The 494,212-nt window shown below is 46.4% G+C and overlaps 1 protein-coding gene across 1 annotated transcript; it reads left to right on the top strand.

Annotated features, from left to right (window-relative positions):
• Window positions 1–7,660: 7,660 nt before the first annotated feature.
• ASCC2 (activating signal cointegrator 1 complex subunit 2) lies at window positions 7,661–435,483 on the top strand. Its single transcript, XM_078667208.1, has 18 exons — window positions 7,661–8,015; window positions 28,242–28,400; window positions 29,593–29,763; window positions 57,337–57,466; window positions 58,462–58,529; window positions 91,189–91,299; window positions 91,668–91,780; window positions 159,580–159,654; window positions 229,289–229,396; window positions 238,217–238,285; window positions 239,009–239,082; window positions 267,591–267,772; window positions 269,074–269,291; window positions 314,362–314,481; window positions 335,347–335,568; window positions 385,936–386,044; window positions 386,809–386,888; window positions 434,270–435,483. Exons 1-18 carry the CDS (start codon window positions 7,935–7,937, stop codon window positions 434,439–434,441), a joined length of 2,262 nt encoding a protein of 753 aa, XP_078523334.1. The 5' UTR covers window positions 7,661–7,934; the 3' UTR covers window positions 434,442–435,483.
• The last annotated feature ends 58,729 nt before the right edge of the window (window positions 435,484–494,212 follow it).

The following is a 494,212-nucleotide window of genomic DNA, read 5'->3' as shown; positions in this document are numbered from 1 at the left end:
TATCTCAGCAAAGACCCCACACTCCATTAAGTTCCCTGAGAGGCGGAATCCTACCTCCAGCTCTCTCACATAAAGAACTACATTACAGTGATGCACATTAAATTAATGTGCATCACTGTAATGTTTAAGAAAGGCGGGCTCCCGCCACCAGAGCACTGTGCACGGCGGAGGCGATTTTGGTTTAAGGGTACAGGAGGTGCGAAATGTACACAAATAAAGATACAGGCTAACAGTAGCAGGATTGTTAGCTAAAGTGTGGGAGCAGCTAAGAGAGAAGCCTTGAAGAGGGGGTGTGTGGTACTGGCATAAGGAAAAGGCGAGACTGGCAGACATAAGAAAACACCTGTATGGGGCAAAAATGTCAGTGGACACGGCAAAGTTTTAGAGGCCAAGAGCCGCCCACATCTCTGTGACCTTTGTGTGAAATACCCTGCGCACAGCACTCAATGAATCACAGTGCTCTCTGCCTGCCGGATTCTGCGGCCTTTTATTTAAGTCAAATTCAACTTGATTTGTTTAACCCACGGAAAAATGCATTACTTTACAAAATGTTTTCCTTTACATCAAGCATCAATAATCTTGCGAGGCAGTATTTGTTGAAAGAGCTTTCCATTTATTTTAAGTGTGATCACTTTCTCCTTGCCCCCAAATGCGAACTCCGCCATAAAAGCAGACAAAAGAAAGGTAAATGTCTCTGAAGTAAACTCCATGTTTTCACTCACGAAGGACTCAAGCGCTGCACTGGTTCCATTGTTCCAGTGCAACAGCAGCAGCTGGCTTGCACTTTTACCCCGACCGAGTTAGCTCCTTCAGGCCTTGAATGTTTTTAATGGCAGCAGACGCTTGGTCTCCCGTGTGCCGCGCCTTCCACAGCCCAGCCATTTCCTTACCTCTTGGGAGATCTCCTACGTCTGCAGCAGTGGCACAGATAGTGTGCAAAGAAAAGCCAGGTTAGAAGTACATTCCACTACCCTGAAGTGTGGATGATGGTTCGATGTAGGATTGCCCGCTCTCCGTTTCACTGGAGCGATGCAGGGTGAGAGGTAGCCCACTGCATCACCTCTTTTGAACAATGCCCGCCTCTTTCAATGGCCGACACGTCTGGAGAGTTTCCCGCCTTCGAAACCAAAGATGAGATAGACCAGAAGTGTGGAGGTGTGAAGCCAGTACACCCTCTTTTAAAAAAAACATAATCACATATAACGATGTTCACCAATCCATCTCCCTTCGTCTCTTCATTTCACTCGGCACAGCAGCTCTTCATCTTTGTCTCTCCTCGTCCTCGCCAGTCTGGCTACAACCCGCTTCCGGGACTCGAGGGCAACTTCCGTTTGAAAAACGCGAAATAGAAAAGGGCCACAGTAAACCCCAGAGTAATGTTTAGCTCGGCTTTCTTACCAGGGTACCCCTAGAATAGATAGTGCCATCATGTCCGTTGCACAAGAGCACTGAACACACCATTTTTAATAATACAAAAATATGAATGTGTACTAATGTAACTGGTGCTCATGTAAAGAGCTCCAATACCTTCGGGCCAAGTTCATGCTATATAAATCTGCAAATAAAAAAAATTCTATCCAGAATTAAACATACTCTTTTTTTGGCTTGTAAACTTGTGTTTAACTGTTAACGTTTATTAAATGTTGTCTGAAAAATAGTGTCAGAACCACTAAAATGTCAAACCGTGCTGCCAGAAAACAACAAGCACTGGCAAAACCAACAGGTTTTGCCTACAAGAGAACTATTGGCATTATTTTAAGCCATCTGGTATAGCAGCGAGGCTAGAAGTAAAAAATAAAGCACCATGACAGACTTGTCATGGTGCTTTATTTTAGGTCTCGCCTACGTAGCACGCATGTGCTACTTAGGAAAAAGACCTGTAGCAATCTATTGCCTTTTTCAGGCTAAATGTGCACGTGTTCCATTGCCTTCAATGGCAGTGTGTGCACGTGTGGCGATTCCCTTGCGGGAACGAGCGCCACCATATGGTAGCAATTATCGCTCCCGCAAGGGAATGGCGCAGGCCCCCCTGCTGCTGCGCGCTCAAAGCCGGTTTCATATAATATGCCTTTACATCTGAATAATATATCCCGACAGTCGGGTAATAGCTGCCAATTTTCCAGCCCTCTAGTAAAAAAGCAAGAAATTATCAACTGATTTGACCTTATTGCAAATAATAGACACCTAAAGCCGAAGATTCTGAGCCTCGCTTGAAGCTCGGTTTCAAGAGAAACATTTCTGAGGTGGACGGCAAGGCGAATTATGTTCACCACTGAAGAGCTGCATATTACTCCAAACACGATTTTTCTGTTGGAAGGACTGTCAGCAACATAGGGTGCAAACAGACACATGAGGTTGGTGGGAGGGGCAGGCCACACCATATCAGCAATAAATTAAATAATATGAGCTTTTGTAATTCGGTGCACATGTAAAACGCTCAATATCCATTGGTCTTATTTTGCATTTTATAAATGCAACATTGAAGAGATTGGGGTGTAGGGCTGGTGGGAGGGGGCATGAGCACCAGGGCAAAAAGCAAAGACATGGCAAGTAAAAAGAAAAAAAATGTCTCTATCAGCCCAGCTGGCTACTGGTAGATGCAATGTAGTTGCTGTTGCTGGGTTGACAACTTTGCAGTATATGTTATCACGTGTAGCACACACTCTGGTTTGTGATACACATCTTGGTGTTTGAAAAGGATGAGATACAATGGGTTTATGCATCTGCTGCAGAGATATCTAAGCCAACTGCAGGAAATTCCAGCAGGGCCAGCTTGGCGTTTCACCCTTCTGATGTCAATGAAATGAGTTGTAGAGAGTTGAGTCATATATTAACACCAGTCACTTAAGATGCCACCAAGGATGTGGCTGCTCTGATATTATATCAGGGCAGAGAAAACTGTCTGATACATTTTAAATAGGAACAGATTTTGTTATATTGCATTCAAGGGCCATACAAGCCAACAGACCTGATTCAGACGGGAGACCCCAGACTTTTGAAGCAAAAATCACTTTATTTCGCCTGCCTCTCCCTTAAAAATTGCCCCTGATTCAAAGTATGTCAATGGGGAAAATGCATTCCCTGACTACTTTTGAAATATTCCACTTTCCAGCTGTAAAACGTTGGCAAGTGTGAAACTCCTTCCCCAGACATTCAGTTGAGGTCAATAATATTTTGTACAAATATTTGTACCTCTTTATTACCTGTTTAATATCTGCATACAGCAATGAGCATTTGAAGCTTTACTAGCTAGCTTTTCCAGTGTGCTTGCCATGGTATTGCATGCACCAAGTCTGCTGTGTGTTTTTAGGTTCCCTTTGAGCAAGAAACATTTTTATTGCAATCTCAATTCGTGCATGTTAGAAATGCTGGTCTCTAGTTGGCAGAGCAATCCTCCGTGTCCAAGTAGGGACTCTTCCTTCTAGTTAGGTGTGACTGGTTGGGGTCACCATGCAGGAATCTACAAGAAAAGGGCGACTGGTGGTCTGCTGTACCTCTTTCTACACCTCTTTTCCCCTTTCAGCAGGAAGAATGGATGCCCGAGAACAAAACTTTATTGCACTACACAGATGACGAACAGATGAGCGGCTCCCTTAACTGGGGATTCGTACCTGACGAGACTCCTCCCCATGACGATGTCAGCACGTCCAGGCGTTATGGTCGGAGACTCCCGGGGAATCAGGGTGCACCGACACCGGAGGAGAGAAGGAGCCGAGAGTGAGAGAGTTTAGAGTGACCAGAGGAACGGAAGGAATCATCGGAGAAGAATGAGGAGCAGGTCCCGCTGCAGCCCGAACGGAGCCAGGAGGCCAACGTTACCACGAGCCACCGTGCCACGCTCCAGGAGGAGCGTGGCTAGAACAGGTACGGGACAAGTTCTCAGGGTGGGTGGGCAGGAGAGAGCATAAACCCATCTAGCGAGAATCCTCCGATCCCCACTAACCTTAAAACCCAATCGTTCACCTGCACGAGCACCACTTCACTACCCCTATTTTTGTTTGGAGTGGTGTGTCACTAAGTGCACAAGTCTGGTGTTTTTCCCTCACTCCCCGGTCCCTTACATATGGGCTACAAGTAGGACAAGGATCCTGACACGTGTTTTCAACTCTCTTGTTTTACGCTGCATACTCCTCCACCTGAGGAGACATCCGACCCGCGGACACCAGAGGTTAGGAGTCCCAGTAGCCAAGCCATACCGACTTCCAATGGTACCAGAAACTACCACCAAGACGGATCCCACCGTATTTGCGGACCAGAGACCAACAAGTAGACACAAGCGTGTCTTAGGAAAAATAAAACCTTATCTACCCCGATCAGGTCTGCGCTCAGTTCTTGCAACCCCGCCATATTAGGGTAAGGGGATTACACTTCTAAAATAACCCCTACTCACCCCCTTGGTAGCTTGGCACGAGCAGTCAGGCTTATCTCAGAGGCAGTGTGTGAAGCATTTGCACATGACACGCAGTGATACAGTGAAAATACTGTAAAAGGGCACCACACCAGTTTCATAAAACTAGCCAATATTTATCTGTGTAAAACAAGACCAAAACGATTAAAGTCCAACATACAGTTATCAAGACATGAATAATTCAAACAAAGACTTTAAACACAGTTCCTTGAAGTCGATAGCTCCATCCGGGACTACCACAGCATTGTGAGCAAAGAAATCCAAGAGTACAGGCCGACCGCGAGATCACGGGCCAGCTACGGTGTCAGGAAGACCCGCCAACCATAGCTTGGAAATGCAGGGACCCGTGGACCTTGTGATGAGCTCCGAAGAGCTGTGTCGGCAGGCGTCGGTTCCACAGGTCTGTGCAGAAAGTTGTCGGGCCCTTGAAGTCACTCACGTTGCAAATCAAACTCTATGAGGTTGAAGTCAGGAGAGCCGGGATTGGAAGGCGTCATGCTCTGGTGTGAAGTGGAGCGGTGAGGCTTGCGGTGCCCTCGGGTTGTGGTGCAGGCAGCAGCTGGGTGATGGCATTCAGCTGCATCACTGAGACTAGTACTGCAATGCTCGTTGTGCTGCTGGCAGATCATGCTGCAAACAGCGGTGTTGTTGAAGAAGTGCTGTCGTCAGTAGATGATCTGGAGTCAATGGTGCCAACATCAGTGGACCAAGGCTGCAATGTGGGATGGGGCAGTGCATTGTGTAACTTATGAGCGGTGTCCCCAGGCCACAGTGAAGACAGCGGCATCAATGTCAGGGATACTAGGGTGGTGATGCTGGGCGGTACGAAGTGCGGTGCCCTCAGGTCACAATACAAGCAGCAGCTCGGTGGCGGAGGGCGGCGTAATCAGTGAGACCAGAGTTCTGGTGAAAAGCGGGAAGGTGCTCTAGATGGTGCCAACAGGTCACGGGGCCGGCAGCAGCGTCGTTGACGGCATCGGGTTGATCATTCTGTCCTCCCTGGTCCATCTTCACTACAGGAGGTGGCGACAGTATTGTGCAGAGCAGACACAGCCTATTCAGGTACTAGTGAAAACTCCTCCCATCACTCTAAAAGTCTATTCAGCCAGTCTATGAGTCACTCAGGAAAGGCAGGACACACCTCACCCCCCCCTGGTGTCTGTCTAGAGTGAATGCACATCCCCAGATCCTGTCACTCCAAAACCAGATGGTGAATACACAAACAGGCAGAGACACACAGGATGGTTAAACAAGAAAGTACCCACTTTCTAAATGTGGAATTTTCAACCACAATTAAAAAGCCACCTACACTAAAAGGTGTGTTATCAAATTCTAAGTTCAGAGAGCCTAAGCTCTACATCTCTATCTGTTCCCAATGGAAAGTTACACTTGTATACATGTTGAAAGGCAGCTCCCATGTTAGCCTACAAGAGAGCTAGTCCTTGCAATAGTGAAAATTAAATTGGCAGTATTTCGCTACCAGGCCATGTAAAACACACCAGCACATGTCCTACCTTTCACATACACTGCACCCTGCCCTTGGGGGTACCTTGGGCCAACCTTAGGGGTACCTTACATATAGTAAGATGGAGGGTTGGGGCCTGGCAAGAGGGTGCACTTGCCAGGTGGACATGGCAGTAAAAACTGTGCACAGACTCTGAAGTGGCAGGTCAGAGACACCTTTGAAAGGCTACTTGTGTGGATGGCACAACCAGTGCTGCAGGCCCACTTGTAGCATTTTATATCAAGGCCCTGGCCACACACAGTGTACTTTACTAGGGACTTACAAGTAAATCAAATATGTTAATCATGGAAAATCAATCATAACACAATTTTGCAGTAGAAAAACTTGTACTTTAGCACTGAATAGCAATGAAAAAGTGCGCAGAGACACCTAACCAGCAAAAACGAAGTCCAGCATTCCATCAAAACAGGAGTTCAGAAAGCAAAAGACTGGGGAAACACGCCAAAAGATGCCAGGTCTAGGAATGTAGCAGCTGGTGGATGATGCTGCAAAGCATTTTCTGCTTTAATTAGCTCACAGCAAGTGAAAAATACTTTATAATGTAAGGAAAATAGGAATTTCAAGATATACACACAGCCAAATAATCCAGATTTACTAACTTTTATTACTGTTAAGTACGCCTGCAGTCACACATTTTTTTTTCTGCTCTGGTCTACCTACATCTAATAAAAACCTAAAAATATCACACATTTTTCTGAAGCACATTCTTTGCTTATTTGGATGTTACAGGCAACTCATGTAGGAGCTAAACAGTTTTCACTGTTCGGTAATCAGCCAAAAGGCTCAGCATTGCTGATAAAAATGCAACCAAAAGAGAGAACAGAACATGCAATTTTGTTAATCTCTCAGAAGTAATCAGATAGTCATTTTTAAATCATCTTGAAGTAATCAGGAACAATCTCAGCCTAAGAAGTAATCCTAAACTAAGTTTCAAATCATCCTCAGTTATCAGGAAGATTCTTATCTTGTGAAGTAATCAAATGGTCATTTTCTAGTCATCCTGAAATCATCAGGCTCAAGTTTCTAAACTTTGCTGATGACTTCAAGAGCTTGATGATGTCTGATGACGTGGAAATGACTTCTATAGTAGTTTGATGATCATCCAATGAAGCTGGGATGGCTTCTAAAGTAATCCTGTTTGACCTGGGCAGAGAGCAGTTTGACCTGTTTGCACCAGGCCGCGCTATGGCCAGAGCTACCAAAGGTTTGTGAATAAAAAGACCCTGCGGCTGAGCGTCGCAGGGATTAAACAGCACACCTAGGTACTGCGATCACCCACATGATCCTTGCAAAACTATGGCGACATGCAGGCCCCGACGAGCCCCTCTCGCAGTTAGACCTCACATGCCTTCCCCTCAGCTTACCGCCTCCTGCCCGCCTCTCCTGTCCTCTCGCTGGGCTTCTGAAGGGATGAAAGTCCGGTGCTGGTCCATGCAGTCGCCACAATCACTGGTAGTACTTGTAACGCTGCCGCTGCAGTTTCAAATTCAGAGGACTTAGTGCGTATGCATGAAATGACACGCATGCGCACGAAAAAAGGCAGAGCTCAACTGGTAATGGTGTTAACGCTGCCGCGGGAGCTTCAAATTGAATGAAAAATGACTTAGTACGCATGCGTGAAATGACGCATGCGCACTAAAACGGCAGCACACGGGGAAGATCAAAAATACCTAGATTTAGAAAAGGAGCGTTCTGCGCATGCGGTACGCATGCGCACAAACGAGGGGGGAGATCAGCCAGATGGGAAGATTGAAACTACGGTACACCGGAAGTGGTAAAATCTACGAACATATGAAATGTACTACGAGCAGATGTAATCTCTTAAAAAATCGGTGCTAATACTATACATTTAGCTGAATTTGCGGACGGGATGTGGACATAGCTGACAGGTGGTTAGTTATCTTGATGGTCTCCCTAAATACAATTCAATCTTTTGATTTTTGGTGCTGCGCATATATTCTTTTTATTTTAGGTTCTTCCTGACCGGAGTGAGAGTGCATAATGCCACCACAGCCTTTAGATGAACTTCAGGTCCAAGAAAAGGATCTAGCCACAGGGAAGCTGCGCAGTTTGCCTGCTCTGGTGAGATATGATTTTCAGTTTCATTTCAGACAATAACTGTTGTACATGTTCCTTATTGTATAATAAAGTTCAGTGTTTTGTTAGGTTTGCTTTCACCCCACTACCAACCACACTTGCTGGTGAATTGTGATGTCACTTAGAACCTTGCCATTGTATATAGTACACGTCATCATGGTACGTTTGTGTCATTCTCTTGCCATTTTCTCACCTGGCAGCCACGCTCCTTGCTGGTTGCCTGTGGGCCTCTATTTTAAATAAATATAAAATTATTTATAACTTAGTCTCTTTGACCTTTTTGAACTGATACTTCAATAACTTATTGTCTTTATACTGACTTCTCTGTCTGGACCAAACTGCCTAGACTTCCACAAAAGTATCTATTTTTTTTACTCGTAGTTCTACGTTTTCTTAGACTTTCAGTCCCATATTTTCATAATTTAATAGCTCTAATGTTTGTGGGATACTCGCCTGTGGCCCAGTCTCAGTGCTCACGACTTCACTTCTGAGCGATCGTGAAGTCCTCGCCTTCATCTAATGTGCAGTAGAATGGTCGCTCATTTCTTTACCCGACTCTGTGCTGATAGGGAATACGGCATGCCCTGTCCTAGGTGTGGCACATCTGCTGTGTTGGACTGAGTGTGGGCTAATGGTGTAAGATTCGGTTTTGGGATCGACATTATACCGGCAAGCTATGGGCTCGCTGTGACACTTTTTGTGCTAATTTTGTTGTGGGGCACCCTCTTAAATGAGATTGTGTTGTCGTCAATTAAAATCTGTATTCAGTTGAATATATGACTGTAACAATACAAAATTAAAAACTCATGTAAAAATCCCAACAGGTCAGTGTCATAAATGTTCAGTTAGCAACATATCACTGATCTAGCAAACACAATAAATAAATCATGAGGCATATTTTCCCCTTAAATTCAGCGCCTGAATGGTAAAATTCAAAACTTCATAACAAATTATTGGAGAGTCAAGGCGTTATACAACCAATATATCCTCTTGTTGTATTTTAAAACTTGTTCCACCTAGAATGGGGCGTAAAAACCGAGATCTGAAAGCTGAATGCAAAGTGCAAAATTGCATAACGTGCTTGGTTGACGGGCTAGATACTCCATCACAAGGACAACTTGGAAATAGAGCAAACCAGGACCCAGTAAAAGGAAAAGCTAATAAAGAATGAATTGTGTTGGCTCTAAGCCGTGATAAATAAAATCTATATTCTGGTGACTTTATCCACGGTAAGTAGGGCTCAATGCTATTACAAATTGAGAGTAGTATACACAATTGCACTGTGGCCATACCAAGAGCTTTTATAAATCTTAACTTTTGTTTGTGGTCAAAGTAAGTTTCCTTTACCAGGACCTTGATGTGAGGGCTAATCTTATCTGTATCCTCAAAACGACTGCTCATTCCTAGGTTTCTGAGAGTAGTTTTTACATAGTTAATCCAAGAAATAGCTAGCAGGTTCCTTTGTTTCAAACAATTCGAAATTGGAACTCTGCTCTTGTGGACCAGATTTTGACCCATGGCAAAATGGGCGCCAAGCCCACCATGTCTAATATGAAACCTAACCCCAATTCACGATGGAAAATAACACTCAATGTGGATCTGGATAGTCCTAAAAGCCTATTTCAAAATCTATTTTCTACTATCTGAAGAGACTTTACAGATATGTGTCCCCACACACCAGCTCCTTGTGTGCCTGCAGAGAGACATTTGCTTTTATATATCATGGTCCATTCTTTAGGGGGCTTATCTCCCAAGTTCTTTGCGAATCTGAAGAGTGTTTCACACACTGCCTCCATCGATTGGGACTTCTGAGTAATTAATTGATCCCAGCTCAAATTGGCTTTAAATAAACTATCCAAGTAACTAAAGTTCATTGTTTTCATTATTGGTGTTTCTCTAATGCTAAACATTTTTGAACGAGTTCTCTTTGGGCCACAAGTTAAAATATAAGATTTATTATTACTCTTTAGCTTCTCTTGCATAAGACTATAACATCCATCTAAAAGTGTGTGCAATCCATTTACAGTACGAGCACAGCAATGTCTGCGTACCACAGTACGGGGACTGAATGCAAGCCAATTTTGGGGAAGTCAAGAGTCCTAGTACTTTAAAAAATAATAAAGAGTGTTAATATAAAATAGAAAAGGGGCCATGAAACAGACCTGTCTAACCCGCGGGTGATTTGGATAGGGGTCATCTGGCCTCCGAACTGGGAATATCGCACTCCCATGTTGGTATATTGATGGAGACCCTTGAAGACATTCAGTAAAGAAGGGTCGACATTTGCATGCCCCATAATGTCCCAGAGTTTGTCTCTGTCCACTAAGTCAAAGTCACAGAAGAGGTCTATGAAAACCATATGTATGGCACCTCTCCTGGCTTTCACATATTTACCCAAGATCAGAAAAATATTGAATACTTCCTAGGTGGTGGCCAAGCCTGGGTGAAACCCATATTGCACTTCTGTGAAAAAAGATTTTTCTTTCGCCCAGGATTCCAATTTCCCTAGAATCACCCTGTTAAACATTGTCATGGACGAATCGAGCAACAAAATAGGCTGGTAATTTGAGGGGACATTTTTGTCACCTTAGTTATGTTTGGGGACTGTAACTGACTCTCCGAGATTCCCCCCCGCAATTATTAAGGTCTTAAAATCATTTGTGATCAGAGTGGCCCAGAATTCTAGGTTTAGTTTAAAAATCTCTTCTGGAACACCATCTGGGCCCAATGCCTTTCCCGTCATGGAACGCAAGATAGCTGTTTGCACTCCTCCATCCCTTGAAATAGTTTTGCTAAATTCTACTAGGGCCATAGACATGGCAACAGTCTCAGGTAACAATATTGGCGTTATTTCGAAAATTTCGGAGTTAAATACTTTTGCGAAATGGGAAACCCATTTATGCTCCATTATATGTCAGTCTATCCCTGAGGGAGTTTTTTGGGTGAAAAAGGGCATGTTCCCAATTTCCCAAAAGGCCCTATTATCTTTCAGAGAAGCAGCATGTTCCAAGTCATCCCAAGCATTAACTCTTAATTCATCCTTTCTTTTTTCACTAGTTTCTTTGTAATTTTTTCGAGCTACTCTCAACGCCACTAGTTCTCGTGGGATTCATTTACTTAAATTTTTTTAAGACTTCATACGTGTTTCTGCATTCTGGATTAAACCATGCACTGGCAGGACGAGCCGTCCGAAGACTATTGATCAGTAAAATATCAGATAGATTTGCAAATCTTAGTAAAGTTGTCACTTATACTAACTGGGTTACAATTTTGTCTAAGACTATTTAGAATCTCTGCATGATTCCCGCTAATACTACATTTGGTTATGTTAAAATCACCTGCTTATAAAATAAAAACACTGTTGGGCTCTTTATCCATTAAATCAGAAAGAATGAGCTCCAAGTCCTCAACGACACCCACTGGTTGAATCACATGACAATTATAATCCAAGTGTATTAAAATTGTTAGGCTCATTAGGGTAAGATATCTTCAGTAGTTGATAATAGGGATTAGAAAACAATTCCTTGACTTGCGCATTCCCTACTGCAGTTGATACTAGGACTAAGAGATTGTGCTGTCTACATGGTGGGCAGGGGTTGGTGGCTCTTGTTGTGAGCTAATGTGTGGCATTGTCTGCTAGATGACGTTTATTTATTTATTTATTTAAAGTTTCATATAGTGCGAACAGGATCCTTACAGATATCAGAGCGCTTCACAAAGACAGGGAAGGGGCAGTAGGAGTCAACAGAGATAATGGGAACAGTATAATAGTCAATAACATGGTAATAACATGGATAATAAAAACATACAGAAAACCAATCCATATACAATCAGGTAAGGGAGTAATATAGGACAGCACAAGTCATTGATCCCACTACAGAGGTGAACAGGAGGATCAGTAAACCAACGTGTATCATATCTTGGTCGGTAGTAAGAGAGTAGCGTAGTGGTGCCCCCAACAAGTAGAGTATAGTGCCAGGGGATATTGAGCAGTGATACAAGCAATGCAGAGTCTCTGAACCAACATCTATAACGATCAGGAGATCTTGGCCAGAAGGATGGTTTTCACCTCTTTCTTGAAGAGTGCAGTGGAAGAGATCAGCCTGGTTTCAGGAGGGAGCGCATTCCAGATCCTGGGTGCCATTCCTGAGAAGGAGCGCTTGTAGGTTTTCACTTTCCGGAATCTACTGGGTTTCAGGAGTAGATTTTTTGTGCTCCTATTGGATCTCGAACCTCCTGATATAGACAGCTTTTGAGCGAGGTAGTTGGGTGCCTTGTGGTGCACGGCCGCGTGTGTCATAACTGCAATTTTTAGCTGTATTCTGGCTTCAAAAGTCAGCCATTTTAGAGACTTTAAGTCTGGGGATATGTGCGAATGCTTTCTAGAGCCAGTAATGAGTCTCGCGGCAGCGTTTAGGGAGGCTCTTAAGGGTGCCGTTGTGGATAGCGGGAGGCCGCTGAGGGCCACAATTCCGTAGTCTATTCGAGGGATGACTAAAGCTTGTACAGCAGTTTGAAAGTCTTTGGCCGGGAGGAAGGGTTTAATTTTCCTCACCGTGTTAATTTGGAAATTAGCTGCTTTTGTGGCTTTGCTGACGTGCTGCTGCATGTTGAGCTTGGCGTCGAGTGTGATGCCTAGGGATTTCGCCGAGTCTACGATGGTTGGTTGGACATTGAGTGCTGTTAGGTTGTTGAGCCAGGTTTGGGTGGTGGAGATTTTCGCCAGGGGTGAGATGAGTAGGAACTCAGTTTTCAGAGCATTTAGTTTGAGGTGATTATCGGCCAGCCAAGATTGGGTGTTAATAAGCGTGGAATTCAGATGTTTGATATCTTCCGGGGATTGTAACTTTAGATAGAGTTGTGTGTCATCGGCGTACATATGGAATTGAACATTGGATGCTTGAAGCAAGGTGGCGAGCGGTTCCATACGAGGTTGAACAGTGTAGGGGAGAGGGTGGATCCTTGTGGAACACCTAGATCTGCAGGCACAGGTGTAGATAGCACATTGTCGATCTTGAACCTCTGAGACCGGTTGTGAAGGAAGGACGAAAACCACTTGAGAACAGTTCCCGATAGCCCCATTCTAGTACTTAGCAGCTCCAGCAAGTTCACATGTTTGACCGTGTCAAATGCTGACGAGAGGTCAAGAAGGATGAGGAGGCAGGACTCATTGCGATCCAGAATTTGGAGGGCGTCATCAATTATGTGTGTCATAGCTGTTTCCGTGCTATGTTTCGCTCTGAAGCCTGATTGATGAGGGTTGAGGAGGTCATATTGATCAATGTGTTTTGTTAGTTGGAGTTGGACACATTTCTCCAGCAGTTTGGCCAGGGTGGGGATATTGGTGATGGGCCGATAGTTGTTTAGGTCAGACGGATCAGCTGTAGGTTTCTTGAGTATAGACGTGACTTGCCCCACCTTAAGGGAGTCTGGAATGTGGCCTTGTTGCAGAGAGCTGTTGATGATCTTGGTCCAGAGAGGGAGGAGCAAGGGGATAAAGTCTTTTACAGCATTAGCAGGTAGAGGGTCTATGAGGTGATTAGAGGGCTTCAAGGTGCAGAGCAGTTTGTGTATTGCTTCTTCCGAATAGGTATCGAAGTACTGCCAGGATGCCTTGTTTTTAGGTTGAGTGTCTGCCATTCTGGTGTGGTTGGGGTATCGGCTTACATCCATGATGAGGTCATTTCTTATGTTGTCAGTCTTTAGTTTAAAGAAAGCAGAGAAGGCTTCACAGTGTGGGGTGTCATTTGTTGTGCTGTTTGATTGTGTGGGTTGTGCCTTTGTTTGGGTCTTGATTAGCTCGAACAGCTTTCTTGGCCTGTTCTTCGTTTGGTCCAACTGGCGGCTGAAGAAGTCCGACTTTGTGCGCTTTATTTTCCTAAAGTAGGCATTTCTCTTGTTCTTAAGCTTTTTGAGATGCAGTGCTGAAGGGTCCGATCTCCAGGTGCGCTCTGCCATTCGCATATTACGCCTTTCGTCATTGAGTCTGTCATCATACCAGGGGTTAGAAATTTTGGTGGAGACTCTCTTCAGTTGCAGAGGGGCGACTTCATTGACTATTGTATTCATAGAGTCAAGGTAGTGGTCAGTCAGTGATTGAACATCTGAGGCACCTGAAGGGGGAAGGAGGAGGTTGCCGATGTGGGGAGGTAGGGTGGAGGGGTTAAGATTCTTCAAATCCCTTTTCCATGTTTTGGATTTGATTGGTTGAGTAGGGTTAGGTTTAACTTTTTCGTTGATAAAGAAGGTGATAATGTGGTGATCTGACCAATCGCAGGGTAGAATCGCCTCCAGTTGAATAGCGTTCTCTTTGGCAATGATGAGATCGAGTATCGCGCCTTTGTCGTGTGTTGGTTTATCGCATAATTGGGTGAGGTCAAGCGCATTGAGGAAAGTTTTGAGACTATTCACCACGGTGTCTTTCTGATCGTTCCAGTGGAGATTGAAGTCACCCAGGTAGACTTGAGTGGTCTGCCGACCGGCATTGGAAGTGATCAGGTCCATGAATTGTTGGGTGAATATGAGATTGTCACCAGGCGGGTGATAGATGAGATGTAAAGCACAGACTTGTTTGCCCTCACTGGTGATGTCGAGGCAGAGGAGTTCACAGGAGGAAAGGGAGGGGGAGGTGACTTGAGTAACGGAGAGGTTGCTCCTAAAAATGCATGCAATTCCCCCGCCCGTCTTGCCAGGAGACCTGTCCAGCCTAATGATGTGATAATTGGGGGGGACTAGTATGTCCATAATCGGGGTAGAGGCTTCAGTGAGCCACGTTTCCGTTAGAATGGCTAGGTCCAGCTCCCTATCTGAGACGAGATCCGCGATGTCGGAGGAATGTCTCTGGGCCGATCTGCAGTTTAGTAGGATGCATTTGAGTTTGGGAGAGAGAAGGGTGGTCGAGCTTTCTAGTGTGAGGGGAACTTTTCTGAGGTTGTTAGGGACGGAGCCTCTGTTGTTGAGTGTTGGGAGCCTCAGAGGGTTTGTAAGAATTGTGGGTATGGGGATGTGTGAGTTCGAAAAGTCTTTTACCGGACCTGGGCCATAAGAGCGTAGGAGAGAGCATAGGTCGCGGTCCGACAAGGGGTTGAGAACACGACGGGGGCGGTGGGAATTATTGCGAACGGGGATAGTAGGCCATTGCTGGTGTCGTCGGGGGCGAGGGTATGTAGGGAGGGTGCGTCGTTTGTAGGGTAATGGGATGGTGGGAGGTAGACTGGGCTGTGAGGAGAGAAGGTCTTTGATTGCGTGGACGTCTTTTTTGATTTGTAAGATTTCCTCTTTGACTTGTTGGAGGGTGGATAAAGTCAGGTCAGGAGGGTCATTGGGGAAGGTGTTGGTGGAGAGAGCCGTTGGTGAGTGGTGGAGTAGTGAGCTGGAGAGCAGGCAGGGTATCGGGGGGGGGGGGGTATACTAGCGTTGTTGAGGGGTTCCGCTAATGAGTGGGATGGTATTCAAGGTGTGGACGTATTTGTGGGCAAGGGGGTGTGGGTGATGAAGGTGAGGCAGGGGGTGGGTGGGAAGCATAGGTAGTGACTTCAGTGGGAGACGGTGCTGGTGAGTAGAAGAGTGAGTGAAGGCTGAAGACAGTGGGGGAGACAGGAGGGTAGTGAGGGCTGAGAGTAGGAGGTGGGAGAGAGGGGGATGCTAAGGTAAGGGAGGAGGTATGTTCTGTATCTTTTGTTGGGAGGGAGATAGAGTTGTGAGTGGGAGTGGGGAGGGAGCAGGGAAGGGAGAGGTGTCTGCCGTGGGGGGGATGGGTGGATAAACTCCGAGTGATGGTGTGTGCAGATGTAGGCGTGTTGTGGGTGGGAGTTGTTGTGTCAGGTGTGAGAGACTCGTGGGTGGGAGTGGAGAGGGAGATGGGGAGGGAGAGGTGTCTGTCGTGGGGGGGATGGAAGGGGGGGTGGATAAACTTTGGGTGGTGGCTTGTTCAGATGGTGGTGTGTTGTGGGTGGGGGATGTTCTGTCCGGGGTGAGAGGGATGGAGGGGGTATGGGTGGGGATAAGAAGGGTCATGTTAGAGGGGCTGCTAGTATGTGCGGTGGAGATATTTGTGACTGTCCTTGGGGAGTGGGGGGCGTTAACAGCAGGTGGGCCATTTACTGGGGTGCTGGGGGTAGAAGTGTAGTAGGTGGTGGCTGCGACGTCAGGGGTGATAGTGCTAGCGGAGTTCTGGGTGGGGGTCCGCAGCTTGGAGAGGTGCTCTTTGAACTTGGGGAACAGGTTGTCTAGTAATTCCAGGTTCTTGTCCGTGGATTGGATTAGGACAATCCCGTTATTGTAGATAGTAATGGTAGACCTGCCAGGGAAGAGGTGGGAAGGTGTGATGGTGAGAATTAGGCCATGAGTTGTTTTCCTGGTGGTGGAGACTGTGAGTAGGGATAGGAAAGTTTTTCTCCATTGGGCTCTGCGTGAGGTGTGGAAGATGATATCAGTATTCAGGGCTCCATTGCCCGATGAGAAGTAAGTGTCGGCAAAGGGTGTTTCAGGGTGCGACCTCAAGAAGTTGTGTTTAAAACGTTTAGTGGCATTTTTGGAGAGAGGAGTGGAGGGGTAGTTAATTCTAAAAGTGTGCTTGCCGTTGAGCTCCATTTTAGAGAGGTTGTGGTGTTAGGTGTAGGAAATGGGACGACAGTACAAACTGTCAGCCGCTAGTTACAGGGCCAAGGAAGACACTAGTGAGTGATCAGAGATATAAGAGGTAGAAGTCAGTGTGATCCCCGAACAAACAGTGCGTAGGTGCATCTTACCAAATGTATCCTATATACGAGGTAGCAGTCAGCTTACACCGGGTAACCAACTATGAGAGGTAGGACCGATTAGGTGGAGGCCAAGTTACATATTAGAATGTACGAGGTGACAGCAGTGTAGTCTAGGCGTAGAAAGTGGCTGGGTGCAGCTTACATGACAAAGCGAGTTGAATGAGGTAGTAATAATCAGTGCAATATCGTGATGTAGCTTACATTGAAAAACCAACAAATAAAGAAATGCGGTAGCGGACAGTGAATGATGGGGATAGAGGTGAGATATGTCAGCTTGCCGCATATAAAATACAGGCTAAAATAGGGCTAAACTACTAATGAGTTACTGAATCCCATAAATGTGCATGCAGTTCCATAAATGTGCATATAAAAAACAGGCTAAAATAGGGCTAAACTACTAATGAGTTACTGAATCCCATAAATGTGCAAACAAATTGCAGCAATAACAAATATAACACTAGAATATACGATAGCAATGTGATAGCAATGCATACAATGTGGGAAGCCAGTAATAATAAAATAAAATAAAAAATAAAAATAGAAACTGCAGTAAAAGGCAATGACTAGTCCATGATGGCCGCTGAGTAGAGAGAGAGGTCAGTCTAAAATGGCCGCCAGATAGGGGGTCTGGAGACGCTAGTCCTTTTTTTGTTGTTATTGCTTGAGAGCAAGGAAGAGAGGTTCCAGGTTCCGTTTGAGCAAGCCCAGCTCCTAGCTAGATATGAGGTAGCGATCGTTGCATCACATGTGAAGGAAAGGTGACATGTGTACCAGTTACGGAGAAAGTGCCAAATACGATTAGAGATAGCCTAAGGAGTCCAGTTCTTAGTACATATGGTGCAAAAAAATGACTAGTCCAAGATGGTCGCCGAGGAGCCAATTCTAATATGGCCGATCAGAGAGGGGAGATGGAGACATTAGTCCTCTGTCTGTTGTTATTACTTAGGGAACAGGGGAGATGCATTCCCTTTTCTGTTTGAGCAATCCCCGCCCCCAACTTGCTGAGCGAGAGTCTTATCTCTATTCCTGGAGGGCTTGTGTGGAGGAGTTAAGTTAAGGAGCCTCGTGGGTAGCAGCAGTACCAGGGGGGATTTATAGCTACAGTTTTATGGCCCCAGCCATTTTGAACAATGGATGTTGTTTAAAAAGGACGTCGTTTGAACAATGGATGTTGTTTAAAAAGGACGTCGTTTAAGAATGAGGGCCATCGAGTGGAGTGAGGGGGAAATAAATACCTTGTGAATATACTGCTCACACAGCATGTTGAGTTTGCCAGCAGAGTCCTTCCTGTCCTTGGGTACAGGCTCCCCGGCTGCCAGCATGCCCTCGCGTGCACCCCCTAACCGCACGCAAGATCATGGGGGGGGGGGCACGCAACCAGTGTCTGCTGTAACAGGAGAGCACGGGGGTCCCGCACCGCCAGGCGTCTTATACTGCTGATTGTTGCCAGGCGTCTCAATGGTGGCTCACACCGGGTGTCTCACGGTGCCTGCTCCCGATGCTGCCCTTGCGGCCCTGCACCCGCGCCTCTGATCCGCGCAGCGCCTGATGCCAGGCGTCTCAGGGAGGCTCACCCCGGGTGTCTCACGGTGCTTGCTCCCGCTGCTCCTTTTGCAGCCCTGCAACCGCGCCTCTGATCCGCGCAGCGCCCGAAGGTCCGGATCTCCGTCTCAGGTCCCGAGGGGAAACGTGGCAACTCAGTGAAGCGGGGCAGGCTCTAGCCGCGGTTGTCCAGGCTTGTGCGAGTCCCCCAGCAGCTCCACAGGCTCCAGCCAGCTCCGACCCTCCGCACCGACCCGCCGAGCAATTCTCCGTCCCCGAGCACCAGCCTCCCAGTCCCGGCGAGGTGATGGGGGTGTCTAACACGTTGTGTGTAACTTTTGGAGGCTGCCTTAGGTGTAACTATCTTGCTAGCAGGGCACACGTTGGGCGTGTTTGAGGCGTATAGAGTCCCCCCCACCCCCATTTTTAGAAAGGGGCTCCGTTCTCTTAGCCCGATGCTGAGAGGCGTCAAAGTGTACCCCAGTACTGCAGCTGTTTGCATTTGCAAACTTTGGCTGCCTGTAACCAGGTCTCAGGTTGTTTATAAACCTCCATCTCACTGGCAGCTTCACTTTCATCTGTGAGAGTGGCACAGTAAAGTTTATCTTTTAATATCTTATCTGAGGAACAGACAACTTGACAAAATGAATCCTTCTATTGCGTAATGAATTGCAAATGTAAAACACTTTTTTAGTGCTTTAAAGCTGAATGAATAAATAACACCAGCAGGAAAGAAATATGCATTAGCAGCAAGTTTAATGTTTGAAAAAATACACCCAGCACCTTTTTTTACTCACTTTAACAGTTGAAACATGCACTTTCCTAGTTCCATGTAGATGTTAAAAAATGGTGTCACTTTCAGCTATTTCCAAGCTTACTTATATTTGATGTGTGGAAAAATACATATGTTGTATAAAATGTAAAACACCAAAAAATATTCTGTTTACATTCACTTCAGATTATTTTATCGTTTTTGTATAATAGGCCATTGACCTTTTAAGTGAGAATTTATTGTAAGGGCATGACATTACTTCTCATGACGTCACTTTCTACGACATCATTGTTGTTTGTATCTGATAATTTGTGTCCCTACTATTTCCTTGGAACTTGTACCCTGCTTGCTAGTTACTTTTGTGTGTGACTCTCTGATAGCTTTCATTTTGTAGGGCCATTCTGCAGTCTACCATTGTGCTGCTCGAAGTCGTTTGCACTGAGGTTCACCTGCTCTTGAATACTCCTGTTCCCTGGACTTTGTTTGGCTGTTTGGGGCAATAATCACCGGCGCTGCTACGGGGTGGGACTGCGAGTCCCAGGAGTGCAAGCGGCGTTCCTGGAGCCGCGCCTGGGACTCTTCCCACTCCACCCCGCCTCCCGCCCCCAGGTGTTTAAAACCACGACTCACGGCCCCCGCTCCTCGGGTGCCGCTGGAAGTCGTTTGCACAGAGGTTCACCTGCTCTTGGATGCTCCTGTTCCCTGGACTTTGTTTGGCTGTTTGGGGCAATAATCACTGGCGCTGCTACGGGGTGGGACTGCGAGTCCCAGGAGTGCAAGCGGCGTTCCTGGAGCCGCGCCTGGGACTCTTCCCACTCCACCCCGCCTCCCGCCCCCAGGTGTTTAAAACCACGACTCGCGGCCCCCGCTCTGCGGGGGCCGCTCGAAGTCGTTTGCACAGAGGTTCACCTGCTCTTGGATACTCCTGTTCCCTGGACTTTGTTTGGCTGTTTGGAGCAATAATCACCGGTGCTGCTACGGGGTGGGACTGCGAGTCCCAGGAGTGCAAGCGGCGTTCCTGGAGCTGCGCCTGGGACTCTTCCCACTCCACCCCGCCTCCCGCCCCCAGGTGTTTAAAACCACGACTCGCGGCCCCCGCTCCGCGGGTCCCGCTCGAAGTCGTTTGCACAGAGGTTCACCTGCTCTTGGATACTCCTGTTCCCTGGACTTTGTTTGGCTGTTTGGGGCAATAATCACCGGCGCTGCTACGGGGTGGGACTGCGAGTCCCAGGAGTGCAAGCGGCGTTCCTGGAGCCGCGCCTGGGACTCTTCCCACTCCATCCCGCCTCCCGCCCCCAGGTGTTTAAAACCACGACTCGCGGCCCCCGCTCCGCGGGTGCAGCTCGAAGTCGTTTGCACAGAGGTTCAGCTGCTCTTGGATACTCCTGTTCCCTGGACTTTGTTTGGCTGTTTTGGGCAATAATCACCGGCGCTGCTACGGGGTGGGACTGCGAGTCCCAGGAGTGCAAGCGGCGTTCCTGGAGCCGCGCCTGGGACTCTTCCCACTCCACCCCGCCTCCCGCCCCCAGGTGTTTAAAACCACGACTCGCGGGCCCCGCTCCGCGGGAGCCGCTCGAAGTCGTTTGCACAGAGGTTCACCTGCTCTTGGATACTCCTGTTCCCTGGACTTTGTTTGGCTGTTTGGGGCAATAATCACCGGCGCTGCTACGGGGTGGGACTGCGAGTCCCAGGAGTGCAAGCGGCGTTCCTGGAGCCGCGCCTGGGACTCTTCCCACTCCACCCCGCCTCCCGCCCCCAGGTGTTTAAAACCACGACTCGCGGCCCCCGCTCCGCGGGTGCTGCTCGAAGTCGTTTGCACAGAGGTTCACCTGCTCTTGGATACTCCTGTTCCCTGGACTTTGTTTGGCTGTTTGGAGCAATAATCACCGGCGCTGCTACGGGGTGGGACTGCGAGTCCCAGGAGTGCAAGCGGCGTTCCTGGAGCCGCGCCTGGGACTCTTCCCACTCCACCCCGCCTCCCGCCCCCAGGTGTTTAAAACCACGACTCGCGGCCCCCGCTCCGCGGGAGCCGCTCGAAGTCGTTTGCACATAGGTTCACCTGCTCTTGGATACTCCTGTTCCCTGGACTTTGTTTGGCTGTTTGGGGCAATAATCACCGGTGCTGCTACGGGGTGGGACTGCGAGTCCCAGGAGTGCAAGCGGCGTACCTGGAGCCGCGCCTGGGACTCTTCCCACTCCACCCCGCCTCCCGCCCCCAGGTGTTTAAAACCACGACTCGCGGCCCTCGCTCCGCGGGCACGCTCGAAGTCGTTTGTACAGAGGTTCACCTGCTCTTGGATACTCTTGTTCCCTGGACTTTGTTTGGCTGTTTGGGGCAATAATCACCGGCGCTGCTACGGGGTGGGACTGCGAGTCCCAGGAGTGCAAGCGGCGTTCCTGGAGCCGCGCCTGGGACTCTTCCCACTCCACCCCGCCTCCCGCCCCCAGGTGTTTAAAACAACGACTCGCGGCCCCCGCTCCGCGGGAGCCGCTCGAAGTCGTTTGCACAGAGGTTCACCTGCTCTTGGATACTCCTGTTCCCTGGACTTTGTTTGGCTGTTTGGGGCAATAATCACCGGCGCTGCTACGGGGTGGGACTGCGAGTCCCAGGAGTGCAAGGGGCATTCCTGGAGCCGCGCCTGGGACTCTTCCCACTCCACCCCGCCTCCCGCCCCCAGGTGTTTAAAACCACGACTCGCGGCCCCCGTTCCGCGGGTGCCGCTCGAAGTCGTTTGCACAGAGGTACACCTGCTCTTGGATACTCCTGTTCCCTGGACTTTGTTTGGCTGTTTGGGGCAGTAATCCCCGGCGCTGCTACGGGGTGGGACTGCGAGTCCCAGGAGTGCAAGCGGCGTTCCTGGAGCCGCGCCTACGACTCTTCCCACTCCACCCCGCCTCCCGCCCCCAGGTGTTTAAAACCACGACTCGCGGCCCCCGCTCCGTGGGTGCCGCTCGAAGTCGTTTGCACAGACGTTCACCTGCTCTTGGATACTCCTGTTCCCTGGACTTTGTTTGGGGCAATAATCACCGGCACTGCTACGGGGTGGGACTGCGAGTCCCAGGAGTGCAAGCGGCGTTCCTGGAGCCGCGCCTGGGACTCTTCCCACTCCAACCCGCCCCCACGTGTTTAAAACCACGACTCGCGGCCCCCGCTCTGCGGGTGCCGCTCGAAGTCGTTTGCACAGAGGTTCACCTGCTCTTGGATACTCCTGTTCCCTGGACTTTGTTTGGCTGTTTGGGGCAATAATCACCGGCGCTGCTACGGGGTGGGACTGCGAGTCCCAGGAGTACAAGCGGCGTTCCTGGAGCCGCGCCTGGGACTCTTCCCACTCCACCCCGCCTCCCGCCCTCAGGGTGCCACGCCCACTTTACCAGCAATATCAGCGAGCCGCGTGACGCGTATCGCGGGACGCGCGTGGGCGAAGACCGGGCAAAGAGCGGGCTGTTTGAGGCCGTTAGAGACCGGTGGAGACTGGACTGGGCCACACCCTTTGGCTCCAACTCTGCTGTTTAGCCCCATTGGCCGTTGAGCCCGCTGTAGACAAAGCACCATGTCAACTCGTGAGTACAGAAGTAGGGCAGCCAAGGGCAAGCTGAAAAATGGGACATTAGACGACTTCATCACTCGGACCAATATTGCTATAGATATGGAGATTAACAAAATGCAGCACAGGGTCTCCACTGAACTAGATGCAGCGAGGAGGATATCCCAGGAGTTGGCCATGACTAAAAAATCCTCCCTAGGGCATTTTGCCTTTGTCAAAACACCTGATCGTCCAACTGGTCCAATTTCTACTTTGATTGTGACACAGGCAGATATCCACCAGTCACTATTTTCTACGCCACCCACATCCGAGGCGGGCCCCCACACGAATCCCCCGCCACCTCAAGTCTGTCACTGGGCGGGGTGATTGGGTCTGATGTAGCGGGTAATGGGGTCCCTTTGGAGACGGCACTAACTGCTAAACCTATGGGAATGATTGGGGGGAATTGTCACAACCCCCAAAAGGGTCCAAATCACAAAAGAAAGCGTAATAACATTTCTGCCTACTCAAGGAAAAAGGCCAAGGTAGCAAAGGCCCAGTTACCCACTCAGGCATTGCCCCAGGTATCTCACGAACCCCCTCAAAAGAGAAATATCTGCCCTTCTGAATCAGGAATAGAATCCAGCTCCGCAAAACTGGTGGGTAAACATGATTACGATAATCTCGTAATAGAAAGCGAGAATGTCGGGGTCCCACTCTGTACTGTAAAAGGGAAGGATGTGGAATTCCTAACAATTGTGTGGGAAACACTTAAAAAACTTTTAACCCCCCTTGAAGCTAGACTCTCGCGAATTGAAACCCAGTTGCTTGAGACTGAAAAAACCATCCTAAACCTAGCTACCCTTAGTATACCTGATAATAAACCAACTTGTCGACCGGCCATTACTAACACCCCACCACCACCTGCTGCCACATCACTACCTGCTGTTATTCCATCTGAAGTCCCGGAGGCTAAACCCATCCCAAAACCTCGGCACAAGGGCATCACAGGTATTTCTGCTAACAGGGTAGCGGCGACCACAAACCAGCCGGCGGTTCATCCTGCATCAGCTCCGACAGTCCCGGTTATTCCGAGGGCCACAGATCATAACATCTACCAATCCACCACACAGAGAGCTAATCTTAACACAAATCGTTACAGGGGTTATGTTGGTCTTCCCCCTGATGTAAGACCATATGTAGTTGTGCTAACAGGGGTACCGGAATTGTCATATCATCAGCAGGAAGACTTTGGATCACTAAAAAACAAAGTAATCCACTGGCTTAATGTCAACAGGCCAACACCCAATCACCTGAGAAGTAAAATTCTCATGGTGCGTCGGGTCCCTTGGATAGGCACCTCGTACAAGCCCATTACAGGCGATTGTGTAATTGTTTCATTTGAAAATCCCAACACTGCACACTTTATTCACTCCTGGAATAACAACAGTGCAAATTCGCCCATAGCATCCAGACCCCTAACTTATTTCTACCCGCCACGCTCACATTCTAACACAGGAAGGAATTGGAGCTGGAACACGGAGAGAAAAGGTGTGCAGGGTGGGCTACCCAATTATTGCCCAGAGATAAATGGTGGGTGGACAGGGGCACCTACTTACAACAGATTTGGGTGCCTCGAGGAAGTGGATTGACTTTCACACATGTCTACTGACACACCGCCATTGGCAGACTTAGCCTGCAGCTTCGCCCATTCCTTGGGTCGATCCGCTTCTCCACCAATTCAACTCCAATTTGGAGATTGTAATCAAATTACAGGTGAGACTAGGCACAAAGATGGGGTTGCTGCTGAATACTCTGCATGCACCACAATAACTACAATAACCGAGTCAACTAACGTTAAAATCATTCACGTAGACAAAGTTAAAGTAGATCAAAGTAATAAGGATAATCTCCTTTCTGAGGTGTCGCCTAAAATAAGCCCAATGGCAACGGAAGGACCGTCCTTCTATCACCAAGGCCAGACCAGGACAAGCAGGTGTACTTTGGTACCTAAGGACACTGATAAGTTAGTGATTCCCGGCTTAGTTTCCATACTCTCCTGGAACGTCGCCGGGTTGGCCAATAAATTAGATTCTCCTGAGTGGGCGGAATTAATTGAAGGATATGACATATGCCTGTTTCAAGAAACATGGGCCAGGGAAAAACAGTCCCATACAGGATATGCTTCCTTCGAAATTCTGGCAAAATGGTGCGGGAAGGGACGACCATCTGGGGGCCTTTTGATCTGGGTGGGTACCCATCTTGGATGTAGGGCAACATCTCTCGAAACCAACTCAGCGGACTTTCAGTGCGTTGTCTTGGAGTGGGCATCTGGTGCAAGTGTAGCATTGATTAATGTATATTCAAGAGCGGTAGGGATAGCAGGCACCTCGGGAACAATTGAGGATTTAGCGCTGTTCATCGATTCCGCCACTCTATGTCCCTCACTTATAGTTGCCGGAGACTTCAATACCCAGTATGAGCCCCTCCCGGATCATCTAGCGGGTGTAACAAGTGAAGAGGATGATCTTTGGGAGATCCCCACCTTGGCGGGCCCCCCTGTAAAGTCTTGGTCACCTCTCGTCACTCAAATAATATCTCTTACGCTCAGCCACTCGTTGAGGGCTTGTAATGGCCGAATTAAAGGAGATATTCCACCAAAATACACCTTCAATAGACCAGGTTATGAGTCACGAATAGACTACATCCTGGTCGCAGTGAAGGATTGGGCTAAAGTGAGGGACTTTGGATATTCGCTAGGACCGATAGTGACCACAATATACTTTCACTGAGATTTGCGGTCCAGGGATTGTCCACGGGTATCGTAGAAGAAAATTTAGCACCCCCAGCCAGCCTAGTCGTAACTAGTAATAGACGCAGAATTAAATGGTTAAAACTCCTAGAGAACCCCATTAACATTCAAAGGTTGTACGCGGCAGTGCTTCCTGCCCTAGAAAAGGTTGAGGTTCTCATCCCTCAGCTACCTATTGCTACCGAGCCCCCTGCTCTAGAAAAAGCTGAGGCACCTACCACTCTGCTAGCTACTCCTGCCGAGTTCACTGTGCTTGGGGTTATCCATTCTGAGCTATGCTCCAACCTGGTAGAAATGCTGAACCCGGTGGTCAGTTCGAAGAAGCCTAAGAAGAAAAGAGCCTCGTGGTTCAATGCTTCTTGTAGGAGAACAAAGGCCGCCCTATTGGAGTCCCTTAAAATACGGGAAACTCCCAGCAAGATCAGGGTAAAGCGGTTAGCCTATAAGTCCATCATACGCAACGCTAAAATAGAGTGGGACGAGGAAAACTGGTCCGAAATGACAGCTGCCCTCACACTGCGAGATGGCCGAAAATGTTGGCAAATCGTTAAGCACGGTTCAGCTGAACCTCTAGCGGCAGTTGAAGCAAATATAGCATCCGCTGTCTGGGAGGACCACTTTAAAACCCTCTATAGACCACATAATCCGGACCAATTGGTGACGCCATCAGAACCCATAATGGACCAACTCACTGAAAGTGCAGCTCCCATGGATGGATTTACTCTAGAAGAAGTCACCATGGCGATTATGGGTCTGGCTGGTGAAAAGGCGCCAGGCCTAGACAGGCTTCCAGGTGACCTATACAAACACGAAGTTAAAATCTGGGCCCCGTATCTTAGGGTGCTGTTCAATGCGATTCTGAACGGAATGACGATCCCCCTAACTTGGCTGGGGGCAGAGATAGTCCCTATCTTTAAGAAGGGTTCTCCTCTGCTCCCAGTCAACTATAGGCCAATAAGCCTGATAGACGTTTCACAAAAGCTATTCGCCAGGTTATTGTTGGATCGTTTGTTGGATTGGATGACGGAATATGATATTCTGAGTCCCCTCCAAGCGGGCTTTAGAAAGAAGGTCTCAACTATAGATCAGGTCTTTCGGCTTGCCCTCATTTTCTGGAAAACGGTGCAGTTGGAGGGTGGCAGCCTCTATACTGTATTCGTGGACCTGAGGGCAGCCTTCGACCTGGTCCCCCGCAAAAAGCTTTGGGAGGTGCTGGCCAAACTGGGGGTCCCTAAGGGCTTGTTGAAGATGATTATCCGTCTCCACACTGCTAATTTTGCACAAGTGAGGTGTGGCAAGGAGGGAGCCTTGTCTAATAGGTTCCCCGTTGACAGGGGGGTAAGGCAGGGTTGGGTGCTTGCACAGACCCTGTTCTGCCTCTATGTCAACGGGGTTATCTCTCATCTGAATGGGGTGGTCAACTCTGATGCTCCCAAGCTGGCGGGCTCCAGAGTGCCGGCGATCATGTTCGCCGACGACACCCTGCTGCTCTCAAAGTCGGCGATGGGTATCCAGCGTGTTCTTGATGGCTTCGTGGATTTTTGTGGGGAACACGGCCTAGAAATTAACACCTTAGAGAAAGCACTCCTCAAACTGATTCAGTATTCGGGTGGTACCATGAAGCTCTTGGGTAAAAACAAGTCATCTATCCGACCCGTTGGTCCACCTATACAGATCTATAGGGCACAGGCAAGGGGGGCTGCCATGTACGGGTGTGAGCTCTGGAGCCATGTAGCCTCTCAGGACCTGCTGAAAGAGGAGAACAAGTTCATCCGTAGGGTTGTAGCACTTCCTCCCAGCACGCCTCTTGTCCCTTTAAGGTTAGATCTAGGGATGCGACCCCTCGATGAAGAATTGGCTTTTCGACCCCTGGCTTACTGGCGTAGGCTGTGGTCAACTCCCGAATTGATCAGCTATAGGCAGGGACTCCAGGAGGTGCTCGCTATGCCTAATGCAGGGAAAATCAAATGGCTGAAATTTATCAAAACTGAGCTGGAGGGTTTGGGCCTTCTGAAGTTGTGGTCTGACCCTCTAACCACCTGCCCACTATTTCCCAAAAAGACATTGGCAAAGGTATACCACGATAGCAAATTAATGGCACTCTACCATCGCCAAAATCATGGGACATTAACGGAGTCATTTCTACGCACCAAGGATACCTATAGCTTTGAGCCAGTTCTAGACAATTTATATCTTCCCTTACTCAGGAAACTTTATTTGCAGTGGAGGCACGGGTCCCTCCCACTTCGAGTACTTACAAGTAAGTGGAGTGAACAAGCAGTCAGCGTATGCCCAGCTTGTAGAGTGGCTAATGAGTCTGAGCTCCATATAATCTTCTTTTGCCCACTCTATCATGAGATTCGAAAGAAATGGATCGTCCCTCTATGCAGAAATTTGGGATTTGGAGAGTGTTTGGCCGCCTACAGAGTTCTCAAAACAGATCTGTCGGACCACATTGTTTTCGCAGTGGCTAAATATCTAGATGCAATGTGGTCTTTGAGGAGAAAACGCCTAAAGGCTGGTCAGTGATTCTAATGAACAAAAATGTGACATCTGTACTGAAACTTCTTTTTTTAACGGACTTGGATGATCCTGTAAAGTATAAGCATTATTTTTTAATTGTTTTATGAAATGTTATAATGTCTTTTATGGTGAAAATTCACCGAAATAAAGATTTATGATGATGGTTCATTTTGTGTACATTCTACAGGCCGACTTTGTGTTGGGGGTTTTATAAGCTGTCTTTGTATGAGACTTTCTTTGTGGTGTGCGCTTTTAATTTCTGCTTTGTTTGCATAGCACCCAAGCAGGAAGACAGATCGTTTCTTTGTTCTGTATAGACCGCCACCTAAGACCAACCTTCCTGCATTGGTCGAGGAGTTTTTGGAGAGGGCCCATTTCATTGCTCAGGATCTGGACTGGCTTCTCACTTTGCCTCATGACAAGTTCTGGTGCCAGGTAATGTGTTTGTTCATTTTACTTTGTCTTTTCACTAGATGTGGGTGTATCCACTGAAAGCTCAAGCCAGGTTCCTGGCTCAGACTCAACTCAGTATCCTCTTGGAACCTGGAGCCCAAAATGTGCTGAGCCCTGCTGTGTCCTCTTCTTGCCGAGCAGGTGACCATCTGCACCAGCACTGGTGGGGACCAGCTTTGAATGATACTAGCCCCTCGTCTTATTTTCACAGCCTCCTTTTCTTTCCTCTCTTCCAGTTCAATAGAATGTTTAACAGCAATCTTTGGAAAGAATAGCTATAGAAAAGACAATTGTCATAGTGAATGCAATAAATCCCATCCCTGTTTCTGAAGATGCACAAAGATAAATAATATGTAGGCTTGTCATTCAATGTTGCCTAAATAATTAACTATCACCGACATTGGACAGGACTTCAACATGAGTAGATTTCATTGCAAAATATCACAGTTATAATCAATAGAGGGAGCAGTAAATACTGTGATTTAGGAAAACTAACTTTCCGATTAGACAGAAGTACAATGAGTGCTTTTTCTGTTGCCCTGTTCAAATTGCTCAAAGATGGATTCAGTTGAGTTTGTCTTTCCCCTTGAACATAGTTTTTATGTTTCGTTGAGCCTTTTCCCTATAGCCCTTTATTTTGGATTAGTCTGTTGAACAGGCAGACCATGTTATCCTGTTAGCAACTGCATCAAGCCACAAAATAGATCATTGTTAACTTATCTTTACGCCTTCAGGGAAGATAACCTGTAATCCACCTCTTGAATGCCCTTGAAGCCAATGGCAAACCCTGCTGAAATTTTTGAGAGCACTCACAAGTATTTTGGTATTTATGCTATCTGTGACCAATGACGTTTTCATGACAAATGCACTCTAAGAAATCAGTTTGTAGAGTTCCTTACTGTTCCGATCCATTATGTATTTTCCTCTCTTCAAACCATATTTTCCCTGTCTCACTCTTTTTGCCTTTCCCATCTTTCCTCTTCGGTTCTCATCTCACTCCTTTAGCATACCTGCTTACTCTATCTTTTTACCTTTCTTCCATTTTTGCTTTGCCATTTCAGCTCTATTTTCCATCAATTTTTTCTTTTCGCTCTTTTTTCTCTCCCCATTTTACTATTAAGAGCATCTTTAACCTGTCTTACTTATTTTTCTTTTTTACTTTATTCTTTCACAGGTGATCTTTGACGAGACGCTTCAGAAGTGCTTAGACTCCTATGTGAGTTTAGCACCACGGAGGTTCGATGAGCTGGTGGACACCCCTACATCTGTGCTGCAAATGCAGGAATGCCTACAGCGTAGTGTGTTCCTTGTCTTCCTAAGGATGTCCACCCATAAGGAGTCCAGGGTCAGTATCCGAGCAAGTTTAGAAGTTCACCTAATTCAATTGAAGAAAGAAGAGCTCACTTAGGGATGAGGGGGCCACCAAAGGGCAGAGGAGTGGTTGATCCAGGAAGGATAATGGGTCAGTGGTGGCGGGGGGAGGTAGGTAGGGGGTTGCCAATGAGTCGACCGAGGCAGGGGGCCGATAAACTGCGCATGGAGGTGGAGCGAATGTGGATAATGGAGGAAGGACAGATCTGTAGAGTGGCTAACCTGGGGTTAAGCAAATATGGGTGCTGTAGTGTAGGTTGATTTCCCAAGAAGGGAGAGTCACATAACATTAGGGAGGGGGTGATGCTTTCCCATGTCCCAATGTTACTTCTTGAGGGATATTCCCTGGTGCAGCAGGCTAAACAGTCTCAAGGGGATCCTTCAAAGGATTTGCAGTGACTGGTTGGGTTGAGGTGTCTATATTCAGGCTTTGCAAATGTTATTTAATTGCTACAGCCTCCTCTAAATGGAAACCTTTGTTGAATGATTGTAAAATGTACAGAACGTCACAAAGTAAATTCTTAATTGTACTTAACAAAACATGTAGTCCTTGACCAGTGAATTAAAGTAAAACAAAAAATAGCAACCTGCAACCCTTGTGGTGTTAAACTTCAGTTTATAATATCAATAAAATAAGCTGAATACAGAGTGACATTTGACTTGATATAAGCTGAATAATGTCTGAAATAAAATCAAAAATCTTTTTCTTTCCATATGACCAGGTAAAGGATTATAATTCTAACCTGTTTTGGGGAGATTCTTGCAGCCCGAACCAACCTATATATCTTACACAATCTTTCTTGTGAAATGCAATCATGATTTTCTTGAATGCTAAAGTTTTTTTTTTTTTTACATGGTCTCTGCAAGTATTCCTTACCAATATTCAAGATGTATTCTCCAAATGCATTTTAATGCATCTTATCAAACTTGTTCCAATCAGAATGAAATTCCTGAAAGCAGTTCTGCAACCCACTGGTGGCAGCTCCTGTGTTCGCCTTGCCCCACCTCTTCTCTCAACTTCTGCAGACTCTCAGTGCCATCCCTGTTGGACTGGGTAAAATTGCAGATCTACACGCCACTGTCCATGCTCAAACAACCCCCCTTACCCAAACTCAAGAGGTTCTCATGCAGGTATAGTGAGTGTTGGGGGTGGGGTGGGAGTATCTGGAGCGGGGACAGTTGTGCTTCCTGTTAATGCTCCAGGATGCCTGGATAGCAGTGATGAATGGGGGGCAAAGCCCTCACGAGAGAACTTGGTTTCAGTTCTTACTATTACAAAGCTGCAGCAGTGGGGGCATATAATCGTAGAAGTGTCTCCTTACAGATGTGGTCAGTACAAAAAAGGCAACAATGTTACATAGTGCTACCACAAACTACACCCCTGCTATAATGAGGTGTAAGTCAACTACAAAAGCAAGGAGTTAAAGTCTGGAGCATACAAAAAGACAGTAATTTGCAGTTTTTTAAGGAAAAAAGAGACTTATTTATTTTCAGTATTTGTGTATTGGTTTCTCACAATATTACCTTCATTCTTAGTGTTTGAGTATATGACAAAAGACATAAATCATAATTATTCGATTTTGATGTTGATTTATATGACATAATTAACTGGAAGAGGTATTTTCATTTTCTTAAGATGGAAACAGTACAGCCATTGTGCTTTGTCTAAAACGACTTCCCCATGGCCATTATGGTGTGGCACTAATGATGGTTACCACATGTATCAGTAGTTACCAATCTGTGTGCCACAGCACCCCAGTGCGCCGTCAAAATTAGTCCGGGACATCGTAGCAACACAGCCTGTAAGACTGGAGCTCGAGTATAATTAACAGGACGTTCTGTTATACTCTAGCTCCGGTCCTACAGGCTTTGCTGCTACGAAGACACTCCTTATCAAGGGCGCTTATTTGTACTCTTGAAAATTTAAGCCTCTAATTGTAGTCCCTCATCACGTTGGACTAATAGAATAATACATCACATCAATGAGTTATTGACTTTGTTGACTTACTTCTACATTATCTTTGTGCTTCCTTACCAGTTGTTATATCATCTTTTTGGCAACCATCGTTGGTGCTTCACCAAAACAGCACTGAGGAAAACACTTGTTGACTTTGCTGTTTCCATCTTAAAAAATTACCTCTCCGTGTTAATTACATCATATATATCAACATTGAAATCGAATAATTGTGATTAATCTCTTCTGTTATATACTCGAGCAATATGAATTAATGTGATATTATAAGAAACCAATGCATTTCCTAATACTGAAAATAGTGGTCTTTTTTTTCCTTACAGAACTGCAAATTAGTTTATTTTTTGTGTGCTCCAGACTTTCATAATCTGTTGCTTTCAATTCTATCAACCACATAAAACCAGACAGTAGCAGTTGCGGTCAGAGAAACCCTTTTGGACCTAGATGTAGATGTCTTAGTGGCATATAGGTCCTTAAAGGTGCAGCACTTCTCAATTGGTTACTTTTAGTGTTAGTTCAATTGGGTTACCCCTCAAGTCTCTTCCAGGTCAGGGAAGGGATCCTAGAACCTCTCAAAACCCTAATGGGGCATTTAAGCAGCCGAGGGCTCACCACAGATACTTGCATAACTGTTCTCTCTGTGGTACTTTGCAATGCAATGATTAGTGATATTTTCATGCATAGTCTTCTCTGTTATGTTATATTAGGTGGATTTGTAAAGTGCATGGCTGCCCCAGCAACAAGGCTTCCCAGGGCTGACGGACCAGAGACCAGGGGGGTGGAGCTAGATGGAAGCAAACAGCCAGGTTTTGATCTGTTTCCTGAAAACCCAGTGGTCAGGTGTGCATCGGGCAGCCAAAAGGATGGAATTCCATAGTGCGGGGCCTGATATTTAAAAGACCGACCCCCGGCTCTAGATCAGCGGATCCGTGGGATGCACAGCAGATGTTAATCAGTGGGGCGCAATGTACGCAGAGGCGTATAAAGGGAGCAGAGTCCCTGCAAGATTTGGGGACCTTGGCCACGTACAATCTTATGTGTGGTGCAGAGGATTTAGAACTTAACTCTCTGTTGAATTGGCAGCCACTGTAAGCGACGAAGGAGATTCGAGGTATGACATTTCTTAGGGAGGGTAAACAGAGTGCGAGCAGCTGCATTCTGTACCCGTTGGAGTCTTGCAGTGACTGTTTTATTTACGCCAAGTAGAAGGCAGTTGGCCTAACGGCTAGGGCGCTCGACCTCGGACCTGGGGATCTGGGTTCGAGTCTCGGTAACGACGCCAAAAAAAAACTCCTGTGATTCTGGGCAAATCACTTAATCTCCCCATGCCTAAAATGAAAGTAACTGGAAACGTAAAATGTAACGTAACTGGAAAAATATGTAAAGCGCTCTGATACCTGATTCGGTTCGGGTCTAGTTCGCGCTATATAAAACTCTGCAAAAAAAAAAAAAAAAAAAAAAGGCTCTGTCTCTGGAATGGTCCTCCATCAGGCACTGTAAATTGGGTTCTTCTTTTAGAAGAAGTATACAGCAGGAACACCTCCAGCACCCCTCTGTTGACATCAAAGCAGGGTCCTAATATAAGGTAGATCCTCAATCCTGCCAGCAGAAAGTCGCAGACTTCTCAGATGATTTACTGATCTTATTGGAATGCTGCCTATCTAGGACAGTAGCACTGGAACTGGGATGGTTCGCTATCACCCTTCCGGGTGTAGAAGTCCTGGAAAACTGACTAGGGGGTTTCAGTCCATTTATTCCATATTTGAAGACAAGGTTTGTGCATTTCCCTGGCACTGTTCATGGACTGGTTTGAGGAGGTTCTGCCCCTTTGTGTATTCATCTTCAGCCACAGTTTGTCATTAGGTGACAGGAGAAAGGAGGGTTGAAGCTGGGAATACTTTACTGAGAGGCCTAAAACATGGTCAGATTGTGGATAGAAGCTTTTGCTCTTTACTCATCAGCCTCTTGACAGCATCAACTCCGGGTAACAAAAGAGCAGGTCAGGGTCAAAGACCTTATATAGAGTTAGACAGACAAGATGGATGTCCAGTCTGCAATATTACACATATGGCGAATTAGACACCCACCGTGTTTTTGGCCAAGTACTATTGTACGTCAAATTGTATTTAAGGCTGTTCTACTTTGACCCTGATCTGGCTCAATGGATTAGGTATTTTTTTATTATGTTTTTTATATTGTATTGAGAAAACGATAACCAGCAAAAAAATATGCCAGACATGCAATAACGCAGAAAGGCTGCTTTTCTTGTCAGCCATCATTTGTGCAGTGAGACCCCTTGTGTGTTCGTACCTAGAAGTGGGAATTAGTTGCTAAAAATTCCATTAGCAGTTTCTTTAAATGAACAATATTTTTTTCTGAAGACAATGCTTCAGACTTTATATTTATTTACACAAAGCATACAGAAAAATATTTGTAGGATTCCTGTATTTCAAACATGATCTACAGCAGAAGAACTCTTTTTTGCTGCACCAATGGACAACTACGCTAACCGGCTGAAATATTGTTGACACTGCAGACCTAAGAAATCCAGTTAAAAACCTTGTAAACAACTGGAAGATAGCAACATTGAGAATATTTGAAACAATATCCTACAGAGAAGTGAGCAATACAAACACAGAAAAATATGTGCAAGACCCAAAAAAAAGAAATCTACATAAAATAGTTTTTCTGCTAGTCCTAAAAAAAGAAATTTGGTATTACTGGCCTTTTCATAAAGGTGAATATATTTACTACTACTCTTGAATATGTCTACATTTTTTTGCTATTCACCATTTCTAATTGTAGATTTACACCTATATGTAGACTTCCATGTCTTCACCCCCACAAATTGGAGTCTGAATCCTCCTATAAAATGATTTGACTGTAAAGTAACTATTTGGGACTTTGCCAAAGTAGTTGCCAGCGAGCTTCCTGAGATGAAGTATAGGTAAAAGAATTAAAGTTTATTATTCATTATTTAATATATTTCCATATATAAATTCATTTAAAATATTTATTTTGAACCTAGACCGAATACAATAAATAATACAGCACAGTAACCCATCCAAATAAATGGGTTAAATAATTAACCTAAATATATTAATTTATAAATAATCCTTTTAAAACAGTAAGTAGTAAATGTGGTTAAAATAGTTTTCAGTTGAATTATTTTACATTTTTAAGTTCGTTTTAAACGTTTTCATTTAGTTTATTATGAACTTTGAAATGATAAATAGTTATATAATGTGTGTATATATGTGTGCATTATATATAATGTGCATTTGTAACCTAGAAAGGTGTCCATGACTAAAGTGTCGCAATTTAAAATCTAACGTGTAAATAGGCATGTTTTCATAGGCTTCCAAAGGCCAGATCACCACTGATGAAGCAAAGAGATGAAGGCAGACTGCCCCATGTGTGGATGGCTTCTGCTGGAAAAGCACAGCCACCTGCTCAAGTCTTTTTAAACTTTGGGACAGCTAGCAGATTGGCATTAGAAGAGTGCAGTAGTCGCTGAGGGTGAGTAATGAGCAAACTTTGCTGTAAAACAGCAGGCCTGTTTGATGGAGAGCTCTGTGAACAATACACAGAAATGTAAACGTGGTTCTCCTAGGCAGATAAAGCCAATTAGGAGAATTCAAAGCTGTTCTTGCAGAAACGTGGTGAGAGAGGGCAGGAGCCAACTTTGCTTCTGCCGCTTGAATACGACAGAGACGTCTCAGTAAGTAATTTGGAATAGAAATAAGAAGTTGCAGTAGTCTAATCTGCTGAGAATGACGGCTTGCACCACAAGTCGACGAGTGACTGGGAAGTGAGGGTAGGATCTTGTGTAAGACCCTCATTAAAGGGAAACAAGAAAATAAGAGATTATTTATGTGACAACTAAGAAAGATTGCTATCCGTGTATACTCCCAGATTTTGAACAGTCTTTCATAGAAGGAGTAGAGTTATCCTCTTGAGATAAAAAACATAACTCTAGTGCATGTGAAGGTCTGCATATCAAGCAACACTGGACTTCTGTTTTATCAGTTTAATTTGAAATATCTTGCATACAGTGTTGGAAAGCCTCAAGTGGAGATGACCTACAATAATCTAATGTTAAAGAGAGCTGAGTATCATCAGCATAGTTCATGAATTTAATGCCATGGAATCTAATCTAATCAAAAGAGCCAATGGTCTGAAGTAGACCTCAAACAATGTTAGACTATAAGAAGATCCCTGTGGTACACCTTGACTAGCAGTCATAAACTTGGAGTAGTCAGGTGGGAGGTCAACACTTTGAACTCTATCCGCTAGATAGGATTTACACCAGTTCACATCTTCGGCTCTGACACCCACCTCAGCTAGCTTGGTGGTTAAGATGTTGTGGTTGTCAGTGTCAAAGGCAACAGAAAGGTCATGTAAGACTAGAGCACAAGCTGGCCCTTGATATCAGTGGTACAGCACTGCTATCCAGGCTGATCTGATTCCATGTACTGGGTGGAAGCCTGATTGAACTGGGTCCAGCAAAACAATGGACATATGAAATTCAGAAAGCAGATTGTTGACATATTTTTCGGACATCTTTCCAGGTAAAGGTAGGAGGGAGATTGGTCAGAAGTTGCTCAAAATAGAAGGATCAGCACTAGATTTTTTTCAAAGGAAGGTTACCATGGCCTTTTCCATTTAAGGGGTGTGTAACCTGTGTCTTGCGACTAGAAATTTCCTATTAAGGGGAGCGGAGACAGACTGACTATACCCTCCAGACTCTGGGACATACAGGATCCAGTGTTGAGCCGGAAGTGATACAATTGGCAATGTTTAATAATGTCTTGTCTGACATTTCTCCAATATTATCCAGAATTGGAGAAGTTGTATTGATGGCTGGTGGGTGGATTTAACACCTGAAGAATATGTATCTGGCTTGTATGAAACATTCTTTTTTTTTTTTTTTTTTTAATACATTTTATTGCAGATACACAAGGAGCCAATGGTGCAGTCAGTCTGTAGTGACAAGAAGGTCTCACAGTTGGGGTCACTCACTGTCAGGAAGGAATACACAGCCATTTAGCCCACATCCCTGGGGTTGGGCGGCGAGTATGAGTAATACAATATATCCAGTATAGAGTACCCCCCGTGGACATAAATAGGCAATCCAAGTTTCTGCTTTTTTAATTTTAGAACGTAGCCTAAGCCCTCCACCCACCCCTCTCCCCCCCCGTGGGTAAAGGAACACACGAGTCAAGTTCGTACAAGGTGTACACATCCGACAAATAGACAGATGCTTCAGTCACTTCTTCTTGCTCTCCCCTCTACCCCAAACCCTCCCGGGGCAATCAAGCATTCTAGGTCAGCCGTACCCTATGGGGCCCGGCTCCTTATGGGATCAGCATCATTAGTTGTTATCACAGGTAAAAAAAACCCTTATGATCCCGGGGTTACATCCCACCAACCCTCCTGCTAGGGTCGTTCCTACAGCCCCCCGTCTAGCCCATGGTAGTGCCTCCACTTTGACCATACTCTATGGAACTTCTTCGGGCAGCCCCTCGCCTTATACGTTACCCTTTCCGCTGCCATATATAAGTCCAGACCCCTTCTCCACTCCTCCAGGTCTGGGGGATCCGGCGCTCCCAGTGTTTAGCTATATCACGTTTGGCGACCACCAATGCAAGGACCAGGAAAATAATTAGTGGGCGACTCAGATCCACCTCATTCGTCATGCCAAGCAGTGCCAGCTTGGGGTCCCGGGGTATCGAGGCCTCGAGGACCTCTTCCAATTCCCTAAAAATCTGGGTCCAGTATCTCTGTATTATTTCACAGGACCATACCGTGTGGAAAAAGTCTCCCACCCCTTGGAGGCATCGTAGGCATCGTGGCTCATCTATCTTCCCCATCCTGCATAGACGCACTCTATCAAAGTATGTTCTATGGAGAAAGTTAAATTGAATAAGTCGTAGTCTAGCTTTTATTGCCACCTCCCGGGGGTGCATCAGTACAATCTCCCAATCCAGGTCCTCCATCTCCCCTACCTCTGCTTCCCAGGTGAGTCTAAGTTTGGTTAGGTCGCCCAATATATGGTTAGTTAATGTTTTGTACGTTAAGGACACTGCCTGTCCCACCATTTGTTCCTGTAGGAGCCTCCCTTCCAGTGGTGCGTATTCGGGGATGTCAGTAAGCGTGATGTTTTGGGCTACCCACGCATGCCGTAATTGTGTGTATTTAAAATGTTGTGTTTTATTGAGTCCGAACTCCGACTGAAGGGCTTGAAACGATTTCAACTCTCCATTGGCTATGATGTCTCCTATTGTGGATATCCCTATGTCGTCCCATCTATGGAATCCGCGTAGTTTGTGTAGCTCATGCAACCATTGGCAGTGCCACAACGGTGTTTGCCGCGTGGGCTTCTTTTCCCAGCCCATGCGACGCGTGGTTCTCACCCATGCCCCGAGCGTTATAGAAGTGGCGGGGAGAAGGGGTGCCCACTGACGGTCCCATAGAGATATCTTAAAATGTTAGTGGGCGCCAGCTTAGTTCTTTTCAACGCGTAAGTTGGGTGATCTGCCAGCGCATGGAGCCAGTCATTGATTGGGGTCAAATGCTCCGCCCAATAATAGGCCTCCAAATTGGGGAGCGAGAGTCCCCCACTGTATTGGTGCCTCTGAAGCGTGGTCAGGGCCACCCTAGCTTGTTTCCCTAGCCAAAGGAAGGACCTCAGATCCCCATGTATCCTTTTGAAGACCGCCGCTGGTATTAGGTAATATTCATTTTGCAGGGCGTATAGGAACTTCGGTAGTATAATCATTTTGTACATGGCCGCCCTACCCAGTAGTGTCAGTGGGAGTTGTCTCCAGCGGTCCATATCTGTTACTGCATTAGAGATGATCCGTTCCAAATTCCTTTGGAACGAAAGATTTGCATCCGCCGTTATGTAAATCCCAAGATATTGGAAGCCCTCAGTTGTCGTCAGTAGGTTCTCCGGTAGTCTCCCCCATTGGTCGCGTCCCCCCGGATCGTAGAGTATGGATTTGTGCCAATTGATTTTGTGGCCTGCCATCCCTCCGTACCTTTCTAGTTCTCTAAAGAGCTCCGGGACCGTGGTAGTTGGTTTGGTGATGTAAAGCAGTACATCGTCCGCATAAAGCGAGATCTTTTCCATGTTTAAAGCCGCATCCTCACTAGTGAAGCCATAGATGTCGTTGTTTTGTCGGATTCTAGCCGCGAGCACCTCTATGGCGAGCATAAAGAGGAGGGGGGACAGGGGGCAGCCCTGTCTAGTGCCTCTCTGTATGTGGAACTCTCGAGAGAGCCTCTTGTTTACCCTCACTCTGGCCCTGGGGTCAGTGTAGAGTAACCGCACCCATTTAATGAATTTAGGCCCAAAACCAAATCTGTGGAGTGCCGCAAATAAGAATGGCCAGTGGACCGCGTCGAACGCCTTCTCCGCATCTAGGGAGAGGATCCAGTGTGGGTCGTCTCTCCCCGCCACCTCTTGGAGCCAGTTGTGGGCTCTCCTGAGATTGAACTTCGTAGCCCTGTCCGGCAAGAAGCCCGATTGGACTAGATGCACAAGGTCCGTTATGACCGACCTTAAGCGGGTTGCCAAGATGGTTGCCAGCACTTTCACTTCCGTATTGAGTAGGGAGATCGGCCTATAGGAGGCGCAGGTTTCCCTTGGCTTTCCCTCCTTATAGATTGGAACGATCGTGGCCATTGTGAGATCTGGTGGAAGCCCACCTTCCTCACAAGCGTCGTCGAAAAGGCCCTTAAGATGACAGGTCAGTAGGTCCGTCGTGCGTTTAAAAAGTTCTGGTGGGAAACCATTTGGCCCAGGGGTTTTGCCCGGCCGAAGCCTGGCAATGGCCGCCGTGATGTCGTCCGATGTTATGTCCGCCTCCAGAGCCTCCAGGGCTTCCGGGGGTACGGTCGGTAGGTTGGTATTTTCCAAGTATTGGAGGGCCGTTTCAGGGGTAGCTAGGTCCCGGGCTGCATAGAAATCCTCGTAATGGGTGGCGAACGCATCCGCTATCTCCGCGTCTGTGTTTACCAACCTTCCATCGGTCGTAGCGATGCTATCAATCCACCGCACCGCTCGTTCCCTTTTGCTGAGCCATGCCAATAGTTTCCCTGACTTGTCTCCTACGTCATACAATCTGTGCAGGGTGGCCAAGGATTGGGTCCTGGCCTCGTTAGTCACTAATTCCCTGTATCGTTTCTGGGCATCAAGTAACCGTCTCAGGGAGTCGGTAGACTTGTGGGTTGTATAGGCTTCCTCCCATCTCAGCACAGCTATTTCCAGGGCCGCTACCTCCGCCTGGAGTTTCCGCCTTTCCTCCCCTAGTCTGGACCTAATTCGGTCTCGTAGGACCGGTTTCAGGGCTTCCCATAGTGTGACCTTCGAGTCCACTGATCCCTCATTTTCTGCAAAGTATACCTTGATGTCAGCTCTTACACCTTTCAGTATTGCCGTGTTCTGGAGATCCCACGCCGCGAGGCGCCAGGACCCCGTGTCCTTACCACCGTCTCGGCCCACTCTCACGTATAACGGTGAGTGGTCCGATATTCCTCTGGCCTTATAGTCAGCGACATCCCCCAGATTCAGATACTGTCGGGACATGAAGACATAGTCTAGGCGCGAGAACGTCCGGTGAGCCCCGGAATAGTAGGAGTAGGTGTGAAGTGTCGGGTGGAGCCATCTCCACACGTCGGTCAAGCCTATGGTGGTCATCTGGTCGCACAGCGCAGTCCTATGTCCCCCTCCAGCCTTGACTCCCGATCTATCTAGGTGTGTATCCATGACGTCGTTAAAGTCTCCACCCACCACCTGCATGGTGTCCGCTGTGTCCAAGAGTATGTTTGCGAGAGCGGTGTACGTGCGTGTTTGCAGTTTGGGAGGTGCGTATACCGAGACCAAGGTATATGTGCGTCTATTCCAGGTGCCCTGTACTGCCGCGTATGTACCCTGGGGGTCTATCCATGTGTGGGTGACGGTAAAGGGTGGGGATTTTTTAACCACAACTGCTACTCCCCTGGAGTCGGATGTATATCCGGCATGCGCCAGTACCCTGTAACGGCCCCTGGCAATGAAGGCACATTGAGTGCCCTTGAGGTGCGTTTCCTGTAGGAAAACAATGTCCGGGTCAGTTCTTTTTATATAGTTATGCACTAGGCCCCTCTTAACCTTGGAGCCCAATCCATTAACGTTCCATGTCAGATCTGTAACCCCCTGTCCTCCTCCCTAGGTGTATGCATAGTATCCGCCATCAGAAAACGTTAAGGTTGTAGAAGACCCAATCCCTCTCGACGGAAGTGATGTAGAGGTGCAATTCGTGTGACTGACCCTTCGCTCGTGTTTCAGCTGCTGCCAACTCTTCCCACCCACTCCCCTGCCCCCACAAACTAGGAAACCCCTTCCCCCTCCCCCTCCCCACCTCCCTCCCCTTCCAGATGTGCCCCAAGACGGGACATGGCTTTCCGTAGGAGTAGGCCTGTCGCCCACCCACCAAACCCTCCCTTTCAAACACTCAAACACACCACAAAAGTGGAAAACAAAACATAAGGGGGTGCCAACTTGCGTGCGTCCCTGCAACCGGCTGCCAATCCAGTCCCATGGAACCGTCAGGTAGCAGAGGGTCAATCCACATCTCTACACAATGAGTTGCACAGTTTGCCCCACCTCCGGGCACACATCCGTTTATGATTTAGAGTCCGGAATCTCAGATTCTTGTGCGCTGTGTTGTCCTGACAAGTCCAGTTCCAGCACACGGATCTCTTGTACCAGCGGGTGATCAGAATGTCTCTCTTACTCTTCCTCTTCTCCTCCCGAAGTGCGACTATCTAGAGCCTCCTCATCCTCGCCCTCCGAGCGGGCTGTGGCGTGCAGTACCGCGAATCTCGACCCTGATGCAATCGCTCCTCCTGGTGAGGCCGAGCGCCCCCTTCGTGCCATGCCTGCGTCCTGACCTCTGTACGGTGTCACTGGGGTCCGCCTCTTGGATCTTCTAGATTTCAGTCTCTGGGCCTTAGGAATTTCCCAGTGGGTGGCGTTTCTCACGGATCTGTCTAGCAGATCCCGTTTGGCGATCTCTCTGCTGTTGAGGATCGGTCGCTCCTCCAGCCATTGCCAAGCGTCCTCTGGGTGCGTGAAGAAGAGAGTCTGTCCATTAAAGAGCACCTTAAGTTTCGCCGGGAACAGTAGCATGTAGGTGATTTTCAGGTCTCTTAGTTCCGCCTTCACCGCGTCGAAGGATCGCCTCTGCTTCTGCACCTCCTGGCTATAGTCCGGGAAAATCATGATGTGTGTATTTTCAAACCGGATCTCTCCCAACTTCCTCGCCTCTCTCAATATCAAGTCCCTGTCGGCAAAGTTCAAGAAGCGTGCAATGATAGGACGTGGTCTCGCCCCTGTCGGTGGTTTGGCAAGGAGGGCTCTATGTGCCCTCTCTATAATGAAACAGGGCGAAAATTGCGCCTCCGGGAATGTATCCATCAGCCATGTTTTCAGAAAGGCCACCATGTCAGACTTCTCGCTTCCTCCCCTAAAGCCTACAAAGCGCAGGTTGTTGCGACGGGCCCTGTTTTCGGCGTCATCCACTTTCCAGAGGAGTTGGCGATGCGAGGCCTGGAGTTCCGCCATGTCCCTTTGCAAGGTTGTGATAGAGGCTTCCGCCTCCCCCATCCGTGTCTCCGCGTTGGTAACCCTGTCCGATAGATTCAGAAAATCCTGTCGCAGGAGCGTCACTTCCGATCCCACCTCGCCAATCTTGGTCTCCAATGCCGCCCTGGACTCCTGTATGTCGGTTCGCAACGCCCGGGTGGCCTCCATAAGTAAGTCGGTGTCAGAGCGTTGGCCAGGGGTCGCCGGGAGTCCATTCACCATCTGGCGCGGTGCCGCGAAGTTGTCCATCGGGCCTTGCTTGGGCCCTTTCGGTAGTGTCTCTCTCTTCCCCATGATGAATGGCAGTGGCCCAGCCCGTCCTTTTCCCAGGTGAAGGTAGGATATGGTCAGAAGTTGCTCCCAGGCTTCTCAGGCTGGCGGAGGCTTAGATCCCCTCAGGAGTAGTTCTCAAATCCTCGACCGCATGGGCCTTCGGGGTTCGCCTCCCCACTCTCACTTCTCCTCCCAATCTGTACCGGGGGGCCTCGGCGTGTCACTGCACTCCGCCAGCCAAGGGCGTCTAGGGGCCCTCTGCGCCACACAACAGGTGTAGGTCAGCCCTGTCGCCCCCCAGGGCAGTCCGGTCGGCACTAGGGCCACAAGTACCTCGCCTTTGCAGAGTATTTGGTCGTTTACCCCCTAATGCCCTTGTGCCGAATTTCGCGACCCCCGCAGCTTTCTCTGCCTCCGTAGCACGGGGGTATGCCCGTCTGAATGCCCCTTAGTTTGTGAGGGTCCCGGGGCCCCGATGGCCTCTCTCACCTTGTCCAGGTGAGCGTCGTGCCCGTGCACTCACCCTGCCGCTCCACAGGGTGTCAGACCTCGGTAGGGCTCGTCCGCATTCCGCTGTCCCGGGAGCCGGGCCTTAAGGCAGTGGGCGGGGCCAGTCCTCAGTTCCCCGAGTATTCCCGCCGGCAATGAAGGGGCGGCTCCCAACGAGTCCTTCAGATGTCCGCCGCCCCTATCAATTGGGGCGTACAATTCCCGGTGCCTGTAGATTCGGGGGCCGGATCGCGGGTCTCAGGGCCTCCAGCTGTCCCACACTAGGTCAGGCGCCATCTTGGTGTAGGCATTGCGGCGACTGCTCTCTGCCGGGAATGCGAGGCGCCAGTCCAGGGGGGGGGGATAAGGCTTGCAGTATCGCCGCCTACCTTCCGCAGGTCCGAGCCGCGGGGCCAAGCTCCCGCTGTCACTCCGCTCGGCTCGCTCGCGCTCTGGCGGCCGCCATCTTGGTGCAGTCCGTCTCGCGAGCGGACTATTTCGGGAAGATTTCTCCGTTCCGGGCGCAGTATGGTGCACGTCTCTTGCCCTCAGTCGATGCAGGTCCTCTGCGGCTTCCCCGCCTCTGTTTTGGGGACAGTATATTTCGATATGGTGTCGGATCTTGAGGCAGCTCGGAGGGAGCTCCGTCTTAGCACGTCCTAACCGGCCATGCTGTTGGCCACGCCCCCCTGTATGAAACATTCTTAAGAGGTCATAGTGTTGACTGGGAGTTTAGTGACAGTTAGGTTGTCACTTAGCACTTGTGAGTGAGGAATGGTTTGCAGGATACAGGAAAGGTTGATAAGTGTTCTTGCAATGGCAAAAAAAAAATCATAATCATGTTGGGGCATCTAAAATTCCTTCATCAAAACATTCTGCTTTAATTACCCTGACAAGGTTCAGTTCAGTTCAGAAGTTCTTTATTCGGTGATTAAAAAACACAATAAAAGCACATATATACAGACAGTTAAAATACAAATAAATCATTATCAGAACCCTAACGGCAATTACATACTGAATTTAAAAGAAGCTAACAACAACAATTCATTATAATAACATTCAGGCCTGTACTCTGGTCACCCTTAAGCGCACCGCAACTTTAATAAAATTCATAATGCAACATAATGTCATGGGGTCCGTCGCCTTTTGCAAAAAAATTAAAGCGGCTTTGGCATGTATCAGTTTGGCTTGTTTTAAAATTCCTAACAGAAATCCGCGCCTAGGCATTGAATAAAAAGAACACAAGAGTACAAAATGAAGGGTGTCCTGCGGAGATCTATTGTCGCAGCCGCAGGCACCCTTCTGCTCAATTAAAAGTGTAAAACCTGGTGGATCAGCCATTAAATATGGTAAAAGATTGAGCCTAAAAGGAGACATTAAAAACCTATCCTGGGCGTTATACATAAGATAGAGGTACGGCTCCATTCCCTCCGTACTTTTGTCAAGGGTATGGGCACTCACGGTACCTTTGGACCCTTCAACCTCTGTTCTATGTGTGATTCTCTGGGCCAAGAAGGATCTCTTTATAGTCAACTTATCTTGAGATACAATTGCTGCGGGGTTAGTGAAAAGGTCCTTATAACCAAGGCTTTCCAAACTAGTCTTTACATAACTAAGCCATTTTTGTCCCTGCCCAGGCAATCACCAAGGATTTGCCTGCTCAAAGTCGCCTCGGGGTTTGTCCAGATTTTTAAACAGGCCAAGATGGGTCTAAACTTAACCAAGTCTTCAAGATATGGCCTCCCTGGTTCTCTATGGGCTATTACAGCTGGGGTACTCTGGGGGATTTTTAGGATTGATCGTAAAAATTTATTTTCCTCCCTTTGTAATGATTGATATTCGCAAAGCCCCATACTTCAGCCCCATACATAGCCTTGGAACAACAAATAGAGCTGTACAAATTCATTACTTGGGAGACCATCGACCAACCCTCCGCCCATAACTTGCAATGGCGCCAATCGAGGATACCAATTTACAACAACGTTCCTCCACCAGAGGATTACATTTTAAAAAGCCATCAAATAGTACGCCAAGATAGGAGAAGAACTGTACCCTTTCTAGTGTATGGCTTCCTATCTTATAAGAAAAACTAGTACACGGTTTATTACCCGCCAGCATTACATATGATTTGCCCAGATTTATTGACAAATCCAAAGTTTCCATAAACGTAACAAATGGAATTTTATGGAAATTTAAAATCTGTAGACTCTTTGGGGTACGTGCAAGAAGGACCGCGTCATCCGCGTACAAGAGTACCGAGATGCAGCGGGATCCTACTCTTGGGCAGTCTGTTTTTAGGTTAATCGGAAACTGCTCTAAATTATTAATATACAGTGAGAATAAAAAAGGGGCAAGAAAACAACCTTGCCTCACCCCGCTAGTACATGGGAAAGATTCTGTCGACCACCCATCCGTGTTATAACGTACCCTAGCAGTAGTATCCCTATGTAGCTCCCTCAAGATGTTGATCAGGCCCAGGTCGATCCCCAAGTTGGTCATAATAGCCCAAAGCTTATCTCTATTCACATGGTCAAAGGCAGCTGCCAAATCCGTAAACCCCAGATAAATGGCTTCATTGCTGGCTTTGATGTATTTTGCAACCACCATATAGAGGTTCAGGCATTGGTCACTTGTAGACCTCCCTGTCCTAAAACCGTACTGAATGTCCGAGATGGTGTTATTATCCTCGGTCCATTCAGTAAGGCGGTTAAGGATTACCCGACCCAATATCTCAGCTGACACATCTATCAGTGAGATCGGTCAATAACAGTGGGGATTGTCCCTGTTGCCCTTTTTAAAGATAGGGACAATTATGGCCGTAGACCAAGAGCGGGGCAAACCATACCTAGTGGCAGCATTTTTTACTTTTGTCAGTATTGGGGCCCAAAGCTGAACTTTACTCAAAAACAGGTCAGGCGGTGTCCCATCGGGGCCTGGGGCTTTGTTTTTTGTCAATCCCTCGATTCCCACAATGATTTCGTTTAGGGTAAAGACTACTACCTGTCCCTGCTGGGCAACCCCCCCGTCCTCTAGGGCAATTTCTGTTCTGTAATTGTACAGGCCCTTAAAATGTGTAAGCCACTGGTCTGGCAAAATATTTGTCCCGATCTCAGGGGCATTACTATCCTGGAAACATGGTCTATTGATTATTCTCCAGAATTCAGTAAAGTCCCTTCTTTCTGCGGCCTCCCTTAAGTCTGCCCATGCTTCCCCCTGGAGAGCTACTTTCCTCCTCTTGATCTCCCTATTGTATGTATATCTGCACTGAGCTACCTTTTGTTTGTTCCTTGGCCTATTTTTAAGACTACATTTAAGATCCCTTAGAGCCTGTGAGCAATCCCTGTCAAACCATCTTGGGTGATTTTTTTTCCTTATCGGCGCAGTTGATTTTAGTAGCCCCTTTACCAGACTAGTTATCTGCCTAAATGCATTAAGTAACGGTGGCCCTTCTATTCCGACCTGACCCTTTCTTGCACATAGTTCCTCCCAAATGAAATGGCGCCTACCGACTGGCATGCACCTTCCTCGGTTTGTTGGATGTAATCCTCTTTGGTTTTCAATAGACCTCGATCATTCCTGGACTTTCCATTCTCTGGAAAAGGTGCCCTAAACCAAACTTTTGCTTCGCAGAAATTGTATGGAAAACACTATTATCCTAGCGAACTGTTATTGAGTATATGTATTTGTACATCAATGATTCCTGTTTTTTTTTACCATCTAATTTTCTTTATCATGTACAAAGGAAGGGAACGGGAAAATACAAACTTATCCTGTAAAGAAATACTGTTTTATTCTGCAATCTCATATACAACCAGCAATAAAAGATATTAAAAAAAAAAAGTTACGGTGGCCCTACTACTGTAGGGTTTAGGCCTTCATCAATGGGAATTTTCCCCATATCCATTAGGGATTTATAAAAAGTTTCCACATCTATTTTTGACCACCTAAGCCGTCTACCCTGGTCCGTTACCCTCTGGATGGTGCCGCCAAGCTGTCCCAACCTGAGCCGAACCAGATAAAAAAGCTCCAGTACCAGGGGGTTATGGTCACTAAATGGGCTCCACTCAATCCCCACAGAGGTAATCCAATTTTTAAAAAATCTAGATACTAAAATATAATCAATAAATGACGAGCACCCTCTCCCCTTAAAAGTCGGAGGGAGGGTACCGTCCTTCTCGAGGTTCATCATGTTGACTGTGTGCACCAGGTCATGAGTGTGTAAAAAATTACTAAAGTCCAATCCTTCTTGGGTGTGCTCAAAGTGGGGGCCATTCTGCACTGGGCAATGTGACCATTCAACGTCGATGGGAAACCAGGAAGGGCATAGATGGCAGTTGAGGTCACCCATGACTAAGATGGCTGGGGCCGGTGCCCCCTTCATAGCTGCGGTCTCTTGGCTCAATCTGTAATCCAATTCCCGAAGGCATGGGTAATTTTCTCCAATAGCCCCCGTATTATAAACATTGAACAGGATCAGCCATAGCCCTTTGCCCCCAAACCACAGAGCCTGTAGATTCTGTGAACGCCAGGCCGTGCTGGACCATGTGCCTTGAAGGTTTAGATCTACATATATAGACAATGCTCCCATGGCTCTACCTGATCTCGATTTCTGGGCGGGGACAAAAAAACATTTGTACCCTGGCATATGAAAGAGGCTATTATCTACCACCCAGGTCTCCTGAAAACAAATTATCTGGTACTGCTTTATATATTGCCGCCACTCACAGTTATTAAATGTACGCGCCAATCCAGCTATATTCCAGGAGATAATTCTTAATCCTTCCTCTGCTTTATGTGCTCCAGCTGTACCAAAGGTGATAAAATTTACATTCGGGAACCCTTCTGTGGTTTCTATAAGCCCTAAGTCCGTCCCTCTACCCAGTAATGTTTGATCATTACCATTTTCCTTTAACTCCCTTATATCTGGGACACCTCTCCCATTATATATAGTTAAATGTGCTGGGGTCTTGACTGGGCTCTCCCCCCCTAGATTTTACCAGTATGTCAGCCTCATCTATAGGCCAAGGAGCTAAAGGGACATTATTTTGTGGAGCTTCCATTCCTGCCTCTTGTGGATCAACAAAATTGATTTTCCCATCTTCTCTTCTTTGCGGCAGTTCTGCAGGAGACGGGGAACTAATTAGTCAGTCATTCTCCTCTAGCGACGCCAAAGGACTAAACCTGTTTCTCCAGCTTGCTAATCCCAGAATCCTCGCCCCAGGCCCACCACCAAAGTAACCTTGGGCCCTGTGTAAATTAGGTCCCTCCATAAATCTCCCAATCTGATGAGGTGTGTCAAGAGGTGCTGGGTGTCTGCGGTAAAAGTATCCTAGTGGCAGGGTTTTTATGCAACTAGCATGAATATCTATCCCACTTGTGATGATATGTTCCACTACTCTCTTGTCCCTAAAATTGACAATTATGCAGTTGCCTGCAATGTCTTTGCGTCTAGTACCTAACCAATTTACCCTTCTAACATACAATATTTCCCCATTTTCATTGCCTGTCAAAGGTTTATTCTGGTTCAGCCAGTGTGTGATCTTGTTTCGGAGTTCCGAGTGTGTCTCGTTCTGCTCACCCTTCATTTCAGGTGCCCCTGCCAGAACTACTACGTAGGGGCACGCTTCTGGTGGTAAATTAATAGTGGGCAGGGCATTAATATTTGATCTAGTGGTCACACAGTCAGACTGGTTTATTGATTGTTCCTTGGAGGTTAAGGGCTGAATTATTGGTTGTGCTAGTGTGGGTTGATCAGATGGGCCCTGTCCTGTCTCTGATGCCCTCACACTTGAGATCGTAATTCTATCCTGCTGCACTGGGTAGCCAGGTAATTTGGGGATCTGTATCCCTGCGGGTTGCCCATCATTCGACCCACTGGGTTGCTTGACCATCTGTGGGACTGGGGGAATGTCAGGGGTATTTATAGTGTTGTTTGAAACCTCTGATGTACCCAATATCCTGCCTCTGTTTTTTACCTCACTCAGGATTTTATCTAGCCTACTAGCCAGTGGCTTTATCTGGCTTACTATAAATGACTCCAGATGAGTTTGTATATCTAGCACTATTTGAGCCATCCATGTTGGCGGGACTGGCGCCTGAGACACCTTCTCCGCCCTCCCCTCCCCTAGTATACTTCGTGTCCCGTTTTGGGGGTTACTAGCTCTACTTTTCTTCTCTCTCGACTTTTTTAAACAGGCTCTTCGTTTCCTATTCGTTAAGGATAGATTACTAGAGATCGATACCCCCTTATCAGCCCCGATGTCCGGCTGCGCACAGGGAAGATCTTGTTCCAAAATTTCTATCGAGCACGAAGGTGAAATAAACATGGCCTCGCTTACTAACCCCTGTGTTAAGACGGGTGGCTCCATTAATGGTGTTAGAGACAAACGTCTCTCAGTACGCTCGATTTCACTTGATACTACCCCAATCGCTTTTTGTAACATGCGATCAATTGCCGTTGGCTGTAAGAGGGGGGGTGAGAGTGTACTTTTATCTAAAGGATGCACCTCTTGCAAAAAGGGTGAGTTAGGCTTTGCTCTAGTCGAGCGTATTTTAACCTTACTGGCCATACTACCAACACAGAAAAGGATCAAAATACCTCAGGTGTCTTATCACAGTTTTACACCCACCTTACACCCCTAGGTCCTACTACTCACCCCTGGGGAACATACTAGTTTACACACATATTTTGGACAGTAGCCCCCCTCTAGGGTCCTAACCTCAAATCACCAAGCAACTTGCGTTTTATAGTCCCAAAGTCGTGGTTCGCGCATCCGATCCTCTGTTCCCTTTCCACGTTCAATGTCAGTTTCGCACCCCCAGTTGGGCAACACAGCCACGAGGGGTGGCCTGGCCCGGCCTCCTTCGGCCCCTGATGGCCACAGATGGCCCGCCCTTTGCCCGGGCTTAGGCCGGCGTCGCCCGCGCGCGTGGTCCCACGACGCTCTAGGGGCTTATCTCCTTTAAGCGCCTCCGGGCGCAAAAGTGGGCGGTATTACCGCGATGCGACCTGGGAGCTGTAGTCCCGTCCCGAGATTTTGGCCCAAGGGTGATACCAGCTGGTTTCATTGTATTCTGGATGAAATGGTATAGAAGAATTCTTCATTCATAATCTGGAAAATGGTAAGGAGATTATCTGTCCAGACCAAAGGAAGTGTTCTTTCCACTTAATCATTTGCATAACATAGAATAACCAATAATAAGTTGAATGTCAAACTAATTTATCGTTATTTTAAGACACTGCCTCTACATATACCTATGTATGCGGAGATCTCTGACACTTTGGCAGAGATTTCTGCACAGAAAAGATGAGCGGTGTAGATATCCACTTGTAGGTTTGTGAATAGCAGTTTGTTGTATGTGAGTACTACTGTATGTACTACAAAATGCAGTTGGTGAATAGGCCCCTACTATTCAGCTCCTACTGTCCATGTCTTTCATGCACCTGAACAGATCAAAAGTTATTAATTAGCCTAGGGTAAGTCCTGCAATGCTATCTAAAAAAACTATGATCTTGGTTTTACAAAAAGCTCATTAAAGTGTAGACCACTGTTTGGTAAAGACCTTAGTTGATATATATGTGCTTTATGGTGAGATAGAACAGACCAGGTGCCAAATTAATTGAGGAGGTCAAGGATAGAATCAGAAGTCCTTATTTCTATGTTGAGCTACCATGAGCAAAGAACCAGTATAATGGTCTTCCTGTTAAACTTTGCACTGCTAATCTAATATGTTAAAAATAGTTAATATAGTAGGCAGCAGGATTTATTGTGAATAGTCGGCTGCAGAACAATTGGGACTATTGATGCAATTAGTTATACAGTTGGATGCAGAAAAGGCTTTCAACTACAGAAGTTTGTCAGTCATTAAACCCATGGTAAGTTTTTCAGTTAAAATGTTGACTTCAAAATAACCTCCTCTTAAAGTTCTGCTCTACCATCGTGTGATAGTGGGATTCTTTGTTACTTCTTAAATTCTCTTGCAGTTAAACAGAAAATGAGGTTTGAGTGAAGTTCCCCCACTGGTAGTTGGCAAACTGGAACAGTTTCCTAGTTTATAGGAATTGATGCAAAATCCAGTCTCTTCCTGCAATAGAATAAGAAGAAAGACACCTTACTTAATGTATTTGGAAATGTAGGAAGCTGGCTCTGTATGTGATATATCAAAATTAGATATATCGTGCAAAGAGTGTTTAGGTTCCCTTATAAGTGAACAGAGGCTTGCTATGACAAACCCACTGTGCTCTTCTTGGAGATAGTGTGGTAGAGCAGCCTTAGGTTTATCACAGAGGAGCGCATGACATCTGAAAATACACACAATAGTTAATAAGTGAGACGCACGACTCAAGAAGGAGATACACATCAATTTATAAAAATAACCAGTATCTTTATATAGGCTTTGGCACCAGAAACAATTTGTTCAGGTAAGTACTTTTTTTTAAATAGAAATATTATAGAGTTTAAAAGGTGCAATTTCTGGAAGTGGCAATGCTATACTATACAGACCCCCCAGGTTATAGCGGCATGGATTAGCAAATTTAGCGGCACAAAAATGGAAATTTAGCGGCACAAATATGGAAATTTAGCGGCAATTTTATTTGGCCATTTTTCCTACAACAAACACAGATATCTTCGTTTTTTTAGTTATTTAACAACATGAAGCTATGCATATTTGTCTTATTTATAATGTAGACACTTTGTTTGGCCTAGACACAACTGTAGCTAATAAGACTCCTGTTTAAATAAAAAAACAATCGTAATAGAAATAAATACATATATACCCAAAGAGTGACTTTCAGGCCGTCTCCATCTATTGATCTTTTCAAATGTCAATCACGTTTTTCCCCCGCCCACCTATAGAATTTGGCCTGAGACACTGCCCTTTTAACCATTGCCTAACTGCATTAACAGTGACGGCATTTTGCTCCAGCACATGTCTATATCTGCCTAGAAAGTAGTCCGCATAGCAGAAGAGCCGCCACTGTAATTGGTATCAGTTACTGCAACAGCTTTTGTTTCATGACTTGTGGGAAGGCATTTCATCATCTATACTGGAAAAATGTTTTATGATATCACTACTGTTTGGGGTTCATCATTTTAGACTGATGTAATCTGCTTGCTCTCTGATCTTTTAAGAGCTAAATGAGAAGAAGAGTTGTTGTATGAGCCAACATGATTTGGCTAGCACTGCTGCATTTTGCCCATGGTTGTTAAAGGTGAGAGAAAACACAATATTTTGTAAAGTAACCAACATCTTTGAAGACTTTCAAAATAGTGAGCCAGAGCGGGTGTGTTTGCGTTTTTGCCTGTGTGTATGTAAAAATTCTGCGTTAATTGTGAGACATCTCACCATACCCACAAAATTCCATGGTTGCCACATTCACAATATGTGCCCTTCTACTTGATATTGTGGATAATTGACTCTGCGTTGCCACAGGCGTCACTGTCTTTCTATCACAAGCAAAACCATTCAAGTGTGTCTAATCGTATTCAGTTTGCCCTCCCTCTTCGTCTGTAACCAATCATAATAAACACACAAACAACTTTCACTACTCACTACAAAACAAGCTCTTGATCGGGGACCAAGCACAACCACGCTCTAACTAATGTTGGGTCAACGCTAACTACTGTTGGGTCAACGGGTGCCTTACTAAGCCTTTAGACCCTCAGTCAAAGACAACCTGTCCTGCTTATCAAACTTCTGCGTACTGCCTTAAATCTGCTTTGCTGTCTTTACTTTAGAGTGTGACGTGAACACCCAATATTTAGACTGGCTTGGTTATCCCTATTTCCTACATTTCCCCTTTTTAAGATGCTTGCCTCTTGCCTTCTTTCTCTCACGTCTTCTCTGCTTCGGGTCTGTTGTTGGATGGATTGAATGCAGCGGGCCGTGTTTATTGGCGGGGGAAAGGAAAGCTCTGGGGTCTCAGGTTAAAGGGAGCAAGTCAGAGGACCTGTAAACGGTGACAACAATTTTAAACCACTTTAAATTATGGTGACAAGCTCAGGGGGTGCACTGATTTTAAATATTTTATGTTGTGTATTAAAGGCTAGGGATGGAGGCACACTGGGCATGTCTGGATTTCGCGGGCACTTTTGCAAAAATCGCAGGATTTTTACAAAAGTGCAGCGATTTCGCGGGCACTTGTAAAAATCGCTGCATTTTTACAAAAGTGTCGATTTCGCTGCAAACCGCGAAATCCTGGAGGGTCTGACTATAGAAGGAAAGGTCAATGTGGCATTCGGTTATATTGCAATGATGTATGGGACCCTTGTTCAGGAATTACGGTGACGGGTGGGCAAGAGTCAAGGCAGCACACGCAGTACACCACCAGTGGCACAAGGACGGCCGGGTGCAGAGTTGCAAAACCGCATTGGCTGCCCAATGTTATTCTATGGAGAACGGTCTCAGTAAAAAGAGGCTGCAGACTTTGACTGGGAGGCAAGTCGAGCTGAACCAACAGAGGGGCTCGGGTCTCATGATGCTCGGGGACATAGTGACACTGTTGGTCCTCTTCTCCAAAGCCCAGGGGTGACTGGTTAAGAGGTGTCTGTCCATAGGCATCAGGTTTTTCCTTCCTGGAGCAGTCATGGTAGAGGGGGCTGGGGTGCAGAGGCTGCAGGTGACGTTGGGAAGTCTCAAACAAGAAGCCCTATTCAGCCTGCATGTTGTGGATCTCAGACTCCGTAACTTAAGGGGCCAAACCTCCTATTGGCTCACCAAGCGGCCAGGTCAGGCCAATGCTGCGTTTACAGGTCCGGACATGCCTTCAAACATACAAACAACACTGTGCACAGAGTACAACACATAAAGAAAATATGTGTGAGAGCAAGGAAAGTACCTCACGGACGTGACCCCCGAGGGGGTTCCCGGTCTATGAATGGCCGGTCTACCCACTTCTCATCATCGGTTACTTTCCTTGCAAGGAGGATGAAAAAGTGCAAGAAGATGTGCACCAAACAGAAAAGAGAGACAGAAAGGGAGTGTACAGATACACTACCTAGTAGGATAGAGACAAGTGTTCAGAAAAGATTTCACAAGTACCTACACCCAACACCAACAAAACATAAAATATAAAATAGTGAGGTTTGGCTGGCTGAATCAATTTTATTCTGATGCTGCCAAACTGCACTGTTTAAAATAAGGTTAGATTGATACCATTCGATGTTGTAATTGGACCAACATGTTTCATTGCCTTGTCATTGGCAATTTCATCAGGGCAAATGGTTGGGTCTCTTATTCTTAATCCTCCATTTGGAAACCTTATGCTCGCAAATACTAGGTATACCGTCGAGCATCAAGCGGACGGCGTGTCAAAGGATCACGGGTCCGTCTTGGAGACTCCTCAATGTGAGTCACCGCAGCCGAGTCCCTCCGGCGCTTCCGACGTCTCACCGGAGGGACTCGGCTGCGGTGACTCACATTGAGGAGTCTCCAAGACGGACCCGTGATCCTTTGACACGCTGTCCGCTTGATGCTTGACGGTATACCTAGTATTTGCGAGCATAAGGTTTCCAAATGGAGGATTAAGAATAAGAGACCCAACCATTTGCCCTGATGAAATTGCCAATGACAAGGCAATGAAACATGTTGGTCCAATTACAACATCGAATGGTATCAATCTAACCTTATTTTAAACAGTGCAGTTTGGCAGCACCAGAATAAAATTGATTCAGCCAGCCAAACCTCACTATTTTATATTTTATGTTTTGTTGGTGTTGGGTGTAGGTACTTGTGAAATCTTTTCTGAACACTTGTCTCTATCCTACTAGGTAGTGTATCTGTACACTCCCTTTCTGTCTCTCTTTTCTGTTTGGTGCACATCTTCTTGCACTTTTTCATCCTCCTTGCAAGGAAAGTAACCGATGATGAGAAGTGGGTAGACCGGCCATTCATAGACCGGGAACCCCCTCGGGTGTCACGTCCGTGAGGTACTTTCCTTGCTCTCACACATATTTTCTTTATGTGTTGTACTCTGTGCACAGTGTTGTTTGTATGTTTGAAGGCATGTCCGGACCTGTAAACGCAGCATTGGCCTGACCTGGCCGCTTGGTGAGCCAATAGGAGGTTTGGCCCCTTAAGTTACGGAGTCTGAGATCCACAACATGCAGGCTGAATAGGGCTTCTTGTTTGAGATTCGTTGAGTGGGGGACTGCCCTAGAATAGCCTTCTTTTCCCTCGTATCCCTTTTTGATTGATTGACGTTGGGAAGTCCACAAGAGATGTCACTACACTGGACTCGGTCTCTGCAGGGCTGGGGGACCATGCTGACGCCGTTGTCCCACTTCAACTCAGTCTTGGAGTGATGGGTGCAGTGGTGTCTGCAGTCACTGAGTCCTTCCAGGAAGCTTTGGATGCCTGCAGGATGCAGGGAAACTGGTCTGCTGCTTCTTGGGAGGTCTTGGTTCCTGAGTGAAGTTCTGACAGGTATCCCAGGCTTTGGGAGCTCAACAGCTGCAGGACAGTCTACTTTTGGTGAAATAGGTGAAGGCAGCAGCCAGGCCGGCAGGGTTGGTCCCAAGTCATTTGCTGGATCTTCTGTTCTTGCAGGATGCAAATCTTCACCTCCTTATTCGTCTTTCAGGTTGGGAGGATCTCCTTTCTTGGTGCCAGGAGCTCCCCTAAATAATGAATTTATGGGTGTTAATGGAGTAGGGTAGTAGCCAATGGGCTACTTACCCCTGGGGTCACTATGCCCCCTATACGACCACTCCCTGTGGGAAGTGGGCATAACCCTGTATCAGAATTCCTAAGTGTGCCAACACAAAGATGGCCACTTCTGAAAAGCCGTATCCACATCAGGTTAGGCCACCTTAGGGAAGGTATTAGCCTGGGGGTGGGGACGCCTACCGGACTAGATACATTTACGCCTGTCCAGGTGCCAAAGGGCTCTGGACAAAGGAGTGTCGGCCTCCTCTCCTGTTAGGAGGGGGAGGCAGATTCGCATTTCAAAGGCAGGAGCTTCTTAGACGCTAGCGGACCTCGGAGTGCTAATCAGTAGGTAATCCTGAGGGAGCTTGTGTGAACACCCTTTTCCCGTGCAGGCTTTGTTTCTGACCTGAGAGCAATGCCCTCATCTTAGCAGGCCAGAAATCTGTCTTGTGTGACAGACTGGCACCAGTTAGCCAACACACCAGAGGCAGGTAGGTTTTAAGGGGGCACCTCTGACTGCATGTATTCGCTGATCCACCACTGGAATCAGGTGGGTTTGTGAATATGAGATGTTTGATCCCAAACATCCCTATTTACAGTGAAGCCATCATGTAGCTGGTGAACTCGTTTTTACCAGCACCTGTTCTAAAATGGCTTCCCTGTTCACTGGCTCTGGCAGTAGAGGAACTGACCAGCACAGGGGTATTTCTGCTCATGCAGGTATGCCCTCACATGTAATATTAGGCACCCTGCCTTAGGGCTGTACGGCCTGTTGTAGGGGGTGACTCACAAATACTCTATGCAGTGTTCGGAGACTTGGCACACAGGTATGTGTGCCAGGTGGTGTTTCCACTTTTGTTTGCACCAAAACATGCAGCCCGCGTTGCAGCCCTGCATGAGTTTGGTGAGATGTCCCTTAGGCGAGCACAATTCGTGCTCCGCCCTTGATGGACCTTCTTTAGTACATCAGGCCTTAGGGACATATATAGTTAGATACATACATATAGGGGGCTAAAGGTATTGCCAACTGGGGGAACAATTGTACATTTTGAGGGAAAGAACACAAGTACTGGGGACCTGGTTAGTAGGAACCCAGTACACCTCAGTCAAAACTGCATCAAATACCAGGCAGAAAGTGCATGGGGGGTGGAAAGGGCTAGCTGGCAGTGCAATAGAAAAACCCAGTTTCCTACAGAAAGAAAACAAATTCAGCAGCATTAGGAATTCCCATAGTATGCTACTTGGAGCTCTTTCATGCCTTCCTAATTAGTACCCAAGGTAACAACAAAAATACTTGCATCAGTTTTGTCAGGGTAAAAACATAATCCAGTTTTTTCAAGACCTTATTGATCTTTTCAGGAGACTGATGATTGTCCGGCATTGGATCTTGTATGACCACATTTAACCTAAATAGCTAAATAATCTCAATATGTGTGGTGCTTTTTGTTTTGTTTTGGACATACATGTTTAGAGAGAAAGTTTATAATAAAATTATGCTTTCTGATCTTATGTTTCTGTTATCCATTTAGGATCATTTCATCACACCTGCAGTGTTTGGAGAAATTGTGTACAATAATTTCCTATTCGACATTCCGAAGATTCTGGATCTCTGCGTCCTTTTCGGGAAGGGAAACTCTTCACTTGTCAGCAAAATGATTGGTTAGAAGATATCTTATATTGATACTCTCCACACTCGTGTATATATTGCCCTGATTCCTCTTTCTCTTTGTATTCTTGCTCACTCTTTGTCTCCACTGTTAGTTGTCCTTTTTTGACTTTGTCTCCCAAATCTGCCATTGACTCTATTCTGCCTGTTTACCTTACATTGCTTCTTTCTTCATTTTTGCTTTTTCTACGACTTCAGTCATTCCTTATTTAACCTGCATCTTTAATCTACTTTCTCTGTTCCTTTGTTTGAGTCTATATATCTGCCTCTAGCTGACCCCCCCATTAAAGATACGTTTAAAAGTATTCCATCTCTTTAACTCTTCTCTTTTTTTTATCAGCTTTCACTCTCTTGGCTAATGTGTAACTTCTCTTTATATTTCTATCTTTATTCTGTGTTATTTTACCATCTCCCTCTTCAGTTTCTCTATTAGTCCCCATCTTCTCATATCTCTGCCAATGTTTCCCCTCAGCCTTTCACTCTACTCATCTCTCAACGTTTACATTCTCTCTCTCTCTCTCTCTCTCTCTCTCTCTCTCTCTCTCTCTCTCTCTCTCTCTCTCTCTCTCTCTCTCTCTCTCTCTCTCTCTCTCTCTCTCGCCTTATGTGCTTTGCTTCCAGCTTATTTGCACTCTCACTACCTCTGTCTTCTATTTGTCCCCTCAGTGCTCTTTGTCACCCTGCGTCACTGACTCCTATACACTTCCTGTTTTCAGTTCCTTGCTCTTCATCTCTACTCTTTCTTCTTTTTTTATCTTGTGCGTTTCACTTTTTCCCCCCTCCTTCTCATTTTCCCTCTGTCTTGTGCATTCTTCTCAATGTTGCCTTTTTCACTCTAGTTCCCTTTCCTACTCTAGGACCTGACTACCCACCATCTTTTTTTGTATTTTTTTCCTGGCCTTGCCTATCTCTGCCAACCACATGTCTTTCCTTCTGTTATTGTGAGATCTTTCTGTATTTGTCAGAAAATAATTTTAATTTTCTTTAGAAAATACTTTCAAGCAGCAACCTAGCTACTACAGTGATCTGGAGGAGACCGTGCCAACCATCCTGCAGGTATAGGGAACTAGTGGGAGTTTGTGATTGGGGGAGAGGGGCAGTCACTATTTTATGGTTACATAATAGATTTCTTCTATTCTGCATGTACTGGAAGCTCTCTCAGTCCATAACGTATTGGGAGACATTTATGATTTTTGTAGGAAATGCACAGAGTACTCCAGTCCTACAGGGTTAGGAGGCAGAGCATAGTCACAGTTCTTTTGGTTCATACTGAATGCTTACAACCCGCTGGTGCATATTGTTGCTCATTTTCTTCCAATTATTAAGAGGGCACTAAGCATCATCCAAGCTGTAAAGAATTCAGCCTGCATTTTAGCCAGTTGGATTGATGCAATGTTCCTTTACTTTTCTTTCCTTCACCCTCCTTATTCTGGAATTGAGAGACTCCGCTTTTTTTTCTCTATCATAGCTGACCCCAAGCAGTTGGTTCACAGATGACAGCTTTGGCAAAATTCACTGTGTTCACTTATTTGCCATTAAGTTCAAACACGAAATTATGCTTTTATGCCTGAAGTTGGCTGTCTACAGCCCCTAATGTATCCAACACAAGACCTTCCAAAGATACCCTGATAGGGAAATCACGCCCAGGACTCAGCTATGACAGAATATAGTTGACTATAGTCATTGTGTTTTATGCTCCACAGTCACTCTTATCTCAAATGCCCACTTAAATAATTGTTCAAAATCAAGTAAACTACTGTTGCCACATGTTAAGTCTTTATTTTCTCAGTTCTTTATTAAACTTGCAGTTGTCAGAAAAAATAAAGTAAAACACCAGCTCATTTTGTTCCGGTAGGAATGTTGTCAAGGCTAATCTTCATTTTATTAGTAATAATTCTCTCAAAGTGCAGAACAAGTGCAAATGTCCAGAGGATTCCTCATTTTGATCTACCTTTATAGGTGAATAAGGCTCAATGGCATATTCTATGTAAGTGGTTTATGTACCTCACCAACAACAATACGTGCTGCAAAATAGAAGCGGGGTTTCTAACAATGTATGAACATAGCTACCTAAACAATACACAGCCTAGCATGCCTATCATATATACATTACCCAAGATTCAAAATGCATGGTTGATCCACCAGTAAGACCTATAATATCAGGGAGTGGCTCCATTTTGGAACTATTATGTAAGTATGTGGATATATTCCTCAAGCCCAGGGCTAATCTTATTTTTTTTTTTAAACAAATGTTATTTGTCTGAACACACAAAGAATGCATAGCCCCGACATCCGGAGTCTGCTGCACACATTAATTACTCAAGAGTAGCATCATCAGACTTTTACGAAAGACCCAAACACCCCCCCAACTCCCCCCTCCCAATGCGCCACTGCCAATGCACAGTTTACTAAAGAATATCTCAACCAAGAGTATGCTAAGCCCACAGATCCACATCCCACGCAACACCAAACATCCATCTCTCAGATTGTCGGGAAGACAAACCTCTCAGGTGGGGGGTCCAAGTCCAGCCCCCGGTAGTCGGCCCATCGCTTCCAAATCTTAAAATGCTTACTGGGGCACCCCCTAGCTATGAATACAGGTTGCTCAAGTCCCATACAAAAGTCCACGCCGTTCCTCCAGGCGGCCAACGGCGGGGCACTGGGCGCCTTCCACGCTTTAGCAATGTCTCGTTTGGCCAGCATCAGGCCCAGGAATAACAAGTGGCGCTTATATCTATTGCCCCCAATCCCCTCCATGACATGCAGCAGAGTCAATTTCAGGTCACGTGGTAGCTCCCAAGCTAATACCTCTGACTGGGCATCTAAACACCCCATCCCAGAATCTATGTAGTACTGTGCACTCCCAGACAGTATGTAAGAGTGTGCCCACTTCTGACCCGCACCTGAGACATTCCGGGGAATCAACCATGCCTGCCCTCCATAGGCGCTCTCGTGTGAAATAAGTGCGCTGTAAATACTTGAGTTGTATCAGTCGCAGGCGCGTGGATATTGCTGCCTCTCTAGGACTCGCCAGGGCCTTCGCCCAATCTTCTTCCTCTAGGTTCCCCACATCCCCCTCCCACGCAGACTTGAGTCTTTGCAAGTCAGATGAACAGTGGTGGACCAGCGTCCGGTATATGCGGGAGATCTTCTTATCCGGCAATTTTCCTATAAAGAGCTTGGCTTCTAACGGACTAAACTCGGGGAGTTGCTCAAGGTCCGCCAAGTGTGGAGTCAGTGCATGGCGAAATTGGAGGTATTTAAAGAACTGGGACTCATCCTGCAGGTTCTGAAAGGACTTCAGGGAGCAGCCCGACATCACATCTCCCAAGGTGGAGATACCTATCGCATCCCATCCCCGGAATCCCTGCAGCGCCGCCAGATAGGGCAGGCGACCATTGTGCCACAGAGGGGTCTCTTGAGTAAGCACATTCCACCATCCCAGTCTGCGCAATGTTTGCCTCCAGATATGAAATACTACCTGCGTGGCAGAGGGAAGGGTCCGCCGAAGCGATGCTGAATACAACAGTGTATGAATGGTCACTGAGCCCATAAAATATCGCTCAACTGCATAGGCCGGGTCGCCCCTATCGCCATACCACCATTCATTCAAGACCAATAAGTGCGCCGTTTGATAATACGAGAGCACATCCGATGTGGCTAACCCCCGTATAGGTGGACAGGAAGCACGTCCGCAGCGCGACATGAGCAATCCCCCCTCCCATAAAAACCCACCCAGTACCGAGTTCACTTGTTGGAACCAGCGTGGCGGAATCCGATACGGGTGATTCTGCAATTGATACACTAGGCGAGGGAGCGCCAACATTTTAAAAATAGCTGACCTACCATAGATAGACAAGGGCATACGGGACCACACCTTCAGGTCTTCACGCTTGCGATCCCAAACCGGGGTGAGGTTGTGATCCCGGGAGACAGCCGCCTCCTCCGACAGAAACCCCCCCACCAAAGTATTTCACCCCTCCCGTCGCCAACTGAAGGCCCGATGCCCATTCTCTCACCCGCCGCTGTCCACCGAGAATCCACAGCGTGGACTTACCCGGATTCATGTACAAACCAGAGGATTCACCAGAAATCTGCAAGATACGCAACAGCCGCGGCACAGACCGATTCAGATCAGTGAGGAAAAACAAAACCTCATCTGTGTGTAGCGCTATTTTGTCAGCCGGACCCGAGGACCACCGAAAGCCTTTGAGTTGGGCATCAATGCGCATCCACGCCGCTAAGGGCTCCATAGCGAGCGCGAACAAGTAGGGGGAGAGGGGACAGCCCTGACGCATCCCCCGCCGGACCGAGAAGGACCTGGAGACCGCACCCCCAACGTGCACCGACGCCATAAGGTCCGTGTATAGCAGCCGTATATAAGCCAAGAAGCGTGGGCCCAGATTAAGGCGACTTAACAAAGCGAACAAATACGTCCAGCTTCAGGGAATCAAAAGCCCGATCCATATCCGCCAAAAACAAGGCTGCCAGCTCCTCCAAACTCCTCCAGGCGGAGATTGCGATATGAGCATGCCTAATATTGTGCCGAGTCGCCCTCTGGGGCATAAAGCCCGCCTGGTCCGGATGCACCAGATCCGTAATATGAGGCTTAAGTCTATTAGCCAGAGCCTTAGCCAGAACCTTGGCCTCTGTATTGAGCAACAAGATCGGGCGGTAGGACGCATGACACCCCGGGGGCCTTCCCGGCTTCAGAAAGACCACCACCTCTTCATTTCACCAGTCCGGAGGGAGCACACCACTCTCACGCGCCTCCTCAATCACCGGACGAAGACGCTGACCCATCTGCACGAAGAACCGCCGAATAAATTCACTGGGGACGCCGTTGGGGCCCGGTGCCTTACCGGGATTCAGCTCACCCAGGGCCGTGCCCAATTCTTTGTCAGTCAGGCGCCTATCCAGGATGTCCCGCACCTCATCCGTAACCGATCGCGGGGGAAGATCATCTATAAATCACTGGACCACATCAGCCGTCAAGCATTCCCGAGGCGCATATAACCCCTCAAAATACGCAGCAAAGCTCTCCGCAATCGCTGGGGGCTCAAGTATGGGCACACCCGCCGGATCCAAGTTCTGGGGCAAGGGCTGGGCATGGAGCGTGCCCTGACACAGACGATGCAACATCTTGCAGGATTTGTCCCCCCCATTGGTACACCTGGCTACGAGTCGCCAGCCAAGCCTGCCGTGCCTCCTCCATCAACACCGCGGTATATTGCTGCTGGGCCAAAACTAACTGTCGCCTGGCCGCCCTCCCGCCCGCCTCCCGACTCCTGCGTTCCAGCGCTTCCAGGTCTGCCTCGCGCTGTACCAAATCTCTCCGCCGCTCCCTACGCACCGCCGCGCACCAGGAGATATCCACCCCCGTAACGTGGGCTTTAAGGCTTCCCAGAGGGTGGCCGGGGAGTCAACAGAATCCACATTAGAAGTCAGATAGTGATAAATCTCTCTGGTCATATGCTCCCTGTAATCCTCCTGCAGCAGGTGCCACCCCGACAGGCGCCACCGAAACTGCTGCCTGGTCATGCCCACGCCGAACGTGAGAGCTACTGGCGAGTGGTCAGACCGGGCTCTCGGCAGAAGCTCCGCCGATAGTACTCTATGGGCCAATCCCCTAGGGACAAATATATATAATCCAACCTAGAAAAGGAGTCGTGAGATAAGTGAATTCCCTACGCGCACCATTTTTGTACCTCCAGGTATCTACCCAGTCAAGCCCCGTGGCCATGGCATGTAACTTAGTCGTGGGTCCCCCCACCCCCATTCCTTCATCAACCGCCCCTCTCCGCCACCTATCGCTATCCATATCCATTACATCATTCCAGTCCCCCCCAATCATCGAGAGGGTATCCGGCATAGCGCACCAAAGGGACATGATCTTCTCCACTAACGGCCACTGCAGCGGCAGCGGGGCATATGCACTGCCAAAGGTCACCCTGTCTCCCCCGATCCTACCCTGTGCAAACACGTACCTGCCCTGTATGTCAGACCAAAGTTTATCATGTATATATGGGATCCTACGGTGTATAAGGATAGCGACCCCCCCTTGTGAACCCCGAGTGGTAAACCCGGGTAAACCCAAAACGTTGTAAGCAAAGCGCCTTTGTGCCCAGTGGGTGAGTCTCTTGAAGTAATAAGACATCTGCCCCGGCCCTTTTGGCATAGCTAAGAGCCGCCCCCCGTTTCACCTTGTCTAACACTCCCCGCACATTCCAACTCAATATGCGCTGTGATCCCGGGGCTACCCGCCCTCCCTTGTCAGCAGTGGACATGTGGAAATAGTATTGTGTAAACTGCAGGTGTCCCCGCGGCTCAGCATGCTAACAACATGGCAATTAGAAAGCAGCGAAACATGCGCAAACCAGCCCTCCCACCCCAATCTCAAACACCAACCCCCCCGCCACCCCCCACCCCGCACCTCCCAAACAAGGAAGCACCTGTCGCGGTCGGATTGCAGCTCAGTCCCCAACAGGGGAACAAGAACCACCCCCTCCAATGGATCCCCCCATAACAACCCATAACTAAAGGGATGTGCACTCCCTCCCACCCACACCTGTTGGGTCAGAGTTCCAGCCCTAGGAGATCGCGCACCCAAGCATCAGCAATTACCACACATTCAGTCCGAAATAGTAGTCCAAGTTGTCATTCGGCTACTCGTTGCTGCTCCAGCGCCGGCTCATCCGGAAGGGATGTGGAGCCCGAGCGCGATCCACGTCCAGACCTCGACCTCCTACGGCGTCGCTGCTGACTTCGGAGACCTTCACGGACCCGACCGCTCGAGGATGAATTGGACTCTCCGCTCTGTGCCATGTTGACTCGGATTTTCACTGTCTCATCTGTCCATTTGAACACCTCCTCCGGGGAGTCAAAGAACAGTGTACGCGACTTATAGATAACCCGCAGTCGTGCTGGGTAGAGCAAGGCATACTGTAGTTTAAGACCACGAAGACGGGCCTTGGCCGCAAGGAAGGATTGACTCTGCTGCTGCACCAACCTAGTGTAATCCGGGAAGATCAGGATAGTAGCATTGCTATGCGTGAGAGAGGCCTTCATCCTCGCCTGTCGCAGAATAGTGTCCCGATCAGAGTAGTTCATAAAGTTCGCAATTATCGGCCTCAGACGTTCTCCGACCGGGGGCTTCTGCATCAGGGCCTGGTGGGCCCGCTCCACCACGAAGCAGCGGGACAGGGCGTCCGGCGGAAGCCAGCTCTCCAGCCACTGGACCAAGAAGCGCTCCACGTTATCTCCCTCACAGCCCTCTGGAAATCCTACAAAGCGCAGGTTGTTCCGCCTCGCCCGTCCTTCCGTGTCCTCGACCCGCATGGCCAAGCCCTTCTGTATCTTTTCCATGGCTGCGACCTTCTTTTTAAGCACGGACACATCGTCTTCCACTTCTGATATACGGGTCTCCGTACCTCAAATCCTGGCGGAGCAATGTCACATCCGCTCCCACAGCCCCAATCTTGGCGTCTAACATGTCTCTGGACTGGGTGATGGCTGCCAACAACGCCGCATTATCCGGCGCCGGAGTCTGTGAGCCCACAACACCCGCTGCCTGGCCCGCCTCCGTAAACTTGTCGAGGGTCCCCTGTTTGGTGCGGCCACCTCCTGCAAGGTCCCAAGTCATTGTGGCAGCGGCCGATGATCCCCGCAGTACACCTCTCTCCACCTATGTCCGTCTCCACCGGCTTGCCAGAGGCCCACGAGGGCAGCCAGTAATACAGAGATCCCGCCTCTATGAGCCACTGGTCACTTGGGCACAGTCCACAGAAGCACCAGCGCAGCCCCCCGGCCACCACAGCGCCGGACCAGCAGAGAGGGTTATGGGCAACCGCGCCGGGGCCCCGGGCCAGGAGATCGAAGCGGCTGTCCCAGCGTGCCCCGGTTTCTGCCCCACCGCACGAGCTTCAAGTTGCAGCAGTTCCACACCGGGGCCCGACCTGGCCCCCGAGTCCCACCGCCTGAGGAAGGAGCCCAGAACCAGGGGAATCGACACGGGGGGGAGGGAGGGCCAAATCACCCCACTGCACACCACCAGCCTGCCTCGCCCACCACTGTCTGTAGGTGAGTGCCGATCGCGCCTGGTAGCCTCCACAGCACTGCCGCTGTCCCAGAAGCGTGGCCCAAGCACAGCTCCAAGCTGTGATCGCTGTTCGATAAATAATGGCACCCTAGGCCCCTTCCTCGATGCAGGTCCCCCTGCAATCCATATCACGCCTCAAAATGGCGTCGGCCTTGGAGCGGCGCTCCCCCAAGATCCACGGGAGCCGCCGCGTCCAGTGCACCTCCCTCGCCGTGTCACCGTGCCGCTGCAGAGTCAGGATCACAGGCGCTCTCAGTTCCGTCCGCGCCAGAGTGAGCAGCGCTCCGCCTGCCGCCACCTGTCAGCCCCCGCAGTCTGTGCCAGTATGGTGTCGCCCGCCGAGGCCTCGGTTGCAGTCTCCGTGGGACGCGCAGGCCGCTCTGTGTCGCCCGGGCTCCACACGTCCCCGGCAGCCCAGAAAGTCTCCGCCGCTACCACCGGACAGTTCACCCGGTGCCAGCGATCCCACAGGCGAGAGCAGCGCCCTCACTGATGCCTAGGGCAAGGATATCTCCCAAGGATATGTGGTGGCTGGTCGGAGCTCTCGCTCTACACGACCGCCATCATTGCTGGCTAAGCCACGCCCCTCGGCTAATCTTAATTTTATTAGTGAAAATTCTCTCAAAGTGCAGATCAAATGCAAATGTCCGGATGATTTGTCCTTTTGATCCACCTTTGTTGTGGAATAAGGCTCAGTTGCATATTCTATGTAAGTGGTTTATGTACCACACCAACAATACGTGCTGCAAAATAGAAGATGTTTTTCTGACTATGCATGAACATAGCTACCTAAGCAATACACAGCCTAGGATGCCTACCATATATACATTACTCAAAAAACACATGGTCAATCCACCAGGCTGACCTATAATAGGGCGTGGCTCCATTTTGGAACCACTATGTAAGTATATGGATATATTCCTCTAGCCTAGGGCAGAATGTACTGCTTCTTACCTAAGGGACACGATGGAAACCATCAAACTGGTAGATAATTTGGCATCCAATTGCAAAGAACAGCTGCTGGTGACCATGGACATATCGTCACTGTATACCAGTATTCCACAAAGGGATGCATTGGATGTAATTAGAGGAGTCTTGGATGAAAGACCTAGACGCTTCCAAGTCCCGATAGAGTTCATAATTAATCTCCTAGAAATTGCCATGACTAAGAACTTTTTCTTTTTCCAGGGCGAGTATTCAGTTTAGACCAAAGGGGTAGCAATGGGAGCAGGATTCGCACCAGATTTGGCCATTTTGTATATGGATAACTATGAGCACTGTCACCTATTCAGTGATCAGATTCCATACGGAAGCAATGTTAATCTTTGCAGACGCTACATCGATGATGTACTTATGGTTTGGTCTGGGAGCGAGCAAGATTTGCTCACATTTCGTGATTGGCTTAACAAAATATCAAGTGACAATCAATTCTCCCTTGAGTAAAGTAACAGCAAGATCATTTTTTAAGGCATTACGATTAAGGAGGATGGGGGCAGGTTGTATGCCTCCCTTCGCAGAAAAGAGAGTGAAAGGAATATGCTTTTATGCTACTCAAGTCACCACCCTAGGAACCTTAGGGATAATCTACCGTTCGGCCAATTGCTCAAGTTTCGGAGGAACTGTACCAAGAAACAAGATTTTTTCAATGAATCAGACTGCCTCGTCTTTAGACTAGCGGCGAGGGGGTACCCGTAGAGTCTACTTAAGAGAGCTTGTAAATTCACTTGGTTTTGCCACAAGGAATTTCTTTTGGAACAAAAAACAAAAATCCAATCAGGAACGCATGATTTGTGTTACTACATTCTGCACAAGGAGCAATGAGGTGAGGAAGATTATCAACCATCATTGGCATCTTGTGGCCGAGGATGTTGGCATCCCCAACCCACCCATGCACCCTTCAAAAAGGGTAAAAGCATAAGGGACCATGTGGTCAAATCCCTGCTCCCTACATCTCTCTTTCTACCCTATGACCTATACCACCTGTCAAGGGCGATTTCAAGTGTGAGAGATGCAAAGTGTGCTCCATGACCAAAGAAATTAAGAGTTTCACACACAATGACTACACTCATACCCTCAGGGACCACACCAATTGCAACACCATGGGAGTTGTATACACCATAACATGCCCTTGTGAGTTTATGTACATTGGACAAACCACACAACGGTCAAAACACGCATACTACAGCATTGTAGTTGAAAAAGATGCAAGGTCCAGGGGGCACTCCTGGTTGAACACTTTTCCACATTTGGATACTCAGTGGATAGTCTGAAATGGTGGGTTGTAGAGAAAGTCAGTCTCAATCCTAGGGGTGGGAATTTTGCCAAAATCCTGAACTTAAGGGAATGTAAGTGGATCCATATTTTTGACACTACAACAAGGGTTTGAATGAGCACGAAGAAATTGCACGCCAAGTTGCCACCTTGAACGATGGTTGACATCCCACCTTGTTAACTCATGACTTTGTACAGTTTTATGTATTTCCTCAGATAGAATGATGAGACCACAACAGTTAGTGATTTTTCATATTGTATGTACCGTCCCTTACATGGCACTTGTATATACATGTATAATACACTCAACTTTACTCATATGATATTTGTTGTAAATATTGTACCATTGCTAATATCATCTGTTTTTGTTTTGTGATATTTGAAAAAAACTGTACCTATACACACTACTTAATGTACTATTGTAAATTATTGTCTATCTTGGGTTTTGTGACAAGTTCGTTATGATACATGTTGCATAATTGCATGTCTTGACGGACTGTGTAGAAACACATTTCGTTTGGTTAATTTGTCTTCATATAATATGCTAATCAGCATGATCTAACCAACCTTTATGAAAAAACAAGGTATTTTCGCGTGTATCACACCTATGTAGAAGGTAGTCTTCCTTCCATTAATATTGCACTGATTGGCATTAAATCGGCTACAGTCATGACTGCCTATGGCTGCCGCTCCCTCGGTTGGAGTACGTCGATTACTTGCTGGCAAAGCGCGCACGTTACGATCACTTAACCGTGGGTCTCATGGCGCCCATTCCCCCCGAGCCACCTCACGGACAGTAGCTTCCGCTTACTGCCGCCCGGCCACTTACCAAGGAAATAGCATGTCTGGATTTCTGTAAGCAGAATACTGGGCGTTTGCTCCGCAGCCTGCACATTGTGCACATATTGAATCTTTTTACGCTTTCTACGTATTCATTTAGATAACCTTTGCGATTGGTTTGCTTTTTTACATGACTTGGGCTGAATGCGAAGTGAATATTCAGTACTCACTTCCTTTGGAACTGTTCAGTGAGCAACCCAGTTCCGCTTGAATGCAGTGATGAGTCTATAGTATTTGGACCTCTACCTTAAGAATCCAATTTTTTGTTTTGGTGGCTTTTAATATTTTATACATTTATGATTACAGACTATCCACTCTTCTGATCTGATCCAGACTCATCATACAGACTACCCACTTGCTGGGAGTTGTGGACTGACCCGGCTGCCTTTTTAGGCACCCACCACGGTCAGTGACCACACATTCAGTTTATGTTGTTTCCATGATATTTCACGCACCAAGGAGACCGGTTCTAATTTTATTCCATTCTATCTAGGTTGTCTCTTTAGTTTCCATTGTCCTGATTAAGACCCGCATGCGGGGTCTAAATTCACCTTCATCACTTAAGTGGGGTTGAAACGTCGACACCCCTCATTCTGTGGCCTATACTTGTCCCTCCCGCAATTGGATGATGCAGTCTAAAAACAACAGCATCATTCTGCAAAATGGACATGGGAGATTATAATACAATTGTGTTGTAAACAGGCCTAAAAACACTGGTTTACTTTTCTTAGTATCATTGCAAGCAGTGCTGCCTGTGTAAAATTATGATATCATGATCTCCAACTGTTTCTTTTCTGACTTACCTGGCACATAAGCACGTTTCTTGGACTTCTCATTTTGACAACTGTCTATTGTCATATGTTTCATTGATTATGCCATTTCTCTAACAAATATATAAAGAAGATTTTGTCTCTTAAAGTCAGTTGTTCTGTCTCCCTCTGGTGTATGTTTGAAGAGTATTTTACTCTCTTGTTTAAGCAATTATGAGAAAACCTTTTTGGTGACTCAGTGAATTCATTTCAAGAGTCTTTTTGCCTCTATAGTGTCCAAAAGAGGTACCTCAGGATCAATTGTTGTTTTTACTGCAAAATGATGATTAGCCTTGAAAAAGATCTTACCAAAGCAAAATGCATTGACTGGGCATTGGAAGTGCTATCCCTATTAGATGATCTTAATCGGTTGTTGTGGGAAAACCGGTGTCTGAATAATTTGGGAAAGGAATGGAGACATGGTATTCGGTTAACCTGTGCAGGATTATTGTAATGTATGTCTTTCAATCGTGGTACCCTATGTGCATATTGTTTCATTTTGCCTGCATTGCTGTTCCTTCTTATTGGAGTACAACATATTTATAATTGCTGACTACATGGTATGAAAGAAGCCAATGGTTTTTATGGATGTGAATGCTTGAATGTTGAGGTCTTGGTACTTCACCTTTCACCTTTGCCCAAATGTGATGTGTTTTATTTGGAAGAAAACCCTGGTACTGAAAAAAGGATTCCCATCTCAAGGGTGGTTACAAGGACGAATTCAAGTGAACACTCTGAGAAGCTGGGTTTTTGTTGCAGAAACCCCCCACTACTGATGCACTTATGACTTGATGTGCCCTGGATCCCTGCCACTCAGGTTCCCAGGGCCTGTGTTCTTTCCTGTAAAACTGTACCCAAACCCAATTGGCATCTCTGGCCACAGGTCAGCCCCTGGTAAATGTTAGCCCAGGTACCCTGGGCAGTGTGACCAGGGAATACCTCTAAGGGCTGCTGCACTTATTGTGCCACCCTTAGAGGCCCTGTACCTTTACACACACACACTGCCATTGCAGGCTGTGTGTTTTGGTGCAAAACAAAGTGAAGAGTCAACATGGCACCCATCCCTGTGTGCCCTGCCTACAACCCACTGTCCTGGTATAGATCAGTCATCCCTCTAGCTGGGTGTCCTATACCAGTGGTGAGGGTACAGGTGCATGAGCTCTTTACCCCTACAGTGTGTAAGTCCAATCTTAGACATTGTAAGTGCAGTACTGCCATTAAGAGTATATGGCGCTGGGAGTTTGTCATTACGAATTCAACAGCACCATAATGGCTACACTGAAAACTGAGAAGTTTGGTATTAAACCTCTCAGCACATTAAACATGTACTGATGCCAGTGTGGGATATAATGAAAAATGCACTCAGAGGGCATCTTAGAGATGCCCCAAAAAAACGACCAGCCTCTGGAGGGTTCCCTGACTGGTACACACCAGCCTGCCACCACAAGACATGTTTCTGGACCCCTAGGGTGGGAGCCTTCCCCCCCCCCCCTAACCCCAGAAACAAAGCCTTTCCTGGGCAGAGGTGTTCACAACTCCCCCAAGTCAGGAGGAGCCATCTGTGGCAGGGGAGCTTCAAAGGCCTGGAAGCCTTTGTAATTCATCCCCCCCCCCAGTCTCTCCTGCTGTCAGGAGCAGGCCCCCTTCCTGTCTCCCCGCCTATTCGGCGGGAAGACAGGTGGGAAAAATTAGCCTGCCCAGAAGGTGTGCCCACCTCTACGAACCCCATCCCTCAGGTGGGGGAGGCGAGGTGAAGCCCACTGTTCAGTGCACGCCATCTTGCAGATGGCAGGCACCCCCCAAACAGGATTAGGGATTGTGCTCACTCCCCCACGTGGGGTGAGCACACCAAGGGTGTAGTCATCCAAAGGATCAGTAGCCCATTGGCTACTGACCTTGGGACCCCTAAACGCCCCTAAATAGAGTATTTAAGGGGCAGCCCTGACCCAAGAACTCAGATTCCCGCAATCTAAGAAGAAAAAAGGACGAAAGAAGACGCCCAGCAGAGGAGACTGCAGAGAACAACTGACCTGGCCCCAGCCCTACCGGCTCGTCTGCAGTTTCCAGAGATCCTGCACAAACAATAGTCTTGTCCTGCAGCCAGCGACCTCCAGAACCCCTGGGAGGACTGACTGCCTTCAACAAAGACCGGATCTCCTGTGAACAGTAGCTCTGTTCAGAAGAAACACCAAAGAAACAAACCCGACGCCTGGAACTACCACTGCACCCATCGCCTACTGCCCGCGTTCGAGTGGCCCACCGGTCCCAGCGAGGTCCCCCAGTGCTCCAGAGTCCAAGTCCACCGTGGGTTGACCCCTCCAAGACTCCCCCTCCCCACGTCGCCTACAGCCTCTGCACTGCAGGTGCACCTACGTACCCAAGCCATCCAACTTACCTGCCCAGCCGTTGGTTCCTCCCAGAAGTCTTCCTGGACTGAACCTGCAGCAAAAAACCAAAACTGAAAATCCCCATTGAAAACAACAGGGTATCCGAATCCAAAACAGCACACTGCACCCAGCCGCCCCTGCGGGTGCACTTTGTGTGCTAAACCGGATCCCCGTTTGCCCTGAGCCTAACACCAGAAGCTTGGCTCCCACAACTTTGTGGCCTGCTCACCAGCAGCCACCAACCGGAAGCCCCCTATCCCTCATTGGATAACACTGGGCTTCAGCACTCTGCACCTGGCCACCCTAGTGTCGCTGAGGGTGTAACAAAAGTGCATCCTTGACCCTGGGGTTTACCCCTACTCCCACTACCAAATCCTTGCCTTAAAACCGATAACACTATTTTCCTCCATAGGATAACATTGACTGTTTTTCTTGGAAAAATTTCCAAGTGTGGAGTTTGAAAACCTAAAGAAATTCTTTCAAATTTTACTGTTTAACAAAAACGCTTTTACTTATCTATTTACAGGAAATGTCCCAGTGTAGTATCCAGGTATACTACACTGAGTAAGAAAAGTAATCTAAAAAGTAACTTACCTGGTATTTTACTGAAAAGCCTATTCAAGTCTATGTATTTACAAAGCATTGCATTTCTCTGAAACAATACTGTCAGTCAAAACCATATGCATATACCATTCAATCCATACTGTATTTCAGTTTTATATGTACTGCAAAGTACTTATCACTTTCCTGTGCCAGGCTTGCTTGGTTCTAGGAAATAAAATAACTAAAAGAATATTTTTATACAAAAACAATTGGTCTGAAGTTCAGTCTTTGAGTATGTGAATTGCTTTACAAATGCTTAACACTGTCCTCTGATAAATCCTTACTGCCCGACCACACTACCACAAATAGAGAGTGAGGTGCTATCCAACTTTACCTCTGCCTACCTTTGGGGTCCACTGGACTCTGTGCACACTAGACCTCACTTTGCTATAGTATATACAGAGCCAGCTTCCTACAGACACCCACTTGAATGATCAACTGGGAGAGACGTGTACATTTCCCCCTTCCGCACCTCTTCCTGGTTCCTTCTCACACACCAAAACACAACCTTACTTCATAATATGTTTGTAATGGCCAGCATTTAGTGAAGCATGTTACCGAATCTGTTGCACCGTGCTTTGCTAAGTCATTTAAACCTCTTTGTATTGGAGTGTGAAGTCATGTTCAGAAGCTGTAGCGTCTTTTTTTATCAGCTTGTCTCAGAATTGGGCTGGTTTCAGTTCTACATTTCTATAACAGAGGACCTTAACTTTCTGTTGTAATTTTTTCCTACTTGTGTAAACAAACAGTGTAAATGTGGGATGCTCTTAAAAGGGAACAAAGACAAAATATTGTTTGCAAATGATTCTTATTTCTGTCAGATTAACCTGAGCTGTAATCCATGTTTTGGCGCTTCTTCCAATTTAATTGTATGATTTTTCACACATTACTTTGTCTCCCGGTGTTTTGAAAATGGTAATACATGTATTGTTAATGTGTATACTGCAGATCAGAAATGTTAAAATCATAGGACAGATGTATTCAACACTGGGTGTAAAATATTGGGCGCGATTTGCGGCTAGTATTTTTGTGACCAGTGCTGTATTTTGCAAAACCCACCTGAGCGCTAATAGGTAGGTTCGCAAAATTCCAGATTAGAGTGGGGAGAAGTTTAGTCTACCTCATGAATAATAATGAGGTTGGGTGCGGTTCACTGCGATTTATAGCCATCACTAGGATGGTGGCCTGCTGGGTGCAGCAGTCCACCATGTCTGTCATTGCTTTTTAATAAAGCAAACTTTTTAAAAATGCAGCCAGTTTTCAGAAACGGGTTTCCGTTTAAAAAGAGGTTTTTTTTGTTCAAGTGAAGTTGGTTGACAGATTACCACCTCACCCTGGGGGCTGGTAAAATATTCATGTTTTCCAAACCTATTGGGTTGCAAAATATTGGTACATATGATAACAATTCAGTATTTGGAAGGCACACCTACAACATGCCTCTTCCAGATACTGAATAGGCATCCATTTCTGTACGCGTTTAGCTGTTCCGAAAAACGTTTACAAATTGCTAAATACGATTAGTACATAGCTTTGACGGGATTTAGGGTTTGCAAATCCTCAGATTTTCCAAGTTGGAAGACTTGCAAGCCCTAAAACACTTCATACACTTGGCCCCAAATGTTGTGCCAATGACTCCTAGTCATATTTTCCCACACCACTCCCAGTGACATCTTAGTTTCTGTAATTTGATTTTAGCACAACACATTATTCTACAAACATGTTTGTGGTCCTGAAATAAAAATGTTCTCTGTAAGGTGCTACTGCTGATTGCAGCTATACAGGCCGTGTATCACATACATAAAACAAAGAAATAAGAAAAGAAAAAACTTCATCAGCTTCTTTGTTAATTTGGCTGTCCCAAGTTATGTGACTGACCTGCTTTCAACCTTTTAAACATGACATTATATCAAAATTAAAAGGAAGTGCGGTGTGCAGCTTTGTTACAGTTCTAAAGGTGTAAACAAAATGGTTATATTTCCTTTTGCTGTTGACCACAAGAAAATTCTGTTTTTAGGTCTCGCGCTGCTTGCTGGGCAAGACATAATGTGGAGAAGGGGTTTCAGAAGGGGACTCGAAGCCCCGCCCCTCATTTTCATTGGCTTGCGTCACTGGCCAACCATTGGAAATGGGGTATTTTGGTTGCCGCCTTTTCGGCCGGCCCATCCAGACTGGCTTGTCTGCTTTGCGGCTGTCGCAAAGCAATTTCTTATCTTTAGTAGGGGGCCATCTGTTTTCACTCAGCCGCTTGTTCATATTTGCATCGTGCTTTCACTTAAAATGAAAGTAAAAGCGCGATGCAAATATAAACAAGCGGCTAAGTGAAAACAGATGGCGAGCGCTTGTTTTAATACTTAGAAAGAGGTGCTCTGGTACCTGGCAGAAAAGGAACCAATGCCCAGGGGACTCGCATTGCAGTTTAGCCGTGGACCTCTCAAAGCCGTCGAACAGGCCTGGTGTTTGAGCGATACCACATATGTGGTAGTAATGTAACATATTTAGTATGTGTGTCTACTACAAGTCCCCTTGAGAAGCTTCCGTCCAAGAACGCAAAAGGAGCGGGTTACGAAAGATCTATTTTTATGAAGATATTTGACTGGGTGTTGCTGCCACACAAATGAGTCTGTATTTCCCCATAAATAACTACTGTCCAAGGACACAAAGTATGAAACAATGGGGGAGTGTGATCGTTAGACGCACCTCTATTGTGTGAGCTGCACGCGTGCTCTGAGAGCGGACAGTGCTGGTGCGTCCGGGATGAACAGGCCACGTGATCGCAACAAAGGACACAGCACACACCCGCCTCTCCAGGATACCTGAGAACGCAGGCGGAGACATTATACACTGTCAGTACACTACCTGAGGAGTGTTCGGTTCCTATTTGCTTATCCTAAAAGTGACAACATGAGCATCAGCTTCAAAGTAACAGTGGAAAAAAACGGCCCAAACAGTCTCATTGTTTAGTTTCAGAAAAGGATAGCAGTCCTCCTAAATGTAAATAGCTGCTGGCGATCTTGTTGTCTGAGGTAGCAGTCCTTGTGGCGGTAGGGAATGGTGGGGAGCTTTGGGATGCAGGACGGAGGAGGGCGGGCTCGCGCGGTGCCACGTGACTACGCTCCAGACTCATAAACAACTGTCACATGGTGCCCCCAGGCCTGCAGAGACACTGTTTGCGAAAACAGCATCCCCCTCAGAAGCACCCTCTCTTCTGGTCACCAAGCGAGGCAGCCGTCATCCGGAGATGCAGCCAGGGCCATTAATTGTGCTCCCCGGTGCCCTCCCTGCCCAGACTTCTCGTGTTTTCTCCCAGACATGTGCTTCTCTCTCTCTCTCAAACCATGCACTGTCGGGCAGGGGACGGCTTATCTGCTTGGATATGGGCAAGCCGAGCCCTATTCACAGCTGCTTTTCTTGCTTGTAGTAATATCTTGTGTGCACTCGCCGCCCTTTTCTTGTTTACTGCAGTTTACGAAGAGCTGGAGTGTGTACACAGAAAAGCTTTTTAGGTCTCGCCTGACAATGCGCTTGCGCATTGCTGGCGAGAATTATAGTAAGTGGAAAAGAAAAGTCTACCAAAACGGCTGCGGATCCCATACAGTTCATGTGAGATAGGCTCGTGCACGCCAGCCAAATCACACACCACCATTTGTCTGTGCCTCACTTCAGACTTCAAAGGCTGCCGCTCCCCCGCCCCCCCTACACATCGTGCACCACCATTTGTCTGTGCCTAGGCATTAGACTTCAAAGGCTGCAGCTCCCCTGCCCCCTCCCTCTCCCTCCCCCCCCCCCCGCCACAGCAATGCCAAGAGCTTGTTTCATATTGTGTGCGTGTTCCGCATTTTGGTCTCTGATCTCTGTCTTTTGCAGGACACGCGCCGCTTACATCACGTTCTAAAACTGCGCTGTCTTCCCTTCCACCTTGTCCCCAACCCCCTTTCTAGTTTATCCTTCACCCTTTTACATGTATCTCCCCGTGGGGTGCCCTCCCTCCACCACCAGTTTGTCATTCATTGTAATATTTCTAGCAGCCAGTGTATTAAGGTAACCATGTTGTTCCTGCTTACATTTGACATGCTTTACTTAATCTTGTTGTTTTAATTGATGCTTTTTGCAGCTGCACACTGCCATGTCAGCCCACAGCAGGAGGCGTGCGCCCTGTTTTCTTTATTAAACACGGTCCCCCGCAATTTTTTTTATTACAACTCTCATGCTTGGCTGCCCTTCTCATCTCAGCTCTGACCCCAAAGCTGGTCGTCCGCAACAAGGACTCAGGCCCTGCCCGCCCTCTTCCCTATCCTGTGTCATCTCTCCGGATCACCAGGGGCTGCATTAGGCTACAGCCCACCCCCACTCACTCCAACTCCACCCTCCAACTCCACCCTCCAACTCCACCCTCCAACTCCACCCTCAAACTCCACACTCCAACTCCAACTCCACCCTCCAACTCCACCCTCCATCACTCAAGGGCACCACCACATCACTCGGGGACACCACCACATCACTCGGGTACACCACCACATCACTCGGGTACACCACCACATCACTCGGGTACACCACCACATCACTCAGGGAAACCACCACATCACTCGGGGAAACCACCACATCACTCGGGGAAACCACCACATCACTCGGGGAAACCACCACATCACTCGGGGTCACCACCACATCACTCGGGGATACCACCACATCACTCAAGAACACCACCACATCACTCGAGGAACACCACCACATCACTCGAGGAACACCACCACATCACTCGAGGAACACCACCACATCACTCAGGGGCACCCCCACATCACTCAGGGGCACCCCCACATCACTCAGGGGCACCCCCACATCACTCAGGGGCACCACCGCATCACTCAGGGGCACCACCACATCACTCAGGGGCACCACCACATCACTCAGGGGCACCACCACATCACTCAGGGGCACCACCACATCACTCAGCACAACCACATCATCCCTCAGCACCAGAGGCGCAACCAAAGTCAAATTTTTTTGGGGGGGGCTAAGAAAAAATGTCAGGGGGGCTGAACTTCAAGCAAAAGCTCCACTCTGGAGCTGCAGGGGCTCTAAGCAGGGGGCGGGACATCAAAGCCTCCTTAGCAAGCAAAAGGTCTTTAAAAGACCTGTGAAGTGCTCGGGTGCGGCTGTGTGTGTGCCCAGGAGCTGTCTCATTCCGGGCTGCCACACGCGACGGGGGGGGGGGGGCTGAAGCCCTTTCAGTCCAATGGGTGTTGCGCGCCCTCTCAGCACCACAACAGCACTGTCCTTGCTTGCTACCAACAAGCATTGCCATAGCCAATAGGACTCACATTAGGAAAGTGTAAGCTATTGGCTTTGTGAATAACAATGGTATTAATTTATATATTTTCCAAGCCAACACATATTTAAAAAATGTGTCATTTACAATACCATTCGCTGGGTATTATCTGCCAGCACTGTCTCCCAGATCCCTTTTTGTGTGCCCTAATATGTGTACTAAATGAAGTCTTAATTACATCACTTTTGAATGATAAAACAATGTTAGTCAGGCAGAAGAAGTAAATATCTGTTTCAGCCGCGCCTTTACTCTTTACTGCGCTACTTATTTTGCAAAGAAAGTACATAAAAGCCGGCATAAGGAGCAGTGAGCATAGTACCCCAAAGGGAAAGACAGGGAGGGCACATGGGCTGGCACACGCTACCTACACCAAGGGGCAAAACGTACGGAAACAAAGGGCCAAAAGCCAAACCCCCCCCCCCCCCGGTAATGGCAGACTCACCCTCTTCCTACTTCACAGCATAAGATACCCACCCCAGCATGCCCATATCTCACTCAGAGTAGCCCCTCACTCGAAACATAAAAGCACCAGCGAGGCTGTGGACTTTGAGGTGGTGTCAGCACAGAAGCATGTTGCAGGCAGACCTCGCAAACACTCGCATGCAGGCCGTCGAGTGCGGGACAGACTGTAGAGATATATCCCCCACCCCCACCCCCCCCAATACACACAGAAACTCAGGCCAACTGGAGACACACACAAAGACTCGGGTCCTCACCCAGTCACTGCATAGGTCTGCTGCGACACAAACATCAGACTTAGGTACACCTACATTCCAGCTACACTTACAGCACAGCCAGTGGTGCAGACACAGGCATACTAACATTCACATTTCACATGCATTCGCACACATAAACACACTCACACCCGCAAGCATGCATACAACAAACATTTAACAGTATTTTTTTTTACTTACCTTAGCTTCCAGATAGGGTCTTATTCTAGCTAATATGCTCCATTTTATATAACACTAACAGTGAACAATATTATTCACTGTTTGCAAAATTAAACAAGCATTTTCAATGCAATAGGTCTCCCATTTGCAATATTTTAAGCTATTTGTAAGAACTGGAGTCTCCCATTCCCCTGCGGTAGCTTGGCGCGAGTGGGAAGGCACCCAAAGGTAAGGTGTAAAGCAGAAGTGCAGCGCACACACTCACTGAGACACGGAAGTACTCGCAATAAAATGACACCACACCAGATAGAGGTTTAAAACAAGATTCTTTATCTCGACTCTCTTCGTTGCATGTAGGTAACTCACTGTTAGATTCTAGACATTAAACATCAGGCAAATAACTCAGTCAGTACCTCGCTATATGTATGGGCAAGCTAGGCAATAACATTCCTTTAAAAATCAGGCAACATTTCTGAAAATACCCTGCTACTATTTAGGGCAGGCTAGGCAACAACATTTGTCCTAAGCAGGTTCAGTATAGCAACATTTCATAGGACACTTCAATGTAATACATCTCTTAGGCATGAGGATCATTAAAACGTGTAAACCCCTACTTAAATGGCACATCCAAAAACAGGAACACAGTTCCCTGCTACAGGGCAGGTTGTAAAGAACTCTCCCCTAGCCAGGGGTCACTTTAGGCCCAGAACAGTCAACCACTAGGGCTAACGCCAAGTTCAGGGGGCCTTAGTGGGCAGCTGCCTTTCATCCCTTTACCACTTCGGGCCCAGTACTAGTTTATTCTGCCCAGCTGCGCGGCACAAAAGTGAGCAGCTGCCACGTCTTTGGGTGCATTCCTGCACTTCCAGAGTCCCGGGAGAGGGACTACCACGTACCACGTATTGGGGGAAGTATTTGATCCACAGAGTCACGGAGGGGACTCCAACGTGCCCAGAACGGACTATTTTACGTCACCGCCCCAACGAACAGTTGGTAGTGGCAACGTGGGGCACATTTGTTTGCATAGCAAGGAGGGCACTACAAGGGAAGAGGTCTACTGAGGGCCCCACTGATAATGTCTTTAAGCCCCTACTGATGTCTAATGTTTGGCCCCTCAGGTTTGCACGGCGGATGTGCGGTTTAGGCCCTAAGGATGCTCAATGTGATGCATACAGTGTTGTTTAGGTGCCCCATGTTCACGCATTTATGCCAGGGAGGGTTGTATACAACCACAATAATGACCTAGATCTAGGGCAATTAATTTATCGTCAGACTTGGGTATCTCATGTCACAAACATTTATAACAACCACCCCCTTCTTTAGGTACAGGGTTGGGGATACACCAATCAATAGCCCATCTTAAAAAGCCCGTCTCCTTATACACAACAGTACAACAACCCACACCAACACGTGATGAAAAAATGTGAGCAAACACGATAGCACCTCACGGGCGCACCACCAATGGGACCCCTAGTAGGTACTCACCAGGACGGCCCTATTATCATCATTGGTGCTATCGTGTCAAAGGAATGGTGTCCAAACAAAAGTAACTGTGTTAACAGTGATGGGTGCAGTGGGAACAATACAGACCACACGAATGGTGAAGTCACACAACATATAACATATAACGTAAAAACGCACACAGCATGAACAGACAACTTTACATATATTTTTTACGCCTCATGGCTCGAGGGATGAGATAAAGCCGGCGAAACTCCGCATTTCGTGACAAATCACGGAAGGAGGTACCACGTAAACTCACGAATGGAGTTCACTGGATCCTGTTTTTAAACACCTCTCGGCCGGTAGGAGAGATATCTGCTGATAGAGGTACCTGCAACCCTGGTGTCCAAAGCAGTGGCGTAAAAAATATATGCCCTGAAGAAATTGCCTGCAAAGTATTTAGGCAATGAAACATGTTGGCAAGTAGAAAGTGGCTCTATAGGGAGTAGCCACATTCACTTTTTTAATGTTTGCAAACAGCATATAAGAACAAGAATAAAGTTGTCTGTTCATGCTGTGTGCGTTTATACGTTATATGTTATATGTTGTGTGACTTCACCATTCGTGTTGTCTGTATTGTTCCCACTGCACCCATCACTGTTAACACAGTTACTTTTGTTTGGACACCATTCCTTTGACACGATAGCACCAATGATGAGAATAGGGCCGTCCTGGTGAGTACCTACCAGGGGTCCCATTGGTGGTGCGCCCGTGAGGTGCTATCGTGTTTGCTCACATTTTTTCATCACGTGTTGGTGTGGGTTGTTGTACTGTTGTGTATAAGGAGACGGGCTTTTTAAGATGGGCTATTGACTGGTGTATCCCCAACCCTGTACCTAAAGAAGGGGGTGGTTATTATAAATGTTTGTGACATGAGATACCCAAGTCTGACGATAAATTAATTGCCCTAGATCTAGGTCATTATTGTGGTTGTAACTTACTGAGTGGAGGGCGACCTAGGTCTGTATTTCCCTTTCAGCTCCAGTTTTGGTTTGCAGGGAGGGTTGTATGCCTAATGTGATGCCTCATGGTTTAGCATATTGAGATGCCTCATGTCATGTGAGTATGCCCAATGCTAATGTGCATGTTTAAGGTGCTAGTGCCCTAATGATGCCTAACGGTATCGCCCTGATGTTCTAGGGTTATGCCTATTGCTAATACTATTCACTCTAATGTGGCTATGCCTCATATGCATTGCACTTATATAATGTGATTTAGGCCTGGAGGCCCATAGGAATGAATGGCAATTACCGAATCGGTAAATACCGATTCGGTAAAATGGGGGACACATTCAAGGGTGCCAGGGTGTCACTTTGACACCCTGTTGCACCCCTAAATTGTGCTTCTGTGCACATGTGGCAGACATACATGCCCTAAGGGCATGTATGTCTGCCACATGGCACAGTTAAAAATGCACAGATTAGCATTTTCAAAGGTATTCGTTATTTACCACCAACTTATAGTTGGTGGTAAATAACGAATCCTAAAATGGGAAAATCACTCATTTAAGTGCTCCCTACATTTCAGATTCGGTAATTTACTGATTCCTTAAATTACCGATTGGGTAAATTACCGAATCTGAAATCAATCAATCAATCAATCAGGCAGATTTATAAAGCACGCTACTCACCCGCTAGGGTCTCAAGGCGCTGGGGGAGAGGGATCCGCTACTGCTCGAATAGCCAGGTCTTGAGTTGTTTCCTGAAGGAGAGATGGTCCTGGGTCAGCCGTAGTTGGGTGGGGAGGGAGTTCCATGCCTTGGCCGCCAGGTAGGAGAAGGATCTACCTCCGGCGGTGGCTCTGCGAATTCGTGGGATGGTGGCGAGGGCGAGGCTGGTCGAGCGGAGCTGGCGGGTGGGCGTGTAGAATGTGAGGCGGTTGTTGAGGTACTTGGGGCCCATGTCGTGGAGAGCCTTTTGTGCGTGGGTGAGGAGTCTGAACGTGATCCTCTTGTTGACGGGGAGCCAGTGCAGGTCTCAGGTGGGCAGAGATGTGGCCGCGGCGGGGGATGTCCAGGATGAGTCGTGCGGAGGCGTTCTGTATGCGCTGGAGTCTTTTCTGTAGTTCCAGCATAGAGGGTGTTCCCGTAGTCCAGTCCGCTGGCGACGAGGGCCTGGGTGACCGTCTTCCTGGTTTCGGTGGGGATCCACCGGAAGATCTTTCGGAGCATGCGCAGGGTGTTGAAACAGGATGACGACACGGCTTTGACTTGCTTGGTCATCGCGACGGAGGAGTCCAGGATGAAACCCAGGTTGCGTGCGTGGTCCGTTGGCTTGGGGGCGGTGCCCAGGACAGGGGGCCACCAGGAGTCGTCCCAGGCGGAGGGGGATGATCAGAGGATGAGGACTTCCGTCTTGTCCGAGTTCAGTTTCAGGCGGCTGGTCTTCATCCATTCTGCGACGTCTTTCATTCCTTCCTGGAGGCATGCTCTGGCGGTGGCGGGGTCGTTGGTGAGGGAGAGGATCAGCTGGGTGTCGTCAGCGTAGGAAATTATGTTTAGGTTGTGTTGGCGAGCGATGGCTGCGAGGGGGCTCATGTAGACGTTGAAGAGGGTGGGGCTGAGCGAGGATCCTTGAGGTACTCCGCAGATGACTTCGGTGGCCTCCAAACGGAACGGGGGGAGGCGGACTGTTGGAAAACGAGGCAGCATCTGTGAGGCATGCACAAATAACATGACACATTTGTCCTTCACTGGGAACCAAACACCCTAAGGCAGCGCCTGACTCTCAGAGGGTAGCGTTGCAGAGCAGTCCGAGGCTTACACAAGGGAGGTGGTGTGGGCTATTAAACGCCATTTGCAGGTGTGCAAAAATAACACTCAATAATTGATTGTCCAGTCTGTACTTTGCTTTATAAAAGTAAGAGTACATTTATTAAACACACACACCACTCAATACTATACACCAATTTACAAATATACATAAGCTGTTGGAATTACTTTGTGACATTGCATAACATCGCCACCCCTCCCGCAGGGGGGGTGGGGTCTAGTACCACCACTCCCATGTATGCACATCATCTTACCCCCAATGCAATTAGTTGAACCTATCCTGGAGCGGGGGCCCTGCGCACTGGCACCATCCCAGTGGCGTCCCCCTCCCATTACCTCAACAAGCATTAAACAGGGATACACCTGCCTTGGTGACACATGACCCTGACCAAGCATCTCCTACTGACCCTAAAGTATACACCTCTACATCTTAAGGGCTAACAGTCTGGGGTCTTCACCTAAGCGCAGCAGCAAGACTACATGTTTACGCACACTTTAGAATGACAGTACTCCGCACATTTGGATATCATTAAAAATGCATTGCAATTACAGCCCCTAAAGGCATCACAGATGATCACAGGATTAAGTTGTAAATACCGTCAGACACCCTAGCAGGAGTGTCTAGCCACTTAAATCCACTTTGCTTGTGACATCACCTTACACCAGTACTTCACATTGAACATCAGTCCCTCTAAAAGAAATAACCATTAATAAATGCATTTCAGTGCAATTGCGCCATTTCACCTCCAGGAGATGCCCTTCTCGAGACATCTCCAACTCAGCCCTTCAATCTTTGATGCACTTCTCAATGAACCCCCAGCTGTAGAACAAAAGTTCCAGCCTAGGAGGTGATGCAATCTTCGCTGAGAGTTGAGGGGTTATTCTTTTTAAATCCTCAAGAAACATAGGGTGGGACTTAGCTTTGTGCTGGGGGCGAGACGGCGCTGCTCCAGCAGCTCCCCCCAGCACCTTTTCACACTCAAGGATGACCCCTCTCCTCTGGGGGCCACCAAAACGCCAAAAACTATCCATTCCTCATGCCTTGCAAGGCATCATGGGGCGCCTCAAGCTCCTGCCGCTTTCTGGGGCCTCGGTGGGGGGCCCGGGTAAGGGTATGCGACGCGGGGAGCCCACACCCGGCCGCTCCGCGCTTTGGTCGGGGGCCCGGTCCCACCCGGGCCCCTGGCTCCTCCTTCCTTGTCCGGGGCCCCGGTCTCACCTTGGACCCCCGCAGGCTCTCCACGTTGGAGGGCAGTCCCCGGGACCTGACCCACCCCGGGGGCCTTTTCTGGACCGGCGGCGGAGTCTCACGCTCTTCGCCATCAGGGGGCCACAAGTCAAAGGTCGCTCAACTTCTGGGGCCATATCTCAGCCCCTGGAGGTCCAATCTGCCCCATTTTCGTGTCTTCTTGCTCCTGGCTGCGCCCCCCAGCCACTGGGAGCACTCTCCTTCACCCTCCGGGGTCTCCAAGAGGGTGCATTCTGCAGGGAGCGGTCTGCACTGGCTCCCTGCGCCAGCCTTTCGCCTGGCTCTCCTCCTGCGCCTCTCTTCTCCCTGTGCAGAGGCCTCTTCTTCTGCGCACCGGTCCTGGGCTCTTCTTCTGGCGCTGTTAGGGGCCTGGGGGACAGTCAGGGGTATCCTCCTTCCAACTGCCCATTGCACCAGGCTCCAGCACCTTTCGCTCCGCAGACCACACCCCAGTGAGAGCTTCTCTTCCTGTGCAAGTACTTTTTAAAAGTTGAGTAGAGGGCTGGCAGAAAGCCTCTGTGGGTCCTATCAAACAGCAACACATCACTTCCCTGCCCCTGCTCCCTCCTTCTTGTCCAGCCTCTTGGTTTGTTAAAAATGGAGTCGTCCAGTGTCTCTGGCCACATGGCCTCTGAAACCCAACTCTTTCCTTCTTGATGCAGCCTGGTGCCTGGCACCCAGTGACACCTGCTAATGGATGAGCCTGTAGCCCCACCCATCTTCTTCTTTGTGGAGAGGAGGCCCTAGCTTGTGGAAGAAAGGTTATCAATCCATCCAGCTGAGGTCAACCCTCAGCCTGGGTCTGGTCATGGCTGGCTCAGAGAAATATGACAGTTCTGTATGACCCAAAAGCAGTACAAATATGACTCTGGACTCTGCAGAATACTTATTTTCACCTACTCTACAATGGACTTTAGTGCATGTCTGGAATCTGTAGGCCTTGTGGAAGTCATTTTAGCCATGGGCCCCACATCCCCATAGGGGAATAATGAAGTGAAAACACAGTAAAACGCACTGACTTTCCCTGGCATGTTCCTTCCCAGGGTATAAAGCCTATTCCATGTCACCACCCAATTCTGCATAAGTCCTGCCACACCATTCATCCTGTAGCTGCTCCTGGACTGCGCACGCTAAGAATCTCCCCTGCGCAGCTCCTACACGTGTGCACACGCATGTACACCCGTGTCTGCATGTAACCAGCACGGAGTCCCATACTCCAGCTGCTGCGCAGCAGCCTAGTCAAGCCAGGCGGACACCAGTAAAATCTCCATGCAGTCTCCTTCATTATGAGTTCACTGTGGATGAGTCCCAGATTATGAGGCTCCTCCACAGTAAAAGCTCCATAATTAGGTGCTCAAAAAGCGAAAAATCCGGGCGGCCCTAGTGTCAGAACCACCTTCTAACACGGACTCTCTGGGTTCTACCGGAGAGGAATGAGATGATCCACTTCAGGGCCTTCCCTTGGATGCCGGTGTTGCTGAGGCGCTGTATTAGTGTACGGTGGCATACTGTGTTGAATGCTGCTGAGAGATCCAGGAGGATGAGGGCAGCTGTTTCCCCATTGTCAAGCAGGGATCTGATGTCGTCGGTAGCTGCGATGAGGGCGGTCTCGGTGCTGTGGTTAGCTCGGAAGCCGGACTATGAGGGGTCGAGGGATCCGTTTGTCTCGAGGAAGGCGGCGAGTTGCTTGTTGACGGTCTTCTCGATGACTTTGGCAGGAAATGGGAGGAGCGAGATGGGGTGGAAGTTCTTGAGATCCGTGGGGTCCGCGGTGGGTTTCTTCAGGAGAGCGCTGAGCTCGGCGTGTTTCCAGCTCTCCGGGTAGGTCGCGGTTGCGAAGGAGATGTTGATGATGTCCCGGAGTTTGGGTGCGATGATGGAGTCGGCCTTGTTGAAGACGTGATGAGGGCAGGGGTCGGTTGAGGAGCCAGAGTGGATGGTGTTCATCATGCGGGTGGTGTCTTCGGTGCTGGTCGGGGTCCAGGTGCAGAGGGTGGTGGTGGGGGGCGCTGGTTCGGTGGTTGGGAGCGTGGTCTGTGCGCCAAAGCTGTTGTGAATGTCGGCGATCTTGCGGTGGAAGAACGAGGCGAGTGAGTCGCAGAGGTCTTGCGAGGGTGTGATGTCGTTGTTGCAGGCGCTGGGGTTGGAGAGCTCTTTAACGATGCTGAAGAGTTCCTTGCTGTTGTGGGTGTTGTTGTCCAGTCGTTCTTTGAATGTAGTCCTTTTGGTGGTGCGGATCAGCTGGTGATGTTTGCGGGTGGCATCCTCGAGGGCTGTCATGTTTTCTGTTGTTTGGTCGTGGCGCCAGAGTTTCTCGAGGGTGCGGCAGTTTTTCTTGGAGTTTTTGAGGTCGTTGGTGAACCACAAGGCTTTCTTGCTGCTGGGTCTGCTGGGGGGGGGGTTCTTCAGTGGTGCCAGGTCATCGGCGCAGTTGGTGAGCCACTGTGTGAGGTTGCAGGCCGCTTCGTTGGGGTCCGTTGTGTTGGTGGGAGGGTTCTGGTTGAGGGAGGTGGTGAGCTGGTCCGCGGTGATTTTGCTCCAGCTTATGCGGGGAACCTGTTGCGGGTGGTGCTGGGTCGTGGTTCTCCTGAAGTTGAAGTGGACGCAGCTGTGGTCTGTCCGGTGTAGTCCGGTGGAGTGGCTGAAGGAGATGTGCTTGCTGGAGTAGAAGACTGGGTCAAGCGTGTGGCCGGCGTAGTGGGTGGGGGTGTTCACCAGTTGCTTGAGTCCGAGGTTGGCGAGGTTGTCCAGAAGGGCGGCGGTGTTGCTGTCATTGTTGTTCTCCAGGTGGAAGTGGAGGTCCCCTAGGAGGATGTAGTTGGAGGAGGTTAGGGCGTGCTGGCTGACGAAGTCTGCGATGGCTTCGCTGAATTGTGTGCGTGGTCCCGGGGGTCTGTAGATGAGAGTACCCCTGAGGGTGGTCTTGGAGTCGGTGTGTATCTGGAAGTGAAGGTGCTCGGCGGCGGTGAGGGTGTCGTCAGAGTTGGTCGTGATTCGGATGGTGTTTTTTGTGGACGATGGCGATGCCTCCTCCTGTCTGGTTAACGCGGTCCCTCCAGGTGATCTTGTATCCATCCGGGATGGCTATGGCGATGTCGGGGGCTGAGGAGGCGTTCATCCAGGTTTCCGTGAGGAAGGCGACGTCTGGTGATGTTGTGTCGAGGAGGTTCCAGAGTTCGATGGCGTGTCTGTGGACGGAGCGGGTGTTGAGCAGGATGCACTTGAGGTGATTGTTGCTGGTGCCTGGCCTTGCGGGTGTGGTGCAGGTCTGGAGGCAGGTGAATTTGCAGACTTGGCAGGTGAAGGGTCCGTGGGTGCGTTTCGGGGTGGCTTGGTAGCAGGCGGGGTTCCGGCCGGGTTTGAGTGCGTTGAGGGTGGCGGCGTCGTAAGTCCGTCGTGTGGGCTGGCATCGTCGGGGGCCAGGGGTCCGGTGCTGGGCGCGGTCCAGGCGCGGAGGGGCGTAGACGAGCTTGCCTTTGGCTGCGCGTACGAGTGGACTCCGCCATAAGAGGCGAAGTGGGAGGGAGGAGCAGCTGGGAGGCGGGAGCGGGGTGGCGAAAGGGAAGGGAAAAAAGGGGCAGGGCCGCAGCGGAGCAGCGGCAGGGAGCGGGGGAGGTGAAACGAGCGGGAAAAACGGTCCTGAGGGCGGCGAAAAATACACAGCAGAAACCAGGGGCGGCAGCAGGGCACAAGTACAGAGTCAGTCACGAAATATGCACAACAAATACAGTGATTGGCAGAGAAACAGGGGCAACAACAGGGCACAAGTACCCAATCAGTCGCAAACAGTAAAACAAAAATACAGGAAAGGAAACACCTTGAGAGCAGGGGCAGCGGCGAACTCGCAGTGGCAGCGGGGGAGACCGGGCGCACTCAGGGGGAGCCGCGCGGTGCGAGGAGCGATCGGCCCCGGGGACAGGGTCAGGTCACAGCTCTCGGCCGCGCGGACAGCTCTCTAAATAGCCAGTGGGAGGGAGGAGCAGCTGGTAGGCGGGAGCGGGGTGGCGAAAGGGAGGGGTACAGATGGAAAAAAAGGGGCGGGCCGCAGGGGAGCAGCGGCAGGGAGCGGGGGGGTGAAACGAGCGGGAAAAATGGTCCTGAGGGCGGCGGAAAATACACAGCAGAAACCAGGGGCGGCAGCAGGGCACAAGTACAGAGTCAGTCACGAAATATGCACAACAAATACAGTGATTGGCAGAGAAACAGGGGCAACAACAGGGCACAAGTACACAATCAGTCGCAAAAAGTAAAAACAAAAATACAGGAAAGGAAACACCTCGAGAGCAGGGGCAGCGGCGAACTCGCAGTGGCAGCGGGGGAGACCGGGCGCACTCAGGGGGAGCCGCGAGGAGCGATCGGCCCTAGGGACAGGTCAGGTCATCCCAAATGCCCAATACCGGTCGGTAACGGTATTGGGCCACCTACATCTGGCCCTTAGTGTCTTGTTTAGAATATTGCAAGAAAGCAGTATCTGTAATAAACTGAACTGAGCATTTACAAAGGAAGCATAGGAGCAACTAGGAGATTGTACGACAAAGCGGCATACCAGCGGATTGGCTAGCTTGTGTGCAGCAGGTGGAAGGGCACCATGAACGATTGTGCCCAACGGAACTCTGTGGAAGCTTTGGGGTTCGAAACATTGAATCAAATGAAACATTACCACAGGCAGACGCAGTGCATGCCAGCCCAACTTAGGGCGAACAAGGCGATACAAAAGGGGATGATGGACGGAGCGTTTGAGCAAATCAAACACTCACCCCCAGTCAACTGATCTGGGTTAAATCCATCACTATTCTTTAGCTCACTCTGCCACCCCAGTTCAGACATGGCCGTATGCAAATCAGTCTGACCCTGTGCCTCATGGGAACAGTCGAGCCCGAACTGCCAAGCCATGTCTTCCCTGGACCGGAAACAAGCATTCTGGGACCGGCTTCGGATTCATAATCCTCATCAGCCAGGCTATCTTGAATCCAGTGGTAAAGTGAGCAAGGGACTCACGTCTGAGCATACCCTGCCAACTTAGGGCTAACAAGGCGATACAAAAGGGGATGATGGACGGAGCGTTTGAGCAAATCAAACACTCACCCCCAGTCAACTGATCTGGGTTAACTCGTCACACGTTTCACCTCACCCGTGATGTGACAGAGGACTTAGCAGACGATACCACTGACGTCACTGATAGCATGGTTTAGTTTTGGGAAACAGTACTACGGCCTTACGTAAATGCACAGTCCCGGCTTGCTGATAATCAATCATGAAACACGCTAGTGGTTCCAAGTTTCAAGGTACATGCAGTGAAAAGTAAAACCACGGATGAAACGCGCTTTGCAGCTGGAAACTTAAATGCTAGGAGAGGCCATGATTTGGCTGGAGTGCCCCGAGCTGCTGAATTCTATGGGTCACCTTGCTAGAAACACAATCAATGGCTGAGCCCGAAGAGCCTAGGTGCAGAAGCTCACCCCTGTGAAGGCTGCTGTGGAGCAGGCTTTGTTCTGAGATATGACTAACGCTGCAGACATCATTGCATGCTGGTGTCTCTCAGTATCCTCCTCTCACACCCGCGAGAAGCTCTTGGTCTATATGGGCATGTGGTTTAGAAGCTAGAGCTGTGGATGCTGCAATCGAGTAGCTATGTTCGAATCCCGGCGTCGCCAGCAGCATCTAGTGGTTCCACGCGAATTGCTTAATTACCTCGCATTTAAAAGAAACCTCAGGGGAGCTGACTTTGTTGTTAAAGACTACAATGCCCTCAGGCCAAGGTTGCACAGTAATAATTTGGAAAACACAGATGCACACTGGCGTGGCAAACAAAAGCATGAACGGCAGCAACAGGCTAGTGGTGTCGGGACGGGAAGCGAGCCGAAGCAAAACAAAGTAGTGCGCCAAAGGTACATACGTGGCGAAAAGTGAACTAATCCATGTAACTGGGTCAGTCGCGTGGTTGAAAACAAGCAGCGAAAAGGCGGGACAAAGACAACAGATCGACCATAGAACAGGAAGATTTTACGAGGGGCACCATAAGAAGCGAATTATAAGAGCTGGACGTAGCTAAAGTCCACAGAGAGACTATACCATGCCTCGCATGTATGTGTTGTAAAAAGTATACTTGTCCCCAAAAATGCATTTGATGCATGCTGTGAGTTGCTTGTGTTCCCTTTCAGAGGCCAACCGGCTTGGAACTTGGTCAAGACCGTTCCAATTGAAGCACGATCTAGACTAATTTGCATATGGCTGGTCTCTTTCTGACGTCGTATGATGGGTGTCCAATGGTTGACAGGAACGCCGCCTGAGGATTGCTAGTGGCTTGGGCATTTTGCAAGCATTCTACCCTTCGCCTTTATGGTATAAGCATATCATACCTCGCAGAGGCCAGGTTTTTTTGTTTTGCGTTGTGGGACTTGTATTCCGGCTTCTTTACGGGCTAAACAGTACTACCAATTTGTAAATGCAAAGCCAAAATTCTGGACCAGAAAAGCTGCTCACGCATGGACCTGGGCACGTGGAGAGTTCTGCTAAAAACTTCAGTACAATAGAGACTAAAATCACTAACTTGCACTCTTCACCTGAGCAATTCTCTCCTTTGTATTGTATATTCATTGTCCTCCCCCAGAGTTGATGCTTCATGCATACAGGAATAAAGTTTTCCCCAGAATTTCATGCTGCTACTGCTGCACTTTCAATACTCTTTATTTTTACAATTTTTCTTGCATCTTTTGTTGCATATTTTGTAACATTGTAAGACATCAATGTGTTACAGTGACATCAGTGGCTATACTAGAGTTGCTTCTTAGTTTCACAAATACATCGTTTATCTGGGGTTTACTGCTCCTTCTCTGCTTTTGTTTAACATCCCCCCCACACATGCCCACACCCAATTTATCTCTGTTTCCATCAATTAATCAAATGCGTGCATGCCTTTGGAGCCTTTAAAGGAAACCATGACAAGCGTTCTTTATCTTTTATTTGTAGGTATTTAACAACATTCTTGGTGAATGTGGTTTGCGGGACGACAGAGCATCACCTGAGCCGCAGAGACTGGCAGAGAAAATCCGAGTTACACCATCTGAAATGCCTTTGCAGGTTATTACAAGTATTTATATTTGTTCTTTAGCTATACAATCCTAATGTACTACAAAACAAAGCTGCTTTATAAAAAAAGAAAACGCTGTTACTGCTTCAATTTCTTCAACAGTTATTTCAATTATATGTCCGTAGTAAATTTTCCCTGTGAACAAGTAAGCATTTTGTAGCATAGAAAACGGACACATTTCTGCTTCTCTTTTCACCTCCTCAGTTTCTTTTTAAGAAAGGCAAGCTAAAATGGCAAATGTATTGCATTTGAACTCCCAATGCCCATGGTGGTGTGTCTCATTAAGATTTAGAGATTAAGTCTTCCTCTGACACTCACTTTTGTCTGTATTTCTGCCGCTGAATGTTTCTCCTGTTAGGAGCTGAAAGATGTTGTTCAGTACATGTGTGATACCTGCACTACACTCTGGGCATTCCTTGATATCTTCCCTTCATCCAGCCAGACGTTCCAGAAACACGACTTCCTTCTCAGGTACACTGAATGTTCAGGAAATCTTTTAAAAGACCAGATGTATTTTTAAGTTCACTGCACATTCCCTGAATTGGTATAAATGCAACTATGTGCACTCCGTATTGTCCACATACTCAACTATAGGACTTCCTCTCCAGGTACAAACTGTGTTTTATTCTAGTTTATTTTTATGGATTAACACATTATTAAGATAAAATCTAAACATAATTTAGATATCTGGCATTTGTATTTCAAATGGCGTATTCGTAAACCTCCACCCCATTTGTTTGACCTTTGCCTACATGTGTAGGACAGATTTCAGTTAGGTGAAATAAATTAGGTCGATATGAGATTAAAAGTTTCAGAATGTGGCTGGGCGACCTCTATCTTTGTGCTGTGCCTAGTGGCATCCATCCTTCTTGCTACTCTGGTTCCTGTCTTTTCAGCCTCAAACATTTGAGCCCTAATTGACCTGTTTGACGTGAGTGCCCAGATACCAATGTCGAGGGTAAAATAGGATTAGGACGTCCTTGTTATAGAAGGTGTTCCTTTGATGCTGGGGTTTTTCCTCTAAACTTTGAGAGATGTGATTTGGAATGCTTGATCCTTTTCAAGCAATGCTTTTTTTCTTACATGTTTGGGTATGAAGCATTTTCTTAGCATCCTGTTTCACTGCTTACGGGGTTGTATCTATCCCAGGTATTTTAATATAACACTACTGTTCCAACACCATACTGTTGCACACCAATCGGGTAGCCATGATACTATTTATATATTCCCATAACATATATATCTTTTTATTGTGTTTTCAGAAAGCAATAACGTATTACAACACAAATGGTAGTTTTCAGGGCAGTACACATCTGGTCCGATCAGAAAGGAATAATCAAAACAAACCATCAGAGACGTTTAAAAAATGACATCACATCAAATACAAGCTCTTTGCATCCTCTCAATCCCCATTAATTTCAAATCATGAAGTGGTGGTGGTAGTTTTGTCCACAGACACATGACCTAAAATGAATGTTATGTTAGAGCTATTACTTTTGATATACATGCATTTTTTACTCATATGAAGTAATGTAGTTAAATTGACAAATTACATCTGTTTTAGCATCTTCTGGTGTCAAGCTCTAAATGAAGCAGATTTAAATCACTTACGTGGTAATGCTTTGTGACTGCAACAGTGTAAAAGACTGTCTGATAAGGTGTATGGAACAAAGTGCAGAAGAACAATAAGTGTTGTAGTATTTGGTCTGGAACCTTCTGCCGTAGAGAAATAAGGAATTGCGACCTGCAGGACCTCCAAGTCTGGCAAGAACTTGCATTCTTAGTCACATAGAACAATATTGTCACCAGCCACCAGGTGTTGTTTGTAAAATTACGCTGTATCATCTTAACCCATATGTGCTTTAAGACTGTTTTAGTGTCGTAACGCCGCACTGGATGGTCCTAGAATTCTTAGAATAGTTTGTTTTGTTGTTAATCATTTATCTGTATTCTAAATAAAGATTGTTTCTTTTAAGCAATATATCTTTTAAGATGTACTACAGTACTATTATTTAAGGAAAAAAATGGTTCACCAGGAAATTATTTTGAGCCAATGCAGTTAGATAAATCACACCAACTCCCATATACCTAACTTTGTATTGTTGATGGCTTTTGTTCACTGAAATATAAACACAAAAACAATAATGATGTAGTTCTTGTGAGGTGAACACAGAAACAAATGTGATACCCAGTGCAATATGTGTATATTAAAAAAAGAATAGGCATGTGCATATTAGTGACTAGGAAAAGGACTACCCATAAAAAATAGAGCTAGTCACAACTGACAAGAACAGAAACTAAATGGAACAGTTCAGAGAGGCACTAAATTCAAATAAAGAAATAATATTGACAGGTTAGAGCAAAGTTGATGTCCCCATTTTTGTATGATGTCTGGACTTTTAAGGATTGAATGAGCACGGGATAGTAAACATTTTATTTTTAAAGTCTTAAATAAAGTTCCTTTCTACCGAAATGATGCTCACCAAATCAAATGAGGCTTGAGTTGTTACTAATGAAAATGGCAGGCAGACTAACTGCTTCATTTATTAAATGTTGCTATCACCTTTAGAGTGCACCTCGGTAGAGCCTGGTGTGAACTAAACTAATGACAGTCACTGAGCATGTGCCTAGTTGGACTGTGTCCAAAAATGAATTGTGGCAATTGGTATTATCTGGTATTGGAGGATACTATTTTATGTGCATGTTCCAAAAATGGAACTTAGTTAGCTTTCCATCTGCCGTTCTGCAACTGTGTTTTATTTACAAGTTCCTGACATAAGAACATATTGGAGGAACGCTACTTCTCAGATATGTTGCCGTTGTATCTTTGGTGTAAAATCAAAATCTATATTACATCTAATTTTTATTTATCCGACTTTTAAAACAGAATGGTAAAAACACTTTTCTCTGGATTTGGGTGTGATATCTACTAATTAGGCAATTCCGTTTTGTGTGACAGGCACCAAGTGGCAGAACAACTACATTTGTAGATAATCTAATCCAAAAGTTGAAAGATAATATGGCTGGGCATCATCATCCTCTGTCATTTCCTAAACCAGAAATCTGTTGTAGAATAATCGAGGTAAAGGCAATGACATTATCAAATTAATCTATGATTTTTGCCAGCGCTTGACTGATAAGGTTTTTCTAAAATCTTATAACACAGGTAAGATCCTCAGATTTCTAATGTCCTTTAGGTAGATGGTTCTGTAAGATATGGAACTGATTTTTTTCATAAGGGAGCTTAGGGATTGTATTGCAAGCTACTGCAATGTTTGGCAAAAGAGAGAGACAACGTACTGTTTTTATGGTGGATGTGATTTTGCTCTGTTTTACTGTAATTATTTTAAATCATTTACAATAAATGCTTTGATGACAATGGACAGAGGGATAAATCTGATATTAATTTGCAGTTATTAATCTGTAAACGCTTAATATATTCACTGTAAGATGTACAAATGCAAATAGGTAGATTTCAGGATGGATAGTCCAGTGTATTTAGAAATATGTCCCAAATAGTAGTTGGTGTTTCACTGTAGTTCCCATACTTCTGTGAGCTAATGAATATGGGCCAGATGTACTAATATCTGGTCGCACAATACTTGCCGCAAATGGCAACCATTATTTTTGTCATTAGTAAAGTGTTAGGAATTGACCCATGTACTAATAGGTCAATTATTAGAAATCTGAATCGTAGTGACTCGTATTCTGACCTATCTCATGAATATTAATGAGGCAGGTCTCGAACTGCGACTCACTACGATGGGAGGAAATCACAGAGGTGGTGGCCTGTTGGGGTCAGCATGCCATGTCTGTGGTTGTTTTTAGGTCGAAGCCTGCCAGATAGCACAGCTATCTGGTTTGCTAAAGACCACTTGGAGACATTATGAACGCTTCTCTAGGAATGCATTCTACCCGTTGCTTACCATAGGCTTTGTGGTTTGTAACTCACATTTTCTGGCTTTCTATTTGCTGGGTTTATTTGTTTTAGGCTGTCCCGGGTGAGCCTTTTCACTCCAACGCCCTGTGCATTCTTCCATGAATAGTCCTTTTCATAAACAGACCTTTAAATTCTTGTTCTTATCTTGTCACATTTGCTGTAGCTTCAAAGACAGAGGTCAGATGTCAAGCTTCGCCCCCCAAGGTAGTTTGGTGTTTTCTTTTTCTTTCTTTGACCTCAAACTGAAAGGATTTTTGTGATAAAGTTGCCTGATACTGTGGTTAAAAAAAGAGGTTTCGAGGCAAGTGTACCGTAGTTACCCATGCTGTGCATAAGTCCTCCATCTAGTGTTGGACTCAGAGGATTACAAGTTGGGGATTCTCCCTTGTGCCGACGGCTAGCCTTTAGCTGTTTAATGTAATCACTCCGAAAGTAAGCACTGGCTGAGAAAGCTGCACGTCCTAGTAAATGGTGCGGCGGGTTTTGTGTTCACAGCATGACGAGTGCCGTGAAGTGGTCTCGTGGTGTCACGTTGGCATTATGCAAAATACACACACACACTCTAAGGGGATTGGGCTGAGTAGCAACACCACCTTTTGAGAGGACATGTCACAAAGCCAGTCTTGCAGGCACATTCGGCCCTTTCAGTGAGTGCAGCACTGCTCCACGTACACCCTTTATTCTATGTTTTCTGGAGTAGGAGACGTGTGCGATTTCCGTAACTTATTAGTATTTGTCACATACTTTCTCCTGAAAAAATGTGCCTGAATACTGGGGTTAATGTGAAATTGGGCAGGAAGCTGTCCAAACTGATGCCATTCAAATCACCCTGCCCTCTGAGCCCGCGCACTGCCCCTCCGCACTTGTGCTCAAGACTCTACAAGATACTTGCTTGTTTTCCTTCTTCTGTTTCTTTAGATCTGACACTCCTTATTTCTCTTTGCTGACTCGTTAAGTGCGAGAGCTCAGAGGCCTGGCGGTCATAACGGAAACAGCAAGGTCTTTAATGTTTGCACCGTCAGGGACTTTACAATACTGCAACCCTTCTAAAGTGGGAGTGCTCCCTTCCTTCTATGTTACCAGCTCTATAACTTTCAGTGACATGGTTGAGAGTTCTGCCTTTAAAGAAACGTGAATCCTATTGCGTGGGGGAAAATAGTACCAGCAGAAACATTTGTTTCTTCAGTCTCGCCTACAGACAGCTTTCAAGTTTTTACAGTCTCTCGCCTACAGTCAATGTATAGGGGTTCGTTTGCGAATTACCTATTTTCAACCAGGCTCACAACTAGACCCAAGTTAGGAGTTGGATGGGGCCGGGAAGGTATTGTATGGAAAGCTAAGATTTTGAATGGGTGTGGGTAGCCATCTTCAAACCTTGAGTTATAATTACTCGTGAGAACTCTCCTGTCAGTATGAAATGTTGTGTTTTCATACTCTGGGCTAATATAGCTGGCAGGAAGATGATCTGTTTCTGTGACAGTCCGTGGCAAATGGGGTCGCCTAAACAGAGATGGCTAGGTTGAATAGAGTTTACAATATCTTCCACAAGATATCTGTGCTAACTCCCACTACCCCAGATATTTAGGACAATTGCTGGGCTGCTTAGGCATACTTCGTTAGTTAAATTCTGTTCATACTATATTTAACACCATACAGCACCTTTAAATTGCTGAATAGAATACCAGTAAATAATTTAACTCACTTGCTGTTATGGGGAAGATGTTTTGTGGACATATCTTATTTAACATTCAATAGGTTTTAGCTCTCCTCAAATATTCTTGATTTTGATGTGATTAGGCACTTGAAAAGCCTGAACTCATCCAAGTTTAGATAGATGTTTGCTGCAAACAACACAACGCAAATAAACCAAGCACAAAGTGTCAGTATAGTGCCCTTAAAGAAAATACTGATGCCCAAACTTGAAAATGAACCAAGCACACTGGTAGCTGGCGAATATTAAATATTACCACAATGTGGCAATACCTGTTGGCAGGTCGTGAAAAATAACTTATTTACAACTCAAGCTTTCGAAATTTATACCCGTTTTAATTATGCCATGACAAGTGTGTTTAATCATCATTCTTTTTTTTTTTTTTTTTAAATAAATTTTTATTGTTGCATTGGAATGATCACAGAGTGAACGAATCTGCACACGGCAGAGCGTCAACATTCCGCTCTGGCCGTCAATTACGCAACTTTTCTGATGTCGTGAGACATAGTACTCCTCAATAGCACTCATGCTTTCGAACCATTAACATAAAAAGAAACAAAAACCATATACATCTGGTAAACAGCAGGCCTCTACCCCCTCCCTCCCATCACCCACCTCCTGGTCTCCTCTGTCCCCGCTCAAGTGGTCCCACAGTACCCTGAATGGGAACCGGGCAGTAAAGTACATATTTACAAACTTGGCATCCCTGTGTTCAGTCTATCTCGAACAGGGTCCCAGAGGCCTCGCGGCACAACATCTCATTCTAGTCCGTGGTAGTGTCTCCATTTAGCCCACACCCTCCGAAACTTTTTGGGACATCCCCTGGCTTTGTAGGTCACCCTCTCTGCCGCCATGTACAGGTCTAATCCTCGTCTCCATTCCTCTAAGTCTGGTTTCTCAGGCGCCCCCCAGCGCCGTGCAATGTCTAGTTTTGCCACTACTAGCGCTAACACCAGAAAGATACACAGGGGACGGGGTAGGTCTACTTCCGTTATCGCGCCCAGCAACGCCAATCTAGGGTCTCGTGGAATGTCCGCCCCCAGCACCTCCCCCAGTTCCAGGAGCACATCCCCCCCAGTATTCCTGAATGACTGCACAGCCCCAGATTATGTGGTAAAAATCTGCGTTCTGGTGGTGACATCTGAGGCGTGTTGTGTCCGGTATTCTGCCCATCCTAAAAAGTCTCACCCTGTCAAAGTATGATCTGTGTAATACCTTAAATTGAATAAGGCGTAGCCTCGACTTGACGGCCACCTCCCGTGGGTGCATGAGGGCAAGCTCCCAGTCCAGATCCTCCATGGTACCCACGTCTGCCACCCATTTGACCCGTAAGCACTGCAGATCCCCTAGCATGTTGTTAGTCAGAGTTTTATATGTGAGGGATACCGCCCCCCTCCCCATCTGCTCCTGGAGCAGTCTACCCTCGAGTGGCGCATATTCTGGAAGGTCTGAGAGTGTAATGTGTTGTGCCCTCCATGCGTGTTGCAGTTGGACGTATTTGTAGAATTGGGTGTTGAATAGGCCAAATTCGTCTTGGAGTGCCTGAAAGGTTTTTAGGTTCCCCCTCGCTATCACGTCCCCCACTGTGGAGATTCCGATGTCGTCCTATCGTCTGAAGCCTTTCAGCTTATGGAACTCTCCCAGCCATTTGCAGCACCACAGTGGCGTCTGTCTAGTGGGCCTTTTGTCCCACCCCATTCTTTTTGACGCTCTATACCAAGCCGTTATGTTGCAGGGTTTCTGTACTCACACAGAACTGTGCACAGAGGAGTGGAACCTCGGCAAATTAGGGTGTCCCAAAACTTACCTTAGCAACCAACTCACCCCTTACCGAGCTAGCTACAGTGTCTCATTGGACATATCAAACACCCAATGTTTAGACAAACCAGAACATGAACTTACAGTACCTCAGGGTACGTGGGACTCATGAACACTCTTTCGTTATATTATCATTACAAACCAGAACATGGAGTAAAGAAGACACATGTGCATTTGAAATGTTTATTTACTAATGCCGTCTTCTCAGGCGCAGTATCTTTGATAATACAAGTATACTTATTATCAGTAGCAAAATTATCAGCATAGTTACTAAGACATAAAAAGCGAATGGTGACAGCATGTTAACATGCTGTAATGAATAAGAGTTAACAACACTTATATCTCACCCTCCCTAACACATATATTATATTATTATCTAAGAAGGTCTCTTTGGGTTGTTTTAGGGCGGGCCCATACCTTAGTGTCCTAGCATGAAGGAATCACATCAGCATACACCAGCTCTCTCTGCATGTGCACCGCATCAAGTGTGTTAACAATTCTCGTGCAAAGCAATATCAATCCCGCCTCAAGCCCAAGTTGGCAAAGGCTGCACTTGTGTTATGACTATGAAGGCGTGGAGATCAGACCTCATAACAATTCCATATCGTGTTGCTCCTGAAACTTCAGCACTCTCCGTGCAGACATGTTTTATTAAACAAAGCAGATATCAGAGCAATAACATATTATTCTCACATTCACCACGGCAAACTACTAGGTTGAAAGCTAAGTCAACAAATGAGGGTCGTGTGCAGAAGTTGCAAGAAAGGAAAAATGGCGTTTAAATCTCAAACGTACCTATGCTAACTTAACACGATATAGGGATATATAGGAGTTATACAACACCCCCCCATGATCCGAGAACGGACTAAATAAGGTAACAGAAGTGCCATCACATGAGAGCAGAATCCATTTATAAACGAGCATGGATATAAAAATTAATGCTAAAAAAAAATAGCCCACAAATATACTGTGGCTCAAGCCAATAGGCAAGCAAAAAATAAAATGTCTTGACCAAAAGTCAATAAAATCAAGGAAATGCTATCAATCAGCATGTCAATTTGAGGCAGTGTCTATGATAAGACCGTATACGAAAAGTAAGCTGCAACAGCCTCCAGGAGGAAGTCACTGTCCTCATCAGAAAACAGTTCAGCCATCCAATTTAAAAGATGAAAGGAACATACGTGATCCTCCAGTACCGGATCCTCTATAACCATCAGAGGACAGCTCGGTGGGTTCTCAAGAAAACTTAGTTCCAAGAAATTTTGCGCTGCCGACAACACATCCCAGGGACCCATTAGTCCATGTGCCACCGCCAAGGCCATAACCCTTTCGTCAGAACAAACCAACTCGTGAGCAATGATAGGACTCATCAGTTGATCAAAATCGACGTCAGAAGATGCTGGTCCGCAGAGACACAAATCAATGGCCCAAAGGAAATCACAGGTCAGACAGCGAAATACAGGCTGGACACAGGTGAAATAGGAGAACCGAAAAGATAATCCAAACGCCGTGCTTAGAGTCGCTAACGGCAGTGTGCCATAGTAATCAAGCATGCGGTTGCGAAACCGCGTCAGTAGTAGCTGTGCGTGGTCTTGCACAGGAAGGGCATCCATATTTAAAAAGGCAGAAAACCACCAATGCGCCAGCCGCTAATGCAAGCAAAAACGGGAACCCTCCAAACAAGGATGAAAAAATAGAATGGAAGAAAGCAGGGATGACTCCAAAAATCTTTTCAAAGGAAGTCACGAGACCACCGCTAACAACTTTAAAAAAATGTGCTAGGCCCGTTGTGGAGGATGCGTTAAAGATTGAACGGACCATGGCTCCGAAATGCAAGGGCAAATCAGTGTTTAAAAGAGCCTGAACCTCCGTGCGGGTGTTAGCAATGTGAAGCACGAAAGTTTCACGGGCCGAGCTCAAGGCCACCTCTTTCTGGGACAATAGAGCTCTTATTCTAGCCATGCCGCTGAATTCTGCTCCCAAGGTCGGTATCTGTGGCCAAATGGAAGACTCCCTATGTTCACGTGTGGGAGGATAAAGAACATTTCTGCAGCAAATAACTCGCTCACTAACCGTTACTATGAAAGCTATACCTTTAATTAAACCACAGCAGTTTTCATTATTGAGCATTAAATAACTACCATTCTCTAACAATTTAAACGTGGGGATGATAGCAGGAACTGGCGTGCCCTGTAAAACGCAAGCCATATTCGGTCGGTCCTTGTTACATGAACCGTGTAACTGTATGTGTCTGCACATTAAAGAATGATCTGGCGTCTCAGTACACTCATCCCCTGTTAGATAAACCTCTTGTTCATCCTTGAAACATCTGTATGTGTATGGGAGTGACCAGACCTCATGAAGAAAACCGCTACCTAAGGGTTCAAAACGACCTATTGGCACATATTTCATACAATTTGAAAACTTATATAAAGCAAAAGGCAGCGTTATTAAACCGTGGATAAGCCACGTAGCAGCAGTGGTCTCTGCCACAGAAAAAGGTAAAGATTCCAATCTTTCAATATGGAGCATAGAAAAGGAAGCATCACGCATTGAAAGCAAGCGTTGTTTGTCTGTCAAATTAAACGGTGCAAATAAAGAGGAAACGTTCATGTATCCCCAGGGAACTTTACCCATTTTTAGAGTCTGTAGTGTCCATGCAAACTGCATGATTGAACGTAATTGATTTTGACCATGGTATAATAAAGACACTTCATCATGCACAATATCAACAACAGACGACACAATATTATCTAATGTGTAAATTCTAGAGGAAAGCACGTTAATGCTATTGTCAACCACTGCAAGCACTTTCTCAAGATTTGCCTGATCAATAGCCCTAAGGCGTGAAGCAGCCTCAATTTGTGAGAGTTTCCAAATTTCATTGTAAACACCATATAACCAGCGTTTCGACCTGCCACTAGCTGGGCCCTTAATGAAATCATTCAAATCCACGTCTGCATTCAGTTTGGAAAGGTGATACTTAACCGCAGGTAAAGTTGAATGTTTCAGCCAAGCTTGACACAACTTGCCCACAGAGTAAGAGGTGACAGTATGACTCAAATCAAAACGGGGATCAGATCTAACAGTCTTAAAACCGTCAGTTATGTTTAAAAATCTCTTTTGGCAAGAATCAGCACTACGGTGCCAAAGCAGCCAACCCTTGGGATTCATACTGGAAATGTTAAAGGAGGAATTCAGAAGTAGAATCTGTATATCTCTAATGGACAATTGAGTAAAATTACTCCAATTCTCATATTCCTCCAACTCCGGGAAAGACGGGGTGTTTAACCTTTTAGATGTAGCCAATCCAAAGCACGTGGTCTGGGAAATGGTTTCATTTAAAAACCACATATGATTTGGGATGAGACATGCACGGTGCAAAGCCTCAGTGCCTTGTACCTGCCAGGCCCTTGAGCCCCAAACTGATTTAAGGTCTATGGTATCCTTCCATAACTCATACCCTCCAGTAACTAATTGATCCAGGAAGGCCTTTGAATATAACAATTTTGTATTTGTAAGTCGAACCTTGGACAGTGGCTGTTTGCGAAATTTAAAATAAAAGGACTCGGGATTGGACTGATTAAAGTCAGTGAAATAAGTATACTTTTTAAGAAACGTTTCTGAACTCCCTTGTGTTGGTGCTGGGCAATGTTCCCACTGAGTAAAATTAACCGCATCCCTTCGGGAAGATGTCTTGTGTAAGAAGTGATTGCCATAATGTTGGTAACAGAACAATTCACCATAATTAGCAGATTCTAAATATAAATCCTCAGCATCAAAAGCAGCATAATATTTCAAATCAGAAAACAAACTTTCCACAGCATTAACATCCCAATCATCAGAACGAATGTTTTGTTTCACCACATCCCCCATATTAACTCTTAGTACATTAGGGACATTAACGACTTCCGTTGGACCATGAATCTGAAAACGAACTGCATCCCACGCGATTCCATCCAGAACAGGCCACGCTGTGATGTTAACCAAAGTCAAGTCTCTTTTTAATCTGTGTGTAGAATGTGAAGAGGAAAGTGGGGCCAAAGTTCCATTCAAATGAGTAATGCAAGTTCTCTCCTCGACATAGTGTCCATTCATAATCCGAAAAAAATAAAACACAAAACCAATTGACATAAAAAGGTAAACTGAAAAAAGGACCAGCCAAATGTATATCCAAGGTGGTATCAAAAAATGTTTTTTAAACAGGCTAGCATATAATGCAATTTTAGAGGGTTTTTTCGAGGCAAGGGAAGCAGAGTCAAATGAAAATCTGGATTCCGTTGCTAAACGAGCTTGCAGGTCAGGCATGGACAAATCAGTGGGGTATGTATAGTCTGTCTCATCAAGGTTAGTTCCTGGTAAATTATTCAATAATGGACTGGAAACAGCAGGTAATTCGATGGCCAACTCAGGTTCATTATTAGAATCAGTGGGCATAATTGAATTTCTCACAATGGAAGGACAGGAAACAGCCGGTGTCATGCTAAGAAGAATCGGCCACTCTGTGTATCTTGACATTGTCAATAGAAATAAACCTGTTTTCCTTACGACCTGGAAGTGGTGGTAAAATGACTGTTCTTGTGCCCTTCACTCCAAGCACTGGGACCGGAGCTCGATAGGAGGGACCAAACTCTTTCTTGTTGTCGATCTTCTCTCGAACCAGTTCTCCAACTTGGGGTAGCCAGCCAACTACCGGGATCTGCAACGCATCATCCGATGTGGAGGGCAAATGTTCCTTTGCAAGAGTGTCTCTCGTCTTTTGTAGATTCTGTAAAACATTGCAATGTTCATCTGCGTCAAAGGAAGTGGCGCGAACCACCGAGTCTAGACCGTCAAGGTCAGGGACGAACATCTTGATGCCAAAGAGCATTTCGTATGGGGTCCGCCCACCCAGAGACCTTCTAGGGAGATTATTAAGAGCACGCTGCACGCCATAGAGGTGAGCCAGCCAATTTCTGCCAGTGCCTATAACTCGGGCTGTCAAAGATTGCTTTAAATCACGGTTCATTCGTTCAACTACACTATTACCCTCGGGTCTGTAGGGTGACGAAAACTTGACTTGGACCCCCATCGAAGTCATGGCATCCTTATACGCCTTAGAGGCGAAAGCCGGACCCTGATCCGAATGGAAGGTACCACAGGCAAAAATCCCTATAAAGATACGCAAATCTCTGATGACAGTCCGGGAATCAGCGCTGCGATGTGGCCATAACCACACAAAGCGTGTGCATGAGTCAACTGCTACTAAGATGTATTTATACGCAGTATCAGATGAAAATGGACCGCAGTGATCTAAATAAACACAGCCTAGTGGTTTATTAGAAATGTACAACTGAGTCTGAGGCGGACGCGTAGCAGTTGAAGGTTTAATCTGCTGGCATATGTCACAAAGAAGGACATAATCACGCGTCTGTTTGTACAGTCCCCGCCACCAGAAACGTTGTTGTAGTTGCGTTACAGTGGCTGAGACGCCCGCATGCGCAGACGCCACACCTTCATGAGCCGCTGTAATCAAGTCTGTTCTGCGATCCGAGTTGGGAATCAGCCGTTCCCCAACATCAGGAATTGTCACAAAAGGAACCTTTTCGGGACTTAAGTGGTATTTATACTTCGAAGGGAATCCCGAAGGATGTTTACTTCCCTTCTCAGAGGCAGCAATCGCTGCCAAGATGTCGCTATCAATCTTGGTTTTAGACCTAGTAACTGCTGCAACTAAGTATGTAGATACTGCTGATTTCGCTGCTTCATCAGCAAGCGAGTTGCCAACAGCGTGAACTCCCCCGCGCTGATGACCGAGAGTATGAATCACATAAACGAGTGGCAACATAGCCTTAAGCTCTGCCACTCGAACCCAGATCATTTTATGTTTTATTGTGCTACCCTTGGAATCATGAAAATCATTTTGAATCCAAAAGAACAAGTTTTCATTGTAAGACTGGACACAGTAGTAAGAATCACTTACAATTAGAGTAGTAACACTTGGATCTGCGTACTCCAAAGCTAGTAAGAGAGCACGAAGCTCTGCCAATTGTGCAGTGCAATCGCCCAGGGGCAACGTGTGTACCTCCCTGGAAATGAACTCATCATTCAACATAGCACCGACCACAATGGCGCAAGCGGAAACGTAGGCATGTTTAGAGCCATGCGCAACCTGCGCCGACCCATCAGTGTAAATGATGCAATGGAAGTCCTCCAAAGGTCGCATCGCCAGAGGAGCAGGGTGAACGAATTCATACTGCAAGAACTCCTGCGACCGTAAGGAAGCGTCAAAAATAAACATGACATCCGAGGATGACAATGACGCAGCCCACTGAATCCACCGAGGGTGCAAAGCTTTTGAATTTGGTACACTGGCTTTCGTGACTGCCTCCAAATGAGGACAGGGTGTTACCACTAGCATGCGTTTCCCCTGTGACAGAGCTCGTTCCTTCAGAATAGCCATCTGTACAGCAGTTAAAACCTTTTCTATGGTGGGAAACCGCATCTCAGCCGAGGTGTACAAGTGTGACTTGTAAGCAATAGGTACTGTGTCACCTTCATTAAAAGTGAGGTAAGTGAAACCCACCGTCCCAGGAATTATTCTTATGACCAGGTTGGTGTGGTTATCACGAGTCAGTAAATATTTAGAAGCGAGCAGATCAGCCTGCAAGGATTGCAAAATGGCTGAATGCTCAGGCAGCCAGCATGATTTTGAGAAAGTTGGTTGTATCAAAGCATACAAAGGCTTGATACGCTGGGCATATTCCGGAATGTAAGTTCTGCCGAAATTCAAAAAGCCCAGTAAGGATTGTAATTTTTTCAGAGTTGTTGGTGCGCGCAATTGTGCGCACTTCTCCAAGAAGTGAGGAGCCAAACCTCTACCTTCATTGTTGAGCTCATAGCCCAAAAACAACACTGTGTGTTCAGCAATGTGCGATTTTGCAAAGTTGAATTTGTAACCCATGTCTGCGAAGTTGCAAACAAGAGAATTTACACGACACAGATGCTCCCAAATATCGTCGTCTGTGAGATATATGTCATCCACATACGAAAAAGCATCAGGGTCGAGTGCCTCCAGAATAGAGACAATTCGAGCGGTAAATACACCAGGACTATTCTTGTAGCCCATTGGAAGACGCCGGAATTGCTTTTGGACTCCAGCGCTTGTAAAACTGGTCCATTGGGAGCTAAAGCTGTCCAATCTGTGGGCATAAAAACCATTGGATATGTCAAGCGTTGTCTTGAAACGCTTACGCACGAGACTATCCACTAGGGCAGAGCCGTGGGTATTCTGTACTGCACAGTTACGGCAATGCGAGTTTAAATGCCGGTAATCCAAAACCAAACGATATGATCCGTCAGGTTTATTCACAGTAAAAAGGGGATTATTCATCGGTGACACACACGTTTCAATAACTCCCTGATATTCCAATTGTTCAAGGATTTCCGCGACGGAAGATTTTGCTTCACGCCGAATGGGATATTGAGGTTGAGGCTGCGGCTGAGACCGCAACGGTATTTCGTGGCAAGGCGACAATTTATCCCAACCACATTGGTTACGGTACAGAGCCGGCGCGAGAGCCCGAGCCCACTCTTCTGCAAAATGCTGCGCATGCTCTTTCGAGACAGTGTTCGCGAAACTGGGTAGGATTACCTCCTCCCCTCGCGGCGCCGCGAGCACAAAAGGTGGGGGCCAGTCAGCCTCCGAAAGTAAAATATCATATGTAGAAGACAGATTCTCCCAAAATACACCTTTAACGGTACGCTGTATGTCACCTTCAATTAACAGGACAATTTCATATAGTCTTTCAGGGGGAGCAAGTCTCGTATCCGCTGTTTCTATCACAACGTAGACTTCAGTCGCTGTCACCCTCAGTAGTGGACGCAGCGCCTCTCTGACTATGGTTATCTCCGCCGCGCTGTCCAGCAAGGTCAGAGCCCACGTCAGATTCCGAAGCCGCGTTCTCACTATCTGTGGCATATCGATGCGCTGTTAAGGCTGCGACTTTCTTTTTCGCAAACTGCGGACGCCGAGGCGTAGAATCCTCCTGCTTCACTGCGCCATCCGTCTGGCGGGACTGACCACGTCCTTGTTGGCCACCACGTCCACGTCCACCCCCTCCTCCTCCACCGGTTTTCTGGGCCGATGTGTCCTGAAAGGAACGAGGAGAGCGTTGATCAGAACCCTGAAAACGATCAGGTGATTTAATCATCGCGCGGTCGCGCAAATCATAAACTTTTTCGGATGGCGCAGGAGCTTGTATTGCAGGAAAAGAACCCTGAGTCTGCATTGTCTGCTTCCCCTGTGTCTGTTTTTTAGGCCAATTTTGTTTCTTGGACTTTGGCTGGGCATCTGTCACTGCAGATTGCCCCTGTGGTTGTTTTTTCTCCTTCACTGGAAAATATTTCAGACCTCTACTTGTGCGGCCAATCGTTTTATAAGCGGCCACCACAATCTTTGCTAACTGGCGGGGTTTGTCGGCATCGGGCAGAGCAGCCAAAGCATTCGACACCTGAAAGTTAACTGCATCTCCTTTAACATTGGAGAGAATGAGATCACTTACAATCTCAAAAGAACCACACAGGCGCATACCCAATTCAACCGCTGCCTCTGGACCGTGATCATTCTGAACACGTCGAACGATTTCAGGCAGGGCAGTCATAGACGGGGTGCCGAAGCACCTTGTATAAACTGCCGCAAATGTTTTTCCCCAGCTGTCACAGTCAGCAAGCTCAGGAGTAATATCCTTCGGGAGAGTAATCGTCAACATTCTATGTTTATCAGCAGGAGTAGAATTCGGAAAAACCGCCTCCAGTTGATCAAACTTCTCCGCTAGCCAGAACGGGAAGTCATCGTTGTCAACAGGACGCGCACCAAAAACCGAATTTACCATCACTGGATTGAGACGCATTCCGCCTCGTTCCATGGGAGCGGCCGCACCCCCCTGGGGACCACCAGGAAGATGTCGACCGATGTATTGCACTAAAGCACGAATCACGGAAATGGAAACTACATGAAGCCTGCGAATATCTGCCAGGGTACAAGCCCCGTGATTCGGGTGCGGGGTAAAGCCACCCAAAGCAGGCCAATTCGTACCTGGAATCGAGAGTGGACCTAACCTCGCACGGGACAAAGAGTGGGGGAGGGCGCCATCAAACCAAACTCGATGCTGCCAATGATCAATAGGTATTTCCAATGCCCTGTATGGCGTATATTCAGCCGGGACATCCGAGGCGGTGTAGGAGTGGAACAAACCAGAATTAGCGTCCACAGCCGGAAACGTAACCCAAGAGTAAAACAACTCGTAAGGAAACGCCGGATCTGCACTTACCACGAAAATCACAGCCATCCCATCTACTGGGACCTGGTACGTCTGAAGATGGTTGCGTACCGCTACGCGACTATGCTGCGCAATAGCCACCGCTGCCGCCATTACAGAATTGGAAACAAGAAAACACAAAGAATACTTTGTAGCACAACTGGGTAGTAATTCAAAGAAACCGTTTAAGTAAGAATCAAGCTTGAATAAAGACCTATTTCAAAAAATAGGTAGGTTTCACCAACACCCCGTTTTCCGGAAACGGATGTGAAGGGGTTAAGGCATGAATGATAAACTACTCGAGTGTCATGATATAAGACCACCGAAACCGTTGGGCGCCATGTTGCAGGGTTTCTGTACTCACACAGAACTGTGCACAGAGGAGTGGAACCTCGGCAAATTAGGGTGTCCCAAAACTTACCTTAGCAACCAACTCACCCCTTACCGAGCTAGCTACAGTGTCTCATTGGACATATCAAACACCCAATGTTTAGACAAACCAGAACATGAACTTACAGTACCTCAGGGTACGTGGGACTCATGAACACTCTTTCGTTATATTATCATTACAAACCAGAACATGGAGTAAAGAAGACACATGTGCATTTGAAATGTTTATTTACTAATGCCGTCTTCTCAGGCGCAGTATCTTTGATAATACAAGTATACTTATTATCAGTAGCAAAATTATCAGCATAGTTACTAAGACATAAAAAGCGAATGGTGACAGCATGTTAACATGCTGTAATGAATAAGAGTTAACAACACTTATATCTCACCCTCCCTAACACATATATTATATTATTATCTAAGAAGGTCTCTTTGGGTTGTTTTAGGGCGGGCCCATACCTTAGTGTCCTAGCATGAAGGAATCACATCAGCATACACCAGCTCTCTCTGCATGTGCACCGCATCAAGTGTGTTAACAATTCTCGTGCAAAGCAATATCAATCCCGCCTCAAGCCCAAGTTGGCAAAGGCTGCACTTGTGTTATGACTATGAAGGCGTGGAGATCAGACCTCATAACAATTCCATATCGTGTTGCTCCTGAAACTTCAGCACTCTCCGTGCAGACATGTTTTATTAAACAAAGCAGATATCAGAGCAATAACATATTATTCTCACATTCACCACGGCAAACTACTAGGTTGAAAGCTAAGTCAACAAATGAGGGTCGTGTGCAGAAGTTGCAAGAAAGGAAAAATGGCGTTTAAATCTCAAACGTACCTATGCTAACTTAACACGATATAGGGATATATAGGAGTTATACAACAGTTAAGGTAATCCTGGTGGCCGGGAGGAAGTGTCGTCCCATCTTTTCCCCATAGAGATAGTGTAATATGGACTTACTTGACCATTTAGACCTCTCCAAGGCGTACGTGGGGTGGTCAGCTGCAGCATGTAGCCACTCGTTGATCGGGGAGAGATGTTCCGCCCAGTAGTACGCCTCGAGATTGGGGAGTGAAATCCCCCCACTATACTGATGTCGCTGTAGGGTGGACAGCGCCACCCTCGGCTGCTTCCCCAGCCACAGGAAGGCACGCAGGTCAGCGTGGATTTTATTCATGGTCTTATTCGGCAAAGGATAGTAATCGTTCTGGAGTGCATACAGAAACTTAGGGAGGAGGACCATTTTATATAGGGCCGCACGGCCCAGTATGGTGAGCGGGAGCTGTCTCCATCTATCCATCTCCGTGGTTGCTTCCTGCATTACTCGGGCTAGGTTAGCCGCGAAGGAAAGCTCCCTGTCCAATGTTATAAAGACTCCTAGATATTTGAAGCCTTCTGTAGTGTGTATCAATAGCTCTGGCAGGCAGGCTCCCCGTTCCTTGCCCTGTGGATCGTAAAGGATCGACTTGTGCCAATTGATCGTGTGGCCCGCTCGAGCCCCAAAGTCGTCGAGCTCCCTAAACAGCGCTGGGATAGTTGTGTCCGGGTCAGTTACGAACAGCAGTACGTCGTCGGCATATAGGGAAATTTTTTCCTGCGTGGCGGCAGAGTCACCCCAGGTAAAGCCTCTGATCGCCTGATTCCGCCTGATCCTTATCGCTAAAATCTCGATGGTGAGGGTGAACAGGAGGGGGGACAGCGGGCAGCCCTGTCGCGTGCCACGTCCGATGGGGAATTCGCGGGATAACCTCCCATTAACCCGCACCCTCGCTCTCGGGTCCGAGTATAAGAGTCGAACCCATTGCAGGTATTTAGGTCCAAACCCGAACCGTCTGAGGGTCTCCATCAGGAAGTGCCAGTGGACCGCGTCGAATGCCTTCTCCGCGTCCAGAGAGAGGAACCAGTGGGGTTCACTTCTCCCAGAGACCTCTTGCAGCCAGTTGTGGGTGCGACGGAGATTAAGCTTGGTCGCCCTGTCAGGGAGAAAGCCGGATTGGTCCATATGTACAAGCTCCGTGATGACCTGTCTCAGGCGCCGAGCCAGGACTGTGGCCAGAATTTTCGTCTCTATATTTAACAGAGAGATTGGGCGGTAGGAGGAGCAGTCATCCCTAGGTTTCCCCTCTTTGTAAATAGGTACAATGATGGCCAGTTCCAGGTCGGGAGGGAGACTCCCCGTCTGGAGTGATTCAGTAAAGAGTGCCCTCATGTGCCGCTGCAATAAGTCAGCCGTTCGCTTAAAAAATTCCGCCGGGAAGCCATTGGGACCCGGCGTTTTCCCCGGCTTCAGGGCCGCCATGGCCTCCGAGAGCTCCTCCAGCGTTAAGTCCGCCTCTAGGGCCACACTAGCGTCGGTGGACAGAGTAGGCACCTCCGTGTCACCCAAGTAGTAGTGGGCGTCCTCACCGTCACCCAGTTCCCTCGCCCTATAAAAGTCCTCATAGTAGGTCGCGAAAGCCTCCGCTATGTCACCATCCGTGTTCGCCCTCCTGCCCCCCTCGCACCTGATCTGATCCACCCATCTCGAGGCCCGTTCCTTCCTGCCCAGCCAAGCTGAAAGTTTACCGGATTTGTCGCCGCTATCATATAGCCTATGTAGTGTCGCCAATGCCTGGGTGCGTGCCTCATCTGTGGCCAGTTCCCGATAGTGTCTCTGTGTGTCTAGCAGTTTTCTAAGGCGGGCCTCCTCTTTCTGCTGGAGGTAGTGTGCTTCTAAGGTTAGGACACTCGCCGCGGCGTTCTCTATCTCGGCCTGCTGCGCCCGCCTGGCTTCTCCCAGCCTACTCTGGATGCGGTCCCGGAGGACCGGTTTCATCGCCTCCCAGAGGGTGACTCCGGAGTTCACTGATCCCTCATTTTCAGCCAGGTATACCCGTATGTCCGCCCGCACGCCCCTAAGTATTTCCGGCTTTTGGATGTCCCACGCCGTTAGTCTCCACTGCGCCCGCCTGACTCCCGTCGCCCGCCCCAGGTGTACATATAACGGGGAGTGGTCAGAAAGTCCTCTCGCCTTGTACTCCGCCAGGTCGTCCACCGCGACCTCCTGCCGGGATACAAAGACATAGTCTAGCCTGGAGAAGACCTTATGTGCCCCGAGTAAAAAGAATATGTTTCTTGTGTGGGATGCAGCCATCTCCAGACGTCCGTGAGGCCCATGGTATTCATGAGGCGTGCTAGGGCAGTTGTGTGTTCCCCTGAGCGTGTCGACCCGGACCTATCTTGTTCGATGCACATCACATCGTTAAAATCCCCTCCCACCACTTGTGTTGTGTCCGCCGTATCTAGCAGGATGGCAGTGACTGCCTTAAGTGTGCGTGGTTGTAACTTGGGGGGGGCGTACACCGACAGAATTGTGTATCTCCGTCTCCTCCACAGCCCCTGATCTCCCACATACGTGCCCTGTGGATCCAACCAGGTGCGTGTAACTGTGAAGGGCAGCGCTTTGTGTACAAGAATCGCAACTCCCCTGGAGTCCGTAGTATAGCCTGCATGTGCTAGAACAGTGTATCTCCCTCTCGCTAGGAAAGCGCAGTGATTCCCTCTTAAGTGAGTTTCCTGGAGGAGGACAATGTCAGGCGCCAGTCTCTTGAGGTAGGCGGTAACCAGACCTCTCTTAATTTTGGACCCCAGGCCGTTCACATTCCATGTGAGAACAGTGACCCCTGTATCAGTCCTGCGTGGATTATCTAGTGGGCTTGCCATATCTCTACATAGCGTCTCCCCCGTGCGGGAGCTCGGCGTGGGACAGACCCCCGGTGTGGGCTGGTATAGCTCTGCTGTTGTGTGACGAACTTCCCCCCCCCCCCTTCCCTGCCCCCTCAACAACCCCAATATGGGGAAACTTGGAAATCAAACCCCATCCCGCACCCCCCTCCCCACCTCCCTCCCCATCCAGTTGCATCCCATTCCGGGACTTAACTATCCACGGGAGAAGGCCTGTCGCCCTCCCACACATCCCCCCCTCAGTAAACAACAACCAGTGCTAAAAACACAGAGAACAGTAGTGGGGGTGTGCCAACTTGCTTGCTCCGTATCGCCGAGCCGCCATCTTTTCCCGATCTCAGTTCACCCTTGTTCACGATTGCGAGTCTTGTGTGTCCACTTGTCCCTCTTGACCTGTAGAGTCTTGCTCCAGTTGCCGGATTTCTGTGGCCAGAGGGTGCAACGAATCACTCCTTGCATCTTCCTCCTCTCCTCCGGATGCGCGGCCTTCCGACTCCTCCATATCTTCGTCTTCAGAGCGGATTCCATTTCTCAGACTGCTGAATCTCGAGCCTGGCACGGAGTCAGTGCCCGGCGAGGCCGACCTGCCTCGTCTCCTGTCCTGCTGATTGCGTGTCCTGTATGGAGTCGCCGGCGTCTTCTTCTGCGACTTCCGTATACGTCTTTGCTGGGGCTTCTGCCTCTCCCACAACGGTCGTTCTCGTAGTGACTGAGCAAGTGCCTCTCTGCCTGCAGCCTCCCTACTATTCAGGATGGGGCGCTCCTCGAGCCACTGCCATGCGTCATCCGGGTGCGCAAAAAAGATGGATTTGCCCTGATACATGACCTTGAGCTTGGCCGGGAAGAGGAGCATATACTGGATGCTGAGGGACCTCAGCTTCGCCTTTACGGTGTCAAAGGAGCGGCGCTGCTTCGAGACTTCCTGACTGTAGTCCGGGAAAATCATTATGGTCGCATTTTCAAAGCGGATCTCTCCCATATTCCTGGCTTCTCGTAGGATCAAATCTCGGTCAGCAAAGTTCAGGAAGCGCGCTATGACCGGTCTCGGTCTCGCTCCCTCCGGTGGTTTGGCCAGGAGCGCCCTGTGCGCCCTCTCTATGATAAAGCACGGGGAGAACCGCGCCGTCGGGAAGGTCTTTTTGAGCCAGTCGAGGAGGAAGGCGGACATGCTCCTGTCTTCAATCCCTTCTCTAAAGCCCACAAAGCGTAGGTTGTTCCGCCTCGACCTATTTTCGGCATCGTCCACCTTCCACAGAAGTTGACGGTGGGAGGCCCGGAGCTCTGCCATGTCCTTCTTAAGTGTGGAGATCGATCCCTCATTGTCTGTCAGTCTCGACTCGGCCACTGTGACTCTTTCGGTCAAGTTACGAAAGTCCTGTCGCAACAGCGTCACCTCGGACCCTACCTCCCCAATTTTCGTTTCCAGGGCCGCTCGTGAAGCTTGGATGTCCGTTCTAGATGCCTGTATGGCCGCCAGCAGCATGTCAGTATCATTTCGTGCGCCAGACTGCATGGGCTGTTGTTCCACCAGAGGTCTCGGAGCAGCGAAATTGTCCATCGGGCCCTGCCTCGTGGCCTTGGGGAGCGCATCCTTCTTGCCCATGATTGCGTTGCCCAGAGACCGGGAGCTCCCGGGGCAGATCCTCTTCCTCTGTGTGTTCGCGGGGCTCGGCCGTGTATTGGGGAGAGGGGCAGAGCAGACTATCTCCCCGTCCACTCAAGTCCCTTAGATGGTCTCCAAGCGTGGTTCCGAGAGTCTCTGGGCCAGGGCCCGGTACCAGGCGCCGTCCTGGGTGGGGGGGTCGTGGGGTATACCTCCACTCGTGCCTCGCGGGGGGCTCCCCCGATGGTCCCACCTCCACCGGCCCGAGTCTCAGGGTGCAGGCACAGGCGGCGGAGCGTCGTGGGTGCAAGGTTCGAGTCGTCAGCCCGCCCCTCCCGCTTCAGTGCGGGCTGCAGGGTTACTCGCACGGCAGGGCCGGGTCTTCTCACTACCGGCAGGCCCCGGCAGTCTGCTACGGTCCAACCTCCGTGCCTCGGGCCCCTCTAGAGCGCGGCCGCCTAGTTGGTGAGAGGCAGACCCCCGCTCCTGTTACCGGGCTGGTTCGGATCTCGCCCCTTCAATGCCGGTACCACTGTCTATTTCGCCTCAGGGGCAGGGCCCCGGTCATAGACCCTCTCCGCAGCGGGGGGTCCCACCGTCGCCGCACTCTGGGCAGGGGGATCCGGGGGGGGTATTGATCCACTCGCGCCTCGTGGGGGCCGCCCCCGAGAGTCTTACCTCCCCAGGCCCGTATCTTCAGGCGCAGGCGCCGGCAGCTGTAGGCGGAGGGCCCGCAGTGTGGGTCGCAGGGCGTCCAGGACAGTAGGGCCGGGCTCCCTCTCACTCGGCGGACCTCCGTGAACCTCCGCAGCGCAATCTCCGTCCCCCGGTGTTCCTCTAATGTGCAGCCGCCATATTGGTTAAGTCCGGCGCCGCCTCAGAGGCCGGCCCTCGCTCCCGGTGCCGGGCAGGTTTGGAGCACACCACCCAGCCGCAGGCACCACCGCCACCTCTCTCCTGGGACCGGGTCCGGTCACTGTCTCTCTCCGGCAGCGGCAGCAGTGCGGGACCTCGCCTTCACCGGACTCCAGCCCCGGCGCCGGCCGCCATCTTGGGAAAGGCGGGCGGCGATCTTCTCTGTCCAGCTCCCACTGTCCGGCGGAGACGGTATGCTACCGTCCGCCCGGCGGCCAATCACCTCGCAGGGCCTCCGTGAGCTGTCAACATCGGCAGGCGGAATCGCCGGCTCCCGAGGCGCGCCGTACTCCCCGGGTGCCTAGGCCGCCATGATGGTCGCCGATACTCAGCGGGGCCGCCGTTTCACACGGGGCCCAGGCGGGATCAACTGCGGTTCCACGCCGAAGCAGCCCGTAACAGGTACCCGGGCGACAGCTCCTTGCTTCGGTGGCGTTTCTGGGACTCGGGGGAATAAGTATTGCCGGATATTTAGTGGGCTCGGCCGGAGCTCTGTGCAGGCACGTCTAGTCTGCCATGCTGCTGGCCACGCCCTCTTTAATCATCATTCTTGAGCAAGGCAAACAAATCATGCAGTAAGGCTCCTTTCGGGGAATGATATGTAGTGGCATATCAAAGTCCTTGCATACGTAATGAATATGCATAAAACTTGCTTTTAACAGGAGAGTTGGGACTAAATAAGAAACACAAGTGAGTATGTGTTTCAATGCCAGTTAGATACCTCAGTGAGTTAACATGCTCGCTGCTGAGATCTGTGTGAAGTTTGTTATTGACAGGCTCATATACTCAAAGTAGCTCGATGGATTTCTGCATGTACTGCACAGATGTGTGCAGTTTATAGGTCACACGTTCTAATTTCAGCAAGATTGTTTTATGGTTTAGTTTGCCAGCTCCAGAAATCTGTGAGTAACTTTCATATCACAGATCATTCATGACAATATTGATCCAGCCTTTCATCCTCTTGATGTTGATAAAACAAAGATAACTGATTACTGACTTTTTTCCTGCTCAATTGTGCTAAAACAGGGGTGCCCATCAAATGTGAAGGAGGATTGAACCCATGCCAGATTTCAGATTAAACGCTAACTATGTATTAGAGCTCCAATAGGTTTATTGTATTTTATGTGCCTATCCTGAAAGTCTGGCATGTATCTACCCCCCTGAACCTTTGATATACCTAATCTAATACAAGTCCAGATGGGGAATTCAATTACTGCATTTCATGTCTGAATTTACATAGAACAGAAACACAAAAGAATATAAACAAGCATTGGCATAGCCAATAGGTCTCGCCTTTGGGACCTTATAAGTATTTAATTATGCAGCACAATATCCTTAGTGCAACATCAACTGTTACATGGCTAAACACATAAGGTCCCAAAGGCGAGACCTATTGGCTATGCCAATGCTTGTTGTTCGAAGATGTTTCTCGAGTCACAAGGTTGTGTGACGACTCCTGTTGATGATACTGTGCATGGGCATCAACTTCATTGCCAGGTAGTTTTTTTCCGTCCACGTGCTCGGATGAAATCTCACGCTCCGGTTCAAGACTTTCGGGCTCCCTAGATCCTTCAATCAATGGTATTGTCTCAATCGCGTAGTTAGCCTTGTGTTCCCAGCAAATACCCTTTCTGCACATTGGGACTTCGATTCGCTTTCTTGGCCTACGGGCTGCGCCTGGCTGGGCCTCTTTAACTTTGGCAGACTTATTGAAAAATGAGCTGCCAATGGAACGCACTCCGTTCTGTTTCTGTCTGAAGTGTCGCTCCAAATACCCCCACACCGAACAACATTACTTTTGTAACCTATGCCTCTCGCCCGATCATCGAGAGGAAACCTGTGAGGTCTGCAAATCATTTGGAATCAAAAAGTGCCCGGCGCTGGGAAATGCAGCGCAGACAAGCATAGAACTCACTGGACATTTTCGGTCAACAAGAGGAGGAAGAAGAAGAGGCATCAACAGCACAAGAGGAATCATTATCCATACATGATTCTGGTTTAGACATGGAACAAGATGTATTCACCTTCCAACCGACACAGAAGCATCGGACCATGAGTACATTTACCTCCTAGCCAAAGGCCAAAAAATCATCTCTGACAATAAAACCTGCTTACGGACCGCCACTGCAAAAAAACTATGGCGCCCACAGACATACAGACTCGAAAACCCTGTCCTAATGCTCAGCACCGAAAATTCGGCCTACAGCAGAGGCTTTCACCTTCTTGAAGTCTGAGTCCATAAATCACCGAACATCCACTTTGGCTCTGAAAGACAAGAACCACGGTACTTTGGAACCGAGCACACTGGCACCGAAACTGAAACATTATTCTGCTGCGAAATGTTACACCTTTGGATCGAAAACTGCACCCTAACCGGTCCTTGATGTTATGCAGGAATGGCTCGATCGAGGCAGAAGACCTTGCAAATTCAGCCCGAAACAAAAAATATTATTCTTCAGTCGGCAAAGCCTCAATCCTCCAAAAGACAATTGACTTTTCAAGTGGTTACAGGCATTCCTATACCGCCTCTCAAGAAAAAAAAAGAAGGTTGTTGCTACAAGCCCTGTGCACATTTGCATACCTACCTCACCAAATCCACCAACACCACCCCCAGCATCCACTACACCACCTTATTCACCACAAGAATCGGATACAGGTAACATGTCCCCTCACTCATCCATAGATAAGGATGATAGCGTTCCACAAGACAAACAGCCTGTGGATGCTTGGGATTCCTATGACATAGAACCAAAGGGGAATACAGACCCTGACCTCTATCCATCACGCCCATCACCACCTCATGGGGCCTCTGCCTATCAAGATCTAATAGCCAGAGCAGTGGCTTTTCATCAAGTACCTTTACATAAGGACCCAATAGAGGATGACATCCTTTTTGAAACACTCTAATGCTCAAAGGGGGGTCACAAAATGTGCCACTCCTCAAAGGAATGCTACGTCATGCCGAAGGTATTTTTAAGGCTCATGTCAAAGCTAGAATAATACCACCACGCATTGACAAACAATATAAGGCTGTACCCTCTGATCCCATATACATTAGAGTTCAGTTAAAACCCTGACTCCCTAGTAGTGTATAATGCATGAAAAAGGGCTAACTCCCAAATGACGGTGGGCGCACCTCCCCCAGAAAAGGAGTCTAAACTTATTGATGCTTCCCAAAAACGCATAACGGCACGATCTGCTAATCATTGGTGTATCGCGGTTTGCCTTTTCCACTTCAAGAGTTGTTTTGCAAGGGAAAGGAGGCCTTCTGGGTCTTTGGTACTACATTTTACTCTTTTCTCGTTATTGGTTAATTCTAAGCAGAGTGTATTTGCTGGGGGCAATTTGCGTGTTAATGGCTCTTCTACCGTGATTTCCTGGGATAGATGATCACTGAAATCCACACTCCCAATACAGTAAACTTTTACTTCTGAGAACATGCAGCGAGAGCAAAAGGTATAATCAATTGTAGTCCTTGGTATTGCGTTGTTAAATGTTGCTGTCTGTGGGTGATCTCCGAGAAATCTACCATTTAATGCACGGGAGCCCAGTTGTTCAAGGAATGCCAGTAGATTTTTTGAGGTTTTTGTTGGTATACCCTCGGTGTTGTTGTCTTAAGGTATTTCCTCCCACGCGAATGGATCCTCTTCTGAATAAATATCATCTGCTCTTTTACTAAGCATGTTTAGATTGAAATCCCCTGTGATTATCCAACTATTAGCTTTCTCTTCTGTTATTATTTTCACTAGTTCATCCTTCAATTGTTGACTCCCTCGGATTTTATCACGTGGGTGCAAATATAAGTTTACGAGTATTATGAACTCTTTGTTTATTTTCCCCTGTGGTGTGATTCAAATTACTTGCATTGCGTTGGGTGGGGATAAGTTATATGGCAGTGATTCTGCTGCATAGATGCTACTTAAGGAACTGTATGTCGCTAGGCCTCCCTTATTGAGGCCAAATTTGGAGGTTCTTATTGCCGGTAGATAGAGCAAGTTGAAACCGTGCAGTGCAGTTGGTACTCCGCTCCATGTTTATTGGAGCGATATGATGTGGAATTTTTGCAGATAAGTTTGTAGTTCCGGATCCGAGGTCTTATCTCCCAGGCCATTGATGTTCCAGGAACAGATTTTCAAGGAATTCTTGCATGAGGATGCATTGAGTTTGGAGTGTCACTGTCTTTCAGGTTTGTTGTATATTGTCCTCAAAACCCTGCTCCACTCTAGTGTGGCCTTGCTTCTAGCAGAGTGAGCCCTTTGGTCATTATGTTCTCCATTTTCCCTGTGCTCAGTGCTATTGCTGCGTGCCCCTCGCAGTACTGAGAATAATCCGTGGGCTAAGTTGTCCAGAGCTAGGGTGTTCTTCTTGGCTCTTTGAATCGGCCAATAAGGGGTCAGGATACCTTGGTTTTGCAAGTGGCCGAAGGTTGATGCCCCATGCGTTGAATCTAGTTTGTTCCTTTAGGACTCTCTCGGCTAAGTCTGGTGTAGCCCAGACTGTTTTCGTTGACTCTGTTCCAGGTCGATCAGGTGATTCTTTGAACTCAACTGACTCCAGGTCGGTGGTTTTTATATTCTTTAGGCTATCGATTGACATTTGTAGTCGCAGTATGTTGCCCCTGTTAAGTATATCGACCCATCCTTTTGATATATACTCCGGGTAAAACCTGATTGTTGTTGTTGCGCTTGAGAGCACTGTTTGTGCTCCTGATCCCACTTCAGGATCTCCAGCTGAACCCTGCTGCGCCTGCCAGCCCAGACCAGCCACACCAGGAGGCCTTCCAATTTCCAAAAGATGGCCGGTGAGAGCATGCAAAAAGAGTTCTGCACCACATATAAGCATCGTGGTAATAGAATCATTTTTCTTAATGCCACACAGCCCATATCCAACACCGGTAGAGTCTTCCAAAATTCTATGGATTGTGTAAGGTCTATCAGCACACAACCCATGTTCAGGTCATAATGAGTATTATCATTGTGAGTAACCTGGATTACTGAGTATCTAAAATTGCTAGACTCCCTAGGAAGATCCAGCACCATAAGGGCATGTACCGGGCATGAGGCCAATGAAGCCAAGGGAAACTTGCCACTCTTTTTTGATGATTTACACAAAGACCTGATACCCCTCCAAAACCAGCCAAAAAGTTGTAATAAACACAGGACTGCGCAAATCGGGTCTGGTATAAAGTAATGTGTCATCGGCATACATAGACACTATATGTATTGTGTCGCCCACCCGTATCCACTTATCACTGAGGTTATCCCGCAGGTAACTCACCAGGGGCTCCATGGCCAGGGTGAAGAGGAGCGGCAACAGCGGGCAATCCTGACTGGTGCCTCACCCAATAGCAAATGCCTTCGAGACCACCTGTTCCGTCAGCTCACTCATGCCCTTGGTGCCTTGTTATACAAGCGTACCCATGCCATATACCGCAGAACAAACCTCATGCACCTCCCAGAGGTAATTCCAGGATAAGGTATCAAAAGCCTTCTCTAGATCTAAGGCGACCACTGCTGCGTCTCTGATGGCATGTATAACATGTGAAAGCCTCCTATGGTTCAGATGTGTTACCCTGCCTGGCATAAAACCACACTGATCAGTGTGCACCAATCACGAGACCACCTGCCTTTGGCACATAGCCAGGAACCTTCGCCATCAGCATTTATCATAGAAAGAAGTCTGTAAGACCCTGGGTCGTTCAGGTCTTAATCTGGCTTCAACAGCATGATTATAAGGGCTTCCCTCAGATGGTCTGGTGGGATTCCCACCAACACTGGTCTTTGGAATGTTAACAAAAGTTTGTGCAAGAGGCCTGCTGAGTACATCTGATAAAACTCCATCGGAAGGCCAACCTGACCAGGAGACTCCCGAGCCCTACCTCTACCCCCTCCCCCTTGACATATACTGGATAGCAACCTTTTTTTTAATTTTTTTTCAGCTGAGTATCTTCCTCCAAGTCCTTCCCGTCAGATGCGCACAAGTGTGGGATAGCAATATCTCTATAAGAACTCGGCTGAATCCAGTGTCCCGTCCTGTGTGGGTACTCTGTAAATCTCAGCCAAATAATCTCTCAGTACCAGGCTAATAGCGGATTGGCCCACCACCACCCGCCCATCTGTCATTGTCAAGGAAGGTATCACAGGCAGGCCCTCTCTCGCTGCACAACCAGGCCAACATGCGACCCATACAGACTCCCTCTCTGTCTAGTCGATGTCTATATACACGCAACACATTGCGGTCCAGTCTATCCCACATTTCTTCCACTTGTCTATGAATGGCCGCAAGGGCCCCCAAATTATTCTCCCCTCAATACCCTCAGTAGCTGAGCAACCTGGGCCTCCCCCGCCCGCAACTTCTCCTCGATCTGCCTCTTTGTCCCATAAAGTTTACCCAGGCATTCCCCATGGATCACCACTTTACCCTTGTCCTCCGTAGTGTTCCAATTAACATTGAAAAAACCTTGTAAAACCTGCTGCATGTCGACTTGAAACTCATGGTCTCCCAATGACTCTAGGCGTTGCCGCCACAGCTGAATCAGCGGGCGGTGTCTACTCACATCACATTCCAAAAGTAAGTGGTCAGAAAGAAACCAAACCTGATAGTGCGCACCTCCGACATTAAACACCCTCCCCATGGTAACAAGAAGCTGATACAGTTTACTATGGACATGATATGTGGGGGAGTGATGAGGGAACTCTGTTCCTGCTGGATATAGGTATTTCCAAATGTCCCTACACTGTAATTTGTGCATACTCAGCAAGGCCAGTCGACATAGCGGGCTTCGTGCCCTCACGCTGCGGATTTCAATCCAAGACACCATCCAGAACATAATTAAAATCACCCCTCCAAACAATAGGCATATCCACTTAAGGAAGGAGTTCAGTCTTCAGAGTCAGAAAAAAGTCTGCCGTCTACGTTTGGGGCATAGACATTTAGGAGGCACCATTCTCCCCTATCCAGCCTACCATGCTCCAATAGATATTTCCCTTCTATATTAGCCAAATGACCCATGTGTTGGAACTGGCAACTAGGTACCACCCTTATTGAGACCTCCCCAAGGGTATTGAGAATAGGTTGAGGAATATAATCGGCCCCTCAATATTTTCTCAGGATTCTACTCTTCCCCTTCAGTTAAAAATTCTCCTGCAACATGATTGTTTAGATTCCCATACGTCTCGTATATGAGTGTGTTTTGTAGCGTTTTATAAAGGTACCCAGACCTCTCACATTCCGCGTCAGGAGTCGAGTTGCATCTTCCATTGAGTACATGCATCTTGATTACACCTGTCCCATCCCCCCGCGTCCCAGCTTCAGTATTCACCATCCCATGTATAACAGGCCCCTTTACATTGTAACACCTCCCCAGGTAAACACAAACATCATCAACTTGTACCTCCCTAATCGGGCCAAACCAAACAGGCCCATCAAGCAAAAACACATTTTTAAATCTGGATCACGTGTCCCATCCACCCTATAGTCTGTCGTATCACCCAAGGACAAAAACCTGAGCCCAGGTCCGCATCTGCTGTCCCTGACTCCAGGTGCCACTATGGTGTCCCTACCCTGCGGAACTTGGACTGTCATACAGTCCTTCACTCGTCTCTCCACTCACACCATTCACAAAACGGAGAAGAAGGGAGAACCGCTAGGATCTAAGATATGTTGCGCTCCTCCTGTTTCTGAAAACCCTCCCAGGCGTCCAAGCCCCAGTGACTGCTGCCTTTCCGGAGCATTCAGTGCACCACAGGACACACAAATCAAAGAAGCTTCATGTAACACTGACACTTCGCATCTCATAAAGCCCATTGCCTTATTGAGTAAGTAAATTGTCCTTAGAGTTTCTCTTGTTGGAAGCCCAGCGCCTCTTCGGTGCAAGGTCATGACAATTCAGCATCAGTGGGCTGTGAGTCCACTAGCTGCTGCATACTGGTGCCTGTTTGTGCTCCAGTCTCCTCTGCGCAAGGTCCAAGGTACCATCCCTTTGGACCACCACTCGTGCGACCTAGACTCAGAGCATCACCTCCGTCTGCTGCACCTCCTGATTTTTGCTGGTGTTCTCTGGGTGCCCCCCGCTTCTCCCGGCAGTTCGCCTTGTCTTCCCGATGTAACCCAGCCATCTGCAGCCTTCATGGACAACTCTCAATTTAGTTGGTATCACAGGATTATACTGCAGTCTCATAGCCCGCAGCTTCTGCTTGACCCCAGTGAAGGATTGTCTTTCCTGAGGCACAGCTCTGTTGTAGACAGGAAATATATGGATGATGTGATTTTTGAAGGAGGGATCTCCACCTCCACGGACTCCCTTCACTATAGCGTCCTGCTCTCTCTAATTAGTATCTTGGCTATGATGGCCCCAGGGGTGGCCCAGCGTGGAGGAGAGGGCGTGGGTGTCTCCAGCGATCTCTGGGCGCTTTCCACAACAAAAATTGAGGACAATCCAATATCTTGGACCTGGTCACAGATCAACTTTTTTAGGAACAATTCAGGAATAGATCCCTCCACCTTCTCGGGAAACCCCATGAAGCGCAGACTGCACCTATGGTTTCTACCTTCTGTATCTTTGGCGCGCAGTTCCAACCTTCGTGTTTGGGCTTCTAGAGTCAACACAGTGTCTTTTATTGTTTTCATCTCTGCCTGCAGTGCAGGAACATTGTGTTGAGTTTCAGTAGAGTGTTCTTTCCGGACATCTGTACGAAGAAGATTCATATTGTGTTCCATCACATCAACTTTACTTTATGTCGCTGCCCTGGGAGTCTTGATGGCCGCCAGTATCTAGGGGCCAGTGGGACCTTGAGGGGTCTTTAAAGCATCAGCATCTATCCCCGAGGGGCCTCTGCTGCACCAGTGGTCGTACTGATCCATTGTGGTCTACTGGAATGCACGCTGTTTCTTATCGCAAACCATCTTATGTCCACAAAGGCAATGTTATCCCAGCAAACAGGCACCGGAAGAATGGAAGACACTCAGCAGCTCACATAAAGTTTATAAAAGTACCACAGACACTATGCACTTGTCTAGCTCAATGAAGATAGCATCACGTCGTCAGCATCTAGTCCATGCCCATCAAGGCCAATTTCAAGAGAGGACAGACCACTGGAGATAAGGATTCACCCGCCGTAAGGCCAGCACCCCAGCCCAGGCAGCAAACAGATGGTCCCGTAGCACCCGGCCTGTGGTAGCTTCAACCACCAGGGTTATGGGATAGGTCCAACATCTAGAAGGCCTTAAATACTGTCCCCAGGCATCCTTCTGCTGTACCTCCAGTAGCCCTGTAATCGTAGGCCAGACTGGGGTATGAGGTGGGGGATAAGGTGAGGGCGTTAGGGAGATAACACCACATTCTCACTTGTCTCGCCACCCTCAAGAGGCAGGGCCCGCAGCTCAACATGCGGGAGATTTGCCCCCAGCTCCTCCACTGTTCCTCTCAGACTACACTCTGCGTCTGCACCACAGCCTCCTGACTCGATGGGACAGAAGCACCACAGCTTCTCCTTTGCTTCAGGGTGTGGGGCCACCCTGCAATGGCCAAAGCATCAGGTCAGTCGCAACAATCTTCCCCAGTGTCCATCCACTCCAGTGGGCACGTCTCAGAGAGGGAGAGTATATTAATTGATATTATTAAAGCCCTGATCGGGCGTACCGCCAATAGCTACCTCGCCCCTGGATCACAGCCTAACCAGCCAGGCCAGCGATGCAGTCCCCCAGGCAGATCAGTCCAGACCTCGCCAGGTAACAGCCTCTGGAGACTCCCAGGTTAGTCACAATACTTCTGTGGCGGGCCACCTGTGTCTCTGCACTGGCGGCCTAGAGTCTTGCAGCTCCACCACCATCTCGCCGGGCCTCCGCGCAGGGTGCAGCACTCCACTCAAGGCCAACGCGAGGCAAGTCCAGTCCCTCTTGTCAACTGTAGGATCTCATGGAGCCAATCCACTCCGTCATCACCCTCGGGGTCCCAGGATCAGGCCCTGCGGCTCCAGGCACTGTGCTCTGCCACTGCAACAGACTTCTGTCACTTCAGGGAGCCATCTGGGCAGCTCAGATCAGCCAAATCTCGCAAGCCCAGCAGCTTCCCGCTGGGACACTGTGGTAGGGCACCACTCCGCTCAGGTCAACACTGAAAGAGCTACTGGGGTCCCTTGTACCCTGAGCAAGCCCCACATCTCAAGGCGCCACTGTCTCCATCGCCTCCTCACTTGTTGTGTTTGACAGAAGGCAGCCCCTAGGGACCAACGGGAGCAATCAACTGTGTCTGGGCTTCAGAGATTGCAACACTTGCCATTGAGGCCCGCTAATCCGCCTGAGATTTGAGGATTATTTAGGATTCTTTATTAATGGTCCAGGAGCACTAGCTCAGTGCCTCTGATTGGTCGTCTAGTTGGCCACGCCCCCATGCATGGATATTCTTAAATATGCTCGTAGCCCTACCACAAGACAATGTTATGCTACCAAATTGAAACTATTTGTTCTATACTATCAGCAACAAAAAGTCAACCCTCTAAATGCACAAATACAAAAATTATTTCTTATTTGTTGCATTTGCAAACCACAGGTTTAACCTATTCTTCAATAAGCTTACACCTGGCTGCCATTGCAGCTTACTTGCAGAATATACAATATTTATCTTTCTTTAAAATACCTTTTATTAAAGCTGATATGGAAGGACTTAAAGGAATAATTCCCCCAAGACTTCCACCTGCACCAGCATGGAACTTAAACCTTGTATAAACAAGGCTTATGGGGCTTCCATTTGAGCCACTACTCTCTTACCAACTACAATATTTTCTTTGGAAATTTGCCTTTTGAATCACTGTCACTTCACTTACACCGGTTAGTGAGAGTCAGACACTAATCTTGGAAGAACCATTCTTCCAGCTTCATAGAGGCAAAGTAGTACCCAGAACAAATCCAAAGTTCTTTCCTAAAGTAATTTCACCCTTTCATATTAATCAGTCTATAGAATTACCTGTCTTCTTTCCGCAACCTGACTCTGTTGCGGAAAGGGATCTACATACCTTAAATGTCAAAAGAGCTTTAACGTATTATATTGACAGAACTAAAACATTTAGAAAGACTAAGCAATTATTGATTGTTTTTTCTCCTCCTCACATTGGAAATGCTATTTCAAAAACTAGAATTTCAAGATGGATAGTAAAATGCATCCAAACTTGTTATGCTAAAAGACTTCAAACTGTTCCCCCTAAAGCTGTGGATGTATTAGCACGTGAGCACTCCAGTGATGGCTAAGCATTACTAAGAACTCTTTTTTCAAACAACTGCAACCCCTACGGGTTAACCACCGCTTAGCGAGAGGGACTACTTTACACTCTATGCACAGCATATGTATCTTCGGCACACATGCCTCAAAAGGAATGTTATTTACCCTGTAAGCATCTGTTTGTGGAATGTAGTGCTGTAGATTGACATGCCCCCTCCTTCCTCCCCAGCAATCTATGTAGGTTGCAGTTAACATACTTTAAGTTACATTACTCCCATGGTCCCCATTGGTACATACTACAACTCCGGTTCTCACCCACCTGTGGCGAAACAATCTGGCATTGGAGTTGATGCCCCTGCGCAGTATCACCAACAGGAGGAGTAACATAACCTTGTGACTCGAAACTTCTTTGAACAAAAACAACTTGTAATCATTCAAGCCAAACGTCAGACGGCAGACTTATGCACAAAGCGATACAAAAGGGGATGATGGACGGAGCGTTTGAGCAAATCAAACACTCACCCCTAGTCAACTGATCTGGGTTTAGTCCATCACCATTCTTTAGCCCACTCAGCCACCCCAGTTCAGACATGGCTGCATGCAAATCAGTCTGACCCTGTGCCTCATGGGAACAGTGCAGCCCGAACTGCCAGGCCATGTCTTCCCTGGACCGGAAACAAGCATCCTGGGACCGGTTTCGGATTCATAATCCTCATCAGCCAGGCTATCTTGAATCCAGTGGCCAAGTGAGCAAGGGACTCACGTCTGAGCATACCCTGCCACACTTAGGGCGAACAAAGCGAAACAAAGTCCATCATCCCCTCAGAGTTGACCCTTGAAAACCTACCAATCCTAGTGTGGTCACAAACTAGCTTTAGGCAGCCTGTCACCGACACACATGTTTCTGGGCCCTTGGGTTAAGAGCCCCCTCTCTCTGGGACCAGAAACAAAGCACATCCTGGGCAGAGGTGTCACACCTGCTCCTCAGGATGGGCACAGTGTTCGAGAGGGAAGTGTCAAAGGCCTGCTGCCTTTGTAATGCAACTCCCAACCTCTCCTGCTAACAGCAGATGGCAGCCCTCGGTTCACACCCCCACTTTGGGCAGGAAAACCAGAGGGAAAACTAGGAAGAATACGAGGTGTGTCCACCTCTGCCAACTTCCCCATAAGGTGAAATGAGGCGAGGGGAAGTACACCTTTTATCCCTGCCAACTTGAATATGGGGGCACTTCTTGTATCAGGGCTAGTACTATGCCTCCTCACACAGAAGGATGGCATATTTGAGGGTGTAGACGCCCCAGGTAAGGTGCCTATTAGCCCTGTGACTCCTTAAAACACCCGTAAATATAGTATTTAGGTGGCTCCCCCACACCCTGAAACTAGTTACTGCCGACCTAAGAAGAAGGGCGAAGAAGACGCCGTGCAGAGAAGACTTTCGAATCCCACTGACTTGGCCCCAGCCATATCTGCCTGTCTGCAGCTTCAAAGTCCCTGAAAAAACCACAATGCCTGTCCTGCAGCCAGCGAACTTCGCAACCCCTTTGAGGGCTGCCTTGCTTTGAATAAGACCAGAACTCTAGAGGGCATTGGCTCTGTCCACAAAAAGCCCGAAACCAAGGATTCTAGTACCCTCCGGAACCGATATCCTTGACCATTCTGCAGCCAATGCCTCTGGCCTGTGTTGATTGGTCCACTGATCCAGAAAAGGTTCTCCAGCAATCCTGAGTCCAAGTCCAGTGTTGGCTGACTCTTCCTGGACTCCATGACGACGCCAGCCTGCAGTGTGAATCCAAAGGTTCCCGGCGACAGGCTCCAGTAAGAGAAACCCGACATTAAATGACACCCCTGCACCTGAAGCCCCTGATCCTTGAGGAGCTCGACAGACCGTGTTCCTGCAACCTACAGCATCCCACCTTACGGGAACAATACACTGCAACGGGTCAGAGCTATACTAGACCAGCACAAAATTTCACTATTAGTGTAGCCTATCTTTTTCTCTATTATTCTATTCCTTGTGCGAATGAGTCTGGGATGTGACCCATATACACCCCCTAGTAGTGATTAAAAAAAAAATCACTTGAAAACATGAAAGAAAATGACCCGCACCAAGGTACATACGTATTTGATATATATCAATGTAGCCAACTACACAATACTCAGAGATACAGTCCAATGTAACTATAAGAAGCTTCCCAAAGATAAACAATTCTCAAAGTCTTGATTGAAGGTTTACTTTCTTTATTGATCATCAATTCATTAAAAGAATACAGATTTGCCTGTCGCCAACGCGTTTCGTCACACCTGTGACTACTTGATTTGTAATATTCTGGTCAATGGTCACATCAACTTTCATAAAGTATCTGCACTGCCGGTATCTTGTATTATTCTCAGATTGTTAGGGTTCTTGAAAAAGCTTCAGTACGGCTCCCTCAGGGTATGTCCCTCCTACATCAAGTAACCTCTAACCGTGATGCCATCCAGTCGTGAACATTCAGGCATCCATTATCGCTCGTTCCTGCTCCAAAGTCCGGTCCTGTCGCGTTGGCGACAGGCAAATCTGTATTCTTTTAATGAATTGATGATCAATAAAGAAAGTAAACCTTCAATCAAGACTTTGAGAATTGTTTATCTTTGGGAAGCTTCTTATAGTTACATTGGACTGTATCTCTGAGTATTGTGTAGTTGGCTACATTGATATATATCAAATACGTATGTACCTTGGTGCGGGTCATTTTCTTTCAAGCATCCCAACTTACCTCTGCTATTGCTGGTGTTCCTTGTGAAGCCTTCGGTTCGACACCTACAGCCTGTTTTCAAATCCAAGATTCTCCATTTACATGCATTGGGTGCCCGACATCGTGTTTGAAGCCTGCACCCAGCTGCCCCTGTGCCGCTGATGGTGTATGTTTGGTGCTGACTTGTGGCCCTCTATGCTTGCCTAAAACTCACAAGCTTGAGCCCTGCAGCTGCTTTACTTATGTGCAAGCATTTTGTGTTCAAGCACCCCCAGTTTTCATTGGGTAACATTGGGCCTGAACTTCAACTTTGACCTCTGCACCTGGCTGCCCCTTTGCTGCTTGTCAGGCAGTGTTTGTGCTGACCTGAACCTTGCCCTCTGCTGACCCTGTAACCAGAAGACTGGATTTGTAAGTTGCCTATTTACCTGTAAAACGGCATTATTGTTTTCCTCAATAGGTTAACATTGAAAAGACTGAAAATTGCGCTGTCCACTTTTGAAACTGAAAACAATATATATTTAAAATCTTACTTGCCTTTTTGCGAAGATCTTGATCTTCAAATAAATCTTGAGCAAAGCTTATTTTTATAAAATTGGTGTAGAGCTCCTTTTTGAGTAGTGTATCATTTATTGGTCATTGTGTGCACAACAAATTTCTTACATGGATATGAGATAGTTTCCCAAGTTGCTCCTCCCTATCTAAGTGATAAAAGGCGTTTTTTTTCATGGCACATCAAGGAATGTAGATACGGCTGTCTGACAGCATACTGCACTTAGAGGTAGCAGAATAGCATGAAAGTGCTTGCGTCCTTGTGGGAACAGAAGGCTTGCTGTGGAATGAATGTGTTATTCACTAAAATGTCTCCCATAGTGGATACTTGTACTGCATTTCTAATGGCATAAATAGAATTAGAGTACCAAAATGCAAAGAGGAAGCTTTGATTTCTTCTCACACATGAAACTCTGAAATTTGGGAGCTCACAGTTTGATACATGCAAGGCCCTTCACTTGACCTTGCTTAGTCAGTTTGCCCGCTTCCCTCACTCCACACCCACTCACTGCATCAGTATGAGTCTGAACTTTATAAACCTTAAAGTTAATTAAGATTAAAAAAAACTCACTCCTCCGCTTGCTGCACAATTGTGACCTATCTCTCATGCTTACATGAGCATGCATGGGTGGACTTTGGGTGTGGGTGTATGTTACTGACACAACATAGACTATTGTTCATCCATAATTAGCTTTTCAAGTCACCCTTAGTATCAGGGATTGCTTAGAAGCCTATTTCATCTGTTGTAGTGCATGGTAAGGTGGTTCTCTAATCAGCTTAATCTCCTCTCCAAGCGACGCTGTTGGTGTCTGAAGTGCATTGTGCAGCTCTCTAGTCTCCATAGCTCCACACAGGTATGGACATAGGTTTACTGTCACATTACCAGTCCGAATGGTGCCAGCTGACAGAAAGGAGATAGCCTTTGTTTCTCTCCCAAAGATGTATGCACAGAGTAAGTGCGGGAGACATCCCAGTGATATGACGCAGTCCTTGTAAGTATTGGAAATTACTTCTCCTCTATCTGTGGTCACCCCGCTGCAGCAACACTGATAGGGTCGCCGTCTCAAATGTAGCAAATATTTTAGCAGAACTCCTGCACATTGCCAGCGTCTGCATTTAAGTTCTGAAGTGCTCCGATTTGCCTGATTTAAAATGTTCAGTGCAGCTACTCATTTGTGGTAGTCTAGGATGCTTGTTGATAAGTACGCATACCAACTTCATCCTATTGTCTGTGTACAGGTACACAGGCTTCGAGGTAGCCCTCCCCCTCTGTTAGGAATTAAGATTTACATTAACAGGGTATACTTCTGGCTCCTTCATAAAGGTCATTCTTACCATCTAAAACTTAACTGGCATGCAAGCATAAGCTATGAAATCTGACAGAGCAGTATTTCATTTGTCACATATTTGTGGAGGGATCAGACACTCTCTGCAAACTCAGTAGTCATGGATTGAGACCAGTGTTCCAGAAAAGTAACTTAAGAAAATACGTTAGCCTGGCATATGATGTCCACTATTCTAGTGGGCACCTTGCACCAGTCTAATCGACCCTTATTGATGGTGGTTGTAAAGTCAACGTTATAGACAAGCTATCCTAGTGGTAGCATGGACCTGCAGTCATAGGCTAAAACTTCAGAGAGCATGTGAAGCAACATGTTTTACCAATTATAATCCCTTGAATACCAAATGAAAGGACACCACACAAGGTATATATCAAATATATATGTATTTATTCTAAACACAACCCCTCTGCACTCTTTATGAGGTCAGAGGTAAAAGTACATCACAAGTTACTCAATTAGCATACGATAAGTTGCACAAATACAGTAATGCCCTAGGGGCCTCACAAACCATATACTAAAGAAGTGGTATAAGAACCACGTGAGAATTAGACAGCAGGCCTAGGGCCTGTAGAATCGCTGGGGCTACACTAAACAGCCAAAGGTTAGGAAGTAGGAGGCCCACGGGAGACGCGTGCAGTGTCTAAACACAGTCGCGAGTTACCATTGACTTATAATGGGAAACGAAGAAGTTACAAAGTTACTGTTTAAGGACACTTCCGGATAGACTACGATAAAACCCCTGTAGACTAGGAGACTTAGAGAGTCAAGACCCACGGGAGCACCGGAGTACTCGTGATACCTCATCCAGGGAAGCCGGGTGCATAGGTGCCTTTTGGTGTCCGGTTTCGTCGTCATTTTCTATGGAGATCTGCAAAGAAGGGTGGATTCAAGGGTGGATCAGTGATGTGGAGAACCTGAAAACAGAGGGGACAGAGTCTGGGTCACTAGCCAGGGACCAGGAAGGAACCAGGCGATGTCGCATGCTTGTAGGTGAAGAAGGTGAACTTGTGTCTTGAGCCACGAGGTCCAGGAGGCATCGACGATGACCAGGCGCTGGATTCGAGCTGCCCACGAAGGAGTCTAGTTGACTGCGGTGTCGGTATCCGGATTGGACCCAAAAAGCCTTGGCAACCGCAACCCACGCAGGATGTCGAGATTGGCTCTGTTGCAGACCAGCAAGGTCTGTGGCGCTTCTCCTTTGAAGGGAAGCTGGAGCAAGCCTGGAGCAACCAGGAAAGCAGTTTAGTTCAAAAGAAAAGTCTTCAGGGGGCTCACTAGCCAACGGGCAAGGAACCGGGAAGACGCGCCGAGCTGAAATGCAAGAGCGGGCCCCACGCGGCACTCGTGGAGTGTGGAGGGCTGAGCTTCGGTGCAAATGGCGCTCGGGTCTGGGGCTTCTCGTACCCCAATGCACAACTGCGAGGGTACCTCTGTAGTCGAGCTGTTAGGAAAATGCAGGATGTCCAGGGTGTCTGGTCCCACGTCTCTCGTGTCCGCCTTGGGTCTCAGCTTTGCTGTGGATGTGGGTCGGAGTAAGAGAAGTCTGAGAGTCCAGTTCCTGTGTCGCTGAGTCTTCGGGTTCCGGCGGGAGCGTCGACAAAGCAGACCGGCAAGTTACTGGTGGTGCCTGTTTGCACAGGGTGGTCACTCCTTGACCACAAGGGAGATGTCTTCCGTCTTCTAGTCAGAATAGAATATCGAAGGTCCAAGAGTTCTGTATCAAAGTTTCTTTCCAGGATAATCTAAAGTCCTGGGGACACAGCTCCTATACTTATACTAAGGTAAGGGGCTGGATTACCTGCCTAGGTCCCTCCTATGGGTGGACCTGAGAAGGGGGTGGTTACACCCCTTTACATTTGTCCAGTTTCGCACCAGAGCTGGGGCTGGAGTGCCCCAGCAACTGGTTTGAACCGGGCTATGCATGGAGCACCTTGTGTGCCCCAGGCGGTGTCTAGATGCATTCGCTGAATGCAGCCCTCCCTGCCCCAATACACATAACCCCTGCCTGGGGAGGTGCTGGCACCTCCCTGGACAGGAAACCTATTGTTCAGGCCGCCCTTGCTGGAGTTTCACCCAGCACCAGGTGGTCAGACTCGTGTCTGTGGCAGCAGCATCCATTGTGTGTGCTGAGGCTCTGTTTAACTTTAACCGGGTAAAGCAGTAACATACATGTCTTTTCCCTCTAGAAGGGTGGAATGCTACCCCCGCCGCCAGAATTGGCGGGGGTAAGTATTTCAAAGTGTTTGACACCTTACACGACATGTTTTGATAAAGCCAAACCAAAGTTAGCATTAACCACGAGGATTATAATGCACTTAAGAGTATATGGTATGGCTATATCATAGAGCAGCTATAAGGAGATGGTTCCGAAAGCTGCAAAGGGGCTCAGCTCACGCTAGGGCACCCTCTCACATAAAACCAAGCACTCTGCCTCCAGGATTGTCGAGGCCTACCCTAGGAGTGGCTTATAGGTGTATATGCAGTGCTTTAAATGGGCCGGTACTCACCGGTACTGAGTACCGGCACTTCCGATTTTTTTGGCCCACAGTACCGGCACTTCTCTACAGCCAGGAAGAGTACCGGTACCGTGATCCACAGCAGGCGCACCTTAGGTTTCTCCTCCAGGGCAGATTTTGCTCTGCTTCCGAGGAGCATCATTACCAGCTACAGGTAAATGTTGTTCTTTCCTGTGGTCCTTATCACTGGGCGGCAGCATCATGGTTCGTTTGTGATCGCTGTTTTCAGGATCCGTTTTGTGTGCAGTCGGGTGATAGATTAGAAATGCTGTGGAGGTCACCACGACTTGTTGGACTTGATAATTAGTAATTAGAGTGTGAGTTTTTAGTTGTAGGAGGTTTGTTTACATTTTAATGCAATATATGTGCGTGTGTTTTGACGTGCTGCAACTTGTACAGAAGTCATTAGGTACGATCATGTATTGCTCTTTACCCCGCCCCTAGCCCCGCCCACTTGCCACGCCTCTATTCTAATGAGTACCTGCACTTATTTTTTCCCATTTAAAGCACTGTGTATATGTGTCTATAGGTAAAGGTAGATATAGGTATATTGTATCTAAGTAAGGGGTGATTACACCACCCTACCCAAGCTGAGTGATCAGCCTGTGGTGTCAGTTTGGAGGGCCAGCCATGGGTGGCATAATACATGCTGCAGCCCCTGGTAGGCCTTGGATGCACCTATGCCCTGGGTACCTATGATACACTATACAGGGGCTCACAGAGGTGACCCAGTGCCCAATCTGGTATGTACCTAAAGTACATGGTATCAATTTAGTGAGAGAACAGCTGGGCTGTGGGTCTGATTAGCAGGCCCACAGCCACATTAAAGTCGAAAAAACAGAGAATCACAGCAAAAAGTGGGGGTGGCCATAGGAAGCAGACCCTACTATCCTACACTTGTGTCCATGATTTAGGCCTACTCTCTTCCACAGTCCACTTAAAACATGGCCATTGATCACTACCTTTCGGAGTATAGTATTTGGTATAATATTGCTGCTCGCAAACTCCACTGCTTCTGCTGTTTGGGCTGCCATTGGTCTCTGCTGCTGGGGTGGGACTCAGTCCCCCAGCGCTCCTTGGGGAAAGAGAATGGTCCAGGAGAGGCTGCCTCTCAAAAGCATCAGAGCAGTCCCACGGTGCAGGATGTGCCCAGGCGAAGACCGGGCAAAGACAGGGCCTGTCTTCGTCCGTCATCGGCTTGAAGAGCCCGGGCCGTGCCCCCTTTCTTTCCTGTTTGCACCGTTCATCTGGCGGATGTAACTTTGAAGATCAATTACTTTATTTCCCTTGTTTAGCTGGTCCTTCCTTTTATTTTAACCCCCTACTCCTCTCAAATATGTCAAACATAAAGCTGGAGATTCAGTGAAAAGCGAAATCCATGCAAAGAAACCCAGACCCGAGCATTCTCTAACCGATTCTAAACGTTAGCTGACATAGACAAGCTAATTGTAGAGGTGGAGATGCTTTTGAGTACAGGTGACACTAAAGGGAAGGACAAACCACCAAAAGTACCCAACATGTTTAAAAGAACTTGAATTCTTCATCTCCCATACGAGCATACCAAGACTCTTGCGACAAGCGCAGTAATTTTGGATTATTCGGAGGCTATAGATCTTACTCCACGCAGTCCTAGAGAAATCCATCGTCCTGAATTGATTAATACGGCTCCATGTCCCCTAAATCCTCCAATTACTATTGTCCCAAATGTACCTTGTCATAATGTTTCGACCCATTACAAACTATTGGCCTGGCTGAAGAAATGCACACACATATTGATCCATCACACAAAGGGAGTCTAGTTCAGTGAACCAAATGAGCACACAAAGATCATGTGGGAATAACCAGTATTTAAATACTGGATTGTAAATTGGACCATCTCAAAAGTTTATTATCCTCCCTATCTGCTCAGGTTACTAGCCTTCTATCGAAGACTTTTTGTTGTTGTCGGGATCATGTGTGTAACAAAGGTACTCACAAGTCCGATTTGAAAGACCAACAAGGCCCTAGTACAAACCCCACAACAAGTGGGGAAAACATCTTGGATCCAAGTTCAGCTAACACGAGAAATGCAAATAAAGCAAATCCATAATAGCTGATGAGCCTGAAAGCCTACTCAAAAGCCTCTAATTTAAATCCACCTGTGGGATTTCACAGATTCCATACCCATGGTAGGCCAAATTGTCTCTAAATACGAAGTTGCCGCCCACTGATATTCCCTTGGAGCAGAGGAACAGCTCTGATGGAACACCTGGTACCCACTGGGCAACACAGGAGCACCCATTTCCTTTCCACCAATGACGTCACCATTCGAAAAATCATTCAAACACGCCGCAAGAGACCTCAGAAATCAATACTAGAAGGTCGAATTACATGGTCCAGGTTCCTAAATTGAAACCAGAGTCCTTCGACTCATTGGCTTAGTGCAGAGCGAAATTGTCCATCTGTGGTTAGATCGGATATTGTGCATGCAAAAAGGTGCTCATCCAACACATCTTCTCATGACTATATTCAAGTTGTACTGTATTCAAATTATTTGGTTGGAAATCTTATAAACTTTGAATTGCGTACTTTTCACCTTTATCTGGGGGCAAACTGTTGGGACTAAGGCTGAAAGGGCTTCCTCTATCTACTGACTCACCTGGAGAGCCTACTAGGCTCCCGTCCATTCCCGCCTCACAGGGTATTATCACCTCCTTGCTGTAGGAAAGTTGGTTTCTGTTGCAGAAACCCACACCTCCCCCCAAACTTTTAGCCATATTTCTGATGCACATTAAATTGATGTGCCCTGGGTCCCTGCCAATCAGGTTCCCAGGGCCTGTGTTCTTTCCCAAAACTGTACCATTGTACCCTCAATTTGCACCTCTCTGGCTACATGTAAGTCCCTTGTACAAGTTACCACGGGTACCAAGGGCACTGTGACCAGGGGAGGCCTTTAAGGGCTGCAGCACATATTGTGCCACTGTTGTAGGTCCTGTACCTTAACACACACACACTGCCATTGCAGACTCCGCTCTAGCTGGGTGCACTATATCACTGGTGAGGGTACAATTGCATGAGCACTGTACCCCTACAGTGTCCAAGTCCATTCTTAGTGCAGTAAAGCCATAAAGAGTATATGATCTGGGTGTTGGTCATTACGAACTCCGCAGCTCCATAATGGCTTTACTGAAGCCTGGCAAGTTTGGTAGCAAGTTTCTCAGTATAATAAACCCACACTGATGCCAGTCTGGGGATGAAAATACCATGCACTCAGAAGGCATCTTTGAGACACCGACTGAAAATCGACCAGCCTCTGGTGAGTTCCTTGACTGGTAAACACCAGCCTGCCACCATGAGACATGTTTCTAGACCCCTGGGGGGTAGCATATGCTCCCTGGGCCCACAAACAAAGCCTTTCCTGGGCGGAGGTGGTCTCACCTCCCCCAGGTCAGTAATAGCCATCTGTGGCAGGGGAGCTTCAAAGGCCTTGCCGCCTTTGTAATGCGACCCCCAGCCTCTCTTGCTATCAGGAGCAGGGTCCCTTTCTGTCTCCCCTCCTTTTCCTCAGGAAGACAGGCGGAACAAAATTAGAGCAGCCCAGAAGGTGTGTCCACCTCTGCCAACCCCACCCCTCAGGTGGGGGAGGCGCAGATTGCGCAGATGGTAGGCCTTCTCCAATCCGGATTAGGGATTGTGACCACTTACCCACGTGGGGTGAGCACACCGAGGATGTCGTCACCCTAATGTCAGTAGCCTACTGGCTACTGACATCGAGACCCCTTAAACGCCCCCCTAAAAACTGTATTTAGGGGGCAGCCCTGAATCAAGAAAGCAGATTCCCGCCATCTACGAAGAAGCTTGAAAGAATATGCCTAACACAGGAGACTACAGAAAAGAACTGACTTGGCCACAGCACTACCGACCCATCTGCAGTTTCCAGAGATCCTGTGCCAAAAGTCGCCTTGTCCTGCAGCCAGTGACCTCCAGAACCCTTGGGAGAACTGACTGCCTTCCACAAAGATCAGATCTCCTGTGAAGGGCAGCTCTGTTCAAAAGAATGTCCAATGCAAGACTCTGAGACTGCTGAAGACAAAGAAACCTGATGCTTGGAACCACCACTGCACCCATCGCCTATGGCCCGAATCTGAGTGGCCCACTCGTCCCAGCGAGGTCCCCCAGCGCCGAGTCCGCCGTGGGTTGACCCCTCCAGGACTCTCCGACGTCACCTGCAGCCTCTGAACAGTGGCCGGTAAGGTGAAATTCCGACCTCAAAAGGCACCCCTGCTTCTGGCCGCCCTGCGCCCTGGAGAAGAGGACCTGAGGTGCACCTACATCTCAAGCCCTCAAAATTACCTGCCCAGCTGTTGGTTCCTCCTGGAAGACTTCCTGGACTGAACCTGCAGCCAAAACCCAAAACTCCCTTTGAAAACAACAGGGTACCTGACCCCAAATCAGCACTCTGCATCAGACCGCCCCTGTTCCGCTGTGGGCGCACCTTGTGTTCTAATTCGGATCCCCCTTTGCCCTGAGTTAAACCCTCGGAGCTTTGCTCCCACACCCAAGTGGCATGCCCATGAGCAGCCACAAACCAGAGACTCCCTATCCCCCATTGAATAACATTGGGCCTCAGCACTCTACATCTGGCCAACCTTATGTCGCTGAGGGTGTTCTTTGAGTGCATCCTTGACCCTGGGGGAACCCTGGCTCTAACCCCAGACACCCAACTCCCACAACCAAGTACTTAACTTTAAACCGATAACTTAATTTCCTCCCCTAGGATTGCATTAACTTCTTTTCTGTGGAAAAAAGTGTGGAGGTGGAAATTGTATGGAAACCTAAGAAACTGTGTGTTTTCAGAAACTGACTTACTTACCTTTTATCTAGGAAAAGTCCCAGTGTGACATCTAGGCATATCACAACGAGTAGAAAAAGTAATCTGTAATGTTATTTAAAAAGTAATTGCGTAGTAACTGAAAAGTAATTTGAGCTGTTTCTGAATATTTGTCCTACCTGTATTTACATTCATCTATATTATCAAAAAAGTACTATTTTCAGGTTTCAGGTTTCAAGTCTTTATTTCGATTTTTAGCAAATCATAAAAGACACATTAAAATACAGATGAAATATGACAAAATCAAATAAATTTAAACAAAAACAGCAAAGAAACTGTCCAAAAGATTTAGAAAAAATAAGCAACAATCAAAACACACAAGGGGACATTTAAAACCAAAGAGTAAAAAAGAATTAAATGTCAAGTAATGAAAAGCCTGAATGGTTTATAAGACAATAAAATATGTTAAGAAGAAACATTACTGTTCATATTCGTTATCAGTGGGCCCTTTTCTTAACCAGTTTACAGGAAATTCAAATGGGAAAATCTAATTGAAATCCCAGATCGATAAACTAATACATTATCAAATCAAATTATCAAAGATTATGAGCCATATTTAGTTGGCCTGAGCAGCATGACATGTTTTATTTCTTATTTTTCAGCCTTAGGAGCCAAGCCCAGCCCAGATATTTTGCCAGGCTTACGACAAAAAGTTCGGAGGTATTGGTCCTAAGCACCCAAATTGCTTCCATACTATTTTCACTTACCTGCACAAAGTCGGGCTTGGTTCTAAAAATAAAATAGAACAAAGAAATATTTTTATACAAAGCACTTGGTCAGAGTTCAGCCTTTGAGCATGCGAATCATTTTTTGCCTGAGTGTGTATAGTAAATGCTTAACACTACCCTCTTATAAAGCTTTACTGCTCGCCCACACTACCACAAATAAAGAGTGAGGTATATCTACTTTGACCTCTGTAAGCCTTTGGGGATCCAGTGGACTCTGTGCACACTATACCTTACTTTTGTATAGTATATACAGAGCTAGCTTCCTACACTTTCCCCTTCCTACATCGAACTTGGATGAAATTGATTGCCTAAGTAGAAAACCTCAACTAGTTTCCTGTATTCCCACAGTGAATGCAATCTGTGTTGTAACCAATGTAAAAGTGCTTAACCACTTGGCTGCTAAGGGGTTTTCCCCTCCTGTGCTGGAGATTTATGTTTCCCATTATACATGACGAGTTGACCTTGTCATGAGCACAGATCCAGTGTGCCTCATGACGCGTTCACCTTGTCATTAGCATGCAAGTGGTTAACAATGCTAAATCCCATCTAACTGTGATCAGTAGTTGCCAGAGTCCGATTCAGACAACACAGATAGTTATGTGACAAATATTTGTACCAGAGAAAATGCACTTGTCCAGTTATCTATGGATAATATGGGCGACAGCCAAGAAGATGTGAGGCATACGTTTGTTCCGAATAAGATGACGATAGGAACCACAGCGCATATATAGTTGAGCCACCCTGTCCATATTACCAGTCAGGACTTAACTCCAATAGTTAATATTATAATTATATATATTTATATATATTTTTTATATATATTTTTTTATATAATATAATTATAATAATAATAATCAATGCCTGTTACCACGTATTCATTTATTATCTTGGAATGTGCCTGGATTAGGGCCAAAGCTTACCTATCCAGATTGGGTGTCGTATATTGAGGTGCATGACATGTGCATGCTCCAAGAAACATGGTCTACCGGGAGAGCGGTCACAGATGGATTTACTACTTTCAGTGTAGAAGGAAAGCCAGCAGAGCGTTTTGGGAGAGCTATTGGGGCCTTTTAATCGTTGATAGAAGTTGCTGTTTTAGTTCACTTATACCCCTGAAAGTAGACTGTCCTTATCTAATGGGGATTATTTTGATTCTTGATACAGGACTTTGCTTGGCATTTATAAATCTTTGTGGAAGACAGAGTGAGAGATAAATCTTCTACTTTATCTATTTTGGAGAATGTTTTAGACACTCTACAGTCAGACACAAAAATGATAGTTGAAGAGGATTTTAACACTTCATATGAACCCTACCAATACATAAATGAGATTATTCGAGAGGGAGATGAAAACTGGGGTATCCCGTCGCTGACAGGGCTACCAAGGAAACATTTCTCTACCGCTGCACCTAAATTTTATTTGTAAATTTTTTTTTATTTATTGATTTTTAAAAGAGTGGTACTTTACAGTATAAAGACAAGAACATTTTGGTGCTGCGTAATCGAACCAATATATAGCGGGAGCATGTCGCATACACAATTATGCAAACGATGTATATGGTGAGGACAGCGGTGACAAAATAGACCTATATAGAAATCGACCAACTTTGTATATATATATACCATACAGCGTGACTCAACTCATAGCTAGATTGTGTGTAAACTCCATTCAGAATACATTAGTACATATACTTATGATCACTTTCACCATTCATTATTGTGTAATAGTCTCCAGTTGACCCTGTTTTGCGCGTTACATTCTGAAGCTCACACTGGAATGACCGCATCTCCGCCCTCCCCAGTATGAGCAGAGTTAACATGTGTCCGAGCCCATTCGATAAACGGCTCCCATATCTCCCTAGGCTGGCATGTCGGTGGCATGAGCTCCCAGTATGTCGCTAGTTGTGTTTGGCCCTATGTTGCTTCCCTTAGCCATTCTTTGACGGTGGGCGGCCTTCTTTTCCCCCAAACAATTGCTATTTGTCGCCTAGCAAATAACAAAAGCACAACATGCAATTTACGTTTTTAAATGTGTGTTTTTGATGTATCCTAATATGCCCACCAGAGGGGAAGGGGAAACCTTGAGGTCTAGGATTTGGTTGATTCAAAAATTCGAGACCAATATACAGGGTAGGACATTCCCAAGCCATGTGGAGAAACGACCCGGCATCCGCACCACACCGCCAACAACAGTCGTTTTCGCGTAACCCCATCCTGTGCAGGCCAATAGGCGTTCTATAATACCGGTGTAAAAATTTAAAATGGATTAGTCTGAGCTTACAGTTAGGTGAGAGATCAGTCATCTGTGCACAACAGTATGTCCATTCATCGTCTGTCAAAGGGATAGGCAACTCCATGTCCCATTTGGCACGAGCATACACAGTCACTCCAGGCGCATCTGATTGCATATGTGTGTATAGGCTATTGATCAATTTGCTTGGGGACGGAGTGGTCAATACGTTTTCCAGGGCATTCAGGGTAGGCAGTTGAGATGGAAAATCTGTATGTAACTGTCGGCAGACCGCTCAAAGTTTTTTTTTTTTTAAACCTTTATTGTACAAAGAGTGCTCACAAATACGGGCCTACAACCCAACGGGCTGGCCACCACATAGCAAAAGCCTAATTAGCAATACAAACGTGTCCACAGGATATGACAAAAAGAACCCAGGAGACATATCAAAAGCCATAGAGCAATCAGCAGGGACAGGATACATGAAGGTTGATTTTCTTTTATGGGAACGGGGAGTACAGGATCATGACGGGCAGTGAGTTAAGCAACAAGGGAGGGGCCGTGGTGAGCCGCGATTCGGCGATCATAGAAATTACAGGATAAATCCAACACAAACCAAACATATCGATAAATACAATCCCAACTGAGGTACCACAAGGAGAGGATATGGCGTTCGCCGGCCAGCGCCCACCCACCACAGCAACAACCCGACCCAACAAACATGAGTAAAAATGATCCCATCGTAGAAAGCAATACGGTACACACCCCAATAAAAGGAAGGAAATCCCCCACGAAAGAGGGAGGGGAAGGAAGAAAAAGGAAACAGGAAGGGACTCCTCCCCAACCACGCGCCCCCCGGCGACAAAACAGGAAAACATAAACCGGCACACGGCATCCATTAAAGATCGATGACGGAATACGTAGTGAGCCATAATCACTATACTACCGGAAGGTCAATGCATCAGAAACACCCCAGGGGGACACATGACGAGAAGGAGTCCCGAAAAAGAGAATACACAGGAGCCATAGAACAAAAAAGGGAGAAAATAGGGGGGGAAAAGACCCCCCAAAGTGACAGACCCCCCCACCCACCCCTCAAGCCCACCCTGCACCCCTGCAGAAGGCTATGGCCTACCCCCCAGCAGCGTGCCTGTCGCCCTAATTAGAACCCGAAATATAGAAGAGCAAAGGCAAGACGGAAACAGAAGACAAAAAAGAGGGAGGGGAAGGGAAAAGGGAGAAAACACACGGGAGAGGGCCTAGGAACAGAATTGTCTGCACCCACCCACCCGCCTGCGAAAAAGGCAGAGCCCTCGGGAAGTCAAAAAATATCAGGATACACTCCAGGAGCACCGTAAAATCACACATAATCATACCGTTACATGCCGATCATCCAACCAGTACAAGACTACCGCACACAGAGGCAAGTTTGTATCAGCCCTGTCCTTGTTTGTCCAAAGTCGTGACCGTCCGATTCACTAAGAACCAGACCGCGAAGAACAGAAGGCAAAGAGCAGGGAGATCAGACGACAGTCCAGATAAGACACGTGGAGTAAAACCCGGAAGATCCAGGAAAGTCATAGAACATCGCACACAATGCAGGCACAATTTCAGGGACAGTTCGAGAAAGGCCGACCCAGCTGGGTTGGCACAGGAGCCATGGCCGGTCAGCCGAGGCGAAAAAAGGCAGGAAGAGTCATCGAGTCCAGTCCAGACGGGATCCGGCTCCCGGACCAGCGGCAGAGGAGACAGCACAGGACGATGAAGGGCAACGGAACTCCGCACCCCAACAGACGCGGCAGTCGCCGGGCCCATGTTTCCTAGGATAGGGCCAGCCGCACCCTGCAACAGTGAAGCCGCACCCAGTTTCGGGGGCCCGAACGGCCCGAAGAGAGGATCCACCTCCAGGGTGACGACGGGTGCGGCCAATGAAGCTCGCCAGGAGTGTAGGGCATCCAGGATATCCTTAAGTGTAGGAAAACCTTTACAGTATCCGGCACCCGGGTCATGCGGCGGGCCTCCAGCGCTCGTCCAGGCCCGGCTGAGACATTCAGGGTCGGCCGCCATCTTGGAAGCCCGGCGGGGCCGCGGCGGCCGTCAACCTCCGTCCGGGCAGCAGCGAGGCAAATGAAGACCAGCCGACCGGCAGCAGGGCACTCCAGGGCAGGAAGGGGGGCCACCAGAAGATGGGGAATCGCCGGCTCCCCAGTGCCGCCGGCCCCGTTCCCCGGGTCCGGGCGGAGGAAATCAAAATGGCCGGACCGGAGAACAAAGGGGGAGCAAGCCGAATGTACGGTTAGCCCCGTCAACAGGAGGCAGCGCCTCTACCCAGGGCCTCCGGCCCACCGGAGCCGGCCAGCAAGCCACAGCCGGCCTATACGCACAACGGCCTCTACGACCACGTCCACTGCGCCATCAAGGGCCGATCATCCTGCTCCGCCCCGTCCGGGCGCCGCCAAGAAGGTACAGGCCAGCCCGCTCTGGAGGCCCCGAAGCGAGCGGGAGCGCCGTACAGGATCCACGGCACCCGAGGACCACCGGAGCAAAAGGTGAGTGCCTGCAAGGCGTCTTAGCACTACAGCACAACAAAGAGGGCTTCCCGGGGCAGGATAACAGCAGGATAGACGATAAAAACAGGCAGGCGAACGGAGCCGAGCTAAAACGCGGCCATCCCGGACGCGAGCTTGGCTCCTCCCCCCCGCTCGAAGTTTATGATACAAAAATAATTCCCCAAAAGGGACTCTCTCTCCCTCAGCTGCTGTTGGATAGTCTCTGAAGTTCCCTCCCGGGTATAAGTCCACAAAAGCATTGAGTGTCATTGCCTGTGTAATCTTGCCACTTATCTCATCCCTGACATTATGTAACATAGGATTTTACGCAAGGGGATCGAGGGAGCATACAAAATAGGTAACCTCGCCCGTCTGCGCAGCCCCTCCCATTGCCCATCTGAGCGTTTCAGCAGTTTTGATCCCGTCAGTGGGCCGTTTCTGTTTCTGATATACAGCCACCCGCAGCGGAACAGGAGCAACCGCATCCTGCTCTACAGCTACATGTGGTTGAAACGGCGTCGGATGCACCCAATATTGTAAAAACTGTGCCTGTGCACACAATGCGTATAAGTTCATATCCGGTGCACCCAGCCTGCCCTGCCTGGTTGGTAGCCACAACAGTTCCCACAAAACCCTAGCCTGCCCGCCCGCCCACAACAGCGAAATCAGCAGCGATCTCAACGTCTTAAAAAAGGACTGAGTGAGTATGAGCGGCTACGATAGTTTTATCCACCTGAGGAACAATGGAACGAATCCCATCCTCTCCAGAAGTCTAAACAGGTAAGGCCATTCGAGCGAGTCGAAGGCCTTCATGGCATCTAAGAATACCACCGCGGCCTGCACATCAGGGTGTAGATAGTGCAATACTGAAAAGACCGTACAAAGGTTATGGGAGGTGGATCTGCCCGGGATAAAGCCCGACTGGTCAGGTAAAGCAATCATGGGAAGTAGAGGTTGCAGTCTGTTGGCTATCAACTTAGCCAGTATCTTAACATCTACATTTATAAGCGATAGTGGCCTATAGGAGTCTATTTCATTATCAGGTTTCCCGGGCTTTAATAATTAATAATATTAGCTTTGCGCATAGATGGAGGTAATACCCCTGTTTCATGTGCCTCCCAGAACACTGCTAACAGTGTAGGTGCAAGCTCCTCTGCATATACCTTATAAAAGGCAGTCGTCAACCCGTCCGACCCAGGGTCTTTATCTAGTGGCATGCTCCTGATCACGTCAGTTACGTCTTCAATGGTAATAGGCAGGTGCATATATAATTTTCTGTGTCGGTCATTGAACCATGCCAACGCTATGGAGTCTAAAAATGTCTGCATACCTTCTGGACAATCTGTTTGAGTAGCAGTATATATATATTAGCATAGAACGATGAAAATCTATCCAAAATAGCCGGGGATCCTCTAATTGGGGTATCAAATTCGTCGAGAATTTCAGGAACAAAGGCCGTGGAGCGCAGAGCTCTAAGCATACCGGCAAGCGTACGCCCCGGCCTATCCCCCTCTCCATATCTGCGAGCCTCTGCATATTTCCCTAAGAATTTGACCTCCCTTTCTGCTTCCTCCTCATGTTCCTACAGTTTGGTCTTCAAGTCCGCAATTAAGGCCGGTTCACTCCCACTGTGTATGCGCGTTTCTAGATCTCTGAGACTCGATGTTGCGTTGGGTGGTTCTAATTGCCTTTAGGACTCCAGCTTACCTAGATATACATTTCCCCCTGATGACCACTTTAAAGGCCTCCCACAGAGAGGCCTCTGTGTCCACAGATCCTGTGTTAAATTAAAAGTACTCCGAGATATCATTACGGATTTCCTCTTTGAATGCGTCATCTAGTAGCGCATGCGGGGAGAGTCTCCAGGTGAACGCACCACGTGTAGTGTTGGGTAGGGAGAGAGTCAGCCCAACTGGCCATATCTCTGGACATCAGCCAGTCGTCTAGCCGAGACCAGGCATGGCGATGTTCCGAGAAACACGTACCCTCCTTAGTCAAAGGATTACGCAGTCGCCGAATGTCCACCATGTCACCATCGTCCAGCAGAGCATTTAGAACTTTACTTGCCGCTGGGTGATGTGTTTGCGCTGTACCCTGTCTATCTAACCCGTCGTGGAGAATTACGTTAAAGTCCCCCCCCTCCCAAAGGGTCGTAGTACATCCCGTAGCTTTCACCTTGGCCCACACTTCCTGAAAGAATTCAGGTGCATCTACATTGGGGACGTATAATGCAACCAGTATCAACAAATTGCCACCAAGATAACCCACAAGGACAATGTATCATCCGTCTGGGTCTTTGTAAACCTCCCGCTCTTGCCAGTCGAGGACCCGCCGCATCAGAACCGCCACCCCCTTGGAATAGTTGGAGTATACTGAGGTATATGATGAACCCCATCTATTATGTCGAAGTTTCACAGATGTCAGGAAGCGGAGATGGGTCTCTTTCAACATGCATAGATCAATATTGTGTTGTGCAAGTTATGTATGTACCATACAGGTTCTTCTGCTGTCGTTAAGTCCGCTTATGTTCCAGGTCAGACAATTAATTTTAATCTCGAGCATGTCGAGGCGTCTCCACAAGTCTCAGCACATGTCCTCACAAGAATTGCAAATGTCAACTTGTCCCGTACATCAGTGGTTCCCAAACTTTTGACTCCTGAGGACCCCCACTGAATCACTACTGGAAGCCGGGGACCCCCAAGCAATTTGTACAATTTAAATTTATTTTTAAAAACGCCTTTTGAAGCAGAGGCAATTTCAAGAGGGAGACAGCCTGAATTGGGTCTATTGGCATGGACATGTATGCATACAGCAGTGTATTATTTAGTGGTACCCAAGGGCTTGTGGAAAGTGAGCAATCAGACAGCAGCACGAAAATCCTACTGCTGATCCGGGCTGCATCTATTTTTACCTGCTTGCCAAGTAACGGTAACCTATACACATGTGCCTTTCAACGTTTTATTGCTTTTATTGTATTGCCTGTATTTTCATTGTTGTGTCTGTGACTGCTGTTGTCTGTCTTCCCCCGCTGCCTGTACGTGGTCCGTGCCCCTTTTTCTTCCCTCTGTTCCCCTCGCTGTCCCCGTGCTCTCTCTGCCTGGTCATTCCTTCTGTAAATGTAAAATGTAAATTGATACTTGTATAGCGCACTACTCACCCGCAAGGGTCTCAAGGCGCTTGTACGCTGAATACCGCTGTGGAACCCATCCTGGCTTTCCCTGTGAGGTGTCCACTCCTGGGCAACCCCAAGGTGGAGGCCAGGCATCCTTAGCGTTGTGGGGGCCGTTGTGGAGATTAAGCAAGCTATTGCCCAGAGTTGCAGAGTGGGACTCCATGATTGGAATAGGCACTGAGGCGAGAATTATCAGGTCCGTGGAATTTTTTGAGCCCAAGACCCGCCAAGGCGGGGAATTGAACCCTGGTCCCGGGCTAGACCTCTGCATCAGGGTCTGCCGCTCTAACCATTGAGCCACACTTCTCCACCACTCGCTGCCCCGTGTCTCTGCCCGGTTTTCCCTTCTGTTCCCCTCGCTGCCCCCGTGCCTCTCTGCCCGTTCTGCCTTCTGTTATTAGCTGCCCCTATACCTCTGTATTTTGCCTCTGTGCCATTCGTTTTTTGTGCCCGTATGCCCTCTGTACCACTTGTTTTTTCCCTCGTTTTTGTGCCCCTTTTGCCTTCTGTTCCACTCGTTTTTCCCTCGTTTTTTGTGCCTTTCTGCCCTCTGTTCCACTCATTTTTTGTGCCTTTCTGCCCTCTGTTCCACTTGTTTTCCCCACGTTTTCTGTGCCCTTCTGCCCTCTGTTCCACTCGTTTTATTTGTGTCACAGCTCTTGTGTGCTGTGAGGATGCATGGGCGTTTAATTTTTCACTACCACAGGCACTCGAGTCCTGCGGACCCCCTGGGAATGTCTCACGGACCCCTTGGGGTCCGCGGACCACAGAACGCTGCCATACATCATTCCGTCCACAGCATAGCCACACACCGACAACCCAATACAAAACGTTCCTCAATCCCACCCTCCCACCCACATTAACCCCCCAATTAGGTCGAAGTATATCCCCACCCGAACAACAAAACAAAAAAGATACATCTGGGAAACTTCCCATGGGGACTTGTGAGTACCGAACGTCACCCCCTACCGAAGTGGGGTGGCCAAGAAACTGCAGGGATAAGAACTTACATGTTCCATGAAAAGGACAGACCCAAGCAGCATATAGTCCTCCCGCCTCCCCTTGCTGTTACGATCATGTACCGTTCATCCTTAGATAAATTGGCAATGCACCAATAACATTCTCAAAAACGTAACATCAGAAGCTTTCAGATAAACAAGTGTTACATTCGGCTATCCACAGCCGACGATGGCAATGCAATGCTATATGTTTATCAGAGTTAATATCCGTTCAGAGTCTCTTCCCCACCATCAAACAACACAGAAATAAAATTCCCAAGATCATACAAAGGCAGGTAGAGCATAGTAATTGAGTTATCATAGCTTATACATCAGTCATTATCACTTAGCTGAATGTCAGTAGCATCGCCAGAGCGAGGGCCAGATTTCTTCTGCTTGCCTCCTACATGTTTGGCAAATTTCAAAGCGGACTTGGCGTCCGTAAAAAAAATGAGCAGACCCATCATAGGACACTTTAAGTTTGGCCCGGTAGAGCAAGGAATAAGGAATTTGAGTCTGCAATAGGATCCGTTTCGTTGCCAAAAATTCCCTCCAGGCCGCCTGAAGCGCCGGAGTGAAGTCCGGATAGAGGGCAATTTGATTTCCTTGGTCCGTCGTGTTCCCCTTGATGCGGGCTTGACGCAGCACCACATCACGATCCTGATAGTTTAAAATCCTAGCCAGATTAGGACGTGGCGGAGCCGTAACCGGTGGTTGAGCTCCCAAGGCACGATGTGCTCTTTCTACAGTGAACATAGGTGATAGGTGCTCCACATACAGGTCTCTCAGAAGGTCAGCAACATAACTTTCCATCTTAGTATTCACCGTGGTCTCCGGTATCCCCGTGATGCGTAGGTTGGTGCGGCGTGACCTCGCCTCCAAATCTTCGTTCTTCGCTCGGATCCCCCCCTAGGAGCCTATCCATTTGCAACAGCTGGTCTTTGGTCTTGACTTGGAAGTCGTGAAAGTTGGATTGCTTATTTTCGAGAACATCCAATCTGTGTTCATGAACCCCAACCTGGGTCTTCAGACTCCATCTGATGTGTCAGTGTGTCTAGTTTTGAGTCAATAGTGTGCAAGCTTGAGCGCATTTCTAGCATTAGGGTGCGCATATCCTCACCATGATCGTCTTGTTGCCCCTCTGCCGCGCCTCCAGAAGCAGAGTCTGCGTCTGATTCCAGTTGCCTAGTCGACCGCCTTTGCTCGAAGCTGATCTTGGGCTACTTGGCACCCTGTTTCCCCATGATGGTGCAGCATCTTAGATATCCTCGGGCCTCGGCGTATGCCAGCACTTTTCCCCTGTAGTTGTCGCGATTAGAGTGTCCACCAGGGTGGTGTCTTCTGACGTTCACCGGAATCAGCTCACTCAGCCCCTTACAATGCGGGCATGCCACCTCTTGCACTCCCTGCCAGTCCTTCTCCAGGGCCCCGCAAATAGACTGTACACACCAGTTTAGTGATCCACCATCTGCCCACGGGTTAGATAAACAGCCACCAATGTTCTATCAACCGCCCTGTCAGCTTGGTGCTCAATGCCACTCAGTCTCAGCCTAACGAAGCAGGAATATTCAAGCCTGATGTCACCTTTTATTGATTGGAAACTTCGATGTAGTCTCTGGGCCTCTCAGAATCACCCTCTGATAAAATGGCGGCCGGGCAGCTTCCAGCGTCCTTTTCCTTTATGCCCACCTCAGCTGTCAATGCATAATTCGTATTCTGCCCCCGGGCCCCCTCACACGCGCTGCATCTGTTCTTTGCGAGCAGCCTCCACAGCCTACCCTCTCTCTGCATCGGGATATCGCCGCGGTATTCTAAAAGGGCGGCCGCCACCGTGAGGCTCCCGTGCAGTCTCGCCCTCCGCAACACGGGGGCCTTCCCTCACCTTGTATGCGGCGGCGGCAGCTCTCATCAGCCACAGCAGACCTCCGGGCCGAGTATTCTGCAAGTCCGCTTAAGTATAGCGCAGGTTAGCGCAGGCCCGAGCTGCAGCTGCGGCCCCTGGTGGTTGGATCGGCTGCGACCCAGGACCACAGCAGAGCATCCCGCGTCGCGCTCTCTACTTCGCGGGCCACTGAGGGGATCGTAACTGCTGCCAGAGCTAAAATATAAATAAAAAAATCGGAAAGTGAAAGTGCGCAGTGCGCGCGTTGTGCCTCATGACTGGACTGCCTGAAACGCAGCCAGCAAAACAGACGCCGTGCGCGTGCATATCCCCTGTCCGGGCTGGCACAGCAAAAAGGAGACAGGGCGGGAACAAACATGCCTCCCTTCAAATTAAAAGCACAGATTTTTCACGCGTGCCAATCGGAAACATGGGTGGAGCTTCCACCCCGCTTCCAAAGCTAAATCCACGACAATAGATTTCGCAAGCGAGCAGCGCATGCGCTGCGTCGCTATGCGAAACCTAACAAGCGAGCAGACCAAGCGCTGCGTCGCTAGGCGAGACCTAAAAAGGGTGACTGAAGCAAAACCCCTCAAATTATAGGCTGATCAGTCTAATTGACAAACCGTTAGATTGGGTGAACTCTAATAGAATTATGTCCCCTCTCCAACCTGGCTTTAGTGCAAAGGTATATACAATCAACCAGATTTTTAGATTCTTTATTTTACACTGGAAATAAGTTTTATTGCAACACCAGAAACTCTGTGCGGCATTTGTAGATTTAAGAGCCGCGATTGATCTCATCCCACGCTCAAATTTATAGCGTATTTTGTTAAACATGGGGGCTCCAGGTAACCTTGTTCAGCTTATAAGCAAACTTCATGAGAACAACTACGCACAAGTTTGTTGGGGCCCTAATGGAGAGTGTAACACATCCATATTGAACGTGATGTGCGGCAAAAGTGCGTTCTTGCACCAACATTGTTCTCTCTATACATGAACGATGTTGTGGATGTTTAAGGAAATTGCAAAAACAATTCCCCCGTCTTGAACAACAGGAAGGTACCCATTCTCCTATTTACCAACGACTCCCTCCTTATTTCTAAGACGCCTATGGGACTTCAACTTCTCGTTGACATATTCTTAGGTTTTTGCAGGTCCGATGGCTTGGAACTAAATGTAAACATGACCAAATACATGGTGCTGGGCAAGTGCACGAGAAAGGGTAGATAGTTTTGACTATCTAGGTGTCAGATTCATGGAGAACTTTAAGTGGTCAGGACAACTAAACAAGAGCATTCCTGTAATCGAGAATAGATCAAATGCTATCATTAGGCTCCATAGGCAATCAGCACCATGCGTAGTCTCGCCAGTCCAGGAGATTTATCGTGCCAAGGCGCCGCACTCTATGGCGCTGAGATATGGGGTTGTGCTAACGTTCATTCTTCATCTATAGCTGTAAACAACTTTGCTAGGAAACTGGTCTTTGTTCCAACCAGCTCACCCATTATCCCATTTTATGTTGATCTGGTATTAAAATGAATTGCAAACTTGGCTGTATTATAATTACTAGTATATTGAGTCCGCCTCTGAATTACACCGAAGTTAGGAGACTATAAGGATTCTCTTACAGATCTATTAAAGTCTCAGGTGCCAGGACCCTTACTTGGGTAAAAGTTTTCCATATCTGGATGGGGAAGCTGGGATTACAGAGGATCCGGGCAGAGCTTACTGCAGTTTGAAAAACAGACCTCAGTGTATTGAAATCATGCTATTGGGCTTACATCAATCAAGATTGCATAAAAAATTGCTGAAATGGTTCCCTGACCAATATGTTCTTAGATTCTAAGCAGTCACCGTTTTTTTTTTTTAACAATTCTTAGACCTAGTATCATCTCCCTTAGCCAAGAGTGTCTGTATTCGCTTTCTCCTCTGGATCCTCCTATTAAGATTGTTTACTCCTAAATGGCGCCATGAACAATATTCTTCCATTTGCCCAGTGTGCGGCCTGAGTGACAGAATGAGACACACATAATGTTTGTAGTCCAGAGTACCAAATTCCCATCGCAAATGGATCTGCCCATTGTGCCGAGATATGGGAACAAGTAGATATCTTGTGGCTTTTAGGATTTTACAAAGCAACACTTATCCCAAAATTGTATTTACAGTGAGTACGTTTTTACTAGCAATTTGGTACAAAACAAGCATCATTTTAAAAGCTACTACACCATTTGTCCATTTTTCCAGTCACTTTTTAACTTCCATATATTTCACACACTTCATTTTAATCTTATAAATTGTTAGAATTGTATGAGGAAATTGTCCCTGTAATCACTGCTATTTGCACATGATTGCTGCCTGTAATTTGCACTTATCCCATTAGTGGGTAATTTGTAATTGATAAAGCTCGTATTGTCTGGTTATGTTGATGTCCTAAATTCATCTTGGATGCTGCTACTGATGTACTATGCTTTTTTGAAACCAGAGCTTGCGTTTCGCACAGACCATACTATACACTAGGATAGAATTACAGTGTTGCAGATTTCACGCTATTTTAGGGCTGCGATGAGTATGAATTGATGTTTGCTGATTTTAAGCACTATTTGAGTATTATTAGATTTTTGTGTGTGTGTATACTTTGATGGTTTGTGACAGCTGAATAAAGTATTATTATTACTATTACTACTGTAGCATTGAATGTTTTAGTCATAGTGGGAATCTAATTATAAATCCTTAATCCCTTCAATGCGCCACATTTTACAGCTAGTCAACATGGTAATAACTCGCAGTATAGCACTGACAATTCATTGGATAAGCTTCTTTTATTGTCTGGTCAGTAATAAGTTTAGCTTCTTGAAGGAAATGTCTGGGATAAGTATCCGTACATGCTGTAAGCCTAGAGAGCCTAGGTGCCAAGATCATTTTGCCATGGTTATTCTACACAATATAAACATGGGGATCCTTGGCCAGAAAGCTACTGATTTATCCATAAAAGGAGATGATTGGTGCCTGTTCTTCAATTGTGACAGAATTCTAATTTTTATTAATAATGCCAGGGGCTCCAAAGTCTGGGCAAAAATCAGAGATGGTCGAGGGTACCCTGGTCTGGTTCCTCTATCTGTTACCCAACTATTTTATAGTGATATGTTCGTTCTGATCCAGGCTCGGACATCTATACGCAAACCATACAAAGGCCAAGCTATTTTAGAACTGTCCTAACGACCCTCCTAACTCTGTTACGTTGATAGTGTTAGGATCTATGTCGCCAAATAGAATTATACCCTCATGTGAAAATATCTTCTGTATAGTTGGCACAAGTGTACACATATAACTTATTTAAGAGTATTTCAGCACTTTTTCCCCCCAAGCTCTCCTTGGTGTAAATCTACACAGGTATTGGTCTTGAATAACAGCTTGCTAAGTCATGGAAAAGAAGAGCAATTTCCTGTATTTTACTGTTTTTAAAAATAGATACAGACAAAACATTTTTTTTCTCTCTATTAATTTGCTTAAGTCCTGTAAAAACTCAAAAATAGGAGTTTTACTTATCATCATGCAGGACCACTAATTCGAACACATTTGATAATTACATCATCTTATCAGGAAAGGATTCTTGATAACATTACTCCTAAACCTGCTCCCTTTCTGTTAATATAGCATATTTTTCCAAGGTAGTGAGATTTCATGTCTAATTTTTTCTGTTCTTCTGGCTATACTGAAGCATCTTCAGAGGTTAGGTATTTTATGGTTCAAATCTCTTTATTTGTATTTTTCAAATTATGTTCGCAATAACTAGAGTGCTGCAATGCTCTGCTTATGTACCCTATTACATTAATAACAACAGCGATGAAAAAAAACTGTAGGAAAGTGCCCCTTTTTGCATGGTTGCCCCCAACTTTCCCTAATGTTGATGCACTTTGACTGAGTGTTCCCTGGGTCCATGCTAACCAGGTACCCAGGGCCTATATTCTTTCTCCAAACTGTACTGTTGCCAACCCCAATCGGGAACTCTCTGGCCACATGTAAGCCTCTTGTAAGAGGTACCCTAGTTACCAAGGGCACCGTGACCATGAAAGGCCTCCGAGGGCTGCAGCACTTATTGTGCCACCCTTAGAGGCCCTGTACCTTTACACACACACACACACACTGCCATTGCAGGCTGCGTGTTTTGGTGCAGAACAAAGTGAAGAGTCGACATGGCACACATCACGGTGTGTCATACCTACAATCCGCTACCCCGCCATAGGTAAGCCACCCCTTTAGCTGACTGCACTATACCGGTGGTGAGGGTACAAGTGCATGAGCCCTGTACCCCTACACTGTCTAAGTCAATTCTTAGACATTGTAAGTGCAGTAATGCCATAAAGAGTATATTGTCTTTGAGTTTGTCATCACGAACGCCTCAACACCATAATGGCTTTACCGAAAAGTTTGCTATCTAACTTCTCATCACATAAAACCCACACTGATGCTAGTGTGGGTTTTTGTGAAAAATGTATTCAAAGGCCATCTTAAAGATGCCCCCTGAAAAACGACGTAATTCTAGTGTCTTGGCTGAGTGGCTGCTCGCCAGCTGCCACCACAAGACCTGTTTCTCGAGCCCTGGTTCGAAAGGCTGCCACTCTCGGGGTCCTGAAACTAAGAACATCCTAATACGAGGTGCAAAGCCACCTCTCCCAGGATGGGCAAGGTCCACGAATGGGAAGCTTCAAAGGCTTGCTGCCTTTGTGAGCTACCACAGCCATTTGATGCTACCAACAACTACCCCCCCCCCACAACCCCTCACCCCCGGGTCTGACCTTTACTTTGGGTGCGAAAATGAGCGAATTGGCGGGAAAACCAATTTAGGAGGAGAGGTGTGCCCAACTTTGCCAACCCCACCACTCAGTTCCCTCTATCTTGAAGAGGAGGGGGCCCCAGCCAACCAGAGTGAAGCTTATGCCCCCCCCACTGGAGGGTGGCATAATAGGGGGTATACCCACCCTAAGGAAGGGACCCATTGGTCCCGACCTGTAACACCCCAAAATGTAGTATTATGGGGCTACCCTGAACTTTGCCTCCTCAGAGGAGAAGAAACAAGTAGAAGGACCGAAGAGCCGAGCTGAAGAAGAAGAGGAGGAAACCAACTAACTTGGTCCCAGTCCTACCGGCCTGTCCCAACCTCTACTGAGTATAGCGAAATCCTGATGTGTCCTACAGCCCCCAAGAACCCAGAGGGCCTGCACTGCCTTCCCAAACCAGACATTTTCTCCCCTGAGCACCGGATTTGCTAACCCACAGACTCTGGCTCCAGCCAAATCCGCGAGTCTACACCTGATGCCCATGCCCCGGTTTGAGTGACACAACACCACAAGGAGGGCTCCCCAGCTAGCCTGACCTGGGATCTGGTGATCTTTGACCTACCTCAAGTCTCCAACTGACACTGGCAGCTCCTTTCTGGAGGATCCCCCGACCAGAGTCGGTAAGAAAAACCAGACGCCAAAAGACACACATGCACCCGAGGTCCTACGGCCTTGGGTGGCCCAACCAACGGTGTCCCGGCATCCCAAAACATCCCAACTTACCTCTCCAACCGGTGGTCGCCTCCAGAAGATCTTCGTCCCTGAGCCTGCAGTCTTCGTTGCAACCGGAAAATCCCTATTGGAAACAAAGGGCATCCAACGCCAAAACAGCACCCGACCACCCCTGCGCCGCTGTGGGTGCACCTTGTGTGCTAAATCGGATCACCCTTTGCCCTGAGTCTAAGTCCAGGAGCTTTGCTCCCACAACCTTGTAGCTAGCCCGTGAGGAGCCACCAACCGGAGGCCCCCTGTCCCCCATTGGATAAGATCGGGCCTCAGCACCCAGCCGCCCTGTTGCCGCTGAGGGTGCTTTGAGAGTGCATCCTCGACCCCGGGGGAACCCTAGTTCTAACCCTAGAAAACCAACTCCCAAACCTTAGTAAATACCGTTAAGATGATAACATTGTTTACTCCCATTCAATTGCATTGAGCTGTTTTCTTGTGAAAATTGTTCTTAAGTGTGGAGTGATGTGTATGAAACTGTAAGAAACTGCAAATATACAAATACTGACTTCCCTTTTCTCTAGGAAACGTCCCAGTGTGATATCTAGGCATATCACACTGAGTAGAAAAAGTAACTTCGAAAGTAATCTGAAAAGTAACTTAAATTAATCTGTAAGTAACTGAAAAGTAATTTAAACTGCTTTACAAACCAATTACTTACCTATAACCAATACAGCTGTATTCATCTGCATTTAAATGGTATTTAACCTAATTATTCCTGCAAAGTGCTATTATCCTTACCTGTACCAGGCCTGGCTTGCTTCTAGAAAATAAAATACAAACCAAATAATATTTAGGTGTAAACAAATTGGTCTGAGTTCAGTCTTTGTGTGTGTTACACCATTGCTTGCCTGGGTGTGTACAATAAATGATTAACACTACCCTCTGATAAAGCCTTACTGCTCGCCCACACTACCACAAATAGAGAGTAAGGTATTATCTGCTTTAGCCTCTACCTACTTTCGGGAATCTACTGGACTCTGTGCACACCTATACCTTACTTTGGTATAGTATATGCAGAGCCAAAGGCCTAAAAAAACCCTACCTCAACAAGAACCCTTCCCACCCACCCCTCAGAACACATTGCTCAGAGATATGATCGACATGACACTACAAGCCTCTTCAGGAGTCTATTTAACTGGTATCTGATGGTGGGTGGGGGGATGGAGCAGGGATATATCGGATGAAGCAAGCGCAGGTATTTGGGACAGGTAAGCTCCTGGAATTCAGTCGAAAGAAGGCAATGAACGGGCGCCAGAGCTTCCCATATAAGGCACTCTGTGCATTAAGAGAGTGGGTAATCTTTTCCATCCCCAATATGTGCCAGAGGCGGCGGAGCCACCCCTTGGGTGTTGGGGTGCGTCCAGTACCCTAGTGTATTTCTGGAATGCTGCTCCCGGAGCCAACCTTATCTGCCTTCCCCAACAACATTTTAATGGGAAAGTGAGTCTAGTAGGCAGCCCCAGAATTGTGAAAGCTGGGAATCTGTTAAGTTGCGTGATTATGGTCCAGTACTCAGCTATTTTAAGGCAATCCCATAGCAAGTGTAGCAGCGTTCCGAGGGCGCTGCATCCCCTCCAGCAGTCAGTGCTCCGCACTGGATTTCCTTTGTGTAGGTGTACTGGTGTGAGGTATCAGTAGGTGGCTATCTTTGTGGCAGTTTCAATGCTGACTATGTTGCGTGCTGTATGTTGTGCTGCTCTATGATAACACCTCCCCCCAGGCAGCAACTAGAAAGAGAAATGTTTTGTCTTTTGATTTTGCCATGTAAGAAGTAAGAGACTGGCCCTCCTGCTACAACTGAACAAGGAGGGTCCAACCAATGCTGTTTGAAAAAGGCAATCTATTTTCTAGTGATGTAGCTAGCTACCCCTGGAATACTGTGACGTGAACTTCATTATTAAATAGCAAAACACTTTGGTTGCTTTAGCTGTGCGAAGAGGGGAAATACAGTAATATCTTGCGCTAAACTTTCTTTTTAGAATATAAACTTATCATATGGGCAGATTACATTTCTTGTCATTTTAGTGAGATTCATTACATTAACATGGGATATGTCTACAAAAATTGCAGACCACATACCCAAGGAAGAAAAAAAGAAATAAGATTTAATGGAAGAAAAAAAAGTTCATTGTGTGTCCTGTATTGTAGCGTGTTATTTGATAAAAATCATTGCCAAAAGGTGGAAGGGTAACACAAACCTACTCTGCTCAAGCAGGGCACACCAAATATTAATGCTATTGACCTCCAATTTACTGAACCATGAAACACTCTTGTGCTGCGGCCTAATGTCTGTTTCTTCCACCCTCGGAATCGTGCCATTGACTAACCACACAAATGAAACTTCTGGTTCTGTATTCCCATCTTCCATATTGAGTGATTTCATGCGACAAACATTTTTATTGGTGTCTGCTCATGTCTGATACTGACTTAGCAGGTTCTGTCAATCTGACAGGAAAGCAGTATTTGGGCTCTCTGGTAGGAACTCGGAGCAGAGGTACTATATTCCAGTAAACAAGTGGTTGAAATTGTAATTCACATACAATTCATTTTGACTTAATGCAATCACGTAACTGCAGCTCCGAAGTGTGATGCATGTTTTGAGGGATTGTGACTTCACTGGACTGTTAGACTTTTAAACTATGTAGAACCAGTTCTATTCTTTACCCACCCCCAATGACCTAAATGATGAGAAGTAAATCAGTCACCCAGCCTCAAGGGCAGGAGAGAGCAGATGTGAACCTGTTGGTGAGGAATGAGCGAAGCTTTTTGGATAAACCTGAGGTAAAGAGCCATGGTATTGATGAAGGGGAAGGTGTTGCCACTGATTTCGAAGACAGTAGCAGCAGAAATAAATGGGGAAGAATGGTAAAAAGTATAGGTTGGTAGCAGTAACTGACACGTTACTATGCCAGCCCTTCTCTACCATGTATCCAACACCTCTGCACTGGGAAACAAAGCAAATAGCCCTGAACATGCCTATGACCAGCCAAAGCTGGTCATAGGTGTTGTTTACTCGAGGAAGGAAAGATATTGTTCGAAAAGAGTCACCATGTTTTGTAAGGAATGAGAGATTTTCCATGACACAAGACCAGTCAATTTAGTACCCTTCTGGTTGCAGGAATCAGACAAGACTTGAGTGTCTATAAAAGCAACTTCTTCGATGCAGGTTCTAAATATTTACAGTAAAAGGGAACACCTCTTCCAAGAGCTGCTAGTCCTCTGCTCAGCCTATAACCAACTGATAGTCCACTAACAGAACAAGTCACAATAGCAACCTATTGCAGAATTAAAAGGGTCTTTGGAGAGCCAGGTGTTGCAGGTCTTTGAGTTAGAGGAGTGAAACTGTATACACTCACCTGTTGAGAATATGAGATGGATGTGAAGCCTGTTCTCTTTTTCCAGGCCCTGTAGAAGAGCTAAGAAAATACTAACATTAGCCATGTTATCTTGTTATCTGTTCATTGGTTGTTAAGTTCTTTGACTTGTCTGGGATCTTAGATTAGCAGCCCCATGACTCATAGTTGTCACTAAGCCCCTGAACTGCGCCATTGTGTTTTATTGTTAGATATTTAGAGCTTGGAAGTGCACTGCACCATAGTCCATAAGGAATCACTATAAATGATTACTGAACTCCTTTAGGTCAATACAACTCGGTTTTCATCAAGTAATTAGCATCTCACTCTCATGAGACCATTGGGACAGTTGAGAGACATAATGTTTTTGAAATCTCCAATGCTATATTGCATCAATATATTTCTTGCATATTTTAGGCCTCTAGGTAAAACTATTTATTTGTGGTTGATAAGGCTGTGCAGACTCACAGCTGTTAGGAATAATTAGTTTACAAACAACAGTGGTCCCTACATGTGGACAAGATAACATACAAAAATCATTAATCATACACCTGATAAGTAGTATGTCTTTTGTCCAGCCGGACAAGAACATTTATTTTAAATGTTCTGGTTGATAAAGTGAATTTTAAGAACCAAAAAAGATAACAAGTGGCCACAGCCGTGACCCACAACATCAAGACAAAACAACAAAGAAATGGCCAAAAGGGCAAAGCGAAAATCTGTCTGTATACTTGTGGTCAGTGCTACAGACTTAATCTCTTAAACATAACCATACCATTGCATCAAATAATATAGCATTATCATATTGCATATGATAATGGTTCTTAAAATTCACTTTATCAACCAGAACATTTAAAATAAATGTTCTTGTCCGGCTGGACAAAAGACATACTACTTATCAGGTGTATGATTAATGATTTTTGTATGTTATCTTGTCCACATGTAGGGACCACTGTTTTTTGTAAATTGATACTGCCCAAGGTCCCTATGGCATACCTTTCGGGTTCCCTTGTCTTTGTGAAAACACACGTTAGGAATAATTAGAGCAGCTCTGTTTCAGGCCTAGCTCATTCTTTTTTATGGCTGGATGTTATCACCCTTCATTTTATGGCTGGATGTTATCACCCTTCATTTTACAATCATTCCTTATCTCTTTATTTAGGTTGGCATCATTTTATGAGCTGGTGGTCCCTGAGCTAGAATCTGCTGTTAAGAAGGGGAAGTTCGAGGACAGAAGGTAGGTATGCACAGACGTGTTAAGCTACTAGTAGCTGAGCTTCCTAAAATGTTTGAGGCATACATGTGTCGGTGCATAATGACTAGAGAATAATTTTAAACTCTAATGATTGGACTGTCTAAGCTGTATTTACATAATGTCCGCAAGGAGATAGTCTGGTTAAAGGAGAGAGGGGTGCAAAATACCATTAGAATTTTCTGTGTAGCAGAATTGATTAAGGGGGAAGGGTGGGGGGGACGTTGTATTAAGGATTTGAAGTTTGCCACTTGTGTGATTTGTTGAATAGGTGTACAAGTTGCTATTCTTAATTGGAAAGAGGAGGTGGCTTGTGGGAAGGTTGGAGGCATGAACTTCCCCGTAAAAATCATACATATCATTTTCAGTATCCTATTTTTAGGTCTCTCCTAGACAGCGCTTGTGCTGTCTCTTCAAGATGTTGTATTTTGGACATAGGCTTTAAAAAAACGGCCGTCTTTTTCATTGGTTCCTTTTGCTGTCGTTCCTAAATGTCTGCTTTTTATTGGTTAATATGCTTAGTAGTCCCTCCTTTTCTACTTTTGTAACTTCCCATGAGGACTGCCCCTGTTACATGTCCTTTTACTCTTTATGTTATTTATTAGTTTCTGAGCACTCTTTATTTTTTTTGCCTTTGTGCTTCTTTAATCTCAGGAACTGCATGCATGCCCACGCTTGCTCCCTCTCCTCGGCTGCAGCTGACTCCTCCACCAACCCCTTTGCTCCCTCTCTTCGGCTGCAGCTGCCTACTTCTCCCTCCTACTTTTGAAATTTGCGTCCTGGCGCCCTGGTCCCTGTATTCCTTTAGCCGCTGCCACCTGGTTCTGACGATTCCAGCTTTCCTGCTATGAAATCAGTAATTAAGTGCAAGTTTGCTTTTCGTACATATGCATGTGGAATTCGCTTTTAATTGCCTGGCATGAGAGGTGTGCGAGGGAGAGAGGGGCAGTTTTTCCAACACATTCTGGCTGACCTCGGCGGGCTGCTCGCCCTCGGTGCCCTGCTCTCTTCAGAAAACTCAAAAAGACTTCAGGAAGCTTGTCCCGTTTCCCACGCCCACCGGCCTCCTACCACCGCTCTAATTAATGGCAGCGGCTCGCCTTACACGGCTCCAGATGAAAGCGGCTCCATTCAGGGGCCTTTCGGGCACCGTTTGACATGCAAAGGAGCACACCGTTTACCACGTAAGCTTTAATTTCTGAACTTTTTACATTTGCCCATGTAAATAATGGCTGGGTAATCACTAATTAAGTGTGCGTACGCAGCGCTTGCGGAGTGGTAAACAGTAATTATGTGCACGTAGGAAACGTATGCGCTTGCCGACTTAGTTTTTTTTGCCTGGGCAGCAGACAGCAGGCATGGGAGGCATGCGGGGGTACAGCTCCCCCCAGCTCCCCCACTCCCAACTCCCCCCTCACTGCAAATAATCCAGTAGCGCAACACTCCTCTGGTGAAAACCCACACATCGCCTTGTGGGAGGGCGGTTCGGATATACAGACGCAGAGGCTGAATATATTTTGCAAGGGTGGTAGTTTTATTATCAGGATAGGCCCTCTTAGGTCTCACTATTGGATTAGTCTGTCTTTTTCCTGTTGAGGGATCTTCTGCCTGGGTTGTGGTGCTTGTACGTGTGGACTCTTCTCCTTCTTCTTCTGAGCTGGTGCTCAATGGGGTCTGCCTGGGGTATTCCGCCGTGGTTGGTTCCTCCCAAAGGCTCATAAAAGGGAGAAAAAGGTGGGCCGTCAGTGATAAGGTCACTTGCTCTAGGTAGGGTTTATTCTACCTGTTACCTCACCGGTGCAGCCCTAGCTCAGGCTTTCTCTCTCACAACCACCAAAGGCTTGTTTAACAGCTGTGTCACGAGTTTGGGTTAAACCGACTTTCGTGAGACCTATATACTGTGCTTTTTAAAAGGAAATGAAATGAAGAAGGAAAATCGGGTAGGCAAAATAGGTGAAGGGAGGGAAACGTTTATGAAAAGGAGGTGCAAGGATAGGGGCCCATAGGTGAGGGAACGTGCAGTGGAAACGTTGTCACAAAATATCTATGCCCGTGATTACGACCCGTAACCTTTCTCCCTCCTGTTTCCCTCTAACCCCCTCCCTCCTCCCACGTTCTCGCCCTTGATTTCCCCTGAGCTCTGACACTCACCGGCCTCGCCGCAACTCTCCTGAGTTGCGGCCGCTCCACAGCCTCCTCCGGGGGACACCACCACTCCTCGCTCCAGCAGTCTTCTGAGTCCTCCGGTTCAATCCCGTCTCCGTTTCGGGCTGTCTTCAGCTCGACGTTGCTCTTCTTCTCATCTCTCCTTCCCGCTTGTTCCTCCGCTCGACTCCCGACTCCACCTCCGGTCCAAGACACTCCTTCCTGGGCCAACTCCCTTTTCACTGGTGTTAGAGCACTATTTCCGGGGTCAGCTCCGCCTTCGTTCGTCCTCTCGCTTTGTGTTGGGAAGATACAAGAGGTAGGTGTGGCCTGCTGGGGTGACGTATGTTTGTTGTGGTTCCTTGGATTACGAGTCGGAACAGCGCTAGGGGCTGGCTCTCCTTTGACCCTTTGTGAGTACTGGGCGCCAAACCGGGCTTCCGGACCCACCCCCTTACACGCCTACTCCCCGACTAGTACTTGACCAAAGCTCTACCCTATCCTTCCCTTGGATTGCTACAATATGTTTATTATTTGTCACCAAATGCTGTCCGGCCCAGTACACTCCAGTTTATGTTAATAGGAGGTAAACCCCCCAGACGCAGCTACAAAGAGAAGCAGAAAGTTGCAGAAATGTGGCCCTCGCCAACCCCCCCCCCCCCTGTGCTGCCCTTCTTGCGGATGCTCTTACCCTTCCTTAGCCACCTTTAAGGTCTCACGCAATAAACCATGTGTTAATTTAGCACTATTTCCTTGTTTGGCGTACAAATATACCGGCAGGCATTCTTTTGTAAGTGCTTCCAGCTTGAAACTAAAGCAACACAGCATTTAAGTATTCTCTAGCAAAATTCTTCCACACCTGCTACCGGATGAACTTTGATACAGGGGCCAATGCTGTTCTCAATAAGCGCTGCTGCTGGACCCCTGCTCTCCTCCTTTCTCTCCCTCCCACTCTCTCCTCCCCTTTCCCTCTTAAGAACCCATAAAATGCAGCAGTTTACTTTGTCTACCATATTATTTCTCGGGGACCAATGGTCACTTACGAACTCCTAGATAAAGGCACATTTCATGTCTGCGAGGGAGGGTAAAGACTAAAAAAGTATACATTAAACCCACTGTGTGCACCATAATTAAAGCAACTAACTGATCACTGAGCACTCGCCCAGCCCCTCTAAACACACTACTAGTGCCGTGGCTTACAAGTCAATATGCATTCCTGCTCTGCAGGCTGCATGTCATGAGGGTCGTCCTGGCGTGCATACTAGACAAAAAAATGCATTCGATAGCAGGGAGGGGGTAAATGCAAGGGGGACCAGTTTATTAACTGCATGGTTATGTTTGTTTAAAGTTGAATACAATCTACACAGTGACCCATCTTTGCAGGCAAGACACATCGGGCGACAGCCAGAGGGCGGGGGTGGGGGAGGGCAAAGGGAATGGTAACTCAGGCACCAAGCACCTGACCACATTGAAAGTCCTGACATGCCACACTGGAGCGGCTGTACAATCTAGGGGACTGTGCCAATAAGCTCATCGCGTGGCTAGAAAAGCGAGACAAAGAGCTTAACTGGGTGGCAGAGATTAGTGTGATGGATGGCACAAGGCGTGGGTCCGGAGCAGACATAGCAGAGGTGTTTGCATCCTACTACGAGACACTCTTATCAGTCAGCAACCACTGGATCAGAGGACAATAGTGGAGAACTGCTTTGAGAGCTTTCCATGCCGACTCTTTCAAGAGAAGACAGAGACGACCTGGATAGAGATCTGACAAAGGAAGAAGTAGAGGGGCAATTCGGAACTTACCATCCGGGAAGGGGGATGGGCCGAATGGGCTACCCGGAGAACTCTTTAAATGCGTATCATCTGGGGTGGCACAACCGATGCTTGCTATGTTCCAAGCCACACTCTAGGAGGGATATCTGCCTGAGGTCCTGCGGTTGGCCACGATAGTGGTCATCCTAAAAAAGGGCAAGCCCAAGGACCAATGTTACTCCTATGAGTCTATTTTCCTCCTCAACTTTGAAACTAAAGTATTGGCGAAGGTGTTAGCAAATCAACTCATCCCTATCATTTCCACCATAATACACCCAGACCAGTCGGGATTTATACCCCATAGAATCACCAGACTTAATCTTAGACGACTATATGGGGTAATGCATGCTACAGCGGCGCACCCAGATAAACCTGTCGCTCTAATGTCACTGGATGCCTGAATGGCTTTCAATAGCATTGAATGGCTCCATCTAAACGCGGTGTTGCTCAGGGTGGGCCTGGGACCGAGCTTTTGCGCAATGGTCCACATCCTGTATCAGAACTCGAAAGCCTGAGTACGGGTAAACGGGTCCACCTCACTGGGGCATGCAACAGGGGTGCCCACTATCCCCAATCGTATTTGCGCTAGCACTGAAACCACTAGCGGCGTGGGTCCGAGGAGACCCCCTAATATGGGGCATAGACATCGGAGGGGGATGGGAAGACCGTATCTCGCTGTATGCAGACGATATGCTACTCTACCAGAGTAAACCTAAACACACGTTCCACAGTCTCATAAACCTACTCCGACTTTTCGGCACCTACTCTGGATATCCGATAAACTGGGACAAATCTCTCATTTTTACTCTTGCGGGCAAACTCCCACCACTCACGACGGACTGTGCGGCCCTGACGATATATGGCAGATTTAAATACCTAGGCATGTGGATTACAAGGACATTCAAGGAATTCCTAAACCTAAATATACACTCCCAGCTGGTAAGGCTGCGAGAGGATATAACGCACTGGCGGCACCTATGGGCAGAGCAGTGCTATTCAAGATGATTGCCTTACCGTGACTACTCTATGCTCTGCAGAATACCCCCTACAGTATCCAAGACACCTTTTTCAGGACCATCGAGGTGGAACAACGCAATCTTCTTTGGGAGGGCGGCAAATCATGCATAGCACTGTGCTGACTACAGCGCAGGGGTGTATGAGGGTTGACTGGCAGTCCCAGACATCTGAAGAATTTACTACCTAGCGGCCCAGCTGGTCAACGTCAATGGCTGGGTCTTTGCACCCAGACGAGTCAGCATATAGGGTCGGCCGATATGTGATGGAAACAGAGGGTACCTAGCCTCCCTTTACCGCAGGCAACAGGATAGGCCCCTACCAGCCCACACGCATGATGTAGCATGAGCATGGCGTGTAGCTAATAAGCTGCTAGGATGAGATTCAAGACTTACTCAACACACACTACTCTGGGAGAGAGACATACTGGGTGATGTGGGGCGCCTGATGGGCTTCCGTAGATGAAGCCTAATCGGCTTGGACACCCTCTGGAATGTGTGGCGGTGGGAGACTGCTCACTTTCGAAGAACTCCATACTGAATACCAAATGGCCGACATAAAACGATTTCGCTACTTACAACTGAGACACGCCCTGCGCCGCTACATACCAGATGGGGAAACCCTAGCTGACCATTCCCCCTTAGAGGACCGATTGTTGCTCAACCCAATGATAGACAAAGCAACATTACTCACCTATCGGAAGATAATGAACAACCTTCCCGACCCCTTAGGCCCATTGAGAGTAGCTTGGGAATCAGACCTGGGATTACTGGAAGACGACGACTGGCAGGAAGCAATCCAAAGCCCCAGAGAGGTCACCATACTGGCAAGATTTAGATTGATCCAACTTAGACTCCTACACAGATCATATACTCCTCGAACGCTCCGTCACAAACTGGGCTGGTTGGACTTGGATCATTGCCTCAGAGGGTGTGGTGGGACAGGCACCTTCTTTCACAATATTTGGGAATGCCTCGAAATCCAAGACTAATGGACTAGAGTGATGTCTGAGGTGCTGGACATACACATACCCCTGGACACGCACTAGGCATTACGGGTGAGAAAGGGTGGCCCTCAGACACAAAAACCTAACTAACACTAGCCTCAGTGGTAGCGAAGCGCAACATAGCAAGGTTGTGGGGGGCACGGGAACCAGCAAAGCTCTCTAGTTGGAAACAAGACCTGGATTGGTGCTGTCTAGCAGAGAAAGCTATATACCAAAGTAGAGGGTGCCACGAAATATGAGGCAAAATAGGGTGTCCATGGAAAAGTATAGATCCTAGATGGATAACGACCCGATTCCGGGGGAGAAAGAGAGTACAGTCCCACAACAAACAGTTGCCGGGCTCACAGACCTTTCCCAATGTATGCAATAATATACCCTTCCTCTGGGACAAGCCAAATGTACCAATTTTCAGTTTCATTGTAACGATGAGCTGTTTGTTTAATGAAAATAACTTTTAAAAAATGCATCATCTTTATACCGCTAGGAAATTATTTGTTAGGTTTCCTTAACAGATAGGCTAGATAATAACTTTCTTCAAAATTTCTGACAAGTTAGTGTAGTGGTTCTCTGGTAGAAAACAGTTGAATTGAATTTTCTTTTATTGCTTAAGCTACTGCTGGGATATATTTAAAAAATAAAATTACCACAAATAAGTAACTTTGTCATTTGCATTCCCAATAGCTCATACTTTCCCTAATGCAAGACCGATATCCTTTTTTTTCTAAGTTGTTTTTATTAGCTTTTTTGTCAGTTTACACGAAAAAGAAAAATACATACAACATCCAGGCAATGACAATGTTGCGTGGGCCAAGCCCAGCTGTGGCCTTTGCGGACTGCCTTTTCCTCCGTTTCACATGTTGCCCCTCTTTGGCATTGCCTAGCACTAATACAACACCTGCAAACTTCGTCAGGGTCCATACATATCCCTTTCACTTAGTTCCCATAGATCCCCGCATGCATACACCCTTAAATGTGCAGCAGTATGTTACTTATGCTTCCAATTCCTTAGGTTCGTTCATCACTTGTCCTTGATCTGCAGTGTGGTATCATAGTTTTGCTGATGTCTACTCTCTGTGTTCTCACAGCCAGTGTTGTCAATCAAACCTGAGTACTTTTTCTCCCATCAAGTATTTATCATTCATTTATCCCATCTAGGGTGTCATTGCAGGAGTGGAGCCATACCTTCTAATCTTATGTTTCCTGCCTTGGTTTCCTTCTAAAGGGTCCTCTCAATCCTAATTTCCTCCTCTTTAAGGAGGCCTAGTCCCAGTGGAACAGTAAGCTCCTGGACCATTGCCACCCATGTTTTCAAATCGTCCTGCAACTTATCAGCTTACCTAACCCTTCTCATATGGGATTCTTCTGCCGCTGACCATTCTGACATGTCCCGTTCTCAAGCTGCCATGGCCGGTGATCTGTGGCTCAACCAGTGGATCGCTTTGCGCCATTTTGCCAATATCATGCCAAGATTAGAGAACTTTGTACGCATGCGCTTTTTTCCCCGTCTAGGGTGTGAAGTTGAGTAGATATGTTTTTATAGTTGGTGTAGAACTGATCTTTACATATCGTCCTATCTTTTGTGCGATCACCTCCCAACAAATATTTATAACCAGGCAATGCCAGTTCATGTGTTTGTATCCTTTGCTTGGCATCTGCCCATTGTACAGATGTAGGAGTAAGTTTTATGCAATTTAGCCGGCATGAGGTAAGTCATGTGCACATAGTTATACTGAACCAGTTTAGAGTGCGCATTAGTAAATACTAGTGGTACTTCCCCACATACCTGTTTTCATTTCTTGTCAGTGAGATTGCCATCAACATAAGTGTGCCCTTTCTCATACGCCCGTAAGGGTGCAGTTGGCCTATTAGATCCTAGCGCTTTATATAGATTTGAGAACAAGCTTCTGCACCGGGGAAGGAGCAGAAGCATAGCCAGCATTTGCAAGAGGGGTGGAGCATCCGGGAAAGCGGTCCAAATGCCCATAGCCATATGAGCCAGCCATGCAAATTGGAGTAATTGTCCTGAACCAACTCCGAAGGACATTTGCGTGTCCCCAAAAGTGATGAACTGATCATTAAGATATAAGTCTGCAAGTGTTAGGCATCCTCCTATTTTCCACTTCTCCAATAACATTGTTTTAGTTATGTTGGCAAACGCCTGGATGCTCTAGATGGCCAGCTCCGGTGCCTTCAGGGGCATTCTCAATACTTTCTTTATTACCCTTTCCCATTTGGAGCACGCATGGCAGGTGTTGTGGGATGCCCCTTCCCATCATCAGCAATTCTGACTGTATTTCCCCATTGTAAGTGCTCCCTAGAAGCATTTTGTTTGAGGGATGTGTGGCTGTAGATAATTTGCACTTCCAACTTGTGCATTTGGCATCTGGAAAAGCCTTTCTGTTAGAGAGCATTGTGTAAAATAAAACCCCAAGCCTTATTCTAAGAGAGTCCTTGCATTTTGTAAAATAAAACCCTTTTCCAAAGGTGTTGTTTGTTTTGTGTTATGTCTTCTGCTTCGCCTTGTGGATTTGGGCTATCACGTGGAAGATTCTGTATTATCTGATAGGCGCAAGCAAGGCATCTGAAAATTACAATCATTACAGTCCCAAATGTCATGGGGACGGGCTTGTGTTGGCATTAGTTCCCAGACACTCTCCAGCTGAGTCTTACATTGAGTGACACTTAAGATCCATCCCTTCGTTGTTGGCGGGGGAACCGCCCTCCATTGGAGATCCACCTGACGCTTAGCCATGAGTAACAGCGTGGCCGTTAATTTCCTCTTCTTCGGTGGAACATCAGTAATAGCGCCCAGCAGCACCACTAGTGGCGTGTAGGGCAGCTCCTGACCAATTATGTTGTGTATGTGGTGCAGTGTGTGCAGCCAGAAGTTGGGTACAGGTCGATACTGCCACGCTATGTGTAAGAATGTTGCCTGCTTGGCTCCACATCTCCAGCAGCGATCGTCGGGCTGCAATCCCATGTGATGCAGCTGCACCAGGATTCGATATGAGCGGTGAATGTACTTGAAGTGAATCAGTCTAAGGCGATAGTTAGGGGATAGCATTTCCAACTGACCGCAGATCAGCTTCCACTGGTCGTCTTTGACATCCGTCCCCATGTCTGCCAATCACGCCACGTGGGCCCCTGGGGTAATGATTGGGGAGTCGCGTTCTGGTTCTACTCTTTATTTCATCGGTTTCGACCAAGAATGTGCTGCTAATGCAACGGACACTATTTTGCTTCTGCCCCAGCTGCCACGCGAAGTGCCCCAGAACCGACCTCCATCATGTTTGCAACTTTTGTCCGTCTCCTTATCTTCAGGAAGAGAACTATGAGGCCTGTCGATCCTTCTGATTGCAAATGACTTTGCAGGACCGTCTGGCGCATTGCAGAGAGATGCAGCAAAAGGACTTAGAAGTAACATCCATCATCTTTGGGCTTTAAGATGCTTCAAGATGTCTAGGAGGAAGAACTGCATGAGGTCTCTGCGGCCTAGGAAGAGGCCTTTTCCATCCACGACTCCGGCTCCGACCTGGAGTCTGGTCTACAGATCCAGGATCTTCCTCCGGGTCAGCATACCGTGAGTACCTATGCCTGAGTTCAACAAGCCAAGAGACCCTCTGTTCTGAATGAATATGCGGCTCCCGGACCATCACTGCCAAAAGGCCATGATAGGCACCGATTATCTGCTACAGATGTCTTGCCCTCTGGCTCGTCACCGAACGTAAAGCTGAAACCAGTACTTTCCACACAGAGCCATCCTGCCTCTCTACCAACCCGACCATCTGGTTCTTCAGCTCCAAGCACTTCAGCACTAAAATTCAAACATCTTTCAGCACCGAAATCTACTACATCGGCATAGAAGTGGTCAACGGAACCAATCCTCCAAGCCATACAGGAGCAGCTTGACCCAAAGCATAAAAAACTGCATATACAGCCTCTGACTAGCCGTCTTTTTACTAAAGCTGTGCAGCTGGCACCCCAACCATATACGGGCCAGCTCTCCTTTGAAGAGGCTATAGATCTACAAATACCTACTAAGAAGAAGAAGGACATAGCAACCAGTCTTCTGCATCCTCCTCCTCCTGCTTTTCCAACACCTCAGCCACCTCCTCCACACCTTTCTCCACCACCACCTTCACCACAGCATCCACATACTGATCTAGGGAACATTACGCCACAGGTGTCTCCAGTCTCCTACTGAGTATCATGGGGAGGGTAGATGATTCTAATCCACAGCCCACAGATACATGGGATGATTACGATATTGATCCCCCAGGTGACACTGACCCAGATCTCTACCCGGCCAAGCCATCACCCCCTGATGATACTTCATCTTATCAAGACCTCATTGCTATGGTGGCAGCATTCACAAAGATCTTATTGAGGGCAGTTTTTTTAAAAACACTGTCCAGCACTGTACCTTCTTAAGCTAAAGTGCATGCAACGCCTCTCAGATGAGATTTTTAAGGACAAAACAGGGTCAACAAAAACTTTAAATCAACACCCTCGGATCCTGTCTACATCAAGGATCGGCTTCCCCAGATCCCCTGCCTATTAAAGGGCCAACTCACAAACCTAAGAGGACACTCCTCCACCTGATATAGAGTCCAAGCTTATTGACGCTTAAGGGAAGAGGGTGGCATCGCAATCACTGGTGGATCGCCGACACTCCCGTTTTATTGGCAAGATACATCATGGCACATTGAGACGAGATGGAGGAGCTCCTCCAACACCTCCCTGAGGAGTACAAAAAAAGTGGACACAAAATTGTAAATTAAGGAAAATGAATATCAAATAATTCCATCAGGTATGTCCTAGACTCAGCAGGCACAGCCGCCAGGGGCATCAATACAAGTGTATTGTTGCATAGGCATGCTTGGCTTCGTATATCTGTCTTTAAGCCTGAGTTACAGCAAACACTGTTAATTGTGCCATTTGCAGAGGAGTATCTGTTTGTCCTCAAGTGGACCAATCATTAGAAAAAAATGAAAAAGGACACAGTTAGCTAACTAAATGGGTCCACTACAGACCCCTTCTTCTCATGGCTCCTGCCAGTGTCCCTCCTACAAACATGGTGCCAGAACTGCACCGTTTAATGCCTCTACCTTCTTGTACAGGCAGCAACATGGGACCTCCCCTTCAAGGGGATACTACAGAGGTATATATTTGAAGAAATAATTCCAAGTTTCATGGTAGGAGTGCCTCAGCACTCACTGCTTCCTCCAGCTCAAAGCAGTGGCCCTATTCTCATTCCACCCGACCATGTTAATACATGTTGAGGGCAGACTACAATATTTCTTTCCCACTTGGAAACATATACCATCACATCATTGGGTGTTGGCCACTTTCCAACATGGTTATTGTCTGGAGCTCATCACCATTCCTTCAAACATTCTCAGAGACACAATCTCCCCATAGAACATCAAAATCTGTTCAAACTAGAAGTAAAGGCTCTGTTGCCTAAAGGAGTCATAGAACCCATTCCTCTTCAACATCAAGGTTCGAGAGTGTACTCCCTATACTTTCCAATCCCCCAAAAAGATGAATGACTACGCCCCATCTTAGATCTCAGGCCCTCAAATCATTACATATTATCAGAACACCTCCACCTGGTCACTCTTCAGGACATGATCCCAGTCTCCTTTGAAGGCGAATTTGTCAGCACTAGACTTAAAGAACGCTTTTTTCCACATCCCAATCCATCCAGCTCATCGTAAGTACCTCAGGCTCTTTATAGTTGGAAGGCATTACCAGTTCAAAGTGATCACATTCGAAGGTACTACCACACCCCGTGTGTTCACCAAATGCCTAGCAGTAGTAGTAGCACATCTGCGCAGACAGAACATTCATGTTCGAGGCATGTGGCTGCTGAATTCCTATCTTGTGCATAGATCGCCGCCTAGTGTTGGGTCCGGATGATTGCACATTGTTGTCCTGGAAGAGTCTTCGAAGTATCACGAGATAGGTGGCTCCTCCCCCGGACTACAGTGCCCATGGGTATACTCTCCATCCTCAGATTGTTTTTTTCCGCCATTGGGTTCGGATGTACTTTTCTTTACTCAAGTTCGGAAACTTTTCTACAAGGCCAAAAGGCCTTCGGGGTCGTCGGTATTGTTATTTCGATCGGTGCCGAGTTCTTGTTCCAGTTCTTTTCGAGCAGGACGTCAAAGAGAGCCGCGTGGCCTTTTCGACACCAGAGGCCCGATCGTCGATGGAACGGAGCCCGTTCAAACGAGGCCCCCTTTGTAACTCAAAATACCCGCACATCGATGTGCACCCGGTGTGCAACAAGTGCTTATCACCCGACCACAATGAGGACAACTGTCTAGCTTGTGCTCGATTCCGGTCAAAGAAGACGCTTAGGCTCCGACGTGCAGCGAGACAAACAATAACGAAGCCAGCGCCCAACCCGGTGAATATCTTCGATGAAGACGACGATGAGGTCGTCGAGACTGAGGATCCAGACCAGCCGTCGGATCCGGGTTCAGGGCACGACTCCAACTATTATGAAGACGACGAAGAACACGTCGATGAGGAAAACGTTGATGAGGTAAGGAACGACGCGTCCCCCATTGGAGCCGTCGATGACGACTGGAGCGATGAACCAGGCCCAGCAGTGGGTACTGGGCCCGAAAAAGACACTATAAACTTCCAAAGGCTCCGGTCGAGGCATCGCCAAAAGGCCTTAGCCAAGATCATGACAAACATTCTATAGCCCCGCGTCTCGGCCCGGCTAAGAATATATCACACGAGCCATCGGTCGCACTGCTAAAAGCGAAACCGAAAGCCACCGAGTCAAAAACGAAACCGAAACTGCTCAAAACAGTCTTCGGATCGAAGAGTTCGAACACGTCGGAGTCAACGAAGAAAACAAGTGTCGACGACCCTGCGGGGTCGAACATAAAGGGTGTTGAGCCGAAGATTGGTGTGCTAAAGTCCATTGCTAAAGCCAAGCACGTCGAACCGACGAGGTCGACGTCGACCGTCAGCGACACAAACAAGGGACTACAGGCTCGGAAGGTTCTCGATCCGAAGCACCGAGTCGACAGACCACAGCTCGTCAAAGCCCTCGAGCCAAAACACAAAGGCGCTGTGAGAAGTTGGCCTGATATATAATGTTCACTATTCTAGTGAGCACTTTGTATCAGTCCAAACAACCCTTATTGATGATTGGTTGTAAGTCAACCTTATAGACCAGCTATCCTAGTAGCATGGATACGAGCAGTCTAAGGCTAAGACTCTAGAGGGCGTGTTAAGCCAGCTGTTTTACCATCACATTACCCCTTGAACACCAAGTGAAAGGACACCACACAAGTTGTTATGAAAATAAATGTATATTTATTTCTAACAAGTCTACCCTGAACTCTTTATGAGTCAGGGAGCTAAGCACAATACAAAACTCTTAAGAAAATACTTTAAGTCGCACAATTTACACAAATGCCCGAGGGGCACGAAAAACCATATATTACAAAAGTGGAATGCGAATTACTAGCAGGTAAGTAACTATTCTCATAGACTTTAGAAACGCTAGTCCTACAATGCTAAACACTTAGATTAGTTGCAGGAGGCCTGTGGACGTCGTGTGCAGAGTGGGAACTCTCACGCGTAAGGCGGGAAAAAGTCTATGGAAGCTAGTAAAGACAAAGTTACTGTTCTCGGGCGAACCCGACTAGGTGGGTCGAAAACGGGAGTGGATCCGAACACTTAGGGTGTTGGACTATGCTGGAGCACCGGAGTACTCAGGTTACCTAGCCCAGGGGCTGCGGCTGCATAGGGTTGAAGTTGCGTCGGAAACCCACGTTGAAGATCCAGGAGCCTGAAGAAAGAGTTGCTGGCAGGCGACCAGTGAAGAAAGTTCGTGGTGATCCAAGCCTGGATCAGGGAAGAAGAAAACCTGAAAGCAGAGGGGACCAAGTTCTGAATCACTAGCCAGTGATTAAGTGGGCACCAGGATGGCACCGGGCGAAGTCACCGCAGTCAGGTGAGTGGGCGCTGCTGGGCTCTGCAGTCTCTCGGACCAGGAGGCGTTGTCGGCGACCAGGATGGAGGTGCGAGCTGTCCCACGAAGGTTCTTGCTGTCGACGTCGCTGGACCCAGGATTGGGGCAGCAAGTCTTGGCAAATGCAAGGCCCACGCGGTGGACCTAAAATGGCGTCTTGAGTGGACCAGGAGGGTCCAGGGTACTCCTCTTTTGGAGGGGAGCACGAGCTAGTCTGGAGCAACCAGACCAGCAGTGTTAGTTGTCGTGGAGCGTCGTGAGGGGGCCACTAGCCAACGGGCAAGCGGCCTGGACAACGCGGTGAGCAGCAAAAAGCAGAAGGGCCCCACGCCGATCTCGTGGATGCAGGGGGGCTGGACTTCGGTGCTGGAGCTGCTCAGGGTCGGGGCTTCTCTTACCCCAAGGCACTCAGTCGAGGGTCACTCAGGCGTCGTGCTGGACAAGCGTCGTGCAGTTCTGAAGATGGCCGGTCCCTCGAGGTCTCGTCACACCCACGGATCACAGCTGGGCTGATGATGTAGGTTGAGGTCAGAGGTGCCAGGGAAGCCGGTTCTCGTCGTGCTGGAGCAGTCTTGATCCGAAGGAGAGACTGGCAACAAACCGCAATGCTTGGTTGGTGCCTGCTGCTGCAGGGTGACTACTCCTTAGTCACAAGGGAGAAATCTTGAGAAGAGTCTTGAGTTCCTTTCGTGGAAAGTTGGTTCAGGATTCAAAGATGATCTGATTTGGAAGGGGGCCAGTTCCTACCTTTATCCTGCAAAAAGGGGCTGGCACGCGACTAAGTCCTGCCCTATGGGTGGGACTAGGAGGGGGGTGGTTACACCCCTCTCCTTTGGCGGGCTTTCCCCAGGCCAGGGGCTGGAGTGCCCCTGGAACTGGTTTCAGCCGGCCTATGCACAGTGAGCACCGGGGTGCCACTTGCAGTCACCTTCCTCTAAAGCCCTGCCTACCTAGGATACACAAAATCCTGTCTGGGACGGTGCTGGCACCACCCCTGACAGGAAACCCTTTGTCCTTGCCTCCTGCTCTGGGAGGACTCCCAGCAGCAGGAGGGCAGACTGGTGTCTCGGTGGCAGCATCCATTTTGTGGAGCTAAGGCTATGTCTGACTTTAACCGGGGTTACAGGTTACATACATGTCGTGTCCCTCTAGAAGGGTGGAATGCTAACCCCGTCGCCAGAATTGGCGAGGGGTTAGTATTCCAATTCGTATGACACCTTACTCGACATGTTTTGATAAAGCGATACCAGAGTTGGCATATAACCGCGAGGATTATAATGCACTTAAGAGTATATGGTATGCGATATCATGGAAACGGCTAAGGGATGGATCCCGAAAGCCGCAGACAGGCCCAGCTCATGCCAGAGCACCATCTCACACGATTCCAAGCACTCTGCCTTCAGGATTGTTAAGGCCTGCCATAGGAGTGACTGATAGGAGATCTGTGTGTCCATTTAGGTTTAGATATAGGGATACTATATCTAAAGCAAAGGGTGAGTACACCACCTTGCCCCCAGCTGTCAAGCAGCCAGTTGTGTCTGTTTGGTTAGTCAGTCCAGGGGTGGCATAATACATGCTGCAGCCCCTGGGAGACTTCTGGGTACACCTCAGCCCTGGGTACAGGGACTTGGAAAGGGCCCAGTGCCAATTCAGTACCTGGGTACAATTTGGAATAGAGAGAACAGCTAGGCTGTGGGTCTGATTAGCAGGCCCACAGCCAGGGAAAGTCGTAAACCAGTGAAGCAAAAAGCAAAAATCTGGGTGATCATAGGATTGCAGACCCTACTCTCCTACATGACCCCCCCCCCAAACTTTGGGACAATAAACTAACCTTGACCAGGTGAGTCTTCTTGCTCTAAGTGGAAATACCTGGAGAGCCCATCAGCATTGCCATGATCAGTACCAGGTCTGTGCTCCACTGTAAAATCCATCCCCTGTAGGGAAATGGACCACCTAAGTAGTTTGGGGTTTTCACCCTTCATCTGACTTAGCCATAAGAGGGGCTTATGGTCGGTCTGAACTGTGAAGTGAGTTCCAAACAAGTAGGACCTCAACTTCTTCAGGGCCCATACCACAGCAAAGGCCTCCCTCTCAATAGCTGACCAATTTTTCTCTCTGGGGGTCAGCCTTCTGCTAATGAAAGCAATTGGCTGGTCGTTGCCATCAAAATTCAGCTGAGATAGAACAGCTCCCACACCCAACTCAGAAGCATCTGTTTGGACAATGAATGGTTTGGAGAAGTCTGGACTCTTAAGGATAGGTGCTGTGCACATGGCCTGCTTTAGGTCATCGAATGCTTTCTGACAGCTTTCTGTCCACTGAACTTTCTTTGGCATCTTCTTGCTTGTCAGGTCATTAAGGGGGGTCACTATGGACCCATAATTTCTGACAAACTTCCTATAGTACCCAGTCAGGCCCAAGAAAGCTCGAACCTGAGTCTGGGTGATTGGAGGAGCCCAGTCCTTGATGGCCTGTATCTTACTCTCCAAGGGTTGAACCTGGCCTCCACCTACAAGGTGGCCCAGGTATACAACCTGTGTCTGCCCTATCTGGCACTTAGTGGCCTTGATAGTGAGGCCTGCCTTTTGCAGGGCCTCTAACACTTTCCTCAGGTGGACCAGGTGATCCTCCCAGGTGGAGCTAAAGACAGCAATATCGTCCAGATATGCTGCACAGAAGTCATCCATCCCAGTGAGAACTTGATTCACCAACCTTTGGAAGGTGGCAGGGGCATTCTTCAACCCAAAGGGCATTACCACAAACTGATAATGACCACCAGGGGTAGAAAATGCTGTCTTGGGCCTGGCTTCCTCAGCTAACCTGATTTGCCAATACCCAGCTGTCAGGTCAAATGTGCTTAAGTAGTTGGCAGAAGCCAATCTATCTATAAGTTCATCTGCCCTTGGTATTGGGTGGGCATCAGTCTTAGTGTCTGCATTGAGGCCTCTGTAGTCTACGCAAAACCTCATCTCTCTCTTACCACCCTGGGTGTGAGGCTTTGGCACTAGAACTACTGGGCTAGCCCAAGGGCTATCTGAGGGCTCAATGACTCCCAACTCCAACATTTTCTGCACTTCTGTTTTGATGCAGTCTCTGACATGATCAGGCTGCCTGTAGATTTTACTCTTGACAGGCAGACTGTCTCCAGTGTCCACTTCATGGGTACACCAATCAGTTTGACTGGGTGTCAGAGAGAACATATGCCTGAAGGATTGCAGAACTTGCCTGCAATCCTGTTGCTGATGTTCAGAGAGGCTGCCACAAAAGACAACACCATCTACTGATCCATCATCAGGATTCTGAGTGAGCAGGTCTGGGAGAGGGTCACTCTCTTCCTCCTGTCCCTCATCTGTGGCCATGAGCAAGCTCATGTCCTTCCTGTCGACATATGCCTTGAGCCTGTTCACATGGAGCACCCTGAGGGGGCTCCTGGGGGTTCCAAGGTCCACCAGATAGGTGACCTCTCCCTTTTGCTCAATGATGGTGTGGGGCCCAGACCATTTGTCTTTGAGGGCTGCTGGGGCCACTGGCTCCAGTACCCACACCTTCTGTCCAGGCTGGTATACAGTCAGGACAGCCTTTTGGTCATGCCAAGCTTTTTGGAGTTCTTGGCTGGCCTCTAGGTTTTTAGATGCCTTCTCCATGTATTCAGCCATCCTGGAGCGGAGACCAAGTACATAGTCCACTATGTTGGTTGCAGGCTTTTTGAGAGGTCTCTCCCATCCTTCCTTCACCAAACACAGGGGTCCCCTTACAGGATGCCCATACAGAAGTTCAAAAGGGCTGTAGCCAACCCCCTTCTGTGGGACCTCTCTGTAAGCAAACAAGAGGCAGGGGATCAGGACATCCCATCTTCTCCTAAGAGTTTCAGGTAGTCCATGAATCATCCCTTTGAGGGTCCTGTTGAATCTCTCAACAAGCCCATTGCATTGTGGGTGATAGGGTGTGGTGAACTTGTAGTTCACACCACACTCCTTCCACATTGCAGTCAGATATCCTGACATGAAGTTTGCACCTCTGTCAGAAACAACCTCCTTAGGGAAGCCCACTCTGGAGAACACTCCAACTAGGGCCCTTGCCACTACAGGTGCTGTAGTGGTCCTAAGTGGAATAGCTTCAGGATACCTGGTGGCATGGTCCACCACCACCAGTATAAACTTGTGCCCTGATGCTGTCTGGGGTTCCATTGGACCAACAATGTCAATCCCCACTCTTTCAAAGGGAACCCCCACCACAGGTAGTGGTATGAGGGGGGCCTTTGTTGTGCCACCTGACTTACCACTGGCTTGGCAAGTGACACAGGAGCGACAAAACTCCTTGGTATTCTCATTCATGTGGGGCCAGTGAAAGTGTGAGACAAGCCTGTCCCAAGTCTTTGTCTGACCTAAGTGACCTGCAAGGGGAATCTCATGGGCCAAGGTGAGAAGGAAACCTCTCAGAGACAAGGGGATGACCAGCCTCCTGGTTGCACCAGGCTTGGGGTATCTTGACTCAGAGTACAGGAGTCCATCTTCCCAGTATACCCTGTGGGCACCTGTGGCATTCCCTGCAGCCTCAGCAGCAGCCTGCTGTCTGAGGGGTTCAAGGGAAGGGCAGTCTAACTGTGCCTTCCCCAGGTCTTCTCTGGAGGGTCCCCCTGAGCCCAGAAACTCAACTTGATCAAGTTCAAGCTCTTTAGACTCAGTTTCCCTCAGCTCTCTCAGATCAGCCTCCTCAGAGACTTGATCCTCAACCTGGGGCAAGGGGGAAGGCAAAGCCTTACCCTTACTGCTCTTCTTCTTGGAAGGTGTCTGGTCCTTTCTTCCAGGATCCAGCACCTGTTCAGTGGGGCATTTTCTGGCCTGTGACCTAGTCACAGCAAGCACATGTGCTGGCAAGCCTAACATTTCCATGTGAGTCCTCTGCTCCACTTCTGACCATAGGGATGACTCCAAATCATTGCCCAACAAACAATCCACTGGGAGGTCTGAACTAACCACAACTTTCTTTTGCCCACTTACCCCTCCCCAGGAGAAAGCAACAATCGCCATACTATGACTGGTAGTGACGTTGCTGGCATTGGTCACCAGGAAATCTGTACCTGGCATGATCTGTCCAGGGTCCACAAAGTTAGGTGTCACCATGGTGACACTGGCACAAGTGTCCCTATAGGCCTGAGCCATTTTGCCATTTATTAAAGGTGTCTGCCTGTATTTGCCCAAAGTATTGGGACTTACATCAGGGGACATATCCATATCCCCTGTACAGACAAGGACAGCCTGAGTGAGTGTGCCAACTAAGTTGTCAGACTCCTCAGTTCCCAAGGTTAACCCAACTAATCCCTTGGGAGGTGCACTACCACTACTGACTGTACTAGGGGGTGCAGTTGCCTTAGGGGCTGTAGTGGTAGAGGTTTGCCCTCCTCTTTTGGTGCACTCACTAAACCAGTGAGACTTACTTTTACAGTACTGGCACCACCTTTTTGACTGGCCTTCTTGAGTCTTCTTTTTCTGCTGTGAAGTCTGACCCCCACCCTCTTTGGTTTGTTGGGGACCTGTTGAAGACTTCTGGTCATTTTGTTCATTCTTAGTGTTACCCTTCTGTTCTGCTTTCTTCTGACCACCCTGGTTCTGGTTCTGGTTCTGCTTGATCCTTGTTCTGACCCATTTGTCTGCCTTCTTTCCCAATTCTTGGGGAGAGGTCAGATCTGAATCAACAAGGTGCTGGTGCAACAACTGGTTCTGACAGTTATTTAAAATGTGTTCTCTCATCATCAGATTATACAATCCTGTGTAATCAGTAACCTTGCTACCCAGCAACCAGCCCTCCAAAGCCTTAGTGGCACTATCCACAAAGTCAGACCAGTCCTGAGACTGAGTTTTCTGGGTGTCTCTGAACAGCAACCTGTACTGCTCAGTGGTTAAACCAAACCCATCAACCAGTGTATTCTTCAGGACCTGGTAATCATTAGCATCCTCCACTCTTGTAGTGAGGAGCTTGTCTCTACCTTTACCATCAAAGGAGAGCCACAGTATAGCTGCCCACTGACTCTGGGGAATGCCCTGCACAGTGCAGGCCCTCTCCAGAGCAGCCATCCATTTCTGGATGTCATCTCCTTGCTTAAAGGGGGGCACTATTTTTGTCAGGTGTTTAGTATCTAAACCCTTCTCTCTATCTCTTGGGAGATTTCTGCCACCAGTGGGAGCTAGCCCACTCATCTGCTGCTCTCTAGCAAAGGCAAGCTTTTCTTTGGCCAGGGCAAGTTCTTCCCTTTCAATCCTCAGAGTAGCCTGTCTCATCCTAGCTTCATGCTCCCTTCTCTGAGGGGAAGTCAATCTCCTCTGGGGAGAGTTCCTTCTCCTCTGAGAAGAGGCATTAGAGTGCAGAGATCTATTGGAGTCCCTAGAAAGAGATCTATCTCTCCTAACTCCAAGGTTAGGCCTACTTAGGGTCAGTACTGGGGGTCCCCCAGATCCTAGCCCAAGTAAGTCTATGTTGGCCCTAGTTAGCCTTCTGACTACCTCAAGACCTTTGTCTGCCTCATCCCCAGAGGGTTCCTCAGGCTCCTCCTCCTCAGCTGAATTTACAGTGTTGTGGAGGTCTGGATCACCAAGGTGCCCTTCTAAGGCTGGCATATTCCCATCTCCCTGAGATGCTTTCCTAGCATCATAGGTCTCTAAGAGATCCAACAGAAAGGGAGTGGTGGGGTTAGCCCCCTGTTTCAGTTTCCTGGAGGTACACAAGTGTCTCAACTCCTGGAAATTGAGAGCTGCATATCTTGAGCTGACCTGTGGAGGGTCAATCACCACAAGAGGGGTCCCTGAGGACTCTCCCTGGGTAGACATGCTTTTCTAGTGAGGTGTAAGTGGTGCACTTACCTACACTATATGTTTACCTACTGATCCCTTGCTAGAGTTGTAGTTTAGGGTGTGCTAGGCCCTAGGAGCTACAACAGCTGGTTCAGTAGAACTCAGAGTATTCTAAGCTAAGTTATATGTACCTTTAGTACTTATGTGATCTTTCACAAGATATTCATAGGATATGTGTGGTAAAACAAACAGCAAGCTCAAATCCCAACCGCTGCTCACCAATGTGAGAAGTTGGCCTGATATATAATGTTCACTATTCTAGTGAGCACTTTGTATCAGTCCAAACAACCCTTATTGATGATTGGTTGTAAGTCAACCTTATAGACCAGCTATCCTAGTAGCATGGATACGAGCAGTCTAAGGCTAAGACTCTAGAGGGCGTGTTAAGCCAGCTGTTTTACCATCACATTACCCCTTGAACACCAAGTGAAAGGACACCACACAAGTTGTTATGAAAATAAATGTATATTTATTTCTAACAAGTCTACCCTGAACTCTTTATGAGTCAGGGAGCTAAGCACAATACAAAACTCTTAAGAAAATACTTTAAGTCGCACAATTTACACAAATGCCCGAGGGGCACGAAAAACCATATATTACAAAAGTGGAATGCGAATTACTAGCAGGTAAGTAACTATTCTCATAGACTTTAGAAACGCTAGTCCTACAATGCTAAACACTTAGATTAGTTGCAGGAGGCCTGTGGACGTCGTGTGCAGAGTGGGAACTCTCACGCGTAAGGCGGGAAAAAGTCTATGGAAGCTAGTAAAGACAAAGTTACTGTTCTCGGGCGAACCCGACTAGGTGGGTCGAAAACGGGGTGGATCCGAACACTTAGGGTGTTGGACTATGCTGGAGCACCGGAGTACTCAGGTTACCTAGCCCAGGGGCTGCGGCTGCATAGGGTTGAAGTTGCGTCGGAAACCCACGTTGAAGATCCAGGAGCCTGAAGAAAGAGTTGCTGGCAGGCGGCCAGTGAAGAAAGTTCGTGGTGATCCAAGCCTGGATCAGGGAAGAAGAAAACCTGAAAGCAGAGGGGACCAAGTTCTGAATCACTAGCCAGTGATTAAGTGGGCACCAGGATGGCACCGGGCGAAGTCACCGCAGTCAGGTGAGTGGGCGCTGCTGGGCTCTGCAGTCTCTCGGACCAGGAGGCGTTGTCGGCGACCAGGATGGAGGTGCGAGCTGTCCCACGAAGGTTCTTGCTGTCGACGTCGCTGGACCCAGGATTGGGGCAACAAGTCTTGGCAAATGCAAGGCCCACGCGGTAGACCTAAAATGGCGTCTTGAGTGGACCAGGAGGGTCCAGGGTACTCCTCTTTTGGAGAGGAGCACGAGCTAGTCTGGAGCAACCAGACCAGCAGTGTTAGTTGTCGTGGAGCGTCGTGAGGGGGCCACTAGCCAACGGGCAAGCGGCCTGGACAACGCGGTGAGCAGCAAAAAGCAGAAGGGCCCCACGCCGATCTCGTGGATGCAGGGGGGCTGGACTTCGGTGCTGGAGCTGCTCAGGGTCGGGGCTTCCCTTACCCCAAGGCACTCAGTCGAGGGTCACTCAGGCGTCGTGCTGGACAAGCGTCGTGCAGTTCTGAAGATGGCCGGTCCCGCGAGGTCTCGTCACACCCACGGATCACAGCTGGGCTGATGATGTAGGTTGAGGTCAGAGGTGCCAGGGAAGCCGGTTCTCGTCGTGCTGGAGCAGTCTTGATCCGAAGGAGAGACTGACAACAAACCGCGATGCTTGGTTGGTGCCTGCTGCTGCAGGGTGACTACTCCTTAGTCACAAGGGAGAAATCTTGAGAAGAGTCTTGAGTTCCTTTCGTGGAAAGTTGGTTCAGGATTCAAAGATGATCTGATTTGGAAGGGGGCCAGTTCCTACCTTTATCCTGCAAAAAGGGGCTGGCACGCGACTAAGTCCTGCCCTATGGGTGGGACTAGGAGGGGGGTGGTTACACCCCTCTCCTTTGGCGGGCTTTCCCCAGGCCAGGGGCTGGAGTGCCCCTGGAACTGGTTTCAGCCGGCCTATGCACAGTGAGCACTGGGGTGCCACTTGCAGTCACCTTCCTCTAAAGCCCTGCCTACCTAGGATACACAAAATCCTGTCTGGGACGGTGCTGGCACCGCCCCTGACAGGAAACCCTTTGTCCTTGCCTCCTGCTCTGGGAGGACTCCCAGCAGCAGGAGGGCAGACTGGTGTCTCGGTGGCAGCATCCATTTTGTGGAGCTAAGGCTATGTCTGACTTTAACCGGGGTTACAGGTTACATACATGTCGTGTCCCTCTAGAAGGGTGGAATGCTAACCCCGTCGCCAGAATTGGCGAGGGGTTAGTATTCCAATTCGTATGACACCTTACTCGACATGTTTTGATAAAGCGATACCAGAGTTGGCATATAACCGCGAGGATTATAATGCACTTAAGAGTATATGGTATGCGATATCATGGAAACGGCTAAGGGATGGATCCCGAAAGCCGCAGACAGGCCCAGCTCATGCCAGAGCACCATCTCACACGATTCCAAGCACTCTGCCTTCAGGATTGTTAAGGCCTGCCATAGGAGTGACTGATAGGAGATCTGTGTGTCCATTTAGGTTTAGATATAGGGATACTATATCTAAAGCAAAGGGTGAGTACACCACCTTGCCCCCAGCTGTCAAGCAGCCAGTTGTGTCTGTTTGGTTAGTCAGTCCAGGGGTGGCATAATACATGCTGCAGCCCCTGGGAGACTTCTGGGTACACCTCAGCCCTGGGTACAGGGACTTGGAAAGGGCCCAGTGCCAATTCAGTACCTGGGTACAATTTGGAATAGAGAGAACAGCTAGGCTGTGGGTCTGATTAGCAGGCCCACAGCCAGGGAAAGTCGTAAACCAGTGAAGCAAAAAGCAAAAATCTGGGTGATCATAGGATTGCAGACCCTACTCTCCTACAGGCGCCTCGAAGGAGCACGTCGAATCGAGGCAAAAGAGCGCACCTCCGACGCCACAAGCACCGAAGTCTACGCAAGGCCAGAGGCAAAACGACGGGGCGAAGTTGGTCGGTCCTATATCGACGCCGGCACCGAAAAAGGTCAGTCTGTCTAAAGACGCTGTGCCACCGATAAAATTCGGGCTGCCCCCAACTGCACGCCCTAAGGCGATCGATCCGAAAACAGGGGTCGAAACACCCAAAACGGTGTCACTTGGAAAAAGGAGTCATCCTCTGGAAGAGGACGTTCTGTACCAGGAGCCCTCCTATGATAATCAGTCGAAGCTACTTATCGACTCCGAAACCGGCAGACTTACTTTTGCCTCATGCCTACAAGGAGGGAGCAGAAACACTGATACAAGAAGGGAAACTAATATCCAACGCATCCATTAAATGTGCGCTGGACGGAGCAGACACCGCAGCCAGGGCCATCAACACAAGTGTCATGCTCAGAAGGCACGCTTGGTTGCGCATCTCTGGGTTAAAACCTGAGATTCAAACAACATTATTAAATCAGCCTGTGAACCCTGATTTTTTATTTGGTCCTGATGTGGACACAATCTTAGAGAAGATTAAAAAAGACACTGAGACAGCCAAATCTATGGGTGCCTTGCAGTCACAACAATTCAGAGGAGGCTCCTTTCGTCGCTCCAATAACAGAGGAGCAACTAGAAGCCAGGCTTCCCAGCAGACTCAATACAATAAAGGGAGCACGCAAACCACCTATAATAAAACTAGCAGAGGTGGATACCGTGGCAACAGCAGTAAAGGCAGAGGACGAGGGAATAACAACACCAGATCCTCCGCAAATAATAAACAGTGACGCCTGGTCACTGCCCCCGGACCATGTTTCACCGGTTGGGGGCAGGTTACAACAGTTCCTGCCAGTCTGGGAAAGCATTACCACAGACAGGTGGGTGAGACAACTTATTCAGTACGGCTATTGTCTAGAGCTAACCACCACTCCACCCAACATACCCCCAAGACACCGTCCTATGTCCGCAGAGCACATACACTTATTGCAGCAAGAAGTCATCAGCAAGCTGCAAAGAGGGGCCATAGAACTCGTCCCTATTGTGGAAAAGTAAATTTTGCCATGTTCTGTGTCCCTACGCCTCATCCATCATATGTTATGTGTGCATGACCAATATGCATATGTTATTCCCCATGTCTGATTAATGACGCAATTACAGTTGTGTCCACCTCTGGTATGTCAGCTCCCAGTCCTCGTGAATACTACGAATATCAGGCCTATGTAAAGTTACGTTGCCACGTTTCTCAGTGTGCACGTTATTCCATTATAAAGTCCCCGTTTCCAGGCCTCAACAGGGCCCGGACATCAGATTCAGCTCCTGTCTCCTGAAAGCCTCGCTGAGGAGCGATACAGCCCCCACCTGTATCCTCGACCTTTCACTTACTTCCTGCCTCGCAGTGCCCAGTGCAGCTTGGCTCTGCCTCTGAGTCTGCCAAAAGTATGTTATAGTTCCAGTTATCAGTTCAGTCCTCCTTCCCTGCATTCCTAAGCTACTGAACTGCATCAATAGTTTCCGTCATTGTCTAGCCTTCTCGTCTCCACGTTAGAGAAATACTGTATTAATGGTCATTTAATATTCTTCATCACGCACTACATGTAGAATAATGCATGGTCCAGTCTTAGAATCAAGTTAGCTTTTCCCCTCATGACTTCTAGTTTATATCAACATGTTCCCTAAACATCAGATACTAGATAGGGTTTAGGTACGTGTCGCTCCGACCCTCCAGACTCTAGTCTCTGCTCCTAGCACAGAGTTCGTAGCCCCCAGTTTCTCCTAGTAACACGTCATTGCCAGTTTTCGCGCACCATTAGGTTAGAGGTCCCGGCTCCTTAGGTAGCCCCCTCCTATGTTTCCGCCCCATTCATGACATATTCTGTTACGTTTGCACCACATGTCTATGTATACGCCCAGTTACACCTCTTTTCACTGTTATCTTTCGCGACTGCTACGCGTCACGCCTTCTGCTCCACCCACTGCTACGCCTACTGCAATGTAATACTATGTGTTTGCGTTATGTATATAAGTCAATGTATTGTTATTAAAAGTTAGCTCGCTCATCCCAGACCTAGCCCCAGCAGCTGCTGGGCCTCTTTTCCCCTGCTGGGCCCCAGTTGTCCTGCTGGGCCCTGTCACCTCTGTTCTATGCAGGTTGTCCTGATCCTGTCCTTATGCTGTAATAAACCTGCAGAAACTCCTACTACCTCGAATCTTGACTCTTATTTTATTGAGCTATCTGTTATTCATTCATTCATTCAAAAATAGATCCGGTATTATTTATTTATATACCACATAATGGCGCCCGAACAGGTACTTGCCCTTTCCCCACGCGTCGGTGAAGCCACGCCGACCCCCTGACCCTCTGCAGTCGTGACGGAACTATACCGTGCACTGGCAGATATTTCTGCTCCAAGTATCCCTCAGGCCCACGGAGGAGACGGAGGAGGCGGTCCAGCATCCAAACGAGACGGTGGAGGAACGCGGCGAGTCCCGACCAGAGCCCAAGCCGAGAGTCCAAGGTCCGAGGTATCCGGAGGCCCACCTGTAACTGAAGTCCGAAGTTCGTCGTCCGTCGTCCAGTCCAGTCCGAGGCCTTCCGTTCCGTGCTGCCCGGTGAGTACCATTGCTGGGGTAGTATCTAGACAGGACCAATCTAAATTGACTCCTGGTCCGTGGGTTGGTGGTGCCCAGACTCACAAACGAAGTGTTCACCTAGGTGGATACGGGTCTTGATGCGTCCCTTTATGGGACCGGTATGTTCCGTACTGTTACAACAGTGCATCCAGTAACTCTAGTCTGTTCCGTTCTCGAGAAAATCTGTTCTATTTCTGTTCTCAGTATTCCAGGTAATATTCTGTTCGAACTGTTATTTATAATGTTCTTCATGTATTTTACTGTTGTGGTATGAGTGCGATGTGATTTCGTGTTTTTATTGTGTATTGTATTGTGTCCAGATTACAGTTCAGTCATGCCTATATTTTCCAAGTTACGTCAGTTAAAAACTAGAAAGGGTCTGTTAGAGGAAGCGGTTCCTGTCCCGCCTAGGGACAGTCCAGGTCACTTTATGTATCAGAAACATGGCATAAGCGCCATATTGTATCTAGATTTATGGGTAGAGTATACCAAACAGTTAGAAGAAAAGTATAGATGGCCCGTATCGGGTACATGGGATGCCGAATGTATCATGCGAGTAGAAGAAGCATTATGGAAAAAGAAAGCCAGACAGTCACAGAAAGATGCCATCGAGTTATGGCGTAAAGAAGCGCATAGAAGAACGGAAAAGGAAGTCAGAAAGTCAGAGTTAAGTAGAGAATCCCAAGAACGAGCCCAAGAAAGAGAATTAATCGAGATAGGTGAACAAGTCAAAGCCGAACAGTCAGACAGACGGAGGCATGCCCTCATTAAGGGTATGTATCCTCTTCTTGCCGAGGGCTTGCCAAAAGCGACCCCAGAGGCATCCAGTAATTTCCCGCCACCATTAGTTCCGACCAAGCTACGTCACAAACCGACCGCAGCTGATATTTTTATTTCGTCCTATTTGGACGACACAGTCCCCGAATATGCAAATCCTGTTCGCGCTCCGCCAGTCCCTATAAATCAGGCACTTCCCGCTCCTCCAGACACCGGAGTACCTGTTACGGTACCCCCGGTCCAGCCTACAGTTCCATTTCCCACTCTGCCAGGACGTAGAGCCTCAGTAGACGACTCCAGTCTAGGGGCCGCAGGAGGAGCTACTCCTCAAACCCCGCCGCCACACAAGCGTTTATCAGCACTCGAATTACATGCTCAAGCATCACAGCGTACTCCTAAAAGTAATAAGTCTGTCACAGAAATCAGACAAGCCCTTAACGAATGTGTCTATGATCCAGTCCCAGGCGAGTATAATATGGTTTTATATTCCTTACGTGTAAGGAGAGTGACCGAGTATCTAGTCACCTTACCGAATATGAAAGAAGATCTAGACAGAATATATCGTTTCATCCGTACAGGGGATGATCCAGAAAGTATTGGCGAGATTATGTCTCAAAGGAAAGCCGAGATTCAGCTCATGATATTAAAGTTCCTGATCAATTGTCTAATAAGAGAACAAGATTACCCGTCTAAAGATCCCGCCGAAATGAGAATCCTGACAAAGTGGAGTGATAATATAGCCGAGGGTAAGCACAAGACCGTCGGTGCCATGGAGAGTATGTACAAGAAAATTCGTAAAGAAATAATAAGGTTACACGACCAGCGTAAAGCAGCACAAGTAAGCGAGAAAGAAAGTATCTCTGATCCTGAAGAGGAAGACGAGAATTCCGCCAGAATAGCGTATGTAGGAAAATCTAGATTTCCAGATCGCCATTTACGCCTAGAACACAAGTCTATTTTTCATCATTCAGCACCAGAACAAGGTTCTCTAGAACAAGTATTCCAAGCTACCGATCATATCCTGAAATCACGAATCGGTTATAGTGGGTTAAGTACCATGCATGAACAAGAACTAGCCCGATCAGCAGTCCGATGGATTACTGATTCTACCACTTTTCCAGACGAAATAGTGGCACAAATGTTTCTGAAACTGCCCCCAGCCGAGCAACGACTGGTGGGTATGTATATGATTCAGCACCTCATTACTCTGTATGAGGGTCAACACTCTGATCCAGGTCCGTTACATGATGTTCTGAACGAGTTACTCCAGTACAAATGGAGAGGTCTAGGTACCGATTTAATTAGTGTAATTCTAGAACAGCGCCACAAATATAGAACGTTCTTGAACCCGCATTTTGTTCATGTCTCACCTCCAGAAAATAAATCATTTTACATAGACAGACAGAATCCGTTACGAGAAGTCCACCCAGTCAGAGGGACGGGTGGCGAAATGCAACGAGTGTTCGTATACACTCCAATATCAAAGATGGAACTTCTTGAAATGAAGAAATTAATTCCCTGTCATGACAAAGATCCAGCAGGGTTCCATAGAGAATTAAAAGACATGCTCCGTATGGGAGAATACACTTACCCAGACATCATTAAAATGTTAAAGGTCCTGTTACCCGCAGGGGTGTATGAAAAGTTAAAGGAAAAGGAATGGGAGGTGGGAGAGAAAAAGATCGATTGGGCAGCTCTAGAAGCTGAAGACAAGGCACGAGTACCAGGTACCTGTCTTGGAGATAAATGTAAAGAATTACCAGAATTACTGATTCAAGTTTTACCCAGATTATTGACAACGAGAAAAGAAGACTGGGATGCAATCTCAGCCTGTAAACAGAAACAAGACGAAGATATTAGTGATTTTTATTCTAGATTTGAAAAATGTTTCAGTATTAATAGTGGTCTCAAGACAAGTAGTGAGTCATACCCTCACCTTTTCGTTACTAAATTAGTCGAGAATTCAAGTCCACAAATTAAAAACCGAGTTCTGAAAGTCGAAAGCACCTGGCAAGCAAACACCCCGTCCCAGATGCTCCAGATGCTCCAGTATCACCAGAATAGAATCAGGGAAGAGCAAGAACACGAGAGAAAACGTATGAAAGATACGAAAATGAAAGTGCTAGTTGCACAATCTGTTCCTCAAGACAGTCAGAAGAGGGGTCCGAATCAAGCCAGTCATCCTGCAGCTCCCGTTAAAGGGAACTGCAATTATTGTAAACAGCCAGGTCATTTTATAAACGAGTGTGCAGTTCTGAAACATAACATAGCTACTGGTAAGACTAAAGAAAGACCACGTCCGCTTAGACAAGAACAAGTTTCACAGATTCCTCAGCCACAGAATGCACAACAGACAGTTACAGTACCGCAGCCTATTGCTGCAACACAGCACGTTACATCGCAGATGTACCAGTATGCACAGACAGAGTATCCAGAGTACCAGCCATATTCATGAAACAGCCTAGAGAGGGAGGTAGGCTTGCCTCTCATCGAGATACCTGTAGATCAAGAAGGTCCCTATGTTCACAGTCAAGTATTAGGGAAAGACAGAAAGTTTTTGATCGATACAGGGGCAAGTAGGACCACAATTAGTCATGCCGAAGTTCCAGGGGCTCCGCTCTCAGGCTCAAGAAATGTTTCCCTTGGATTTTCAGGAAAACCAATAGTTAATGAGATATCAAAGCCAGTCACTCTAGAAGTAGGTCCATTGTCCCGTACTACTGATCTGTTACTTACTAAGTCATGTCCAGAAAATCTATTAGGCATTAAGACACTGAAAGAATTAGGTGCAGTTATTTGCTGTTCCCCAGAGGGAATACGATTGTTCCTACGTGACTTTAAGGGTCACTATGTATTACGAGATTTTGATTCAAGATTGTCTAATGTTCCACAGCACTTATGGGCGCAAGGTCCAACTGATGTAGGTTATATGCAAATCACACCCCATCGTGTGACTCTCAAGCCAGGTGTAGTGTTACCCCGAATCAGACAGTACAGATTGCCACCTGAGGCTGTAGCAGCCTTATCCAAAATTATTGACGAGCTCATGGCTCAAGGAGTAGTTGTAGAAACTGACTCCAATGTATGCAATTCTCCGATCATTCCAGTCATGAAACGTACTGATCCAAATGCACCCCCAGTATATCGATTAGTGATTGATTTACGAGAGCTTAATAAATGTATTATTCCTCAGTACCCAGTTGTCCCAGATATCTCTTCCCTGTTAACAGCCATTGATTCCGAAGCCATTTTTTTTACTGTCATTGACCTCAAGAATGCATTTTTCAGTGTTCCAATTCATCCAGACAGCCAGTTTCTTTTCGGATTTTGTTTAAATGGAAGGAGCTATATGTTCACACGCGCTCCTCAAGGTTTCACAGAAAGTCCTAGTATTTACAGTCAAGCACTTAAGAGACAACTAGACAACATTCACATGCCAACTGACACTGCCCTGCTCCAGTATGTCGATGATCTACTGATCACAGCCCGTTCTGAACGTGCTTGCGAGCGAGCATCCCTTACAGTTCTGTATTTTCTAGCCGAGATGGGGCACAAGGTGTCACCTTCGAAGCTTCAATTCTGTGTTCAGCAAGTGGTATACTTAGGACACTTGCTGTCCAAGAGGGGTAGGCAGTTGACACCCGACCGTATCCAGTTAATAGCGAGTCTTCCCCAGCCCAGAACCCAGAAGGAGGTACGTGCCTTTATCGGCCTTACTTCTTATTGTAGACAATGGATTCCCCAGTATGCATTTCTAGCCAAGCCACTGATACAGTTAACGACACAGGAGGCAGCCGTATCGACTGTCCTCCCTTGGACATCTGAACATACACTTAGTTTCAATGAGTTAAAGAAAGCCCTATGTCAAGCTCCAGTTCTAGCTATACCGAACTACAGTAAGCCTTTTACACTTTTTGTTACTGAACGCGAAGGTACAGCATTATCTGTTCTCACACAAGATCAAGCAGGACAATACAAGCCCTGTGCTTATTTTTCGAGCACACTAGATCCAGTCGCCCAGGCGTTGCCTGCGTGCCTCAAGTCAGTTGCAGCTACAGCACTAGCTATCAGACAAAGTGATTCCATAGTTTTAGGGCACTCCCTGACAGTACAAGTTCCACATTCAGTAGAAGTTCTTTTAAACCGAACACAAACACAGCACTTGACAATTGCACGTTTAACAGGTTATGAATTGACACTGTTCCAGCCACACATAGAAATCAGACGCTGCAACGTCCTGAATCCTGCTACACTGTTACCATCAGTTAGTTCAAATCCTGACCCACATGACTGTGTGGAAGTAGTTAACATTACGACAAAGCCAAGACAAGACCTGACAGACATTCCGTTACCAGATCCCGACCTGACACTTTATGTGGATGGTTCATGTATGAGAACTAGTACAGGAGAACTAGTCGCCGCGTATGCAGTAACTACTGACACCGAAGTTATTGAGACACACCGTATTGACACCCTGTCCGCTCAAGCAGCAGAGCTAGTTGCTCTGACACAAGCCTGTATACATGCCAAGAACTTGAAAGTTAATGTTTACACAGATTCACGTTACGCATTCGGAGTTGTACACGACTTCGGAGTGCTCTGGCAGGAGAGAGGTTTTATGACTTCTCATGGAACCAAGATTCAGCATGGTCTCCTTATTCAAGCCCTGTTAGATGCCATACATTTACCGACATCTATTGCCATCATGAAATGCAAAGCACATACGAAAGTTACTGACATTATTTCCCAAGGTAATGATCTAGCAGACCGCACAGCCAAGCTTACAGCACAGACTCCAGACATTCCAGTTAACATGACACATACTCCAGATCCGATTACATGCATGACAGTTAAGGACCCTACACAAGATGTCATAGATATCCAGTTACATGCTACTCCCGATGAAATCAAGAAATGGTCTGAACAAGGAGGGGTCCAGACAGATCAAGGATGGTTAACGAAGGGTAGAGCCACATGGTTTCTCCCCGATTCTATGGTTCAAGTCATTATCAATACCGCACATAGTCCAGCACATTTAGGAGAAAAAGCTATGTTAGACAGTATCCAGAATATTTGGTTCAATAAGCATTTACGAGCTGCAGCCAAACAGAAAGTCCGTACCTGTATGATATGTTGTCAGTTTAATCCAGGTAAAAGTGTCCCGGTGGAACAAGGTGGTTTCCAGCCCCCTGACCACCCTTTTGAGGTCCTCCAGATGGATTATATTCAGATGGAGCGATGTCGAGGTTTCAAGTATGTCCTTGTAGTTGTATGCGCTTTGTCCAGGTGGACAGAAGCATATCCAGTCCCAGATTACACAGCCGCGACCACTGCCAAGCAGTTGGTTCGTGAATTCTTCCCTAGATATGGACTCCCTAGAGTCGTATATTCTGATAACGGTCAGCCATTCTCATCCGAACTCATGAAGCACGTTTCCCTGTTGTTAGGGTACCAGTGGAAGTTCCATTGTGTACGCCATCCTGAAGCAGCTGGTCTAGTTGAGAGACATAATCAGACCCTGAAAATCCGTATTGCCAAAGTTTGTAAAGAAAAAGGTGTGGACTGGCTAGTAGCTCTGCCAGTCGCTTTGTTTTATATGCGCATGGTCGCACATTCCAGATCAGGTCTGTCCCCGTATGAGGTCGTATTCGGCCGCCCCCCTAATATGTGGGGTACTCCTAGACCCCGAAGTATTACCGATGTTTCATGTAATATGCTGACAGATTACCTAGCTTCCTTGATGTCTGCCCTCAACTCATGTCGTTCACAGGTTGCCGCCGCATTTCCAGACAATACCGAGGTGGCACCGCACGAGATCGTTCCAGGCTCCTTGGTGATGATCAGAAATTTTGACAGATCAAGTCCGCTGGAACCACGTTGGAAGGAGCCACGTCAGGTCCTCTTGACCACCCGTACTGCCGTCAAGTTGGAAGGCAGAAAAGGATGGGTCCATCTTTCTCATATTAAACTTTTCAATGGATTGAAACCCGTTTCTAAAAACATTTCCCAGGATTCCCAGGATTTTAAAAACTGTCAAAACATTGTTTTAAAGGACTGTCCCGCAAAAGACATTATTACAACCCCTCCCTTGTTAGAGAAAACTCCGCAACAGGAGTATAAGTTAAAGCTCAGGTCTAGTAAAATAAGTCAGTCAGTTTGATTGTATAAGTCCTCCCCTAGGTGAAACGGTTAGACTGTTTCTGACATGTATAAAATAGACCCCCATAGTGAGAGAGTCAGTCGAAGTTCAATTCAATGTATCGTTTTTCTGAGTTTCGTATTATTCATCAGCATAATGATTTCCTGCACCAGCTATGCGTTCTATCTGTATTTTCCAGTTCCTCATGTAAATATGTCTGCTAATACTACAGTAGAGCACACGTTTAGTGATCTGCCTCCTCACGAATATTCATACCGCCTCGCTATGCGCAACAACACATTTATCCGTATGTTACATTATTCACACCAGACCAGCAATGCCACTAATTGTTGGGTGTGTGGTCGACTCCCCCCTTTCCAGACACCGAAGGGAGTTCTGCCACTGTTTCCTTATCCATTCTCACATAATGGTTCGTGTGGAGCATGGTCCACGTTAACGTCATCCTCAACAGATATGTCTTTTCTTAACAGTACATGTTTTCCAGACAAGCAAGGTCTTCCCCACAGAACAGGTTTAGATCTAGAAAATGAAGTTTATAATTTAGGTAATTATTCGTCGAATTTCATGGTCCTGAATGTTCAGTCTGATACTACTCCAGACTTACCTGCTATTTCAGTATTACCTGTCAAAGGCGAATTATGTGTCCGTAGTTATGGTTCCATACATGTAGGACATAGTGAATGTACTACTGTTATCAAGTATAGTGACAGTGGGAAATCTATTTTTAAAGCTTCACGTCATTCTTATTTTATTTGTGGTCAGACCGCATATGTCCGTCTGCCCCTCGATTGGGAGGGAACCTGTTACATTGCCTTCCTACTGCCACCTGTTTTCCTAGCCCCATCTGATTATCACAGAAACACACATCTAGTACACATTAGACATAGAAGGGAGTCCCCAATTGTCGATTATACTGAAACTACTCTAGAACAGTATACAGATTTCAATAAAGGTTTCTTCTTCTTTGTAGGACCTGTCCAGAATAGTAAACTGATCCGTAGGTTGACAAGAACCCTTGAAGCTGTAGTAAATGAGACTGCCTCTGCTCTAGGTAACCTAACCGAAGAACAATCTGCTATGAGATTTGTCGTTTTGCAAAATCGTCTCGTCCTTGACGTCATACTGGCCGATAGGGGCGGGGCCTGTAGAGTCATCGGATCTAGTTGCTGCATTTTCATTCCAAATAACGCGCCGTCTGTTTATTCAGCTATAACCAGACTTCATAAAATCGCCCATCTGTTACACCAAGACCCAGGCACCTGGACATGGTCCGGTTGGTTCTGGAATATAATTTCCGCATGGGGATGGAAAGTCCTGTCCTTTCTAAGTATAGCAGTAGCGATCATATTTAGCTGCTGCCTCTGTATACAATGTGGCCCTGCGATTTGCAGCATGTGTGCTACCTCTTGTATTCCTAGTCTTAAGCCCCGTTCTAAATCCCGTTCCAAGACAATTCGAGACGAGCAAATGGTACTGTATGAAATGATAGACGGTATCATGAATATTGATGTTTCCTGATGGAAACGTAGTGACAAGGAGGGAATGTGGAAAAGTAAATTTTGCCATGTTCTGTGTCCCTACGCCTCATCCATCATATGTTATGTGTGCATGACCAATATGCATATGTTATTCCCCATGTCTGATTAATGACGCAATTACAGTTGTGTCCACCTCTGGTATGTCAGCTCCCAGTCCTCGTGAATACTACGAATATCAGGCCTATGTAAAGTTACGTTGCCACGTTTCTCAGTGTGCACGTTATTCCATTATAAAGTCCCCGTTTCCAGGCCTCAACAGGGCCCGGACATCAGATTCAGCTCCTGTCTCCTGAAAGCCTCGCTGAGGAGCGATACAGCCCCCACCTGTATCCTCGACCTTTCACTTACTTCCTGCCTCGCAGTGCCCAGTGCAGCTTGGCTCTGCCTCTGAGTCTGCCAAAAGTATGTTATAGTTCCAGTTATCAGTTCAGTCCTCCTTCCCTGCATTCCTAAGCTACTGAACTGCATCAATAGTTTCCGTCATTGTCTAGCCTTCTCGTCTCCACGTTAGAGAAATACTGTATTAATGGTCATTTAATATTCTTCATCACGCACTACATGTAGAATAATGCATGGTCCAGTCTTAGAATCAAGTTAGCTTTTCCCCTCATGACTTCTAGTTTATATCAACATGTTCCCTAAACATCAGATACTAGATAGGGTTTAGGTACGTGTCGCTCCGACCCTCCAGACTCTAGTCTCTGCTCCTAGCACAGAGTTCGTAGCCCCCAGTTTCTCCTAGTAACACGTCATTGCCAGTTTTCGCGCACCATTAGGTTAGAGGTCCCGGCTCCTTAGGTAGCCCCCTCCTATGTTTCCGCCCCATTCATGACATATTCTGTTACGTTTGCACCACATGTCTATGTATACGCCCAGTTACACCTCTTTTCACTGTTATCTTTCGCGACTGCTACGCGTCACGCCTTCTGCTCCACCCACTGCTACGCCTACTGCAATGTAATACTATGTGTTTGCGTTATGTATATAAGTCAATGTATTGTTATTAAAAGTTAGCTCGCTCATCCCAGACCTAGCCCCAGCAGCTGCTGGGCCTCTTTTCCCCTGCTGGGCCCCAGTTGTCCTGCTGGGCCCTGTCACCTCTGTTCTATGCAGGTTGTCCTGATCCTGTCCTTATGCTGTAATAAACCTGCAGAAACTCCTACTACCTCGAATCTTGACTCTTATTTTATTGAGCTATCTGTTATTCATTCATTCATTCAAAAATAGATCCGGTATTATTTATTTATATACCACACTATACAGCAACAGGGTACAGGGGTGTACTCGCTGTAATTCTTAATCCCCAAAAAGGACGGGTCTCTCAGGCCAGTACTGGACCTCAGGCCCCTAAACCAATACATCTTGTCAGAACACTTTCACATGCTCACTTTACAGCAAGTTCTACCATTACTCAGTCAGGGAGACTTCCTCGCAACACTAGACCTAAAGGATGCGTATTTCCACATACCAATACATCCATCACACAGGAAGTATCTCAGGTTTACCATCCAAAATCAGCACTACCAGTTCAAAGTACTGACTTTCGGGGTGACAGGAGCCCCCAGGGTGTTTACCAAGTGCCTAGCGACAGTGGCGGCGCACCTACGAAGAAACCATATTCACGTCTACCCCTATCTGGACGACTGGCTCATCCAAGCAAAGTCAGCCCAGCAATGTGCCAGCCACATGTCCCGCACTATTCACCTCCTACACAGCCTCGGATTCTCATTAAACTACCCAAAGTCTCATCTTCAGCCCGCCCACGTACAACAGTACCTGGGGGCAACAATAGACACTCTGGCGGCAAAGGCGCAGCCAAACTCAGCAAAAATCAACAGCATTCTTCTACTGATTCAGAAATTCAGACCCCAACACTCGCTCACTGCAAGGGTGTTTATGCAGTTGATAGGCATGATGGCCTCCTGCATCTTCATAGTCCCTCACGCGAGACTACACATGCGTCCGCTTCAGGAGTGCTTAGCAAGGCAGTGGAACCAGGCTCAAGGACAATTAACAGACCTAGTGTTGGTGACCGGTCGCGCATACAGCTCTCTGCATTGGTGGAACCCACAAAACCTTTGCAGGGGACGACCGTTCCAAGAGCCTGTACCACAAATAGTGCTGACAACGGACGCATCTCTCCTAGGATGGGTAGCGCATGTCCTCCATTACATAGTGCAGGGACTATGGACGTACAGTGAGCAGCGCCCACCTCAGCCTCGGCACTCCGCAGGTCTTTGCTGTGCCTCAGGGGGTGATCTCAGTCGGGTCAGCGTGTTGCTTCGCCTATCCCCGATGCAGTCTCGAGCCGCAGATTTAAGCCCAATCCCGCCAGAGCCGCAGTCGGCAACGCTCCAAATCCACCCCCCGGCTCACTTTCGGCACATAGGCCGATGTTGCAGTTCACGGTGCTGTGCTTCACTGCTAGTGTCTACAGGCTCAGCACTTGGACCAATCGTGCATCGGAGGTGTTGGGACCCTCTGCTTATTCCTTCTTGCTTACAGCGGCCAGAGTAATGACAGGATTTTGCGGGTTTGGTGCCACCGGTCACAGAGCTCACTGAGGCTGCGGCCATTTTCGTTGGCTGCTAGCCACGCACCCCCACTTCTGTCTTTTAACAGAATTTAGATTTTTGTTCCCAATCAATCAAGACTGCAACTATAGCCCAGGCCCATACAAATCAGAACATGCCTGCATGTCCCTATATGAACACTTCATGTATGTGACTTTTCTAGTGGCGATTACATCACTTCGAAGAGTTAGTGAGCTGCAAGCCCTAACTATTCAGGAGCCATTCATACAAATTCACGCAAATAGGGTAGTACTGCGAACAAACCCTAAATTTATGCCAAAGGTGGTATCCCAGTTTCACATCAATCAAGCTATAGAACTGCCAGTATTCTTCCCAAATCCAGAATCCGTGGCAGAAAGGGCTCTACATACCCTAGACGTTAAAAGAGCTCTCCTGTACTATTTAGACAGAACAAAACTTTTCAGAAAGACTAAGCAACTGTTTGTTGTCTTTTCACCACAGCACAAAGGCAACCCCATTTCCAAATCAGGTATAGCCAGATGGATTGTTAAGCGCATGCAAATTTGTTATCAAAAAGCTAAACGCACACTAACAGTTCCCCCAAGAGCGCATTCAACACGCAAGTTAGGGGCATCCATGGCTTTCCTAGGAAACATTCCTCTAGAAGACATATGTAAGGCAGCCACATGGACTACCATACATACATTTACCAAACACTACTGCGTAGATGTACACTCCAAACAGCAGGCAGCTGTAGGGCAGGCTGTACTTAAAGCTCTTTTTCAGACTGCTGCAGCTGGCAGGGGCAACCGCCGCTAGGGGGAGACTGCTATACATTCTATGCACAAGATATATATTCAGCAGCCCACATGCCTCGAGCGGAATATGCTACTTACCAGTATGCATCTGTTCTTGGCATGTAGGGCTGCTGATATTCATATCGCCCTCCCACCTCCCCGGTGCCTGTCACAGCTGTAGCACTCAGAATTAATCTCTAGCATGGACATCACTTACTGTATCATACTCCATCCCTGCCACAATGGCAAAAAACAATCTAAGGATGGAGAGGATACCCATGCGCACTGTAGTCCGGGGGAGGAGCCACCTATCTCGTGATACTTCGAAGACTCTTCCCGGACAACAATGTGCAATCATCCGGACCCAACACTAGGCAGCGATGTATGCACAAGATATGAATATCAGCCGCCCTACATGCCAAGAACAGATGCATACTGGTAAGTAGCATATTCCGTCTTCACATATCTGGACGACTGGCTTATCAAAACCAGTACACTTCTCATGTGTTAACAACACACTCAGACTTCTCTGCATTAACTGGGGTTTAGTATCCACATACAAAAATCACACCTTGAACTTTTACAGATTTAGCAGTATTTAGGGAACCATGCTCAACAGACAGTTGGGTATGACATAAGCAAATGCAACCAGGATTCAAAACGTACAAACGCTACTACAGCAGTTTCAACCCAATCAACACGTAATATTACCTTCAACTTTTACAAATTTAGCAGTATTTAGGGAACCATGCTCAACAGACAGTTGGGTTTGGCATAACCAAATGCAACCAGGATTCAAAACATACAAACGCTATTACAGCAGTTTCAACCCAATCAACACATAAAAATCAAAACAGTTATGCGACTCTTGGGCATGATGGCATCTTGCATCGCAATAGTACCACATTCTCAACTGTATATGCGCCGGCTCCAGGAATGTTTGTTGCGCAAATTGTGGCAATCACAGGGTCAGCTACAAGATCTAGTTTTGGTGGACAGCAATACTCATCGCTCTCTCCAGTGATCGAACATACAAAGCCTATCAAAGGGGCGGCCATTTCTCGTCCCTGTTCCCTAGATCATTCTCACTTTCTCACGGAGGACGCATCCCTTACAGGATGGGGTGCTTAACTACAGAATCTCATGGTTCAGGGTCTCTGGGATAGCAAACACCAAGGTCTCCACATCAACTGCCCTGAGCTTCAAGCTGTTCACCTTAAACTGAAAGCATTTCCAACTCACCTGGCAGGCAAGGTTGGCTTGGTCTGGATGGACAACATGACAGCCATGTACTATTTACAAAACCTGGGGGGGTACACACTCTCTCCAGTCATTATGCCTCAGACGATTTGGGATTGGGCCATACGTCACAACATCCACCTGCTAGTGGAACACCTCCCGAGGAGGGACAACCACTTTACCGTCCTCTTCAGCAGGATGCAGCAACAAGTCCACAAGTGGGAACTCTACCCCCAAAGTCCTCCTCCCATACTTTCACAAGGGGGGTTTCCACAGAGATATCTGTTTGCAACTGCAGACAACTCAAAATGCCCAGACTTCCACTCCAGGTTCCCACATCCACTATCCAACAACAATGCTCAATGGATGAACGGGTCAGGAATATCTGTCTCTGCTTTTCCTCCTCTTCCTCATCTTCCATTTGTGGTTCGGAAGCTCAGGCAAATGTCTCTCACCCTCGTTCTAGTACCTCCCATTTGGGCTGGCCAGCTATGGTTTACCGCTCTTCTCAAACTCACTGTAGTTCCCCACGAGAAGCTAACCCCAACCCAGACTTTCTCACTTAGAACCATGGACAAATCAGACATCCAAACCCAAAAGAGCTCAACCTTGCGATTTGGCTCCGGAGGTCATAGAATTCGGTTACCTCAAAATCCCACCTGAATGTATGTCCATTCTTAAAGAAGCTTGTAGGACTACACAGCGAAGTGGAAAAGATTTGCCTTCAACTGTTGCAGTTAAAAAATTAATCCATTTGATGCAAGTGTGCAAAACATTGTTTGCTACCTTCTTCATTTGCAGACCTCTGGTCTGGCTTACACTTCAATATGCCTACATTCATCTGCAATTGCTGCCTATCTGCAAAACAGGCAACACTTATCTTTGTTCAAGGTATCAGCTATTAAGTCATTTTTGGAAGGCCTTATAAGAGTTATACCACCTACAGTTCCACCTGCACCCGAATGGAATATCAATATTGTCCTTACAGACTTATGGATCCACCATTTGAACCACTGCAGATCTGTCCCCTCTAATTCTTATCTTGGAAGGTTGCTTTTTGGTGGCCATTACCTCACTTAGGTGTGTCATTGAGCTCCAGGCTTTAACCTTGGAAGAACCTTTCTTCCAACTACATTGGGATAGGGTGGTCCGTAGAACCAACCCAAAATTCTTTCCAAAAGTGGTTTCATCTTTCCACCTCAGTCAGTCAGTTTAATAAAAAATGTTTTCCCACATCCCGATTCAGTTGCGGAAAGAGCTCTTCATACGCTTGATGTCAAAAGAGTTTTAATGTGCTATATTGACAGAACTAAACAGTTCCATAAGACTAAACAACTCTTTGTTGCTTATTCGCCCTCTTACAAAGGAAATTACAAATCTAAGTCGGGTATTTCTAGATAGATAAGTAAATGCATTCAGACCGGTTATGCTAATGCTAGAAGGACTTTTCCTACAACACTAGGGCACACTCTACTCATAAGGTAAGGGCTTCCATAACTTTCTTGGGCAATATCCCAGAAGCTGACATTTGCAAAACAGCTACATGGTCTACATAACGCATTTTCACCAAACATTATTATGTTGATGTCTTAGCACGACAACAAGCCAATATAGGTCAGGCAGTGCAACTTACTCTCTTTCAAACAACTGCAACACCCATAAGTTAGCCACCAATTTTGGAGAGGGACTGATTACAGTCTATGCAAAGAGTGTGGATCTACAACCACACATGCCGCAAACAGAGTATGTTACTTACCCTAGAAGCATCTGTTCATGGCATGTAGTGCTCTAGATTCACATGCACCTATCCTCCTCCCTGGACACCTCTGGCAGTTCAAGTTCCTTTACACAATGTTCTTTGCATGGACATCTCTTTACTGATACTTCACTCCATTCTCGCCCGCCTGCGGGAAAATCATTTAACAATGGAGTCGATGCCCATTTGTATTATCACCAAGAGGAGCAGTCACTTTGTCTCGTGATTCGTAAGACTTCTTTGAAGAAAAATAACTTGCACACATCCGTACCCAACATTAGATGGCGAAAGTATGCAAAGCATGTGAATCTACAGCACTACATGCCAACAACGGATGCTTACAGTGTAAGCAACATATTCCTTCCAATAATTTTCCTCGTCTAGCTAATGTACTTTATGTTGCAACTGTATTGCTATATAGTACAGTTCCATATCATGAACAAAAATAGGGGGCAATACGAGGAGACTCTTTTGGGATCCCTTCCATGCTTTGGAATAAGTACAATTTGTGCTTCACGCATGGATTCGGGAAGTACCATTTGTTCATATGCTTTGTGATAAACTAACAAACGATTTTCGGCTAGTAGGTGTATAGTGTGCTGGAAGAATTATACTGGCAGGCTGTCTCCTTCAGGAGTTTTGGCCATCTGCATGTCAGTAATGACTTTTTATAAGTTCTTCTCTGCGCAGAGGAGCATTCAGTTGGTCTCTTTCCTCCAGAGACAGCTGATGTAAAAGGATTGCGGTTAAGTAAAGTAGGGGCCAATTCGTCTCTTGGCCGTCGTATAGTGTTGTGTGTAGACTTCGCACATATGTTGAGTGATGGTTGCATTAATACCCTCTTGCGTGAGGACCACTCAGTCCATGCTATCTTGAAGTCACATTATGGGGGAATGTGTCTGTTCTCTCCTAAACAACCAATCTACTAGACTTATCCCCTTCTCTGTACAGCCTATGTTGGTGCGTCTTTGCAGTGAATTTAACTTGCCTGTCCGATGTAACCTATAATGTGTATTTGGTGTTCGCCCATAAAGGTGCATTCTGAGGAGTGGTGGGTAGTGAGTTCTTTATGTCTTTTAAATGGGTTTCCTGCACTCTAAACAACCTTTCCAGCAGTTTTTTCATCCCATATATTTTTACATGCATTCTCCCCAAACATAACCTTTATTACCTCCCACTCTGTTGCTCTCCTTTGTATGAAGTTTGAATTGGTCCCAAGTAAGACACAAAAGCGTGTCAGCCAGCCATTGTGAGAATGTTTCATCTGTTAATGCATCCTCTTGTAGGCGCCAAAGGTAAATCCTGGGCAAACCTCTATCTATAATCTAAGAGACCACAAGAGGATAGAGATCTGACCAGTAACGTGCCAAGTACGTCGATCCTTCAAATTGGTTACCATGGCTGACTTGTACCATGAAGTAATCTAATCTGCTATAGGTGTTTGTAGCTCGGGTATGACAGTACTGTTGGAGTCTTTTGTTGGGTTTTCCACAAATCAATCAACCACGACTCCTTCATCACTTCAGTTAAGCAGTTGGTCAGATTAGGTTGTGTCCCCTGTTTTGGAGGGTACCTATGTGTAAGCAGTTGGTCAGATTAGGTTGTGTCCCCAGTTTTGGAGGGATCCTATGAAGTTCTCTATGCACACAGTTGAAGTCTCCAGCCCAGAGTTGATTATTGTGTATGTATGGGGTCAATACCCGAAAGAGGGTGTGAAAGAATTCGCCGTCATCCACATTCGGGGCGTACACATAAACAATACAGATTTCCTGTGCCTTTAACTAGCCTTTGAGTATTAAATATCTCCCTTCCACATTCAATATAATATTGTGCAACTCAAATGGTATAGCGGGCGCTAGCCAAACCAGCACTCCTTGTGCGTATCTAGAATAATTTGTTCCATACACCTGCCATCTCTATTGTTTGCAGAGTTTGGTTATATCATCCCCGTAGAGGTGCGTCTCCTTTTGGAGTGCTATACTGGCCCTATAGCGTTTCATATAAGAGTAATCCCTGTGGCTTTTGGTAAACTTGATAAGACCATAGACATTCCATGTAACTATCATATACGAGCTTCTCATGACGTTTGTTTGTACAGCTCCTTGCAGATAACACACACCAATGAAACTGCTGTGATCCGGTCTCTTTATTTAATCTGCTAAGGTATGCTTCAGGGAGTTCGAGTGTACTCCACCTGACCTGTCTATCAAAACAGTATGAAAACTCCCCAATGTCCCACATCCACCCCAGAGTAGCATTTTAGAAATGTGTTGTATCCCTCTAATTCAAAGATTCAGTAGGTTAACAGAAAACAGAACAATTAACGCTACCCCTCCTCCCCCTTGGTTAGTCAATATGTGTTGCACAGTGTGGGACCCTCTGAACTCCCCTGGGCACTTCTGAACTCCCACCACCAATATTGAAGGACAGCTATGCTCCCAGGAACGTATGTCATTATATTAATAGAGTCAACACAGCAGCCCAATCTGTCCCCACCAAATACTTTGGTGGGGACACTCCTCCCAGTATTTAGACTGGGAGGAGTGTAATAAATGTATGGACTGTTCATTTAAGTCTCGAGAGTCCTTGAGGGGAGGCCCAAGTGGCTTCCAGGATAGAACCACTAACAGTTAGTTGTTTTCGAGGATCAGTCAGGCTGGTTCTTATTTATTTTACAGTTCATCCTCATGAATTAGGTCCAGATCAGCGAGAAGAAGCAGCACCTGGGTTGTTAGGACGTCCTCCTCTCTTGAGTCTCCCAGTGTCTCTCTTAGTGTTCTGCCTTTGCTGACCTTTATTCGCCCCAACCGTCTCCATGTACTCCACTTACCACGGGAGTCCTTGTCCTTCTCAGCTCTGTGATTTGTCCTCAATGGAGATTCTCTCACACTCAGCCGAGTGACCTCTCCCCTTCCTTCAGGGGATCCTGCCGTCTTCTCAATCCAGTCCCAAGCTGCATCTGGTAAAGAATCGCGCTTTCCCTGCGTTTTGAATGCGAAGTTTGTCGAGAAATTGTACACTCAATTCTCTACCTGGAGGAGACCGGCAATGGCATAGTTTGGCCACATTATACAACAAACTGGTATGTGTAACTGAATGGTGGCCCTTAACTTAGCATGTAGTAATTGGAGGCTTTTAGTACATTTTATATTTTGTTTCATTGTAGATAGATATTGATCCATTCATTAACTAATACGTCAAAATCTCCGCTCACTGGGCATGCAGGGGTTACTAGGTCCAACTGTGGGAGCTGAAGGCTATTACTCCTGATGTCTACCCCACTATGGAACCTTGAGCAACTGGGCCAAGAATCCCTTCAGCACTTTACTCTCTAGAATAGTGCAGTCCGAGCAGTCCAAGTCGCCCTTGGGGTAGGGGATGGGAGGAGTGAACACAGGCTCACAACTCAAAATGTGCTCAGCCGCATAAATGATTGTCCAGCCAAATACTAGACATTGACATGCCAAAATTACGACATTCAGAAACAACTACACAGTCCTTCTGAGGTTAGATCTCTAGTGTTTCTTAGACGGCTCCCTGTCTCACTCTCTCCTCACTCTAGTGATAGAGGTTATTCCTGATTCACAGTAGGTATCCAGGCTAAGCCATACTTATAGTCCGAGTTGCAAGAGTCCACTCTGACTCTGTTTTAAAGTCAACAGTGTTCCAGTGCTGACGGGCTACCTAGCAAGCAAATTCTCCCAGTGCGACTGGCCTGTATTCAGTCTTACCTCCCCATGCAGGATTGGAGATTCTGTAGTTCTTGAGTGTGCCCTCCGCTGTTGGCACCGTAGCGGCAGCTGCTGGTTTGGTGAGTTGCTGCCACTGGAGGTTCCTCATGGTTGCTCCTTGCAGGGTCAGTTTCTTTTTTTTTCTTGGTCGGTGGGAGGGGGAGTGGTGAGGGTGTGAAGCTCCCAATGCTGATCCCGTGTCGTGATATAAGTGCATGGGGGTTTCCCTCGGTGACCTCACTCCTCCAGCAAGTTCATGGTTCAGGTTCATGCTAGTTCTTGTGTCCCCCTCTGGCATTTGAGTTACCTGTATCTCTACTGTACACAGGCATCGACTCGATCAGCACAGCAGATGCCTGCACGGCGTCCCATCCTGGCATACGGTATTGCCGGCTCTTCACTGCGCTAGGGCTACGGCCCACCCCATGTGGCAATCATTCCTTGACAGCCCCTCATTGCATACTGTGTCGCTGACCCTTCACTGCACGTGAGCTCTGGCCCAATTGGCACAGCAATATTCATGGTTCACTTCACGGCGTCTTTTCTCTAGCATACAAGGATCATCCACTTTGTCCAGCATGTGGTCAATTACCCGATTGGTGCAGCAGTTATTTCCTCACTCGTTGCACAGGGAGTCCACTCTACAAGATTTCCCACTGAACCTCACTCCCTCCAATGCAATCCTCTTCCTGGTCTTGACAAGCAGGCAGGCACTGGTGCTTCAAGCTTCAGGGCAGATGGTCTTAGATTCCCTGGATGATGTCTCCTCATCCAGCAGGGAGACTAGCAGGGCTTGGCCCTCAGTCCTGGTCGCAGGCAGAGCTTCTCCTTGCGCAGCCCGTCTTACTGTTTGAGTGTTGACTGTTTTCCTTGACAATTTGTGGGCTCTAAGCCTCCCCTTATAGTCCATTTCCTGACACTGAATGTGATTTAGGGTCTGCGTCTTTGAAGTTTATGTTGGGTGTCTGCACCTTTTGAAGTAAACGCTCCTCTGCCCTCTCTTCCTCTGGAATGCAGTCTTTCACAGCAGGAGTGACTCCAGATCTGATAGCCCTACAACACAGGCCATGGGAGTGACTAGAATTGTCATCTGGATGCCAGCCACATTGATCTGTGCATCAAAAGATTAGCTCAAGGCTTCAGGCCTACTGTTTATAATTCCCATGTCGGCCCCTTCTCCTTCCCGAGATGTGCCCAGGCCTCTTCCTTGTGACCTCTCTCTGAATCAAAGAGCCCCCTTTGAAGTGTACTGCGGTAAACCTGGATTTCTCTACCTCCTCTATTCATGTTTCACCAGGCAGCCCTGGGTCTCCCAAAAATGGAACACATAGTCTCCATGCACTGTATCATTTATAGGCACACATACCTGCAAGATATAGTACTGTGCAGTGCATATGGATGCTCTGTACAGCACTATATCTTGCAGGTATTATACCACTGACGTGCGCAAATACACCCAACACATGCATTTAACCTGGATACACTATACAGTACTATATCCTCCATGTATTGTGCCACTCACAAGCACAGATAGGGTGAAATTCTTTATTTTTCAAGTTAATTAAAACCATAACAATTTTGAGAAAATTCAGCAATCCGTAGAGGAAAATATAATATAATATTAAAATCATCAATTGCCATTAATAGGGTTTATAGCTTTTGATAAAATCATATCAAGACGGTTTTATCAGTAATGTTATATAAATGTTAGATTTGCTAATGTCCACCAGAAAAAACATTACCCTAAATAAAACGGTATTAAACAGTGCATCAAGAATATTCCTCTCTTTGATAAAATACCATTTAAATATAACTCAAGTTAATTTTTCATATAAAAGTAAACGTTTTACCAATTTACAGTTAAGTTGCGGGTCATTTGGATCAAGACACCTATTATGGCTGATCTACAAGTGCGTATGGCCCTGGCATTAAATGGATTTTGTAACAGTAAAAGACGATTTAATTTTAAAACGGTCGGAGCACCACATAAAGTGCATAACAGTGGGCCACTATATTTCCAGAGTAGTAGATCAGCATTAGTCGATAGTGCCCCAAGACGTATTGCTAGCAGTTTCCTTTTTAAATATATAGAGTACGTTATGTTCAAGTAAGCCGCAGGTCGTAAGATCGTATAAGATTGTAGTACCATCCAGGTATGAGAGCGCTTGCTGAATTTAATTTTGTCCCCTGTTAACGAGAGTTTATTCGCTGCTTTATTTATTATTTATCGGAAGGTTGTAAATGGTAGGTTCAGATTCCATAAATCCGACACCTTCGTTAACTTTATTGATAGCTGCAAATACTTATGGTAAGCAGATCGTGGATTGTTCTTCTATGCTTCCCAGATGGCACTGTTTAGCGGGTTCTGGCAGTTTAATCAGATTTTGTACCATAGTTTTATTGTCGCATACATTCTTGCTAGATGTTGCAGTAGACCAAATTCTAGGCGAATCAACACTGGGGAGAAGTTTCTCGGTAACCCAAAAACTTTTTTATATGTCTTAATTTGCATTCTTCCAAGGACTGCTGTTTCCTTGCTGTATTGAACTTCAGTAGCGTAAGCTAGAGTCGGCAAGAGCTTCGCTTTAACAACAGCCAATAGTGGCTTAAATGACGGACCATTCAAAGTCTTCGCTATTACACAGAATGCATGTATCAATACGTTTCCTTTCTTGATTAAACCATCATTATGTGTTCTAAAATTAAATCGGCTGTCGATATTTATACCAAGATATTTATAATTTGTGACTCTCTCCAAATTCACACTGCCTAGTTTCAATTGTTGTCGTCCCTGCATGCAGTGGCTTATTGTCATGGCCTTTGTTTGCGCTACATTTATTTCTAATAAGTTGTCCCTCGCAAAATCACTCTATATGTTAATCCCTCTTTGAAGCCCTACTTTCGTTTGGCTCAACAAAAGTATATTGTCTGCAAAGGATAAGTGTGCTAGTTGTAAGGGGCCTAGGCATGGCGGATGTAAATTCACCTGGTCCAACTTAGCGGAAAGATCGGCCATAAACAAGTTAAATAGATGAGGTGCTAGAACGCAACCTTGTTTCAGGCCGTTTACTGTTTGTATTTTCTTCTTAAGTCTATAACCATCTGCCACTTTGACCTGCATCCAGGTATTTGTGTATAGCTGCATTATGGCTCGGAGGATATGTGCTTGAAGCCCCCATTGCCTTAATTTGTTACACAGTATACCACTTTGAAATCTACAAAGCATACATATAGGCTTTTCCTCCGTTGTATGATCTTGTCTACCATTGAGCCTAATGCTAGGATATTCGTAATTGTACCCGAACCCCTACGAAATTCAAACTGATTGATGGGAATTATGTTATTAATTTCCGACCAATGTACCATGTCTCTAAGAACCAGGAAGGCATCATATTTAGCTTCTGAGTCCATTAACGAGTTCAGTCTGTAATTTGCTGGTTCCTCCAAATTGCCACCTTTATACACAGGATTGATTATGGTGCCTCTCCAGCTTTCAGGTAAAATACCAGAGCTGCTTACCTCGTTGTATAAATGTGACAAAGGAGTGGCCCAAAAATCTGCGTCCAATTTAAAAATTGCCTGTGGGATGCCATTTGGTCCTGGAGCACCATCCATTCTGCCTGATGTTGTTATATTGTAAGCATCATCTTGTGTATATTGTATTAGTGGCTCTTCAGTTGTGCTGTTTTCAATTGCTTTTACATCCTGTAATTTTACCAATGTCTTACCAGTGTTATAAAGTGAATTGTTCTGTCCAGTGTGGCTATATGAAATCGGATAGATAGTGTCCCTTATTATTAGTTCTGAAGTTGCTTTGTCATCCTTCATTGGCAAATATTTGATGATGTTTATAACTTCATTTCTCTTGTTTTCCGCTTTCGCAAAAGTGTTTATCAAATCATTTACCCAAACTTGCTCTGAGACACAGGGAGCGTTGATTATCTTTTTTGGTCTCGTTAGGCAGTTGACCTGTTCCCAGAAAGCTTTGGCATTTGATTGATGCGCGTTGAAAAGCAGCTTGGACCAGAAGTTGTCTGCATCTTTCTGTCCTTTCAAAAATATATTTTTATACTGTTTTTTAAGAGATTTTATTTTTCCCCATGTACTATTGGAGACAGATTTTGCCTTTGTAGATTTTACCAGTGTTTTTCCTTGTATTCCAAGCTTTGTTCCCCATACGTTTAAGAGGCATCTGCCGCATCTTTATTGCCCAATTTCTTGTAGGAATATCATTTAGAAGATTTTGTTGGAAAATTTCCCAGTGGGCTATCAAGGACCCCTCCTTGGGATAGTGCATTGTTACCAGCCCCTTTGCTTTAACAGCTATATCAGGGAGGGTATCGTTCATCCATCTTATACGCTTTAGATTAATTGTTGATATTTCTCCTACTTACGGCAGGGCTTCCATAAGCCTTGGTGGGGCGATTAGTAGTTCGAGGCGCTGATGCGAGTGATCACTTTTGATGGTATATTTAATGGAAAAGTCCTTTACTAGTGCGAGCAGTGGCAGAGTGAGTATTGTGTAATCTCTGGTGGACCGTGCCTTCATCCCATAGTATGTAAAGTTTGGAGGGATATCACTCTGGGTCCTCCCATTAATTACTCTCATACCGAGTTGTTCTAAGTTTCTCACTAAATTCTGCCCTTGCCAGTCGCTTCGTTTAAGGTATGATGCAGCTTGTGTTTTCACTGCCCAGATTGCATTTTCTGCATTTTAGGTGACCGTCTTCCTCTGGTGTGAATATCAAGTTAGAATTGAAGTCACCTGTTATGATTATTTCCCATGAGGGGTTCTCAAACCTTTTTTCAGTTATTACATTACCTAATTTGTTGAATAGTGCCTTCTTCCTCTTGCTGCTTGGATGTGCGTGCAAGTTTATAAGGATGATGGTATTTGTAACATTGCCGTGCCCCAACCTAATACTGATCAACTGCATGTCAGATGTTGCTGCTGGCAACTGCACAGATGCAATGTTTAATGCTGTAGAGATATAAACGGCAAGGCCACCCTTTGGCCTGCCGTATCGTTGATTTCTTGTTGCCTCTATTTGATGTAAGATGTAGCCTTCTATCTGTACTGGCATGATCAGCCAGGTTTCTTGAAGGGCAATTAGATCAAAGTGTTCCCAATTATCCGGCGCCACGTTATGCTGTAGTTCTTGTTTTGCACCTGCAATACTCCACGATAGAATTTTTAATGACGGCTGAAATTCGTGTTTGCTGTCATTATCATGTCAGTCAGTTCAGCCGTTCTCTATCCGCCATTTACCACATCAACTTTTCTTTGTGTTTCTCACTCAATGCATCTCTAGTTGCCTTTTGCATTTTTTAGTACAGAATAAACTGATTTTATGCTTTGCCTATGTCTTTGATTATTAAGTGGACATAGCAGAGGAAATGGATAACATCGCTTTGCAGGTTTAGAAAGTGTTAATGCCCAGTTCTTGAACTGCTGATCTGCTTTTAAGATCAATGAGACTAATTCGGATGACTTCCAAGTCGATAGAGTTTTCTCTTTTTGGTTCATAGTTCCCTGGTTAATAAACTCAATAGAAAGAAGATTAGTTGTATTGAGGTGGCTTAGTGACGGGATAGCTGCCATTAAACTTAAGATGTTGCATCTTTTCAAACAATCCTGAGGACCTTGTGATATATATTGTGGGGTTAATATAATCTCATTGTTTACATTCTGTGTTTGCTCCTGATTTTTAGGTCTCGCCTAGCAATGCAGCGCCATGCGCTGCTCGCATAAGCGAGATCTATTATCGCCGCCTAGCTTAGCGATGTGGACAGGATAGGTGCACACGCTCTTGAAGACTGAAGACATCAGCTTGGAGGAACGCGCTCTTGGAGACATCAGCTGTGCATGCGTATGGCTCGGCTCGCAGCGTTATCACAACGCCTGCTCTCACCATACGCGTGCACATCTGTCGGCGCCCGGACATGCCATGTGCACGCTCCCGGCGTCTCTTTGAGACAGCCGATGTGCACGGGCGCGGGCAACTTCAGCATGGAGCCTGCTGCAGCTCAGCGTGGTTCCCGCTTCAATTAGCCTGCTAGGTCGTCGATCAGGGTCCGTTACACGCTCCCATGATGTACCCCACACGCGAACATTTCCGCTTACGGTGAGCACCAGCACGCATGTGCACTTTCGGTTTAGGATGTCTGTACCCCTACGCATGATGGAAGTGGCCGGACCGTGGATGTGAAAATACAAATGGCCTCAGTTGAACGCATAAGTAGGGATCAGCTAGGGTAGTTGTAGAGTGGCACGGTAGTGTTACATTACCTTCGCTGTGCACAGCGGCAGCGTTGGCTTGAAAGCTGCGGGGCTGGTCTTTCAGTTAAAAACATGCCCATCCTCTCTAGCAATCATAAACATAAAGAAAGAAGTGGTACAATGAAAAGGAGTAAAAGAAAGATTATGAATTCATAGACATAAAAGACAGACTCTCTGAGTTATTAGAGCTAGTAGGTACACAAGGTTGATGGCACGCAGGGTGGAATAAATAGTGTTCTTGTTAGATCATGTGTTTGTATTTGAGACTCTGGCAAGTTTGAGGAGTACGATATTAAACTGTGGGAAAATATTTCTACACAGAGTCATGTCTAGCTGTCTTTTCAGATTGCTTGTGCGTGACTTTACCATTGTTTGAGTGAGCTTATTATGCATGACATTCATTCCATATTTTATGCGTGAAACCGAATTTCAATTAAAACCATTCAGAAAACTCCCTGTAAAGATAAATATTAGAAATCACCCCACTTGTTATTTGAAGCACTGAAATGCTCTTAAACTGATTAAATGCTGCTCATAAATTTAAAGTAACCTGCATCTGCAGCGAGCAATAACCACCAGCCTTGCAAAACATTGCACACTGTCCACAGACTTAGCCCCTTCCACGCTCATGACGAGCTGGGCTCGTCATGAGGTAGCCTCCTCGCACGCTCATGACGAGCCCAGCTCGTCATGAAACATGGGAATGATCAAATCTCAGCACAGGAGGGGAAAATGCATAGCATCGATGTGGTTAACCAGGACAGCAGTTAATCTTTCCTTGACCCCTGATCATCTGTTCTGGTTGCATGTAAATGCTGAGTTTCAAAGTCTTTCTCAGTGCTCTTTTCACACTCATGGCAAAAAAGAACGACTGCTGCTGAGCACAGAACAACTCTCTAAATTGCGTGACAAAATGTTTTAGTGGGGGAAATGCTGGGATGACTTAATAATTTGCATTAGTCTGACCCATGATGCATGGCACTTGGCAGGGCTGTCTAAAATACTACTCCCTCATTCACTCCCACTCAGAGTGGCCAGCTCTCTTTATGTAATTGCTGACATTTTCAGTTCTGGACTTTCATTTGTCAACAGGCTGCATTCTCTGAGTCGTAGTCAGTGCTTTAAATGGACAGGTACCTGCACTTCTTTGCAGGGGTGCATGTCCAGCCTTGTGTAGCTTTAGACTTTTAGAAATGTGTTTGCCAAAGAAGCTTAGCTTCCAGGCGTACTTGAGCTGGACTTGATCCCCTTTACAGGGTCTGCAGCACTCGTAGACGCAGCACGGAAGTGATAGTCCCTTCTTTCCCCCGACATCACACCGGACTCTCGAATGACTGCAGGAGACACCTGCGTTTTGGCTGGGGGGGTGAAAATACAGAAACTGTACTAGCCGTGAGTACCTGCAAGAGCTGTCTGCTGGGAGTCTGTCGGCTGTGTACTTGGACAGGCTACGACAAGCGGAATGTCTAAGTGCCATTGCAGCGGGTGTGAGAGTCTAGAGGAATTCAGAGGGAGCCCGGTAACCTCAGCAAGAGACTGCGACCCAATAATAATACGGAGGCAGCGTGCTGCGGGCGAGCTGTGGAGCAACTATTCTAGTCAGGTGCCTGGTGTACTGAGACACTCAAGGAAATGCGGAACTGTGTGGAGGCATAGGGGGTTGAGGGCAATTATCCGAAGTTGCAGAGAAAGACACTACCAGAGGGGAGACGTGGTGTATTGTTCACCCCTGTCCTCCTAAAGGCTCATGACTGTGAGCAACTACGTGACTGACACGCCTGACACACCCTTCACTGCACTTGGCACTAAGTGTATAAGCCCGCACCACCGCATTGTCCCACATGTCCATCCCAGCCCAGCCCTGGCCTTCCACAGTGCACATGGTCCACGGCAGCAGCACTCTGCGGAAATCGTGTGTGGTACACTGAAAAGGCACCGAGTTGCAGCAGGTTGGATTGCGTGGGCACACGCCTGCATCACGTACGTACACACAGCACTAATAATCAGTCAGAGGGATACGGCTGTGGTGTGTGCAAGTACCTGTTGCTGTTCTGCTGACTGGCAGAGATGCTTAGAATCCCTGCAAAGAGCAAAGGGACACAGCTGCTACACATACTTAGCGGAGAGTGGATCTCCGTCTCACACTGCTCACTTTGACCTAATCCTCTGGTCTTACGGACAACAGCCGGAGTCATCAAGAAGAGGGGGTCCACGCTGCTTAATGGGGACAGCTGACATAAAACAGACATGGCTAGATTTCATGCTGTGTAATGGGGAAACAGCCCCCCCCTCGTTATGTATGTGTGGCTACGGTTCATGATTGGGTACTGTATGGTTGGGAGAAACCTTGGCTCAGGTAGGCCAAGCACAATGAGGCTCTTGGTGGTGTTTGATGAGGCGCTCCTTAGGGAGGAATACAGTGTTTAATTTGAGCCGGTGGTTGCAGGTGGGGCCTACCGGCACTCATTTTTAGGACCGGCACTGTACCTTGACAACATACATATACTATACTGAACTACACATAAACATATTGTCAAGACAGATGGATTTGAATTTTAGTATAGTACACCTATGCTTGTCTATATGTACACAACATTATAGTATTCTCGTAGTTGATATTTCCATCACAATATTTTTGCCAATTGAGTATTTTTATTCTATATTGTGATGAGTCCTTAAATGCTGCAATTCTGATGTGGAGATGAATGGTGCTCCACGTTCTGGGTGCTTAAAAATGGCTTGTCTGGTGTATTTATTTCTTCCTTATAATTTCAAACAGGCTCCTTGTCCTTGCTGGTTTCCAATGGGGATGAGTTTCTCGGCCAGGTTTGCTGGTGCATTGGTTGTAACTGCCCTGTAAGCATGTAACAGTAAGTTTTGAGGTTACAGTGGGCTTGAAGCATATGTCCCAGTAGTGTCACCTTCAATAGTTCTAGATGTATTCCCGGTTTTGTTGCAAGCCATGCTTGTTCACGTGGTTGGTAGCATGTTTAGTGATAGCATGACTAACATTGGAAGAATTTGGTGTTGTTTCTGAGGGTCTGAGAGTTGCTCTAAACTTGTCGCTGTGGACTCAAACTTTGATAGAGAGGGTACATTGGTTTACAGTCAATATACTTCATCCGCATGAAGCTAGCACCTCACCCAGTATTGGGTATTCTTTGGAGCATTCTCTTACAGGCAAGGGTCTTGATTTCAATGCAATAGGTCTCACATTTGCGAGAGTTTGAGCTATTGCCATTATAAATGCCAATTCCTTTTATTTATGTTTTAAAAACCAACACGTAAATAAAAGGTATTGCCATTTACAATGCAAATAGCTCTAACTCTCACAACTGCGAGACCTATTGCATTGCAAATGCTTGTTTAACTGAGTTAACGGTTGTGTGGGCAAGACCATCTTCATTGGTAGTTGTCCTGGTGATTGTTGCATCGTGGTGCTATCAGATGGATTTATTTGATGAGTAACCGTTCCTTTAGATCCCGGCTCGGTTGGGGCATGTTCTGTAATACCACTTCTCGTTGTTTTGCATAGAATTTATTGTTTTGTTTATGGATTTGGACTATGTCCAATTTATTTTTTTCTTTCATTTCTTCAGCTACTGTGGGCACTATGTTTTGATCAATTTCAGATAAGCCTGTATCCATTCTAAATCGGTTACTACATTCAGTATTCCCTGCCATTGTAGGGATCTGCTTCCTTTGATCAGGACTGGTCTTTGTTATTACTGAATTACTCTTTGTTGTGAATCTTGTAGAATTATCTGGCAATTCGCAAGCCTTTTCCTCAGTCCTGATTTCACTAACACGTTGTTCCAATTGCGGGGCATTTACCATGGTGCAATTTCGTTCTTCTGTGGGCTCCTGATTGGTTAGGTTTTGCTCCTTAGGTATTGGGGCAAATATTGGATAGAATCTATTTGCCAATTGTATCCCAATTCCTTTATATTGCTGATTTTTCCTGGCCTTCCTAGCACGTTTCTTTTGCCTTTTAAGTCTGATGAAAATGTAGGCGTTTTCCTGAGTCATCTTGTTGCTTTATCGTTTTCTCTGCTGAATCTATGTCACTGATGGCTAAGATACTTGATGTTGATGGGTGATTTGGTAATGTTAATGATTTCTGATCAATTTCACTAGGATCATTTAGTGGAGTAAATCTCTTTGGTTCCTGCTTGTTTGTTAATACATATGTTTCCTGTGGCATCGTTCTACTGACTCTCCTGCTGCGGAAATCCAGATGGCCGCAGTCAACCTATTGGTCAGTTTGTTTTCATTCAATATGCTCATTAGGATTGCTGGTACAGTACTTAATTTGTCCTCTATTGTCCCACATGCACAATGACCCTCTGTTATATTCACAGCAGGTTTGTCTTTCTGCATTATAAAGTCCATCAGCATTTCAATCTTTGACTTTATATCCGCTATATGGACTGCAATTATGTCCATTAAATTAATCTGGATATCCAATTTGTCCGACTGCATGTTGAGTGCATTGGCAGTAGTTTGCAAAGAGTTTAACAGTACTGTGTGTGTTTTTAGAAAATCTTCCATTTTTATTTTTGAAATATCCGCTTTCTAGTATTTTACTTTTGTCGTTTATGGGGTAGTTACTTCATTTTTCCTTCTAATCACTTTTGGTGGTGGTCTACTATCCAGAAGGCACGCTCTATCCTGCATGTCAGCCACATGTATTAAATGACCGTTTAATATTTGATGCTTGTGCAACAGATTGTTATCATCCCTGAATGCTTGTTCTAATAGGCTGCACATTTCAATTATTCCTTGTTTTTCCTTTTGCGTTTGATGTTTGAGTGGCTTGCAGAGGTATTTTGTGTCCGGAATTTTTATTGACGTTTCTGATACTTGGATTATATCTACATTGTTTGTCAGAAAAATACATTCAAGCCATAAATCATTTGTTTCACTTGCTTTATCCAAACTGTGGATCCCCTTTCTGCCCCTCTTTCTGAAGTTCTCTTGTTCCTTCTTTCTATAGCCCAGCAGGGCTCTGCTCTGCGCACTGTCAAAGGCTATCTTTCGGCCATCTCTGCCTTCCTTCGGCTTCCCGATCAGCCTTCTCTTTTCAAGTCCCTGGTTGTTAATCGTTTCTTGAAAGGCATAACTCATCTCTTTCCTCCTGTTCCCTTCGTTATGCCTCAGTGGGACTAGAATCTCGTTTTAACCTATTTAATGTGCGCTCCCTTTGAGCCGCTTCACAACTGTCCTTTGAGAGTCTTAACTCTCAAGACTGCATTCCTAGTGGCCATCACTTCTGCCAGAAGGGTGAGTGAGCTCCAGGCTCTTTCCTCCAAACCTCCTTTCCTGTCTGTCCATCCAGACAAGGTGGTTCGCAGGACCCGTTCATCCTTCCTCCCTAAGGTTGTTACTGCCTTTCACATCAGACAGACCATCACTTTGCCCACCTTCTTTCCGCCTCCGCATCCTTCAAAAGAGGAAGAGAGGCTCCACCGTCTGGACCCAAAATGTGCGCTTTCTTTCTATCTGGATCGCACAAAACAGTTCCGGGTGGATGACCAACTCTTTGTTGACTACGTGGGTGCCAAGAAAGGTTGGGCCGTACACAAGCGAGCCATTTCTCGATGGGTCGTTTTGTGTATTAAAGCATGCTATTCCCTGGCTAAAAAGGGGCTTCCAGTGGGGCTACACGCCCATTCCACCAGGGCGACGGCAGCCACTACTGCCTTGGGAAGAGGAGTTCCTCTACATGACATCTGTCAGGCAGCTACGTGGGCATCACTGCACACGTTTACGAAACACTACTGTCTGGACAACCAAGTCCGGAGAGGCGGCTTCTATGGCCGTTCTGTTCTCCAGGATTTTCTGGTGTGATCTTCGTTCGCAGACCCACCACCGGGGTTGGTATTGCTGGGGTATCTATTCTAAGGTAAGGAATCTATAACTAACGTGTTTCTTTCAGGTGAATAGGTAACTTACCTTTGGTAGCAATATATCTGTAAGAAACATTAGTTAGTTATAGATTCCTTACCGTACCGACTCGCCCATCCTCCCCGTTCTGCGAACTGATTTCTAGGGTTATGGATATCCTTTCAGAGCCCTAGTTTTGTGCACCAGTGGTCAGTGTGTTGCATGGCTCTGCGTTTCTGGCACGGAAAGTCGTGTACAGAACTGATGTCAGCACGTGATTGCGGCGTCTAAGTAGCTACTGCGATGTCATCCCGGCGACTACAACGCCAACGACAGACACTGAGCCGACTGACACCACCTTCCGACGCATAGAGGTACTGCTGACGAAAAAACTTTCCGGATCCAGTCTAACGCCTCTGGGTAATTTTAAGGTAAGAAATCTATAACTATCTAATGTTTCTTACAGATATATCGTTACCGAAGGTAAGTAACTTGTTCTTTAATTAAAAAAACAACATTAAAAAAAGTAGCGACTTTACAAATGCAGCGTTTTGAGTATTCTACACATAAATTTATTTAATATTTTGGTGATTTGTAACGCACCAACTGATGCAATCAGTCCCAAAGTATGACCGATCACAAAGCAGGCCCTTCAAAAACATTCTAAAATGATTTTTTTTATTATTTAGGTTACTTGTTACACTGGACCCATTTGGACAAACAACCTTCAATCCCAACTGAAAAAAAGTTTTTAATTTGTGACCTACATTTCTCTGTCATAAAACATGCGATTCATCCGTCGACAGACATTGAACGAAGAAATGTTAGCGCATAGAAACAACGACTGTTTGCATTAAAAATACCGTAAGATTCACCTTTAAGCAAGCGACACACAACAAATAGCTTTCTCAGGAGAAGGTGATATTTCTCTGAAGCACCGTATTGTGTCCACTAAATAGAGTTCTATTTCTTTCCTTTTGAAGCAATCATGGCACCCTCCCTTAAGCTTAAGATGTTTAAAGCTGAAGCGCGGGTGGCCACCTTAGTAACAAAAGTAAACAAAGAAAAGAAATGTCAGCTGCACCCATTTCTTTATTTATTCACTTTTGTTACAATGGCTGCACCCATACCTTAGCGTTAAACATCTTAACCTTGAGCGTGGGTGCCATGATTGCTTCAAAAGCAAAGAAATAAAAAATAAATTGCATTTTTTTTCTATTGCTTTACTTTTGAAGCAGTCGCAGCACGTGCGCTTTAGCTTAAGATGTTTAAAGCTAAAGAGCTGGTGCCGCCATTGTAAAAAAAAGTAAATAGAAGAAAGGCATGCTGCTGCATTCGGCGATCGTTAGTAACAAGAGAAGCGCGTGGCTGCAATTATTCCAGTTCAGGCGTGCCGTGCTGGTTAAATAAATACATTTCAGAAAACGTTGCAGTAGAGCGTATCCTGCCTGCAAAAGCAGGCAGGAGAAGGCTCTTTAAGAAAAGAGTGCTCTGAGACTGTAATTAAAACATACCGAGTAACCACACATGTAACAGGGGGTGTCCTTATGGGAGGGAACAAGAAGAGAAAAGGCGGTACTAAGGAGGGACTACTAGGCCTATTGACCAGTGAAAAGCCACCATTAGCAAATGACATTGACAGGAGCCAATTAAAAGATGGGCGGAAAGTAGACGGAGCTTTGTCTTTGTGCCTATATGCTGAATACAGCATGTCTCGAAGAGACAGCGAAATCGCTGCTTATGCAAGACCTAGAAAGAACTTGTTCACTTTTCTACTGGTCACTACACAGTATGCTGCCACCACCACGATCATGCTCTAGAAGCCTATCACCACTATGAGGGTAACGCTTTGGGCACCACTTCCGGTCGAGCAAGACTGCAATCCTTGAAATAAGCTTGTGTCATGGCACACACACATGAGCCATGTTGGCCTATGACAACAAAAATCAGTATTAGGGGTCCAGTCTCATTCGTGTAGTGGGGACACTCCAGGCAGGGGTGCACGTCCGTTACCATGCAGAGGACTTTTCCGTCCCAACACAAGTTCTTTCACATATGGAGATGGGAGAAGGACTAAACTGACAGGTTGTCCAGGAGAGGAGCAGAAACTCAGAGGTTGCTTTCCTTTAACAACACAACTCCAGACTTTAGTCCATTGTAGGCTAGCTTACTTCAACTCATTGATCCAACAAAAGCTAATGGAATGTCCATTCCCATTTCCCATCTACACCACTAGCTGTATGCAATATTTATGCATCAGATTATTTATATCAAGTCAAGTAAAGTCAAATAACACCACTTTATTCGATTAATTAAAATCATAAAAGTGGTGACAATAATTCATACATTTGTTAAAAGTACAATAAAATCAGTGTTTATCATAAATTTACATACAATTCATAAAAAGTTAAAATACAGAGGTAAAATTTAAGTAGCAAGGAAATAAGATCATATCACAGTCTCCATTGCCACTAATCTTTTGGCTTTGTTTCGAACCGCAGCCACCAGGAAGCAGGCAACCCCATAGATGACCCGGGGGCTGCCTAAAAGTTGTAAGTACATGAGTGCGGGCCTTACTTGAACAAACCCCGCCTCTCTAAGGAGTGGTACCAAAAATTGTTTCCTGATGTCGGCATAGTGATCACAGAACATGATAAAGTGCAAAAGTGTTTGGCTAGAAAAATTATCACAACTGCAGGGAGAAGATAACTCGGGTCTACCCCATACAGAAAAGTGGCCAAGGGAAAAATGGACAATGTTGAGTCTGAATCGGATTAAAAGATGTCGGTGGAAGGGAATCGTCACAATCTTTAGATATGGTTCAAGGAGTGGCGAGGTCGTCAGGGCAAAGTTTGCTCTAACAGGTGGCTTTAGCATTTCCGTCCTCTCCCGTTCTAACTCCGCTCTGCTCCAAAAATTATTCTTGGTCCACGCTAAATCATCCTTTTGCAACAAATATGGGGACGAATATAGTTCAGGACGGCCCAATTTACAAAATGAGTTTTTGATGTACACTAGCCAAGGTATTTTGTCAGCCTTGTCTAACGCCATGCAATCTTTTAAGATGGAATGGTTCAATGTAATTTCACTATTAAGCCAAATTTTTATCCAACAGGATAATGGGGCCAACTGTAAGAGATCCGTGATATATCTCAATCCTAACTCTGAGTGCAGGGAAAATACTGGAGTAGATTGGGGAACAGCTAGTAATGACCTTAAAAACTTATTTTCCATGATCTGTATTTTATCTACTGGTAAGTAACCCCAAAGTGAGGCACCATACAGTGCTATAGCCAAGCATTTGGTTTTGTAGACTGTTAATAGAGCTTCGATTGGCCTTGATCCCAGTCGTTTTGCGAAGCCCAATAAAGCTGAGGTTGATCTTGCGACGGCTATGCTTTTGGCATTTAAATGGGGGGCCCAATTACCCTTTTCATCAAAAATCACGCCTAAATAAGGGAATACCGGTACCCTGGATATATCCGCCCCATTGCAGGAAAATAGTTTTATTTTTTGGGCTTTAGGATGTTTTCCTGTCACCATGACATGGGACTTTTTACTATTAACTGGTAGGTCCAAAGACCTCATGAAGGCACCAAAGGCGTCCAGGATTCTCTGCAGCCCCAGTCCAGTGCGGGCTATAAGGACTGCGTCATCCGCATAAAGAAGGACTGGGACTGCAGAGTCTCCCACACGCGGGACATCCAGGGAGGCCCTTCTAAAAATGTGTCCAATGAGTTTATATATAGTGTAAACAAGAGGGGAGCCAGGATACACCCCTGCCTGACACCTCGCTTGGAGTTAAAATATCTGGTGCAACCCCCCTCCTTATTGACTCTAATTGTCGCCTGGAGTCCTTGATGAAGGGTCGCCAGGAAGTTAACCAAGGCAGGATCAAAACCTAGATCAAATAAAATCAGCCAAAGTTTCTGGCGATTTACCATGTCGAACGCTGAAGAGAGGTCCATAAACCCCATATAGAGCATACCTTCTTTCGCCTGGGTATATTTACTTATGAGCATCTGTAGGTTTAGACACTGTTCTAAGGTTCCTCTTTTTGCCCTAAACCCGTATTGAAGGTTTGATAGAACCCCCCTTTCCTCCAGGTAATCTTCCAGCTTGTGCAGAATGACTCTGCCCAAGATTTTAACGGCAGAGTCAATCAGGGACATGGGCCTGTAGCAAGAGGGGTCACTCCTCAGACCTTTTTTGAACACAGGTATTATAATTGATGTAGCCCAAGATTGGGGGGAACCACTGGTACTTGATGAATTGAAGACGTTGGTAAGAATCTATGCCCAGAATTTTGGAGTGTCCTATAAAGATCCGCAGGAACTCCGTCTGGGCCTGGAGCCTTGTTTTTAGATATTTCCTCTATCGCCCTTTGTACCTCGACCATCTCAAAAAGTAACGGGGGGGCTGAGGGCGATGTAATATTACCCGTAGCAATAGCGGGAAAACCCTCCTCGATGTCATAGATCTTACTAAAATGTGATACCCATAGATCATCGGGGATCACACAGTCCATGATCTTGTTCTCTTCCCTGGAGAAAAAAGGGTGATTTATAGTGGCCCAAAATTTACTGCTATCCTTTAAAGTATCTGTGGAAATGAGATTACTCCAGGCCTCGTTTATTTATATAATATTTTCTAAGTAATTCAACCAGCAGTTGCATGACCTTCTTGAACAACGATGGGTAAAACATCGATCAATGGAAAAACTCCACATTCAGTGTGAATTATAAATAGAAAGTATGGGCCTTGTCGAAACATCGTTTTCCTGTGTAATAGGAAGGAGTGCAACCAACATTAGAAATTGCTGCTATATCTTGTACTCGTATGAGGCATTCTAATAGTATCAAATGCAACTGGAGCCAGTCCATAATATCTGCTGAGGATAAACTTGTTGCTTGCGTGCCCCAATACTCAACTGGTAACCATCAAGGATATGGTGCTTATCCCGCCCTTTCAGAATTGCTCAGCCTATAGGTTCCAGAATATTACTAATCAAATGAAAGTTACAAACTGACCAGTGACTTAACAGAACATACTTTGGAATCTAATCTTTAGGTTCAAATAGTTTTTAATACTAACACCATTCAGTGTATCCTTCAATTGAAGGATCAACATTCCTATCTCTGTAGCTCTCTCAACTATAAGACATAATGAGGTGTATAAAATGTCTCATGTTTTTGCTATTGTCCAATAGAGGAGGCCTCCGGTGGTGGCATCAATGGCCTTACTCCTGGCCCAAATGGCAAGAAAGAGGCTTGGGCCGCCGGAGGTGGGGATTGGGGGTGATGGGTTTATGTGGATGGAAAGGGGGCAATGAGGCCAAATGGACCCCCCAACCACCTCAGCCCTTCTCTGGTCACAGTCGTGCTATACTGCTTCCATCCTCCTATACATCTCAAACATTATGCCCGATTTCTAAGACTAAGTGGATGAAACTAATCTAAGTTGCATATTCCAGCACCTTTCCTTCTTTTGATCTGTTTGCCTCTAGGACAGTATGAATTAATGCTTCAGCGGCTGCCAACTGTGAAACAATGCCTTCTGTTCCTCAAACACCACCTTTAATCTTGCTGGGTGCCACAGTGATGAATTAACTCCTCTGCTATTGGGTCCTTTTCTTGTTTGAGCTGCTGGTGCTGCCTTATGGTATAATTACTGTAGTCTGGAATAAGTAGGATCTTTTCACCTCCCAGTTGCAATCGCCCGTTTTTTTAAACAATCTTTATTAGGGTTTTACAGACCTCACAGGCGAGGCCAAGCGGATGTCATTCCGGGGTAAAATAGTCTACCAGCACTTCCCAAGCCCTTGCTGCCTCCAGTGTGCCAATCCTGTGTTCAGCCTCTCACAGTAGCAATCTCCCCTTGCCCACTTTTCCATTTTCCTTCTCGATGTGATTATTCTGGGCCCTCCCAGCGACTTCCAATGCCGTGTAATTTTCTCTTTAGCCAAGATATATGCCAAGTCTTAAAATGTGCTTGTGACTTTAGTTTTAGGTGTATGTCGGAACCACCCTAGAAGGCAGTGGCTCGGGGAACAGGGAAACCTTCCTCTCAATGACAGTTGTGATCGTAGTCGTGACCTCCTCCCAATAAGCGTGCAGCGAGGGGCACGTCCAGAACATGTGCAGAATATGTGCCTCTCTCTCCCTGCATCTGGAACAGGCTGCCTCAGCTATGTGAAAATACCTTCTAATCCTCTGTGGGGTAAGATGGGATCTATACAGCACATAATAATTAATTTGAAGTGTGTATTCCTGGAGATTTTTGGCATCCGTTCCAGAATAGCATCCCAATCCTTGACAGTGATAGGAATCTCCAAATCCTCCTCCCAATGTGTCTACAGGCGCTCCAGTGGACACTGTAAGTCAGTGCATATTGCTTGATATAGACAGGAGACAGTCTTAATGGTGTCTGCCGTTAGCGTCACATATTGGCAGCTCTTGAGCACAAGTGGCTTAGAAGAACCTGTGCCCCAGTGCTTCCTTAGCGCTATGGTAGGTGCTCTGTGCAAAAGAAACTGGCACTGTGCTAGGTCGAACTCTGGCCAAAACATCTCAAACGGCAGCAGCTCCGAGTCTCTAAAAAGGTCCCCCTGCCTTGTCGCCCCTGCTTCAGTCCAAGGGTAAATATCCCTCCAGCATCCACCATGTGGCAGATATTTTAGTGTGGAGAGAGTTAAGTCGGGGTAGTATGATACTTTGTTACCTGCTTTTTACTAGCATCTATTCCAACAACAAGCGACCACCTGGAACTCCTGTATATTTCTAGATGGGGATCGTCACACTCTCAGCAACATGTTGGTGAGGTCCGAGGACGTCGGCACAAGTGGGTTGGGAATTCTGGCAGGATTTCTCCTGGTCGCCAGTCATTGGACCAGCCAGTTCAGCTGGGCTGATATATAGTACGTCTCGAGTCAGGGACTGCTAATCCCTCAACTCTGTGGAGCACTGCATCGGGGCTAGGTCCACTCACCTATGGCCTGTTCCTCATATAAAGGCGGTAAATAAGAAATCTAGGTCTCAAAACATTGCTCACTGGACCCCGATCAGGAGTGTTCCTAAGAAGTAAAGGAGACGCGGCAGGGCCTCCATTTTCAGGAGAGCAACACGTCCCGCCACCGACAGTGGCAATGTTTTCCAAAAATCCGCAAAAGAGACGATTGAACAGATGTAATGTCCCACGTTGCCATCTAATAGGTTAGCGTGATTGTGGTAGTTCCTGACCCCCAGGTATGTTAGACAGCTGGGCTCCCACTGTAGGTGTTCCAATCCCTCTGGCGGGTCTCTGCTCGGTGCTGAGACCTTACTTCTTCCAAATTCACCTTTGACCCAGATAGCAGACCAAATCTCTCCAGCATGTCTTGCTCGATTCAGGTACTCCTCACCATCACAGAGGAAAACCAGTAAGTCATCCACACACAGTGCTATGTGGTGTTGGTGGCCCCCAATGCTTAAGCACTGCTAGCTAAGACCTGTTCGTGTATGTAAATGTAAATGTACAGGAATTTATATAGCGCAAATCACCAAGCGGTCTCTAAGCGCTTGCTTAGGGAACCCGTCCTGGTATTCCCCTGTGAGATAACCCCGGCAGGGTATCCACAAGGTGAAAGCCAGGCATCCCGCCGCGAGGGGCCGTTGTGGAGATTAAGCAAGCTATTGCCCAGAGTCGCAGAGTGTGAACCCATGAATTGAGTAGGCACTGGAGCGAGAATTGTCGAGTCCATGGACATTTTAGGACTCCACACCCTGCCGAGCCGGGAATTGAACCCTGGTCCCGGGCTGACCTCTGCTTCCAGGTCTGCCTCCTCTAACCAGTGAGCCACACTTCTCCACATGGCCAATGCAAAAAAGCAGGGGGGTAAGGGACAACCCTGCCATGTTCTGTGTCTTGCAGAGATGATCTTCCCTGTGCGGATGCTAGCATTTGGATTAGTGTACAACAATTTTGTCTCCTTGCTAGGAAGTTCCCTTCCAGTCCCAAATAGAACATTACCTCATAGAGATAGTGTCATTATAGGATGTCAAATGCCTTCTCTATGTCGACAGCGAACACTGCTGCGCTCACCTGATCATAGTCCCAAGGGGGAAGCTGGCTCTGTTTATACTATCCCAAAATGAGTTATTGTGTGCACAGAGTCCAGTGGAACCCCAAAGGTAGGCAGAGGTAAAATTAGATAGCACCTTACTCTCTATTTGTAGTAGTGTGGGCGAACAGTAAAGCTCTATCAGAGGGTAGTGTTAAGCATTTGTTGTACACACTCAGGCAACAAATGATGTCACACACTCAAAGACTGAACTCAGACCAATTTGTTTATATAAAAAATATTATTTTGTTATCTATATTTTCTAGAACCAAGCACGCCTGGTACAGGTAAGTGTAAATGGTACTTTTCAAGGCAGGTTGAACAATACAAGCAAGCTGAATGAAAATTTCTTTGTTACAGGTTTGTAAATCTTTTCAATGCAGTGGAAATTAGTTAGATTACTTTTGATTACTATACAGATTACTTTTTCTACTCAGTGTGATAGGCCTAGATCTCATACCGGGGTATTTCCTAGAGAAAACGTAAGTAAAGCAGTTTTTAGTTATTTGCAGTTTTTTAAGTTCTCAGACCAAACCAACTCCACAATTTTCAAGGAAAAACATTCATTGTATTCCTATGGAGAAAATATGGTTAATGGTTAACCGGTAAATACTTGGTTGTGGGAGTTGGTATTCTGGTGTTAGAACCAGGGTTCCCCCAGGGTCAAGGATGCACTTTCAAAGCACCCTCAGCGGCATTAGGGCGGCCGTGTGCAAAGTGCTGAGGCTCAATGTTATCCAGAGGGGGGTAGGGGGCCTCAGTTTGGTGGTTGCCCACGAGCAGGCCACACGGTTGTGAGAACAAAGCTCCTGGTGCTAGGCTCAGGGCAAAGGAGGTATCCGAGTTAGCACCCAAAGTACACCCACAGCGGTGGGGGGGCTGCTGGTTGTAGGGTGCTCTTTTGGTGTCGGGTGCCCTGTTGATTTCAATGGGGATTCTCTGGTTGCAACAAATACCGCAGACTCGGTACGAAGATCTTCTGGAGGTGGCCACCGGTTGAAGAGGTAAGTTGGGATGCGTGGGGATGCTGGGACACCGTCGGTTGGGCTGCCCAAGGCCGTGGGGCATCAGGCAGGGGTGTCTTTAGGCATCATGTTTTCTTAACAGCTCCAGTCGCAATTGGAGGGGGGATGGGGGGGATCCTCCAGAAAGAGTCTGCAGGTTTCGCTTGTATATTCAAGACAGGTCAGAGATCACCAGGTCTCAGCTCAGGATCACCGGGGAGACCTCCTTGTGGTGTTGGGCCACTTGAACTCTGGCCGTAGGTGTCGGATGCAGAGTGGTGCAGACTCGCGGATTTGACCAGAGCCAGAGTCTGTTGGTGGGCAAATCCGGTGCTCACTGGAAACAAAGTCTTTGACTTGGAAGGCAGGGCAGGTCCTCGGGGTTCTTGAGGTTGCTGGCTGCAGGACACACTGGGATTTCACTGGAGCAGGTTCTAGGTGGGCACAGGCTGGTAGGGCTGGAGCCAAGTTAGTGGCGTCCTCCTCTTCTTAGTTCAGCACATGTTCTTTTGTCCTTCTTCTTGTGGATTCTTGTTTGAGGAGGCAAGGTTCAGGGTTGTCCCTAAATACTAGATTTAGGGGTTTTACAGGTAGGTAAAGGTTGGGACCAATGGGTCCCTTCCTTGGGGTGGGTACACCCTCTATTATGCCACCCTCAAGTGGGAGGGGGCATATGCCTCACTCTAGTTGGCTGGGTCCACTCATCTGCAAGATGGCGGGGACTTAGAGTTGTGCTTCACCTCGCCCCCCAACCTGAGGGGTGGAGTTGGCAAAGGTGGGCACATCTCCCTTCCTCACATGGTTTTCCAGCTGATTCTCCTGCCCAAAGTGGGGGTGAGAACCGGTGGGGGCCCGTTGCTGGAAGCAGCAAAGGTATGGGGTAGCTCAAAAAGGCGGCAAGCCTTTGAAGCTTCCCCTTCGTGGACCCTGCCCATCCCAGGATGTGCATTGTTTCAGACCCCCGAGACCAGCAGGCTCTCGACCCAGGGGTCCAGAAGCATGTCTGGTGGTGGCAGCTGGCGAGCAGCCACTCAGCCTGGACACTAATGTTAGGTCGTTTTTCAGGGGGCATCTCTAAGATGCCCTCTGTGTGCATCTTTCATTAAATCCCACACTGGCATCAGTGTGGGTTTAATGTGCTGAGAAGTTTCATACCAAACTTCCCAGTTTTCAGTAAAACCATTATGATGCTGTGGAGTTTGTAATGACAAACTCCCAGCACCATATACTCTTTAATGTCATTACTGCACTTACAATGTCCCATAATTGGCTTAGACACTGTAGGGGTTCAGGGCTCATGCACCTGTACCCTCACCACTAGTATAGTGCACCCAGCTAGAGGGGTGGCTGACCCTATGCCAGGTCAGTGGGTTCTGGGCATGGCACACAGGGATGTGTGCCATGTCGACTCTTCACCTTCTGCACCAAAACACGCAGTCTGCAAAGGGTGTGTGTGTGTGTGTATGTGCCTGTCTGTCTGTCTGCCTGTCTGTCTGTCTGTAGGTACACGGCCTCTAAGGGTGGCACAATAAATGCTGCAGTCCTTAGAGGCCTTCCCTGGCCACAGTGCCCCTGGTACCTGTGGTACCTTTTACAAGGAACTAACCTGTGGCCAAAGAGGGCCAATTAGGTTTTGTTTTAAATGCAGTTTAGGGAAAGAACATAGGCCCTTGGTACCTGTTTGGCAGGAACCCAGGGCACACTTAGTCCTTTTGCAGTTCAGCTCCAGCTGATGACTGTGCTTCATTGAGCTGCTGCTGGTGTTGAGATGGAGTTGTTTGGGGAGAAGCAGCAAGTCTGACAAGGTGGGAATTAGCCGCACCCTCTGGCACAGGGCATTGTAAGCTGCTGCCCCTGTTCTCGCCAAAGCCAGGGGTTTGTAATTCATGTGAAATGTCTTCTTTGGCTGTGCAAAGATGACAGTCTTGCCCCTCGATGAGGTTACAGGGCTGTGTAGGGGATTGCTGCTGGTAGTGGTGCCAGGGCAGGGACCAGATATCCAAGAGTATGCACCCCAAGTTCCAGCGAGAGCCGGTGTAGCCTACCGGTGTTGCATTCAGATGCCGCACAGATTACCTATTTGGATTCTGGGTCCCCCTCTCCAGTCACACAGCAGTTTCACGTCCAAGATCCCCAGGAGGGGAGAGGAGGGGTGAGGTATCCTAGTGTGAGGCCTGGGCTCGATATCGCAGGCCCTGTGGCTATAAGGCTTTTGCAGGTGCGTAGCGCCTAACCAGCATCATTGGTGTCACCTCTTTGACCCACAAGCCTTAATGTCTGGTTGCCTCAGGTCCTGGTGCCCCGGGCTGGGCCTCCTCGAGGATCTTGAGCTGCCACAGCCTAGGGTATTTAAGTTGGCTGGCGGCTTTTCTCAGATCCGCTGGTCGTGGCTTCCAGCTGTGAGGTACATCTCTGCATTCCCTCTGGAAACAGGGAATGGTCTCAGCCGTGGTAGTTCAGTTCCAGAGTGTCTGGGTGTTCCGGTGTGAGGCTTGGGCTCTCCATGCAGGGAAGACCCTGAGGTCACGGCTATGGGAAGGAGTGCAGTTGCAGTGGAAGGAGCGCCTTACCACCATCATTGGAGTCACCTCATGAGCACATGAGACCTAATCTCTGGGTGCATCTGGTCCTTGTGCTCTGGTGCTGGGACTCCTAGAGCTCCTTGTGTCGCTGCCACAGCTTCGAGAATCCAAGATGGCGGGTGGTGTTTCTCTGCTCCTCCTGGCGCAGCCTCTGGCTGCGAGGTCCATCTCAGTTCCCCTCTGGGAACAAGGAAATGGTCTCCGCTGTGGCTGGACAGCCCGTGAGGTTCTGGGCTACCCCTGTCTGTAAGAAGGGTCTGATTTGGGGTGCTATAATTTTCTGGTAAAGCCGGTGGGGAGCGGAGCAGCAGGGACCACCCTGTGTCTCTTAATTCCTGGTTAGGCCACGTCCCAGCGAGCATTGAAGGTCACAGCCCCATAAGCCACTTTTTAAGCCAATTTCTTTGACGTATTATACAGCATCTGAATTTAATTCAAATTGGCATTGAGAACCAACTATGCGCTTCTTCCTAAAAGCTTGCTTTTCTCCTTGAGAACGTGTAATAAAATTAACTATTTTTATCTTTTTTTAATTTGTTGCAGTATCTCCCAGACAGGCAGCGGGGTTCTGATGTTTATGGATTCATTGAAAATTAAAATGATGGGGATTTAAGGTTATACCTTTGTAGCCCTTTGTAGCCCTTTATAATAGTATTTACCACTGTGCTCCAGACAGCATTTTAGCATTTGGAGTGTGATACTGCAAGATGTGAAGAGAACCTTTAAAGAGAGAAGTGGCTATGGTTTTGAATTTATATTGACTTCCAATTTCTTTTTCTTGCAGTTTGCAGATGGATTTATGGAGAAGGCTGTCCCATTCAAGAAGGAAGATGGTCGAAATAGCACATATTCTTATTAACCAGACCTGTCTGCAGCCCATATTAGAGAGCAGGTACAATTATGAAGCCTGACTGACTGATGTTTGCAGTTCTATTTACAAGACATGAGTACAGTCTCAACCTATGAAGGAAGGTGTCTGAGGTACCTAGAAGACCGGGACTATGGATAGTGCTCAAAGAAATGTAATCTGCATGAATTAGGCACTGCTCCTAATCTTGATCCACAGGATATGTTTCGGTCAGTATGAAGGAATGAACAAAACACTTATTGGAGCAGTTGTCGTGGCAGAGCCTTTGTATTAATGAATGGGACAATTAAGTGTCAGTCATTGCCGAATCCTTGGTTTATGCTCTAGTTCTGTATGTTGGGTGTTGATCTATATGGATTTTGGAGTCCAGAAGGGGTAATGTTGTCATTTCTGCCTCAGTAAATAAATGAAGAGGACATCATTTCAGACTTGTGCATATTTGGAGGCAGCCAGCAGTTAATGAAGTTGGGTGAATTAGATCGCAGCAGCTGTGCGTGGAACATGCAGTCTTTGCTGACTCATCAGTTTTGAATAGAGACCATAAATCTATGTCAAAGGTTCTGTTATATGCAAAGCTATCAGTTTATGAAATACATAGAGAGTAATAGGAAAGGCGTGATGCGGTCATGGTTCACTATAAGCAGGTGTGACCAGAGCAGTGCTATATTTCTTACTTTTTTTTTTCAAAACAAATTTTATTGATCGATTGCACCCAAAGTGCAGCTCCCCACAGTCAGGAGAAAACTGCAAACATATCAACAGCAGCAAATGACTGGCAATCTATACATCTTTTCGGCTTCCCTCTCCCCCACCCCCCCTACAGCCAACTCCCCCCACCCGGATCCCTCCCCAGCGCACCGCACGATATCGTCTCATCCACTAATAGTTTCGCATGTAAAACAGTGTATAAAGTTCCTCAATTTCGGCCCCCGTTCTCTATTTCCGAACAATCTTCATGCTCTGCCGGCGGTTCCAACCACAGACCCCTTTAATCCGCCCACCTCTTCCATATTTTGTAGTGTTTCCTAGGGCAGCCCCGGGCCTCAAAAATAGGACACTCCAACCACATACAAAAATCCAGCCCTTTCTTCCACACCACTTTTGGAGGTGCCCGGGTATCCTTCCAAACTTGAGCCACATCTCTATTGGCGACGGTGAGGCCCAATAATAGCAGATGTCTTTTATATATGTTACCCCCACCCCCTCTAGAACATGCAAGAGACCTAATTGTGGGGTACATGGAAGTTCCCATCCCAACACTTCAGACAAGCAGTCCCACACCCCCTTCCAAAACCTACCCAAGACACTACAGCTCCATACCGTGTGGAAAAGGGTGCCCACCTCTCGACCGCACCTCTAACAGTCAGGAGACGCAATCAGACCCGCCCGCCACAGCCTCTCCCTAGTGTAATAAGCTCTGTGAAGATATTTGAATTGGATGAGCCTCAGGCGTATTGCAATAGCTGCACCTCGGGGAGCTTCAAGGACCTCCCGCCAATCTTCCTCTTCCAATGTTCCAACATCCCTTTCCCAGGATTCCCTCAATTTGTGTAGGGAAGATGAACAATGTGCAACTAGAGTCTGGTAGATGCAGGATATTTTCTTATCCTCTAGGTCCCCCATCAATACGTTCGCCTCTAGCGGGCTAAATTCAGGCAAGGATTCGAGTCCCTCCAGACTAGGTGCAATGGCATGATGGAATTTTAAATATTTGAAGAATTGGGTTTGAGGCATGCCATATTCCTCACTAAGATCTTGAAACGATTTAAGGGCCGTGCCAGACATAACATTACCCAGTGTTGAAATTCCTATACAGTCTAAACCCCTAAAGCCCTGTAGGGACGCTAGAGCAGGGAGACGACCATTACGCCATAGGGGGGTCTTCTCCGTTAACGTACCCCACCATCCCATACGATGCAGCGCCTGCCTCCAGACCTGAAAGACCACCTGGGTGGCCTGCGGCAACCGCCTCTTCAACCGCGCCGAATACAATATGGTGTGCAGAGTATCGGTCCCCATAAGATAGCGTTCAAGAGCATACGCCGGGTCCCCCCTATCTCCATACCACCATTCATTCAGAATCAACACATGGGAGGCCTGATAGTAGGACAGGAGATCGGACGTCGCCAGCCCACCACAATAGGTTGACAAAAAGCAGGTGTGCAGCGCAACCCGTGCTGCACCCCCAGCCCAAAGAAAGTGCCCCAGCACCGAATTGACTTGCCTAAACCAATGAGGTGAAATCGGGTATGGGTGGTTCTGTAATTGATATAACAGACGTGGGAGGGCAACCATCTTAAATATCGCCGACCGGCCATAAATAGTAAAAGGCATACGGGACCATGTCTTTATCTCTGTTCGAACCCTGTCCCAGACCGGCACTAAGTTGCGTTCCCAGGAGACTATGGAGGATTCAGATGGGAATACACCTAAATACTGAAGGCCCCCCACCGCCACCTGCAACGCGGACGCCCATGACCCGATTCCCGTGCGGTCTCCCGACACCCACAGGGTGGATTTACGCGGATTCAAATACAGACCAGATGTTTCACCAAAAATTTGCATTATCTCTAAAATACGCGGTCCTGACCTATTGATATTAGTAATGAAAAACAGGACATCATCTGAGTACAGCGCATTCCTATCTGAGGGTCCGATCTCCCATTCAAAGCCTTTCAATTGTGCGTCCATGCCCACCCACAACGCCAACGGCTCCATGGCCAGAGTGAATAAATACGGCGGCAGGGGGCATCCCTGCCGAGTACCTCGTCCTATGTGGAATGTGGTAGATGTGGCCCCGGCCACCCTCACCGAAGCCGTCAGGTCTGTATATAGGAGTTTTAGGTATGACAAAAAACTGGGCCCGAGGTTAAGACGAGGCAGAAGTGCAAACAGGTAGACCCAACTCAGCGAGTCAAACGCCCTATCAATATCTGCCAACAGGAGCGCCGCCCGCTCCCCAGTACCTCTAACCGCCTCTACTGCGACATGTGCACGTCTGATGTTATGCCTTGTCGCCCTATGGGGCATAAACCCAGCCTTATCCGGATGGACCAGCTCTGTTATGTAGGGGAGGAGTCGATTCGCCAGCGCCTTGGCCAATATCTTCGCTTCAACATTTAGGAGGGAGATGGGCCGGTAAGACTCATGCCTCTCCGGAGGCCTGTCAGGCTTGTGGAACACCACCACCTCCGCATGTCTCCAGTCTGCCGGAATGCGACCCTGTTCTCCAGCCGCTTCCAACCCCGCCCTGTAATGTGCTCCCAATTGGAGGTGGAATTTCTTAAAAAATTAACTCGGGAACCCATTGGGCCCGGGTGCCTTTCCGGTATTAAGCTCCCCCAGAGCCGTGCCCAGCTCCTCAGCAGTCAGAGGGAGTTCAAGACGCTCCCTTACCTCCTCCGACACCGCACGTGGTGGTAAATCCGCAATAAACGTATCTACTACCTCTGCAGGGAGGCACTCCTGTGGAGCATACTGTGCGGCATAATATAGTGCAAAGCTGTCCGATATCTCTTTGGGGTCTGTGATTGAGGCCCCGGCCGCATCCGTGATCCCCGGTAGTGTCTGCGCTTGAAGCATATTCTGGCAAAGCCTATGGAGCATAGTGCCCGACTTATCCCCTCACTGATATATTCTGCTACGCGTCGCCAACCACACCTGCCGAGCCTCGTCCAGTAACAAAGATGCATAAGACTGCTGTGCCAATAATAGCTGCCCCACCTCCCTGCCCTCCCCAGTTTCACTGCATCGCTCGTCTAGCGTCTCAACATGTGCTGCGGCCTTCACCAACTCCTCTCTACATTTTTTCCGAGCTGCTGCACAACAGGCGATATCCACCCCGCGCAGTGTGGGCTTCAGGGCCTCCCAGAGTGTCACCACATCAGCCACCGACCCCACATTATCGTCCCAGTAGTGGGCTATGGCCTCCCCCATGTGCTTTCTATAATCCTCCTGCTGGAGATGCCACGTGAAGAGACGCCACCGGAAAGGTTCCCGCCCTTTATCCAACCAAACGTCTATCGCAACTGGAGGGTGGTCCGAAAGCCCCTGTGGTAATATAATCGCTGATTTCACTCTACCAACCGCTGCACGGCGGTGCAAACACACAGTCTTATCTAGAAAAGGACTTATGGACTGTGGAAAGATATGGTTATAATAGCTAAGGGTACCCCCAATATTAATTTCTTTTAGGTCTAGAGGAGGGGTAAAGAACGGAAAATACGTTATATGAGAACCTCTGAACTGACCTATCTAATTTCAACAAGTTGGTGTAACTCAAACCGTTTTTTTACAAGGACACAGCAAAACTATATCAATACATGCAAAAGACAATATGTAGGCTTTATTTATCATTTATTTCTCTTAGTTTGTAATTCATTTCAAAAAACCATTTTTTGGTATTTTTCAAAAAGATTTTTTACACATACAAAAACAAAAATACACATATTTTATCATTCCTATATTTTGGAAAAAGGTAATTTGACAATTGGTACACAAAACAAAATTTAAATTAATGCCCCCACCTAAACATTCCAACATAAAAGTAAAGCTAAAATAGAACAGCTTTATTCATTCATCCATCCATGTCAATCTCACCAATCATACTATTCATACATGCTGTTTCTTACATACAACGCTCAAAGAATCTTGGAAAACAGACAATCAACCGGATTTGCAAAAGCCCCCACAGGGGATATTGTTTAGATGTTATACACAAATATCAGACTCAAAATCTTTTTTTTTCATTTGCTATCCCCTTTTGGGGATCCTTCTCAGTTGGGTTTTCAGTTGTCTGTCGGTGGCCTTTTACATGTATTGATATAGTTTTGCTGTGTCCTTGTAAAAAAATTGAGTTACAACCAACTTGTTGAAATTAGATAGGTCAGGTCAGAGGTTCTCATATAACGTAAACTGTGGAGAGATATGTAAATTCCCGATCATGGGTTTGTAGGTATTGCCAAGCATCAATCCAGCCCATTCCCCTAACCATGTCGCCTAGTTTAGTGGGTGTGTCCGCTACCTGTCCCCCCTGGTCTATAGCGATCCATCCGACCATTCATGACATCATTCCAGTCACCCCCAATCACTGCGAGAGCCTCAGGAATTTCTGCCCACACCGCAAACAGCTTTTCCACTAGCGACCACTGCAGGGGGGGCGGAGTATATACACTCCCCAGCACCAGGGGCTCCTCACCAATCATCCCTTTAACAAATACGTATCGGCCTTGCGGGTCGACCCACTGCTTCGAGTGGACGTAGGACAATCGCCAATGCACCAAAATGGCCACCCCCCTGGACCCCCTAGCAAACCCAGCATGGTAAACCTGTTGGTATCCATAGCGCTGTAGGCTAAGTGTTTTGTTGCCTAGAAGATGCGTTTCTTGCAGCAGCATAACATCCGCACCTTCCCTTTTCCCCAACCGCAAAACTGCCCCTCTCTTCACCTTATCAAGCACTCCCCTCACATTCCAGCTAAGTATCCGCATGGACGCCCTAGGGATCATCGGCTTGGTTCCTTCAGCCGCCATTCAAGGGGACGCATGTCAAGAGCCCAAAAGACTGGCCTAGAGGACGTGTACACCTCAATCGTTGAGAACTCATACATATCGTGCAGATCGAACCAACCCCCCCTTCCAACTCCCACCCCCCCCAACCCCACCTCAAAACCCCCCACCCAAATACCTCAAAAAGCGCTGAAGTACCTGTCGCGGCCTGGGCAACTACTGATACCAAACGCAGGACCTGAGGCCGTCCACACCAATGGATCCCCAATGAACTACCCATTTACCCAACTCTCCCCCCCAACATGCCTTAAGTCCAGGGAAGTGGTCCGCCCTTTAACTACCCCCCCCCCTATCCCCAAGCGCCCCACATCTTCAAATTCACTGTCATTTAGTTGTCGCAATTGCCCCTCACGGCCCTGCGGCCACTCCGGCGAAGTGTACCTTACACTTACACCCACAGGGGTATATGCACAGCAATGTTCCGCCTCTCGCCGATTGAATGTTCAAGGATCTGTGAGCGGATGCTCCGGGGCCGCCGCTCCTCCGCCTGCCGCCGCTCCGCCGCCTGCCGCTGGATCTGGACCTCCAATTTCCCCTACTCCGCGAGCCCTGGGCGGTCTGTGCCTGTGAGCCGCTCAAGGAGGAGTCTGAGTCATGACCCGGAGGTGTATGTGCCCTCAGTTTCACCGTTTCATCAGTCCAACGGAACACTTCCTCTGGGGTATCATAGAAGTGGGCACAGGATTGAAACACCACCCGTAGGCGGCCCGGATAAAGTAAGGCATAGTGGAGCTTAAGATCGCGGAGGCACGCCTTGGCCGCTGTAAACGACTCCCTCTGCCGTTGGACAAGCCTGGTATAATCTGGAAATATCAGGATTCTTTGATTCTCACACATGCCCTTGCCTCTCGTAGGATGGTATCGCGATAGTGATAGTTCAACAACTTGGCTATTACAGGCCTTGGACGGGCCCCAGGTGGCGGCTTCTGTACCAGAGCCTGATGGGCCCGTTCAACAACAAAGCAGTGTGATAAGGATTCGGGAGGGAGCCAACTCTCCAGGCACTGAGTCAGGAAGCGCTCCATGTTGCCCTTCTCGCAGCCCTCCGGGAGCCCCACAAATCTGAGGTTGTTGCGCCGGGCCCGTCCTTCTGCATCTTCCACTCGAAGGGCCAGCCCCTTCTTGACACTCTCCATGTCAGACACTTTGCGTTTAAGGGTCGCCACATCATCTTCCACTCCCGAAATCCTGGTTTCAGCCTCCGTGATGCGAGCCACCGCGTTCCGCAGGTCGTGGCGCAACAACGTGACATCTGCCCCCACGGCGCCTATTTTCGCGTCCAGCATATCCCTTGACTGGGTTATTGCCACCATCAATGCCGCATTATCAGGCCCCTGGCTGTTCTGGCCCCCAGCAGCCCCGGCTCCTCCACTTGGCCCCGTATACTTATCAATGGGCCCCTGTTTCGTGGACCCACTACCACTCCCGCCTCTGGTCATTTTCTTCGGAGGCCGGGGACAACCTCCACCAGGACTAGCCACCTGTACACCCGGAATGTACCTCCAATATCACCGATGGGCACCGTGCGTCAGGACCCTCTGTGTCTCTTTGGGCCAGTCGCTATATCACTCTCCCAAAGTCCGGAAAACTGCCGCAGAGCTGCGCACTGGCCTCACTCTGCTGGAATGTCCTTCACTGGGCCTCACGCTGCCAGGCTACCGCCGTCGGCCACTATTTTGCCCAAAGCACTCACACTGCAACCGCCCTCACCGAGACCAAGCCACCCCTGCGATACCTGCTGACTTAATCCAGTGTATGGGCCATCCCCTCGGATTTCACGTGGCACCGGTCTTCAATGGTGCCACCCGTCACTGGGCCTCACCACGCAATAGCCCTTGCACCTTGGGCCAAACGCAGAATATGCTGCCACTTGGTGGGCCCAAGGGACTCCTCTGAGGGTGCTAGCCGCTCCACTGACGTGGCCCCAGGTCTCGGGTGTACAGGGGACTCACTCCAAAATCAGCTCGCCTCCGGTCCTCCGGCTACTCCTAGCAAGCCCAACCGCTGACTGTGCACATCCCGGATGCCCCCTCCGAGAGCCGACCTGCCCCCCGATCACCTGCAGCCGTCGTCCGCCGTCCGGGTGCGCCTTGTCGAGTGGCGCCAGACTTCAGCTCCCGGCTGTGCTCTGGATACTAGGCCCCGCTGCGGGAGGGCTCCGGCCCCACTCACCCGGTGTACCAGCTCCTCTCGTCAGTAGCGGCCCTCCGATAGCCGGGCCACCTCAGTCGGGGGCCTCCGCTGCACTCTTGAAACTTTTGGGCCCTCCGGCACCCACCGGCTGCACTCCGCCGCTCACCGCCGTCTCATGCGCTCCCAGGTCGGGGAGCGCCAAACCCGAGGTCCCGGCTGCACTCGCCCAGACCAGGCCTCTGTGCGTCCCTCCGTTCCTCGGCCTCAGAGCTCTACAGATGACACCGGAGCAAAGCCGCGTAGCTCGGGGCACTGCACCGTCCTCTAGGGCAGCAGGATCAGGAGGGGAGACAGGATAATCGGCGGATATGTGGCGGGCGGGACGGAGCTCTTCTAAGCTATGTCCGCCATTACGGCCCGCTAAACTATATTTCTTACTTTTGATGACTGAATGAAGGGAAGTCCATATGTGTGTGAAAGAAATGTCATGTCCTGTTCTCACATCTGTAGCTCGATGTAAGCACTTATTATAATTATTGTTATAACTGTCTCTCACGTGTATGTAAGTGTTTATATTATGCAAACCTAGACAGGAACACCTGTGTATGTGTGTATGTGTGTGTGTGTGTGAGAGAGAGAATGGAAAGGGCAGGTTTGGTTAAAATGCTGCTATTCCCTGAGCATGAACAAAAAAACTGTAGATATAAGTAGAGCAGCATTGTTGTGGGTTAGTCATATTTATGTAGGAATATAGGAGGGCATAATGCGAGTAGTGTATAAGTCAACTCTTAAGGTGGATAAGGATATGAGACTGAGGCAGTAGCGAGAATGCTTCCTAGGATGGGTTCTTGGCAGAATCTGATCATGGCTGAGGTAGTGATGTTATGAGCTACCCCTCGCCTTTGAATCAGTGGAGTGGACATTCATGGAACAGTAAGTAAGTAAGTAATTCTTTATTGCTCAGTTAATTAAAACCATTGCAAACAGCATATTTACATGTAGGTGAACTTAAAGTAAATTTTTTGTCTAGAAAAACATTACATTCATGGAACAGTATTGCTGGTGGTGAATATAAATTGAAGGTTGGTAGTATGGCATGTGTGGATGGTGCACTGACATGTTCCATGGATTTTATTTTTTTTAGTTATGATAATGTTCATCCCTTTGTAGAAGCATTTCTGGAGATCTTCACCACACTGTTGCAAGAAAGGAGGTGAGTTTACCAAAACTAACTTATCTGAAATGTGTGCAAGCAATCATTCTCTAGTTAGTGTTAAGGGACTTGTGACTGGGTCCTTAGGACTGTGTCTTACTCTGGGGTAGAGGAAGTGATGGTGGTTGATGGCACAATATGCTTTCGCCTGATGTTGGAGCCCTACTATTTGAAGGTAAATGTCTCTCTCTGGGGTCTCTTGATGAGTATGGGGCTCAAATGTTCAGTGTTGAATATTGGAATTTGGGGATAGGTGGGGGATTTCTGGGATTTACATGATATTATGTACCACTCATGCTCCTGGTGGTGGTTTTGTTCATGGATATATGATCATAGCAGGACAATTGGCTGTCTGAGCCACTTTTCGTTAGTGGATCCTTTTGGAGTGGAGATGAAAGAGGGGAAGAGAACTGTGGTTTCTATTGGTCAGTGGCCATATATGAGAGACTGCAGTGTCTGTGTGATAGAGGTGTACTTTCAGGTTGCTGAGGTGCGAAGAATTGTTGTGGGTGACCGTGGGACACCAATGTGAATGAGTGACTGTAGCATTCAAATTAAAGATCAGTTCTCCTGTGTTATGAGTGTTCTTGGTCTGTGTGAATGTGTGTTTCTGGAGTCTATCTGAATATGGGGACCTCTTAGGCTTGCGAGTTACATGGGGCCTTCGAGTGTTTGCCCATACTCTTTAGTGTCATTTAGTAATGTTCTCACTCATGTTTGTAGGTTTATTAGAGACTATGATGAGATGTTCCCTGTAGATGAAGATGTGAGTTTACTTCAGCAAGCATCGTCTACTCTGTATCCTTTCCAAATCATTTACTGAATCCTGAATGTACATGATAACAAACGTTACTCATGTAAGTTGACATTCTATAGCTCCCAAGCACACTTGGAGGTTTAAATACCTTATGTACCTGTTTTTGCTTGCGTGCTTTTCTGGTAAGGCATTGCAGGCTTTCTGGCAGTAAGTAGTCCTATACACCCCTCTTGTTGGCAGAGCTTCCAAATCAGTCGTTTTTTTTTCTTTCTTTTTTTTAGCAAGCTGTAGCATCACTCAGTAAGAGTAAAACTAACACAGAATGGCAACTAGCCACATTTGAATGAAGTAATTTTTCTTCTATCTTGTTCTTAGTTAATTGTTTCTTTTCCTATTTGTTTGTTTTTCTGATTTTGATTCTGTGTAAGATAAGACAGTGGAGTGAATTAATTCTATTCCTAACTCGATTATTGTTAAATATGTATTTGTATACAAGTCTGTGATTCATGGTGTAAACAACATGCAAATGTAGTAACTAAAAGTATCAACGCAGGACACACAACTCTAAAGTGGAGTATAAGGACTCTGCTGAGTTCCAAAAGGAGATTATGAAGAAGTGCAGAATGAAAGCATGGATGTCAAGAATGAAGGGGAAAGTATACAACTGTCTGCAGGAATTCATTTTGATAAAGAGGATTATTGGCAATCTCCTTTTCATGCTGAGGAGGGGTTCCCGAATCATTAATTTGTTTTTAGTAATTTTAGGTTAGGTATCAGCTTGCTAGCTTTCCAATGAAACTTAGAAAATGATATGGATTAGAGTGAGATAACCCTATTAAGGATAATTATCACCCTGAGTAGAACTTCTGAACTATTCTTTCTTGTCTGTAAGTAGGATAGCAGATTGTTGAAGGAGGTAGGTCAAGTTTCCCAAAGTATCTGCCATCTATGTGGTTTAAGGGGATGGTGGTCTTTGGTGATTCTGGGGTGAAGAAGTTGAATTGAGTTGCATGTTTTCAGTCTACATGACTGGATAGCTGTATGTCATTGTAGTTATATACTGATTGGCAAATGTAGCCAGGACTATGAGTAGCCTCAACAACCAGTTGATAAGTGTTTTAATAAGTGATAGAGGAGGCATTTAGACTGGTGAACTTCCTGCTTGTCAGATCAGATATTTAAATCTCCTAAAATGCAGAGATTGGGATGTTGTAAGGGGCATCAACAATCAACAGCAGTAAGGGCACAGTGAATGCTGAGCTGTGTGGTGTAAGTCAGTCAATCAAAAGAAATGTATTTATGAACGTTGGAGACTGGGAGCATTGGATGAGTATTGATTTGCGTTCTGAGGCAGTTTTGTTTTGGATAACGATAGCCATATTTTTGTGGACGATTGCTATATTGCCTTCAGACCTTTTAGTCAAACTATAAACTAATAGAAGATGCTTCGTCTAGTATAGGAGCCTCATGATCACTTGGCCAGGCTTCTAAGATGGATGGTAAGACTATCCTTGTTAATTGATTTTTTGTTTCCAGGATTTTACAAAAGTGAAAATGACTAGATATGAGAATTAAGCTGTTTGTGTATACTTAGTAAAGTAGGAGATTCAAGTGAGGAAAAGGAAGGTTGGGTTGGGTCTTTATCTTACTTAAGCAAGCTCAGTACTTTACAAGATAGTAAAGAGAGAAGTGCACTATGAATGGTGTCATCAGAGTTTAGAAGTTACATTTTGGGAGAATAAAATGAGGCAGATATTGAAGGAGAGTAATAGTGGGCTGAGAGAGGGAACAAACGAGGGCACTAGGATTAGAGGTATTTGGGAAACATGAATTTTGAGAAGCTAGCAGGGATGTCAAGGGGATTTTAGGGTTAGGTTGGTGAAAGTATGGGTGAGAGAATGAGGAAGGTTGGAGCTAGCAGAGGAAAATTAAGATTTGCATGAAAGAATGAAATCTAAGCATGATTCATGTAGAATGATGGATTGATGGAATGGGAAGATAAGGGACTTGTAGTAGATGACTGGTGCATGTGGTGGCAAATGAAGAGCAGTGGTGAGAGGGAAGTGAATGCTAAGTCAGGGAAGGAGAGTACCTAATGCACTTTAGACATTCAGAAGGTGCAGAGATAAATTATCAGTTTATTTATTTGAAAAGTTTTATATAATATGACCCGCCAGGGTATCAGATCGCTGTTCATAGAGCCAGACAAGATGAGCTGGTAAAGGTGTAAATACTGAACATGTAAGAAGTTAAACGGACAAAATGCACTAAATGAAAAGCTTGCAGCATAGTAGTTATAAAGTAACAAAAAATTGCATAGTTGAATGGTAGACCAATGCTGTAAACAAGAAATAAATATTAGTTTGGGTGGCTTTAGGTCTGTTGCAGGTAGCTAAAACACTTTGACTTGTTTTTAAATGAGGCGGTCGAAGGGTTACCTCTGATTTCGGTAGGAAAAGCATTTCATATTTGCAGTGCAAGACCGGAGAAGGCTTAGTTAGAAGTTCTCTTCTTTTTACATTTTTGTGGTTTCAACAATAGTGTGTTAGAGCTTCTTAGGGACTTGTTCATACCAGACAGTTCAAGTTTTTTTGCCAGGTAAACGGGAGGGTTATAATGAAGCGCTTTGTGCGTCAAGCAGCCTTACTTGAACCGTATCCTTGCTGCGAGATAGAGCCAATTGAGTTGAATGTGTGATGAGTCTGGCAGCAGAGCTCAGAGTAGACCTTAAAGGGGCAAGTCTAGCTTTGGGTAGCCCTGCCAGGGTCACAATTCCTTAATCTAAATGGTAGATAACTAGAGATTGGACTGCTAGCTGCGTATCATCAGGATACAGGAATGGTTTGATTTTCCTAAACGTGTTGAGTTGGTGATCGGCTCCTCTAGTTGTTGCACTGATGTGGTCCTGCATAATCAGGTGTTTGTCCAGAGTTATGGCTAATGATCTAGTGGAGTCAATAACATGTGAAGGGCAGTTGAGAGCCATTAGTTGTTTGAACCAAACTTGAATGGGGGCAGAATCATTGTGGGTGGCAATCAAGAGGAATTCAATATTGAGTGTATTTAGCATTAGGGAAGTGTGAGTTAAAACAATGTTGAGTTTTCAGCAGTGCACAGCTAACAGTTTTGATATCATCCTGTGAAAAAAAAAAATCATATACAGTCAAGTATCATTGGCATACTTGTGATAGTGTATCTTTGAGCGGTTCAGAATTTCGGTGAACGGTTCCATGAACAAGTGAAAAATCATGGTGCGAGTGCAGACCTTGAGGCACTCCAATTGAGACTGGCGAACAGTTAGAAAGGGAATGGTTGACTTTGATTCTTTGCCTTCTTTTATGTATGAATGAGGCAAATCAATTTAAAACTTGACCCGATAACCCCATCCATTTTTTAAGAAGATCAATCAAGTTGTCATGTTTGACCATGTCAAACGCAGAGGAAAGATCAAGAAGAATAAGTAGGCAAGGATCGTTCTGGTCAAGTAGTCTCAGGGTATCATCAACAATGTGTGTCAGAGCAGTTTCAGTTCTGTGTCCTGATCTGAAGCCTGATTGGAATTGGTCAAGGAGCTGTAACTGTTCGATGTGATTACAGAGATGTGTGTGTACAAATTTCTCAAGTAGTTTGGCTAAAATCATGATATTAGAAATTGGTCAGAAGTTGTTGGAATCAGATAAGTCTGCATTTGGATTCTTTGATATGGTGGTGACCTGTCCTTATCTTCAGACAATCAGGAATCAAGCCCTCCACGAGAGATTAATGTACAATCCTAGGCCAGAGCCCGAGAATGGAAGATCTAAGCTCTTTGAAGAACCTGGCGGATAGAGAATCATTGAAATGATTTGAAGGTTTTAGCGAATATAGTTTTGAGTAGGTCAGGATAGTCTGGTAGTATAAAGGTATTCCACAACACACAATTTTTGGAGCATAATCCATAGAGCCAGAAACAGGGGAGCTCTCCAATGGTAGCCATGTAGAGGTGGTGTTGTGGATCTTATCATGCATATATGATGAGATGCGTTGAAGTTCTAGGTCAGTCTTTCTTGTCTTGTCAATGAACTGTGCAGAGAACTCCTCACCGCTAGGGAGTGAGTTCTTGAGTTCAGAGTGTTGGTTAGTTGAGTGGTTAGCTTGTTGTTTGATGTTTTCAATACGTTTTTTCGGTTTGTTTTTGGCATTGTCAAGCTGTGACCTGAAGTGATCGGCTTTGGGGCTCCGGATATGTTTGTTATATGCACTTCTTGTCATCCGCAATTGCTTGAGGTTGGTTATGGAAGGAGAATTTCACCATGATCTCTCCGCCAGCCTTAGTTTGTGTTGTCTGTTGTTAACCAGCAATTGAACCAGGGTTTGGAATGTTTGTTGGGAATCATTTTCAGTTGTTTTGGAGCAATTGAGTCGAATATTTCTGTAATGGAGTGGTTGGATTTTCAGTTAGGTCATCTAGATTTCACATTTAAGGGGGCGGAGGAAGTAGGGTATTACTATTGTTGGTTATATCATTTACATTGATATTCTGCAGAACTCGAGATCATTGTTTGGTCTTATGAGGTTGCCCTTATCTACTCAGCACCCTCTCCAAGATGAGATAAGAGATTAGGTAGTGATCCGATCAGTCACAAGGTGAGATGGCATCCAATTGTACAACATTATCTACAGCTATGATTAAATTGAGGGTGTAGCCCTTGTTGTGTGTTGGTCTGTTGCTGGACTTGGTGAAGTTTTGGTCGGAGAGGAAAGCTTTGAAGGTGCAAAGTAAGGGATCATTTGCGTCCTTCCAGTGAAAGTTGAAATCCCCAAGGAAGATATGTTTAGGGTGTTGGTCAGAGTTAGAGGAAATGGTCTCCGTTATTTGTTCAATGAAATTAATATTATCACCTGGGGGGAGGTAGATCGTGTGGAGTGTGCAAACTATCTTGTCATTGTTCAAGATTTTGATGCCCAGGTGTTCACATGTGGACATAGGAGCAGTTTGCATATGTCTCAGGGTGAGAATGGAATGAAAGATGCATGCTATGCTGCCCCCAACTTTAACAGGTCTATCCAGTCTGATGATGTCATATTTGAGGGGAACTAAAATGACCGGAATTGGTGAGGAGGTGTCATTGAGCCAAGTTTCAATTGAGATTAGGAGGTCCAATTCTTGCGTAAGTATGAGGTCAGCAATATCAACTGCGTGCCTTACCACTGACCTGCAGTTAAGCATTGATTTGATGTGAGATTTAGTTACTACGGCTTCTATGTGAGATGTGGGGACAGGTAATTGTCAGGGACTGTCCGGGACTATGTCGGGAACCCAGTCAGGGACTTGGGCAAGGACTGGGAACTGGGTAGAAAACGTACACAGAAAGAGTAGTACAGCGCTGCCCAGGATGATACAAGAAGTCAGAGGAGGAAAGGCATCCAAAGGGTAAGCCTGCACGAAGTAACAAGATGACTAAAATTCCGAAAGGACAGGCACTCTTGAGGTGATTTAGCATTCAGAATAACTACACGCAGGACGAATGTGCAAGACATATATATGAAACAACATTAAAAATAAAGGTGTGTGTGGGGTAAAGCACTCAGGAGCTCCACACGGTAAGACTGACGCTCAGTAAGTTCCTCACCCACAATTGCTATTACAGATACAGACTGAAAATACCCACATATAGGATACGTATGCAAAGGCAGGGTCTGTGGATCTTATACCTATGGTGATGTTATAAATGTAACTCAAAGACAATACTCACAGTGAACAAGAAACACCACCTAGATAGTCAGCTGTACCCACGGACCCTGGTGATCAAACAGGAACAAGCAAGGCAGTTACAGCAAGGGGGTATAACTAAACACAAGCACAATAGACAAGAAGCTAGCAAGGATGAGTGCTTTACAGGAAAGGAAGGAAATCACAGGGCACACTTGTTAGAAAGCAGGTAACAAACATAGAAGGTAACAGAAGCAAGACAGCAGAATAGAAAGACAGCAAGTTAGAACTGGAACCAAGGAAATGGGAAGAAAGACACGGACTGGAAAATGATATACAGCAGGGGAGGCTACAAGGTGTACTAGAATAGTGCTGGATCAAGAGTCAAGAAAACAAAGTAGCACTGAAGGCTGTGCTGGAGCAAGACAAGAATTTAGCAAAGGCTCAGGAGTCAAGGTAGCACTGCAGGCAATGCTGATTCAGGAACAGGCAATTACTAAAGATCCAGAAGTCAAGGCAGCCAGCCACAAGTGAGCTGAATTCCTCTACCTATTCTTGGCCTGCGGGGGTTGAGACATAGCAGTGAGCAGGGGATTATAGGTACTGGAGTTTCCAGCATGAGCAGACTGGCTTCCACAAATCCCGGCATGGATAGGGAATGGATGTCAATTCCTAACTGATGTCCAAATACCTGTAAGTCAGGATATGCATACAGGGGAGTGTCTGGAGCATATTAGCATACTGGATAGCCCCACAATCGGCCCCCTCGTGGTGGGCATAAGAGCACAGGGAGTGAATCGTGACCGTAATAAAATATCCTTGTTCATAGTTCTGAGATTGACACTGGATTCTCTGAATGGATTGGAGGGAATGGTTTGAATGTTAAGGGTGATGAGTCACTACGAGAGGCATTGTAAGATAGTAGAAGGAAGTGAATGTCGGCATCCGACAGATGGTGAGTAGTTCTTTGGGTCCTAGAGTGGTGATGAAGATGTGACCGTGATTTCCAGTGCATACTCAGCGGGTTTTCCATGGATGAAGTTTTTCTCCAGTAGTGTTTAACCATTGTAGGAAGGCTGGGTTGATTAGTCTCAGAGGTCATATTGAGATTCCAATGCTTCTCCATCTTCAATAAGAAGCGGGATAGATTCTGAAGGCCATCTTTAACTAGTTGAAAACCGTGCTTGAGGTCTGCCAGCTTGTCCTCAATAGAGGGAGGGTTTAAAGTATGAGTGGATGGTCTAGGGGGAAATAGTAAATGAGATCCCTCAGAGGAGAGAGTGGCGGTAGGCAGTGTGGATTCCTCATTAGTAAGGAGGTAAGTAGTAGGGGAGGTGTCTGGAAGTTGAGGGCTAGTAGATAGTGTACCGGAGGTGGAGAGTGGAAGAGGGGTAGGAAAAGGTGTAAGATTAGTTTCATCAATAGGCCTCTTGTGTTGTAGGGCAGTTGAATCCCGTGGGTTGGGGAGCACGGTAGATGAGTGAGGCACCCATTGGGTGAAGGTGATGTAGAGGAAGGGTATTTAGTAGACCTGATGTTCCCCAAATTGTTGTTGTTCAGAGCTTTAATGGGGTGAGCATTGTGTTTCAATGTCCTGTCAGTAGAGGGAGAAGGCAAGTCCCACATGTTGGTACTCAGGCAGTCTTTAATTCTGATACAAGGCCTTGGTTCGTCAACAGTGATTTCATTGGTGGTGCAAGGTAACTGGTCATGCCAAGTCAGAGTAAGTGAGGAAGAGGTGGAGGAGGTGGTAGAGGTTGTAGATAAGGAGTGAGGTTTTAATGTAGTGGAGAGACTTTGATTTGGTGGCGTAAACGGTACAGTGTTAGCCAGTGTATTTTTAATCCTCAAGGATTTTGTCAAACTGCTCTAGATTTTTGTCTGATGCTTGTAAAAGGATGTTCGCATTGTTGTGTAGGGATATGGCGAGGTCAGCATTGAAGTCTGGTGAGGGTATTATGGTTCTTTGGAAACAGTGCGGTGTTTTCCTCATTTGTTTGGATCGGAGCACGGAGGTTAAGACTCTTCTCCATTGGGCTCTTCTGTTAGTGTAGAAGATTAGGTTGTTAACTACAACACCTTTTGAAGTGTAAAAGTAGGCCACAGAGACCAGCGTTTCAGGGTGCCCTTTTTGTAGATTGTTTGAGGTTCTTAGCAGCGTTTTTAGATAGGTTAGGGATAAACAATCTTAAATGCATTGTGACCCACCCGTATCAGCAGTTTATAGTTGGGGCTAGTGTTATTTGGAGCCATGGTGGAAATGGAAACAACGGTGTGAGATGCGTAGGATTCTAGGTTGGAAAAGGGAATTTTCAAAGGACTATTATAGGATAGCCAACTCTATTTGTGTAGAAATAAAGTTGTTGTTCAACTAGTCATAATTTCGTTCTATGTCCTGAGCTAACTGTGGGCCTGTTTCAAATGATTCAGTGATTCAATCATAGAATAGGCGTGTTAGCATGGGACTGTAAAAGGTGCAATGAAAAAGCCAGGTCTATGATTGGCAATGAATAGGCACTATTACAAGAAGGTCGCTCCTTAGGTGTACCAAAGAGAATAGTCATACTTTTCTTTTAATGCAATGACAAGTTGCAAAGAGTCCTCCTTTGCTTTCTGTGTAAGGGCTAGAAAGTCCTATGTCTATTTCAATCGAGCTGCCATCTTGTAGATGAGGTCTTCACGTCAGAGCTGGAGAGAGAGACCCCCAAATTGTAGCGTCGGCCCATGACCAATAGGATCTCCCCATCAATAGGATCTCCCCATCAACAAAGTGTGGATCACTCTGAATGTACTTTATTTCCAAAGCTCTTCCAGTATGATTGCAATGGTTGTAAGGCAGTTTCTTGAGGTTGACCACACAGATACAGGACGTAATTTACAAAAATTACAAGACAATAAAGTATCTGGACAACTTAAAACGGGCTGCAGGAAGAATTTGGCCTATCAACTGCAAGATAAAATATCTAATATAAAATATCTAGTATAGATCCCGAAAGCTTACTAGGATGGTTAATATTGCATGTACTTTGTCAGTGAAGGTTTTCCAAATATTTGCATGGAGGAGGTTTTGCTTGCAAGTTTGCAGGTGACTGTGCTACTTTGTCATATGATCAGCCAACAGAACACATTTCAATTTTCGAAGTTTGCCTAGTGGTGTGGTCAGGTATGATCTCCACTGGTGTATGATTGCTGTCTTAATATGGCCCTTCTGGTGCACCACTGAGTGTGAGGGGAATGGGTGCAGTCAGACTTAGTGAATTTAAAAGTTGTGGCATAGGTCATTATTATGTTCTCTAGACAGCATCCAAAGAAAACGACCTCTTGGAATCACTCTGGACTTTCCGCACGCTTGTGCGTGTGTTTTTTTCTGCATTATTTCAATTGGTCTTTGCGTGTGTCTTTCTGTTCAGTGAGCTCTTCTAAATGGCTCCTGCTTGCTCCACCCCAGCTCACTTCCGCGCCAGGACACTCCAGAATTTTTGTGCGAGCTACAAGCTCTTTATAACATATAACATAACATAACTTTCTAAAAAGACAGCACACAATTGGGCTGAGGCGGCTGCATGTGCTACCTTTCCCAGTAAATGTAACCGCCCACGGCCTATGGCTTGCGGTTACGAGCAGGGGCGCCATCTGTTTGGGGTCATGTCGCCATCTGTTTTTAATTTTCGCGTTCGCCGCGCTGCCGTGCTCACTCGCCTCCGCTTCTCTCGCGCGCCGTTCTTTTTCACCGACTCTCCCTTCACATGCACACGCACAGCTCTGCCAATGCTCTGTTTGCAATGAGAAACTTGTGCATTCGCTGCCATGCTAGGCCCATTGCTGTTGACTTGTAGAAGGAGGATGACAATCTTAACTTTAAGGCAAGCACCCTATTAATCTTATGTTTGACCTCGCAACCGCAGGTTCGAACCCCAGCGCGTCTGCTCAGCCTTTCATCCTACTAGAGGCCGACAAACTAATTAACATTCATTTGGTTGGAAATAAACATCTGTTACTCGGCACAAAGATGCAGCATACTCCAGCCCCGCCTTCACTTGCACACCTGGATAACTCACTTTCGCCTCCTTTCAATTCGGCTCCTGATTTTCTCTACTGTGCTCACTTTCTGATTTGGTGCTGGCATTATATAATGCAGTTTTAACTTTAAGGCAAGCACACTATTATTCTTATGTTTGACCTCACAACCGCAGGTTCGAATCCGAGCTAGTCTGCTCAGTTTTTCATCCTACTAGAGGCAGACAAACTAATTGACATTCATTTAGTTGGCAATAAACATCTGTTACTCGGCACGAAGATGCAGCATACTCTAGCCCCGCCGTAACTTGCACAAAGGGATAACTCACTTTCGCCTCCTTTCAATTCGGCTCCAGATTTTCTATACTGTGCTCGCTTTCTGATTTGGTACTGGCATTATATAAGAGGAGCCAGCTGCGGTGGCACGCTGGCTGCCATCTGTTTTGGGTCAGGTTTCATTCCCAGGCCTTGCCGCTTTCATTAGAAGGCGCATCCCCTCCACCCCACCTCCACAAGAGTAGCTTTCATTTTCTCTAAAACACAAAGGAACAAAAACGAAATCAATTACGGTGACATCTTACTTTTCAGCGGAATCGTCGGCACCGTCTAATGAGCGGGCCTTGGCAAGCAGCTGCTAATGTAGTTAAAGCTCCTTAAAGGCCACTCTTGTCTTTGGGAGGAAGGGAACGATCATCGTGGGGTTTCAGTAAATAGCTACATGGTGATGCTTAACCATTTGTGATCATGCTTCTGGTTAAACAAAACATAAGAATGTTAGCAATCAGCATTTTACGTTAACTGTTGTGGAGAAAAAACAAACATCTACAGCAGGTAGGCACAACGTAACTCTACAGAGTGCATCTTTTCGCTCCACCACCTCAGAAATCTGCAAGCACTTTTCCTTTCATTCCTTTTTAGGTTTTGACTGGCCATGCGCTTTGCGCATGTGCCAAAAAAACCTCTTGAGTTGTGTGTGTGGGTCGGGATACGCCCCCTCCTCCGATTGGCTAGCTCCATAAATGGAGGCTAGCCATTGGACGAGGGGCCTGTCCGTCAATGCCGGACCAGATTCGGGGGCGTTCCCGAGATTCTTTGGCTTTTGCCGACGTCACGCGACGTCAGCCAAAAGCCGGGAACGCCCCCGAATCTGTCCCGGCATTGAGCCGGCACCCGCCTTCCGATGCAGCATTTTCATTGTTACTATAAGCTTGTTTATTTTATACGTTTTAGCGTTGTGGACATTAAAAAGGACTGAAATGATGTACATATATGTGAATATCCGTTTTAGAGTTAGGTCCTTTGCTGGATGTGTTTTATTTCATGGGAGTGGCCATGCGCTTTGCGCATGTGCCAAAAAAACCTCTTGAGTTGTGTGTGTGGGTCGGGATATGCCCCCTCCTCCGATTGGCTAGCTCCATAAATGGAGGCTAGCCATTGGACGAGGGGCCTGTCCGTCAATGCCGGACCAGATTCGGGGGCGTTCCCGAGATTCTTTGGCTTTTGCCGACGTCACGCGACGTCAGCCAAAAGCCGGGAACGCCCCCGAATCTGTCCCGGCATTGAGCCGGCACCCGCCTTCCGATGCAGCATTTTCATTGTTACTATAAGCTTGTTTATTTTATACGTTTTAGCGTTGTGGACATTAAAAAGGACTGAAATGATGTACATATATGTGAATATCCGTTTTAGAGTTAGGTCCTTTGCTGGATGTGTTTTATTTCATGGGAGTAAAGTATACCGAATTCACGCTGGTTTCTCTTTATTTTAATGAGGCGAAAACAGACTAATTTGTGCGGTGATAAATGTCCCAGCGGCGAGCATGCTACTTTTTTTTATTTAATGACAGCCTCATTAGATGAAGTTATTTATTTAGAGCTTCCCATGTGTTACCTATTATAGGGCACCGACCCCCACTGTGAAACCACTAACTTTCCACTTTCCGACCAGAAAAGTGCACCCGGGATCACAGCATCGCCTAATTGTGCACTTCCCGCGGCAGCGAAAGGCCACGAGGCAGCAATATTGTGCTACTGAACACTGCCTGACCCGCTGGGCATTGACAAACATTGCATGCGTATTAACACGAGGAATAAAAAGGTCTGCTTACTACAGAACAAAGGGAATATTTCAAGTAGATAAACTTCCAAATAAGGTAGGAATCGTAAGCTGATAGTTAAAAAAAATGTTTATGCTGTCGCACTTTGAAACTTCCTGCTCACCTTTTAATAAAATTTCGTAACGAACATCAGGCAAACAAAGGAACAGAGAGTGGATTTTAAGGCGTGCAGATTCAGAGTCAGAGTGCAGATTCAGAGTCAGAGTGCAGATTCAGAGTCAGAGTGCAGATTCAGAGTCAGAGTGCAGATTCAGAGTCAGAGTGCAGATTCAGAGTGCGAGTGCAGAGTGCGAGTGCAGAGTGCAGAGTGCGAGTGCAGAGTGCAGACTGATAGTGCAGACTGAGAGTGCAGACTGAGAGTGCAGACTGAGAGTGCAGACTGAGAGTGCAGACTGAGAGTGCAGACTGAGAGTGCAGACTGAGAGTGCAGACTGAGAGTGCAGACTGAGAGTGCAGACTGAGAGTGCAGATTGAGAGTGCAGATTGAGAGTGCAGATTGAGAGTGCAGAGTGCAGATTGAGAGTGCAGAGTGCAGATTGAGAGTGCAGAGTGCAGATTGAGAGTGCAGATTGAGAGTGCAGATTGAGAGTGCAGATTGAGAGTGCAGATTGAGAGTGCAGATTGAGAGTGCAGATTCAGAGTGCAGATTGAGAGTGCAGAGTGCAGATTGAGAGTGCAGAGTGCAGATTGAGAGTGCAGAGTGCAGATTGAGAGTGCAGATTGAGAGTGCAGATGCGGAGTGCAGATGCAGAGTGCAGATGCAGAGTGCAGCTGCAGAGTGCAGCTGCAGAGTGCAGATGCAGAGTGCAGATGCAGAGTGCAGATGCAGAGTGCAGATTCAGAGTGCAGAGTGGAGATTCAGAGTGCAGATTCAGAGTGCAGATTGAGAGTGCAGAGTGCAAATTGAGAGTGCAGATTGAGAGTGCAGAGTGCAGATTCAGAGTGCAGAGTGGAGATTCAGAGTGCAGATTCAGAGTGTAGAGTGCAGATGCAGAGTGCAGATGCAGAGTGCAGAGTGCAGATGCAGAGTGCAGATGCAGAGTGCAGATGCAGAGTGCAGATGCAGAGTGCAGATTCAGAGTGCAGAGTGCAGATTCAGAGTGCAGAGTGCAGATTCAGAGTGCAGAGTGCAGATTGAGAGTGCAGATTGAGAGTGCAGATTGAGAGTGCAGATGCAGAGTGCAGATGCAGAGTGCAGATGCAGAGTGCAGATGCAGAGTGCAGATGCAGAGTGCAGATGCAGAGTGCAGATGCAGAGTGCAGATTCAGAGTGCAGAGTGGAGATTGAGAGTGCAGATTGAGAGTGCAGAGTGCAAATTGAGAGTGCAGATTGAGAGTGCAGAGTGCAGATTGAGAGTGCAGATTGAGAGTGCAGATTGAGAGTGCTGATTGAGAGTGCTGATTGAGAGTGCAGATTGAGAGTGCAGATTGAGAGTGGAGATTCAGAGTGCAGAGTGCAGATTCAGAGTGCAGAGTGCAGATTCAGAGTGCAGATTCAGAGTGCAGATTCAGAGTGCAGATTCAGAGTGTAGAGTGCAGATTCAGAGTGCAGATTCAGAGTGCAGATTCAGAGTGCAGATTCAGAGTGCAGATGCAGAGTGCAGATGCAGAGTGCAGATGCAGAGTGTAGAGTGCAGAGTGTAGAGTGCAGATGCAGAGTGCAGATGCAGAGTGTAGAGTGCAGATGCAGAGTGCAGATTGAGAGTGCAGATTCAGAGTGCAGATTCAGAGTGCAGAGTGCAGAGTGCAGAGTGCAGATTCAGAGTGTAGAGTGCAGATGCAGAGTGCAGAGTGCAGATGCAGAGTGCAGATGCAGAGTGCAGATGCAGAGTGCAGATGCAGAGTGCAGATGCAGAGTGCAGATGCAGAGTGCAGATGCAGAGTGCAGATTCAGAGTGCAGATTCAGAGTGCAGAGTGGAGATTCAGAGTGCAGAGTGCAGATTCAGAGTGCAGATTCAGAGTGCAGATTCAGAGTGTAGAGTGCAGATGCAGAGTGCAGATGCAGAGTGCAGATGCAGAGTGCAGAGTGCAGATTCAGAGTGCAGATTCAGAGTGCAGATTCAGAGTGCAGATTCAGAGTGTAGAGTGTAGATTCAGAGTGCAGATTGAGAGTGCAGATTGAGAGTGCAGAGTGCAGATTGAGAGTGCAGAGTGCAGATTGAGAGTGCAGAGTGCAGATTGAGAGTGCAGATTGAGAGTGCAGATTGAGAGTGCAGAGTGCAGATTGAGAGTGCAGATTGAGAGTGCAGAGTGCAGATTGAGAGTGCAGATTGAGAGTGCAGAGTGCAGATTGAGAGTGCAGATTGAGAGTGCAGATTGAGAGTGCAGATTGAGAGTGCAGATTGAGAGTGCAGATTGAGAGTGCAGATTGAGAGTGCAGATTGAGAGTGCAGATTCAGAGTGTAGAGTGTAGATTCAGAGTGCAGATTCAGAGTGCAGATTCAGAGTGCAGAGTGCAGATTGAGAGTGCAGATTGAGAGTGCAGAGTGCAGATTGAGAGTGCAGATTGAGAGTGCAGAGTGCAGATTGAGAGTGCAGATTGAGAGTGCAGAGTGCAGATTGAGAGTGCAGATTGAGAGTGCAGAGTGCAGATTGAGAGTGCTGATTGAGAGTGCAGAGTGCAGATTGAGAGTGCAGATTGAGAGTGCAGATTGAGAGTGCAGATTGAGAGTGCAGATTGAGAGTGCAGATTGAGAGCGTAGAGTGCAGATTCAGAGTGCAGATTCAGAGTGTAGAGTCAGAGTGTAGAGTGCAGATTCAGAGTGCAGATTCAGAGTGTAGAGTGCAGATTCAGAGTGCAGATTCAGAGTGCAGATTCAGAGTGCAGATTCAGAGTGCAGATTCAGAGTGCAGATTCAGAGTGCAGAGTGCAGATTCAGAGTGCAGAGTGCAGATTCAGAGTGCAGATTCAGAGTGCAGATTCAGAGTGGAGATTCAGAGTGGAGATTCAGAGTGGAGATTCAGAGTGGAGATTCAGAGTGGAGATTCAGAGTGCAGATTCAGAGTGGAGATTCAGAGTGGAGATTCAGAGTGGAGATTCAGAGTGCAGATTCAGAGTGCAGATTCAGAGTGCAGATTCAGAGTGCAGATTCAGAGTGCAGATTCAGAGTGCAGAGTGGAGATTCAGAGTGGAGATTCAGAGTGGAGATTCAGAGTGCAGATTCAGAGTGCAGATTCAGAGTGCAGATTCAGAGTGCAGATTCAGAGTGCAGATTCAGAGTGCAGAGTGGAGATTCAGAGTGGAGATTCAGAGTGGAGATTCAGAGTGCAGATTCAGAGTGCAGATTCAGAGTGCAGATTCAGAGTGCAGAGTGCAGATGCAGATGCAGAGTGCAGATGCAGAGTGCAGATGCAGAGTGCAGATGCAGAGTGCAGATGCAGAGTGCAGATGCAGAGTGCAGATGCAGAGTGCAGATGCAGAGATTCAGAGTGCAGATTCAGAGTGCAGATTCAGAGTGCAGAGTGCAGATTCAGAGTGCAGAGTGGAGATTCAGAGTGGAGATTCAGAGTGGAGATTCAGAGTGGAGATTCAGAGTGCAGATTCAGAGTGCAGATTCAGAGTGCAGATTCAGAGTGCAGATTCAGAGTGCAGATTCAGAGTGCAGATTCAGAGTGCAGATGCAGAGTGCAAGTGCAGGTGCAGAGTGCAGGTGCAGAGTGCAGATGCAGAGTGCAGATGCAGAGTGGAGATGCAGAGTGGAGATGCAGAGTGCAGATGCAGAGTGGAGATTCAGATTCAGAGTGCAGATTCAGAGTGCAGATTCAGAGTGCAGATTCAGAGTGCAGATTCAGAGTGCAGATTCAGAGTGGAGATTCAGAGTGGAGATTCAGAGTGCAGATTCAGAGTGCAGATTCAGAGTGCAGATTCAGAGTGCAGATTCAGAGTGCAGATTCAGAGTGCAGATTCAGAGTGCAGAGTGCAGATTCAGAGTGCAGATTCAGAGTGCAGATTCAGAGTGCAGATTCAGAGTGCAGATTCAGAGTGCAGATTCAGAGTGCAGATTCAGAGTGCAGAGTGCAGATTCAGAGTGCAGATTCAGAGTGCAGATTCAGAGTGCAGATTCAGAGTGCAGAGTGCAGAGTGCAGATTCAGAGTGCAGATTCAGAGTGCAGATTCAGAGTGCAGAGTGCAGATTCAGAGTGCAGATTCAGAGTGCAGATTCAGAGTGCAGATTCAAGATTCAGAGTGCAGATTCAGAGTGCAGAGTGCAGATTCAGAGTGCAGATTCAGAGTGCAGAGTGGAGATTCAGAGTGCAGATTCAGAGTGCAGAGTGGAGATTCAGAGTGCAGATTCAGAGTGCAGAGTGGAGATTCAGAGTGCAGATTCAGAGTGCAGAGTGGAGATTCAGAGTGCAGATTCAGAGTGCAGAGTGCAGATTCAGAGTGCAGATTCAGAGTGCAGAGTGGAGATTCGGAGTGCAGATTCAGAGTGCAGAGTGGAGATTCAGAGTGCAGATTCAGAGTGCAGAGTGGAGATTCAGAGTTCAGAGTGCAGATTCAAGATTCAGAGTGCAGATTCAGAGTGCAGAGTGCAGATTCAGAGTGCAAAGTGCAGATGCAGAGTGCAGATTCAGAGTGCAGATTCAAGATTCAGAGTGCAGATTCAAGATTCAGAGTGCAGATTCAGAGTGCAGAGTGCAGATTCAGAGTGCAGGGTGCAGATTCAGAGTGCAGAGTGCAGATTCAGAGTGCAGATTCAGAGTGCAGAGTGCAGATTCAGAGTGCAGAGTGCAGATTCAGAGTGCAGAGTGCAGATTCAGAGTGCAGATTCAGCCCTGTGTGTGGTGAGGAGGGCCCCTCAGTGTTTCACATGCTTCTACGGAGGTTTAGGGACCTTGTTGCTTCACTGCTGATTGGGCTCTGAGACGACCATCCTGCCTAGTTATCTGTTGTGAATGGGTATAAACAATAAACGTCCGATTATGGTGCCGGTTGGACCTATCCCCCCCTCAAGAACACAAAGAACCTACTGACATTTTCTACCTGAAATAGACCATCTAATTTGGAAAGACCACCCTGTGTCCTTCCTGATTTTATTTTCACCCAGTCACTAATCTCAAACTTATACTCCTTTCTCTCCATGCTCACATTTGTCCCCTTGCCTCCTACACCATTTCAACCTTTCAGCCATGCATGGACCAATTTAGTACCAGGTAAGCATCACACATCTATTGAAATGGGGGTCGCAGTGTGTAGGGCTTGCAGTGTGTGGGGGGGGTCGCAGTGTGTGGGGGGGCTCTGTGTGGGTGTGTGTGGAGGGCTCCGTGTGGGTGTGTGTGTGGGGGGGCTTTGTGTGGCTGTGTGTGTGGGGGGCTCTGTGTGGGGGGGGCTCTGTGTGTGTGTGTGGGGGGCTCTGTGTGTGTGTGGGGGTCTCTCTGTGGGTGTTTGTGTGTGTCATTTGCGAGAGATAAAGCTAGTTGCATTGTAAATGACAATGCCATTTATTTATGTTTTAAAAAAACACATAAATAAAAATAATGTCAAGAGCAATGCCAATAGCTCTAACTTTAACAAAGGCAAAACCATTGCATTGTAAATGCTTGTTATTTTTTGCATTATGTAGCGGAAATGAAGGTATCAAAGCACATTACATAAATACCAGTTCCATTACAGAAATCTGCCCGGTGGGTGATAATGTGCTGCATGGCTAAACACTTATAAGGTCCCAAAGGCGAGACCTATTGGCTATGCCATTGCTTGTTCAGTTAGTGATAGCTATTTTTACTAATGTTTTCAGTTTTTGACTCGAGGGCTCCCTTGCTGTTGCTCCGTTTCGGTTTCCAGCCTTGTAATACAAGTGGTGTGAATTTTCTGTGCATACATGCTTTTAGTGATACGGTGTAATAGGCTGTTTATATTAAAATGAAATAATTAACACAACCAGGAAGAACAATTATAGTGAAGAAAAGCTCCTCTGAAAATATGCAATCTTGATAATGCGAGATGGATAGCATAGTAGTATTGTATGATAACTCAAAGTTGGTGTTCTACCCCATTAGATTACAAAAGTCAAACTACATAGTTTTCTATCATTTAACTATTAATTTTGGGTCTTCATATGTTTGGGTATATGTGTGCTACATTTTGTTTTGTTATTGCCCGATTAATTGGAAAGAAGAGTTTGTAAATGAAAGGCAAAGAGTTCATAGATTCATGTGCATTAGGAATTGTTAGCATTTTAAGACCATTTCTTATGAGGGCTGGTCTAATTGATTGCACTCAAAGTAAAGAGGTCCTCCAAGTCTGTTCCTGTCGTTTGACAAATCTGCACAAAACTTCGCAAACACTGGGCACGTCAGCCTCAGATTATTTGCTTCAAATTGTGTGCTTATTGTTCAAGGTGGGGACTAATTTATTTGGGGTGGGGTGAACATAAAGTAGCATTTCTCATTTTAAGTCCCGTAGTAATTATTCCTCTCCACTACAGCAAAATATTGATGAGTGTAATTGTGCCCAGTTTAGAATAAAGATAGTACTCTTTTCAAAATAGCCCCTTTTTAGGTCTCGGCTGCACGCGCGGAAGCGCGTGTCCGCCGACAACCTATTGTTGCCGTGTCTCCTTTCCAGGAGACACTCCTGGCCGCGCGCATCGCCTTGGAGGTGATTTCAAACGCGCACGCGAACGCTCGCTGCATTCTCTCTCTCACACACACACAGAAGCGCCCATGCATGCACGCACGCACGCACGCACATACAGCCTCCCACACACACATAAACACGCGCACGCACACAGACACACGAGTGCTGCCCCCCTCGCCCGCACACCGCACCCCCCAGCCCTTTCTAACTTACCGGGGCAATCTCGGGGGACTCCGCCGCTGCAGCTCTTGCCAGCTCCTTTCACGGGGCTCCCTCTTGGTCAAGGGAGCCCCGCAACAGTCGCCTAACCTCCTGCTGGCGGACCCGGGGTTCTCCACTGCTCACAGGAGCCCCGGGCCGCGATACGCATGCCTCCTCTTCCGGTCCTGACGCGGCCCCGCCCCCGTCACAGGCGACATTGCCTGACTTCCGGTCATGTTGGAATATTCGCTTTCGCGAGGAGGTGGGCTTTGAGCAGGGGGCGCGGGTGTACAAGAGAATATGCTGTGGGCTCTTTCACTTTACTTCAGTTTAGGACTACTCGGATATTACCAGTCGGCCTTAAATGTAAAACTTGACTATATCTATTTAAATAATATTGGTGCGCAGACGACTATGGGACACTAAATAAAAACACTATGACTTCATAATCTAAAGTGAAAGCTTAATCAATGTTGTCCCTTCTGTCTCCATATTCTTGTATCCACTGTATCGAGGAACTAACATAGTTATTCAAATATGACCACCACTAGCTCTAGCCTACCGAGTTCCTCCTAGCTGTCATGGATGCCGCCATCATGAAATACCAAGCGAGCGTGACCTCTGCCCTCTTCTGACGCATTACTTAGATATACACACCGACCCTATTAAAGACCCTTACCTGTACACAAAATGGTATGTGAGGAAATGCTTGCCAAACTCAAGTGACTAGTTCAACCAAACTTTGCATTATGGTACTTGTAGTTTGGTGTGCAGGAATGCACTTTCATACATGCCAACATTTTAGAACAGCAAAGTGGGAGACTTTGAAGAAATAAATCGGGAGACCATATTTCCCCCATTGGCCTCTATGATGCATAAGCAATTTTAGGTGGGAGACAGCCAAATAAAGCAATTTTTAGCTTCACTGATCTGGAGCCTGTTGCCTGAATCGGACCTGTTTCCATTTATGCAGTTAACAAAATTTAAATAGAAAAACAAGCATGCCTTGGTCACCACCTGGTAATTTCCCCTTGAGTTTTTCATTAAATGATTTCATTTCCTTCATCAAATATTTTCCTTGCTTTCTCTGTGTGTATGCATTAATTTATTCGCCCTTTATTTCATGTGTTATTATTCTTTGCATTAAGCGCTCTTTTCTGATTGTCTAGTCGTGCCGCAGTAGCCTGCTGCAGTACAACAAATGCAATAAGTGTCAGGCAATTTAAACCCAGAGTTGAGTTTGGCTTCCCCTTGAATCATATCCCCTAACTCTCCCCGAGAAAAGATCCGCTGCTTCAGCCTGACGCTGCTGCTCGGGCGGAGTTTCATCTCTAAAAACTGCCGAACTTCAGGTTTTCGAGGGGGCTACAAGAATTGCGCAACACCGGGACTGTCTCACTTGTATGTTTTGCTCCAGCGCTGCGTGTGGTAGCGCATTAAACCCAATCCTACCGGCCATACCAATGCTTGCATGTATGCCTTCTTTCATATTATTCACGGGATGCGTTTACACAGGGAACAACAACAACTTTCACCTTGCTTGTTAGAGTATCATGTGACTGTCACTGAACTGTATAGAACGCTGGCCAGTTTCTGGTTTCGGAAGCCTTGCTGTGCGGCTGGAAGATGGCTGGGTTTCTGTGCCTCTGCATGATTTTGCCGTTGACTCTTTCTCCATTGACAGGTAACACGTTCATCCATTTTCTGTTCAGTAATGTTGAGCAATGTACAAATATTTCGTAAAGCCATGTTGCACAAGTTGGTTGGTTGTATAACCATTTTCCTCGGGTCACTGCTGGTGTTTCAAATCGTTTTCTCATTTCAGTTCACGTGTAGCTGCCAACGTTTGAGATTGCTAATGTGTGGCAGTTTCATAGTTTTGGTGTATTTATGAGTAAAATTCAACGACCAATGTGTGACACTTTCTCGCGAGTAAAATCAGGCAATAAAGTCTATGGAAACAGATAAATACCAGAAGCTACACCCAGGGCTTTAAATGGGATGACAAAATCGGGGGTTGGGGGGGTCGCTCAAAGGGGCGTGGCTTAAAAACACATAAGCTAAAAATCTGTGCTTAGCAAAGTGTGCCGCCCGACTTGTATTTTGTTGTTTCTGTTGTTGCATCCAGATATATGACGGCACAGCATCCAGGATAATATGCCTAATGCTAAACACATACGCAGGGTAATATGCTGCATGTCTAAACACTTATAACGCCCCAAAGGCGAGACCTATTGGCTATGCCAATGCTTTTTTCTATGTGATAGATTCCATCTTGGCCTGGAGTGTGTATCGTTTTGTGACTCGGTATTTCTTAATATGGCATCCCCCACATCCCCCATATACACCACCTCATCCACCACCACCACATCCGCCACCACCACATTCACCACCACCACATCCACCACCACATCCACCACATTCACCACCACATCCACCACATTCACCACCACATCCACCACCACCTCATCCACCACCATCACATCCACCACCATCACATCCCACACCCACCACATCCACATCCACCACCACCACATCCACCACCAACACCACATCCACATCCACCACCACATCCACCACCACATCCACCTCATCCACCACCACATCCACCACCACCACATCCACCACCAACACCACATCCACCACCACATCCACCACATCCACCACATCCACCTCATCCACCACCACATCCACCACCACATCCACCACCACATCCACCACCACCACCACATCCACCACCACTACATCCACATTCACCACATCTACCTCCACCACCACATCTACCACCACCACATCCACCACCACCACATCCACCACCACCACATCCACCACCACCACATCCACAACCACACCCACCACCACCACATCCACCACCACATCCACCACCACCACCACATCCACCACCAACCACCACATCAACCACAGCCACATCCACCACCACCACCACATCCACCACCACCACCACCATCTCCACCACCACATCCACCACCACCATATCCACCACCACATCCACCACATCCACATCCACCACATCCACCACCAGATCCACCACATCCATGTGTGTGTGTGTGGCTTTCTCTGTGTGTGAGTGCAAATGCAATAGGTCTCGCATTTGCGAGAGATTAAGCTATTGGCATTGTAAATGACAATACCATTTATTTATCTGTTTTCAAATCCAACACATTAATAAAAAAATTGTCATTTACAATGCCAATAGCCCTAACTTTTGCAAAGGCGAGACCGTTGCATTGTAAATGCTTGTTCTAATTTGGTATATATCTGTTCAATAGTTGTTTAGATATTTGCTTTATAAAACGTTAAAGATTACAAGACACGTGCTACTCAAGGTTGACCGTAACCTAGAAACCAGCATCAAGAACTCACAGTGGGAGATATTCTGGTCTAACCCCAAGATTAAATACAGGAGAAAAAACAGTAGACATGAATACATGAGCGGAGGGTCGCATAGTGAGCAACACTACTTCCGGCCTGAGCCCTCACTTCCGGGGGTTAGCGGTCTAGTCTTAAAGGAACCTTGGCTATATTAAGACACCTTTTCAGACGCTCTGGCTGCGGACGCGGCGATTTGGGCCGTTAGAAACGCGCTTAGCGCTCTGATCTTAACTTGTGAAAAAAGGAATTTCTGATTTTTAAACTGTGCAATTGTGCTTTGTGTACTGCTCTTAAACTTACCTGGCAAACTTGATTCCTGATTGCTCCTGACCCCGTTCCGCCGCGGCAAAGTGCCGATTGAGCGGAGGGTCGCATAGTGAGCAACACTACTTCCGGCCTGAGCCCTCACTTCTGGGGGTTAGCGGTCTATCCTCCCCCCCCCCCTTCCTGGGCTATTTAATATGGTGATCAGAAGGAAGCGCAGCGGACGAGCCAAAGGGCCAATTATAATGCCCAATCGATCATCTATTCCTCCTCTGATCTCCATAAACTACAACATGCTGGGCCTATCAACCCCAAGCCAGGTCGGCAGCCTCTAACTCGGATATCTTAGTTTAGAGGCCACTCTCCTCTGACCCTCACACGTTGCAGGTTCCTCCCTCGTCCGTTGGGATCTCCTACTCTCCCCCTAGCTCCATACCTTTGGTTTCAGTCCCTTTTGCCATTACTTATCTTAACACTCTCTCGATGGTGAAACACCAACTCGAGATCTTCCAACTTCTCGAAACCAATAATATTGATATTCTCCTCCAGTCGGAAACTTGGCTGACGGATGACTCCGCCCCTCCCCTCAGCTCTTTGGTGAACTGGTTTCTCAGTTAGTCATCAACCACGCCAGGATTATCATCATCGGCGATTTTAATTACTGGCCCTCCGACTCCCGTGAAAGTAACCTTTCGGTGGAGTTCTCGGACCTTCTTTCTGGCATGAACTTTGTCCAACATGTTCACACAGCCACTCATATTAAGGGGCACATCTTGGATCAATTGTGGACCTCTAATATTGCTATCACTCCTCCCACAATTTTCCCCTGTTCCTGGTCTGATCACTATTTTATTTCCTTTACTATTACTCATATCCCCTTTGTCCCACCGACCCCAGTCAGCAATCTTTTAGTCTGAAACTGAAAACGGGTCGACCAGGAAGAATTTCATACGCTACTGGCTATTTCTGCTCCTAACGATCAGGCCTCCATCTCTTGTCAGGTGTTTCGCCTTGACAGCTGGATAGAATCAGCCAGCGACAAGGTCGCCCCTCTGAAAAGAATTAAAACTAAACGCCCCCACGATGCTCAGTGATGGTTCACCGAGAAACTAAAAAAGGAAAAACTGGCCCTTCGGCAGGCCGAGCGCCGTTGGCGGTGCGCCTATACCCTTGAGGATAAAACCGTGTATACAACTTAATAAAACAATATAAAAACTCTATTCTTCAGACCAAAACCACATACTTATCACAAAAAATTATTAATTCATCTTCTAAATCCAAAGATATCTTTTCTATTGTCAATGAGCTCACACAACCTGACCGGGTACTTGTTAAACCTGTCCCCTCTCAGACATTGTGTGACTTACTGAATTCCTTTTTCATCAATAAAATCATTACTATCAAAAATAATATTCCTCCCCTCACTTTGTCCACTGCCTCTACCACCACTGTTACAAACTCTTCTTTATTGGATCATATTCCCCTGATCACCAAAGCTGAGTTTTTGACTGTCTTGAACAGAGTGGGATCCGGCTCTCCAAATGATTGCTGCCCCCACTTTATCCTGAAGGAAGCTTTTCTTGCCTGCCCTGATCCCCCACTCTCACTCCTTAACAATTCTCTAGCTACAGGCATTGTCCCGGACTCTTTTAAATGCGCCACAGTAGTGCCTATTCTGAAAAAGCCTAATGCTGACTCTTCGGTGTTGAGCAACTTCCGCCCCATCTCTTTGCTCCCCTACCTCAGTAAAATCTTAGAGGCTCATGTGACTAATTGTCTTAGCTCATTTATTGAGCGTTCCCAATTCTTGGACTCACAGCAAGCAGGCTTCAGGCCGGCACACTCCACTGAATCGGTCATTGTGGCTGTGAAGGACGAGCTTAGGAGGGGAGCCAATAATAACATCGCCCAGGCACTCGTGCTTCTGGACTTATCGGCGGCCTTTGATACGGTCGATCATGAACTTCTGATCGACAGTGTCAACAATGCCGGCATCCAGGGCTTGGCTCTTAAGTGGATAAGATCTTTTTTACACCATTGCTCCCAGGCGGTCCATTTATCCACCTTTTCAGCTACTCCAATGAAACTGACTTGTGGGGTGCCCCAGGGCACTGCCCTATCACCTCTCTTATTCAACCTTTACATGCAACCTTTGATTTTTTCTCTACGCAATAGCCCGGTTACTATTTTCAACTATGCTGATGACCTTCAATTGGTTTTCAATCTTGATCCTACCCCGGCATCCATCACTAATTTTCAATCTACCATGCTCTCCATTAGTGATTGGATGTGCCACAGTCATCTGAAACTTAACCCTGACAAAACAGAGCTTGTCCTAACTGGGGGGCTATCCAACCCTTGGAACCCGAGTTTCTGGCCACCATCCTGGGGCACTACTCCCTCTCCCGCGACTCAGTGAAGAGTCTTGGGGTTATCATCAGCAAAGACTTATCATTAAAACCTCAAATCAACGCTGTTACCTCCTCGTGTTTTTTCCATCTTCGAAGAATCCAGAAAATTATTTGCAGGTTCCTGACCACTGAGGCCCTCACACTTGTCATCATGGCCCTGGTTACCTCTCGCATTGACTATGCCAACGCTCTTTATGTTGGCATTCCGGCTTATCAGCTTCACAAATTACAACTGGTACAGAATCAAGCAGCCAGGTTGATTTTCCATCAACCTAAACATCAACATGTGTCCCCCTTGCTGAAGCGCCTTCACTGGCTCCCGGTGGCCAAACGCTGGATTTTCAAAGTTGGCTGTACCATCTTTAAGTCACTACTTGGTCAGGGCCCTGCATTTATTGCTTCCAGGATTCATAGGTACTTCCCTGTCCGTAACCTTCATTCGTCTTACCATAATCTTCTTTCCGTCCCTTCTTTCAAACGGAAAAAACACGGGGGCCTTAGGTTCTCATTTCTGGCACCCCGTCTATGGAACTCCTTTCCATACGAACTTAGGTCAACCTCCAGTTACACTCTCTTTAGGAAACTCCTGAAAACCTACTTGTTCTGTCAAGCCTATGAAAAACAACTGCGCACTGTCTCCCTTCATTGTTCATCTGTTTTTAGCGCCATGAAACCGCCTGGTGTCCGTGCGCTGTACAAGTAATTTTAACGTAACATAACATGGAGAAAACTAGGATTTATGTTCCCAGCTCATCTGGAAGCAGAAGGGAAGCCATACACCTTCAACAATCTGAACAAAAAACATAACCTCCCTGATATAGAATTTTACAACTTCCTAGCTATCAAAACAGCCTTAGCAAAATCAAAACTACTCAGACAGGCCCCATCCATCTTCCAGTTTATGGAAAACATAAACAAGCCAGGCACCAAGTCTCACTCATATACAAACTACTCCGACCTGTCTCAACCAAACCTAACAACAAAAAGACGGCCTACTGGGAAACCCAGATAGGTTCCAAACTTACAGAACAGGAACTACAAACACTGTGGTAATCCCCATAGAAAAATATGATTTCCCCAGTGCTAGCACAAACTAAATTCTGGCTACTCCACCAAGCGCATTGGACACCGGTACGACTAGACTCAATAGGTCTAAAGGACAACGATACCTGCTGGAACTGCGGAATAGAAAGGGGGGACCTAGAACACCTCATCTTCCGCTGCACAAAAGTCAAAAACGTCTGGAAACAAGTACTAGACTTCACAAACAGGACATTAAACTGCAGACTAAAGCAAACATTCGCCACAATTGTCACAGCACATATCTCACCAGACATTAGCACTCAAGAGGAAAGATACCTACTTTTTATTTCCTCCTCACATCTGCAACAAAAATAGTACTAACCAACTGGAAGAACACCTCCAAGGCCACGTTCAAAGGTTGGCTGAACTGGGTGATCTTCCTCAGGGGGCAGACTACACCACTCTCAGAAACACACCCGGAAGAAAGGGAGATGTGGTCGAAAATGGACAAAATTCATAGACTCCTACAAACCACCATAGACAAAGAACAACACGGGTCTACCCAACCTCAAGTTTCGGTCCTGATTTTGTCACAAACAACCGCCACCACTTTATGTTTTATGTTCTAACTAGACACCAGCCAATGGCAACAATTTGTGTTACATGTTACCTGTTAGCCAGTCTATTAGGGCAAACAAAGTCAAACCGTCAAGCCCATTACTATTGCCCTGGGCGATGATCCTCCAAAGAACGACAATTGTATGTATCTTGTACTGTATGTAATGTTTAAATACCAATAAAAATATTTATTAAAAAAAAAGTTACCTGGAAGAAATCAAAGGGGTTAATTCTTTGTATATTTGTATATTTTGACAGTTGGGTTCAAGAACAGTTTCATTTGAGAACAGATTTTGAATTGGAAAAGATCCTTTTATTCCATTTTGCATTTGGCTCTGCAATCTGACGATCACTGGTTGAAAATTCAGCTCTGGCTTCCATTGCATGATGCAGGCTAATTGAAAACCATTCGCAAACCCACGTAGTTGAAAAAATAATCTCTGGTAGGAACGAGAATCAGGCCACATTTCCAGGATAATCAAAGAATATTCCTTAGGAATGAAAGAAAACAAACAATGACAGACCAGATTTGAAAGCCAAACAACTGTTTTAAAATCTGTTCTAGACCATGCTTGAACACAATAGTGGAAATAACACAAAAAACAACTTCCTGAAAGAATTTTTCCATTAATGGGCATGAGCGCAAAGAGAATGATCAACCCCAGATATAGTAAAACACAGTGAATATTGTCAGAGATGTTTCATTAGTGTAACTGACTTAAATCTTAAAACAATCTTATTATTTAACAAGTCCACAAGCAGTCTAATTGTAGGCTTGTAAGACGTCTAACAAATGCAATGATGGCAGTGAAAAAGATCTGCTTACACATGGCCAATGTACGTCTTGTTACCCACTCAGGCAGTTGTTGTTGCCCCTACTAAGGTTTGTGTGACTAGTTAAAACTGTTGGAGACCTCTTGTAACCACATTTTAGCATAAGTCAACCATATTTCCCCGGACTGGAATTCCTTTATAAGTAGAGATTTTGATTACATGGCTTGATTTCCCTTAATAGTTTTATTGTTTTCCCATGCACCTTAGAAAGTTATAATGTTTAAGATGAATGTTGGAGTCAGGGGGCAGAGGAGATGGTTCAGTCTCTGTTCCATGAACCAGGGTCACTGTATGATGATCTGTTGCCCACTTTCCTCTATATCTGGTATACATACTGTTAAGTGCCCCCTTCAAAAGCAGTATAGTACTATGGCAGACCCCATTGGCATCCTACAAAGTTTTGTTACTAGACCTCAGCAGCATGTTTGACAACATTTGAGCTCAGCCTTTCAGTGAAGGTATGGTAGAAGATAACTCCGCACTGCTTCGTATGCACTCCCAACACTATCTTAAGATAGTCAGTCCTCAGACTTGAAGCTGGATGCTTGTCTACAGACAGGCTACCATAAGTGTTAGGGGACATAGTAAACTAACAGACCAACCTGCTAACCACACAGCATCCCTGCAGTTGCCACCACTACAACAAACTCATAACTGGATCCTAGGAAATTCAGTTAGGATTAGGAAGTCTAGTTTCAGGAAACTCATGACACCGCCTTGGTGCTAAGCTGTATGGGAAATATCGGAGATAGACTTCCTCAGGCGCTCTGGGGTAGCTGTGAGGGCATGTATGACCCTCACAGCCCTGGACTGAAAATCCCTGTGTTCTCTAAGATGGATCGTTTACCGTATTGTTTGAAAATATGCAAATGTGCTGACACAATCGTTCCTGGCCACATGCAGCAATCTCCCCTCCTTAACACAGTTCGGTGAAATCTCCAATATTTTCTGTGTTTGCCTGACCTCTGTCCATGAATCCTCGGAGAAAGATGTAAAAACCCGACCCAGCATGACTAAGGAATCATTTACCTTTGTAGGATCCCAGCAGACACTCGCTATTTCCATAGTGCGAGCTTCACTTATGGTAAAGCTTTAGGAACTGAGGCGAAGGTGACCCAATAATCAGAAGAATGAGATGTGGGATTGGTGAAAACACTTAGTTCAGGATCTTCGGATTGTCCAATTGATGTGATTGCCTACTTCAGGATAGCTGGTGTACGGTGTATGGTCAAGGCATCTTGTTTAAGATATCTCTGCCCAATGGCTGTGATTGCCTGGTTGAGGATATTTGAAGTGCATGACTGGGTCAGGATATCTGTGAGTGCAGAATGAGAGGGTCAATTTTGAGGAATGAAAAGACATCCACTGCAAATGTGTTATTCTTAACTCCATACGGCATTGATGAGACGCGAACAGCCTATATCCTGAAGGGAGTGGAAAGTGCCTGGGAGGGCGCCATCAAACACAAGAAAGCAGTTTTCAAGAGAAGTGAATTGAGGACCGCACCAGATGGCGCCGCAGCAGAACCACTCAAGAAAGTATCAGAAGTCCCCAGTTACAGTTCCCCAAATGAGGATAATGTGCGTATTCTTTGAACATGTTTTGATTCTAAGCCACATTTATTCTCCAGCCTAATCACCTTTTATTTTTACTTGGACGTAATGCAATATGTGAATAGATGACCCCTTTTAACCTCGGTTTCCCTAAATATGATCTTGCATGCCGGTTCAGTATAGTTCAGAGGGAACTGTTTTAAGGAGCAGATGGAGAGGGATCTTCAAAAGCACAAAAAGTAATTGTGCTGAGGCTGTGTCTCACAAAACGATCACATTTGCATCATAAAATGTTGAGTGGCACTCAGACTAAAAGGTCTTTTTTTTGTATAGTAGTTATAATTCCCCAAACAAATACTCATAGCATGGACATTCAACCTGAAATCCCAATTTTAATGAGCTCCAAATTCCGTGCAGGGAACATCTAGATTATGTACCAGGAAAATTGCAGAAATTAACTGTTTTAGTATCAATCATGATGTACCTGTTGGTACTGCAGATTACCTAGGATCCCTCTCCATGTAGTGGAATACTAGCAAAAGAGGTCAGTTTTTTATTCATGGTCGCCAGACAGCTAGCTTATCTTCAGAGCCCAATTGGAGCTTCTTAGTTACTTGCACTTATATTGCTACATGCTATTTTTTCTGAGCAGCATAAAATAACAGCTGCGATACAGCGTCCATTCTGAGACACTGTAATGTGCATATACTAGATTTTAACACTCTGATTTAGCCAAGCTTGGGAGAGGTGAAGCATTAAACCTTGTTTTAGTGGGATAGATAAATCAGTACGTTTTTGTCTGACAGATATATAAAACTGGCAAAATCAAAAAGTCTCAGTATTATTATAGTTGTTGCATCTTCTGAAATTCTGTCGAGCCCATTGCATTAGACAAATTGGAGGGGTGATTAAGGAGAAGGTAAAAATGCTCCATCTTCCCTGGCCAGACGGTAAGGAGATGCTTGAATCCCTTTAACCGATTTCCAATCAGGAAGCATTCTCTAAGCGTTTACATGTAAAATACTTGAATTAATGGCAACACATCTGGCTCATATAAACAAGGTTTTTGCTCTACAGAACACATTCATTTGTTTATTGGTCTTTGCAAGTTATGTGTACCTTTTTGAGCAAAGGGCTTCATATGAATTGAAAGTTATCACACAGTTCATGCACAAACAAACCAAGCCTGACTTGATTGAATAATTATGAAGCTATTCAATCATATCTTCGTGGTTTCAAGTGACTGTCTCTGTTTTAACCGTACCATGGGGCATCACATGCCTTCTTGAAATTACTTATTGCATAACCATTACCTTGTTTTTTCTTAGTGTGCCGGTGCTTCAGCAGCAAGACCCTCCTCCTTCCTTACTGGTGTGGAGCTGGACTCCCTGGTCACCCAGGTCAAAGATCTTCTACCAGATCTCGGAGAGGGCTTTGTGCTGGCCTGCCTGGAGGAGTATGACTGCAACGTGGAACAAGTGATCAACAACCTGCTGGAGGATAAGCTGTGTCCAGCTCTGCAGAAACTGGACCGTGCCATGCCGAGGTATGAGCAGAAGTAAGGCTATGTGTGGGAGGTGATGGGGGCTGAGAATAGCATTTATTGTAGACTGGAATGTAGGCAGTAAGAAACCGGCTTTATATATTGTGAGCTTCAGTGATAGCCATAAACTTTGAATGTTCCCTCTAACATGCAGGGACACTTTGAACTCTTCTTTTTATTAAGTAAAAATCATCCTCCATATCTTGATTTGGAAGTACGAAGCTGCCATTTTCCAAAACGCAGTTCCAACTTTTTGAGCAGACAAGCCAGCTTCTTCCAAGTTTTCCTCTGTGGTAATAACTACTTTTCTCCGATCCAAAAAATCAACTTGGCTGCATTGAACAAAAGGCTGTGCTGAACTGTTCAATTTGACTGTTCAAACCCTAACATTTCAGAGAGCAACATAAAGGAAACGGTCCAGTCAGGTTATAAGTGCTCATGGTTGTAAACCATGCACTGCTCCTTTAATGAGCCTACATGTTTAATTTCCCAGCATGTATTATAGTGGCAGTTTGCCTCACTTCTTTTTTCTGACTTGTGCTGAGTGGATCTCAGAACACCTCAGACATGTTTACTCTATTTTACTAAGAACGTTCTCCCCCGAATTGAGAGTAAATTGACTTCATTCACTATCTGAAGCACATTTGAAGCTTTTTTTCCTTTGTCTTCAAGGGTGACAATAAATGTCCTCATATGCCTTTACTTTTTGTGAGGTGTCCTTCCCGTGTGAGGAAGAAAGCGGCGTATAACTCACTTTCTATGTGGGTGCGTACTGCGGACCGTTCACCCTCTTCTCGTTTGACCAAAGCATGCACATTTTGTCAGACATGACAAAAGAAGAAGAGCGTGAAGGGACCATGAGGGAATTTGTCTGTGGTGAAAGTTACAAGATTGCTGAGCGAAGGTAGAGATTAAGAAACATTGCAGGTGCTTCTGCTTAGTCATTGCACTTTCCAGAAAAAGACTCCTGAAGAGGGCGATCTAGAGAGAATAGGCTTAGCCACCATCATCACTCTGAACACACTCAAAATCACATGTCTAAACTTTAAAGCATGGCTCTGCACCACCATGCTTGCTGTAGAAGGACAGCTCAGCTTCAGGAACAACGCTGAGGCCGAGTGGATATACTCTACCAAAGAAGGCCTCTCCCACAGTGCCATGCCGCTGACATCAAATAGTTCGCCATTCCCCCTCTCGAATTTGTAACACACAAGGTCAAAGCATTTGGCTTGGAGACACTATTCACATTCTTTGAAGATCAACAGTTTGACAGTATCTGATTTTTCCAGCTCTCCTTCCGATGCCTTTCCTTCTTTGCCTAACCATCTTTTTCACCATTAAAATCGGGTCCACCTACCGAAGATCCTCTGTAGGTACCACTTGCACTTTTCGATCTTTTAACAAGACCAACACTTCTGTGTCACCCATCTAGAAGAGGCCTCCGATTCCAGCACATCCACATTCTCCACTTGACCCCTTAATCTTCTCTCTCTTCGTGCAGACTTTTCTAGATTGCATAAGACGAGACCTCTACCTCTCCTTTAAGGCATAATTTGTCCCACTCATCTTACACATGGTCACTGAGAAGTTTGTCACCTACAGACAATATCTCCACATTCCATAATGTGCTCTTAAGTGGAGCGATGAAGCTCAATTTATAGTTTGAGGCCCTTCTCTCCAGTCTCTGTCATTATGAAAAAAATGTGAGAACCTCAATCTGCTCCAACGCCTTGGTTGCCTTTGGCCCCAGGCTTTGTGGAACATAAAGTAGAGAAGGTTCTCACACCAGCCAAAATGGTGACCACCCCAATACTGATAAAGGAGTAAAGAGCTTCTGATCAGGCATACTTGAACCAGCCTCTATCACAGTCTCTATGGTCAGAAAGAAACATGCATCTGCACCATAGTCCTCTGTGTCTCCCGAATGGAAGAAGAAATGTGTTGATGCAGCTGGCTGTAATGTTTGTGGGCCGCAGCACGGGTGCTCAAAACTACGTATACCAGAATGAAAGTAAATCTGTTTTTCCAGAATTCATCATCTGTAGCACAGAGTACTTTGTGTTTACTTCTTAAAAGCTCTTTTACGTCACCTCAAGAGGACCTACGAAAGAAATGTCAAGCAGGAACCTTTTTAGCTACAGTACTATTAGCACAAGCTTTACAACATCTAAATATTCTGTTGCTGAATAGTTTTACGTATTGTCACGTGATACCAGATGAACTAAGGTAGAGTGTCCTTTCTGCTAGAGTTAGATCAGCAGTTAGTGCTACTCTCCTGTAGAATGTAGCGATTTATTCATTTTTATTTGCAGTTTTAAATATTGTTCACAGCCCAGGGGTTTTGTTACACGTTTCACATGCAAGCCAACATGTTTTTTCAGCAGGAGAAACCTTTCTTATATAAACATTAGATTAAGCAGAGCGTTATCAGCCGTTTACACTTTATTGCCAGTTTACATTAATGATGGAACAGTTATAACCTCAAAACAAACACCAGCTTTTTATAAATATCCTTGTTGAGAAATAGTCAGAGATTGAGTTAGGGCTCCAGAATCAACTTTTCAAGTTCTGCACTGACCCTTGTAGTAGTTTTACAAATCAGGTATGCAACAAACTGGAACTTCGTGTCAAATGTAATTTTGGAGTGCTTCCTGAAAATCAATTAAATTGAGTCTTTGTTTCGAAGAGTTTCCAGTGCATTTCAGGTTCATGGAGTCATGACGTCATAGAGAGCTGCTGCCTCCAAGATAGTTATTAAATTAGCACGATGGCCACATGAAGATTAGCATATACATTGCCAGACACTACTCCTTAGACTCTGACCCGACAGGTGAGGGCCATGTCTCTTTGTGAAACCTGTGTAATTATATCATTATGATTTGTATATTTTATCTTGTTACTCTTGCTGACGTACAACTTGATCGTCTGTTCCTATTAATTACTATCTATAGATGGAGAAGGCGACATTTCCTTTTTCCTTGTCAACTCTTTAACATCTGCCCTTATCCCTTGAAAATTAAATGAACCAAAGGTTATCTGTTGATTCACTGCATTAAAGGACTGTGGAACAGCTAGAAAATATTCTATCCTCCTGATAAAGGCTTCTAGCTGCAGAGTCCTCATCTTTCAAATATTCCCCAGATGTCCGACAAGATTCAGAAACTTTTTTTTCTTTTTTAGCAGAACCACTGTGTGCTGGAAGGTGGCGCCATGCGGCTCTGCACTGGCTCTGTTCCGTTCCTTAAATGATGGGCAGGCCTATATAGACTCCACTCCCGTGCGCTGCAGTCAGTTACTTTCACTCTACCATTTCTCAGTGTGCAAGGGATGTCATCCCCTAAAATGACAGGTTTTAAGCCCTATAGGGACTGTCGCAAACAAATAATGTGAACATCAGGTGCGCCTGGGGTCGAGCCACGACTTCAAGGCCTGCGACGACTGCAAGTCTATGAACCTAAAGACCATCCGGGAAAACGCGAGGTGAAACTTTGACGCCAACTGTAAAAATTCTACTTGCTCAAACCATTCTAACTCCCACTCCGCGTCCAAAGTTCGTTCTCGGTCTCGTTCCTGTTCCCATGGTCAACGGAGCTGCTCCAGAGATCGGTCAACGTTGTACTCTAAGTCCTCAGCTAAGCGTTAAAAACACCAGAAATTTAAGCAGGATTAGGCACCCTTGCGCCATTTGCCTGAGCAGGCATGGGCCGATGCCTCCTTTCACGATCTCACTTCCAAAGTCTGTAGACTTCAAGCCGATCCTGCAGCTGGGTCTGGCACAATCTGAGTATGAGAAAATGCCTCTTTTGCATGGTTAGCCCCCTACTTTTTGCCTGGTTTTGATGTGGTTTCAAATGTAGTGTACAGGGTCCCTGCCAACTGGGTCCCCTGTGCCAGTGCTCCTTCCTTAAGTAAACCCCCAATTGGTACTTCTTCCCACTATAAGTCCCTGGGTAAATGGTACCCTGGGTACGTAGGGCCTGGGGCTGAATAGGGTCCCCTGGGACACCCCTCACTAGGACAATGTCTTTGCCCTTGCAGCCTGCATGCCCATGTGTGGGAGAAAACAACAAAGTCGACATGGCGCCCTTCCTGGTTGACATGCCAGCTACCACTGCCTCACAGTATAGATGTCACCCCTCTAGCAGGTCTCACCCCCTCGGGCAGGGTGCACTATTCTACAGGTCAGGGCATATCTGCAGGAGCAGACATGCACTTACAGTACTAAGCCCCATTTCCTGATATTGTAAGTGCCAGGCAAGGCATAACGAGTGCATGGGCTGGACACTTGACAACTGCACCATGATGGCTTCACTGAATACAGGAGTGTTTGGTACCAAACTACTCCTTTCAACAAATCCCCTCTGATGCCAGTGTAGGATTTATTGTCCCATGTACCCAGAGGACACCTCAGAGGTGCCCCCTGAATCCCTACCAACCCTGGTGTGATCTCTGACCGGCTATAAGCAGCCGGTCAGAGATCCTAAATGTATTATTTAAGTATCCCCCCCAGACTTGGCACTCAGATCTATGACAACCTTAGAAGAAAGAAGACACCCTGAAGCAGAAGCCAGAAGATGACAATTGCCTTGGCCCCAGCACTACTGGCCTGTCTCCTGCTTTGATGACTCTGCAACCTGTCTTGCAACAGCTACCTCTGAAACCCCTGAGAGGACTGTTGCATTCAACAAAGACTCCTATCTCCTTTGGACAGTGGACCTGTCCAAAAGAAACCGACTCCAAAGATTGGATCCAGGCGGATCCTCGTTCCCTGCCCACTCTGCACTTGACGCAGTGGCTCACCTGGGAAGTGAAGTTTCCCCAGCGATCCTGGCCTCGTGTCCAGCGTTGGCTGACCGCTCCTGACCTTCACGACGGCGCCTGCAGTGTGAATCCAGAGGCTCCCCCATGACACAACCGCTTCCAGTAAGAAGATTCTGATGTCGAAGAGCACCCCTTCACACGAAGCCCCTGGTCCTTGGTGAGCAGAACTAACAATGCCCCTTCGACCCCTACATCCCAACTTACCTCTGCTGTCATTGGTCTTCCTCTTGCAACCTCTGGTGCCACGCCTGCACCCTCTTTGTTGTCAGGAAGTTCCTCATTGAAAAGCATTGCTGTCCAAAGTCTAATTTGCACCCTGCACCTGCCCGCCCCTGTGCCACTGATGGTCTATGTCTGGTGCTGGTTTGTGCCCCCCCCTCCCACCTGGGCTTGTGCTAATCCCCCAAAGCCTGGCTCCTAAAACAGATTTACTTACCTGCCAGCAGTGTGACTTCAGGCACCCCCTGTCGCCATTGGAAAGCATTGAGTCGAACTCTGATTTTGACCTCTTCACCCTGCCACCCCTGTGCTGCTGGTAGTTCAGTTTTGGTACTTCCCTGGACCCCTATCTCCGAAGACTGAGATTGTAAGTTAAATACTTAACTGTTTGACCACAATATTGATTTCCCCATAGGATAACATTTAACTGTGTGAAAAAGTTTTTGTCAATTTTTCAAATTGAAAAGTATTTGTAATTGAAAACGTACTTACCTGATTACCTGGGTCTTAAAATGAAGTTAAACAAATAGTCGTGTGTCCATTATTGTTCACTGTTGTGCAGTAAATGTCTTACACTCCTCTGTTAGGTCTAAGGCTGCTTGCTCACACTACCACTAATACACTAATAGAGAACTTTAGGTTTTACAATGCGCCCTGCACACTTTTGGGGAACCCCTGGACTCAGTGAAATGAAATGAAAAAGAAACTTGCTAAAGCGCACTGTGGCCAAGCGGCTTCCTGGCGCTGAGGGTGGGAACCGGATTCTACAAAGCAATCAGGGAGACTAAGCGGGGAAGGCCTGGGAAAAAAGGAAAGTTTTTAAGGCTTTACGAAAAGAGAGATAAGTAGGAATAGAACGAATGGACAGTGGGAGACTGTTCCAGAACTGGGGAGCCAGAACCGAGAAGCGAGTACCACCGGTTCTGGATTTCCGGTAACGGGGTACTTGGAGAAGAAGGAGAGATGAAGAGTGAAGGGATGTGCATGGCGAAGGGATGGCGAAGGGATGTGCATGGTGCATGGTATTACCACCTAGTGGCAATATTAAATACAGAGACAGCCTCCTACATTGAGTTTCTGGGGTCTTCAGCCATGCCGCGCCAGATGCAAGAGTTCAGTTCAACCATGTGCCGACTCTATGTAACCTAACTGAATCCCTCTGGCACGCCTTAGGGCCCCAAGGAGCAGAGAGGCCTTCCTTCTGAGATACCACCAGCAGGTCCACCCTCTCCGTCAGCTGGATCTTCTGTGATTGTCTTTGGCTCTTGTTACGACCCCGCTTCCAACATCACGACCAACGCTGGCCCCGGGCAGGTTGAGGCTAATGCCGACTTCAGCACCTGAGGAGGCAGTCCCAATTGTTCTCTGCAACATAGATTCGATGTGGGTCTGACATCAACTGACGTTGGACTGTTTGCACCACTTCCCCTACTTGAATTACCCAAGGGCGACCACATTCTCTGCCTTACCTTTTTCGGTCTGATTCGAAAAATTACTGTGACCTAGGTTATGAGTTAGCTCAGCCCTACAAGGATGGCAATTGGTATGAGGAATTACAGGAGGCTAGTGGCCGTGATACTTCCCTGGAGACAGGTCTTTTTTCTACTCCGACCAGCCACTGAGGAATCTGCTTCATACACCATGGCGATGCATAGGTCGTCTGATGTTCTTCACCTCCAGCTCCCCATCTTGAAGGTTAAGACTAATGTTTTTGACTGAGGTTTCTTCAACCAGGATAGGCCTCTTTGGAGTGCCTTCCTCCTTTCAAAGAAGTGCTAGTGGATACTTTATTGGGGGCTTGGAGCCCAACCTCGCTCTGGCCCATCAGTCAATCGACAAATTGCTCGGTGCCGTCGCCCTGCTCCACGCAACTCTGCTTTTCTCGTAGGGGTATTTCCATTATAGTAATAAGCACTGAATAGTCCTGCCCACCGGTGGGGACCACCAAGCACTTCAATATATCTTCTTAAGTGTAAACTTTTCCTTTTCTTGAGGAAGGCCTGCAAAGACACTTAAGACAGAGACAGATTATGCAACCTATTTACCAAGGCTACATTGGCCAGCTTGTTCATCATGAAGATAAAAAAGGGCCAATGTAAAGTAAATAAAGACAATTTGAGATGATTTGCCAACACCATAAATCTCCCTCATAAACCCTTTTTTATGATAGAGGTGAAGGAGAGCAGGACAGAGTAGCCTCATAGGCTGTCATTATCTAGCTAAAAAAGAAACTGTACCTTTAAGAACCCAGAGATCACCAGTATCCCATCATGCTCAGCAGATTGCTAGTTGCTTCAGTTTTTTTCTGACTCATGCAGACAGGATCCTGGAGCACTGAGCTCAGCAATTTTAGACTTTTTTTGTTTAAAAAAACATTGTTTTCTTTTGGTTTCAACAACTTCATTAGTTTTTCATCTCTACCGTTGAAAGGATTGACGTCAACGTGATGTCCATTGACGTCCTCTCCATTGACGTCATGCCCTCTGACATCAAGATCTTCGTCGTTGACGTCATGAACTTCAAAGTAATGAGCATCGACGCCATGGGCTTCGTAGGCATGGGCTTAGACATCAAGAGCATCACCATTGGTGCCAAGAGTGTCGATGTCATGGGATTTGACGTCATGGGCTTTCGATACCATAGACTTTCGATGCCATTGGCTTTCAATTTTGACGCCATGGCCTTTCAACGTCATTGACCTTTGACTGTCATGGGGTTTCGACGTCATGACCTTTAAACGTCATGACATTTGAAAGTCATGACCACCGACTTCAAGGCCAGAGTTGGCGTCGAGGAATGGGTCAGTGGTGAGGCAAAACAGGATGTCCACGATGATGAGTAGACCGACTTTGAGAGGTGGTCAGCTTTGAGGAGCATGTCTCCATCTAGGTGCCGACGAGAGCTGATGTCAAGGACATTAAAAGCTCTGTTCCTCCTGACTCCTATGCCTCTACAGTCTGTTCTCAGAGCCATTCCGGTGCTAATACTGCCTGGAACCCCACCCCCCCTACACACACAAAATGAAATATTAGTACATTAGTACATAAATAAATAAAATAGGCGCCATTGCTTACGCCATCACGTCTACAGCGTTTTCACCTCCAAAGTCATGGGTCTTGATCAGATCATGCACATGATCTAGGCATCAATCATAATTCTCTTCCTCCATTTCTACCGGGATATTTATGCCAACTCTGTCTGACTCTCCAACATTTCGCTTTTCTTAGATGGACGGCATTACAGATGTCAGTCCTGTTGTCTTTAGCTTCAGTGATAGTTTGAGGAACTTTTCCTTCCAGACGGGGGTCCAACTGGCAACCAATTAAGAAGACAGATTACAGCTGTCCCCTCCTGCTTCACCTCAAATGGTGGTGCTCTCTAACCAACCTACTTCGAAGTACGCCATTTCATCAGAGGGTCCCTCTTCAAAAGATAGTCACTGATACCTCACTACTGGAATGGGGAGACCACATAGATCACCTCCAAATCCAAGGCAAGTTAGCACAAAGGGAATTGACATACATCCTCAAGCCGCACGCCGTCCATCTAGCGCTGAAGGCATATAATCCGTCCTTCTGATCCCACTCCCTGCTGCTTCAGACGGGCAATACAACAACCATGTATTACCTCAACAAGCAGGGAGGGACGAGGTCCAGGCTCTTGTCACATAAGGGCCAGACAATCTGGAAATGGCTTCTAACAAGGGACCTCCCAATCACAGCAGCTCACCTTCCAGGTGTACAAAATGCTCAGGCAGGATCTCTCTACAGACTCTTGCAAGAGAACCACGAGTGGGTCTTAATCGACGAAGTCGTCCAAAATCACCCTCCTAAGGTGGAGAACTCCTGCCATCGATCTCTTCGTCACTACGGGCAAATGAAAATACAGAAGCCTCTCCTCGAGGTACTTCACACAAAGCACACTAGAAAATGCCCTACGTGTCTACTGGTCCGGCAAATTTCTTTTCACTTTTCCGCTGATTCACCTGATCCCAACAGCCCTCATCGAATTGTCCCAATCAAGAATCAAGATGATCATCATACCTCAGGAGTGGCCACCTCAGTAGTGGTTCATGGGCTTCCTTCTCCAGTCCGGCCACATCTCAAATTAAATAGTAACTTCCCAAAACTTCCCTCCAACTATTCCACACCTGTCGGAGGAAGACTTCAAGACTTTCTTCCCATTTGGAAATCAATAACAACCGACAAAGGGGTGCTTGGAATTATCCAACATGGTTATTGCCTGGAGCTTATCTATAACCCTCCAAATATTCCTACTTGATCTCACAAAATGTCAACAGACCACCAGCACTTGCCTCTACAAGAAGTGCAATCTTTATTACTCAAAGGGGCTATAGAACGAGTCCCACCTCAGTACCAAGAGGTCAGGGGTTTATTCCCTTTACTATTTGATTCCCAAAAATGACGGCTTATTGTGACCTTTTCTACATCTCAGAGAGTCAAACAAATACATATTGTCAGATCACTTTCGCATTGTAACTCTTCAACAAGTAGTTCCCCTCTTGCAGCTGGGCGACTTTATGTCTACTCTAGATCTAAAAGACACCTACTTTTATATTCCAACTCCTCCTGCTCATCGCAAATACCTCAGGTTTGTGATAGCAGGCATCCATTACCAGTTCAAGGTACTTCCATTAGGCGTCACCATATCCCCCAGAGTGTTCACCAAATGTCTTGAAGTATTAGCTGCTCATCTCAGAAGACAATGTATACATAAATTCCCTTACCTGGACGACTGGCTTATCAAAGTAGGCACTGACCAGAACTGTATACTACACACTCAGACAACAGTACACCTACTTCATCAGTTGGGTTTCACAATAAATACACAAAACTCTCACCTGTGTCTGGCACAAGTGCACTCTTATCTGGGAGCTTCCCTCCACACTCTCAAAGCTCTAGCCACTCCCAATGTAGCCAGGATTCACAATACTTAGGCCACAATATTACAATTTCAACCCAATCAATCATTACCAGCCGAGTCTTCATGCAACTGATGAGAATAATGGCATCCTGCATTGCAATCATACCTCATGTAAGGCTTCACATGCGTCCTCTGCAAGAATGTCTGGCGCATCAGTGGAATCTATCACAGGGTCTTTTCTCGAAATAGTGTTGGTAGACAACCGCACCCATCGCTCTCTGCAGTGGTGGAACCTTCAAAACGTAGCAAAAGAGCGGCCTGTCATAGACCTGATTCCACAGACTATACTGACAGCAGATGCATTGTTAACAGGTTGGGGTGCTCATCTTCAACATTACACAGTACAAGGGCTGTGGTCAGACAATCACAAACGTATTCACATCAACTACCTGAAGCTTCTAGCAGTGTTCCTCGCACTCAAAGCTTTTCTCACCCAACTTGTAGGCAAAACTGTCTTAGTTCGCACGGGCAACATGACAGCAATGTACTACCTACAGAATCATGGAGGGACACACTTTCTCCAGCTGTCGCGCCTTGTACAAAGCATTTGGAATTGGTTGATTAACCACACAATCTATCTCCTAGCAGAAAACCTTCCAGGAGTAGACAATCAGATGGCAGACCTGCTCAGCAGACACAGGCAGCAAGTACACAAGTGGGAACTTCATCCCCAAGTTCTTCTTTCCTACTTTCAAAAATTAGGATTTCCACAGATAGATCTGTTTGCCACAGTACACAACGCAAAATGCCCAAACTTCGCATCCAGTTTCCCACACCTAGCATCCAAAGACCATGCTCTATGGACGAATTGGTCAGGGATATTTGCATTCGCTTTTCCGCCTCTCCCACTAATTCCATTGCTGGTTCTGAAGCTCAGACAAACGTCCCTCTCACTAATCTTAGTAACCCCCACATGGGCTCGTCAACCTTGGTACACCACCCTGTTAGAACTCTCGGTGGTTCCACATCAAAAGCTCCATCTCACACCCTGTCTCCTCACTCAGAGCCAAGGAGAAATCAGGCATCCAAGTACCAGAGAACTCAACCTAGCGATTTGGCTCCTGAAGTCATAGAGTTTGGTTATTTACAACTACCACCAGACTGTATGAATATTCTCATTGAGGCTATAAAGCCTACCACTAGAGCATGTTATGCAGCAAAATGGAAACGGGGTGTTGTCTATTGTAACACCAACAATATCAATCCACTTGATGCTTCTGTACAGAACATCATTTGTTATCTGTTGCATTTACAGCAGTATGGATTAGCTTACACATCCATTTGTTTATATCTAGCAGGAGTAGCTGCATACTTTCAAAATAGACAACACGTATCTCTATTCAGAGTACCAGTGATTAAAGCCTTCATGGAAGGATTAAAAAGGGTGATACCACCAAGAATTCCCCCTGCTCCATAGTGGAACTTGAACATAGTACTTACAAGGCTAATGGGTCCACCTTTTGAACCAATGCACAAATGTCAGTTACAATTCCGGTCATGGAAAGTTGCTTTCCTCAGAAAGATAACCTCACTAAGGAGAGTTGGTGAACTTCTGGCATTAGGTATACAAGAGCCTTTCTTTCAATTTCACATAGATAGAGTGGTTCTTCGTACCAATCCTAAATTTCTCCCTAAAGTAGGTTCTGCTTTTCATATCAATCAATCAGTTGAGTTACCTGTGTTCTTTCCTCAACCTAATTCTGTAGCAGAACGAGCTCTACACATACTTGAATTTAGACTTGCTATACTTAATTACATAGAAAGAACCAAAGAATTTAGGAAAACAAAGCAACGATAAGTTGCTTTTTCTCCACCCCAAGGACAATCCTATATCTAAGTCAGGTATTGCAGGATGGATTGTAAAATGAATCCAAACATGTTATGTTAAAGCAAAGAACTTTGTTAGTACCCCCTAGAGTGCATTCTATTCGCAAAATAGGGGCAACTATGGCCTTCTTTGGAAATATTCTCATAGCTGATATTTGTACGGCAGCAATATGCCCTACACTACACACATTCACCAAACACTATTGTGTAGATATGTTAGCAAGACAACAGGCAAATGTAGTCCAAGCAGTACTTAAAACACTGTTTCAAACAACTGCAACCACTACAGGTTAGCCACCGCTTTACTGCTATATAGTCTATGCAAAGCATGTGATCTACAGCTCACATGCCTCAAACAGATAATATTAGTTACCCAGAAAGCATCTGTTCTTGGCATGTAGAGCTGTAGATTCACATGCACCCACCCACCTCCCCGGTATCCTGTAGTTGTTGTAGTTCTTGATTCACATTTATACGCAAGACATCTCTATTCTACACATACTAACACCATTCTCACCCTCTGTGGGAAAACAATCTAACAATGGAGTCAATGCCCATGCGCACTATCATCGAATGGAGGAGTCACTTGCCTCGTGACTGGAAAGAGTTCTTCGAACAAAAACAACTTGCAAACATCCTGACCCAATACTAGATGGCAGGAGTATGCAAAGCATGTAAATCTACAGCTCTACATGCCAAGAACAGATGCTTACTGGGCAAGTAACATTATCCATATTGCATGCACTGGCTGTGGGCGTGGCCCACAGAGTGTGTGCCTTGTCTTGTTTTCACATTTGCCTGCACTGGCAGTTTGCATGAGTTTGGTGGTAGGTCCCTTAGGGTGGCATAATACATGCTGCAGCCCTTAGTTACCCTCTCTTTAGTACCCATGCCTTAGGTACCAAAGGTACCATTTACTAGGGAGTTACAGGGGTACTTACGGTGTTGCTGATAGAGCGCGCGAGGCCACCCGGCCAATAGTTTTCGCCGTTTCCGGCTTCAGGGCCCATATACTTTCCAAATCACCATATACATCGATCGGGTGACTTCACGAGCTCTACCAGGTTGAGTGTGTGTGTTCCCTGCTACCAATTTTCGGTGCACCCGACTTACCATCCACCGATGCGGGTGCCTAATGACCACAATGAATCAGGGAGCTAGCTGTAAAAGAAAGGCAGCAAAATACAAACCCAACCAATAACATTCAAATACTGTTTAAATGACCACGGACAACTGGAAGTTTTAAAATGTTTATCTAAAGTTCAATATTTTCTTGTATGAGGTACAATAAAACAAGGCAATCAATAACCAAGATAACGTAAAATCACATAAGCATGAAGAAATAATGACAGAGTAATCATCAAGGTACTAAATAAAATGTAGCGAGAAAATACTATGCAAGTCAGTATTATCTAGACAGGGATAGACTAAGTGTGGGTGACTATAGGAGAGCTTATAATGAATAACACGCTTCACTTAAGGTGAAGGGGCCTTTGAACAGTCTAGGCAACGAAGTTCTAGACCATATCAGGAAATGACACACTGCTATGCAAAATATAATTTCTAACAAATGAGAAGACATAGGAATAAACTTTAGGGAAAATATAAATGACTTTCAATAGTTGCAGAAAGGCATGGAAAATATCACATATGCAATGTTGAACTTTATTAAAGCAAAAGTTAGAAATTCAGAAGGTGCAAGAATTTTAAGAGGTTCAGAGCAATATTTACCTAGAAAGGTGTGGAAACCAAACCCTGGCCACGGGTCAGTTAAGGACAGGAAACCCTCAAGGAAGGATACCCCTCAAAGGACAGCAGGTGCAGAATGGACACCCAGGACAGGACAGGATACCCTCGGAAAACGAATCAGGACAGGACCCTCAGGACAGGACAGCAAACCCTCAGGACAGGACCCTCTTCAGGACAGGACCGGAACCCACAGTTCGGAAGCAACGCCTGCGCTCCACCCGCTCTGCAGCTATCGATCAAGACCCCGATTGGGTCAGCCAACTCCCAGCTAAGTGCCTTGCCAGCACTTTAAGGTTCAGTAGAACCTTAGTCTATGGTCAAATTCGGACAGAGTGCTCCGCAGCGCTCTGTATCTTCAGTCACCTATTGAGTGCGTTGGGTCAGTGACAGGTCAGCTAAACCAGACAAGTCGGACGGTTCACTAGGTGAACCCAGGGTAGATATACAGTTTGGGGACAGTGTACCACCCCCCAATGTTGCAAAGTGTCAGAATCCCTCAATTTCGATTGGTCCTAAGGTAGGGTTTGGGTAACACACCAATCACAATACACGAATTGAAGCCTTCATTAACATATTTGGGTACCGCCTAGCAGGTTTGGGGTTCCCATGAGAAGTTACACGGCAAACAGTAGCGCAACATTACAATGTATCATATAAGGAGCCACATTCGCTGTTCTTGCAGGGCAGAGGTGACTTTCTCAGGAGCATCTCGCCCATCACTGCCAACTGGCTGTGTTCCATCAGCCAAGGTCCCTCGTGCTGCCGAATGTCGCACAGGCGCAGAAGGGACCTCCAATATGGCTCTCCTCTCACTCAGACCCCCATTTCCCGCGGTACATGAAAAGTAAGCGAAAACAAATTAATACATAATAATGTCATTATGAAAACACATCACAGGGTTTGTACTTTTAAATCATCATCAAGAAATAAACTTATTGCATAAAATGTTAGCTACATTGACACGGACACAAGAGCAGTGGCACGAGCAGTACCACATGATAAGCACAGCTATGAATTACGCATGCGCATAACTTTCCCTCCACTTCTGCAGACGCGTCAGGACACGTGAGTGTGGCTGACGCATGCGCAGTAACTAAAATACAAGCGGCGACCATTTTTTTTAGGGACACGGATTAATTCATTAGAAATACACATAGGCAAGCTTCGGGAACTTTACTTAAACTAAATATAAACGTTAGTAAAACATACACGGGTTACCTTATTACACATAAACGAGGTTCTTGATTTCGGCAAGCCGCAAAATATGCGAAGCTTTGCTTCATCAATCCCCTCTTTGATGATATCTACTATCATCACAAATTATAGTGGAACCAGATGCCAACTTTCTTTCACACTTTATAAAGTTCTATTTCTTCCAGCAACCGTTCTAACTTTTCTCTTTCAGTTTTAGCAGGGTGAGAAGTCTTCACCTTTTTGTATATCTGATCATTCACTTCCTCTAATTCCATCTCATCCACACTTCGTTTCACTCCTCTTGCATTTATCTCGTGCTTTTTGGTGCGCTTGCGGTATTTACAGCATAAGAAAATGGAAAGTATAATAAGACCTATAATACCAATTGGCATCAGAATTTTGAATAATAAGCTTTTACCTATGCTAGCAAGCCAATGACCTACATTTGAGAGACCATCTACCAGTCTCTTCCAGGCACTATCAACCTCGAGTGGTTTGAGTTCCTTTGCCAAATTAGTAATGTTTTTCACATATCTTTTGATCTGCACACTTTTATCCGGAATATAAGTGCAACAATGTTGCGCCTTCAACATCCGGCAGACTCCGCCCTCTTTCGCTAATAAGGTGTCAAGAGCAAGTCGATTTTGTAAAACCATTGATCTGATCGCAACCATTTCGGTATTGACCAGCAGAAATCCATGAGCTGTTTCAGTAGACAGCACATCTACTATAGTAGACAATTTGCAAATTCTGTGAGTATTCAGAACCACTCCCACTCCAGGTATCAGTGCACTGAAAATACTACCCATAATTTCACCTATACTTTCTCTTTTACTACGCACTAAGCCATTAGTATCTTCATTGCTTCCAGCTTTTCCATTCACATGGTATATTTTCGGGAAAACAATGCCAAAGTAGCAGCTCCCATACCAGTGATCCGGCAATTTGAAATAAGCCTTGTCCCCACAAATGTAATAAATTCCAGGAAACACAGGCTCTGACCCATTTTTGAAACCCCAACCTCCAATTACCTTGTAATTATGTTCGCATTCACTGGAACCAATGAAAACATTATTATAATAGCTAGTCTTCTCGCGGTGAAGACATAGCTTGCCTTTCTTTTCAAAATCCAGCAACAGAGCAGGACCCGCTCCACCAGATGAGGTGCCTTCCATGTTTTCTGCCCACTTTGGCTTTTTCTGACTTTCGTCATTAGCCTTCTTCTGAATTTTAATTCTCCTTTTCTCTGCCATGTTCAGGAACATCTTTTCCTGCTCACGCAAAGAACAAGTCAAGTTATCTCTGTGTGCGTCTGCTATGTCAATGTTCCCTATAGTCAGAAAGTAGTCTCCCATATATCTTATGGTGTCAGTTTTGGTATGTACAGGATTCAAGTTCCCACGTATAGGAAGTTCAGAAAAAATCACGTCATTGTTAGAGTAATAATACTGTAACGGTCCCCTTTTGTAAAATAAACTAGCTAAAATGCTACAGGAAATTCCATATGTCAATGGCAGATGATGGTATGTCACGCCTTCAGCCACAGAAGTAGGTAGCTTCATGCAGACATAGCAATCTTCAATTTCCATAGTCTCTACATAGTGTATTAATAAGTTTGCGAAAACATTTAAATGTGTCCTGTTCTTCATTCCATGATAATGTAGTCCTCCCTCATCTGATGCTTCTAAGTCTCGTTTAGTTTGTCTCAATGCTCTCTCATGTCTTTCTACACTCTGTGTTGTTAGCTCCTCATTGTCAGTATTTACAACTTCAGTAGGGACAATGTTAGTATCTTTACTTACAGCAAAGGGAATGAAAATTGTTAATCCTATCCAGATAACTATCAGTACTACTACACTACATATACACACCTTGCAACACGTCTTAAAACGGCTGCAACTAGGACTACCATTCACTGTTGAATCAGACATTTTGGCTCAGAAGGAGTGTTCTCACCCCTCTTTTTGGCTTTTTACACAACTAGCTTACTTTGTGCAAATTCACGGTGGTTCGTCTTCCTCTTCCGCTGAGTACTCTGGGACAGGCTCCCCGTCGCTCACGTCAGTTATATCAAGATCTTCAAGCTCTTCCAAAACCAGTGTCCATTCAGGAGACTTGTACTTTTTGTTTTGCCTTTTTATTCGTTCACTCCTTCTTTTGGAAGAGTCTTCTTCTTGCTCTGCTATCCGAGCACTTCTTCTTGCCTCTGCACGTTTTTCTTCCACTGTTTTTATCCTAAGTCTCAATCTTTTTACAAACCTAGGCTCAAGGTTGTTTCTTTTCTTTAGTCTCTTAGTCGGTACTTGGACTTCACTTTCTTTTCTTATTCTCTTGTTCTCTTTATCTTGTGGTAATTCTTCTCCACTTTCTTCTCCTACTTCCCTTATCTGACTAGTTCCAGGGCTAGCATCAAATTCTTCTGCCTGGTTGCTAATCTGGCCTTGTTCAGGAATATTTTGTTTTTGGCTTTCGATTGTCTCTGTTTCTGTTTCTGTTTCCTGAACCCGTTCTTTTATCCCTCTCTGATCCTGTTCAAGCACTTCGATCTCTTGATTTTCTTCTGCTCGAACTATCACTCTTTTTCTAGTCTCTCCCTTATCTGCATCAGGTGTGCGCGGTGGTGTATCGAATACCTGCTCTGTCCCTGTCTGACCTTCTCCTTCCTCAGTTTTGATTTGAATCTCAAGCGGCTGAGGTTCTTCGCCTGTGCCTTGCTTTTCCTGACTAGTCCACTCTCTACCTTCACTAAGTCGTTCTCTTGTTCTGATAGGATCTTCAGTCAGATCAATCATCGGTATCCATTCTTCTGGCCATATGCTTGGCAGCTCGTCTTCAGCTACTCCTGGCTCAGTTTCCTGGACCTCTTCAGCAGGCTGGATTCTTGGCAGTTCGTAGTCAACTACTCCTGGGCCAACGTCTGCTGTTCCTGCAACCTGACTGGTGCTGGGCTGCTCGTTGTCAGTTGCTTCTGGTCTGGCTCCTTCAGGGTCCTCTGCTGGTTGCCCTTCTTCTTCAAATCCTCTGTCTGGCAATACCTTCTGGGTGTGTCCAGCGTGGATCCACTGAGGAACACCTGCGACCTTCACTGCAGTGGTTGTCACCAGGATTACTTGGCGTTTCTTTCCCCACCTTGGTGCCAGACAGCTTGATCGAGTGTGCTTCTTTATTTTGACCCAATCTCCTGGAACCAAGCTGTGGAGAGGAGTCGTTGGATTGAGGATGCCGTCGTCTCCAATCTGGCGAGAGATAGAACGCACTTGGTCACCCAATCTTCTGCAGTATTCAAGCACCAAATCATCAGTAATACTCAACAGTTTGCTTCCTGGCACCCATGCTTGTCTCATCACTCTTCCCATAATGATTTCATGGGGACTTAGGCCTGTCTTGCGGTCTGGAACACTTCTCAGTCCCATCAGGACCAGGGGCAGGGCCTTCACCCAGGTCATGCCAGTAGCATCTGTCAGCTTTGCTAGTCTGTTTTTGATAGTTCCATTTACTTGTTCCACTATTCCAGAAGCCTCTGGGTGGTATGCACAATGGAGTTTCTGCCTTATTCCAAAGGCCTTACAGAGTTCAGCCAGTATGTCATTCTGGAAATGTCCACCCTTATCTGATTCAATAATGCATGGTATTCCGAACCTAGGTATCAGTTCTTTTAGTAAACACTTCGCTACTGTCAGTGCGTCACTTTGAGGAGTAGGGTAAGCTTCTACCCATTTTGAAAATACGCAAACAATGACAAGGACATATCGTTTCCCTTCACAACGGGGCATGGTGATGAAATCAATCTGTATTTTTATAAAGGGACCCCCTGATCTCCCAATCTTGCTCAGTTCAACCATTGTCCTCTTGCCTGGGTTCATCTGTTGACATGACAGGCACCTCTGGCAGAGGGACTCTGCTACCTTCCTGAACTTTTTACTGTACCAAGTCTGTTGAAATACCAGAATCATGGCATCCCTACCAATGTGTGATCCTTCATGTATTAATCTTGCCATTGTGCCAAGCAAGTGTCGGGGTAACACAGGCATACCAGTTGGGCCCAAGATGACACCATCCACACGTCTCGGTCTACATCCATCCTCCTTCCATTTCTCTCTTTCTTGCCAAGGAGCCGACTCCTGCCACTCTCTCACCTCATCCCATGTAGGCACTTCCTCAAACACCTGAAGCTGGCAGCTGGTTCCTGGCCCCCCTCGTTTTGGATTTACAATATACCGATCTTTGGCACACCATTGAGCCACTCGATCAGCATAATCGTTTCCCAGTGATACTCTGTCCATGCTCCTTTGATGAGCGGTACATTTTACCACTGCCAGTTCTTTGGGCAACTGGATGGCCTCTAAAAGGTCATGAACAACCTTTGCATTCCGAATGGGAGTACCTGAGGAAGTCATGAATTCCCTCTGTAGCCATAATTGGCCAAAGTCATGCACAACGCCATAACAGTACTGACTGTCAGTATACACTGTTATGCGTAAGTCCTTCCCAATTTTGCAAGCCTTTATCATGGCTATCAATTCGGCTACTTGTGCAGACTTGATGTTATATAGGTAACCTGCTTGTTCAATTTTTGTGAAAGACACTACTGCATAAGCAGCACTCAAGCCTCCTAATTCATGTCTTAGACAGGAACCATCCACAAATAGTTCTTTATCATGCTCAGGCAATGGTACTTCTTTTATGTCTGGGCGTGGCTTAGTACTGAACTCTGTCAGGTCAATACAATCATGTTCATCATCATCCCCACCTTCCATTTCCAAGGGGTCGGGGAGTAAGGTGGCAGGGTTCAGAATACCGCACCTAACAATGCTTACATTTGCTGCACCCACAAGAATCCTCTCGTATTTAGTCAGCCGACTAGGGGTGAGATACTGTGTTTTAGTTCTGGTCAATAGAATTACCACTCCATGTGAAACATACACGGTCACAGGATGTCCCATGACAATGGACTCACTCTGTTCCAAACTTGCACAGGTAGCAGCTACTGCTTTCAGACAGCCTGGTAACCCAGCAGCTACTGGGTCCAGTGTGGCAGAGAAATAAGCCACAGGCCTTCTGGTCGTGCCATGTTCTTGAGTCAGGACAGACAATGCGCAATTATCGCGAGTGTCACAGAAAAGGGCAAACTCTTTGGAATAATCTGGCATTCCCAACGCAGGGGCTGTACACAGACAGTTTTTCAGTCTTGTGAAAGCCATTAGACTTTCATCGTCCCACTGTACAACATCTGGCATTCCTCTCGTGGTCATTTTTATCAAGGGCCTGGCTAAGGCTGCAAATCCCAGAATCCACTGCCTGCAGTACCCTAATACACCCAGGAACATTCTGACATCTTTTTGAGTACGGGGCAACTGCATCTTTTGAATTATTCTCACTCTTTCTGATGTGACTTTTCTGACACCCTTTTCTATTTGGTGTCCCAGATATTTTACAGATTTCGCACAGAACTGTAGTTTGTCAGGGGCTACTTTATGCCCTTTCTCACACAGATGATTTAGGAGGGCAATGGTGTCAACTACACAGTCCCTGTGACTTTTAGACGCCAGTAGAAGGTCGTCTATGTACTGCACTAACACAGAGTTCCCAGGTAAGGTCAAAGTCTCTAGACATTTTTTCAAGATCTGATTAAAGATAGAGGGGCTCTCTGTATACCCCTGAGGGACCCTGTTCCAACAATACACGTGACCCTCGAAAGCAAATGAGAAAAGAAATTTGCTGTCGGGGTGCAGGGGTATCGAAAAGAATGCATGACACAAATCAATCACAGTGAACCATTCAGCATCCCAAGGAATCTGGTACAATATCACTGCAGGGTTTGGGACAATAGGGCAGCAAGGAACCACAATTTTGTTAACCTTTCTTAGGTCCTGCACTACCCTATACTTGCCACTAGGCTTTTTGATGCCCATAATCGGTGAGTTGCATGGGCTGCTCATCACTTCCTGTATGATGTCTCCTTCTAATAATTTTTGTATTTCCAGAGTGACACCTGCTTTCACTTCAGCATTCATTCGGTAGGGCCTAGTGTTAGGATATACTGCATTGTCCTTGATGGCTATTTGTATGGGGTCCACATCTTTCATCAACCCCACATCCTTTCCAGTGAAATCCCACACCTCTGGCTTTACAGCTTCCTGTAGTTCTTGGGGCAAGTCCTGCAGGGTCAATCTTTTAATTTCTGAGTCAGGTCTAAGCAACAATAATTTATAAATGCCGTCTTCATCTGGGGTCTGTATTTCAACACCTTTTGGTGTGCAAAAGATGGTACAGTTCATTTTGCACAGCAAATCACGTCCCAGTAGATTCACTGGACTGGTGTCACAGACGACAAATCTATGCATCTGTTTAAAATTTCCAATTGAAATCTCCATTGGTTCGGTAACAGGAGTACTAATCAATTGATTAGATACACCTACTACTTGGATATTTTCTCCCGAGAGGGGTAGGTTTGGAACGTCCACTGTTCTTACAGTAGAACGGGTAGCGCCAGTGTCCAACAGGAAGGTGACATCATTTCCGTCAACCTTTCCTTCAATATATGGTCCAGACTGGTCTACCGGCAAGGAAGCGCCAAGTACGCACTCCTCGTCCTCCCCTCTCAGGCCCCGTCAGTCCTGATCGTTACAAAGGAAGGTATCATTTAGCAGATACTGCGAAGTTGCTGTATTTCTGTTCTCCCCGCTTTCCCAAACCTCTATCTCTTCATTTTCTGCCTGTCTTCCCCTGTATACCTGCTTGGGTGCTCGAGGCACCTGAACTGTTTTTACCTGGGGTTGAGTCTTTCTTGGTCTTTCTTTCTGCGTCTGTGGAGTTAAATCAGGAGTTTTCTCATTAACATCGACTAATTGGGGACACTCGTTTCGCCAGTGTCCAATTTCGCCGCACTGATGGCAGGGAAATTTTTTCATAGCCTCTTCCCTGCTAAATTTGGGCCGGGGCTTTCCTCCACCCCCTCCCCCAGGACCTTTGTTCTCAGCATTTTTAACCATGTTACTCAATTGTTTTTCCTGTTGTTCTGCGAGCTTCACCTGAGCCCACATAACCTTCTCCTTAAGGGCCTTTTTCTTTTCTGCCATCTCGTCCTCGCAGTACTTAGCGTACCGCAGGACCTCATCCATTTTCTTAGTATGCCAACAGATTTTATTGTCTTTTATCCACTGACAAATTTCAGGTCTTAAACCATTTACAAACCTGTAAATAAAGTGCGTCATATCCTTCAGGTCGATGTTATCAATGCCACTGTATGTTTTAAATACCTGCAATAACCTCTCATAGAAGGAGTGCACTGTCTCGTCCCTTTCCTGTGTTGTTCTATCTATTTTTGTCCAATCAGTTTCTTTTGCGGGCACCTTTTCTTTCAAATGCTGAATTACCTGCTCATATTTTCGCATGACATCCTTTGATGGCTCTCCAGTTTCCTTGTTTCTGGGGTACTCCTCACTCGGCCAGTCTATGTTTATTTTACACTGGGTCCATAAATCTACTGGAACCACAATGTCGAAAAACCCATCCAGGTCTTTCCACAGACATTTCTGTACCTTCACGAACCTTTCCACCTGCCTGTACCAGTCAACTGGTTTCTCTCGTAATTTTGGAAAATCGTTCGTGAAGGACACAATATCCTGCCTAGACCAGGGGACATGCACATATTTCCCCCCTGGAACTTCGCGCATGGGGCATAACTGCTCAGGTTTTTCTACCTCTCTTAAAGCAAACTCGGGAGTCACTTGTCGGGAGCGAACCTCTTCCCTCTTTTTCGCCCACCTGCTTCTCCATCTTTCCACATCTCCCCATTTCTGCAGTACCCCCATTAATTCTTTAATCTGCAACTTCTTCCCTGCCACATTCAGGTGTTCTATATCTTTGTCTGAGAAGTCTGCTCTGTACGGTTTCTGTAAGGGCTTGGATTTTGAGATATCTACCCCCATACTAACTGCTGTTTCGGTCAGTTTTTCATGGAGCACTCTGGTGTTCCTAGTAAAGCTTTTACATATGAACGACAATTCTTCCTCAGAGTAGGTATTCAATCGATCCAACCCCACATTTCCTGCCATTAATTCTTCTATTTCGACCCTCAGCTTGTAGAGGTCTAAAGGTTTTGTTTGCGGAGTCTGCTTCTCTAATTCACGACTCCAACTTTCAATTTCATCCGGAGTTACCAGAGAGACATTCCTAGTACCTGTTGCTGTCTCTAATTTAATTTCTTTTGTATTAAAAGGGTTATACCTCTGCTGTATTCCCTTTCCAGTCTGTTTGTTTGGCAATTCCAAAAACGCAACTTCAGACTCGCACTCACTGGACTGATCATCTATGATGATCGGTTCCTGTCTCGGGGTTGCCATGACTGGGGTCATAACTGGAGTAATCGGACTTCCCTGACCATTTCCGTATAACGGGACCACCGGTCCAATAGTTACTGGAATAGTCAATGCCTCAGGACTGGTATTTAACTGAGAAATTTTCTGAATTATTTCTGTTCTTTGTCTAGCTAGAGCCTCTTGCTCCTTTTCCACTAGTACCCTTCTTAAAGTTGTGTCATGTAATATCTGTGGGGTCAATGGAGGAGTAAAACTCGGGGCAGTAGGATGCGTTTCACTTGGTCCTCCCCCATAATTTGGTTTCGGGAATAAAGTTCCAGTATTAAAGGACCTGCGCTCTTCCCCATATGGAGGTTGAACAAAAGGCAGTCCTGAATTCGATGGTTTCTCTTCGCTTTCATACAAGGGTCGGGGAAAAAAGGTTTTCGTACGTGAATATTTTTCTTCCTGGCTTGCGGGCACTTTGGGATATATATCCCTTGTTTCCGTCGGTTCGGGTTTTTCAGGATAGGGCAATACTTGACCACCCCCTCCCAGTCCCAGGGACCTGTCTTCTTCCTTTTGGAAGTGGCGTCGGGGAACATCTCCTACACTGGAAGGTCGGGTTCCCTCATTGTAAGGTGGCGGACTTCTGGTACAGATGTCATCTATTAATTCATCATCTGAATCCCCCAGGGCCCCCCAATGCTTACATTTTTCAGTACTTTTCTCACCCGCTCCAATGTTATGACATGCCGGCATCATGGGAAACAAACCCTCAACAATCATGCTCTGCCTCCACTGTTTCATCCTTTTATCCCTGGACTCCTGTTTCTGCCTGGGGTACCACTTGGTCAAACCCTTGTCCATTCGGGGTCTTTCTCTTTCAAAAGCCTCAATCTCCCATTCCTCTAATGCCTCATACTGCGTTAGTCTTGGTCTGGGATGCAGTTCATTCATTCGGGTTCTTAAATTAAATAAGATCCTACCATTGAAAGTACCATCTAACGGAAAAGCCAATACTCCGTCATCTTTTGTGTACTTCACCCAATTCTCCAGCCACACACAGGTATTGTACCCTCGGTCAAACATCATGAATGAGGCGGGAGTATTGGGTGCTGGGACAAGAACACCTTCTCTAGATTTAATCGGTTTGTCCGTTTTAAAATAATTTTTCACCTTACTTACAAGGGACATTTTTCTCTTGGTTCCGTACATAATATCGTATCTGTTAGCCTTCCACTGATCCCTTTCAAACCCTAAATGCCTTGGATCAGGTCGAGTCTCTGTAGTCCGCGAGTGCCACATACGACTTCTGCGCTAACTTTGTTTACAAACTACCTCCAATCAGAACGCGCTTCAGAAAATTCGTGCAACCAATGGGTGCGCGACACAAAATAAGCTCCGCCAATGGGTGCGCGGCCCCTTCGTGAGACAGTTCCCACGCTCCGGCGCTCACCCCTCCTTTACAATTTCAGCTCCGCTACCCGCCCGCTGCTTCTACCAATCCCAGCGCGGCACAGAGTGACGTCAGAGGCGCTTCGCGACTGACTCCCTCCCTTCACAAGGTAACGGAAACTTTCTTTCTTTTAAAGTGCTCAGTGCTTGGTTATTTTACAACAAATACACATTCGCCACAGTGCTCAAGTGTCTAGACAGAGAAAGAATTCTTTTACTGCAAGTAAACTACTTCCATTTACTTTTCACTCGCTGCGAGTAGATCTCTTCCGCCTACCCTTCACTTTAGCATCGGTGAACCTGTTATTCCCCTAAACTCATCCACTTCTTTCCGGGATATATTCCGAGTTTAAGGTTTCTCAGCGGACCCCTCTGCTTTCACGCTAGCTCCGAGGAACCTGCTACTCTTCCGATGTGACCCTTACTAGGTTACGCCACTATGGGAATTTTGCCAATGAACCCCGTTACTGTCATTTATTCACACATGTATTCAGAAAACCCTAGTTAGTGCTTCCCGGTTATCCTAACCTGCACCTAACTTTCCTCGAACCTGTGACCTCAGGACAATGGATTCTATTCACCACTTGCCCTTTCAATTCCCCGGGGAGTTCGGACAACACTTAACTAAACGATTGACAATTGCATGGATTAGTACATATAACAATATAAGAACAAAAATAATGGCAATACAGTAATTCATGAATTTCAGCAGCGTATTCACAAGAGAGTGATCAGTTCCCTCAGAACAGCCGCTCTTATAGCAGCATTAATATAATAGCAGCTTCCGACTTAACTAGTCCAACTAATCCCTGCCTTACTCTCAACTAGTCCCTAACCATCCTCTAGCTACCAGAAAACTGATAGAGCGCGCGAGGCCACCCGGCCAATAGTTTTCGCCGTTTCCGGCTTCAGGGCCCATATACTTTCCAAATCACCATATACATCGATCGGGTGACTTCACGAGCTCTACCAGGTTGAGTGTGTGTGTTCCCTGCTACCAATTTTCGGTGCACCCGACTTACCATCCACCGATGCGGGTGCCTAATGACCACAATGAATCAGGGAGCTAGCTGTAAAAGAAAGGCAGCAAAATACAAACCCAACCAATAACATTCAAATACTGTTTAAATGACCACGGACAACTGGAAGTTTTAAAATGTTTATCTAAAGTTCAATATTTTCTTGTATGAGGTACAATAAAACAAGGCAATCAATAACCAAGATAACGTAAAATCACATAAGCATGAAGAAATAATGACAGAGTAATCATCAAGGTACTAAATAAAATGTAGCGAGAAAATACTATGCAAGTCAGTATTATCTAGACAGGGATAGACTAAGTGTGGGTGACTATAGGAGAGCTTATAATGAATAACACGCTTCACTTAAGGTGAAGGGGCCTTTGAACAATCTAGGCAACGAAGTTCTAGACCATATCAGGAAATGACACACTGCTATGCAAAATATAATTTCTAACAAATGAGAAGACATAGGAATAAACTTTAGGGAAAATATAAATGACTTTCAATAGTTGCAGAAAGGCATGGAAAATATCACATATGCAATGTTGAACTTTATTAAAGCAAAAGTTAGAAATTCAGAAGGTGCAAGAATTTTAAGAGGTTCAGAGCAATATTTACCTAGAAAGGTGTGGAAACCAAACCCTGGCCACGGGTCAGTTAAGGACAGGAAACCCTCAAGGAAGGATACCCCTCAAAGGACAGCAGGTGCAGAATGGACACCCAGGACAGGACAGGATACCCTCGGAAAACGAATCAGGACAGGACCCTCAGGACAGGACAGCAAACCCTCAGGACAGGACCCTCTTCAGGACAGGACCGGAACCCACAGTTCGGAAGCAACGCCTGCGCTCCACCCGCTCTGCAGCTATCGATCAAGACCCCGATTGGGTCAGCGAACTCCCAGCTAAGTGCCTTGCCAGCACTTTAAGGTTCAGTAGAACCTTAGTCTATGGTCAAATTCGGACAGAGTGCTCCGCAGCGCTCTGTATCTTCAGTCACCTATTGAGTGCGTTGGGTCAGTGACAGGTCAGCTAAACCAGACAAGTCGGACGGTTCACTAGGTGAACCCAGGGTAGATATACAGTTTGGGGACAGTGTACCACCCCCCAATGTTGCAAAGTGTCAGAATCCCTCAATTTCGATTGGTCCTAAGGTAGGGTTTGGGTAACACACCAATCACAATACACGAATTGAAGCCTTCATTAACATATTTGGGTACCGCCTAGCAGGTTTGGGGTTCCCATGAGAAGTTACACGGCAAACAGTAGCGCAACATTACAATGTATCATATAAGGAGCCACATTCGCTGTTCTTGCAGGGCAGAGGTGACTTTCTCAGGAGCATCTCGCCCATCACTGCCAACTGGCTGTGTTCCATCAGCCAAGGTCCCTCGTGCTGCCGAATGTCGCACAGGCGCAGAAGGGACCTCCAATATGGCTCTCCTCTCACTCAGACCCCCATTTCCCGCGGTACATGAAAAGTAAGCGAAAACAAATTAATACATAATAATGTCATTATGAAAACACATCACAGGGTTTGTACTTTTAAATCATCATCAAGAAATAAACTTATTGCATAAAATGTTAGCTACATTGACACGGACACAAGAGCAGTGGCACGAGCAGTACCACATGATAAGCACAGCTATGAATTACGCATGCGCATAACTTTCCCTCCACTTCTGCAGACGCGTCAGGACACGTGAGTGTGGCTGACGCATGCGCAGTAACTAAAATACAAGCGGCGACCATTTTTTTTAGGGACACGGATTAATTCATTAGAAATACACATAGGCAAGCTTCGGGAACTTTACTTAAACTAAATATAAACGTTAGTAAAACATACACGGGTTACCTTATTACACATAAACGAGGTTCTTGATTTCGGCAAGCCGCAAAATATGCGAAGCTTTGCTTCATCATTGCCACCTGGGGAACAATTGCGCAGTAACCTCTTTTTATGGAAAGATTACTGGGGACCTCGTTAGCAGGAACCCAGTTCACTTTAGTTGAAATTGCATGAAATTCCAGGCAAAAAGTGGGAGGCAGAGCCTAGCCAGCTAGCGTGATTACCGATTTGTAGAGAGTCTCTTCTGGCCAATATTAATATCGGTCAGTTATCTGCTGCTAACAGGCTCATCCATGTCAACATGCCCTCAATCCCGCTAGCTTAAGTGGCTGTGGGGATCCCATGAATGCTGTTTGTGGGCCTTGGCAAAGCCGGGGCGGCTGTGGGGCGTCGACCTCTTTGTGGCCTTGGCTGCCTTGGATACTGCGGCCCGCTGGGTTGGCGGGAGCTGTGCGCCCCAACGGCTTTGCTGTGGGGCGTCCCCAGCTGAGGCCTGCTGCCGAGAGAAGATGCAGAGTGAGATCCTGTGGGTGAACGCCCTCTAGGCTCTCTGGCCTGAGCGGAGGACCAGGGCGGGGTGCCCATTTGCTTAGCTTACTTGCCGTGGAGTGGAGGAGGCCGCCGCCAGTTTCCACTGGCACCTGCTGGGCTGCACGGAGATGGGACTGCTTGGAAAAACCGATCCTCGCGCTGAGGTGGTGTCATTACCCATATTCATACCTTCGGAGGTGGGGAGCGGACCAAAGGCCTGCCGCTCTGTTGGCTTAATTTACCAGTATTGCGACCCACATCTTCCTGTCATTGTTGCTGGGGTTCATTTAGCAGTGACGCTGATGCGAGAATGCTGTTTATGAACACTACAAGGGGAACTGAATTGAGCTGCACTATACGAATTGCTGGTCCCTTAAAACCTTGACATTACTGTTAGAAACGGGCTCTAAACTGGCATCCGTGGCTCCAGGGTGAGATGCTACTGCTCTGACACATATTCCATGCACTTTTTGCCACCAAACATTGAATCCCTTGAAACACTGCATGTCATAGCTGCTGTTTAATAACTTTGGCCTCTCTGCTGACTGTGCTTATTCTCTGTCCCATTTTGGCGAACTGTGTGGTCTTGTGTGGCCTGCTCGTACCCCCCCACAACCCTAGTCCTGGCTGACGTTCTTGGGGGAATTGGGGACGAGCCCACAGTACTGTAGCCCTAAACATACCCCTTGCTCACTGGCTTGACCATCTGGATCGTTCTGGCCTCCCTTGGGGCACATTTAGTGGGGATGCTGCTTGGCTTGGAGAGCCTGCTGGCCGTGGCGCTGGTGTGCCACGGGGTGCACCCTGAACCAGTTGACTCGAGTGGCCCTACTCCCGGTTTGTTGCCTGTGCCGGAGTTGGGCTCAACAGGGCTAGGCCTTTGCTGCACGCCTGCTTCTTCCTTGGGTTTGCTCATGCCCCAGGTTGCAGAAACTAGGGGAGGGAGACTATTATTTACCGCCCTCAGCGCCGGGCCGGGCATAGCCACAACACTTGCATAGGCGCTGTTAGATCATCTGAAACTGTACAATAGGACTGAGCTCTTACACATAATATCTATGCTAGCTAGACATCTGTGCCCTGTATGACGACGCAATGAGCAAGCAAGACACATGCCAATCGAAACTTTCGTGTTAGCGCAAAAAGCTAACTCAGCAGGTGAACCTGGATCCTTGCAGCAGGAACAGTCTGATACTTTGGGGGGAATGGGCATGATGAGGACCTCAAACAAATCCTAGTGGATGTCAAGTCTTGCTTGCGAGCGATAGATGCTAAAATAGATCTCTTAGCCAGCCAACTGGACTGCATGAAGGAGACGTTCGACACATAAGAAGACAGGATAGAGCACCTCTAAGCCTGAGTATCTTATGTAGATGACACGCATGCCACAACCAGCGAACATCTCCTGCGTATAGATAAGGTCCTTGAACTTTCCAAAGCAAAGAATGAGGATCTGGAGGTGTGCTCGAGGCGCCACAATATGCGACTAATCGGAGTCCCTGAATTCACAAACCTAGACAAAATGGAAGACTTTGTCAAACCCATGCTTTGAGAGCTCTTTGGGGAGCTCTAATCCCCGGTTTTCATTCTGGAGCAAGCCCACCACACTTTGGTGCTGCGGCTGCCACTAGGCTTCACACCCGACCTATAGTTGCCCTGCTGCTGAACTACCCCTGGATGTGGTCCTTTGCCAGACTTTGGAGCGCCGGAAGGTGCAATACCAGGGGAATACACTCTCCTTCTAGCTGGCTTCCCCCCCTGTGGTGCAGGCTGCACAAAGAGATTTCTGCCGGTCTAGAGAATTTTTCAAAAAGTGAACATCAATTACGCACTTCTCTATCCCACGAAGCTACGCATACCACACAAGGGGAAATCTCAGCACTTTGCCAAACCAAAGGCCGCCCTCAAATTTGCCGAAAACATTGCGTTAGAGGCATGTGAGCTGCAGATTACACACTGTGCATAGATCGCCACCTAGTGTTGGGCCCGGATGTTTGCAGTTTGTTTTTGTCCTGAAAAGTTCTTTGGAAGTCACGAGATAGGTGACTCCTCCTTTGGACCACATTGCGCATGGGCATCGGCTCCATCCTCAGATTGTTTTTTTCCGCCATCGGGCTCGGATGTGTTTCCTGCGCTCCGGTATGGAACCGAATTTCCTTCGGCGCTCAATTCTCACCCAGTTCGACGGTATTGTTTCGATCTCGCAATTCTTCACCACTTCGAAGTCTTTGTTTCCGGTCGTCGACGAAGGCCTTTGTGCCTACCTGGGCCTTACTCTCTGGCTCATGGATAGGACGCCATTCAAGAAATGTCCTCAATGTGGGTCGAAGTTTCCCCACACAGATCTACATGAGGTGTGCAACCTTTGCCTCTCACCAGAGCACGAGGCCAAAGACTGTTCCGCTTGTGCCTCCTTCCGCTCCAAGAAGATGATTCGGGACCGACGAGCTCAAAGAACAATGGCTCGCTCGTCTGCTTCGATCCCCGATGACATCTTTGAAGAGGGCGTCGATATGCCAGAACGCCAGCAGGCCGAAGAAAGTAGCAGCTCTTTTGATGCCCGAAGACTCAGACGTCGAGGATATCACTCCAGCTCAACGGATCGTAAGTAAGAACGTCGACCCCCACCCCTTCCTCGACACCCTCAAAAAAGGCTTCGGTCACACCCCCACCTTCGGGCCCGGGTGCACACTGAGAGACTGCTTCCCACGCCCTGCCTTCAGGCCTGGCAAAGAAGCCTATTAAGCCTTCAGGCGGCTCAGGCTCGAGTCAGCCTATTCCCGGTGCCGATCCCATACCGACACCGAAGATGAAGCCATCTTCCTCAGCCACGCCGACCTCTGCTCTAATACCCAAGCACTCGACGGCGAAAACTGTCACCGGCTCATCAATGCCAAAAGTGCACTCGGAGCCGAGTAAAAAGCTGCCTAAAGGTCCCGACTCGCACGCTTCGGAGACAAAAAAACACGTTCCGGTTAAAGACATTTCATAAGGTCATAGTTCTAAGCCAAAAGACCTTAGACCAGCTACCGAATCTGTGCCGTAAAAACCTCTGGAACCGAAAACTTCGACGCCGAAGGATCTGCCCTACACAGAAGAGCTTTTTACACCAGATCCTACTCAAAAGACTCCTGTAAAGGATCTTAAGACTGGCCAACTAGCTCTTAGCTCCAAGAAGAGACCACTAGAGGCGCCTGCAACTCCTCCTCTTCCAAAAAAGAAAAGAGACATTGCAACCTCTCCATTAAGGGTCCTTTCTCCACCACCTCCCTATACTATTCCTCCTCCTACACCTCCTACACCACATCATTCGCCTACACCATCCACTAATCCAGATGATGATGTAAATGCAGACTCTGATGACACAGGTGGGGGTGTACATGACCCAGTAGGGACCAATAGTCACCCACAGTCACCTAATCCATGGGATGATTATAACACTCCTGATGTGCCTCACGTCCCTCAAGACGATGTATATTCTTCCAGGCCTTCCCCACCAGAGGACACTATAGGTTTTAACCTACTAGTCCTGAGAGCTGCCCAGTACCATGGGGTCGACTTGCACACCGATACTGTTGAGGAAGATTTCTTATTGGACACTTTTGATACTACACAAAGGTCCACTGCCATTTTGCCAATGCTTTAAGGGGTCATTAAGCATGCAACAGAGGTGTTTAAAGATCCTGTCAGGGCTCGGGTCCTCAACCCTCGCATTGAGAAGAAATACAAAGCTTCCCCCACAGATCCAGTTTACATTAGAGGTCCAGCGCCACTAGATTCTTTAGTTGTATCTAATGCACATAAACGTGCTAATTCACAAACACCAGGTGAGGCCTCACCACCAGATAAGGAATCTAAACTCCATGACGCCTCTGGTAAGCGCACAGAGTCACAGGCAGCTAACATATGGCGCATTGCCAATACTCAAGCGCTATTGGCAAGATAAGACAGGGCACATTATGATGAACTAGAATCCATAATGCAGTATCTACCAGATAAATATAAAAACGGCCAATGAACTCATACAGGAAGGTAAAAATATCACCAATACTTCCATTTGCTGTGCCCTATATGCCGCAGATACTGCCTCAAGGGCAATTAATACTAGTGCCCTTCTGCATAGGCATGCCTGGCTACGTATTTCATGTTTCAAACCTGAAGTGCAAAATTCCATTCTCAATCAGCCATTTGATGAGAAACACCTATTTGGCCCTAATGTCGATGTATCTTTAGAGAAAATTAAAAAAGACACTGACACAGCTAAATCTATGGGAGCCTTGCAATTGCTAGCTCCCAGACGTTCTTTTCGTCGCTCATCATATAGAGACAACACAAGAGGCTACGCCTCCGATAGCCCCTCCACTTCCTATAAAACCCCTAGCCAATCCACATTCACTAAGGGCTACCTAAGAGGGGGTTATAGGGGTAACAACAACTAGGGCAGAGGCAAAACCAACAATTCCTGCACTGCCTCCACCCGTACCCAATGACTTTCCTCCGCTTCCCCCCCACCATTCCACTCCTGTGGGGGTAAGGCTACAACAATTCCTTCCTGCCTGGACCAACATCATATCAGACAGGTGGGTGCGACAAATTATTCAATCAGGTTCTGTCTAGAACTAACATCTACCCACCCAAACATACCACCCAAACAGGGTCCAATGTCCCAACAGCATCTATCACTGCTAAAGCAAAAAGTAATCTCCTTGCTAGAAAAAGTGCAATAGAACCAGTTCCTCTGCACCAACAACACAAGGGAGTTTACTCCCTATACTTTCTTATCCCAAAGAAGGACGGCTCTCTAAGGCCTATTCTAGACCTCAGTCCGCTAAACATATACATACAGTCAGACCATTTTCACATGGTCACACTTCAACAAGTCCTTCCTCTCCTGTTACAAAATGACTTCCTTGCTACTCTAGATCTCAAGGATGCATACTTCCACATTCCCATTCACAAAGCTCACAGGAAGTATCTCAGATTTGTAATAGACGGGCAGCACTATCAATTCAAAGTACTCCCATTCGGAGTCACAACAGCACCAAGGGAATTCACCAAGTGCCTAGCAGTATTGGTGGCACATTTACGAAGACAACTCATCCACGTCTTCCAGTACCTTAACGACTGGCTCATAAAAGCCAGCTCATTCAACCAGTGTGTGGAACACACCCATGCCACCATCCAACTGCTCCACAACTTGGGGTTTACAATAAACCACACCAAGTCTCATCTGGAACCATCCAAAGTACAACAGTACCTCAGTGCCACAATAAACACCTCAACAGCGCTAGCCTATCCAACTCCAGTAAGGATAGCCAGCATGCAAGCTCTTCTCACAAAGTTGCAGCCACAACACTCCCTTCCAGCACCAGTGTTCATGCAACTCATAGGGATGATGGCCTCTTGCATTTTCATAGTGCCCCATGCAAGACTTCAAATGCTTCCTCTTCAAGAGTGCTTCACGTCGATGGAACCGGGCTCAAAGTCAATTAACAGACCTAGTGTTGGTAGATGTTCAGACTCATCGCTCTCTGCAGTGGTGGAACACCAAAAACCTTTCCAAAGGGCGACCGTTCCTAGAGCCAGTTCCTCAAATAGTCTTGACAGCGGACGCATCGCTCTCTGCCTGGGAAGCCGCTCTCCGGCTGGGGAGCCCACCTACTGCAACACACCATGAAAGGCAGGTGGATACCACAACAAAAGTTACTCCATATCAATCACCTGGAGTTATTAGCTATATTCCTTGCACTGAAAGCTTTCCAAAAGCAAGTATCAAACAAAGCTGTGTTAGTCCACACGGACAACATGACAGCTATGTATTACATACAGAAACAGGGCGGAACAAACTCCCTGCAACTCTCTCAACTAGCACAGGACATGTGGCGGTGGGCTATACCTCAAAACATATTCCTTCTAGCCCAGCATGTTCCAGGAGTACAAAATACCATAGCAGATCTGTTAAGTTGTCAGACACAACAGACCCACGAGTGGAACCTTCATCCGCAAGTTCTTCAACCATTCTTTCAGATGTGGGGACAACCTCAGATAGACCTCTTTGCCACCCACGAAAACGCCAAATGCCCAAGCTTCGCCGCCAGATAGCCACACCCACTGTCCAAAGGCAATGAGATACGAATGAAGTGGTCAAACAGATTTGCGTACGCTTTTCCACCTCTACCACTCATGCCACTAGTAGTACACAAACTACAGCAGCATTCTCTGACCCTCATCCTAGTTGCTCCAACGTGGGCCAGACAGCCGTGGTACACCACACTGCTACAACTGTCCATAGTACCGCACCAAAAATTATACCTGTCTCCACACCTTTTAACACAGAACCGTGGAGAGTTCAGGCACCCAGACCCAGCTGAGCTCAACCTCGCAATCTTGCTCCTGAAATCCTAGAATTTGGATATCTTAACCTTCCTCCAGACTGCATGAATGTCATAAAAGAAGCTAGACGTCCAACCACTAGAGCATGTTATGCAGCTAAGTGGAAACTCTTTGTAATATATTGTCACAACAACAATATTAATCCCCTAGACATGTCTATTCAACACATCATAGGATACTTGCTGCACCTCCAAAGATGTAACTTAGCCTACACGTCTATTAGACTGCATCTTGCTGCAATAGCAGCATATCTGCAAAACAGACAGCATCTATCTCTGTTCAGGGTGCCTGCTATTAAAGCCTTATGGAAGGCCTTAACAGAATAATTCCTCCCAGAGTACCACCTTCACCTGTGTGGAATTTAAACATTGTTCTCACACGGCTAATGGGACCTCCCTTCGAACCTTTACATAAATGTGAACTACAATTTTTAACATGGAAGGTTACGTTCCCAGTAGCTATTACTTCTCTACGGAGAGTTAGTGAACTACAAGCACTAACCATTCAAGAACCTTTCTTGCAACTGCATCATAATAAGGTCGCTCTCCGTACTAATCCGAAATTCCTGCCCAAGGTAATTTATCCCTTCCACCTCAATCAATCTGTGGAACTGCCCGTTTTCTTCTCGCAGCCACAGACAGTAACAAAAAGAGCTCTTCATACCTTAGATGTCAAAAGAGCATTGCTATACTACATTGAGAGAACACAACCCTTTCGTAAGACCAAACAACTTTTTGTGTCTTTCTCACCACCACACAAGGGTAATCCCATATTAAAATCTGGGATAGCTAGATGGATTGTCAAATGCATACAGATTTGCTACCACAAAGCTAAACGTACGTTATCTGTTCCTCCTAAAGCCTACTCTACAAGGAAAATAGGGGCTTCAATAGCATTTTTAGGGAACATTCCCCTAGATGACATCTGCAGAGCAGCTACATGGTCTACACCGCACACATTCACAAAACACTATTGTGTAGATGTGCAAACCAAACAACAAGCTAATGTGGGTCAGGCTGTTCTCAAAACATTATTTCAAACTACTGCAACAGATAGGGGTGGTCGCCGCTAAGAGTGGGTACTGTTATACAATCTATGCACAGTGTGTAATCTGCAGCTCATATGCCTTGAACGGAAAATGCTACTTACCAGTAGGCATGTAGAGCTGCAGAGCTACACACGCCCACCCGCCTCCCCGGCTACCCTTGTCTGTTCCAGTATTATCTTAATTAGATACAGCTTACATGGACATCCTTCCTTTTCTTGCAAAGCTCCATCATTTCCCTAATGGCAAAAAATAATCTGAGGATGGAGCCGATGCCCTTTCGCAATGTGGTCCAAAGGAGGAGTCACCTATCTCGTGACTTCCAAAGAACATTTCAGGACAAAAACAAACTGCAAACATCTAGACCCAACACTAGGTGGCGATCTATGCACTGTGTGTAACTCTGCAGCTCTACATGCCAAGAACAGATGCATACTGGTAAGTAGCATTTTCCTTCTGAGGCAGGGTCAACCTGGGCGTCCCTGCGAAACAAGAGAAACAATGGCATGGATGAAAATGACTGACTTCATGGGCTCCCTGGCTACCAAGCCACCGTAGTTCAGATATGGCCATATGCAAATCAGTCTTGGCCCTGTGCCTCATGGGAACAGTTCAACCCGAACTGCCAAGCCATGTCTTCCATGGACCGGAATCAAGCATCCTAGGACCTGTTTCTGGCTATCAGCCGTCTTCAGCCAGGATAACTTGACTCCAGTGGCGTAGTGAGCACGGGACCCACGTTTGGGCATACCCTTCCCACATAGGGTGAACAGCAAAAGACACAAGATGATGGACGGAATGTTGCACAATGGCAAAACATTCACCCAATGTCACAGGAACATTTAACACTGCTCAGACAGGAGGTAATATCCCCCCTGCAGAAAAATGCAATAGAAATAGTTCCAGAGCACCAAAAAAACAAAGGAGAATATTCCCTATATTTCCTAATACCAAAAAAGGACGGATCTCTAAGACCCATCCTAGACCTCAGACTGCTAAACATTTACATACAGTCGGATCATTTTCATATGGTCACACTACAACAGGTCCTCCCATTACTGGTATTAAACGACTTCCTTGTCACTCTAGATCTCAAGGACGCCTACTTCCATATTCCCATCCACGCAGCACACAAAAAATATCTCAGATTTGTGCTAGACGGACAACACTACCAGTTCAAAGTGCTCCCATTCGGAGTCACAACAGCGCCAAGGGTGTTTACCAAATGCCTAGCAGTAGTAGCAGCTCACGTAAGAAGACAGCACATTCACGTCTTCCCATACCTGGACGACTGGCTCATAAAAGCCAGCTCATACAGACAGTGTGTGAAAAACACTCAAGCTACTATTCAACTGCTTCACGACTTGGGATTCACAGTAAAACACGTCAAATCGCACCTTCACCCCTCGCACATACAACAATATCTCTGCGCTACAATAAACACCCAAATAACACTAGCTTATCCCTCTCCAGCCAGTATAACAAGTGTACAAACTCTCCTAACAAAATTCAAACCACAACACTCGCTACCAGCTCGAGTGTTCATGCAACTCATAGGAATGATGGCATCTTGCATATCTGTAGTACCTCACGCAAGATTGCAAATGCGTCTGCTTCAAGAGTGCCTAGCACGCCAATGGAACCAGGCTCAAGGTCAATTAACAGACCTAGTGTTGGTAGACGGTCGGACTCATCGTTCTCTGCAATGGTGGAACACCAAAAACCTTTCCAAGGGACGACCGTTTCTAGAGCCAGTTCCCCAAATAGTCATGACAACGGACGCATCGCTCTCCGGCTGGGGAGCCCATCTACTGCATCACACCATGCAGGGCAGGTGGACACCGCAACAAAAGTTACTCCATATCAATCATTTGGAGTTGCTAGCCGTGTTTCTAGCTCTAAAAGCATTTCAAACGCAAGTATCAGTCAAGACTGTCTTAGTCCGCACAGACAATATGACAGCCATGTACTACATAAACAAACAAGGGGGGACACACTCTGCAGATAGCTCAGCAGATCTGGAGATGGGCTATACCGCTACACGTCTTCCTCTTAGCCCAACACATCCCAGGAGTGCAAAACACTATCGCAGATCTGCTAAGTCGACAAACACAGCAGATCCACGAGTGGGAACTTCACCCACAAGTTCTTCAACCATTCTTCCAAAGGTGGGGACAACCTCAGATAGACCTCTTTGCCAGCTCAACCTAGCGATCTGGCTCCTGAGGTCATAGAGTTTGGTTACCTCAACCTTCCTCCAGAATGCATGAACATTATTACGGAGGCTAGACGTCCTAGTACCAGAGCATGTTTTGCTGCTAAGTGGAAACGCTTTGTCATATACTGCCAAAACAACCAAATAGACCCCTTAGACGTGTCTTTACAACACATTATAGGATACCTATTACAACTTCAAAAGTGTAACTTAGTCTATATGTCTATCAGACTGCACCTTGCTGCCATTGCAGCATACTTACAAAACAGACAACACCTGTCTCTTTTTAGAGTACCAGCTATTAAAGCTTTCATGGAAGAACTCAAAAGAATAATTCCTTCCAGAACGCCACCAGCACCAGTGTGGAGCCTAAACATTATTCTTACAAGGTTAATATGTCCTCCCTTTGAACCATTACATAAATGCGAATTGCAATTCCTAACTTGGAAAGTAGCTTTCCTGGTAGCAATTACTTCTCTTAGAAGGGTTAGTGAACTACAAGCATTTACCATGCAAGAACCCTTTTTGAAAGTGCATCATAACAAAGTGGTTCTTTGTACTAATCCAAAATTCCTGCCTAAAGTAATTTCACCATTCCATCTAAATCAATCAGTTGAGCTGCCCGTATTCTTCTTGCAGCCTCAAACTGTCGCAGAAAGAGCTATACACACCTTAGACGTTAAAGGAGCACTGCTGTACTATATCAAAAGGACACAATCATTTCGTAAAACAAAACAACTTTTTGTGTCTTTTTCGCCGCCACACAAGGGCAACCCTATTTCAAAATCAGGGATCGCCAGATGGATAGTTAAATGCCTACAAATTTGTTACCAAAAAGCAAAACGCACGTTAACAATTCCTCCAAAACCCCACTCAACAAGAAAAATAGGGGCTTCAATGGCATCCCTTTAGATGACATATGCAGAGCAGCTACATGGCTTACACCGCACAAATTCACAAAACATTATTGTGTAGATGTGCAAACTAAACAACAAGCCACTGTGGGCCAGGCTGTATTAAAAACACTGTTTCAAACAACTGCAACAGATACGGGTGGTCGTAGCTAGGTGTGGGTACTGCTATACAATCTATGCATAGTGTGTAATCTGCAGCTCATATGCCTCGAACGGAAAATGCTACTTACCAGTATGCATCTGTTCTTGGCATGTATAGCTGCAGAGTTACACACGCCCACCTGCCTCCCCGGCTACCTTTATCTGTTCCAGTATTATCTTAATTAGATACAAATTACATGGACATCACTACTTCTTGTACAGCTCCATCACTTCCCTACTGGCGAAAAACAATCTGGGGATGGTGCCGATGCCCATGCGCAGTATCATCCTAAGGAGGAGTCACCTATCCCGTGACTCCGAAAGACTTTTCTACAACAAAACAAACTGCAAACATCCGGGCCCAACACTAGGTGGCCATCTATGCATAGTGTGTAACTCTGCAGCTCATGCCAAGAACAGATGCATACTGGTAAGTAGCATTTTCCTTATTTTCGAGGCAAATTTGCAGTGCATTCTAAGACTAAGGTTAGATGTCAGTCTATCTCTACTGGCAAATTGCTGGTTATTCTATTGAAAGGGAGGTTGGTGTTCTTTCTCTTGACTGCAAATTTAGAAGATTGTGTAAATTGAACTATACAACAATCTTGCTGGGTCCCCGGAGTGTGAAAGGAAAAGCTGTAGCATCGCATTCATTTATTGTATACAAAAACTGTTTAAATACCTGCAAATGAACTGTACAGATATTACAGAATACATCAGCAGTTAGAAATGAAGCATTTTGTTGTAATTCTAAAGTGTGGTGGAAACAAAGATGCTAGTAAAAAACAAATCACTTGGTGATCCAAAACGGAAATATTAGCTGAAACCCAATTAACACTATTGTTTTTGCGCTGCACAAGCATATCAGTAAAACTGCATCTGTGCAAATTTAGTGGTAACTTCAGTGGAAAATGTGTTGCTCATAAATGATAGTGCGCCTCCCCACCATGCTTTAGTAATATATTTGCAACAGTGTTGTCCAAAAAGTCACCACCAGCTACATTCTACACTCCTGCTGAATACATTTGCTACACTTATTTGTGTGATGTATGAATTTTTCACAATCCCTTATGACTTCAGTGATGTAACCTTAATGGCACCACCCCCTCTCTGAAAATTGTTCCAGCTCTACTGATTCCTGCCAATTTTGAAATGTCATTAGTACATGACCCCTTGTTGATACACGTCTTTTCAACAATCCTGTTTCTACGCAGATCTTAATGGAATCAGGGTACTGAACTTTAAATAGCATTTGCTCCAATATCTGGTGTGCACTTCTCTGCTGTTTCTTCAGTATTGATTATTAACAGTCCTGCTGTAAAAGACTGGTCTTCATTGCAGATTACTGTATTATCATCTGTAATTCAAATATCAGCAAAATATTATAATGGATGTTAAGAGGACCTGCTGAAAACAGTGCCCAACCAGAGAACGTTTCATAAAAATCTAAAAATACACAGTGATCTAATCATAATGAATAACAGAAGTGTGTGTGCGAATATTACATTCAACAATTAGAAAAACCATCCAATGTGCTCCTCATATCGTCACCACTGGTAACAGTATAAGTCTCAACAGAGTGGTAGTTTCTTTGTCAAAGAGTTTTTATAGCACTTGCTACCTTAACGGCATCTGTTTGTAAGAATGTCTAATGTTTACAGATTAGAGACTCAAGGAATAAGGAGATTGAGAGGCCTAAGATTCTTTTTAATTAATCAAGTAATTTCCTTGTACACTGTACTCACTACAGTTAGCAATGGCCAACTGGGAAGACTTAACCCAGGGTGCAGTAGATAGACCATGGCTAAAAACAGCATAACACATTTGTCAGATCTGTGCCTCTTCTAATGACAAGAGGATTTAGAGGGCAGTGTGGAATTAAATCCTCAAAATAACTTCAAGACTCACAGTCCACATAATGTAAATTGTTCACCTACACCCACCTTACATAAATTCTCCCCTGAGCTCTACCCTGCCGGCATTGATGCGGCCCTCGGACTCTCCACATACCGTCCTTTCTGGCCCCTGGAAAAATGTTTGTGAGTACCCATGCTGTACAGCCTCACTAAAAACCATTAGCAAATACAATAGTTGAGACTTATTTGCTTTGCCAATGCTTTTATCTGTTAAGGAAACAGAGTTAACTGCTACTGACTGGGCATAATGAGAAACTGGTTGAGTGTGCTTCCTCAAAGGAGCAGTGTCAGGTTTTTTTCAAACCTGGAAAGCTGCATCCCATCTGTCAACATTGCATTGCTTTTTCACTCTCCATTTCTTTAAAAACAAAAACTTTGTGAAAGATTTTTGCATATGGGTTGATGAATGAATGAAGATTCCTCTGAATGAGGGTAAGAATATAGCCTTATAGCCTGCTGCCGAGGGCTATACCTGTAATTAAAGGCCGTGAACCAGAGTTATAGGCCAGAGCTGCAGGCGGTCTTTAACAACCGGTATAGCGTGAGGCAGAAGGGCTATAAGGCCATTAGATCACTCCACCCACTAAGGGTAGAATGTTCTAAATTAAAAAGCCAGGAACATAAAGACAAACATTGAAATTGTGTAGCGGAAGGCTTGGTCCAGCAATTATAAGCCCAGAGCTATGCCACTGTCTTCAATGGAGCTTCCAACATTCCTATTTTCTAATTACTGATAAGTAACTTTTCCAAATATTTTATTCTTTGCTTTTCATATAATGGGATGTTTTCTGGAATTTTAACTCAAATACACTTTTCGATACCTATGTATCTATCCCGATAGATCTAGAATTTCCCAGGAAAACACTTAATTTGAAGGCATATTAGACGCCTGCAATTTGGCAGTTATTGTGATCTAAGCAACCATTACTCATTTTTAAGCTTGCTTAATTAAAATGTGTGTGAAATGCAGATGGCTGAGCGCGTGCACCGACATCCCAAAAGCCTGCCATTAAATGTTTTTGTTCTCCCGCTCTACAAATGTGTGATCAGTGTTACTGGTCCAGGGTGCTTATAAATGCACCATGCACAAACCTATATTTGAATATATTTTTAAGGGAGATTGCTGACTCACTATGTTAACTATTATTTATATTTCATAAATTTGTGACCACTTTGTCTGGCCTATTATTCTTTCTTTGTCTTTTGCTGATGAATTCTTGAAAAAACCTTGGTATTTGAGAGAGCAACTACAACTCTTCGTAGCCCTTGCAATGTAGCCTTTCATTTTTTGAGAGGTTTGAGCGCTATTACTTGTTAAATGTCCTTAGATTATTATATAGCACTTTTGTCACAGTGTGCCAGCAACATCACCTCAGTCTGTCTTTCAGGTGCCCGGTTCACACTGCTCTGAAGGGTAGCAGTACCTTTAAAATAGTTTATCATCTCTGTGCTTCACCTTTGATGCTAGCTGCACCCCCTGCTGACTGGATCTGTAGTATTAAAATTGCCACTGTTAAGTGTCCTGCCTCTTCCTGGGCATCCATCTTGCCCACAATTTGCATTAAGGATCAATGTGCAATAACGAATATATGGGAGGTTTGATTTCTGTTTAATCTGTTTTTGTGATGGGGGTCAGTTTCTGCCATATATCATGGCGAGCAGTGGCTTCCTACTATATAAGGCTCAGCGTGTTACTTAATTCAGGTTCAAGTTTTTTGTGCCCTCTGCTTTTCTTTAACTGTAAAGGCTAGGTGAGTCATTTTTGGGTGTTCAAGGACAGAGTCTGTAAAAGCAGAACTGGTTAGCTAGACATTCGGGGCACTGTGGAGTTGAAGCCGGATTCAAAACCTCTTGCAACGGTTATGCAGCAATGTGGTGCAGCAGGACTGTGTGCCCTTAGTGCAAAATACGTAACTTTACTCCACTTTTTAACTATTGTTATGCTGCACGGTTTAATGATGCATGCTCACATACCCCTAAATAAGTGAATCACACACTTTTTTCAGGTTCTAACCTCCCTAAAGACCATATACCAATATTTCAGGGGGCTATCCTGTATGTTGAAACGGAGCGAGAATCTGTTTGTAGGGGCCTAAGCCCTATTTCTGCACATGGCAGCTGCAACAGCAGTGGGTTTGTCTAATTTGCCTCATCAAATTTGAATGGTAGTGGTAGGTCTATATTGGGGTGGGTGAGTCACTGGAGTGCTGATGAGGCCTAGTCAGACTGAAACATATTTGGGGTTGCTTGTGTTCCCATTTATATATAACGTCACCTGTCAGTTTGAGCAGGACTGTTACCATTGGAGCAAGACCCAGAACGATTAGCATAACAACAACAAAAATCTTGCAACGTGGAGCACCCATTACTAGTAGGGGAGTTCTGTCTCACCAGTCCTTTCTGTGTTCTCTGTGATCGTGAGATCCTTAGGGAGGCCAACAGGACTGAGGTGCCTTTGTCAGCACTCCACAAAGGGTCATAGAGTGCTGGTGTGCACAGCAAATCCTACTATTGTAGCACATGTGGGGCCCAAGAAAAGTAGCAGCTTTTTAAGAAGTATATTTGACCTTTCAATGAACGAGTCAATCCCCCCTCCATCGTCAATGACCACATGGTGACTCTTTCTGGACCTAGAGAGCAGACTGTCAAAATTGTGGCTTTCATTGTCTCCGAATATGGCAGCCAATTTGAACATTATCTGCAGAGACAGTAATAGCATTTCTTTGAGGCTAAACTTGCAAGTCTAAATACTGTACAATCCGCTGCCAAAAGCACATGAGCTACCTGATTAGGTGGGTCTAAGGTTTTGAGAGACAAAACAATATATCTTTTTTAAAAATGCAACAGTTTGTTAGAATGCCTACAATGTGACTTGCTTCAACTTCTGTTTTGGGTGACAAGTTGCTTGTGTCCTAACATGTTGAAGCACTGATAGTAAAACTGGACCCGTGTGCTCCAGTCTCTCTCTCTCTCTCTCTCTCTCTCTCTCTCTCTCTCTCTCTCTCTCTCTCTCTCTCTCTCTCTCTCTCTCTCTCTCTCTCTCTCTCTCTCTCTCTCTCTCTCTCTCTCACTCACTCACTCACTCACTCACTCACTCACTCACTCTCTTTCTCTCTCTTTCTCTCTCGTTCTCTCTCTCTCTCTCTCTCTCTCTCTCTCTCTCTCTCTTTCTCTCTCTCTCTCTCTCTCTCTCTCTTTCTCTCTCTCTCTTTCTCTCTCTCTTTCTCTCTCTCTCTCTCTCTCTCTCTCTCTTTCTCCCCCCCCCACCCCCCCAAGGGACTTGCTCTTCTATGAAGACCGCAAAAGTGACTTCATGACCCAGGCCACCACTCTTCTAATAACAAGTATTTCCCAGATCAGAGCTAAAAAAAAAAAGAAGTTGATTCTTTAGAGCTTTCAAAATTCATAGATAATGGTACATATACTGTTGGAATATGTTTTGTAACTGGATCGATTATGCAGTCCTTTTAAAAGCACCATCATGCTTGAGTACACACTTTTCAACTCCGTATAAATGAGTTGCTTGAGATTCATACTTTACCAGCAGCAAAATGGCAATTGGGTTATGGGGATTGTCTCTTGCAGGATAGCAGATTATTTTTCAACATAAGAAGGGTAAGGTGTACATTCCAGCAAAGCACTCCACACAGAAAGTACCTCTCAGAAGTCATAGTAAAGTATTTATTTATTTAAGAGTTTTATATAGCGCTAGCCATACCCGAAGGTATTAGAGCGCTTTACAGCATTGTCAATTATAAGATACATTAATATAATAATATGCCCAGTGGTTCCTTATGCACCGTGTAATCTCTTTGCAACAAACATAGAGTCACTTGTGAGATATGTTAACACCGTTGAAGGTGCAATGTCTCAAGACATTTTGAGTGGTGTTGCCGTGGAAGGCATCATGTCTCTTGACTGGGTGTGGTCTGGGATATGGGGTATGATATCATTGTGAGCGCTGAGTCGCTTTTAAGAGATGTTAACACAGTTGTGTGTACAGTGTCTCAAGTATGCGAAAAAGAGGTACACTATTGCTACAGAACTGAGATATTACTAGCACAAATGCAATAGTGGTCATATTTAGCTGGTGTAGAGGTTCTTATCTGGTTATTGGGTCGTCATGGCAATGAAACGAGGGGATCATTTAAGAGTTTACTGCTTTTCCTAACACTTGCCTCCTTTCTCTATTTACTACAGAGACCTTATTTTAGGAAAATCATTGCCATTCCTCACTTGACTTTATCTACCTTAATATGCAGCAAAATAAGTAGCTTCATTGTTTACAAGTTGTGACATGCATGTTTTAATATTAGGCCTAAAAGAAAGAAGACATTTGCTATTTTCCCTGTAATAGATGCATATCTGGCTTTCTGCCCTGTTGCCTCTTTGAATATACCTATTTCTATAGACAGATTTCATTATACAAAATAGTAGTGCAGGTTGCATATTTCCATTGTGAGCCCATCTAGTTTCAAGTAAGGACTTCTTTTCTCTAGGGTGATAATTGTAATTCCTCATTCTTGTGTTTTTCAGGCAGGTGAAAGAAGAACCTTCATCCCTCCTTGCCTCTCGGGCCAACATCTTCCAGGACGATGAGTTTGATGTCTTCAGCAGGGACTCCATTGACACATCACGTGTTTGGAAAGGCAGAAGGTGAGTCCCTTGTAACAACTTTGGAGCCTCAATTTCCCAGGGCACTGAATTCATATGTACTGAACCCTCTACTTCTAAGGTAGCAGCTTGAATCTTGCGTCACAGTGGGTTGACATCCATTTATATCTAGTGACGTCTTTATAAAAATGTTCACCTTCTTTGTCTGGTTCACAGATCTTGTTGGGATAGTCTGGCAAGTTCTTAAATGTTCATACTTCTTCAGAGCATGGAAAGGGGCCTTAAGAGGGCTTCTGTAGTCACTCTTTTATTGTGTAACATTCTCATTTCCAAGTAATTGGCATCTCTTTATTTGTTCAATGGAAATGGGTTATGAAGATCTGTAAAAGGGATTTAGGTAATACTAGGAACTTACAATCAAAGTAACATGCATTAGTTAAAAAAATATGATCACCTCCTCACTTTGTGAATACCCCTATTTGCTTGACTGGATGTAGGAAAGTGCCCCTTTTTGCATGGTTGCCCCCCACATTTTGCCTAATGTTGATGTACTTTAACTGAGTGTGCCCTGGGTTCCTGCCAATCAGGCACCCAGGGCCTATGTTTTTTCCCTAAACTGTACTGTTGCAAAACCCAATTGGCAACTCTGGCCACATTTATGTCGCTTGTAAAAGATACCATAGGTACCAAGGGCACTGTGACCAGGGAATGGCCTCTAAGGGCTGCAGCATTTATCGTGCCACCCTCGAGGACCTGTACATACACACATTCTCTCTCTCGCTCTCTCTCCCCCCACTTTCGCTCATTATAAGTGCAGTAATGCCATAAAAAGTATATGGGCTGGGAGTTTGTCATTAGGAACTCAACAGCACCGTGATGGCTTTACTAAAAACTGGGAAGTTTGATACCAAACTTCTCAGCTTATTAAACCCACACTGAAGCCAGTGTAGGATTTAAGGAAAAATGCACTCAGAGGGCATCTTACAGATGCCCCCTGAAAAACCACGTAACTCTAGTATCCTGGCTGAGTGGTTGCTCGCCAGCTGCCACCACCAGACATGTTTCTGGTCCCCTGGGTTGAGAGCCTGCCGCTATTGGGGTCCTGAAACAAAGCAGATCCTGGGTCGAGGTGCCAAGACTCCTCCCCCAGGATGGGCACGGTCCACGAAGGGGAAGCTTCAAAGGCTTGCCGCCTTTGTGAGCTGCACAAGCCATTTGCTGCTCCCAGCAACTGGCCCCCACCAGTTCTGACTACCACTTTGGGCTGGAGTATCTGCGGGAAAACAGATTTAGGAGGAGAGCTGTGCCCACCTTTGCCAACCGCACCCCTCAGGGGCAAACCTAAACCTTGGCTCCTCAGACAAGAAGAGAGAGGAAGAAAGACTGAAGAAGCCATGCTGACGGAAGAAGATGAGGACACCAACTGACTTGGCCCAAGCCATACTGATCTGTCCCAACCTTGACCTGCTCTAGCCAAATCTCAGTGTGTCCTGCAGCCAGCAGCCAGCAGCCCCCAAGAACTCGGAGGATCTGCCCTGCCTTCCCATACCAGGCTTTGTCTCCCATGATTTGCTCACCCACAGACTCTGGCTCTGCCAAATCTGTGAGTCGGCACCACTCTGCACCCGACACCTGAGTATGAGTGGCCCAACACCACGAGGAGGTCCCCCGGCAATCCTGACCTGGGATCTGGTGATCTCTGACCTACCTCAAGTCTCCAACCGATGGCTGCAGCCCCTTTCTGGAGGATCCCCTGACTGCGACCGCAGCCAGTAAGAAGAATCCAACGCCAAAAGACACTCCACTGCACCCGACATCCCACAGCCTTGGGTGGCCCAACCGACCAGTGGTCGCCTCCAGAAGATCTTTGTCCCCCAGCCTGCAGTGATTGTTACAACCCGAGAATCCCCATTGAAAATAACAGGGCACCCGATGCCAAAACAGCACACTGCACATGGCCACCCCAGTGCCGCTGTGGGTGCACCTTGTGTGCTACATTGAATCCCCCTTTGCCCTGAGCCTAAGTGGAGGAGCTTTGCTCCCACAACCCTGTGGCCTGTTTGTGAGCAGCCAGCAACTGGAGGCTCCCTGTCTCTCATTGGAAAACGTTGGGCCTAAGCACTCTGCACCGACCGTCCTGATGCAGCTGAGGGTGTTTTTAGAGTGCATCCTTGACCCTGGGGGAACCCTTGTTCTAACCCTAGAAAACTAACTCCAAACCTAAGGACTTACTGTTAAACCGATAAAAAAGAATTCTCCCATAGGACGGCATTGACTACTTTCTTGTGAACATTGTTTAATTGTGGAGTTGGTTTGGATGAAACCTTAAGAAACTGCATATGAACAAAGCTGATTTACTTTCCTTTTCTCTAGGAAATGTCCCAGTGTGATATCTAGGCATATCAATACGTAGCACCCCCTAACTAGGGGTATGTCCTCCAAGGCTCCAATCTGATCCTTTAAAAAAGGATTTGAAAATTCTTTCTGGTCCATTAAAAAATACACCAGTAATCCAAATTCATCATTCGTTGATCAAATGTATTAATTGTTATATTTTCATAAATTTAAATTCATTCTTGAAGCAGAGCCCTGCTTTCAAACCGGCATACAATATCCAGAATGCATTGCAATTGTATACTTAATCAATCACATTGTGCCGCTCGCAGTCGAAGTGTGTCTAGCCTTGGGATTTTGCCTGTACTTTTGCTGCCCGTGAGGAGAACTGCGTTTGGGAGTGAAGTCCGCCAACAGACCGGGACTGCGAGGCCCACCAGGCTGTGCGCTGAAGATCCTGCACACCTGCCGCCTCTTCCCGTGTCCCCTCCCTTCTAACTGCTCACCTCTTGGCCTTCATAAGACGACTCGCGGCCCCCGCTCCGCGGGAGCCGCTCGCAGTCGAAGTGTGTCTAGCCTTGGGATTTTGCCTGTACTTTTGCTGCCCGTGAGGAGAACTGCGTTTGGGAGTGAAGTCCGCCAACAGACCGGGACTGCGAGGCCCACCAGGCAGTGCGCTGAAGATCCTGCACACCTGCCGCCTCTTCCCGTGTCCCCTCCCCTTCATCCACCCTCCGGCATATAGATTGGAATACTATCGCGTTAGCTGGACGCGTGAGCGGGACAAAGCCCGGACTAAGGGCGGACCCTCTGAGACCCTCAGAGCACCGAAGAGACTGGACTGGGCATATTCCCTGATCTTCCGTTATTTTATCGCCAGTGAAAACGACTCGCAACAGGTTTACTTTGTTTGACTTGTTAAGTCTGCTTGTTATAAAATGTCCTCTGTAACGCCAAACATAGACCAGCCCATGTCAGACAAGCAGGGTGCACTGCTAAATAGAACTCTCGACTACTACTTCACAAAATCTACCCCTGACATTACTAAGGAAATTGCTTTGGCGGAGCGGCGAGCAGATCGCCGCCGTTCCGTGGAAAGCATGAAGAAAAGGTCAGTGTCACTGGTTTCCCTACCCGCTAACTCTACTATCAACATTAATCTAACAGCCAATGAGTCTGTATACATATTGGATAGTCAGTCTTTGGTAGCGAGTGATACCACGCCCATATTAAATAACTCCCCCAATACGGACATGAATGGTCCATCTACAACAACTCTTGTGAGTACTCCAAGTACATTGAATGTACTTGTTTCCGTTCCAGCAAAAACAACTCACAATAGGGCAAAAAAATCCATGTCCCTGCCTAGAACCTATGGCTCTCCGCCGAATAAAAAACGGCGGAAAAGGGGGGACTCGCAGCAACCTAAGCTGAGCTGCTCTGACTTTGGGAAAAAGTCGAACACCATTGCCAATAACCCCAAAAATTTACAAGTAGCCATAGAAGGAACCCATATCACATCTTCATTACTACAAAATTTGCCCACTGATAATGAGGCCAGTATGGACACCAGCGCGGTTGTCAACGCGCCTTACGTGGACCAGGGTCCTGTTACATTGCTTAGTATAGAAAGTCTAATCAAAAACTACTCGGCATCTATTTTAGAGAGGCTGATGGAAGTAGAATGTAGACTGTGTAAAATTGAGCATGCCTTGGGAAGAAAGGATGTTGCAATTAATACTGCACTAAATAATGTATCCACCTTAGTACCAAGCAATGTAACACAAAACATCTCATTACCATCTCAACCCTCCTTAACTGTCCCTACCCCTATTCCATCTCTACACTCAACCACCCCAAAGCCCCCGGGGAACTCAGTGATTATCCAACATATCCCACCCCCCAAACTACCCCAACAAAAAAAACGAGACCAGCTGCCGGCCATTATTGCAAGCAAAACTCCCAATAGCATGGCTAACACACTCCTGGAGAGACCATCAAGGGAGGTGGGGGACACTAGGCATACCTGGGGGAAACATAGAAGGACTCCATTACCAGAACTCCCGCCAAAGGCAGTACCCTATGTGGTAGTCCTAACAGGGGTGCCTGTGTTGGAACAGAATAAGCGGGAGGGCTTCGCACAATTGAAGAACAAGATTATGCATTGGCTGAGTTTATACAGGCCAATTGCAAACCATATTAGTGGCGAAATTGCCCATGTTCGACGTCTCCAATGGCTGGGGGGCAGACCAAAAGACATCGAAGGTGATGTGGTGGTTGTGAATTTTAGGGACCCAAATGCTGTCCAGTTTATATTACATTGGCCGACAGGCAGCTCCAACAATTCCATAATCCCTAGACCACTAACGTATTTCTATCCCAGGTCAGTGGTGTTTCCATCCCAGCATCATCCACCACAGCATATAACTTACCCCCATCCGTCTAGCTATCCCATTGCACAGAATGCTGGGAATAGTCAATATGCACTTTATCCACTGACAATACAGAATGCTAGGAACCTGCAATTTGCACCCTACCCTGTGACAGTCCCAGACCCCATCGGATGGAATTATGTACCAGCCAGAACTTACAATGCCCATAACAGAAGGATGGATCATCTAAAACCATTCACACCACTAGAGACCTCAAATAGATTTGATATTTTTAGTGGCCTAGATGATTGTGATTGATGTTTCTTGTACCGGGGGGGTGAGGAAAGCGGAATAAGGAATCCCATTGTTAAGGGCGTCGTTAATGAACTTGAAGTGTTGGCGAATTCTGGGTCCCCTCTATTGGACAAACCAGTAGTTAGTGATGTAATTACCCTAGGCGAATGTTGTATAGAATCAAATGTATTGGCAATACCCCAAAACAAACTGAGTAAAATGTCATCGTCTGAGGTAACACCCTTGGCAATACAAACTGTGTTTCCCGTTAGTCGTGGAGAAACGCCAAGGGTGCTCCCTGAGACGTCTCTTGTATTCGGGGAGCCTGTAAAACTAGTCTGCTGGAACATAGCTGGAATCACAAAAAACCTGAGGGATCCAGAGTGGACGAGCTTTATTGAATCCTTTGATTTCTGTATGTTGCAGGAAACCTGGGCAGTTGATACACCTCATAGAGTGGGGTATAAGACCTATGGAATTGGCGCGATTCCATCTAGAAGTGGAAGGCCTTCGGGGGGACTTTTGACTTGGGTGAAAGCAAAACTAAGGGTACACATCGAGGTGGCGGACACAAATTCCTTAGATATATTAGCACTAAAAGTTACGACGTGCAAAGAGAAAAAATTATTCTTAATAAACATCTACAATAGGCCTTCACCCTCATCAAGTGAATCAACAACGCTATCTAAACTAGACCGTTTTCTAAGCGGATTGGATTCCAGGGAGGATCTGATCATTCTGGCTGGCGATTTAAATTGTAATTTCGAGCCAGTCTTGGGCCTCAGTGATATCTTTGTTGAGGAAGATCAGGCGAATAAAATCCCTATTTTGGAGAATGTAAAATCGGTAAAATGCTCTACTTTGGTTCTCCAACTGACTAAACTATGTACAGAGTACTGTCTTAGGGCTTGCAATGGACGGTTACCGTCCGACAGTTCGAAGAAACCAACCTTTAGTAGGAACAATTGCAAAAGTAATTTAGACTTCGTGATTGCCTCTATACCTATGTGGTCGCATCTTCTGGACCTCGATGTAATGGAGAGGCTAGAAAGTGATCACTTTCCTTTAAACCTTGCACTAGATGCTTCACTGTTTAACGACATAGTTCAACCCTCCCTAGTAGAGGAAAGCAGTGGTGATAATATCGAGATCCACATTAGTAACAATAGGCGATCACTCAAATGGCCCTTTATATTGGACCACAGTGACATTCTTAGTGAAATTTATACACTTTTTGCTGGGACTTTTGGATCCTATTTAGGTCTAACGCCTGATGAGGAAATTAAAACCCCCTTTTTGTTAATACATCAAAAATTCTTCACTGACCTAAAATTCTTAGTTACAAAAATGCCCAAAAAGAATCAGCAAAAGACACAGAATCTGTCCCATAGTAAGCCCTGGTATGATAGATTCTGTAGAGAGTCCAAAAGGGAACTTATATTGGCGATTAAGTCTAAGTCTCCCTTAGACATCCAAAAAGCAAGGAATAATTACAAGTCCGTCCAAAGGGCTTCAAAAATAGCATGGGAGGAAGATAAATGGGCTGATTTGCTGCTAGCCGCCAAATCGCGTGATAATGTGGCTTTTTGGAGGCTAGTAGCAAATGGGAACCACGTAGGTAGAGTGCCAAGGACGTCTTTCTGGATGAGCAAACTTGGATTAATCACTTCACTAACCTATATAAAAAATATGATGATCCCAACATGGACATGAATGCCCCAAGCTATGAAACATCAACAGATTATCTGGTCTTTACACTAGGGGAAACTGAGCTGGCAATAAGCCAAATAAAATCTGGCAAAGCCCCAGGCCTTAACAAGATTCCGGGGGATCTATACAAGCACGACCTAAAAGTATGGGCACCATATATTAATTACCTGTGCAACAAGCTATCCTGCACTTTAGAATTCCCTGAAAGTTGGAAGGGAGCTGAAATTGTTTTAATTTTTAAAAAAGGAGACCGGATGGATCCCTGTAACTACCAGCCAATCAGTTTAATGGATATCCTTCAGAAAATTTACTCACGACACATTTTATTACGTGTGAGTGATTGTTTGGAGGAAAATACCATTTTAACCAAATACCAAGCTGGGTTTACATCAAAAGTTAGTACAATAGATCAGATCTTTAGATTCTGTTGCCTATACTGGAAATATGTAAAGATTAAAAGGGGTCACTTATATGTTGCCTTTGTTGATTTAAGGGCAGCATTCGATTTAGTGCCTCGCAATCTTTTATGGAAAACCCTGAGTGCAGCAGGGCTGCCAAGCAATCTAGTAGTTCAGATTAAAGAGTTACATGAAGGGAATTTTACTAGAATTCGATGGGGCCCAAACGGTGAATTAACCCAAAAAATCCCCATCGAGCGTGGTGTTCGCCAGGGCTGTGTTCTGGCCCCTACGCTCTTTTCCCTTTTTGTGAACGACATCCCCTCATATCTAGAGGGATGTAATAAAGACTCTCCAAAACTGAACGGTGAAAGGGTAACATCCTTATTATTTGCTGACGACACCATCTTGATTTCCCAAACAAAAAAAGGTCTCCAGGCACTATTGGATACCTTCAGTGAATATTGTAGTAAGAAGGGGCTGGAGATTAATGGGGAAAAAGACCAAATGTATGGCCCTGAATCCGACTAAACCAGATAAAGGCTGTCTAACTTTGAAAGGAGCAAAACTGGAATCGGTGCCCCATTTTTCATATCTAGGGGTGACACTAGATTCCAATTTTACTTGGAGAGCGCAAATGGAAAAATGTAAGTTGACATTTGCCCAGAATGTAAAACCAATTCTCAGGGAACAAAGCCTGAGTACCAGTAAAGCTGTGACACCAGCGATTGAACTTTTTAAATTTAAAGTCCAACCATCAGTGCTATATGGTGCAGAAATTTGGGGTCCTGGGTCCAAAGACACTTTTAGTGTCATGGACAATAACTTCTTGCGAAGTTTGGTTAGGGTTCCGAGAGGCACCCCACTAGTGCCACTGCAACTTGACCTAAATTTTAAAAGAACCGATCACCATGTCTTGATTCGACCTTTAATGCTATGGGTTAGACTATGGCAGGTTCCCGAACTCCAAGACTATAGAGACGGGCTAAAAGAAATCATGGCTCTGGATAGTCTAAAAGCTATCCCATGGTTTAGGCATGTTAAAACTTGGCTCAACAACATAGGTCTGAAACATTTTTGGGAGAACCCTGAGCAACTACCATCTAACCCGAAATTAATCTTAAAAAGGGCTTTTTGGACCTTTATTGCAAATAGAACCATAGATGTTACAAATGGAGGGACTCTAGTATCAAACTTGCTAAGTTTTAAGGACTTGCCTCTTTTTGAGACTTTTATGGATGAAATAGAGCCCACACTTGCCAAAACTCTATTTTTAAAATTTAGATATGGAAATCTTTTAATAAAGACAACTTTGGCACGTTGGGCTAGAAATTCAGGCGCATCATTTATAGCAACTGATGAAATTTGCTCTATGTGCGAACAAAACAAGATAGAAAATGAGCAACATATCCTCTTCTTTTGTCCTGCGTATGCACAGGCCAGAAAAAGATGGATCAAACCAATATGCCTATTGTTAGGCTTGAGGTCATGTACACAGGCCTTGAGAATTTTGACAACTAACTCAATGCAACCAATAACATTTAGTGTTAGCAGATTTTTACACTCTATTTTCTTTCTAAGGAAAAAAATGGGGCATCAACTGTAACTGAGCTCATTCCCGGAAATAGAACTGATTTGCAATTAGTGAGGGGTCCATCCTAGGATTTTAAGACTGTTTGATTGTGCTCCGATTGTCTTCCAACATGAAATGTACTGTTTTAGCTATTGATTTTAATATTTCAAAGTGGAATGTTTCTCTTCCTTTTTTTATCCACTGTAATGTATGTATTGTTCTTTTAAGGCATCAATGCCGAAATAAAGAAAATTTTGATTTGATTTGACATTAATTAATTTTTATTTGGCATGTTTGCTTTCCCAATGCATTTCGGGCATTCCGCCCTTCATCAGGGGATAAGATTTGAAAAGGTCATACGCGTGTATCAAATCACACGGGGGCTAGTGGGCAATCCATTCCACCACAGCCCCCTCTGCAGCAGCCTCCAAACCCTCCTACTTCGACCTTTCAGGGCCACGAAACGCCAGTGGGCGGCAGGATTCGCCATCATCACGTCGGACAGGTGGGTTTTGCAAATAATCCAAAGGGGCTACTCCCTCCCCTACGAGACTACCCCTCCTCCATCCCTACCACCGTCGTACCATTGCATGTCGGAGGATCATCTGGCCCTTCTCCAACAGGAAGTTTTGGCACTCTTGGCCAAGGGAGCCATTGAGCGGGTTCCTGGACACGATGCAGTTTTAGGTTTATTCTCCCGAACCTCGAGTCCAGGATGTTCGGCCTATGATTCCAATCTTTCAACCTCTATCCCGGATTTCGATCAGGATGACCCTCGGGTTGCTGGGTCTGATGGTCTCCTGCATCCTGCTGGTGGACCATGTCAGATTGCATATGCGGGCTGTGCAGTGGGACCTGAAGTTCCAGTGAGCACAACATCAGGGGAATTTGTCCGATTGCGTCCAGATCTTGGAGGGCACTGCACACCAATTGAAGTGGTGGCTTACGAACCAGGATTGGGTCGACGGCAGATCCCTCTCCCTTCCTCAACCATGGGTCAAAGTGGTGATCGATGCATCACTTCTGGGATGGGGCGACCACATGGGGGAGATGGAGATCAGAGACCTCTGGTCTCTGGCGGAGTCCTGACTCCACATCAACCTTCTGGTGCTTCGGGTGATTCATCTTGCACTCAAGACATTCCTTGCCTCTGTCCGTGGAAGAGTAGTGCAGGTGTTCATGGACCGCCATGTGGTACTGCAACAAACAAGCCGGGGTGGGGTCGTGGACTCTATGTCAGAAGGCCCTCCACCTCCGCCTCTGGACATGGATGGAACATCGGGGCATATCCCTGGTGGTTCAACACTCGGCAGGTTCTCTGAACGTCTGGGCGGACGAACTCAGCCGCAGGTGCATGATGGATCACAAATGGCGTCTTCACTCTGAGGTGGTGCAAGGTGTCTTTCAGGAGTGGGGAGAACCTAAGTTAGAGCTATTCGCCACCGAAGAGAATACGCAATGTCAGCAGTTATGCGCGTAGGAATTTCCAAGGTGGCACTCGCTAGACGACGCTTTTCGTCGCGAATGGAGTTGTGGTCTTCTATACGCCTTTCCACCTATACCACTTCTGACTAGAGTGCGGAAGAAGATCAAGCGCGACCGGGCCCAAGTCATTCTTGTGCCTCCAGATTGGGCACGAAGAGTCTGGTATCCCGAGTTGCTCAACATGGCCATCAATCCTCCGATCCAGCTGCCGCTTCGGGAGGATCTTCTGTCGCAGCAGCAGGGGACGGTCCTTTTCCAGAACCTGTCCAGCCTCCAACTCCTTGCATGGAGATTGAGTGGCGGCAGTTGATGTTGTTTGACCTGCCTCCCGAAGTCTGCGATGTTATCTTGGCAGCCAGGCGCCCCTCCACTAAGACGGTATACGCTTGCAGATGGAATACATTTTTGGCGTGGTGCGCAGCAAAGGCTGTGGATCCCCTTTCCTCCCCTCTTTCTGAGATTCTCTTGTTCCTCCTTACTTTGGCCCTGCAGGGCTCTGCTCTGGGCACTCTAAAGGGCTCCCTCTCTGCCATTTCAGCTTTCCTTAAGCTTCCTGATCAGCCTTCTCTTTTCAAGTCCCCTGTTGTAAATAGGTTCCTTAAGGGCATTACTTATATTTTGCCTCCTGTTCCCTTCGTAATGCCTCAGTGGGACTTGAACTTGGTTCTTACCTACCTCATGTGTGCTCCCTTTGAGCCGCTACATAATTGTCCTCTCAGACTTCTCACTTTGAAAACTGCCTTTCTGGTGGCCATCACGTCTGCACGAAGGGTGAGTGAGTTACAAGCGCTTTCTTCCAAGCCTCCCTTGTCTGGCTGTCCATCCGGACAAGGTTGTCCCGAGAACTAGACCCTCCTTTCCTCCCAAGATTGTTACTTCTTTGCACGTTGGCCAAACCATCACTTTGGCCACCTTCTTTCCGCCTCCGCATTCTTCAAAAGAGGAAGAGAGGTTCCACTGTCTGGATCCAAAATATGCGCTTTCCTTCTCCTTGGATCCCACCAAACAATTCCGGGTGGACGACCAGCTCTTTGTTGGTTACGTGGGCTCAAAGAAATGTCGGGCTGTGCACAAGCAAACCATCGCCAGGTGGGTCGTTCTGTGCATCAAAGCCTCCTACTCTTTGGCAAAGAAGTAGCCTCCAGTGGGGCTGCGCGCCCATTCCACCAGGGCGATGGCAGCTACTACTGCTTTTGGACGAGGAGTCCCCCTAAATGACATGTGTCAGGCAGTTACGTGGGCTTCGCTGCACTCGTTCACCAAACACTGCTGCCTAGACAGCCAAGTCCGGAGAGACGGCTTCTTTGGCTGTTCTGTTTTCCAGGACTTTCTGGTGGGAGCTTGGTTCGCAGACCCACCTCCAGGGTTGGTATTGCTGGGGCATCTATTCTAAGGTAAGGAATCTATAACTAACTGTTTCTTTCAGATGAACCTTACCGGTAACTATATATCACCTAGGTTAGTTATAAATTCCTTACAGCCCCACTGTAGGAAAGTGGGTTTCTGTTGCAGTAACACCCCCCCCCCCCCCAGTGGTGAGGGTACAGGTGTATGAACCCTGTACCCCTACAGTACCCAGGTCCATTCCTGGGCACTGTATGTGCAGTGCTGCCATTAAGAGTATATGGTGCTGGGAGTTTGCCATCACGAACTCTACAGCACCATAATGGCTGCACTGAAGACTGGGAAGGTTGGTATCAGACTTCTCAGCACATTAAACCCACACTGATGCTAGTGGGGGATTTAATATAAAATGCACCACAGAGGGCATCTTATTCATGCATTTATTTATTTATTTATTTTATAGTTTTATAGAGCGCGAACCAGACCCGTTTAGGTATCAGAGCGCTTTACAGGATTGAGGGTGGTATACAAAGAGTTAGGAGGGGAGGGAACCAATTGGGTGAAATAGGTAGATACATTGTACAAGAAAAAAAGCATGCAGTCTAAAGTCCCAGATACATTTGGGATTAAAAAAAAAGGTAGTTACATTATAAAAGACGCTTAGAAATGCCCCCTGAGACTCGACCAACTCCCAGTGACCTGACTGAGTGGCTGCCTAGGCTGCCACCACCAGACATGTTTCTGGACCCCTGGGTCGAGAGCTTGCTGCTCTCGGGGGCCGGAAACAATTCACATCCTTGGACGAGGTGCCAAGCCTCCTCTCCCAGGATGGGCAGGGTTCACGAAAGAGAAGCTTCAAAGGCATACCGCCTTTGTGATCCTCCCCAGACCCCTTGCTGTACTCGGCAACTGGTCCCCACTGGTTCTACCCCCCCACTTTGGGTTGGAGTCCCGGCGGGAAAAACAAAGTGTGGAAGAGAGGTGTGCCCACCTCTGCGAACTCCACCCCTAAGGTGGGGGAGGCGAGGTGAAGCACAAGCTCGAGTCCCTGCCATCTTGAGGATGGGGGGATCCAGCCAGCCAGGGACAGGCTCCTGCCCCCCCCCCCTTGGAGAGTGGCATAATAGGGGGTGTACCCACCCCAGGGAAGGGACACATTGGACCCTGACCTTTACCTACCTCTAACGCCCCTAAATGTAGTATTTAGGGGCACCCTGAACCTTCCTTCCTCAGATCCAGCAATGACAATTAAAGAAGGACGAGAAGCCGTGCAAAGCTAACAAGAGGACGACGCCCACTGACTTGGCCACAGCCCTACAGGTCTGTCTCCCCTCGAACCTACTTCTGTGAAATCCCGGCGTGTCCAGCGGCCAGCAACCTCAAAAACCCCGGAGGACCTGCGCTGCATTCATTTCCCAAGCTGTTTCTCCTGTGAACACCGGAGATGTTTGAACTGCAGCTTCTGGTGCCAGCCAGAAACCGCAAATCCAGCACACTCTGCACCCACCCACCCACCAAGCCCGGCCCGTGTTTGAGTGAACAAACACCACAAGGAGGTCCCCCCTGCGATCCTGACCCGAGATCCGGCGACCCCTGACCTGCCTCAAGCCTTCAGACGACACCTGCAGCCTCAATCTAGAGGGCACCCCCTACCAGAGCAGGTAAGAAAATCCGACGTCCAAAGGCACCCCTGCACCCGATGCCCCACGGCCCTGTGTGTCCAATCCAGCGGTACCTAACCATGCAGTGCCTATACATCCCAACTTACCCCTCGACGTGGTGGTCACTCCTAGAAGATCCTTGTCCCCGAGCCTACAGTGTTTCTTTGTACCAGAGAAGTCCCATTGAAATCAACAGGGAACCCAAACTCAAAAGAGCACCCTCCACCCGCTGCTCTAGCGCCGCTGAGGGTGCCCCTTTGGTGCTAACTTGGTCCCCACGTGCCCTGAGCATAACCCTAGGAGCCTTGCTCCCACAACTTGTGGCCTGCTTGCCAGCTGCCACCAACTGGAGTCTCCCTATCCCCCATTGGATAACATTGGGCCTCAAAACTCTGCACCCCGGCCGCCTGAGTGCTGCTGAGGGTGCAACAACAGTGCATCACTGACCCTGGGTGACCCCTGAGGCTGACCCCAGAACCCTAACTCAAAAGACCGATTACTTACATTGAAACCGATAACTCATTTTTCCTCATAGGATAACATTGACACTTTTTCTCCCAAAAAGTTTCTAAGTGTCTACTTTTAAAAACTGCAAATATTCCTTAAAAACCAGCCAAATAACCAAAATGCATTTTCTCAACTGTTTTCAGGAAATGTCCCAGTGCTGAATCCAGGATCCAACACTGAGTAAGAAAAAGTAAAGATAACCTAACTCACCTGCTTAGTGAATTTCCTCCCATAGGATAACATTGGTGATTCTATGTGAAAGTTTGTCAACTTTTGAAATACCATAATATTCCTTAAAAATCGTACCTTTAACCAAAACGCATTTACTCACCTGTTTTCAGGAAATGTCCCGGGACTGAATCAAGGATCCAGTCCTGTGTTGGCCAAAGTAATCTGAAAAGTAACTAACTGCATTTTACTTAAAAAACCCATTCAATTGAATATACTATACCTGCAATGTGTTGCAAACTGCTTTCTTAAAACTGTAACCAAAACCAGGAAAAGTTACACTGCCATTTTGAACTGTGTTCATACAAGTAATTTACTACTGAAAAGTATTTTTATGCTTACCTGCACCAGGCTTGCTTGGTTCTAGAAATAAAACAACAGTATATTTTTTTATACAATACAATTGGCCTATAGTTCAGTTCTTGAGCGTGTGACCATTTGCTGACTGAGTGTGTACATCAAATGCTTTACACTGTCCTCTGATACTTCCCTACTGCTCGACCGAGCTGCAACTTTAGAGAGTAAGGTTCTATCTAACTTTAGCCTCTGCCAAACCTATGGAGACCCTTGGACTCTATACACACTGTACCTCACTTTGGTGCAGTATATATAGATGCAAAACAACAGTTGATGGACAGAATGCAGAACAATGTCATACATTCACCCCAGTACAGAGATCTGGGTCTAAATCCATCGTTTTTTTGCACTCCACACCACCCCAGTTCAGACATGGCTATATGCAAATCAGCCTTGACCCTGTGCCTCATGGGAACAGTCCAGCCCGAACTGCCAAGCCATGTCTTTCCTGGACCGGAATCAAGCATCCTAGGACCGGTTTCTGGCTATCGGCCGTCTTCAGCCAGGATAGCTTGACTCCAGTGGTGTGGAGAGCATGGGACTCACGTCTGAGCATACCCATCCCACTCGGGGTGACAAATGCAAAACAACAGTTGATGGACAGAATGCAGAACAATGTCATACATTCACCCCAGTACAGAGATCTGGGCCTAAATCCATCGGTTTTTTTGCACTCCACACCACCCCAGTTCAGACATGGCCATATGCAAATCAGCCTAGACCCTGTGCCTCATGAAACAGTCCAGCCCGAACTGCCAAGTCTTGTCTTTCCTGGACCGGAATCAAGCATCCTAGGACCGGTTTCTGGCTATCAGCCGTCTTCAGCCAGGATAGCTTGACTCCAGTGGTGTGGAGAGCATGGGACTCACGTCTGAGCATACCCATCCCACTCGGGGTGACAAATGCAAAACAACAGTTGATGGACAGAATGCAGAACAATGTCATACATTCACCCCAGTACAGAGATCTGGGCCTAAATCCATCGTTTTTTTGCACTCCACACCACCCCAGTTCAGACATGGCCATATGCAAATCAGCCTTGACCCTGTGCCTCATGGGAACAGTCCAGCCCGAACTGCCAAGCCATGTCTTTCCTGGACCGGAATCATGCATCCTAGGACCGTTCGGGCTGGACTGTCTTACATGACTCTGCCCTCCTGGCGTGGAAAGTCATGTACAGAACTGATGTCAGCACGCGAGGGCGGCGTCTATGTAGCTACTGCGACCTCATCCCGGCGACCACGACAATGAACGCGGAGTCGACCGACGCCACGTTCTGACGCGCAGGGGTACTGCTGATGAAAACTTTCCGGATCCAGTCTGACGCCTGGGGGTAATTCTGAGGTAAAGAATCTACATCTAACCTATGTTTCTTACAGATATATCATTACCGAAGGTAAGTAACTTGTTTGTACGGAATACAAGCATGGGTGTGGAACCAGTGGTAGGCGAACTGTATGTTTGAGACATATGAGCTGTAGATCATATGCTTTTGCATAGATCGCCATCCAGTGTTGAGTCCGGATGTTTGCACTTTGATTTTCTTCGAAGAAGTCTTTCCAGTTACGAGATAGGTGACTCCTCCTTTCGGTGATAGTGCGCATGGGCATCGACTCCATTGTTAGATAGTTTTTTTTCTGTCATCGGGTATGGATGTTAATTGTTGCGACCTGGTCCGGCACCGTTTCTTCGGGCCCCCTTCGACGTGCAATCCACTACCCATGACGGTATTGTTTATTGACAGCGTTTCCCATCTCCGCGTATCGTTTGCTCTTGAAAACGTTAGATCGTAACATTCTTGGTAGGCAGCCAGGTAGCAGCTGATGGAACGGACTCTATTCAAGTTATACCCAGGGTGTCGTGCTAAGTTCCAGCGCACCGACTTGCACGAAGTGTGCAACCTTTGCCTATACCCGGAACACGACGAGTAAGACAGCGACGTGTGTCAGTCGTTTTGGTCGAAGAAAACCCTACGTGATCGTCAAGCTTGACGTCACGAAATGTACCAACAAAGCGGCTCTGCGCCGGGCCTCCTCGGAGAAGAGTCCGAACAAGAAGAATTGCAAACGCAGGAAGCCGAATTGGAGGTGGAGCACATCTCCGTATACGACACCGACTCCAATGCCGAAGACCTGACACCGGCACAACGGATCGTGATTAGATAGACTTTGTTCCCATACCCTCTCCTTTATAAGAAAAAGGTTCCAGTCCCTCCTCTGCCTTCGGACCAAGGTCGGCACAGAGAAAAGGTCTCAAGCACCCCGCCTTCGGGCTCGGCGCCGAAACATAAACAACAGCCTTCCGGCTCTGGCTCTACCCGTCCCCACACCGGTGCCGACCCGAAACCTTCGGCATAGAAAGCGAAACTCCTTCTGATTTGCATGCTACTGTTGCGTAAACCTAAAGCTTCGGAGCTGAAAACTTCGGAGCCAAAACATTCGACGCCAAAAACAGCATCTAAAGAAACTACTGCAACTAAAGAGCCTCGGATTGAAAATCCACCCGTTCCGAAACAGAAGGAAATCGTGATTCAACCCGAAACTGGTCATATTTATGCCAAACTTCCTGAAAAGAGAAAAATGGGCTTAACAGAGGACTACCACATTCCTTAAATGTGGCCACTAACCCCTCTCCTTACATCTCATCTTCTTCAGCAATTAATGAAGAATTGCTTATTACACCTGCACATTCCCCTACACCACCATCATCACAGGATACAGGGGATGGGGATATAGATGACTGTGCACCACAGGATTCACCACATGATCCTGATCCATGGGATCATTATACTGTCCCTCAACCAGATAATGACCGTGACTTATATGCATCAGGGCCTCCGCCTCCAGATGATAACATTGGGTACATTGAGCTCCTTAATAGGGCAGCACAATATCATGGAGTAGAGCTTCATAAGGAGAGTTTAGAGGAGGATTTTTGTGAGAGACACTGAGTTCATCTCAAAGGGCTACCCAAACATTACCAATGTTAAAGGCGATTCTCATACACACTGAGGATATTGTTAAAGATCCCGTAAGTGCTAGGGTCATTACTCCCAGGGTGGAGAAAAAAATACAGAGCTGCACCTAATGACCCTGTGTATATCACAATACCAAGGAACATCAGTGTACTCCCTCTACTTCCTAATTCCCAATAAGGACGGCTCTCTCAGGCCTATATTGGACCTCAGAGAACTGAATCTATACATTCAGTTGGACCATTTTCATATGGTAACACTCCAACAAGTGCTTCCTCTCCTTCAGCGAGGCGACTTTCTATCCACTCTGGATTTAAAGGACGCTTACTTTCATATTCCAATACACCCTGCACACCACAAATACCTCAGGTTTGTGGTAGCAGGCCAACATTATCAATTCAGAGTCCTTCCCTTCGGAGTGACAACCGCTCCCAGGGTTTTCACAAAATGTTTGGCAGTAGTTGCAGCCCACCTGAGAAGATAACAGGTTCACATCTTCCAATCCTTGTGCGAGCTGTCCTTTATGGGCCAGTCGTCTAACAGCTGTCTGCGTCACCCGCAGAAGACTGTGCAACTCCTTCACCAACTAGGATTTACAGTAAATCAGACCAAATTTCATCTCCAACATCCATGTCTCAAGACTATCTAGAAGCTACTATAGACACACAAAGAGCTCTAGCATACCCAACTCCAGCCAGAATCAAAAATATTCAGAACCAAATGTCTCAGTTCCAGCCTCAACACTTACCAGCTCCAGTGTTCATGCAATTACTGGGAATGATGGTGTCTTGCATTTTCATAGTCCCCTACGCAGGGCTTCAGATGCGTCCCCTACAGGAATGCTTAGCACGTCAGTGGAAGCAGGCTCAAGGTCAGTTATCAGATCTAGTGTTGGTAGACGGCCGCACCCATCGCTTTCTGTAGTGGTGGACACACAAATTCTTCTGAAAGGGCGGCCCTTAAGCAACCCGGTTCCACAGATAGTACTAACAGCAGACACACCACTGACAGGTTGGGGAGCGCATCTCAAAACCCACAAAAATTCAAGGCATGTGGTGCTCCCAACAGCTTAATATAAATCATCTAGAACTGCTAGTGATTTTTCTGGCTTTAAAAGCATTTCAAGTTCAGCTAGTACGCAAGACTGTACTAATTCGTACAGACAACATGACAGCCATGCCCTACATTAAAAAACAAGGGGTTAGGGGGGGCACTCCCTCCAACTGTCCCACCTAGCACAAAACATCTGGAGATGGGCCATTCATCACAAAATCTGTCCCCTAGCAGAACACCTCCCAGGAGTAGACAATCAGATGGCAGATCTGCTAAGTCGTCAGACACAGCAAATCCACAAATGGGAACTACATCCTCAAGTTCTCCTCCCGTTGTTTCAAATGTGGGGCTTCTCAGACATAGACCTGTTCGCCACGCAACTAAACGCAAAATGCCCAAACTTCGTGCAGGTTTCCACACCTATTGTCCAAAGGCAATGCACTATGGATGAACTGGTCAGGGACATTTGCGTATGCTTTTCTGCCTCTCCCACTCATTCCAATAGTGGTTCGGAAACTTAAATAAGCGTCCCTGACACTAATCCTAGTTGCTCCCACATGGGCACGTCAACCATGGTTCACAACTCTATTGGAACTCTCAGTAGTTTCTCATCAAAAACGACGTCTTACACCCAATTTCCTAACACAGAGCCATGGAAACATAAGACCCCTAGACCCCAGTCAACTCAATCTACCGCCAGACTGCATGAATATTATCAAAGAGGCTAGACGTCCTACCATAAGAGCTTGCTATGCAGCAAAGTGGAAGAGGTTTGTCATTTACTGTAACAACAATAAAATCAATCCGCTAGATTCTTCAATTCAAAACATAATTTGCTACTTACTACATCTACAGCATTCCAATGTAGCGTACACATCTATACACTTGCATCTTGCTGCAATAGCTGCATATCTTCAAAACAGACAACATTTGTCTCTTTTTAGAGTGCTTGCTGTTAAAGCATTTATGGAAGGACTTAAGAGTCATTCCACCCAGACTTCTACCTGCTCCAGTGTGGAATCTCAACATAGTTCTTACAAGACTCATGGGTCCACCTTTTGAGCCATTGCACAAATGTGAACTACAATTTCTCACGTGGAAGGTAGCCTTCCTCATAGCCATCACATCTCTGAGGAGAGTGGGTGAGCTGCAGGCACTAACCATAGAAGAGCCATTTTTACAAATACACCAAAACAAAGTGGTTCTAAGGACTAACCCCAAATTTCTACCTAAAGTCATTTCTGCCTTTCATATCAACCAATCTGTTGAGTTGCTTGTGTTCTTCCCTCAACCAGATACAGTGGCAGGACGCACTCTTCACACCTTAGATGTCAGAAGAGCATTACTTCACTATATAGAAAGGACAAAACTTTTCAGGAAAACCAAGCAACTTTTTGTTGCTTTTGCTCCACCACATAAAGGCATTCCAATATCAAAATCAAGTATTGCACGGTGGATAGTTAAGTGCATTCAAATATGCTACATCAAAGCTAAAAGCACATAAACAATTCCCCCGAGAGCGCATTCTACACGCAAACTGGGGGCTTCTAAGGCATTCTTAGGAAATATACCCATAGATCACATCTGCAGAGCTGCAACATGGTCTACAACACACATTCACAAAATACTATTGTGTAGATGTGTTAGCAAGACAACAAGCTAGTGTGGGCCAGGCAGTCTTACGTTCACTATTTTAGACCACTGCAACAGCTACAGGTTAGCCACCGCTTTGGGAGATAACTGCTATGTAGTCTATGTACAAGCACATGATCTACAGCTCATATGCCTCGAACAGAATATGCTTCTTACCCAGTATGCATCTGTTCTTGGTATATGGAGCTGTAGAGTCATATGCGTCCACCCACCTCCCCGGGTACCTTTACCTGTTGCAGTAATATCTTAATTAGATACGATAAACATGGACATCTATCTTTACAACTCTTAATAACTCCATCATCAACCTTTACGGCAAAACAATCTAAGAATGGAGTTGATGCCCAAGCGCACTATCACCAAAAGGAGGAGTCACCTACCTTGTGACTGGAAAGACTTCTTCGAACAAAAACAAAGTGCAAACATCCGGACCCAACACTAGATGGCGATCTATGCACAAGCATATGACTCTACAGCTCTATATGCCAAGAACAGATGCATACAGGGTAAGTAGCATTTTCCTTTAGAAATTGAGGGTCAACTTGGACCTTGGAGGGACAGTTTAGTCCTCCAGTTCAAGCTTTATATCCTGTATTAGAGGTTTTATGTGAACCTGATATAGTTCTCAGCCTACAGGTCAGTCAGTATAAGTATTTAGATCAAAATGGGCCTTTCAAAAAGAAATGTGCCAGGTGTCACAGGCCTTTGTTTCCTCTATAGTATTGTGGTCATGCACAACAGGTCTTTTAAGGATCACTGCCCATAACAGCCTAGTTGTGTCCTTTTATAGAGTCTCTTTAGTTGCTGTTGTAGACGGGAGTCAGGACTTTGTTTATCCAGTGGGACACATTACACAATATTGTTTCAAAGAGGTAGGAATTATTTGGTTCCTGGGACTGGTGATTTTCTTCCGTTGTGTACTGTGCCTACTTGCTAAGCTCTCATTCTTGCTCCATCATTGCAGGAGGGGTGAGAACACCAGGCAGTTTCTGAATGATCGGAGCCTGGTTGAAGAACAGCGTGCCCGCTACCATGAGTATAGCATGATTGTAGAGGAGGTCCCTATCGAGGAAGGAGCAGGCCAGATGTTCAAGGATGATTACGAGGATGAATATGATGACACATATGATGGAAACCAGGTTGGAGCTAATGATGCAGATGCAGATGATGAGCTAATCAGTAGAAGGTAAGAGATCAGGATATGCTGTCAGACCTCAATGCCTCTACTCAAATAAATGCCTCCATTATTTTCTTTTTCTGCCTTACCTGTAGGTAAGACTTTGATATTCATCAAAGCCCCAAGAATATAATTTTGACTTCTCTAAACTCTTACATCAACCACAAGCCAGAGTTTTCCAGCCATTTTTTGTTTAAAAAAAATTATACCAGTAGTTTTGATTGCATAATGATTAGTAAGCATGAACTATGTTTTTTTTATTAAATAAACATATATAGGTCACCATATTAGTATCTGTGCAGAAGCTGTTCTCACATTAAATTCCATCTACTCTGCTTTTATATTTTTTAACTGATTATATGAAGTGTGCAACCCATGACTTCTTACGCTTCTGTGATTGCACAAGTTTGTGCATCAGGCCTACTTTATGCTTTTCTGTATGTTACTTATTTAATTCGCTGTTGTGCGGTTTTCTCTGTCCCGGCCGATTGTTTCGCTCTCAGATTGTATTTCGGTTTCAGGACCTCTGCATTAGGGTCTGTATTTTCTTCTTTTCTCAGTTAATGTCCTAGGCCACTTCCTTTCTGTGATACCTCGAAATCTGCATATCCTCCTGTCTACAAGGCAGGCAGTGGTACACATTTGTTCAGTTGGCTTCATCGCTGAATTGCCTGCCCTAAATTTCTGAGTGTGTTACCTACTTTCTAACGTAGTGAATCAGAGACTGCGTCATTAGGAATTAATTGTTTCTAGTAAGTGAGACTGTATATACATGTGCTCTGTATAATCCTGCCATTAAGTGTTAGGCAAAGACACTTGCAAGTTGTTTTTCATTGAAGGAATTTAAACATAAAAGGCTCCTTGTTGCTCCATCTACAGCACACAATGCACCAGAACAAAGCCTCTACCTCCGATTTTTTTCCTGCCATCATGTTCAAATGTTTTAGTGTCAGCTCTGGGACCGGTGTGGATTTTCGCCAGAACTGTCTGTGCCAGCCATCGAGATTATAACCCCAAAGGCAGAAGAATTTTACCAGACACAGGCTGCCTTCCTTGCAAGCTTTCGCAACTTTCAGTACTTCAACAAAACACCTTACCCGGTCAGCAAGCTTGGCTACTCTATTTCGAGTATGTGTTGTTTCAAGGAGACAGGATAAAGAATGACTGTCATGGGTAGATTTAAGGAGAGGACTCCTCTCCATTTTTCCCCTAAATGTAATGTAAAATTCCACCAATCCAATGAGCACGCTACAAACTGAGTTCAAACCGAGGACATCATCACCATTGAGGGTGAAGAGCCTATGCCTTCTGGTTTATAGCCGACGTAGGAAGAGAAATTCCCAAGGCGTGGTCCTCCGATGCATAGGAGGTGGAGGAATTGAAACTCCCTCTACTCTAAAGCAAAGCACATGTTCAAGGAGAGAGAGTATCTTCAGGCATCTGTCCCATCTCTTGTTGTCGAGGCTCAAGCCCCTTGGGTTTCACGTCCAAAGCACTCCTGAGGTAGTCTGGCATTGTGCCCTGGGACCAGCCTGAAGAGGCACCGGCCTCTGGGTATGGCTCCATGCTCTGATACCTCATAAAATCTTTTTATACGCAGCAAGTCTCTGCTTAAGGTGGACAAGCATCTTCACCCATCCATGCTACCTCAGCTTGAGGTCCCGAGAAGCCAGCCTCTTAGCTGCAATCCGTTTTGAAACCTACTCCTAAACATACCATGAGATAGGCTACGAAACATGCTTTGACTCTGAATTCTGACTCCAGTGGGGGTCTCAATCACACTAGAGTTCCCTGACATACCGGAAATCAGGCAACATAGAATATTCATCCATCAGTTCACAGGAAAAATCTTGACTACGCTACCTCCTTAGTACCAACCTTGCACTCCTCACATCGCAAAGAAGGGGAAGCTCAGCTTTTGAGGATCCTCAGGCCTTTCCTTTCCCCAAGAAGGTTTGGGACAATACCACCAGCTCATCACCATAATCTCCTACCCCTAGGTATCTTACACTACCACTTGCTTGACCATGTGCCCTCCACCTAGCCTGTTACCACAGCCATCCTCTGACTTCGACTACACTCAGTAAGACACTCCCTATGATCCCCTAGACCTCTATTACGACCATGTCACACCTGGGTTGGGGGAAGACCTTAGGCAGGATTATTGGGTTGACCCTCTGGACGATCCTGACCTAAACCACTCTATTGTTTTAAGTCTGACTGTCCTACTGCCTACCACACAGTTATACATAGAGCAGCAAAGCACCATACAGTGAAACTCCATATCTTAGAGGATTAGGATGATTTTTTAAGTTTAAAACCTCTAGGACCGAATGATCGGTCCAGTTCTCCAGTGCTGAATCGTGAGGTAAGCTGAAGCTATTTTCTGTAGGCCTGCATCAGGAGTGTTTATATTCTGAGGATAAGGCTAAGGTCTGTGAAAACTGCATAACCTCCTCTGCTAAGATACTCAAGGACAGAGAAGCAAAGGCTCCTTTTGTGACTTCAAAAGAGAAAATCCACAGAAACTCCAGTCTCTAGAGAAGAGGGATCTCTGATTCCATCAATGAAAACTCTTAAGAGATCTGTAAAGGAGTTGGGTGAGGAGCCACCAAAGAAAATATCAAAAGAAAAAAGGAGTGGCAGGAGTCCATACCAGTCCTAAGCGAGGCATACTTCTCCTCAGAGCTCATGCAAAATAAAGAAAACAAGGTCCGAACCATCTACTTGTTTTGAATATGCCTTAGCTTCCGCTGAAATTAAGATACCTATCTCTGATCCCCCTCATAGAGTTCATGCGTCAATGACAAAACCATCCACGAGAAAGCCTATGATACTGTTGATAGCTGCACATTGTCTAGAACTACCACCACAATGACTATAACCTCTTCGTCAGTGAGGTCAGTATTAACAACTTATTAGTCGACAATGAGAATGTCAATGACGGCTCCATCAGCAAAATCGACCAAGGCTGCTCCATTGTCGACATCTTCAACTAATGCTCCTTTGGCACCATCGTCGCTGAATGCACTGTCTACAATTTCATCATTGACTAAACCGACGCCTACAATTAAAGTTACGCATGCCCCATCAAGATCAGGCACATTGGCAACTAGTCCAAAAAGCACCAAAACAGCAGACCAAGGTCAAGCACAACGGTTCTAAAAGTTCTCAATATTGGGTGGTGCAACGGCTTCCAAACACCCGCTGTTTTAAGGGTGCTAATTCAAGCAATAAGCAAAACCCAAAGCGGAAGGTGCACTCAAATCAAAGTCAGTAAGGCAGAAAAAGTTTTTAGATGGTTATTTCTTCTTTATTCAGTTCAAACAGGTATTTTCATAGAGCACAGGCACAGCCAACGCGTTTCGTTCCCTACGTGCCGTGGGAACTTCATCAGGGCATCAATAGAAATTACAACAACTAGGATGGCTGGAATAGCAAATGGCGACATTGTGGGAGTTTCTTTAAGAAAATGCTAGAAAGAACGTCCCACGTGCCATGAAGTGTAGGTCAGTCGCGATGTATCAAGTGGGCCCAAATTCGGGCAGAAATATTCAGAAGGCTGAACTAGTGAGGAGAAAATTAGATTCAGAAACTGCGTGCCCCAAGACTGCTCTATTATAAGCTCGTATCAAAATAAATAATACGTGATAAGTAACATCAGGGTATGTTAAGAATTAAACAAGACGCATCAAGGGTCCAAATGCGATCAGTTCCATGTGTAAGCCAAAGGTACGGCACCTATATTAGGGCGCCCAATACGGAAAATAACAGCAAGTCGGAGCGGCAACTATCTTGGATGATAAAATCAGATCGGATCAGAATTCATCAAGTAAAGTGTCACCTTTACCGCCTCTCCATCTTTAGGAAATGGGTGATATTGACTATGATGAGGATGGCTGACCTTTTGGAGCTGCAAGTAGATCATCACAGCTGCTAGTTAAATGCCAGAAGACAGATGAGTAATATGAGCAAGATGAAACATCCTGTTTAATTGGAGCTTTTCTCCTTTAGAGACAGACATCAAGCTAAAGAAAATTCCTGTTAGAGGTTCCATGAGAATTGTCATTATGATGAAGCATTTGATGAGCATTTACTCAAAGAACCAATGATACAGGCTCCTATTGCTCTTGTCTTAGACCTCCTCTAAATGCTTAATGATTACTATAAATGATTCCCAGAAAGGGCAACTCTGCGACAGCTACAAAAGTTGCCATCCTCTGCTGGATATCTATTATGTTCTCCTAGGTTAATGACCCTAACAAAAAGCCCTTTCACACAGCAAAGGGTTGTTGCGCAACCAAGATAGTTGGACCTAGTACAATTCATGACGACTATGTAGATCAAGGAGATGAGGATGATAAGCCAGAAGAGGGAGAAATTCTTCAAGACCAGACTACAAATGCAAGCAGTGAATGGGCCGATTGTGTAGCACCAATATCAGCCCCTTCAATGCCCCCAGCAGCAAGTTCACTGCTGGACGACATAAGGTATTTCCATGCTGTACTAGAAAGGGGTGCAAAATGGTTTGACCTGCCAATATCTGTACAACACACAAACTTTGATTTTAAAGAAACAGCAAGGAAAGTAGTGAGATATGTTCCAATAGTTTACTATTTCTGTAAGATGCATCTGTCTGTGGATTCCTAACCTTTTGAATTACCCCCTTGCACAGCATTCCATGGAAACCTTTTTTTTTTTCATGGTACTTCTACATCGACGAGGACTTCACAATGTTACGGCTCCGCTTGTGATTCCGTATGACATCATCAGAGCCATAAGAAGGCCTCGTCGTCGTGCTGACATCGGTTCCCTTTTTCCCACGCCGTTGACACGTAACGTTTTTTTTATGACTCTCCATTTCTTTGTTCTCTACATTGTTACAGTTGTCTAAAAACTGTTTCTGTGCAATGGCTACTCAGAAGAAGCCTGGTTTTAAATCCTGTAGGGTATATGGGGGCCAGATGTCTGTCACACACCCCCATGAAGAATGCCTTTGGTGTCTGGTGTTTGACCATGACGTTGAGGGGTGCTCTTAGTGTCGTCAGATGAATCTGAAGGCCCGCAAGGAGAGTGAAGCAAAGTTGTTCACAGTCCGGGCAAAGAAGGAGAAGAGAGGTCGGAAGAGAACAAAGTCGAGGTCGAAGTCGCCAACTCCACACACCTTGAGGTTGTCTAAAAAAACAAAGAAGCGGCGTCCAAGTGTTGTTCTTCAAAGGACAAGTCGCCAAAGTCAGTGTCCCCAAACGAACTGCGTCATAGGAAGGATGACGTCTTACCTTCTCCTTCACCACAGTGTCTCCAGTGCATTCTCCAACGCGGAGGGACTCTCGGACCCCCAGGGAAGCGAGTCCTTCGCCTCCGACCACTCCGCTTCGGCGGCACAGCCAGAATCTGCCTTACGGTCTCGGACTGTTCCAGATCAGGCGGTTCCAGATCTGTACCCACTTTTCCCAGCTCCAGGGGCGGATCCTTCGCATTTTCTTAATGCAATGTATGGCATGTTTGCCAGGGTGGTTAAACCATCCAGCACGCCTGGTAGCCCCGTGGGACAGCTTTCCTTTAATATGGGCGTTCCTCAACATTATGCTCAGGTACCCTTCAATCCTTTCATGCCAATGACTTTTTTCTTTGTCTCTCCCGACGCGGAGGTTCTCCATGCGGATCCCATCCCAGGAGAGAAGGATGGAATTTTCTCTAGCGCCGTCGGGCTCCAATCCGGCACAGTCAGCCGCTCCTGAAGGGCCCTCCTTCGACGCTGGGTCCGAGGTCACCAGGACTGCATCTGGCGCTGCCAACTCTGATTCAGAAGATGTGATCGAGGGAGGCTCAGAGGCTTCTGGAAGAGGAGGAATACCAGGAGCAGCATCTCCGGATGTTCAGGCCACGCGGTTGGATCTTCCCTTTGATGGCGCTAGACTCTTTGGGACCAAGGTGCACTCAGCTCTGCAACCGATTAGGGATAGCATATCCTTAGACTTGCAATCCCAGCCTTGGGGCTTTGGATTACAAACATTTCGGGGCTTTGGAAAGATGGCTCCCTTCCAGGCCCAGCAGCAACAACAGACGAACACTTTGTACAGATCATACAGAGGGAAGGGTAGAGATCATCTGCAGGGAGCTGCTTCCCAATAAGTCTCCTCCTCCCCCTCTCCTGCCCCCCTCAACTGGCTCCGCAGGAAAGCCACTCAAGATTCCCCATCTTAGAGCATGTTGGAGCCATGTGTGGTCGGATGTCCCATTTTCTACAAAATTGGAAATCTGTTATGTCAGATCTTAGGGTTTTAAATCTTGTAGAATATGGGTACACCCTTCCTTTCTGGGAGTTTCCCCCTCCTTTCCCTCCTCGCCAGGGCTGGTGTTCGGAGGACCATCTGTTGCTTCTGCAACAAGAGGTACTGTCCTTTTTACAGAAAGGTTCAATATATGTTGTTCCGGAGTAGGAAAGGGGTTAGGGATGCTACTCCAGGTATTTCCTGATCCCCAAAAAGGACAGGCGATTGAGGCCGATCCTAGACCTCATGATCTTAAATTTTTATCTTAAGCAGGAAAAGTACAAGATGTTGACACTAGCTCAGGTTCTTCTGTCATTGCAGCAGGAGGACTGGATGGTGTTGATCAATTTACAGGATGCGTATTTTCACATTCCCATCCTGAAGTTGCTTCGTAAATATCTCCGTTTTACAGTGGGATCTCAACATTATCAGTTTGCGGTCCTTCCGTTTGGTCTTACATCCACACCAATGGTCTTCACGAAGGTGATGGCGGTGGTGGCAGCGCATCTCAGAAAGTTATGGATTCCTGTTTTCACCCATCTGGACGACTGCTTGCTCAAGGCAAAGTCGCAAGAGATGGTGCTTCATCATCTGCAAGTAACAGCTCGTCTGTTCTTCGACTTGGGCTTTAGATAAATGTACCCAAATCTCACATGGTGCTCTCTCAGCGCAACTTGTTCATAGGGACAGTAATGAATACTAATGTGAGTCGTGCTTTCCCGCCTTCTCAGAGGATTCTAGACATCCAAGCTAAGATCCCAATGTTTTAAGATGGAGAGCCTGCTCGGTCTGTTCGCTTCCTGCATACAATTGGTCAACCATGCATGCTGGCACATGAGGGCACTCCGGTGGTGCCTCCGCAGGCAGTGGTTTCAACACAACGGGATCTCAGAGAGGTAGTCAGAATCTCCAGATACACATTATCGTATCTGGTATGGTGGAATGTTTCATGCAACCTGTCTCAGGGGAAGCCTTTACAACCTCCGTCACAGTGATAACAGATGCCTACACTCTGGGGTGGGGTGCTCATCTGGAGAATCTGGAGATCAAGAGGCTTTAGTCTCCAGAGGAGAGATTGCTTCACATCAATCTTCTGGAATTACAGGCGATACGTTTGGCTCTCAGGGCTTTCCTTCCCTCCCTTTGCGGTCAGTCCGCTCTGGGTTTGACGGACAACACTACTGCGATGTGGTACATCAGCAAACAGGGAGGAGTAGGGTTGTATCGTCTCTGCAGAGAGGCTCTCCGACTCTGGTCCTGGGCCATCAGATTTGTGTAGTTGCAAATCATCTGGTCGGGTGCTAAATGTTTGTGCGGACAGTCTCAGTCTGCAATTCTCGGCTGATCATGAGTAGCATCTTCATCCGAAGGTGGTCCATCACATTTTCAGGATGTGGGGATTTCCTCGCATGGGCCTGTCTGCCACTCATGAGAATTCACACTATCCGTCATTCTGCAGTCTCAAGTATCCGATACAGGGAGCGTTGGGGGTCGCATCTCAGTTAGATTGGGGTTCTAAGCTTCTTTACGCGTTCTCTCCCATACCCTTGATTTCTCAGATTCTGAGGAAGATTCGCCAAGACTAGGCCCAAGTCATATTTATCGCCCAAGATTGCCCAAGAAGGCTGTGGTGCACACACCTCCTTTACCTCTCATCGCACCCTCTGCTCCGTCTCCTTCTTATGGCAGACCTCCTCACATAGTTGCAGGGGTAGGTTCTACACGCCCACCTCCAGAACCTTCACCTTCATTGCTGGAGATTGGACGGGGTAACTGTAGTTCTTTCTCTCTCCCAATGGATATGGTGGATGTTATTTTATCGGCCAGAAGACACTCCACCATATCTGTCTATTCTGGTGGGTGGTCCAAGTTTGTTAAATGGTGTAGAGAGAAATCAGTTGATCCCTTGCAGGCTCATATATGTGATATTCTGAGTTTTGCTCTGTCCTTGGCTCAACAGGGTTGTGCTGTAGCAACTGTTAAGGGGTACTTGTCGGCCTTTCTTCGCTTACCAGACCAGCCCTCTTTGTTTAAGTCTCCTATAGTAATGAGACTCATTAAAGGTCTCGCTAACAGGTTTCTTCTCACTCCATTGATTATCATTCAAGGTCGCTATTACATTGGAGGGTTAGTGAGCTACTGGCTCTAAATTCTACACCTCCTTTCACCTCCATTCATGCAGATAAGATGGTTCTTAGGGCCAGAGCGTCTTCCCTGCCTAAGGTTGTTAGTCCTTTCCACCTGGGGCAATCTATCACTCTACCCACTTTCTATCCTCTCCCTCACCCTTCTGAGGAGGAGGAGAGGCTTCACCGCCTGGATCCTAGGAGGGCGGTCCGCTTCTAATTGGACAGGTCTAAAGACTTCAGGCGGAACGAGCAACTCTTCACTGGATTTATTGAAAAAATGAAGGGCAAGGATGCCCACAAGCAAACGCTGTCCAGGTAGATCATCCTTTGCATCAAGATCTGCTACGCCTTAGCCAAGAAGGAGCCTCCTGAAGGTATTCAAGCTCATTCCACTAGAGTGAAGTCTTCTTCAGCTTTGGCTAGAGGTGTCCCTGTTGTAGACCTCTACAAGGTGGCAGCTTGGGCCTCCCTCAACACTTTTGTGAAGCATTACTGCTTAGACACGAAGGTGAGGAGGGATGGCCACTTTGTACGTTCTGTGCTGTAGGATTTTTGGTATAGGTAGGCTGACACCCTCCTCTGGGAGTGGAACAAGTTACTTTCCTTCGGTAACGCTTTTTCTGGTGGATACAGTATCAGCCTGTGGATAACTCACTGACCCACCCGCCTCCCCATTGTCTACCTACTTATACCAAAAATAATTTTTGGTTCTGAAATTTTTGTATTACGTAGCCATTCAGAATGATAGGATGCTTGTCGCTAGGAAATTTCTATATTTCAGAATTTCCTGTGTCAAGGGCGGTGGGCAGGGCAGGTGCGGAGCAATCATGGGTGCATTAATGGGGTGCACCGTTGAAGGGTCTTCAAGCACTGTCCATGTGGGAAACGTGTCATACAGCATACATGCATTATTAGGGGCGCACTGCTAAAGGGTCTCGAAGCACTGCCCATATGGGAAGCACAACGCATGCATGTTATGTTATGTTATAATTTTGTTAAGCGCACAGCTGCCCCAGTGAAGGGGTGTCCGGCGCTGTCAGTCTAATTGTACAGAATAACAAAAGCTGGCCAAAGAAATCACAGTCCCTAAGACAATGGAAAGAGGAAGGTCTTAATGGCTTTCCGGAAAGTCCTAGGTATAATTACCAAATGTTGTCCCAATGAGCGCAAGCTACGTTGGGGAATCTACGAAGTTAGAAGAGGCCGCAATAGCTCAGGACATTTACATTTCAAGATTTTAAACGCCATACAGAGTGTGTTAAACTGGATCCTTGCGCCAATCGGAAGCCAGTGTAAACCTCTGATTGTGGCTCTGGCAGAGCATCTACGAGGGAGTCCAACCAGTGCTCGAGCTGCCGAGTTTTGGACTCGTTGGAGTCGCAGGATCTCGGCTTTGTTTGCGCCCAGAAGCAGCATGCATGCATTCATGGAGTGCACCACATTCTGATGTGAGGGCAAACTGGCTGGGTTGAATGGGAGGGGTTAAAAGGCAACAGGAGACAGAGGATGGAGCGAGGGAAAACATGAGCACTCGTGCGGAGTATTGAAGCACAAAGAAAAAACGTAGCTCCAAACCAGGAGCAGTGGATGGACAAAAGTACTTGATCCATGCTCTGGAGAGGGCTAACTTCAAGAAGAGGCATGACGCATTCATGCCATGGACGAATAGGGACAATGGATATGAGAGCGACGATGGAGCGAGCAAATGGTAAGCCTGTGGGTGGGCAGAAACCCACATATTGAATACAACATGTCTCTTCGAGACAGCACATGCACTGTGTAGCTGAGACCTAAAAATGCAGTTTTTTAGAGAAACCGCAGTGTGGGCTTAAATGGCTGCACCAGTATATTAGTTCCTGTGAGTGTTTGGATCGTAATACTCCACTTTTCGTAACCCCACTGCTAAAAAAAAGTCACACTATACGAGAAGAAAACTTCTCATAGAATAAGGAAATAATGAAAGGAGCATATAATCAAATATAGTACATTTATATATTATAAACAATATCAAATTCATGCAATTTGAAACAAAATTGAAGTGCGGGAGTCTTTACATTACTTTTCTTCATATGATCTTTATCTTAATTTCCAATCCGAAGCATAAAGCCCAGCCAACGCGTTTCGTCCAATAGATGGACTTCATCAGGGCTGTAAAACAGTTAGAACTTATCCCAATTTTTTTAATATATATATATTTTTTTTTACACAAAGGAGGAGACCTAAATTATACAATAAGAAAGGCTAGATAGACATAAACATGATAAAAAGGACATGAGGCAATTCTACCTCTAATAATGACAATTTCTCTCAATAATGGATTGTTATCTTGTAGTAAGATGCTCCCTGTCTATATCCGTTCTTACCATTTGTTTCCAATAAGTTATGGTATTTGTGTTTTTCATATGGAAAAGCAGTCTACATATAATCCAAAAAATCATTGGACAAGTTTCACAACATATAATCCTCATTGTTATTACAAATGCTGAGTTCAGACATGATCTGAAGTACTTCTTATGATTTAAAGTACAGCAGTACTGAAGGTGAATATGACAGTTGGAAACAATAGCTCATCAACCATCAATGGTCTATTAAAGAAATAATTTATTTAAGTAGCACTCACATGTGAATCAGATCACGAAGATCAGCAAAGCAATCTACGAATGTGAAATCTTCAAAGCCAAGTATCTTGTGATGTCTTGTTAATAATATATATCCAAGCTAAAAAGAAGAGAGCAAAATCTATCATGGCTATAATCAATACATCCATCAATCTATGAGAGGGCAGCAAATTAATTATTCTAAAACGCTATTGATTACCCACTTAAATTATGCACTTCCAAGCACCTAATAAGTCTAATAGGATAATTATTGAAAGAACAGAACTCACTTAGGAACAGCTCATGTAAATCACCAAACAAGTTTAGTGATCTATATAAATATGCATCGATATTCCAATCTCACCAATGTCTTCTGGATTTTCTAAGGATTATTGCCTTCAATCCACGCTATGATAAAAGGGGGAAAACAAAACCTATCTTTAGAAAAATCGCTCCATCTTTTTCATTAAACACCAAAGTTAACATTAAAAATCAACCCCAAAATAGAGAAATATGGGGATAAATTAATTTAATGTCCCCAATTACTACATGAATCCTCACAAGCTAAATATATAGTCTAAAAAGTATAAAAAAAATACCCAGCAAACATCCTTTCATGAAACCACCTAAAGAAAGTAATGCACAATTTACCTTCATCTTTGTGGCTTACCCGGTATCATATGAAGTTGTGCCCAAAGTACCGTCTGTCTGACTGTGGTGTCTACTGTCAACCTTCAAGGAGTATTTTTACAAGTAGTTAGCCAATCATAGGCAAGAAACCCGTATCATTAAAGTCACCCCCTTTAAAGCTCCAATCACTTTTGTCGTAACAATATGGAAAACCAATTTGATCCTTTCTAATAAAAATCATAATTTAACCCAACCTCCCTCTCTGGTCCGGGTAAAGTGCACCAATCAAAAGTGATAAGTGAGTCTACAATAAACACATTGAGCCAATCGCTACAAGAAAAACAGTGAACCAATCACCAATGTTCTACAGCTATTCCTAGGTAAATAAAAGAGGCAGTCTATTTACATACATGTTTTTCTCTGGTCCACTCAATGTATCACCCAATAGGATTGCTTATAAGGAAGAACCATTCAAAATACACAAGGAAAGCAGTGAACCAATCACCAATGTTCTACAGATATTCCTAGGTGAAGAAAAATGTCAGTCTATTTACATATAGATGGTTCTCTCTCTGGTCCACTCGATGTATCGCCCAATCAAATTGCTCATAAGGAAAAACCTTTCAAAATACACAAGAAAAACAGTGAACCAATCACCAGTGTTCTATAGCTATTCATAGGTAAAGAAAAGAGGCAGTCTATTTGCATACATATGGTTCCCTCTCTGGTCCACTCGATGTATCGCCCAATCAGATTGTTCATAAGGAAAAAACATTCAAAATACACAAGCTTCCCATCAATCCAATGCACCAATAAAAAGTGAGAAATATGTTGTCTACGAGAAAGACATTAAGCCAATCACTACGCGACAGACAGTGAACCAATCCCCAATATTCTACAGATATTCCTAGGTAACGAAAAGAGGCAGTCTATTTACATACATGTGGTTCCCTCTCTGGTCCATTTGATGCATCGCCCATTCAGATTGCTCCTGAGGAAAAAACCATTCCAAATGCACAAGTTTCCCTTCATTCAAAACATGTAAATTGAAAGACCCGCACAAGTTCGTCATTGCGAATCTGTACTCCAATTACATTCAAGCAAGTTAATCTTTTTCCAAAATGATATGCGATCCAACCAACCTCAGGATACTGACGCAAGGGTGCCACCAAGTTCATATGTACTTTCCTCTGAATCGCACAGACTTGCCCAATCAATTCCATCGAGTGGAATAGTGCTCTTACCATCATTTACTTTCCAGTGCGTCTCAGAGAGAATTTTATTGCAAGAGCACATTACTCACTGTAACAATCATACCTCCAGTTCCTGTGCAAATGTAACGAAAAGACAAATGCAACCAATCATTAAGATTCCAAAAATAAGATAAAGACCTTCAAAAAAGCACAAAGTTGTTTTAATTTTCAAAATTCCCATGGTTTAAAAATAAGGTTTACAGATCATTCCAAACTGAGAGTGAAATAACCATACAATTTTGAACACAAATAGTTCAAATCTCATCTTTTATGACACATATTTTTTGTCATTTCCGTACTCATAAGATATTTTAAATCAACAGTATATGTTTCTAGAGTGCAACCTCTAAATGTCTTTCTAAATTCTGGGAAAGAGTAACTCTGCGTTAATTAAGATGCACACAGGATATAGTCCTAAGTTGCATATCAGACATAATGTTCTGTTCGAGGCATGTGGGCTGTTGAATTCATTTCTGTGCATAGATCGCCACCTAGTTTTGGGTCCGGATGATTGCACCTTGTTGTCCTGGAAGAGTCTTCGAAGTATCACGAGATAGGTGACTCCTCCCCTGGACTACAGTGCGCATGGGCATCTTCTCCATCCTCAGATTGTTTTTTTCCGCCATTGGGTTCGGATGTTATTCCTATACTCCAACTTCGGAATCAAAACGAAACTTTTCTAGAGGCCAAAAGGCCTTCGACTATGACGGTATTGTTCTCGCTCGGTACTTCTTGACTCGATCAAGCTTTTCATCTTGACTCGGTCGTCGACGCGGGCCGTTGGGCCTTTTCGAACACAAAAAGGTCGTCGAACCGAAGAAGGCCTTACAGCCTAAGTGCGTCGACCCGAAAAAGGCCGTCGAGCCAAAAAGCGCAGAACCAAAGAAGGCCGTCGAGCCAAAGAAGGCCGCCGACTCGAAGAAGGCCGTCGACCCAAAGAAGGCCGCTGCGCCAAAAGTCGTTGAACCGAAGAAGGTCGCCGACACAGAGGGCGTACCGAATCCTGTGGCCCAGCCGAAGAAGGTTATCGAGCCAAACCACGGCACCGACCCAAAGACAAGTGCTCCTAAAAAAACGGTCGATCCGAGAAAAATCGTCGACTCGACAAAAGACAGTCAACCTAAAAAACCTGTCGAGCACAGAAAGCGCATTGAACCTAACCTAAACCTAAAGATCCGGTCGATCCGCAATCAGTCACCGACCCGGACAAACAAACCGAGCCGAGGAAGAGCAATAAGGCACCGAGAGTCGTCGAACCAAAAAAGGTTGTCGACCCAAAGGCAACGGTCGATCCAAAAAAGACTGAGCCAAAAAAGTCAAAGACACAGCTACGGACAGTGGAAGAAGAACTCTCCCATCCAGAGCCATCAGAGGATCAGGCAAAAAAATATATCAACCCTGACACTGGTAAAGTCACAATCCTACACAGGAAAAAGAGGCCATTGGACACAGACTCTCACTCCCCATTCCTCTAAAGAAAAAGGACTTTGGAACTTCTCCCTCTAGACCCTTCATTCCTTTCTTTCCCACTATGCCTACTACGCCTTTTGCTCCTTACTCTCCTACGCACTCTGGGGACAATGAGGGCGACACAGGGGAAGATCCTCAATATGATTTTAACTATCCAGAGGATCCTAACTCTCAAAATGAACCATGGGTAGAGCCGACTGATCCATACGACACGCATCCCATCCCTGACACCTCCTCATACCCAACAAAGCCGTCACCTACTGACGACACCATTGTGTTCAACCTGCTGATAGGGCACCGCAGTACCACAACGTAGACATGCACAATGAACCTATAGAAGAAGACTTTTTATTTGACACATTCCCTACTTCCGAGAAAAATGTCAGAACACTTCCTATGTTGAAAGGGGTGCTAAAACAAGCGCCAGATATATTTAAAGATACAGCCAGGGCACGTGTAATCAATCCCAGGATTGAAAAGAAATATAGAGCGGCCCCTACAGACCCTACTTAAATCAGAGGTCAGTTGCCATTAGATTCACTAGTGGTGGCTGATGCACGCAAACGGGCCAACTCACAGACAACAGGAGAAGCTCCACCTCCTGATAAGGAGTCCAAAATACTTGAGGCCTCTGATAAAAGAGTAGCATCACAGGCCTCCAATTCATGGAGAATTGCAAATACATAAGCTCTACTAGCTCGTTACGACAGAGCACACTATGACCAGCTTGAAAGTTTGATGCAACACCTGCCTGAGCCTTTCAAAGCACAAGCTAACGACCTCATACAGGAGGGGAAATTTATTACAAACGCCTCCATTAAATGTGCGCTTGACGCAGCTGACACTGCAGCCAGGTCCATTAACACTAGCGTCTTATTACGAAGACACGCATGGCTACGCATTTCTGGCTTTAAGAACGAGGTGCAATCCACCATTCTTAAACAACCAGTCAATCAAGACTTCCTTTTCAGCCCTGCAGTCGACACCATTTTAGACAAAATGAAAAAGGATACAGAAACCGCAAAATCAATGGGTGCATTGCAGTTTCAACAACACAGAGGTTCCTTTCGACGCTCCTCATACAGAGCAGCTACACGAGGCAATACTTCACAAACCTCATCTACATACAAAAGCAACACCCAAGATTCCTTTAACAAGAACTCCTACAGAGGACGTTATAGGGGCAACAATAATAAGGGAAGAGGACGTGGAGGCAATAACACCAGAGCCACCACTGCCGCAAAACAGTGACTTCATCACACTACCTCCGGACCATCTAACACTGGTCGGAGGCAGGATTCAACAATTCCTACCTGTCTGGAACTCAATTACCACAGACAGGTGGGTGAGACAAATTATCCAGTATGGTTATTGCCTAGAACTCACTTCTACTCCACCAAACATACCACCCAGACACCGCCCTATGTCCAAAGAACACATCACCCTGCTACAACAAGAGGTGAAATGCATGCTGGAAAAGGGGGCCATAGAGCCAGTCCCTTTCCAACACCAAGGGACAGGAGTTTACTCACTATACTTCCTTATTCCCAAGAAGGACGGTTCACTCAGACCAATATTGGACCTCAGACCCCTAAATCAATAGATACTGTCGGAGCACTTCCATATGATAACACTACAGCAAGTGCTCTCGTTGCTCCAGCAAGGAGACTTCCTAGCAACATTAGATCTCAAGGATGCGTATTTTCCCATACCCATCCATCCATCTCACAGAAAATATCTCAGGTTCACAATAGAAGGTCAACACTACCAATTCAAAGTTCTCCCCTTCGCAGTAACCACGGCTCCAAGAGTGTTTACAAAATGCTTAGCGACAGTAGCTGCACATCTCAGGAGGCAACACATCCACGTGTTCCCATACCTAGACGTTTGGCTAATACAAGCAAAATCGTACGAACAGTGTGCAAGAGACACGTTTCCAACACTTCAGCTGCTACACAGCCTAGGTTTTTCGATAAACTACCCAAAATCACATCTATAACCATCCCACACACAACAATATCTGGGAGCTACTATAGATACCTCAGTGGCAAAGGCATATCCAAACTCAGCAAGGATAGCCAGCATGCAGATGCTCATTCGCAAATTTCTGCCACAACACTCTTTGCCGTACAAAAGGGGGTGGTGATGGACGGAGCATCTGAATCAATCAAACACTCACACCCAGTCCAAAGATCTGGGTTTGATCTATCACGTTCTTTAGCCCACTCTTCCACCCCAGTTCAGACATGGCTATATGCAAATCAGTCTGACCCTGTGCCTCATGGGAACTGGGTGTGAGTGTTTGATTGGTTCGGATGCTCCGTCCATCACCACCCCCTTTTGTACCGCTTTTGGCCGCCATAAGTGTGGCAGGGTATGCTCAGACGTGAGTCCCTTGCTCACTTTGCCACTGGATTCAAGCAAGCCGGGCTGAAGACGGCTGTAATGCCAGAAACCGGTCCTCGGAAGCTTGTTTCCTGTCCAGGGAAGGCATGGCTTGGCAGTTTGGGCTGGAATGTTCCCATGAGGCACAGGGTCAGACTGATTTGCATATAGCCATGCCTGAACTGGGGTGGCAGAGTGGGCTAAAGAACGGTGATGGATTAAACCCAGATCTTTTGACTGGGTGTGAGTGTTTGATTGGTTCGGATGCTCCGTCCATCACCACCCCCTTTTGTACCGCTTTTGGCCGCCATAAGTGTGGCAGGGTATGCTCAGACGTGAGTCCCTTGCTCACTTTGCCACTGGATTCAAGCAAGCCGGGCTGAAGACGGCTGTAATGCCAGAAACCGGTCCTCGGAAGCTTGTTTCCTGTCCAGGGAAGGCATGGCTTGGCAGTTCGGGCTGGAATGTTCCCATGAGGCACAGGGTCAGACTGATTTGCATATAGCCATGCCTGAACTGGGGTGGCAGAGTGGGCTAAAGAACGGTGATGGATTAAACCCAGATCTTTTGACTGGGTGTGAGTGTTTGATTGGTTCGGATGCTCCGTCCATCACCACCCCCTTTTGTACCGCTTTTGGCCGCCATAAGTGTGGCAGGGTAGGCTCAGACGTGAGTCCCTTGCTCACTTTGCCACTGGATTCAAGCAAGCTGGGCTGAAGACGGCTGTAATGCCAGAAACCGGTCCTCGGAAGCTTGTTTCCTGTCCAGGGAAGGCATGGCTTGGCAGTTCGGGCTGGAATGTTCCCATGAGGCACAGGGTCAGACTGATTTGCATATAGCCATGCCTGAACTGGGGTGGCAGAGTGGGCTAAAGAACGGTGATGGATTAAACCCAGATCTTTTGACTGGGTGTGAGTGTTTGATTGGTTCGGATGCTCCGTCCATCGCCACCCCCTTTTGTACCGCTTTTGGCCGCCATAAGTGTGGCAGGGTATGCTCAGACGTGAGTCCCTTGCTCACTTTGCCACTGGATTCAAGCAAGCCGGGCTGAAGACGGCTGTAATGCCAGAAACCGGTCCTCGGAAGCTTGTTTCCTGTCCAGGGAAGGCATGGCTTGGCAGTTCGGGCTGGAATGTTCCCATGAGGCACAGGGTCAGACTGATTTGCATATAGCCATGCCTGAACTGGGGTGGCAGAGTGGGCTAAAGAACGGTGATGGATTAAACCCAGATCTTTTGACTGGGTGTGAGTGTTTGATTGGTTCGGATGCTCCGTCCATCACCACCCCCTTTTGTACCACAACACTCTTTGCCAGCACGAGTCTTCATGCAGCTCATAGGCATGATGGCCTCCTGCATATTCATTGTCCCCCATGCCCGACTTCAAATGCGTCCATTGCAAGAATGCCTAGCACGGCAGTGGAACCAAGCTCAAGGACAACTAAAAGACCTAGTGTTGGTAGACAGTCGCGCTTACAACTCTCTGCAGTGGTGGAACACACAAAACGTTTCCAAAGGGCGACTGTTCCAATAGCAAGTTCCACAACTAGTACGAACAGCGGACGCATCACTGACAGGTTGGGGATCCCACCTACTTCAATACACAGTACAAGGGCTCTGGACACTCAAACAAAAGAAACTGCATATCAACCAACTAGAGTTGCTAGCAATATTCCTAGCCCTAAAAGCATTCCAAAAATACTTGTACAACAAGACTGTGTTGATCCGGACGGACAACATGACAGCCATGTACTATATCCAGAAACAGGGAGGAACACACTCTCCACAGCTGTCCCACTTGGCACAGAGCATATGGAAGTGGGCAATTCCAAAAAACATCTTTCACCTGGCAGAACACCTCCCAGGGAAAGACAATCAAATAGCGGATCTGCTCAGCAGACACAGCCAACAACTACACGAATGGGAGATTCACCACCAAGTTCTCCAGCCATTCTTCAAACAGTGGGGGCACCCAGAGATAGACCTGTTTGCCACAAACAAAAACTCAGAATGCCGGTACTTTGCCGCCAGGTTCCCACATCCGCTGTCACAGGGCAATGCGATATAGATGAACTGGTCAGGCAGATTTGCGTACGCTTTTCCCCCAGCACCACTTATTCCGCTGGTGGCACGCAAACTGCGGCAACAGTCACTCACACTCATCCTAGTTGCTCCCACATGGGCGAGACAGCCATGGTACACAACGTTCCTGGAGCTTTCCTGGAGTTCTTCTAACTCAGAACCATGGAGAAATCAGACACCCAGATCCCAATCAGATGAACCTAGCGATCTGGCTCCTAAAGTCTTAGAACTTGGATACCTTAACTTGCCTCCAGACTGCATGAACATCATTAAGGAGGCAAGACGACCAACTACTAGAGCAAGCTATGCAGCTAAATGGAAGAGATTTGTTATTTATTGCAACAATAACCAAATCAACCCATTAGATGCTTCCATACAGAACATTATATGTTACCTACTGCATCTTCAAAGATGCAACCTAGCATACTCTTCGATAAGACTACACCTCGCTGCTATAGCACCATACCTTCAAAACAGGCAATACCTTTCACTGAGTACCAGCAATCAAGGCTTTTATGGAGGGTCTTAAAAGAGTGATTACTCCAAGGCACCCACCTTCCCTAGTCTGGAACCTAAATATAGTACTTACCAGACTTATAGGACCTCCTTTCGAACCTCTACACTCATGCGAATTGCAATTTCTAACATGGAAGGTGGCATTCTTGATTGCCATTACCTCACTCAGGCGAGTTAGCAAGCTACAAGCACTAACAATTCAAGAACCCTTCATGCAAATACATACTTACAAAGTAGTTCTTAGAACAAACCCTAGGTTTATGCCAAAGGTCATATCCACTTTCCATATTAATCAATCAATAGAACTGCCAGTGTTCTTCCAAAATCCACAGTCAGTAGCTGAAAGAGCCCTACACACATTGGATGTAAAGAGAGCTCCGCTTTATTATGTGGACAGAACGAAATAATTTAGAAAAACAAAGCAATTATTTGTTGCTTTTTCACCACAACATAAGGGGAATCCCATATCAAAGTCAGGAATAGCCAGATGGATAGTTAAATGCATTCAAATATGTTATCAAAAGGCGAAACGCACTTTTACTGTCCCCCCAAGAGCACACTCTATGCGCTAAAATGGGGCATCCATGGCTTTCCTAGGAAATATTCATCTTGAAGACATATGTAGAGCAGCCACATGGACTACCATACACACTTTCACAAAACACTACTGTGTAGACGTGCAAGCAAAGCAGCAAGCTTCTGTAGGCCAGGCTGTCGTCAAAACTCTCTTTCAAACTGCTGCAGCTGGCACAGGTAACCACCGCTAGAGGAGATACTGCTATACAGTCTATGCACAGATATGAATTCAGCAGCCCACATGCCTCGAACGGAATATGCTACTTACCAGTATGCATCTGTTCTTGGCATGTAGGGCTACTGACATTCATATCGCCCACCCTCCTCCCCTGTTGCAGCTGCAGCATTATCTTTTGCATGGCTATCTCTTACTTTACTATCTCCATCTCTGCCACAATGGCGAAAAACAATCTGAGGATGGAGAAGATGCCCATGCGCACTGTAGTCCAGGGGAGGAGTCACCTATCTCGTGATACTTCGAAGACTCTTCCAGGACAACAAGGTGCAATCATCCGGACCCAACACTAGGCAGCGATCTATGCACAGATATGACTGTCAGCAGCCCTACATCCCAAGAACAGATGCATACTGGTAAGTAGCATATTCCTTTTCAATTTAGAAGTTAAAAGCAGTTCAGAAAAAATGACAAAAAAAACAGTTAGTCATTATAATGAGGTCATTAGATTTTAGAGATATACGTTTAAACTTATAGAAAGAAATGCAGTTCACTCTCTAAATTGAGGCCCCGCTGTACACTTCTCAATCTACTGATCCATTTTGCCTCATTTTGTCTCATTCTCAGTTCTTTGTTATAACCCCTTAGGTAATTTTCTAGTTCCTGGATCCCAAGAAATTTGAATCCCATTTTATTAGGATGACATTTGAGCATGTGCTGTGCAAGTGGCGTTTTCTGATCTTTATTGATGACAGCCCTCCTATGTTCTTGTATCCTCATCTTGAGGGATCTAATAGTGCTGCCAATGTTGGTTTTACTGCAATTACAAATTATAACATAAATCACAAAAGTACTATTGCCATTAACCCCTTCGCTACAGGGGTAATTCCCCATGGTGCGGGAGTGCGGGGGGATCCGCGGTGCTCGTGACGAGCCCAGCTCGTCATGAGTCACAGTGGTGCTGTGCTCATGACGAGCTGGGCTCGTCACAACCCTGTCCACTGATTAATTCTCCCGCACAGGCGGGGAATCAATAGGGAGTGGGCGGGCCGCGGCCGTTATGACGGGCCCAGCTCGTCATGAGCACAGCTCCGCTGTGACTCATGATGAGCTGGGCTCGTCATGAACAAGGGAAGGAGTGAATAAACTGATTAATTTGAAATGTATTGTGTGTGTTATACTGAAACTCCTTGCATTTGCAACCATGCTCACAAATAATGCAACTGCCACAAGTATAAAAAACTCTTGGTTGTGTTAGCCATGAGGAACCAGCTGAAGTACTTATTGGTGGTTTTAGATAATTCCTCATTATCGTGTTTCTAATTGTGGGTCCTCTTGTATAGGTGACCAAGGATTTGCTGGAGATGACATTAGTCAGTCCTGGAACACCTCTGAGTGTCTTCTCCTAATCACTTCAATTTGGACATTATTACTGCTAACTACTCTGATCTATGTAAGATTCAGTACTGGAGAAAAATCAAGTTAGTTTCCTGTACACTGTGGTTGTCCAGTACTTAATCTTTCATAGATTCACTAGCGACCAGCCCACCTGCCCGTTTTTGGCTTGCCACTTATGCCTCATATGACTATTCACTTAGGCACACTTGTGCTCGAAATCTGAGGTATGGTGGCTCTGCAGGGGAGATGGGATCTACGATTGGTTGAGGTGTGAGTCTATTCTAAAAATGTGGATTGGTTTATAAATTGACAGTCTTTCTCAATGCTTTCAAATGTACTTCTAAGATACTGTGAGACCACCATGACAACGAGGAAGATTCAAGTATGTGAATTTATGAAACATCTCAATACTGGAGAACCACAGTGTACGGGTAGGTAACTTGTTTTATATCCATACCGGTATGATTGGCTAATAGGAGCAGATTCTTTACACAACCCCAAACAAGACTATGCCCTGACAACATCTCTCCTGGCATAACTAGGCCTGCATGTCAATGCAGAAAAGTCAGTATCCACTCCAGCACAGTGTCTTACGTTTTTGGGAGCAACTTTAAACACAGAACAAGAAAAAGTGTATCCTTCCGAGGCAAGAGTATTATCAATTCCAGCCAAGTGTGTGCATCTTATGAAACAGACCAGACCAACAGTTTGTCAGGTAGCGTCTCTTCTGGGATCAATGGCATCCTGCTTCTCCATAGTGCCAAACGCACACCTTTACATGAAACCTCTCCAGATGTGCCTGGAAGATCATTGCTCACAGAAGACAGGTGTTGGGGAAGAACAAATTCTCCTCTGTCAATGCACTGCAATCTCTCTCTCATGGTGGACCTACCATCACAATCTTCTGTCAGGAGTCCCCTTACAGAAACTAACTCCAGCTCAAACTATCATCACAGACGCCTCATTGACAGGTTGGGGCGTGCATATGAAACATCTTGCCATTCAAGGTCTTTCATCTCAAAAAGAACAGTCCTATCATATGTATCTGCTAGAGTTAAAAGCTGTTCACCTAGCTCTCAAAGCTTTTCTTCCATCTCTTGAATCAAAAGTCATCATGATTCAGACAGTCAACACCACTATAATGTTGTATATAAACAAACAAGGTGGAACAAGGTCAAGAATGCTTTCTCTTCAAGCTCAAACAATGTGGCATTGGCAAGAGGATTTTCTATCACAACCTTTAATTTCCCAGGCGTTCAAAATGTAGAGGTGGGTTTTCTCAGTTGTTGCCACAAAGAGAATGATAAATGGGTCCTCAACGACGAGATAGTGGAATCCATCTTCAAAGATTGGGGCACACCAACACTAGATTTATTTACCACCACCCAAAACAAGAAAATGCAGAGACTACGCGTCCAGGACTCTAGAACCACAATCCCTAAGCAATGCCCTTTACATAGGTTGGTCAATTCCATGGTAGCTGAATCTTGTATTATCAAAGCTAATGGGTCCACCTTTTGAACCTATTCATAAGGCTACTTAGCAACACTTATCATGAAAAACTGCCTTTTTAGTTGCAATCACCTCAGCTCATATAGTTAATGAATTGCAGGCACTTTCGTCTCTTGATCCCATTACAATCTTCGATCACAATATGCTTGTCATTCGTACATAGCCTTTGTTTTTACCTACAGTAGTCTCAGAATTTCATATCAATCAATCTATCACTCTGCTTACCTTTTGTACAAATCCTACATATGCAGCGGAGAGGACACTGCATTCACTAGAGCTTAGGAGAGTGCTACGCTTTTATTTAGACAAGGCAAAGTCCATTAAAAAATCCATCCCTCTCTTGATACACTATAGACCTATGAGACAAGGTCTAAGGACTTCGGAACAATCCATAGCTAGATGGATAGTCTCTTACATTTCTCTATGTTACCAGGTAGCAAACAAACCACTGCCAGTTTAAACCACAGTTCACTCAACAAGGGCTATAGCTGCAACCACAGCTTGGCTGAGACAAGTCTCTATCTCTGACATGTGCAAGGCAGCCATTTGGAGGTCCCTCACACTTTTACGAGACATTACTGTCTAGACACATATACTCAGGCTGAGTCTAGAATTGAACAAGAAACATTAGGAAACGTATTCAAATAGTTAACTTGTCCTCATCAGTCTATTCCTCTAGTTATATTTGATATGATTCTAGCCAAACGATGTACGGTCTCACAGGGTATGTTTATATTTCTCGGACAGCCGCTGTAGGGAGTTTTCTCTTTAGCTTGCTACTCTATTCCAGGTTTATTACTTCAATAACGCGTCTAAGATGCAGAAGGAATAATTACTTACCTTTAAACATAGTTCTGCATTGTAGGAATCTTCATTGAATTCATAAACCCCCTCCTTCCTCCCCAGCTGTGAGGTTTTATTTTTATCCTGTGTTTTTCGTTTAAAAAAGTATTGACTCTCGCAGGCCAACTGCCACTACAGTGCAATGTGGGATCTGGTCTCTTGTTGGTCCTTAGAAGTACAAGTCATATTTTTTCAGGTTTTCAGTGTTACATTATCAAGCTGATTTTTTCCTATCTTGCTGTTTCTCTCAAGAGCAGCCTTTTTCTATGGCAATGTGTTGCGACTATTAAAAGGAACTTCCTACTAGTAGATATGTGTCCTGCTACTCTTTTACAGCAATCATCAGCAAAATACCTCTGACAGTCTATACAGAAAATAATATGGAAAATGACTTCCAGTGATGAACACTAAGCAGATATTTTCCTGGATTCTAAATGTATGTCGAAGAAGGTGTTCCGGGGTCTGCACAGGTAGCACAGAATTATTAAAGGTTTATGACTTCAATGAAGATTCCTATGTCGCAGAACTATGTCGACAGGTAAGTAACTTTTCCTTTTTAGTTATAGCGAAACTAAGTTTGTAGAGTGAAAATACCATGTGAAGTAGGATTTTATATATGTTCTCTTTTTAAAAATATATATTTATATGCACATTCTTCTAAATATCCTTTCACTTGTCTGTCAGAGTTTCCTTTGGTAAATTATCTTCGCCTTAAAGCTTGTACCTTAATGTTCATAGCATGTGCGTTGTAGATACACGTGCTTTCGGGTGTTGAGACGCATGCGTAAATCGCTGCTGCGTCCAGGTCCACTGCCACACTCTGGCTGTGGTCGGCACTGAGGTAAGGCTTCGGTGCCAACACAGGATCAATTAAAGTGCCTCAACCACTACCGGCCTTCGAGTCCTAGAACACACGCAGGAACCAGCATCGCCTCCGAGGCCCTCCACCGATGACTCAGACGAGAGGCCCATGAAGCTCTTAAAGCTCCAACAAGAGCTCGATGAAGGGCAGTAACACGTCATCCTCCAGCCCAGTATGGGCAAAATATCTGTGACAGGAAAGAATTTGCCTAAAGGTCCATAACTCTCCTTTGAGGACAATCAACAACCTGGCACTCCTCTACAGCCAGCACCTGCCAAAAGGACAAAGGACAAGACTGGTAGCTTTCCTCCTCCTCTACTACCTCTTCCTTCTTTACCTCCTACCACTTCACCTCAGAGCTCACCAGAGTCTTATTCCGACTCAAGTAGGCCTTGTCCTTACTGTCCAGTGGAGAACCTGTCTACCCACACCCTAAGGAGGATCCATGGGAGGACTACGATATGGAGCTTCCAGGGGCCCCTGACCTTGACCACGTCCCTGTCAGGTCATCCCCATGGTCAGTACCACAGCGTGATCAAGTGTTCAGCTTCCTATCACAAGGTGGACATGCATGTCACCATGGAGAATGACGACTTCCTGGTAGAGACGCTCTCCAGAACAGAGTAATCTCTCCAATTTCTCTCTATGATAAAGGGTATGGTAAAATCTGCCCCAGAGATTTCAGAGTCTGTGAAATACCAAGTGGTAACAACCAGGATTGAGAAATTTTAAACGTGAACCATTTGATCCTTTCTATCAGGGGTCCTGTTTCGCCAGAATCCATGGTAGTTTCCACTGCTGAGAAGAGAGCAGCAGCCCAAGCTACAGGCGTCCCTTCCCCTTCTGAAATGGAAAGTATTTTTGTTGATGCAGCTGGCCAAAGGGTAACTGTTGGCACTGCCTCACACTGACTCATCACCAGTTATATGGGAATCCTGTATCGCTACGATGGCTCAATGAGAAGAGGTGGAGGCCATGCTACAATAACTTCCTGACTAATTCTGAAAAAAGGGAGAACAGAATGTAGAGGAGATAAGTGGTAAGCCATATACAGCGCGAGGCATTCGGTGTGTGTGTGACTCTACTCGTACAGCTGCCAGAGGGATGAACACCTCTGTGATGATCCGACACCACTTATTGATGCATGTTTCCGCCTTCAAGCCAGAGATCCAACAATATCTCATCAACCTGACTTTTCAACTGTCGGTCCACAGGTTGATGACATTTTGTAAAAGATAAAGGACACCGATACTGCTAAGGCCATGGGTGCCCTCCAAGTCCCTTCAGGCAGGGGCTCCGTTCAGAGGCAGCAGACAAGGGGCGTGTGGTAAATAAAATATTACCCTGGCAGAATTTCTAGGCATTAACAATTAGCATGCATCAAGTGAGAGGCAGAGTCCGTGGTATCTGAGTTAAAATGGGCTTTATTCCAATAACTCGAGTCAAAGGGAGAATATGTTCCATCACCACAGAGGTTCAGGAAGAGTCTTCTAACATTTAATAACAAAACATCATATATATACTTTTTACTCCTTGTACATAGGAGCAGGCGCAAGACAGAAAATGAGATAAGAACATGTGGGTGTACACTTGATGAGTCATAGGTGTGTGATAGGTAGGTGTCATAGGTGGGTGGTACACAGAGGAGGAGTTTGCATGACCAGCTCGAACTGTGCCCTAATTGTGCAACTTTGAACATGACGTACAATTGACGTGTAACTGGGTGGAGGCTGACTTACAACCTAGCAGAGAGATCTCTTATGTCAAGGCGACCAGCACATCTAGTACAACTGATATCTAGAGTCAGGGGATGTATTATCTGAAGAAAAGGTTGTTCGTCACTAAAAGACAGAGAGGGCATATTTATTCGTTGTATGAGCTTTCTATGGGTGCAAGCACTGTGATTTACTTTAATGGAGACAGAATGGCTAGGCCTATCTCCCTCGGACGGGTTCTGTTTACTTTTCCTCACCGGGCAGGCAGATAACTGTTAAGCAAAATATACTGTCTTGGCAACCCTTACTGGGCTTCTTGCGGCTGAGCTAGAAGTATGCGAGGTCAGAGGGACGTAACTGCAGCTTCAGTGTGTCAGGAGTCATGTAAACATTAATTCAGGGACTGGTGGTTCAATCTGAACCACAAAAAGGGTTCAGTACGATATTTATTAGAGGTGTACAATGCAAAATGCAAATACATGGGCCTTATGCTAACTTAACGTTTGGGAGACTTGATGACTGGCATTTCTAATGCAGGACATGATTGCAGGGGCCTAGTGATTCAGGCCACTACGGGAAATATGCATGGGTGACATGCACATGACATGTAACATAGGGTATATGTAGAGGACATATTTGGTCATATTTGGTCAGGCAAAATATCATTTTCCTCATTCCCTCCTTGTTCCCTACATAACCCTTTAGGATACATCTATATTCATGAGACCGTATAGTTGATCATACAGCATCATTTCTTCATCTTTTATCATTTGTTTACGTGGATGTGGAATACAGGCAGTAGGACACAGCCCGCAAATCACCGGACCACACTGCAGACAGAGACAGCAACCAAATACCACAAGTAGGGCCATTCCTAGGAAGGACATAACTTTCCATCCCCATGCAGATATTACACCCCAGAACCAACTGGACCAAGTCCATGTGCCTGGATCTTGATGTATGGCATTAGCAATCTTGTGGAGTCTTGTTACTGCTTCGTACACAGATGGTGCATTATCTGGGATGAAAACGCAACAACTAGATCGGATGACTCTACAGGCTCCGCCCCTATCCGCCAAGATGACGTCTAGAACGAGGCGGTTTTGAAGAACGACAAGTCTAATAGCAGACTGTTCCTGGGTTAAGTTCGCCAGGGCAGATGCAGTTATATTTACAACTGTTTCAAGAGTCCTTGTTAACCTGCGTATCAGTTTACTGTTTTGGACGGGACCTATGAAGAAAAAGAATCCTCTGTTGAAATCTGTATATTGCTCCAAAGCTGTTTCAGTCTGATCGATACCTGCAGAATCTGTCTCTCTCTTTTGTCTAACATGTTCTAGTCGTGAATCTCTATGATAATTTGATGGGGCTAGAAAAACGGGTGGCAATAAGACTGCTATATAACAAGTCCCACCCCAGTCTAAGGGCAGATGTACGTAGGCTGTCTGACCGCAAATGAAATAGGTATGGCGTGATGTTTTGAAAGAAGATAGTCCGTTATCATCAAACTCTACTACAGTGTTACACTTGCTGTGTCCCATATGTACTGAGCCTTTCTTACTAACACATAAATCACCTTTTGCTGGCAGGACTGATATAAACGGTGGACCTGTGTTTTGCTTGGGCTGAACATTTAACATTATAAAATTAACAGATGCATTTCCCTGTTCGTACTCTTCATTCTCTAAATCGGATCCCTTTCTTTGGGGGAATCCGTCTTTGTCTGGGAAGCATGCTTCATTCATTACTTTATTCAGGTTTCCATATATCCAGCCACCTGGATAAGCTATGTACCTTCTATCTATTGATGTCATTAGAGCAAACCATGCTCCACACGAACCATTGTGTGAGAACGGTAAAGGGTAGAAGGGCAATACTCCCTTCGTCTCTTGATAAGGGGGCAGTTGGCCACATACCCAGCAATTAGTCGCATTGCTGGTCTGGTGAGAATGGTGTAACATTCGAATAAAGGTATTGTTACGTAGTGCAAGTCGATATGACAATTCATGAGGTGGCAGGTCACTAAATGTGTGCTCTGCGGTGCTGTTACTGGAAGAGTGTAAACGTGAGGAAATGGGAAAGAAAACATGTAGCAATAAACTGACACCAATTATAACAATGCACAGAATAAAAAGGATGATTAAGGTAACTATACATCTACTGCGTAATCTCTTGCAGTATACTTCCTTCTTATCTCTCTTCCTACTATTCTCGTTTTTACTATTCTTGTTTGTGATCTTATGCATGTCAGAATCGAGTCTAACCGATTCACCACCGGGTGGGCTTAAACAATTAAACTACGTCTGACTTGCTAGTTCTAGACCTATACTCTTGCTGAGGGGTATTTTCTAGCAAAGTTCAGTGTTCTTTTTTTAGTTTTTTTTTTTGTCAAAGTTCCAAATAGTGATGAAGGTGAGTTCGGCCTTTACGTCCTTCCACCAGCTTCGGCATCTTCCAACGTGGCTCAAGGGGACTTGAACGATCAAAGATCCTGAGGAGTCCAAATTCTCCTGATGCTATGGCATGTTCCTCGACCTTGGTGTTTGTCAGGTGTCAGGGAAGGCGGCAGCAACCTGTGAATGAAAAGAGAGTAGTGCAGAAATCAAGGAAGCCAGGTAATTTGTCAGCATGTTACTGTCAACATCAGTTATTTTTTCATTTTTAGACATAGGCGTACCCCACATATAGTTCATAAGTTCATAAGGAGATAGGCCTGTTCTGGAATGAGCTACCATACGCATGTAAAAGAGGGCAACCGGCAAGGCAACCATCCAATCCACGCCTATTTCTGTACAGATCTCAGCAACTTTTGTCTTAATTGTCTGGTTTGTCTTTCTACAAGGCCTACTGCTTCTGGGTGTCTGACACAATGGAACTTCTTTCCTAACAGAAGTGACACTTGTTTCATTAATTCAGAGGAGAATGGCTGATCGTTATCTGAATAGATCACATGAGGTGATTCATAGCTGGGGAAGTACTGCGCACTAATTGTCTGGCTGTTGTAACAGCAGTATAATCTGGAACTGGATATGCTTCTGTCCATCTGGACAGGGCACATACAACTACTAAGACATATTTGTAACCTCTACATCTGTCCATTTGGATATAATCCATTTGGAGAACCTCAAAAGGGTGGTCAGGAGGATGTACACCACTTGCTTTACACAGAAAGTGCAAGACTGTCAGAGATGCAATGTCACGGTCTGGTTCTGATCCCGCTGTATTAGCGCTGTGTTGGTAGGCATGTCAATACTGTCTAGCTGTCTTTTCAGTGTCTGACTGTAAATGCTAGGGCTCACTGTCACCAATCCAGCAAAAATGAATTACATAAAAACAAATAAATAAATAAATAAATATTCTCAATTCAGATGCACTATTTTATATTGGGGAACCTCTATCCAAAACCTCTGCAGTTTTACAATAAATCCTACTCTAGATCTTGGGAACAGTATGACCATACTACCTACAATATGTTCTCTAAATGTAATTGAATTAAATCCACATTATTCTTGTTATAAACAGAAGGCCTAGAAGCCTTGAAAAAAACTCACTCCTTTGAGAAGCAGCCCCTCCCTCTAGAATTATGTTCGCGCTCGGAGCTTTGAATCAATTCCAAGCCGGGCTACACTGAGATCTAAACTTGAATGACTGCCAGATGCTGAACTCATCGCAAGAGCAAGACTCTTGCCAATTATTCTGTTTACACTACTGAGGGAATAACTATCCATTTGCAAGCGTGACTTTATCTGAAGTCAATGAAGCTTATAGTGTTGACTGTAATGAAGAACACTTTTTCTGTACACAAGTCAGAGGGGCTGGGGAGGTAACTTCGCTACGAACTCACTCCTTGCTCACCTACCCCTCCCCTCAGAGCCAGGAGCTGGCTCAGTGTCAAACATCACTAAGAGGAGACAAGCCTCTCACTCGTCTCTGCTTCTCTAAAATTGGGTCGCTGCCAACGCTGAGCTCATTGAAAGAGTCAAGCGTCTGCCAAGTTTCTTAAAGAGTGGGCTTGGTTGGAATGCAAGCTTCCACCCTCTACAGGCGAAGGAAGCTAGTGTAAGTCAGCAGTAGCCCTCCCTTCACATAAACATTTTCTCCGTGGCTCGTCAAGTATTTTTATTCTGCTTGCGAAGGAAGCCTGACTTAGCTGGAGAACAGCCAATAATCGTCCGCGGAAAGGAATTGGAGGATGGCCAATATCAACAGACAGGCACTCCAAGAGAGAAAAAGCATAAACAATTACTGGGAACCAGGCCATCTCTGTCTCGGACGGACTGTCTCAAGGTCAAACACATTCCTTGTACGTCATAACATATCCCTTCCCAGGCCAGAGCTTTTCTAACTTTAACTGAAGCAAACTTTAAAACGTGGTAAAAAGTAAATTAACAAAGACATATTTTTATTTTGTAACTAAGTGACATGCTAACATTTTAAATAATTCTGTACTGCTACTAGCTACTAGCAAGGGAAAAAATAAACAGAACAAAACAATCATGGCATGGAAACACACCATATTTTACTTTTTTGAAAATAACATGTCGAACTTCTTAATTCTGCATTGCATAACCAATATTTTCATAAGTAAGTGTGTCAGCTTTTCTATTCTACCCATTAAAAGGGCCAGATTCATACTTTTTCAAAAGGCCATGTTTTCTAATTTTAGTGGGGACTGTTCTCTGCACATATTAATTGAAGCAGTCTGTCAAAGTACATAGGTCAGTCTTAAAACTAAATGCAAATTAAACTAATGTAGGGGACTCTTAGCAATGCATTAATTTACAAAGAGCCACTTACCTAATTGAGTGGGCTAACATTCACACGCTATTCTAAAGGGCAGCTTGCATTGGGAAAAATATTCTGTAGAAACATTCCTATTTAAAAAACACACTGTTCTATTACACTAATTAAAAACGCATTCTAAGATGGGTCTGATTCATATTTTCTTTCCAACCGTGAAAACATTAAAGCACTCTTTGTGCAAACCCTTATCTCAATTCGACTGGTCTATTTACAACTTTACCGACCTCTGAGCCAAACACATTAAATCAAGTATTCCAAAGCAAAACCCTTCACAAAAACACTCCTTTACTCTCCATGCAACATTTTACCATTCAATCTGCAAACTGAATACGCCCATTGGATAACATGGCAAATCGCACCCCCGCACAAAACATGCTTTTTCCACCACTTCCACAGCTCAGATCCTTTTCAAATTTGGCATCACAGTAGTCCAAGCTATTCCCTAAATCCTCACCAAAAAGCATTTCCGCTCAAAAACACGCCCCCCCCCGCAAACACAAAAAAAAAAACCGCCAGAATCCCTCAACACCTTGTTAAAACAAATACTGCCTTCTCAATAAAAGATATTAACTCTTTGGCAGCCTAAGCACAATCATTCCCCAATGACTGCAGTACATGGGAAAGTCATGAACTCATCTCTCCACGTTATCACAGAACACATACGCACATCCTCAAAACATTTTCTTTAAGCACTTGAAAGAGATCCAGCTCTCTCCTGCCTAACGTAACGGCTAGGGACCTGATGATAACATGCTCTGCACAAGCCATAACCACATGGCGCTATTTACAAGCCATATTTACAAGAAACTCAACAAGTCACAAAAATGACACGCTATTCACAAGGCATATTTACAAGGAGCTATACTTAAGAAAATTCAACAAACTACTCACAAGTCTTAATCTCAAGTCGCTATTCACAAGCAACTACAAGCCATTCACAAGGCGTTACACACATGGATGTAACAAACTATTCACAAGTCTTAAGCACAAAGCACAATTCACAAATAAACCAACTAGTTACTCACAAGGCACTTTCGCAGTCCAGAAGGGACTTGTCTAGATACAAGGAAATGAACTCTTCAGATGTTGTTGGCTTTAATTCTACATACTCTAAAGGGTACAGGTGGTGGCGTTCTCTACCTACTGGGTCTTTCTGAGGTGGTCACTTTAGCTAGTTTTTCTGACAGAACGGGATAAATACCAGTTAACAACGGCATTTCTTGGCTTGTTTAGTTCTCTCTGCTTTATTGAATTCATTCTTTGTTCTCCTATGTCACTCTTTGCGCCATAACTCAATGGCATCTTTCTGAGAGGGTCTTGACTTTTTAACACATATCATGACCCGGTGTGTCTCTAGGCCGGATATTAACTGTCTATTCTAGTATACCTTTTCTGGTCCCTATCTGACATACAGTGGTATGTTGAAACCAACACAAATGGAAACACAATACACAAGAATAGACTGAAACATTCAACAATCATTCATACAAGACACATTATAACACTAAAACAGACACAGTCTAACCTGATACATGGAATAAAACATGTACTTGAAAAACAGTTTTGTGCACTGAAAATACAGTACAACCATATCGGTCCCAAAAAATTGAGACACGTCTTTACCGGGCCCACCTTTTACCGTGGGCACGTCTTTACCGGGCCCACCTTTTACCGTGGGCACGTCTTTACCGGGCCCACCTTTTACCGTGGGCCCGTCTTGAAACTAGATGCAATCCCCATAGTGGTACTCACCGGGAAAGCAGAACTTGAAACTTGAAGGCCTCGGAAACTTGACTTGACTACGCTTGCGCCTTGGAACAGGTGGACCTCTGGAGACCTCGGACCTTGCTCTCTCACGGGCTGGGCCTCTGGTTGACATGATCCGCTTTCCTCACCGCCTCACATGGATGCCTGGTCCGTCCGTCCTCCTCCGTGGGCCTGAGGGAGTGGCAGGAAGTCCTGCTGGTGCGCTTTGAAGTCCGTCACGGCTGTAGAAGGGGGCAAAGACTAGACCCACAACTCCGGCGAGTGGGGAAAGGGATATGTTCCTGTTCGGGCGCCAAATTATGTGGTAAATAAAATATTACCCTGGCAGAATTTCTAGGCATTAACAATTAGCATGCATCAAGTGAGAGGCAGAGTCCGTGGTATCTGAGTTAAAATGGGCTTTATTCCAATAACTCGAGTCAAAGGGAGAATATGTTCCATCACCACAGAGGTTCAGGAAGAGTCTTCTAACATTTAATAACAAAACATCATATATATACTTTTTACTCCTTGTACATAGGAGCAGGCGCAAGACAGAAAATGAGATAAGAACATGTGGGTGTACACTTGATGAGTCATAGGTGTGTGATAGGTAGGTGTCATAGGTGGGTGGTACACAGAGGAGGAGTTTGCATGACCAGCTCGAACTGTGCCCTAATTGTGCAACTTTGAACATGACGTACAATTGACGTGTAACTGGGTGGAGGCTGACTTACAACCTAGCAGAGAGATCTCTTATGTCAAGGCGACCAGCACATCTAGTACAACTGATATCTAGAGTCAGGGGATGTATTATCTGAAGAAAAGGTTGTTCGTCACTAAAAGACAGAGAGGGCATATTTATTCGTTGTATGAGCTTTCTATGGGTGCAAGCACTGTGATTTACTTTAATGGAGACAGAATGGCTAGGCCTATCTCCCTCGGACGGGTTCTGTTTACTTTTCCTCACCGGGCAGGCAGATAACTGTTAAGCAAAATATACTGTCTTGGCAACCCTTACTGGGCTTCTTGCGGCTGAGCTAGAAGTATGCGAGGTCAGAGGGACGTAACTGCAGCTTCAGTGTGTCAGGAGTCATGTAAACATTAATTCAGGGACTGGTGGTTCAATCTGAACCACAAAAAGGGTTCAGTACGATATTTATTAGAGGTGTACAATGCAAAATGGAAATACATGGGCCTTATGCTAACTTAACGTTTGGGAGACTTGATGACTGGCATTTCTAATGCAGGACATGATTGCAGGGGCCTAGTGATTCAGGCCACTACGGGAAATATGCATGGGTGACATGCACATGACATGTAACATAGGGTATATGTAGAGGACATATTTGGTCATATTTGGTCAGGCAAAATATCATTTTCCTCAGGCGGATCCACTTTACGGCATATCATGTACATGTTGCTTAGCAGCACACGTATATACTATACACATAAGTGAAAGAGATCCATTAACTACTGTACCTCGAGCCGCATAAACTTCCTTACACCTATGGTACAAGACATCATTTATTACCTCCTTACATTTACAAAAGTCAGAGCTAGCTTAGACCTTGATTCGGCTACACCTAGTTTTCATCACAGCATACATGCAGAACGGGGAACCCTCCTCACTATTCAAAATTCCTGTCATTAATGCTTTAATGGATGCCCTTAAACCGGTCATCCCATCCAAGGTGCCACCTGCCCCAGCCTTGAATCTGAATTTAGTTCTCACCACACTTATTGGCCTCCCCTTTGAACCACTTATACTCTTGCCTTTTACATTTCCTCTCCTGCAAGGTTGCATTCCTAGTATCAATAACGTCCCGTATTAGTGAGCTACCGTCCCCCAAACTGGAAGACACATTCTTCCAGGTCCACAACGACAGGGTTGCTCTTGGAACAAACCTACCTATGAGAGGAGGGTCTCCCTTTTCTCCTGTAAACCAGGCAATTGAGCTCCTGCTCTTATTTCCCCTACCTGACTGTAGAAGAGCAACCACTACACACACTTGATATCAAGTCCCAACTATAAACTGCTGACACGGGTGGGTCATAATGCATTTAAGATTGTTTAACCCTAACCTATCTAAAAACGCTGCTAAGAACCTCAAACAATCTACAAAAAGGGCACCCTGAAACGCTGGTCTCTGAGGCCTACTTTACACTTCAAAAGGTGTTGTAGTTAACAACCTAATCTTCTACACTAACAGAAGAGCCCAATGGAGAAGAGTCTTAACCTCCATGCTCCGATCCAAACAAATGAGGAAAACACCGCACTGTTTCCAAAGAACCATAATACCCCCACCAGACTTCAATGCTGACCTCTCCATATCCCTACACAACAATGCGAACATCCTTTTACAAGCATCAGACAAAAATCTAGAACAGTTTGACAAAATCCTTGAGGATAAAAAATACACTGGCTAACACTGTACCGTTTACGCCACCAAATCAAAGTCTCTCCACTACATTAAAACCTCACTCCTTATCTACAACCTCTACCACCTCCTCCACCTCTTCCTCACTTACTCTGACTTGGCATGACCAGTTACCTTGCACCAACAATGAAATCACTGTTGACGAACCAAGGCCTTGTATCAGAATTAAAGACTGCCTGAGTACCAACATGTGGGACTTGCCTTCTCCCTCTACTGACAGGACATTGAAACACAATGCTCACCCCCTTAAAGCTCTGAACAACAACAATTTGGGGAACATCAGGTCTACTAAATACCCTTCCTCTACATCACCTTCACCCAATGGGCGCCTCACTCATCTACCGTGCTCCCCAACTCACGGGATTCAACTGCCCTACAACACAAGAGGCCTATTGATGTAACTAATCTTACACCTTTTCCTACCCCTCTTCCACTCTCCACCTCCGGTATACCATCTACTAGCCCTCAACTTCCAGTCACCTCCCCTACTACTTACCTCCTTACTAATGAGGAATCCACACTGCCTACCGCCACTCTCTCCTCTGAGGGATCTCATTTACTATTTCTCCCTAGACCATCCACTCATACTTTAAACCCTCCCTCTATTGAGGACAAGCTGGCAGACCTCAAGCACGGTTTTCAACTAGTTAAAGATGGCCTTCAGAACCTATTCCGCTTCTTATTGAAGATGGAGAAGCATTGGAATCTCAATATGACCCATGAGACTAATCAACCCAGCCTTCCTACAATGGTTAAACACAAACGGAGAAAAACTTCATCCATGGAAAACCCGCTGAGTATGCACTGGAAATCACGGTCACATCTTCATCACCACTCTAGGACCCAAAGAACTACTCACCATCTGTCAGATGCCGACATTCACTTCCTTCTACTATCTTACAATGCCTCTCGTAGTGACTCATCACCCTTACCATTCAAACCATTCCCTCCAATCCATTCAGAGAATCCAGTGTCAATCTCAGAACTATGAACAAGGATATTTTATTACGGTCACGATTCACTCCCTGTGCTCTCATGCCCACCACGAGGGGGCCGATTGTGGGGCTATCCAGTATGCTAATATGCTCCAGACACTCCCCTGTATGCATATCCTGACTTACAGGTATTTGGACATCAGTTAGGAATTGACATCCATTCCCTATCCATGCCGGGATTTGTGGAAGCCAGGCTGCTCATGCTGGAAACTCCAGTACCTATAATCCCCTGCTCACTGCTATGTCTCAACCCCTGCAGGCCAAGAATAGGTAGAGGAATTCAGCTCACTTGTGGCTGGCTGGCTTGACTTCTGGGTCTTTAGTAATTGCCTGTATCTGAATCAGCATTGCCTGCAGTGCTACCCTGACTCCTGAGCCTTTGCTAAATTCTTGTCTTGCTCCAGCACAGCCTTCAGTGCTACTTTGTTTTCTTGACTCCTGAACCAGCACTATTCTAGTACACCTTGTAGCCTCCCCTGCTGTATATCATTTTCCAGTCCGTGCCTTTCTTCCCATTTCCTTGGTTCCAGTTCTAGCTTGCTGTCTTTCTATTCTGCCGTCTTGCTTCTGTTACCTTCTATGTTTGTTACCTGCTTTCTAACAAGTGTGCCCTGTGATTTCCTTCCTTTCCTGTAAAGCACTCATCCTTGCTAGCTTCTTGTCTATTGTGCTTGTGTTTAGTTCTACCCCCTTGCTGTAACTGCCTTGCTTGTTCCCGTTTGATCACCAGGATCCGTGGGTACAGCTGACTACCTAGGTGGTGTTTCTTGTTCACTGTCAGTATTGTCTTTGAGTTACATTTATAACATCACCATAGGTATAAGATCCACAGACCATGCCTTTGCATACGTATCCTATATGTGGGTATTTTCAGTCTGTATCTGTAATAGCAATTGTGGGTGAGGAACTTACTGAGCGTCAGTCATACCGTGTGGAGCTCCTGTGTGCTTTACCCCACACACACCTTTATTGTTAATGTTGTTTCATATATATGTCTTGCACATTCGTCCTGCGTGTAGTTATTCTGAATGCTAAATCACCTCAAGAGTGCCTGTCCTTTCGGAATTTTAGTCATCTTGTTACTTCGTGCAGGCTTACCCTTTGGATGCCTTTCCTCCTCTGACTTCTTGTATCATCCTGGGCAGCGCTGTACTACTCTTTCTGTGTACGTTTTCTACCCAGTTCCCAGTCCTTGCCCAAGTCCCTGACTGGGTTCCCGACATAGTCCCGGACAGTCCCTGACAATTACCTGTCCCCACATCTCACATAGAAGCCGTAGTAACTAAATCTCTCATCAAATCAATGCTTAACTGCAGGTCAGTGGTAAGGCACGCAGTTGATATTGCTGACCTCATACTTACGCAAGAATTGGACCTCCTAATCTCAATTGAAACTTGGCTCAATGACACCTCATCACCAATTCTGGTCATTTTAGTTCCCCTCAAATATGACATCATCAGACTGGATAGACCTGTTAAAGTTGGGGGCAGCATAGCATGCATCTTTCATTCCATTCTCACCCTGAGACATAAGCAAACTGCTCCTATGTCCACATGTGAACACCTGGGCATCAAAATCTTGAACAATGACAAGATAGTTTGCACACTCCACACGATCTACCTCCCCCCAGGTGATAATATTAATTTCATTGAACAAATAACGGAGACCATTTCCTCTAACTCTGACCAACACCCTAAACATATCTTCCTTGGGGATTTCAACTTACACTGGAAGGACGCAAATGATCCCTTACTATGCACCTTCAAAGCTTTCCTCTCCGACCAAAACTTCACCCAGTCCTGCAACAGACCAACACACAACAAGGTCTACACCCTCAATTTAATCATAGCTAAAGATAATGTTGTACAATTGGATGCCATCTCACCTTGTGACTGATCGGATCACTACCTAATCTCTTATCTCATCTTGGAAAGGGTGCTTAGTAGACAAGGGCAACCTCATAAGACCAAACAATGATCTCGTGTTCTGCAGAATATCAATTTAAATGATATAACCAACAATAGTAATACCCTACTTCCTCCGCCGCCGTAAATGTGAAATCTAGATGACCTAACTGAAAATCCAACCACTCCATTACAGAAATATTCGACTCAATTGCTCCAAAACAACTGAAAATGATTCCCAACAAACATTCCAAACCCTGGTTCAATTGCTGGTTAACAACAGACAACACAAACTAAGGCTGTCGGAGAGATCATGGTGAAATTCTCCTTCAATAACCAACCTCAAGCAATTGCGGATGACAAGAAGTGCATATAACAAACATATCCGGAGCCCCAAAGCCGATCACTTCAGGTCACAGCTTGACAATGCCAAAAACAAACCGAAAAAACATATTGAAAACATCAAACAACAAGCTAACCACTCAACTAATCAACACTCTGAACTCAAGAACTCACTCCCTAGCGGTGAGGAGTTCAATGCACAGTTCATTGACGAGACAAGAAAGACTGACCTAGAACTTCAACGCATCTCATCATATATGCATGATCAGATCCACCCCAACACCTCTACATGGCAACCCTTGGAGAGCTCCCCTGTTTCTAGCTCTATGGATTATGCTCCAAAAATTGTGTGTTGTGGAATACCTTTATACTACCAGACTATCCTGACCTACTCAAAACTATATTCGCTAAAACCTTCAAATCATTTCAATGATTCTCTATCCGCCAGGTTCTTCAAAGAGCTTAGATCTTCCATTCTCGGGCTCTGGCATAGGATTGTACATTAATCTCTCGTGGAGGGCTTGATTCCTGATTGTCTGAAGATAAGGACAGGTCACCCCCATCTCAAAGAATCCAAATGCAGACTTATCTGATTCTAACAACTTCTGACCAATTTCTAATATCATGATTTTAGCCAAACTACTTGAGAAATTCGTACACACACATCTCTGTAATCACATCGAACAGTTTCAGCTCCTTGACCAATTCCAATCAGGCTTCAGATCAGGACACAGAACTGAAACTGCTCTGACACACATTGTTGATGATACCCTGAGACTACTTGACCAGAACGATCCTTGACTACTTATTCTTCTTGATCTTTCCTCTGCGTTTGACATGGTCAAACATGACAACTTGATTGATCTTCTTAAAAAATGGATGGGGTTATCGGGTCCAGTTTTAAATTGATTTGCCTCATTCATACATAAAAGAAGGCAAAGAATCAAAGTCAACCATTCCCTTTCTAACTGTTCGCCAGTCTCAATTGGAGTGCCTCAAGGTCTGCACTCGCACCATGATTTTTCACTTGTTCATGGACCCGTTCACCGAAATTCTGAACCGCTCAAAGATACACTATCACAAGTATGCCAATGATACTTGACTGTATATGACATTTTTTTTTTCTAAGAGATGCTTGTAAGGAATGACAGACAAAACTATTTGTTACTTTAATACTAGACCAATGTGGAATGTGGGCAAGTAGACCAAGTTGGATGATAAGAGGGCAGGTGGATGATACAAGAAAACTGTCAGGTTAAAGAAGTCTTGTTTATGCCGAAAAGTGATCTTTTGTAAGTTCTCTTTATAAACATTTTATTAACAGCTATTGAAACCTAAAATTATCATTTTTAAATTTGCTCAGTGAAAAAAAAGGCAGATAATCATAAACAGATTTTTTAGGCTTGTTTTTTTAAGTAAGAGAACAGACACTTGTTTGATGGCTGAGAACATTATCTGAGTGACCATTGAAAAAAGGTTCAAATAGTGTGGTCTTCAAGCTCTGATTCCTATGTCACTCAGCTTTGAGATTTTCGTATCGCCAATTAATGCTTTCCATTTGGTCTTGGTGAGTCTTACAGCAGAGTTGCTTTTTTCATGTTCTTTGGGCTTGCTTACTCTTGGAGATGAAGAAAATGTAAAAACGTTTTTTGTTGGCCTGATGTTATTTGATGTTTATCCAAGTGACTCTCTTGGTTGTCTGCAGTTCTACCTAAGAGCGGGGTAAGATCTGTGATCAGGCGCCCCCTTTTTTAGAACGGTCTTGGGTGTTGTGGTTTATATTTGTTGGTCATAATTATTCACTTTTTGTTCACCTAGGTTAATATTTAGGGATCGGGCCACTTGCAAATACCTTATTCTTTAGTGATTTAGGGAACTTCTTTGTTACAGGAGTATTTGTTTGTCTGAAGTGAGAAAATGGGGTGTATTATATGGTGTGGTTGTGCAACCTTACAGTGTAATACACTTTCCAACCCCTTTAGGACCCTTAGGTTTCATTTTCAATTCCTTAGCTCAACCCTGGGTAGCTGGGGCACTGAGCAGCAAGGCTTACACAGAAGAACAAGTGTAACGCATTTAAACAACACCAAACAATTGAACAGGAAATCGACACAACACTCAGGATATCCGACACCAATTTATAAAAATAGACTGTCATTTTATAAGGATTTAGACACTAGAATGAAAAAGATCCACTGGAGTGTTTCGGAGATATAGGTTTTACAAGTAATAATAAATCATAGCAATTTCACCCAACCGCAAACAAGCCTTGGCAAGGTCAACAAATTGAACACCTAGGAACGGTTAAAAAAAACTTAGACAAGTTTAAATGCGGTTGGTTAGAAGTATTTGGAGCTACCAACTCCATTGGGGAGCTAGTCAGTGGGACTAGCAAGTCCTCAAGAACAGTTAACTCCACAGAAGATGCAATCATTGCACAAGTCCTGCCACTTTATCCGCGTTGCAATGGAATCCTGGGGAGTGGGCCTGATGCAAGGGGTGAAGGATGCTCTGGATGCGATGCAGTTTACAGGGGTCTTCCTGCAGGGATTCTTCGGTCCACAGAGATGGTGAGGCTGTCCTAGTTGCAGGTCCAGTGACACACTTAGTACTCTATGGTCAGGCCGAAGTTCAGTCGCTTCTGGACTACCAATTGCTGTTGTCGTGGTAACAGGCCAATCCTTTCAGGGTGGATAACTTGCCTTCTGATGGTCCTAACAAATCTCCGACAGCACTCCCACATTCATCAAACGCGAGTTCAGCTCTGTGCTGCATGGCACTGGTGGGAGCGACTTGAAGACTTTGGGCTACCTACTTGCCCCAACAGGCTTCTTCAGATGCTGTGTCCCTGTGCTGCAAACAGGAAGCCAGTCAGCTGGCCTTTAAACTTCTTGTTGCTTAACTGGGCTCGGAACACAGCTTCTCCCTGTGCAGAACACGTCAGCCACAGTCCCTCTCTTTACTAGTCACCAGGTGCAGTCTTTGATGGTGCAGCCTCTCTGCTGGTACCTTGGAGCAGCAGGGTAGTTCTTCTTAGGTCCTTCTTTCACGTTGGTCGCGATCTGAGGTCTTGGTGCCAGGGATGCCCCTCATATGCTTAGACAATGCCCTCAAGGCAGAACAGGGTTGGTAGCTAATGGGCCACCAGGTTCCCTTCCTCCTTGGTGACCCCTTCCTGTGGAGTGTGGAACCATTCTGCCCACTCCCAAGATGGCGACACTCCTCTCTTAGTGTTCATACCTTACTAGCCCACCCCCGAGTGTAGCTACTTAGGGCTACCTGCCACTGTGGAAACTTTTTGGCAAGTGGTTTTCCCTCTTTGCTCCCTATACCAGCCTGTCTGCCTAAACAATGGAGCAGCACTCCTCCCTAGTGTGATACATCTGCCCTTCAAACGCGGTTTTCCCTTTGAAGCATGCCTTTTGAGGCTAACACCTAAGTGGCTTCTTGCAGAAGGGATGTAATACCTCCCTGGCCTGCAGACACTTGTTGTTCTCCATCCTGAAAGTTGTTGGTGCGTCTCTGCAGAAACGCAGAATCATGTTGTGTGTAACTACTCCAAGTGTGTCTGGGAAGGCACAGGAGGTTTAAAGGCAACAAAGTGGCAGCTTTGCTAAAGCTGCTCACTGCAACATGTTACTTTAATTTTGAATTGAGATAAAAATCGGATAGATGTATATAACGATTTTACATTAATAGTACAAAGTACATATTTCATTTCTCGAGGATCTGTCAACTGCTGTAGTTTGAATAAAAAGTCAGTTGTCTCTTTCACATACGATGACCATCCTTGGATGAAGGTTGTAAGAAAAAGTCAAGATATTTGCTGAGTGGTTCAAATAATGTACCACATCCCGAAACAATATGACAAAAGGGGGGATCTTGGATGTCTCTATGGATTTTAGGCAGCATGTAAAGGCTTGGTCCTAATGGATTATGAACTGTCAAAAACAATTTAGTTGTAATAGTGATCCAGCCCATTTCGAATGCTTTCTCAAGAATCTTGTCCAACTTTTGAATCAATGTGTGAGTTCATGCTAGTATTCCAATTACGGGTGATAGGGTTGCAGCACCATAAATCGCATGACGATAGAACTACGTTTATATTTTTAAACTAGAACAAGCGGTGAAGGTCTCCTGATGGTTTTTTGAGAGTTGGAGCACAATCTGTTAACAACGGAGCATCTCCATCAACTTAAAAGAGCTTGATAGCAATCACTAAACCACACTATAACTTCATTGCATTAACACAATAGTGGATGGTAACCTTCTCCTGTATGTTTTTACTTTGTATTGTTACAGATTGACCCCTGATGAAGGGACACAGATCTTGAAATGCATTGGGCTTGAAGAAAAAGAATATATGCATGTTGGAAGCAAGCATATAAATATGTTAAAAGCAGTAATGTGAAGAAACATTATATGTATATGTGTTATTAACCATATGTGAACAAATATGGATGATTACTAAATGTGATACGTTGAAATGCATAAATTATTGATGCAAATATAACTTAAATAGAAGAAGGTGAGAATATGATTTGACAATTGTCTTTTGTGAATTGTGCACACTGGTTCAAGTACTTGTACTTGTATTTATGAATATTGTGCTACCCCATTGTTTTAAATTAATTAGCTCTGATATCAGTCCTAATTGTGTTTTGGGGTAAGGGCAAAATTTGATAAATTTACGTAATTGAACAAAACTGTTGCTGTGTACTGAATAGCTGGATGATCTTTGATTCTAGTTAATTAATCACATGTAGCCTTCTGACCTAACTAGCAACAGGAATTTGCAAAGCCAATCGGCCTTGCTCTACCACTGTGTTTTTTAGTTGCTGCTATTTGCTTTTCCAGTGCCAGATACTTTTAAAATGTGCTGGTACTGGCAAAGCTAATATTGGAACCGGCAATTATTTGTTATACTTTCAAATGCATGACGGAACTTAGTGACTCAAAGTGGCTAACTTCTTGAAAGAATAGAAGAAAACGTGTTCATATGGATTTTAAGATGGCTGCCACATTGTGTCATGCAGCGTGGTGGCCTCTTGAAAGTATAACTTTCAGGAGGGTTGGTAAGTGCTTGTGACTTTGCTAAAGCTGGCACATTATAAAAACCTCCAACATTGTTAAAGCCAATAGCGCCAGCCATGGTGGTTCAGCATAGTGGCAGACGAGGGAGAGAGTACATCTAAAAAAGACTCAAGGAGCGAAAAGACTTACAGGGATCTTCCTTGTTCCTTCTGGAATGGAAGAGGGAAATGAGTGAGAGAGTGGAGAAGCGAGGCAGAGGTGGGCAGAAAGCTAAAGTGATGCCGAGCTTCAGAAGTACTTGGTCTCCGATATTCATGGAGAGGGTGAGAGGAGAGATATGAGAGATGAGGGAAATGACACAAGTACACTCTACACGCAGAGAAAGGTGCAAGAAGTGTACACTCCAGTAACAAATAAGAAATTGAATGAGCAAAAAACAATGAAAAATAATTCTTTGATGTCAGGAGTGGAACTATACAAATCATCCAGTGAATAGCAAGGGTAAAGAGGAAGTGCTCCATTATGCGGGTCATACAAAAGAATAAAGAGGAAAGCCATCCAATAAAGAGCATGGAGCAGTGATCCAATAAAGAGCATGGAGCGGAGATGAACAATAAAGGAAACCAATCGTGAGTAAGAGACTGACCCAAACCAATTCTATGTAACGTTATATCCAGTGCTGTCTGTGACAGACTGCTGAAGCCAGCTATAGCTAGACTGCAATAAAGAAAGGAAGCTGAGTCAGAAGAGAGAATTTGCTGTTAAATTTACTGAGAGGGGCTGGGCAGGCTAAGGAAATGCTTGACAACATGTTTCTTTCTGAATACTCAATTCACTTTTTTATTTTGGACAAAGGAAATTTATAGTTTGAGGCATGTGTGCTGTAGATACGCATGCTTTGCATACTCCTGCCATCTGGTGTTGGGTCCGGATGTTTGCAAGTTGTTTTTCTTTGAAGAACTTGTTCCTAGTAACGAGGTAAGGTGACTCCTCCTTTCGGTGATACTGAGCATGGCATCGACTTCATTGTTAGGTTGTTTTTTCCACCATCGGGTTTGGACGTGTATTGCTGCGCTCTGGTTCGAAACCGGTCTCCGGGTTCCCCTCGGTGCGCAATACTCTCGACGGTATTGATTCATATGGGTTTCCCAATTCTCCGTGCATCGTTTTGTTCAACAAAATCTTTTTTTCAATTGGAAAGCTTCGTGGACGGCCTTTGGGCCTCACCGCGTCAGTCCAGCTCTCCTTGGATGGAACGGACACATTTCAAATTCTGTCCTCAGTGCCACGCTAAGTATTGGCGCACTGACTCACACCAGGTGTGTAACCTGTACTTGTCTCCGGAGCACAAAGAAGATGACTGCGACGCTTGCAGATCATTTTGGTCGAAGAAAACTCTTTGCCATCGTCGGGCTCAACCTCGAGAGATGTAGAGTCATAGCATTGAAGACACGCTTGATATTTTCAGTGAAGAGTCCGAGCAAGAAGATATTGGCGTATCAGCAGTGGAGGAAGAAGAGGCCTTCCCTGTGTTGGAGTTGGATTCGGAGCTCCAGCTAGACCTCGACGCCGAAGAACTTCCGCAGGGACAAGGTGACGTGAGTACAGAAGACCCCTTGCCCCATTAACTTACTCACAAAAAACCTAAGGCTTCGGCACCACCTCGGCCTACTGGCCAAGGTCGGCACTGAGATGACGTTTCCTGTGCCCTGCCTTCCCGCTCGGCTCCGAAACATCCAGTCAAGCCTTCTGGCTCGGGACCAAGTCGACACAATCCCACTTCGGAGCCGAAACGCTCAGGTTCCAAGTTGAAATCCTGCTCAGAGCCAAAATCTTCTGTGCTGAAAAATAAACCGCCTTCGAAGCCGAAATCTTCCGCACCCACGGGCCAGCCCATATTGACACTGAAAACACCAGCACTAAAACCAAAAGATGTCCCTTACACCGGAAATGGATCCCAAATAGAAGACTCATTATACTAACCCGAAATCTAGTCATATTCATATCAAGCTACCTCGTAAACACAAGCTTCCTGATAAAGACAGTCATTATAGAATCCCTTTAGAAAAGAAGTCTATTGGTACCAGCCCTTTACATCCACCCCTAGCATCCCCTCCACCACCCTCTTCTCCGACTCTAATTCCTTTGCACATCAAACTTCAGGATTCTCTCCAATAACACCATGACGAAGACGATATTGACTAGGGGAACAATCATTTACCAGAATATCCATGGAAGGATTACACCATTGACCCTCTATTAGACAACGACCCAGACCTTTACCCTGCCAAGCCATCGCCACCTGATAATAATGTATTTTATCAGGAACTCTTTGCCAGGGCTGCAGAATATCATGGTGTGGTACTACACAAAGAATCCCTAGAAGAGGATTTTTTGTTTGAAACATTACGATCCATGCACAGGTCAACACAAACACTTCCTATGCTTAAGGGTACGATGAGACACGCTTACGAAACTTTTAAAGATCCTATGCGTGCACGCATCTTGACTCCTAGAGTCAACAAAAAATAATAAAGCCTCCCCAACAGATCCAATATTTATTGAGGGCCAGTTGCCACTAGACTCACTGGTAGTGTCCAATGCTCGCAAACGAGCTAATTCCCAAACCTCTGGGATGCTCCTCCCCCAGACAAAGAATCCAAGCTAATAGACGCTTCTGGCAAATGTATAGCTGCTCAAGCTGCCAATCACTGGCGCATTGCAAACACGCAGGGCTTTTTGGCCAGATATGACGGGGCACACTGGGATGAAATGGAACAATTGCTCCAATATCTCCCAGATAAACATAAGGCAAAAGTGCAAAATTTGGTAAATGAAGAAATTCTAATTTCAATTTGTCAATAAGATGTGCTCTAGATGCTGCTAATATCGGTGCTAGAGAGGTCAACACTAGCATCTTACTCAGAAGACATGCTCAGTTAAGGATTGCCAGGTTTAAGCCTGAAGTCCAACAATTTATTTTAAATACACCATTTGATAAAAAGCATCTCTTTGGTCCTGTAGTCGATCAGGCGCTTGAAAAAATGAAAAAGGACACTGAATTTGCTAAGTCCATGGGAGCGCTCCAGTCTCCTTCAAACAGAGGTTCCTTTCGTCGCTCATCTTACCAACTGGGGTCCAAAACCACACACTCAGACCAGAACACCTCCTCTTACAAAGGTAATAACCAGTCATCTTTCTCAAGAGGCTTCTTTCGAGGAGGATATAGAGGAAACAACTCTAAAGGCAGGGGTGAGGGCACCACACCCTGTAACTCCCCTTCCCCTGTTAAGCACTGACTTCCCCACACTTCCCACTGACCATACCACACCTGTGAACTGTTTCTCCCCATTTGGCAATTTATACCAACCCACAAATGCGTGATCGGAATTATCCATCATGGTTATTGCCTGGAGCTTACCACGAATCGTCCAAACATTCCGCCTCGCTCTCACAAATTGTCTCCAGACCACTTGCAGTTGCTCAAACAGGAAGTGCAATCTCTCTTATTAAAAGGAGCCATAGAACCAGATCCATTAGAGTACCAAGGTTCAGGGGTTTACCCTTTATTTTCTGATTCCCAAAAAGTACAGCTCCTTAAGACCTATTCTGGATCTCAGGGAGTTAAACCAATACATACTATCAGAACACTTTCACATGGTAACCCTTCAACAAGTACTTCCACTTTTACGGAAGGGAGATTTTATGTCTACTCTCGACTTAAAGGACTCATATTTTCATGTTACAATTCATCCAGCTCATCGCAAATACCTCATATTTGTGATAGCAGGCAAACATTACCAATTCAAAGTACTCCCGTTTGGAGTGACTACTGCTTCCAGAGTATTTATCAAATGCCTGGCAAAAGTTGCAGGTCATCTTAGAAGACAACTTACTCACGTCTTCCCCTACCTAGATGACTGGTTAATCAAAGCCAGCACTTACCTAAACTGTCTACAATACACTTAGACAATACACTTAGACCACAATAGACCTACTTCATCAACTGGGCTTCATGGTAAATGCACATAAATCTCACCTGCATCCCTAATAGATGCAATCTTACCAATCTTACCTAGGAGCCACTCTACACACTATCAAAGTTCTAGCCTCTCCCAATGTAGCCAGAATTCACAACATTCAGTCTAAGATACTACAGTTTCAATCCAACCAAAAATTACCAGCCAGAGTGTTCATGCAACTGCTGGGAATTATGACGTCTTGCATCGCAATTTTACCCCTTGCAAGACTCCACATGCGTCCCCTACAAGAGTGCTTAGCACGTCAGTGGAATCAGTCGCAGGGTTAATGAACCAATCTAGTGATGGTAGATGGACGCACCCAACGGTCTCTGCAGTGGTGGAACCCACAAAATGTATCAAAAGCACGGCCTTTCATCAACCCTATTCCACAGATCATGGTCACAGCAGACGCGTCTCTGACAGTTTGGGATGCCCATCTCCAAGATTACACAATACAAGGTCTATGGAGCAACGAGCACAAAAGCCTTCCTATCAACTATCTAGAGCTTATAGCAGTCTTTCTAGCACTCAAAGCTTTTTAAGCTCACATGATGAACTGGTCAGGGATATTTGCCTATGCTTTTCCGCCTCTCCTAATCATTCCGTATCTAGTTCAAAAGCTCAGGCAAACATTCCTCACACTGATTCTAGTAACTTCCACATGGGCCCGTCAACCATGGTACACCACCCTGTTGGAGCTCTCAGTAGTTACACATCAAACGCTGCATCTTACTTCAAGGGTCCTCATGCAGAACCATGGAGAAATCAGACATCCAAATGCCAAATAACTAAACTTAGCGATCTGGATCCTGAAGTCATAGAGTTTGTTTATTTAAATCTACCACCAGAATGTATGAGGCAAGAAAGCCTACTACCAGAGCTTTTTATGCAGCAAAGTGGAAAAGATTTGTTGTCAACTGTAGTAACAACCAAATGAATCCTCTAGATGCTTCTATACAAAATATTATCTGTTACCTGTTACACTTACAGCAAAGTGGACTGGCTTACACATCTATTCGTTTGCACCTTGCAGCGGTAGCTGCGTATTTACAGAACAGGCACTGTTTATCACTATTTATAATTCCAGTGATCAAAGCCTTTATGGAAGGCTTAAAAAGGGTAATACCACCAAGAATGCCCCCAGTGCCAGTATGGAATCTTAGTGTCCTTACAAGGCTTATGGGTCCACCTTTGGAACAATTGCACAATTTTCCTTTGCAATTTCTTTCATGGAAAGTTGCCTTCCTCATTGCAATCACTTCATTAAGGAGAGTTGGTGAGCTAACCTTGGAAGAACCCTTCTTTCAGCTCTACAAAGACAGTGTAGTTCTTCGCACCAACCCTAAATTCCTTCCCAAAGTTGTTTCTGCTTTTCATATAAACCAATCTGTTGAGTTACCTGTGTTTTTTCTTCAACCTGATTCTGTAGCAGAATGCGCGCTTCACACGCTTGATGTCAAAAGAGCTTCATTATACTACATTGATAGAACCAAAGATTTTCGCAAAACAAAACAACTGTTTGTTGCATTTGCTCTACCTCACAAAGGCAATACCATCTCAACATCTGGCATTTCAAGATGGATTGTTAAATGCATTCAAACATGTTATGCAAAAGCAAAAATAACTTTAGCCTTACCCCCTAGAGAGCATTCCACTTGCAAAATAGTGGCTACTATGGCCTCTTTAGGTAACATTCCTCTAGCTGACTTATGTAAGGCAGCTACATGGCCTAATGCACACACATTTACCAAACACTATTTATTGTGTTGATGTGTTAGCAAGCCAACAAGCGAATGTAGGCCAAGAAGTACTTAAAACACTGTTTCAAACAACTGCAACATGTACAGGTTAGCCACCGCTTTGGGAGTATACTGCTTTGTAGTCTATGCAAAGCATGTGTATCTACAGTACACATGCCTCGAACAGATTATGTTACTTACCCAGTAAACATCTTTTCTTGGCATGTAGAGCTGTAGATTCACATGCACCCACCCGCCTCCCCGGGCACCTTTAGTTGTTGCAGTTCTTTCTATATATATTCATATGCATGGACATCTCTGTACTACACTTACTAACTTTATTCTCACCCTCTTGCGGGCAAACAATCTAACAATAGAGTTGATGCCCATGCGCACTATCACTGAAAGGAGGAGTCACCCTACCTCGGGATTAGCAAAGACTTCTGCGAAGAAAAACAACTTGCAAACATCCAGACCCAACACTAAATGGCAGGAGTATGCAAAGCATGTGTTTCTACAACTCTACATGCCAAGATCAGATGCTTACTGGGTAAGTAACATAATCCTTTTAACTGAGCTATACAACCTGAGTGAGGCACGCAATTTGTAAAGATCATCCAAGGAGAATTATACCATTGACATGATGAAACCTTGTTATTCAGAATTTGGTATTGTTTGATTTCAGGTCATGTTCTTTACAGTAAATGTCTCTCTATATGCTTATACATCCTTTAGCTCTCCTCTGTATAATGATCCCTCGATGATCCCTTTTCTACACATCTTTTATTGTGCTTGTATCTCCCATCAGACATTTTCATTCTTCTCTCACGTTTCTTTAAAACTCAAAGAGACTGTATATTCTTGTACTCTATTGTTCAGTAAAGATCAACTCTCTCCAGTGTGTTCTAAATAATATCTATATCTGTACCACAGGCCCTTCACCATCCCACAAGTACTGAGGACTCGAGGGCAGCTGGAGCAAGATGGTAGACAAGGTGATGATGATGAGGAAGATGACGAACCTGAAGAGGAGATGGCAAAGGTATGCATACCTTTGTGCCTGGTGACAAAGAACTACTTATTTCAAAAATAGACATCAGGCGAGAGTTACATCCACAGCAGTAACCAACAGGAAGTAGTTACAAACATGAACACATCAACACAAAGAGGCCTGTACACCAGGAATATGTTGCAGCAAAAATGTAAATACACATAATAGTACCATCCATGTGTTAACCAACACAGTCTTTTGGCAGTAATCGCTAGCTAAAGAACTACAACCCTTTCTGTCCCTTTTAAGAGTGTGTAGGCATACTAAATAGAATCAAAATGTGGTGGAAAATTATCCGTGCTCTATCTCTCCTTGTTCATGATACTAAAGGGAAAAAATAGGCATGTCTCTGACACGTTTCACTTTCACCTAGCATGTCCTCTGTGATTTATGGGTATTGTGAGGGGTAGTGTTGATTTAGTTATCTGGTTTTCCATACATCTGGCTTTTTGGAGACTGAAATTTGACTTATTTGAGAGAGTAGTTGCTAGAACTATTATTGAAGGTGATAGGATGTAAAGTTGTGGATCGAGATATACGAAGTGAATAAGGAGGCTTACAAATAAATAGAAAATTAGAACAAAATGAAACAAAACGGCTTTTTTCAGCTATACCCAATGGAGGCGGTCTTGTATCCTGAGAGCATTTGTTCATGAGTACAAAAATCCTTGTATAAATAAATGTTGCTTCATTTCAGATTGGTGTTACATCTCTTCAGATTTAAATAAATACAAGTTATAATTTCTCTTCTACAGCCTGACAACTTTGTGCAGGACCCAGCAATGTTGCGGGAAAAAGCTGAAGCTCGGAGGATGGCCTTTAACGCTAGGAAAGGGTGAGATTAGACTTACATGCTTCAGTCACTCTTTTCCTATACTCCACATTCTTTCACTTTTAACCACTTGCTGTGTGCAAAACCACCTTTTTACTGATGCTTACTCTACCATGTAAACTCTCTGCATTATATCACTATGCAGTTGCTCCAACCACTCAATCCATCCTATCAGTCTGAAATTCTACTCTTTGATGTAATAATGGATGCAGATCAGTCCGGTCCTCAGTGGACATCCTTGTCTAGATCAATGGCAAACTGATATAGCGCTATGGAGATGGAGGGAAGGGGGAATCGTATTGTATTGTATTGTTCAAACTGTTTTTTAATTATGTCTAGTTAAGCAACAAAGGGTACAGTGAGGGAAATTATGATATATTGTTCCCCACAGAGGTAATACTGTATGGTACTGTGCGACTGCAGTTGAGTTTTGTTTTGGTTTTACTGTTTGGAAAAACAATACAAATATATATATATATATATATATATATATATATATATATATATATATATATATATATATATATATATATATGCATATATATATATATATATATATATATATATGTATATCACACATCAAGGTTGCCCTCTCAGATGTCACACAAGGAAGGGTTGCTACACACCACCTCCGGCAGCAACCGCCAGAGTTTCTCCTTGTCCTCCTCAGTACATTCTGCCAAACGCGTTTCGAGCGTAAAGCCGCTCTTGATCACTGGCTCAAAGAATTACAGGGAACACGGTGTTTAATTGGCGACTCCATATTTATTGGCATTCCAAGTTCCGCCCAAGTAGGCGTCAGAAAGCAAAGCATTATGGTACTGATAGTCCCAGTGCTTCTAAGACTCGTGCTCCATAAAAAACCCAGGTGGGTCCCGTGTTCTCTTTAAAAATATTTGTCCCAATAGATGAATTAATTATCAAAATCCAAGTGGGCGGTGGAAATAAGGAGAAGACTGCGCCGCTCGCCAGTCTAATCCGGAGGTCAGGCCCCTTCCACTCAAACAGGTGCACAAGCTTGCAAGCACCAAAGAACCGCTAGGCAAGCGGTGGGACATCTCCGCGGATGGATCTATGTATATGTGTGTGTGTGTGTGTGTCTATATATATATATATATATATATGTGTCACAATGTGATCCCAAACCATGCGAGAGCGCTCAGCAGCGTGTGCTCAGCCCAGGGGTCGGATCCTGACCCAGGGAAATTTTTTCAAACAAAGGAGGCGGCACATCAGGAATTAATTTAAGTCTTTTTATTCAAGACTTCACCCCACCAACGCGTTTCAGCCAACACTGGCCTTGCTCACGGTTGGTTAGTCCCTCTTTAGTGTTTGTTTATATACTGTCCCACTTAGAGCCATTTAGGAGGCATTGTGGGATTTGTAGTTACAGTGTCCATTTGTGAAAAATAATAAAAATAAAAGAAAGACAATATTGTGCTTTTTAAAATAACTGCACATTGGTGACAAATAGTTCACTGGGGCTGTATTCTTATTTCAAATTCTTGGTATAGTACCCAAGTGACATGTTCTTCATTACTGACTCAGTGTTCATAGTTTCTGGTATAGTACCCCATTATCCTGACGAGAACACATTTACTATTCAAGATGGACATGCAGATCTTCTCCAAAGTTCATCCCTTTCGGGTGTTTTGTTCTGAGTCTGACTATCATGCGAGATTCAATTTGTCGCAGTCTGCGAACCACATCACCACCTCTCTCCATTTTGTCCACCATCTTTACACCATAGAAATGCATTTGTCTCCAGTCTCCATTTTGGCAAATGCTCATGTGTTTTGCTGAGCCATACTGCATATTAGAATTTTTGACTGCTCGGATGTGTTCCAAAATTCGTTTTTTTAACATGCAAGTTGTACAACCCACGTACTTCAATCCACATTTGCACTCAATGATATATACAACATTTTTCGAAGTGCAAGAGATCTGTTGTTCAATTCTCATTAGTTTTCCATCTGGTTCCTCAATCATTTTCATGCCTTTGCCAATTTTGCAAGCTTTGCAAGAGTTGCATGGTGTGAACCCTTTTCGTTGATTTTGTAGCCAATTCGTCTTCTGTTTCTCTTGAAAGTAACTTCGTACCAGCAAATCTTTAATGGATGTATTCTTTTTGTACGTTATTTGCGGTGTTTCACCGAGAGCTGTTCCAATGTCTGGATCCCCAGACAGTAGGTGCCAATATTTTTTCAATATGCGTGCAATTTTACCACTTTCCTTACTGAAAGTTGTGATGAATCTGGGAGGTGTGTGGGTTTCAGATTTTTTAGGCTGTTCCATTAGTGTTTGTGTTCTTGTTTTCAAATCGATCTTTCTCTTGCATTGTGTCAGCACTCTCTCTTTGTAACCTCTTACTCTGAATCTGCTTTTGCTCTCCTTTATCACCTTTTCCGCGTCTGCCGGCACAGAGCAATTTCGTTTCAGGCGTGTGAACTCTCCATAGGGTATGCTTCGTAACAAGGATGTCGGATGGAAGCTTGTGCCGTGGAGCACACTGTTAGTGGCAGTTTTTTTACGAAAGAGAGTCGATTCCAGTTTGTCATTCGACACATATATTTTGGTGTCCAAAAAGTCTATTTCCGTTGTACTGGTATTACATGTAAACTGTAGACCAATTTCATTTTGATTCAGTTTCTTAAAATAAGTTTGGAATTGATCATTTGTGCCATGCCAAATAATAAATAGGTCGTCAATATAACGCACCCACAATATTATTCGGTCCAAATCATGTTGATTCTCCTCATTCCACGCCACAGTCTTCTCCCACCACCCCATTGTAATGTTCGCATAGTTGGGAGATAGAGAAATGCCCATGGCCGTGCCACAGATTTGTTTAAATAACTGTTTGTCAAAGAAAAATACATTATTTCTCAGGCATAAGTCAATCATTTTAATCAGCATTTGTGAATGTTCCAAATAATTAATGCTGCGTTGTTTCAGGTAGTATTCTACAGCTTGCATCCCGATCTCATGACGGATTGAAGTGTAGAGTGAGACTGCATCGATGGTGATTAACAGATATTCTGGGTTCCAATCTACATTCATCAGTATTCTCAGAAAGTCCCCAGTATCCTTAATGTATGAAGGAAGACTTTGTGCAACAGGGGCTAAAAATGTATCCACATAGTTGGAAACGTTCTCATATAATGACCCACAAGCTGAAACAATTGGTCTCCCAGGAGGATGGTTCAAGGTTTTGTGAATCTTCGGGAGAAAATATATACAGGGTATTATTGGATGGTCAATTGTTAAATACTTTTTTTCATCGTCATCTATTAGACCTTTAGCATGCCAAGTTTCCAGATGTTTTTGTAATTCTCTCTGCATATTCACATATGGATTGTTTTCCAATTTCTGATAATTATTTTCTTGATTCAATTGTCTCTGTGCTTCACATATATAGTCAGATGTTTTCATCAGCACGATGTTGCCCCCCTTGTCTGCTGGCTTTATAGTGATTTTCTCATTTTCCATCAGTGTTTTTATGGCAGCTCGCTCAGATTTTGTGAGATTTTCACGCGTTTTGTTCCTTACTTTGATTAGGTTGTCGATTTCTTTTGTTACTGCTTCTGCGAAGAGATCGATTTTGTTGCCGGGAGATAAAATCGGATAATATCTCGATTTCCTCTTCAAGCCAGTGGCTGGTCTCTCATCTGTTGTTATTTGTAGCTCTTCCAGCAATTCCGTGTCTGATAGTGATGTACCATTTAGATCAAATAGTGATTCAAAACTGTTCCTCAAATCCGGTATGTCTGCAATGGTGTTGAAAGTGATATCATTTATGTTTTCTTCCGGAATATTTGATGTTTCAATGGATTTTCCTGCATGTATTTTTGCCAGTTTTAACTTTCTAACATATTTATACAGATCTATTCTTGTCTCCGTGTAGTCAAAATGCGCTTCCGGACAGAATGATAGTCCCTTATTCAACACACTTCTCTCAGTTTCTGTTAGTTCATAGTCTGCAAGATTCACTATTAGGTTTGTTTCGGATTGCGATTGCGGAGGGGGTATTGGCGTTTTTCTGCGTCTTGCCCTGCGGATTTTTCGGTGGCTGATGCTGGGGTTGTTTGATTTTTTAGTCCCCTGCCTCTTCCTCTGCGTCCTCGGTTGGGGTATGGTCGCCTTCCCCTCCCTCTTCCTCCGCCTCTCGAAATGCTCTTCTCCAGATTGACCAATTCGACCCTTCTAAAACAGACAAGTTTTTTGTCTGGTATGTACTGCGTGCTGAGCCATCATCACTGATGCTGGATTCACTTGCACTCGACATTAATTTTTGCGTGGGGTAGTTCTTCTTCAGGGTATCATATTTTCTGGCAAATGTGAGAATTCTGCCATGAATGTAGTCCTGCTCATCCCGTTGGAATTTGCGCTCTTTGCGCTCCTCGACCTCACTTTCGTAGGCGTCTAATCTTGTTTCCATGTCTTTACGTAATTTGACTACTTCATCCTGATTGGTTTCTTTGGATAATTTGTCCTCCAAATCTTTTATTTTCTGTGTAATCTCATCCCCTTCAATACGAGCATGCTTCACTAGAATGCGCATCATATTGAGCGAGCATTGTGTATTGTTATCTATCCATTCATCAATTAATGATTTTTTTACTTCAAAATGCGTGGGCATCGTAAATATTCTTAGGCCACGAGGAATCCGTTTGACTTCCAGATATTTCTCAAGGGCAATGACTTCCCAGCTTTTGTTGATTTCTTTCTTGTATAATTTTTCCAAAACATTCAGTTGCTGTTTAACAGTGCTTTCATTTGTCGCAGATGTCGCGGCAGTGCCAGGAGTTTCATCAGATTTAGCTCCAGTTTTAAACATTGTTGTCACTTTGGAAGCGCGTTTAGCTACACGAGCTTCCATGATTTATACAATGTTATTTCAGTGCTGCACTTATTATTAACCATCAAGGGTGAACATTTATCAGTCTCTGTTCCTTTAAGACTTGTTCCTGATCTGTTTGAACTCCGCAAAGCCGGCTGTGTTGTTCACAGTACCGGCGTATAATGTGCGGAGACTCTGTCAGCCACTTCAACTTCCCGATCACAGTCTTTAGAGGTTTGTGCTCAGCTTACCTCGTGTGGGACTTCTCAGGCAGTTGGAGACGATGAGACACCGCTCCTCCGCTCGTCCACCCGGGGTAATCGCTCTCACACCGGCATTCAGTGCTCGCATGGTTTGGGATCACATTGTGACACAAGAAACGAAGCCGAGAGAAGCGCCCAACTTCCAGCACTGAATGCCGGTGTGAGAGCGATTACCCCGGGTGGACGAGCGGAGGAGCGGTGTCTCATCGTCTCCAACTGCCTGAGAAGTCCCACACGAGGTAAGCTGAGCACATACCTCTAAAGACTGTGACCGGGAAGTTGAAGTGGCTGACAGAGTCTCCGCACATTATACGCCGGTACTGTGAACAACACAGCCGGCTTTGCGGAGTTCAAACAGATCAGGAACAAGTCTTAAAGGAACAGAGACTGATAAATGTTCACCCTTGATGGTTAATAATAAGTGCAGCACTGAAATAACATTGTATAAATCATGGAAGCTCGTGTAGCTAAACGCGCTTCCAAAGTGACAACAATGTTTAAAACTGGAGCTAAATCTGATGAAACTCCTGGCACTGCCGCGACATCTGCGACAAATGAAAGCACTGTTAAACAGCAACTGAATGTTTTGGAAAAATTATACAAGAAAGAAATCAACAAAAGCTGGGAAGTCATTGCCCTTGAGAAATATCTGGAAGTCAAACGGATTCCTCGTGGCCTAAGAATATTTACGATGCCCACGCATTTTGAAGTAAAAAAATCATTAATTGATGAATGGATAGATAACAATACACAATGCTCGCTCAATATGATGCGCATTCTAGTGAAGCATGCTCGTATTGAAGGGGATGAGATTACACAGAAAATAAAAGATTTGGAGGACAAATTATCCAAAGAAACCAATCAGGATGAAGTAGTCAAATTACGTAAAGACATGGAAACAAGATTAGACGCCTACGAAAGTGAGGTCGAGGAGCGCAAAGAGCGCAAATTCCAACGGGATGAGCAGGACTACATTCATGGCAGAATTCTCACATTTGCCAGAAAATATGATACCCTGAAGAAGAACTACCCCACGCAAAAATTAATGTCGAGTGCAAGTGAATCCAGCATCAGTGATGATGGCTCAGCACGCAGTACATACCAGACAAAAAACTTGTCTGTTTTAGAAGAGGTCGAATTGGTCAATCTGGAGAAGAGCATTTCGAGAGGCGGAGGAAGAGGGAGGGGAAGGCGACCATACCCCAACCGAGGACGCAGAGGAAGAGGCAGGGGACTACAAAATCAAACAACCCCAGCATCAGCCACCGAAAAATCCGCAGGGCAAGACGCAGAAAAACGCCAATACCCCCTCCGCAATCGCAATCCGAAACAAACCTAATAGTGAATCTTGCAGACTATGAACTAACAGAAACTGAGAGAAGTGTGTTGAATAAGGGACTATCATTCTGTCCGGAAGCGCATTTTGACTACACGGAGACAAGAATAGATCTGTATAAATATGTTAGAAAGTTAAAACTGGCAAAAATACATGCAGGAAAATCCATTGAAACATCAAATATTCCGGAAGAAAACATAAATGATATCACTTTCAACACCATTGCAGACATACCGGATTTGAGGAACAGTTTTGAATCACTATTTGATCTAAATGGTACATCACTATCAGACACGGAATTGCTGGAAGAGCTACAAATAACAACAGATGAGAGACCAGCCACTGGCTTGAAGAGGAAATCGAGATATTATCCGATTTTATCTCCCGGCAACAAAATCGATCTCTTCGCAGAAGCAGTAACAAAAGAAATCGACAACCTAATCAAAGTAAGGAACAAAACGCGTGAAAATCTCACAAAATCTGAGCGAGCTGCCATAAAAACACTGATGGAAAATGAGAAAATCACTATAAAGCCAGCAGACAAGGGGGGCAACATCGTGCTGATGAAAACATCTGACTATATATGTGAAGCACAGAGACAATTGAATCAAGAAAATAATTATCAGAAATTGGAAAACAATCCATATGTGAATATGCAGAGAGAATTACAAAAACATCTGGAAACTTGGCATGCTAAAGGTCTAATAGATGACGATGAAAAAAAGTATTTAACAATTGACCATCCAATAATACCCTGTATATATTTTCTCCCGAAGATTCACAAAACCTTGAACCATCCTCCTGGGAGACCAATTGTTTCAGCTTGTGGGTCATTATATGAGAACGTTTCCAACTATGTGGATACATTTTTAGCCCCTGTTGCACAAAGTCTTCCTTCATACATTAAGGATACTGGGGACTTTCTGAGAATACTGATGAATGTAGATTGGAACCCAGAATATCTGTTAATCACCATCGATGCAGTCTCACTCTACACTTCAATCCGTCATGAGATCGGGATGCAAGCTGTAGAATACTACCTGAAACAACGCAGCATTAATTATTTGGAACATTCACAAATGCTGATTAAAATGATTGACTTATGCCTGAGAAATAATGTATTTTTCTTTGACAAACAGTTATTTAAACAAATCTGTGGCACGGCCATGGGCATTTCTCTATCTCCCAACTATGCGAACATTACAATGGGGTGGTGGGAGAAGACTGTGGCGTGGAATGAGGAGAATCAACATGATTTGGACCGAATAATATTGTGGGTGCGTTATATTGACGACCTATTTATTATTTGGCATGGCACAAATGATCAATTCCAAACTTATTTTAAGAAACTGAATCAAAATGAAATTGGTCTACAGTTTACATGTAATACCAGTACAACGGAAATAGACTTTTTGGACACCAAAATATATGTGTCGAATGACAAACTGGAATCGACTCTCTTTCGTAAAAAAACTGCCACTAACAGTGTGCTCCACGGCACAAGCTTCCATCCGACATCCTTGTTACGAAGCATACCCTATGGAGAGTTCACACGCCTGAAACGAAATTGCTCTGTGCCGGCAGACGCAGAAAAGGTGATAAAGGAGAGCAAAAGCAGATTCAGAGTAAGAGGTTACAAAGAGAGAGTGCTGACACAATGCAAGAGAAAGATCGATTTGAAAACAAGAACACAAACACTAATGGAACAGCCTAAAAAATCTGAAACCCACACACCTCCCAGATTCATCACAACTTTCAGTAAGGAAAGTGGTAAAATTGCACGCATATTGAAAAAATATTGGCACCTACTGTCTGGGGATCCAGACATTGGAACAGCTCTCGGTGAAACACCGCAAATAACGTACAAAAAGAATACATCCATTAAAGATTTGCTGGTACGAAGTTACTTTCAAGAGAAACAGAAGACGAATTGGCTACAAAATCAACGAAAAGGATTCACACCATGCAACTCTTGCAAAGCTTGCAAAATTGGCAAAGGCATGAAAATGATTGAGGAACCAGATGGAAAACTAATGAGAATTGAACAACAGATCTCTTGCACTTCGAAAAATGTTGTATATATCATTGAGTGCAAATGTGGATTGAAGTACGTGGGTTGTACAACTTGCATGTTAAAAAAACGAATTTTGGAACACATCCGAGCAGTCAAAAATTCTAATATGCAGTATGCGACAGCAAAACACATGAGCATTTGCCAAAATGGAGACTGGAGACAAATGCATTTCTATGGTGTAAAGATGGTGGACAAAATGGAGAGAGGTGGTGATGTGGTTCGCAGACTGCGACAAATTGAATCTCGCATGATAGTCAGACTCAGAACAAAACACCCGAAAGGGATGAACTTTGGAGAAGATCTGCATGTCCATCTTGAATAGTAAATGTGTTCTCGTCAGGATAATGGGGTACTATACCAGAAACTATGAACACTGAGTCAGTAATGAAGAACATGTCACTTGGGTACTATACCAAGAATTTGAAATAAGAATACAGCCCCAGTGAACTATTTGTCACCAATGTGCAGTTATTTTAAAAAGCACAATATTGTCTTTCTTTTATTTTTATTATTTTTCACAAATGGACACTGTAACTACAAATCCCACAATGCCTCCTAAATGGCTCTAAGTGGGACAGTATATAAACAAACACTAAAGAGGGACTAACCAACCGTGAGCAAGGCCAGTGTTGGCTGAAACGCGTTGGTGGGGTGAAGTCTTGAATAAAAAGACTTAAATTAATTCCTGATGTGCCGCCTCCTTTGTTTGAAAAAAAAAATATATATATATATATGAATAATTATTTTTTACATTTAAAAAAAATTCTGTTATTTAACCTTATTTTATCATATATTGATTCTGCCTCTCTGCTGCTGATTTTCCTACTTTTTTTGTTGTGTAATTTCTCAAGTACAAAACCAACATCCTATATTTATCTGCATTACATCAACATCAGAGAGCCACTAAATATGTGTTGAACACTGCACAATTTGGGGTTACTTAAGTAGATTTCATATATCTATATTGAGATGGCTTCTGTTGTTTATATTGCTTTTCCAAAGCCAAAAGAAACATAGTTCAAACGACAGAAACTTAAATATATTTTAAGTCTTTACCAATATCCAAGTATAATCCACCCCAATTTTCACAAAACATACTTTTATCAATAAACCTTGGAAATTGAAAAATTCATCATTTCCAGTATATAATTATATAGAAATTTAAAACAATGAATAATACAAATCGTATAAATAAATGTCTGATCATAATGTTGTCACTCTGTACAGTGGCAAATAGTTTGTCCTTGCACTAGATGTGGTCACTCTGGCTTCTCTTTAACTTGAGTATAGATCATTTATACACATGCAATACTTGTTACTTCACCAACCCATACATCTTTATAAACACCAAGATTAAACAATATATAATTATTTCTAATCGGGCTAATTTGTTCCTTACGTGCTCTTTCGGTGACTACATGTTTCATTTGAGATAAAATGACATGTGCTTTGAATCCGTTTAATCCTGAGACTCTCCTAACCTTAGGAAGGAGATTCCCTCCTCTCTTCCAAAATACATTGCAATCTAACAAAACATATGATACTCAGACATTTTACCTTAAAAACTCTTTTCTGGCTCTATATAGTATAACTGGCCAAAGCAACCCTGACGTCTAACCTTCTCAGATGGTTTATGGTGTATTTGACATTCAGATCACCCCACACACACAATGCCCATTATTCTAGCCAATTTTTCCTCAAAGACCTTTCATTCTCACAACTGTGTGTTCCCAGTTCTAATTTGTAGTATTTATTTTATAATACGTTTTGTCATTAATTAGAGACAAATAAGGAAAATTCGTTTGTCTCCTAATTCGTAAAAGAAATGCGACACAGACTTTGTAAGGATAAAATGAGCTCTGGCAATAGCTTGAGTTCTTTTACCAGACGTTTCATTCGAAGTCTCTTTTTATTTTAACCAATGAGAGTGAGCTTTCAAGTGAGAGAATTATAACCTCTAAAGCTGGGGTAGTTGCTAGATTTATAAATTCACATGACAAGACATCCTCCCATGTTACTTTTTCCCTCCAGCATACTACTAAGAGTTTAACTTTGTCATCGCTCCTCATTAGTGAGCAGAGAAACCTGAACCCATGTGACTGTGTGTAGGAAGCTGGGTTTCTGTTGCAGTACCCCACCTCACTTTTTGCCAGACTACTGATGCACTTTGACGTGCCCTGGGTCCCTGCCAATCAGGTTCCCACGGCCTGTGTTCTTTCCCAAAACGATACCTTGTACCCCCAATTGGCACCTCTTTGGCCACTTATTGTTCAACCCTTAGAGGCCCTGCACCTTTACACACACACACACACACTGCCATTGCAGGCTGCGTGTTTTAGTGCAGAACAAAGTGAAGGGCCTACATGGCACACGTCCCTATGTGCCATGCCTACAACCCACTGCCCTGGTATAGGTCAGCCCCCCCTCTTGCTGGGTACAATACACCAGTGTTGAGGGTACTGGTGCATGAGCCCTGAACCCCTACAGTGTCCAGACCAATTCTTAGACATTGTAAGGGCAGTAATGCCATTAAGAGTGTATGGTGCTGGGAGTTTGTCATTAAGAACTCCACAGCACCCTAATGGCTTTTCTAAAAACTGGGAAATTTGGTATCCAACTTCTCAGCACATTAAACCCACACCGATGCCAGTGTGGGATTTAAGGAAAAATGCACATAGCGGGCATCTTAGAAATGTCCCCTGAAAAATGACCAGCCTCTGGTGGGTTCCCGGCCTGGTACACACCAGCCTGCCACCACAAGACAAGTTTCTGGACTCCTGGAGTGGAAGCCTTCGCTTCCTGAGTCCAGAAACAAAGCCTTTTCTGGGCAGAGGTGGTCACACCTCCCCCAGGCCAGGAAGAGCCATCTGTGGCAGGGAGTTTCAAAGGCCTTGCAGTCTTTGTAACGCGACCCCCCAGCCTCTCCTGCTATCAGGAGTAGGCCCTCTTCCTGTCTCCCCTCCTTTTTGGCAGGAATACAGGTGGGAAAAATGAGTACAGCCTAGAAGGTGTGTTCACCTCAGCCAACCTCACCCCTCAGGTGGAGGAGGCAAGGTGAAGCCCACTCTTCAGTGCCCGCCATCTGTCAGATGGCAGGCACTCTCCAATCAGGATTAAGGGTTGTGCCCACTCCCCCTCGAGGGTTGTGCACACCAAGAGTGTAGTCACCGTAAGGTCAGTAGCCCATTGGCTACTGACCGCAAGACCCCTAAAACGCACGCTAAATACAATATTTGGGGGCATCCATGAACCAAGAAGACATATTCCCGCAACCTACGAAAGAGAAGGACGAAAGTAGATGCCCAGCAGAGGAAACTGTAGAGAAGAACTGACTTGGCCCCAGCCCTACCAGCCCCTCTGCAGTTTCCAGAGATCCTGCGCCAAAAGTCACCTTGTCCTGCTGCCAGCAACCTCCAGAACCCCTGGGAGGACTGACTGCCTTCAACAAACACCGGATCTCCTGTGAACAGTAGCTCTGTTTAAAGGAAACTCCCAAAGTAGACTTTGAGCCTGCTGAAGACAAAGAAACCCGACGTGTGGAACCACCACTGCACCCATCGCCTACGGCCCTAATCCCAGTGGCCTACCGGTCCCAACGAGGTGCTCCAGAGACGGTGTCCAATGTGGGTTGACCCCTCCAAGACTCCCCAACGTTGTCTGCAGCCTCTGCATGGAGACCCCCCAACCGCGAGTGGCTAGGTAAGGTGAAATCCAACCTCAAAAGACACCCCTGCATCCAGCCACCCTGCGCTTTGGAGACGAGAACCCGAGGTGCATCTATGTCCCCTAGCCCTCCAACTTACCTGCCCAGCTGTTCGTTCCACCCGAAAGCTTTCCTGGACCAAGCCTGCAGCCAAAATCAGCAACTCCCATTGAAAACATGAGGTCACCGACTCCAAAACAGCACCTTACACCCAGGCGCCCCGGCACCACTGTGGGTGCACCTTGTGTGCTTACTCAGATCCCCCTTTGCCCTGAGCCTAACACCAGGAGCTTTTCTCCCACAACCTTGTGGCCTCCTCATAAGCAGTCACCAACCGGAGGTCCCCTACCCCAATTGGATAACATTGTGCCTCAGCACTCTGCACCCAGCTGCCCTAGTGCTGCTGAGGGTGTTTCAAGAGAGCCTCCTTGACCCTGGGGGAACCCTGATTCTAACCCCAGAATACCAATTCCCACAGATAAGTACTTACCTGCAAACCCTTAACTTAATTTCCTCCCATAGCATTGTATTGACTACTTTTCTTGGAAATTGTTGTAAGTGTGGAGTTGGTTTGTATGAAACATTGAAAAACTGCAAATGTACAAAAAGTGAATTACTTACCTTTTGGCTAAGAAATGTCTCAGTGTGATGTCTAGGCATATCACACTGATTAGCAAAAGTAACTCAAAAAGTAATCTAAAAAGTAACGTGCACAGTAATCTGTAAAGTAACTAAAAAGAAATTTCGAACTGTTGACTTAACTGTAATTCAACCAACTGCATTTGAACCTGCATTCAACTGTAAATTACTGCATAAGATTTTGCAAAGTATTATTTCACTTACCTGAACCAGGCCTGGCTTGGTTATAGAAATAAAATAACGAAATAATATTTTTGATTCAAACAAATTGGTCTGAGTTCAGTCTTTGAGTGTGTGACATCATTTGCTGCCTGAGCTTCTACATCAAATGCTTAACACTACCCCCTGATAAAGCATTACTGCTCGCCCACACTACCACTAATAGAGAGTAAGGTGCTATCTACTTTTACCTCTGCCTACGTTTGGGGTTCCACTGGACTCTATGCACACTATACCTCATTTTGGTATAGTATATACATGACCAGCTTCCTACACTTTGTCAGCAAATTCCAGGATGACAAGCTAAGTTCTACTCTTATCCGGTGTGTGGGCGTGATGCAGCCGAGCGGGCTGAGCGATAGAGTTGAATTTTCCTGTTATCTTTGATACATACTAATATCTTTGGCTAATCAAAACTGGTGCCACGTAGCAATCCTAACAAAAGTGCATTTTTGTAGTTTGAATTATACAATTGTTAATTAATAAATATGCTGCACACACAACTGTACAACAAGCAATAATACAATAAATATACAGGTCTGTTCATCATCACTTGTTAAGCAAGGAGTTATCATGCCTATAAAAATGGTAGGAAGCTATACCTCTTCTAAATATGTTAAGTTTACAGAACTAAAGCTGTCACCTGCAGAGGCATGCTAGTATTAAAAGCACCAGAGAAAGATGAAAACTCCAGTAAGGCAGAACTCAACACTCCAAGCATAAATGGGTGGAGACGCCCAGATTCACAAATATACATAGTGTTTGCAGCCAATTTCCTGACTAGATGTAAATGCATCAAGAGTTCTTCATTCGGTAGTGTTATTGGCTTAACGCCAGGTATCTCTACATTGGGGTGGCACGACTACCCCAACAGGGCATGGATCCGTGACTTAATACATTGTGACACCACAAGTGACAATTAAGCTGCACTGCAGCCACCAACCTCCAGACCTAAAAATATATATGGCATCCACTACTACAATACTTGTTGCTGTTTCAGACCATCATGTTGCTAGTGGTTGTTAGTGCAAATGGGCGCTTCCTACTGCACACATCATGACCGCTACTATAGGTGTGCCCTGCGAGTTAATTATAGTCCTGCTACTTGTTTTTTACCCCTTTAACATCTCACACTCTTTCTCCCTCTCTTCTTCTATCCTATTATTGTTGTTGATTCTCTCATTTACATCCCCATTTCTGAATTTTTTTTTAAAATGGTGAACATATTGATTGCCATCTGTATCCTTCCCGATTCCCTGAGCATATATTCCTGATTTTGTTATCATTTTACTTAGTTCTATTTTTAAAACCAAAATAAAGTTACCAAAAAAATAGAGTTCCTAATTGGGTGAAAATCTTGCACTTTATAATTATGGACTCTGAGGCAAAAAATGTTGGGCTCGACACATCCAGTGGAAGGGGTAGTTTAAGCACACCACTGTACGATACAGCTACCTAATCTCCTCAAGTTATTTGACATTAAATCTGGCAACCAAGTACAAGAACTCACTCAGCAACAGTAACTCCAAGCTCCATTTTTCTCCTGAGACCTTGCTATGCCCACAACTCTCATACTTATCAACTTCTCCGCTGCTGGAAGCGAGACTGTCAATTATTAATAGTTAGTCAATGCAGTACGCACATTTTTCCTCAAACTTCAAACCATAGTTGATTCTTTTAAACTGCAATTGTGGAATATGTCCCCATGCAATCAAACTGAAATTATCACAACAAATGTGGATATTACTTAAGTTTTTTGATTGATTCACTACTACAAACATCTAAATACTCTTGTTGCAGCTATCCCTGCAACTGCTGTACTCCTAAATGTACAAACATGTTTGGTGATGCAGGAGGAGGTTTTTACTGCAATTCAGAAGGCAAGCAAATTACTTTGGACAGCCTAAAATCCCAGTCCAGCGGAGAGGTAATGCTAATAAATGTCACGACGCGCCTAACAGAAGCCTGACTCGGGATAGCCCTGGCTTTTTCCCCCCTTTTAGAGCGATTAAGGCCACGCTTGTTTGTCTTGCTCGTCAGCTGTGAAATGTGTATTCCTTGTCAATCACAGGGCCACGTGGTCTGAACTTGCAGCCTTACACTTCGGCAGAAATTAGCACCCCTCAGCCTGCAGGAATGTACCTGAAACTGTTGGAGTCTTGAACCAGAAACAACCTCTCTGCAGCTGCTAAACGCCCTGAAGCCGGAAGAGCATTTCTAGGTCTGAAGGAGGTCTCGAACCTGGATACAGCATCTTTGCCTGTGTTGAAGGCTGTGGACCCGGAAGAGGGTCACTACTATGTCTTTAGGAAACCTGGAACAGGCTCTATGGCTCTAGGTTGTGAAAGCGAAAGAACTTCTCTACAGATATGAGGCTTCGAACGACTAATAAGGGTTCACTTCCGGCAGTAGAGAGACGGATGTAACACTACCCTCTGTGTGTTTCAGCAGTACGAATTCTTAGTAAATCCTGGCCCAGACACTATTGTTCTGGCTCAACCACAATAGTTGAAGAATCCGAAATCAATCTAAGTGCAGCATATGATGTTTCAATCATTATATTGATATATTTTGTTGCTCCAGCCGACACCTGTTTTGCTCAGGCCATTCAGCCTATGAACTTTCTCAAGGCTCAACAATCAAATAATGCACTAATTCGAAGGAACATAAATCATGAGCAAATTACAATGGGAGTATCAGTACACCCCATATTTGGAGAATGAAATCACATTAACAGGTTAGTTACCGAAGAGTAAGGAAAAGTCAGCGATCTAAGTGACTATGAAACTGGGTCTCTCTGCACCAACAAAAGCCTCTGTGAATCTATAGAAGCCTCTGAATCTATTTTATTTATTTACTTTATTTATTTTGAAGGTTTTATGTAGCGCTAGCTCCACCTGAGAGTATCGGAGCGCTTTAAATCAGCAATGGAAGAACCCAATAAAAAACAATCATAGTAGTTGACCAAAAACGGGTTATACAGGTGTAAAAATCAATAAAAATACAGGTAATAATATAGGGAAAACAAAAATGATTAAATGCACATATAGGAAGAGATAGAGTAGCAAGTTGTAGGAACCAGAATGTTATTGTAAATAGGAAATTTAATGGAATGTCTAGGAGGATTCCAAGGACATAGTAGGTAGTGGGTGGTAAAGAGAGGGGGAGGGGGAAGGGAGGCGGCAAAAGGAAAATGGAGGGGGGGGGGTGAATGGGGGAAGGGGGAGAAGACTAAGGAGGGAGGAGGAGAGGTTGTCAGAAAGGAGATCCGGGATTTAGTTTCCCCAGAATGTAGTGAGCAAATGAATTTTAAGGTCTATTTTGAATCTGGGGTAGGAGGGGTTGCATCGAAGGTGTTTGGGTAGGGCATTCCAAATGGTTGGGGCCTTACCTGAGAGAGAGCGGGATTTTGAAGCAGCTTTTTTGAGAAGGGGAGAGGAGTTGGGCTAACGGCCAGGGCGCTCGACCTCGGACCTGGGGTCTGGGTTCGAGTCTCGGTAACGACGTCAAAAACCTCCTGTGATTCTAGGCAAATCACTTAATCTCCCCGTGCCTAAAATGAATGCGTGTCCTCATGTAACATAACTGGTGCTATGTAAAGCGCTCTGATACCTGATTCAGTTCGGGTCTAGTTCGCGCTATATAAAACTCTACCAAAAAAAAAAGGTCTGTAACATGGAATTGGGCAGTAAAGCCAGGGATCTTTTAAGACCGAGATTTTCAAGATTCTCCCAACTATTATCAGGGGCTAAAAATGTTGTAGTCATTTTTTTTCTCTTCAAGACCCACTGCTTTTAGGTTCTCCATCTCATTATTCATCCTGACCATTTATTTATGTACATTAGGCTGAAGTGCAGTTGGGAGCAATTAGGAAGAACGGTGCAGGGTGGGACCATGGCAGGAACCTGATGCTGCCAGCTCAGCAGAATAAACAATTGCATTGCTAATTTGGTTTCCTAAAGAGAGTCTGAAGAAAACCATGAATGCATTCTAGATGACATGTCATTCAAGGAATCTTTGCAGAATGAGGTTATCCAAAAATAGATCTCTTTGCTACATCTGAGAACAAAATAATGTCAAGACTTTGCATCCAGACTCAGAGCCAGGTACTGTGGGCAGTACTCTTTTAATCAAGTGTTCAAAGACATTAAGCCTTTCCTCCAGTTAATTAGTACCAACAATCATCTTGAAACTCTGGAATTGTCAGATGAAGATGATCCCCATTGTTTCAGAGTGGCTACAGACAATAGTGGTACCAAAACCTGCTGCAAATTTCAATGAAACCATATGAGGTTGCTATGCAAACCAAAACTCCCTGACCAGATTAGAGGGTCAGAAAGTTCCACCCAAACCTGACATCCTTGAGTCTCCTGACATGAGACAATATGATATTCAAAATCTACCTCAGTCTTACATGGACATTCTGAGAGAGGCTAAATGGGCGTCAACAAGAGCTTTCTACTTGTTCAAATGGAAAAGAGTTTACTTATAGTGTTACCAACAATGTAAGAATCCCATAGTCTTTGACTACTCCATTGCAGCTCTAATATTTTTCAGTAGAAGTCCTAATCAATCGTAATTTTTTCACAATTCCTCTCATAAAATGTATTTTGAGAAGGATGAATATATTTCCCCCATATGCTCTACTCCACCTCTTTGGTCAAAATGAATGGTTCCAGATGCCACTTCACTGTAGCAGCTGTCTTGAAAGCTTGCTTATCTAGTGGCCATGACTTCATTTCATAGGGTTCTATTTAGACAAGGCAAAGTGTTTTCTCCTGCCAAATCAGCTCTTTCTGATGGATGCTTCTAAGACCAGATTACTCACTTTAGAATATCTCCAGGTGCCCAACTGTATCTGGAAATATTTCATAGCTGACGTTCTCCCGGACCATTAGGTGTAGTCGAGCAGCTCCATGCTGGCTCCATACTGCCTAAGTGACAGAGTGGAGCAGCATATGACAGCCACATCTACACATTGATGTCTGTTTCTTTTTCCTGACTGTGATAAGAAGCTCCACTGCCATTTGTGTCATTTTTCTGATGAGTACTAAACAATCTCACAGTATGCTAGGGAACAATATCCCCACCAAAAATAACAGGTTTCAAGCCATGCTGTGACTGCAGAAAGCAGCTGTCGGTCACAGACGTGCCCAAGTCGTGCTTTTGATGGCTGAGCTCAGGCCATAATTCTGAGTAATGTGATGGTGCACTTGAAGGCAATCCGAGAGGCGAAGTTGTATGCTGCTGAACTCAAGAAAATGTGCTGTCTTCACGTAGGTTCCACTCACACTCCAGGTTGTGGGCTCCGACTTATTTCTGGTTATGAGACTGCTCCCGTGACCGTTTAACTTCACAGTCCACGTTCTCCGGTAATTCCAACCGTGAACATAGGAACGCAAAAGAAGTCGCTAGGACTCCACAATGTCTGTCTCACTCTTGAGATCTGCGGCCACAAAACTGATTCTTGGGTTGATTCCAACACACCCGTTTCCTGGGCAGTCGTTGACCCTATAGCAGATTGAAGCTTTTGAGGAGATCATGCTGCAAGCATTCAGCATGCGTCTGGCTCTTCCTGGTATGCATTTGGGCCCCATGGAACTCTAGGGGCGGTAACTGCCGGTGTCCCTCTCCAGTGTCGTCGGTCCCCTTCGGGCCAGTTTCGGGGTCCATACCAATACCAGTAAAGACTTCTACCCGGTCCTGAGAACCACACTTGTTCCTGCAATGCAGGTGCCAACCCCACCAGCCCCGGGCTATGATCTGTTACCAACGGCAGTGGTATACCCCGAGCCATCTTCTGCTCTAGCCTGACCAGAATCACAAAATGCAGCCTGACTCTAACCCAGTGCCTCTGCCAAGTTGCGACTACCAGCTAAGGGTACATTATCTTTTTGATTCTGCCTTATAGGCTAGACCTGGAGGTACCCGAGGATGTTAATAATGGTAATGGCTTGCTTCCCCCCCCATTGTACTGATAATGCGTAATAAGTTGATTTACAAAATGGCAGTGGGATTGATCTGACACTAGGGCCACCAATGGAAGAGAGTGCTTGAAGCACTAGAATTACAGCTACCTTCCATGAGACTAAAACAAATGTTCTGACAGACATTCTGCAGCCAGGGTCAGACACTTCTGATTCCTTACTAGGTTTCTTCCTTTCAATAATGCAATAACAGATAATTTGATAGTCATTTGGTCGAAGCATTGTTCTTGCCCACATGTGGCTAGTAAGGTCGCCAGATGTCACAGACAAGTGCCCTGTCATCCAGCTTTTCTCACTAAGCACCCTACTTCAGAGAGCCTTATTATACAGGCCTTGATCTCTTAGGTGAATGCAAACTCATCGCAAACCACTTATCTAGATAGGAAACCCTAGAGGATTGATGCTTTTCGCAAGTACATGTTTTCATCTGCCAGTCTTGCACTGCAGTTAGTCAATGCTTTTTATCTGCTGCAACTCTATACATGTATCCTTTGGAACATGGCTAGTGAGATCTTGCCAGTCCCAAAAGATCTTAGGACCTCTTAGGCACAGACAATACATTATGAACAGGAGGCAGCAAAATATATTATCCATGCAGGCCTGGATACCACAGACAGACTGCCCAGAGAGGTCTGTACCAGTGTGTACTTGATAGACACGCATTGCAATCCATAGGGCTCCCCGAAGGTGTACAGACCTCCCTACTGGATATGCCCTTTGATGGGTCCACCTTTTTGGAGAGAAGACTGACTTTGCGTTGAAGCACTTTAAAGACAGCGAAGTTATAGCATGCTCCTTGAGGTAGTTGACTCATCAAAAACAGTTTCTGCCTCAGTTCTGAAGGTTTAGTGGCTGTTCCATATGGCTGGTTACAGACGGAGACAGCCTTCCCAGCCAGTGATGCAGCAGATACCATAGTCCTCTGTAGACTACAGATATGTATCTGTCAAGTAGCTTACCCTTAGTGGCACAAAGCCCAACCAGTGGGTGGCAGGATTCAGCATTTCATCTTAGGCTGTCAAACTATCGCTTCTGATAGATGGGTCGTACAGATTGTTCAAATTGGCCATGCCCTGCCTTTTCTCTTCTCCCTACTTTTTCTCTCCTCCTGCCTACTATTTCTCCCACACAAGAACAAATTTCAGATGAGCCCCTGTATATCCTGTTACAGGGAGTGCTCCTGTTGCTCTCCAAATGTTTTATTGGGAGAGGTCGTACTCGGAAAGAGAAGAGGGGTATTGCACTTGCTATTTCCATATCACAAAAAGGGATGAGAGGTACAGGCCTGTTTTCAGCCGCTAAATGCCTTCTTGCGGAAGCCCATGTGGGCCCAGATCCTGTCTGTCCTGGCCCTAGGCTACTGAAAGCTGTCCTTCGACTTGCAGGATGCTTATTTTAATACACCTGTCGAACAGTCCTACAGGTGTTATCTGCAGTTCAAGGTAGACCAGGCGCATTTTCAGTTTCATGCGTGCCTTGCCTGCACACCTCAGGTGCTAACAAAAGTGATGGCAGTAGTCGAGGCTTCCACTCATTAGGATGTTCCTGGCTACAGTATAGTTAAGGGCTTTCCCTCCGCTTCAACATATTCAGTACATTTGGGCTATTATCTCGATGATTCAGGCTTGGTTCTGCATCACAGTGAGAGCGGATCTGAGATTTCTTGACATCTTAGCCTTCTGCATCCTCCTCATCCGCCAATTCAGGTTACACCTTCATGTTCTGCAATGGAATGCGGAGTGCCAACGGGCCCAGCAACAAGTAATGTTGTAAATGCCGTCCAGGTCTCAATGGAGATGGCTTAATTTGATTTGCGATGGGGGATGCTGTAGCAGAAATGATCAAGCAGGAGGCTTCCTTCCCCACCCAGAGCTGAGGGTGGTCAGGGATGCATCACTGCTTGTCTAGGTCAAGCTGAGGCAGGTGGAGAGCAGAGGAATCTGGTATCCCACAGCGGGCCACTTCCGCATCAGTCTGCTGGAGCTGCAGGACGTCCTCTGGCTTTGAAGGTCTCCGGGCCAACCTTAAAAAGGAGGCTGTTGGAGGCCCCCTCAACACACATCCACTGCCATTGCAGGCTGCATGTTTTGGTGCAGAGAAAAGTAAAGAGTCAAAATGGCACACATCCCATGCCTACAACCCACTGCCTATGGCTTAGGTAGGTCACCCCTCTAGCAAGGGTGCACTATCCCACAGGTGAACAGGTTTTTGGTGGAGATGGGGCAGAATTTGGCTTTATTCCATTCATGACTGACACTGCTCAGCTTCCTCTAGAGGTTAATTGGATATCTGAGCTGGGTGAAGCAAGTGGCCTTGAGTCCTCCTCTTTCCTTGGCTTGTTTTCTCCTTCCAGCCATGCTTCTGAGGTTAGGTCTGCTTTTACTGAGCTTCTTAGGAGGGTAGCTGTGGTTCTGGAGCTGCAGCTTCCTTCTGAGGAGGTGGCCATTAGCCCCTTTATTGGGGTGCTTCATCAGAGCCAAACAGGGTTGAAGCTAGTGCTCCACTTCAGTGAATTCCTATTTGATATTTTGTTGGGCTCTGGGGCTAAACCTGTTTTAGGGTCCCCAGTGGACTGAGCTATAGTTCATAGATGCTGTCCTGCCCTTTGAGACCCGGCCTACTTTCTCCGGCAGCCTACTCCAAGCAGTTTTGTGGTTCGGGCTGCTACAGCCTTCCTTGACTTCGGCGCCCTCCCTAACGTCCCTCCAGACAGGGAGTCTACGGGTCTCAATACTTTTGGTCCGCATATTTGTTCTGCCACCTGTCCCTCTTTGCGGTCAGTAAATACTGCTTGTGCTCTGAGCCAGTTTTCTCACGTGTTGTCGGATTCGGTCTCTCGCCTACTCCTCTCGCTCCTGGGTGAGACCCGGAACGATCTTACTCAGTTACTCCATGATGGCTGACAAGCAGCTAAATTGCTGATTCGATGTGGCATGGATACCACAAATTCTGTCGGTCGAGCCACGGCTCTTTCAGTGGCACTTCAACGACGTGCCTGGCTACACACCTGGTGAATATGCCTTTCGATAGTCAGCATCTGTTCCGTGCCCATGCCGATTCCACTTCACACTGTTTTTGGGGCAGTCTAGGTGGAGCAGAATCTTAAACCCTATTTTGTTATACTGTCAGCTCCTCTTCTTCTGCCCGTACTGAGTTTGTACAGGGCATGGTCTCCTAGATTTCTTTCACAAGTGAGCAATTCCAAGGCAGTGCTCATTGGCTTTTTTCTTTCAAACTATGCCTACGGGTGGCAATCGGTGAGGTGCAACTGCCGGTATTTTGAATTACTTCTCAAACTGTTGATAGCAGGTTATGGTCCTCGTTATGTGGGACGCATATTGTTTTATGACCCTGTTGGGCTTCAACGCCTGTTAATGCAAGGTGTTCTTTTGCTTTTCTACCCAGGTGCGGATTGGAGTATTTTGCTTGTACTGTTTGGCTGCACTGCTTCCTTGTTTCCTGACCAATAGGGTAATTCTTCTGTATGCCTTACAGGCATTCCTACATATGTTTCTGGCACTTTAGTACCCTTATAGGGCTCTTTAAATTGTGTTCATTGGTAAGATGATGCAAGAGGGTTCTCCTTGTTCCTTCTCTCCTGTTTTGTTGAGTGTATTCTCCTCACTAGCCATAGTTTTTTTCCTTACTCTCTATCAGGTGCCCTTTCTTCCCTAGCACATGCAAGGGAAGAGGGTTTAGTTCTTAGCTTAGGGTACATTGTCTGATCTTGGGCTAGGCGGTATTCCTCCCTTAGGTTCCTTCGGGCAGTAGCACCCCTTGTGCTAGCTCTCACTATGCACGGGCAAGAAGGGCTCATACCGTTTCTACTACTATCATAGTTCTCTGTGGACGTACCTTGTCTGTATCTTAGCATGGGTGGATTACTCTGCCAACTCTTTCTCTTTTTTGCCACTCCATGGACTCTTTTTAATCTGCTTTTGCCATGCACTAAGCTGTTGCGTTTCATTTTTGGGATATGTTTTTGTACTTTGTTGGAAACCTCTCCATGACACCTCCGGTACCAACCTCAACATTTAGTTACTGAACTTGTTGTTCTTCAGATGTAGCCTTCTACCCTTGTTAGGAGTTTATGGCTATTTTTCATCTCATATTTCTTTTCAAACATGTGTTCTTTGACCACCTTCTCTTGGGTTTGGTTCATAAGGAGGTTTGGTGATCCTTTCGGATTCTTTTCCAGAGAGTTTCCTTCACTTCTCTCGAGTGTGGATAAAGTTCCAACCCCTTGTGGGTTCATCATCCCTTGAACTAATGAGTATTAAAAATGACCTTGGGTAGACCTGTCAGCCCTCTGGGTGGTCCCTCCTGTAAATTATTTATTTTTGTCCCCTTTTTGCTCCTCAATCTTTTTATTTTTTTGACGTCCACTGGCATTTTTCAGGTGTTGACTTAGGGGTTTGGTGCTCCTTGCCCCTGTAGGTTTTTTTGTTTCCCCCTGCCTTAGGTGCCTTTTCTGACTAGAAAGTATGGGATACACAAAATGGAGGTAAGTAACTGCCATAACTGTTTTCTTGAGGGAATAGCCCCATAGGACAATATAGGGAAGCTCCAGAACCTTCCAGCTGGTTCTGGAAGCCTGAGGCTAGCCTATAAAAGGGTCAACGCCAGGGCAGCCTTTTTAGGAGTGAAAAACCAGAGAGTTCAGTTAGGAGTCCAGACCACTGGTCAGGGAGGTCAGTGCGCTGAAGAAGGGTTGTTTGTCCCTTGGGGCTGCTATCCCTCGCTGTCGACACTCCCCCTGTGTGAGGATCTGACCCTGCTGCTTTGAGGACGGGAAATCACCTCTGCCCCTTTTGCCCTGTGAGAGAAGTCCGGGACTCAGGGGAGGGGTGAGAGGGCATACGAGCCCGTAGGAGAGAAGGAAAGGAAAGCCTCTCCACATAAGGGACTGGATTCGCTGTATTTCATCCCCCTTCTGCCTCGCTGAATCGCCTGAAGACCGGTTCTCAGACTTGGTAAACATCAGGCCAAACTCCTCGGACTCTGCCCCCTCCCCCTGGCGCAGGTTCCAAAGTGCCAAAGTTCCTGACTGGAACGGAGCGTACCTGACTGGGCTACTGCAGGCCGCTTGGAGCCCCGTGGAGTTGGTACGGAGCGGGATTCGGTCCCGCTGGTGACTCGGAGTCCGAGCGGTGCGTAGAAGGGAGGTGTCCTGTAGGAGGTGAGGAGATCGGGTGCGAGTGCAGTCCCGCCCAGCGCTGACAGTGGAGAGTGCAGGTAGGTGGGACGTTCCCGAAGGAAGCCAGACCCCGGGAAGGTTCTTGCCTGCTTGGAGAGCGGAAGGGCGGAGACACCAGGGGCCGGCTTCTGTCAGGCGGGGACAGCTGTAATTCCTTCCCGTGCGCCAGCCGCAAAGGGCCTTCCCGACTGCAGAGGACGACGGAAACGGGGATAAAGCTTCTCCGAGCGATAAAGACCATGAGGGCCTTGGGAACCGCTCTCTCTGCCAAGTAAGGTGGGGGATTTGAGCGTGTGGGAGGCCAGGCAGTGTTCCTAGGTCTCCGGCTGAGACGTGAAGAAACCAATCCCCTCTGATTTCGATAGGAGGAAGGCCAGGGAGAGCATCTGATCGAGCTGGGAGCTCAAGAGCCACCTTATTTAACCCTGGGCCAAGCTGGGACTGGTGCTAAGGAAAAGGAACAAAAGTTTATGTGGGAATGTAAGAATTGCCAGAACTCATTGAGGAAATAAGCCCTCTTGTGATCGATTTACTTCAGCAGTGGCTTCCATTAGGGGGGTTAGACCTTCCAGAAAGTCCCAGAAGGCTGTATGTAAAGAGAATCTGAATTGTACCCATTAATGCATGTTATTAAACGAATGTAATGTAAGGACAATAATGTACTGTTATCACCCCCAATTAGAATTCTAGGCAGACAGTGGATTATTCCCTTTAACAGGATACCAGTGTGCAAAATCGACATCAGTGTAAATTCTCTCCCTTTTAGGAAATGTCATAAGTTGATGAGTAGACCATGATAGGATAATCTAAATGCGTAGGGAGAAGTGCCCTTGAATGGTGGACCTTTGCTAATACATGTGTTTATCATAACAATTAAAAGAGGGGTACAGAATAGCTGTTGATTTAATAAAGTGTGTGTAACTGCAAAACTAACTTAAGGAAAGATAAAGCTTTTCTACTTTTATAAATTACGGTGTAGTGTCATTATTTTTGGTGGATGGACGCTGAGTTACTAAAGGGTGTGGCGCAAGCTTTACACTTTTGCCTCTAGATTTTGACTGTCTTACACTGGGCCAGGCTACCCTATGTGATCTGGAAACCCCAGGTCCAACACACAGGAATTGTTGACTGGAGGTTTCTTTTTGCTAGGGGATTTTTCTTTCTCCCTCTCCCTTCTCTTCTCTTTGAAGAGGTAGCTTTTTTTCTCCTCCATGGACATGGTATAATAAAGGTTTCTTGCTGTTTAGATTATACCTTCCGGCCATTTTATGAATCCTCTCTCCTATTTAGACATTTCTTATATGGCACTTGTTATGTTGTATGCACTGCCACTCCATCTGTTATTTCAGTTCTTTATACTGATCGTTTGTTTTGGACCTCCACTTGTGGCTTTTGGCCATCCACAAATATTGTCTTTTATCCACTGCTTCAGCCAGGTCCCTTTTTCTGTCTGATATGCTTTCTTTAAGATGGAGAATGGTTATCTGAATAGGCTTTCCCTGTGTTGGCCTTTGTTAAACTCGATCTTTTTACAGTTTCAGATAGTGGTCTACATTTCTCCATTCTATCGAGGTTGTTTTTCACCTGCTGTTTTTTTTTCCAGTTATCTCTCAGCCGCCTGATTGTAACCATTCAGTCGGTAGTGTTGTTGTATGTGCAGTTGCTTTTATTTTTTTGGTTGTGTGATATCTTACACTTCCTCTATTCTATTATACAGTAACATGTGGCTGTTTGCCAGCTCGCCGTTCTCACATCGTCGGTCCATAACTGATGTTGTAAACGTTTATATGTACCTTTCTTGGGAATTCGTTATACAGTGTGTGCGTGTGTGTGTGTATATATATATATATATATATATATATATATATATATATATATATATATATATATTCCTTCGCGCTCTGCCTCGTCGCAGGGGGAACACATTCACGCTGGTGCCACCATCGGGATCGAGGTCGTCTCCCGCTTTACATCCAACACAAGTTTTCAAAATTGATGGCACTCCACTCAGAGGTTGCTTTTCAAATTATTTAATAACAACAATTGAGATCGCCTACGCGTTTCGAACTGAAGCGTTCTTGATCACGGCATAATTTTAGACAGTCAGTCCTTCTTTGCTTTCCCATTAAATACACATGTGAGGAGCTGTGCATTGTGGGCCTTGTAGTGCAGCTATTTTACATGTGTGAATTTGAACAATTTAATTCATTGGACAAATCAGTGCATTAGCAATTATTTGATTTAAATACACTTGTTTTCTTAAGAACTAGTTTCTTGGGCTTAGTGCCCTTTATATATTTTTCTATTTACAGGTGTATTGTAGCGGATAAACAGATCTGACTATTTCTCCCTTTGCCTATGTGGCCTTGCGGCGAAATGCTTCCCATGCGCTCATATCAGTAGTTAGTGCATTATTCTCTGATATGCCCTTGTATGTTTAATCAGGGGTTATATTCATTGTGAACAACTGTGTATATGTGTATATACTGATGTGATTGGGAGCATTAAAGATTCACGGGCTGAGTGCCCTTGTCACCGCAATTACTGGCCATAGGTCTATGGGAGTAGGCTGTAATGTGTTTGTCTTAGGGTGCAACAATTCGCAGTTTTAGCAAACAGTATTTATCAGCAGTTATATTTTGCAATAATGTCAATAATTACAGATGTACATGTAGTTCAGCGTCTCCATTCAGTCCATGTGGTTGCATCGTTTTAAATCTCATGATGAGTCTCGATTCGAGTCGTCTCAAGTCCAATTTTCTATCCCCGCCACGTTCGTTTAGGGGTATCACCGCCAGGCCAGAGTATGTCATGTACTGCCATGATTTTCCAGGGTGGGTGGCCATGTGCTTTGCCATGGCATACGAGAAGTCTTTATTTTGGATCGCACGAGTATGCTCCAGGATTCGCTTTTTCAATGGACACGTGGTACTCCCTATATATTCTTTCCCGCATTTGCATTGTAATATGTATACCACAAAGGATGTTTCACATGTTATCACATCTCTTACTTCAAAGTTTTTCCCGGATGGATCACAAATATTTTTAAGATTTTTGCCAATCTGACATGCTTTACATACTAAGCATCTTGTAAATCCTCTTTGTTTGATTTCCAACCAGGATGGTTTTTTGCGTGTTTCAAAATGGCTATGTACCAGATGATCCGATAAATTTGGTGCTCTTTTATAGCTCACTAGCGGATTATCTCCTATGTCTCTGCCAATGTCACCATCCTTTTTTAGGACATGCCAGTATTTGGTTAATATTCTCTGTATTTTGTGACTCTCCTTTGTGTACCTCATTATTAATCTTGGTTGATCTTCTGATGTTGTTTCTTCCGTACGGGATGGTTGTTCATCTGTATTTATTGTTTCCGGTTGATTTCTTTTCCTTTTCTTTGGTAATGACCTTTTCATCTTTTCGCCAGATATCAGCATCTCGTCTCTGTGCATTTCCCTTGCTGCGTTTTCTCCTCTGACAACGTCCTTCATTTTATACCCCCTCTGCATGAAGCGAGTCTTTGTCTCCTTAAACTTCTGTTCCATTTCATTTGCTTCGGAACAATTTCTTTTCATGCGGAGCAGCTCTCCATATGGTATACTCCTTTTTAGACTTTCGGGGTGGAAGCTCTGTCCGTGGAGAATACTATTGGTGGCAGTTTTCTTGCGATGTACAGTTGTCTCCAGTTTGTTATTCCTCACATATACTTTTGTGTCCAGGAACTCTATCTCACTGGAACTTAGGTTGAATGTGAATTTAAGGCCAACTTCGTTGTTATTCAAGGCCTCGAAGAACACAAGAAATTCCTGCTTAGTTCCCCTCCAAAGCAGAAACAGGTCGTCTATGAAGCGCAGCCACAACGCTACGTTGGCCATATGTTGGTCGTTTTCCTCTCCCCAAGCCACGCACCTCTCCCACCACCCCATCATGAGATTAGCGTAGCTTGGGGAGAAGGAAACTCCCATGGCCGTCCCGCAGCGCTGCATATACACCTTCTTGTTAAAGAGGAAGACGTTATTGTATAGGAACAGTCTTATCATTTCTAGTAGCATTTTTGAGTGCTCATATTGGCCAATTGGAAGTTGTTGAAAGAAATATTTGATTGCTTGGAGGCCAATTTCATGGTCAATTGAGGTGTATAACGAGATTACGTCAATCGTTATGAGTAGATAATTGGGTTGCCAGTCAGTATTGGAGATAATTCGGAGGAAATCCCCAGTGTCCTTTATGTATGACGTGAGTGTGGGGACAATCGGTGCTATGAAGTTGTCCACATAGTTTGAGATGTTTTCATACAGACTCCCACAACTCGATATTATTGGTCTCCCCGGTGGTTTGTTGAGTGTCTTATGCACTTTCGGGAGAAAGTATATAGTCGGTGTTCTGGGGTTATCCGTCATTAAGAATTTCCTCTCTTGTTCGGAGATTAGACCTTCGTTTTTCCATTTCTCCAGTTTGTTCCTTAAGTCCATTGTTAGCTCTTTTGTAGGATTTTTTGCAAGTTCAGTGTATTTGGTGGTGTCCTCCAGTTGTCTCATCGCCTCCCTCACATAGTCTTCTTTTTCTAGGATGACGATGTTGCCTCCTTTATCGGCGGGCTTTATTTCGATGGTTGTGTTTGCCTTCAATGTTTGTATCGCCAATCTTTCTTCTTTGCTAAGGTTTTCACGCTTATTATTGGTGACATTGGTCATTCTTTCTAGCTCTCCCAACACCAAGTCCTGAAAAACATCTATTTTGTTTCCTGGATATAGGGTTGGGCAAAATTTTGATTTGGCCTTGAACATTGTTTTGGGTCTTTTGTTGGTATCTATTCCCATTTCCGCCAGTATTTGTGTATCACCAAGTTGTGTACTTGATGTGTCATTGGCTAAGTCATGAGCAACCCGCAATTGCGGTATTTCCACCATTTTAAATACAGTGTTACTTGTCTTATTAGATTTGAGTATGTACATATATTCATACCTTTATATATATTTTATGCATCCTTTTATATAGGTATTTCTATAAACAGTCATGTTATGCTGCCTTTCTTAGAAGGGAATGTGTTTTTGCTTACGTTGCTGTGCTTTTCCTCCTTTCCTAGAGCGACCTTCACCTGTTTGTTGCTTTGTGTTTGCTAACCTTTCCTCCTCTGTGGGTTCTATGTTGACTAGTCCCAGAGGGCTCATTTCTTCCTCAAAGTGTTTCCTTTGACCACGAGTGGTCTATGCCCATAATTGTTATTGTTCCTACTGCTTTTCATAAAGCATTGATTGGTGCTCTCTATATTGCTTGTTTCTATGGCAAGGAGCTTTGGCTCAGTGGTATTAGCTATTGTCCTTGGCCTTCAGCTCCGTCTATTATTGTTCTGGCTACCATTGAAGGAGCTATGTAGTATTATGATTATATTTATTTATTTATTTCGACTTATATAGCGCATTATCACCCCGGGGTCTCTAAGCGCTTTATCGGGTACACACCAGTATTCATACAGCCAATCATCAAATTACAACACGCCCCATGCTTGCTGGAAAAGCACTGTTTTTAATTTTTTACGAAAAGCAAAACAAGTTGGATTCTTTGCGCAGTTTGATTGGTAAGCTATTCCAGACAGCTGGAAAGATATTAGAGAAAGCACGACCACCCAGGGTGGACAATCTGAAGCGCGGTTGGGTTACGAGGGTGGCTTCTGAGGAACGCAACACCCTACCAGGCCTGTATGGGGCCAAGCGAGCTTTCATATAGCTTGGCGCCTTTCCATACAGAGCTTTATGCGTAATGCGAAGCCCTTTAGACATTACCCTCTGTTTGACTGGCAGCCAATGAAGTTCGCGCAAGAGAGGGGAGGCATGCATTCTCCTCGGTTTTTTAAAAATCAATCTTGCAGCGTCATTCATGACGATTTGCAGTCTATTCAGATGTTTTTGAGGGAGCCCTGCATATAGCGAGTTGCCATAGTCCATCCTGGCTAGGATCATGGCAGATACCGCGTGCCTCAAGGTAGAAAAGGACAAAAGCGAGGAGATTTTCCTTAGTTGTCGAAGAAGGCCCACACAGGTGCCCACCACCACCGAAACTTGCTTCTGCATTGTCAAATTACCATCCACATGGATGCCCAGGCTTTTTACTGCTGCTGCAGGTTCTGGGGGCGCCCCTAGTTCTATTGGCCAGAACAGATCATTCCAAGGGTTGCCCGTGATGGTGATTGGCAACTGGGTTAATTTTCAGGGAATTCACAGACATCCAATTAGCTGTATATTTTAGGATATTTTGCAGTCTCGCATGTGCGCCCGGACAATCTTCCATTTGGATGACGATCTGGGTGTCGTCTGCGTAGTTGTAAATTTGGCAGTCCATCTGGTTGAGGGCCGAAATTAGGGGCTGTAAATAAACATTAAATAAAAGAGGGGAGAGGGCAGAGCCCTGCGGCACACCACAAGTAATTGGCGGTGTGGTTGAGACTAGGTCTGCCAGCTGAACTCTCTGAATTCTCCCTTGGAGAAAGGAGGAGAGCCAGACATGTGCTGTGCCCTGGATGCCTAGGTCCCTCAACCGTTACAACAATTGACTGTGACAAACTGTGTCAAATGCCGCGGAGAGGTCTAATAGCACCAGGGCACCGGGAATTTTCTTGTCTGCTCTACGCCTTAACTCGTCCAAGACGGACAGCATCACTAGCTCCGTGCTGTGATGCGCACAAAACCCTGCCTGGTTCTGTTCGAGTAAGGCATTGTTCTCCAGATGATTTGAGAGATAGGTGAGCACGTGCTACTCCAAAACTTTGGCCAAGAATGGTAATTGGGAGATAGGCCTAAAGTTCTTTAGATTCTTGACGTCCGCCCCAGTTTTCTTCAACAGGGGGATCAGCCGTGCCTCCTTAAAGAATGATGGAACTTGCCTTGTTTGTAGCGATTTATTTATTTATTCAAAGTTTTATATAGCGCGAACAAGATCCTTACAGATATCAGAGCGCTTCACAAAGACAGGGCAGGGGCAGTAGGAGTGAACAGAGATAGTGGGAGCAGTATAATAGTCACTAGCATGGTAGGATAATAATAACATACATAAGACATATCAATATACAATCAGGTAAACAAGTAATATAAGACGGCACAAGTCATTGATCCCACTACAGAGGTGTTCAGGTACACCTTGGGTGTGTGGATGGCTGATACCAATGTCCTAGTATAGAGAGAACACTGAGTGGGGGCATCGGGAGAGTGACTGAGTAAGCCAAAGTGTATCATATATTGGTCGGTAGTGTTCCCACCAGGTAGAAGTATAGTGCCAGAGGACAGGGTGAGCAGTGATACAAAGCAATGCAGAGTCTCTGATCCGGCCCCTAAAAGGTTCAAGAGATCTTGGCCAGAAGGATGGCTTTCACCTCTTTCTTGAAGAGTGCAGTGGAGGAGATAAGCCTGGTTTCAGGAGGGAGCGCATTCCAGATCCTGGGTGCCATTCCTGAGAAGGAGCGCTTGTATGTTTTCTCTTTCCGGAATCTACGAGGTTTCAGGAGTAGATTTTTTGCACTTCTATTGGATCTCGAACCTCCTGATATAGACAGCTTTTGAGCGAGGTAGTTGGGTGCATTGTGGTGCATGGCCGCGTGTGTCATAACTGCAATTTTTAGCTGTATTCTAGCTTCAAAAGGCAGCCATTTTAGAGACTTTAAGTCTGGGGAAATATGCGAATGTTTTCTTGAGCCAGTAATGAGTCTCGCGGCAGCGTTCAGGGAGGCTCTTAAGGGTGCTGTTGTGGATAGCGGGAGTCCGCTGAGGGCCACAATTCCGTAGTCTATTCGAGGGATGACTAAAGCTTGTACAGCAGTTCGGAAGTCTTCGGCAGGGAGGAAGGGTTTAATTTTCCTCAGTGTGTTGATTTGGAAATTAGCTCCTTTCGTGGCTTTGCTAACGTGCTGCTGCATGTTGAGCTTGGCATCGAGTGTGATGCCTAGGGATTTCGCCGAGTCCACGATGGTAGGATGGACATTGAGTGCTGTTAGGTTATTGAGCCATGTTTGGGTGGTGGAAATTTTCGCCGGGGGTGAGATGAGTAGGAACTCAGTTTTCAGAGCATTTAGTTTGAGGTGATTATCGGCCAGCCAAGATTGAGTGTTGATAAGCGTGGAGTTCAGATGTTTGATATCTTCCGGGGATTGTAGCTTTAGGTAAAGTTGTGTGTCGTCAGCGTACATATGGAATTGGATATTGGAGGCTTGGAGCAGGGTGGCGAGCGGTTACATGACGAGGTTGAACAGTGTGGGGGAGAGGGAGGATCCTTGTGGAACACCTAGGTCTGCAGGCACGGGTGTAGATAGCACATTGTTGATCTTGAACGTCTGAGACCGGTTGTGAAGGAAGGACGAAAACCATTTGAGAACAGTTCCTGATAGACCCATTCGAGTGCTTAGCAGCTCCACCAAGTTCTCATGTTTGACCGTGTCAAATGCTGAGGAGAGGTCAAGAAGGATGAGGAGGCAGGACTCATTGCGATCAAGAAATTGGAGGGCGTCATCAATTATGTGTGTCATAGCTGTTTCTGTGCTATGTTTCGCTCGGAAGCCTGATTGATGAGGGTTGAGGAGGTCAAATTGATCGATGTGTTTTGTTAGTTGGAGTTGGACGCATTTCTCCAGCAGTTTGGCCAGGGTGGGGATATTGGTGATGGGCCGGTAATTGTTTAGGTCAGACGGATCAGCTGTAGGTTTCTTGAGTATAGGCGTGACTTGCCCCACCTTGAGGGAGTCTGGAATGAGGCCTTGTTGTAGGGAGCTGTTGATGATTTTGGTCCAGAGAGGGAGGAGCAAAGGGATGAAGTCTTTTACAGCATTAGCAGGTAGAGGGTCTGTGAGGTGATTAGAGGGCTTCAAGGTGCAGAGCAGTTTGTGTATTGCTTCTTCCGAGTAGGTATCGAAGTACAGCCAGGATGCCTTGTTTTTAGGTTGAGTGTTAGACATTCTGATGTGGTTGGGGAATCGGCTTACATCCATGATGAGGTCATTTCTTATGTTGTCAGTCTTTAGCTTGAAGAAAGCAGAGAAGGCTTCACAGGGTGGGGTGTCGCTAGTTGTACTGTTTGATTGTAAGGGTTGTGTCTTTGTTTGGGTCTTGATTAGTTCGAATAGCTTTCTTGGCCTGTTTTTTGCTTGGTCCAACTGGCGGCTAAAGAAGTCCGACTTTGTGCGCTTTATTTTCCTGAAGTAGGCATTTCTCTTGTTCTTAAGCCTTTTGAGGTGCAGTGCTGAAGGGTCCGATCTCCATGTGCGCTCTGCCATTCGCATAGTACGCCTGTCGTCATTGAGTCTATCAGCATACCAGGGGTTAGAAATTTTGGTGGAGACTCTCTTCAGTTGCAGTGGGGCGACTTCATTGACTATTGTATTCATAGAGTCAAGGTAGTGGTCGGTCAGTGATTGAACATCCGAGGTATCTGAAGGGGGAAGGAGGCTATTGCCGATGTGGGGAGGCAGGGTAGAGGGGTTAAGATTCTTCATGTCCCTTTTCCACGTTTTGGATTTGATTGGTTGAGCCGGGTTAGGTTTAACTTTTTCATTGATAAAGAAGGTGATAATGTGGTGATCTGACCAGTCGCAGCGTTGTATCGCCTCCAGTTGTGTAGAATTCTCTTTGGCAATGATGAGATCGAGTATCGAGCCTTTGTAGTGTGTTGGTCTATCGCATATTTGGGAGAGATCAAGCGCATTAAGGAAAGCTTTGAGACTATTCACCACTGTGTCTTTCTGATCGCTCCAGTGGAGATTGAAGTCACCCAGGTAGACTTGGGTAGTCTGCCGACCGGCATTGGCAGTGATCATGTCCATGAGTTGTTGGGTGAATATGAGATTGTCACCAGGCGGGTGATAGATGAGATGTAAAGCACAAACTTGTTTGCCCTCGCTGGAGATGTCGAGGCAGAGGAGTTCACAGGAGGAAAGGGAGGGGGAGTTGACTTTCGTAACGGAGAGGTTGCTCCTAAAAATGCATGCAATTCCCCCGCCCGTCTTGCCAGGGGATCTGTCCAGCCTGATGATGTGATAATTGGGGGGGACTAGTATGTCCATAATCGGGGTAGAGGCTTCAGTAAGCCACGTTTCCGTTAGAATGGCTAGGTCTAGATCCATAGCTGAGACGAGATCAGCGATGTCGGAGGAGTGTCTCTGTGCCGATCTGCAATTGAGTAGGATGCATTTGAGTTTGGGAGAGAGAAGGGTGGTCGAGCTTTCTAGTGTGAGGGGAATTTTTCTGAGGTTGTTAGGGACGGAACCTCTGTTGTTGTGTGTTGGGAGCCTCAGAGGGTTTATAAGAATTGTGGGTATGGGGATGTGTGTGTTGGACATGTGTTTTACCGGACCTGGGCCATAGGAGCGTAGGAGAGAGCATAGGTCGCGGTCCGACAGTGGGTTGATGACACGACGGGGCGGTGGGAGTTATTGCGAACGGGGTTAGTCGCCCAGCGCGGGTGTCGTTGGAGGCGAGGGTATGTAGGGAGGGTACGTCGTTTGTAGGGTGGAGGGAGGGTGTGAGGTAGACTGGGCTGTGAGGAGAGAAGGTCTTTGATTGCGTGGACATCTTTTTTGATTTGTAGAATATCCTCTCTGACTTGTTGGAGGGTGGATAAGGTCAGGTCAGGAGGTGTATTGGGGATGGTGTTGGTGGTGAGAGCCAGTGGTGAGTGGTTGAATAGTGAGCTGGAAAGCGGGCAGAGTATCGAGGGGGGGGATATACTAGCGTTGTTGGAATGTTCTGTGGAGCTAATAGGTGGGATGACATTCAAAGTGTGGGCGTGTTTGTGTGCGAGGGGTGTGGGTGAAGTAGGTGAGGGCGGTGGGTGGGAGGCATAGGTAGTGCCGTCAGTGGGAGACGGTGCCGAGAGTAGAAGAGAGAGTGAATGTTGAATACAGTGGGGGAGACAGGAGGGTAGTGAGGGCTGAGAGTAGGAGGTGGGAGAGAGGGGGATGCTAAGGTAGGGGAGGCGGTATGTTCTGTGTGTTTTGTTGGGCGGGTGAGAGTGTCGTGGGTGGGAGTGGGGAGGGAGTTGGGGAGGGGGAGGTGTCCGCCGTGGGGGAGCTGGGAGGGGGGGTGAATAAACTCCGAATGGTGGTGTGTTCAGAAGGTGGCGTGTTGCGGGTGAGAGATGTAGTGTCAGGTGTGAGAGTGTCGTGGGTGAGAGTGGGGAGGGAGCTGGGGAGGGAGAGGTCTCTGCCGTGGAGGGGATGGGAGGGAGGGGTGGATAAACTCCGAGCGGTGGTATGTTCAGATGGTGGCGTGTTGTGGGTGGGGGTTGTTATGTCAGGGGGGAGAGGGATGGGGGGGTATGAGTGGGGGTAAGAGGGGTCATGTTAGAGGAGCGGCTAGTATTTGAGGTGGAGAGATTTGTGACTGTGCTTGGGGAGTGTGGGGCGTTAACAGCAGGTGGGCCATATACTGGGGTGCTGGGGGTAGAGGTGTTGTAGGCGGGGGCTGTGACGTCGGGGGTGATAGTGCTGGTGGAGTTCTGGGTGGGGGTCCGCAGCTTGGCAAGGTGCTCTTTGAATTTGGGGAACAGGTTGTCTAGTAGTTCCAGGTTCTTGTCCGTGGATTGAATTAAGACAATCCCGTTATTGTAGATAGTAATGGAAGCCCTGCCAGGGAGGAGGTGGGAAGGTGTGATAGAGAGAGTTAGGCCATGATTTGTTTTCCTGGTGGTGGAGACGGTGAGTAGGGTTAGGAACGCTTTTCTCCATTGGGCTCTGCGTGAGGTGTGGAAGATGATATCAGTATTCAGGGCTCCATTGCCCGGTGAGAAGTAGGTGTCGACAAAGGGTGTTTCAGGGTGCGACCTCAAGAAGTTATGTTTAAAGCGTTTAGTGGCTTTTTTGGTGAGGGTGGAAGGGTAGATGATTCTGAAAGTGTGCTTGCCGTTGAGCTCCATTTTAGAAAGGCTGTGATGTTGGGTGTAGGAGATACGACGACAATCAGAGCTGTCAGCTGTTGGTTACAGGGCAAAAAGGGGGTGACACTATTGAGTGACCAAAATAATAAGAGGTAGAAGTCAGTGCAATCCAGGAACAAACAGTGCGTAGGTGCAGCTTACATAATGTATCCTCTGTGCGAGGTAGCAGTCAGGTTACACCATGTACAAAATATGAGAGGTAGAACTAGTTAGGTGGAATCAAATGTACCCATCTGAGTGTAAGAGGTAGCAGCGATGTAGTCTATGTGTAGAAAGTGGCAGGGTGCAGCTTACATGACTAAAACGAGGTGAATGAGGTAGTAATGATCAGTGCAACATCGTGAAGTAGCTTACATTGGAGAACCAAATAAACGAGGTAGCGAACAGTGAGTGATAGTGATGGAGGTGCAATAGGTGCAGCTTACCACAAATACAGTATAAAAATAGGGCTAAACTACTAATGAATTAATGAATCCAATATATGAGCAAACAAATTACTGCTAATATCAGTCGAAAATACAGGTAGCAGAATAATACTCCAATAATAGGTATAGGTACGAAAGTTCAAAATACCAGTATAAACATAATACTGCACTAATAAGCAGACATTCTCTCATGTATGAGGTAGCAATCTGTGCATTGCAAATGTTCAAAATCTTGGTAGAAATATAATACTGCAATAGTAGGCCAACATTCTTTCACAGGGAGGTCTAGCTACAAAACTGATCACAGTACTCGGAAGTTGAGCTTAGACAAAGATGGATGATAAGATCTTAGTGTGTGATCAGGTAATGATGGAAATGACTAGTCCAGGATGGCCGCCCTGAGAGAGATTAGTCTAGTCTAGCATGGCCGCCAAATAGGTGTAATAGAGCCAGTAGTCCTCTGTTTGTTGCTGTTGCTTAGATAGCAGAGAGAGTGAAAGAGAGAGACCAGTCTAAAATGGCCACCAGATTGTAGTGAATACATAGTTTAGTTTCCCTTTCTACTCTGGGCAGGTCGATTAAGTCCATCTTCCATGTTGTTTGAAGGGGAGGAGAGGATAGAGATCAAATTCTATGTAGATGGTGAGGAGAGAGGCTTATCTCTGTTTAGCTGATCCCTGACCGCGTTGGTATGTAGCCTCATGGTCATCTGGTGGGCAGGGGGGCGATTTATGGCTCTGGATTGTGGCTCCAACCATAATGGCCAATGGAGAGTGAGACTACCGCAAAGCCCGCGAAAATGCAGAGTATAACGGTCATTTTGAAAATTCCGGGCATAGAGTACTGTGAGATGCAAACATGCGAAAAGCCGACATGATTGTCCAAAGCGAAAAGATTGAAAAGATTGCGTGCCAAAGTCCGGGCAGAACATGAGAGCCCGGCATCAGAATTTAAAGTGATGCTCAGGTCAGGCACCCCAAAACATTATGGAGAGGCTGCCCAAATAAACACACACAAATAGGGCACACCAGAGTCGCCTCAGACGCCCCACTCTCGCCGATCCGCTACTCCAAAAGTCTCGCTCTCCAGGCTTCCCTGGGAGGGGGGAGGCGGGGGAGAAGCCTCCCCTTGGAACGTCCCCCCCGTCACCCTCGCCTGACCGGACCGGTCCGCTCCCATCCACCTGTCCCTCGCCCCGGAGGAAATTCAGCGCCACTCACGGGGGGGGGGGGGCCGAGCCTTCAGTAAAAGCACACAGCGATCGCCGTGACCGCCACACCGCCCTCCTGGTGCAGCGGTGTCGGGACTTCCCGCCGCCTTCTGGGGTCCCTGGGCAGGCAGTCAGCGGGGCTCAGCCGTCCGGGATGTGTCGGTGACCACAGACAGGCACCGGGCAGACCACTGCAGACGGTGTTCACAGGCCGCCAGCGGGAATCCGATGTCCTGTCGGTCCTTGGTGTGGCGATGTCAGGTCTTCCCGCCGCAGTCCCGTCTGGGGTCCCTGGGCAATCCAGTACAGGCGGGGATCGCAGGCAGGCAGCGGGGCTCAGACGTCCGGGATGTGCCGGCGACCGCAGGCAGGCACCGGGTATCGGGATTCAGATGACCGGGCAGTCAACTGCAGGCGGCAATCGCAGGCACCTCCTGTGGCACCACCGCTTAGCTCCAGCCGTCCCGGTCTCCACAGTTAATCTTAAGGAGAGTCAAGACATCTTCCTCAATACCTGGCATAGCTAACTTGAAAACCCCCGGGGGACAAGGGTCCGCCTGGGAACCCGATTTAACCCGCCCCACGAGATTTGTCAACCTGTCCTTCGTAATCAAGGGCAGAGTGACCAAGGGGTTATTCACCGGCAACGTAACAGGAGTAATCTGTAGAGGGCAGTCAATAATGGGAGTAAGGGCGATTTCTGATAGGAGATCTTTAATCTTATTGGAAAAGAAGTCCTGGAATTTTTGACAGTCTTCCTGCGTAAACTCAGGACTCTGCTCCTTGTTTTTTCTGAGTTCCGTTAGGACTTTAAAAATTTCTTTTTGTGGGTCCCTAGCTTTAGCAATCCTATCCTCGTAGAACTCAGCTTTCCTAAACAGAATGGCCTGTTTATAGAGAGCGAGCTCCTGTACGTATAGGCTCCGTGCGTTCAAATTATAGTCCCTCGGCCATGCTCTCTCAAATTTACGTAGAGCCCTCTTTTTTTCCCTAAGGGATTCGTTATACCAAGGGGCCCCAAGTCCTCTGTCTACAATATTCATCCTTCGTGCTGGTGCCACGAGGTCTACTGCCTTTTTTAATTTATCTGTTAGATTATTACAGATAACTTCTGGATTGTGTTCAGTCTTATTAAGTGGGAGATGAGTTAGGAGATGAGCTACCATTTTATCTCCATTTATATTTTTCCATTTCCTCACTACCTTCCACCCTGCTCCGGACTTCCCCTTCTGTTCATCAACCGAGATCGTACCCTTCACTAGGTAGTGATCTGACCATGCACAAGGCTGTGCAACTACCGGGCCATGCTCTGGGCCATGCTCTGGGGTTGTTATCCAGACAAGGTCCAGGGTATGACCCTTATCGTGTGTAGGGCCCGTCACCCTATGAACAAACTCAAAAGACGTGAGTGCCTCATCTATCTGATGAGCTAGGCCTTCTTTCAGGGACTTTTCCCAGTGAAAATTAAGGTCACCCATAATTATCACTTTGTTGTAACGTGAGCGAACATCCTGAGCCAACTCCAGGAACAAGTCCGGGAAGTCCGGCGACGCCCAAGGGGGACGATAAACTAGGAGGATAGTCAAACAGTCCATCCCCATCCCGAGTTTGACGCCCAGCATCTCAGCGCCCCCAAGACTTTCAGCGTAGATTCTTTCGCCCCTCAGGCGGGTGCTGTATAAAAGAGCAACACCGCCCCCTCTCTTAATACCTGCTCTGTTAAGGCAGATTGCCGTAGAATTAGCCGGTATGGAGGCTACTAAGTCCGGCAGCGAGGAGTCCTCTAGCCACGTTTCCGTGACTCCCAGGATATCCAATCCTCCGTCCTGTAGTAGGGAGAGCACTTCTAAGTTGTACTTCTGTAGGGAGCGTGTGTTTAAAAGGCCGTAATACAAATCACGCACCGAGTGCTCGATGTTACGCCCCGGCTTTATACCATGGGGTTTCAGCAGCCCTTCCTGACTAAATTTGGCCTCACACAGCTGACTAAGGTGTAATTTCCCTAGATTAGCCTCCAGCAGCTCTCCTCTGTTATAAATATAGCGAGGGCCAGGGGTCTTGGCCCCTGGTCCCGTTTGGTCGTGGATGGGCGCAGATGGGCTCGCCTCTGGTGAGCCTCCGGCGCGCCCATGGCGCGCCCGCTGCGCGTTTGCATTTGGCAGCTTTAAGTAGCGGCAGAGCGCGTCAGGCAGCAACTACAATGCTGACCAAAATGGCGGCGGCACACGTCCCTTCCTCCCCCAAGATGTCTCCCACCCAGAGTCAGCACCCAACGGCCCGCCAAACAGCGGTGAAAGGACGATTACAGTGCAGGTAAGTGGTCGCTAATGTATTCCCCAGTCTCTATCAGTTGTCAGGGTTCACCTCCCAGAAATAGCACCCCTAGATGGCGCAAATTAAAATATTACAAAGACAGTTTTAAAACAAGAACCTCGCGCTAATGCACATGGAGTGCCTGTTAAAAAATAGATCAGCCTCAGAATAATGGAGATTACCTTTCAGGACCGGCTCCCCTTCAGGACTGTCTTAAGTAGCGGCAGAGCGCGTCAGGCAGCAACTACAATGCTGACCAAAATGGCGGCCGCACACGTCCCTTCCTCCCCCAAGATGTCTCCCACCCAGAGTCAGCACCCAACGGCCCGCCAAACAGCGGTGAAAGGACGATTACAGTGTAGATAAGTGGTCGCTAATGTATTCCCCAGTCTCTATCAGTTGTCAGGGTTCACCTTCCAGAAATAGCACCCCTAGATGGCGCAAATTAAAATATTACAAAGACAGTTTTAAAACGAGAACGTCGCGCTAATGCACATGGAGTGCCTGTTAAAAAATAGATCAGCCTCAGAATAATGGAGATTACCTTTCAGTGTTAATTAATGAAGTGTTCTTTCTAGCACCTCTTCATTCTTTTGCCATTGGTGTCTCCCATTTTTTTCCATAGTTACGGGCTTACGTTTCATATGGGTTTTCCACTATATTTCTGGTGAGATGTTTTCTTTCCTCAACTTTCTTAACTTCCTCCCTAGCAGCAGGTCACTCTCTCTCTCTCTCTCTCTCTCTCTTATAATAGACCGGCTAGTCCTGGTCAAGGTTCTTTAGTGGGATCAATTCGTAGACCCAGGGATGGTATTGCTTGGGTATCTAATTCAAAGGTAAGGAATCAGCGGCTAGATGTCTCTATCAGAAGAATAAGTTACTTACCTTCGGTAACATCCTGTGGAAGACGTTGTTAAGAAGTCGCTCAATGCCCTCTACCGATGCACTGGTACCACTGTAGAAATGTTTCTGTATCTAGTTTGGCACCTGGGGATAATCCAAATGTAAGGAATCTGAGGCTAGATCCTGTCTCTACCCTCTAAGGCATTACCGAAGGTAAGTAACATATTCTTTATGACTTATTCATGAAAATCTTACGATGCAGAAGAAGTGGTTACTTCTAGTCCTAATACTTAAAGTGCTCAGGGTCCCCACACGCAGTGGGGAATTATTTTAATGTTTTGACTTCAGTGAAGATGCCTATGGGGCATAACCAGGACTATGTGTAGGTAACCATTTCTTTTGGCATACCCAGGGATACAGAGCAATTAGATATGCTGGGAAAGTCCTCTTTTGCTAATTTCCTTACCAACGGGGTGTTTGCCTAGTTACCAAAAAAGCAACAAAACAAAATATCCAAAAAGATCTTACTAGTGATACAATGGGGCCATATAAAGTTGAAACAACACTGGAGTTAATGCAGAACCTTGCCAGCTTGTACATCATTGAGATGCATATAGTTTGGCATCCATCACCCATTTAAATACAACTTTGATGTTCTTATGAAAACATCCTGGGACGTGCCACTCAGGGCATAAAGTGCCAAAGTCTACAAGAATGATTCTCGTTGGCTATCTCATTGTAGTAACTGATATACCTTAAAAGCAGGGATGCAAACACCACAATTCGAAATGTAATCCAAAACTGAAAATCTTCAACTGCTTTAGATTTCGTATTACCTGTTCTGCTATCAGATTTATGTTCTTATCAATTAGTTATTCAATGTCAAACCTGTATGTAATACATTTTAAGAGTACTTCATATCACAGATTATGTTGGTTGAATCTGAAGTCTCATTGTCACAGTGTTACTCCTTTTTCGCTGAATCTATGGCAGACCGCAAAAGCACACAGATGCACTTAATTGTGTGTATTTCGTGATAAACTTAAGTTAATCACTTTCTTGATTCTCCTGTTCATTTAATATTAGGTAACAAAATAGTTGATGGTACAGTTTTTATCAGTTACATTTGTAATTAAATTACTTGCTCTTTCCATTTCAACTGTCAAAATTATTTTTAAAAAACCTTGCATGACACTTAAACACATAGCATTGTGTCTGTGCTTTGTTAACGGTCAGTCACGTTTTTACTTGCACCCCTCTTGGTACTACAGTTAGGCTGAATTGCTGCTACCTACTGTTTATCCTTACTCTTAGTCTATCACATTACTTGAGGCTTTCACAGCATCATATCTCTCCGATGTTACGGTAGTACTTTATTAGCAACAAAATATATCCAGGCATTAACAGAGTAGACAACTGGCAATAATAAATCACATCAAACACAAGTAAGAAGTACTAGTCCATAACCATGATATTTGTAAAAATTTAATGATACTTAAAAAATGATGAGCATATTCAAATACACATTCATAATGATAAAAGATACGCAAGATAATAATAAAAGAAGGATATCATATTCAATTATTGTATTCTATAAAAAATTAGTGAGGAGAAATAAGCTGTGATAATTTCCCCAGCTGATTGGAAAGGTTGATGTCTGTCTGCCAACGCGTTTCGACACCAGAGTGTCTTCGTCAGGACAATATCAGCATGTATCTACAATTCAAAAAATCACGGTTAAACTAGATATCTACTTGTGTATGTACAGATACAATTCATATCGTTTTTTCCTTTTTTCTTACATAAAGCCAGTTATGTCTTACTACATAAACAGAAAATTACCACACTAATAGCAAACACATGAAGGCATAAACAAGATGAAAAAAGAGACAAAAAATAATAACTTAAGAGACAAGTGTATATACACCTTTTGAATAATCCTACTATACAGTTTTTCAGACATTCCATTGTCAATCAGGTATGGGGTGACCCATGATTAGGTCCCTTAAATATCGACTAAGACATTACATGTTATGCATTCTGTAGTATAACCTAGACAGTTAGAAAACACAGAGATCCTACGGGTCAGTGATGCCAATTCTTTCCCTAGTAACCACTGTATTGGTCATTCCGGTAAGGATGGTAATTATGATTATAATTTTCCCATTTCAAACAGGGCATTAATCAGTTCAAATCACTTTTTACTTTTTAACTCTCCCAACTCCTATTCTGTTGGAGTGTCTATACACTCCCAAGGAGATTTTTTCTCACTGATCTAGAATGGTAGGTTATTAGGCAGGACCCCCGATTCTTGCGTTCATACCAGGAGACCCTTTTTTCCCAGATATCACATACTCTCATATGTATGGCATCTATTTTTATACAACATACCACTAGTAAATAGTTCTGTGATCCTTCGTCTGTTCATTCGCTATGGTTCTTTCTGCAAGAAACTGGAACAGCATATCATGTTCTGTTTCTAAAGTTGTTTCACTCTCTAAAAGACAATTTTATGGTCTAGTTAGTTACTTTGAGAATTTAACGTTCCCATGCTCATACACACATAAAGTCGCTTTCAAATATTATCGTGTAGTTTGTTGTAAAGTAGACTGGGATGACCGTGGTAGGGAGGCAATATCTTGCTCTGAGATTTATTCAAATCTTCCTATGTTTTTAAAATTAAAGAAAAGAAAAAGGGGGTTTTAAGCTATTTAGAACATTGTTGCTCAATATTTTGCGCATATTTACGCATGTGCATGTAAACGCCTGTTTGTATAGGGCCGTCGTTTTATATGTTCTTCTTATCTTACCTTTAATTAAAAACAACGCTGCTTATTCAGTGGCGCTTGTATCGATAGTCCGCGGTATTCTTTATTTTGATTTTGAGGCCAAGATCGCTTTCTATAAGGATGGCAATAACAAAAGGGTCATAAGTACGTCCATCATGATTACAAGACGTCCATTAATTCGCAAATACCAGTTCGTTAAATTATTTTATATTCGACAACGGAGTGACTGGAATCACACGCTTATACGTTCATTCCTTAAATTACCTCATGGGCGCCCGGATTATTTGAAAGGCGTCCCAGAGATCCGAAGACTTCTTTTTGTACTGGCGCTCAAGGGAGGTTACTTCGCGGCAGTAGGTTCCCGTCGTCAAACCTCTGCGTGCAATACGGGACAACAAGATACAAATCAGAATTCCGCCTCTAAATTTGCGTGCATCAAGTAACCGCATCCTGGCTATAACACGGGCTAAGCTAGGTCAGTTATGAGATTACCATGCAACCATCAGGCGGTATAACTATATCTCTTTTTAAATCGGCCCCTTCCAGGAAATACAAAGCGGACGAAGGGAACGTTACTCCCTTACTAGAGAGCGATTCAGAAGTTATTTACATAGCGCATAGCGCATACCTGATGTGAGCGAAGATATCACGGCGTCTACGATGGCGGCAAAACAATCCGAAGGCACAGGTCAAGGACTGTAAGGTTGCACCCGATACGTTCTTATATGGTGGTTTCTAATTGGTGGCCTATAATAGCTCCGCCCATCTTTAAAGCGCAAGTGTCCATATAGAGGGTACTCATATTACCCGTACATTTACATTATAATGGTTACACTTCAACTTAAAATGGTTGGAGAAAAGATATAATTCAGTAAGCCAGGTTCAGCAAAACTCGAAGTTATGCATAGAACCTGAATTGCCACACCAATATATATTGTTACTACATGACTGAAAGGCTCATACTTAAAATATGTGTCAGAGGACTACTTTTAAATCTAATACTCATTTGTTCATTTAAATAATGGCATTTTCCCAGGGTAATTCCTGATTCAACCCTCGGTCAAACGTGCCCAAAGTAAAAATCCAGTAAACCTCTTTTTTCTTTCGCACTTTCTCACCTCCCTTCAGGTCAGATAGGTGTATTCTCTCCAGAATGCACCATTTCATTTCTGTTGGTGAGTGTTTGTATTCAGTATAGTGGTTCACTAGAGGTGCCAGGTGCTTCTTCGTTTTTATGGCAGATCTATGTTCGGTCAGGCGGGTTTTAATTGCCCGGGACGTCTCGCCTACGTATCCTAAATTGCAGGGACACACTATTAAGTAAACTACGTTACGAGTGTTACACGTACATAGTTCCTTGGTCTTAATCGAGACACCATTAAAGGTCATGGTGTCATTGATGTGATTTATTATTGCCAGTTCTCTACTCTGTTAATGCCTGGATATATTTTGTTGCTAAAAATTGCTTTGCCCTGATCCAGGATTTTGATCTCATTCAGGGGGTCCTTGTTTTATGCCATAACGGTAGTACTTTATTCCATCACTTCTCATTGCTGTTTCTCCAGAACCTCACTGGATCCATGTTAATGTTGTGTTATATTCTTCTTTTAGCTTTGTGTTTTTAGTCTCATACTCCCATCTGTCTCTTTCGTTATGTATTTGCCTTGTAATTCTGTCAAATATTCTTTCTTTTTCTCTGCATCCCATCTGTATGCTTACCTGTGCTATCCCCTAGAACTACTGTTGTTTATTCCACTTTTGTCTGACTTAAAATTGTCAGAGAATGCTATTTTTCCTTCGAACTCTTACAGCATCTTTGCTCCCTTCTGTTTATCCTGTTCTCCCAGATGTCTTTGCTTCATGTACTTTTATATCTGCCCATCGCTTCAACCTCTAATGGCCTTGAATGCATACATCTGCAGTATTACTCAGTTGGTTACCATGCAGAACCTTCTCTTCCCTAGCTCAATCAAACCTCTCTCCAACTCGCTGCATCACAATTTTGTGCAGTCACTCCTAACAGTCCATGTAATGTACTTGCTTCAACTCAACTCGAGCTTTGCTAGCTTGGTCACCTACTTCTCAGGTCCCTCTAACCTTTCAGTACCTCACATTTTTCAGTGATGATCCTTCTGTATGCCTGCCATTTGCCACTTGTGTGACTGCTGTCTGATGTTGCTTAATCCTCAGTCACAGTGCCATAATGAGGCTGATGCACCCTGGCCTTATGCACCCTGGCCTTGCTCACTTTCGGACATTTCTGTGTGGAGTTAGTCTAGGTATGCATATGACAGATCAGTTTGGTTTATGGCAAACCGAGCCAAAACAAAGTGGAGCGTGCTGGAGGGTTAAAGGCAAAGATGCCATCATTTAATGATGGGAGGGGAAGTTGGATCATGACCGTGGTGGTGGACTATTACTTTGTCCTTTTGGAGTATTTTTAAAAGGGGGGGGTTCGTCTTCAGCTCTTTACTGAAGTGGCACGCGGTTAGATACTGTCCCACACCTGCTGTCCTGCATGAATACATGAAGACTGCTTGTTTTGTGATTTTCCTTTCTGCACTTCTTTGTCTCCAGTCTGATTCTGTCCTGGCTGTGGATATGCCAAGAGCCAGCGGAGCTGGTGTCAACCAGATAGGCGGTGTAAGGATTGTGATGCATTTGAGGAAGATGCAGCTGGTTTTGAAGATGCTGTGAGCTGGAAGCAGGGGCCACTGAATTTCCATCGAGGTGGCAGTAATGTGGTCTTATTTCTTCAGACCCTTGATGATGCCTGCAGTGGCTTGTGGGATCCCTGTAAGGGGGTGCATATGTGGAGTCTGGAATGTTGGGTAGTCTGGTATTGCCAGCTTTCAGATTTGAGAGTACAAGGACTTGAATAGCACTTCTGAAGTCTCGTTCTGAGTAGAATGGTTTCACTTTCTTTAGCTGAGGGAACTGGTAGCAGATAGTCTTGTTTTTTTGGTGTGGCGCTTCTTGAGAGTGAGGTCGGTGTCTAGAGTGACACTACATTGGATAAAAATTGGGGTTCAGATCCGTAGGATTGGACTTGTTTTTCTTGTTGTCGGTGAAGACAACATACTTGTCCCAGCTTTTCACTTCACTGCACTATTTCCCGACATTTCATGTCCAGGTCTTCACTTTTTAGGGACCACTTTGGTCACTGTTTAACATTTGTTTTTGGCATTACTCCTGTCTTGTTGACTGAATGGTGTTCCCTGTCAGGCTGCTTCTAGCCAACTGTCTGCTTGATGTTTGTTTTCATTCTAGTCCTGCTCCTTGTTTGACATCTCTCCTCACTATAACATCAGGTTTGCTCCATGCAAAACTGTTCCTGTAATGTTTATCTAGCCTTGGCCCCCTTGTTTATTTTCCCTCTGAATTTAATTTTGTTAAACTTGCCACTTGATTTCTGCCTAATTTCCTGTCATGACTTCTCCATGTTGTGCATCTTTGACCCTGTCACCGGTTTGCATTTACCTGCAGTTTTACTTCTGCCTTGTGGAAAATATAACATGCCTGGGTTGGAAAAGTCTGATGGGAAGCAGGAGATTTTACCGTGGCTTGTTTAGTGTGAGATGTCACTTTGCAATGCTACTTCTTCTGTCATACAGTTCTATGTTTCCCTTGCAGGATCCGACATGATAACCCTTCTGCAGTTGTGGGTACCAGCAGAGGGCAGGGGCAGGGCCGAGACACTGTACAGGAACGTCGGAAAAAGGAAGCCAACAAGAGCGCTCGAGCCAATCACAACAGACGATCAATGGCAGACAGGAAGAGGAACAAGGGGATGATCCCATCCTAGCAGTCTGAAGATTAGGCTTGCATTATAAACAAGTGTCCTGTCTTCCACATGAATTTCCTCTTCCAATTCCCGAAGAATGCATACTATTTGCATAGAATCACACCCACCCGCTTGGCAACCTTAAAACAAATCTGTATGACCCAGCAGTAATTAATTTTCCTCTGTTTTCCATTAAGTGACCCTCCTCATTCTCCACCCACTTAGCAAAAATCTACCATATCTCTTTACTTTTCTTGAAAACTCCTTTGTTTAGGTCCCGCTATAATTAATACACTAAGTGATGTTTTTCCTTTCTATTTTGCTGTTTCTCCTCCCACTCCTTTACTTTCTGCAGTAATATTTCTATTCTCTGTCTGGACTCCCTTTTCTTGTCAATTTCCTTATATCATTTTGTACAAACCTAGCTGCAAATCTCAGTCTCAAAACTAGTCATATTTGTTCACACAGCTAATCTCCATTCGCCCACTAACCCCCCACCACTCCCTCTTGACCTCCTCCATGCTTCCCTGTGGTCTGCCTTTTTTCCATGTCCCCGTCTTCCCTACTGGTTTCTTCATTCATACTTGCACAGATCTTAAACCTGTGCCTGACTCCACTTGCCACCTTTAATTCTCACTTGAACAGTTTGCATCTCCATGGGGTACCGCCATATAGTAATTTTGATTGCCTCAAAGCCAGAGTTCTATTTTTCTCATGGATTAAGTGGTGCATTCCCAGCCACCTTTTGCCTCAGTTAGGGAAAGCCACTTCTTAGATTCTTCTAAAGGCTCAGTGCAGCTCCGGCTGGCCTACCTATTTGGCAAGACACTTTAGATGAGATACATGCCCAGTGATTCTTTATAGACTGTTAGCATAGACGTATTAATCCTTTAATATGTATGTCGAACCTACCAGTTAATGGTGTGCATCTACAGTTGGTTAACTCTGCTTCAAATGTTTATGAGGAATATTAAAAGTGCCATTCAGTTGTGTAATAATAGCATGTATTATTTAAATACCTGTAGACATTTTAGAGTTTGGTGCTTGTTAAATAAACTGTTCGAGGCATGTGGGCTGCTAAATTCATATCTTAGCATTAGATCGCCGCCTAGTGTTGGGCTCGGATGATTGCACATTGTTGTCCTGGAAGAGTCTTCGAAGTATCCTGAGATAGGTGGCTCCTCCCCTGGACTACAGTGCGCATGGGCATCGGCTCCATCCCCAGATTGTTTTTTTCCGCCATTGGGTTCGGATGTGGTCTCGACGTCTTACTGTCGGAACCAAGAAAAACTAACTTTTAGCGGCCAAAAGGCCTCGATTTTCTTGCGTCGGTATTGTCTGCGCACGGTCTCGAGTCTTCCGTCTCTTGGAGCCGGAATAAGCGGAGTTTTCTTCGCTCTCTGAACTTTGAGGCCTTCTCATCGCGACACGACTGCAAACCTTTTCGGACATGGAGCGGAGCCCGTTTAAGTACTGCCCGCTCTGTGGGTCCAAGTACCCACACATCGATCTACACCCCGTGTGTAACAAATGCCTTTCGCCTGACCACGACGACGGCAAGTGCAAGTTGTGTGCACAGTTCCGCTCAAAGAAGACTCTCAAGCTTCGGCGCGCGATGCGCATGGAAGCTAAACAAGCGGCCCCGGATCCGGAGAACATCTTCGGCGACCAAGACGAAGAGGACCAGGGTCATCATCTCTAAATCTCCCCACCCGAGACGGAGGTCGAGGCGGATCCGGGAGACGACGACGGAGTCGCGGGTCAAGGCCTTGAATACGTCGACGAGGTAGGAGACGACGATGAGATTTATGGGGCCGCGGCGGATAGCTCAGGGGACGAGCTCTGCCCCGAAGGTTACGAGGATACCGACCGGGACACGGGATCGCCTGTCGGCCTTACCCAAGACCCGTTGCCGCAAGCCACAGCCCCGCCTTCGGGCCCGGCCACGGACTTACTTGCTGGGCAGACTGTTTCGAAACCGAAACCGAAACCATCGGGATCGACGACACCTAAAATGGCCGACCCGAAAACGAAACCGAAAGTTAAGGACTCGAGTGTCCCTAAGATGGCTACCGTGCCGGTGAAAACGACGGTGCCCGCTACCCCATCGACTCCGTCGACCTCCGGTCCGCAGAAGTCGAAGAAGTCCATCGATTCCGATGCTGCGAAATCGAAACCGACGCCAGAGGAGGGGTCCTCCAAGAAAGATGGTCGGCACGGGACAGCGGCTACGACGCCGTCAAAACCCGCCAAAGTCGGCTCCAAGGAGGCTACGCAGGCACACGGAAAGAAGTCTGTGCCCCGTACGCAGGAATCGGAGGCGGTAAAGACAGGATCCGCGCCCAAAACGCACAAGGCCCACAAAGACGTCGGATCCGAGGGGAAAATCAGACCATCCTCGTCAGCGCCGACACAAACTGTGAGTGTGCCGTCCCCCATAGCCGATTCACTGAAAAGAATCAGGGAGAAGGCCTTTGCCCCGTCGGCTCCGATACCATCAACGCAGCCGCGAAAAGACGCTCCAGAGAAGCCGTCTGGGAAACTTCTCTTTATTTTGCCGCCGAAGGAGGCGCCAAAAGCATTTTCAACCAAATCGGCACCGAAACAGGTGATTTCTTCACCGACTGGCCCACTTCCACGTCAGGTACTCGAATCCGAGGACGATTCGGAGCATTTCATCGACGCTGACACAGGCAAACTGACCCTCTATAAGAGGAAAATCACTTCGGAGCCAGTGGACCCCTATGTCATCCCACTAAAGAAGAAGAGGGTGCCCCTTGACGCCTCAGGCCTCACGGAACCTATCCAGCCTCCTCCGAGACGGAGCCCTACTCCCTCCCCAGAACACTCTGCGGGTGAGGGGTATGATGAGGACGAGCAGTACAATTTCCCAATCAATGAACCTGATGTGCAACCGGATTCATATGATGACACTGGTGACCAGAACACCCAAGGTGCGGGGCAGGACCCGCAGCCTTTTAATGCACGGGCATCCCCGACTGAGGATTCAGCAGGTTTTCATGCACTACTCGAAAGGGCGGCAGCCAATCACGATGTGGACATGCATGCCGACCCTGTTGAGGAAGACTTCCTTTTCGACACTTTTTCAGTCTCTGAAAGGACAGTAAAGACACTGCCTATGCTTAAAGGAGTCATCAAGCATGCTGGGGACATATTTAAGGAGCCTACGAGAGCGAGAGTGGTCAACCCTCGCATTGAAAAAAAGTACAGACCTGCACCTGCAGACCCCGCATACATTCGGGGACAATTGCCACTGGACTCTCTTGTGGTCGCCAATGCCAGGAAACGTGCCAACTCCCAGACTACGGGTGAAGCTCCTCCCCCGGATAAGGAATCCAAAGTGCTAGAGGCAGGGGGCAAAAGAGTAGCTGCACAGGCATCAAACTTTTGGCGCATCGCCAATACACAGGCGCTCTTGGCGCGTTATGATAGGGCGCACTACGACACCCTAGAACAGATTGTACAACACCTGCCTCCACAGTTCCAAGAGGGCACCAAACTGCTTATTGAGGAAGGAAAGCTAATCTCAAACGCAGCCATCAAGTGTGCACTTGACGCTGCGGACACAGCTGCTAGAGCTATCAACACTAGCGTTATGCTGAGACGACAAGCGTGGCTCCGCATCTCAGGGTTTAAACCGGATATTCAGACAACAATTCTTAATCAGCCAGTCAATCCTGATAGTCTGTTTGGTCCGGATGTTGACACCACCCTAGAGAAAATAAAGAAAGACACAGAAACTGCTAAGTCTATGGGGGCCCTACAGTCACAACAGTTTCGTGGCAGCAATTTTCGTCGCTCAGGTGCACGTGGAGTCACCAGAGGACAAATGGGTCAACAATCCCAGTTCTCAAAAGGTGGGGCACAATCCTCGTTCACTAAACAGAACAAGGGAGGTTACAGGAATAACAGCAACAGAGGTCGCGGTAGAGGAAACAACAGCTCCCGCACCTCTACTCCAAGCAAACAGTGACTCTCTGTCACTGCCCCCCGACCACCTAACACCTGTCGGGGGGAGACTGCAGCAGTTCCTGCCCGTCTGGAGAAACATCACCACAGACAGGTGGGTGCGACAACTAGTCCAGTATGGTTATTGCCTAGAGTTGAAGTCCACTCCACCCAACATCCCGCCAAGGCAACGGCCTATGTCCGCAGAGCACTTGCTCTTATTGCAGCAGGAAGTAGTGGTGATGCTGCAAAAGGGAGCAATCGAGCTCGTGCCGGTGGGGGAGGAAGGCACGGGGGTATATTCCCTGTACTTCCTTATTCCAAAGAAGGACGGATCTCTCAGGCCCATTCTAGATCTACGTCCCCTCAACCTGTACATACTATCAGAACATTTCCACATGCTTACACTGCAACAGATTCTTCCCTTGCTAAACCAGGGAGACTTCTTAGCAACCTTAGATCTCAAGGATGCTTATTTCCACATTCCACTACACCCGTCACACAGGAAATACCTCAGGTTCACTATTCAAGGCAGGCACTACCAGTTCAAAGTCCTACCCTTCGGAGTCACAACAGCCCCGAGGGTGTTCACCAAGTGTCTGGCGACAGTAGCGGCGCACCTCAGGAGGCAGAACATCCATGTCTACCCCTACCTAGACGACTGGCTCGTGCAAGCCAAGTCAGAGCAACAGTGCGCCGCAGACATGTCGACTACAATTCACCTTCTTCACGATCTGGGTTTCTCCCTGAACTACCCAAAATCGCATCTTCAGCCGGCGCATGTCCGGCAGTTCCTAGGTGCAACGATCAACACCCTGACGGCCATGGCTCAGCCAAACCAAGTCAGGATAGACAGCATGCAGGCCCTGATCCAAATGTTCAGGCCACAACACTCGCTTCCAGCGAGAGTGTTCATGCAGTTGATAGGCATGATGGCCTCCTGCATCTTCATAGTCCCTCACGCACAGCTACATATGCGCCCGCTCCAGGAGTGCTTAGCGAATCAGTGGACACAGGCTCGTGGGCAATTGACAGACCTAGTGTTGGTTACCAGTCGGGCATACGACTCTCTGCATTGGTGGACTCCACACAACCTTTGCAAGGGCCGACTGTTCCAAGAGCCAGTGCCACAGATTACCCTGACAACGGACGCATCTCTCCAGGGATGGGGAGCTCATGTGCTCACTTACACAGTGCAGGGACTATGGACGACGCAGCAACAAAAGATGCACATCAACTATCTGGAACTGATGGCAATCTTCATGGCGCTCAAGTCCTTCATTGTACATCTGTGCAACAAAGTCGTGCTAGTCCGGACGGACAACATGACCGCGATGTACTACATTCAAAAGCAGGGAGGCACCCACTCGCCACAGCTGTCTCATCTGGCTCAGAGCATGTGGAAGTGGGCCATTCAGAGGAACATTTTCCTCATGGCAGAACACCTCCCAGGAAAGGACAATCAGATGGCGGATCTGCTCAGCAGATACAGCCATCAAATGCACGAGTGGGAGATACACCCATCTGTTCTCCACCCGTACTTCCAGCAGTGGGGTCATCCGGAGATAGACCTGTTTGCCACAAAAGAGAACGCAAAATGCCAACTCTTTGCCGCCAGGTTCCCTCACCCACAGTCGCAGGGGAATGCGATATGGATGAACTGGTCAGGCAAATTTGCGTACGCTTTTCCGCCAGCCCCTCTAATACCGCTGGTCGCAAGAAAGCTAAGGCAGCACGAGATGACTCTCATCCTGGTTGCTCCAACGTGGGCGCGCCAGGCTTGGTACACCACGTTCCTCGAACTCTCAGTGGTGCCGCATCAAAGACTGCGCCTCACGCCCAGTCTTTTGACGCAGAACCATGGAGACATTCAGCATCCAGATCCACAACAGCTCAACCTGGCGATCTGGCTCCTGAAGTCCTAGAGTTTGGATACCTTAACCTACCTCCGGAGTGCATGCACATCATCAAGGAGGCGAGGAAACCAACTACTAGAGCATGCTATGCTGCAAAGTGGAAGCGTTTTGTCATTTACTGTACAGCCAATGACATCAACCCGCTAGATGCATCTATCCCCAACATCATCTGCTATCTGTTGCACCTTTACAAGTGCAATCTAGCGTACACTTCCATTCGGATACATCTATCCGCCATAGCGGCTTATCTCCAGAACAGGCAGCACCTCTCTGTCTTCAGAGTGCCTGCCATTAAAGCCTTCCTTGAAGGTCTGAAACGAGTCATTCCCCCAAGAACACCGCCAGCTCCGGTGTGGAACCTCAATGTCGTTCTCACCAGACTGATGGGACCGCCATTTGAGCCACTGCACTCGTGTGAACTCCAGTTCCTTACGTGGAAAGTAGCTTTCCTTGTAGCTATTACGTCTCTGAGGCGTGTCAGTGAGCTGCAGGCGCTCACAATCCAAGAGCCATTCATTCAAATCCATCCAAATAGGGTAGTGCTACGCACTAACCCCAAATTCCTTCCGAAGGTGGTGTCACAGTTTCATCTAAACCAAACTATTGACTTACCAGCATTCTTTCAAAACCCGCAAACGGTGGCGGAAAGAATGCTCCATACCTTAGATGTACGGAGGGCGTTGATGTACTACATAGACAGAACACAACCCTTTAGAAAAACAAAACAACTCTTTGTTGCCTTCGCACCACAACACAAAGGCAACCCGATTTCCAAAGCAGGGATAGCCAGATGGATTGTTAAATGCATCCAGATATGTTATCAAAAAGCCAAGCGCACTTTAACAATACCCCCCAGAGCGCACTCCACACGCAAACTGGGGGCATCCATGGCTTTCCTAGGGAACATTCCTTTAGAGGATATTTGCAGAGCAGCCACGTGGGTTACACCACACACCTTTACTAAACACTACTGTGTTGATGTGCATTCCAAGCAGCAAGCTGCTGTAGGACAGGCTGTTCTGAAGACACTTTTTCAGGTTTCTGCAGCTGGCACGGGCAACCGCCGCTGATGGAGGGACTGCTATGTATTCTATGCTAAGATATGAATTTAGCAGCCCACATGCCTCGAACTGAATATGCTACTTACCAGTATGCATCTGTTCTTGGCATGTAGGGCTGCTAACATTCATATCGCCCGCCCTCCTCCCCGGTGCCTGTCGCAGCTGCAGATGTACTATTGTATTTATTCATTAGCATGGACATCCTTTACACTTTTCACTCCATCTTCTGCCACAATGGCGAAAAACAATCTGGGGATGGAGCCGATGCCCATGCGCACTGTAGTCCAGGGGAGGAGCCACCTATCTCAGGATACTTCGAAGACTCTTCCAGGACAACAATGTGCAATCATCCGAGCCCAACACTAGGCGGCGATCTAATGCTAAGATATGAATGTTAGCAGCCCTACATGCCAAGAACAGATGCATACTGGTAAGTAGCATATTCATTCAGTAGCATCCAATACCATTATTATATCCGCAACACTGAACCTTACTGTAAGAAAGTCACCAAGCGTATCTTTCTTGTTTGTTTGTCTACAAGCAAGTTCTCTTGAGCAAATATAACAAAATATAAGGAAGAAGCACTTCGTACATGTCAATCCAAGTATTTTATGACCATAGCAAAGTTTATGGAAAGCACATAAATGAATCTTTTGCAACAGTCCAATTTGTTGATCATATACAGTTTGTTGATCAAGTTACCACAGCCAACTGTATAAGAATATTTAAGACTTGTTCTTTATTTTCATCTTGTAAGACACAAAAAGGACATGGACACAGCCAATGCGTTTCGTCCCAAAAACAGCGAGACTTCTTCAGGGCACAAAAAGTGATTACAACTTTGCTTATATATAGTTCATAAACTTTATCCATCAAAGTGATAGCAGCATGAGCTCCCTCATCTCTCCCAATCCGAGAGTAAAGTTAAGATTGCTTGTGTAAAAGATCTCTTGAGCTTTCTAGTAACCGTTATTAACCATTGTTGGATCTTTCATAGATTCACAGGATTGCATCATTGTTCGTTGTCATGCGGGGAGTTTTTTGGTGACATTACAAAAACAACATAAAATTTCTTTACAATAAATTGAAAAACATTTATTTTACTAGCCCATTTACATATGAGAAATGACCCAAAGTTCAACCAGTTACATAACGGGTTTTGAACCACACAGTGTTGAGGGAAGTCCCTGTGTAGAGCTCTGGTCATAAACATAATGTTTGAGTTATGTAAAGCTGTAGATACACATGCTGTGCATAATCGTGCCATCTAGTGTTGGGTTCGGATGTGTGCTTTTTAAAATATTTATTAAAGAAAATCTTTCGAGTCAAGACATATTGGGGCTCCTCCTCTTGCTGGCAATGCTCATGGTAATCAACACCATCGTGGTGTGCTCTTCTCGGTTTACATGGTTCCTTACTCCCTTGTTATTGTTATCGATCACGTTCCTGTTTCCCTTCCATTCGGTTCAACGGCTTCTGAATAGACCAGGGGGTGTTCCATCGCTTTTAGGCTTACTTGGGCCTTGACGCTTCGGGCCTTCTTTGGTACTTAGGCGTATCTCCCCCACCATGGTTATACAGGGATGACACGGACGCTTTTCCACTACTGTTCTTAGTGTCATGCAAAATACTTTCGGACTAATCTCCATCAGCTCTGCAATTGGCATCTCTCCCCTGAGCACAACATGGCTGAGTGTGATGCTTGCCGCTCCTTCCGTTCAAAGAAAACTCTTTACGACCACTTGGCTCAACGACTCGAAGTGTCACGAAGGAGCTGAGACGACAAACCGGACCTTTTCAGCACCGAGAACATCGAAGGGGGACACAATGAGCAAGCATCTGCTGTGGGCGAAGGGACCTTCTCCCCCAACAACAAATATGACTCTGATCTGGAAATCCAAGTTCTTCGACCAGCGCAGCCAGCCGTGAGTACTATACCCTGCACCTCCCACTTCTCCACTGACCTCATGCAGAGTAACCCTTCTCAAAGGATTGAACAGTTAGTCTGGAGCACCAGATACAGACTGACTGGCCACCACTGTCTTCGGGCCATGGTCGGCACCAACTGACAATTTCGGACGCAACGCCCAGCCCCGCCAAAGATCAAGCCTAAATTATCAGCATTGGAGCTGAGACCATCAGTGCCTAGCAGTCCCCCGGCCAAGGATCGGGACAAACCGATTCTTCAAAAACTACACACAGAGTTCGACACCCACAAGATAAAACATAATGATCCAGCCAAATACAAGCCGGATAATCACCCAACCTCCTGCATCTGCGGCCCAACCATCTAAACAGCAACTGTTTTTTTGAAGAAGCCTTGGACATGCCACCTCCTCCAAAGCAGCCGTAGAGAATGGACTTGGCTACAAGTCTTTTGCATTTCCCCACCCCTGCCAGCTCCACAACACTTGCCCTCCACTTCCGCCTCTCCGCTGAGCCTATATCATACACACCTCAGGGGTCACCCCATTCAGATATAGGGGATCAGGGTCATTGGGATACAGTTGACATCCCTTCGCAGGATAATTGCTTGGATTCCTACAATACTGATCCAACAGCAGATACAGATCTTGACCTATACCCTAAAAAACCCTCCCCTCCCGTTGATATTGTTTCCTACCATGTCCTCATTAGTAGGGCTGCCACCTTCCATAAAGTATGATTTCATTTTTGAGACCCTTTCCTCTACCAAGACACCACTCAATACCTCTCCATGCTTAAAGGCATGCTCCATCGCACTCCCGACATTTTCCACGACCCAGTTCAAGGTAGGGTCATTAAACCAAGGGTGGATAAAAAAATACAAGGCTTCCCCAATTAACCCGCTCTACATCCGGGCCAGTGGTAGCTACTGCCCGAAAAAAGGGCCAACTCTCAGAGCACTGATGCTGCCCCTCCACCAGATAGAAATCAAGAGAATAGATGCTGCAGGCAAGAGGGTAACTGCACAATCGGTCAACCATTGGCAGATTGCCAGTTCGACTGGGCTACTTACTCGATATGACTGAACTGATTAGGACAAAATGGAGAAACTCTCCCAATATCTCCCAGATGACCACAAAAAGAGGATATGAGATCGTCTCTGAAGGGAGGCTGATATCAACCACCACCATACGCTGTGCCATAGAGGATGCAGATACTGCTGCGAAGGGGGTTAATTCAAGTGTCTTCCTACGTGAGCATGCATGGCTCAGTGTCTCTGGTTTCAAACTAAAAGTCCAGGAAAACCTACTTAATCTGCCTTTTCAATGAGGCACATCTTTTTGACCAGCTGGTAGATACTTTTTTTTTTTCCAGAACAAATTAAAAAGGACAATGAAACCGCAAAACCGTGGGTGCCCTTCAAACCCCTTCCCATAGCGGGTCCTTACGCCGCTCATCCTACCGTGGAACAATGAAACCCCGAAACCATTGGTGCGCTTCAAACCCCTTCCCATAGCGGGTCCTACCATGGAGGTTCCAAGACCACTTCCCCGGAGACCTCTTATCTTATCTTAGGGGAGACTTGTATAGCGCACTGACACCGAAAGGTTTCCTGGCGCTGGCTGAGTGCCGGTGAGATGGAGAGACGAGGGTCTAGCCAGTCTGTGTGAAGAGGTGAGTTTTCAAACGTTTTCTAAAACCCAGAAGGGAATTGGCAGATTTAAGAGGGAGAGGTAACTGGTTCCAGAGGACGGGGGCTAGGTAGGCAAATCTCCGACCGCCGTTTTTTAAAAATTTGGTAGCAGGGACAGCTAGCAAGAGGCGATGGGAGGAACGAAGATTACGTGCCGGACGGTAGGGGATGACCAGTGATTTGAGAAAGGCAGGGGAGGTCCCGAACACAGCTTTGAAGGTCAAGCAGCCGATCTTGAATGCAGTCCTATGCTCCACCGGCAGCCAGTGGAGTCTGTGAAGTAGAGGTCTTGCAGATTGCCACTTCGGGGTTTTATAGGCCAGCCTTGCCGCTTGGTTCAGTACAATCTGGAGCCTACTAAGGAGGAATTTAGGTAGGCCGTAGTACAGGGAGTTTGAAAAATCCAAGCGGGAGAGCACCAGGGCAATCAGGACTTGTATCAGGGCCTCTGGTGTCAAGAGATGGGAAACTTTCCTGATCATTCTGAGCTGGAACATGCATGAGGACACAACCGCACCAATCTGAGGCTTAAGAGAAAGATCCGAGTCAATTATAACCCCAAGGCTCTTTGCTGACTTAGCCGGGGCGGGCGGGGAGCCGAGCTCATTTGGCCAGAACTGTGGGCCCCAGTGAGTAAGACTGTTTCCTGGAAGGATTAACTCTGTCTTCCCCGGGTTCAATTTAAGCTGGTGGGAGTTCATCCAGTGTTGGATGTGTAGCATCACTGCTTGACAATCGAGGGCTGCATTGGGGGTGTTAAGCGGAAAGATGATTTGCAGATCGTCTGCATAGTTGAATACGGTGATATTCCACCTCTTCAAGGAAAAGATAAGCGGCTGAAGATAGAGATTAAAAAGTAAAGGGGACAGGGAAGATCCCTGAGGCACTCCGCAGATAGATGGGACCTGTGCTGCTGTGAAGCGGCCCAGCCGGACCGCCTGCATTCTGCCCGACAGGAAGGATTTGAGCCAGGCAGAGGCCAGGCCCCAGATGCCGGCTTGCTCGGCACGGTGGATAAGGATGTTATGGTCCACCGTGTCAAACGCAGCCGACAGGTCCAACAAGACAAGCGCCTGTGATGTCCCTTTATCGGCATTAGCCCTAAGCATATCCATGACTGCAAGGATCACAGCCTCGGTGGAATGGGCTGGTCTGAACCCAGCCTGGTTAGGTTCGAGGAAGTTAGAGCGCTCGATGAATTCAGATAAGCAGCTAGTGACATGTGCCTCCAGGAGTTTGGATAGGTAGGGCAAGAGAGAAATAGGCCGATAGTTGGCGAGGTCGTCCGGGTCAGCTCCCGGCTTCTTCAGTAGGGGCACAAGGACAGCCTCCTTGAAGGAATTAGGTACTACTCCTGTCTCCAGTGAAGCATTTAATAAGGGCAAGATGCAGTCCGGTATGGGCAGGCAGATGTCGCGGAAGACAGAGGGAGGACAACAGTCATTGGGTGAGCCAGATTTGACTCGAGCAGCGAGTTTGGCCAGAGTGCTGGGGTCAAGGGCAGGGAAGGAAAGCATGGAGAGCGGGTTTCCAGGGGGCGAAGCTGGCATGTCATCAGGGAGGACTGAAGGAATCGTATTCTTGATCTTGGCAATTTTTTCGATAAAGAAATTATTTAGTGCATTACAAGATTCCTGCGTCGGGTCTGAGACGGAAGAGTCCTTGCATCAGACGTAAGCTCCCTCATGATTGAAAAGATTTCCTGGGATTTGTTATGAGCGGTGAGGATCCTTTCCGAAATGTGGAGAGCTTTAGCTGCAATGATAGCATCTTTATATATTTTTCTCGCAGCGATATATAGCTCTCTGTCGATGGACAGATAATTACGTCTCCACCTACGCTCCGTTTGGCGTAGTTCGAGTTGCTGAGCTTTTAGGGTGGAGTTGAACCACTTGTGGGACTTACTGTGCCGAGAACGGGGAAAGCTGGAGGGAGGGGCAAAGCGATCACTAGCTTTGATGATCCAGCCAGTGAGATCTTCCTCCAGAGAGTGGACAGTCGCAGTTTTAGATAGCGAAGGACGAGTCTCAGCCAAGAATGAGAGGAAAGCCTGAGAGTCAAGAGTGCTCCATTTCCGGGCAGTCCCGCCGGCCATAGGAGGGACCTTACTACAACCTCTGACTGTGATCGCTGTGTCGATCAAATAATGGTCGGACCAGATACAAGGGGTGATCACAGGATAGGAGAGAATGAGGATATGAGTCCAGATGTGATCTAAGATATGACCGCCGGTGTGAGTGGGGGAGGTGACGTGTTGGTTCATATTGAAGCTGGTGAGGACTTCAAATAGCTCGGCTGCATGAGGGCCAGCTTCCTTATCGTTATACCAATAGTTGAAGTCGCCGAAAATGGCGACTCGAGCAGATGACGTAAGTAGGTTGGCTAGCTGTTCACTGAGGGCAGCAGGGAACAAAGGCATAGGGTAGGGAGGACGATAGAGGATGATAATGGTAAGAACGCCCTCTCCAGTCTCTAGCTTGATGATGAGATTGTCCACGTCAGTGAGAGTGAAAGAAGACGTGAAAGTAAATTTAAGCTCCTTGCGGATGACAGCTGCCACCCCGCCACCGGCACGCCCAGAAGGTCGATTCGTATTGAGCAGGTAGTAATCGGTGGGCAGAGCAGCTAAGATGTCGGGGAGAGAATCATCATTCAGCCAGGTCTCGGTAAGTAAAAGAATATCAGGTCTTTCATCGGTAAGGAGGAGAAAGAGATCAATCTGATGCTTGACCAGTGAGCGTGTATTTAGGTATAGAGCCCGGATACTTGTTTCGATTACACTGGGATCAGATGGCTGTTCAGTGCAAGGGGGGGGGTACATACCGTGCAATACCAAGGGCCGAGATAGTGTCCGATGTCCGTGGGGGTAATGCGACAGATACACACTCCAGATCCCTAAGTACTTGAGAAGAGTAAACACAGGTGGAGGTGGCCTCCAGCGCTGACGGGCGCAGACGGGCAGGACTCTGGCGCGACTCCGGCGCAGGTCCGGCGCGTCCGCTGCGCGGATGCATGACCGTCCCCTTTTATGCGCGACTAGAGCGCTGGGGATTGGACACACACCCAATATGGCCGCTGCTTGTCTAAACCTGGGACCAACTCCACAGCGTCGATACTCAGCTGGGAGTGGCCCAGGGCAATAAGGAAGAGGGGGAATGGGGTCAGCAGAAAGAGCTTATTAAATCAAGCTGATGGGGAGTTGTAGCAGCAATGTTTAAAAAACGCAGATTTTTCGATTTTTTTAAGGTTCCAAATACAGTTAAAATAGCACAGCAGCACAACCTCCCGGCTTCCGCCTCAGGAGGGACACAAATAGCACTCAATCAAACAGGCAGCAGGCTCGGGGGACCCCTTTTATGCGTGACTAGAGCGCTGGGGATTGGACACACACCCAATATGGCCGCCGCTTGTCTAAACCTGGGACCAACTCCACAGCGTCGATACTCGGCTGGGAGTGGCCCAGGGCAATAAGGAAGAGGGGGAATGGGGTCAGCAGAAAGAGCTTATTAAATCAAGCTGATGGGGAGTTGTAGCAGCAAAGTTTAAAAAACGCCGATTTTTCGATTTTTTAAGGTTCCAAATACAGTTAAAATAGCACAGCAGCACAACCTCCCAGCTTCCGCCTCAGGAGGGACACAAATTGCACTCAAACAGGCAGCAGGCTCGGAGGACCTCCACATCATACCAACAGACATAACCACAATACACTTCTTGCAGGGACTACTTTCGAAGCTTCTACAGAGGTAACAATTCAAGATGCAGAGGTAAAGGCAGATCCCCCAAAGGTTCCGCTGCCACCAGTAAACCCTGACTTATCTCCCATTCCCCCTGATCTCATAAAACCAGTTGGGGGTCATCTCCATGGATGGCGGAACGTCACCTCTGACCAGTGAGTGTTGGATATTATCCAACATTGTTATTATATGGAGCTAACTTTCACACCTCCCAACATTCCCCCTCGCAAACACTCTCTCCTCACTATACCAAAGGTGACTCAGGGAAGAGGTTCAGACACTTCTCCAAAAAGGAGCCCGTGAACTCGTCCCTCACCATCAACATGGTATGCGAGTTTACTCGCTATACTTCCTTATCCCCTAAAAGGACGGGTCCTCACACCAATTTTAGATCTCAGACCCCTAAACAAATACAATGTAAGGAGGCCCCCCTGCTAGAGCTCCTTAAGGCAGGACTCAGTAAATCAATGTAAAGTCTTAATGCAGCAAAGATAATGCAATCACATTATGATTTGTATAATGAACAAGAAAAAAATTAAAGAAAGAAACAACAATTACTAAAACATTTTAGTGAGGATAACAGGAATAATAAAATGACCCATTCATACTGCCCCAATCGTATCAGCAATCCTACTTCTCTCAAAATGTAAACTCAATTAAAAACAACAATGTGATGACATAAATAGCGACAATAGTTTAATGACCGGTTTTAACATTCATAAGAGAACAATGTGGCACAAATTCAATTGACAGTTGTTTTCTACGCACGTTCCGGCTCTGAAGAGTGCCTTCGTCAGGAAAAGGCCACAGTTAAATCAACAATGATATCTGTGAAGGAAATACTTAATGTAAGTGGTTCTTTCTCAATAACCTAAACAAAGCCGCTTTATAGGGGCAATTAGGTGATAGATGACAGACTAAAAATAGAATTAACGATAATATGTAGGCAGAATTTAAAAGCAGAGTGCAACTATCGTACGAATATAGATAGAAGAATGTGAGGAAAGGGGATGATGAAATGTGAAGAGTGAATAGGAATAAATAGAGGAACCACAACCAGGAGTTTTTAGATTAAGGCCTCACTGTGACAATTGACCATGTGTGACCCTAATAGTAAAACTAGATTAGGCAAGAATTTACCCTGTTTTTATCATAGAGAATGACCAAGCTAGGTCTAATGATGGTGCAGCGTGATCTCTTCCTAGAGTCACAGTTTTCAAACTATGAAAAAGAAGTATAACATATGTTAATATCCACAGCTGGGAGGCTTCATTTCAATGTATTTTCGCTGATTTATGCCTTGATGGACTGTACTCCACTTATGAAGGGATGTTCTGCGGTTAAAAGGAGAGCGCTGTGATATTAGTGCTAAATGCTTAATGGAGTTCGTCCATGAGGGAATACTGTAAAAAAGAAAAGAGATTCATCTCAAATAACTTATAGGTTACTATCCTGTCATTACATGATTGTTAAGTGGTTTGCAACAGTTTTAAAAAAATATATTTTAGAGATAGATTGAGGGATGTTTATCTCTAAAGTTAATAATATGGCCCATGGAGCACAGTATGGACTTCTCCAACTATGCCTGCCCTGCTAATCTAATAGTTTAAATGGAAAGGAATAAACTCCAAATTGTGTATTTTTTACAGGTGCCAATTCAGCATCTCGTAGAGGGATCCTATAGCTTGCTGTTCTCTATGCTATATCGTTTGTTTCTGTCTACTTGCGGGTGTTCCTACTACAATATATAGTTACTGGAACCATTATATAGCTGACTGACTGATGAGAAAAGTGTATATCAAATACTTACATCACGCTGAAGGGACTGGTTTACAATATAAATGATTCTGAAAGATGGAAAAGAGACGGCACATTTATATTTATATTACTAATAACCTGGTATCTGTGTATCAAAATGTGTTCTGTAGAGGAATACACCAAACATGCAGTTATAGTAATTAACAGCGAGTGAAGAAAATTTGCGATATAAAATGGGCCTGTTGGCTTAATGGTTTTAGGTTAAGCCCAGGGCAACACAGGACCACCAAGTTTAGTTCCCGGGAAGTAGACTGGGAGACTGAATAACGAAACAACTATGCATACAAATATGGTCTCTAGTGAGAAAATAGTGTGTGTGTGTATAGTCTTTATTTCGATCTCACAATCATAAAAGACCATTACAAAATTATTATTTTTTAAACACAGTATAACATATTAAAAAGTATAGATTAAAACATACAATTTTTGGCTCAACTCCTAACATTATACACTTGACATAAAAGCAGAGTTAATAAGAAGACATAGAAATTTAAAAAAAGGGTTGTTTATAATATTACCCCCATAAAACTGCTAAAAAAGTACAGAGTGGAAAAGCTGGTACCCAACCATTAAGGCTAAAAAGAATACAAATGCAATTCTGTGAGACTACTATTCTGTATATTCATAGGCATAAGTTGGACATTGCAGAGCAGTACAGCGGTTAACCAATTTGTTTTATTGTTCCATCTTGACCAGATTGTTATTATGCCTGACATGGCCATTCCATCTTCTTTTTAGTGTAAGCTACTGCTTTAGCTTGCCTCTAGCGTCTTAAGCGATTTAGTGCATATTCTCCACGACCAACCTAAGAATTTGGCAATGGAGATCACACAGAGCTCGTTAGTGTTTGACCTCATAATTCTTAGCGCTGTGGATCTAGACCTGGTGCCCAAGGTAGTGCATAGAGGTTTTAGCCATTTGTCCTGGGGGGCCTTATACGCGGGACAAACATAAAGGATGTGAGGGATTGACTCTTCCTGTTCTATGCATAAATAGCACTTATTGTCTTTTGTATTGTGCCATTTGTGGGTAAAAGATTTTAATGGTAACAAGCCAATCTGGAATTGAAAAAATAATCTCCTATCAATAGGCTTAGTAATCACATCCCAGTAGGGCTCATACCTTGGACAAGGCTTATGCTTGTGAAGGAGCCGGTCAAGGAAGTATACTCAATGGTACGTGAGCTGCTTTTGGTAACCATTGACCAATAAAGCTCCTTGAGTTGTCGTTTGGTTGGGAACTGATGGCCTTCTGGGTCTTCCCACAAGTGGCTCTAGCCCATCTTAACTAAGGTGTTCTTCACCTTTTGTAGCCAGCTTATGTTACAAGAGGTATCTACCGGTCTAACGTCCTTTAGCGCTTTTGTATCGTGTGATAGTTCAAGAGTGGACCAGAGTCTGCGCCAGTAGGCTATCGGTCTGAACCTTGCTGTCGCCTCCAGACGATTACATCCTAGGTCATAGAAAAGGGGCTTTAATGGAGTACTTTGCAGAAGGCCTATAAGGCCTCTCACAAATGTATTCTGGCCTAAGACTAGAGGTGTTCGTTTGTGAAAGCCCCAGAGTTCTGCCCCATATAAAGTTGCTGCCACGACTTTAGTGTTGTAGATCTGCATCACTGGACCGATGGGCTTAGTTTGCGAGGTCTTGTGTTCTCTCAATAGTGCACCAGCTATTTGGCAGTATTTAAAGGCCATGGTCTCGATCTGAGGCTTACAATTTAGTTTTCTCCCAAGGGTTATCCCTAGATAATTGAAAACGTCAGTCTGTTCAAGGTTTTCCTTGTTTAAGTTTATTCTGCCCTTTATTGCTTTATGTTTGTGAAGGACCATGAATTTAGTTTTGCTGGTATTTATTAAAAGACCACGATCTTTACAGAAAGCCTCAAAGCGCTTCAACGCCCTCTGCAGCCCACTTTGTGTTTTTGAGATGACCAACGTATCGTCCGCGAACATAAGTATATGGACTTTGGTACCTGCAAGTGAAGGAGCGTCTGTCTGGAATGAGGAAAAATAGTCGACGACCCCATTTAAAAATAATGAGAATAATGTTGGGGCCATTAAACACCCTTGAGGAACCCCTTTAGATACAGGGGACCGATCTGTGGTGTTACTCTGTGAGCCCCAGCGCACTTGAGCGTAATTGGCCTTGTGTAGTCTGACAATAATAGATAGTAGGTCAAGTGGCATGCCCAGATCGTGTTGGACCTCGCACAGTTTTTTTCTGGGTACCATGTCGAAGGCGGACTTGAGGTCCACAAAGTCGGCATAAATTGTACCTCCTGCTAGCACCACCACCCGCCAGTAAATTAGAATAAAACAAAACACCTGGTCAATGGTGCTTACATGAGCACGAAAACCAGCTTGGAACGGGGTTAGTTTGTCATTCTCTGAGATCCAGTTTTGGATTCTGCCCAGCACTAACATTGCCAAAATCTTCTGATTTGAGTCTATAAGGCTGATAGGCTTGTAGTTGCCCTTTTTGTAAATTGGCAGAATTTCTGCTCCACGCCAAGATTCTGGTATTGGAGCTCCACTAGCAAGTCCGCCGGTATGCAGTCAGGGCCCGGGGCTCTACCACGAGGTAATGCTCTTAACGCTGATTCAACCTCACCCAGATTAAAAGTTAACACCGTATCATGGTGGGGAACTTGAATCGTAACAAGTACACAATCGTGCATTATTTACTAATGATAAAGTTTGAAACTTGGCAATTACAGTTGGCCCGCGATTCGTGTATTCAAATATAGTCTGTTAAAACCGGCATATGGTCATGAATTCGCACCAAATGTAAAAGAGAACTGAAGCTTGCGAAATATGCTTATCACTGAACTAATTTTTCAGGGCATACACCTGTGTTTGCTGATAATACAGTTTAAAGCCCGGTAAGTGCATGTGGCCAGCGATCTATATTTTGGAATGTGGCCTGATACGGCAGCATAGGATTGCAAATACCATACCAGTGTTTAGGAGAACTGAAAGCTGGCGACGTTAGCCTGCCGCTAAATTAATTTTACAGGGCATTCAGCTATTTTCCCCTATAATATAGTTTAGAGCCTGGTAAGTGCATGTGGCCAGCGATCTGTGTATTGAAATGTAGCCTGATCGTAAATTCCAATTAGGATGTTAAGAAACACTGAACAATGTCGATATTGGCCTGTAACTAAACTGTATTTGCATGACATACAGATAATAGTATAAGCCTGAATGGTACAGTAAGCAAGCGCTCCTTAGTATGCTAGGAAGGTGCTAAATATATTGTGTGTGTATATATATATATATAAAGACTGCATAGACAAAACAAAACTATGTTGATCTCATATAGATGCAGGATGTAAAGTAGAGATGTAACGAATCTGTCAAGACAGTGAGAGACCATACTGTTCTCCAAGTAACATTGGATATATAATAGAGTGATGGAAAGACCTGTATTGAGACAATAGGTGCTGAGAACTAATAGGACACCGTAGGTGATACACGCATGAGTTTAACTAGCATTATAGCGTATTTCTTGTTCCCACAGGATTTCTTGATTTAATCCTTGCGAAAATGTGTCCAAGCTGAAAATCCAAAACACTTCTCTACTTTTCCTTATTGTTTCTGAGTCTGTACCTGTCTTGGCATTGATTTTTTTCCAGGATTAGCCAGTCAATCTGTAAATGACTATTTCCAGCTTCCAAGTAGTGTTTAACTAGAGGAGCACTGATCTTTTTTGTGTGTATTGCAGAACGATAAACGTGTTGCCAGGGTTCTTGACGTTTCCCCTACGTATCCCATTTTACAGGGACCCAGAAAAAGATAGATAATGTTTTTAGCCTTGCAATTTGTGAATGACCTCATGGTTATTGTGTGGGAATTGTAATTGAATGTCTTTGTTATTATTGCATTGTCACAGGCCTTTCATTGTGAACATTTGTTGTTGCCTAGTAACGGGGTCAAGTCATCTAAGGTCACTTGGATTGATGGTTTTTTGTTGTTCATCCGTGAATGAACAATTAGATCTTTCAGATTTTTGTTTTGCCTGTGGGCGTACATTGGAGGTGGCAATATCTCATGCACCTCCAAGTTGACATTTAAAATATGCCAGTTCGCACATATTATTTGTCGCACTTTCTCATTTGCTGTTGAATGTCTTGTGACACATACTAGCTTCGGTGCAGCTTTAGGTGGATGGTTACCTAATAGATGGTTTCTGTCATAGTATCTGGCACAAATACAAACAAACAAACAAATACATTCTTTCAGAGCACTTTCAATCAGTCACTCTTCAGGATATCATCCCACTTCAACAGCAAGGTGACTTCATGGCTGTACTTGACCTCTGGGATGCATTCCAATTCATCCGGCACATTGCCGGTACCTCAGATTTGTAGTAAGCTAACAACGTTACCAATTTTAATTACTCCCTTTCGGAGTCACCACTGCACCCAGGGTCTTCACCAAGTACCTCGGAGTGGTGGCCGCTCATCCATGAAGACAAGGCATCCACATCTTTCACTATCTAGACAATTGTCTCATCAAAACTGCCACTCATCTAAAGTGTCCCCAGCACACTCAGGTCACCATCAGCCTACTTCTCGAACTAGGCTTTACCATCGAAGTTTTAAAATCCCATCTTCAACCCCTTCAGATCCAACATTATCTAGTGGCATTCCTCATTTTAGAGATGGGAATAGCATACCCAAATGCTGCCAGGATACAATCCTTTCAGGCACTCTTTCCTCCATTTCAATCAGATCAACAAGTTACAGTCAGGGCAGTTATGCACTTCCTTGGCATGATGGCCTCATGCATTACTAAAGTACCTTATGCTAGGTTACACATTTGTCCATTACAGGAGTACTTGGTGCACTAATCAGACCCCCCAGGATATAGCGGCATAGACTTGCAAATTTAGCGTCACAAAAAGGAAATTTAGCGGCACAAAAGTGGAAATTTAGCGGCATTATTGCGGCACCTTATTTTATTTGTAATCATTCTTTTTCAGCCTTAAATCAATGTAAACTGATCTAACAGGGTATTCCACTGTGAAACTGGCATGTTTAAAGTGTCTGCGGCTCTACTGAAGCACAGCTCCAATCGGCACCTCGTGACATGAACTGGTGTGAATGACATGGGCAGAGCTTTTAGTGCTTAATTTTTGTGTTACTTCCAAACTGGAAAGCTTTGGTTGTGACAATCACCCGTTAAAAATCCTTTTTTGATTTTTGTGTTGCGTGCTTCTCAAGCATTCGGCTGGATCTGCAGGGACAAGAGTGTTTATCGGGTTACTTCTTTCCCCATACCCGCATGGATAGTATTAATTTTGTTGGCAAAAGTGCAGGCACAGAAGCTTGGGAACACTTCTGTAGTCCGTGTATTACATTTTTTCATTTCACACTGTATCGTTATTGGGGGAAACATCCAACGCAGTGCCTTTACGACGCAACTTTTACAACGCAAACCATTACAACGCATTGCGCTGGGGGGCGCTCTAGGATAGGGAATAGCTTTAATTTACTATCCAACACCTTCCCTACTATCCACGGGGACTCGAGTTGTAATAGTAAATTAAACAATTCACTATCCACCACCCCAAAGCACTATGCGTTGTAAAGGCATGCGTTGTCAGTGAAACAAGTGTCCCACACCGAGGCGCCAGTAGGAACTTGCTCAATTAAAACAGAGCCAGGAGAATCTGTGAATGTGCTGAGCAGCTGGGGACTGAAGATGGCAGCAAAGAAAACTCCCAAACACTGTGGGTACTGCAGCAGGCCAATGATGAATGAGGCAAACTGTTCCGCAAAAGGCAAAGCATGCTCAACATGGGGAGAACCATCTATTTTGATACGGTGTGACAGATATCTATGGCACTCAATCCTCCACCAAGTGGCACGCAACACCATCCCAAAAATCAGTGAAACAGTGCCAGAACTGTCCTGAATGAATGAAGGATCTAAGTACAGGGCACAAGTCCTAAAAAAAGAAGTGGGGGGATGCTGTCACCGGAAGTGACGTCACCACAGGAAGTGACGTCACAAAAGGTGGCTTGCGCCATCGGCTCATTGCCTCCCCTCGCTCACCCCTTAGATGCGATTGCATCTGGGAAGATGTGAAAGTTGTATACCTATTTATTTTCGGTAGCGCTATAATGGCATATATGTCACTTCACAGCACTTCTTTAATGATCAGAGGGAGAAACTGATTTATTTGCCAATAAAAACAACAACAAAAACGAGGAAATATAAATAAACTGTATCATATGATCAAAACGTAAAATCTGACTCCACATCTTCATGAACTTGGAGAAAGTGTCTGGAAGTCGTATTTTCATCCCGAGTCACCATTATCTCTTCCAAGCACTTGACTGCCTGGTGGAGGACTTCGGTTCCCCTGAAATCTTTAATTTATTCCAAACAGCCGCCCATGCCAAGTGAGTTGTCTTTGAGTGAGGGGTGATTATCTAAACTGCACTCTTTCCAGCTCGCCTCCCACCGCTCGCCGTGATAACACCATACCCGCCAGGCAAAGTCGCATCCCTAATTGAATCTATTCAGAGCGTCCGCCTGGTAAAATAAGTGACTCGACTCGAGCCCTGTCTAAGTAAGACAGTTTACATCTGATGTCAGCTTTGGGAGGAATATAACGAAAAACTTGTTACAGTCAAGGTCTGAATTGTTAATCTGTGGCGAACATACTGGGAACCTCACTTGCACGGGGGCAACAATCTCTATAAAGATCATTGTCAGCTAAAGTCGACACTGCCTGTAATGACAACCCACGTCAAAGTATACATATACAGTACCACATCAACCACCATTTCTTAGCATCAAAAGGTAATCATGTCCAAGTTCTTCGTCATACACACTGACAGAAGCAACCACATCTGCTGCAAAGCTGTATAGTTTCCGGTACTTGATTAATGAAGCCTGGCCTTGGCGTGCTAATATGGACAAACAGGCCCGCCTGCAGAGCATCAGGGTTGGATACCAGCACTGAAACTGTAGTGCAGAGAGGAAGCTGGTATTGGACGGCTGGGCGACGGCACGAAGTGGCGTGTGCGCACGCACAGCCAATAAACAGGCATGGTTTATTTTGAAGACACATTTTGGCAAATATCGCGGCAATAATTGTAAATATCGCGGCTATCGCGGTAGTTGCCCGATTTCACGATTTTTTCGTGAATCGCGAAATTCTGGAGGGTCTGACTAATGGTCTCAGGCGGAGGGTCAAAGGGAAGATCTAGTGTTGGTCTTCCATCAAACTTGCCACTCTCTGCAGTGGTGGAACACCTACAAATTATTGAAATTACTGCCATTCCTGGACCCAGTTCCGCAGAGGACCATAACATTGGATGCCTTCTTTATGGGATTAGGAGCACATTCACAGAATTCAACTGTCCAAGGTCAGTGTAATGCCAATTCAACAACTCCACATAATACTGTTCACCTTGCACTGAAAATTTTCCTTCCTCACCTAATTGGCAAGGTAGTCCTCATCAAGACAGACAATATGACAGCCATATATTACGTTCAAAAATAAGTCTGCACTAGATCCCTTCAGCTCTCTCACTTAGCACAAAACATGTGAAAATTGACTGTCCATCGCACAATGTACTTGTTACCAGAATCCTTGCCAATAGTGGACAATGACTTTGCTGACCTCAGCAGGATGCGGCAACAAGTCCATGAATGGGAACTCCAGCCACAAGCCCTCCACCACTACTTCCAGCGTTGGGGACTACCACAGATGAACCTCTTCGCCACCGCAGTAAGCACCAAATGCCTAAATTTCACCTCAAGGTTTCAACACCCACAGTCCAAGGGCAACATACTATAGATGAGTTGGTCAGGGATATTTGCTTATGACTTTCCTGCTCTCCCTCTACTTCCTTTTGTGGTTCAGAAACTTTAACAGTCATCTCTCACCCTCATCCTGGTAGCTCCTACATAGGCACAACAGCCATGGTTCACCACCCTCCTCGAACTCTGTGGTACTACATAAGACACTCCCAACAGGCAGGACCTTCTCACGAAGAGCCATGGAGAATTCAGGCACCTGGAACCCAGGTCTTTCATCCTTGCAGTCTGGCTCCTGAGTTCATAGAATTTGGATACCTTAATCTCCCACCAGAATGCATGGACATTCTCAGAAAGGCGGGCAGGCCTACTCGTGCCTGTTACGATGTTAAATGAAAGAGATTTGTTCATTATTGTTATTCCAAACATATTGATCCTTTAGCAGCCAAAGTACAAGACACTGTCTGCTACCTATTTCACTTACAAACCTCTGGTTTAGCTTTCACATTCATAAGATTACACCCAGAGTCTGTATCTGCTTACCTTCAGAACAGGACATGTGAATACATTTCCCTATTCCGAATTCCTATTATTAAAGCCTTCCTGGAAGGTCTTAAAATAGTAATTTCTGCTCTGGTCCCACCAGCTTGGACATGGAATCTTAACGTTGTATTGAAAAGATTAATGGGCCCTCTATTCGAACCCCTCCACTCCGGGCCCACAGTTTCTATTCTGGAAGGTAACTTTTCTGGTCGCGATCACTTCCCTTAGACTGTAGTGTAGTTCCTATATTCCCAATAGGCTCTGCGCATTGGAATAATATATCCTATAGATTAGACGTAGGACTGAGATCGACTAGGTCTCTATCGAATATACTAGACTTAATTGTGTGTGCCAGCTAGCGCAGAGGTCACTAGAAACTTTCTCGATTTCACAAGAAGGGATTAGTCTCTGACAACTGCATAAACATGACAACTTTGTTTCCCCAAGATAAAATGTATCTTCAGAGTCGTGGAAATAGAAGATAGATATTTCACTCAGTCAATCGTGCATGCTTCGTTTCACTAGAGGTGCAGAGAAAGCAGAAAGACGGGCGTTTTCAATAAAAGGTTTTATTAAACAGTCTTCTTTCTCAAGCATAAGAAATGAACTGCTACAATCGTACACTGTTTGTAAAATATAATGCATACAGTATAAATAGTAGAATAAAATAATACTGTAAGAGCATTGTATGGTTCCTACACCATATATAAATACATACATAAATAATAGAGGCTAAAAGTACTCAACTGGTGCTTCTAAACTACGCCTACTGCGGTGTACCCAACCTAAGCTTAGTACGAGGGAGGGAGGAAGTAAGTGAGGTGTAGCATAAATGTAGTATTCTTTTGCCAAGAATCTGCCCAAGCTTTCTCTACGGGTCTAATCAGCTACGTACCTTAGTTTAGAATGAAGAAGGTCAGGCTCAGGACTTGATTTCCTAGCAACCCGCAAGGGTAGCCTGGAAACACTGGAGCTGGATTTCTCGGCAGGAGAAAAGACAGCGTCTCTCTCAGTGCGTTTGCTGGAGGGTCTGCTTCCTTCGGCACTTGCTGTAGCAGGGCGCGTCGGGCAAGTAGATGGTCTAACTGCTCCAAACCACTGTGTGTTTGCTTGGGCGAGTGTGGGCATATTTATACCTTGAAGGTGCCGACTTTGACATTCAGTTGGACATAATAACGTCATCAAAGAGTCTCAGTTCTTTGAAAACTCCATGAGTTCTTGGACAAATCAATATTCAAGCAAGGGGAAGTCCCTAGCTGCTGAAGCGGAGTTTTTCTAAGAAATCGTTGTGGATTTTCGGAACTAGTGGAAGTAGCCCTGCCGTATTTGGACAGCATGAGCAATGCCTAAATATGGTTATGATTTCCATGCCTATGTAAGGATATGGTGATTTATACCTATATAAGGGCAAGAATCTGGAAACTTACAATAGGGTCCTAAAATGATACATAACACCCACTCCATGTTATCATGTTCATCTAAGTTCAAGCACTAAAACATATAATCTAGAGCAGGGGGGCGTGGCCTAGCCGCCTAAAATGGTGGACGAAACTCTCTGAAGCTCCCGCAGCCGGCCCACCTCAATGGCCTAATATGCACATATCCATGTCGTGACGACGGTCCCACGGGCGGGTATTACCATCGGAACCCCCGGAGAGGAATCGGAGGGGGTCACACCTGCCAACGGAGGCCCGGAGCGAGCCCGGGACGCCGCGCCCGTTGCCAGCGAGCTCCCCGGCAACATGGCGGCCACCTGCCGCGTCGGAGACGCTTGTGAACCCGGGGCACCGAAAACTGCACGGTGATCGGGCGCTGCGGTGGTGACCCAAAAGTGGACGCTTCCACCGACACATGAAAGCCTGGCCGAGAGTTGAGGGGGGACTCCCCAGCCAGCGGGACGGGATCGGGAGCCACGGAGAGTAGCGGGCCGAGAGGTGGGTGAAGCCCATCCCCCCACCGGAGAAGTCAGCGGCCTGTCTGGCCTGTTTGGAGAGGGGCGCGGCTGTCAGGATCACGCGTCCGGCTGCCCCGCTGCGGGCGTGACTGACGGCAGGGAGCGACACCGCTGCGCTGCCTCCCCTGCAAGGTGATCATTGGCCCCAGAGACAGACGCGGCAATTCCTTGGCTCGAGAGCGGCGGACCCCCGGGGAGACTCACGCAGGGAGCACCAGGTGAGGGGAGGTGTGCGGGTGCCAACTACGCTACCACCCTAAAGGCCCAGCATACCCAAGGTCCGAAGGCGTCCCCCTTCCCCCCAGTGCCCCCACGCTTCCTCTGGGACTTTGTCTGCGGGACTTGCACCCCCCGGCGCCGTCTCAGGACTGGGGGGCCGGGACAGTGACTACAAATTCCCCCCCTCCCATAAACATCCATACTGGGACAAGCGGACACGGCCAACGGTCCCTGTTTGGGACCTAATAGCAAAGGGAGTGCTAAGCGACAAGGGAGCAACGACCAGCCCAACCGGGTCCCAGCCGTCACTGTCACCGCCTGACCGCAGGAGCGGACCGTCACTAGCCTTGGGTTTTGCTTTCCTGCTCTGCTTTGCACACGACACGCACTTGCGTTATTGTTTAGAGAAGGCTGAGTATTTTGATTCAAATGAGAATAATTTGTTATGCTACATTTGTAGAGTGCCTCGCAAGTTTAGTGTGTATAGTGAGAGCATGGAACATCAAGGTTATCTTGGAGACTGACTCTGTTATTCGGAATGATCCTCGCACATTAGAGCCATAGCATATATGCAGCTGTGGCCACCTCTTATACTGGCGCGTTTAATAATGCACTGTGCAGGTATGATTACACAAAGTTGGAGAACATTCGTATCCTGACAGTTTGTGCAGAACTCAATGTGATCCATTACTGCTGAGTACCAGAGGTATGGGTTCGCCCATGTAATCCTATGAGACCTTCTGTAGTTATAAACTAACCTGCAAGGTAGGGAGTGTGAAATCTAGGTATATTTTAAATCTTTTTCCCTTTAGCATTATAAGATGCTTTCTCCTTTTGTATTTTATGGAATAGTAACAATGCTGACAACCTTGTTTCTGATAATATGTTTGCTTGTATTATCTAAGGTACTGTGAATGAGATTACAGCGTTAGAAATAAACATTTCAAACGTGCACGTGTCTTTATTTACTGCTTGTGTTGGACTGGTGTAAGACTATAACGAAAGAGTTCTCTTGTTATCCACCTTACTTGAGGTAATCTAAGTTGCATGTTCTGGGTTGACTAGTTATTGGTGTTTTTGCTATAGGAGGTTTGGATACTAAGGTGGGTTTTGGCACACTGTAATTCACTGAAAAAACCATAGGTTTCACACATGTTATAGTTAGGAATTGGCATTTAAAAAACCTTGCAGATTCACTGAAAAAACCATAGGTTTCAGCCACGTTATAGTTAGGAATTAGCATTTTAAAAACCTTGCAAATTCACTGAAAAAACCATAGGTTTCACACACGTTATAGTTAGAAATTAGTATTTAAAAAACCTTAGAAATTCACTGAAAAAACCATAGGCTTCACCCATGTTATAGTTAGCTGGACATTTCACTCATACAAAACCTTTGAAATTCCCCCGTTATAGCTAGTTCAGCTATAACTCGCGCGCCCGCAATACACTGCTGATGACGTCACATATTACATCATTCATGACATGGTCAGTGACATCACTCATGACATCACTGATGATATCTCAAATGATATCACTGATGACATCTCAAATGATATCACTGATGACATCATCCTTGTGACAGAGTGGCAGACCTGCTCTCAGCGTAATATAACCGTTGATACACACATTCAAAAATAGAAACTAAAATTTTCAAAAAAATGGAGATACCAGTACCACTTACAACAACCTATACAGTTATTCCACCATCTACATACACATCCACTCATTCACCAACAGTTCTATATAGTAACTTATACATGTAATCACTCTTCATATGGACTCATACACCTATACATGCTGTTACACACCGACACTCATCCATTGAGTTACTCACACACATACAAATAAACTATCAAACATCCATTTACTTGCATATACAGCTATACACCCACCACTACATTTACTTCTACAGAATCGTACACATACTTACTCTCTTAAACAATCACTTATAGAAACACATACTTATTTATACAGGAACTCTTACAATCTCCTGCTCTCACATATACTCACTTATATACATCAATACTCGCATATACTAGTTTAAAACATATGTAGTTACTCATAAAGATACTATTGAGACAGTCATTCACTCACTAACACACCCATACACACACACTCATCCACCCATACAGTCCTGCACACATGCTGACTTCAAAATACATACAAACAGTGAGTCACCCATTCATGCATCTATGCGGGAAGTAATACCCCCCACCAAACCATACGGACATTCAGGCACTCATAGTGATACTCAAAAAAACAACTAATAACCTATATACACACTCATGTAGCTACTCACCAACCCATGCAGCCACTTATACACAAAGTGAGAGACTGATACAGATATTTACATATTTAAACATTACTCACTAACCCATGTATTCACTAAGATACAATTAATCAGTCAGTTATACAATCAATTTTACGCAAAAAAATCATCCGTTTACACACTTATATCGACCTTGAGATACACATATATAAAATATATTTAATTTTCAGAAAACCACATATTCACTGGATGATGTCATCAGTGATATCATTTGAGATGTAATATGTGACGTCATCAGCAGTGTATTGCGGGCGCGCAAGTTATAGTTAGCTGAACTAATATAACGGGGGAATTTCAAAGGTTTTGTTTGAGTGAAATGTCCAGCTAACTATAACATGTGTGAAACCTATGGTTTTTTCAGTGAAATTCTAAAGTTTTTTAAATACTAATTCCTAACTATAATGTATGTAAAACCTATGGTTTTTTCAGTGAATATATATATATATATTTTTTTTTTAAACATAATTATTCGACATGTTTATACAAAGCAATACACATGTATAGGTACATATCTATAGCACAAATAAATGCTTATATACAGAGGGATGTGCTGTAAATTTCTGTTTGTGTATGGTGCTTATGTGGGGTAGAGCCAATTCTTGAGTAGTTTTCTGAAGATAAGGTGGCTGTTGGTGGATCTTATGTTGGGGGGTAAAGAGTTCCATAGTTTGGCTGCTTGAACAGAGAAGGATATGCCACCCATGTTTTTTTTTGTATCTGGGATTTTGAGGCGAGGTGCCCCTTTAGAGTGGAGGTTCCTTTGTTGAGTGTGTTTGGTGATTTTATTCTTGATGAAGAGCGGTCCCTTTCCCTGTATTGCTTTGTGGGTGATACAAAGCAGCTTGAACCTGGATCTTCTGGCAACCAGTAACCAATGCAGGGCTTTCAAGAAGTGTGCCTGGGAATGTGGCCTTGCTATGTGGAGGTCTGTAAAGGAGCAGGAAGTTACGGTGTAGGATTGCATGTGGTGAGAAGAGCCTCACAATTCTTTATGGTGATTTTGTCAACTTTAGTGATATGTAATGCTTGCCTGAAAAGAACAGCTAAACCACATCCTTTTTTGCCTATACGATTTTGGGTGATTATTTGATAGCCTAGAGGAACAGCTTCCTGCAGGACTGGAACTATATCATCTCCCAACCATGATTCAGTTATGAATAGTATGTCTGGTTTGGCATCAGTGAGAAGGTTGTAGATGTGATGTGTGTTTTTAGAGAGGGATCAGGCGTTTATTAGTAGGCAGTTTAGCGAATGGGCTTTGGTGATAGTGAGACTTTGTTTTGTAAAAGAGTGATTGTTAGACGGGGACCCTGAGGGTCGGCCGGATACTGAGGGAGAGATCCCCGAGGGGGACCGTCTCCGGTGATCGTACAGACAAGTTACCTCCCTCCCCCAAACAGGCACCACACCAAGTCGAGTTCAATGCTTTATATAAGGTTCTTAAGGCAAGGATATCAGCGATACAGGATATCTCGGACCCGGGGGTCCTCTCACTTCTAGTCTCTGTAGGGAAAGGGGGTAGCGGGACAGTCTTGGTACCGGATCGGTACAGGTAGTGGTAAGGGGCGAGCTCACAATCCTCGAGCTGGAGGGTCTGTGGATCGGGCCGCGGCAGCGCCAGCAGGCCAAGATGGTAGTCTCACAAGGCAGAGGGCCGCGGCAGCGCCAGCAGGCCAAGTCGATGGTTTCACGAGGCAGAGGGCCGCGGCAGCGCCAGCAGGCCAAGATGGTAGTCTCACAAGGCAGAGGGCCGCGGCAGCGCCAGCAGGCCAAGTCGATGGTTTCACGAGGCAGAGGGCCGCGGCAGCGCCAGCAGGCCAAGATGGTTTCACTAGGCAGAGGGCCGCGGCAGCGCCAGCAGGCCAAGACGATGGTTTCACGAGGCAGAGGGCCGCGGCAGCGCCAGCAGGCCAAGATGGGTTCACGAGGCAGAGGGCCGCGGCAGCGCCAGCAGGCCAGTCACGGATGAGTTCTTCTCGGGTCTCTCGACTCCAGGATACAACTGCCTTCCTGGTCTGGCACTGCCCCAGTTATAGGTCTGGTCCCCTTTGATGTCCGGACCCTCGCGCCTGGGGGCCGGGAGGTCCGGGATGAGGGAGTCCAGACACCCAGCAGGGGGGTGGAGCCAGCGCCCAGGGCGGCCGGGGGTGATCGACACCTGGCGGAGGGGAGCCGTTGACGATTCCTTCTCCCATTGATTTGCCAAGTGGTCACTCTGCCTCCTGGGGGGAGGTTGGTGCCCCGATGTCGGGGCCGGCCGGGCCCAGGGTTAGGGTCGAGTTGAGGCCACGCGGCCTCGTGCTGCAGTGCCCCAAGATGGCGGCCGGTTCGATGTCGTGGTGTGGATGGTGACCCGGGCCAGCTGGGTCCGGGGCTGGTGTCTTGTAGTGGAGGGATTGCAGGGTACTTCGGGTGGTCGTTTAGGGACTCTGGCTGGGGATGCAGGGAGAGCCAGGGTCCAGGTCCTACTGCGGGGAGGGGGGGCAGCCCGACCATGCGGCCTGTCCAACATGCGTCCCCCCCAGCTGAAGGCGGGGAGAGTCAGCCATCTTCCTGGGGACTCTCCTCGCTGAGGCGGAAAAAGCGTGACAGGCCGTCGGCGTTGGCGTGGTCCTGGCCTGGACGATGTTCCACCGTGAAGTCCATCCCCTGCAGGGAGATGGACCAGCGCAACAGCTTCGGGTTTTCCCCCCGCATTTGCATCAGCCATTGCAGGGGTCGGTGGTCTGTTTGCACCCGGAAGTGGGTGCCGAAGAGGTATGGCCGGAGCTTCTTGAGTGCCCAGACTACGGCGAAGGCCTCTCTCTCAATGGTGCTCCAGCGCTGTTCTCGGGGCAAGAGGCGTCTGCTGATGAAGACCACCGGATGGTCGACCCCTTCGGCGTTGAGTTGGGAGAGGACGGCCCCCACACCATGATCGGAGGCGTCCGTCTGCACAATGAATTCCCGGCTGTAGTCGGAAGCCTGGAGCACGGGGGCCGTGCACATGGCGGTCTTTAGTTTCTCGAAGGCCGATTGGCAGTCCAGGGTCCAGTTGACGGTTTTGGGGCCCTTTTTGGAGGTGAGCTCTGTGAGGGGCCCCACGATGCTGCCATAGTCCTTCACGAACCGCCGGTAGTATCCGGTGAGCCCCAGGAAGGCCCGGACCTCCGTTTGGGTCGTAGGGGGTTGCCAGGCCTGGATGGCAGCAATCTTGAGTTGGAGAGGAGCCACTAGCCCGCTTCCCACTTGGTGTCCCAGGTAGGTCACGGACCCTTGGCCAACCTGGCACTTGCTGGCCTTGATGGTGAGCCCGGCTTGCTGGAGGGCGTGTAGAACCTCCCGCAGGTGGCGGAGGTGGTCGGTCCACTGGTGGCTGTACACAGCAATGTCGTCCAGGTAGGCGGCGCTGAAGTCTTCCAGGCCCGCCAGTACCTGGTTTACCAGCCGTTGGAACGTGGCCGGGGCGTTTTTCATGCCGAAGGGCATGACTTTAAAGTGGTAGTGCCCGTCTGGGGTAGAGAAGGCGGATCGTTCTTGGGCCCGAGGGGTGAGGCCGATCTGCCAGTAGCCCGCTGTGGTCGGGCGGCCCCCATCCGGTCAATTAGCTCGTCGGCCCGGGGGATGGGATGAGCGTCGGTCCTGGTAACTGCATTCAGCCCCCGATAGTCCACGCAGAACCGGAGCTCAGGGGCAACGCCCGGGGCGGCCGCCTTGGGAACCAGGACGACTGGGCTTGCCCAGGGGCTGTCTGAGGGTTCGATCACTCCCAGGGTCAGCATTTTGGACACCTCGGTCTGGATGCAGGCTCGTACCCGGTCTGGTACGCGGTATGCCCGGTGTCGGATAGGAGGGCTGTCCCCGGTGTCCACATCGTGGAGGCACCAGGGGGTGACTCCGGGGGTGAGGGAGAACAGGGAGGCGAACCGCCTCAGGAGCGTTTGGCAGTCTTGGCGTTGCTCCGGGGACAGGGCCTCGGAGAGCTGGACCCCTTCCACTGAGCCATCCTGCTCGAAGGCCCTCAGTAAGTCCGGAAGGGGTTCGGAGTCTTCTTCTGTCCCATTATCGGTAGCCATCAGGAGGCTGAGCTCGGATCGCACAAAATGGGGTTTTAGCCTGTTGGCATGAAGGACCCTTAGGGGGTTCCGGGCAGTCTCCATGTCGATTAAATAGGTGACGGGCCCTTTGCGTTCGATTACCTTGAAGGGCCCGGACCATCGGTCTTGGAGTGCACAGGGTTCAACCGGGGACATCACCCAGACCTGTTGTCCCGGTTCGAACTCAATGGAGGACGCGTGCTGATCGTACCACCTCTTCATGTCCTCCTGACTGGCCTCGAGATTGGCTTTGGCGGTGTCTCGGAACTGCCGGGTCTGGTTGCGGAGAGCCAGGAGGTACCTGTAGATGTCCGGGGGAGTTTTCTGGGGAGGCTGCTCCCAACCTTCCTTGACTAGGCTGAGGGGGCCCCGGACGGGGTGCCCGTACAGGAGTTCAAATGGGCTGAAGCCGAGGGACTTCTGCGGGACCTCCCGATAGGCAAACAGGAGGCAGGGAAGTAGCACGTCCCACTGGCGTCGAAGGGGTTCTTCTAGGCCCATAATCATCCCCTTGAGGGTGCGGTTGAACCTCTCGACCAGTCCGTTTCCTTGCGGGTGATAGGGGGTCGTGAATTTGTAGGTGACCCCGCATTGTTGCCAAAGAGACTTCATATATCTGGAGATAAAGTTCGTGCCCCTGTCACTGACGACCTCCCGGGGGAACCCCACCCGGGAGAAGATCCCCATCAGGGCCCGGCCCACCACGGGGGCCGTCACCGTCCGAAGAGGGATGGCCTCGGGATAGCGAGTGGCGTGGTCTACGAGGACCAGGATGAACCGGTGTCCTTGGGCTGTTCGAGGGTCGAGGGGCCCCACAATGTCTATTCCCACTCGTTCAAACGGGGTGGTGACGACAGGAAAGGGTTGCAATGGTGCTTTGATTTTTCGGCCACTTTTTCCGCTGGCCTGGCAGGTGGGGCAGGCCTTGCAGTGGTTGGTGACATCCTTTCGCATGTGGGGCCAGAAAAAATGGGTCACCAGGCGGTCGTAGGTTTTATCCTGCCCCAGGTGTCCGGCAAGGGGGACATCGTGGGCTAAGTTCAGGAGGAAGTCTCGGAAGCGAAGGGGCACCACCAGCACCCGACTGGCCCCTAGTTCCGCCACTTTCTGCTCGCTGTAGAGCAGGTCTTGGTCCCAGTAGATCCAGTGGGCCCCCGAGGTATCCCCGGTGCTCTGGGCCAGGGCTTGCTGCCGGAGTCCTTCGAGAGAGGGACAGGTTTTCTGTTCGGCCCGGAATTGTTCCTGCGTGGGGCCTCCCTCCTGCCGCCATTGTGCCAGGTCAGGGACGTCCCGAAGCTGGTCGGATCCTTCTTCGGTTTGGGTCAATGGACTGGCTCCTGGGGCGGCCTCCTCTGGGATGAGCGCGGGAGGAGGTTCTGGCCACTCGGGCTCTTCTGGGCTGGGGACCGCGCGGGCGGTCATGGACCGGGTCGTGACGCAGACCCATTCGGGGAGGCCAAGCATCCCCAGGTGCTCCCTCCGTTCGACAGCTGCCCATGGAGAGCTTTCAAGGTCGTTTCCTAGGAGGCAGTCCACGGGGGCATCATCGCGGACAGTTACTTTTAACATCCCTGTTACTCCTCCCCACTCGAAGGGGACGCAGGCCATGTGGCATAGGCTTTCGGAGTTGTCGGCTGATCGGACAGGGCAAAGAATGTTCGGCAAGATTTGGTCGGGAGTGACGAGGTGGCGTCGGACCGCCGTTACACTGGCCCCGGTGTCGCGGAGGGCTTCCGCCCGGCGGCCATTAATGTTGACCCATTGACCGTACTTCTGGGTGTTGGCGGGAAGGGGGGCCCGCGGAATCATGTCTCTCTCCCCTAAGCAGACCAGTGCCATGGCGGCGGGCGCCCATTCAGAGGGATCGGTCTCGTACTCTTCTTGGTCTTCCGGGATTAGTTCTTCCCCTAGGGCCGCCGCTGCAACTTGGCGGGGGGTAGTGTTCGGATTCTTTGGGCAGTTGGGATCACTGGCGTAGTGGCCGGGTCGCTGGCACCTGTGGCACGTAATGTTGGCCCGGAAACCGGCCCGGACGGCAGGGCTTCCTCGGCCAACCGGGGTCGAGGGGTTTCTGGGGGGTGACGAGGGGCCGGGGTCTCTCCCCCGACCCTGACTCCCTCCTCCCCCTCGGGGGCGATACGGTCTGGATAATTCGCTGGGTGCGTTCCGGCCAACTCGGGTGCTTTCCCACCGGTCGGCTTCGACGGCGAGTTGTCGAGGGTCGGTTAGCTTACTGTCCAGGAGGTGTTGCCGGAGCTCCACGAAGCAGTTGTTCGACAGGTGTTCCCATACGATAAGGTCAAAGAGTTGTTCGTAGGTGGTTACTTTGTTGCCCTTGATCCACCCCTCGAAGGCTCGGCTAAAAAAGTTCACGTACTCCACCCAAGTTGTACCCGGAATCCGTTTGCAGTCGCGGAACCGTTGGCGGTACATCTCAGGTGTGAGCCCGTATCGAGTGAGGAGGGCGGCCTTCATGTGGTCGTAGGAGGTCATCAGCTGGTCCGGGAGTTGCAGCAGGGCGTCCCGCCCTTCGTTGACAAACCTCCCCCATAATCCGGCTCCCCAATCGCTTCGGGGAATCCGGTGGGAGGTCATTGCCACCTCATAGGCTTTAAACCACTGCTGTATATCATCGTTCTTGTGGTATTCCCGGATGACATCTTTGGGGATGTGAACCTTGGGTTCGGTCGAGGCAGACGGGGTCGGTCGTTCGGGGAGCCCGAGGTCTTTATTCTGTTTCTGGATCTCCAGTGCTTTGAGATCGCGCTCATGTTCGTACTCTAGTTTCTTTTCCTCTAGCTCTCTCTGTCTTTGCTTGTCTTCTCGCTCTTCCTTGAGCCGTAAGTGTTCCAGGGTTATTTTTTGTTCGGCCAGCTTGAGTTCTCCATCCAAGCGAAGTCGGGCTAGTTCTAATTCGTGGAGTCTGGTTTTTTCTCTTTCTCGGATCTCTTCCAGGGAGAGACCCGCTCTTTCTTTAGTTGGTGCGGGGCTCGTTTCGGTCGTTTGTGTTCGGGGTACGGCCGTACCCGTTTCCGCCCAGGCTTCTAGGGCTCGTTTGAAGTCTTCCTTCGTACTCAGACCCGTGGTTGGGAGACCAAGTTCCATGCAATATTGCTTCAGTTCTCGGTGGTTGTAGTCTTCCAATTTTTCCATCTGGAATTTCTCCGTTGTTCCGCTCTCTGTTGTCATGGTGGTCGTGTGTCGTGGGTCGGGTGACTTTCTGTACGATTATGCGTAGGTTCGGATCCCGTCGCGGGCCACCAATGTTAGACGGGGACCCTGAGGGTCGGCCGGATACTGAGGGAGAGATCCCCGAGGGGGACCGTCTCCGGTGATCGTACAGACAAGTTACCTCCCTCCCCCAAACAGGCACCACACCAAGTCGAGTTCAATGCTTTATATAAGGTTCTTAAGGCAAGGATATCAGCGATACAGGATATCTCGGACCCGGGGGTCCTCTCACTTCTAGTCTCTGTAGGGAAAGGGGGTAGCGGGACAGTCTTGGTACCGGATCGGTACAGGTAGTGGTAAGGGGCGAGCTCACAATCCTCGAGCTGGAGGGTCTGTGGATCGGGCCGCGGCAGCGCCAGCAGGCCAAGATGGTAGTCTCACAAGGCAGAGGGCCGCGGCAGCGCCAGCAGGCCAAGTCGATGGTTTCACGAGGCAGAGGGCCGCGGCAGCGCCAGCAGGCCAAGATGGTAGTCTCACAAGGCAGAGGGCCGCGGCAGCGCCAGCAGGCCAAGTCGATGGTTTCACGAGGCAGAGGGCCGCGGCAGCGCCAGCAGGCCAAGATGGTTTCACTAGGCAGAGGGCCGCGGCAGCGCCAGCAGGCCAAGACGATGGTTTCACGAGGCAGAGGGCCGCGGCAGCGCCAGCAGGCCAAGATGGGTTCACGAGGCAGAGGGCCGCGGCAGCGCCAGCAGGCCAGTCACGGATGAGTTCTTCTCGGGTCTCTCGACTCCAGGATACAACTGCCTTCCTGGTCTGGCACTGCCCCAGTTATAGGTCTGGTCCCCTTTGATGTCCGGACCCTCGCGCCTGGGGGCCGGGAGGTCCGGGATGAGGGAGTCCAGACACCCAGCAGGGGGGTGGAGCCAGCGCCCAGGGCGGCCGGGGGTGATCGACACCTGGCGGAGGGGAGCCGTTGACGATTCCTTCTCCCATTGATTTGCCAAGTGGTCACTCTGCCTCCTGGGGGGAGGTTGGTGCCCCGATGTCGGGGCCGGCCGGGCCCAGGGTTAGGGTCGAGTTGAGGCCACGCGGCCTCGTGCTGCAGTGCCCCAAGATGGCGGCCGGTTCGATGTCGTGGTGTGGATGGTGACCCGGGCCAGCTGGGTCCGGGGCTGGTGTCTTGTAGTGGAGGGATTGCAGGGTACTTCGGGTGGTCGTTTAGGGACTCTGGCTGGGGATGCAGGGAGAGCCAGGGTCCAGGTCCTACTGCGGGGAGGGGGGGCAGCCCGACCATGCGGCCTGTCCAACAGTGATCAGTATTGTGTGGGTTTGTAGCAGGTTTATTTTTAGTGCCGGTATTAGCTGTATTAGGATAGCAATCATGTAGCTGTTCTATATCCTGTTCCTCATCCAGCATGATAAGAAGACATGTTGATGGGTCTGCATGTGTATGTGGTGGAGATGGTGTTTGAGAGTGAGTTGGTGTGCTGTGTTGTTTTCGTGGTGTAACTTTTTGTGCAGTAGACATGGGGAAGCGAAGTTGTGAGGTGTGTTATGTTGCTTATATTGTTTGCATGTGTTTAGGGCAGAAGGTGTATGATTCAGGGGTGGTGGTGCAGCATGTGGGTCATGTAGTAAGGTTCTAAATTGTCCAATGGATGAGAGGCTTTTGGAAGAGAGTTGCTGTGTTGTTGTATCTGTGTTAGGTGTGGTGGAAGAGAGAAACCTTGGCATTGGAGTTTGTTCCTTTTTGTGGTTTGAAAGGTGGGTGTATGTTTGTATTTTGTGATGGAAAGTATTATGAGGTGTTGCGCTTTGAATATCTTGTGCTGGTGTGTGTAATATGTTTTGTTTTTGAGGAGTAGTGAAAAGGGGTGCTGGTGTATTTGTTTAATGCAATGGATTTGTTTGTACAGTATTGTTTGTGAGAGGAGGTTGTAAGATAGAGGGGCTGGTGATATGTTTATGAGTATAGTGTATGTTGTGTGTAGGAGGGAATGAAGTATAGGTAAAAGTGTTTGTTTTAGACTGGTTTGTTGCAAGAGTTAAAAAGTGTTGTGCTGTGCAGTGTATCTGTTGTGTTTTTGTGTTATTATGGTAGAAGGAAGAGGAGGGTGTTTGGGAAAATGATGGAAGGCTGATTATATGTTTGTTAGTTATAAAAAGTGGTCTGTTAGGAGTAATTCGAGCAAGGAGTGTGTCTGGATGGGATGTAGTTATGTATAGTGTTGAATGGCGTTGTGTTAGTGTTGAGTGGATTGGTTAGTGGTATAGGATAGAGTTGTGTACTGTTTGTAGGTGATGGTGGAAATGTGTGGTAGTTGGGATAGAAGGGTGTATAGATGAGGTTTGGTTGGTTTTGTAGTGTATGCTGGTACATTGATTTGTGCATAGGATTGTGTGTGGTGTACATTTGGTGTGAATGTGTTACTATGTTTGTGGCTGTGGATGGTGTGGGGTGAGGTGGATATTACTGAATGGGAAAATGGGCAGCATTTCTGGCCCTAGTCCTGACCAGTCTCGAACAGGCTCAAACAGGCAACTGCCCTTGTCCTCTCTGCCCTTAGCCTCAATTCCCAGGCTTAGACGCCCTAAGCCTTGGCCTTTCATAGCTCTATTAATCAGGTTACCCCTTCAGCCAATGGGAGCACTAGCCCTAACACTATCCAATCACAACACCAGCCCAAATACCCAGAACCAATAGGAGACCAGGACCTTACAGCCAATCTGAGCCCTAGTCCAAGCACCCAATCAGTTCAAAACCCCTATTCTTAATGTCTAATCGAGGCCCTAGCAGTAGTCCCAACCCTAATCCCACAACCAATGACACAGGAAGCCCTAGTCCCTACTTCCAATAGAAAGCCTAACCCTACCCCTAGTCCCACACCTAGTCCAGTCACCAATCACACCAGAAACCCTAGTCCCTACATCCAATAGAAACCCTAACCCTAGCCCTAGTCCAAACCTACATTGAGTCCCAGACCAGAAACCAGTCCGAACCCTCAAATACCCAACCAGTGAGGACACTAACCCTAATCCAATAGAAACACCAGATACAACTACCAATCAGTGCACACATGTACCAACCAATAACAGACTATATAAGGTCCCAGTATCCTCAGAGAAGGTTTGCTGGCCAGGGAGTTGGAAGCTGCTCCTCTATTCAAAAATCTCCTAGGAGACAGACAGGCGCAATCCACACTGCTGGTAAGAGCCTAACAAACTGTCCTCTAACAATACTGTTTGTATAAAACTTTACTCCCTCTCCTAGCCAAAAAACGAAGTGCACAGTCCCTATTAAACACAACTTAAACAGCTCACAGCATATCACTGCTGTCTCACCCTCTGATGTAGAATATCCCTGTTGCGGGGGTGAAGTGGGGGGCTGGTTGCACTCACTTGTTAACACAAAATGGTGGCTGGGGGACACTGCTTAACATACAGGTCTTAGCACAGAGCAAAGGAGAAATTTGGAGGGAAAAACTGTTAGTCACAGGAAATGAGAGGGAAAAACTACATAGTTTGGACTGCAAATCCCACAATTCAACAGGTTAAATGGAAGCAGTCATGGGCAGGAAAAACCACAAGTTTAAACCCAAAACAGGTGATACATTTTGCAACCACGGGCAGGCAAAAACTACAATTTTAAACTGTAACAACCACAGGCAAAGACAGTTGAAGAAATGTATGGTTCAAGCCCCTGCACTATTAAAATGTTTCCAGTACCAATGATATTACAAAGCTTCTCTTCCCAGGCTGCCTACCAATAGAGCACAAATTTGAGGACGGAAGTAAAATTGCTTGGCGAACTAGCCAGCGGGAAGACCAATCGTAACAGAGCCACGTTCGATATTGTAGAAGGTGGGAAAATGGCTGGCCAGGATAGCCCTAGAATTCTTTACCTGTATTCAATATTGATATATTTATGAACTAAAAAAACGCATTTATAATCAATTTTATTGGCATTTTTTAACAACAAAGGAAACATAGCACCACTTTGACATATCAGGTATTTCAGTACGGTTACAAGTGATCCCCTCTTTCTGGTCATGTGAGGTGTGGCCCACCCATGTAACAGATATTTAGTCCAGCGTTCCCATCCATTTGCCCCACATACACTCATGTTTAGCCGGGCACCCTCTTGCTTCGTAGACAGTTTTGTCTTGGATGGCCCACCAATCTACACCCTTGTGCCATTAGCTAAAGAGGGAGGTGCTGAGTCATTCCAGGCCACTGCTATATCTCTTTTGGCTACGAGAATGGCTGTTCCTAGGAATAACTTGTCAGCCCGGAAACCATCTAATCCCTCCATCACCCCCAGGAGAAGGGCACAGGGATTGGGGGGGGGGACCTCCCACCCCAGTATGCCACTTAACTCGGACACAATGGACGCCCAGTATTTAAAAGGATAGCACAGGACCAAACCATGTGGTAGAAGTCGGCTCTTTCTACTTTACAGCGTGGACATTGTAGGGTTAGGAGGAAGGATGCCTTGTGGAGCCGCACCAGGGTAAGATATGCCCATTGAAGATAGTAGATCCGAGTGAGGCGGAGCCTGGCAGATATAGTGAGTGTCCTAGGGGCCATCAGGGCATCTCTCCAGTCCTCTTTTTCTAGAGGACCAAGCCAGCAATCCCAGCGGGCTCTAAGAGGTTCTATTGTCGATGGGGTATTGTTAATCAGGGATTAGTAAATTTGGGATATCCCCCCCCTCTCCTAGGTTCCCCATAAGGTGCTTGCCTCTAATGGGCTGAATTTGGGAATGGTTATGTGGGCAGGGATGTGGAGGGCCAGGGTCTGTCGCACCCAAAGCTATCAAAAGAATTGGGTGGAGTGCAAAGAGTATGTCTGTTGGGGGTCCCGAAAAGAAGACAAGTGTTCTCCTTTCCATAAGTCTTCCATGTAAGTTAAGCCAATTAAATCCCTTTTCTGGAACCCTGGTAGTGTTGCGCCCTCCCGCATACAAGTGCAGTGCCAGAGCGGTGTCTGCAGTGAGATTTTAGTGTCCCAGTGGATGTGTCGGCGTGCGTAGCGCCATGCCAGGAGAACTGTGCGGGTAATTGCTGGCAGAGTGTGTGGAATTAGGGTCCTGTAGAGCATGGCCTGGACGCAAGAGAATCCAAGGTTCTCCAGTTCCAGTCAGTAAGTTGGATCTGACCATCTGCCGTTAAACCAATCGTGAAGCAATAAAAGGCGGGTGGCTAAGTAGTATAGAAATGGGTTTGTCATCCCCATACCCCCGTTGTATGTGGCCTGTTGACAAGTTGTGAGGGCCAGACGCGATCTCAATTCCCCCAGAGGAAGGTTGTGATTACTCTGTCTAGATCGCGGAACCAGCTGCAAGGAAGGTGGAGCGGAAGGTTTTGAATGGTTTCCAAGAGACTGGGTAGAACTAGCATCTTAAAAAGTGCAACTCTGCCAAGGAGGTTAAGTGGAAGAGTCTGCCAATGGCGGAGGTCGTACCTTGTGCCCTTGAAAAGTGGGATAAGGTTAAGGGACCAGGTCAGCTCGGGGATGAGCGCCACCCAGATCTCAAGGTATTTGAATGAGAGTCTTAGCGAGGGAATTGTTGCTTGCCAGTCCACACATTCTCTAGAGGCATGGAGGAGCACCACAGTGGATTTGTCCGGGTTAGGACGTAAGCCCGACGCCCTTTCGAACAAGTGGAGGATATGAAGAGATCTTGGTCCGGAGTGGGCCGGGTCAGCCAATTAGAGGAGGACATCATTGGCATATAGAGTGATCCGGTCCTCGTAGGGTTCCTGCCAACGTCATCCCTGTATCTGGTCATCCATCCGGATGCGACACCCTAAGGGTTCAATTACGAGGGCAAAGAGGAGGGGGGAAAGCAGACAGCCCTGCTGGGTTCCCCTCTCGATCAGGAAGGCGTCCAACAGTATTCTATTTATGAGGACTCTGGCTGATGGAGTGGAGTAAAGGACCTTCACCATTCTTTGGTAGGAGGTCCCAAAGCCTGCCCTTTCCAACACGACCCCAAGGTAGTGCCAGTTAACCATATCAAAGGCCTTTTCAAAATCGAGCAGCACTAGGGCTAGATATGGTGATAGGCGAGTACGGTGGGCGAGGGCTACCTGTAGGCGTCTGAGACAGTGTCTTGTGCTGCGGCCTGGCATGAAACCACACTGGTCAGGGTGGATGTGGGTGTGGAGCACCTGCTTCATACGAGGAGCGAGAATGGTTGCATAGATTTTAACTTCTGTGGTAATGAGTGCGATTGTATGGTATTGATCACATGAGGGCGGGGGAGGGTGTACTTTGGGTATAAACACGATGATGGCAATGTCCGTGACTGAGGAGAAGGCATGGTGTCTTGGGATCAGAGTTTCATGGAATGCTGCATAATATTCAGCGGGAAGCCCATCTGAACAGGGAGTCTTATAGATGACCAGTGAGGAAATTGCTTCCCTGATTTCTTGGGGCATGATAGGTTCATTTAGCATTGTACGTTCTGTTTGTGAGAGCAGTGCAAGGGGGATGTTCTGTAGAAAGGAGGAGCTGTTCTGCGGCCTATGCGAAGGATCCGCTGAGTATAGCCCCTTGTAATAGGCTGCGAAGGCCTGTGCGATTGCTGCAGGGTGTGAGAGATTTGTCCCTGCACGTTGTAAATTTCAGGGATAATCTGGTTGGCCAAGGGTTGGGTGGCGAGCCAGTAGAGCAACTTGCTATTCTTGTCTCCACAGCCATAGACCCTGGCCACCCACCGAAGATCTCCAGATCAATTTGGCAGATTTGAGGGAGATACTTTTAATCTCGTCGCATACAAGTTGCAGCTGCCGGCGTTCCGCTTCTCCTTCCGCCGCAGCCATTGTTTACTCCATGCGGAGGGCTTTGGCTTCAAGCTGGGAGAGCTGGCGGTTGGACCTGCCGTTTGTGCTTGAGGAACCCCTTGGCATATACCCGAATTATGGCTTTGCCCGCCTCCCACAATGGACTCTGTTGTTGAACTGCCCTCATTTGTACAGAAGTAGTTTTTTTAGCTCTTCTTCAATTCCCTCTTTGTACTCTGGGTCCTGGAGAAACCAGGCGTTTAGTCACCACATGGGTTGTAGAGCTCTTGTGTCTGATCTCTCCCCGCTCCACGTGCAGATGGAGCGGGGAGAGATCAGACACTCCGCACGCCGGAATTTGTATTTCAGACACAGCTTGACAGTCCGGGGCAGTCATAAAAATGAGGTCTAGGTGGGATTGGGTGTGGTGTACAGCCGAGGTATGTATGTATTACAGCGTCTGAGGATGCCAGGTGCACCAGACATCCCAGAGGCCCAGTGTGGAGGCCCAATCTCTAAGGTGCCTGGCCCCCAGTTTCATGTGGGAGGATGGGGCACCGGTGGCATCTGCAGTGGGCTCAGGGACAGCGTTGAAGTCTCCCCAATTATGGTCAGGCCCTGAGGAAGTGTGGATAACGTCTCCATAGCAGCTCAGAGGGTGGGTTCTAAATTTGCCAGGGGGAGCATATAGTGACAATAGGTCAACGGTGGAGTCCCCGAGAGTTGCCTTGTTGGTCAGTAAACACTTGGGTCGGTGAGAAGGGAAAGGAGCGTCGCAGGAGGACTGCCGTCCCGCGTGCACCTCTGGAGAACCTTACTCTGTCGAATCCCTCACGTGCTAAGAAGGGAGAGTGGTTTCCTATCGGGTGCGTTTCCTGTAATAGCAGTAGGCCTGGGTTAACCCTCCGGGTGTATTTTAAAGCCTCAGTTTCCTTAATTTTATCTAGAAGGACGTTGACGTTCCATGTAAGGACTCCCAAGGGTTCAACCCCAGTGTAGGGATTGGGCATTATGGCAATGCGGTGGAACAGGGAGCCAGGAGGTGGAGTAGCTAAGGTGGACTAAGTCCGTAGGCCTTGGTGAGGGCTGGGCACGTTCAGGGTCATCACAAAGTAACACAACTAAGGGCTGGGAGAACAGTCCCAGTCAGGAATCCCAACCAATCCCCCACCCCATACTTCCCCAAATGAAGCATCTGTCATCCACTGAACAAAGCTTGAAGTGTAAGCAAGTAACCAGTTGGTTAGCGGTAGGGCGTGCTACAGGGCTACCTATTGGGCCCCTCAATGTTCAAGGATGCCGGTTCCTCCAGATTGAAGTCTTCATATTGGCGGTGCTTAGGTTCAAATGTGGGGGCTGCGTGATAGATCAGTGTCTTCAGAGCTGTGCCCCAAGGAGTTATAGGGGCCCATCACGGTTGTCAGGTCTAGGCCACTGGAATTGTCCAGGAGTCCAGGTGATCCACTTCTTGGGGTGGGGGAGCCAGCCGGCGAGGTGGACCTTCTTCGGGACCCAGCGTTTCACTCACGGAGAGCTGTCGGTGCGGTACCACGCTGTTCCTTTTGGGGGTCTGTCGTAGGGACTCTCTTCATTGGGCGGATCGGGCACTCCTTGATTACCCAGGTCCATGCCGCCTCCAGAGTATCAAAGAAAAATTATTTGACTAATATGTTTATTAGAGGAAACTCACCAAAACAGTACAATAAGATAGACTCTCTCATAAGGTGGATCAATGCACTTGAGAATAAAGAAGAGCTATGTATCTTTTTGTGATCACAGCACTAAATAGGCTTTTGTGGAAGCAACACTGTGTATTGATACTCACCAGTTTTTATTTGTAGGTGTAATCATAATACAATATAAGACCAAACATGTCTTTTTAGGTCTGGCTTTACAGCACAGGTATTGCTAGACCCTATATGATAAATCGAAAAATATCTTTCAGAACTACCACTGAGAGACTGGCTTTGGCTCCGCTCAGAAGGTGATATCCTAAGCACAGCATGTAATTAGACATGCTTTGTGTGCTTCCTCTGAAAGAGTGCTTGTATTGCATTTGTATTGGCTGGTTCGAGGGTTTCCCCAACCTAACTTGTCAGTGCATTCCAACATACTGATGCAGCGATTTGCAAGGGGGGGAACTCTTCATGCTGCACGAATATTTCCCTTCACTAGATGAAGCACTTCGGCGAGTATATGTTCATCTGTAACTTTTCAGTTGGTCAGCTGCCTGCTACTTACGACATTGTTAGTCATTTCAGCACTTTGAATCTCCTGACAACTAATCAAATGACTGGACTAATTGTGGGAGATGTGTGGGAGCTACTTGTTGGGTGTAAAGTGACCTAGTATTGGTGCATTGGCAGAACCCCAGGGAATCTTAGCATGTCACACAGAATTTTGAAGTGCAGACTGGCTGTGGAGTCTGATGTGTGTGAATTAATGAAAAACGCAAACCAAATCATGGAAAAGCAATTTTAAAGAAAGACAATTTGAAGACATAAAAAAACCCAATATTAAAGGAAACATTTTAAAGGAAAGTTAATGTTAAGCAAAAATCCAACATTACATTAAACTTGGATGGAGTTTAAGACTACTGTGGGGTTTTTGGGTTTAGGGAGGGGTAAGGGGTTTTTAGAGTCAGGAATAATTGGAGTTCAGGCAAAAAGGGGTTTTGAAACCCGGGACGAGAAGGTGAAGCCGGACCCAAATGAGGCCCAGTCGAATGTCTCCTGAGGGCGGTGTTGTGCTCGATTTTAGATTCCGTATGAATTTCCCGATTTATGCCCTTATGTAGGTACAATTTGCGGTGCCCTTATATGGGCATAGAAATCCGGTCCTTATTTAGGCGTAGCCCATGCTGCCCAAATATAGGCATGGCGACTTCCATCCGTTCATCTACGTCACAACGATTTCTTGGAAAACCAGACTCTTAAGCCGTTAGGGACTTCCCCTTGCTTGAATATTGATTTCTCCAAGAACTCAGTTATTATGTTTGAACATCTATTCCTTAGAGGTTCATTCATGACGTTCATATGCCGGACTTTACGTCAAAGCTGGCATTCCTGAACACCTTCAAGGTATAAATATACCTTCACTTGCTATAGCAAAGCACGGTGTGGTTCAGTGCAGTTCGACTACCTACTTGCACGACGCAGCTCGCTACAGCAGGTGCCGGAGGTAGCCAACTCTTCAGCTGACGCACTGATCAGAAGCTGTCATCCTCTGCCGAGAAATCCAGCTCCAGTGTTTCTGACTCCCCTTGCGGGGTGTTGGGAAATCGAGTCCGTGAAAGAGATACCAACCTCTCTCATTCTAAGGTATGGAACTGATTAGAACCTATAGAAACCTTTGGCAATTCTTGGCAAAACTAAACCTATGCTAAAGACAAACACTTTCTTCTTCCCTCGTACTAGACCTAGGTTAGGTACACTGGGGTAGGCGTATTTTAGAAGCACCAGTTGAGTATTTTAGCCTGTGTTATTTATGTATGTATTTGTATATGTCATAGCACCAGACAATGCTATTACAGTATTATTTGATATTACTGTTTACGCTGTATCCATATACTTTGCATTCTGTCTAACAATTGAAACAGTTAACCTCTCTTGCATGAGAAAGAACCCTGTTCAATAAACCCCTTTTTATTGAAACGTCCATCTCTCTATTTCTGTGCACACTCTGTAGAAACGAAGCATGCACGATTGACTGAGTAAAATAGTTCTCTATAGTTTCCAAGACTCTGGAGATATGTTTCGGTTCTTGGGGAAACAAAGTTGTCATGTTTATGCGGTTGTCAGAAACTAATCCCTTCTTGTTTACTCGAGAAAGTTTCAAGTGACCTCTGAGCTAGCTGGCACACACAATTAAGTTTAGTATACTCGATTGAGACATACTGACCTCAGTACTATGTCAAATCTATAGTGTCTATTATTCCAATGCGCAGAGCCTATTTGGAATATAGGAACTACACTACAGTGTGAACCCCACAAGCCCACGATAGAGGGGGGTGCACCTGAGTGGGTCCCCCCAAACAAGCTGATAGCCACCCAATCAGAGCAGATAGGGCATGTGGCTGGGGGTTCAAAAAAGGGACCTGGGTCCTGTTTGGGACACAGAAACCCCCATCGCATCGGAGTAGCTATCACTGTTGGGATTGCCGCTGGAGCCCTGCTAGAAGGAGAAACCGTGACCAGAGGTGTGGGTCTCTGCTCGGCAGATATTCAACATCACCAGGCACACTGATCACCAGGCCAGTGGCATTGAGGACCAAGCAGCGGAGAGTCCAGGCAGAAAGGAGAGGATCTGCCAGGCTGCCCTGGGCCACCGAAGGGGGCCACGTAAGAGGACGGCCACCCTTAGTGCCACATGATGGCACAGACCCCAAGGAGCGGTCTAGTGTCTGGGACCTGGAGGGTCCCCAGTGATGTCACTTCCAATGGGGTAAGGGCGGGCCGAGTGTATATGGCCTGGGGTCTCGGGCCTGGCGCCTTGATCCCTGGTCGGCCTCGTGGACGGATCCTCCTCCCGTTGGTCGCATTGTGTCTATCTCGGGTTCATCTTACACCTTAAGCGCGGCCTGCCATTCAGACATCACTGGCGTGCAGGGAAAGTGATCCTTCATAGAGATACTCTTCCCCCATTCCCTGGGTCCCACCACACAGGCCATGCCCGGGTGGGATCTCTGACTAATTACCAGTTTATGGCCTGTCCCACCGCAGGAGGGCCATGGGGGTCGGCACAGCCTGCCTGGCACAATACAGATGCTTTGTGTTCCGGGCGCCCTTGATGCAAAACAGTGATTAGAAACGGGCCTCCATTCACTGCATTCATTGAGGTGTCTGCGCACTGACGAGACAATGGTGTAGTTTTTCTCTCAATTTTGGAAAAAAGGGGTGGTGATGGACAGAGTTTCTGAATGATGCAGAATACTCTTACCAAGTCAAAAGATCATGGTTTTAATCCATCACCTGTTTTTTAGCTCATTGCACCATCCCAGCTCAGAACCTGGCTATATGCAAATTAGTCTGTTCCTGTCCCAGTGCATGATGGGAACAGGGCAAACCAAACTACCAAGCCAATTCTTATACTGGGAAGGAAACAAGCTCCCGAGGACCGGTTTCTGGCATCACAGCCTTCGTCGGCCCGGTTTGCTTGAATCCTGATGGTGCAATGAGCAAGGGACTCACGTCTGAGTATACCCTCCCACACATAGTGTGGATAAAATCGATTTTGGAAAAAAGGGGTGGTGATGGACAGAGTTTCTGAATGATGCAGAATACTCTTACCAAGTCAAAAGATCATGGTTTTAATCCATCACCTGTTTTTTAGCTCATTGCACCATCCCAGCTCAGAACCTGGCTATATGCAAATTAGTCTGTTCCTGTCCCAGTGCATGATGGGAACAGGGCAAACCAAACTACCAAGCCAATTCTTATACTGGGAAGGAAACAAGCTCCCGGGGACCGGTTTCTGGCATCACAGCCTTCGTCGGCCCGGTTTGCTTGAATCCTGATGGTGCAATGAGCAAGGGACTCACGTCTGAGTATACCCTCCCACACATAGTGTGGATAAAATCGATTTTGGAAAAAAGGGGTGGTGATGGACAGAGTTTCTGAATGATGCAGAATACTCTTACCAAGTCAAAAGATCATGGTTTTAATCCATCACCTGTTTTTTAGCTCATTGCACCATCCCAGCTCAGAACCTGGCTATATGCAAATTAGTCTGTTCCTGTCCCAGTGCATGATGGGAACAGGGCAAACCAAACTACCAAGCCAATTCTTATACTGGGAAGGAAACAAGCTCCCGGGGACTGGTTTCTGGCATCACAGCCTTCGTCGGCCCGGTTTGCTTGAATCCTGATGGTGCAATGAGCAAGGGACTCACGTCTGAGTATACCCTCCCACACATAGTGTGGATAAAATCGATTTTGGAAAAAAGGGGTGGTGATGGACAGAGTTTCTGAATGATGCAGAATACTCTTACCTCATGCATAATGGAAGGAGAGTGTTCGTTTTGTCCTTTTTAAAGACGTTCAACACTCGTGTAATAGGAGCTCTCGGACTACTATGAAATTATATTATAATCCGAGCACAAACGCGGTGACAAGGCAATGCACACAGAGCAACTTCATGCTCAGAGCCCTGAACTAATGCAGCGCACAGGAGGTACGCACCGGCAGGCAGCAGCCAGAGGTACCTCGCGTGTCGTCGGGGCCTGCTTCATGGTGGCAAAGCGGGTCCCGCAGACTGTAGGATGGGTCCTATAGCGGTAATAAACTGGAATCACTTGTCTACCAATTAAAGAAAGAGCTGGGCTACCAACATTCAGCACCTCAATTGAGTACTAGCTGAATAGTTATTAACATTTCTGAGCTCGCCAAGGATGGGGCATGTTTATTGTTTGGAACGGGGGTAGGGGGTGGTGCTACAACTTCCGCTGAATAGTCCTGCTGTGTCAGCCGCAGTAGGAGGAGCTTTTTTGCCCCTCTCCCTAGCAGCCAGCACGCCCCCCCCCCCCCCCCGAGTTCCCACATCTGTGCTCTACTGCACATGTAGTTGTTTCCCAGGGCATTGCGCAGTGCAGCTCTTTTGGACAACTGTGGGAGCGGTTTTACAGTTGTGCACCGGTCACCATTTTGGCGTTCTTGGAGTTGTTTAGGCCTTTTCCTCTCGTGCCCAGTAGTGCCACAAAGACTTTTCTTACATGCAGAGGTCCATACTTTGTGTTCTAGTCTGTTACCATGTTTGCGTAACGTATAGGGTGTCTCGGATTGGGCCGAGTACTTGCATGTTATCGGTAATTGCTGTCATTTCGGTGCCGCGACGGCAATGCTTGCCGTCTCGGGTTTGACTCTTAATGGCCTAGCAGCAAAATATGGCATCCATCGCCCTTGGGATGTGCGATTGTGGGTGGTGGCTTGCAACGCCTGGTGGTAAGGGTTGCAGCATTTTCTATAGCAAGCGTCTTCTTCTGGCTCAAGCCTTGCTATTATATGTTGCCTACCATTTCGGAATATTAGAGCTTTGCTGGGGCGGAGATGGTTAAATTTTATTTCAGATAGGTACCAGCAATTTGCACATGCCTTTGATCAGGTAATGGTCACAAGCTTGACACCGCACCTACAGCCTGCTCTTTCCAAGGCGATTTCATACTGAGGAGCAGGTTTCGGTACCCCTGATCTAAGAAAGAGGCCAGGGTTTTTTATTAAATTATGTTGAAGAGATTTGGGATCGACGGTGATTGTCGCAATGCGGCTGTTAGCAGAACCAGCCTGGTGGAATGCATCGAAAGGGAATTATAGGTCGAGCTGACTCTGAAATGATAAGCCTGGGTCTGCTGCAGCTGGATGCAGGGTGTGATCCATTGGTTGGATTCCTTTGTTGCTACTTTATAATCGGGCGGGCCCCGCTGTTATGATTCTGGAAATGAGGGCGATACGTGTAGCCCAAGGCATTTTGTCGGCATAAAGTAATTTTATTTTCGCTGCAGCTTATGGTCAACAGCAGCTGCGTGTGAATATCTTCCAATGTCATTATCTCCTGAAATGACCGCCAGTAAGTTCATGCTGGGGCACGACCGGTCAGACATTTCCTGTCTAGCGGCAATTGTCTGATGTGCACCAAGTGTTCTTTTTACAGCTCAGTTGTGTGATGACAAAGTATAGCGGCATGGACGCAATAGAAACCCTAGATATGACAGCATGCAGCTGAGCTACGTCGTGTGCATTCAAGTGCAGCTCTCAAACAGTTCACAGTACTGCAATTGGCTGACAACGCACTGTGTGTGTATAAACCCGGTTTCTACAACAGCAACACTTTGTTGATTCAAGTGCTGCTTTCTACCAAGCTACAGTCAGGTGTGTGGCATACGTGTGTATGCGCAACAGGAGCTTACAATATTATATACAAGCCATGGTTGCTGCTTATTTATCTTAGGCAGCGAACAGCCACTGACAAAGCCAATAGTCCTGACTCATAGGTATGATACTTGTAGCAGCAATATTGCCGTGGTGTCCCCAGGGCTTCTAATGTTAGCGTTTTCAATATTATATACAGGCCATGGTTGCGGTTGAGTTATCTTAGGCAGCGAACAGCCACTGACAAAGCCGATAGTCCTGACTTATAGGTATGATACTTGTAGCAGCAATATTGTCGTGGTGTCCCCAGGGGTTCAAATGTAAGCTTTTTCAATATTATATACAAGCCATGGTTGCTGATTATTTATCTTAGGCAGCGACCAGCCACTGACAAAGCCAATAGTCCTGACTATAGGTATGATACTTGTAATATATAGCTGGGGGTAATGACAGAGAAACTACAAGTGTGCGGCACACTAGGCTAGACCCCAGTTTTTGTCGTTTACAGTCGCTGCACCTTCTTAATTTTTAGTTGTTACTGCAGCAGAAAGCCATTAGGGATGATAATATTTCACTCAAAGGCAAATAACACCGTGGGGGGCCTAGTATGAATTCAGTGTGATGGGTATTCATGGTAGTGCACGAGGGTCCATAACGACCAGAAGACCGTGAATACCCCAACGGTCCACAAATGTTAGGAATGTAACCTCAGTAATGTATGGCGAACTCACTGCTTCCTTTTGGCTACAATTTAATGCCTGGGGAAGTTTTACATAATCTTCAAAGTGCACACTTATATTCAATTCTTGCATTATTGGCTGGTTCCGTCACCGGGCAGGATGTATTAGTGGATTAATGAATCCACTAATGGGGGCCCATGTTTGACCTCTTGTCACGAATTCAACTCCCAGCAGGGTCACAACCTTTTGAGTCCCTGTGGTTCTAGTGGTGTAGGTGTCAAAGCTACCCCCAGGAATATGCAATATTTTAAACCGCAGCATGGGGAGAGAGCTTGGTGTGGGGTTTATTGGCCAATTAACGGTGACTGTATAGAGCTTTTCCTTCATTTGGTGGTTTGTAGAGTTTTTTGTTCGCCCATGGACGGGCCCCGGGGACAGTTTGACTCGGATCAAACAATACAAGAGGTAGCAAACGGTGCATTACAGGAGTAAAGGTGACATGTGTGCAAGTTACAAAAGCGTACAAAGTACAAGTAGAGGTATAATACTACAATAAATGGAGGACACTCAAACACAAGAACAAACGCTACGTAGGCAATGGTGGCACTTGTGCTAGTACCGGAACCAAACACAATGTAAGAGGGAGCAATCAGTGTGTTACAAGAGAAAAGTGACATTCAAACTCAAGAACAAATGTTACGTAGGCAATGGTGGCACTTGTGCAAGTACTGGAACCAAACACAATATAAGAGGTAGCAATCAGTGTGTCACAACAAAAAAGTGACGCGTGCATGTTACAAGAGAGTACCAAACACTGGTAGAAGGATAATACTTCACAAGATTCCGCAAGATTCTTCCCCTACTCCCGCCCACCTCCAGAAAACTCCTAGTCCAAGGACTAATACTGTCACGGCTGGACTACAGTAACATGGTTTACCTGGGTGCCCCTGAGGCCACCTTGGCTAAAATACAACGAACACAGAACGCTGCAGCCCGACTACTCATGAACCTTCCCTCCAGAGTGTCAGCTAAACCCGCCATCAAAGCCCTGCACTGGCTCCCGGTGCGTCGAAGGGTGGAATTCAAAGCCATGTGCACGGCCTACAAACTGATTAATGGAGCTGGCCCTCCGATTCTCAGCGACCTGGTAACTCCTTATATAGCTCCCAGATCCCTGCGGTCCGAGAATGATCATCTAGCCAACATCCCCAAATTCAAAAAGACACGCACTGGAGGCCGACGCTTCTCTGTGAAAGCTTCCACCGGATGGAACTCACTCCCCCGTACCCTCAGACTGGAACCCAGCTATCTTATTTTTAGAAAAAAATTGAAAACACTTCTATTTCCGAAATAACGTCCCCCCTTTCTCTTCTTTTCTTCTTTTTTCTCCTCCATCTCATCTGGATATCAAAATCATTACAGCGCGGGGATGCCTTCGGGTCACCAGGCGCTCTACAAGTCGTTAAAATAAATAAATAAATAAAAAATAAATAAATAAATGGCAGACTCTCAAGCCACAAGAACACACTAGGAGGACACTTCCATAGTCAAGGAGAATAGAATTTGATATATTAAAAGGTCTTCCGTCAGATAAGAGAGGGCAAGAATTAAATTGGGAGGTCTTTGAAGGAGGAGAACTTTGAGGTCAGTTTTGAAGGCCTGGGAGGAGGAGGTGTGTCTTGAGAAGAATAGTAATGGGACGAGTTAAGAAGTGACTCTAAATCACACACTCCAAAGTGCAATGGTCATTATCAGACTTAGCATGTGAATAATTGACTTAGGTTCAAGACACTACACTTCTGCATCAGGCGCTGGAGGTACGCAAGTATGTGCCACACCCAACTCCTTACGAGAATGTATTGTGGGCAAACTAGTTCACGTAACTGGCAAACAAGCTTGGCCTCGGTGGCGTGGGGGGCATTGATGGCCCTGTCTCATTGCAGAGAATCCATATTGATATACGGAGGGGGGCAGGGCTTCTAATGGATGTTTTATGTCTCAAATGCAGGAACCGTGCTGGAGAACCGCCCTACTCACATGGGGGTCCACCTGAACTATCAACAGGTATAAGGGTCATAGCACGCTGGGGGCAGTGTGCTAGGGTCTGGGACACTCATGTCCTCCCCAGGTGTCAGGACTGTCCCTGTTGTGGGGCATACAGGTTACACCCCAGGGAAGTAGTACATTCGTAGTCAACTGGTGAATCTGAACTTAGCAGGTAGCTCCTGTACAATAATTGTATGTTTCTCTTGAAACATCGGATGAACCTGGGCAATTTGTTGATTTACTGGGCAATAATTGGGGGGTTCTGTCGGTAAGCAGTGGGAGACTGTGGGCAAATCATACATGTCCTGTGACAAAATTGAAATGCGTTTTCTTTTACACGTGATGTGTCTAGGCAATTTTGCAGCCCATGTGCAATAAAGGAATGTGTTCTTTGGTACAGCAACTGGGGTGCAAGTAAGGGGCTCTGATCCTGGCGATTGAGTTAGCAAACTAGTTCTCGTAACCGACAAACAGGCTTGGCCTTGGTAGCATGGGGGGCATTGATGGCCCCTGTCTCATTTCAGAGAATCCAATTGGTATATGAGGGGGGGCATGGCTTCTAATGGATGTTTTATGTCTCAAATGCAGGAACCGCGCTGGAGAACCGCCCTACTCACATGGGGGGGCCACCTGAACTATCAACAGGTAGAAGGTTCATAGCACACTGGGGGCAGTGGGCTAGGGTCTGGGATTCCAGTTTGTCCCCAGGTGTCATTACTGTCCCTGTTGAGGGGCGCGCAGGTTACACCCCATGGAAGTATGAAATGTGTTTTCTTTTAAACAACTGGTGTATCTGGGCATATCATGCATCCCCATGTGCAATAAGGGAATGTGTTCTTTTGTACAGCAACTGGTGCGCAAGTAAGGGGCTCTGATCCTGGCAATTGAGCGAGCAATAGGCCTACCTGTCAATGCTGGTTAGGGGCTGTTTGGGCCTTGATAGTGCTGAAATGGAGGGGATGGAGCACTAATCGGGACATCTCCAGAGCACAGTTTTCAGTGATAGTTGAGAGGTTCAGGGTCATTACTGATACAGTTCACAGTCCTGTGGAGCAACAGAACTGATAGGGGATTTTGGTGGCGGGGCAGCACAGCTGTCCAGAGGAGGATAGGACATGTCCTTGCTTGAGCCTAGGGAGGCCTCTGTATGAACAGGCTGTAGGTAACTAGGTCTGTGGGGGGCCCTGAGGGGACAGTGGCCACACCCAGTACTGTGGTGGAATTACAGGGCGATCCATAGGCTGTAAGGTACAGTAAGGGTACCCTCTACAGGAGCACAGTAAGGGTGCGAAAGCCGAATATCCACAGGGAGGGCCTCACCTTGGACCATGGATGAGCAACGGGGCTTTGAGGTTGATGGGATTCACCTGCCCAAAGTAGGAATAGACCTATGGCTGCTAGATTAAGGCCAAGCATTGGCAGCAGCTGGTTGGAAGTGAAGGGTCAGTGGCTGGGAACTCCCGACATGCACTGGAATAGCCTGAAGCGGAAAATTCTTCAGAGACTGGGCGGGGTGGGACTCGCCACACAATTTATTGGTAATACACCTAGGAGTTGATGAGTTGGTTCACCTGGGGTGCAGGGGCCTGCTGCACATGATAAAGAGCCTTTGGGCGAATTGAGCAACTTCCTGGGGACCTGTGAGATATGGTGGTCCGAAATAACCCCGAGGCTATCTTGGCAGGGCGGACGGTCAGGGGAGGCAATGGAGGCCTCGCGCACGCGGGTGAACAGCGCAATGCGCAAATTCACCGAGCAAAGAGGATTTGGTTTTGTCAGGCATGGGTTGCTACATGCAAAATGTACAGGGTGCTTGAAGAAAATGGCATACACCTATCCGAAGTGGGGATGGACCTCTTCCTACTAGATTTAGCGGAAGCGTTGGTAGCGGCAGGTTGTAAATAAAAGAGCAATAGAAGGTGGGGGGGGCTCTGGGGCGGCGGGAGCCACCCCAGAGCCATGGCGAAGTTACAGGGCGATCCAACGCTGGAAGGTACAGAAGGGTACCCTCTACAGGAGCACAGTAAGGGTGCTAGAGCCAATTATCCCCAGGGAGATCCTCGGTGGGATCCTGGAGGAGTGACTGCACCCCGTTAGTCCTTCGGGCGGTTGTGGACCTGAGCAACCGGGGGTTGCCTGCAACGCTCCGCCCCCCGTAGTGGGGAGGGGCGTGAGTAAGGGTTGGACTGGAGGTCTGCCGGGGGGAGGGCTAGCCCTACCCCCAAAATTGACAACACCCCTGCGGTTAACACCACTGGGGGTTTATGGCTCATCAGGTGGGCAGGTGGCAAGGGGCGGCCTGACCCTGGATCGCCCGTAAGATAACACAACATGTTGGCATAATGTTTATGCAAATAAAGCTGCAACAACTTTCTCCAATAAAACATTGTGCGGTGTCTGTTATTATGGGAAATTGTTGTGAGTGGGCTGGGGTATGGGCCGATGTTGTCACTATGCCAGGCTGCCCCGGGCCTCCGAAGGGGGCCACCTAAGAGGGCGGCCACCCTTCGTGCCACATGATGGCACAGACCCTGGAGGGTCCCGAGTGATGTCACTTCCGGCGGGGCCGAGTGTATATGGCCTGGGGTCGCGGGCCTGGCGCTCTCTTTGATCCCTGGTCGGCCTCGTGGACGGATCCTCCCCCCCCCCTGGACCCCGATGAGCGGAGCTGCCCGGACGCTGTTTTCCCTCCATACCGCGAACCCGGCGTTCGAGCAGCAGGGGGGGGGGGTGTAGTTATCTAATACTATTTTGCTTTGTGTTGCAGGCGGTGTTACAGGGCGATCCAACGCTGGAAGGTACAGAAGGGTACCCTCTACAGGAGCACAGTAAGGGTGCGAGAGCCAATTATCCCCAGGGAGATCCTCGGTGGGATCCTGGAGGAGTGACGGCACCCCGTTAGTCCTTCGGGCGGTTGTGGACCTGAGCAACCGAGGATTGCCTGCAACCTCCGCCCCCCGTAGTGGGGAGGGGCGTGAGTAAGGGGTGGACTGGAGGTCCGCCGGGGGGAGGGGCTAGCCCTACCCCCAAAATTGACAACACCCCCGCGGTTAACACCACAGGGGGTTTATGGCTCATCAGGTGGGCAGGTGGTGAGGGGCGGCCTGACCCTGGATCGCACATAAGATAACCCAACATGTTGGCATAATGTTTATGCAAATAAAGCTGCAACAACTTTCTCCAACAAAACATTGTGTGGTGTCTGTTATTATGGGAAATTGTTGTGAGCGGGCTGGGGTATGGGCCGATGTTGGCACTAAGCCTGGGCAACATCACCAAAAGGACCTGCCTGAGACCAGGGATGAACCCTACAGCATCACAAGAAGCTTTCGCTCGATCGCTGAGTGCAGGGAAATGCAGCGGCAGGCCTGAGTGGCGAACCAGCCCCCTCCACCCTGAACCGGCAGATTTCTGCCTCGCTGAGGAGGGCGGATTGCCAATCACGGCGAACGCCAAGCGGCAAGTCTGAGTGGCACCCCGGAGCCCTCTGCCACGAGCGAGGCTTGTGCTCGTCCAGAAGGGCAGATTGCCGATCAGGGTGATCGGCATGCGGCAGGACTGAGCAGCGCTCCAGCCTTCCCCCATGAAGCCAGGAACAGAGAGGGGCCTGAGCACAACTCACTGAAGAGATGCAGCGCCGTTGGATACATCCCGGGACGCTGGTCAGCCGAACAGCTGAAGGAAGCGGCAGGTCTGCCCGGTTGAAACCTGCTGAGGGAGGCGTGCGTTGATCACCGGCTCCTGACTGGGAGGGGAGGTGGCAGGAGAGTGCGGTTGTTCGAACAAGAGCCAGCAAAGGAGGCAGCAAGCAGGGCCAGACAAAGAGCAGGCAGCGGCCCCTTCCACGGGAAGAAGTTTGTTTTTTAGGCATCAGGATGATGGCACGATGGTGCAGTGCCAGTGGAAGGGAAAGGAGAGTGCCGGCGCACTTTAGGGAGGTGCCGGGGAGCAATGAATTCACGGGCCACGACAAAAGGAGCAGAGAAGGCCCCGGGTGGACGCTGGGCCAGAACTGCACGGCAAACTCGATATTTTACTTGTAAAGGCAAGGGCATTAGTGGCCCTAAAAGGAAAGCATTGGCTGAAAGATCACATAGAGGAGGGGCCAGCCAGAAAGAGGCCGAAGCCAATGCATACACCAGTTCCCCCCCATCAGGGCCTGGTAATGGGCATGAAGCCAAAACGGCAGCCTCATTGAGACCAGGCAAAGGGGGACTGGGGAAAGCGCGGCAGCCTTCCCCTGCAGGCCCAGGAAGAGTGACTGCGGGTCCAAGAGCAAGGGATGGAGGAAGGGGCAGGATCATTGCGGCTCCACCACAGATGTGGTGATCGAATCAGACACGGAGGAGGGCAGCAGCAGTGATGAGGGATCTGGGGCCAGTACGGCAGCCCCCAAGGAGGCTAGCGGCATGCCAAAATTCAGCATGGACAGCGGATATGGTGAGCACCAAGTGCTTGGGAAAGGGGGCGGGTGGTGCAAAAGGGGAGTGGGGCAGATAGGAACCGATGAGGGACTATCCGGACAGATTACAAATGATGGCACACAGCTAGGGTTAAGCAACTATGCAACACACACACACACCATGGGCCCCTTAGCGCCCCTGGCCAGCAAACCCAAAGGGGGGGCCACAAGGTTTTCAGAGGGGAAGCATGGTGACAGGTACAGCCACACCCAGCAGCATGGTTGCCCTGGTGGAATTGTCCGGGGCCAGGAGCCCCTTTCGGTGGGGGGCCCCCAAGTAGGAAAAGGGTGCAAACTGCGATGATACCGGGCCCACCCAAAAAAGGGGGCGAAAGAACAAGTAGGCACAACGCGAGAAAACCCACCAGAAGCTAGAAACACAGAGGGCACAAGAGCGGGGGGCCACCCTGAGCAATCAAGGTGGCACAGCGGTGCTCGAGGGATCCTAACAGGGCAGGGGAAGGGCGGGACCCAGCATGTAAGCCCGCAAGTGAATACATACGTCCCTCCCCGGGCGATCCGCCTACCACCTCCAAACTACTTGGTTTGGCAAACCTCATCCCGCTGACAGTTAAGCAGAGGATTTGGCGGAAAGAGTACATAGATATATTCTCCTTTCTGGAGGTGCGCCAGGCGTGAATTAGACTTAACAGTGCAGGACAAGAAAGATGAGGACAGAAGGGAAAGGCCCAAACCAAGAGTGGAGAAAACAGTAAAGAACTAGCTACGGTCCTTTAGGACTTTGATATGTGTATTCATGGAAAAATTGCCCCAAAGTGCAGCAGCCCTAATATTGTATGAGCAAAAGGTGCATGAAGCACATCAGAAGTACCAGGGAGAAGCATTGTTAAGGTACGACAAAGAATTCAAGGAAAAGATGCAGACCTGGTCAGTAATAGAGTGGGACCACCAGGACATAGAGGGCTTCACGAATTACATGGTGGCAGCAAGGAAAGGGCTAGGCACCCGGGAAACCTAATTTTCATCCCTGAGGATTCACAGGGAGGTATGAGGGTTAAGGACAAGGTTTCAGAGGCAAAGGCTAGACAGGTGGGAGAGCGGGAAAAACATGCATGACAACATGCTGGAAATTCGATAAGGATGAATGCAAATGTGGGACCACGTGTAGTTTCAAGCACAGCTGCGGGACCTTCAGCGGCAGCCATACAGTGCAGACAGGCACAAGGCACAGGTAACTGCTGAATAGAACAACAGAAAACCCTGCCAGGGTCAATTTCAAGGTCCCACTAGGGGATCCTTACACTTAAGCAAAGGTGACAAGAAGTAACATATCAGAGCAGGCACAGATGGACTTACACCTTTTTATGGAAAAATATATGTTTTATTTATCATTGGTTGAGCTGGTTTTAATATAAGAAATTCCACATAGGTGCTTCGAAAAACATATAGAACACCAGTTAATTTGGAATCTGATATATTGTGTGTCATAAGGTATTTACAGTAACATACATTTATTCAAGTCCCTCACACTCCCACAGTCATCCGCTGCAAATACTCTCACTCACAACCTCAATCAATACACTATTTTACACATTCATACAAAAACAGTTATAAAGATGCATGGCAGCCTGCAGAACAGATTTTCCAATAGTCGCTAGGACTGAGATAGTAACATGGAGGCAACACAGGGTAAGATGGTGAAACATGAGTTACATAGGTGCCATCCATGTGGGTCACGCCAACTCGCGTTTCGATGCTACGCCTAATTAGGCTGCACCTTCATCAGGGCGAGGAGGGCCATGGGGGG

Source organism: Lissotriton helveticus, chromosome 11 (genome assembly GCF_964261635.1).
Source record: "Lissotriton helveticus chromosome 11, aLisHel1.1, whole genome shotgun sequence".
Taxonomy (NCBI): domain Eukaryota; kingdom Metazoa; phylum Chordata; class Amphibia; order Caudata; family Salamandridae; genus Lissotriton; species Lissotriton helveticus.
Note: the sequence above shows the minus strand (reverse complement) of the source record. Positions and strands in the feature narration are given on the sequence as shown.

Excerpts from the sequence above, each read along its gene's own strand:
- ASCC2 (XM_078667208.1), top strand. The coding sequence starts at position 7,935 with ATGCCACCACAGCCTTTAGATGAACTTCAGGTCCAAGAAAAGGATCTA. Across the intron at positions 91,781-159,579 it reads AAACACGACTTCCTTCTCAG|GTTGGCATCATTTTATGAGC; the intron begins GTACACTGAATG and ends CTCTTTATTTAG. Across the intron at positions 269,292-314,361 it reads CTGGACCGTGCCATGCCGAG|GCAGGTGAAAGAAGAACCTT; the intron begins GTATGAGCAGAA and ends TGTGTTTTTCAG.